The sequence below is a fragment of the Molothrus ater genome, chromosome 5 (genome assembly GCF_012460135.2).
Source record: "Molothrus ater isolate BHLD 08-10-18 breed brown headed cowbird chromosome 5, BPBGC_Mater_1.1, whole genome shotgun sequence".
NCBI lineage: Eukaryota > Metazoa > Chordata > Aves > Passeriformes > Icteridae > Molothrus > Molothrus ater.
In genome coordinates, this window is record NC_050482.2 from 43,449,296 (window position 1) to 43,996,484 (window position 547,189).

General features: G+C 39.7%; 3 protein-coding genes and 2 long non-coding RNA genes across 6 annotated transcripts; 1 reads left to right on the top strand and 4 right to left on the bottom strand.

Annotated features, from left to right (window-relative positions):
• Positions 1-93,796: 93,796 nt before the first annotated feature.
• On the bottom strand, positions 93,797-98,037 carry LOC118697789 (uncharacterized). The gene is made up of 4 exons (XR_004981805.1): positions 97,997-98,037; positions 97,528-97,621; positions 96,902-97,055; positions 93,797-94,533 (listed from the first exon to the last, which is right to left on the bottom strand). It is a non-coding gene; the product is annotated as an uncharacterized LOC118697789 (long non-coding RNA).
• Positions 98,038-153,454: 55,417 nt separating this feature from the next.
• Positions 153,455-156,292, bottom strand: BTG1 (BTG anti-proliferation factor 1). Its single transcript, XM_036400665.2, has 2 exons — positions 155,897-156,292; positions 153,455-154,735 (listed from the first exon to the last, which is right to left on the bottom strand). Exons 1-2 carry the CDS (start codon positions 156,042-156,044, stop codon positions 154,371-154,373), a joined length of 513 nt encoding a protein of 170 aa, XP_036256558.1. The 5' UTR covers positions 156,045-156,292; the 3' UTR covers positions 153,455-154,370.
• A 36,023-nt stretch (positions 156,293-192,315) lies between these two features.
• EEA1 (early endosome antigen 1) lies at positions 192,316-428,150 on the bottom strand. 2 transcript variants are annotated; one of them, XM_054514799.1, is made up of 30 exons: positions 428,038-428,150; positions 420,085-420,177; positions 406,574-406,701; positions 402,699-402,753; positions 402,497-402,562; positions 401,642-401,681; positions 400,728-400,835; positions 400,525-400,646; positions 398,983-399,138; positions 396,408-396,524; positions 394,080-394,418; positions 390,521-390,670; positions 389,414-389,533; positions 388,982-389,185; positions 388,116-388,316; positions 387,798-387,911; positions 386,611-386,766; positions 384,712-384,851; positions 383,837-384,167; positions 382,282-382,383; positions 381,004-381,198; positions 379,592-379,774; positions 373,691-373,876; positions 373,142-373,273; positions 371,680-371,865; positions 371,134-371,372; positions 369,561-369,681; positions 369,120-369,218; positions 367,837-367,968; positions 192,316-192,368 (listed from the first exon to the last, which is right to left on the bottom strand). In XM_054514799.1, exons 1-29 carry the CDS (start codon positions 428,059-428,061, stop codon positions 367,846-367,848), a joined length of 4,230 nt encoding a protein of 1,409 aa, XP_054370774.1. In that variant the 5' UTR covers positions 428,062-428,150; the 3' UTR covers positions 192,316-192,368; positions 367,837-367,845. The 2 variants fall into 2 exon arrangements, with proteins under 2 accessions (XP_054370774.1, XP_036256155.1); XM_036400262.2 differs by lacking the exon at positions 192,316-192,368 and having other exon boundaries at positions 361,149-367,968.
• On the top strand, positions 243,882-359,376 carry PLEKHG7 (pleckstrin homology and RhoGEF domain containing G7). Its single transcript, XM_036401170.1, has 17 exons — positions 243,882-244,011; positions 329,835-330,508; positions 331,667-331,689; positions 336,958-337,085; positions 338,352-338,392; positions 339,917-340,012; positions 341,028-341,177; positions 343,814-343,909; positions 346,123-346,218; positions 347,507-347,620; positions 349,264-349,438; positions 350,837-350,952; positions 351,717-351,807; positions 352,276-352,355; positions 353,632-353,791; positions 357,673-357,770; positions 359,269-359,376. The coding sequence occupies exons 1-17, from the start codon at positions 243,882-243,884 to the stop codon at positions 359,374-359,376; spliced, it is 2,376 nt and encodes a 791-aa protein (XP_036257063.1).
• Positions 428,151-440,184: 12,034 nt separating the features above from the next.
• LOC118697553 (uncharacterized) lies at positions 440,185-442,180 on the bottom strand. Its single transcript, XR_004981778.1, has 2 exons — positions 442,018-442,180; positions 440,185-441,865 (listed from the first exon to the last, which is right to left on the bottom strand). It is a non-coding gene; the product is annotated as an uncharacterized LOC118697553 (long non-coding RNA).
• Positions 442,181-547,189: the final 105,009 nt, after the last annotated feature.

A 547,189-nucleotide genomic window follows, 5' to 3' on the forward strand; every position in this document is an offset into this window, starting at 1 on the left:
ACTGGGATGGGTACTGCAGAGGTATGTTAGGAGTCTTCTGAACATGTAGAAGTTTTCTCCAGCAACTTCAGATGCTGCTTTGCACTTGTGCTTCAATAACAGATCAGTCACATCTCTTTTGGTTTTATCTCTCTCAACACAGTATTTTTCCCATATTTATAATGTGTTCTGAAAAGATTTGTTCTACCTCCTCTGAAAACCTAATCCACGCATTTGCTTTTCACTGGTTAATCCAAGACAGTGACACCAAGGATGCTTCATACAGACTAGGCTGGGGGTATGGGACTATCTGGCCCATGGCAGCACGTGGTCTCACCTGAGTCTGTACATTGCACTAAAACCATGGCCCAGCCTAGAATACATAAAACATTGTCCATCTAGGAAGCCTGAGTGAACAGAGCTATTCAGCTCTTCTAGCACAGCTTCCTAAAGGCACCTGAGTAACTCAGATAAATTCATATTAACACTGACTCAACCCAAAGTGAAATATGTTGATTTTTCTGAAGACAAGCTTTACAAATTTTTAATGAAAAATTGTAATATACTCACTCTTGTCTTCATTTATGGTGAAAGCAATTGTTCAAATAAGAAACTTGGCAAGGGTCCTGACTTCCATCTTCTGATGAACTCCATGTCACTAGTTCCAAGGGAACAGCCTGTTTTGGGAAGGAATTTTGTACAATGCAGGCAAGAAATTATTCTGTGTGTCCTGAGCCAAGAAAAGCAGACCTTCTCACTTCAACATAAGTTCCTCTCAACATAGGCATTTACGGGTGGAAGGTACCTTTGAGAACACAGCATTGGGGTTATCTACCTTAAGGGAGCCTTGTCCAAATCTGTCACTGAGAGTGAGCAAAGTCAGCTTTGTAAGAAAGAGGAAAGAGGACTTTGCTTCTCTTCTGAAATGTCTTTCTCAGTCTTCTGATGCTCTGGAGCATGACTGGCTTCTAGATGCTCTCTGTCTGTTCAGAATAAATTTCACTCCTCTTATTTAATTTAAAGTTTTAATTCCATCAGGTAAATTGTGCGTTTGATAAGCATAATAACTTATTTAAAAAACTAAATAATGCTCCTGTTTTAAGGCTCTTTAAGCTGCAGAGTAACAATTGCTTTTCATGTAGAATAGCCCATCCTTCTCCCAGGCAATTTGCTGATACTCTGCATACAATAATTTCATGTTGTTTTATCGATGCAATGAAGTACATGCTTCTTGCAAACTACAGCATCAACTTTCTCACTAATGTAGATTTCCTCTTTGAACCTGAGCAAACGTGAATCCAGAATGTCAAAGGGGACATTCAGCCACACTAGAAGAACAGGATCACAGAAATTAACTGTAAATTTTGGTCTTCACTGATGTTTAGCCCCAACCAAGAGGTTATTTCTCACCAGTCCACATGACATGAGTTGAGCCCACACCAAAATTTCCAATGTTGCTTCATGTGTTTTGAAAGTGCAACACCAAAGTGTACTCAAGGTTTCCCCATGCTCTGTCAAGCAAAGTATTCTGGAAAATGAGGGATGTGCTGTTTGTGTCTTGTATGCTGTGGAGAAATTGCAGAAAATGAGAATGCAGGGAAAATGAAGTGTTGGACTGCAGCTGGCAAATTTCTTGTGCTTTCATAAGCTTAAAGCTCTGATGTGTTTTTAGATGCTGAACAAGATGTAAGACAAGCAGAGAAGAAATTAGGCCATCACCTTCATCCCTGGAAGTTCATTGGGCTGAACTGTGCCTGGGGATTAAAGTACAGATGGCTGATGACTATGGGCTTGAGGACTATTCAAAAAGGTCTTAAAAGGTCACAATCAACTGTGAATCACACCACAGGGGTATGGCAAGGTTTAGCAACCTCATTTGTGAGCAGCTACACTGAAATGGCAAAAGCTGTTTGCTCAGTAGGGTTATCACCCTTTGTGGGTAAGGTGCAATGCAAATTCATTTCCCCTGAGATGGAAAATTCAAGCGCTGCTGAAGCTGCAGGTTTATGAGGCAATGGAAACCAGTCTCAACTAAATTGTAACACAATTTCTGGCCTGTACCAGTCCCACTGAGTTTCCTTATACCTGGATGATCTATTGTGCACACAGTTGCATGCTGTCCAAGGCTGGCTTTTGAAACCAGTAAGTTCAGAGAGGGAGTGCCAGGGATTCCTGACAGAAGCACTCCCTCAACTAATCCATCTAATATGACAGTCCTGGGACTATTAATCAAGCAATGCCCTTTCCTCAGTGTTCCTGAAACTGTTACATGCTAACAATTACACTCTTAACTATAAAGGTACAACCTAACTATATGATGGGCCAAATCCTGTCCTACGTTTTGCCTGGTTTAAATTTGAAGGAACCCTTGTTGTAAGTAAGCCTACCCTGCCACTGAGAAAGGGAACCACTAATGTGTTGGTTATACAAAAACCAAGAACTGATAAAACTAAATAGTAACTCAGTTTCAGTAATTCACCTTTTATATAACTCTTTTTTATAGCTCAGTGAAATGTAACTCCAAATGAAATAAGAAACCTGCAATAAAGACACAAGGGAACAAGCAAAGTAGATTAACTGGTACGACAATAATATTGACAGCATTTTCTTAAATTATTACTAGGAAGATAATGCCATCCAGCACATCTGAGCAGTGTTTTGAGGGAAAATACCTCTCTCCAAGGAGACATTTTAATTAAGATAAAATTGTTATATTTCAATGAAATTCTTGGATTGACAGGCTTTGCTATATTATTGTTTTTCTACTAACAGTGTATACAGGTTTTAAAAAGTCACCCAGTATTTACTTATGTGAAGAACCCACTACTTTGTCAGAAGTGCAGAGGTAGGAGTTAATGGTTTGGTTTGTATTTTGTATATCATGAACACCAGCAGGAATGGCAACACACCAAGAGGAGCACCTTTTCAAGCAGTGTGATTACTGAGCCCTGTTACTAATACACATCAACCATTTTCATTCTTCCAGTGCTCACATTTTACAGTAATGAAGCATCAATGCTTTAGGAAAAGATTAGACCTGATGTCGTATCTAGAAACTAATTTAATGGGAAATTGGATAGTGACAAAGTGATGATGATTTATTTTTAATAGAAGATGCCTCATTAGTTATTATTTATTTAGATGACCTTCCCAGTCCTTTGGTATTTTCTCCCCCAGTGTTTATCTCCTCTTGGCACCCCACCCCCTCCAAAATCTTGCACACTCCAAATAGAAGAGAAGTAAATCCTGCTGATCAACTGCTTGATCCTGTGGGCTGTACTTCTGTTGGTTAGATCCATTAATTTCCATGGTATTTCTCATGTATGGAACAAGCATGAAAGAAACCCCAGATCATTATTGCAAATCACTATGTATCCCTCATAGGATGTTATTATCAAGTAACCTGAAGCAAAAAAAAAAAAAAAAAAAAATTAGTTATTTTTTATTCTTTTTGATTTTTTTCACTTGACTTACTTGGATTTTCAGATCAGTTTTGAAATGACAGTTTTTTTAACCTTAAGTGCATTGAATAATCTCCCTGGCCCTCACAGAAACTAAGAATGCCATGTTTGAGCCATTATTTAAAATATATAGATTTTAATATCATTGGATTTCTTCTGAAGAAGAAATCGGTTAATGATTGGATGCTTAAACTGAGCATCTAAACAAGCAGCCCAGACTAATGCCTGGCCTCAATTAAGCAAGAGGAAGAAAAACAAGAACAACAACAAAAATCTCTCATCTTTTCTTCATGAGCAGGGCTAACAGGTGAGCAGAGGCAGAAAGGCTCAGCTGCACCCAGGTGCCAGCTCTCTCTACAGAAATGAATCCCAGCCCCTGAAAATAAGAGAAGTACCAGCTTCCACGGTCAAACCTCATGGGGTTCTTCTTCACAATCCACTTTTCAAAATAAGTCTAGCTTTCTTTGTGTCTTTCAATATTTTTCCCCATTCTCTACTCTACTAAGGGAATTAAAGTGAATTGAGGTCAGCAGTGCCCTGGCAGCCAGGAGGGCCAGCCTGGGCTGTGCTGGGGGAATCAGGCACAGCATCACCAGCTGGGCAAGGGAGGGGATTGTCCCCTCTGCACTACACTGGGGCAGCCTCACCTCGAGTGCTGGGGGCAGTTCTGGGTGCCACAGTATAAAACAGACATTAAATCATTAGAGAGTGTCCAAAGGAGGGCAACAAAGGTGGTGAAGGCCTTGAAGGGAAGCCGTATGAGAAGCAGCTGAGGTCACTTGGTCTGCTCAGCCTGGAGAAGAGGAGACTAAAGGGAGACCTCACTGCAGCCTGCAGCCTTCTCACACGGGGAAGAGGAGGGACAGACACTGCTCTGCTCTCTGTGGTGATGGGTGATAGGACCTGAGGGAATGACCTGAAGTTGTGTCAGGGGAGGTTTAGGTTGGATATTAGGAAAAGGTTTTTCACCCAGAGAGTGGCTGGGCACTGGAACAGGCTCCCCAGGGAAGTGGTCACAGCACCAGGCTAACAGAGCTCAAGAAGGGTTTGAACAATGCTCTTGGGCACAGGGTGTGACTCTTGGGGATGGTTCTCTGCAGGGCCAGGAGCTGGATTTTGATGATCCTTGCCAGTCCCTACCGACTTGGCATATTTTGTGATTCTGTGATTAGAAAATTTAATAGACATGATGCTTTCTCAAGTCAGTTCTTGCAGATTAAATTTATGCAGCTGGAGCAGGAAGGCAGGGCCTCTTTTGTCCACTCTTGCCCTTACACACAACCTTGCAGAGCTGTGTTCTCTGTCACTCTCATAATTTCAGTAAATATGATCTCTCTCTGCATATCCTAGTGCTCTAAGTAGGAGAAAATTTTAGGATAACAGAGAACCAAACTCAGGTTTTCTTCTGCCATGGTAAATGTTTGAGTCATTACAAGGATCAGTGCACTCCAGTGCTATTAGGCAAATGGCAAGTAATTTTACATGGGGCCTGATGGCCTTAGGAGGAGGTCTCAGAGCAATCTTAGATTCCAGAACAGGACTCTGTCTTTGGATTTTGACTTAGGTAGGGTATAAAGTGCGGGCTGCTCTCCAACGTTTTGACTGAGTGTCAAAACTTGCATGTCTTTCATTGAAATGTTTTCCTTTGAAAGTTTAGTTTTCAGTGTTTGGCTTTGCAGATAGTTTGTCAGATCTTGCCAAAGCACCCTTTCCAAGAATCTGAAAAAAAATACCCACCTGCATAAAAGTCATTACTTGATGATATTTATGTCCTCAAAGCCCGACAGAGAAGGAATTTTTTAATTTAAGGTATCTGAGAACACAGACTTGAACTCTTTTAAGAGTATTTGTGTCTATATTTGTTTGCCAAAACCTGAGCTTCAGATCCCTTTTTTTTTTTTTTTTACTGTGGAACCATTGATGATAACATCTCTTACTTTGCCTGGGGTACTGGTTCAACAGGTTTCACTGTTTATCAGCAGTCCTTTCTCTCTGATCGCCCCAGGTTGCCGACTTCATAGCTCGGGACTCTCCTTTGTCATCGGAGAAACACCCAGCAAGAGCAAAAGGGGAGTGCTGCGCCCAGGCAGGAGCAGCATTTAAGGCAGAGCTGCATGGACTTTCTGCAGGAGCAGCAGTCTTTCCATCCCTGACCCCCCAGACAGTCCACACCAAGGTCCCTTGCTGCAAAAAAAGTGCCACAGCACTCACAGAAGAGAAGGACTTTGCAGAAATAATTCCTGCATTTCATGAATTAAGGTAGCCGAGTTGTTCTGGGTGCTGCAAAAGAGGTCCACTGGTTTCTCCATATGGATCACTCTATCCTTTATTCCTCAGCTACTGCTTGTAAAATCTTGGTGCACAACAGTAGTTCCAGAGCTCCAATCCTTGCACTTTTTCTGTTGCAATAGAAACATAGAAATGTTTAATATAATTTTGCTGGTTTGAGATTCAAGGCATTGAAGGTATAATGCATATAGGAAAATGACTATTCCAATGTGCATTTTCTCCAAGGACTTTATGTTAAAACAAAATATGAACTATACTCTGGTAATTTAATAAGAAATAGATGTAAATTTTCAAAATATTGAAAATAATCAATCATGCAATTCTTTATCACTATAGAAAACAGGAAAGCATAATATATTTATGAAACACTAGGAAAGTAAATGTTTGATAGCACTGGTTCTAGCTTCAAAAAATCCATCAGTATAATACAAAACCAGCTGTGCCAGGTTTGAAAGGCAAATTGGTTTGCTGAGCATGCTGAACCTTAATTATTAACATATTTTTTTTTCCTGCCTAGAGCCACTTTTTTTGCAAATGGCAAAACCATTACTTAGCTGCCAAACTATATTTTCCACTTAATTTCAATGTTGAAGAATCTAGACATGGCAACATTTGGGTTATCATTCAATGTGAGGAAAACAAAAACTCAAGGCTCTCATGTAATTTTTTCTTTCTGTGAACTCCATAAACTTTTCTAATTTGAATAATTATAAGCTTCACAGGGCTGACAAGGTTCACACAGGTAAATCACTGTGTTATCTGCTGCATCTGTGATCAGTTGAAGCCTTAAAGGCACAGAGTTGAACAAAAACTTTCTAGCCATTCTCCCTTTCTGTAAATCATTGGTTTGTGTAGTTTTGTGCAATGATAATATTGAAGAAAAGAGTTGTGATCGAAAATAACCAGAGATACCACAATGAGTTAAAATTTCACACCCAGAAGATTCAGTAAGAGCTCTATTTGGCAATTTCCTCCTACTTGATCTTAATATTAAAAGCCAGGGAAATTTTTGAACATGTCTTTATTAATTCATCTTCCTCTCACAGCATGGCTGTGTGGATATAATTGTCTCTCTTACAAAGTTATCAAGCAGTCTTTTCAGCTGTATATATTAAAAAGCTCAATTTATTATATCAAAATATGATATCTGTCCATCCTCTAAAGATCCTTGAAGAGAACATAGGACTTGACAGCCAAAAGGCAGACTTCAGGATGAGTTTTTGATGTCAGGAGACAAAAACAGCCTCAGACTTCCTGGAGCTCAAACTGATTTTATGATTATTTTAATCTTTTACCTAAAAGTAGTAGCTAGAAAACATTATCTCATTTCAGGTCTTTCTGAGATGAATACTAGAAAAAATATATGGGTAGGAACCTGAGGAATTTGTGCCCTACACAAGAAATGTCACACTGAGTGGAAAAATGCATCTGCAAAGCCCAGAGCAGAAGTTATGATGTTTGAGTGCATGTTTTCTCAAAACAAGTTAACAAGCTATTGGAACAGCTCTAAAACTTCATGGAAACAGTGGGAGGATCCCAATGATTTCAGAAGGCTGTGGCTTTCGCTTCTATATGTGCATATGCATGTTTCATTCCAAAAAAGCAAATCCACAGAGATCAGCAGCTGCCTCAGAAGGCCCTGCTGAATTTGTGCTGTTTAGCAGAGTGGGCCCAGCAGCAATTTTGACACCCTCTGAATCCTCAGAAAGGAGGGATCTCAGCTCCAGCTCCAGCTGCACACTACACTGAGCAATGGATGATGGCATGGGACTGTCTCCTTGGCTCTTTCTAAAGAAATTTAAATGGTTGTGACAGGGCTTCCCAGACCCAAGATAGCCAAAAATATTGAATTAAGAATATTAACAGATCTGCTGAGGTTCTGTAATGTTTGTCCAAGTGTCTTTTGCCAATTCTTATGCATGTTGTTAATTCCTGCAGAAAAAACAATTGGGTCTAGGAGGCTCAGTAGGGAAAGGGAAAAATTTTACCTACAAATCCTTTTTCTGAAACTTTTCATGTCAAGTTATTTGTTGGAACAAAATTTTGACACTGAGCAAGCTGTGGGAAGAAATCCACTATTTCTGAGATTTCTATAGCATCTGGAGGAAGCCAGAAGTACCTACAGAGAGGATCTGTTCCCTTAGGGAGATTACATAGCACAAAGCAAGCAAAACAAATATATTTCAGGCTGGACAGTTCATTCTCCTCAGGTGCTACCATATATCAGCCAGCATTCTTCCAATTTGGAGAAATATTTGAAGATGGGGTAGTTGTTTAAATTTTAGACCTTATCTAAAGCCTTACAGGTGCTTTCCAGATCTGAATGGGTAATTGTAATGCAAGCCTTATACCCACTTTAATATATCTAGGTCTGAGCATAGGGCAGGATTTTATTTCTAGGTCCAGATGTTCATTTCTTTGTGTCTAAATCATGTGGATTCTTCTCAGGTAGCAATAATTTTGTCAGGAAATATGATACCGCGGATCAACCAGTCAGGAGGTGGATTTTCTGTATGGTTTAATTAAAATGAGTCTGTCAAGAACCCCAAATGTATTTTCATCATGCTAGGAAGGATTAACTGTTCTTTAGTAGAAAACACAAATGTTCTAGGCAGGAATGACAGAATGAAAAAGAAGGAACGATAATCAATTGTCTCTCTGCCCAACATCAGCTTTCTCTCAAGCCAACAATTTTTCAGTGGCTTCCTGTACGGCAATAGTCACTACTTTTCTCATTCAAATTCCAAAAGAGATCTTATTTTTACTTTTCTGTGAGGTTTGGCAAGGTGTGTCTTCTTTTGTCTGTCTCACACTGTACTACAAACAATTCCTCCAACCTTGGCACACTCAGGTGCAGATTGCCCTGCTTTTTGGCAGCTATTTGTGAACTGGGGCACAGGACAAAGTGGGAGGTTGTCTCTTGCCACTGCATACTGTCTACTTCAGCACATACTGAACAAACCAATATGAGGGATACCCTGAAGACAAATTTATTGAAATGCTTTTAACTTCTTTTTTTTCTTGAGTGTAAAACAATTAAAATTAACAGGACAATGTTCTATTTATTATTTCTACAATTTTTCTTTATCATTTATATTATCATACCTAAATACCAGGAATAGGAAGTATCATTGATCCATTATTATTCCTTTCTTTATCATGTGCTGGAAGTACACAATACTTGTTTTGGCAGTCATTTTGTCTCACTGGGTAGTGACACCCATATTCATGGCCAGGATTGTATCTTCCCCCTCTTCCTGTCAATGTATGAACATTCAAGCATCAAATGTCCCTTCTCAGTGCATGTTTCTTTGATAGTAAGATGCAGCAGTACAGAATTTGCTGATTAGAGTCATAAGAGCTACTGGAGGTCATCTGGTCCAGTCCTTCACCGGGAGAAGGGCCTTGCCATTAGACTATATCTCTCAGGGTCTTGTCCTTTTAACTTAAAACTATTGGATCACCGTAAGATTTTCCATTTTGCTTTATTCCCTCATCAGATTGAAGAGATTGTAGAAAAAGTCTCTGGAAACCTATTTAGAGGTGCATGTAAGAACATGAATGGGATGGTCTTGCACTTGTTAGAGGACATAAATGTGTTTCCATATTCCCTTCCTCGCACAGTTTAGTCAACAGCCTTCACTCACAATCTCCTTCACTGTCATCAACATCTGGGACAAGAGTAGGTATGGACATGGAACAAGGAAAATTAGTTTACCATTATTACAGTTTTGTCATCAAAATCCTCTTCTTGCAGTCTTTCTGAATTGCCACATGGGCAGGTTTAAGTGGAAATGTAGTCATTGAAGGTTTTCTTTCAGACAGGCTTACCAACAATTTATTCTGTCTTTCTACGGATTTCATTTTCATTTAAGGCTTCTTTCCAATGCTAACTTTCCTGCTGAAGTCCCCTGTGTTTACATCAGCTGTTCCCATTCAAGACTGGCAAGGATCTGATTCACTGTTTCTTATTATTTAAGACAACTGTTTCTTTTTTAACTTTCTGCTATGCTGAAGTTAGTAGGAATATGAGGGGTGTGTCTTGCAACAATCACCACAAACACACTCCATAAACATACTTCCCAGAGTGACCTTTGCATCCTTATTATTTTTTTTAACTCTCTATAGAATCAGAGATCTCCAAATATTAAGAACAGAATGGACATAAAACTGATGTAGTTTAGCACTTTCCAATTTCAAAGCACTGACAAATTCTAAAATCTCTGCTTTTGGCACATCAAACATCAGGAATGCTGGGAAAGAGTTGTACCACTTGAGTGGTAGCAGATGGTGATGTTAAGTTTGCAGATCATACTGAGCTAGCAGTGAGCCTGGTGCCAGAAGCATAGGGAAAGCAATACAGATCCAGCAGAGACAGTTCTGTTATCAGCTCGGCAGGTGAGTCATTGTATGACTGAGAGCAACTCAAAGGATGATTTCATTTATTCATGTCCCAGTTCTTCTGAAACAAGCAAAAAAAAGCCCTTAGGAATGAGTATAATTTATAGTAACCCATTGAAGACAATTGCATTATTTGTATGTTAAATTTTTAACTATCTGTATATACATTTTCTTGATCAAAACTATGTGTTTCCATTTTTGGAAGTGGCAGCTAACTGTGATATGTTGGATGCTTTTAGAGCATGAATCTCTAGTTAGACTGTGATCCAAACAGTTGAGTCCCAATTTCCATCTCTTCCTCATATGTGTGAGGGTATTTGTATTTAGCCTTTGATTACTTCAACTTTATACATCCAGTCACCAACCTAGACTTATCAACTTCCTTTAAAAATATCAAATAAAGCAGCCTCAGAGTTGTACCAGTTTTCAGGCAGATGCAAGACATTCCATTACAATCTGCAGGACTTCCATTGGAACATTTCAAGGGTAGGGGTTTATCCCAGGCAAAAAATATTCTTGCCAGAGACCTTAATATGGTTAACTTATTCTATTCAACAACTTCTATTGTTCTACAGTGGTTTTACCAGCAACTAAACAGATATATCAGAGGCTTGTCTTTTTGCTAGGATGAAATTCTGAACTGGGGTTCCAGAAATACTGTTCTCTGTGAGCTCTCTGTGTCAACTAGAGATTATAGAATTCTCAAAATCCAGTTTTAAGAACATATAGCTTTTAGAATGATTTTTGCAATTCACAGAAATGTAGCCTCTAGAAAATATATTGCAAGTCTGTAATTATGGAAACACCCATGGGACTCTTTACCTTGGTATTCTCAAGCATAAGCATGAGACAGATGTATACCACAAAAAGATACAAATTAAATAAAAGCCACACTGAAGGATACAGATTGGCCTATGGCATCTTCTAGAACTATCATTTACTCACATTTGTGGGCATTTCCAAAGACAGCACCAGGGATTAAGACAGGAGAGTTCCAAGGCAGAAAGACATTTTTGGTAGGATAATTTTTGGTAGCATAATTTACTCAGCGAGAAGGGTTAGGAAAAGGTATTAGTAACTTAAACATGTTAGCAGCTCAGAGTACCCAAAAGAACATGAAGATGCTTCAAAAAACCTGAGGTTCAAACCAGAAACTAAGGAAAAATCAATATATTTTTTCCTGTGTTACTCAGAACTCCTTTAGTTTTAAAGGTCACAGTCCACTTGCACTCATATGACCATTCTTCTCACTTAACTAGAAGTTGTATGCTAGTAAAGTAACTGGAGAGAAAGTGTTGGGAAAAGGTATGCAGGCATTTGAACCCTGCCTGCATGCTCAGAGCACAAGGGTTTGGTCATCCAGCCATGCATTTCAGTGCTCATATTTGTGTATGTCCGTATGGAAATCAGCCTCTGCATCAACATGAGTCAGGCACACACTCAGGCTCAGCAGACACTGCTGCAATTCTATCACAGGTGTTCCAGTTTCATGTGACTGTGATACAAAGCAGTCTCCCTTCATTGCAGGTATAGGAAGGAAAATATAAACTGTGTACAGATAACCTCCTTGAATTTACTGATGCATTAAGTTTTCCTGAAATGTAGCCTTTATTGATGGCATACATACAGAAAGGTGTTTCTAAATAACTTTTTTCTAGATAGTATCTGATTTTTTGCACAATGAAAAACAGGAATAATGCAGAAATCCCAATTAAATGCTCTGTACAACTGCTGAACAAGGTATTGAATCACAAAAATATCCCAGAAGGAAAAACTAAAAAATTTTGCCAATTGATGTTTAGATTTGCTCTTGCATTAAAACTATTTCTTGACTTGGGCCCTAGAAAATATTATAATAACTTCCATTTGAAACTGCTTCAGACTTTTAAAAGCATTTGCTGCAGAAAGGGATTACTGTGCAGAACATGGGTGAGAGGTTAAAGGGTATGATAATTTATTATAGAGATAATACCACCGTGGTTGGAAACTGAGAGATACTTTTGTAGCAATTTCCTTTTATGCTGAAACCTCAGAATTCAATCAATTGCTGCATGTAATTTCTGTGCCACTTCTTTCTGGGTGCAAATTACAGTGTCTATTTCCAGGACTATTTTAATATTTTCCCAGGTAGTAAGGTAATATCATTGTGGAAAGCAACCCATTTAACTAATGGAAGCATAGAGTCAGGATTCAATTCTCAAACCTTTAAAAACATAAGTACAGAAAAAACCAGAGCTCTGCTCTTACAGTCATGACGTAACCTGTAAAAAAATTGGCACATTTTATTGTAGCAAAGTTATCAGTGACCACAAACATAAGCAATTTTGCTCTAACTTCTGCAAATATTCTGTAAATATTAACCATTTTAAGCCACATGAAAGAAAAATATATTGCTTTAAAATATAATAAAAAAGCAAATGTCTTCATCTCATTAATGTAAGCTGAACCAACAGTGCAAACAGAATTGGAATTGACTGAACAGCTGGAATATCATTATATTGGTACTGCAAAGCATTTATTTAGCAGAACCACAGGCTTCAGTTTAAGGCAGTAAAATAAAAGGAAGATTGTTACCAATACCTCCATAAAAAGTCAGGCAATATGAATTTCATCTTTTTGGCAGGTGAATGGAAAGAAGAGAAGCATGCTGAACATATTAAAAGGTATCATCACCTGTAAGAGCAGAAACAGGAAAAATCTTGTGTCTACTTTCCTAAAAAAAAATATATTGGCTGATTTAAATAGCCTTATATGTCCTGCAAACCTATAAAAAAGAACCTTATTTTTTTTTCTGGGAGATTATATTTAAAATAGTTTTTTTTTTCTGCCAACCTGATGTATTATTAGGTATTTATACTCATTGTATTTACTTTTTTTTCTCCATTGCCTTTGAATTTCATTTATATGAACTCTTAAAAATAATATCTGATTGTTGAAATTCTGTTCTGGGAATCTTCTGAAGTTAATTTCATTAGGATATTGTCTTAAAAATATAAATGTCCTGAAAATTATTTCTTTCATAATTTGGCCTGAATGAGGGTTCTTTTTGAGATTTGGAATGAAATGGAACATTCCATAAAACATTTGCATTTAAACATGCATATGGTTCTCACTTTGACTCTCTGGCAACCACAAATTTCTCTTCCACAAGCTCCCCAATAGTTCTGGTTTACTTGTTTATATTAGAGTTATCATATATCATAGAGTTGTCATATATATATATATGCTTATATATATTATATATCATATATCATAGAGTTGTCATATGCTTCAGCATGGGATTCTGATTCAATTACCAAACCCTCTATTTTTCTTACTATATTGCTTACCTTGATCATCACAGGTAAGCCTTATTATAATGGTTCACTGAAATGCTTCATTATGAATACTGAAGGTGCCATTAAATACCTCACCCTTCCCTGGATCATGAATTGTTTGTACTCTTTCCTCTTCCAGTGGTGGGCCTACATTTTCTGTTATCATTTCTTTAAATCTGCAATTGAGATGAATAAGTGAAATTAAAATGAACACATTTTGCACATATATTTAAAAGAAGTACTTGCCTTAGACAAATATACATACAATATTAACTTCAGTATTTTCAAAAGTTTCCTGAAAATCCTGGGCTTAGAGTTTGAAAAACAAAAGTGTAAGTCAGATTCAATTAGCAATGAAAATGCTAGAAAAGTTAATAAAAGAATGACTGTGCTGTCAGAGAATCTTCTTGTTAAATGTTATCGCCAAGTCTAAAATTCACAACTTGGAATTAAATTTGATATTCAGTCTCAAGTACAAATTAATTCCCTGGTAAAATATTAATCCCTGGTGAGTAGGGTGCTACAAACAGAAGAGAAATCTGAGAAAATAAAGCAAATAACAACTGAGATAATAGCCATATGTAGGTCAGGAACTAGAAATGCAGAGATTTTATATTACATTTGGTCTGTTCTAATAACCTCTTCTCAGATATGAAATTCATCTAAATTCCTTTTACAAAATAATGAATTTTGCTTAAAATAGAAGGATGTATATGTGGGAGAAGGCTTCTAAAGATAGAACTAGTAATATTTCAGCACATTTATTTATCAGAAATGTTATTTGTGTCTTTTGGGGGTGTTAGTTGTTAAAAATATTCATTAATTAAAGAAGGTTCTTTTCCTGCAAACCATCTGGCTGCTCTTTTCCAGTCTGCCAATGAAGTCATGCTACAGAAATGGTGATATGACAGCTATTTCTTTGCCAACAGATGATACCCTCAAAATTAGATATTATGGCTTCACTGAAAGGTTCAGTCAGTAAGAAAGAGATTTATTCCAATATTTTGGGGTTTTTCCCCATATTTTTCTGCTTATTTCTTTAAAAGCAAGAGTATTATTTTTTTTTCCATATACATCCACAAATGTTTTGCATTTTATGTACATAGAAGTCCCCCTAAAACTGTGACCACTTAAATGAAACTTTGAAAGGAAAGTAATCTGATCTGCAAAGAACTGCTGTATCTGCACTGCATTCATGTGTAGTTACATGGGGTTTATAATATCTGTCATCCTGCTCTGCTATTAATGCAAACTGTTAAGCTTTACTGTCACAGGGATACTTTATAAACAAGAAAATTAGGAGGTGATGCCAAAACCTTATCTGATTTATCTGTCAAAACTTGGGGAAGAATCATTGGCTTTAACCCTATTTCAGCAGTAACAGATTTGGGGTCTGCTCTTCTGCCTGCACAAACCATGTCACAAAGCAAAGAAAAATGATAAAGCTGATAGCTTTAGAAGTCCAGGCAAGGCAGCCTGCATGGAAGAGCTGCCATTCAAGGATAGCTTTTAGGACTCAAAATGTGTTTGGTGAAGAGGAGCGTCCAGAAGCCAGCTTGCAAACCATGAGGAGAGATGTCTGCTGAGCAGCTGTCTTTGCTCCTTTCCATATACTTTGCAAAAATTAGGTCCCCTGAGATGTTTCAAGATAATATTTTGTTTATTTTAAAGAGTTTACTGTGGAGTGTGTTGCACACTCTGTTTCATCTGACAGCACAAAGTTGAATTTTAATGATGCATCTAAGACTTGTTTTGTTGAACTTCATGACCATGGCCTACATCAGATGAATGTGTGGGTCTGCCTCCTCTTCTTGTTCACAGGTCATTTCTACTGATGGTAGGAAACAGGCAGCAAAGATCAGTTGCAAGAAAGAGTTCAGGGTTTGAAATATTGATGATGCTTAGCTCCTTAAATTATAAAGCAAGCACACTTATATCTCACTGCTTGTTACTTTTATTATTTTTGTGTTTGTCTTTTAATTGTAGAATTTTTTTTCACCCAAGTGCTTTTTTGATTGACGTAAGAAGCATCATCTTTCTAACTGCTTTTTTACTGCTGAGTAACTCACATAAAATTTAATTAAGCCTTTGACCTGATGTCCCAGTTGCTTCTTGGCACAGGAGGAGTCTAGGCCACTTTGTTTCCTAGGAAACCAAAAAGAAAGTCCCTGTTACCATTCCAAAGAATTTAAATTTCCTTGATTTTTCACTGCAAAATGCCTTGCTATGGCAGCCATATTATTTTCTGTTGGTTATGTCTTGGGAGATTATAATTGGTGTTCAAAGACAGGGATTTGCTCTTCTAAGTCTTATTTAACATCCAAAGAAATGGTGCATGATTTTCCTGGTTATTTGGATACTTGGTATGTTTTTCTTTACAATTTGCCTTTTCCCATTGAAATCTTTCTGGTATTTTACTGAATGAGTCAAAGTTGAGTCAGTAGACATCATTAAGAATTCATATTGAAATCATCCAAATGGTTCCAAACCTGGGTAATTTATCTTCTGAGGTCGAATTACCCTGTGCTGTGTCTCTGTGAACCTCTGAGAAGGTTACTCTGATGTCACTCATGCCTTAGGTGAATGTTAAAGCAACTCAGCAGATAAATAACAAAAGTAGATTGCAGGGTTTTTTCTGTGAGCTTGCTGGATCAAAACCACAGCTGTAGCAGGCAGCACTGCCAAAGTCCTTATGTACCTTCAGCTGATATTAGCTTTCTAAAGTTGAATTTAGCTTTCTAGTGTCAAAATAACAGAGGGAATTTTTCCTGAGTATCATCAATGGGATAATTTATACTTTTCATATGATGAGAATAAAGTTTTAAAAATTAGAGCAGACTCTATTTTGGATTTCTTTTTGAACACAGTGAGCTGGTTAGAGACTAAATAAAAGAAACTAAAAGAAAAAACAGCTTAAATTTTTCCCCAGGTGTGTGTTCAACTGGTTGTGGCATGCAGCTTTAAATAAATATTATTCATCAAATGAATCTTCTTGTACAGCCATATGTCCCTTACTTAGCTTAATGTCCATTATAAATCTATATGCACATAGAGGAAAAATCTCAAATACATGGAGAAGTAAAGCAATTGCCAGTGGAATGAATTTTAAAACCATTGCCTTTTAATGAGTTTCAATTGTGACAACAATAAGAATACTTAACATCAGTAAATACTGTTCATATGGACTTTGATCTCTTCCAAAAATCACATTCCTTTGATTAAGGGAGGTAAAAGAAGTCTTTATGTCTGACTTTTTTGAAATAATTAGCCAAACCTTTATTGGCTCAAATGGGCCAGGATCTCATATTTTAATGTCAGGAAAAAAATAACAAGTCCTCTTGAAGAACTGATGCATTAACTTTACAGTTATAGGGCTATACCTTTCCTATTGCAGTTCTAACAGAATTGCATTCAGTTAAAAGCTGGTGTTGTGAGAAGGGACTATCATTATTTGCTCTGTTAAACTCCGTGTATAATAGACCAACTCTTTTATTTAACAGGTTAGGTGATGACATGTATGATGTCTTTTTACTTGTAGAAAGTCTTTAATCTCTTTTAGACAGATGTATAACAAGGAAGACCTCTGTCTTTCTACACACACTACAAAAAAGCAGCTTTTCAGTAACCTTCAAGCTGCGCATGGCCCATCCCTGAAAGTGCTCACGGCCAGGCTGGGTGGGGTTTTGAGCAACCTGGTCTGGTGGAGGTGCCCTGCCCACAACAGAGGGTTTGGAACAAGACAACCTCCAAGGATCCTTCTAACCAAACCATTCTCTGATTGATTAATTGATTGACTGATTGTTCTCTTCCATGGTTAATGACTTCAGGTGGTTCTACAATGAAATTGACTGTACATCTGAGAGTAGAGACTTTGCCTCAATGCATTGAATTTGCAGTGGTGCTTGAAAGAGGGTTGGTAGGAAGGGAATCCTTAGGTAGCTATTTTTCTTGAGAGCTGATTTATCTTTCATGTTACTGCACTCATGGTCTTAGGCAATTGGCAGATGTTTTTATACATCAGTGAAAAGACCATAATGAATGGGACAAGTGCTGGCATCTGAATTTATGGTTTGTGTTCTCAGACATTTTCTTTCCTCTGTGAAAGTGTCTCCCTGTTCCCTCCACTGCTGTAAACTGTGTTGGCTCCTAAAATAAACTTTAAAATAACCAGTATTATTGTAGTTTTCATCTCCTGCTATAAATACATCATTCTGGGAAATATGTTCATGTGATTTACCAATGCCATGAAATCTAGGATCTTATGAAATCTCAGTTTACTTTTCCTTGTATGGTTTAAAATACTCTCAGCATATTCTGTCTAAGGACAATGTAATTTGAAAGGAAAAAAGATTTCACAAGTGTATTCTTTAGCCAGTATCTATAATAGCTTTTCTTTGCTAATTACATGTAAAATCTGCAGATGCTGTGATTTTTAATCTTGCAATATTCTAAGTAACTATGTTTTTCTTCCCTTCACCCTGAGCACCCAACTGATGTTATATATTCTAAAGCTACCATAAATAGTCCCCTATTTCTATTTTGTGGTTTTGGAGATAAGTGGGGATGGGATGTTTTGTCTTGGTGCAGAGCCTTGCAGTCCCAAACAGTTACTCAAGGTTTGTCTGCTTCTGCTGCTGTCTAACCTCAAGTTGAAGCTGAAATGTGAAGTAAGATTTAAAAGCTTCATCATCTTCTTCTGTGCCCCAAACACACAAACATCTTCAGTGCAGTTATTAAAAAAAAACCCACAGTCCTTCATCTGCTGTTAAAGAATCATTTTCTGCCCATGTCAACAATAAGAGAAGTGTAGAAAGAAGAGTGAAAGGCCATTTCTCAAAATTGGCTTATAGATTTGTAAAACAGTTTCATGAAATTATTCTTAATATTTCCCATTATGTATGACGAGTATTTATGAAAACATTTCCAAGCTTCTCTTTCTTCAGAAATGCACATATTGAGTAAACATTGATTTCATTTTGAAAAAGTTATTATTATAGAAACATGTTGACAAAGAATCCTGCAGCTGTTACCTTTTATGAAAAATGTATAGCAATAGTTGGTAATATATTCTCTCACAAAATGCTTACATGTTTGGACCCTTGTAATTTTTTCATTAAAGTGAATAAACCAGATATTTAGAGGGTTGAGTGGGCTTTTTTTTTTATTTCATTCTGTTTGTTTTTCCCTTCCAATTGCACTAACAGCTTCCAAGTTTTGGGTTGCCAGGAAAATAGATTTTGAATTTTGGTAAGAAATGAAACAATAGTAAAGATAGATTGGAATCAGTAAGATGTTGTTCAATGTAAACAGTGACTAAAAATGCCTTCCAAATCACTGATGCTCTGTGGGTCTGTTTTCCTTAAATTAATTTCAGCTTTTCAAAGATCGTTAATTTAAATTGCATGTCATATTGCTGGTGACTCCTTCATCTAATTCACATCACCATTTCCAGAGCAACCTGATGATGCATGTTGTGGATGAATTCACATTTCAGGGACACATTTCATATCCTATTCGTTTAATTTTATTATTCATACCCTTTTTACAACAAAGGAATCATTAATGTTTCAATGCTACTAAATCTAAAAAAAGGAGACTTCGTTTAATTTCAGCCTCTTGGTTTTAAGCTACTTCAGAGCCAGTGAGTGAGCACATTTCATCTTCCATACAAACTGAAGCCAGTGAAATAAGATATCTAGCATTTGTAAAATCAGTTGAATGCAGTAAGTGTGGTATATAAAAGTATAATAAGTATTGCCCTCTCATTTCCCTAGTTCTATATTTGTATAAAGATTGTGGCAGATGGGAGGATGGAAAGCCAGAGCTCAGAAACAATAACTGTAAAGAAGAAAAGAAACAGCACAGACGCTGTCTGCTCTCAGAGAGATGAAGAAAGTTAAGAATTCATACTCTCTTAGGCAATGCAGTTCCAGAGGTGAAGGGTTGCAAAACTCTCAGATCTGTTTTGAATCCTCCTCCACTCTCAGGAGGCTTATACAGAAACACAACCCCAATGTTTCACATTTATTTAGTTAAGCATCTCTTCTTGTCATAGATGAACTTGAGATGAAATCCTGGCCTGAGTGAAGCCAGTGAAATATTTCCTGGCAGCTGCATGGAACAGAGTGACACTGTATATGCAGCACGCCCTCTCTGTTTCTTTCCTCCCTATATCTTCAGCACTATCACAATGTAAATATTTTCCTCTCTTAATGACTGTAACTTCCTGGTAGAAGTTGTATAACAGTGTTTGCGCAAAACCATTCCATAACAAAATGTAACTCACAGTTTGTGAGACCAAGGTCTCAGAAGTATCTATCAGCAGAAGTATCTATCTCAGAAGTATCTATTGTTACTTTAGAAAGGCCTCATTTGAATGACAAGAGAAAACCTTTTATGGTGGTCTGTCTTAACTATTGAGCTCCTGTGTTTAAATTTGCACAAAAGCAGTTTAAATGTGTGAAGGATTTGGATCAGATCTGTCCTGAAGGCTAAGGCCTCCATGTATGACTGGTATAAAAGAAGGGGAAGAGGACATGCTAATGATGGTTGGAAGGGCATACTGGACTATTGGAGGTGTGAGATACCACATTTCCCTAAATCCCACCTTCTGCTGGGACTGGGAAAAGAAGAATATAAATCTCTGGGGAATCTATATCTAACTGCCCTGTTTCTCAGGCAGAGCAACCTGTGTTCTGCAGCTGCCACACTAATAACTGCAGCCTGCTCAAACCAAAAACCTTCTCCCTCAGAGGAGAACCTACTTACACTGAATAAAACACTGCTTGTTAGAGGCTGAGGTTAAAAGCAGCAAGTGTGAATCACCTGACCTGTCTCCATCTTCGTGATATCTGGGTCAGGGTTTTCCTAGCTGCCAAATAATTTGAGAGCTTTGTTTTTTTTTTTTTTTTTTCTTTTCATGGTTATATTTCACTTTAAACATGGGAGTAATGTTCAGATGAAAGTTCTTGTCCACTCCAGTGGTTCATTATGCATATGCTGGTCCTCATGTAACATCTAAAGTCTAACACACACGTTCTAGTAGAAATTAGGCTATGATTCTTATATCAGTCAAAACATTAGTAAAGAATTGAAGTTTTCAGTTCCCAGGGAGGATCACAGAATAATGTTAGGCCACTCATAGCCTGTCAGTATCTGATATGCTGAGGATTAGGGAAAACTCAAAATTCAGGTTTTTTTCAGATAAGGCAGTCTACTTTGTGGAACAGTAGTTTCTTTATTTTTGAGAAAAAAAAGAATTTAATATATTGCTTTAATCATAGACAGGTGAAGGGCTAGTGTACAAAGCCCTCAAAAATTTATCAGAACGAGGGCAAAATGTGATATTTCCTATCCAGTCAGCTGAACAGCAGCCAGAGAAGTTTAAAATCAACAGATGGCAACTGCTTCACTCCTGTATCATCTTCCGCCTTATTTTATTTTGCCTTTCTGTTTTGGTTAGCTAGCCTAACCAAACAAAAGGAACAAAATCTCTTTAAATCTAGGAAAGGAACCCCTGCAATAATCTGCCATAACCCCATGAAGTTACCCCTTTATTTCCTTAATATAACACTGAAATATGTGACTGTTGTCATGCCAAAAGGCAAATCTAGAGACAGAAAGGGGCATAAAGCAGAAATTTTCAACAAAGAAAAAAATCAAATAGCAGGAAATCAGGAGACGTTGAAGTTCTCTATTCCACCTACCTGAGCTATGACAAGATCATCTATGTCTAAGGTAAATATGAAAAAATATTTGATTATTTTGCTCTCAAAGACTGACCTATAGTATTTAGGAAGACAGGCAGAATTCTCTCATATTGTAAATTTGGATTTTCAAAAATCTTAACTTTTCAAGATATTGTCCTTTTCTTGATTTTGTTGTGCTGAAATCAGCACTAAAGGTCATATTAACCACTGTGAGACAGAGCTAAGCAAAACCTTACTACTCCTAGAAATCCCTTTTACAACCCTTGGCATCCTGGAACAATAATGGATAGAAACCAATCAAAGGACAATGCATTAGAAAGGAGGACACTTTGAGGACTGGGAACCACAACAGAGGCTCCCTTCTCACAACATAAACTAAAACCAAAAAATAAACAACAACAAAAAAAAATCTTTGCATCTCTAGCAGTAACACCTTCCCTGTAAGGAAAATACCCAAGTGCACATTCTGGCAGAAGGCTCTCTGAGTTCAGCTGAGATCTGATTCATTACAAACTGATTATGAGCTTCAGGATTTTACCTGTTGATCCTGATTAGCCCGTTTAGGTAATACACAGAACTGCACTGCTGGGAAGTTGGATTGCCAAGAAGAAAGGCAAATATTCTTCTCTCTAATGCAGTCAATTTCAGTTGCATGTTTCCAGGGGTGCCTTTACTTTGAACAGTATTACACTTAAATCCTGGACAAAACTATGTTCTCCAAGAGAGCTAATATTTCATATGAAGTCTATTGTACCTGATATCTTTTTACTTCCTTACATTGGAATCTCTCTAACTTGGTTCCCTTGCCAAAGGGTTTTCAACTTGTTTGTTTTCTGCTGAAGCTTGTTAAGGGCAGCACTTGGCCTACTTACCTGCCAATATCTTTTGTCCCTGGTCTGGTATCCCTAACAAAAAAATCTATTTGTGTTTATGGCAAAAGAAGGAAAAAGACACACTTCTTTCCCAGTCCTTTTGTTTGAATGGTGTGTTACTCCTACATAGAATTTATGGCAGAAAGTGAAGACATCCTCTAATAGAGGATTGTCAGCTATTGGCAGTACATTTTTCTTCTTATAAAGAAGAAAAAAACCTGGTCACAAATAGGATTGAACTATTCATGCTTCTTTTTAACTTCCACTTAAGTTTTTCCATCACCCCAGGTTTCCCTGGTAGGCATTTCACTTCTTTCTCTTTAATTTTTTTTTCTTAGTTATTCTTCAAGCATAATTTTTTTCTTAGGGGGAATTAGTTCCTATGATCCCATTACAAATTCAAATCAGTTGTTTCATGCTAGTTTGCCTTAATTTATGCTAAATTGCATATCTTAATTGTGATTGTGCGGTCAGCCATTTTAAATTGAATTGGGTGCCTTGCTCACTCCCTGGTTTACTAGGCTTCACAAACCCTGAGATTTGTGGCAGAAAGCCTGAATCAGCTATCTGTACAGCTGTGTATGCTTAGGTTGAAGTGTTAGAAGGGTATATTTTCACACCAGAATTCACTGATTGCCAAAACACATTGGCTTTTAGCCTAGTCCTGTCCTGCTCAGCACATTGGCAACTCAGAAACTCAAGAAATGGGAAATGGAAAACAAACAGATTGTTATTTTAATAGAGTGCCAAGAAAGAACCCAAAACAGCAGTATGGTGTTCTACAAATGGTAGAAGGAGTCCAGAAAAGAAGGCATGTGGCTTCCAGTGAAAGCATTGGTTGGAGAAACCATGGGGAAACGGTGCAACCAACAGGACAATATGCTATGAAAGTTAGAAGGAGCTGTGCCAGGGGCAGCTTAATGCTATATGCTAAGAAGAGCTTAAAGTCAAATCAAATTACTGCCCAGGGTGCTTTAATGGAGCCTGTATGGGCACATCTGCGTGGAACACAAAATCTGCACGGATCAGAACCCAGGGCCTCAGCAGGGAGAACTCAGTGCTGGGTCTATATCATTGACAGCCCAATGGGGACAGCAGCACTGACTGCAGTGTGCACAGACAGATCAGCTCAAGGAGGCAGCAAGGGCAGAAAAGACAACGTTATTGGATTACTTCAATTACCCTCATCCAAACTGGGCAAATGTCACAGAGCAGCACGAAGCGGATTTGAAATGTTTAGGTTTTCTCTGTGGTTGCTCGAGAAAAAGTAGTATGAAGCTTGATGCCAAACTATACCCAGGGTCATGTTCAAAAGTCTGCTTTTAAAAGTGCTGCTCTGTAACCATGGGCATGAGGTTCACAGGTCACCATCTCAGTGGGCTTCTCTACAGATCCCAGACAGCCACACTTAGCTGCAAAGACGCAACCATGCCAAGATGAGGGAGTTTGTTTAAAAGGAAGAGCTAAAAGAGTATATCCTACTGGGCAGCACCAGAAGGACATGACCTTTTTCAAGGAAGAAACAAGTACTTGAAAGGGAGATCTAGAGCTGCTTCCACACAGGGAACAGCTAAGCACCTTTCACAGCTGGCTTAGAGGAGAAGTGATAGAGTCAAGCAAAGCATGTGTGGCACTGAGAGGAGGATGGAGGCAAGTTGACTGCATGATCACTCCCAATCAAGAAAAACTGATGGTCAGATGGATTTAAAAGAAAACAGGTTCAAAGCAAACAAATTGGTGTGGTTCTTCAGGCAACAGAGAGCCATTTAGTCAACTTCCTCACCAAAAAGTTTTGTGGATGCAAAAATTTCAACACAGTTCAACAGGAGACAAGTCTTGGAAGAGAGATTTTTGGGGGCTTACCAAGCAGATAAATCATAGTAGGCCCAGGAAACCTTAGCTGAAAGCATCTGGAGATGGGAAAACTCTTAAGAGGAAATATCATATAAGTTTGCTCTATTCTTAGTCTTCTCTAGAAGATTATCTGTTTCGGGTTATCTGTTTTATTCCCCCAAGGTACTTGTATTGTGCCAGGGGAAACATATGAGTTCAGGAAGGCTCAAGGAAGAACCATCAAATTGCAGGGAGAGCTTATCCTGTCCTGTTTCATCAGGAATGGTTATTATCAAAGATAGAATAGTGAGCTCAATGAAGAGTTCACAAGGTCTACATTACCTCAAACCAGCAAAGCAATTATTTTCCAAGTCCAAAGTGAACCTGGTGACAAACAAGTTTAATGCTGCAAGTATGAGAGAACAGCTATACTGAGCCACCTGTCCCTGTGGCTGCTGCCTGAGATGTGGTCACACCTGACAGAGGCACTTTGGGGTGCGTGGGGGCACTGGTCAGCTCTTCACTCCTCAAACCCATGTTCTTGAACCTGTGTGCTAAAAAGGCCAGAGAAATGGGAAAAGCAGTAAGAGTGGATGAAATTCATGTACTTTGATAGGAAAAAAAAAACCCACCTGTCTTTTTGATGAGTCCCCAGTTTCTATGGGATAGAAAAGCAGGAGGAAAATGCCAACCAGCTGAATGTAAGTCACTGGGCAGACTTTCAGAAAGCAGAATTTCTGCAGCTTTAGCAAAGTGCCAATCTCTGAATTCAGGGCAGTAACATCAAAGACATTGATAGTCCTTCAAGAATAGATTTTCAGCTAGAGTACAAAGAATATGAAGACTGCTTCATGCTGTGTTTCAAGCCAAATCAGATTTTTAAACCAAAATTATGTGTAGATTACCTTAGATCTGCCTTGAATCGACATACATATCAGCATACATTATCTGAGACACATTTCTGCCTTTGAATAGAATAGAACTTGATAATGTGAATAGTCACAGTCTTTCTCTTTTCTTGTATAATTTTTGACTAACCATATAAATATAGTCAGCATTAATTTGCATGCTACCTACTAATCTTAGCACATTTTTTGAAAGGATGAAATCAACAATGGTCTGTAGAAATTACCTTTTTGGCAACAGGCTGAGGGCATCAGTGTCCATGCTGCACTGTTTTATATTCATCTTCAGAATTCTAAAGTTTATCATTTTCTAGTAAGCTTAATAAGGGAGGCCAAAAGTACATAGGAAAGCCCTTTCTTCTTTTAAATTGAAACCTGTTGTGCTTTTCTGCATGGATTATTTTACTGTTTTTAAATAGCAGACCACACACTAATTTTCTTTCTCAAAAAAAAAAAAACCCATCTCACATTGCAGGGCCCAATGAAAAAAGCACTGAAAATGAATATCTGCTGCTTGTGTATGCTACTTAACTGTTTTGCAAGAAAGCAGCCTTCATAAACACTTGACCTGTTGAATTATTTCAAGTATTGAGTGAACAAGTTATATCTGATATTTATGTACTTCTAAGAGCTTGCTTCTTTACTAAGTGAGTCATCATTAAAAGTTATAGAAGAATTCAGCAATGAGGTGCAGCATGTTCTGTTGGTAATTATGTCATGAGTATAATTATCAAACTCAGTGAATGCACAGATGTACATTCCCCTTTATGAGAAGACAATCATCAGTGTTTGGCCATACTTCATAACATTATCTGTAGGGCTCATTAATTTTTTTAAATTTTAAGTCGATATTATTTTTAAGTAAAAAGACCAATTACTGCAAATAATGCATGTCAGTAATTGAACCTCTCAAGGAAAATACTTCATAATTAATGTACGCCTGAGCTGAAGAGAAGACAAAGAAACAAAGCTCTAAATCTGTTTCATAGTACTTTAATCAGATGAAAGGATAACACCATGACCAAAAACTCCTCTGTAGTCTTTATATTCCTAGCATTCTTGGAAGCACTGGTAAAACTCACTATAAACTCAGTTATGGTCCTGCCAAAATTGTGTGTCAGCAAACGAGATTCAGTTGGAAATGGTCAAAGTTATACCAATTTGACTTACTTTGTTATAAAGTGCAATGCATTCACAAAAGAAAAGATGCCATCTTTTCCATCCCTTTCAAAGAAAAAGCACATTTAGTTTTTGATATCTTTTCATATGAAATCTCACTAGGATGAAATGAAATCCTGTGGAAATAAATGGAAGAAATTTCACTGACTTCAAAGAATTTGGATTAAGTTTGTGGTTTGACATCATCAATGTAAATGTCCAAAAAAAAATATGGCCGTGAATAAAATGATGAAACAAAATGGATGTAGATTGAAAAGACAAATTTGTAAGGTCCAGATACTCTCCCAGTTACTCCACCTAATTAGAACCTTATTGTTGCAGAGACACATTCATTTCTTCAAGACTACTCAAGCTGTTTACAGTACTTCACAGCAACAAAGGCAACAAAATCTCCAAATTAAATTAGCCCAGAGAAAAGAACCTGCAATGTTACTTCTATCAAATTAAGTTTCCATAAACATTGATATGAGCAGTATATTGTTTTCAGGGATGCTGGCAGAAAAACAGAATGGGAGGAATAATCTTTTGGATGGACTGCCCTGTGACAATTTTACATAGGAAAATTTTGCACTACATGAATGAATGTGTAAACATAAACCCATCAATTTTTATTTAATAGCAGCTATTTCAATGATGGAAGAGTGCATTCAAAGCTCATTTACTAGACCTTTCTTTCATCAAATTTCATTCAACACAAAAATTAAAATACATATTTGTTAGTGAGAAAAATGCTGTCCTTTAGGGATATACATTTTAGTGAATTGAATTTCAAAACTAAGTCTTTTTTTTGACATGTAAATTTAACATTTTATTTCCATTTCAGCTAAGCACATTTACCAATAAAAAAAATTCCAAAAACTAAGGGAGTATTTTCTGGCTAAAGCAAGTTGTGAAACCCAATCCACCTAAATCTGACTAAAATAACAACAAAAAGAAAAATGCAGCCAAGGATTTTTACTGCTGCTTATTTCACACAACTGACTTGAAAGCACTTTATGCTAGAACCCCTGAGGACTAGATAGGATTTAAGAGACTTAGTACTGCTTTCAAAATTTGGCTCACCAACAGCAGCCCTGCACTGAGGCTTGCCTACAAATGAGTGCTTCTGCAGGGATGTGCACAGAGTCTGGAGGGGATTTTAGGGAGCCATGAGCTGGCTCAGTCAGAGCTTGTCCATTGGCTGGGGCCAGTGCTGTGCTGTGAAGAGGCACCACAGGACTGGGAGCACTGCCAAGGCACAGCCCTGCCCTCAGCAGTGTTGGTAGCACAGGCACAGGGAGCACAGCCACAGTCATGCTGCTCCTGGCCGTGCACGCCAGCCTGGAGAATCACACTGAGTGGGGCAGAGTGGACTAGGTGAGATTTCTGGGGTGGTCATGCAGGATCTATAGCAGAACACACAGAAACTCTTCCTTGTGACTAGAGAAAAATTGATGTCTTTGTGAGCAAGGCATAGCAAAAGAGCTCTCTGCATCCCACGTCAGTAGGTGCAAGTGCTGATGGATTTTATGTACAATAGCTGATCTGAAGCATGATGTGCCAGTCTATTACCAGCCCATCTACCTATAGATCTACCCTTTCCAAAAGACCTCAATGTTCTGTACGTTATAAGTTTTCCACTCTTGTTCCAGCCAGTATTCCATCCACTTAATCTCCTTCAAGCAGTTCCCACAAATAAATGCCAGTGACTGCTGAGGAGAAATCTAATAATATCTCTTAAATGGAGCTAGGTGTTTCTGCAGAGTGTGCTGCAGAAACCTGCATCACAGTGAAAAAAATGCATGTGTGCTTACTCTGCATCCTTTAAGGGGTGACCAACCTTGCCTGAGGCCATTTGCACTTGCTTCTTACAGATGCAGCAGCTCTGTCCAAGGAGTATATGCTGGGATATCTTCCACCCAAAGCACATTCTGCTTCTGGCCACCTCAGGTTCATTGTGCTTCTCAGATTTTCTCTTAATATCTTCTGCATATTCTTGCTACTGCATGTTTCTGTAAGTTTGCAGTTTAGGCAATAAAGACCATCATGGAATTTTCTTATCTCCAGAGCTTTCTTTCTCCCCTGGTTCTGTGGTGTAGCCTCCCAATTGCTGTTGTTTCTTCTAATTTAAAATGAGTCTCTAAAGAGTCTTTTTTTCCATGATTCAGATCTCAAGTTACAAACCAAGACCTGAAACTATAGGTTTCTATAATAGGTTACAGGCATTTCAGATTTTTTTTTTTCACAGACAGCCGATACTATGCAAAGCAACATTTTTAAAGGGGTGCTGAATTTTATGAACTCATCATCATAGGCAGAAAATTTTCCTGGCCAAACATCTTTTTCAGAAAAAAAAACCCCAAAACTCTTCAGTTTTTCATTCCTTTATTTTCTCCCACTGTCCTCATTTCTTTCCAGTTTTTGACTCCTCCTGCTTTTACTCCACCTGCTCATATTTACTGACCTTTCTTAACAACAGCCAGCTGATGGAATACCTTGCTCTCAGGCAGGATTTAGGAGATATTTAAGCTAGAACCAATACCCAACATGACTCTACTGTATCAAAAAGGAATTGAGGAGAAAAATAAGAAAAACTCTTGTCCCACTTATCAGCCCCAGAACCAATGATCTTCCCCAAGAACTGCTGGTCTGAATCACTTTTCTTATCTTGCAAGAGGCCTGTGCTGGCAAATTTCTTTTCTGAATATTTCTACATGAGTTTTCTGGAGATCTGGTGCTTTCCTAGCCATGGCAGTGCTGAGCAGCCCTAAGGACTGCTATGACCATGTGTACCTTCACCCAGAGGATGCAGCCCAGTCACCAGTTTCAGAGCACACCCAGTGGAACAAATCCTGTGCTAAGCCACAGTATTTCTTGGATTATGCTAAGAAAAAAAGATTAAAATAAAAGAAAAGCCATCCTAACTTTCTTGTATTTACCAAATTAGGATTCCTTTTCTGTGTCACATAACTTCTGTCTCTTTTTGTAGAACAGTGACAATTATATGGATTTTCTTTTGATTCATCCTGGCTAGACCATGGTGATTTGAAACAAAAGTGATGTTTATGGGTGTTTTTCACTCAGAGACTAGACTGATGCTATGTCTGAGAAAAGTTTAAACTACCTTTGGTTTGCTATTTTTGGTATTGTTTTACCATCTCACCACTTTAGTGGTTTATTATTCTTAAGACTTTCGTCCCCACAACAACATAGGATTTCATCTCTGATGGCCTGTTTTACCAGAATCTTTCTGTGTAAAAGGTACATAGAAAAAACCATATTTTACATGGTCATCTTAATATATCTTTCATAATTTAAAAAACTAGAAGTTTTGTTTTGATTTTTGTTTATATAGAGATGCCTCCTTTTTTTAAAGTGATGTAAATAAATCAAATGGAAAAATTAGCAATTTGTTTATTCTAGTGTTAAAAGTGCTTGTAACCAAAAGGTTAAAACACAACATAATTTTGTGACTTCCACAATAATTCAAAACGCTTAGTAGGAAAAAAAATGCCTAAGTGCTTGCTGAAACATTTAATATATATTTTATAAGATATTCATGTTTGCATGCTTTGTTGATGTATATGTATGTATATGATGAAACATCCTGTGTATTTGCATATGTAAATGTGTGTATGTAAACTTTCATGATGGGTAAGCATGTTTTGGGAAATTTTGAAGTTGTTTTAAAAACATGAACTGCAGTTCATATACGTAAACCCACCAGACGAGATTCATGTTTTATCTGATTTTAGCAGCTTCTAAGCTGCATGGCTTTTTTCATTGATGGAAGCTTCTAGTATTTTCTTGACTTCAAAACACAGGCTCCTATTCTTACACACACTTGAATTCAGCCCAACTCTGGGAAAAAAAAAAAAAAAGATTGACATAAAAGTATTTTCTGCTTAATTTTAAATAAGATTTTTGCATCCATTTTTAGACTACACATTCATGCCCACATAATTCAAGGGGGTTTTTAATTCATGGTTTGGGTTTTTTTAATAGTAGTATAAATGCCCAGAAAAACATATATAATCATAAATATATAGGAAAGAAATATGTTTCTCCATTGCAAGCAGTTGGATTTTCCTCATAAGGAATAGTTTGGAAATATTACTCAGCTGCATTTGAAATGTATTGATTAAATTATGTATTGTCAACACATTCTGAGGAATATATGCAAGTTACCAAATGCTTGTTCAGTTACTAGAAAACCTCATTAGCAGAGGAATAAAACAGCTCACAAGCGAATCTCATTATTTGTCTGTCTCCTTCTGCCATGCCAATAACATTTAGATTTCCAAATGACATATTCTGATGTGAGGCACACAGCAGGTGTGTGTGTGATGGGACTACTTCTGTTGGATGTTGATTACTCTCTCTGTCATGTGAAAAGCTTCCCATTCCCACAGCTTTATGCAATATATCAATGGTAATGGATTCATAATCATTATCAAGCTTGATAGAGGCTTGACTACCGTGACAGATGTCTTCTCAATTTTCCTGTTGCATATGTTCTTTTCCCTCTGGAACAACGCTTACATCAAATTTCAGTATTAATGTATCCCTTTCATGTTGTTTTGTATCAGTCATTGACTGCAGTGATCAATCTTTTAATTCAGATGAATAGGTAATTACAACCAAATGCCAAACACATCAGCAGAAATTCAGCAACTGTCGAGCAAACCATAGTGACCAGAATTATTTGTCTGTGCTAAAGATAGCACAGGGATGTTATTGCATGTTTATGCACCTGAATACTGTTTCCACTGGCAACAATAGTTCTTATGTGGTGTACTTTGTCTGAGCAAAAGACAATAAGTAAATCAATTATTTTTCCTGCTTATCATGAGACTAATGCAAACAAGTGTGCAGTAGCACTGATCAACTGTTGTCCTGCATTTACCATGGCAAATATAAAACAGCAACCATGGTATATATAGAACAATAGAAGAGCTCGATGGTCCTCTAAGTCTTTCAGGGAAAAAGAAAAGAAAGAATTTTCCCTGTTTTCTTTTGACAAAAAAAAAGGGCTTTTCTTCCCTGAAGCATTTAATTTCAGATATTTTCCGTGTTGGTCATTTGATGATGGATTTCCAGAAGACTTACTGTGATGAAAAAACAGATGTATTCTACTTAAGAAGCTTCTTTAAATTGCTGTGCTTGACATTTTCTCCCTTTCTTTACTTTGGATTCTGGCCTTTGTGGTGTAGATAGATTCTAGAGAGCTTCCTCAGGATTTCAGGTCACTCATCTCAGCTTACATTGGCCATTTACACAGACACTAACTTAGCAACCTGTGCTCTGCATATACCACATACACTTCCCCCAAATTATTCACCCCTTGTTTAGCTGTAATCTAAGACTCTATTTACTGTAGCAAACAGTCCACCTCTGCTGAGGACCTACTGTGACCCGTGTGGAGTCTTGGCTTTTCTGCTATTCCTGCTCTCTTGGAGCATCCTACAGAAAAACTCTCCAGCTTGGGACAGAAGGGGCCTTTTTGTTAACATCAGTGTATTTGAGACTAACAGAAAAGTAATGTCAGAGGGAGGCCAGTGGATTCGGCTTTTGTGATAAAGACTGTTGTGTTGTTTCAACAAGTCAGGAATTACTTGCAAACAGCTATCTTTTCAGTGTGAACTCATGTGTTTCTGCCATTTTCATACAGTAATGAGATCATGGGATAGTAGGTTCCCAAGTGGGATCTGCTGCACTCCTCTGTTAGAAGACAGAATCAGTTATAGATAGTGTGACATACAATGATCTAACAAGTTAAAAATTTCTACCAGTGGCATATCTAGGGCCTCCTTGGTCTTCACTTCCATTATTGTATAAACTTTCCATATAAGGTTTTCTAACATCTAACTAGCATTTCTTATTGAAAATTGAAGCCATCCTTTCCTAATTTTTTATCAATCCTGTACATAGATAAATTATTATTCTTGACTTCATGGTAAAAAATATTCACATGCTTAGTCTGGTCCTTCCCCCTGTTCCCTGACTTGCTCCAGTCTTCTCTAAGCTACAAAGAAGAAATTATTATCTGTGAAGTAATAAAAGCAATGAATGTAATTAAATCTGATTTCTAAGGTTTTCTATAGAACACTTATTTCCTCTTATGCCCTTGAATATTTCCCTACATAGCTGATCCCCAGATATGCACACATAGATAGGTTTGTAACTTCCTTACATTAGATTTTCAAGCCTGAGTTCCTGGCTTGCTCGGGAGCATGCATTTAAAACAACTGACTTCAAATATTTGTTTGACTGATTGTTCCAGGATCTTGCTTGGGAAAAGAAATCAAGCTGATTAGTCTTTAATTTCTTGACTCCTTTTAAAAGTTATATGGTATATTTGTCCTTACTAATATTTCAGCACCTCATCATGCACCAGCATTTTTCAAGGACAGTAGCTTTGTGGCTTCTTCAGACAGTGCTTCAAATGTCTTATATGAAATTGATCTGGTCCAACTAATTTGAAAACTCCTAAATCAGAAGTGGACTTGATCTTCTTTTACCTTATTCTTGCTTTCGTTTCCCAGTATCTATCTACATTAGGCATCACTTTACTGAATTTTTGCAAGGGAAATTTAGACAATAGTGTATAAAAGTCTCTGTTCCTGCTCTCTAGATCACAGGTACAAACCAGGACACATGCCAGGAGAAGTTCCAAACCAGTCAGGGAGTTGTCTAATGAATATAAACAGCTCCAGGGCTAGGCAGTCCTGGTAAAGAGGCACATGTGGTTCACAGGCTGAGGATTACTTGGATCCTAAGTGCCTGGACTCAAGTTCAGGCAAGATTTAAGCAGATTTAATCCCTATCCTGGCTTTCTTCAGAAAGACAAATTTCATTAAAAAAAAAAAAAAAGAGAAAAGAAGAAATTGAAAATTTTACTAATGATTTTACCAATGATAAACATAGGCATCTCCTTTTTGGAAATTGTAGTAATTTCAGGGTCTGATTAGATAAAGCTAAAGTGAAAAATTATGGCAACTCTGCATGTTGAATGAATTCAGTATTTTTACTGCTGATAAGAGTTAATAGCATTAATTAAAATATGCTGATAATTCCATGTAAGTTCAAAACTGGAGAGGCTTAAACACTCAGGGAGGCTGAGCTTAGAAGTGATCATGGCCCTGAGGATTTTCAGGTAAGCAGGTGAGGCTTGCTGTCAACAAATGCTAATGCATAGGCAATGCAGGGAATTAAACAATGTACAAAAGGAGAAGATATAAAAATTACAAGGAAGCAGTGAAATCATGTTTTTCTCTAGTTTGCAGTCTCCTAGGGTCGTTCTTTCAGACCATGTGGAGCTGTGACAAGAGAGGGCTCAGTACTTTTTATTTTCCATTGGTTTGGAGGTGATTAGACTGTCAAGGTATTGGGGAAAAGTAAATTTCCTCTTGGACCTGGACTTAGCTTCAAACAGGGAAAAGGAGATTTGGAGACATGGGTTTCAGTTTAGAGACCAAACCAATGCTCAGAGAAGCTGTTGGAGAACAGAAGAAGGAGCAGGGGCCAAGGTGCAGCACCCATGGGAGGCAGAGGTCTGCCAGAATGGGGTCTGGCCATGGAAGCTGGACCTTGTTCTGGTGCTCACTGAGTAGTCACAACTAACTCTTCTTGACTTACCTTCAGCAAAGTTTGAGCATGAAACTAGGAAATACATGTGGGAGCTTTTCAGATCTAACCTATGAAAAGGATTGATTTACCAAGTGTAATAAAAACAGTTTGTCTATAAGCTCAAGTCAAGATCAAAATCTCTCTGTAGCAGCTACTGTTAAAATCAGAATGGGTCAAATTCAATGTAGAAGCAGCCCTAAAAGCTGCACTGATGTGGAAACCTTTCAGTTAGTGAGCTGGGATTTGTAAAACGCAATTGGGCCAAAACTAGCAGATCAGGAAACAGCAAAAGAGACTCTTCAGTTGAACATCCTGAACACGCATGACAGAGATGATGGACAGCCCAGACTGGACTCCTGGACTACCAGAGATGGATCTGTCATTTAAGGGTGTGGCAAACTATTTTCAGGGTTAATCCAAATTTTTAACAAAGTGCACAGAGACTTTGTTCCCCGTAACAACAACCCATCCCAAAAGAGGATGCAGCTCAGTATATTCCTCCCATGCCTCCTCAAAATGACAAAGTGGTTCTTTACAAGAGGAGGGTTGGTGGCAAACCCTCCAGCAGTGTCAAACTGACATTCAAGCACAGATGACTCTGTTCTCTCTCTGTTCTCCACCCCTGGGAACAGCCAATTTCTGGAAAGAAGGTTTGCATATGCACCACCTATCTGAATCTGTGCATATGTATACAAACACAAGGTACAGGTTGTGACAACATTTTCACTTAATGAAATGGCAAGTCTTATGCTTAATTAAAAACATACTAAAAAAAATTAAGGTAATTTCAATGACTTATTCCTCTCATTCATAAAAGGATGTTGTCATTTATTAATACAATCAGACCTTAGTTCCTGCTTGACTGTAAGAGGGTGTGTGCTATTAATTTTAGATTTTATTTTATCTCTCCATGTTTCACAATCAGTAATTCATGCTTCATTAAGCAACCACTGGCATATTCAAAAGAAGTCTGGTAAGATAGACCAGCCTTTAATGTTTAAATTAAGAAACTATTTTGGTTTTTTTTATTTAATCTAAAATGAGACTGAAAAAAATTATTGAGCATAATTGCAAAGTCATCACAGACCTTCCAGTTTTGCCTGCTGTCAGCCATAAAAAATGATCCGTAAACTTTTCTACAATATATCTAAATTAAACTGTAATAGAATACTTGTTTAGAATGAGGGAAAAACTAGATACTGCCATTTTAAGATACTCCCATACCTGTTAAGATACTGCCATACCTGTGGGAAATATGCTAGTGCAGACTTCCCTGAAGTCCCATCTCTGTAAATTGAAAATGTACCTCTGGGCACAGGTTGCTTCTTTGTTTCTGATTAACAGGCTCAACAGTTGACTGTAGTTAACAAACCAATACCAAATGACCCTTTAAAAAGCAAAGAAAGAACTAAAATGCTATGCCATAATTCCATTAAACAGTTTCAACAAGCTCATGACTGATGTTTTTGTACCATTTTAAGATATAGTCAGTATAAGACACAGTAGATTTGTTAGCACAAGCCATTTAGGCATTATTAAATAAAAAAAGAAAGAAAGAAAAGGTTTTTGGTTTTTTATCATGCTCTGTTTTACAGTGCTCGAAAATCGAGGTTCTATCTTTAGATTGAAATTTGGTGTGCTGCATCTAGTGCATCTAGGGGTGTAGTTCCATAATGCAATAGCTCTGCTGGCAAAGCTGGTTTGAGAGGTCCCCACCCTGAGGGTTAGGTTCCCACCACCACCCTCCTGAGTTTTCCTCCCTCTCAGCCTTGTTGATTAAGTTATTTGTGAAGCCATGTCACAAAACAGTATGAGGGATCGAGCAGCTGCACAGCCCTGCAGAGAACTGTTCATGCCCAGCTGAAGGGATGAGTGAGTTAAGGAAGGTAAGGGAATAACAGAATGCATCTTAGGGAATGTGGGATCTTCTTTAACCAGTGACCCCAGTGAGGGTGGCAGGGGACACAGCACAAGTGAGAATCACATGTTGAAAAGGGTGAGTGGGAGGAAATTAATGTATGATTTCAAGGTAAGGAATGAAAGATTTTATTTTGTTTTTCTCTCAGAGCCTTATTTTGGAGAGTTGAGTTCCCTGATGTGATTCTCAGCAAAGCAAGGGTAGTAATGGCTTGGCTGAGCAAACAGTCCAGCGAGCTGTGCAGGGAGGAATCCCATAAGCAAATAGAACTGCTGATTGTTGGGATGTGCAGCCCGCAGGGAAGGCTCCCTGTGGGAAGCACTCGGTGAGGCCGAATGCCAGAGGCAAACCAGCAGGAACAGCAGCATCACTGCACAGCCCAGCTCCAGGACACAGGGCAGAGAAAGCCCAGGGCTGATCCTCCGCCGGGATCTCCTGTGCTCTGTGAGTCACCAAGGGCAGGTGTAGGGGATTGTCTGCTGCTCTCACTCATCCAAATCCTGCCTCTTTGTGTTTTAGTGCGGGGGAGAGGGCTGGGTCCAGCTAGTACCAACCTTTTAGAGATTGCCTCGCTGACACAAGCTGTAAACGTGGTTTTCTAACACAATAGGTGGGTGTTCGTATTCTAATGGTGCTTAATCACAGTTTACATGGCACTTTATTGCATGGAACTATTATGGCAGAGCCATAATTTAAAACTGCCATATGCTTAGAATTATTAAATTAACATTTCATTAAGGCAAGGGAATACGGTGTGAGAGGGTTTTTTTCTCATTTTTTGACATTTCAAAATTTAACTAGGTAAAAAAACCTGAAACACTAATAAAATAAAAAAAAAAACCACAAAACCACCCCCAAGCAACCCTAGAAACATCCATTACAAACTACCCTTAAATTTTACATTTTTATTCCTCAAACACCTCACCATGGCAAAAGTAAAAGGAATCAAGCCATTTGCCCTCATCTATCCATACATCCACCCCTTAGAAGAAAACAATCTACCAAAAATTCAATGTCAAATTCACCACGGTTTTACTGAAAACTTTCAGCAGAGAGGTGATATATTCTTACCTACAGGATGGGCTGTGCACATGATGGCACACTGACCATCAGGGTATGTCTCACACAACAGAGTCTCGCAGGCAGCTGGAAATATCAGCCTTGTACTGATTTTCAGAGTATGCTAATGATCTTGGGAAACCTTGAAACAAAATCATCCCTGTGTCCCACAACTCAACAAGCCAGTTCTGCTCAGGAAACCACTTAAGCACACGCTTACTTTTATACATATTTAATATATACATATATAAAATATACATATTTAACATATGCATATATATTATAAATCTACATAACACAGACAGATATACAGATATGTAGATATAAAGATATAAAAGGATTTTTGACTTTTCAAGTCATGGGGTTTTCATTCTAGTTTCATTGAATCAAGACCTCAGAGATGATGGAGAAGAAGCTAAACTAGAAAGACTTGAATGTTGAATTTCCCAGGGTCAAATCTTGCAACAAAAATTCTTTAAATAATTTTGGCATGAATTTATATGGATTATCCCCCTAATGCACCAAATTTCACTATGACTGCTCACAGATTGGAGTTCTTGGGCTTCTTTCAAAAACCCTCTGACTTGCATTACAGTTTAATGTTGTCGTATATGAATACATTCAACAACATCTTTAAGCTATTTAAATCCAGATTAATATTTTCCTGATCCTTAATTATATCCTTTCAAAACAAATTTCCATCTGTTCTTTAAAGTTTCCTTCATCTTATCTTGGGAAAGAGACATAACAAAATGCAGTCTATTTCCTTGATAACAAAATAAAATAAAATACAACTCCACTTTATAAATTCTACCCTTTTCCCAGGTTTAGAGGAGCCTCATTTCTTCCATTCTTGACAAATAGAAAGGCAAGGCATTTGTGATATTTATGAGACTCCCATTTTCACAAAAGATGAACAAGGTCTTTTCTCACACTCCTAGACTTAGCTCATAGCCCTTTTTTTTTTTTTTTACTGGAACTGAATTCAAAATAAAACAGTCTAAATATGGTCAGCATAACCTGACAACATTTTTCTTAGTTATCACCATGATGTTCCTATCTTACCTTTTGAAAATATATCTCTAAAAAATAGGTTTAACTTGTAAAAAAAATAGAAATCTGGAACATAACAATTTTTTCACACTATGGACACCAAACTACTTCTTTTCTTATATGACTCCTAAAATTCCCCTACAAAGTGATAAAGTTCTGACAGGCTACTTATTTATTTATGTAAGTCAAAACAGTGAGATTTAGATCTTCCAGTGACAAGAGTGAGATAATATTGCCTTCTACCTTCCATGAAAAGTACCTCAAAAGATACATTTGTTCTTCAGCATTTTCCATTTAATTTTTAAAAATGAAATTAAAATCACAGAACTACAAAATCACATAAAGAGTGTGGGTTGTAAGGGACTTTTAGAGGTCATGTAGGTCCACCTCCTCCTGCAATAAGCAGAGACATCTTCAACTAGGTCAGGTTGCTCAGAGTCCCATCCAAACTGACAATGAATATTTCCAGAGATGGGGCATCTACCACCTCTCTCTCCAGCGTTCACCTCCCTCACTGTAAAATATTTTATTCCTTTTATCTACTCTGAATTTACCCTCTTTCAGTTTAAAGCCATTCACTACATGTCCTTGTAAAACGTCTCTCTCCAGCTCCCTTATAGGTCCCTGGTATGCACTAGAAGGTGTTACATGCTTGCTCTGGTGCCTTTTTTCCAGGCTGAACAGCCCCCACTGTCTCAGCCTGTCTTCATAGAAGATTTGTCCCATCCTCTGATCATCTTTGTGGCCCTCCTGAGGACATGCTCCAATAGGCCTTGCTGGCACTCAGCACCCCAGAGTGTGATGCAGCACTCCAGGTGGGGGTGGCAGCACAGTGGAGCAGAGAGGCAGAATCACCTCCCTCGACCTGCTGCCCACTCTGTTTATATTACAAAATAATTTCCTATGTGATGTGGTTCTAAAAACCTGTCGGAGCTGAGGAGGGAGTAACCAATGAGGAAGAGCTTAAGGGTAAAGGGCAAATCTACATGCAGAAATGCTTAGGGGCAAACTTACATGCTGCATCATAATTCAGTCTCACATTAGATAATATGAGCTTTAAGTGAACCTTATACTGACTTCATTTCAGTATTGGAATGACCATAGTGGGGGAAATACGCAGGATCTCTGCACTTGTTGTCTGCTTTAGACTGACACGGTATGGATTAACAGAGGGCATAGCACTGTGGTACTGAGCAACATCAGTTCCTTCACTTATTTCAGTGAGGTCTTAATTCAGCTGCCCACTGATAATAATCAAGAATTAACATTTCCAGCTGTTGTAACCTAGAGGGCATGGCATCGATCTGCACAGTGGGTGAAGTCTTATTTTGCTGCCAAGTAGGAAATGTTTTGGAAAGGTGCCCATCTATTGTTCCCCTCACAGGAGACAAGCATGGAAAGTGTAGGGCCCAGGGACAGAGAAATTCAGGGTCTGCAGTGTACTGTCACTGATGTCTTATTTATTATGTCTGTAAGAATTCATATTTCCATACTCAGAGTGAAAAATAGTAGTTCTCATATTTCCCAAACTTTTAATACAAAATTTAAAGGCAAAGAAATTCCAGAAAAAGAACTATCGACTCTTAAATAACCTGTAAATTATGATAATTAGTATTTTCCAACTATCTACCGTGCTTGTCAGGCACATTATTCTATCTGAAGTACAGACTAAAGCATTTAAATAATAGCTTTTCCAATTCCAAAGATACATGTAGACTATGTTAAATATTTGGCAGAAATCCAGACAAATCTCATGTGGAAATAATATGACCAATCATGAAATTGCATTTCCTGCCAGAAAAGTCAATCCATGCTGCAGGTCATTTATTTACTGGTGAATAGATTTTTCTTTTGTTCCATCCTGAGATATAGGAAATTACTGTAAACAACACCTCCATACCTCTGTTTGGCCAGTGTTCAAATCAAGGTTAGATCTGAAAGCACAGCAGATGCAATTCCACTAAAGCTCACCCTGTTACAAGGCTCTAAATCAGCAGGTATAGTGGCTGGCTCACAAGTTAGGGAGGTAGAGGTCAATAAATTTACAGCTCAGGGTGGAATAGAAAGTATTTTGTAATAGTCTTTGAAAAATTACAGAATGTGATGCATAATTAAAAGCAGAAAATACACATGGATAGATCTTCACCAGACGTAAACAAGCATTTTCCAGAGGAGCTGTACTGCATTCCCAAGGTTTCTGGCTTTCATTTTATTTTTAGGTAGAGCTGTCAAGTGAATCCTTCCTCAAACATTCTCAAGAACTCAAAAAACTCAACTCACTGATTTTTGTGATGGCCATCTTCATGAAAATTGCTTTTACTTCAAAATTTAGAAAATCTTGGTGATGAGTACAGCACAGACTATGGCTGTGGTGCCATACAGTGCCAGGATGCCATTACTGTTTAATAAAGAAGGGTGTATGGATACTTAATGTAAATCATCTTGTGAATGCAAGGAATAGTGAGGTGATAAAGGTTGCTAATGGCAAAGTTATTCAGAATAATCAGATCTACAGTGAGCTGTGAAGAGCTGCAGAAAGCTTTCACATTACTGGAGAGACAGGGTGATAAAATTGCAAATGAAATTCAATGTTGATAAAAGCCAAGTGCTGAGGAAAAAATAACTCCAAGTCTACATTTTCTAGTGGTACTCTACCTCTACTTCACTGATACCAGCTGTCATTTTTTAGATGATTATCTAATTGATACATATTTAACTAAATTCTGAGCAATTGGTCTGTGCTTGTCTTTAGCTTTTAAAGCTGACATTTCTCTTTCAGATCTAAATATCCAAGGAGTCCAAGAGCTTGGGGATTTTTTCAAACTACACCAGTTGTCTAATGAAAGATATTAGTTCTGCTTACAGATCTCATCCCATTTAACTGCATATGCATAATGAACTCTTCTCATTGTACCCCTTGAAGACATCCTTGTTTTGTCTAGACCCAATCAAGAGACACTAATGAAATTCGTATATTAACGGTATGTACGTGTTTGCATAAAATATGGCTGTGAATATGCATATTTTTGTAAACTACTAACAGGTCTGATGTACTGGAAATATTCACACACAGATTTATGAAGTGGGTTCCCAGCTGAAAAGAACATTTTACTCTCCATGAGTTAAGAATGTAGGTGTTCTGCTGTGAGGAGGAGATATTCTAGAGAGGCAGGGCAGGTTAACAGTGCAACAAATGATAGAACAAACTGTCTCTTGAATAAAGCACAGCTAGTGGGTGCTTCCACAGGACACAAACTCACAAGGTATTGTTTCAGAATGTCCCAAGAATAAGAATACACTGTCCATGCCAGCTGCACAAGCCACTTGAAGGGGTGGTAATAAAGGAAGTATCTATGCAAAAAAGTCTACTGTGTGTCAAAAATGCTCTCCAGCCTCCAGAGATCATAGTGGGAAATATAATCAAACCAAAATAGTCTGGGAGAAGGTTATGACAGCTCTAAATTTTATTACATTTATGAATGTGATGTTAATGTCATTGTGAATAGTTCTCTGAAAGTGCCATTTCAGTGCTCAGCAGCACTCAGAAAGGCAAATAAAATATGATTAACTATTGAGAAAGGAGCAAAGGACAGGACAGAAAGCATTGTTAAGCCCCTGTATAAATATCTGAGGTTCCATAGCTTGAAAACTACCCACAGTTCTGCTTATGTCATCTTTGATGGCACTATTTAAGTGCATGGAAGGATGTCCAGCACAGTGAAGTCTATGGAAGGGCGACCATTTGAGGAGAAATGAGAACTTTCTGCAGAAATGCTTGAGGGAGGTAAGGGTGCACCATAGACAAACCCATGGAGGACAGGTTAAACATGGAAGTCTGGATGCAGTCCCCAACATGAGAGATCCCTAAACCACAAATTGCTGGAAGCAATCACCTTGGTTCACTTCTCTCCCAAGCAGATGCTGCAGATGAGCTCTGGCAATGAGCTCCAAGGCCCAGACTGTACTTTGACATGCAAGTGCACGTCATGCACAACGTGCTGCAGCTGAGTTTTTCCCATGCCAGTACACTCAGACACAGAGGACAGCAGCAGGTTTGTTGTCATTTACTTACATTTGAAAAATTTGAACTTAAAGTCCTGGAAAGTATTTCTGGCTCTATTCTCAGGGTGCTGCTTCAAGATGGAGGATGGATGGATCTTGTTGGTCCAAGATTGTGCACCTTTAGTGCAGCACTCTGGTTAGGCAAGTCGTTGCTGTGGGTGGGTTTAGGACAAGCTTTGTTCTTCCTGGTTTTTCCAACTGGAAAAAGATTTTCTCTTGTCCCTTGGACAAAGTTTTGGTGCCTTGGTGGGAGATCTTACCACATTAGTGAACATTAATTACTGTATGAATGAAGGAAAACAAGGAGATGAGCCCTAGAAACAAATCTTTCCAGCTGCAATAATCACTGCACTAGGAGTGGCCCAAAAATGCAGGCCACTTCTATTATTCCTAGGAAACTAGCCCTGTTAGCTAACCAGAAGAAATACCACTTAGAAGTCTATTTGAAGTATTCTATGTTCCTGAGTATAAACTATGTTTTTTCTTCACCTTACCTCCAACAAAGGGCTAATAGGCTGTACAATTGCTATTAAAGTATGCTCTTTGTTATTCCCAAAAGACTCTGGGGACTGGGAGAATGATTTATTGATCTGTACTTCCTCCTGCTGTATGGTCTAAAACAGTCCTATTATGCATCATTACAGATAGGTCCTGGTGAAGAGGAATAATAGATTATCACCTGACCAAAAAAAAAGAAAGAAGTTAAGTACACCTTGTCTCAGAAATATTGACACTGAATTTTATGGTTGGGTAATAAAGATGAGCCACATATAATAGTAATAATTTTCACAAACGTCCAAGCTCTCTGATTTACACTGCCCTGCTAGAGGAGTTTGAAATGAAACACACACCAAAAAAAAAAAAAAAAAACAAAAAAACCCACCAAACAACAACAACAAAATAAGAAGAAAAAAACAGAGAAAAAAAAAGCCTCTAAATGTTGGAGCTTTATTGGTTGAACACCATAAAGAGTCCATTCATAAAATTCCTGGCACTCAGAAAACAGTCAAACTGTAGTCTAAAACAGTCGAACTATAGTCTGTAAAAATACTTTACATTTTACACATTGCTTGTTACATCTTTCCCAGGGTATTTGTGTTTTTGTCTTTTCTCTCTTGAAGGGAAAGGAAGGTGAGCCACTCAAGTTTTATGATATAGGTATGCTAGAAGCATAGATACAGGACTAACTTGCTCCCACTCACGTTGCTGCTGCAGTCTGGCCTAAACAAGGTTCAGACTGTGAATCCAAGCAAAGACTTACTTTTGCTTTGTCTGCACCAGAACATTGAGACTATAACCTATTTTACTTTTAATAGTAAAATACTGCTCTTTTTTCTTTCTCTTCTAAGATAGTATGACAATGAACAAATGCCCAGTCCTTTAAATTAGAAAACAGAACCGTTTACAGAGTATAAAATGCTAAGTCTATGCTAAGGTATTTAGAAAGGTCACATTTGCCTGTGCTTAGTCTCTCACACCCACATTCACATATCTTCAAGGACTCAAGAGGAAAATAAAATATTTTTAATTGTATTACCAGACAGCAGGAGCAATCTCATGTCTTTCAGACAGAGGTAAGCTCCATGGCAGGACTGTGACTGAAAGGGAGAGAGCTGCCCTTTGTTATGTCTACACAGACTTGCCTTCAAGCAAGACTGAAGCCTGCCTTGGCATTCAACCAGCCACATCAGGGCTGCATCCAGTTTTGCTCTTTTCCTGTTAGGCAGGTCAGCTGGTGGGCAATTCCTGCCACTGGCAGGGGCAGCTCTGGGTGAGGGGGATGTCAGTCACCAGAGCAGCCTGGCACATGTCCTGCTGGTCTGCCACCAACAGCACAGCTCCAGAGGTGAACATCTGGAGCCAACTCTGCACCAGCCTGCCCTGGACCCCTGCCAGAGATCAAGGGGGGGTGGACACATTGCAGCTCTGGACTGGGAGCTGTGCACTGCCCATGTGGAGAAAATGGTCCATGTTTCACACCAGCTGCTCCAGACCAGTCCTCTGGGAATGCAACAGCTCAAGAGTGCATGGTTTTCCAATGTTTTCATTTTGACACGGGCTTTATGAAAAGTTCTTGCAGAGCTCCATGTGAATTAAGCCATCCTGTCTTCTGTCCATGACTCTTGCAAAGCCAGATTCCCTTCAGATTTTGTAATAGCTTCTTATTTTGCATCTCCACTTCCATAGCTGTAGCCATAACACAATAATATCCTTTTGAAGATTGAAAAAGAATTGCTGACTTTTATAATTGTGTACTGCAACTGCCCCTCCCCAAATATGCTTCAAGACACATTGTGAGTTTTGAAAACTTCTATTCAAACATTTGCAAAGGAGAAATGTTTAGAAAGGAAAACTCTCCAAAATAAATTGCTTTGGGGGAAGCTAAATAAAATACCCATGGAGGTTCATGGGAACAACTATTGTGAAGTTCAACAGGCTCTGAGTCATGGGCCACAGACCACTGGTACATGAATGAATAAATGAGGAGGTGATGAAATCCATCAACTACATCTTTCTAGAGCAGGCTGAGGTTTGCTTTCAGATGTGTCAGCCAGCTGGAATACCAGGGAAGAGCCCTTAGGTTCTGCTCACACCCTGCGTCTTTGGAGACACCACCCTCAGTTGTTATTAAATATACAGTCCCATGGAAAAAGGTTTTAACTGCAAGAACCTGATTAAGAGTCAGATTGTGACATTTAGCTGCAGGCTTAAAATTGTGACTATAGCCTTCTCTGCACTGCTCCAGACAGACCATGCCTGAGGTGGCAAAGTCCCTTCCCCATGGTTTCAAACCCTGTAGTGTCAATGAACTGGTAACTTCCTGCCATCTGGCTGTGCTTTTTCCTATCCAGAATTCCAAATAAAGCAAAATTAAATGCATTTTTTCCTTTTTCTTGGGTTGTTTGCTGGGTTTGTTTTTTTTTTTTTTGGTCATTTACACCTAAAGCAAAGATGTGAGAAATAAGCATGTTATTGATCAATTTTTCCTGACACAGAGGTGTTTCCCCAGGTGTGTGCTGTGATGATTCTACTGCTGTGTTAAATGGGACAGTAATCAGGAGGAAGGGGTTTGCCAATATCTACTTCCTTCATCTTGAGCTGAAACCACAGGAGCTGACAGGAGAAATCTTTAAAGCTGTCATTAGGAGAATAATGATAGTTATTAAATCTGATGATTGTCCAGTCACACAAACCACTCCTGGAGACTACCTGTAAATGACTGAGCCTTGGAGAGAAAGCAGGGGGGAAGATGAGCAATTTGGGAACAGACTATCATCTTTTAATTGGACTAATTAGAAAACTTCTAAAAAGAAGAGAGAAGTTGTCAGACTGCTCTTTTTACAGAACAGGTGGGAAGATCTGGAAAAAAATTACCAGATTGGATCAAGAAATGAAAAACAACACAGACTTCCAGAAAATAACATTTGTGCTAGAGAGAGAATGTTTATTTCCTTACAGACTTAATCACATGGAATAAAAGACTGTTGGAAAACTAGGGGTAGGAAAAGACTAAGGCTTTAGCATTTTTCTTCAAAGTCATGTAGGGGATATTTGATGAAGTCTGTAGTCTGCTTCAGCTGTAAGGTTGTAACCCTGGAAGTCGAATATTCATCATAAATGAGCTTTCACAAAGAGTGCTCTGAAGTTGAGAATTTTGTGAGGAGTGTTAGATCAGTTTCTGAGAGCCACAAGCAGTGTGTTAAAAGGCCTAAAAGAGCTCCAGAAACAAACAAAAGCAACTAAGGCAGCTCAGAACAAAAGAAAAGCCAGAGAAATGGAGAGAGCCGCAGCCTACTCAGATTGAATAATGGTTTGAAGGTGCGTGGGCCCCATGTGGTGGAGACCTCAACTCAGCATTTTCCAGCTGGAGATTTCTATCTTTTGGTTCCAAATGAAATATTTGTTATTCTGTTCTTGCGCCAGACTTGATGTAGATATACAGATACTGCTTGATCTCCTCAGTTAACATAGCAAAGAACATGAATATTCCCATTCAGAGCAATAAATCTATTGGCTTTATTTGACAGGGTTTGTGAGCCCAATCCAGCAGCACTTGCTGAGGACCTTGAAAGTCTTTCCCCTGTCATGAATGGACAGTGGTTTGGGTCTGCTAAAGGTAAGTATTTATGCTTACCTGGCTGTTGTGAGAAATAAGCAGCGTCCTTTTACGAGAAGGAAGTACAATTACAGCATCCAAAGAAACCCTGCCCCTCAGGCTTTCAGCATGCTTCCCAATGAACGAAGCCTTGTAATTACCACCTCTACTTGAGAGAGCTTGCTAATATTGCATGGGTAAGACTCAGAACTTAATATCTCTCTTTCAAAAAAGCAATAATAACAACAAACAAACCCCTGTAAGCAGCCTGTGGCTTAGAAATGATGCTGTGTTTCTGATGTTATTATCTTACCATGCAAATATTTTTATCTCCTTTTCCGTAATTTTTTTCTTGGTTTGCTCTGCTGGTAACACAAACATGTAGCTGATCTAACACAAATAGCTCAGCTATCCCTACAGACATGTGTCTCATCACAGCTTCTTAAGTAAAAGGATCAGAAGGGGATGAAAATCAAAAGATTTGCTCCTTCAGAGGAGGATTGCAGCACCTGGAAAGAATGAATGGAGGACTAGAAATTTTCCTAGTGCTCAACCATGACACCTTTCTGCTCAGTTGTTTTAGGCTCACAATATTTCCTTCACTGTCTGATACAGTAGCAATAATAAACTCCTTTCAAAAGAGCTGCTCTTGTGAATAAAGTGTCATTTCCTCTAACAGGCAAGGTATAGACTAAGTATTATTATTGTATCTTTATTAGAAGCATATGGATGTTATGATTCTGGTATTCCCTTTATGGGTTCAAGAGTATTATACAACTGTGACCTTTGCTCATTCTGTCCCTGGCTTGTCCCACATTCCTCCAAGAAAGGGGATGAACACAACCATGCAGCATTTGCCATTTAGCTCCTTCAGGACTAGTTCAGTAAACAACATGAATTTATCAGAGGAGAGAATCAACTGTTAAGTTTTTCTGTAGCAACTATAAAAATTGCTTTTGGCCTCTCTGGGTTATAATGAGAAATGACCGTACATTTAAAGTTTCATTTGAATAGTATAGAGGATGAGGTCTAGATTCAAATAATTACAAAAGCAAGCTGAAGAATACCTGCTGATAGAGGAGGACTTTCTGTACTCTAGGGAAGGAATTTTTTGAAAAATTAATGTGCAGCAATGATTGCCATGGGCAAAATTTAGTAATACATTAAACATTAAATTACTAGAAACCCTAGCTGTCACTTATTCACCCAACAGTTCTTGACTTTGTAACCTTTAGTTTTTCAGAATTTCTTTCTCTTTCTCTACTACTGATCTGGAAAGGCTACTTGTTCTGGGAAATGAAATTTAAAAAGCATTATAAATTATCAAGTTCATTTTCAGAAGAATATTTTTCATACTGTGGGACTTGAATCAAATGCAAATTGTTTTTCACTGATCTTCTCACACTGCTGTTTAAAATATAAAAATGTCAGAAAATGGATTGTTTCTTCCTCCTAGATAAGTGTCCTGTCATAGATTATTTTCCTCTCTTGGATAGGTTTTATTCTCTTTATAGGGTTTCTAATACAAACTCAATTTTCTACTTCAGTATTAGTCTTTCAAAATATTGGCTGAATAACAGAGTCAACAGCCAATCATATCCTGTCTTGTGAAATATCTTTATAGATAGTGTGAGTTCATAAAAAATCTGTGAAAATTATGAAAAGTAAGAAGCTTCCATACCTGAGGTTCTTTTCATTACTGGCAATGTATTTAGGAAATATAAATGTCATGAGCAATGACTTAACAGAGTTTGTTTGCTTTAGGAAAGAATGTAGGATTGTTTTTTCTCCTTCTCTAACAAATTCTTTTAGAAAGTTGGTAGCCTAAAAAGATTCTTTACAATTATGTTGTTAATTTTTATTTTTTATATTATTCATTATTTTAATTAAAATACTTAAATGTTCCTAAGTAGTCCTTTCTATAGCTGATATGCCTTTGGCTCATGTAGTTCTTGCTTTGGTAGTGATAATTCATGAAACTTACTTTTCATTTCCTGCTTGAGAATTAGCATGGAGTAAGCAAGGAATATTTTGCAGTGTCTCCTTGCTGTGCTCAGCTCAGGCAATCCCAGTGAAGTGTGCCTCCCCCACCACAGTCCTGAGGGAAGGTCAGCCACCTAAAGGTTCTGTCGATTTGCTCCATGCCAAATTCCTTTCTCAGCACGCATGTCTGAAACAGCAGCAAGCTTCCAGGGGTTTTCCCTTGCCCAGCACATGAGATGACGACCTGAGAGGTGAGGGATCCACTTCTTAACCTGTGTGAGAAAGGGCAATAGAAATACCAGAGTTCAGTGTCTCGCTCATTTACTTGCAAGTTTTGGTACTATTTTTGTCTAAATTGTATTTCTTTGCTTGATCTTGCTCTCCTTACAAGGAAGCCTATTATACAGAATCTATTGCTATTTGCTGATAAAAACATCCGAAAATCCCTTCCAAGTGTGCAAAAAGGGCATGCCAGAAAAAGTGGGAGAGGCAAAGGTGGAGACAGACAAAGTAGAGGATTAAGACTTGTTGCTGCAATTTATAATTCCACTGCCATCACTTTGTCAGCAGCGGGGCAGCACCGCTCCCCTTCCCATGGAGCCAGCCTGGATTTTACTGGCCTCCAGGTCCACCAGGACAAAAAATTTTGAAGACAACAAAGCAGAATAAAACACATCCTGTGACTTGTTGAGGTGAAATCTGCAGCACTGTGCTGGTGCTGGTGCTGGTGAGTGAAGCAAGCGAAGAGGCTGGCACCAGTGCCACAGCAATGGGCTGGGTGGATGAGCAGCAGTGCTGCCAAGGGCTCGCTGGGCTGCAGCACAGTGCCAAGGAGCATCCCTGTGCCCTGATTCCTCAGCCTCCCCAGCAGGAATTGGTACTGACACCCCCTTTGAATGGACAAAAACACAGCAAGCTTCCTCCTGTCACCTCCTTGCTCACTGCAGCACTCAGCATGCCTCACTCCTGACTGAGCCCAGGCACAACTTCAGGCTGATCAGATTAACTTTATAACAAGGCACAAGGAAGCAAATGAACCCTGCTTCTAGAGTTTTGCAAGGACATTTGCAAGGAAATTCAGTTTTAGGAGGAAATATGGGGTTTAAAGGAAGGAGAGGTTTTTTCCTTATTAACCACACCCAAAAAAGGAAGGTGTTACATCCTTTTAACAAAAACAGGTATTAGTAGCTATTGTCAAACCCACTTGAAAGGCTCTGGTGATTTTCCCCAGCACAAAGGCTGTACTGAATACTGCAATAAGAAAACTTGGCAGTTTAAGCATTTTCACACTTGGGACTTAAACTTCTATTTAGGTTTTTATTTGCTACAACCCCAAAGAGCCTACAATGTCATGCCTGAAGAAATGATTATAGTTTTATGTGGAACAGGAGCTGTTATGAATCGGAAGACAGATGCTAAAAACTGAGTCAGATAAAGTTACCTACTTTGCACTTGCAAGATAGCACAACGCCTTCTGCTGTGTTGCAATCTTTTAATCTCTGTCAGCACATCTTGTACTACAAAATAAGTGTGATCATGCATATGGATATATGGGAAATATTTATTTTAAGTAGACTACAAACTGCCATACATACGTGTAAAATATAATTTTAAAGTGCACTGTAAAAGAACTACTTAAGGATTACAGAAGGTTAGCAGTATTGAACCATCATATGCTAAAAATATCTTGCTATCTTGCTCTAGATAACTTTCTGAATTAATTGTGCAGACACCAAAACATAACCTAAATAAATAATGTCATTTTTTCTTTTCAGTTCCTGTGCATTTATTCAGATGTAGAATTTATCCATCTGTAGATCACAAACACATTCATCCTCAGCATCAGATTTCAAATTCATGACAGCACCTATCCAAAAGTAAGTTAAACAGGGAGAAAATCTGGATAGGGCATGTGCTCAGTGTAGGTAAGCTCAGGGGCAGAGTGGGGAATGAAAGGTGTAGGGAAGCCTCTTCCTTCGTGGTTTTGTTGCATGTGCCCTTCCTCCAAGGCCCGTCTCTGGGTCTGGGAGCACAGCCCATGGGCAGGATGCTGTGCTGGGGGTATTTCATGAGCACTGCTGGCTATGATCCCATAGTGCTACAGAAGCATGTTAGAGCCACAGTTTGCACTGGTCACTCCATGGCGCCAGGTCTCAGAAGAGAAAACCTGAGCTGTTACAAGTGGTGAGGCATGGGACAGAAGGAGCTTCATTTGTCTACAAGAACCCTGTGTAACTTTCTTAAGTGCAAAATTAGCTTATAAGTGATACTTTTTCTGCAGTTATTGCTAGCCCTGCCAGACCTTTGCTACAAATCGTTTGTGGAAGCCTAAAATAGCTCCAACTATAAAGCTGATGAGATGTTGGGACATGCACGTTTCACACATCAACAGTTTCCATTTATGGGTGACTGTGTATTTTGCACTGCTTCACTTCTTAGATGTCAGGGGCAAGAGGGCTGCAGAAGCACAGTGCTTCCTGGGGGTCAAAGAAACATGTCTATAAGATGTCACCTGTTCCCACTCACCCATAACAGAAGATAAATGGGGATTAGTTGGAGTCTAAATCTGGGAAATGCCAGAATAAATTTTTCTGGGAATCCTTTATTTAAAGTGGGATCCTTCTTGCCTAACTTGCAGTGTCTTTGTCACCATCCACACACCCCTTTTGCTCTCTGGCAAAGAACATGCATTTCCAAGGTATAGTGAATTTTCCCCTTACAGACTCATTTAAAACAGGTCAGATAAATTGCCTTTTAGAAGTGCCTGATTCTAATGACTATAATGACTATAAGAGGAGTCTAGACAATTAGGTCAGAGACAGAGGTCTGTGCTGTAAACTTTTAAATGAGGAGGAAGTAACCTCATCCTTGTATTCATGGGCCAGCGGCCACACTGGACAGACTTTCCCTTCTATCACCTTTTTCTTTCAGACAAATTCAGGAGTGACTGTGCTGGATTATAAACAAAGGTTTAAGTGAGATTCCCAGATCTCACTTTTGATTCCACAATATTAAATTCTTCTGAATTCTCACTTTAGTCGCCTGTAGCCTTTTCTGAATTTGGCCCTTGAAATCTCTGCACACTGTCACACCTTACAAATAAGACCAGTGGTGGTCTACACTGGTGCATCATGGCCTTTATCTCACTAAGATATCCATACACTAAGAACTCCATCCCTTTGGAATCAAACGTGGCAAAAAATGTTACTAATATGGATGGGCTTCTCTGAGCTGAGTTGTAGCACTTTATTATGGCTTTGATCAAAATAGTTGCAAGAAAGAGTTGTCCTGCAAGACCAAAACTTTCAATGCAATTACTGGAGAGGGTTGTATCATTTTCAGTCCAGACCACATTTGAGTTTCCCAGGATGTTTTTGTGTGTGACCTTTTAGCATGCCCAGGCACTGCTTTTGAACCTCTCATTATGCCCAAAATGCACAAATAAATGCACAGATGTTTGCAGGCTTGTAAGCATGGCCAGACCTGCTGCCTGCCTTATCTCTTTAGCTACGGAGAGCTGTGAGAAACAGCCAGACTGGGAGCATTTCCCTGGATAAAATAAATGGTAACATTTGCTTCTGTCCTACAACAATGCCGCTGTAGTTCTGGTGGCTGGGATTGAGGACTGTGACATTGCTCCTGGGCCAGAGGAGTACCCAGCTGAAAGTTAGGCTGTAGCCCTGGGTGTGCTGCTTGGTGGGAATGCTGTGGGGAGCATCCAGGCACTCACGAGCCTCTACAGCCACTTCTGTAGCGCCAGCACAGCTGTCCACACAGATGTGTCATGAACTTGGGATCAGGGTGAGAAAAAGGCTTCACCAGGGGCCAGGAGAACACTGCCCTGGCACAATGGAGATAAGGGGACATCTGGAGGGAGGAGGAACAGCTGGAAATAGGAGAGTGAGGATTTCTTAAGAAGCCATGTCTGGCCATAGTCTGACCTGACAGAAGAGATTTAGGGCTTACTACTGATTTCAATCAATGGAAAAGGCAGTCTTAAAACTGGTCCAGTGCTACATAAACTCGATTAAATTTAGCAAACTTAGTGCATTTTGGATCTCATTCTCCAAATGGGTGAACCTTTTTCTTTTCAGTAATATGAGATATTGTCTTTCTGACGTCAAATAGACAACAATGCAGTGTGTGAAAGAAAGGTATTCATGTCACAGCTGTTCTCTTCTCTATAGTTATTCCTTTTTCTCTTAGGTTGTCATCAGATACTTGTGGTGTGAAATTAAAGAGAGGCTTGTAGACAGCTGCTGATACATGCAATATGCTGTTGGATTTATTTCAGACTGTGCCCCAACTATATTTTTTCTTACCTCCTCCCTTTCTCCTCTCCACCAAAAAAAAAAAAAAAAAGAAAAAAACAAAAAAAAACAAAACAAGGCAAACCATGTTTTCATGTTTTGCAGGAAAAGGAAAAAATAAATCCTGAAAAGATCAAGTGTGTGCTCAGGATCTGATCCAACACAATACTAAAACCCTTTTAAAGTCAACTGCATCCCAAACAGCATGTTCCTCCTGGTAACCTAGACCTTGAAATGGAAATTCTAGCAGAGCTGTGACTATTACTAATGCACTTAATACATTAGGAGCTCGATTTTGAATGCCTTGAGCACTTAGTCCCCCCTGCTAAAGTGGATCAGAGCTGTGGTGGTATAGTGTAGCAGGAGCAGTCCCATAGTCTTTGTGACCTTTTGTGAGCATTTGAAACAGATTGCATTTAATGATTTTAAAATGTCAAGGCCCATTTCAGGCAAAAAGAAAGAAATCAAATAGAGTTTCTGGACAGTGTTATCTTTTGAAACAAGTCCACAGACATCCTCAGACATAAGACACTGGGTTGAAATATAATGGAGGCTGAATACATTATATTTCTGAATCAGGTCTCAAAAAGAGTAATTTCAAAATCCAGGCCTGCAGAATAATAATGTTACAGTACATGCCTGCCATAATTTGCTTTTTAGCTCATTCTGAATTACCTCAGCACAACCAAGTAATTCATCAGTGCATAAAGCGTGCAGAGACTGGATTTGTGAATTATGCATGAAGGATTATTTTGCTGTGATGTTCTGTGCAGTGTACACTAGAAAGCTGCACTCATGGCCCGTGGTGCCTGGCTGTTGGTTTGTGGAATTTATGGGGTCTTGTGCTATTTTTGAAAGCACAGGCAACTGTGATATGACGGTAGTAAGAAAACTGCATCAACACTATAAATAAATGATGGCTTTAAAATATGAATCATGCCATAAATAAATGATCTCTGTTTCCTCACATTCTGCCTCTCTGGAAAGTGAGTTAACTGAACGTGTTATTCGCTATCCATATACAATGTGACCAAACAAGGTTGTTTACTTCACAGGCAGATTCACCAAAGAGTACAAACTTGACATGTAACCAGTAATAAAATAAGGGTTGGTGACATTATTTGTCTGTCTGGTTCTGGCATGCCTCAGGTTTGAAGGAAGGTCTCTTATGATTTCAAATAAAGATGCAGAATTGCATCGTTTGAAGAAGGCATCCGAGTTAATCATCATGATTAAAACAATAATAAGAAGTAATTTCTGATGCATTATATAGTAATCACAATAATAATAGCATGTCGAGATGAAGCTAAAGCTGCAAGCATATATTGGGTGATGGGACTGTCTATTAACATTTCACAAACACTAGCAATGAAAGCAATAAAAAAATACAAGAAATGTAGTATTAATGCACTATTTTTAACAAGTTAGCTTGACCATTGCAATTGTAGAGCTGGTGGAAGAATATAACTCATATAAAATATCTTGAAAAGTTCACTAATAGTTTTATTTTAGGAATGCTTTAGGAAATTATATATTTCTAAAATTTTGAAACCATATGAAGGTGTCAGTTGATTTAGGAGATTTTTGGCTTTTGTTGCTTTGTCCTACATTTTTTCTTTTCTCAGTTCCACCTTGGAAAGCAAGATGATTCACACAGGGAAGGAAAACACTATAGATTTTTCTATATTTGATCGATAACTGCATTTAGAAATGCAAGAAGGTAATTTCAGATTAAGAACATCATTTTTCACTAAAGTGTCAGCACACTTTATAGAATTCTGACCTTTTGGTTATATCTTGTAAGAAAAAATTCTGTTTGCTTCTCTTGTCACATTTGATCTCACTCAGCCTAAGAGCTAGTAATGCCGATTTTGAGGGTAAAACATCTGCATGAATTTTAAGGACTGGAAAACATTTCAATTTTAGCAGTAAACAAATTGAGGCTTTAACCATTCACCTGCTATTTTCATTCACCTATTCTGTTTAAAAGCAAGTGATCTATTCTTTATTGGAAAAAACATATTGATATCTATTTCTTTAATCTGCTGTGTAGTTTACTCCCTACAGTTTAGTCCCAGATATTTACAAGGAAAATACTACAAACTCAAAATTGATATGGGATCACTGCCAAAGATAAATTTAATTTGTGAGGGAATACATGAGAGGTATCAGAAAAAAACATGAACAGAAACCAGCAGCAGTCCCTAGGATGCCACCCCCAACCTGCAAGGTGCAGGAAAAAATATCCATAGGATGACCATGATGACAACGGCCAGAAATAGCCCATTGCTCATGTGCTGCCCTCAGGAACACTAGCAACCCTATGCTTGAAACAGATCCATTTCCCAAGAGCTCTGCTAGGGCCACTCACTGCAGCAACCATTGCTGATGCTCATCCTGCCCAAGAAAGTCACCCCAGACCAGGACAAACATTTCAGCACTGTGGTGGTGAGGCAGATGGTCCCACACTGCCGTCACTTTCAACAGGCAGGAAGAGGATTGCAGTGAGAAAAGGGGACACAGAGCTCATCTCCTGCAAGCACCCACATCAACAATTGCTGGCTGTGGTGGTGACTTCCTGAAAGGAGAGCAGAGATAGTGTAGGTTGCACTGTTTTCACCATCACCCCCAAAATAACCGCCACACGGTTTAACAAATGCCAGACTCTTGCCTGGTTTTAGTTGTTTGGGGCAAATGAAGTCCAATCACTTATGATAGCCTTTTCTGGGTTACAGGCTCTGGGGTAGGATTTGGTTCAGCCCTGTTTAGCTATGTCGAGGCTGTGAGGGTGGTGTGAGCCAAGTCCTGGCTTCCGCCCTGTGTTCAGTGAGCAGACACAGGCAGAGGCAGACACTGAATCCTCACACGTATATTAAACATCTGTGATCAGCCAGAGGCACCTTCACAACCTAATGTCAAATTATTGATAGATAATTTGCATTCCTATGGATAAGCTGGCCAAATTCCCACCCTTAAAAATCAGGCTGGATTTTGAAAACAAACAATCAAACAAAATCCATTATTAGAGGAAAACTTCCCAGCTGATTGTGAGCCCTTGCAAATATTTCTATATATATTTGTGAATATCTGTGATGTGAAAGTTAATAAGTGCTTTTAAAAATAGGCATGACAGAAATATTTTTTGAGTCCCATGTTGCTCAGCTGGGCTCTGAAAGGGTGATGGTTGCTCTACAACAGGTCCTCTAGCAAGGGCTGACATTAGCCTGTGACTACCCCCATGCAGAGAAGTCAAACAGCCTCCTCTTTCCCCCTGCAGCCAAGGAGAGAGTTCTCTTTTGGCTTCATACACAGAGGAGGCTCTTACTGCCGATGCTGAAAAGGAGCTGTGACGTATGTTGGCAAGATGAAATTCTGCTCTAATTCCCCCATGCTCTAGTTAGGCCTATGAAAGCAGCCTGTGGTTGCTCTTCTTTAAAGATGGTGTGAGCAGTTGTACATTGTGTTCCTGTCTGATCTCCATCTTCATAATATTTCTATCAGTTGCCACTGGAGTGCAGAAGTCCCCAGCATTCACGACCCTCAGCCCCTCCATCATTTAAATTCAGAGGTGGTAATGGTCTTGGGAAAAATCAATATATTTTAATAGGTATTTCCTGAGGTTTATTAAGTATGAAACAGAACTGAGACAGTCACTTATTGTTTATATCTGCTGTCAATATTGCTTTCTTTTCTTTTCTTTTCTTTTTTTTTTTCATTAAACCAAAGCAGATGTGAGTTAGTCGTTGGCAGAGTTCTGAAAACAGTGCCTGGTGCCTCTTTTGTGGCTTGCATAGGAAGGCTGCAACAAACATTCACATTGTGTCACCCATCCGTTGCTGCCATTGTTGCCAGTGAAATAGCAATGCTCTGATAAAGGGGTTACCTCTTAGATTTCATTATTCACAAAATAAAACAGTGTTCTGAGAAACCAGTTCCACTGAGCCACAACAATTAATCCAGCTGAAGGTCTGGCCCCCCTATGCTTGAGGTGGACTCAGACTAGAAAAAAGGGCTGTCTGGCTAATACAAGCGTGCTCTGTAGCCTTTGTCAAAACAGTTTTTATTCTCATAGCATGCAAACCTCAGGCATTATTACAGGGTTTCATGGAACAGATGTTCTTAAATTTGCATAATGACAGACAGACTGCCTTTTCTTTATGAAAGGTCAGTAAAAACCAGTGCTACTGTTCAGCCAGTGCTGCCTTCGTTAAGCAATTTTAGGACAAAACTGCTTTGTCTTTACTTACTGTTTTCATGACCACTGCTTTACATATTTCAGTCAGACAAAATTAAGGCTAAATCATTGGCTTATGTGACACCACATGGCTGTCTAGCTTCCCCTAATTCCTAAACATCAGCCACTCTTGCACAATTGTTCAAATAACAGGATCAAATCCTTAGCTTCAGTAAGACAGAGGAACTTCAGGGACACTGGTGAAGCTCTCTTGGTTGTTGCTGTCTAAGTGAAACAGCTTTACAAAAGAACCTCACAAAACTGTGTGTTTTGCCTCATTTTCATTCCCTTCCTTATTTATTGTGTGGGTAATTTTTTCCCACCAATAAAATTAAATTGATGTGATGTTTCTAAGTAGAATACCTACTTCTCATAAAGATGATTGCTATTGAGCAACAAGTGCCCCCATGTATAAGCAAGATGTCCTTTTATTGTGATTTGTATGTGCACATCAAATAGGTGATGGGATGGTTTTAAATCTTCTACATCTAATGTCTCAGTGATAGATAAATTCCAGCACGGAGATTCCCCAAAGAGAAGTGCATGTTTGCCTTCAAGGCAAAAACCAACTTTTTATTCTAGTTAGCATGCAGCTGGAGTATCACTGAGAAAGCTCAGAGGTGCAAAAAGTCCTCATAGAAGGGCAATACAAAAATAATGCAATACTTTTAAGTCATTCTGGGAATGCTTGAGACAGGGGAGGGAAACCCTTCGCCTAAATAGAACATGGAAACAAGTACAATTTCAGGCTGTGAAATACCTTAATGACCAAATAATGAAGGTGAAGCACAAAGTTATATCTTTTTCTCTAGGTAGCATAGTGTCAATTTTCAAGGAGATACAGAACTTTCCACTGTATGTCATTTTTTCCCCAGACCTGCACACTGGCTTTTGCTGTTACACTCCCCCCAGCCAGATGGTGATGTCAGAAATTCCCTCTTGCCTATATTTCCAGTTGTTCTGATACAACTAACAGAACGGGTGCCTGCCTTCCACAGGTGCAACAGTGCATGAACACAGAACAAAGAGCTTGCTATCAGTGGGCAGACAATGCCCAGCCTCTGATGGCAGGAAAGAGGAGAAGGACAGTATAGATTTGGTCCTTGAGCCGCTGGACAGTAACTTAGAAAGAACTCTGTTTTAAGTGAAAGAATACAAAATTACTGACAAAAGGATGAATACAAACATGCTGTCCCACCTTCCTTCCCTTGACAATCCAGTTTGGCTGAGATGAGAGGTGCAGCAGCCCTGTAAGCTGGAGTGGACACTGTCCCTTAGGGTACACAAACACAAAACAGCATCTTTTCTTTCCTTGAAGACCTGATTCCACTAGGCCATTGGGAGCCTGGACATGTCTCTGCTTCTTTCACACCAGCCATCTTAGATCTGTTGATCCCAGATGGGAAAGCCAGGGACATTCTGAGGAAGCTAGTTAGGTCACCTTATAGGTAGAAGGAGAGAGGACACATAGCTCCCTTCCAAATGTAACTCTGGAGAGGAGAAAGTTTAAATAACTTGGCTGGTTTATTTCCTGGCTAGTGATAAAAGCTGTGGCATGGTTATGATTCAGTCAGAGGAATTGAAACCATGTTATTTGCTCAATAGCCATACTTCCTAATTTAACATTAATTTTGATAGATCTTCATTTCTCAGACATGAAAGTTCACAGCATCAAGGCTCAGCACAAAGCTCTTTTCTCTGAATTATGCTTTTCTGTCCCTTCCACAGCCATTCTTTTCTCCTTTTCACCTACCTCTGTCCTAACAAATCTCCAAGCACCCTTCAAAAGCAATTTCAGCTATAGTGGATAAATGGCACTGAAGCCTAAAGCTCTTACTGGTTTAAGTTTAAATTCCCTAAAATGTCCTCCTTTTCTTGGCTTGGTGAAGGATCAGGCTGCAGCAGCAGCTAGTCAACCCCTAGAGAATAATCATAATAATATAAATTACTTAGACCTGGGCTATGACAAAGATGGGTGAAGACATATCTATTTACAAAAAAAAAAATCCCAGAGTTCCTTGGTTCATGCAATATGTATCTTGCTTAAAAATACATAAATGCACATTAAGCCAACCAACTTTGTACTCACTTAGCAGAATTTTAATAAGACATGCTATATAAAACTGTTCTACAGTTTTTCTGTCATTTAAGGATAATTTACACGTTTCATAAATGTTTCACTGTTTACTCCTTAAGGCAAGTACAGGTTTCACTTTTTCTTCAAGTACAAGTTAAAGTTGTGTATGCTACTAATAAAATAGGTTCCAATAATAGATCATTGGTTTGCATGATAACATAGGAGGAGGAAAACCTCAGGATTTTCTGGTTTTTGATCTAAAGGGCTGATATAGTAGTTGGGAAACTAAAATTCACATCAAAGTTTAGATTAACACTGTCTATTATATGATGCATTAGTTTCCCTCCAGGATATGTTCCCTGTTTTTTCCAATAAAATGCTCTTGCAAAGTGCAAGATAGGAAGTCTGTGACTACCAAACATCATCACAGATAAAATATTTCATTATGCCATATTTGCATGTAGTATCTTCTAGTAGGTCAGCCAATACTGTTGGACAAAGACATGCTTCAAGATTTCACCTTTCTGTTTTTATTTCTTTAAAACAGTATCAGTTAACCTAAGAGTAAATATTAGTTGTGTTCATAAACTTTGTCTTGCACATATTCTGAAATCCTGTCATTACCATATTGTCCTCTGCCTTCTTTCAATGCCTGAAATTTGACTCTGCTAGCTTCCAGGCTGGAGATGCTCATTTATGAATGTCAGAAAAAAATCTGAAGAGTTTCAAAACTTCGTTTTTTTCCTTGGCACTGGCAGAAGAAAATGAAACTGAAAACAATTATTATCATTTACATATTCATTGTATAACAGGGGATCTCGCAAGTTCAATCCCTGTAGAGCAAACAGGAATTTAATTTTCTAGGCTAAAATTTTGAAGGTTACCGGCTGACTGTAGGCTTCTACTTCAGCTACTGAATCTGTGCCTGCTTTCAACAGGGCTGATATCCCTTTGAAATCTAGCCCCTATAAACCTTCTTAAGGACGAATTTCAGGAATTTCTTTTTATACACACGAGTGAATAGTCTTGGAATTTGATCATAATACACATTAAGATGACCAAGGGCGATGAAAATTTCTAAGTCCTTTCTACAGTTCCTATAAGTGAGGTTTAATGTTTTAAATCTAACAAAACAAATCTCTGTTCATCATCTCTCAGAAGCTGATTAGCTGCCCTGGGATAGGAATGGGATGTGAATGTAGTTCAAACAATGCCTTTTGCCAAGAGCTCTGGAGGCTGGGCAAGGTAGATAAAGATTTGGCATAACCTGAAATTTATCACTGAACTGTGCTGAGATTAGGGGGAAAGGAAGCTCTATGACAGGCTGGCCTTTTTAATCACACCTGAAGCAGGTTCAGTCAGCAAATAAAGTTGCCACGTCTTAATGCTACAGTCAGAGAGGTACAAAAATCATTTTGTATGACACAGGGAGAGGCCAAGTGGGAGAGATTCCACAGGAAGTGCCATACCAGCTCATTAAGAGATGTTTTCCTGAAATAGTCAAACAGAGCAATACTGGGGGGAAGGGGAGGTACCTGTGACTGAGATGAAATAATGACATGGCATCAGCATAGAGTAAGAGAATTCTAGTAATATTCAGGTCTAGCTGAAAGCACTTCATGAAGAAACTCATGAACACGATCCGAGGACTGGAATGTTTCCCTTCAGAGTGTTTAAATAAAAAATCAGAGGAATGTGCAGCTTCCATTTCCAAGCTGTGTTTTTTTCAGGCACTTGAAAAAAGATGCAAAAAATATTTATTGTTCTAGGCACATTCCCAAAGACTTATACCATTAAAAGTTAAAACATAGTTTTTAGTATGCATGCAAACTTATAGTGATTCATATAGCAAGAAGTATTTGTCATATAATTTGATATTTGTATAAAAGTAATTTTAAGGTTTGTTTGATAGTTGAAACATTATGAAAATTAAAATTGGTAACCTAAGCATTTCAGATTCAGAAATAATTGTGCCTTACAACTTTGTTTATTTGAGCAAAGAAAACAATGCTCTAAAAAAAATAAAAAATGTCAGACAAACTTCCCATGTGAAAATTAAGCTTAATGGAGCCTGAATATACACAGCAAAAACCAGACTATAGGAGCCTTGGTATGCCGTGTGGGAAGATTCATTCAATAAACCTAAAAACTTTCTGCTAATTTTATACCCAGCTTACAAGTTGGTCAAAACCTAAAACTGTCACCACAAAAAAGTTATAGGCATGTGTATCTTTAAGAAAGTCTTCCTGACATTTCTCTGTTCATTTAAACATAAAGATGTTTAACATAAAGATAAACATGGGTTTTTTTTCTTCTTTGGAGAAGCCTAGACGGTGAAAAATAGTCAAGAAGTCAAAAAAGTCCATATTTTTCACCTACCTCCTCACATTTCAGTGATACATGGTCATATTTCTAATACATGTCCACAAACCCTATTTTCAAAGATTCTATTTGTCCTGAAGGATACTTAAATACATTGGTCAGAGAGCTCTTCCAGCCTAAAGGCTTTTTTTTGTCCAGTCCATGCTCAGTGACAAAACAGCACCCAAAGAACACAGAATGAGACCTGGCAATGCTGAGAATGGCCATCATGTCATGTTTTGTCCATACTCTTCTTCCCTGTAACTTTTTCAACTGCTGTCCCTGGGCAGTGAGATTTTTGGTTTGCCAAGCACCAGAAGGTTAATATGTGTTGACTTGTTCTAAAGTTTGAATACATCCTTGTTAACTGAAATGGCTTTGAAGAAAAACATCTGTTGTCTCAGTTGCTTAAAATTTTAAAATAAAAGAAAAGAAAGCAAAACAAAACCAAAACAAATTAAAAAATAAAAAAAACCCACACATACACAAAAACCCCCCAAACCAGCAAAAAACGATTATCAAAATGAATAAGAGCTTACTTAAATCTTGCTGGCAAATAAAACAGAGAAGTGAAAAATGTTAGCATTAGAGCTGAGCAAGCTAAAGAGTGCAGATCTTCCACTGAACCCTGGGGAAGAATTGGGCATGTAGAAGCAGATACTGTGTCCCTTGCTAGCAGAGCTTTTAATTATTAATCACATTACCTATCTGGGTTCATCTTGAGCCTGCAGTTAGTATGGAAGGGAAGTATGCATCTTTCTCCCAGCCTTTTGCAAAACTGAAATCTGTAGAGAGGAAACTGTTTCCATTAATAGCAAGCACTCCCTGTGGCAGCACAACAAATGATTTCTGTGTGTGTAAGAAAGGAGAGGGTGTCTGATGCACAGGATTGGTTTTCACTGTTGTCAGGCATTGTCTCAGTGAGCTGTGCTCTCCTGACCCACAGTGCATAATGGATTTTCCAGTTCTTGATGTGTATGTATAGCTAAGTCTGGAACTTCTTGCTCTTATTGTTGAGTCAGCTCAATGGCAGAATGCAGGTAAAAGTCACATATTTTTAACAGCTTCTAGATGGGGCACTGTACAGATCTGAGCACACAGCCCCCATCCTGGCACTAATCTGGCCATGCACTAAGAGCCTGCAATCAGTAATCTGCAGAAGGAAGTCTAATGTTACGCTGACTGGAGAGTTATGGTGAAATCACTGAATTTCTGTGATAAGAATGTGCATCTTTAATGGATAACATGATAGCACATAATTCTCTTTCTTGCTATCTGAATATGAAGAAAGAATGAATATATGGTTACAGTGGCATGGATAATCCCTTTTGGGGGGTGCTGTGCTCCTTTGCACATGTGACTTGCTCCCTTGGGAGCAGAGTGTGCTGCTCTGGCAGCTTTAGCCCTAAGTATAGCTCTGGCAGTGACCCTCTGACTTTTCCTATATTTTCCATTAGGTTCCCCATTTCCAACCCTACCTGTGGAACAGACTTTTGGGCAAAAATTTGGTTTCATATTGAGTCATTATATTATCCTTTTAAGATGCATTGAAATATATCCTTTTGTCATACTTCATAAAATGTGAGATTATGTTCCATACATATAGTTGTTCCCATCTTTTAAAACAAGTAAATCAATAGTAAGATAACTATAGAAAAAGTTGTAAAAATGCATCAGCTAAACGTTTTTAAATGCAACGTTACTGATCAATTGGAGTTTGATTAAATAGCAAAACTGAAATGTCTTTTCATGCCTTAGTCTTAACCATTATCATTTATAAAAACAAAACCTAAAAGCCTTGTAAACAACAAATGGGATAAGTGATCATTTTATAGCTGCATCAAGATGCTTGCAACGTAATTTAAATGCCAGTAAGATAAGCATTTTCAATAATTTTTTTAATTCATAAAAACATGCAGAAAGCTTGCAGTCATTCTGTTAAGTGAAAAAGGTAAAACTTTCTGCTAGGTCCTGCTGAATTATTGCTACTCTGCAAAAACAATGCAAGCAGGCAACAATCTGTTTCTGTGCAATGTGTTCCACTCAATATATGCCAGAGGTGCATGTCTGTCTCTACAGACAGATGTGCAACTGAATTTGCAGATGATGGTGAACTGAGTACTTTTTCTGGAGTGACAAGAACAAAACAGATCATTATTCTTTTAATCACAGAACCAGAAGATCTGTTACTGTGGTCTTCAGGAAGACTAAGTTTTTGTTCTTTCCTAACAAATTCTTTGAAATAAAATGACTGGGGAAAAAACGGCCAAAAGTTAAAAGATCAGATTCTGAGGAGGAACAGGAGGGGAAATACATCCAAATAGAATTAACCAAAACCCAAAAAGCAGAAGTAAAAAGAGTGCAGTGGATAATGTATGCAAATATGCACAAGTGCAAGTAGTCCATACATTGCAGTATGGAATGAGCAGCCATAGGTAGGATTTTCATTACAGTAAATCCCCTGAGAGCCCTCTGGCTGTGTAGGGTGAGTGGCCAGCAGCACTTCCTCATTCAGACTCACAGCTGTACAGAAAGGAGCACCACATCTCCTTAAACACAAAAAAATATATTTCGAATGACTGGTCCTGTAAGTGCCACATAGAACCTCAGAGCTTAAGTCTAAGATCAAAATTAAAGTTTTCAAAGCCTTCATTAAGTTGCTGCCAGAGTTCATAACTTTTAAATACCTGTATCTGTGCCACTTATGCACTTTGAAAGTATCTATACTTCTGTTACTAAGGGTTCTGTTCACATTCATGCAAGGCCTGACAAGGCTCAGATATTTAATCATCGGAATTGGTAGACGTATTCTTTTTTCTTCTTAATCCTGAGATAATGGCTCAGCATATTCACATCCCTAAATCAGAATCCTGAGAGGATGTAGGCATCTTTCAAAAAATGCAAAGTAAATCTAAGATTTTTTCCTGTCCTCAGAATTTCTTGCTCACAGTCTGTCATGTGTGTATTGTGGATTCCTCTCTGAGACACTTGGATTTTTATGGGTAAACTGGATTCTGCTCAGGAGCTGAGTGGCTCAGGGTCTTGAGGGCAATTTTAGAGAACCATAGAGCAGAATAAATGCCTAATGCCCAACAGAAACAGGACTTGACATAAATACTGCAGAACTTGTGCCAAGGGAAGAAATAAAAGAATAGACATAAGACCTATGGAAAATTGAAAGTCAATATCAGGGTTCAGGTTTGAATCCAGAAGGCTTTGGGGTTCAGGTCTCATTCAGGTAGAGAGGCTTTATCTCTTCATGGCCAGTATTAAAACAAAACATTTGGCTGAGGAAATGGATTACCACAGGAAACAAAACGGCTGAGAAGAAGTCCCTGCTCCATGGAATTACAATATGACTTTGGCTCAACCGTCCAAAACTATTCTGTCCTAGCACCACTTCTGAAGTTCATAAAGATCCATGCTGTTCTTGGTACGTTTTATCTTCCCAGAAATCTGGCTATCAAACAATAATGAGCTCTTTTGATATTGGAAATGATCTTCATGCTCTGAGCTAGATCCTGCTGGCATTTTTTAGCATTATTCTACTGACTTACTGGAGCTTTATTAATTTTATCAAAATGGAAATTTTTTCTTTTAGTTTAGAAACACATATCTTCTGATAATACCTATATATGCATGATTTTGTAAAGGGTTGAGTCAATTTACCTGAAATTAGTTGAATATTTGTTGTGCACTCTGCACACTAGAATTTAAAAGTACGTGAAAATTTTTACATGAAAATATCACCCTATTATTTAATTAAAAAATAGATTTAATTTATTAAAGGAACATACACAAATATGAAGCCAAAGATTAGCAGAAGACAGAGGTAATTAGTGAGAAAAAAGAAATCTGTCCCTCTATATGTGAATTTGCAGAATATATTTGAAGATCATAGCTTTCACACCTTGTGAAGTTTCTTTGTCACTTCACAAAAATGTGGTGTGATATACAAAGACTAGATAGGTCATAACAGTGCTTAGAGACCAGTTTTGACAGTCAGTACAGTCTCAGAGAGACAAGTACACAAATACAACTTTTGTAAATAGAATCTTGTTTCTTCTGACCTGCCTAAGGGACACACTTGTGAGTTTTCTTCATTTGGAGTTACTGTGATACAGACAAATCATAATTGACTTTGAGGTAGCGAAGCTGAAAATGAAAAGTTGTGAATATTACCAAATGGAACATAAATATTTTAGGAAGTATTAGCTACCTCTTCTGAAGGATAACATGTTGGGGAAATACCCTCAATTTCAACTGGTTGCTGTTGTCTTGCAAGCCATCTTTCTCTAAGACTCAAAAGCCAGACTGAATTTAAATTAGATATTTTATTTCTTATTTGGATGCTGGCAAGTTAAAGAAGACATCATAATGCATTTATCTGAAATTATTTAAATTTGAATTAGAATGTGCTGAAGGCATTTTAGAAAATAATTAAATAATATTTAAATAATATTTAAAACATTTTGAGAAGGAAGACCTCTCAGCTAATGAGCCTTCATAGTATGCTATAAGTGATCAAATACAGATGCCCTTTAAAATGAGGTTAAATATTATGGGGCAGAACAGAGAAAAGGCAGTAACCCACCTGGCAGAATGATATAATGAGGAACAAAGTTAGAACTGCTAAATTGGGTTCTTTACCTTTATAACATCCCCTCTAAAGCTGAGCTTCTCCTTCCATTTGCTGTCATGTGCATTTCAGAAATCAACATTCACAGACCACAGAAAAATGTGAATTTTAGCATATGAATCATGAATATTTAATTCTCATTTTTCATGTGTTTTTCAAGAACTCTTGACAATTATTTCACAAGATGGATTTTTCCCTGAGTGAAAACAAACGTCTGCAACAGCTGAAGTTGGATATTTGATAAGACAACTGCTGACAGAAGTGTTTGGGGATTCTGCTGTGCAGAAACTTTATATGTGTCATTTTTCAGTGGTGATTCTGGATTCACTAAAAAGGCAATTTGCAACATATATGTACCAAGACCTATAGAGTCACATAACTTACCCATGTGTGTAGGTATCAAAGCTGAGTAAGACATAACACAAAAGTGAGATGTGGAAGGTGGGCCCAGACGTGGATTGGTTAAGGATGGGTGAAAAGACCTTGACACAATTCACTGTCTCACTGCTCCACTGGGTCCAGCACAGCTGAGTTAGCACAAAATCACATGTAGGGCAGAACACCTTGACAGAGAAGATGCTGCCCATACAGAAGGCCCTGCAGCAGGGCCTTCTGCTTTTAACTGAATGGTATTTTGTCACCCAGGACCTCACTTTGGCAATTTACCCACTCTCTAAAATATATTTCTAGTGGTAATTTTATTAAAGACTATATTCTGTCTCAACTTCTAGGGATGTGCAGCAAATGTGAACTGAAAATCCAACCTTTTAGGTTCAAAAACTCTGGTGAGATATTAAGAGTTAAAGAACATAGGAGTTGAATAAACAGCCTCAGTTTTGATGCAGTGTTATAAAATATACCTTGAATTACAGGCTAGATTTGTGGGTTAGGCTTTCTGCAGCTTAAGAATGGCACTAAAGGGCTATAAAACTATATTAAACCTGATTTAGATGAAGCACTTTTATGTCACACAGTTTTGAAACAGAGTAGAAATAAACTCATGTCTCAGTTGGTTCTTTCTGAAGCCCTGTGGCATAAGAAGGGACCAGGGAGTGACATGAGAACTGGCCTAAACACCAAGGTGGGCTCACAGCTGCAGAGGAGGCAGGTCAGCGGAGATCCTCTCCTGCTCCTACAAAGGCATGTTGTTTATCAAGCTCACAGGTTCATCAGATCTCATTCTGGGGCCCTTGAGGTGTTGTATCACAAGTGAGAGTAAACCAATATTGCCCCACTCCATACAATATATAAATAAGGGAAGTAACAACCATTGCAGACATATGGCTTGGTCTTCTGCCTAATGCAGGCTGAGAACTCCCTTGAAAATTTAATGTCTCTATCAGATTTTCACCAAAAAACTGTAAAACTATGTCAGCCTCTGTTTGGCCCAATACACTGTTATTTATTTCTACTAAAGTCATGTCTGGAAATTGCAACTGAGGTAAGGTGTCAGGCAATGCACAAAAGGGCTTGAGTCATCTCACCTAACTTTATCTATCCATAGCTTAACATCAGGTTTAGTGTTGTCATCAGGAAGAGGTAGTGAGAATAATGTTCAGAGAGCAATTAATGTTATTGCAGTCCTAGACAAGGAGGATGATTCATCCCCTGAAGTGTCTCTCTCTCTCTTCCTCTTTATTAAATGGACAGAGAGACTGGAAAACTAACTGAAATGAGACTCTGACTTTTCTAAGGTTACTGTATGATGAAATGAGTCTCATCTTATTGCCTATAAAAACTTACAGTCTAAATGGAGTAGACCACAGACACGAAGGACGGTAATTATACAGAGATAAGAATCACTGATTTCTGAATCACTGATTTCCCTAGAATAAGACAATTGCTTTGCCAGGTGATTCTGCCCAGGATGCTTTGGCCCCTTCATCAGTATTTTTCAGGGAATGTCATACAGCAATGTCTAACAAACACAGAAAAAGAATCCTTCAATTTGTCACCGGCACAGTTAGGTAGTAAGACAAAGAGTCAGTTTTCGCAAACATTTCTACACTGTTTTCAAATATAACTTGTTCTTTTCTAGGTAAAATAGGTGGAACAGAATGAACTGTAGTAACTTGATAAGTTTACTGCAGTGTTGTTAAACCTTTACTATTACTTGGTAGGATTCTCTAAGTAGTCTCCAAAATTATTTCCAAAAGGCTGTTCTGGTTACATTGGAAATTATGGAAAAAGACTTAATCCTCCTGGCTCTCTGCTTTCTCACAGAATATTTAAATTTAAAAATACATTTTTTTACTGTGTGTGACAACTTCAGTCTCAAGGCCTCACCTGGAGCTTACTGAAGTAAAATTTAAAAAAAAATTGAAAATATGCAAATTTATTTCTCTGAGTTCTTAAAGTGGGTCCACACGTTTTCAAAAATTCATTGTGTTTTTTTTATTTAAGCAATCACACAACTTAGAGGGGAAAAAATCCTAAACTGTTACCTGGCTCCATAAGGCAAATTTTTTCATTGAAATACAACCTAATAAACAATAAAAAAATGTATGGAACTGCTTCTCCCTGTGACATTGGATAACATCTTTGCCAGACAACACAAATTTCCTTGTAGAATGTTAGGGAAATCTAATAATGTTGCTGAATATGTCATCAAACTACTTTTTCAGGATTGATAAATACAAGATTGAAAAAGGAACACTGAGAAGTATTCATAGAAACACCAAAAGTCCAAAATAGCTTTATTCTCCCATGAAGGTGTCTTATCAGTCAGAATGAGTGCTCCAGTCAATATGTGTGTTGAAGACATTGCTTCATTTATAAAAACAAACAACTTGCAAACAAAGGTATAGAAATGTTATCAAATGAAATGAAAAATATTGTATAAATCAATTGTGTGTCCTTGTCTGGAATACCATGTCCAACAAAAGAAGTTGTAGCAGAAATAGCTGACTTGTGTGGTATATGAATGAACAATGATACTGAAAACATAAATTTTTGGTGCATGAGAAGAGAATGTGCAATAAAAAGATACACAAACAAACCCACAAACACACAACTTCTTACTGAAAATACAAATCACTTTCTGGCTTACATAAAACAGGAATTTCCTCCAGCTGTACTTGTATTACTGTAGCATTTGCTTTCTCTAAATTGTTTAGTCATGTAACTAATGTAATTCAAGAGTTATTGTAAGGAAAGGAATGTGAATAAAATACATAAACAACAAAAAAGTCAAGCCTACATGATTGGATATTAAGGTGGCTAGTTTTATCAGCAACATAGCTTCAACAAGTTGTTTAAGAACTGTCTGTACAGTTCACAGTTTACAGGAAGTGTTGTCCAACTCTTTTTGGTTTTAGATGTCTGGCCCTGAGTGAAAGCTTATTCAGTCATTTCTGGAACAAAGCTGAGCGCATGTGAGAGGTCTCTGGTATCAGGAAAACTCACTAAGGAGTATGAAATCAGATCATTTCAGTGCTGTTCTCATGGTGTGTCAGATTTGAGCATACAAAACAGCACAATGCGTTTGAGCTTATGCTGGTTTGCTAATATTGGCTAACTAAGTATCTGGGTATGGAGATATCAGCTTTCATTGCCTTCATCAAACTACAGCCCAGGGGTAGTTTGCAGGATGGCAGCAGCAGGGAGGGATCCATTACAGTCTTTTACACGTCTCTTCCCTCAGAACCTGTGACTCACAGCTCTTGTTTTTATTTTTTCCTTCACAGCAGCCAATTTAGAGATAGATGACCTCTGATCCAAATGAAAGCAACTATTTCTAGCTGTTGATAGCATTTAGCTACAGTCTGATGCCGTTTCCCTCAGGCAAGAGTCTCTCAACTCTGTAGTGAGCTGGTGCTTCTCCTCTGAACACTTTGGCTCTTGTGCACCTGCCCTGGGGCTACCAGCAAATCCCAGGCTCCCTCCAGCCGCTGATGGGGACAGGCTGTGACACAGCAGTGGGACAGCAGCCAGCCTGCAGAGCACAAGGCAGAACAGCTGGTGGGAGAATCCAGAAGCACCCCCAGACTGCAGGAGGCTGGTGCTGGACACGTCTCTCCCAGTGCAGGCCTTGCCTTCCCACCTCTGGGACACAGTCTGGCCCCAGGGCTGGCCACACCTGGCCAGGACAGGCTGTGCTGTGGAGCACAGTGATTAGAGCTGGCACAGCCCAGGGCTGGGAGCAGGGCTGCTGGATGTGGGTGTTTCTCATCCTCCTGTGTTGCGGGCTGAGGTCGTAGCTTGCCTCCGTATCCCGATCCTTCCCCAGGTGCCAATCACCACTCCTTTCCCCCTCCCTTGCCCCCTGCTGACTGCTGTCCGTCAGTCCTGGCATTCCAGAAGGGCTCGGGTGATTGGCAGAGTTCCAAAGGTGCCTCTCAGCCCTGGGGACACTGGGCCATCCCGGTGTCATTTGTCCCCTGAGGCTCCCCCCTTACCTGGTCGGGGGGATCCCTGCCCCTTCCCTCCCCCTCTCCCCGGGGTTCAGGGACACAGCAGCCACGCGGTTCATTGTTCTGTGGGAGCTGCTGCTGCGTTCAGAGGCCTGTGGGCCAGGAATAAAGCTCTGGATCGAAACCCTCCAGCAGAACCCGACTCCTTTCCTTCACCTCACCTAAAGCCTCTCCACCAGAGGCAAACCTGAGCTCCTGCGTGCCTGGACTTGTCCCAGGCGCCAGCTGCAGCATCCAGCCAGCCAAAGGTGTCTCTGAGGAGAAACCACCACAGCTGCTGCCCTTGGTCAAGCAGCAAGGCCAGACGAGCCCAGGCACGTTCCATCCGGCTATATTGGGATTTAATTCCAATATATTGCCCATGGGGAGTGCCGGCCTGCCAGGCACACAGACACAAAAAGAGCAGGCCAAGGGAATGAGGGAGGCGAAAAAGACCGAGCGCGCAGGTAACATCCCTGTTTCTGTAAGGGAAGCAGATGCTTCAAGGACCGTGTCCACTGGTCCGCTGCTGAAAGTGAAACCAAATAACCTTTACTATGACTTAGGTGAACCTATGTTAAACACAACTTCTGTCAATGAGCCTTACAGATTGCAGCTGACAGAACCACTCCACCTGAAAAACACTGACTGGCGTTTTGTCTCCTTCAACCCACAACAGCAGGGTACTTGGCACCGAATTCACTGTAAGTACCTCGTCACTGGGGACACCAAACACACACCACAAGAGATTGAAATTGCTCCAGGACTCCTGTACATGCAGACATGTCCCCATGTCTGTGTGTTATGGGCACAGAGCTGTGCACACACCTGTACATCCATGTGAGCAAAACTGAGATTTGCACAGGACAGTTCTGCTTTCAGCCTCCTCCCCAAATCACCAAAACTGGTGGGTTAGCAGTACTAAGAAATCCCAACAACACACAGGGTTTAGTGGAGGCTTTCTTTAAGGGGTGGGGATTCAGTATTTCACTTAGGAACTTATGGAGCAAAATAAAACCTTCTATTTCATTTTAAAAATAGGGATAAAACTCCAGTGCTTTTGATCAAACAAAATTTCACCCCAAAAAGGCAGGGCTGCTCCCCCTTATTACAGCACCTAGAACACTGTGATACAGTTTGTAAACTCAGAGGAAAATCTGGAAGGAAAACCACTCTCTCTGCACTACATTTCATTATATTATTCTTGCTTTTTTGTTTTGTATCTCTGTTCAACTTAAAGAAAACTCCTCAGCAGCCTTGGTGGTTTCCTAATTTGTTTAATTCTCCTGCCACACTGGAACATACGGATCCCTCCCTTTCCCTTCCCATCCAAACTAAATTAAATTTTTTAGTACTTTTACTTAATTAATTTCTGAGGACTGCTTGGCTTATCTTCAAAGCCTTAATAGATCTAGATCTAGATCTAAATCTTCCCACCATAATGGGGGGTATTGTTTAAATATGAACTTTTAAAACCAAAAACTCTCAATCTTTTTTCTAATATCTTAATGGATTTAAAAGAAAAAAAATTCTTTTGGCTGAAGTACATGTTTTCTTTAGATGTTATTTTTCTCAACTTTTCTCTTTTAAAAAGCAAAACAGGAAGGAAGAGAAGGGGGTCATAAGAGTAAACAGCAACTATAAAATTATATACATAGAAACATTTCAAAAAAGCCCACTTTGTAATATTGATGAAAAATAAAAGGAATGTCTGCCTTCCTTATTTGTGCAAATGAACTATTGAATTTTCTGAAAATCTTAACTGAATTTTAAATGGATACTGGGGACTCTTTCTTATTTCTTCTTGGTTTTAGTATGCTGTGGCAGGAAGAGGGCATCAATTGACCATTAGTTAACTGTTTCCACCACAGCCCAAAGCTAGGGGAAACTTGTTTAAAGTTTCTTTCAAAAGAAATTGGGAAAGTATCTTGATAGCCCTGGAGTATTCCAGCCAGCCTTTATCAATAACAGAACATCTGCATTTTCCACTCAAAATAAACTTGTTCCATTTTTTTCCCCCAGTGTTCTCTGGCAGCAACCTATGTTTTTCATCAGACCTGTCTTATCCACATGCCAAGCTGTCCAGCACTCCTTTAAAAACTGGCTTGTTGGACTGCAAGATGATAAACACCTATATTAATTCAATTTGCATCTGGTAATATCCTTTTACTTTTAGAAAGAACATGTTTCTCTTCATGTTGTTGTCTCATAATTCAGTAACTGCCTGTCTTTGGTCACAAGAGCTTTTGGCTGGTTGGGTTTTTTTTAGCAAGGTTTGGAAATGGATGTGAGTAAGAAAGGACTTCTGTCTCTTCATCTGCTGGTCCCACTCTTTTTGTAAAATAAAGGCCATCTGGATTTTATTTTGCACTGAAGAATGTACAGCATGTACAGAATTTTTTTCCATGTGAGAGACAGCATTCAGTTACAACTGCTTGGATTGTAAGCCTGAAAATGTTTGTGGCAAAATACCTGGCTTCAAGTTCTGCTTTCTAAAAACAAATGTGAGCTAAGCCTGATCTTGTGGGTGAAGGGGAGGAGGGTGGTGGATGGCATGTTGGAGAGCCTGAGAGTTTTGAATAACCCACTCTGAGCCATTAATGTACTGCCCTGAACTTCACGTGGCCCATCGGAATGACATGTCAAATCCCATGACCCTGTAGCAGCTCTGATGAGAACAGATCAAAACCTTGAATAAGACATATAACTTCAAGCTGGGGAAAGAAAAAAAAAAAAAAACCAAAAAAAAAAAAAAACCAAAAAAAAAAAACCAAAAAAAAAAAAACAAAAAAAAAGCATCTAAAAAGGAACTTGAGGAAAGCATAAATTTAGCCTGTGGTGTACTGTGTACTCAATGTGTGCTGGCAGAGAGGGTGGGGTTTGTTATTGTGAACTTCTCTGCTTTGCAATAACAACTCTCCCAGCAACTGCTGCCTGTGCAATCATCACTATCATCATCATAATCAGCATCCTCATTCAGAAAGAACACCTGGGCTCTGTGGGGGTATTGTGGATATAATATAGATATGAGACATTTTTACACCTGAATGGTTATATGCATATACTTAAGAAAACTTGGTTTTAAGGTTGATGCTGGTTTATAAGGAAGGCAGTGCCTCTTCTGGAGCATGGCAAGGCTGAAGTGAGTAAGAAGGGACTCATGGTCATGTTATGCCAATTCATGCCCTGCATGGTAGGCCTTCAGGTACAAAGAGCCCAGTCCCATCATGGCTTCACTGAGCCAGCCTTTGCATTTCCTAACTTTCTAGGGGGAAAGAGAACTTGTTTATCTGCCAATACAAAAGAGTCCCTAATTATTTCCCTTTGGGGATGAGGCAAAAAAGCAAACCACAAAATTGTCCTATATTCCGGGAAGTAAGGGACCAAGTTATGCTGGAAGACCCAAGCAGGAGGCCCAGGTTCAGTATGAAAGGTTGATGTACAGCAAAGTCTGGCCCAGGCATTTGCACCCAAACTTACCTCTAAAATAAAGCACTACTTGCAAGTGGGAGGAGGAAGGGATGGTTCGATACATTTCCATTCTCTCTTGAGCTGCTTCAGGTCTGTTAAGCTAATGAGAATGTAAAGAAAAAAAGAGAGATAAACAATAAGTGCAGTTCAAAATGAAGCATTTCAGAGGTGAAGTAAAAATTTCTAAGCCACATGTATGCTGTACATATTTGAATAGTCCTGAGGAGAAGCTCCCAAAGCAGCAGAGTAGGAGAACTAAACATGGCAGGCTGAACTCTCCTACACTCATTCCTACTCCTGCTCTGTCTGTAAGACAGCCACAATATTTTTTTCTGCTAGTTGCATCCATTTAAAATCCAATTGTTTGGGTTGCACTGAATGTTTCGGTTTCTCCCTATAATCAAGAGCAAAAAAAGGCACCTCTGTAGGGGGACTGTGAGACAGGTGTCTGAACAAGACAGGGTCTGTTGCTGTCTGGACATCACCCATAATGGAAATCTTGGCAACTGGCAAGGCAAGTTGTTGAAATGCTCAGGAGGCTTCTGTCACAAAGATACACACAGGATGCAGCACTCACAAAAGAGTTCAGGAAGTTCAGCTGTTGTTGATTATAAGATTTCTTTTGCTATTCTCAAGTGTATATAAGCCAACAGATTTAAAGCCTCTTTGTTTTCCTTTAGCCACCACCTAATGGTACATTGCTGACATTCATTCTTCACACGCTGTTCGCAAAACTTGTTTTTCAAACTGCATCACTTGTTAAAACTGGGTTCACCTTCCCTCAGTCCCAGACAGAATGGAAACAATTCTCCCTGTACAGCACATTTCCATTTCTTCCAGATGATTCTGTTTATTAATAATAGCATTATTTAATGTTATCAGTCATTGAATATCTGTTTTATCTCTCACACATATAATCACAATTATTACCAGACTACATATTTTAAAAGTATGTTTGATCTGTCCCTTGTGATGTGTTTCACAAATCACTGCCAAAAAATACTGAGGCAGTTTGGGGGAAGCTACAAAAAGTTCAGCCTGCACAGTCTGCTTCATTAGGTCTAAGATTATATTTTGATTCTAAACTCAAACAGTGCTCACTGAAATGCCATCAATCAAGATAACAAATGAATTTATACGCCATATGTTCTCCAAGTGGAATTTTAATGAGATATTAAAACGTGCTTTAAAGCTCAGGTTATACACAAATATCTTAATGTTAAATATGTCAGTGTCATACAAAATATTTGACAAAGTCAAACATCTACATGAGAGTTTATGGGTTGCATAAATGGGAAATGTCTTTTAAGGCTAAATAGACCCGTTCCCCTAAACAGACTTAATCTTTTGTAGAAGCCTACTCTTTTAACACTGAACTTGCCCTTTTTAATGGTAAACATTAACCTGCCAATGACTAAACTAGTACAGATTCCTGCTTTTTTTGTGAAGAGTTACATGCATTATGTTGTATTTTATAGGTTCACCAACCTGTCACTTCTGTCTTATCCAGTATTGGTAGCTTCTGCTTTAGGCAGTAAGATTTTAGAGGTGATTTTCTGTATTTCTTAGCTAAAATTGGCCTTTGATCTTATAGAAGCATCTTCATTTTCTTCTTTTCTTTGTGCCAGCCATAATACTAGCTATTCATTGCCTATGTCAAAATTGGGATTAATTTGGGGAATTCAAAATCTATAAAATGTTGAGCTGCCATCATCTCACAGGCCTCCCTTTCCTGTCTTTGTTAAGGCTGATGGCCAGGTCTTCTGGTTGTGTTGGAGCTCCCAGGTGGTGGTCATGCAGCAAGCAGAGCTTGCACAGTACCCCATGTCCTGCTTCCACACACAATGGGGTTCCCACAGTTCCTTCAATTACCCAGAAGAAGGTAATTGTCATCTTTCTCCCACTTGTAAGCTCAGTAGACAGCTGTGGGAACTGGGCAGCATCCTTTTGCGTCCTAGAACTTGTCTCAGCAGATTTGCTGATGACACCAAGCTGAGTGGTGTGATTGACACACCTGAAGGATGGGATGCTATCCAAAGGGACCTGGACAAGCTCAAGAGATGGGTCTATGGAATCTCATGAGGTTTAATAGGACTGAGTGCAAGGTGCTGCACCTGGAACAGCCCCCGGTATCAATCCAGGCTGAGGGATGGACAGATGGACAACAGCCCTGCTAAGAAGGACTTGTGGGTGCAGGTGGATGAGAGGCTGGACATGACCCAGCAATGGCACTCCCAGCCGAGAAAGCCAAAGGTGTCCTGGGCTGCATCCAAAGCAGCGTGGGCAGCAGAGGAGGGAGGGGATTCTGCCCCTCTGCTCCTGTGAGACCCCACCTGCAGGGCTGCATCCATGGAGCTGTTGGGGCTCTTCCATGAGGAAAGGCTGAGAGAACTGAGATTGTTCAACCTGGAGAAGAGAAGGCTTAGGGTGACCCAGCTGCAGCCTTCCAGTACCTGAAGGGAGCCTACAAGAAAGATGGAGAGGGACTTTTTGTTAAAGAGCATGTAGTGACAGGCCAAGGGGGAATGGCTTCAAACTGAAAGAGATGAGGTTTAAATTAGGAAGAAATTATTTGCTGTGAGAATGATGAGGCACTGGAACAGGTTGGCCAGAGAAGCTGTGGATGCCCCACTCCTGGGAGTGAGTGTTTGAGATCAGGTTGGATGGGATTTTGAGAATCCTGGCCTAATGGAAGGTATCACTGCCCATGGCAGGGGTGATGGATCTTCAAGGTTTTTTCCAACTCAAGTCATTCTGTGATCCTGTGATTCTATCATTCTGTGATTCTGTGATCTTACAAAGAGACCATAGAAGTCATATGAATCATTGTATTTCAAGCTGCACAGCTCTTGCACAAATTTTCTTACATGTTCTTAAAGGACCTCAAATAATGCTATAAGTAAATCTAGGTAGGAATTTGTTTCTTTATATAAAAATATAAAAAATTTTATACTTTTTAGAATCTGAAAATTCAGCAGTCAATTCAGTTTTTTATTGGGAAAACAAACTCTTAGATTCAAGCTGAAACTTCCAAGTGGGGAATGAAGGGCAGAGACAGACTGAAATAATGTTTATTGAAATAAAATATAACTTGGTGTCAGGGCATCCCAGTTTGCATCTGGGGCCTGAATCATGGAAAACGGGTCTTTCTTCTTGATTTGGGGATTATTTTTTTGGTTTGATTTATTTTAAGGTGGGTTAGGGGATTTTTTTGTTTTCTTCATTGAAAACCTGCATTTAGTCAAGATTTTTTGCTAAAGAGGGATTAAAAAAAAAAAGAAAAAAAAAAAAAAGAAAGTAAAGAACCCCCTTGTACTGGAAAGTTTCATGGGATGTGAAAATTATTTCCTGCTTAGCCTGAATAGTAAAACCTGGCAAAATCTCCCCAGCTGTTTTTTAGTGTCTCCCTGGTGCTGGGAGTTAAACACATCAGAGGGAAATGAACGCAGCATGAGTAACATGATGAATATTCATGTCCTGGATGTGGGTCTGGGAGTCAGCAGAAGTAAGTTTATGCCAGATGTGATGGTTCAGCCCAGACGAAGGAGACTTTCAAAGAATCCTGTGGAAAATCTGTTGTGCTCCTACTGACTGAAAGAGTTCATACCTCTTCCAGCTGATGACTCAATAAAATTATTTTTGCTTTAAATTTACAAAGAACAACTGGGTTTAGTGTGTGTGTGCAAGCTTGTAGATGGGAATGAAAACAAGCAGAGAACACAATTTTTTTTTTTCATTATTTGAGTGACTCTGAGGTACTTTAGACATTTATGATGCTTTCTTTTTCTGGTGCTAACACAGCTAGTGCTATTGGCAACCTCTAAATTCAAAACAAGCTTTTTACTTGCTTTCTTCACTACATCCTTGTTATTTACTGTTAACCTGTGAGTGTTTTCAAGCCAATAAACAGAATCTTAGCGAATGTGGAAACAGCCCAGTTGGCTGACCTCAAGCAGCTTCCTCATCTCAACATGTGCACAAAGACAGCCCTGAGCAGGGCTGGCAGCTCTTGAAGCTGCAGAGCCTCCTCAGCTTTGCCTGGTGGAGCTCTGCCTTTCCCCTCTGCTAATCATTTCCTGCTCCCTCCACCCCTTCCAAGTGTGTGGGCCCAGAAAGTACTGGCAGTCCCTCAGTTCATTGTATGTCTGGGCTACATACTATTTACATTACAGTAGTTGCAAATGGCTCCAGTTTGGACCAGGACTTGTTCTTTTCATTTTGTTTGTTTTTTCCTTAAACATTGGACAAATAAGAATGAAAAGTTTTCAGTGTAAAGAGATCACAACTGTGAGCCATGAGAGTGGCTATGACAAAAAGATCCTGCGAAAAGGCAGGGAAGATAAAAATGAGAGAGAGTAAGTGACAAAGTACAAGTTTGACTTTGATCTCACATCTGCTCCTAATAGGTTTTTTAAACACATTTCTTAATTTTTAGCATGCTAAGCCAGTATTTCTTATGAACTGATAACAAGAATAATGCTAGAACAATTTGATGTGTGACACCATGAACTGTGAACAGAATTGAGAACCATGCTTCACCTAAGAGTGCTGCCCATCACGTTATTCTTCTTACTCTTCCACAACTGAAAGAAAAACATTTGAGGAACTTATTCTGTGACCTGTCAAAGTGATCTCATGTGTTAACTCTCCCATGCACTTTATCCACACAAAGATAATGAAAGGAGCCAGAAGAGATCCTGTTAGATTTACCTTTATGATCCTGTTAGATTAATGTCATGGTTTGACACTGGCACAATGCCAGTGCCCCCATGAAGATACCCTCTCCCTGGTAGCTGCTGTGAGATGCGACCAGGAATAAGCAAAGCAGGCTCCTACTTAGGGAAGAAAGAAAACAAAACTTTATTAGCTACTCTAAAACTACAGATAAAATGGAACACACACACAGGGAAAATGAAAACCTTACAAATACATTTCCTCCTCCCCCCAACAAATTTCCAACACAATACATCTATTCCTCAAATCACCAACTCTTAGTCCAGCACCACTCTTCAAACAATCAATCCTCAGTTCATCAAGAGGAGAGGAGTCCTTCTTGTACCATGGGCTTCCCCTGGAAACACAGCTGAAGCCTCGTGTGTTTCTGTGTCACTCGTGGCACTGCCCGGAGTACATCTGCCGTCGTGACCTCTTCCTTTTCATGTCCAGTGCTCTCACCACTGAACACGGACCAGAGCTGCTTCTAGGGTTGTCTTTTTAAGGATGCTCTGTCCCGATCCAAAAGAGGCACAGTCTCTCCTTTGGGACCCTGTCCCCACAATCTCTCCTTTGGGACACCTGTCCTCCCCATATTTTTTCACCCCCTGGGGCCGAGGGGCACCAACACTGAACCCTCTTGGTTCTGTGGCCATTGCCTCCCCCTAGAATGCAGTCTCTGTGTCACAAGGAACATGGTTCTGTCCATGGCTATACAAAAAGAGTCCAGCAAAAGCCACTCCACCATCTCTTCCCACTAGGATTCTTCTCTATTCTTCCACTATCTCTCACTCGCCCAGACCTCTCTCACACTGGCACATTCCTTCCTCATCTTCCACTCTATCTTCTAGGAGAGGTCAATGTTCTGTAAAGTTCTCATTCTCCAAAAAGGGGTTAAAAGCTCCTACAAGTGGCCGGCTGAACCCCCCCCCTTCTTCTCCGTCCCAGCCGTGCTGCCGGCGCAGGCCCGTGTTTATCAAGTCTCAAGGTTACAGTCTCAGGCAGCGGCTCTCTTCTCTCTCTCTCTGTGTCTCTCAGGGGGGGCTGCCCGATGGCTCCCGGTGTCTCTCTCTCTGTCTCTCATCCACCCTTCCACCCCGGGCTCAGGCCTACCTCTCCCGGCCACATGGCTTTCCCCTCCCCCTGCCCAGCCAGCAGCTGGGCCTGGGGACAGACCCGAACTCTTTCCCACCAGAAACCCAAAGAGGCCCTCCCAGGGGAGAGCTCTGCTTTTAACCCCAGTGTTCTCAGAGGCGTGTCCAATGTCCCAATGGCCAGGTTAAATGCCAATATTAAAGCCTGAATATCATTGGCCCAAAACACAGCATCCCAAAAAACACATTTCCTGTCAAACCACCACAATTTACTTTTATGATCTGCCCTCATAATCCTTTCAGTCATGGATAAAGGACCAGAAAAATAAAAATGTGCCCCAAAATTTAGTGTATGGCAAAAAATTGGTATCTCAATAAAGACCTTGTTTTCCTCAATACGATATTTTACCTCATAGTGGTAACAGTGCAGTTCAGCTTGGAAAAGCATGGAATGTATCATTGTACAGAGGCTTTGCTAACCTTACTGGGATTGCTTTAGGATAAACTAAATAAGACTTCTAAGAACCCATTTGTCACATATGATAACAGCATCAGAAGAGGAAAAAAGAAAGTGTAGTGCTTCAGTTAGCTGAAAACTTTGTATGTGCATAGACACTGCAAGAAAAAAAAGAATTTATACTCTCACAACATGATAAAAATGCAATTTTTTCCTGGTATAATAAAGACTTACTGGGGTATATTAATATGCTAAAAAATTACAAGAAGGAATATCAATTGATCATTAAAGACAAGTGGAGGAAATGAGGAAGGGTGATTTTAAATCACCACATTAACCTGGTGAAAAAAGGTTAGCAATGGAAAGGGCAACAAATATGGGGACTACAGTGAAGGAGGAGGCAGATCACCATGAATACCTTCATCAAGAGGATGAAGCTTTATGTAAGCAGCCCATCAAAGAGATAGTATCTGCTTTGGGGATTTTAGTCATCCACTTTGTCATTGGGAAAATAAACCAACATGATACTGAAAGGTGGTAATTCTGGATGTGCTGGAAGCAACGAGAAGGAAGAATTCAAGAAAAGGAAGGATGAGAATAGATGAGAATAAAACCTTGTAGGAAAATTAGGTGAAAATCAATGTGAAATTTTTAAGTTCACGATCTTTCAAAAATAAGTGAAGGGAGTAGCAAAAATGCCAATGAAATTCAAAACACTGACTTCATACATTCAGAGACTGGAAAATAGACCCCAAAAGAGACAAGAAAGAAAAAAAAAAAAACAAACAAACAAAAAATCACCAAAAAAAACCCACACAAACAAACAATAACAACACCTCAGGAGAAACAGCACTTTACTGAGCAGGAAGGGCTTGGACATGAGCTGTCTCAGTGTGGAGAGAGAGTGACAAGCCTAGATGGAAACCTGCTGGCTAAAATCACCGTTTTTTCAATAATCTCAAACCTATGAGTGTTACAATAAGAATGTGGAAACTAACCAGAGTAACAAGGATGAGTAGGAAAGAAGAGCACAGGCATGTGGGGACAAGAGAAGAAAGGGCTGTAAGGGGTGAACAGAGAGATGTGAGTCATAGTCATTCAGTAACAAGATCAGGAGTAAGAAGAAGATGAAAAGGTGACAGATGAATTAAGAAAACTGAAATGTTTAATCCCTTCACTGATAAGAGGTCATTGACAATCTTGTAGATACCATCTTTAACCTCAGTAACACAGGAGTGAGATCTCAGGTTAGAACTGGAAAGGAGGAGTAGGGCAGAGTATTTACACAAGTTGAATTGCTTTAGATCAACAAACTTGGATGAAATTTGCCCTAGGGGACTGAGACAACTGGCTGAAACCATCCCCAGGGACATTATTTGTTATCTTATGTGATATGAGGAGAGCAGGTGTGGGTCCAGAAGACTGTAAAAGGCAAACTTTGAACCAGTTTTAGCTGGGAAATGAAAATAAATGTGACGCTAGTGGCCACAATGAAACATTGCAACTGTTTCCCTAATATATTGGCACATTTGCTATCATTTAAAATCTAATTTAACTTGGATTCCTTTTTCACAAGGTCTGCTTTAACTCAAACAGAAATTACAGGAAAATCTGTAAAATCAAGTATGTAGAATAGGGAATTCTTTATCTGGGAAACTATCAAATAGTTGGGGTGTTGCAAAAGTGGAGAGAACAAAATCAGGACAGTAAGTAAAAGCAATGAGCTAGTCATCCTGTCTCCATAGAAACTACAGTGTTGAAGTACAAGGTACATTTTAAGATATTTATTATTGTTTAATGCAAAGAAAAGGGTAGTGAAGGGTGATTCATCAGAGATGGCAATGGAGTGATTGGAATATGTGGGCTCAGAAATGATACCTAGCATTACCTCACCCTTTTAGAGCCCCTCTTGATCTTGCAGTTGGTGACTCCACTCTTCTCCAGATAAAACACAATAACATTTTCTGTATCAGAAAACCTGAAGAAGATGGTAGATAAATTATAAATAACAATTAGGTTTTTGAAGATTAGATTTCTTCAAGTCTTTGGTACTTCTGAAATGCCATGATAAAAATTTAAAAAGTCCTTAGAATAATCTCTGTTCCTGTTTCATTAAAAAATTCTTTTATTTTCTTTTTCAATTTTCTAAATTAGTTGTATTTTAAAATTGAGTTACTATAAGATTTCCTATTATAAACACTCATGTTTTGAAGTCCTATCTTTTCAGAATTGGCTGATTATTTACTTGTAGTCAACAGAAAATTAAAACCCAGATATCCTGTGAAATTACTTCTATACCACGCAAAAAATAGAAATGATTTGGGGTTTCAGATGTAAAAGTAAAGCTTAAGCTGCAGAAATATAACTTGTTTGCTAGCTTGAGCTTTTAGCTACAGGCTACAAGTCCAAACACTCAAGTTCCACTCTTCTAAGAATGAGTCTTTGAAAAAATTAGTATTTCTCTGAAGGAACACATATTGCCTCCTCAGGATTTCCAAAAAGGCTGCATTAATGCAGAGGAGTCATAGAAATGAGGAGGGCTTTATGGCAGCTACAACTGATCAGCAGAACATGTTTTCACTTTACAAACATTTCTACTCAAATCACCTTTTTCATATTGTCAAGAAATTCTGAAAGTGTTTTCAGAAAGTAGCTGGATTTTAATAGAAATGGTGTTTTGATTTCAAATTTTGAACATTCATTATAAAATAATATTCATTTTTAGGAGTCCATTTTCCTGGTACTTTTGCCCATTTTATTCAACATGTTTATTTTGTCAGAAAAATATTTTCTTCAAATAAAGACAAATTCTATTCAAGGAACAACCCATTCTTTTGTTGTTTATTCATTTGACATTACCACATTTCTTAAAAAGCAGTATCTGCGTCTTTCGGAATGTTTTAGCATTTCCCTGATCTAAAAGTCATGGAAGCTGATGATCTTCCAAAAAGTAGCTGGCTTCTGAAAGCCAGTGCTGGCAGCACACCAGAGCACCATACAACACATGCCACCAGTGAGTGCAACTGAGAATGGCCCAGAAGTGATCTGCAGCTGGTCTATACCTCTCTCCCACACTGACTTGAAAGTTCCTGTGTGTGTGTAGCCTTTTTCTGCTTGCAAGCAGCAGGACTAACTTGGTCCTCTGAAGCAGAGAAGCAAATGTGGAGGTCGGTCACAACAGCCCCCTGCCCCAGCTGTACATCTTCACCCAGCGTGTCCTCTGACAGCTCTTGGCTGCTCATCACTTGGGAGCTGGAAATGGTGTATAAGAAATTGGAAAGTTTCTTTTTTTTTCAGAAAGTGGCAAATTTTAGCCTTTTTCAAACAAACTTATCAAGTTTCAAATTTTATCCTTTTTCAAACAAACTTTCAACTTATCCTTTTCCAATCATATCTTCCCCCAAACCAGGGTGCTGTTTGTAGTCAAGGCATGGTTTAAATATGCCATCCAAATCCAACAAACCTCTTACTTTATATTTTACCTTTCAACTGCCACCTTTTGTTTCATAAGGTATTTCTCCACAGCAGAGTTCACATAAAATGTTTTATCTGGCTTAAGTAACTTTCCAACGTGTTTTTTTGTTTAGTATTAAAACCTTCTTGTCTGATAAAGGCAAATGAAAAAATCTACATGTTTGTGTGTCTTGCATTTCTTGTATGAATTTCCTTTGATTGATGTTTGTATGGCTTTATCTAATGTAAGCCAAAGGGGACATAACTCCATTATGAGAGAAAACCAACAACTGTGGAAAGAGATAGCAGAGTCCTTCCAGCAGTTTGCTTTGATTCATGAAAAAAAGCTTAAATGCATACATGCTGATCTTGGAGATATTAGCAATATCTTATTTAAGTTCAAGGTACTGCTCCATATTCATAGGAAATAAGTAAAAGAAAAATAACAGAGTTGCAAAACACAAAATCAAATTTGTAACCAGAAGATCAGCTGATCATCCTTTCCCCAACCATAGGCAATTTTCATTCACCTTAAAAAACGATATGCATAAATTCCATATTCTCACAAAATTCCTGATGTCCTTTGTCAGAATGAGATAATCTATTGACAATGGCATTGTTGAAGACTCTGAAATCAGAGTGTGAAATTGCAAGGATTTTCAAGAGATACAGGTATTTGTGACACCCCAGAGTGTTGCATCCTGGGGTGGCTTAGGCAGAAAGAAAAGCCCGAGGCTGTTCATAATACTGAGAGGGGGAAAGAGTGGTTTTAATTCTTCATCTTACCCGACAAGATAACCAGCATCTCAACAGAGCTGACCTGTGTTTTATTACTGAGAACCTGTTGCTAAGCCTCAGTTCCACAGCTCCACGTAGAATATTAGGAACCTTGCTGGTTTCCAGCATAATTTATTATTCATATTCTGAATGCCTTTATCTGTTCATTTGGAGGATTATCCAGTGCGTGGGGGTAGGGAAAGAACAAAGATGACACCTCTGAGTAGTGGGGAAATCATATTTGCCTACAGCAGCAGCACAAGTCCTGTGGGGATGCTCCGCTTAAGGGATGATGAGGGAGATAAAATATGTTTAAGATATATGACTAAGTAGGCTCTATTAGAAGAAGACCAACTCCAGAAACTGTCAGTCTTGTTATGAAGGTCTGCAAGGCCTCCACTCCACACACATGCCACTGTACCTTTTCCCTAAAGAAGGTCATTCGACACCTGTCCTTTACAATGTTCCTTTTCTTGAATAAACTGATGCAAAGGTTGTGGGCTTGTTGGTCACTCACCCATTTAGACACACCATTCCACATGGAGTTTCCAATGGGTTGACAGGCAGCTTGGTTTGCATGGGCACCAAGAGGAAGTTTCCCAGCACAGTAGGTATCACCTGAAGACACTGAATCAGCCCTTGAAGGTGCCTTTCTCCCTGCACAGATCTCTGATATCAGTATAAGAGAGCCAGAGGTCTAATTTAGGCTGCCACAATCAGCTTAATTGGGCCAGGCACTCATGTCTCAAGCATCACAGTAATGAAATGACACAGCTAAAGTGGCAAAGGAAAATCTGGCCTAAAACCTATTGAGCAGCAACTCAGTACTCACATACTCTTAATAACCTGTCACTTAATGAGTTGCCCAATTTTCTGGGAAGAGAGACATCCCAGTGCCTTCCCATGAGTTTACACGCTTTATATTCATAGAGTTACTCAGTCTCTTGAACCTCTCTATCCCAACAGCTAGCAAGTCCTCCTTGGAGGGAAAATATTCACCTTCAAATGCTGCCCTTCAGCCCCTCTCTAAAAGATATTCAGTGCTTAAAATGTAGTGTCAGTCCTCTACCTTTCCATAGATGTATCTGGGGGACATGTCACTGTTCAGAACAGGTGATGAAGCCCTGCCTTCCTGCAGGTGGCTGAACACCTGCCTGCCTCTGGGAGGTAGTGAATGAATTTCTTATTTTGTTTGGCTTGCACACGTGGATTTTTCTTTACCTATTAAACTGTCTTGATCTCAGCTCATGAGTTTTCTCACTTACTTTTCTGATTTTTTGTTCCATCCCACTGAGGGAAGAGTGAGTGAGAGGCTGCGTGGTGCTCATACTCACCACAATTATGTACAGCTGTTGATGGCTTAAAAATGTTATTTACAAAGAATCACACTCCGAATTATAAATAGAGGTAATTACCTACTTTGTAATAAAGTAAAAATGAAAAAAGAAAAATGGAAATCAGCCTTGCTTACATATAACTAAGCAAGGACTCAGACTAACCACTGTGCAATATAATTTTAGCTCATAACATTCACAAGAAGTCAACCACACTATCTTACGTGACCATTTCTTAATTTTAAATATAGAGACAGATAAAGAGTCCAACTTCTTCTTTTTTTGACCAATTAAATGAGTAAAATTCTTCAGCATAGTGTACATACAACCTTTCTGCTAAATGTCTTACACCTATTACAAACTTGGTTTTAAATTGTTGCTTTATTCATTTTCCTGAAATGTCTTTGCAGTTCATTTATGAGTCTGTTTAAATATATGACTATCCATAAAGTCAGCACAAGCATGGTGGGAAAGTGGAACCAAAGTTGTCACTGCATGAATTGACCTTTCACTGACCATTCATTACATGAATTTGTGTTTGGTTTGGAGTTTTTTGTTTTGTTTTCTAACAAATATGCTTTGGGTTTATTTTGTTTGTCTCATGGCTGCTGAGCCTTGAGGATACATGAGTCATATTTTGGTGATTTCTTTATTGCATCTGGGCAAAAATAATACTTTAAAAGAGAAAGGCAAGAAGAAAAAATGAACAAGGGTGGTTGGAAGAATGAAGTGAAAAGACAGATATTGATAGATGTTGCCAAATGATCAGTGGTCCCAGCTGTTCTCAAAGTCCCATTCAAGCAATGGTAACAAAAGGCAACCTCGGACCATAGTACAGACAGGAGCAGAAAGTGTAAAAATCATAATTGCTTTCTGTTCCTTAAGTAGAGGAGCAACAGTGAACAAGGCTGAATATCAGAAGAGATTTAGGGTGGGAAGGAAAGCTGTGGCAGATCTTTCTTGCTTAGCACTATTGCCAAGCCAGGAAATTGCACCTGACATTCACCTCTCTCACCAGGAGGCAGGAAGCTCCCACCTGCCAGGATGAGAGTCCATGAAAGGTCCTTGAGACAAGACAAAGTCAGTGACCTGTTTTGTGCTTTCCCACCAGTCACAGGCAGAGAACTCTTTACCCACTGAGTCCCTGAATGCTCTCTTGTGTGTCCCCTTCTTCTTATTTCAGCATCAGCTTCCAAGGCTGGAGTTCATCTACTCGCTCCTTTTCTTTCCTTTCATTGGCCTCCAGATCCCCTGATGATGGCCTCTTTGCACACCAGGGCAGTTTTAAAATTGCAAGAAATTAAATTTAAATTTCTCACACAATGGCAGGTGCACCCTTTTCTACTCTGCTGGTGGAAGAAGACTAGCAGCTGCCCCACCAGAACAATAAAACTACTTTCCAGCTCTCTGTGACTGGCTGTCAGTGAACAGCCATGCATAAATATAATATATGGAGATCCCAGAGGTGGCATTTGTCATCTCTTATCAGCTCTGCTGCACACACCAGAATTTGATAGGACACTTAGAAGGATGATAAAAGCTACTATCAATCTGTCTAAGTAGAACCATTATGAGCAATAGTAACAATATCAATAGAATTATGGAAAATCAGCAGCTATATTATTTTAATGCTCATTTAATTATTCATTTTTAAAATCTTTCCTTCTTCTCCTTAAGATAAGGACAGCTAAGATAGCATATCTGAATCTTTATATTAACCTGGCATATTAATGTCCTTTTTTATGTCTGAAAAAAGCCCAAAATATCTTCTAATTAATTTTTTAAAAAGGAAAATAAAAATGAAATTAAATATAGTCCTCCAAAGTAACCACTTGAGCCCTCTTAAACATCCACACCACAGTGCGCATTCACATCCATATCTGGCCCATCTCATTCCAAGTGTTTGCAAAGCAGTAGTATACATAATAATGCTAGAATTATTTTGGGACTTATTACCATTGTAATAGTCTGGTGATCTGCCTAGTTCCATATCCTTTCTCAGGCAGTGCTCTATGGCAGATGTTCCAGAGGAAAACATTAAATTCCCTACAGTGTACTTAACACTTGTGTAATATTACTGCTTCAGGGAAAATTTAAAATTTTTCCAGTTGATAATCAGCTCACATATATTGAAGTATGAGGACAGATAATTGTTATGCTACCCAGTGTGACTGCAAATGATATTTTAATTCCTGAGCCTCCTTTTCTGAATCCTACTGATTACTTCTTTTCAGTAATACCCCGTGATTGTTAGTTCCCAGGGCTAACGTGTTGCATTTGGTTTTGTTCCTGTGGATCTAAATGAGCATGTTTCAGTTTCATCCATTTTTCTTTTCCACTTATTTCTGGGTTTCGCACAAGTAGTCAAGATGAAGATTCTAGCTGTCCTCTATAATATAAATCATAATTATGTCTCCATAATATAAATCATTTAGTATGTCTCCACCGCATCCATTTTTACCTCTTTACTCCTCAAAATAAAATGGTTGTGTAATTAAATAATTCTACTCAGAAATCCTTCTGTTGGATCTTTCCTTTCAAAACCACCAATAACCCAGAAAGGTCTGATCTATCTTTTTGCGACTGAAATGAAAGAACTATATGAGGCATGGTGTTTCATTTCCAGCTGGGCTTAAAACCAGGACATAATCCCATTCAGAGAAGCAGTAGTAGCTGCATGAGCTGGTCATTCCAATATTTTCAGAATTGGCAGTACAGGTATAAGCATCACCGCAAAGTACACAGGGAAATATGGAGTCAGTGGAAGACATCCATGTCATTTGGAAACCACTGGCAGCTGGAGGATCAGCCTCTCTTCTTCACTGTGGTGCTCGTGGAACTATCAGCAGAGACTTTCCTTGCACATCTCTCTGAGACTGTGTGACCACAGTATCTTAAACACTGAAGAGATGTCAGGAGCACTTCCAGTGAGTCTTTCCATACCATAAATATGTAATTGCTGGTCTCAGATTTCCACATGTTGAAATCCATTCACTGGAAGAGATTTCACTTGAATAGACACTTCTGTGAAAAAACTGTGCTTTGTGGACAAGGTCTGGTGGTATTTGTCCAGTAAAAAGAAAGCTTTTTAAAGCTTTGTTATCCAAATTAGTTCCTTTTCTTTAGAAGGAAAAAAAAAAAAAAAAACAGAAAAAAAAATCCCACAATATAGTTCTGGTTCTTTTTATTACACAGGTTTGATGGGAAACCAAGCACTAATTCTACCTTTCAAAAGGAGAGGAAAAAAATAAGGTCAGCTCTGCAGATCTTCTTGATGTATTGGCCGAGGAAATGCGCATGAGGCTTTAATGGTAGGAGGCAGAGTGAAGCCCCATGGGGAATAGAAGTCAGTGGGGTGCACGGATGCTTCCTTTCAGAATGCTTCCAAGGGGGTTAATGTCTGGCCTGGTGATAAAAACCTGGCATCTGTTACAGAAAACACAATGAGCATTGTTGTCATTTAGGGAATGGCTCTGTTTTTCCTGGCATGAGTTACTGTTTGGAAGCTGGTCTAAAATAGAAAAGGAAAAAAAATAACCTCACTCTCCAAACTCAAAAATAAAGGGCTATGCCAGAATCATGTTCTCCACTGTATTTCTAGGAAGTGTTATTGCTTCATTGTTCTAACACTATTTACATACCTTAAGTGCACATGCTGCTGCAATGTACAGAAACTGTACAGGCTTTGACACAGGCACCAACTATTGTGCTGATTATGGGTGTGCTCAGAAATACAGGCTAAGTCTTCCCAAAGGCTGGCTTTAGGCACAGGGCACTAGTGCTGCTGGGCTTTCTCCTTTGCCAGTGGAGAGACTGACTTCCCTCGTGCAAAATTCAGAGCACCCAAATGAAGAGCCTCTTCAGACTGTCCCTAGATAAGGTTCTCTTTTTTCCATTGGAGATTAATCCATAAATAAAGTTCATCTTTGTAAATTTCCCTTTCAAAGCATTCCAAGTATTCACATGTGAAATGGGATCACACCCTACCCTCTTCAATGACTTTCCATTTTTATGTGCTTTTTTTTCTCCAATGAAGAGACTTTGTTTGCACCTTCTTGTCTATATACATTAAGAAGATATAATATATTCTGCTATGACACAGCAGCTCAGTTTACACCCAGCTAAACCCTGCACTCACTGTTTTTGGTACCAAATGCAGGGGAAGTAGACAGCAGGCTTTTACTTTTTCCTGCTAACTGCTCCTGTTCTGTTGCTCTATGCTATTTGTTGTCTATCAGCTAAATAAACACAAGCAGGGTGAAAAGGTAAAACCAAACAGTTCTTAACCCTTGGGTAAGAACCCATTGATTTCTATGCTATGAAATTTCAGGCTTAATGAAGAAAATAATCTCTGCAGGTGATGAGCAGAAAAGACAGCATATGTTATTCCCAGGCTGCATCACTTGCTTCAGAACAATGCAGAGGATCCTGCTGGCTATGACCACAGCTTGAAATTAAAACATTGTTTTCCTTTTCATTTCAGACAATGCTGCTAGTCTGACCCAACTACAGAAAGCCTAAACTGTTCAAAAGATGCATCAAACTGCACCCTGTAGATTTTGTCAATAGCCAAGAACATAGCAGTAGCCAGTGCAATCCATGCTCCTTTAACTTCCTGGGAGGTGACAAAGGCACAGAGGAGATAACTGAGGTTATGGTGAGATTCAGAGCACCAGAGAGTCTCTGCTCCCACTCCTGGGTGCCACAGCAAAGGAAGTGTTGATGCAGGAAAGAGCTACTACGGAGAATCATTGAAGAATGGAATTGTTAAGGTTGGAAAAGGCCTCTAAGGTCATCAGGTCCAACTGTTTGCTCATCACCATATCACTAAACCATGTCCCAGATGCCACACCAAAACGTTTTTTGAACACCTTATCACGCACAATCTCTCCAACTGTAGTCAATGTATGCCCATGCCTCTGGTAAATCTGTGTCTGATTCAGTCAGTTCCTCAGCTCAAACTGTTTACTTTTCAAAATGCTGAGACCCACTCCATGGTTTGTTGAAGCCCTCCTCAAAAGCTTTATCTAGCTCCTATATTGCCTCATATGAGAAGCAATGTAGTGATGGGTAAGTCAAGAAAAGTTCAGTGAATCTCTTTGCAACTGGAAAATGCACTTTTAATTTTCTGTAGAGTTAAAACTGAAATTTCAAATAAATTGTGGGAGAAAACAAACAAAAAAAATTACAATGACTAAACCAATATAAAAACAAAACAAGTGAAAAAAAAAAAAAAAGAAAAACAACCAAAACCACAGAGACACCCTAAATGTTATTTTAGATTTTCTACAATGATTTATATTATAGGTACCAAATTTCATTAAGCTGTAGTGCTCTAGACAGCACAAAGAAGTAACACAGTGGCAAAAAGCCTAGTTTAAATTCAGCCGGTTCTTCCAAAATAATTTTTAAATCCAGGAAGTTCAGACTTATGATTAAATATATGGAAAATTTCAAATGTCATCTGTTTCATCCATTTTTAAATGTGCAGAATGCGTAAAAAAAGCCTGGTAACCTCGAGCCACTATGGTTTCACCAGCACAGTGCCAGAGGAGGAACATTTCAATCCTTTATCTGAGCTGTACATAGATGCCTAAAGGTGCTTTGAACAGCTTGGATTCATCTGCAGATTCTCCTCTCTGGGCACCCTAACTTGCCTCTGGAAACCTGGAATCTGTTCCCTCCCACTCCATGCATCCCACAACCTCTGCTAGAAAAGCCCATCCTCATTTCAGTAGTAGTAGAGAACTGCCAGAAAATCTTAAACTGCAGGATTCATTGGTTTCACAGTAGTGCAGAAGGGATCACAAAGCCTTTGTTGGTAAGCTGTGGAGTATTGGAAGAAAGATGTTGGCATCAGAAGTGCAATGGACTGAGTTATGCTGTCAGCTAAGGGAAGGAGCTCTGCCAGCCACGAAGCAGCCTCAGCACAAAGGTCTGTCTACCCATTACCCACCATAAGTCATGAAAAGCTGGTATCCTTCACTCTGTACCACCTCAGACACGTCTTTTTTTCCACAGGGAGTACTTTGACTAGACCATTTTGGAAAAGGTATTCCCACATGAATTTGTTTGTGGATGTACTTCAAGCCATTCCCTGCCACCTGATCGTGTCTAGTAATGTGGAGCTGTGGTTTCCTGTTTGCAGCAGGTCTCCAAAGCTAGTACAACGTGGTGGAGTTCTCCAGGTAGGTAATCCAACTGATAATCCACAGTCCAAGAATTTACTGCATCCTCTGTGTAAATGACAAGAAAGTGCCAGTGAGCTTAGTGTGAGTAAGGATCTAAGCAATGTTGATTTGTTCAAGGTGTCAGAGGACTGTAACTTGCCCAAAGATATTTGCTAGTCAAACATCTTTTTTGGTTTTGGTTTTTTGATCCTTGCAAGACTCTGATTTTGTTTCTGTAAGCCCTCTGTCAGAATAAGAAAAGGTTATTCTACCCATTGGCCATTACACATGGGTTTCTCTTCACATGGGTGTTTATGGTTCATCAGAGAAAAGGCATTAAACTGCCTCCTTCTCTGGCAGCATCTGGGGCTGCGTTGGGTCTGCCAGCCCAAAAACATTCTTCTTGGCTGTGGGAATGTGCATTATCAAATAGCCATCAAATGCTCTCTTGGGCTGTATCTAACCTCTCATATGAAGCCAAAAACCAGCTTGAAGCCATATTGACATCCCTACAATGGCTCCTACACACTGGGAAGCTCCTTGTGTGAACACAGCCTCCCAGACGTGATGTCGTTAAATTGTGCCTCTAGTGAGATCACCTGGAGGGAATTGTTTAGAAGTGTTCCTATGTTTTTTCAATGCTGTTGTCCTTTATTTCTCTTTTTTTTACGTACTTTGTTTACTCTTGAGGAGGGATTTGTGTGACTCTGTAAATGATTGTAGCACTATTTTCTCAGTCTTACCCGATCATTTCTTTGTGCAGTGTTCCATCCTTTCTTCCTGTGACTCTTCCCTTTGTGACAAAACCACTGTTAATTGCACAGCTTAGCTTCAAATCCAGGATCAAAGGTTTGGTGTTCAGATTTTTTGCTCTTCAGGCATTTTCTTTTCTTTCTCTAATTATGAGAAATTTGCAAAACCATTAACTACCGGATTGAACTGATTTTTTTCTTCTGTAAGTTGAGGGAAAAAGGCTAATTGGGGATATTCTTAATTGACTTTATCTCGTGGTTTGGGAGGTTGATGTGTTTCATTATATCATTAAAAATACAGTGATGGTTTTCTAGAGTGTTTACAGACACCCATGGGTGGAAGCCACACTGCTGAGAAAGAAAAGGCTGCCATTGTGTCACTTTTACCATTCACAAGAGTGATAAAACTGAACCACTCTAGGCACATAGTCTGTTTATACGCATTTGCTAGGTTAAATGAAAAGACATGTTGTGTTCCTTGTCTATCAAAAATCTGTACATGCATTCAGAGTGGACAGCTGGCATTTTGAAAAGCTGTTCTGGGCTTTTAAGAAAAAATTGTACTTAACTGGCATGAGAGACCTCCATTTCAAACGTTGACAAAGACAGTGCTTGTGTGAATGCTTTGTTCCTCAGGGCAGCAAGGACAAGGAGGTCCATGTGCACTTCCCAACCAAGTTCAGCCCTGTTTTCTCATATTTTATTAGATTTAAAAAGAAAAAAAAAAAAAGAGGGGGGGGGTGGGGGAGAGGGAGCTGAGAGATATGTTTTCCTACTTTAAACCTGGAGTTTCTCATTTGGAAATAAATTTCATCCATGATTCAGTTTTGGCAGTAGAACTTCACAAACTGATTACAGCAACTGTTTAACATTATACCTCACTATGCTGGGCTAAAATAACCCCAGATTATTCCTGGAATAAATAGAGTTACACTGAGAGTCAACCTATGAAGTGAAAACTGTGTACATGAAAGTAGATATTACTAATGAGGTGCTTGAAACTTTCAGCCAAGGTAAAGAACTTAATGACATGGGGGTGGCAAAGATGAAGCTAGATAAAAGAATACCTTTTCACAGCTTTATATTCAAGTCATTTTTCTTGTGTACAACCACTACAGAGCTCTCCTAGCCCTTAGCAGTAGCCAATCAAAAAAGTGCAAAAATGGCAGATGACTAAAGCATCCTTAAATACAAGCAGCATACCGTGTGCTCAGCGTCTGCATCAGCTAATTAAAACAAAGGCTGAAAGGATCAGCAGCAGATACATTACATGGCTTGCTTTTATGTAAGTTGGATTTATTTGTGTTCATGCTTACAGATAAACAGCTCATGATACAAGAAACCGCCTGTATTTCATCTGTTCATGTGATGTTTTGTTTCTTGAAAGCTTCTCATGAGTAAAAAAAAAAAAAAAGAAAAAGAAAAAGCCCTTCCTATAGCTACATTTTATCATCAAAGACAATGGGAGTGAAGAATTATGGTTTACTCACCCACACACTGAAGAAAATTGTATTTATGTCATTCCTGCACCCTGATTGGCTGAAGATTGCAAGGAATAGATATATTTTCTTTCTCCTTTCTTTTGTTGCTTGTTTTTAGCAAAATTGAACACCCTCTTTCCTGGGGTTTCCCACTTGTCCATCCAAAACCTATATTGGGATTTTACCTAAGGAGCTTAGAAACACTCCCGGACCATGGGAATGATTTTTTTGTTCTATTTCTGTTACCAAGATGTTTTTTAAAACATAAAAGAAGCATCTTCTTCTGGTTTTGCTTTTAAGGCAGTGAGGAAGAAAGGCATTGAACAAACACATAGCAGAAAAGTGATGAAACATCCAGTGAATTTCCTCTATAAGTTTATTATTTTTTCTACTTCAGTCACACACAGCTAAGAAGCATTTAAAGTGATGCAAATTATTAAAAAGGGTTATTACACACACCACAGTTTCATCTGCCACTTTTCTACCAGACAATGATTTTTCCCCCCTCAACCACCACTTTCAAGTTCTACAGCTTAGTGTAACCATTTTAATTTTTTTCTTTCTGGAAGGCATGAAGATAAACCATGCATGAATCAATACACGAATGAATCAGCCTCTGGTCTAGCTTACTTATGTACTCATCATTCATATCCTTGCATAATTTACAGAAATTGAAACTGTATCTGGGCTTTGCATTCAGCTGAATGTGGCTTGTTTACACAGTCCAATAGGGTTCCATCTTCCAAAAAAGCTAATTTGTAGGAATTGTTAAAGCAGGATAAAAACACCTAAAGCTTTGTGCTAAAGAGTTGTAGTTAAGAACCAAGGTATCCCAGTACTTTAGGACAAAGCTTGGCAGGATTGCCAGTCTCTGGGCTTCACTATATGGTCTGACTTAATTCAAAGGGAATTTTGGCTGCAGGTTCCTGTAAGGCACTGAGAAATCTCCCACATCCAGCTGTTCCCAGCTCCTGGGGTTGTCCCTCGGATAGCCAGGATTCAGTTTCTGGGACCACCACTGCCTAAGTAGCTGACTTTGGATCTTAAACTCAATTGTCTTCTGGATCTTAAACTCAATTGTCTTCTGCCAACAACCTTAAAGAGAACAAGATTTTATGTCACAAAAGAAGTCACAGTTACTATTCTGAACATTTTTTGAAAACTCTATTTTTATCAGTATGTTCCCTTTTCCTTTCTGTATCCTCTCTTGACATGTATCAAAGGGACAAAGACTAATGGGAGCACAAAGCCTGGCAGATTCCCCCAGAGAGCCCCTTGGGGAATGATATTCTTCCTCCATTCACTCCCCTTCCTCACAAATACACCCTACAGTTCTGCCAGGCACCGGTGGAAACCAGGGGCCCTTGCAGGCTACCTGCCTCTACAGCCTGTCTTACTTTGGATTTCACTGGCCTTTGGTAGGACAACTCTGTTTCTATTGTCTCCTGGTTGCACTCTTCCAGATATATATATTTTATATTCTGAATTTTAAAAGTTTCCAGGGAAGGATTTGTGTCTCTCTCGAGTATTTGTTTGAAGTGCTCAGATTTAGCAGTTACAATTACAAAACAGTAGAAGCCTGTATGTGAGGAAAGACTTTTCTGGGTTGGAAGGATATTTCCACTTTGATTGTTACTGTCAAAGGGGATTTCACAGCTATCCACATTACATCTCACCTGTGCAGCTGACATCAGAGCAACCTTTGCTGCCTGAGTAAAAGGAAACTTGGGGAGATACATTATTCAGTTTTGTACAGAGAAGGAATGGAAAATGTGTTTTCAGAAGCAGTCTAGAGCTCCACATTTAATAACATCTGTATTTTAAAAGAAACACTGGAGCGTGGCCTTAATGAGTTATTGTTATTTCCTAAAGGCACAGCTTAAACCCTTGGTTCTGTGAAAGTCAGAAATCTCCAAACAGCCGTGTCCCATTAGCACAGCACATCAAACATCACAGGCTGATTTTAGTTCAGCTGAAGGCTGGGGATTTACATCACTGACAGCAGCCATGCATATGGTCACATACAGTCAGGAAATGAATAACTCTGCTTGAACCAAAGTGAGCAAGGGTACAATAAAAACATATCCTGCAAAGGGATCTGTGAAGGGAAATGGGAGGAAAGCTGAGCTCACACGAGAATAACAAAGCCTGTCTCATTCTAGACCCCACTCCTCTGCAAAACACAGCACAGGAAAGGGCCCAAAGCTCAAAATATTACCAGGGAAATATTTCCAGGCCAGTAACTCAGCCTGCATGACAGTCTGTACCCAGGGTGCCAAGAGGGCACCGAAAGGTCCTCCTTGTTCTGAGAAGCCTGACTTCTGAGCAGAGCCCACTCCTGGGGTGCAGGATACTGATGAATATATTTGGCTTGTCACTGAGGAATAAGTTTTGCTTGTCAGTCACCCAAATGGCAATGGTAACAAAGAGGTCAAGACTGCTTGCTCTATATCTGCTTATGAAGTAAGAAACTGCATATTTTATTTGGCTAAGTCAAGTACAGTTTTAATATTTGTTTCTGTAACCACAGATGGATTTTAGAGGCAGTTAAACAGCAACCATGCACAGACAGTCTGGGAGACAGTACAAGAGCATGTATTCTCTTGGTATTTCTGATGTTCCCAAAGAGAAACAAACACAAGGGAAAAAAGGTGTGAGTCCTTTATGACACACTATAATACAGTGAGAAGAAGAATAAATTCTGGTTTGGTTTGGTGTGCATTGTGTGGTATTTTGCCCTCAGTGACTTCAGTCTGTCACCTCAGGCAGAAAGGAACTCTATTGACCTTCCTGGAAAGTGTGTTGCCAGAAAGGAAGTAGTACCAGTCAGTCACTGAGGGGTCAAAAAGAAAATATACCTACTCTTGCTTAAAAATTAAGCAGCTTTGCATCATGACGCTTTGGTGACTTTTTCTGTTTCAGTGACATAGAACATGCCCCACTTGTTTGCAGGGAGATGTTTGTGTAGGACAGACATATGCCTTATTGATATCTTTGGCCACCTACTTTCTTGCATTGTCTGTTCTGGCATTAGTGTTTTATTGATTGTTTGCATAATCAGCATATCCATTCATACAGTAATTAAAACCAGAAGTATTTCATTGTGTGGATATCTGCACTGGGTTGTGACACCTGACCTAGGCAGCGCACATGAACATCTTTTATTCATAAATTCTGTGATCTGGAAGTAGAATTATTTTGAAGTAATTAGCCATCACAGATAAGAACTAAATCAGATAACAATTAAATGAAATGAAATATAAAATTAATTGTTTCTTCTCTCAGACTGCCATTAAATGGCAAAAACTTCAGTGTGTTTGGCAGAGTACTTCACTTCCTCTTCTGAATATTTGTGTGAAATGAAAGGTACATTTTGTATTGATGTAACTACATGACATCTAAAAATAAATACTTTGTGATCTCACCTTCAACCAGAAGTAAATGTGAGCAAAGCTAAACTTACTTCTTCAGAGGAATGTAGATGGATGCTGAAGGCATGCAGACAAAAGAGATGCTTGGGCCACATGGGCTAATGGTGCTATTTGCAGCACTAATTCAAAGTACTCTGAAGTCAGTAACCACATACTTGGCCTCGATGCACGTCAAACCTTTGGTTCCTGTGACAAAAATAAGAATTTGCTTGAACTGGTACGAGAATTTCAGTTTGCACTTGAATTTCAGTAAAGCAAATGATGTAATCTGTACTTTCTTTAGGTTATCGTAATTTCTTTGTTGACAGCTGAGGAGGGTTTGTTCCTCAGATGTAGATGAGATGTGCACTTGTACATTTTGTTAAAGAAAACAGATATCAAGGTAGAATTAAGTGCTTGAAGACTACTGATAGTAAAAGACAAATGGAGGCAACACAGACTGCACACTGCAGCAAAACCAGGTTGGACATTATTTAAAGCTTTTTATGGTACCTGTTCAACAAGAAATTCTCAAAATTACTTTCAAGAAACTAAACCTTGCAGCTAAATTAATGGCTCACTATTCCAGCTTTCTTTGGGGACCCTAGATAAACGAACATTTGCTTTTCATATTTGGAGTTACCCTTTTTTGTGTGTCACCACACTTGTGTGATCCTACCTGCTGATCCTGTCTTCCCAAGGGATGCATAGCTCTGGCTGCCAGCCACCATCAGGACACAGTGTTTCTCAGCTTGGAGCTTTGTTTGCAAAATCTGGAAAGAAGGGAACCAGTCTGAGCCATGAAACATCTTTATGCTGCCACTCAGGGTCACACTGCAACAGGGACCCTCTGCCAGCCATGGGTCTGATGACTCCACACAGCCCCTGTCTTCCCCAGGAGTGCCTGAGGCCACCCAGGTACCCTGAGCTTCACATAGGTGGGACTCCTGGGCCAGCCACAGCTGCAGCCTCCCACAGCCCAAATGGTGATGGCAGCTCCCCAAGGTGGCCATGACCAAAGTCACGGATGCAGGCAGGAGCAGCCTCCCTCCCAGAGCATCTCCCTGCTGTGGGCAGTGGTGCCTACAGCACTTCCCACACTCTGGAAAGTATGGCAGACACTGGTTTTCTGAGCTAGCCTCTCTGACCTTGCAATTATGAGAATATGGAGTCATCACATTGCCATGCCAGTGGCAAAGAGGCTTAAAATCTGCCCCCAACTGTTTCCCAGAGGGTGTTTACTTCCTCCCAGCTGACAGGCATGACTGACTGTACAAACACTCCTTGCACCTGTGAGGACAAAACAAAAAAAAAAAAGGAAACGTTCAGCAGCAATTTAAGTTTGTGTGACTTTACTCTCAGAAACACTAAGAGTGATTATATGGCAGGTAGCTGCCTCTTAGCTGGGAGATGGTAACAAACAGCTGCAAGTTCAAAGACCAGCTGGAGTCACCTCTACAGTTATGACAATAAATAGGGTACAAATGATAATGGAGTGTGAAACAGAATTGCCATTAGACTTAACAACAAATGGGCAATTGCTCCCAAATCCCTTCAATATTGAAAAGTGCAAATCAACTATTTTAGCCCCATGTTAAGTAAACAGACTTGGGCTCTTCCAGGCAGGGAGCATCAGGTATGAATTCAAAGAGAAGAGCAGCAAAACAGGGACCCACCCTGAGCAAAGGTCCTACAGGGTGGCAGCAGCATCTGTCTGGTGCTCATTCCCCTCAGCACGTCCTTTGCCTACATGAATGATGAACCCTGGCTGGAGAATCACAGCTAAAAAAATGAGATAGTGGGCTAGCCATGAAAAAGGGATCATTAAACCTGAAAGTGGGAAAAACCCAAAAGAACAGAAAAGGGAAGACCAGAGGGATGTGGAAAAGAAAATTGTCCAGAAGAAAAAAATCACCTCTGACTGGTGATTGTCAGAGGATGGCCATTTCACTCCTGCCAACCCATTCCCCACAGGAGGTGGGAGTGCTGCAGGAAGGAGCAGGGTGGCTCTGAGCACCCCATCCTGCCTCTGAGCCAGGACTGGAGAAAAGGCTGTGCTGGACCCTGATGGGTGACTGACTGCATGGCATGAAGTGTTGGTGCCTGGGTGAGACAGAAAGCTGAAGCCTTCTTTACTGTCTATGCATCAAAGCTCTTCTCATTTTCACTTCAGCAGAGCAGGATGTAACACCTGTTTTTCTGCCCAAATTTCAAGCAGGGCAGCATTTTCTTCCCCTTCAGTGTACACAGTGTTTTGCTTTATGGTGGCATTTCGTGCTGCTGAGTGTCCTTAATACACTGTTGTTCTCCCTGATAGAATTCTTGGTTGAGGAAAATAATTTTAGCAAAACCAACTATTTTTTCAATAATATTTTGGATGAAAATTCTTATCTACCCTTATATTTCTAATACCTATGTCTCAGCTTCAATTCTGCAGCAAGACTTCCAGTAATCTCTCCAGTGAAACTTCACTACATACAAATCAAATCAAGAGAAGCTTTCATTGATGTGAATACAACAGAGAGAGCATTTCCCAGGCCATATATCCTAATCAAATGGATTTTCCTTTCAAATTTCCAACATGATTTAGATTTTTCACGTGTTACTCTGCAGCAAAAATTGTTGTCATGCATGACCAAACTGCATTATGCTTCCAAAATGGTCGCTGTGTTGAAAGGAATATGTCAAAGGTAATTCAGCTGCAGATTATTCTCCCTTGTGGGAAGAATTGGGTTTTGGCCAGCAGGACCAATCATCCGTCTCTGCAATAAAATGCAAAGCAGCACATTAATGTATTTGGAGGATTTTGAACAACCAGTTCCACTTTATAGCTGCTCTTGGTGGCCTGATGTTCTTAGACCTGTTATTCCACATTTATTAACCATCAATTTATAGGCCAGATCTTTAGCTGGCTTACAGGTGAACTGCTCTGTTGAGGCTGCTCCCCTGTATTACACAAGTTGCAATCTGACCTTAATATACTGCTCATTTCCTAACGCTTCCATACTTATAAACAAGGTATTTGGAACAGACAAGAGCACTCTTTAATGCTTTGCTTAGAAAGAGGACACTGTCTTTATTTTGACATGAGTGCATGAGAGTGGCAGGGATTGAGGACAGATAGGCACCAGTGGGAAATACAGCATTTGGTTCTCTTGCATCTGTGCACAACTCATCCAAGGATTTTAGATTTTTAAACTTAAAGTACTACTTAGCACTGACAAAAGCTCCCTGACAAAAAGGGATTGATTCAGAGCCGCAGAAACAAGACAAATCAAATTCCTTTAGGTGTCCTCCCTTGAAATAAAACACCTATGATGGGATACCAAGATTGACAAATTAACAAAATATCTAATTGAAGAAGATGCTTTTGACCCAGAAGGCCTTAGCGCTTGTCTGAGGTCACAGACAGCTGTATCACCCAGCACTCTCAGTGCAGGAATGAGCCACAGACACCTCACATGAGTCAGCCCTGGATGACTCTCTTTGTGACTTCAGATGAGATTTTCACAGACACACCAGCTAGGACCTGTGGGGCCAATCATTGGTCCCCTAAGCTGAGCATGGATTGCAGAGCAGGACCTGATAGGCCTGATGGACCAGCCTTGGTGCTGATGAAACATCATTGATGATGCTGGTTGTGAGCAGAGGCAACGGAGCAGCTGCCTGCCAGAGGGCTCTGATCTGAGTCAGGAAGGCATTCAGCAGGAATCCTAAGCAACAAGCAAGGGCTGACTGTGCTCCAAGCTAAAGAAAAGGAAGAAAAATTAATGCAGCTGCAATTGTTTTGGTTTCAAAATGTGTGCCATTAAATGCAAATTTAGTTATGCCTCTTTTTTTCCCCCCAGAGAAATCAATTTTTAAATAAACCACAGTCCTCCCCCCCTCACAGTGCTGTTGGATTATTTGTCACAGACTGTGCTGGTCACCTGGTCCACTTCCAGCCCCTATGCATGCTACTTTTCCTCACATTTTTGGATGCCCTGATCAGATGTGAGAAAAGGAGCGTAACAATATTTCTGGGCTTTCCACCAGGTCAGTGGTTTGTTAGTGCTTCAGCCATGCCAGGGTGTGCTGAAATGTTCTGTACCCTCTTTGAAAGAAACCCCATCATAAATTCAATTAGCATGAAAAATGAACAAAGGCATAATATTTTATAATCATCTACAAAGACCCTTTGGTTCCAAACCAAACCCTGAGCTTCTTTGCAAGAGAATGTTAATGGTATGAGCAAACACAGATATCTCCACAGCTCCTGTTGCCACCTGCTCTCCAGCTTTGGAGAGGGCAAGAATGCAAATTCCTTCACGCTCCCATTGGCTGGGTGACAACAGCACCCACGAGGGCAGTGTTGGCAAGGCAGGGCCATTTGTCACTCTCCTGCCTGACCTCATTCAGAGCTCAGCTAGAGAGAACCTGATGGCACCAGGCACTGTCACCTGCCAGCTCAGAACCCCTGCAGACCCTCCAATGCTCTCCAGAGGGGCAGAGTTCTTTCCATTTGCCAGGCACATCAATTTGGGTTGAATTTGGGTCACCCAGGCATGGGTTGCATCCAGCATCATTTCATCCCACTTCAACCCCACCTAGTCCTCACTTTAGTGGGGTGGGAAGCCCACCCTCCTTGGTGAGCTGAAAGGAACTGAGGTCCCTGTGCTGCTGCTTACGTGGCCTTACCTCTGGCAGCACAAAGGGGTGCACATCAAATGTGGTCTTCAGGGAGCTGTGTAAAGTTAAACTAAAGGAGAAAATGCAGGTGGACCTACAAGTGCCATTGAGGTATGTGGCAGTACCTGATCCTTCTCATCATAAAACCCTTTTTTTCAGCTAGAAATTTGTCATGCTCTGGGAAAGGCAAGAGGAAGTTTCTGATGCTATTTGTCTCTCCACAACTGAACCTTTTATTTAATTATTTGATAGAGTTTCAGCAAAGTGGTTTAGCCATTTCCAAGAATGAAACTGGGGGCAGGGGAAAGAGAGAGAAATGTTGTCAAGGCAACAGTAATCCCATTATTTTTTAACTTCTGAGTGCCTGAGTAGACAACCTCTATCTTCTTTTTAAGCCATTTTTATGCATAATAGTAATAATGGTGGAGACAATTGTTCTCATCTCTTTTAAGAAAAGAGCATGCCAGGGTAGTAAAGGGACAATAGGACATGCATTTGCAAACAAAACAAGCTGGCACCTTCACATTGCTGGCTGCTGCATCTGCTGCTGCTATTTTGAAAGCAGGCTTTCAGGGCCTCAGTACTCTGTTAGCAACATCTCTTTAAATTGCCCTCCACCAGACAAGATCAAGACCCTCATTTCCCTGGCCTGAAGTGCAGCTGACAGCCTCCACGTGTTTGGGGCATATGTTAGTGCTCAGCAATCATTTCCCTCCAGATTTTATGGCTCATTGTCATTTCTCACACAACAAAATGCTTTAAATGTGGAGAAAGGCTCTGCTTTATGCTTTGAGGAATGTCCCTGGAGAGAGGATTTTAATTTCTGCATGATGGGGGAGACTTTTAAATCATATTGCATCAGTTACTATTTGTCAGATAAGATGTGTTCTTACTATGAACTGAGCCTACAGCACATTTGTAAAGTGCACTGAGAGAAGGGAAAACAACAACAAAAAAGAAAATAAAACCCCTAAAACAACTGGCCTTTCAGGAGTCCTGCTGTATTTTCATGTTTTCCTTCCACTCTCCTAGAGCAAGTGAAGTTAGTCAAAAATTTCAAGGGTTTGGTTTTAGGTTTGGGTTTTTTTTTAATTAGAAAAATAGGAGTCTCACTGGAAGTACACACAAGAATGTAGATCAGATATTGTTTTAGGAAAAACAAGTACAATGGAAAGTGACAGTAACAATTAAATACATCATTTGTGTGTCCACTTAGAAAATGTCTTATTTCCAATTTTTTTACATTTGTCTATTACTTTTCTTTGAGTTCTTCCTGGTATTTTAATACCCTACCTCTGTATTTTTACATTTTCATGCTGCAAAATATGGAGGCAACAATTCCTAGCAAACAGACTACAGAACTACAGCAAATGTTTTTTCTGTGAACCTCTGGCCTCTACATCAAGCCATTTTATTTCTGCTTCTCCATTCCCCAGGCCATGAAATGGGAATGATGTGTGATCTCACTGATTAAGGAAGTTGTTATCTATTACAAAGGCATTGTGGAAAAACTGGGGTATACTATTTGTATGGTATATATAAAATATATAGTATTTTATATATGTATTTATATATATATGTATTTTTAATATATTTTTATATGTATTATATAGATATATGTATTTTATATATAAGTGTTTACCAGTGCATAAGGTATTGGATAGGCATGAGGAGATACCAGACATGTTATAGGAGATGTCAATATTATTGGTTTTGTTCTTATTCATATTGAATGGTCTCCAAAAGCAGGACTCTTTCCACTGCAAAGACATCTTCCCTGGCTTCTGCCCGTGTTTTGCAGCACCCAGCAGGGCCTGTGTGTTTGATTTGCCCTGGGTATTATTTCCCTGCAGTGCTACCTCCCACATCAGCAGAGCTTGTCACCTTTCTGCTACAGGGAGCTGAGCTGAGCTCCCATTTCATTTTCAAGCATGTTCTGACAACCTGTGCAGCTTTGTACCTTGCTAATAGATGCGTGGGTACTGAATCTGATCCAGCAATGTACACCAATTAAGTAACTGCACTTTGAGAACAGATGTGACATTTTAAAAAAATCGCAGCAAAACCAATTCCAGCAAAACATCAGTCAAAACATTAACAGTGCTATGAGGAATTTCTGAGAATATCAGGGATAATTTTACTACTGCAACAGCAATGAAAATAAAGCCATGGCAGGAAGAGGAAAACAACCTTGTTAAATAACAACCAGCATGAAAATCTGTTGAGAAGTTTCTTGCTGCAAAGGAGTACGTGTGCATACACCACACCAGCACACAGATACAGGATGTTATCAGTACTTCACTCAGCTGTCATTAAACCACAGGCTGTGCTTGTCTGGGGTTGTTAAACTCATTTTGAGATGCATTTCATGGAATCAGCTGTTCTGCTGTATAACTTACACCACCTGCTCTCCACCTGACAGGATGAACTAAGCCACTTCTTGTCATGTGGCAGCACTGAAGAAACAAAGCCACACGTGCTTTCTCCTCCTCCCCAGCCTTCTCAAAACCAGGGTGTTTCACTTGTGCACCAAGAACTTCGACCCCATACCTGAAAATGCTTAAATGTGTATTGAATTTTACTATTGAATTTCATATTTTGACCTAGTGCAGGGTTTAACCCTGCCTGTAATTCTAAAAATGTCAGGATTGCCACCATGAGGAAACCATGTTCTTGTGCTTTTGAAGGAATAGGAGTAGGGTTTTATGCCAACAGATGTACACGTGACTTTCATTACTAACCATGCATTGATCAAACCCTCTGTTCCAAACAATAATAATAATTAAGTACACTGCATTTCCAAGTGGTGCAGGCAAGGGTCAACAGAGTTCACACACTTATAAAATGGTCAGTACTGAGTTTGCTCAATGCTAGAAAAACAAACATGGATGCTCTATATCTGTCATTTTAATTATTACCATAGCACTGGCATGGTGGAGAAATCCACAGCTGTGAAACAGCAGCTGGCAGCTGCACTATTCCTACTGTCAGAAGTGTACCACCTGATTGTTTTTTAGCTCTTCCAGAGAAAGGAAGAAATATAAAATTTCTTTGCAAAGAGTGATTTAAGTTTAGTGATAGACACGCACTGGTACAGTGGCATCTCATTAATTAAGCAGAAACTGAGAGTCAGACACAAGGAAATCAGAGGTCTTTCTAAATGAGACAGTAACCAAAACCAGAAATGGGTTACAGATGTCCTCTCTCACAGCCTTCCTTAGGACATTGGGACACAGTTTAAACAACAAAAACAGCAAGTGTGGCAGCATCAAGTAATCCTCAAATGGGTTTGATGAGTGGATCTCCCCAGGAATCCTGTGCAGTTTTTGGTCTGGTAAGCATTTGCAACATGCTGAAATGCCCCAGATTTGCTCTCTTCTCAGCTCTGCAATGTATCTGACCTTTCCATATCAATTCTTGAGCAACATGGATAACATGAGAGCTTTAACCAGGCAAGGTAAATGCCAATATACATGATTGCAGTCACGTCATCTGCCCTGGGTGCTTTTGCTCAGGGATTGCTCCAGCCTCATTTGCTGTATAGCCAGTGAATGACACTTTTGCAGATTTAACGTTTGCTTTATGTTACTTCTCATTTCTCTGAGTCACAAGGAGTTTATTTTCTGTTCTTGGGCTCACTTGCAGAGAGCACAATTTCCTTTATCTGCCACAAAGCATGCACACACAGAGTAGAGACACAAGAAACACTCTTATGATTTCTCCTTGGGTGATTTCAAGAGATCAAGCTGCTAAAAAGAGCAGAGTCTCTGTCTTGTTTACATTCCTGCTGAGCAGGTACAGGCAGGGCACAGATCCATATGTGTCTACCAGGGAACCACCATGCTCACACAAAAACTCCTCTAGAAATTGAAGCTCTGCCAAAGGGAAACCCAAGGGTCTTTTCAGTGTCTAAGGTACGGATTAGCACTTGCAATTGTATACAGCTTTTAATTTCCTTGGAGTAACATTTCTCATGCTATACAAGCATAATTCTTTGGTTTATTTTTCTTCTAGCTACTCATCATACCTCTCATAAAAAGTGATGTAGAATATTATCTTGATTTGCTCTTGCTTCTTTGGAGGTCACATTTTATCAGCAATGCCTTGTCCAGGACACTTTCGAAGCATTAGCCAAAAAGGACTGTTTTCCACACTTTTGTACATCTGACAAAAAACCAGATTTTTTTAGAGACTGAATATGAGGACTTTTGGAAAATCAGGAGTCTTAAGGCATTGCTCACACTAGACATTAGATTTAGACAGAACTGTGAAATCCCAAATAAGTAGGCATTTTTGAAAATATTAGCAATTTTTTTTATCTTTCTAGGGAGTTTTTTACAGTGCCAAATGCTTAAAAAGTGACCTTTTTCTCCATCAATGGATCAGTGGTGGCGCATGCAGTAAGTTTCAAAAGAACTCTGGTATTCTCCATCCTTGTTCATAGAGATCTCCCTACATATAAATTTTCACAAACTCATTTGTGGAGTGATTTGGAATCCATTATAGGAAAGTTTCCCTCAAAATTGAGATGTTAGAAATATTTCATTAGGTATAAATCCTCACTCATTCCCTCCACCAAAAGTATTCAAACCAAGATGTTGCTTTATATCTTGAAGACTGTGTGTTTTCCTCCAGATCAGCTATCTGTGGATCAGAAAAAGTCACCATGGTCCAAACCCTCCAAGTTCCATATGGAGACACAAAGGCTTGAGTAAGATGGGCCCTGTTTTCTTTCCAGAAAGGCCAGAGATTGGCTTGATGCTGGTGTTCATGAGCAGGATTTTGCACTGCATCCCACAAAGGGCACCAGGGCCCAAAGGTGTAGTTAATAAGTGGGGATTTTTGAGCCAGGAATTCCACTTGAAGCCCATGTCTGTATGCTCCTCATCCTTTCTCTGGCCATGCACACTTGGTTGCTCCACACTTGATTGCTCCCTTTGCTGCAGATCTAACAGGAGGATGCACTTTGGGTGGCATTGCTGAGGGCCAAAAATTTCCGTGTTGCCAGCTGCAGAGGGACAAACCATCTCTGTCTTGTGGGCAGCATGTGCCAAGAGAATGGGCTTCACTGCTGGGGAAGGGAAGAGACGGGGAAAGCCAGATCCATCCAGCAAGGAGGAAAAGTAAACGAAGTGAGAAGGAAACAGGGCATCTTGGCAAATTGCAAATATCTTATCTATCAGATTCAACACCACCAGTCTGGCACATTGCCACAGACATTTCTTCCAGTGGCTCACAGTGTCATATGGCCCAAAATACCTGCCTTCTCCTACTACATTGCCACATGCCTGCATTGCCATGGCACTTAAAAAAGCCCCAGCTGCATCTGTGCAATTCTTGTGAACCCCTGCTTAGTGCCAACATGTTAATTCTCTTGGAAATGCTTGTGATATTTGAATCTAATTGGTCTTGGCAAGGAGGGACAGACACATTATTGCTATTCTGTCAGCAGCTTGCGTTGCAGTGACTGGTTCAAACTTCTAGGGTTGAACTGGGAAAGAGGCTGAGGGACAAACACACTGGAGCTGTAACAGTTTCCAGTGATGCAATTAGTGCTTGCACAAAGCCTGCACCCAGGGCTGCACTCTGACCTTTGCTGTTCAACTGCTTGAAATTTTACACAGTCATTACCCAGAACATTGTTTTTCAAACAGTAATTTGAGTAACCAGGGGGTCATGATTTCTGCTGTTACATACTCACAGCTAAGTTGAGATGCTCTATCAATCTCCACTGAAGTGGAAAGATAAGTGGGGAAGTGATGCCTGGATGACCTGAAGTAACTTCCTAAACTTATGCATAAAATCTGTGGCTTCACCAGGAAATGAGCTCAGAAATTGCAAGTTGTGGTCCTGTCCTTGTACCCACACAGACAGTGGTCGTGAATCATTTTGCCAAATGACAAAACTAAAGAGAAAAGAACACTTCTGAGAAACAATGAAAACCAAGCTCAAAAAGGCAAACAAACCACAGTGCTGTAAAAACCTTCCATGGATGACGTGGAATGAGGACCTGTACATAGCCAGGATTAAACAGACCCTAGAAAGAATTTTTGTCTCTAAGCCAGAGCACCCCAGTGAATTCTGACTATGAACAAAGCCTCACAATACTGTGGGCAACAACAAAACATCCTTGGCATCTTCAGCTGTGCCAGAGACAGCTGTGCCTGCTCCCTTTGCAAAGCAAGAGAGGAAGACTGGGAGGATGTCAGTCAGAAGCAGGTACAGCCATCCTGAGTCCTCCTGGCAGCATTGAGACCAGCAGGCTGACCCTCCACAGTTCTCCCCACCTGTCTCCATTCCACCTTCATTCTGCCTCTAATTTTACTTTCTGTCAGGAAGAAAATGTTTTTGCATTATTATTATTATTATATTTCGGGCATCACTTCCAAGAGGCCTGGAGCTGGCTTTGCAAAGGCCCAGTGAAATTCCAAGGAAAAGCATAAGTCTGAGATTTCGGTTAGCTTTGGCTTAGGGATAAATCTCACCTGAAGCATCCAGGTGGCCAGTTTCTGCATTCATTAGATCTACTGCAGTTTAAGATAGCAAGTCCAAAGATATGTCTCAAGGTAGGTGTTGTCCAAGCAGAAAGCAAGTTCATGCACAAGCAGGGACCATATCACATTCTCAACTACCTCCATGTGACATGAAAAGCATTCTGTGCCTGGAAAGCAAAGGGCTGCAGCAGATGTCCCACTTCAACCTAGAGATCCTTCCTCTGAGGTCAGTGTCTTGCACTGCTCCAAGAATCAGAGATTTATCTCCTCAGTGTGCCAGCTCTTGGCAGACCTACCTAATAAATATGGAAAACAGAGTGTGACACTGTGACAGCTGCTCTGCATGGACATACCTTAGAGTCCTGCTCCTATTCTCCTTTTCAGCAGCAGCAGGGAAGCCTGAAGAACAGTGTCAGTAATGCTGGTGGGCATGAGCTCTGCTAAGAGCCTCCAGAAGACAGAGTAACTGTGTCTGTTAATCTGTCAACATTTAATATATTACAAAAAACCCAAACAATTTAATGGGCAATTAAAACAATGAACAAAACCAAACCAAACAAAAAAGCCAGCCAAACAACTCTCTAGTGGGTTGTAGACCACCTTATTTTCATTTGTATGTCACCTGCAGTCTTCCCTTAGAGGAGTGAATACTTTGAGAAATTTCATATATGAAAGTCCAGCCTTAATGAATATGACTTTTATTTTTTGTGACAGTTTTGGGTCACAAGTGTGAAATGTTTTATTTCAAACTTAATTTCTCAAATATTTCTTTATCACATAGTCATAGACCACAGACTACAACTTCTGCAGCAGTGAACTATAGACTGTGTAAGGCTATTTGCAACTGGGAGGAAGAGCATGCAGATTCATAGCTCTGAGTTTCTGCTGCAAGAGAAAGGTTGAATAGTAGTTGTCATCAGGCTGGAAATACAAATTTGCAAAATCTAGAGCCCTTGGCAAAAGTCTGAAACAACACAGCAAATGTTAAGAATCCAGGTCATCTGCACTAGTAGCTCATTGTCCTGCCTTCAGCTGGTTTCAATCTTCAAACCCACATGCATCCCACCTGAACTGAGCTTGGTGTTCCCCACATATATGTGAACAAACATACATAGTAGCCAACGAGACAACCATAAAATTTACCTGCCAAAATGCACAACAACTGGCAGGAGATATCTGGCTGCTGCTTGAAAGATAAATGGCAAACCACCAATATCCTTCATTCCTAGCTTCACACATCTTTGTTTATTATTTATTATTTATGGGGCAGCACAGAGAAAATTCTACAATGATCCTCCTCCATTTAATAAGTGGTACAATATGCATGAGAGGAAAAAATGGAAATTACTGTGGGCACCTCCTGCATGAAAAAGGGCCTGAGAGCAAACAATTCACACTCCAGAAGCTCTCGTGCTGCCTACAGGACTCACACTACAGGATAGTGTGAATTTCTTTGCCCATAAACGAAGAGTTATTGTCTCTTCGTATTTTCAATATTAAATTCAAGGATAAAGGTCTGGAAATTCTTCCAGGAGACATATTTGAGCAATGAGGATTTTAACAGGTGCTTGTGTGCTGGGCTTCTTCACTCTTCAAGCTCCACTCCTCATCTCGTATCAAGGGTAGGCAACAACCTTCCAGCAGGCTGCTTTGAGACTCAGGGAGACGAGACTGAATGGCTTTTACAAAAGATGGCAAATGAAAAACTAAGGACTTAGAGAGTACTGTTAACCTGCTAAAACTGGGACAGAGACATGAAATGTTAGAAGAGAACAGGAAGGAAAATACTCCACAAGGACTTGTCTACTCATACAGGTTACACTTGTATCTGCATTTTATGGACATGTACGGTATTGTGACACTTCTTTCCTTACATTTGCACGGTTTGTGTGTCACTCCTTATTGTTTCAAAACAATGGTGAGAAAATGGGGGAAAATATGTTGTTAGTAAAAATTTCTAAGCGTTTCCAGGAATGCTCGCCTTTCCTGGAGGGAAAAGTTCCAGCTCCTATTTCAGTAACCCATCCTGTCACACTGTCAGCTTGTTTGCTCTCGTTTTTAGAAAAGCATTGTACAACAAGCACTAAAATCCTCTCCAGCACAGGGAGCAGCTGTACAGCATAAAACTGCAACCAGTGCCTATTGAGTCAGACCACTGGCCCATGCTGCATGGTTCTTTTTCAATAGAGGGAAAACAGATGCAATTTGGGAAGTGCATGTGAGCGAGGACACATTCTTCACTCCTTTACCCTTGCTGGGGTGCTAGAGAGCATCTCCTTGCCTATTACCTCTAGTATTCACAGATGTGTCTTACCCCTTCCTGATCTGCTGGCAACATCTGCAGCAAGTTCCAGAAGTTTGATGCCCAATGGAAAAGAAATCTTTCCTTTTACTAATTTTAGGTTGATCTTCTACTAATTTGATCAAGTAGCATTGGCCCACAGTTCCTCACTCAATGTATCCAATATCTTCCTTTTATCATGAAACCTCCCATTTTCCAAACTAAACAATCCCAGATATTTAATCTCTTCTCTAAAGGCAGCTGCTTTAACCTCTTGAACATTGTAACTGCCCTTTTTCACCTTCACTAAATCCTCCTTGAGACGAGAGAGCAGGATTTCAGACAACACTCAAGATGAAGACACATCAGATTTCAAATAGCAGAAAATAAACCATCTCCTGTTCTCAACATCCTTCCTGATGATGCCCAAGGTGTTTTGGGCTTATTTTTCCATGCTGCACACTGAGTTTATTTTGGCAACAGCAACTCCAAGATCTTTTTCCTCACTTGTAATGACGATTTTCTAGGTCAGCATCATGTAAGCATGATTTAGATTATTAAATTACTTGTGCAAATACAGAACTCAAGCATATTTTGGTATCTTGCCTAAAATTAAAATGCAGCCCTTTTTCTAGTCCTTGGAATATGGATTTATTTAATTCTTTTACAGACTAAAATCTGGTAACAGTTTTCAGGAAAAAAGTTTAAAAAGGGTCTTAGAAAACTTGATTTTGTAGCATATTCTTGGTTGTCTGAAGCCCAGCACATTACTATAAAAAAGATCTGCTCACTTTTCAAGACTAAAATTTAGAGCAGATATCCTTCTACGTTGGTGAAAACTTAGTCTTATGTTTTTATGTCTATTTGTATAAAGATTATACATTAATTAGAAAATTAAACTTATTGATTTGTTGAGAATTTATTGCATTAGGCATTGCACTTCTTGTTACTAATGAGCTGTCACCCCACATAATATATAAATAAGTTATATACCATATAACTATTTCCAAATATATTCTATCCAAATATTGGATGTAATAGCTAAGTCTGGCAGATAATTTTAAAGGATAAGGACAAAACCAAAGCAGGTCATAGGATGAAGTTTCCTTATATGCTGAAGATTGCTGTCGTTGTAAAATAGGTCCCACTTTTAAACTCTGGCCTTGGAGAAAATTGTACCTATTCTAAACTGGAGTTATATATTTGTTTTGCAGATATTTTTAGCAGTTCCCTGGACTACTTCTTATGTGTATCATCACCTGCCTCAGAGGACTGCTTTTGCTCTACGTGGACTTGACTGTTTTGCTAAATCTGTTCCTTGTTTTCTGTCAGGATGTTTTGGAAGTGGACTAGACAGCAGTCCCAACGATTGCTACAAAAACAGCATTTGCCAGACAGAGGAACTGATGCTTATGGATTTGTGCCAAAAACAATTGACCTGGTTATCCTGACTGGGTAAATACCAGTATATCACTTGTAAGGGTCTGAGAGAAGTGTATTCATGCCTGGTTCTAAAAATTCTGTTCATTGATACTTTTGCTAAAGGGAATGAAAAATAAACACACAGAATACTTACTGAAAAAAACAAACCAGAAAATACCAAAACCAAAAACACTGGATGCTTGTTCTACAGTGTGTAAACTGCTGCAATATTCTTGGTCCTTGCCTCTTTATATGACTTCAGTCTACTAAAACCTGTATGAGCTAAAGTCGCCTGTTTGAAAGTGCTATTCAGGGTGGAGAGAAGATTACCCACTTTAAATCAGCACAGTTCTGTTTCATAGCCCCAAAAAGAAACACCTAATCATTTTAGGTTTGTTATTTCCTTTCCTACCTCCTTGTCACGTAACAGCTTGCCTGTTACCTTCCCTACTGAGACCCTGAACAAGCCCAGGATATATAAATGAAATCTTGCAGGGAAATCTTTTTCCCACTTCTGTGCTGGGACCTTGGACCTTTGTTGTTTCCACACTCAATGCTCTACATCTGGCAGAGAACTCTTGCCAGCTCTCATGCTAGAGGACTGTGTCATTCTTTTCACATGAAGACAGCAGTGAGAAAAAAAAAAAAAACAAATGTGGGGAGATGGCGTCTCCCAGTTTGGTTTACAAGTCTGCCTGGGCCAGCAGGTCTGTGCTTTTCCCCTTCTTGTGGCTCAGATAAGGCCACTGTCTACTGTGTAAACTGTACAAGCTTTGGCTTGTGCTGTGTGAAGATAAAGAGAAACTCTGCCAGAGTATCCTGAAAATCCACTTGAAAATCCCATATTTGGGAACATTGCAGACAATTCCATTGCCAAGATAATGCCTGTTGAAGGAATATCCTTGACCTTAAGTAAAAAGTTGTACAAGTCTCTCTGTTGGGTGAGTCTGCTTCTGAAAGAGTTGTATGTGAGGGTGACAAGGAGGTAGAATTATAAAATCAGAAAATAATAGAATTTCTTATGTTGGAAAAGACCTTAAAACTACCAAGGACAACTGTTAAACTCACACTGCCAAGTGCACCAATAAACCATGCCCTAAGCACCACATCTACCACGTCTTCTAAGTACCTCCAGAGATGGTGACTCAACCACTCCCCTGGGAGCCTGTTCCAGTGCTTGACAGCCCTTTTGGTGAAGAGGTTTTTCCTAATTTCCAATCCAAACCTCCTCTGGTGCAATCTGAGCCCATTTCCTCTTGCTCTGTTGCTTGTCCCTTGCAAGAAGAGACTGACACCCACCTGGCTATGACCTTGTTTCAGGTAATTGTAGAGAGTGATAAGGTCTCTCCTGATTCTCCCCTTCTCCAGGATAAACGCCCCCAGCTCCCTCACTCACTCCTCACAGGATTTGTGCTCTACATCTTCATGCAATCATTCTGATTCCCCATACCTCTCAACATGGATGGAGGATTTCAGCAGGGGTCTCCCATGGTTTTCTCCAACCCAGCAGAGTCTGTGGGGGCACCTTTGTGGTGAGAGGAAAGTGCAGCTCTTTTAAGCTAGGATGTGATGCTTCAGGGAATCCAGAAGGTCATGTTCTATAACTGGAAACAAATTTCAAAAGCAGACTGATTCTTGTTTGATGTTTTCAGACATGTCAGCTTAAAGCTAATCAAGCAAAGTAATTTTTTCTAGTCCTCTGAGTTTTGAGCTAATGTGTTTTGCTGGATAAAGGATTTGATATTAGCCCTACTATAAACAGCCATGAAATCTGAGATGCCTTTTGTCTCCTTGTGATTCATGCAGAGACCTATAGCATTTTAAGCCCAGCATTCAGTGCAGAAAGTTGAGTTGATTGAGATAAAAATAATGTTTTATTTATTGAAAATTAACTAGCTGTCAAAAAGCTGAGTAAAGTTGAAGAGTTAAAGAAAAGCTGTGCTAAAAGAAAGGCAAAGAACAAAATGTAATTGCCATTCTCTCTTGTGTAAGAAGAGAAAATGTGACTTCTTCCTGATTTCTGTATCATCTGATGAGAAGTAGCCAGCCTCACTGCTGCTTTCATAACAACATCAGTTCCATTGATTCTGCTGGGAGCAACTCTGAGCACGAATGGCCTGAAACAACAAACACTGTGTGCACTTTCTTCCCACTCAGAACCTGAAACAAAGAGTTGCCCCAGTGCTAGCAGTCAAACTTGTGTGAGTGAAGGGGAAAAGATTTTGCTGGATATTCAGATGCTTCAAATGAGCTTTTTCCCCCACATCTACATGCATAGAAAGTAAAGTTCCTCCCTCTTCCCCAGGAAATTAGCATCTGTGTTCATCGGTTTCCGCTTCTTGGTTTTCAGGAAGAACCATAATCCAGGTACAGTCATAGCCCATCAACTTCTAATTTCCAGAGCAGTGCAGACCTTCAGATCCTCACAGCATTCCTTCTAACATATCCTCACTGCCCATGAACACAGACCTGGCATGGCTCTCTGTAGCTGCACACTTGGCAGGAGGAGAGGAAGGAGGAGGGCTCAGCAGACTGTACCAATAAAAAACCCTGAAATATGCATCCCTCCTAGACTATGATGGGAAGGTTGTCTCTTTTGAGCTCAGGGGTGTCTTTGTCCTGAATTTAAAATTTAGAAAACATAATATCAGATCAGTTTAAGAAAACAGTTAAAATCTTAAATGTCATGTGTATTTTAAATATCATGAAGGTACATATGCTATTCCCCTCTCTGCCCAGCCCCAAGACAACATCTGAGAGTGATTTCTATGGATTGCATCATGCCAGGTTACCTGATTGTTACTGCTTCAGCTGATGTTTTACTGGAAGTCAGACTGCTGACTGTCAGCTTGTGTTTCTACCCTGCTCAACAATGAAAGCAGACAGTTTGTGGGAATAAACCAGTGGGAAGGGCACTATTAGAAAAATAGCTGTTTAAACATTAAGTATCCCAATAGTTCCTGACTGGAAGTTGATTTTTAAAAATCTTATGGATGTGGGGACATACAAGCAAAATGTGGGAGTTATCCATTTATTATTTTCCAGTCTGCAAGAAGAAATGTTGGCCAGAAAATATCTTTTGATAGGAAAAAGTCTTTGAGTCAAAGAACAGGTCTAAAAAGTGCTGACCCACTCCTGAGTAAGGGTCAAGTCTTGCTTCAGCCAAGGAAACGTTGGAAGGGGCTGCAAAAGTGACTGCTACATGTGCTGGTCCAGGGCAAAGAGAAATAAATATTTCTCCTCAGGGTCAGGTAAGGCGTACTTCCAAGAGGGAATGGTGAATGTTCATTCTGCAGCCAAAAAGAAAAACAGGCTTTAAGCAGCCTCTCCCCTTCTCAGCAACAGCCTTTTCAGGAAAACTGTGGACTTCTTACATGAAGGTGTGAGGCAGATGATTTTGTGTAGCTAAACATTAACTATCTCCTTTTTGGCAAAGCATCCCTCCTCTCCTTCTTTTCCCTTCTACCAGCAGCACCTGCCTTGTGGATTTGAGAGCAAAGAGCAGCCCCTCAGCAAGCCCAGCTGTTGCTAGGGAGAGGCAGAGCATCCATGCAAGGAGAGGCAGAGCACAGCTGCCACTCCCAGCCACACTGCACAGCCCCGCAGATGGGGACACTCACAGCACACAGGGCATGCCCCAGGGGCAGCACAGCCAAGCCACACACTGTGGAGATCCCTCTTTTGTTTTTTCTAAGTGATCTGAAATCATGGACTGGGGATTAATTCAGTTCCATCTTTAAAGCTGAGCTAAAATAACTAATTCAGAAAGATACATGCACTGCAGTATGGGTATTACACCAATCCAAAAGAGGAGGAAATTACTGGTCACAGAGAGAAGGAATTAAAGGGGACAGGAATGAGAACAGGGAAATCTTAGATCAGCCTTGCTCCCTCCCTCCTCAGCCTCCTGCTCTTCTGAGCATCCACAGTCCCAGCTACAGCTCAGATGTTGCCCTGCAACCTTCTTTCTGTACATGGTAGTTTCTTGCTGCAGGAAGTTACATTTCCCCTTTGACTCCACCAAAATAAATCACCTCTTGTCCTTCACCTGTGTTTTCAACAAAATAGATGAGTTACAGTCTTGTGGGTATTTTGCCTAACAAAATGGTAGACAGAGATGCTGCCCTTTCATTGGGCTGTTTTATCTCCCATGCCATGTAAGTAGCTAAAAGAAGAAAGCCCAGAAACTCACCAAAAGCAGAGCAGAGTTTTCCTCTTTACCATCTGTTGTGCTCTGCAGTGAGATGGCAGCTGCTGCCCCACTGCCACAGAGAACAAACCCTCTTGGTATGATGAAATGCCAAAAGGGACTGAAGCAGCTTAATCCACCCCAAGTGTACAATCCCATTTTTTTTTTTTTTTTTTTGTGTTTGGTTGGTTTTATTTTAATTTCATAGTCTCACAATACACAAGTTTAAGCTTAAGCTTTACATTCAGATAATCCCTCAGATCCTTTTAACAAAATTTGCTGTTAGATGATAAAATTTATACACTTTCATCCAGTTTTATTAGTCACTCCATGCCTCCAGTTTTAACAAAATGTCTTGCAAGATTTGAGAAAATCTAGATTTTATGTCTAGTGAACTGGCCTGGCTTTCAGTTTGATGAGGGGAGATGCACATACTGTAAGCTGAGATTTGCTCACTGCTGTGCCCAGGGCAAATTTGCACCCTGAGAATGGCACCTAGGGGCCGGTCCAAGATCATACTTGTTGACAGTGGGAGAAGGCAATTTTTAGAAGTTCAACAGAATAGCCCAATCTGAAGCATTAGATTTCCTCTACAGAACTGAAAGCAAGAGCAGTCATAAGAACTAGAAAAAGAACCAGTACCATATTTTGTACATTTTAGCCTTATTATATACAAAAATTAATATCTTAAGATCAATCAAGTGCCCCAAAAATGACTAAGTAAAATTATGTCAGATAGCAGAGGTCTTCTTAGCCTGATGTTGCCTCAAAATCATTCAGAGAGCCCAAAAGAGGAAATCCCTTTCAAAAGCACCAAGGTTTACTGGTCAGCCATGTCTTCTGTCAGAAAGAAACTGGCATGAGCAGATAGGTAATGCCTTTGGTGTCCCTCTGGATGCAGCAGTTTTGTCCTGGTGGAAAGTGGTTCTCAGCTGTTTCCCTTCAGTAGACCAATGTTAGTCTATGCCAGGAGTCTCCAACCACATTCCAACCACACTCCAACCACAGGTCAGTGTAAGGAAATGTGACATCTAAGGTGGGGAGAGGGGAAAGGGAAAGCATTGCACAGCAGCACAGAATTGTGGCTATTCGGTTGAAACACGTGACAGCTTTGGCAGTTTCATTTAGCTGTTAAAGGGAGGGGAAAAAGGAAGCAAAAGAAATAAAAATACAAACGCTATTGATAACCTGTATCATGGACATTGTGTAAGAAAACTATTAAATGTAAAATACTGTAAAACACTGTGCTCTGAAGAGTACAAAGCAATGGCAATCACAACAAACTGGAGTGCTCTAAGGGCAGCAAAGGTGCCAAGCAGACAAGAACAAGGGAACTCCTCCACAGCTATGCATCTAAAGAGCTGTTAGCAAAAGTGCAGGGATGTTTCCTTGAAAAAACAAATTTCAAATATCGCCCAAAATGAAAGCATCTTCCCATACCATGACTGCATTTTTCATTCTCACTAGCATGAAAACAAAGGGGCTGGGAATGGGACAGCCATAGGGAGATGCTTCACAGCCCTGTGATAGAGGAAGGGCTGCAGAGAGGTGAGGTGTGGACAAAAAAGAGCACAACACTGTTGGATTTCTGCTCTGCTCCCAGACTGCTCTCAGTGTGTTGTGAGGAGCCGATGTGTTTATACTGCATGCATTTGGCAGGATGCAAGCGTAAATGTTTGGCTTCCAAAAAGAGATACACACTAATTTTGATATAGACATCTAAGTTAAACAGTATGAGGTGGGTATTGGTTTTATGGGGGCACAAAGGACAGTACTAAAGCCACTGGTCCCATTTTTAGATTGTTAAATTTAAATTTGGTGAATCCATCTTTAGGAGATCCTATATCTGTCCTATTACATCAGTGTACATACTTGCAACATGTTAGCACACCTTCGGGGCATCTCACACAAGGTTTTCAGCTCAGACATGGGGTATCTCAGCTCATGCTGACGCCTTGTGAAGGCTGACTTGGAACAGAGACTAGATGGAGCTAAATAATAAAGTAGGTATTTATTAAAAGGCCTCAATGAATACACCTTGGGCAGCACAAGAGCCCAGCCAGGGCTACACCCAAGATGAACCCAATATGTTCACAAAAGGGATGACTGGTCATGGGGTCTCACACTTTTAAAAGTTCTGGTCCATTTGCATATTGGAGTTAATTGTCCAATTGTCCAATTATAGCTAGTCCCATCCTTCTTGTTTTCTCTCTTCAGTCCACCGTTGTTTATGCTCTTGCGCCTGAAATTTGGATCATTTGTCCTTGGTCCTCAGCTAGAGAAGGAATTGTTTTCTCTACCTACACTGTGAAAAGAGATTACTATCCCCTAATATGAAGCTCAGAATTACACACCAAAGCAGTACAGAATCTGAAAAATATAAAAACTAAAGCCTGAGGCATCAATGCATTTCTTCGAGTGTCCTCCTCTGCAGCTGCCCACATCCTTGAAATGCTCAAATTGAACATTATCTTGGGCCTGGCACAAGCAGGTGGTGGTTTCAGCAAGTAAACTTACGTGGATTCACAAGACTAGGAGGAGCCTACACCAAGCTCATCAGTGTTTCTGTGCACCCTAAATGCTGTGGGCTCCCTGGCTGTGCTGCCAGCCCTTCCTTCACTGCACCTCTCCCCAACTGCTCTTCCTGCAGCAGGAGCTGCCAAGCCCTGTGGTGGAGCACACGAGAAAGGCAGGAAAGAAGAGAGTCCACTGGACATGGGGATCTCAGCCAGGACAATATGGTGCATGAAATTACATTATTCCCCAAACATGTGACATAATGATATCAGCATTCATCCCATTGCAACAATCCCTTCTGGTCCTTACAGCTCTTCATGCTGCCAGCACTGAATGCCGGTTTATGGCTGCTGTGATAAACACCTGCGGAAGGACTTGTGATGGAACAGTGGTATTCACCCACCAGAAATGGGAAGGAGGCTTGCTCCCTTTTAAGCTGTAGTTATTTCTTCATCATCCTCTACCCTATTCTTCCTTGTCAGTTGAATAGGAATTTAAAAGCAGAACTAAATTTTTTTATACATAAACATTTGTGGTAAGCAATGAGCCACAATAGTGTCGCAACCAAAACACAGTTGCTCAACGGCACCTGCTAGTGCAATTACTTTGACACAAAATGTGTTCTTTGCTGTTGTCTGCAGGGAAAACCAGCAGCAGTCTGTTACCCTGCAGCTCCAGCTGGAAATAAAATTTGTTACCTTGATCTTACATCTTATTGCAGCTGAAAATAACAGAATTCCAGTGATTGAACTTGTTTTTCACTTATTATGAAGTGCATGCTATACCCTGCAACCAGATAACCTTGAGAGACAACACTAAACCAAGCTGCTAATTTACAGATAAATATTTTCATGGGATGTGAGTGTATGCATAAGGGAAAGCATGCCTGAGGGCATATTTTTCCTTTATTTTTCTCTATGGCTGAATTAGTTCTAGAGAGAAGGCACAGTCTTAACAACAGTCAACTTTTTCTTTGAATTTCTTTCTTTTCTTCACAAACTCTTCCACAGTCCTAAGTGGGAGGAAACTTCAAAGTGGCTAAAGACAAAAGAACAACCACAAAATTAGAATGTAATCAGAAGTTCTGACAAGTTTCACCTAAAATAGCTGTCATTGTAGAATGCACAGTGCAGATGCTACCTACATATTCAGGGTTAAGGGTTATTTTAAAGAGGTTTGTGAAAAATAACAGAAGCAAGAAAGAGCATTCCAGGGAGGTTCTAATGCAATGCAACAGGACATGTTGTTTTGGTGGAAAAGGTGTACAGGACTATAAATTTACAAAATAGACAGTTTTGAGTTGGTCACTGTGGAAGATCAAAATCACCCATCTTCTTAGCACATCTACAGGGAGCTTGATCCATAGGGACCGTGTGAAATTGGGACATTTCTTCACAGTGGGCTATTGGAGCAGATTTTCATATATCTATGTACAAGAAGCAACTTAAGGAAATAGTCTGGTAGGCATGGACTGTCCATCTGCTGTGTAGAAATGTAGCATAAGTATATAATTTGGCTCTGAAGGTGTCTCCACAGTTTTTACACCATTGCAGCAATGTATAGTGCCTTACAGTCTATGCAGTCATGCTAAAGCCAACTTTGTTGGAATAAAAACACAGAAAAAAGTTAGGAAACAATCAAATGGAAAGATAAAAAATTTCTTCTATGTGGGAAAGGAAAAAGAATGAAAGAGCTAAAGCTAAAGCTATAATGGAGAGTTTTCATTATAAAGTTATGACCTCAGAGTGATGGACCAAATACTGAAAGTCAATATTCAAAATAAGCATGGTTTAAATGTTCTTCTCATAGGACATGCTCAGTGGCCCACAAGATAAGGTCGTATTGTATGAATTATGATGGAGTGAGGTCTGCAGAGAAAGGGCTCATCCTACCGTTTAACAGAAATGCTGGGGCTGGTACCATTTAGGTTGCATGCCACAAAACCAAGGAAAATAGCATGAAAGCAGTAACACTGCTGTAACAGATCTAAAGGAGACTCAAAAGAAATGGCATCTAAGAAGACTGAAAGTGGGCACACAAATCTATGTTTAACATCTATTCACAGCAGTGAGTAGCAGACTGGGAAAGGCCTCTAAGCTTGTTAATTTTTCTATTTTTGTCTATTCTTTTTACCTTTAAAATTGGAAAATAATCTAAAAAAAAAAAAAAAAAGAGCAAAATGCAGTAAAAATGACACCTGAGGGGAAAGGATTGCTCTTTGCAACTTGCAAAGCTAACATTGTCTAACAACAGGAGGGATAAATGTCAAAAAACCTAAAAACATTGTGTACAATGCTAGCAAAAGGGCATTACTCACAGCCTGACATAAACAAGTAACAACTCCCATCTGGCAGCAGAAGTCTTTGCAAAGGGAAATACACTGAAACTCCTGCCGTTGATAACTGAGGCCTGTTATGGGAAGTGCCTGCAGGATCCAATTGTGATTGCAGCAGAAGGAAGGGAAATGACATGCTCACGTCCAAAATAGTTCGGAGTCTGAGAGTATTTGAGGCACTTGAAAATAGCACACACTCAGAAATGAAAAGTGAGTAAAAGTGGACAGTGGGTACTGAGCAGTTCAGCCAGCTGAGCTCTGAGACTGCTCCTTACCCCTGACATTTTCAGGATGAAGCATCCACGTTAGCATCAAACCTAACACCCCTTTCAGAGCAGGGAAGAGCAGAACCAGGCAGTGGTGGCTCAAACTGAAAAAACATAGGTGAAACACTTTGGCAAAATGAAGTCAGAAACTAAAAATCACAAGGTTTTTTTGATAATTCCGGGAAAGAAACTGTCATTCATACAGAGCTTAAGCCCCAGCCTACCAAGGCCAAAAACAGCCTTGCTGTGAGATTCAGTGGGCTTGGCTCATGTCCATCAGCTAAACGCTTTCTCTGGCAAGTCTACAGAGTGATTCAGCCCCAAACTGCTCAGCACAGCCAATTTCAAAAGTCCTATTCATATTCTAAAAAAGGCAACTGGACGTCATTCCATGGTCCCAGTTGCACAATTGTCTCCAAACAGGTGGCAGAAACAACATCCCTCACTGGCCAGAAAAGCAGAGAAAGTCTGGAGTCTGTGCTAGACCAAGAGTTTACATCTAACACTCATACTATAGAACCAGTTTAATGTTTTCCACTGAGATTACTCTCTTTAAAGCACTGGTCAGGCTTTTCTCTTTCTTTTTTTCCCTGATTTCACTGCAGAACAAACATACTCATCTCCTCTTACAGGAAATCACATTAGCACATGGAACTGATACAGCAAACAGTAGCAGGGATGGTAATATACTTGAGGGGCTTTCCATTAGAGCAGGAAGAAAGATGCACAGAAATTAAATTAGCATTTTTAGATAAAGCAGTAGTATTTTGGATAAAGGAGATTGGAATACTTCTCACGGAATAGGAATTTCTGGGAAAAAAAAAAGCAGATATTTTTACAGCTTACCCAGGAAGGATGAAAATCATTAGGCTTAAAAATATATTATTTGGCCCATCTTTTGCAAACAGAACTTTTTAAAAAGATTCTCTCCCCACAAGTTCCAGGCAATTTAAGAGAAGGAAAGAAATTCATATTTTACCGATCTGACAGGGGAAGAGATCAAAAATCAACAGGAAAACATTTAAATAGTGACTATCGACATTAGTATTAAGATCCTTTTAAAATTGAAAGACTTGTGTTTGAAAAGGTGTTTATTTCAATATTTTCCTGAATGAAATTTTTACTGTTTCTTTACAAATAACATTTTTATGCTTTAAAACAATCCAGCTGACCAGGAAAAGATGTTGAACATCCCACAAATTTAACTCTAGGTTTTGAATTTAGCTTAAAATTTGAGTGGCTTCCCTTCTACTGGACTCACCTCTCACCTCCCCTCTAGCTTTTCAGATTTGGGCCAATGAACAAAATTATCTGTTGCTCAGGCATGTTGTTTGAACAATGGCATAGGGTGAGTCTGCAATGTGGTGGCACTGCAAGAGAACAGGAAATATCTTGGCAAAGGAAGAGCTCTACTGATGAGAACACTGCTGAGTTCCCTGTTGCCTTGTGCTTGCTGTAAACAGTCCATGCAGGGTCAATGCCTGCAGCACACCTTCTCTCTCTCCCAGGGCAATGTTCCTTAGGCATTTGCAGCTGCTGAAAATACTACAGGACAAAACATCATCAGGCCACATGGGTCCACAGCACAGGAAAATGTTCCATAACATTGCGGCACACAGATGTTCTAGAAGCCCCTTGATGAGATAAAGCAAAGACTAAAACTGACTTTCCAAAGAAATAGAAGGCCAAGTTTCCCTTGTCAGTGAAGAAAGTGTGGCCATGCTTTATAGCATCAAAAATTTCAGAGAGACTTCAGTAGGAACAGGATTTTAAGAGTGTATGCACCAGTCTCCCTACAGACAACTTATTTCCTTTTTTCATGAACCTAATGTGGGAAGTTTTTTTGCTTGCCTTTTTTTGGTCTTTTTTTAATGTCTTGGGCAAAGACATGAGAAGGAACTCTCTGTTCAGTAGTAAGAGATACATGTAGGATCTTGTTGAGGAAGAAGAAATAAAGTGCATTCCTACTGGAATATTGCAGCTTCAATTTCACTGTTCACATCCTTCAAGCATGAAAACATAAAGGATCATATAAGCGTTCCCATTGGCACTCTTTGTCATTTCTTACCAAGAAAAGCATCTTGAAGAACTTGTCTCATGTTTGATGAAAAAAATGCAAAATTCATTATGTGATAAACATTCATATTTAATAGTTTACTACAACCCTTTCAAAAGGAAGAGAAAAAAAAACTAATAAAAAACCCAAACCAAAACAAACCAAAAACTAAACCAAAACTAACCAAAACCAAACAAATCCCCTCACAAAAAAAAACAAAGCAAAACAAACAGGCAGGGAATATGTCACTCAGCAATGCTCCAGATACTCCCAACTTGAGCTCTGCTACAATTAAAACGATTGGTTAGAGTTGAGAATTGCTTCCTTTTTCCATTCCTCTTCCCTCCCCCTTTTTTGGGAGGAGAACAGGCAAACAGAAAAATTTCCCCTGGTGAACTGTAACCTGTGTTTGATATTGAGGCCAAATTATACAAATGAATCAACACACTTTGATCTCTAACTACCACTTTTCTATCTTTTCATCACACATAAGCCATTCAGCTTTCCTCTCTGATTTCTCCCCCTCCCCTTGGAACACACCCATTTGCAAGCTGCTGTGCAGTGCTGACCTTGTCTTCAAGATCCCCCTACATGACAAAAGCTACATTAACCTTGCCAAGGAAGAAGGACAAGGGCAGGTTGTGCAGGTTTGCTTTCCCAGGAGAATCTAGACGTACAAGACATTTATAACTGAGAAGTTTAAACATGTTGTAAGAATATAAATATGCTGTACATATATAATGTAGTATATATGCTCAGGTAATATGTCCTAACAGGAATGCTTGCAAAATGTCTGGCAAACAACCAAATGGTATTAAAAGGCTGTCTTTCCTCACTCCACATTGTAATGTTTCAGTTCCTTGTTGTTAAATTAAATGAACACAGCAATAACAAACGTTGAAAGGGAAAGGTGTACTGCAGAGCCTCCCTAAGCAGGAGCTATATCTGTAGAAAATTAATATCTGAGCAATAGAATGCTGTGGTTTTTTAATCAAAGCAGATTATTCATTTTCGCTCCAAAATGAGTGGGTTTTCTGTGTTTTTCTCACAAGTGAGAACTTCTTTTTCCTCTTGAAAATTTAGTTACTGGAAAAGAATAATTCACTAGAAAGCACTTTAGTTAACTCAGATAGAATCATGTGTATCCATCACAATCCTGATACTCAGGAGCAGCAGAGAAATCTGAGGAAGATGCACTTCAGGAACCCCTCTATGCAAGTCTGAACACAATGGTTTGGAAATCTTCCCTGATTCCTCCTGCAGTTTACTTTTGCTGATCTTAAAAAAAAAAAAACAAAACAAAACAAAACAAAACAAAACAAAACAAAACAAACAAACAAACAAACAAACAAACAAACAAACAAAACAAAAAAGCCCACATCTTTTTCATGCAGAGATTGACCTAAATGCCTAATTTCACCATTTGTAAAGTCAGAAGATTAAATATGTGCACAAGTCTTTGAAGAGGTGGGGCCTAGCAACCTCTTGTTGGAATAACAGAGCAATATACGTGGTGGTGGATTACATCTTTTTCTCTCTAGACACTATAAAAGCTAAGTGGAGACTGCAGCACCTTACAGATTAATTATCAAGTACACACTCAGCTTTTCATTCCTTTTCTCAGTTATTCCTTCTAGCTGACAGCTGGTAGTTTTACTTTGTTCTTGCTTTGAGTGCCTACATTCTACTGGTAATAAGTCCTTTGAAAGGAGTTCCTTGCAGAACAGAGTGTCTTCCAATCAATCCCATTTCATCTGTCAGAGAGTCCAGAGATTTTAAGCAGCTCATTTTGAGTGAATTAGAGTAACAGAAATACCCTTGAAGATTTCTTTTGGAAAGGGCAAGTCTGCTCTGGAGCACTTATAGCTCAAAGGCAATTACCACATAAATTTGCAGAAGAAATTCTGACTTGGTGGCACAAAGGTACACTACCACACTAGTGTGAAAAGGCATTCAGCATAATTTAAAAAGTAAAATGAAAAAAAAAATCCAAAAAATCATTCTGTGCTGTTGGTTTGGGTTTAGATTGGATTTTTTTTACTGGACACTAGAAGTTATGCTTTTCAGATTTTATTTCCCTTTAAAAATGAACCACCTAAATGTGTTGTTTGTGAAGAAGACTATCACATTCTTTATGGACTCCAGCAGCTAATACTGTAATATAGTGACTCATAGATCTCCTGGTGTAAGTAGGCTAAATTTCCATAGAGGCTGCACTTTGAAGTCAGCCCTACAGTGGATGTTGAGTCTCACTCCTAGAGAAAGAAATTACATATCAAATGCCATGCATCTCTGACAGACTCAGGCTAGGAGACAAAACTCAAAATGCATGTGGAGAATTGAAGCAAGTCTGTGCACATCTTAGGAAACTTTATTTAAGGTAGTCACATCAAAACAACACAAAATCCTAAAGTAGAATTAGCATCAAAAGCACATGAAGGACCAAAAACCAGCTATGCTTACAATCCAGTTATTAATATAAGAGCTGCAGTGGTTGAAAGAAACCTGCGGCAGAATGAAGTGGAGCTTGGAATGAGCTCAGGCTGCAGTTCAGACCTCAAGAGACCATCACTACATCACCCTAAAAAGATAGTTGGACCCACCCTGTGCATCACTTCAGCAACCCCAAGTGTCAAAAGAATCACTTAAAACATTATAAAAGGTAAAGGTGAGAGGACTAATAAAAGTGCAAATGGAAGTGGCAAAAAATTCACAAAACACGAGCAATGGAAATGAATCCAGAAAGCCATTCAGTCAGAAGGTTAGAAAGCATGACTCAGAAGAATTATGAATGCTAACATGCCATTGAAAAATGTGAGGCAAATGCTTTTATACATAACTGGACAGAAATGAAGCTAAAAGAGCCCAATTAGAACTGGGGGAACCGCCTAAGCGCTCACTGCAAGGAAAAAAAGGAGCAAGGTTAATCCACTGCAGGTAGCTGAAATGTGAAGAAGCAACAGAAATTCTAACTTGGATTAGTTTATCAGGGATCACTCAGGAGATGAACACAATCACCACACACATTTGCTGTCTGTTATGAAACATGTCATAATTAGAAAAACAAAATTCAAGAACCAGGGTCCTACCAGGGGGTACTCAACCATTCAAAATGTTATACAAAGAAAGAGCAATGGTTAACAGGAAAAACAGTTTATTTGTCTTCTTTATCAGCCTCAGCACACATTATGTGGACACAGACTTGGGTAAATTCAATATTGGCTAGCATATTCTACCATTACCGTTCTTTGCCAAGAAATACATTTTAAAATAACCCACTAACTATGCATCAGTTAATTTGGGATCTCATATTTTAGGCACTTAAGCTTTTAAGTCAGCAGTGTTCCGCACTTAAACCCATCACCACTGAAGCTTCTGTTTTGAACATCTTGTCCTATTCCCAAAAAAATAAAATGCTTGCAGAGACCATTGGCTTTAGCTGTCTCTGTGGCCATTCAGCTTCTTGTGTGGCCAAGGTCTTGAAGCCTCAGGTATGAGAAAAATTGAAATGCAGTACCCTAAACTTTGTAAAATAACTGAAATTTGCTATGAATAATTGGTCTTTGGGGAACCTAGCTTAATCTGTGGCATATTACATCCTTCTCCCTTCTTCTCACTGACCCTGAGCCCTAAAGAGAAGTAAAACATATCTTTGAAATGTATTAATAGGAAGAAAGGCCCACATCAAAGATTATTATGTATAAACTGTAGGAAAGCTAGCTCTCCATTAAGGTTAAGGCACTGACAAAGCTAGTAAATGTAAAAAGGCAAAATGCTCAATCACTAAGAAAGAGTAAAACTTTGTAAATCACCCAAATCAAGACAGAAACCGCTTTATTAACAGATATAAAAAGGATCAAACTACATTTTGTGGTAGATAAAATGTAAAGAATCAGAGAGCTAAGAACCAAAATGCCTTGGAAGGCAGAATGCTCAGGAAGAACTGGGTGTATTGTATTCATGCCACTGAGCTCCCAGCATTGCAGGGATGAGGCCTAAATATGAACTTAAATTTCATGCTCTAACTCTTGCAAAAAGAATGTTAGACAAATTTTCAGAAAGGCCGAGCTAATTTCATGTATTCTGATACTTTAACTTATTTTGTCCTTATAGCAGATATATCTACACATACACACACACACACACAAAAGGCCTGTGTGAGGTGACAGTCAAAGAATAAAAATATTTTTTTCTGAACTGTGGAGGCAAAAGTTCTATTGTAATTCACTTGAGGTTTTGGGAGAGCAGTTCATGGGTGGTTAATATTTTGCCTGACTCACTGAGAAGAACTAATAAAAGTAAAAGCTATGCAGCTGCTCCTTCTAATCTGAACATAAATCACAAAGGCAGGCACAAACAAAAGGCAGGTGAGTTCTCAACTGAACGATTAGAAGGAGGAAAAATGAGAGGGGAAAATAGGTAAAGAAATCCACCAACTTCTTCAACAAAATTTAATCAGAAAAGTGGTTTAGAAAGGGGGCACAAATCTACTGAAAACAAAGTTTCAAATAACAAACATCAATAAAAGCACAAAATAAATAATAGCCTCAAGGCCAAAGTCTAGAGATTAGCAGAGCAATCAAAATGAGCCAGAAACAAACAATCATAAGTCTGTGAAGCAGTCTGTCAAGCAAACAGCTCTCAAAACCAGATTTAGAAAGCAAGCTCAGTGGAGGGAACGGTCAAAGGCTGACTGATAGAGCCAATATTTCCACCCCAGCTGGGATTTCTTGAAATGAAACAAAAAGACTTTTCCTAAAAAGCAAGTACACTTTGTGAGAATAAGGGATCATAAGGAACAAATCAAAAGTTTGCTGCCATAATCTTAGCATTAAACAGAGCTATTCCCTCTTGGCACTGAAAAATGTTGCTAACATTGACTTAGGTTTACTGTTAGGAAATGCATTGAAGTTGTACTGCAGGATGCAGTATACAGTAGCCCAAGTGACAATAATTAATACACCTGTGATATACAGTCAATCAAAATACACACTGAGCAGCCTTGCCCTGACTGTGGATCTGGGCACTTATCTGAGACAAAGTATGCAAAATATCCCCTTCTTAATCTTCTGCATCCTCCTAAACCAATGAGATTTGCAGGCTACTGCAGCTCTCAGACAATTGTGGGCTTATATATTGAGGATTAGAGTGCCACAATGTGATCATTTGGTCATGCAAGACCCTTGCCTGCAAGATCATAACACCAACACTAGTAATATTTCAGAATATTTCAGCCCTTGAATCTAGACTGTTGGCAAGTTGAATTTTAGTGTGTGAATGTGTGTAAATTCCAAAATTTAACTATAAAAAAATAACAATTTCCTGCCACATATTAAAAAAAAAAAAGCCCTGATCTCTTTTTTTGCCTAAATATTTATTCTGGTAAATGTGACTTTCACCACTGACTCTTTTTACAATGAGACCCTGTTGCAAATCTCCTGTTGCACCCCTCCTGCTGAGACAGGCTGTTGCCACATTTGGCAGGGGCAAGCCCAAACTTGCAAAGTCTGTGCATATTCTGAACTTTCTGGTGACAAACCTTGGCACTGAGGTTAGCAGAACTAATGACATGCATGAAGATGAGTGCACATCTAATCAAGTATTTGCAGGGTCAGACCCCATTATAATATTATTAACACAGGATCATTTAATGGAGAGACCAGAAACTTTCCTTTGTGTCAGAGGAATAAATCCCCTACTGTTTTAAAGCTCCTGAACAAATAGGGTTTTCATATTTGTCTGTGTCTGCTGTCTATTTTGGATCTTTGTCATTTACCCTGGCCCACATTTTGGCCTGGAGCAGCTGAGAGAAAAGTCTGGACATGTTTATTTTTTTATTGCCCATGGAACCGAGCCACGAGATAGTCCTGCTTGAAAGGAAACTAACCCTGATTGCATGACTGATGGGATTGTAGTGTAAAAAAAAAAAAAAAGTCCATTTTAAAGTTTACCCAAGAGCGGTATCTCTTCAAGTAGTGTGACCCTTTGGCTTCATTTAACATTTCTAGGACAGAGTTTGCAAGGTTAATGTGTTAAGAAAGTAAAAACTTTCCCTTTGCCTTGGGCACATCACTTCTATTCAGCAAGGCAAATAACACCCCACCAACAGCAGCCTGCCCAGAAGCCCAAATGCTGCACAGCAACAAGCTCTGTTTCTTCCCGTCTCCTTGTCTCCTTGAGACTGACATTGCCTGGGCGCTGAATAGCCTGGTGGGAAGAGTTCAATGCAGGGTTTGCACTTTCCCAGCCATTAGCCAGCTGCCACCGCATTTCATTATCTTAGGGGGTGCTTTTATACATCAAAGGCACTTCCAAACAGTGAGATGAAGTGGAAGTAACTGAGCTTGGTCCACGTTGTAAGTTGCAGTATTATTTATTGTCGTTATTTTTTGCGCCCGTCTCATGCCATCTGGCCCGCTAACTGTAAAGGCTGCTGATGGAAAAAAGACTCAACACACCCCTCTCAATTTCTTGGAGTGAATCCTGCTGAACAACTAGGCCTCGGAGCAACTGCCTGTTGTTATCAGGACTCCTCATTGTTTTGCACAAGGAGCCCTCTAAAAAGCAGGGGGAAAATACAAAGGTAGCAGACAGGATCTCATGTGAAAACAAAGTAAGCAGAGCATGAAAAGCGTCACTGAGATGGCTTTTACTTTGCTTTCTTTCTGAGGTAGCCAAGAAATAAAGAGTTGAAAAAGATTTTCTTTCAGTCTTCTAAAGAAGTTTCCTGTGAATAAACCGAGGTAGTGAGTTTTGCATAAGAGCGCCTAAAATCACTGTTCAGCTGTTTTAACTTACTTCAGCTTTTGTCTTATTATGACTTTCTTTTAATGACAAAAGCCCATATGGCTGGTGATTTATTGTGCTTCTCCAGCATTTGAAACCTGCTTTCCATTGCTGGAAATCTCTAATTGATATATTCACAAAATCTTTAGAATTACATTAAAAGGTGAGAAAAAGTGAAATCTCTCTATGTGTCACAGACTGCTTCTGAGGGGCTTAAACAAGAGCTGTCAGTGGATGTATAAGTTGCACTCTTACATAGTGGCTTGGGTTTACAGGCCACAGAATAAACTACAGCAGATTTCTACTTTGTGCCTGTCTGCCACCCAAATGTCCTGCTGCCAGAAAAATAAGCTCCATAAGAAATGCTCAGATTTTCATACTGACATTTTATGACATAGATATTTTGTCTGATGATTTCTTTTACTTTCCTTTAACCATTAACTTGAGACTTTAGAAATACAGTAGTTTGACTGTGAATGAGTAAGGGCAATTGTGCAATGTCAAGGTACTATGGCTTGAAAAATGTCCACTTGCAGAACATTAGTTCTTTTCTTTATAAAATCACAACATTGTTTTCTATTTTTATTTGCTTACCATGAAAATAAGTATTTGCTATAGTGAATTCTCATGTGAAAGGCTCTGATTCTGTAAACCAAGTCACACAGATAAAGTTTTTGCTCACACTGTTTCTAAAGGTGAGTGTGCATAAAGAAGAGTTTGCAGCATCAGGGTCAGAAATTTGCATGTCCTTTAGTAGGCTAAATTATCTTAATTTGATATTGGCATGAATAGGAGCTGAGTACAAGACATTTAATTTGATCCTCAAATCTCTTTCTAGTTTGCACTCACGGCAGATGACCTGTAACTGTGAAATATCTCCCTGTAAGCTAGCAACTAGATTGCTATCCAAACTGACTTGGAAACAGTAGTCAGAGAAAGCAAGCTACTGGCAGCCAACATCAAAAACAAAAATCCCTGACCTTGACTGTTCTTAACACAAAAGCCCTTTTCCTGCTGTTTTTCAATGAATGAACAAACGAGAGCCAGCAAATTATATAGCAGACACTTTCTTCTGAAAAGATAAAGTAAATCTGTTTTATTTCTATATACAATCTGCTTCACAAGCACAAAGACAGGAAGCAATATTGGGAAATCCTTAAAAATATGATTTGTGCTGGATAGAGTCTCTTCCTTCTCCTTTAGATCACTTAGAACAAATAGTGAGCCAAGAATTTCCTGAACTTTCGCAATTTGCTTGGAAAATATATTCTCCCTTCCCTGCAACTGCTTTATGAAGAAAGAGTTTATTCCTAGTGGTACGTTTTGAATTTCACTTAAAATAAAACTGCATCTTATATAGTCTGCTCCAGCTCTACTCCTGCCATCCTGGCTTTCATTGTAATGGGATTGAACAGGTGCTGTGACACAGCTTTATTTTCAAGCTGCACACAGATAATCGTCCCCATTTTAGAGCGTGGCAGGAATGCCTTCTTGGGTAACCAACCCTGCACCACACAAATGGAGAGAACAGTCACAAATAAATAAGTCCTTTGCTCAGTCTTAGAAATATGAGCAAGCCAGATCTATTCAGTAAGTCTTCACCGGACAGATTTGTGTGGTAGCCCAAATGAGTTGCCCACAGGAGGTCTAAGGCTCACGGGACAGACATTTTTATGTGGATGAACTAGGAACCGCTCAAAAGCAATATGGCCAATGCAAGTAGGTTTCCCATCTGTTTCAGGCAATAGGATGGCACTTCTTTTGTCATTTCAATGAACATTTATTCCCCATTCAGGACCAAATGGGTAAAATAAGGCCCCTTGATAGGCTGGATGGGCAGCATTTTACCCTAGTGGCCTCACAAGCTGTCGTTCGGGCTATGGCACCTGGACGAGACACCGCTCAGGGAGGCAGCATGCGGTGTCTTCTGCAGGGAGGTGGGCAGCCAGCACAACCCCACTCTACCAAGGTTTGGGGCAGGGAAACAGTGGAGCAGCATGAAGCTGCAGGGCACAGGGCACTGAGCAGTTCGGGGAGTAGAGGGAAAGGCTCCAGGAGGGGCTTGATCTCTGGAGAGGTGAGTAGTTGGTCTTGGCATTACGTTCGTCTGGGGGGAGAGGCTAATTTCACCCTCTGATAAATTGGATCAGGGATAAAATCCTTAATTAGCCTTCAGGCTCAGTTGCTCACCTGATGAAAGCAGGACCATGTTGCACTGTCCCAGTGGAGCAGAGCAGCAGCTGAGGATGTGGCCCCCAGCGCTTTCTGCCCTCCTGCAGGGAGGGTCTCCCCAGCAGCGAAGCCTTCAGACCCTCACTGCGGGCAGGTGCACTGAGGGCAGCCTGCAGCTTGCCCAGAAACTGCTCCCCTGGAGAGGGGTTGGCTCCAGCCTCCACCTCCCCTTTGCCACTTTGCCTGGCTGTCACATGGATGCTTTTCTCTGCCAGCTGGTTTGGAGCAACCCAAACTGCCAGTACAGAAAGGCTCTGGGGCAGCAGGAAGGAGAAAGGCAGCTGGACCCGGTACTTCCTTGCTGCTATCGGGAAAATGGGAAAAATTAGAAAGAGAAAATGCAAGTGGCACTGCATTCACAGGTTACCCATAGACTTTCCCTTCCAGGAGAAAAAGGAATGTGCAAGCATGCTGCAGCTCTTAGAATTCCCTGTAAAACATGCAGGAGCAATGGATGAGAACTGGTCAACCAGCTCCTAAATCTGATGGCCAGCGGAAAATGGGAGTTTAAGTGATGTATCCCATTCACCAAAACAATGATAGTAGTAGGGTCCCATGAGAAAATGTATTTCCTCTACTTCAGAGTCTCTTTAAATACTATGACAGCAAAGTCCAAAGATAATAATAGTTCTCACTTTTTTAGATATGGTAAAGTAAAAGCAGCTTTCTTCAGATTTACATTTCATTAAAGGTCACCATGAATTATGACTCTATTCTGAACTGCTCAGCTGTTACCATGCAGGGTCACTGTCTGGACAGCCCTCCCAACACAACAACAGCTAATGAGCAATGACAATAAGTTATGAGGCACAATTCAAGGAAACAAAAAACAAAAATGGAAGGATATGAATTCTACAGAGCATACAAAGAAAAAATGGGTGGGATGCTCGTTTCCTCAAATTGTGTACCAACTTCATAGGTTAGCTACAAATTTTCCCCTACTAAAGGATGAGGGCATCATCTTACATCCCACCTTTGTGTTCTTCGTCCAGCATTCCACTGTGAATCCATATCTCTGCTTCTTCTGTTTGAAGAACTGTAACATTTTTACATGTTTTTGAAACATGGAGTATAGTTGCTGGCATGATTCACATGCTGATCTTGCAGCACAGAAAATCAACAGATGATTTCAAAATATCTGCAAAAAGAAAAGAATCACAGTGCAGACGTACACTAACTTATGCTCAAATGATAGTGCTTGAACTATATTTAGCAAGGCAACAAATAAAGGATGGATTACAACATCATGAAAACAAAACAGATTTTTCATACAAAATCTTGCAGCAGCTTTCAGACAGGATTCATATGCATTTCTAAAGGAGATATTTTTAACATATATTTTTAAAAGCTCTGGGTTTAGTTTCTTGTTATTTCATTGTCTCTTGTTTCCCCTCAAAAAGCAACACTTCTTTTTTTCTTTCTATTTTCTTTCTATTTTTTTTTTGTAACTTAATAAATATATTTTAATCCAGTTGTTTAGTTTCTGTGTTATCATTGCTGTCTTCTGCTTTCAATATGATACACACAGTAGCTAAAAATGCTGTTGTACTGTTACACTGTATGCAGTACACAGTGTACCAAGTGTGTGTTTATTCTTAATCCTTAGCAGTTCTCAGTCATGAAATAACAAAACAGAGCTCTTTTTTTGTTTTGGTTTTTTGTTGTTGTTGTTTTTTGTTTTGGGGTTTTTTTGCTTGTTTGCTTCTTTGGTTTTTTTAAGGGAAAAATATGGAAAATCCTGTATCCATTTGAAGTATTTTCTCCTCTGGTATCTAGAGGTTGGAAACATTGGTGAGATGCAGGATTTCCATAAAACGATGAGAAGTGATTCCATATAAAAATACTGATTTTTACATATCCAATTCATACATCTTTTGCTTCACAAATATGGAACTGCAAGGAAAGTAAATGTGCTATATTTGTAAGGTGGCTTTTTCTAAGGAAATATTTATGTGTTTAGGAGACAGTAAATTTATATTACTGTAAAGCAGATTACTTAAACATCTAATGACCATTCCAGCAAAGAACATATTTGTTTTTTGGGGGTTTTTTTGCACTCTTTATATGAGGAAGAGTTGCACGGACAGGCATGGGTTTATATTAAAAGACAAATAGCAGAACATGTAGCTTAGTATTTTTCAAGACAAAGCAAAACAAATGAATATTTTTACCATTGTTAGAATGTCACAGATTAGATGCAAATCCAGAGTTAATCAAATCTAAAAAGAAACTAAACTGAAAAAGGATGCTCTTCAGCAAAGAAAACTTGGTTTGACAGTGTTAAACAGATAGCTGGGATCTGCTGGGAATACATACCTTGCTTTCATCTCATTGACCTCATATCATTCCTATGGTGCATAACCACACCTGACAGGTCATTGATTGTCAGAATGTAAAGCAGATCCTTGGGGAAATAACTTGGCAGAGAGCAGCTTCCAGTGTTTTTCACATTCCCACAGCAAAAATTCAAGTCCCTACTCCAGTATTCACCACATATAGAGAAGAAAGAAAAACAGCGCCCTTACAAAAGGCTTTATAAATGACAAAGATGGTTAGCAACTGCCTCACATGTCAATTAACAGATTTCAAGCTCAGATCACAAATATGACAAAATAATGTTGATTTCAAATTTCAGAATGAAAAAAGCAATTCTTTTTTTCTCTCTTCAGCCCAGCTTTCACTTCACAACTCCAATAACTTTAACACTTTTCATGTTCAGTCCTGCTTGATAATTTTGCCAAAAGTATGCAGCGCACACACACGTGCACAAGAAAAAACCCCCACAGATTAGAATGCTGTTTATTCTGCTGCCACAAAAGCAATTTTACTCTACTTTGTGTGACCAAATGTACCATAATGTTTTCATCACCAAGTTAAAGAGAGTATGCCTAATGGCTTATACAGTCCTACTACACAAGAACCCTATTCAAACATTTGCTTAAGTCATGCATGGCTTTAGTCACATGCATAATAGCCTACAGACAAAAGACACAAGGACAAGGAGGGCTTTATGTATCAAACTGAAAGTAGTATTTCCCTGTGCTGATACTATGTAAACATCAGAGAGCTGCAGGATGTCATATTAATATGACTTTTTATCAGAGAAAAAGAAAGATAAATCAATGAGTATAACTACAGCACCTGTGTCTGGAAAGAATGGACACATAGTCAAAAATGATAATGAGAAATTTAGATATTGACCAAAAAAAAGAAAAGAAATCCCCCAAAAACAAAACAACAAACCGAACCAGTGATCTTTACATGTGTACATGTCTACAATAAACTAAATGATATTACTTAATATAGATGAATCAAAAAGCCTTTTTGTCAGGATATAAAGAGCTGTTCTTTGGGGGTTTTATTAGCTGGATGGACATGCTCACAAATTCAGGTAGAGACACAAATAGGTAAAAAATCTTTATGTATTGAGAGTGTACAGTAATAGCATCCTTCAATGCCCAGTGTCTGCATAAAGCCCTGCACAGGAGCATGGGGCTACTGCTCTGCAGTCAGCACCACTCAGAGGGTGTCACCCCAAGAGACAAGGGTAGGCACAGGGAAACTGTTGGGAAAAATCATCAATTAATGGAAACTGATAGGACAACCCCGCACCTCCACAGCAGCCACAGCTGCACTTCACAGCAGCAAACAAATACAACCACAAAGCTATGAGTGAAATCAGAGCAATCCCTCACAGGTCAGACATACAGACACACAGACAGACAACTCTTCTATGAACCTGGTCAGTCAGCAGAGTTGCCTCAAATCAGATGCCCACTCTGTAACACAGAACTGGCTTCAGGATAAACTATGCCACTGTCCAAGCAAAACCCAAAGGACCTGTAAAGGATGCAGTACTATGGATCAAGTTCTTGTTTCCAGCTAGACAGCTAAATGTACCTCTTCTACATGGATCAATTATTTAAGAATGCAAGTAAAATGAAATATTTAGAAAAGTTCAATCTTTGAATCTCTTTAATAGACAATCTTGCCTTGCAATATACATTTCATATAAATAGAATACATCTGTAGCATTTCCATCTGTACATTCTGAAGTATGTTATGAATGAGAGCAGTATCAATATTCCCATTTTCAAATGGAAGTCAGGATATAAGAAAAAGCTAACTAGCCCCAGTCAGTTACCTGAAAATGAACCAAATGCTTTCTAGACCAAAAATTTCTGAGTCCATATATCAAATCTACAGGATTGTGCTGTCTTCCTTAATACCATACTGGGGAACCAGCTGACAAAGACCTCACTATGGCCAAGAGTTGCATAATTCTGTAAATAAATGTGAAATGGAAGTTCATTCCACAATGGGAAAAAAAAAGTTAATTTATAGTAATTGAAACTTTGATGGAAATGGTTTTACTTTTGCTAAAACATTGAGGAAAAAATAGGGTCAGAGTAAAATTTTTAGTCAAAAGTAAATAAAAATAAAATTTTTAGTCAAAAGGAATAAGCGAGCTGCCTGAAATAGTGTTGTAGCTCCAATCCCCAGGTACATTGTATTTCCCAATTAATATTCCATACTCAGACAGCCCAAAAAGACAGACTGGTTATGTGAGGTTAATGGAAGAACTGTTTTGGCATATTTATATCTGGTGTGCTTGTGGCCCACAGTGTCAGGAGGACTGAATTTCTGAGGTGATATTTGTCAAGTATTCTTCCAAGTGTTAATTCCAGGTGATCTTATTCACTGCATGGTAATAAGAGGTGAACAAAATCCTTCCTCCAAAAATAAAAACTCAAATAAGCACCAAAAGAAGGCACAAGGTATTATTGGGCAGACTGCAGGAGGATGCAGCCTTGGGAGGAAGCAGAGCTGCTGATCTGGCAGTCAGATACTCTGCCCTGTGTTTTGCAGGATGGCAATCAGGCTGCTGCACACAGATACAGATCCACCCACAGCTGTGGGAACATAGCTGTTCCTACACAATACACATTTTGCTTCTCATATCTTGTACATATGGCCACAAAAACTGAGCCTTGTTAAGAGACTATCTCCATGTAGCACTACATGTAGCGTCCTGTATTGTCAACATATTTTTTCAGACTTTGTACACTGACATTTCTAAAATTCCATGTGAAATGGCAGTACCTACAGATTAACTATACCCTCAGGAATTTAAAATATTAGAAAAGATTGAGCAATATTTACCTGTGATGTCAAATAATTACTGCTCCCCTCCTGAGACCTACCTCTTGTCAATATTATCTGCAAGACACTCCCAACAGCCAGCCCTGGGTCACAGCTCAGGCGCTGTGGTTGGGCTGAGACACGTTTAAGCTCACACCACAGCCACAAAGAAAACCTGGCATTCCCCAGTGCCTGTCCTGCCCACAGTCTTTTTTTTTTTTCCAATTTCTAATTGAGAACAGTTGATCAGTGGTGCCCTGGCCAGGTATCAGGAGTAAATATGAAGCGAAGGAAAGAAACTTTGACAGAATTGCAGATTTCTGCTCTTTTGCCCTGAGTCAGTTTGAGGAAGGGTTATGCCATGTGTAGACATGAATCCTAACTAACTCACCAGCACTGACCCTTGGACGAGCCTCACACCACCATCTGCAGGATATAAGCCTATAGACAGTGTTTGAACAAGGCAAATGGAAGTGTGTTAAGGCTTGAAATTAAGGTTTTGACCTTGGCTTAAGATTTGTGACAACATATGCAGATACAGCAGGCAGCTCCTTTATTTACCACATACAAGCTGTGCAGGTATATTAACCTTAAGTTTGCCCTTTTAGTACTGACAGAAACAAATCACTTATGAATAAGTGAAATTTCCCATTAGTTTTTAACATTAAGCTCTATGGTGTGAAAATAAAGTCTCTTAAGGCGAGCAAATAAACTCTTATAAGCTTTACTGAACTGATCTTCAGGTTATCAGAATTATGAAGTACTAGAAATAGCTTTTTATTTTCTTAAGGGACTTTGAAAAATAATGAGAAGACAGGTAAAATACAACTGAGGTTTAGTTGTTGGGATTCCTTTTCCCTGCTTTTTTTTGCAAAAGAAAATATAAACCATTTAAAAACATCTTCCAGAGCCAAAAAAAAACCCAAAAAAACAGTCTTTTGCAAATTTGGATTAAATTGAGTGAATGAATTTGACAGGTGGAAATGAGGGGAATAAATGAGAAACATTGAAAACTTTGCTTTCTATATTTGTTCATCAAACCATGTAGGTTTCTGATTGTAGGATGCTTTCATTCAAAATGCTGCTGAAGCTTTGTACAAGCAGCAAGAATTTTAATGGATTTTGCTTTTGAGCAATTTGAACGATTTTCTTTCATTGTGTGGTTTGCTCTCTAAATATGTAATTCCCATAACTTTGATTTTTTTAGATTATTTATTAGGCCATAACATGTATGTAACCCTGGATAGCCAGCAAATTCATCTTTACTGTGAGGCTGATGCAGGGGCAGGATGTACAAGCTGGTTGCTCTCTCTGGCACTCACACCTCTTTCAGAGGTTCCTCACCACTGTGCAAAACACTAAACTGTGCACAGAAGGAGTATTCTCATGAGCCTGGGCTCTCTGGTGATGCAAATCTGGTGCAAGACTTGTGCTGCTGCTCCCCAGGGCTGCTCCCAAGGCACATTTCTGTGGAAAGAGCCAGAAAAAGGCACAGGATCATGGCTGCTAAGAGGACAAAGCTGCTTCTTTCACCACCAATATCACAGTGCACAGGGTTTCAGGTCTCCAAAGTGCCTCCAGTCAAGCATGTCAAATTCTTTCAGGATTACAGTTATAATGCAATTTTTATTTGTAAATGGCTGCTTTCAGTGTTACAGCAGCAGGACAGACATGAACATAGGCAAAGATATTTTGTATCAAGGAGCACAGACAGGACAGGATGTCCAGGACCTTTAGCTCCAGCCCCTTTTCCCTCACTGTCTTGCAGGAACTATTTCATATCGTTTCTTTCACAAAAAGTGGTGGAAATCTCTATGGGTCTTTTATTTAAGAAAAAATAATTAAAAGCAATATTCCTGGCAAAGCAAAACAAGGTAATTCTTAGCCACCCAAAGTCCTAAACATAATGTCAATGTTAAGCCAAAATGCAGCTGTAAGCTTCCAAAATTAACTGCTTTCCAATTACAACAATAAAATACAGGGAAAACCATCCTGTGTTTATTAGTGCAGTACCTGCATGTCTGACCACAGGGATTACTTCCATGGATCCGACTGACTCACAAAAATGCAAAGGTTACAAGAAATTAGGTTTGTTTAATAATGATTGACAGAGTATACAGCAAAAGACAAAAGTTCCTTGTTCATTTAGGCTTCTTGTCTGAACTTGTGTTTGTTTAAGCAAAAAGAAATTAAAGATGAGTTCTGTAACTGCTTAAATAAGAAACACACCCCACAGTCAGACAGCTGGATAACCTGTGTTCTCTTGTCCCCTACAGCACATCACATGATGTACACAATCATGTTCTACCATGTTCTGGTCAATGTGCCCAGAATGCTGCTGCTTTTCAATCACATTTATTGAGCTTTTATGCTCCTTACTTGGGGGACTCTCTCCTCCTAGAAAACAGAGTACAATCTGTGTTTTAGTTTCTAGTCACTAGTGTACTTATGAAAATAAAACACAAGATCAATCAAACTTCTGTCTTTCAACATGTGGTCCATCCTGAAATATCTTACTTAACACAGAGTCAGCTCAAAGCCATGAGGAATCTGATGCAGGTAACTGATTTGCCATATGAAATGGCAGCTGATGCACTGCACTGCTGAGATGTAGTTGGGGCTCTAATATGTGTTTAAACATGCATTGAAACATCTGTTTCTTTTAGTCATTCAGCCACTTTCTGATAGAAACTCTGGGTATGTTTTTGTTTCCCTTTTCTGTTTATCTTATCTGCTACCCACTAAACTGTGAGCTCAAAATGAGGACATAACCTGAGTTAAAAACAAGCATCAAAACAATGAAAATATTACTTTTGAAAGGTCACAATTTCAACAGTATAAAAAGAGCAGTAAAAACACCTTTGCCTTTCAAGATTCTTTGTCAACCTCTCCCCTTACTCCAGGTTTCACCAGTTCAGGTGAACATATAAGGCTTCATTTTCAGGGCTGCTGCATACTCCTTTTTGTCTCCCAGAGCAAAATTTTTCTTACCTTTCTTCACTTTCATAGTGACAGAGGAGTTGAGTACATTCAGAAAAGTAGACTAAGACCAAGTATTTGAAAAGGCATTGTTTATTGGTACATACAGATTGTTTAATCATGCAAGTCTTTTAAAGAATCAGAGCTTAAACCAATTTAGTGAGCCTTGAAAACAAAAGAAGTGTCTCTAAAAGTGTATGTATAATTGATAGTATTGGAAGAAGGGTCCTTCCTCTCTAAGAAAAAGCTGATCCCTAAATACTTATATGAAATATTTATGAGGAGTTTTTCTTTTTTTGTTGTCAGGACAGCTGCATAAGGCAGAGCTTGGGAATAAAGTACAAAAAAACCTGCATACCTTTAATGAACCTTATATCCACATGCAAAGAATTACTAACTACACAGCATGGTATGCCCACTTACTGTTCAAGGAATGCAGGGAAAATGAGAAAATGGCCAAAATATAAAAGCTTAGATATTTGTAAACTCAGTCTAAGGGCAAAAAAGAAAAGGATAATTTAATATGTTCCTAATTTTTCTATTTTTCTACATCTCAGGATATCCAGGTCTCCACATATCATACATTTTCAAATAACAAAATACTAACTTATGTTTAACTTGGATATATTTTCCAGAAATTCACATGGCCTTGATATGCAGCCATCAGGAAATGGGGGTCTTGATTCCTTTGGTGGGCTGCTCAAAGGATTAAACTCATTGTGAAAAATGTCTTTTCTTCTTCCCCAAAATGCCTCGATTCAGGCATTTCCCAGACTTTTCTTTATCTCCTCTCCATAAGGCTGTAGGATTCTTCCTCACCCAGTCCTTGATGCCAGGAAGGTTCTTTCAGGTTGTTAAGTGGCTCCTCAGAGCTGTCCTTTTGATATGCTAACCAGGATAGAGAGCTCTTTCAACCCCGTGTCACTCTGGTGGCACTGCTCAGCCCTCTCCCCAGTTCCTCAAGTCCTTACACCAACATTGACACCAAGGTGAGAAGCAGTTTCCCAGCATCTGTCATGTCACATTTCAAAGTAAAATCACACCTTTCCTTTGCCCAGTTGTTACACACCCAAGGGTCTCTCACTTTCTGCCCTAACATTGCGTTGTTAGCCACTACTCTTGCTCATCTGCCAAGCTGCAAATTCATCTCAGCCACTGCACAGTTTCCCATTGCATGGACAGAGGACCTGTATTTCTTACACCTAAGTGACTTTGAATAAGTTTCAATAAAGTCAAATATAACATAAACAGGCTGCTTATAAGCAATATAGAGCACTCAGTACCAGCACTTTATTGCCCTTGTTTGTGTTCCTCCAAATGGCGGCACACAGGCATTTTAAGAGCAGAGATTTTATATGAACTTTCAAAACACTATTGAAAATCCTTAACAGCACTTTTCCAGTGCTGGTCCCTGTAGAGCCTGACTGGAAGCATTTCCATTCAGTGATGAGTCTCCACTGACAGTCTTTCTGAGAACTGGCAGTTCAGCTCCATTTATGGTGTCCTATGATACATTACACAGCTCTTAACAAAGCTATTAAGACTGGAAAAAATATCCAAAGAAATGAAAACTCTGTATGTTAGAGCACCATGGGACAAATCCTCTTCTCTCTGAAATCAAGTAGAGCCTGGGAATGTTTTTTTGCTGAGAGTAAGACCAGACACAATCTAAAAAAATTAAACCACAACACACTCCTATATTGCCACGTTCACAGAGGAAATTAAATTGCAGCAATCAACATCTTTCCCTCTAATCCAAGGTAACAATAATCAGTGTAATCTATGTAAAATATTTGCAATCTGAATATTTATCAAATATATGAAAATAAATCAAAATATTGGCTGAATCTATATAATTTGAACAAAAATCTACATAAGATGGATGATATTAGTCAGATGAGAAAGTTTTTAGTGGATTTAACTAAATCAACCATTAGTATTCACAAGTATAGACAAAAAGCCAATAATCAATAGCAACTTACTTTGAAAAATCAAACTAAGCAAAAGAAGGTGAGCTGCACTTATTTATTTCTAAGCCTATTACTTTACAGGTGGGATAAATTCATTCCATGACCCTATCAACACATCATCATGCAAAACCTGTGATATTAAGCTGATAGGGGATGTATAAATATCCTTGTGCAATAAAACACATAGCACAAGATAAAAACAAGAGACTGCCTCATACCTTTTAAAGGAAACACAAGTGAAAATATAATGAGAAACAATGAAAGTGAAAGGGCTCCTGTGCTGCTGGGAGGATGAGCCCACTGCCTGGCCCTTGTCACCCTCACTCAGCTTGGAGCTTTAGCTGAACAGGCAAACAGGACTAGGAGGCAGCTTTATTTACACCGCATTCAATGAGAGATAAGGTGGAGCTCAGTGCACCACCTAAAACAAGGAAGGTCTAAGAGGCTGTCTGCTGCTCTCTGCTCCTCTAGTGACCCTTCCCTGTGATGTCCAAGCATCCTCCAAGCCATGAGAAAGCCCTGTTTCACGTGCCAATTTGACATGAACCTCACCCTAGTTTCATGGAGCAAAAAAACCCCAAACACTGTGCTAGCAGTCTGCTAAAGTAGGAGAAGAGGGCAGCCACTGTTGTTTCCAAAATTTATTTCATATTTCATAAGGATGATGTTAGAGTTGCCTTGGCTCCCTAGCTGCCCTTCTGGACTTTAGAGCTTCAAAGCTTGGCAGCAGCACACCCCTCTTGTGCAAAATGGGTGTGTGAGAAGACAGCAATAATCTGGTCCTATGTAAGAAAAATCAGTTTTAATCTTATTCTGACTGTTTATGGTTAACTGCTGATACCTCCATCAGTAGGTTAGAACAAAAAAGGTGAACAAGTATGTGATCTCTAGGTATTACAGAAAAGTAGTACTATTTAAGTGCCTTAAGCTCCCCCAAGAAACCAGCAGCAGTACTGGGGAGGGCAGACACAATTTTTGTGAGACTGCAGAGTACTACAGACAGCATCTATCCCCCAGTGGGTTTGACTCTAGCAAACAATTATGTTAAACTGTCAGGAGAGTCCCTTCACCAGGCACTTTCCAGGATGCACTGAGCATACCTCCCCTGCACTTTGGTAGCCACTATCACATACTGCTTTTCTACTCCTCTGGGCTTGCAACACCCATGTCCTACCCTGTCTATCTCCAAACTGTTTATATACAGGAGCCTGTACTCCTGTCACAACCCCACACAACTGAACTGAGGGTTCAGTTTATCTGACAGGGAGGGTTACAGCTCCAACAGCCACCATCCATGAGCAGGAGACCAGCTAAATTCCCTGTACATAACACAGGACTGCTGCCTGGCAGCTGGAAAAAAAAAAAAAAAAAAGCTGGTCCAGTGTATTTTACATGTAAAGTCAGTGTAGCTTATATTAAAAATTAAAAAAAAAAACAACAAACAAAAACAAAACAAAACAAAAAAAAAAACACAAAAACCCCCCAACAAACAAAAAAACCAAACAAACAAAAAAAAACCCAACAAACCAACCAGGAGTGTGTTTAAGTCCTATTAGAATTCTCTTCTTTCAAGGAAGCTGTATCTAAAATGTCCAGTGAACTTAACTTGATTGGCAATTAACTTTAACATCAATCCAAAGTGAATCCAATAATTTCCAGTTTACTTTGAAGAACAACAGCAGAATTGTGCCTCTTGTGCTTGGTAACTGACTTTTTAAAACCAAAAGAAGCATGAGATGAGGACTAACATAAATACTTATTTCTTCCTTACATCAAGAAAATAATACATATATGTTAGAGCATAGTACATTATTCCCTGGCAAAAAGTGTGCATGCCCACAGGCACAGAGCACAGGAAGATGCCATGGGCTGAGCCAAACCCTGCAATTTCTCAGAAATAAATTTCCACCATTCCAACTACTTGGGAACATGTTCCCGAAATTCAGGAAACACACTGCTAATTATTTCCTCTAAGCTACTGCAGTTCCAGTGCATTTCAAAATGAACATGTGAGCAGAGTTAGCTGTTCTTCACTTGGGGCACTGGGAGTTAGTAAAATAGGTACAGGTACCTTAATCAATACACTGCAAGTTAGGGTACATTAAATGTGGGACCATGCAGAAGGAGAGGGTGAGATAGAGTCAGTGATATCTGAGCAAGCTCCCACTCACTTCATCTGAGCAGAAACCAGTACTCACTCTAGAGTGCATCCCTTCTAGCCTGTGACCCTGAAATCCATTGGAGGGTTTTCCTATGAAGGGTCTGTGTCTTCTCTTCATAGACCATCAGGAGAGTCGAGGGAACAGGTCTCAGACTCAGGCATGGAAATTACCAGAGAGATTAATATTGTGAGAGAGGAGACAACAGGCCAGGGAGGGAGAGGCATTCTCAGCTGGATGCTGAGGACTAATCAGAGAGGTGAAAAACCTCACTGAAATTATTTTCTTCCCCTGTGGATCACTCTCTCCAACTCCTGATAAAAACCAATGAAATTACGTCAATTCAAACGACACCTATGTCACAGACAGTTCATAAATGGGCATTGATTCATGGCTCAACCATTTTGCAATGACATTTAATATGACCTAACTTTAGACTTTCATTTGACTTTCCACCCTCCAGTTTCTCCTATTCCCTGCTCTCACTGCCATTTCTCCAAAAGGAAGAACATCAGATGAAAAAAGAATTTTGGCCACATTTCCAGGGAGAAAGACACAGGACGATTCTTGCTCTTGGTTGTGCCCACCAAATATTTTGCAACAATAATTGCTTAACCATATCATAGTATTTACAGAAACTTCTCACACATTTTATGCCATTCCAGCACCTTCTCTCACAGCAATAATTTAGGTTCTTGTATACTTGCATGGGTGTACCTCTACATACACGCAGCTTGTAAGTGACAGAACTGTTAAATATTTTGAGCAATGTGACCATTCTTGAAAACAGAGGGTGGTGTGCAGACCCACCACAGGAACAGCCACTCAACCACAAATACCTCCCTCCAAATAACTTCCACTTTAAAGGGTTCTTTCTTTAGGAATCATTAGCCAAAAAGATCTTTTTGCAGTTTATATCATACCCCACCACCAGCAGCAGCAGAATAACTGCCTTGTACCCCACTGCAGCTGCCCTGGCTGCTGGCTGTATCTGCAACACAAGCAGAATGCACTCTGCCCACAGCTCTGTCTGGAAAGCAGCTGCAGAGAAAACAATCACTTGAGAATCTAGCTACAGCAAATCAGCACTGCCATTTATCTTGGACTACAGTAACAGTGGAGGCAGTCAAACACACACCAAACTCAGGGACCATGAGGATGAAGGATGGGTTTATCCACTGAGTAGTGAATGTGCACAGCCAGCTCCCCAGAGCAGGGCTGCTGTGCTTCCTAGTGAGCAGGTAACACAAACACTTGTGCAGCACCCCATGTTCCCATAGGTGTCCCAAACTCTGTTCTACAATGCTTGTGAGATTTCTAGCGAGCACACTTATTAGTTCACAGGCAAAATTTGCCAGGCTTATTAGTGCAGGAGCCTGGGGTGATGAGAGTTAGAACAAATGGAAATTTTCAAATGCACACAAGAAAGAGGTTAGCTAAAATTGAAAGCTTGTTGGGTTTTTCTCCCTTGTAAATTCCCTCATTTGTCCTCAAGGACAGCATATAAACATGTACATTGCAGCCCATGTGATCAGACACTCTCTCAAGAACTATAAACAGCGTAGCTAGGAATCATTACTAGGCTGGAATTGCATTCAGTTCTTTCCCACTGACTCACCATATGGATCATTTGTCTGGTCTTTCACCTTCCCCACTTCTCTCCCTCCCCCAGAGATCACACATGACCCCTTCCCGAAATTCCAGCACGGGGGGAGGCTTGCTGGGCCCATGCTGTCTCTGGCAGGCAGGTGAGAGGAGCAGCTCTCAGTGCAGGTGCGGAGCTCAGCCCCGGCTGTCTGCGAGGCTCCCAGCACTGCGCCACCGCCGCAGCTCAGGCGCTCCAGTCCAACGGGACACAAGTCTAGCGACCCCCACAACTTCAGCTCATTTTGAGCAAGAGTCAGAAAAGCCATTTCTGCCACCCCACCTACCAGAATGGTGATTTCTCACAAAGTGAAGGAAGAAATGGGTTTGGGTAGTTACACATCTTAACCCACTGCAGCTAGGTCAGACTGAGCAATACATCAATCAAAGCTTTCATCTTTCACTTAAAAGAGAAAGGTAAAGCCTGTTCCTAGCCTTCATGGTCGTAGAAAAAAAAAGTGTTGAAGTTATGACTTCCAAATCTTCAAAGGCAGGTCGTAAATAAAAGTGCTGACATTTATTGCTTTTAAGCAAATCACATACTGGAGTGTGACTCATGAACGTTGGAACTGGCAAGCACCAAGGCAATCATGTTGAGGATGAGATCATGATGCAGTAGGTGTGCAGCATTCTCTTTTCAGCCTATTCACTATCTCTATTCTACAGTAATAAAGAAGAAAGTTTCTTTTCAGTCAATAATAAAGACCTTAATGTGCCTTCCAGGGCCCGTGGAAATAATAAAAAGTACATTTCTGCTTCACTAAGAAAGCTTTTGATACATACTTGATCTCATAAAATACTGAAGGGCATATGACGTATTCACATGGATAAGTCAAAAGGCTCCACGGTACTCACACCAGTAAAATTAGGAATGTGCAGAGGCTGAGGTCTTATATTTTAAAACATTGGCGCACCAATCTTCATTTTATTATTTGTAAACCGCTTGCAAAGGGATGTTCCTGTAGAGAGGAGGGTGTACAAAAGGGGCAAGAAAAAGAAATTACATATCTGTACTGCAGAATTAGTCATGGGGTTACATCAGTTTAATAATTCAGGAGACATTCTGTACACATATCAGGTTGGCTAGGAATTAACTTAAACTTCAGTAAATTCTATGAAAAGTGATTTCAAATTTGAATGACATGCACGTATTTTTCTAGTGAATAATTGCAGAAACTATCGCTTTCAGTATTCAGAGCCAGGGTTCTGCTGCTCACGATGCAGGGCTTGTCAATTCTGCAAGCAACAAGCTTTGAAGATAGTCACAGGAACATTTGGATAAACAATCAGGAAGATATATTTGTTCAGCTGTCCCTTCTAAAAAGTACTTACATATCTGCAACATGTTTTTCCTCAATTATATTACAAAAGTCTCACCTATGTTAAATGTATCTAGACAACAAAGAAAGTATGATAAATACCATCAAAATTTACAATCTAGTACCTTCATCACACAGACACAGGTCCTTTACAAACATGGAACTAAATTTATCATTTTCCTTAATGTCATCATGATTCAGGCTGATACTGCCACTTGTACTGCCTTCTTTTTTTCCCTACTGATCCACAAACAGAATGACCTCATGCTGCCTGCAAGCAAAGGAGTTAAGACAATAGGCTGCAAATGACAAAGGATGCAGGAAGATAGGAGTTAAAAACTAAATTATTATAACAAAGGCTACATCTAGAGGTGGAACTGCAAAGTTGGTTAATATCACTAGAATAACTTCATAGCATTAGATGTGCCACACGAGCACCTCGATTTTATTTTGTAGTATTCTGAGGATATAGAGCTTTTCACACCTGTAAACAAATACCTTACACACTATAGAATGTGAATGTTACCATATAGAAGCAACTGCTCTGTTGCAGCCATCTAGGGAAGTGTGCTAGGCTCAACCAAAACAGACCTTTGGTTGATTCTTCACCCGTCTGCTTACCGGAAACCAGAGAAATCTGCCTCCTATGTTACAAACTATTGGCATGAATATACAAAGTAAAAAATAACTTTGCTTTATTTCCTGTCAGCCCAGTATCACACTGATTAAAATGTTGCAAACATTCCCTTAGACAGATACAATTTGCTCCAGAACACAAAAAATCCTGAAAATCTACTCAGCTAAATAGCAAATTGAGTCAAGCTGCAAATTCACATACCGAAAAATTAAAGAGAAAAATAGGAATACATGTTCCTGTTAATACCAAGGTCTTAAGGCATAAAAAGTGAATAAGGTGGATAATTGCCCCCCACCTATGCAAAATTACAATCTTCAGAACACCTGCAGTGACTTGAATTAAATCACAGCCAGCAGGGACTTCAGGATGACCCACTGAAAAATAGTCTAATAATTAAATGTGTGCATATATATACATTTATACAATAAATTTATATATGTACCCATATATACATAAAAAACCCCTCTGTTTAAATTTCAGTGCAGAGAAGAAATATTGTCTTTAGATATTCTTTTTAACATACAAGAAACTCAGTAATTTGTGCCCAGCAAAACTATAAACCCACCAATTAGTACATGTTCTTACATTACAAAAAGCAAAAAATGAACATAGGAAAGCAAGGGCACACTGTTGGAAACTCTTAATTGCAGCCAATGTCATCAGATGACTCACTGGTACTAGAAATCTGTCTTTAAGCTGATCTGTGAGTTAGATGTAGCCAAGCCTTAGCTCCATGTTAGAGCTCCTTAGGTAAGTGTTGCTGCCTGGAACCCAACTGTGAATGCTGGACAGCATCTCCAGCCCTGACACTGTCCTTGGGCATTCCAGACACTGCTGCTCTTTGCCTACATTCAAGGCTGCTCCAAAAAGACTGAAGTTCTCCTCCCTTGCATCCTTACCATGCCTACAGGCCCACGTTTATCATTTTATTCAGTTACATAATCAGCACATAGAACAATCACGCTGGATTTTACAGTGCCACAGAGAATGTGAAAGCTTGAGGTTTCCTGATATCTAAAAGGTAAAAGCTACACCTCTCAAGAAAGCATTAGAAGACTGTTGCAAGCCATGATGAGACACTGAGCAGCTGACCACAGGAATCACTTCGCTCTGCAAAAACATAATCAACATTCCCTCAGCCTGGGATATTTCTCATCCTGTATGATCCTGTTTCCCCTCCTCATATGTTGTCACCAGTCACTTTCAGTAAAGGAAACCTGGAAACCTGAATATGCAGCATTTCACTTGTTTTCCTTGGTTGCGAGTCAATTTTCCTTGCCAGCTTTGCAGTCATGGAATTGCAATACTACAAGGGCAAACATCTGCATTGTCAGGCATGCAGCACTACTGCTTGTGTGGATTTCTTCCCAGCAGCTGGGAGGAAACGCTCCTTCTTGTTTAGACAAAAATATCAAATGGTTAGGAAATAAGGAGTTAGGAAAAGATGTATACAAGGTTCACGCTTGAGAAACACAAGAGCACAGCCTTAGCCACTAAGAGAATTCCACTAGACATGAAGTTAACAATAATTTAGATCTGTTCATTTCTGGTAAGTCAGCCATTTTACTGTTGACCTACTTTGTATCAGCAATAATTTGTCACAGTGCATTCTCCAACTGCTACTGAAAGAAAGGTTGAAACCATACATTAAGAGCAGAGTGTCAAAGCAACTGATGTTAATTATACCCCGCAATTCCTATGTTGATGAAATTGTCACTGCTAACTATTAATACAGCATTTATTGTCTAAGCCCAGCTTGCTCTACAACCCCTGAAAGCCACTGAATTAACATCCTGCTTCTCAGTGTTCACATTGGAATGTAAATCTGAAACATGTAAAAATAACCTCTGCTATTACACCAAGAATGTGTAAATACACATTCCTTTTTTGGGAGAACTATTTATCTCCAGTCTATACATGTTTCACTCTTTAAACTAAAAACAGCTTTAATGTTCTTCAGTCAAGTGGCAGCTTTTGCCAATATAAACTATTTTCTCTTAAAATTATGGCATTAAGTAGAGGAATCTTTGTAAAATGTAGAGCACTACTTGATTTATGGAAATTCAGAAATCAGCTTTACCTAGACACACAAAAAAGAAAACAGCAATGTTCTTTGCTCTATTCATTGCTAACCTGCACAAAAACAAGAGATCATATTCTCCCAGCATAAACGAGGTTAATTAGAAGGACACCTTATGTGTATTGAGTGTTCATGTTCCATGACATCTGCTTAATTTGGTGACAGAAATGTTTACAAGCATCAGCACAAACCAAGCACTCCAGAAGCACTAACTGGATTCTTTATGGTTTGCACATCAGTAAACTGTTTTGTAAGGTTCTACTGCTGCAGTATAGTTCCCCCTGCTTCTAAATAATCTCTCAAACTTTTCCTTTACCCATTTAAATTGAAGGCAATAAAAAACATACAGGCTTAACAATATTTAGCCTTCAAAATTGTCATCTCTAAACCATGGCATGAGACATACAACTTGGTATGATCCAAGAAGACTCATTTTGTGATAAATATAGAAGACTTTCTTATCCTATGAATACGGAATGAAGACTTTCATAGCCTATGATCCAATACGAGATACAACAAAAATATAAGCCTGTGCTGGCATTTTCACATCAGAAAAGCGCCTCATGTTATTTCCAATATCTTGTGTAGATTGATAGAACAAACCAATAATATCCTGTGGCATAGTGGCCTGTCATATACAGATCTACTTGAAAATCTTTGCAGAGTCAGCAGAAAAAAGTGGAAAACTAAAATCAGCATTATTAGCAATCGAATGAGAATCCTCACATCTCTATTCAAACCAAAAAATGACACTAAGGTCTACAGGAAGAAGAAAATTATGGTCCAAATGGCTGCTTAAGCCAGATGCACATCTCCAGAATAAGCAGGAGAAAAACACAACTGCAAAGAGAACAAAAGAGAAAAAACAGAGCTTCTTACAGGAAACATGTATACAACTCTCTATAGGAGGAGCATCATTACCAAACATAAATACAAAAGTAGCATTGAGTGGTAGGATCTGATACCACACAGTAGCACAGTGGGGGAACACTGTCAGAAAAAAAAAAAATTTGCTCACCTGGCATAAACTAGAAAGCAACTGTACACTTTTTATAAAGACATTCACTGAATGGTCAACAAGTCTGAGCAGACTGATCCATCACTCTGAGAAGAGCTGCAGCATCAGAGCCTCCTACAGCTGAGACTGCCCTCAGAACAACTACAGGACTATTCAGGGCTCCTCAAGGAAAGTCAGCTAATTTAACTAACGTGCACTGATCAAGCAGGTCTTGAATGTGTTCTCATCGCTAACATTTGCATTAAAATAACAGCCTTGCCTGTTTCGTAATGGCACCTCAAATGAAATTCAAAAGTGACAAGCATTTAGCTTAGTGTGCTGTTTGTTCTACCTGCAACAAAACACAGGATTGGCAACAGCCTACTCCTACAGACATACTCCGCTTCTCTCAGGAGTCCTTATGCCCTGCTGCCACAGTATGCTAAGTACTTTCAAAATCAGACAAGGGCACATTGTGTGCACATTGGGGTATATATGAATTCCAGCTGGAATAAATCCCAGCAACTCTGAGGACATGGGTTGTACCAATTACTACTTACAGCTGCAGTTAAAAATTATGCCATGAATGAAAGCACCTTACCGTAAAAGGACCAAAATGTTAACGATCTAAAGGAGCAGGCTCACTCTGGGTTCAGTGTCACATGCCAGTCTCACAGATGGAACACTTGCTGCCTCACAAAGCTATGCTTAATTTACCAAAAAGAAAGTACTGACAGCTGATGCTTTCATAATGTGCACAGCTCACGTCAAAGACCAACTATACAGCTACCCCTTCTGATGCTGCTCTCGCTGCGCAGCAGAAAAGGCTGCAGGCAGCACCACAATAGACCAAGCATGGTTCAGCCAGCAGTGAGCTTCATGAAAGTTTAATACAGCTTTAAAGCCAAGCTCAGTGTTTTCTTTCTACTCAGATACGCTTCTGCTGTCTGCAGAGAAATAACAAAACAGAAATTGTGGTTTGAGTAGTCCTACAACTAGAATAAATTTCTTGCTTACAGATTTAACAATTTAAAGTGTCATCTTAAAAGTAAGAGAATTTTAAAGGTATCAAAACATGAGCCTAAACCTTAACTCTATGCATGAGTTACACCTTTACTTTACTATAACACAGGCTCACTCTGAAGCTTTGGTCATACATCTTTTGTCAGATGCCTACAGAGCAAGGTCTTTAAAGTTCACTGCTTCAGGAGCACTTATGTTTCCACCACTCCGTGCTAGAAAGCCATAGGGTCAGAGAAGCCCTAGCAGTACTTTGAAGTGCTGAATATTGCCATACATATGCAGATCATTGTAAAAATCGTATTTGTAAATTTGAACTTTCAAAAAAACAAAGGAAAAGAAATTGCTAAAAAAAGGCGGATAGTTCAGTCTTATGCTTTGCTTATATATAACCAGCTATATTACAGATCATTACAAAGACATGAACTGGAGATACAACACATTACTACTGCCTAATTGCAAAGGCTCATTCATAGTTGAGCAGGAGCTGCAACAACTGCTGGCAAGTCCGATGCTCAGTTCTCCCATAGCTTGCAAGCTTGGCTGGCAAGTAATGATGGCTGTCCTTTCATTCAGAGCATCGACAGCAGTTCTTGTGACTGAAGTGACCAAGGTGGGTAGGCCTTTTATTAAGCACTCACAGAACAAAGTACACAGGAGATAAGGAACAGAAGTCTTGAGTTTTACTCCAGCACTCTGACAAGTGTAGAGTGATAAGGAATTTCTCTCAAGTGTATCTGCTGTGCTGTACCAAATGACACTAGTGTGGTGCTTAAGTGAATCACATCTCTACATCATCCATTAACTATGAATACACATATAAGTATGGGCTTCTCACTTCGCCTCAGCCAATCTTTAAAGTTCGGGAAAAAAGATCAACATACCTTTTGTTGAATCCAATCTTAATGATTTCTAAAGTGAAAGTCTTGCATCTGAAGAAAGCAAAAGGCAGCAATCTGCTCTTAAGGCTAAGGGACACTTGTCCCAACTCTTATTGTGCAGGGAATCCATCAGGTAAGAACTGTGAACTCGTGAGCAAGTAGGTCACAATGGACATTTAGGTTTGCTATTATCCTTCATCAGGAAGCCAAGTAAACTTTAATCCTCTGGATTTATTCAAGTCATCTTTGGTGGTTGTTATTTCTGTACCTTTTCCTCATATCCTGGAATTACTGGCCCTGGAGTTATTTCCACATTGACTGTTTTTACAAGGTTTAAAGTGACATACACATCGTGTTCCCCTAAACTTCCCAAGCATTTATATGTGAGGTCTTCATCAATCCAGGTCTGTACCAAGTGTTCCCTAGCATCAGGGTGCCACTGATGTTCTTAGGCCTTTATAGTACCTATTTTATTTCTACTGTGAGACAAAAATAATTTAACTGATCCTATGTAATCACGACAAGAGATTAATTAAAATGCCAAGATAGGAAACAATTTATTATAGAGAGAAGAAAAATTTCTCATCCAAAATATAGAAATCTGTACAACTTTGCCACAATCAATATACATGAACTGTACAAATTTACACCAGTTCATAATTTACCAAATAAAAGATGACTAACAAAGTTCACAAAATAGATGGTGGTTTGTGGAAAAGACTTTTACCCAATTAAGAACAAGGAAATTACAAACCAGACCTCCACTTTCTAAAAATAAGAAGTTTACTCAGTCTTAGAAAACTACAAGCTAGCAAATGTACAGATAGCTGGCTGGTGCTAACACCACAGTTCAGACAGTGTCTTTATATGGTCTTTTTAAAGCCTGTTGCCATGGCAGATTCTGATCACTTGCTACTTTTGAGGCCAATGTAAAGATCTGACCATTTCCCCAGGTTATTCTTACTATTTTTATCTTATGTACATTTATACATATTTGTAAGTGCTAGGTAAAAGTCTGAAAATTAAAATTTCCAGTACTATGGTGTTCATAAGTCTTGTTACTGAGCTGCCAAAAATGCTAACAATTAATAAATGTAATAGTGCAAATTTACTCTGCAAGACCTACTGCAGAGAATCACTTTATAAATACAGATTGGGGTTGAAAATTGGTGTAGAAATTAAGTCAGGTGTCTTGGAGAAACTGACACTTCCTAGATCTTCTTACTCCCTAGCAAGCTGCAATCATTTTGACTCACAGGCTATTAAATCACTGAAAGGTACTGTCCAAACTATGGCACTGTCACTTTAAGAATACCACTCTAACGTGTGCCAGATCTTCACAGCTGTGACATGGTTTAAATTCCATAATCCATCCCCAGAGGTGCCCACCCAAAGTAAAAACCAAATTTATCCATCCATTTTAAGGTGATCCATCCACAGACTATATCTTAACCTGATACAGTCATCATATTGTAGCTTTTGGAAGGGCTAGTTCTGCCCAAGAGAAGTTCCTCCTTACAGCTTATTCTGCTGTCTACCATTTGCATGTTGGTGTTACTTTGGCTACCTCCTGCTGGTGCAGCTTCGTACAGCACACAGATGGAGCCATCCTCTCCAATGCGATAGGACACTTCGTACGGGTCAACCCAGAGAGTGAGTTCGCTCGGAAGAAGCTGAAACAGTTCCTGACTGCTCAATCCAATCCGCTGTGCTGCCTGTCCAATGAGAGGATCCATTTTATGGTTGATCCGGATACATCGGTAACCTGATCCCTTGCATGGCTTTTCTGGGAACCAGTGGTGTTTGTAATGTTCTATAAAACAAAAAACAAACGTTATCCTCCTTAATTCCACGCTGAAAGATACACGCAGCAATTGTTGGTCTCTTGCAAATTTCGTACCTCAAGATCTTAATAATCTTATTATTTTAGCATAAAATGACTTGAAAAATCATTATAGGTTTTATTTCTGATGATGATTTACGGAAGTGCAATGTCCCTTGGGAAGCACTCGTACAAAGTTACTATTTCGTGCTACTGTATAGAGAACAACATCCACCGCCAGAAAGGAGTGAAAAGCAACTTCCTGGCATTCAGAAAAACAAACACAAAAATACAGAAATTATTACATACATAACAGAAAAACTCAAGACCTTAAAACACCATAAACCAGATAGGAAAAAAAGACCCTTTCCAAGATCTGTTGCGATCACACCCATGCTTAGCTCGTCACAGTCTAAGAACACCCAAAAATAACTAGGGAGGAAGCTGGGCAGCATTTACCGACTGACTCAAGCTGTATTTCACCACTGCTCTTCCCAGCCTATTTTCCATGGCGAGAAACCAAGGACTTCACTTACCTCAGGAGTTATATCCCACCCAAAACCCTATCGATCCGAGGGTACTCGTAGCCACTACCGAGCCCACTGGGGCTTGGGATTACGAAACCCACTGGGAAGCGAAAGAACCCTCGGTATTCGCTCCTAACCGGGGCTGTGGGCAGCTAAGAGACGCTTCCAGAAGAAAGGGGAACAGACACCCATCGTTACCGATGAATTTTACTTGACAAAAAAACCCAGTTTCGGAGCGTTTTTCTTTCTGGAAGCAGGGCGGTTTGAGCCCTCGGCGCGGAGCTCAAGTCCGGGCTGTTCGAAAGCTTTGTCTACGGAGGCACGGACGGGAGGGGGGAGCTGCCTGCGCGACGCCCGAGCCCCTTTTGTTTATACCCCGCTCCTGCCTCCCGCACCGCCGGGGCCGGCTCGGCACGAAGGGTGCCCGCAAGGGGCGAGCCACGGCCGCGGAGCCTCAGTCGCCCCGCCGGGGGCTCCAGTCCCTCGGAGGGACCGACCTTCCCTTTCCCCCTCTCCGGGTGCCCGCGGAGCGCAGTGCCGCCTGCACCGCCGGCAGTCCTGCCCGGGCGGGCGGCCCGCGGCGGACGGGGGAGAGCGGCTCCCGCCGCGCCCTCGCCGCCCTCACCTGCCAGCAGCTCCTGCAGGCACTGGCTGAAGGTCTGCAGCTGCCGCTCGTTCATCAGCCCCTTGGTCCGCAGGAACTTGGAGATGAAGCCCACGGCCGCGGCGATCTCACGTATCATGCTGGCCCGGGTGTACAGGGCGGGATGCATGGAGGCGGCGGCGGGCGGCAGCCAGGTCTCCGGGGCGGCCGGCGCTGGGGCGAGACGGGGCGCGGGGCGAGCGGTGCGGGACGGGACGGGGGCGGCGCGGCTCTAACTGGGCGCGGAGCAAGCAGCAGAGCCCAGATCACATCCCGGGGGCGGCAGCCTCCGCCTCCTCTTCCTACGGCAGGGGGGCGGCGGCAGCAGCGGTGGCCGCAGCAGCTCTCCCCGCATTTCCTGCGGCGAGGGGTGAAGGGAGGCTGTCGGCCGTCCGCCGCTTCTTATAGCCCCTACCGACCGGAAGTGGCGTCACGGCGCCGGGGGCGCGCCGCTGCCAATCCGGCGATCGCACCATCGTGACGGCAGTGGCCGGGCGGGGCTTGCCGGGGTGGGTGACGTAATCGGCTGTAAACAAATAGAGCCGGGGGCGCGCGCGGGGGTCGGCGCGAGGGCCTCTGCGTGCTGGGGCGCGCGCCCTCGCTGCGGGGGGGCCGCCGCGCGCGCGCGCGCGCCGGGTGCGGGCCGCGCGCGCCGGGTGCGGGCCGCGCGCGCCGGGTGCGGGCCGCGCGCGCCGGGTGCGGGCCGCGCGCCAGTGCGGGGCGTCCTCCCGCGCGTCAGCACGGGCAGGGCGCGGCGCGCGGCGGGAACCCGCGCGAGCGCGGCCGCGCGCTGTCTCCGGGGGGCGCGGAGCCACGTCAGCGGCGGGGGCGGCGGGCCGGCCTGAGCCGGCGCCTCCCCGCGCAAGGGCGGCCGCAGCACGGCAGCGGCGGGGGCGCTCCCACAGCGGCAGGTGATCGCTTGTGCGTGCAGGCGGCGGAGGAGGCGACGTGTCTGTGCGTCCTCGTCTTTTCCCGGAGCGCAGGGCTGCGCCGGTGGCGCCAGGCAGTACCCGGCGGCCCGAGAGCCGAGAGCGGCGCTCCCTCACGTCTGTGAGCCGTGCCCTTCCGACCGCGTTCCCACCGCGGTCTCCGGCCGGGGGCCTCCGCGCAGGCCGGCCCGTGTGCCGGAGCACAGCGAAGCCTCGCACAGGCCGGCAGCCAGGCCTCGGCTCTGGCTCTCTGCGGACATCCCCGAACAGCGTCTGGCCGTGCACGCTCCCCGTGCTCTCCGCGCCTTCCCCATCGCACTGACCTAGGTATACTGTCACAAAACCTTTGCGGTGAGTGATGTATCAGCCGGTGACTGCCAAGAAGTGCGTCTGTCTCAGGCCTTCCAGTGTTCTGTCTCCCTTTTTGCTAAAAAAAAGGGGAGAGAAAAAAAAACGGCAGAAGATTTCTGTTTGGTTAGTTTGTTTTGGTTTTGTTAAAAAACACAAAAGTCCAGCTTCTTTGATAGGAAACCTTATTCTTTCCCAAGGGTTTGTGCCCTGCTCCCTTGCAAAGCTTCAAGTGAGATACAGCCTGATGCCTGATATTTGCATGTACAGTTCTTACAGTCAGCGATCAGAAATTAGCCCAACAAAGGCATGCACAGCATACGATTTCTTTTTCAGTGAAAATAATTCACTAATGAAATCTATAGAAAATACGTGTGTGAAATAACTTGAATAAAAGATGAAAGTAAACGGTGTTTTTTTGCTTATCTGATGTGAGAAGTGTAACTTTATAGTGCTTTTTGGTCTTTTCTCTGCACACGGGATCTATCCTAGGTTAGTGCCCAGCCTTAGGGGACTCTCATTGACTCTATACACAAGGGATATGTGTGAAACACCTTAAAAGGATAATCGGGAAAGCTCAAACTCACAGCTTTACTGCATACTAAAAATGTTGGTGTGGGTTTTAGAGCATAGTCCCATCCATTTTCCCCCTACTAGCTTCTGAGTATTTACATTAATAATCATGAGCTGACCCTCCATTCTGTGAGAAGGGAAGAGCTGCCATCCTGGCCTGTGCTCCTCAGGTGCCAGCCATCCTTTCTTCTCAGTGCTTCTGTGGTTCATGTGAGGTATATCCAGAGCTGCCATTTCTGCTCAGTTCATAGGTTGGAAAGCGCTGTGCTCTTTCAAACCTTCAACTGCAGATGCTTCTCTCCCCCTTCACAGCAAGGCCCACCATCCTACTGGAAACTGCCACTTACCTTGGGCAAAAGCGATGTTTGAGCATCACAATTACGCTAAAATAATTACTTCAAAATACCACAAAATACTTCAAAAACAGCAAAAAAATAATACAATATTTGCCACCTTTGCCTGGACCTGAGCTTTTTGTATTTGGGCCACTTTCTCATCTCTTCTACTTAATTCCATCCAGAATCAAATGCTCAGAAGGAGTTTTAGAAACTCTCAAGTAGGTAAGTGGTCATATATAGTAGCACCCCACAACATGAGGTTTAAAAAGCTGTTCCCACCATAACTGCCACGGACAGCAAGGCTGTTGGCGATTTCAATCATCCCCCTTGAGTTATGCTTCTAAGAACATAAGGTGGCAACATGTACTTCATGTCACACTACTGAGAGGGGGAGAAATTTAAAATATCCTTTTTAATTTTTTTTCTATCTTAAAAAAAAAGAAAAGAAAAAAAAAAGCTTTATGTACCATCAAGGAGTTCCTCTCCAATCTCTTGCAAAGTCAATACATTCAGGACTCTTCAGCAATCAGTTTTCATAGTTCCTATTGATTCCAAATAGTAGCAGCGTGTATAAAAGTTTTCTCTGTGGAAAGGGTAAAATGCTGTGCATACAGATCCAGTCCACTGGTAAGGAATGAACTGCCTTGGTGTTCAGTGCTTGCAGCCAGCAAGCTGCTCAAGTGTAACTTCAAGGCCAAGGCTTGAGATTCCTGCCAGGAGGATCTCATCCCTGTCCATGGGTGTGAACAAGGTGACTGGAGCTGCTGATGCTGTTTTCCCAGTCCAGGCAAGTCCATTTCCATCTCAGTGCTAGGCAGGACAGGAAAGGAGCTGCTGCCATTTCTGGCCTGTGAAATTCTCCCAAAGATCCTCATCTTTACAGCCTGCAGGCTCTTAATTGATGGGGAAGACTTTGGCATGTAGCTTGTGGCATCAAGCAAAGTCATCTTTTCTTGGCTGGACTGTAATGGAGTGCATCAAGCAAGCTAGTGCACCATAGCCTGTTGCTGCTTTGTAGCTTAGCTTCCTGCCAGCTGCCAGCACATTTCACTGATCTGTCATGCCACTCTGAACTTTTTCAGTGCTTCCACATTTTGGGATATACTAAGCGGTTCTTTTTTCTCTGGCCAGCTCCCAGCTGTCTACTCCTGTCTCCAGCTCCAGCCCCAGAGGAGGCAGTTTCCCTGCTCAATAGTGCAAGATGCTCACTGATACATTAATGGCAGGGTGCTGAATAAGATAAATGTAAACATTTAAGAACTGCTTTATTCAGCCCATCTGATGCTTGAAATGAGGCAGAGGCCCTAGGGAGGAAAAATAAAGGAAAAGGGTATGTGATCATGTAATTAAAGACTGGGTCATAATGGATATGCACAGAAGGGTTGAATCAAGGTTCTACTGGTATCCCAGCTTCTGATATTTCCTAACTTTTAAGGAATACAATGCAACCTTTACAACATTTCTTTCATGTTGTTTTGGCAGAATCTGTTTCTTGACACTGGTTTGGAGAGAGCCTGGAACTTGGTTGAGTTCTGTCATAATGGAAATAAGCAATAGAAATACACTTTTATCTGTGCCACACACACACATACACACCCTGCAACTATTGCAACATGCTCTTTTCACAGCTTTTCTGAAGCTACTGAGTGTTCTTTATGGTAGGTGGAAAGATTCAAGAGTTCAAAGGAGAAGAATTAGAGTTGCTTGATTTTTAAAAAAATTGTTCTAGTCTTAGGTTCTGAATTAGTATACATTTGCTTATGAAAATAAATACAATACATATTCAGCATGGATATTTTTTCCTGTTTGAGAGAGCTACAGGCTTTTTATGTGGTATCTTATTAAAGCCTTTCAGTGTAGAAAAGTGTTAGGTCTCTTCCTGTTTTACTGTCAAGTCTAGATAATTTTTTGCATTGTTTGGCATTGATCTAATAGAGAAATAACAGTTGAGAAATAATTGGTATTTGTTTCCAAAAAGGATTATGTATGCCTTAGATTGGCATAAGCTTTTTCTCACCTGTAAGCTGAAGAGTGCTGGTTGCAATACATAAAATACAACAACAATCCATTCTGTGTAGAGTTTAGTTTTAGTGTAGGTTGATGTAACTAAAATGCCTCAGTATTTTTGTCATTTACCAAGTATTTGAAAATGTATAGGAAGAGGTTTCCTCTTTTATTTTAACTTTATGCAGAAGAAAGCTTTCCATGGGATGCTTAAAACATTTTTCAATGTTTTAGCCTGTTTCATTCTTTCACTCTTTCACAGTGGCAGCTCTAGTGACATTAAGTTGCTGCTCCAGGAGGCAGATGTAACCCAGAGTCCATAGCCAGCCCTGCATGCCATGCTGCTCCTCAGGAGACCCCATGGCCTGGCTGTGAATTCCCACCTTGTTTTGTAAAGTTTTCAAGCAGACACTCCTCAAGCTACAGTGGTGATATGGGACACCTCCCTGGAAAATTTTGGCTCCATGGCTTGGTTGTAGACAGAGAAAGCAGTAGCCAGCCCCTCTCACTGCAGGTGAGTGCACTTACCTGCCTTCCAAGGGGAATGTTGACACTAAGGCTTTTTTCCCCTGGAGCCTTGGGAGCAGGCTGTCATTCCTATTCTGTTGCCACTAGAAATGTTTGGACTTGAGCTCAGGCACAGACCTGGCCTCAGAATCATGGTATGGATCCAGCCCACTGCCAAAGCAGCACTCTGCAATGAGGAGGGGGTAGGGGCTTTTCAGCTCCAAATGTAAGCCTGCCTCTCAACCCAGCATTGCAATCCTGCACCTAACTGCAGTGTTGGAGCAGTGTGTGTTTCATCCTGAAAGTGTGGGGGTGAAGAAGTCAGTCACATATTCTTCCAAAATGGAGAAGTCTCGCCTCTGAAAAGATAGACTGGTAGGAGTCAGAGAAAGGGCAAAAGTCTGATTTGTGACCTCACTGGGAACTTCCCTTTCTCTTCGACATGCTCATGCTTACATGCAAACCCACACGCCTGCAGTCTGCATTTCTGAATCAGCCTATCAGTCAATGGATTCCTCAAACGACTTCTCACAGAAGCAGAGTCCTGCTTAAGCAAGTGGGACTAGTCCCATAAGCCAGAGTCCCATTCTGCAGTCTGGCAGTTGTTTAACAAACATTTCTGCCACTGTAGGAAGACCAGGAGGGGATTGAAAGACTCAGAGGGGCAAGGGCAGGCTGTCAGCATTGGTCATAACTATGGCATGTTCATTTCAGGAAATCCATCTCATGACATCCTAAAATGACCAAACTTTGCTGCACTTCCTCCATACAGAAAAAGGTTTGCTCTATGGGGCAAGGTTTCAAAGGGGCCACTTTGCTTGATTTTAGCTTGATTTCAAAGGGGCCACTCACTGAGAAGATATTCCTTGTGGCATGAGCCTCAGGTCTGGTCAGGACAGATTCAACAGAAGGCTTTTCCTATGCGATTTCTTTGATTTCAGCAAACAACATGCACATGTAGCAAACAAAAAGCAAATCCAGAACATAGTATTCTGTTTTGCTTATAAAGTTGATTTTTTCCCTATATGGGATAGTAGCAGTATGGCAGCACTTGCAACCCTTGTTTTTAATAAAGAAATCATAGTTTGGATCCAGTAAAAACAAAAATTTAAGAAAACAATAGAAACACATAATTTGAAAGCTTGTCAATTGAAAGAACTCACAATATAGCCATCCATACATAACTATTATTACACAGTCAGGTTTTCATTTTTATGAATTTAGGAATTAAACAGGGTAGAAGAATCTAGATGAGATAAACATTCATAGCAATTGTGAATGGAAGTTGCTAACAGTGATATTAAAGTGAAAGTAGCTTGTAAGTGAAAAGAATGATTCAACTGTTTGTTGCTGTGCTCTGCAATCAGATGATGTCATCTCAAATTCCAAATTTTTACCTTTCCTACAGTTTTTCATAGTAAAGCTGGGATGGAAGGGATCATAAAGATTACAGTTCTCTGCTTTTCAGGGTTTTCTTTTTTCTGGCCTGCTGTATAATTTTAGGAAGACCTGAAATAATTTCAAATACCCTTGTCTGTAGTGGCTGCATTATGGGCTCTTGCACTGCCTGGTGACTGTCAGAGCAGCCTCTGTTGGTCAGCACAGGGCTCTCAGTCACCCTGTGATCAGGCAAAGGAAAAACCAGGAATTTTTTATGATACTTTTATAACAGTATTCCCTGACTTTTAGAATTAAAACTGTGACTGCAGATTTTAAGTGCAAATTCCATTAAAATACTTAAAGATTTTAAGAAACCAATATGTTGGTCCTGCAAGTATTTTTTTCTTAGTATTTGCACCTTACATACTTTGATTTATGATGCAGTTTAAAATCAAGACATATGTTTAAAATCTTTTAGTAAACATCTGAGAAAAATCCCTTGCATTTATTTTCCAATTATGTAATAAAAAATTCTTAAGCAGCTTTATTAAGATTCGTGATTTGGAAATCAAATACACTTTTAAATAGATGGCTCCTTTGGAGCTTATATTAAGTAGTAGCCACCAAACCTTGACCAAATCTTCCTGTCTCAAAAATGCATCAAAACAGAAAACATGGAGACATTGTAGTGGTAACTCTAGATATTTTAGGCCAGGTCTGCAAAGACTACAAAGGATATTACCTACTATGCCCTTACTACAACAGAAAAAAACAGGTAAACAGTGATTGCAATGTTTAGCTAGACATAAGCACCTGCCTCACTATACTCCCAACTCCACCAAAGCTGAACCTGTGGGTTTTTTGGCCTGTAAATTATGTGTCTGCATGTGTTTCATTTTGTGCAGGGTCTGGCTTTGGAGGTCAAATTATTTCATTTTAGCTGTTTTTTTGTCCTTTTTTGTGGTCTGTCTATCTAAATCCAGCATATCAATGCAGTGAATACTTTGCTGCAAGAAGAGGCACTTACCTTTTTCCCCTTATTTTTTTCTAGCCAATACTTGCCACAACTTATTCTCTTTACCACTGTCATTTGTAGTCATGGCACTGCTCCTGTTACAGCTTTTTTTCTCCTTGCAATGGTATTAACTCAGGCATTTTAATCAGTCTCAGACAGAATTCTCAAGACAAAATTAATATAATTAGTTCTCTAGGACAGATTTGGCAGGGTGAAGGAACATCACATAGACAGTCTGTGTTATTACCTTCCTTTGAGTACTGAGAGATTTTCTGGATATTATCAGGTGGGGAAAAAAATTAAAATCACAGCTACGTGGTTCTTTCTTGATTGTGTAGCTTTATATACAGTGCTGCTCAACTGCATTTAGGGGTGAACACTTCAATCTTGCTGGTGTGAAAGTGTAGTCACTCACCCCTTCAACGGGATTGTAGCGCATGTCGCATGCCCAAAATTAAGCTATTCGGCTGCTCCTCATGGGACTGGAATTCTTTCCCCAGATGTGATGAAGAAACCTCAATAACTTACTTTTCTGAATTCAGTCGTGTGAGTAATGTCCCTGACAACGATGAGATTATCCTTATAATTGCAAATGAACAGGGTTGTGATTTTAGGGCCCACAGCACAAGAGACAGAATATCAGAGCTCCCACTGGTTTTGCTTCTTTCTTAGACATGTGCCATAAACTGAGGAACTTACTTGGTCCTACACTGTCTATAAATTACCTATTCCTAACAAGAAAAAACACAAAAAAAAAAAGAACCACCCCCCTAAAAAACCCCAACCAACCAAAACCAACCAACCAACCAAAAAAAAAAAAAAACCAAAAAGTTCTTGTTTTTTAATGGTACTACTTTACAGGAAACAAGAGCTATCTGATAATTTATATCAGATATAATAAAGTATCTTTGTATCTTTTATGAGCATGCTTGATAACACTAGGAAAGCAGGGAGAGGGGCCTGAATATAAGCAGAGGCAGTAATCTACAGTTATTTTACCAAAAAAAGAAAGGTTTTTTTTTCCTCTATTTTTAAAGGAAATCAGAAAAGATTAACTAAAATAGAAACTGAAATCTTGACAGCAGAAACATACACCTCTATAAAATTAGCCCATCAGTTCTGACTTAGATTAACCAGATGTCTTAAACAGGCATGTGATGAAAAATAAGAAAATCACAGATTTTTAATTTAAAAAAAAAGGACAAAATAGAGATCCATAGCATCTGTGAATCAAAAAAATCCAGCCTTTTGATCTATGTCTTTTCATTTTCTGCTTTCTGCAGCACCTTCAGTGACCATTTTTCCCCCCATGTTTGTCTCTGATGCATTTTCAGAGACAGAGGAACAAAAGCTGCTGGATACCCCTCTTACAATAGCAAGGAGATGTGCCTGGCTGTGTGGGAGGAGCCGCTCAATTCTTCTGTGTATGGCTGGGTACACATGCTTCGAGTAGCATTAAGTGTTCCTGGGAGCACGGAACAGAGTGTTCCAGCAGGATCTAACATACAGGCAAAGATAGAAAGCCATTTTCTTCACAGCTATGCACTGCATTAATACATGATCCCAAGCTTGCAAAGGATGAACCTACTGCTTCAGAACTTTTTCTTTTCTTTTTCACATCCTAATTCACTTCTAAATTATTTAAGAGGACTCTCTGGGTTGTTATTTTTTTTTTTTTGAAACATGATTTTTTTAAAAATTTGCTGCTTTATGAAAGCTTGCTTATAAAAAATTGCATAAGAGACATAGCAGTTGCATAACACATCCCTTGAGGAAGTTCGTAAAATGTCTTTACAGCCACATTTTCCTCCCTTTGGGTTTTTGTGCCCCACAACTCAGCTAGCAGCCAGTGGAGAGAGAACAAGTAGAAATTCGTTTGAGATACCAGGGGAGAAGGGAGACCTAGAGTCATGTGCATCTACACTATGGAACAAGAACACAGGTCTGAGCTGCACCAGAAGCAGGTGGAGTCCCTGCAGCTGTCCCAGTCCTATCTGGTGCCAAGTCACTGCAGCCAGCTTGGGCCCCAAAATGGTGCTACTTCATACCAAGAAACCAACATGTGCAAGGCAAAGGTGGGGAATTTGTGCCACACATTCCTTTCCTCCATGTCGACATGTCTTTATTGATTCCACTCAGTTTTATTACCCTGGAGCTATAGACTGTTTCCTGCAAAGTCATCTCCTCCCACCGACTCACAGTTTCAGTCTCATCTACCAGGCAGCATGGTTTCAGTAGAACTGTGCCAGAGCTGGTGATGCCACCACCCAAACACTTCTGTTTCACATAAGATTCAAAAAACCAAACCAAACCAAAACAACAAAATTTCCCAATTGTCCCACTTGTGCTGAAATTTTCAGATCTGTTCAAAGCTACCTCCAAATGTGGGTGCATACCCCTGGATTTTTTATGACAGTATAAAGAGAATTATTAGGGATGTCCTGGAGTGATCGTAAGAAAACTCCTTCAATTGATACAGTCCTAGAGAAAATTACCTGCCCATGAGTTATGCAATTTTCTACTTTGCATCAAAAGTAGATTCAATAGTTTCTATAAGGAAAGCTTAGTAATAGCTGACATTTCCTGAAGACTGGTCATATTTTTTGTTCTTAAGGTAGTGGAATGTACAGTAAGAAATAGAGATTGAAACCTGAATTTTTCATGTGCCTGTTTTCAATTGCTGGACTAATGCAGTGATTTCTACACGAAATAGCCTTAGAAGGATGAACTGAGCCATACTTCACTGCTTTGTTGATCTAAACTAAACATTTCACCCAATGGGCAAAAGTACAACAAGGATGAATTTCAGTTGCTCAAGATTTGAAGGGAACAGTAGTTACAACCCTCAGCCTAACACAACACCAATGAGGGTTTGATGCGTTGAGAAGTTTCAATGATATGAAGAATCCCACTTTCTTTGGGTACTGGTGGAAATTTCGCCTTTTTCCAAGATGGGTTGCATTAGATAACTGTGAATCTCATTTCATTATTGATTTAATAATCTCAAGTATTTTTGACCCTGTGTTTGTAAATACCCAAAACTTGCTTTAGATTCCCCATTCCAGCCATAAAGCAGTTACAATGACCACAGAAATGCCAATTTCATCAGTGGAGGGTTTAGAACAAAGGCAACAGCAGTTTTACTACTCCTGATGAAGGTTAACACCCTTCTTTGTGAAGACAGATAAATAAAAGATTACCTATAGTAAATAAAGTTATAGATGGTCACATAAAAATGTAGTAATATTGCTCATTAACTCCAAAGATTGGAGACCAAACAGTTGTTTAATGGAGGGTGGAGGAGAATTTTATGTGCACTCATTTCTGAAGCAAATGAAGCAAAAGTAGTGGCCTATTTTTGTTTTATAACTGCTGTGAGTTCTCTCCAAGTATTTTTATAGTTATGGTTACTGGCTTCTTCATTGATTATGTATCAGTCACACTAAGTCCTTGAAAAGAAGCTGACCAGCCTATTTATCCACACCTTCCTCTTCTGGAAGCATAAGGTCACCATATTGGTGTGCACAAATATCAGCTGTTCACTGGTACATACACATCCCAAATCCAACATGTGTTCTTCTGGTGTCAGAGGAGCTTTGCCATGAAATTCTGTAGAAAGATTTTTCACTGTGTTCAATGATGTAGGAACCTTGCCTTTAAAATTTACTAAGTCTATTTTCCTTTCTTTCACTTTGTTGCTTTTAACCTGTTGACTGACTTTCATGCTTGTTTTTGTTTTGTTTGGCTTTTTCCCCCATGTTTTTAACTGACAGAACATTCAAATTCTGGGCGACAGATGAGTTCCTTCTTGCCAATAGCAGAGTATGAGATCAGAAGATGTGGAGAGACACAGTCCAGAGGAAGCTTGTTAGGAACTGTATCTTCTCAGTGTTCCTTTAACCAGTAGCTCTAAGACCTGTGAATTGAGAACAGTTATTACCCTTTGCACATGATGAATGGGTTTAAAGGCTATCAGATTTATTGGAATACTGAAGGGTCACTTCAAAGGTACTTAGACACATACATTATTGAAAATGAAATTATTTTTGTTTCTAGGATGGCTGAATGGCCTGTTTTTACCTTGGAGATCAAGTAACACAAACAGCGATGAATATCATCCCTGTGCTGATTGGAATTATTTGAACCTCTCTACTAATACTAAAAGAACTAAGATCCACTGTTAAAAATTGATCACAGAATAGTTAAAGTTTTTAATGGTCCATTTTGTCACAAAATCCAATAAATTTTAATTTTTAAAAACCTGCAGATTACCATATGGATTACAGCACTCATAAAACACACTTCAATAAACACTTTCTTCAACAGTTCATCTGCAATTTAGATGCAAACAGAGTATTATGTGCTAAAGAAGTTTGGAAATGTTTTTAGTTAGCAGAATGTGAAGTTTTTCTGTTAAATTGGGACAATTCTATTAACACAAATAGTCCCTCTCCTTAAGAGGACTAAATACATTCCTACTTTTTATTTTATACACACAAGTACTACTTTCAAGAGAATCAAATATGTTCCCTGATATGAAAAAAATTATTAATCTGCCAGGACAGAAAGCAAGGACAATGTATAGCTGCAGATAGTGAGCCATTTCAAATTTATTTAGGTATGTCATTTGTACATCCCAGAGCTCAGAAAAGATGGGTAATTGTTTTCACATGCACTAATCAAAGCCCTTTCCAAGAAGAAAAGAAAACAGAAGTCAGCCTCCTTTCAGATTCGTGCATGCTCTCCCCTGCACCTTCTGCTTGGCCCCAGTTCTGTCTCCCCTCCAGACATGAGGGGACATTGGGCTGATAACCAAATCCCCTGACCCCCTCTGGGAGAGCTGCAGAGGGTTTAGATAATGCAAACATCATCCAAGACATGTACGGAGAAAAAACCGGGTCAGAAGAGTGTTTTTGTTCCTGTATGATGCCTGTTTAACTGCTGGGTAACTAACACTCCTTTAGCCTGTTGTGCATCTCCTCACCCTAAATGACAACCTATGGCTCTGTCCACAGGGTTACTGTGTCTGTGTGCTGTGACGCCAGAGAATAAAATCTGCAGAGCAAAATTTCTGCTGCTGAGGGCCCAAAACCCACAAGATACAGTTTCTGGTGCCTGGTGCTGTGGGCTGTGTGTGACCCCTGTATTGTGACCCTTGGGCTGTCTGTGCAGCAGTGGAGGAGCACACTGTGTGCGTGGTGCTTCCCTTGGATGGGTGCATGGGGCTGCCCTGTGCCTGTGTGACCCCTGTATTGTGCCCCTTGGGCTGTCTGTGCAGCAGTGGAGGAGCACACTGTGTGCGTGGTGCTTCCCTTGGAAGGGTGCATGGGTCTGCTCTGTGCCTGTGTGAGCACAGACAAAGGCATCCCTGCAGTGCTCCAGTGAGGCCAAGCATGGGGAGCACTCTGCAGAGCCCCATGGCTGACCCCACACAGGGAAGTCGGCCCCCTCAGAATGTTTTTGCTGCTTCTTGTGGCAGCTACACCTGCCAGGGCACTGCTGCAACAGAGGATCTGGGCCCCCAGCAGCAATCAGGTCCCCCTTGCAGCTGATAATGTGGCTGTCTAAATATATCCATGATTAGGGCTACCCTGCACAGATTAAAGTCACAGCTCTGTATCTCCCAGCTGAGGCACAACAGTTGGCCTGATGACAGCACAAACATGAACTTTATGACCTGTTTTTCTCAAACTGTTTTTTAGAGCATGCTTTAAATATACTGGGTCACTGTCTGTAAGAGTGGATCGCAACAAATGTAATCCCTTCTCCAAGGATGGCTTCCTTTAATTCTGTAAATTGAATTGGGGTGGAGCAGGCAACATGATTAGGAGGTCATCTCTTTAATGTTTCATATGCTTTTAAGTGTGCCACCTTGTATTTTTAACAGAAAAAAAAAACAAAACAAAACAAAACAAAACAAAAATACAATAAAAACCACCAAAAAAACCAACATACATTTTTGCATAAAGTATCATCAAAAGCTTTAAGCAAAAGCTCACATTCAAGCATTTCATTTTATCACCACTACAGTAATGATGCATAAGATACCCTGTTTATAATTCCTCCTCCTCTTAGAGAAGGCCCTCTTTTATCTGTCTTATTATACATTTCAGGGGACAGAAATTGATCTGTGATCCTGAACAAGCCATTCTAATTGCTTGTCTGTCCAGAGCTGAATTTAAGGCACTGCTGCCTTGATAAACAGGAATCCCTTTGCTCTCCCTCAGAAATCCCCAATATAATTATGGAAGATTCAATTCTTCATTCATTTTTCCCTAGGCAATGACCTGCTTTGCTAGTATGTCAAAATCAACTGCAATTTTTTCATCCAGAGGATAGCAAAGCTGCCTTATCTTTTCCAAATAAATGCAACTGGGAATTGGGAAACAAGAAAAAAAAAGACCTTATTCCTTTAATTGTTCACTATTTTAGCATGAAGTTGCACACAGGGGAGCCTTGAAACTTCTTCCATCTTCATACTTTTTAATTCAATTAAGGCCCTAAGCTAAAGCAAAGAGCTAGCAAGAATCAGATACTATTGCTACTGATAATATAACTGCCAAAAATTAATGGCATATAAACAATTCAAGTAGCCTTTTTGTTATGAGATTCCCCTTCTGAAGCAGGTTAGTTTGCCTAGGAAATGACAAAATTATTTATGAATTCCTGACTGACTTTCTTCAGTCCTTGATTTAAAATAGGCTGCTGGATTTAGGCACTTGAGGTGCAGAGGAGTACTTGTATTTTCTAAATGGTTTTCTGTAGTCTGAAGAGATCAATGGCATACATTTTACTTGCATTGCCTGCATTTGGAGCCTAGGGGGAAAACAAAAGCACAAATAATGGATTGATTTAGATGGAATTTGGGATTATAGTCTGAGGATTTCAGACATGTTTGGAGGATGTGTGAGAGGTCATGTAAAGATCCAGCTATATGCAGGGTTTCTTGTATGGTTGAAGTATTGGCTGCCAAATGTGGGACTTCAGATAAAATGGAATTTTGGCTTTAAAATCATTAGTTGTTCAAAACGAAAAAATCATCATCCTGATCCCAAGACTTAAGGAGTAAATAAAAAATAGACAATAGGAAACTAAAGCAATATTTTATTGACAAATAAAAGACATGCATGTTATTTTTATACTGATACACATTCATGTACTACTGAATAAAGAACTCTGCAATACCTGTTCTAACCCAGAGGTGGAAAAAACCCACTAAAGATGAAAAAATACTCAGAAAAAATGTCTAACAAATCCTATTCCCTGAAACCCATGAAAATACTTAAATCTGCTGAAAATATGTGAAGAGGTAGATTTCATGATCAAGAAAGATGTTGAAATATTTGACACAGTGTATTTAAAGACCCCTATTTTTCTCAGGCATGTTGTTTAATTAAATAATAACCATTAAAAAAAAGAAACATTGATAATATTGTCTGTACACATTTTATATGATTGGACTAAAAAAAGGTGCAAATTCTCACCTTCTATCAGGGGAAGTCAGGTAGCAGCTGTCACTGGTGTATCTACCTACAGATCCTCTCTCTCAACAGGGATTTTAAAAAGCAGATAGCTTTATCTTCTCTCACTTTTCACTCTCCAGCATTGATTAGGATCAAACACAGAACACTCCCAGGGAAGAACTCTGAATGGACTTGAAAGCAATGATACATTGGCAAGCTGGTTTGTTCATCATCTTCTTCCAGAAACCGTTGAGTCACAGAATCTCTCAAAGTGTGAAGTGGGAGGAACCTTCTCATGCAAATGTCTAACCTCCTTCTTAGGACAGCAGTGAGGGTCCTATAGCTCATACAAGTTTCCTCTGCAGGAGCATTGTATAAAAAGTAATTCACTTCTAGTGAAAAAGCTGGCTCCTGGATTTTACTGCACCTCCTTAGTATGTCTATGCTGCCTGACCTCATTAATCTTGTTTTTCATGGTCACTGTACTGTGCAGTTATTCCATTAACATATTGTAGTGCTGCCCGAGGCTTCTTTAATGTATGTTCTATTTTATATTTCCCTAATTTATTTAGGCATTTGTAGTGCATTGACCACTGTAGGGTTTTCCTTTCCATGGGCAAATGAGGAAAGCATATGGCATGGAACAGCAAGGTATTGACTGTGCTCGTGGGAAGCCTAGAAAAAAGGGCATGGATACTTCAGCACAGAAATTCAGCACATCAGCTCATTTAAAAAAAGAAAGAATCAACGATTTTCCAAATGGGGAGCCCTTTATATGCATTTAGGCCTATGCACATTCTGTGCTGAAGGAAGGGAAGAGAGAAGGTGCCCACAGCCTATAATAGCTATTTAAACTCCCAACGAATTTGGGATCCAACTCAAGGAGTAGATGTTGCAGAACTCAGAAGCAGATCATGTTATGTGGTAATGCATGGAGCCATGCACAATTCAATCACTATACATTCTGGTTTCTGTTATTTTTAGGGGGAACAATAGAACTGGACAGATTCAGCAAACAAGATAAAAAGATATGACAAGGTGCTAACAGACTATTTCCATGAGATCATCTCTTCTGTATTCTTCTGTATTTTACATATATACATACATTTCCTTGCTTGGAAGTAAAGGTCCCAATTTTTTTTATCCTTTTTTGCTTAATAAATGTACATGGTCTCTTTCTTTAGGAACACAAAAAAGCTCAAGATATCAACTGACAGCTTAAAAAACCTAAGACAGCTTTTTCTAAACTACACTTAGGTTTAATACATGTTGGAGAAAGTTGAGAATCACATGTAAATGATTTTGATTTGCAAGGGTACATAATCATAATCTATTATTAAAAATATTTTTACTATTGAATTATTTCATATCCAGTCCTTAACAGCATCTTAGTTTTATTATTAACTGTACTTAACAGTTGAACAAAAGGGGAGAGAAAATCTAATGTGTTACTGTTTCATTCTTTCATCATCAGTGTTTAAATTATATTCCATATTTAATAGATAATCATCAAACAGTACCTGTAGTACATTCTGAGTTGTTTTCCCAGTTTGAAGAAAAATATCATGGACTTCTGATGACAATTTTCAAAAAAGGCTGGTGTCTCTGGGTGCCAAATTCGAGACCCTTTCTTTAACAGCTGTTCCCATTGTTGCTGTGAGTAGAGTTTGTGCACTAAAGAATCAGCAGGACAGTAACAGTAAGATCACTCGCTCTGACCCTAGGAAAAGTAAAGATCAGGCAGTGCCTTTTGCTTAAGCATTAAAACACCCACTCATCTCCAAAGTAAGCCAGGACAGCACTGCTGAAAACAATGAAAATCCAGGCCAGGCTTGCTCTAAGCTGGACCTGTCACCCCTGTGTTGCTGTCATTACATGTTCAGTTGCTGCAGGCACAGAGAAGACACGATTTCAAACAAGGCAGCAGCTACCCCCTCACAGCCCTGCCTTGACCATTTGTCCCTCATTAATGGCATAAGACAGGGCAATTGTGAAAACAGAGCTTCGTACTGCTCGAGGGGTAAGAATACCCTGAAAGGCTCAAAAGCTTGTTCAAATTGTTTTATGGTAACAAAGTAGCCTTTGGAACCATTTGCATTACAAAGAGTGAAGGTTTATTGTAAAACCAGTTATTGTTTCAGAGCCATGGGGGATTTCTGAACAGGGAGAGAAGGCTGGAGCCAGATGGAGGAGGGAGTTGCTTACTAGCATGTTGCCTTCATGGCATCTTAGGCAACACAAAGATCAGATATTTGCTGGGGACAGGAGAGGAGAGCCCTCAATCTTCAAGACTTATTTAGTTACAAGTGCTGCTCAGCCTGGTGCTGAGCACAGGCTGCAAGGGAAAGGGAACGCTATGGAAATATGAGAGGGGGATGTAGAAGTATTTACTTTCCTCCCCAGATGCATTTTCATCTATAGTATCACACATAACTTCATCCTCCCATGTGATTCTGACTTCAGTTCTAGGTGGAACTTCTGGAGATGAGGAAATACTGAGAAAGTGTTGCAAGACAGAAAGTAGTGTTTACACCACGTATGTCCTGAGGGAACTGAGTTCATCTTCTCATGGCTGTAAAACCCGGGTGCACATCACTGTGCTGTGAGGCACCTACGTCACAGGATCAAATGGACATAATTTTGCTGGACAACTCATCTTTTCCACTGATTCAGGTCGAGAGAGAGCACATCTTGGGAAGAAGCTCCAGAAAGAATGTAACAACTAATCTTGTGTAATGCGCAGAGAAAGGACATTTAAAAACTGCTGTAGCTCCCCTAACATGAATGACCTGATCTCCAGAGCAAATCAGCCAGTCCATCATGCCTTCTGTGCTTCCAGTCTGAGAAAGATTCTGGATCATCAGAGAACCCAAATACAGCCACTTGTCCCACTGATAAAAACAAATCAGCCTTAAGTCCCTGACTATAAGTGTACAAGTGCATTCTTGTAACAGGAGAATGTTATTTATTCAGAAACTGATGTCCAGAAATTACATGAGCACTGACTGATCAAGTAAAAACTGCTGTTTGCAAGTTTGAATAATTGCAATATACTTCTGCTGAGAGGATACATCATGAATAAAAATAGTTCTTATTCCAGCAAAATTATGTCTTATTCCTGCTTCTAAACACGCTGAAAGCACCTTATTAGGGCAACAAGTAACAACTGCAGCTCCAGACAGGATGTAGAGAAACCAACTCTGTGATGAAACACAGGAAAACCTGTATAATTGCAAACACTGCACAAAGTAAATTAAGAATTTATACCTCATTCACATAATGCAGTTGCTCATAGTAGGAAGAAGACAACAATACTGTATTCACTGAAGCTTTAGGAAGACATTATTTTCACTCTGCTTACAACAGACAGTTGCTATCAATGGCCTAAAGGAAATTGTAGGTGTTAGTAAGCCTCACCATTGTGGATTGAACTGCCAGTTTTGTATCATAGTAAGGTTGGACATGCTTGCCTGCACATCTAAATGTCAAACTCCTTACATGCATTGCTACTCAACTGGGTCATGTTAATGAGATCTTCAGAAGTGTGTCTTTAGGTATTCTCCCAGACAAACCAGCTTTAATCTAAGCCTTTCCTCAGCTGCATTCTCAGTAACAATACATCTGTACTTTCCTCTTACCCTCAGTGTTGTCAGAGCTCTGGCTTGATGGTCTGAGATAAAATGTGTACACGTACATTCACATGCAAAACAATACCAGCTCTTGCTTCATGAATGTCAGAGCATTTCTTTGGAAATTAGAGTTGCTTATTTCCTGTCTGAGCTTTGTGGAGGTGTTTCACAGTGTGGCTTGGGGTGAGTGAGTGATACTGCATGCAACAAATATAAGCCCAGGTCATTGGTATATTTGCAGACACCAACATGCCTGTGCCCAAAATGAAAGAACTTAGAACAAGTTCTATCTCTATTCACATGGACTTTTTTTTAATTCTCTTTCACCTGAAGTCAAGCAGTACCAAAGTAAGAGCTGTATCCAGAGTGAAACTTAATTCAGAATTAAAGCATGTGACTACTTTCATGGCATGCTATTATTTTGATCTTTTGATCTTCAAGCTACTGAATGATTGTGCAAGAATTTAGGCATTCATACAGTATTTGCCAAAATGATTTTCATATTGTTTTCTCCCTCTTACACCCAGTACATAAATAATTTCTGACCTATATAAATGGCATACAAAAATATTCTTTCCTGCCTTTTAAAAAGTTTAATCCAACAATCAAAGATGACAACAGCATAGATAAGCACAAATGTCAGCCAGCTGCACACTAGCACAGACATGTCTCATGGAGAAGGTGTAACACTTTTTTAGGAAGAAAAGCTGATATTGAGTAATATTTGCTTTCGAGCATATGTGTTCATAACAGTTTTGTATTGCTCAGCTTAAAACAAAATAAAACAACTGCTGATAACATGAAGACAAGCTTCAAGTGACCCTTTGTTTTTTTCTAGGTCACAGTTTGCTATCTTGACATAACACATGCACGCATATCTGCTCCCACACACAGAGGTAAACTTTCTAAATACTAGCAGATTTACTTAGTGCTCAAATGCTGTTGCTACAAAGACTGTTTTCTAAGACAGAAGGAATATTTCAAGACAAATGTAATGATTTTTTTTAAACTACACTGAAATCTTTCCCTTAGAGGCCAGGCACAGGGAAAGCATGGAAAGAGAAAAAATAAGGACTGCTCTTTGGAGGGTGGCTGGCTTCCAAGGGCATAAAGGAATACATGTCAGAGCAGCTGCAAATGCTTGAACTGGGATTCAAACACATCAACCACAACCCTCATGGTGATTAAGGAATAAGTTAACTCTCTGTAGAAAGATCTATTATTTATAATGTGCAGTGCTCAGCACTGTACAACCAAGGAGAGAAGCACCAACTCAGCTCCTTTTCCCTCCTCTGACATTTATCAGTAGCTCTTAGATCGTTCCAAGCTCACACTGCACTTGAGGCTTAGACACCTGGTTATACCAGCTTTCTTAATCATGCATTTTAAATGTATTCCTCCTCTGATTTTATACTTTCAAACCAGTTCAGCTATCACCTGATTGTGGTTTACACACAACCCTAATCAACATATTACAGCCTGGGAACTGCTGTGCCATGTCATTCCATTTAAAGGAAATGAGCTATTCCCGTAATGCATCCAATTGCCTGATCACACAAAAAAGTTAAACTCTTAAAAAAAAAAAAAAAGAAAATATTAAACACTTTTGAGGTATGCAGCCATTTGAGGTTAAGCCTTTCCCATCCCTTGCATAATGCTGCTCACATTGTGCCTCCCACTACCTGGAATCCCTAGGCTGGTGAGACAGGATCTTGAAGCCACTGACATTGGCTTTCAGTACACTCCTTGTTTCCAAGTAAATATTCTGCAAGCGTGTGATTTTTTGGCACTGCCTTAACTATTGTGGCATTGCCCTGAAGAACAGACTAACCCAGTTTATAATAAGTGTATTTAATAGTGCAGAGCTCTATAGCTTGTCTAATAGGACTTTACCCATAGCTTTGTAAATTATTTCAAAATCAAGTTGCAAACCAAAGGGAGTTTATTTGTTGGCTATTTTTTTAGTAATAATTTGCATGTTGCTTTGCAGGTTGTTTTTTCTTTTTGTGAAGTACACACTTTTATTTAAATGTAAGCATATTTGTGAAGGCATCAGATTTAATTTTTGGTTTTGAATCAGAACGTAAGTTCCTGTTTAAATAAAGATTTTTATATTGAGCTTGTTAAAAATATGTATAGCCTCACAGAAACCCCATATACTATGGCAAAATCATAAATGTTGCTTAAGAGGGAGGTAATTTCAACTTCTGTAGTCTATGTCCAGTGCATTTGTTGTATTTTATGTCAATGGCAACACACAACAGAAGGGAGATTCCAATGCTTAATGTCAAATACTTAGTTGTGGTTTTAGTAAAGGACTTCAGTTTCAGTTTGTGTACTAATAATGGAACATGCTTTAAATACATCTGGTACTGTGTCAGTGTTTTAACACAGTAAGAAAAATTACTACCTTCAGGAAGAAACTAGCCCTGGAAATATTCAACACGGACAAAAATTACCCAAACAGTTCAAAGGGTTTCATAACAAAACCAAAACCATGCCCATTTTTCTTCTATAATATTTTTTTTGGACTGGGCATGCTGTAAGGTCTATATGCTACTTTCAAAGATTCCACCCTGGATTTTTGCTGTGCTTCTTGTCAGCCATTGCATAACCAAATTATGGGAAAACTGTGCTTTACAGTTTATGCAAAATCTAAGGGCTTTGAAAAAGTATGAGACCAAGACTCCAAAAATTGGCCCAGGGTCAGTCTCCAAGTACAGAGTATTAAAGACCAGCGTACTGCTTTTTGCTGAATACAAATTTCCCTCCCTTCCTATTGCTGCTGTATGACAGATAGTGATTTTGGAATCCAAGTTAAAGCCATTAAATATTATGTTTGTCACAGTAACCTTTTTTGCAACCATTTTGTTCTGGTGGTAATGCTGTTCTAATTCCCACAATAATCCTCTATTTTTGTGTCACTTCTGGAGCATGGACAATGAGCTAACCCCAAAGAACATGAACAAGTTTGGATATGCACATCACTCTCTATTTTTGGTCATTGATATTCTTCAAAACAGTAAAGAATAATTTTTTAGCATATTCATCTACAAAAAAATGAAACTTTTATTTAGATTACATAAAGTCCAAAAGATATATTAAATTGTCCTAATGTATGCAATTCTGTGTTGTGTATGCAAGACTTTGAATGGGCTTTCTAAGGACTATTGGAAAACTGCTGAAAGACACTACAAATCCAGAATGGATGAGGCCAGTAAATCCAGGGAAAATAGATGTTTTCCTTGCAGATTCACCTTTGATGAACTAACATATAACTTTGATGTAATTATATTGGCCCAAGTATGGTCCTAAAAATTGGAAGTGTTCCTCTTGCTAAGTAAGCATGGAGACTTTGCCTCTTTCTGCAAACACAACCATGTGGCAATTGCAATATCAGAGCTCTGAGGCTCAAAAACTTGTTAATGGTTATGGAGACAGTAAATTAGATGAGAATTTGTTTACCCAGTATAATTGGATTTTTAAGGAAGAACTGGTGCTCAGGAAACAGGTGTCTGGACCAGGGCAACAGTGCTAAGTGACCCACCATCTGACAAAGCTGATAACACCAGCATAGCCCTGCTAAGGTCAGCCAGACAAAGCTTCACAAAATCCTAATTTTGCCTCATCAGCAAGATATTATTTATGTCAGGACACAGAGAGCACAAAGGTGGCACACAGGTGGAAAGTGGGTGAATCAAAGTTGAAGAGATACAAGAGGAAGTGTTTAGTCACCCCTGCTTGTTTGTTGAGGTTAAGATTATCTGGAGTAATGAATTTTCAGTTGTTTATAGATGCATATTACTATTTGGTTCAAATATTTACTAGACCCCATCAAATAATCAAGCAAGTAAAAATTGTTGCTGTTGTTTTCAAAGCTGATTACAGAGGACAGATATTGCTTGTTAATCTTTCCCATTCCTTGATTATACATTTAGAATATATACTCCTGTACCTCTTTTCAGAGCAGATGCTGAAACCACAGGATGTCGTTTTAATCCTCCTTTACTGTCACAGCTATGGATCCAACTGGTTTTATTCCAGGCAAAGCACAGCCAACTGCGGCATGTCTAACTGGGGTAGCTGTCATCTAAGCAAATAATGTTTTACCTGATCCATGCACAAAATAAACCTCTCTCCTCTAGATATTAAGCTGGTAGTCTCTTATCACATTGCATGGTGGGAGAGGTAAGGGGCAGATTAGGAAAAAAGTGTTTTAGTCAAGTTTTTGTAATGACTTAGATGGAGCCAGACTTTGACCTGGCCAGCAGGGAAACACAGCTATTGCAGGAGTTGCAGATGACTAGCACTTTAACTGTGAACCTAGTATTGGAAAAAAAAAAAGAACAAAAGAAAAAAAAAAAAAAGAAAAATAGAAAGCTCCTGAATTTGACAGAAAGTTTCAGCCCCCAAACTGCAGTAAGATTCAAGTGTGCTGAAACAGCATTTTATGTAGTTGATAGAGAGCAACTTGTATGATGGCAAGGAAGAATGCAAGCACATTTAAAGCATTTGCTTCAGTTTGTAAAGGAAACCTAAAGAATGTACTTCTTGGGTTCAAGCCTTTAAATAAAATATTTTTGGCATATGGCTACAAATGGATAGCATATTTAAAAGTATTTCTTAAAATAACAAGGAGGAAGCAGCAGTTCAATTTATTGTTCATTAATTAACAGGGCCCTGGAAATAAAAAAGTGTTTGCCAACAAGTAATTAAAAACATATAAGCTAAATGCTTTTTTGAGCTTCAAGTGTTTCTTCAGTTTAAAACTATCTGATTAAAGAGATGACAAGCTGTGTTAGAGCATCCCAGCCAAAACTGCGAGATTCACAGAAAGAAGAAATCTTTACTCTGTTGAGCACTGGAGGATGTCTATCAGCCAGCAGCACGTGTGAGATCTTTCTGTTCCTACAGGTGTTCACAGAGTATGTTTCCCACAACAGCTGGCCAAAAGGGCTGAAAGCACCCCAAACCTCCTGTGAGCCCATATTTCTGCATAAACACAAGCTGCATTTGGGCAGGTGCACACCTGCCCGCACGCACCGCGGTGTTTGGCACTTGTTTGGTTTATCATCACAAACCAGCTCAGGGTGGGGGGAGTGAGCTGTGGAAGCACCAGCTGAGGTCCCCAAACAAGGGGCTCCTTTCTGTGTAGTCTGCCAGGCAACAGAGCTGGCAGCTGCCACTTCAAGGGCAGTAGCCCAGTGCAAACACGCTTACGAACACCACATTCCCTGGGCATTCGTCGCAGCGTGCCCTGGGCTAGCATGTGTTCACACAAGCAGCATAAACGTCAACAAATGCATAAAAACCCTGCCCCTTGGTCTCCAGTGAATGTATCCCAACAGGAAGATCCATTTACCACGGGAGAGGAGGGACTGCAGGACAGCTGCCAAGCTCCCTTTGGCCTTCCAGGGTGGCACTAGCTGCCATTGCCAAGCCCTCCCTGCTGAGCAGACCTGCGGAAGGGCTGGTCCTGAAGCCACCCATGCCCTCCAGCTCCCTGACTCCGTTGGGGTAGAGTTGTGGGCCACAGACAGAGCGCTCAAGAAATTCCCAAGGGCCAAATCAAAGAAGAAAGGGATATTTCTGTTCTATTTTCCCCATACTGTTCATTGTTTAGAGGCAGCATGGTACACATGCTCCATGAAATCACCACCTACACCCTGAGCCTTTTTCCTTGTCTCATCTCAGTCCCATCAGCATTGCTTTTTTACCCTTTCTATTGTGGACCTCTTAACATTTCATGGATCAATCCACAGCAAAAAAAGAAACTTGAATTTCTTATAAGGTCGATGCAGTCCCCCAGATTTATTTCTTCTATTGTAAATCAATGATCACTGAAGACCCTTGAGCAAAAAATGTCCAAGAGATACTTTGCAATCTTCCATTGGTGCAGGGTATTTCCTAAATAAGATTTTTCCTGAGAAAAAAAGATACAAACCAGGAACATAAATTAATTTACAACAGACAATTTATTAAAACAACAATAAGCCATTGGAATCCTTTCATGGGCCTCCATGACTCATGTCTAAACAGGCTGATAAAGTGATTCATCCTACAGGAGAGTTGTGCTCAAATATGCTGCTGCTATCACACCTCCAGAACAGCCACTCCAATGGCTTTTCTCATCCTGAGAGACACCAGTCATCCAGACAAGGGGCAATACCAGTTCCTTTGCACTTGCAAGCTTGACAGTAAGCAGACTGACACTACAAGGCTGATGGATAAAACCAAATCAAAAGGTTTTGGTTTTTTTTTTCTTTACAGCTGCTCTAGGTGGTGGCAGGGGGGAGGAGGGAGAGGGCAGAGGTAACTGGGCTCACTCCTGTGCTTGTTTTCAGATGAGCCTTTTGTCTTTACACTTCATGGATCCCTGTGAAATCATTCCACACAAACCTAGGAGAACATAATCCAGTAGATTTTGTTTAGTCATGGAGACATTTAATAATTAGTAACAATACCATAGTTGAAAAAATCTATAGCCAAAACATGAATTTTTTAGATGTATGTATCATTTTCAAGAGCTGGAGAGTTGATACCTATTTTATCTCTCTTGATAAGAAAAAAAGAAAAAGAAAGAAAAAGAAAATGAAAAAGAAAAAGAAAAAGAAAAAGAAAAAGAAAAAGAAAAAGAAAAAGAAAAAGAAAAAGAAAAAGAAAAAGAAAAAGAAGCTAAAAATACTTAAAGTAGTACCAGCACTGATTTAATATAGTTTTAAAATATTCCTATGTTTTATTCAGAATCAGTAGAGAGACACATTTCCTGTAACTTTTCTGAGTATATTACTGTAGAGCAGGGAAGAATAACTGCATGTTCAACAGTACCAAAACTATGTTGTTTCAGCATAACATTCATTAATTTTTTGACCCCTCAGTCTCTCTGACCCAGTTCTGAGAAGTTTATTGCTGTTGTCAGGTCAGAACTTGTTTCAAAAAGCCAAGTGTTAACTTCCACTTATAGATTATGCTGGCAGGAATCTGTCTGCTTACGTAGCACATGTCTTTGTCCTTGGTCTGCAGTGCTTCTATAGTTCCCTAGCACAGAAAATTACAAGAAATTACCTTACCACACAATTTATAGATTACATGGTCAGTGGAATAAAAATTCATAGCTGATTAGTTCTGCCTTGTTTAGGAGTTAAGGAGAAATAAAAACTTTCCCTTCAATGGATGGATAACAGGACAAAAAATGTTTTCTGAGAAATAGATAGAGTGACCTATTGCAAAAACAGTATACAAAAGTACAGAACCCACAGAAATTATAAGGTTTGGTAAATAGGATGGATAATCAGAGGCCCCTGGAATTCTAATATGTACTGGGTAAGCTTAACCTACACACAAGTTTATTTGTAAAGAAACTAAAACAGCACTGGAGATGGTAAAAGAAACCCTGTTCTCTCTTGTGGTGTGTTGTGGAAATTGAACCTTTAGCCTGTATGCAATATTATGGGGGAAAAACATGTTGGTAGATTTTGCCTTATAAGTGGGACCATCAACTGTAAATACTTGAAGCTTATCTCAAAAGGCAAGAGAGTGAGTGATGCAGGCACAGGTAAAGGCATAAGCCAAGTAGCTGTATTTTAGAGATAACAAATACAGTTTTGTATTATATAGAGTAACAACACCCATACCACCACCCCCAAAAACCCACCTCTAAGAAGCATGGTGCCAGTTAAGCCATTCCTTTCCAGAGGGAGATCTCTGCATTCTCAGATACACAAAGCTCTCTTTAGAAGTGCCTCAATTTGGATCCCAGAAACTGAGGCACTTATCAAGTTACAAATGTTATTGAAACACAGACTGTGTTTAGCTCCATGTTTTGCATATGCTTTTTTTCCACTTGCAGGCCCAAGAGATTTCTGTAGATGTGTTGTCATTAAAATAGTTACAGTGTGATTTGGAAAACTAGATTGCTTCATACAAAACAATTGCCTATTAGAGATGTATCTATCAAAGTTATGAATGCTACTGATAAGTAAAATACAACACTGGTCTGTTTAGCTTGTAATTCCATATTCAGCTTTACTTATATCTATTTTCTTTATCAATTCAAGTAAAACAGTGTTGCCTTTAGGAATTTGTACTTTCTTCAAGCCTCAAAGTAAAGGAACTGTTTTTTTGCAATTACTTCTGAGGGAAATCTAAAAATTAAGCTGCTGTACAGGGAGTTGCATAGCAAAATAGAATTTTAGAGAGCACAGACCAGAAAAAAAGGCCACTGAAATTACCTGAGATTCAACAGTACATCCCTCTGTACCATAGTAGTCTTACTGAAGGATTTAATTAGCTCCTTGGACCCAGGAGTGAGATCATGCCAGATACATAGTAAAAGCTGTTATTCTCTTCCAGAATTGCAATCTGTTCTGCCACTACTTTGCTTTCTGCTCCCCTGTGTCCCTTTTTCCTTCTATGTACAGTTTTTCATTGTTAGGCTAAAGTGCGGGTTCTGCTTAGCATGATCTCACTGAGAAGGTTGTGCCAAGTCAGCCCTTTCAGCTTTCATGTCTTTGGCCAAGCTCATGAGCAGATCTGTTTGCCTGTATTTTCCCCCCACAGGGATTTTGCTTACAATGGAGATCTAAAGATCTCATTTCTGAGGGGCATCCTTGCAAAGACAGTTGCTGCCTGACACAGCTGTTACAGGACACCAAGGAAATCACACCATGAAAATAATACTGCCACCTCTGGGTATGTAACATATATATCATCCACGCAGTATTACAGGCATGATGGAATGGCACAGAGGGGTCATTTTAAAGTCCACCTAGACTGTAAAAACATGCCCTCTCCAGAAAACAGGGCAGATCTGCATCTGTGTGCCTTGTGGCAGGGTAGGATGGGAAAGCAGAAAACAATAAAATGGAAAAAATAATAGCCCTCTTTTAAAAAAATGAAATTTATACCCCATATGGAAGTGGATCATTGCACTGCCCTCACTGGGGCCCTCTCTCTGCTCTGTTTGTTCTGAAGTCATCTACAGACAGCAGGGAAAGGACTGGGTTAGCTGTGTGGCATGCTCCACGCTGTCTTGGGAGCATTGCTAATCTCATAATAATACCAACTGCAAGGCATCCCTCAGTGTAAGAGGGCAGGGAGCTAAAACAGATAAAGGGAAGAAGGATTACTAGCAACAAAACAAGAAATGAAAGAGGATCAAGAGGCAGAAAAACCACAAAAAGAGAGAAATAGTAGAAGATGAGACAGGGTGCAAAAATAGACACGAGCAAACAAACACAATTTTTCACCAGATTAAAAAGCTTAGTGATATGCCAAAGGGCCCCCTGATCTTTTGGCACCTTTTTGGTGACAGTAGGACTAGTCCCCAGTTCTTTTGGCACCTTTTGGATGACAGTAGGACTAACTACTGTGTCACATCAGTGCTGAGCTGCAAACAGTCATCTCACACCGACTTTTAATCACTGACACCTCAGATTCAGAATGGCACAGCAAGAGAGCACCAAGAGGTCTGCATATCATACAGTGGCCATACAAGGACTTAATCACCTTGCTCTGGTGAATTTACAGAGCAGCTGCTCTATAAGGCCCCAGTGCTTCAGTGTGAATAATATGGTTTTAGCAATAGTGCTCAGTGTTGAGGAAGATTGCCATGTGTGTCCTTAGCTGTGAACTCTGAGAGGTGAAAGAGCTGTTCTGCTTGACCTTTAATGCAGAGAAGAGAGAATTTTGGAAAGTAAAGTGTGATTATTTGTACATCCCATTTTATAGCCTACACAATGCTTTTCCAGCTCATGCAGCTGTGTTTGACTGTCAGAGAGAGAAGTTCTCAGACTTTGCTCTAGCACTTTTTATACCTAAGGGAATGCAGTGTTGGCCACCATGTTGCAAATAAATGTCTGAAAAAGAAATTACCAAAGATTGCTTCCTCTTCCTTTGTTTCCTCTAAAGTGATACATTTAAAAAAAATATTAGGCCATATATATACTTTCTCCCTGTTCTGGTTATCACCGCTTAGGATCCTGCAGAAATTTTGGCAATTTAGGAAAGAAGAAAAAGTCTAACATGTAAGAACCAGCCTTTAAAGAAATAAACTTTTTCCCACTTATGTGCTGGGTTTTGCACTTACCCAGAAAGATATTGGCACCTCCCTTGGGCTGAAAGAAGTGGGTCTGGGAAATCATTCCTTTATAGTCCTGGAGATCATTCCTTTAGGTGGCAAGAAATAAACTTTATCTAAATGTTTATGAGCATTGAATTTTGTTGGAAAAACTGCAGGAAAGAAACACACTGAGAATTCTTCTCTTGGTTTGTTTTACTGCGCTTCATAGCACGAGTTTCATAAATACCACGTGGGAAAACAAACCAGCAACTTTTTAATTTTGTGCTTAGTGAAAATCCTGCTATGGCCTGCAGAAAACCAGATGAACAGATGAATGGAAGTCTAAAACATAGCATACATCAAAATTAAATCCTTTCATGATTTGAGATTTGGAATGCTCAATACCACCCAAACGCAAACCCCAGAGACAGAGTTCCCAAAATGCTCTAGAAGCTTTAGTAGCAGTGTTACTAATTGATAAAACAGGGCACTGAGAAACAAGGTCAATTTACCATTTAGAACAGCAGACTAGAAAGGAGGTAAGCCATTGGTAATGCCGTATCTTAAATTTCTGTAAACCAATGATTTTGAAACTTATTTTTGTGACAAATTAATTGAGCCTGCTTTTTAGAAAATGTTGGTCAATAAAAATAAGTCCTTTTGAATGTTCATAATGGAACAATAATTTGAAGAGTTAAAGCTGTCCTTTTTGTGTCTAAACTCTGTAATGTTATAAAGACCTTCATAATTTAGTTTCCAAATTAACACTGAATCAAGCCTTGCAGTGTCTTAGTCACAAGTTGTCTCCAATTTCCAAAAGAAATTAAGGTAATGAAACTATTTGCAAGGGGATGAGTAGCAGGAGAAGGTTTTAAATTAGAAGAGTCAGAAACATCTTAACAATTTTTATGCTACATTAAGCCAGAAAATTATTTCCATGCCTGTCACACTTAACTTATAGGGAAAGCTTCAATGCATATCTAACATAACCATAGATTTTAAAACAGCCTTAAAAACAGAAGTAAAATGAAAGAGCTCGTGATCAGTCATTATTAATCATTTTACTAAATAATAAATATATAATTTTATTTCAAGGCTTGTATTTTCCATACTGATCCCAGCACAAATGGGAAATAGGGCATATAATATTTTGAAATAGCAAAAAAATGAATATATCTAGATTTTCTACCTATGGACATTGCTCGGGAGAGCCAAGATTTGATCTTCATTTTTGTGTGAAGAAAATGAGGAATTATATCTGCAAACAGGTATGCCTCTATATATGCATATATATGAATATTGTCAATTTAATAAATTCATTCTCAAGACTAAGAATTTCTGGTTTCAGCATCGTGAGATATACCTACAGTAAACAGCTTATAACAAGAACTGTTTGACCTAGATAGGAGAGAAAAAGATGATGAGATACCAGACACTGATAATGTGTTTTAAACCTCAAGAGACCTTAGCACATTAGACATGACTTAGCCAGAATGCCACAGCTAACAGTCCTACTCTAAATGAAGATGCCCTGGTCTTTCTAATATCTCCCCTTCTGGGTCATCCAAATGATTTTGTCTATAGTGCCACATTGTTGGGTGAAAAGGAAGAGTATTATTTTATTAACTTAGTCATCTACATGATGTGTCAGTTCCGTGTAGAAACTTCCCTGCATAATTTCCCTGACCAATTATTAGTCAGAGCTGAACAAAACATCTTGTAAACAGCTATGGTTCAAGTGAAAACTTGCTTCTGTTTTCAGCTGTCTGGATGAAGTGAAGGTCATAATATTTGCTGTCCTTGCTTGCTTGCTTGCAGAAGAAAGAGGACAGCACTACATGTGAGCTGGCTTCTGTTAGTGCAGCTGTGTGCAAGAGGGTCATGGCAAACATCACCTCCAGCCTGTTGAAAACACTGTAACTTTGTATTATGGATTAAATATATGACTGGGGCTATCTTGCCATAATTTCACTGATTTCAACAGAGCTATGATGATCTATGCCATGAAAAATCAAACTTTTTTGGACTGTCATAGCCAAAATGGTGTGTATGTACACAAAGGAAATTTTAAAAAAAATTTTAAAAAATTAAGAAAGAAACACATGAAACTTCACATTTGGATTAAATTCAGAAATACTTTTCTCCACTTTGAGGTGCATATGGAGGATATTTTCTTGGTCTCCATATGTTTTCTGATGAGGAGCTGCCTCATCTCACATTTAACCTTGCATGGGTGACAGTCTTACCATGATTGATTACCCGGGGGTCAGCTTGAAACACAAGATACAGAGGCATTTGTTCATGCAATGACGCAGATCCACGGGTTTTTTGTTACTATTTTTCAGCCCCTTAAGTGGTCTCAGTTCCTTCATTGGGAACCTTTATCTTTCACTTATTTCATAGTGACATTTTTCCCTCTGTTATGTTAGTTATCCTTTGTCGTCTACTATTACTCAGAAAGTATAAAAATAAAAATCACAGTCCACAAATAATACACAACAAAGAAAAATAACAGACTTCTCACTTAATCACTGAATTATTTGCCTTCCTCAAACTGTCAACAACTTCTTGATGGAAATATTCTGTGATTCATTTCTTCCTTGGTGTCATCTTAGGAAATAATTTATCGGCTCTCATCTTAGGATACAAAGCTGTCTCATTTGATAAGGGGCTAGTTGTCTGGTTTGGTAATGGACACCATTCCACTGAAATATATTTATAAGCAGATGATGTGATCAGTGCTGTAAGAGAAGAAACATGAAGTTCAATGACTTAAAGTATTCCACTTGAGCTCACCCAGGGCTTGCAGAGTGTCACGGTGGATTTCAGTGAGCCCCCCTGAGCTGGACCTTGGTGCCAATGCATCCCTGAAGTTTCAGTAGTTATGCCAAGCTTTCAAGCTTAAAAATCCCTCTTTTTGCATATATGGGTGAACAACTCCAGCCATTTCAGTGGAGCTTTATTCACCTTTAATAATGTTTTGACAATGTGAATTTTAAAATGCTTTATATGCTTCATTTCAAGAACCAGCAAGCACTTGAATTAACTAATTGGCACTGAGCTCTTTGGTGATGACTGGATCATCACATATTTTTACATTCTGCCATTTGTCGGTGGTTGGTTAGTGTCAATAACACTCAGGATAAATTATTTACCTGTAAATATTCTTATGTCTACTTATATGTAACTCCTGTAGATTGGTTATTATGAACACATTGCAAGTCTTTGCTATGGAATGGAGAAGTCTATGTCTGCCCTTAATAACTCTTATGAGTAGCAATCCCAAAACTTCCCTTAGATATAACCAGATAACTATTTCTCCATGAAAAAGACTCATTAGAGGTTTTTTTGATGAAAGAAGATGTACACAAACCCCTTTAATAACAAATAGACTTTTCTGTTATTTTCTACTGAACAAAAAGCCCATTTCCTATTATCAGGTGAAAGTGCAATCTAATTTTCCTAAGTGTGACTTAGTGTCTCGTGGATTTTTTCAGTAGAAATGAGGAGAGCAGCAGCGCACAGCAGCACCACACCTAACAAAGACTGCTGAAGTGCCACGATGCCTCTCCAGCTGCTGCTTTATTGAATCCTCTCTTTACAAGGTCCATTATCCATGCATCATACTACTCGTTTCCTCTTCTTCACCAGCATCTTCCTTACCGCAGGTGGCCACTGCTGGCCCTGAATTGAAATTTTTTTGTGCAATAGACCCTGTAACCTCTCCTTTAAACTGCACAACCTCCATTCAGTTTGCAATATACTGAGAAATACTGCTCTTCCTTTCAATTATTGTGCCTTCAGCATTATATCTGGTCATTATTTCTCTCCTTCTTTCTCTTTGTTACCTCTTTAAAATCAGAAAATAGTTTCTCTTATCATTGCGGACATATAATCAGGACACACAGAGGCAGTTCCTATAGGCTGTAAAGATAAATTTTAGAAAATTAGACCACCTAAACATAAAAGTCTAATATAAATAGGCTAATATAAATTAGATAGTTTTACACATGTTAAGATAGATGGTTCAAAGCATGTATCCTTAAATGGTGTAAGTACAGATTTCAATAGAGCCTTCAGACTGTGTGTTTTTAACACAAATTCTAAACCTGGTGGGACAGAAAACATAATATATGCTTATAACATCAAGCATGGCAGTAGTCAACCACTTTGGGCTGAAAATCAGAAAATGTAATACACATTCAAGAACAACTTTTGCGACATTTTAATTTCACAAGAACTTACTATGTTACAAAACTACAACTATCCTACAGCTAGAGAAATAATGTGATCTGGCAGGTGAATTGGGATTTGGATGAAAATTATGTTTCTTTACAGTTTTCTGGACCAGACCCCATTGCCTAAATAATCGGTATTTAAAAAAAAGAACATTTTGCCTTTTGCAGTTTGCTTCATTTAAATATCTGTTGCATTTTGAAAGGATATAGGTTACAGTCACTAATTTTCTTACTTAAGGAACAACATGCAGAACATATGTAATGAAACTGTGTTGAATTTTTAGTTTAGTTTGAAACATATCAAACCTTATTTGTGAACTATCCATACTAGAGATGGCTTCTCAACCATTTTTCTTATGAGCCCTATCAAATTAAGTCCAGAATTAAAATATTTTGATTAATACAGACACAAATGAGACAAAACCCTTAAATTTAGGACTTCTCTTTGCAAAGCTTAGAACACAGCTCTTGAGTGATTTTTCCAGCTATGGTCCAACAGTACAATGCTAAACTTGCAGCTTTGTAGGAATCAGACTGTAACCCTTGTGGAACATTCCTCCAATTGTCTTGACCAGCCACAGAGATATTTGGATACATCTCTCTGACAGCTTCTTTTTTCGACCTTAACGATCACAAAAGAAAGAAAGAAAGAAAGAAAGAAAGAAAGAAAGAAAGAAAGAAAGAAAGAAAGAAAGAAAGAAAGAAAGAAAGAAAGAAAGAAAGAAAGAAAGAAAGAAAGAAAGAAAGAAAGAAAGAAAGAAAGAAAGAAAGAAAGAAAGAAAGAAAGAAAGAAAGAAAGAAAGAAAGAAAGAAAGAAAGAAAGAAAGAAAGAAAGAAAGAAAGAAAGAAAGAAAGAAAGAAAGAAAGAAAGAAAGAAAGAAAGAAAGAAAGAAAGAAAGAAAGAAAGAAAGAAAGAAAGAAAGAGGTATGATGGAGTTGCCATTTTGCTCCAGCAGATTCTGATGGTGGGCACATATCTTTGGCTCAGCACACTGCCTATTGTTTAGCTCTGGTTTTGAGAGAAGCAGATTGACTGTATATCCTCCTTCAGCAGTTGTCCTCAGAAGGCCCACAGTAGCTCTGAGGCTGAATGGACACAAGTGTGAATAGGCACAAACTTGGCTGGAGACAGCAGTTCACAAATCCTTTTTTGCCATACTGTGCACAAATTCCATGCTGCAAGAGTCAGAGCTAAGAAGAATCTATTTCTCTGTCCTTGTTCTTGCCCATCATCCTCCAGTTCAAGATTAGCTAATGCATTTTCCTCAGAAATGTAAAATAAAATTGCATCATCTAAACTAAGACCAATAATTTCCAATCAGAAAGGAACAACATGAAGAGTCCAAGTGCAAACCCAAGAATATATTCACACGCATTCCCTCAGTGTCATGTCTGCTATGTCAACAACGCTGTTTATTTAATAAAGATATTTTGACAGAATCTAGAATTCCCAGTTATGGCTCAGATCTCATTTTGCTGTGTTTTGTGTGCAGAAAAAATAATTCTTTTATTCAGATGTTGCAAATCTCATACTTACACATAAATCCATGTATGAAATATAATACAAGAAGTGCTATATATGAAGACAGTTTTTGCCAAACTACTGTTTTCCAAGATGTATGTGAGATTAATGTGTTAGACTGACACTTGAGTATGCTGAAGATCATAAGACATGTTTTATGGTGCATTAAAATCTCATAATAACAATTTCAGAGAGTTAGCATGATGTATTATTCAGAGTTAAGTACTGTCTTGAATGATAAGGGCTAACATGCCATCAGGCTATAATAAACTACAGCTTTGAAATATCAATTTTCATTTATCAGTAGGGTCATTTACATAGCTAAACCGAGAACATAATGATGTATTTTTTCACTATCTAGGAGTAAAAAATTGGACTTCTTTTCCAACATCCACAAAATGAAAAAATATTCTGAGAAAGCTGTTATTAAGTCATTTAACCTTTCATACAAAATAAATTGTCATGGATTTGGTTATAAAACTACAAGTACATGCATTCTGGTTTCTGATATTGAATGTAAGTAAACTAATTTAAACTCTAGGGGAAATACTGTATTCAGGAATAAATGTATTATTCTGACTAGGGGGTTGACAAATTGCATCTATTTATCTGTTGTTTTTGTAAGCAACACAGAAAAGCCATGCAACCTTGCAGCATTCCTCTACAACTTGACCCCAAAGAGGAATTCATCAGCGTGGGTTACTTAATGCTGCATATTGTCCTTAATCCACATACAAAATAACTGTATTTTAAGGCCTTTAAGCTGATAAAAGGGTACGCTCATACAGTTAATGGGGTGGAAAAGAGGGCAGCTGATATAAGAGACGGTGAAAGGGGGCCCAGATGAAAAAGCACAATTATCCTCAATCTCATTCTAACCTCCTCCTTCCTCATGTGCTTGAAGAGACTCAGGAAGCACTGCTGTTCTGCTCACTGCTCTGGAGAGATTCAGGCTACCTTCAGCTGTTCCGATGGCCAAAATTTCCATGTTCAGTAGCCATTCCTTCAAAAAACTCATGGCCAGGCAAGACTACAAATCACCAGGAATATGTCCAGACTGCAACATGCATGTGTGTCTTGGGTAAACCACAGCTTTTTGCACCCCATTTCCCATGCTGCCAACATCTTTTTATTTGGCAATTAACTTTTGGCATGTAGCAGCTTATGCACATGCAATTGCTCCTCTGCCTTCAGCACAGAATCATAGCGAGGACACAGAAACCTCTGGACACGAGCCACAGCCCAGAAATGGCACATGGACTTGCACACAGGTGCTGAAGCCATTGCTATGGGAACGCAGCAGGGCAAAGATCTGTCTGGCACAAGGTGTACCAGACCTTCACATCCCACACCATGCTGAGAGGGACACGGACCACTAGTCCAGGAACATTATTATATTGCTCAGAAAAGATCAGAAATTCCTCTCCACCTGGCTGATGTGGTCATATATCCTCTCCCTATGTGGTCACAGGGGACAGCCAGTGCAGAAAATTCTGCTACAGAAGCTATGGAGAAACAAACACCTCCTGGGCACAACAGGTCTGCACCCTTAGAGAGAGAGAGTGATGAGGCTTCCCATCCACAGAACCACTTGACCCACATCAAACCAGTCAGCCTGAGTCACTCGTGCCTGGATGTGAACAAGTACAAACACTCCTTTATCCACTGTCTGCAGGGACATCTTTTGTATTAGGACTAAACTGTTATTTACACAATAAACTTTAATTATAACAGCAGGCAGACCAGATCTAAAGCAGTGACCTGGCATCAAGCTATCAGAGTTCAAGAACGCCTGTATGACACTCATACCTATATGATTTAGTTTTAGGTAGTCCTGCAAGGAATAAGGGTTGGACTTGATCCTTATGGATTTCTTCCAACTCAAGATATCTGTGATTCTGTGATTTAACTTGCTTCCAGGGCTTACTGCTTTTGACTTAAATGTAGATGTTTGCCCACTTAGTCAATCTCTCTGAAGTGTGCACCTGAAAGACAATATTGTGCTATTCTGTTTGTTCCACCATACAAGAAATTCAAGGTCTGTCACAGTCATTGTTGATTTTGTAATGTAATTTTACAAAGCTCTCAACTCCCAGGAAGCAGTCTATTGTGTGTGCACAAAGTCCAGTCATTTAAATAAGTAGGCCACTCCAGAAGCAGTGGGAGCCCAGAATGCAGCAGCTCCTGCATCCTGATTTTTGATAGGATATAAGCTTTATGTTCAATGACAAAGATCAGCATATTTTGCACCAAGGAGAATTCAGTTCTAGAGCCAGGATAATTTCTTGCCAGCTACTGTGCTTTATCCAAAACATCCATTGTTTACCACCAAAGTTTCTTCTCTGCTGCGGTTTCCTTGGGATGCCTCCTCTTTCATTCATGAATAAGATCAGTTCTCTGCTCTTTCCTCTTCCTTTTTCTTGTTTTCCTTTCTTTTCCTTTCAGCAACTGTGATATAAAAGAGAGAAGAAAGGTAGATTTAATATTTCAGATAAAAGATATTGCTAGGCTTTTTTAATGTATTTTATCTCAAAATGTAATTGCAGGTGCCAGTCACTTTTTACATGCTTCTGTGGATGTGACAAACAGGCCTTCAATAATAGAGCAAGTTTCAATAGTATTTGAAAGGTACTTTCTTTCTGTACCTGTAAACCTTTAACCTCTTCTATTTCCCCTTTCCTTCATTCTCCTTATATACACTGACATTGCTGGGGGGGTTATTTTTATTTTTTGTTACTGGCCCTATTAACAATGTAGCAGAATGAGATAGTGATGCAGCTCTATAGAATAGAAGAATGTTGTTAGGCTGGTGTCAGGTCAGACTGGACTTTGAGGAAGAATCAAATAGTATCCTTTCGAAATGATTGATGCCTTCTTCAGCTTTAGCTTAATAACTTTGTGTATTCTTATCAACAGCTTTGGGTCTGCTGCAGAGAAATTTCCAGCATAGCTCTTGTCATCCCTGCTGAAGTGGATTGTCAAGATTTTCATTTGGCTTAGGCTAGTGCAGGGCACAGAGATTAAAACTCCTGTCAGCTCCTGCAAGTTCCCTTCAGTGTTTCCAGCCTACAAGTGGAATATGCTGCAAGCAGGCAGAGGTAGTAACATCACTACTCTAAATCTAGTTAAAAATAAATATCCCTGCTTTTAAAATACAAAGATATGACGCAAATCTACATTTAGTTGAGTGAATGTCCCAATTTCATAGGTCTTATAGGGTAGGAAGTACACTGATGCAGAAAAGAAAGTAAAAAAAGCAGTTGCAGAAATGCAGAATTAGGAGTCAAATTCTTGCCAGCACTGTCAGGTCAGAACTCCACCCCAGCTCCAGGACAACCCTTGGTGTGGGTAGCAGAAAGTGACATCATGCTGTAGGGTTTGATTTCATCTCATTTGTTTTCGGACTCATTTGTCAACAACAAAAGACCAAAGTTCAAGCAAAATGCTAGGGTGTCATTTCTTTGGTAAGACTAGTGAGCAAGACTAAAGACACCTCCTGCAGATTAATGACTGGTTGGAACCAGCTAATCACCTCAAACCATTAACCCCAGCTGTTATTAAGCTCTAGGAGCTAAACCAGGTCCTCAATCACTGTGGCTACTATTCTCCCCTCCTACTTACAGACCCATCCCCCAAATTCTTCCCTGAATCCCACTCCAAAAAATCAGCTCAAAATTTCATGTGGGAATTTGTGTTACATGTTTTCAGGAAGATAAAATCCAGCTGCACAGTTAACAAAGTGGTCCATTTTTCACCTATTTCAGAGTAATTTTGATTTCACATCACGTACGTGTCAGTACAAGGTATACTTGTGGCCATTTAAAACCTGACACATTAGTTAACCAGGGCTCACTGGTCTTTCCACAGGTAATTTACTTTATAACATAGCAGGAAACATGAGGAAAAGGACAGAGAAAGGAGCTGAGGGGAAGGGAAGCAGAAAACTGGGAAAAAAATCCTGCAGGAGATAAATCTGACCATTTGGCAGTCAGAAGAGGAACCTATTAAAAAAGTTCATTCTTGATGTATTCTGATAGACTTTTGTTTTGGTTTATTCTATAACCCTATTGTACAGTAGGCAGCCTGTTGTTTGCTCTAATCATCTGTTTCCATGACCTTCACCTTTATTGATTTAGTTTCCTTCTAAGTTTAATGCAGTCTCTGAGATCAAAGCCATTTTTCTCCAGGATGAGTTAGTTAATAGTAGATTTGTTTTAAACAGCAGAAATCATTTGGATTATTAAAAAAAAAAAATTTTGCACAAAAGGTATGTTTCAAGTAAATAAAACCTCTTTACAAGGCTAAGCAATAGAAGGGGGGGGATTCTAGCACATAAACATAGTATTATTTTTAAGGTTTGAAAAAGAGTGAAATAAATCGAAGCAGCATTCTTTATAGTATATTAATTAGTGCTATCAAATACTGCAGGTTTAAAGAATAAGGTACATGGGATTTTATTCTCCATACTCAGATGTTATTTTAATCAGGCCTATAGTTACAACAGGTAAAGAATTTTACGAGGTGAAGTAATTTTCCCCAACAGATATAGTAATTTAACTCAGTATTTTGCAAGTAAAGCTGTAGAAATTATAAATCTAAACCAGAATTTATTGCAAAACTATAATAAACTCATAATTAATAGTAAATAAATACTTTACAATTTATGCTTCTGATGTGATTATAGAGCTGATTTTCTCTTCTTTATTACTGAACTATTATCCTCCTTGGTGATATTTCATTCTCCAATGTCCAACCTTCCATCACACATTTTGATAAGAAAAGCACCCAGCTGCCTCTTGCACACAGCATATTAAACACTGCCAGCTGCCATCCCATAGTCACATATACAGGGATCTGATTCTGCAGCTCCTTTACTTCACTTGAAATCATAATGAATTATCAGAGAAAAACAGAATGAACCAAACCCACTGCAGTAAATGGGAAATCATCTGCTGACCTCGCAGGGCTTTGAACCATTCTCCCCCTGACAGAAGACATTCATTTCCTGCTCTCAGCCTATGCCAGGGCAATACTAAATGTATTGCCCAACTCACCTCTACCACTTGGTAGCAGAAAAAATCAGAGAGCACATGCAGTACAAATTAATATACCTATATTTATTGTAACATACATAAAATACAGAAGGAAAAAAATTATTTAGAGTTATCCTAATTGAAAAAGAAATTTCAGATAAATCTTCTCTAACAATTTTTTGCAAATACTTTTTTGCCATTATTTTTCCATTACCATAGTAAAATTTCTGTTCAAAAAAGAAAAGACTCTCATGAATTAATTATACATTTACCTTATAAATATTTGAACTACATATTGCTTTCTGTTAAAATGGTACAGATTTACTGGAAGAGAAACCAAATGGCAGCTACAGAAAAACACTTCCTGTTGATAACAAAACCTGAGCTCTGCATGCTTACAAATTATCATCTGTTGTTTAGAGCTTCCCCTGTATAGCTTCAGCTGTGTTTTCCCCAACTATTGTTTTGTTTTCATCCATGGGAGTTTTCTAGATTCCTCTGAAATGGAACAATTGGGAAGGAAAAATTATTGAATGTTACTATGGTAACAAACAAAAGAAAAATAAAAAGTAATTTAAGCAGACTAGTGAATCAGGGCCCAGACCAATGCACTGGTGCTTTGTCCACAAGTAAAAGCAATCCAGGGGCCTATTTAAAAGTGTTGAACTCAGAGAACATATTAATAATGTACTCTTTTATTTAGAATTGAGAATTTTTCTCTACTCAGAAGATGTAATGTATTATGTGTGGCAGTAATTAGCACATATATCTTTGTGTAATATATATCCTCCTTGGAGACTATTTTAAGACGACATCAAGGTCACATCGTTGCATGCTCAAAAATCAAAGTTAGATCTAAAAGAAATGAACAGAAAAACAATAACAATTGCATATGAGCTTTTCCCCTCCTCACACACAAAAATAAAAGACTAATTAGTCATTCAAATGCCATTTCTTGCATTTGACAGCAGAAGAGGCCTTCTGGGTTAATGAGACTGATCTTCAGCTATTGCAAGCAACCACACTTGTATAAACAAAGATGTGAAAACACTGGACTCCTTAAAACACCTATGAGTTTTGTAATTATGATCCTGTCAAGAAGCTGTCCCAGAGCTTTAATCTTGTGATGTCTCTAAAACATCTTCCCATCTACATTCAGTTTTATTTGTTGCCAGGTCTTATCTACCTTTTTTCCCAGATCACATACTGTCTTTAGTTTAAAAGACTCCTCTCCCTCTTTGGTGCCTGAAGCACCATCACAAAGTCATACAGAACCTTATTTTCCCTCTTCAATCTTTGTCCTATGAATCCAAATGGGCTTCTTTATTTCCAACATCTACTCTCCTTTCACTTATAGTCCTGTAGACTACAATCCTGTAGTCGTCTTCAGTTGTTCCCATGTAATTCTATTCTCACTGAGCAGCAACAAATTCCAGGTGTGGCTTACTTAAACTCTGTTTAATAGGATTAATGAGTCTTTGACATCATTAGGAATAATCCTCTGATACATTGTGGAAAACATCATCATACTATCCTTCTCTTAGGCTCTGTACCAATTCGTGTGTGTTTGAAAACACCATGCTAAACCATGTTAAAAAAGAGTATGACAGCATTATATCTATTCATGTAAATTAGAACTGAGACTTTTAATTTAAGTGGCTTTCACCTCTTCCCTTTACAGGACAGTATATTTTATCAAAATATCTCTACCACGTCAAATGACCTTTGTGAAACCCAATGTTTACTAGCCATCAAAAGTCCTTTTTTATCCTACAATCAGAAACACAAAAGAGAAGGCGTTTCTTAATTTAACATGATGGTCACAATATTGAACCCTTACAAAGATCAAAACAAATCAAATGAAAATATTTGATTCTAATTTTCAGATGCTTTGTTCAGTATATATTCCATATGTGATACTCGTGTCCATATGTGAATGATGATTTAGTCATTCTCAAACCCTCCTGTCTGTAGGAAACTCCCTGAGAAACAAGAGGACAGAAGAAACAGAAGAGAAAAAGAGGTTCTTTTGATGGTAAGAGCTCGTTAGAAGAGATAGTGGCAGACTTTTGAATAGCTCAGCTATTTCCATCATCTTACTTGCAAAGAAAGCAAGCAAATAAAGCCTTGGGAATAGTGGTCTATAAACACCTTGCTCTAAAAGTAATTGAAAACCTCGATTGCTATGATACTTCAGTCTCAGGGGAAAGAAACTGAAATGCTTTCAGCACAGTTTTGGAAGCCCTTTTTCCTTATTCATTGCAGGAAAGAGTCATAAGTACTTTATCTTTGTGTTGCACATAATTATAAAGCAGGTGAAACACAAGCTACAACAGTGGGGTTTAGAAATGAAGAGTAAATTTGATAGATTTTTCACCACAAAAGCAAAATCTTTGAATCAAGCGTACATTTACATCCCTGCAATCATAGGCACTTTGATAGGGATTTATTCTATGAATGTGCTCAGCACTTTGGCTGATACATTTCTCTTTCAGAGCTGCAATTTTAGAGTTGTGCTAAAGCTACAGAGTAAAGTATGGCCATTGACCAGGCTTTGGTTTAAACCACAGAGCAGTAGCTCAATGTCACCTTGAAATAACACAGGGCTATGTGGGATAATGGATCTGTATATTTGCAGTTTAGAGTTCATGTGGGTGTGAAGCTAATGGCATTAGCACAACTGGGCAAGGCATCAGCAAGTGAGTTGTAAGCTTTCCTTGCCTCAGTCAGGGTCTGTTTCACCCCTATTACTGCAGGCCAGGGCAGAGACTTCCAGATGAGTCACTGCTGTGACAAGAGTTTCTAATGATCAACAGAGAGAAAAAGACAAAGCCAAACTCATTGTCTCATGTTTTCCCAACTAGAATTTGGTTGCAGGTGTCTAGAGAGGAGTCTAAATGAATAATAGCAAAGCATTTCTTGGCTATAGGAAATAAAAGCTCAAAACCACAAACTATTACATCTCCGTATCTCCACTATGACATGATTAAACAGATATAATAACTTTTTTTTAATCAGTGTCCTAACTAAAAAAGAACATTACAAATCAATGAAAGTCACAAATATCAGCTCAAAGATGGGTCCAGTACCAGATCAAATAACACACTGGCACAGAGCTCTCAGCAGAGGTGAACGTGTTTATCCCAGCAGAAGAGTTAACATATGAATACCAGAGCTGGCACAGCTCACAAATGATGAGAATAAAAAGCCAAGGAGCTGCTCTGCCAGCCCAACCTGAGAAAGCCACAGAGACAGCGGAGGAAGAACTGATGGGGCATTATGAAGGAGGTGCACAGCAGCTCACAGCAGTTCCCTGTGCCAGAGTGTGCTCCTGGCAGCAGCTAGCTCTGAGCACGGAGGAGCAGGGCTGTTGGTACTCTGTGCAAACACCCACCCTACTGACTAATCAATAACGCCCTAAGGATGTAGGTAGTGCATCTTCAAAGACACCCTTGTGACTTTTCCACCTGTTTCTGAATTTAAGAGCTCGTAGGACACGTGCTGACTCTCCTGTGCTGCTACTCCAGCCTACAAATAATAAGAAAAACCCTATTGCAATGTTTCATGATGACTTCAATGCTCTATTATTAGGAAGAGATGACTTTTCAAGGCTGAACTCAAAACCTTTTTCAAAAAAGGCAGTTCTTTAATTTGCCATCTAAATCCCTCCTAAAGCTAGGAAAAAATCTGGCTATTGGATGATTAGTGTTTTGAATATGCAAAATTATAAAATTCTTCCACATCTACCAAGGGAGACAATTAAAGGAAGGCTAATTTAATTTTTTTGTTTTATTTTGTTTTCTTTTGTCATCTGCTAATGAGCCTTGAACAGATTAATACAGAATCATACAGAATAGTCCTGGGGTTACATTGATATATTACTTTGAATCTGAATGCAGTCTTAGTCACATTTACCCTATACTTGTTTGCACTGCAGTATTTACCACAGAAATAGGATTGTAATTCAACTCAGACCTGCTTAATCTGTGTTGCTTATCCATATGTCTGGCAAGTTGAGAGTCTTAAGTGGTAACTAATCTAAACAACATATGTATCACTGATTTGCTCATCTAATTTTATATTAATGCAAGTGGAAAATGACCTTAGCACGTGTGTCCGATGAAGCAGGATCGATAAGTACTGTGTAAAAATCTAGAGCTAAGTTGTCTTAATTGATCTAATTTGTTGGGTCTTCTCATTGTTTAATACTTGGACTCCATCAATGAAAAAGCCTGGGTTTGTGTATATCAATAGATAGATAGATAGATAGATAGATAGATAGATAGATAGATAGATAGATAGATAATAGATAGAGGGAGGAGAGAGAGAGAGAGAGAGAGAAAGAGAGAGAGAGAGTGTTCTATAGGGAGATGTAAAAAGCATTAATTAAATTATGTAAGGGATACAACAAAATTCTACAGCTTCATAATTTAGTTATAATATTGAAGACGGCTTTTCAAACATGAAAAAAGAAACCCTTAGTCAATCATAGATGTGCACTCAGCAAGAAAATGCTCTTGATCTGAGGAATGGCACACACTGAGTCTTTCCTCCTGTAGCATGGGCAGCTAAATACTAATCTATTCCCATAGAGATGAAAACTGAGGATGAAGGGCAAAGCTAATCCTGCCTAGATTTTGACCTATGGCTGTAGGAAGAATAGTCACGTTAGACAGGAAAAGCAAATACTACTATTCAGTATAGGTTTTTTTCTGTGTTCATGTGCAAAATCTTTTTTCACCCTGAATAAAATGCTTATTCAGCTCTTTGCCCCTGAAATTTTCCCCCTTTCCCCACACCTATTCTTTGTACATACTTCAGATTAGTGGTTCTCAGTTTTATCTAGCCTAGGCATAAATCTGTTTTCTGAGGGTAGCATGTCTGGTATTCACAAGGAAACATTCTGGTCTTTCAAAATTCAAAGAGCATCTTTCTCCGTAAGTGCAGTATTTGGAGTATGTACTTATTTTTTTAAATTTCTTTACACCCAAAGCATGAAACAGTTACATTCTATTCCTATTACCCAGTTTTCTTATACCTACTCTATGCTACATCAATACTATTGTTTTAAGACCAAGGTGTGAACAGAGAGGAGGATTCAAGAACTTGTTCCATATTTCAGGTTATAAATATAATCATTGAATCATTTAGGTTGCAAAAGAGCTCTAAGATCATCAAGTCCAGCTCTAACCCCAGCAGCACCATGTTCACCACTAAGCCATGTCCCTAAGTGTCACATCAACACTTTCTTGAAGACCTCCAGAGGTGATGACCATTTCCCTGGGCAGCCTGTTCTAGGGCTTGGGAACTCTTTTGGTGAAGAATATCTCAATATCCAACCTGAAAATCTCCCCAGGCCATTTGAGGCCATTTCCTCTTGTCCTCTCACTTGTTACTGGGGAGAAGAGGTGGACCTCCACCTGTCTACAATCTCCTTTCAGGTAATTGTAGAAGTGTCCCCTCAACTTCCTTTCCTCCAGGCTAAACCCCAGCTCCCTCAGCTAATACAGATCTACAGCTGATTTTTGTGATGCACAGACAGGCACTTTTCTCTACCACTTTCCATACAGTCCTCCCCTCCCTATCCAGTCTTTCTTGATAAAAAGACTGACTCCAGAACTAATTTAGAGAGGAATATGGACCTGCTGCTTTCGTAACGCAGTGGACCTACTTACATTTAATGTGATGAATCTCAGGATGCAGAAACATACACTGGAGTGCTAACCTTCACTGCCCAAAATCCATCACTTCCGAGTTCATTTATCAGTAGAGGTAGAACCAATTAAGCACTTTCACTGCTTCTTCTGCCTTGTTACAAGAATCTGGAAACATGGGTCAGATCTAGAAACATGGGTCAGATGCCCAAACCTTAGTGTTGCTATTTGTTTTTCTGAAGGCTCAGAGGGATGTTTTAGGGAGCTGGTAGCTACCTGCTGGAAAGTGCCCAAGTGACAACACAGTACAATCTTACTTCAGTGAGAACCTCAGCTGCCCACAGCTCTACCTCCCAAATCCTTGTAGTCAGCCAAAGATGCAAGATGCTGTTAAGGCAGAGAATAAATACAAAGCTGTTCCAGGCAAAGCCACAACAGATTAGAGTGAGTTATAGAGTGTTTTCTAATGTAAATCCTTCATATTTTTAACCCTACATTCTTGCAAAGCCTTCTTCATTTCGTCTCAAGCTTTATGGAAAAAAATAGAATCAGATCTGTGAAATTCAGACAGTTTTTCTTGGTTAGCTACAAATGAAGGATGAGCCAAAATCAGGCATGAAATTAAAAACTGTTCTCTCAGTGATAAGGAACACTGTCAGAGGCCTTGGATGAAATACTTGACCTAACAGCCTTTCCATCTCTAATGTCATTGATTAAAGTGATCATTAGCAATTTTCTTAATTATGCATAATATTTCTGGTTATCTGGATATCTTGCTTTGTCTACATCAAGTTCTTGCAGATCAATTTCATCTTTTCTTGGTTTATTGCTAGGTTTTAATATAAAAGATTAAAGATATAATTACCTCCATTGCATGTCTGTAGACATCAGGCTCCAAATTTGCCTTCAATCCACATGAAAAGAACTTTAATATTTTATAGTATTCCCAGCTTCAATTTCCCCAATAATTTAACTCAAAAACATCAACATAGCATTTGAAAAGAAACATTAATATAAGTAATAAATTATTGGCAAGTGCAGAGGATGAGAGAAATGATCACATTAGGTTTTTCTAACCACAATAATCTGAAAGGATGTACATGTACAGCCCATAAATGTCCCTTATACACTTATTGGTCAGGGAAGACAAGGCTGAACCACTGTGGCTACCAAGATAAGGGAAACAGTGTGGTGCAGAGATCCCCAAGCCAACAGCAACCTGAGCCCCTTGGCTCACACACAATGGCCACGGATATTCCAGGTTATTGCTCTTCCTACAGACTGCAAGCCTCAAGCCAAAGCTGCACTGCCTCAGTGGCAAGAGTTTCTCCAGCCCCTTGTTTGTGCTGTGTGCTCTCTCCCAAAGTTGCAAGGACAGGTTGGACAGAGGATGTGAAGGAAGGAAGGAAGGAAGGAAGGAAGGAAGGAAGGAAGGAAGGAAGGAAGGACAACTAACTAGGGCCAAGCATTAAGGAGCAGTCTGTCCTAAAGAACAGATAAAATTAACAGCACTCTTTTAATAAACTAATAAATGAATAAAATTCATAAATTAACGTGTAGTGTGGGAAAGTTTGCTGTACCAAATTGATAAATATCTGTGGGCTTAACAAACTTTTGCAGTAATGCCACCCTTTGTCAGCCTTGGTATTTGCCTAGAAAAAGTATGGGATTTTGTCTGACCTACCTACTCAGATAAACTCAATTTTAGATATGTTTCAGTATTCAATTCTCTATAGTCCTCAAAATCCCCACATGGCATGGATGCCCTGTGCTATGCTTGTTTTACCTAGAACAGCTGGTCCCTGCTGGGTGGGGATATTCTCTCTAAGCTGGAGCTGACACTGAGCCACATTGCTCTTAAAATTAAGCAGCAGATACATGCCATCAGCCTGCTGCCTAACACTCTTTGCTGAGCTTTGGTGATTCCTTTAGGGACAGTTATATTCAGTGGTGGACACAGTGATGCCTTAAATGGGTGTTTCTTGGACATTTCTTTGCTCTTATCTCACTGTTAAGGAACAACACTAGCTGTTAGTCCCAATTTCATCAGCAGATAAACAAGTCATCTTCCCAAGATTTTGTCAAATGTTGACAAGTATGTATGTTGGTACTTGCCTTCAGTGGGGAGGCTGAGATGATGTACAACCAACTTTTTACTTCACTTCACTGGCCAGAACCACTTCAGTTTTGTCCAGATATTTTTCACCAAAATCTTGCATAACCATTTTCACCCTGTCATTTTACAGTTGTGAAGACATTGTTTTTAGCAAAATGCCTTCTCCATTCTCCTGGCAGCTACAATATGACATTGTTTTGTCCTGGATCATAAAAAATGACCATATTTTGTCCTATGAACTTGTCATTTTGAGCTGAAATTTAGTTGATGCTTTGAGCAATATTATGAAAATATTAAACAGAACAGTGAAGGGTGTGATTTCTGTTTCATGGTATTGCTCCCCTCTGAATATACTGCTACTGTACCTGCAGTGGAAAAGGACTTGTCACATTGTTAGTAAGGAAATAAGTGACGTGAAGTTTAATAAAAAGATTTAAAAGTGTTTCTGGGTAAATATTTTGGATTTTTTCTGATTTCACCACATGTCAGGAATTTCAAAATAATTTTCTAAGGAAGGATCTCCTAGCTCCTCTCTTCACACAGTAAAACTTGACATCGTACTGTTCCACCAATACATTAAATTTGCAGAAGAAAAGGATAAATCTTCCCAGAAAAATTTCGAAAGTCTATTTGCAGAATGGTATTACCTTATACAGCAGATGTGAAAGTGAGAAAGATTTTGTCTGAGGATTCCTCTCCCTCCTCTTTTTGCAAGTGTAAGGCCTGTGCTAAGCAAAATACACTAAGAACCTTGAGTTAAAGAAATGTGTGACACTTCTTATGATTGAAGGTCCTAAGTGCTTCAAGACTGGGATCTTAGAAGAAGAACTTTGGGGAATACCTTATTAACTTAACGTATCAGTATTTTCTGCTTGATCTGCAGGGGTTTGTACTTTCTTGGTTTGGGTTGGGTTTTTTATTTTGTTTTCCCATTTTCTGTTGCTAATATTGATGATAAATGTAGTTGATAATAAGGGAAATGGATGATAATATAATTAAAACTAGAAATGCTGCAAAAATGACAGCTATAGCAAGCACTGTTTAAATGTACTTGTCATGCTGAAATTGTCTATATTCCTTTCTTTTAAACTGGTATTAAAAAGTACTAAATCATTCCATTCACTCCATCATGAAGCAGGAATTGGATATGACAAAGCAGATGAAAGTGAAAAACTATCTTGCCACTCCTGAGTTAACCTCTCATAGAAATAAATGGGTGCATTCTCATGTTCAACAAAAAGGAAGGTAATGGACAAGCAAAAAACATTTCTTTTTCATTGGGCTTCTTGCCATCAAAGCCTAAGTTTCTTGTAAAAGAATAACAAAAGTAGAGATACCTGAGGGAGAAAATGGCAATCTCCCAGCATACTCAATATGTTTCTACACTAACAACCTCCCTACAAGCTGCTCTGCACTGGCACCACTCTGCTCACAAACAGCCTGGAAGGTGCTGCTCATGCAGAAGTCTAACATGGTGGAGACAAAGTTTATGTTTCCCTTATCCTGGCCCACACAATCCTGGATGAGGTAAATCAATGGATAAGGATATTTTTCTCCTCTCTTCAGAGAAAAAAAACATAATAACATTTTTATCACTAGCCTACTTTGTAAGACACCCCTGAAATCCATGACCTGTTTTTTTCAATAGTTTATTTGGACCTGAGCCCCATCAGTTACCTGTATTCAAACATTTTTTGGGTTATTTGCCACTGAATCAAACATGTTAGTCAACATAGCTGATCAACTCAGATTTCAGAAGGTAATGTCTTTCAGAAAGTGTCAGCTGTTGAGTCATAGATATGGTGCAAGAGGCCAGATTAGCATTGCTCACCTCAACAAATGTGCCAGTCAAAATGTGTGTTTTAGTCACATCACAATCATTTAGCCACTGAGTGGCTTTGATAACCAATTATCTGCCTTTTTATGGTGTCTGAACTTGAAGGAAATAGCAAACAATCAAACTTCTAAGTAAAAAGCGCAGTTCTATGAAACAAAAAAAGAAAATAAGCCAATTATTAAATGCTACTGTGTTCTACTGAAGTGTTGCTAAGTCTCCTTCTCAATCTGTTCTGAAACACACTAATCACATTTATCTCCACAATCTACCAGGTATTTCCTTAGTGATATTGCATTTTTATTACTATTTATAACTGTAACCTCTGGAAATGTTCCTAAGAACAAACCTAATTCCTCATTAATAACAACAAAAAAGGCAGATTACTTTTCAAGGCTTTATTCATGCTATTTTTGGATTTACTGGTACTTTAAATGCATATCTGCATTTAACAATCCAGTTTCTACACACATACAGCTATGCAGTAGAAGAGGGAAGCTGTGACATTGCATCAGCTTGTTTGCTAAGAAGCAAAAATATCCAGGGACTTAAATGGGAAAGAAACCTATGACAGCCAGAGCAACAGCTCCCTGCCTCCCTCACTTCAGCAGCACTGCAACACCTGAGATTGAGCTGCCTTTGGGTGAGCCTGTGCTTTAAGACTATCAGGAAAAAACCTCAGAAACTAAATGCACTCAGCTCTAAAAGAAATTTAGAGATCTACTTGGCTATTTCAGAGTGGCACACGCCACTCTCTGCTCAATTTAGTGGAGCCCCCCTACAAAAAGACAGGCTGGGAGATCTGCCAAGTGAGGCTTCAAGACAGAGCTATTATTATGAAAGAAACCAGAAAAGCATCGTCATAAAAGGGATTCAAATTTTTCTTATCCATAGTTCACTACTCACATATCACAAGTAGATTTCACAAATTATCTTTTACAGAAAACAAAGTCAGTAAGATATTTTCTGAGCTTTTCAGACTAAAGGTTTTATACATTAGAAATGCATACTTTCAGATAATTCAGCACTTCTATTTCCTTCCTCAGCTGTTTTTCTCTTGATGCTCTGTTCTTTAGCCACATGTAGCCTAATGTGGGCTTTGTCTGCAAGGATACATCACATTAGAACTGATCAAATCTGTTCTGGAAGACACAATTCTCCACAAAAAGGCAGGAGCACCAAGACAAGGAAACCTCTCAAAATTTAACAGTTTCTTTCCATGAACCCATGAAATCATAACTTAAACAGATGATGGATCAAAATTTAAATTAGTAAAAACACCATATATGGAGCCTCATTGATAGTGGGTATTGGAGAAATGTAGATGTTTATAATAAGATAAGTGTTTAAAAGTGTTTCTGAATCAAGGGGATGCCTGGGAGTGGGCTTAAAAATAAGTGAAATTGCTGTTTTATCAAAAACAGGAAAAAAAAACAAGATTAGGCAGCTACCAAACCTAAACTGTATTAGAAGAAATGCTGTCTGGTTAACATACACTTCAGAGTTCACTGAAGGAACTGGCTGCAGCCTATTGCTCTTCATCAATTGTTTTACATTTACATATGGATTTGATTGAAGAAATTCCTAATTTCCTGTAATTTTGGAAAAACCTTGTATTGCAAAGGGTTGTCATCTTGATGGGAGGATATGATGCATTATATGTTTTCCTTCTTACCCCATCACTATGATCTCAGGTCAAGTACACAAGCATCTAAGATGATCTCTAGGCTTCCCTGTATCCAAGTCTTCCAACCATTGGGCTCTCAGCTGTCCTATTTCCCAAAAAACAGGACAATTGCTATCCCTTTTACATTCATGTCATCTCAAAAATGCCTCCATACTTTTGTCACACTGTGCTCCATGTTTTCATAACCCTTGTCCTATTCAGTAGCAATTTCATACTTCCTGACCTGCCTTCCTTGTTAGTGCAGCCAAGATGCCGCCTTGACTCTGCCTGGCTTCTGTTTCCAGTCTACCCAGGTGACTCACCCTAATCCACAATCTTTTCCTTGGAAATCAGCGCAATGGCTTAATTCCTGTGGCATCACATACAGAATTATTGCTTTCAAGCCACCATAGCATTTATGTTACCTACTGACATTTCCATCCTGAAACCCCTAACTTGCCCATTCCTTTCATACACCTTTCAGACCATTCTTCCACAAATCCTGTGCTGGCAAAGGTGTGCTTGAAATGAGACCTCAGTTCTGTGGCCAAGTCTGCTCCTTCTGTTCAGGTCTCATCATAGAACCCATTCCTTTCAACTGTGTCATTATTCCTTCACCTCCATTTCTGCACTGTTTCATATTTATCTCATTAGATATTCAGTAGGTTTCTTTTTAAAAATAAAGAATGCAAAATAAAAATTAGATTGCTTTGCAGAATCAGACTAATACATCAGTAAAATTTCTCAAAAAGTCCTGTAGAAGTTCTACCATTCCTTGGTCAACAGAGGTAATAATCTCTTCAGCACAAGAGCTTGTTCTTTTATTATATTATACTATACTAGTAGAATATATATAATATATATATCAATCTACAGTGTATATTTATCTATTTATGTATTATATATAATATATATTATATATTATTTCTATATTATTATATATATTTATCATTCTATAGCAAAGAGCCTTAGTGTCACTATAAATGTCAATTAACAGCATTATAATACAGATATGATAGATATCAGAAGAAGCAAAAGATGAAGCCCAAGTAGTGGCCTGAGATTCAGGGGCTTTCAAATTAATTAAGGTTCTACCTGTGTGTAAAACCATGGATGTGCCCAGATAAATGATTTATGTTTCTGTGTCTCTCTGTGGTAGAACAATACTGAGTTTCCCCAGCATCCCTGTTCTGCCATCTCTACCATTAGCACTGTAAACTACTCAGGGCAGAGTGCCCCTCACTGCACATAAGATGCCAGCAGCAAAGAAACTCCAAATTATTCTGGGCTCCTGGGCTTTAACATATTATAAATGTTTCATTAAGAGTTTACTAGTAATATAGCAGTTACTGGTAATGCTGAAAAATGCTTTTCTTTCTTTTTTTCCTTTCTCACAGACATAGGCACACACACCCCATTCACACAGGCTTTCTTTGGCTGCTATCACCACCACACACTGACCTTTGAAATATGGAAATAAAAGTGCTCAGAAATAAAGCTGGCAGCAGCAGCAGCCCGACTGTCGTCATTTAAAATCCGAAACAAGTGGGGCCATAGTTTGCAAGCTGTCTTCATAATTACTTGAAGCAGTTGTCACTCTGGCTCTAGTTTGTTCATTACACCCCAAACAAACAGCTGATATTTGTTAAAGCACATAAGCCACTCTGTTGAGGCAGGGTTCTTTATTGTGAGGAACCCTGCAGCTGCGAGTCACATGCAGTTCATAGTATTTCCTGATTTCCTTTGCTTTATTTGCTTCCCTGCCTTCCCTTTACAGCAATGTCTTTTTTACCAGAGAGAGGGAGAGTTAAAAAAGAAACACAATAAGGTAAACATTAACTGACATAAAGCTTGATAGGCTTAAGGTTTATGACCGAAATCTGGTTCCCATTAAACAAATACTTTTGCTGTCGTAAAGAATGTTTAGCAATAAGAAAGTCATGGGTGGAATTTGAGACTTCTGCACTCCAATGAAACAACTGCCACTTGGAGTTCAGCACCTTCCCTCTGCAGTTGCCTGAAAGGGAAGCAAATGGATGGCATCAATCTGAGCAGAATTGGGTGATTTTGGTGAACTTCCTTTCATTGCTGCTTTGCATCCTGAAAATGGAGGCTGTGGCTATTGCTCTGTGAGAGTTTTACACTCAACTGGCTGATGGTTGTGATCTTCTCTGCTGAGCTACTGGGTGAAAGATTCCCTTTCAGTCTGCACTTGGCAGGTCTCCATGGCTGCTGGTGGAGATGAAGGAATGGAGAAGGTGTGTAGAAAGCAGAACTGGTTTCCCCTGTGCTGTATGAAGGAAAAAATCCTGTCTGATAAGACTGTTTTTGGACTTACTCTGGCAACATGAGCTTGAAAGAATAAAAACAATAAATGTGCTCCAGTTGGCCAAGGAAGCTGACAGTGTTGTACAAGACTAAAGTTAAAATAAGCTCTAGATGTGTGAACAGACATCTCAACCTGGTCATCTTCAAAGCAACAGTCACTGAAAGAAATAATAAAATTTCTTTTAAAGTAGAGAAGAAAAACCAAAAAAATTAAAGATTTTAAAGGTCACATTTTGATATCACCTCTTAATCCTTTCTCATTACTTTCAGAGATTTTTTTATATGCAAAAGCCCTTTTTGGTAGTCTTTAAGATTATATGAAAGATGTTATTGGTTGTCCTTGTTGGAGGGGCAGAATAACTGAGATGTTGTTACTGCAACACTTTAAAATGTGCATAAAACAGTCAAGGTAAGAAAATACCTGTAAAGGGAGAAAATGTGATTTATTCCTTTCCTGTTGAGTTGTAGGTCCAAGCTCATTGGTGTGGAAGCACAAGTCCAGCACATAGTCTGGTCTGACATCTGTGCATCCAGCAAATATGTAGCAATGCTGAGCTATTTGGGATAATGCTTTATCTACACAGACAAAAGATACATTCCTAGACTGCTAATCAATCTTTCCATTAAACATGAGACAAGGAGAAAGAAAGAAGGAAAGTGAGAGGCAGTGCAGGTGGTCTTGTAGGTAGGGTTGGTAAAGTCTTGTATTATCTAAGAACTTTGAGCAGGCCAGGGAAGGAGGTAAAGGTTCATGAGCTCTTCTCACAGGAAAGGGGTGAAAAAAGTAAAGCTCAGTGGAGTAAAACTGGGCAGGAGGTGGTGCACATTGCATGAAATTTTCCATTTAGTCACTTCCAGTCTTCTAAAAATCTATAAATATGCAGTATGTGGAACAAGTTAGCTTTTCATTATTCACAATTTAGGCCTTTAATTTCTCATTATCTTTCCTACATAGTGGCATATATAGCTTGCTCTGGACAGAGCTTACTTTGTCTTTCTGCTCTTGTTTGAGTCTGACTTTTATACTTTGCATGTTAGGGGTCAAGTTAGATCTCTTTGTTTTGACAAGCACTGGAAAAACCAAGGGTTGGGAAAAAGGGAATGAACAATCCATAATCCCAGCCTAGAGTATTTGCCACACATGCAATATAGTATTTGCTAAGTGTAGATATGTCTGCAATACATCCTTAAGAAGGAGCTAGGAGAGCTTCCCAGGTGACAGCTCTCAGCTCTGGTAGGCATCCTGGCCACTCCCTTACTCCACACTGAGATAAATGCCAAGGTGTGAAATCCCATCCTTCCCTGCTTGCATTTTTGGGCAAAAGAAAGGGGAATCATGAGGCAAGAAAGGAAATTTCAAAGTATACAATCAATCCCCAGTCTACAGTGTTAGGAACAGGACTGCAGGGAGTATCTGTGCCTTCCTGCTCTGCAGACTTGTCTCTGATGGCACCAAGCCAGCGCTGCAGTGGGTTATCTGCCAGTACAGTCAAATTCCTTATGTCCTGATGTCAATTTTCTGTAATTCTGCTCAACTAAAAGACTTTTTCCCCATTTCTACATAAGTTAAACAGTGCCCAACACTAACCACACTGCAAGGATGCAGAAATAGCAAGCACATCATGGGTTAAACTTGAAAAGCTATTTTATTTGTTTAACAATTCCATCCCAAGTAACAGTTAATTGTTTGTGGGAAGGGTGAGGTAGAAACATGATGCTCCAGTAGATAACCCAAGCTGAGTAATTTATTTCAAGGCATGAGCTTCCACTTGCATCCATCCTGTGCTTCCTGGTTTTCTTATGTGCATAAATAAAGCAAGTTTCATTGGAGCTTTGGCAAGCCTGCCAAATATTTCCAGCAGAAGATTTTCAAATTATTTTCCTTAGCAGCTCTGCCAGTAAGTGCAGTCACTGAAAAGACAGCAGAATGTTTGTAAGAAAAGGGTGACAGCAGAGTAGCAATTTCCTAATATCCTTCTCCAGACATGCCCTCCAATGACCAGAAAATTTTTTATGCTGGGAAATTTTAAAAGCAGGGGTACAGCTGATCAAGATCAAGGGGGACATGGCTGTGTAAAGGGCTGCCAGAAGAGAGAGGCACTGGGCATAGAACTGATGACCAAGCTGAATCTTCTATAGAAAGTTTAAGATTTATTGATTGAAAGACTGAAGCAGTACTATAATGATATAGAAATACATGTTAAAATATAGTGTTAAGCATTTTGAAAGCTCTATGTCTCAACTGGGAAGCAATGTTTCTAGAAAAAAGCCATCAAATTTATTTCCTTTCAGTAGGTGTTTCTTTTGTCTCACTAATTAAACTGTCTGCTCATACTGAGACAAACTCCATAAAGCTGTTTCTACCTCTAGGTGGACTAAGGGCAGTCAAAAGCCAAAGGAAAAAGCATCTTAATAAAGCAATACTGCAACCAGTGTGTATTGAACCCTTAATATCAATTTTATACCTGTATTAAATATGTTTTAGAAGGTGAAGTTTGAAAAGCAAGTATCTAACAGGGAATTCTTTTTGTTTCCCCCTTTTCTCATTTTCTCTCTGTTTCCTGAATATATTGTATTATTTAAACACCTTACAAGACAGACAGTGTTGTCCCTCAATTTAAATTCTGGCAAAAGAGCATTAGAAAAAGTGACAAGACTATCATTTAAATGAAAGGGTCACACTAGTGGTCTGTTACTTCATTTTCATGACAAAGATTGCATATGACATTTAATACCCAACATCTTTCAAGAAATATAGTGAAGTGCTCCACCATTTTGACCTTTTCTTGGGTATTTATTTCTGATTGGCTCATCCATCCCCCTCTTTCCCAGGCATTATGGCCCTATCAATCAAGGAAATAGAGATTACAGTCCACTCTGAAACAATGCATGTTTAAAGGAGGAACCATTGGGCCCCGCATCTTCTTCAGCTTAAGGTTGTTATAAATAGGTCACTGGAAATTGTTTCCTTTTAATTATTCTTCTCCAGCCTATTGCAACAAATGGTACAATTATATAAATAATAAAGTCTTCAGGATTGGCAGAGATACTGTGTCCACAGCACCTAACAGCATCCCTAGGCAACGGCTTTGCATGAGGAATGGATTTGGCACCACTAAACCAAGAATGCTCACTGAGGGGCAGCAGCTTTTGTTCATTTCAGATCAACCTTTGTGCTACAGCAGATTGCTTTCTCTTTTGTTCTCACTCCCTTTTCTGCCCCCTCTGTGGGTACTTTTGGGGGAGGGCAGGCAAAATTGAAATAACATTTTGAAAATATCCACCTGTAAAAAGTATTAATTAGTAACACCTAGTTCTTTGGTGGCAGTTTTCAACTGGAGATCCAAAGAACTTCGCAAAAGTGGGAAGGGGTGTTTTTAGGAATTCCTTGTGTTTGATCCAGAGCCCACTGTGGAGCCAAGAGTGGAACACAATGTTCCCCATTTCCCATGCTGAGAGCTACTCCCTAGGAACCAAAATCATGACTGAAATTGCACTGATAAAAACATGCATTTGGGTTTCTAGGAAGGTAACAGGAAACAATGAGGAACACCAGAGAGGACCACCTGCTTCTCCTTTATTCACTGTTGCTGTATTTCCTCACAAAAGAAACAGTGTGTTGTAAACTGCAATTCACAGCAATGACAAATAGATCAAGGGGTTTGTGATCACTAGTGACTGGCATCAGCTCTGAACTGTGCTCTTTGGTGACCAAATTCTCAGCCATGACACTGAAGATATAGTGAAGTACCATTGAGGCTACCAGCAGACAGTGCTCTGTTCAAGCAGCTCAGCAAACAAATAGGATTACATTCATACAGAGGAGGAAAGGAGCATAAAATAGGAAATGGACAAATAAGAATTTCGGGGAAAGGATTTTCAGAAATTCACATACAGCTATAAAGAGAGCCTGACTGAAAAATGTCAATCTTAAATAGGGGAAAAAAAGGAAACGCCAGGTTTTTCATCATTGCCTATGCAGAGTGAGCAGCATGTACACTTCATGGATACAGCCCTGCAGTGAGGGCTGCATTTGGTCTTAGGTGTAGTCATGCAGGACATGCTGGACTCAGCACACAGTGGGTTGTGAGGAAGCACAGTAAGGTGCTTGAGCAGAGTCTGGTGCTGCATGGGAAGCAGCCACAGCTGCAACGAGGCAGTACCAGGTGAGGGAAGGGAGAGCTCTCTTCTGCTCTCCTCAGTTGCTCAGTCTTTGCCAGCATGAGAGTCATTGGCTCTTCCAAAAAATGCCAACACTGTTTATTGTGACTTCGCTAGCACAAGAGTCATTGGCTCTTCCAGAAAATGCCAACACTGTTTATTGTGACTTCTTTCCAGCTGAGCTAGGGTGAAAGTTCTCTAAGAATTACTCTTAAAACTTGAACTTTACTAGAAATCTTGTTCTTCAAAACCAATCTCTTTCTGGGAACCTGTTAGCTTGGATTTCATTTTCAGCAGGAAAAATGTTTAGAGTTAAAATTGTTGAGGGTTCAAGAGTTTCAAGAGTTCAACAGTTAAAATACTCTGCATAGGGCACTCAGGTGAGACTTTGGAGGTTTTAGCTCAAGCATGTTAGCCTTACTCCAAAAATAGAATCTTTAACTTAAATTATGGAGTACAGGCTAATCCTTGCTGATGTGTTGTCCTCCCCTATCCTTCTCCACCAAAAAAAATAAACAGCCATAGCCCAAAAAGTCCAACCCAAAAATATTGATTCAAGATAATTATATGCCTTATTCTCCATTTGTTTCAGTGCTACCATGTGGCTGATTTTGCTGCTGGATTTCCATGGCAATTAAGGGAACCTTTTTGGGCACATTTCATGTTCTGGTTGCTTGCTCACTTCTCAAGTTGATGGCAAATATCATCTGAAGTTCCAAAAATAATCACAGCCTTCAACACTCAATATTTTTTGTCCTTTCTCTTTCTGATTTACATCCAAGAGCTATCTTTTTATTAATATAATGCTTACTGTTCCCCAGGTAATAATATCTTAGCCCCTTCAAAAATAAAAAATTATTCAGAAGAGATGTTAAAACTTTTCTTGACCTTAGAAACGGCCTGTCCTTTTCTTTTTCCATTAAAATACTGTTCAAGAGATGATTTAACTTTGTTTCCTGAGGAGTATTCATTTTTTTCATTGTTGCTTTTATATTTTGTGTGTTTCTGTTTGGTTGAGTTGTTTGCTGTAGGTGGCTTTCAGACCATTTTTTTTCAGAGTGGGTAAACAAAGTAATCAATGTTGTGAGTGACAATCTTGTCATGAAAAGTTTTTCTTTGACGAAGGTTTATGTGTCCTTCACTAAATAGGGGACTTAGTCTAACAGCGAGATGCAAGCTTAACCAAACTTTAGTTAGAAATTCAGATGACTATTGTGGGACATTATGCAGTAACTGGACCCCCTCAGCCAAATGTCCTGGCTACCAGCTCTACTGTTTTTCACTATGTGCTTTTTGAACCCCAGCTGTAGTAATCTCATGTATCCCAGCGTTCTCCCATCAGCAAAGTTCAAGTTCATGATTCAACTTTTTTGAGGCCTCATTCTCCCTGCATCTTGAGTACCAGAGATCCTGAGAAGTGTCCTGGGCAGGGCAAAGGCTTGGCAGAGCAGCAGCGTGCCTACCCACCCCTGGAGCAGGGACAGGGGCAGCCTTCCCCAAAACACCACGCAGGAATAGATGCTGAACGTCTTCCCTGCAACTCCAACAGCCAAGGTTGTCTGGGCTCTGGGGTGATGGCCTGTGTAAAGCACAGAACCTTGCAGTGTATTTTCTTTCTCTGAGTTTGGGGTTTGTTTTGGTTTTTTAGTGGTTTTTTTTGGTTGGGTTTTTTTTTAACTACAAAATAATTTATGTGGAACACTTTGATAGCACTCAGCCTGCAGGCTCATGCCTGAGAATGCACCTAAGCATAACTTATTGCACAATAAGTCAAGCCCTGTCTGGTCTTATTGCTTAAAAAAAATAACTTTGTGATATGAACCAAAATGTCTTGAAATGAAATTGTGCTTTTCCAAGAGTTCAACTAAAAGAAAAATAACCCCAACCACTCAACAAAACAAAATAAAAAAAAGGTTTTATGACTGAGGTAAATATAACTCTCTTTCATCTCAAGACTTTCTCTTTCCTTTTTTTAGAAGCCAGCAACTTAGTTGCTTTTGTTCTGCAACTAGTGTGAGAAGCCTTTTAACACTCGTTTCATCATTCAGAAGCAAAGCAAAACCAGAAAGTTGCATGTGTCCCTGGATCTTACCTTTAATGAAAAATACCTTTTCTACAGTATTTTGTAACACCAGCAGTAAAAGGAATAGTACAGTGTTCTGAAGAAAATACCTAGGAGACACCAACTTCTCTGCCATCCTCTTTTTTAAAAGTTCACAGAGTTAAAGTGGTGCAGGAGTTCCTCAATGCTGTCTGGGTGACAAACCAGGGGGTCTCTGCTGCTCTTAAATTAAAATGTGTAAAATACACATAATACACAAATACACACCAGCACATAAGGAAACCCTAAGATTGTGCTGACAAGGAGTGTGAGGAAGACTGAAGAAGCAGATCCATGCAATATCAGTTAGACTGACAGGAAGGCTTGAGAATTAAAGGTAGTAAAGCACTTGTGACAGGCAGTTTATTTGCTCTTTTATGTCTGCAGGAATGTGTAAAATCTGGCCTTTAACAGGAGAAGTCAGCCTCTCACAGGGTCCAAGTATACAGCCTTCTTCAGCTCAAGAAATTGTATTGGCTGCATGAAGACATAGATCAAGCAAACAGTTTCTCATATGTATAACTTGAAACTAAAGTTACAGAAATTAATTTCTATATCACTTCAACAGAAAAGATGCATTTAATTCCTAGGCTAAAGCTCCAAACCTATGTTCATAATTTTGGGTGTTTTTATTTCTTGACTGGAATGATCCTCTCTCTCACCAGATAAACAGTGATTACAGTGTTCATACCAATTCATGTCAAGACAGGAAGATTGTTTAAAACAATCTATGACATGTTTAATACACTAAGCCTATGAGTGGTGCCATGGAGTTTATTTTGCAAATGCACAAAATCTGCTTACAGTAAAAAGTCTGAGTCTGAAAGCAGACATTTATTAAGGAAGCCCTAAGGAACCACAATATAGTAACTACTGAGAAACACAACACGAAAAATAAATGGATGTCTAGAAATGCTACTGAGTGAAACAAAAAAAAAAGCAAGGGTGTCCTTTTGTCAACCTCCTCTATGTGCTGGAATGAAAAAAGTGCATTTGAGTCAGAATCAAAGACAGAGAAACTGCTGGGTCTGCTCCCAACATGCCTTTGAACCAGCCTAAGCATGCCTCAGTCTAGCTGGGAGACGTGCACATACTAGCTTGAGGATTTCACAACTGGGAAAACGAAGGAGCCTTCAGTTTGTGTATTTTGTTTAGTTAAATATAGCACCACACATAACTTGTGAAAAAGGTTTTGAACAAACCTTCATGTAGCTTTCAAAAGCAAGATAGAGAAACACTGCCTGGTTCATTTTTTCAGTCAAGAGACTAGGGAAGCAAACAACTTTCTTTTAGGTGCTACTTTTTAAATGGGATCTTTTCAATGTAAATGCTACAAGATCTTCCCATGGGGTTGCAATAATTCCCTAGTGGACAAGAACTATATCCACTAGGATGTCCTGGTCACCATTTTTGGGAGGTGCCATGATACAATTATTAGTATCCACCCTCAGGTCAGGAGACAGAGGAGCAACGGGGCAGTCAGTGCAACTATGCAATACAAAATAGAAATAATATGCTAACACATAACAGAAATAAAGGCACAGTTTCCACAGAGGAGAAGAGTCCAATGTGAGTAGCTTGGAAAAAACCTTGAACAGAATGAAGAAAAGAATTAGGTCACTGAGTCTGAGCCAGGAAAAAATACACACAAGAGGAAATTAGAACAGCAGAAGTATTTCATATTAGCTCATCCAAAGATTTAACGTGCATGGGCAGCATTATGTTCTGTCTTCTGGAAAGCTATTATGGGCAGGAAAGATTGTTAGGAATTTTTATGCCATCTCCACAATGTAACCAGTCCTACCCAACAAATTACATATGTGGCAGTATACATATGATATGAGATAGCCTTTAAGCCTGAAAGCTGAATGCTGAATTTGCCCTAATGAGAAACAGCACAAAGCCTGCTGTTAACCCTTTTAATACTGTACATTACACACAACCATCAAGATTGAAAATAAATACCCAATATTTTTATTCTCCTCATTGCACATGTGGAAATTTAATTAGATTAACCTTTTAATACTATAAAATCACTGTCTCTGATGCTGGAAACAAGTTGCTGTTATTTCCAAGGAAGTTTGGGTTTTGGTTTTTTTTTGCAGAAGGTGGATGCATGATAAGTAACAGCTTGTAGAAGCCTTTCCCTGGTCCATGAAGGGTAATAAATGATTGGAAACAATCTGCACAGAATTACCAAAGGAAAATTGTGTTTGTTCAGCCTGATTGCCACCTGTGATGAAAGACTTGATAAGGGGAGAACAGTAAATTTACCTTTCTTTTCCATAAGGCTTTGGACATATTCTTTCACAGTGTCCTCAGAGCTGAGGAGATGTGAGGAGATGGATGGACACAGGGTTGGTGGGAAGAACTGCCATGCGCTGTTGTGCTTGAAGGGTTGTACTCAATGGTACAACAAGTACAGCTGGGGGCCAGCGATGAGTGTGTTCTGTGATTCAGCTCTGGGGCAGTGTATCTAACAGCCACCTGAGTGGTGGCAGAAAGGCATCCTTAGCTTCCATCACACCAAACTGGAGGAAGCTGCTGACACGCTGGAAGGCAGAGTCATCATTCAAAAGGAACCAAAGTCTGGAGAAATGAACTGGGCAGAAGGTCATGATGCTGAGTAAAGGCAAGCACAAAGTCCACCTGAGATGGAACAACCCTGTTTGTTTCCTTTTACTTATCACTCATGAGCTCGTATCTGGAATATTCTGTATGGTTTGGGACCCTTTCATACAAGGCAAACCAGAGAGATTTCTCTGGAGAGCCAAAGAGAGAATAGTGGCTAAATGGCTCCAAAGTGCAGAGGGGAGAAGCTAAAGGAATTGGAATTATTTAGCTGGAGAAAAAAAGGCATAAAGAGAACTGTCCTCCACTGCCTAAAAGGGATCGTAGAGGGCAATTCTCAGTGGTGTACAATACAAGGACAAAATGCAGTGAATGATCACACACTTCAGAAAGGGGCATTTCAATAAGGGTAGTGGAGCACTGGATGAGGGGTCCTGAGAATTAGGTTCTCCTTTCTTTGAGATCCAAAGTACTCACCTGTCCAAGGCCCTGAGCAAGCTGACCTACCTTAGGAAGTTGGTACTGCCCTAGTGGGGAGATGGACTAGGGGATTACTTTCTGACCTAATTTTTTCTGGGGTTCTATGACATAAAATACTATGTGCCTAAAAAGCCTAAAGCCTGTATCACACACAAACTCAGCTTTGCTACCCTGGTGTATGTTTTATGGCCCAGCAGAAAAACTCTTCTCACAACTAGTATCTGGCGATTATGGGAATGCCTGTGCTTTTGGAAAAAGCAACACCTATGAAATAGTTGTAGCACTTCAAAGGCACTTTGAATTCACAAATCTTATCTTGCAGGAAATATTCTAAGCCCTGAGCAACTCACCTCAGTTCAAAAGAGAGCTGCTCTGCAATTCATTTTCTGAAGCCTCTGTTGAAATAAGCCAACATACAAGAAAAAAATGTAAGAATTGTACAGGCAAGAGAACAAGCAAGTAAGCACTGACTCTATAGTCAATTGATTAAGGCACTGAAGTAAGTGAAAAAAGAACTGGTGACAAAAAAGGGTAAGATGAGAAGGTCTCTGCTCCCCTGCACTTTCACATGTTTTATTTGTGAGAATCATCAGTTAAATTATCCAGGGAGAACAGAAAAACACCTATGTCTTCTCTTCCAGCTGAGATAATTTTTGCATCTGCTCGCCAGTCAAAAATAAGGGAAAGAAATAGAAAGAAAGTGAGAATTTACAGTGAAGAGGCAGAAGAGTTGAATTCTGTCCCTTTTTCAGCCATAGATTATCGATGTGATACAAGGTCTGTCCCTCAAATCAACATTTCATAGGCAGTGAGCCTTAACAGGACTCGCTAACAGCGAGTCCACCCTAACAGTGCTTTCCACCCTGAGATCTAATAGAGAGAGCACTGGTCCATTTCCAAGTGTAACTGGAGCCAGTTACAGCGAGCTGTGCTGTGCATACAGGCTACAGCTCTTTAGTGCTCCGAGGACCCCTCACTGACCAACTGCACGGAGTGCATCTGTCCATTCGCAGCTTCCAAAAGAACATGGACTTCTCCACGGCTTCTGCTGGGACTAGTTCCCAGCCTAGCTTGACTCCTGTGCTCAGAAATTGCCAGAGGAATTGGTATGAGCCAAAACCATGTCAAGAACTGTTTTAAGAATTCAGAACAGGGTTTGAGTGATCACCAGAGCATAAGGCTTACGGCTACACATGGAACAATAAGAAAAAAGTAAAATATTGAATAAAGGTTGTGATGCAAATGCTGTCCTCTTCAGTCAGTAAATATGCTTTTCCTCTGCTACCCTTCCAAGTTAGGCCTTCAAATCATCCCTTTTCCCTTTCTTTTCTGAGCTGTTTAGTCGGTGTGTGAGATAAGATCTCTGTACGTTACTGATCAAAATCAGTGAGACACCCCATTAATCCTCCTGCCTGTCTTTATCTGGTGCAGCATTTTAAACTTCTATTCCAAAGTCTTTGTCTAAGGTCTCATTTATCTCATATTTTATAGCATGAAATCCAGTCAGGACACAACCCAGTCTAGAACTGCTTTATAATGAAGATTGTCAAAAGTGATAACATTTTTGAACAACTGTGTGTGTTTTTAAGACAGATGTCTTGCTTTAAGTTATCCCATTCCTTAATTTACACTTGGCTTTGTTTCTCAGTTCATGGAGTCTGTCCTATACATTTTTAATGCTGATTTAGATCATCAAATGTAAAAAGAATCTTGCAGTTCTCTAATTCAGGGGATCTAGGACTAGATAGCTATTGAAGTATCTCTGAGATGTCTTTAATTTGTACCATTTTAGTAACAATTCTTATGAAGCAAAAGGAGATGTCCAGAAACACCAGCTGTTCAGCCTCAGACTAACAGACCTCAAGCCTTTGTGATGCTCCCTGGTTTTCCCAGACTGTGTTTGTCTTGGGGCTGGCACAGGCCCTGGTACAATGGACTACTTCATGCTTGTGTCACGGCTCCTTTGTGCTAACCTGCAGTGAGAAAACTGATAGGGCACATATATGTTGAATAAAGGGCTACCATTTATTTCTCTGTAAAAACCATATTTGACTGTAACTGTAGACCTGTTAAAATTTAGACACCGAGCATCCTTGCTTCAGCTCCACACTTACACATACCAGCTAGGAGGCCTGAGAGACCCAACACATGCTCCCAATGCCCTCTGCACCACAATGGAAACCCATTCTTCCCTTAGCCAAAAATGCCCCATTCTGAAAGAAGAACCTTGCATGTGGATGGCATAATGGAAAACCCTTTTGTCATAAAAAAAAATGCCAAATTTTTGACAAAAGGAATTTTCAAAAAATGGTTTGGGAAAAAAATCTCAATCATCCAGAATGCTAGCTGCTGTGAAATCAACAGAGATGTGAGCCAAGTAGCTGGGAAGCCATCAATTCAGAGATCAGGAATGTGTCAGCCCCAGAAGTTGGGCATATCAGGGAGCTTTGAGAAGTCAAAGCCAGGCAGCTCAGGAGACCTAGCTGGCAGAAAGCATAGGCTTTATTGTCAACATTTCTCTCAGTAAAAAATACCTTACAGCATCTTTTTGACACAATCTAATCCTCATAAACCCACTAGAGACATGACTAAGTCACCCTAACTGTGCCAGATGTGAACATCAGTTGGAAGATGGTGGGAGAGAGGAAAGCTGTGTCTCAAGGAAAGCAAAATATTGCCAATTGGTCTTGAGTGCTTTTTGCTATTTACAGTATTGCAGAGAAATCACTGCTCAGTAGCAGATTTTTTTTTCCCTCCAGGGACTAAAAGGACCACAGTAGAACAAAGTACAATGACCTACCTGGTTCTGTTTGGCAGCCCAGGCTAGATACAACTGCCCTGATATGGGAGGTGGCAGTTTAGGGCATTCACAGCTCAGGGCAGAGGTGAGTGAAGGGATGTATAACAGCTGAGCATTTGTCATTCTACTCCAGTAAATAAGCCTGCGAGTTTTTGTGTCCATCTTTCTTTCACAGACGTTCCCTTGCTCTGCATATTGACCCAGAGCTGCTACAAGGCCAAAGCACTCTTTAACCTTATGAAAAGTGTGTGCCTGAAAAGTCTGACTGCAGGAGGATATTTTTTTTCTCAGACTGGACAGAAGCCAAACCACTTTTGTTGGAATCTAAGACTCCAAACTTTGCTGTTACTTTAAACTGCCAAGAAGGCAGATTGCTGATGGCACTGCTTCGGTGGGATAGGACACAGGTTTGCCATGTAAGACCACAGCTTGAGCAAGTCCTTTAAGGCTTGAACTCACATTCCTTCCTTCCTTCCTTCCTTCCTGCTTTCTCCTTTCTCCCTGGCCCCCGATTCTCTCTCGACATCATCATCTCGACATACCCCAAGAATAGGTCTTCATCTCAGGGTGTCTCAGTTTTCTATGGTTGCAGACTCTATGAATTCACATTATCCCCCATTTTAAGCCAAGGGAAGGCCTGAAGCTCAAAAATCAATAGGTAAGTGCAAGAAAAGTAGCACAATCCAGACCTAGCCACAGGCAGCTCCTTTTATCTTGCTGAGATGAAATGTTATTTCTGTAGAGAGTACCTTTTCATTTAGAATCCATCTTTTCAGTGATGAAATAACACTTCTAAAAGCACTGCATCAGAGAGGATGGGTCTTTGGGGATACAGTGATAATAAGCAGCAAGTGACAGAGGATAATCTCAGCAAGCATTTAGTAAGGTAGGAAGCACAATACCTATTCAGCCTTTGATTGGGAAGAAAACTTCTAACTGGGATTAAGCCAAATCTAGCATCCATGACATCTCTAAAAAAGGCAACCAGCTGCTGGGCCATAAAAGAGCTACCATTGCAAATTCAGAGACTCCAAAAGGCTCAGCACAATTTCTTTCAGAAATACTAATCTTAGACAAAATATTAGTATGCAGTTAATTGTAGTTATTTTCCTCAGTTAGCAGTTTTCCATTTCCACGTCCAAAGCAAGAAGATATCTATTCTCTGAATCAATGAGCTCTCTCTCTTGGCCTCTCATATTTCTGAGAGATCCCACAAGAATAGTGAGATGCACAGATTTAAATTCTTTGAATTCAAGTGCCTTTGCCCCAAAGTGTGTATAATCCCCCAGTTGTCATTAACATGATGAGTCATAACTAGAACCTAAAATTTTGGAAAACGAAAATTCCACCTTTTCCCCTTTCCTAAATAAATAAGAGGAGCACAGCTAAAAATAAAAGGAATTTTAAAATGTTTTACCATAAATGAGCAGTTCTGCCATCAGCTGCCTTCAAAGATTATGGTTCATTTTCAGAGTTGCAGCACACCTGGGTGACTTATGTTTCCTTCTAATTTCCTTACAGTTCCTGGAAAATAACTGTCTCATTATGTTCTGCAAAACAGAAGCATTTCTGTAAGATGACCCAAAGTCTCTAATCATCATAATACTTTCCTTTTTTCTTCTTCACTAAAAGGAACAGACAGGCACAGAATATATTTAGCTTTTAAAAGAACAGTTAGCATTCAAAATTTAAAGTGCTTCTATTATTTCAGCTAAGATGATTAATAGAAAACAACAGTTGTCTGGCATATTACATTTAAAACTGCACTATGGAACACATCCTCAATTACTGTGAAACAAACTGTAGGCAAGGAATATACCATTAAATACCTTTCAGTCAGGCAAAAAGGTGGTAAAATTTAAGACAGCCAGTCATGTAAAATTCAGATAATACTGGCATCGTGGGGGCATGTTGTGGGGCTGTGCTGTACATTATTATGTAAGAGAGGCCTTCAGCTTCAAATGCACAGCAAATGGGGTACATTTAAATGAGAAACTAAAAAGAATTAGTTGCAGAAAATCAATGCCAGTTGAGCCCATTCTAAACACAATATGCCCAAACGCCTTTTCTGAAAAACAATAAAGCTGGAAGTAGATATTCATTCATAATGTTAAATTACATGGTTGCATGTGTGATGTCTGCTCTCAGTCATCACACACAGCCCTACATGCACTCACACACACACAGGAAGCCATGTAATTCAAATGCATATGTACAAACATGCCACTCACTTCTCCCTCACCAGTCATGTTAAATAGGTCAAAATAAGGAAAGCACAAACACAAGAAAGCCCATGAACAGCTGTGCATGCCAGACACTGAACAAGCACAAGAGCGTGGAGATAAAGCACTAGTCTGCACTACCACAAAACCAAATGAAAAGGCAAAGAAATTACACTTAGGTTTTCACAACTTATCATTTGATATTCCAGTCTCATAAAGTCATTTGTGTGTATGTGTGTGTGTGTATGGTTAGAGACATTTCTAGATACCTCAGATCATGTTATCCCCATAGATACAATATCTCTTACTCATCTATATTTCAATTTATAGCAATACTCCTTCAACAAGAAAAGCAATGTACATCACTGCTAGCATTAGTAAAGTAACTGTGAAAACTCTAGTAGCCTGTGTGTGAAAAAAAATTTCTAGCTGAAAAAGTTTATGTTATTGTATTGCAAGTAAGATGAAAAATAATGCAGTATCAGAGATATAAGAGCTGTAACCAGAATCACTGGGTGTGGAGACTGATTGATGAGATAAGATTAAGAAAAGCTGTGTAAATATAGATTTATAAGGAATTTAAGGACTGGAATTTCAGTTTAGAAAATGGAAATTCTTAATTTCAGCAATTTGTGACAATTTTATGACCTCAGATGTAGTATTATAACATTAGAACTGATGGATAAATAATCACCATATTCAGAAATTAATTTTCTTAGTTTTTCATGCTTGCATATCAGTTGTGAATAGATCTTCCTAGCTACTCAGCATCCAAATATATTGGAAGTATACTACAGGAACACAAAGGGCAGATGCTGTTACTTAATACAGCATTGAACATGGGGAAATAGGCTCCAAGTCTGAAGATGATCTCAAGGATTTTTGTGGGTAGAATACATGTACATGTACACCTCTTGATGTCAAAGTTCACTATCTGCCATTAATGAGACAGATTGTGTGTTAAATACACACTTTGATCGAAGTGTGAAGACAATTTCAGGGCTTTTAACACACTTTATTAAAAGACATGTGAAAGTACAAATAAACTAATGCTCTAGAATTTAAAAATAGCAGTTTAATTTCAGGGGGTTTGCCATTTTGGCATAGGACAGAAGGAGAGGGTGAGATAGCATTTAATGACAGAATTATTAGACAGATCTACAGTTAAGATATATAAATAATTCATCCCCAAACCAGAAATATCTTTCTGAAAATCTCCTACATGTCTTCCCTCTGTGAGGAACATGTCACATGCCATTATTTCAATGTTAATTGCAGTGGAGCCCAGACAGAGGAGCTCAGAGTGCCACTGTGCAAGGGAAAACTGCTTGCCCTATTCAAAATCGTTAGTGCTTGACATGGTAAAGGCTTAATACCATGAAGAACAGTGAATGGCTTTCAGTCTTTAGTGCTGATAAACAAGTCCATTGTTTACTTTTGTAATTAAAGCTAACCCATTCCTGTTAATCCCAGATTTGCGTCAATCCATTGCTATATATAAAGGAAGATGCTATGTCACTTAGGCCAACAGGAGAAAAAGACCAGAGAGCATTTAATCCATTTGGCCCTCAAAAGAAATTCTTCACTGGATAGGAAAATTAGTGAGGCTGCATGTGGAGCATTTCTGAGTTTTGTTCTTTTTTTTTTCTCTGAGACAAAGAACAGATTTGAAATTATTTATTACATTAGAAGTGTGTTTGGGATTGCTGAAAGCAAAGTGGTAAGTAAGTGCTGGAGGGACAGGCCTCTTTTCATCTAGATACAGATGAGACCTGGAGAGCAGCACTTCATGCTTCAGGTCAGCTGTGTAAGACAACAAACCAGATCTGCAGGCTGGCTGAAATGAAGAACTGCAGTCTTTGGTTTGCCACAACCCAGGGCTGGAGATTTACACATAACAGCATCCACAGTGAATGAGAGTGGTCATCAGATGATGCACCTGCCTCTCTGAAGGAAACACATTACTCTAATGCCTAAGAACTGAGCAAGAAAAAAAAAATTATCATCTAGGTCTATCTGCTGTAGTCCAGTTAAAAAATTGATTGGACATGAAATTTGTATAGCCTTGTTGGAAAGACACAAGAGAGATTTGAGATGTATAAAGCTAAATGAGTTTACCACTTGAAGATCAGAACTGCTGTTTAGCAAAACAATTCATTTTTAATCAACCCTTGGATTTTCCTGTGCCAGTGTCTCTGCCCCAACTTCACCATTTCTCAAAGGAGTCCTAGAGCATTTCCCTATCCTTGTCCCTCTGCTCCTGATTTATGCTCTAGAACACTCAGGTCAATACGCATGCACAGACATTCTCCTTTTCCAGATACTACTGAATAAAATCTAGTTCTTTCTGGTCACCCTAACAGACTACTAAATACCATTCCCCACTCCACAAAAACTTTCCTTGTTTTTCTGTGTGACACCCTAATCAGCTCCATCACATGATCCAAGTCTTTTGTTTATGAGCTCCTGTTGCTGGGGAGGCTGGTTAGGATGCTGCTCTGTATCCAGGTTGCCATCTCTGTACACACGGGCTGCCACGTGAGCTGGTGATCACCCCCCCTTTTGAATCTCTGTCCCCTCTTACCATATAATGCAGAGAAGGCAAATGATACTCAGGGCTGAAAGGGGGGACTGCAGCTTGCAGCAGCTGCACACAATAGAGATCCTAATAGAAAATAGAAATGATAGAAAAACACCATCATCTCTTCATTGCTACAGTACAACAGTAGAGAGAAATTCAGTTTGGGGTGCATTAACAGAATGTGAATAGCACTGCCACAGCACTGTGATACACATGGTTCCTGCCTCAGCTACATTAGGGAAAAGTTGTCATGCTTATGGAGCCCCTGCAAGGTGTTAGCTAATTTTATCAGTGTAAAGGAAGAACTAATTGATATCAGGAGATATATTTCAGGGTTATTGTCTCCAGAAAAATATATTAGAGGAAGAAGATTATTTTTCAGTGTATTCATCAGGCATTATGAATCTGAAGACAAAACTAACCAACCTAACTGGATCCAGAACACAAAATCTGGATTTCAGAGGAACTGAAACTTTACGTTCTAAAAATCTGGGAAATTCTGAATTCTGGGCAAGTTTCTTTTCAGTTCTTAGATGTGAAGTTTTTACAGTAGCAGTAAAAAATTACCAGTTCTGTTATTTATGTCTACAGTTCACTCTCAGCTGGGATAGGTGCTTTCAGACTAGGCTTGCTTCCTTCAGTTTCATATTCTGGGGATTTTCCTGAATTACCACCAGCATGTGTATTCATAGGTGACTCCCACAAAGTCACTGCTTACTTTTAAATTACTTGCTGTGCTTAAGACTGCAATTGGAACATCATACTTCCTCCATTCCTCTCTTACAAGTCATTAAGAAGATCTTTCACTCAGCCCCATACACTAGCTCCTCTGTTATAAATCTCATGTTCTGTTACCTCTTACATACTTGATTTCAAATTCAAAAAGCCCCTTTAATACACAGTTTGTATTCCATTACAGGAAATGTTACTTTTATTTTCCATCTGGAGAGTATTTTCTATAGGATTTTTTGCAATTTTGTTTTCAGTTTGCAAATAACGAGACATCATGACACATCTGCCCTTCATAGTTCTCAGCAAGTGTTTTCATGGAAATAAACATGATATCCTACAAGAAAAAGTCCTAGGAAAATGAGACTACAAAGGACAGCTGTGGCCTGGATGAAAAACTTCTTGTGAGGGAATTCCTCTTGCAGCCTTAGGTCTCCCTTAACAGTCTTTGGACTTCTGCCCACGACTGGACTCCTATGCTTTGTCTCTCTGCTGCCTCAACTCTAATCCTAGGGGTGGATTGGGTATTACTGAAGGATCTCCAGCTCTGGCCAAGTGAACAAGGGGTCAGTGGAAAATTCTTTTCATTGCCCAAATCTTGTCTCTACAGGCCCTTTACAGCCCCACCACAACTGGATGCTGTGGCTTTGCATCCCTGTTAACCCTGTTGATAAATCACTCCCAAGGAGTGATCAGACTTCTCAGGGAAATATACCTTTGGTGCACAGACTCTCTCTTGGAAGCCCCTTTTCAGTACTCTTAACTGGATTAATAGGCTTTGTTATTTCCTTAACTCCAAAATTTTGAGTATGGCTGCAAAAGGGACGCCTAGGGAAATTGGGGTTTTTTGCTTGCTTTGGCTGCAGCTAGGTTTGTCTGCTGTTAGTTTTGTGATATAGTTGATGTGGAGTTGCAAGAAGCTGCTACAGGTAAGTCTGGGCATCACAAATAATTTTCAGCTTTTCAATTTGTTGATGGGATGAGAGATCTTGAGTAATGGATTCAGTTACTTTCAGGGTTACAGCTAATGCAAGTTGTGAGACAAAGCCTAAGGGTCCAGTTTGGGCAGGGATCTACAAAAGACATGCCTATGGAAATTTTGGGCAGAGAAAGGGCCAAGGCTGGAGGTTCTTATGTAAATCTCAGGTATTGGCTGCAGTTGGCATTAGGGTTAAGTTTAAGGTAAGGGGAAAGACAAAGAATCAGGTCCCATTGTGGTACCAAAGAGGTTGCCAATGTGAGAGCTGAGCAACAAGAAGAATTTCTGGGCCAGTCCTGAAGATCTTGTGCTAGATCTCATCCAACAGCGAGTTTTAGCTTTTATATTATATGTTTAAAAATGAGAAGGTATAAAATATTAAAAAGTGATAAAAAGATTCAGTGGATCTTAACAAAAATACATTAAACAAAGCATCAATCTTTAGGAGAAATATAAACCATGAAACAACTTGCCTATGGTTATAAAACAAAAGTTAGGTGTAGAACATTCTGCTAGATTGAACTGGCTTGCATGGAGTGAAACTGAGGGGCAGAAGATTTGGTGTTGTAGCTGTGATAGCAGGGATGAAAGAGAGAGAAGGACACAGAGAAGGGCAGCATGGAAGAGCAGAGCTGCTGCTTTAGGATGCACCAAATAATTTCAGCCACATTGCCTCTGATGGCATGTTAGGGGTGCCAGTCCAAGAACATCTCTCTGCTCCTCTTGACTCTGGTCCCCCTTGCCATGCCTCTCTCATTTCTGGGCCATTGCAGCCTCCTAACCCAACAAGAAGGGAGAGCTGTTCTCTACAGGTTACAGAGTGAGACAGTGCAAGGGCAGAGTAAAACCAGCATGTCCCATGGAGGAGGGGGCACAGTGAGGCCCAGGATGCAGGAGGATGACTGCAGGCCAAGCTGCTCAGCACAGCAGCATGTGGGACCAGGGGTCTCAATCCAGCAAACTGCCTGCTACTTTCACCATTTCTCTCTCTCCAGTCTGTCAGCTGGAGAGATCACTGAATACTGGGTCTTTTTGGAGCTCTCTGGCAGAGCTGAGCTCTTCTTGGGCTGCACAGTGACTTCATAAACCTCCATCTGATAGAACACCCCAGAGCCTCAACCAGAAGTAGTTGGAGCTATGGATGGAAAGAAAATGGCTGGAAAATGTGATTTCAATCACCTGGCAAGGTCATGTTTGAGGAACATGACCTGTCTGTCATCTCTATTTTCCTGGAGGAAAATAAGGTTTGCTTTTTCCCTTGAGGAAACTGCCCCTTTCACTTTTGCAGGGAGGGCAGTTCCTGTGGATGAATGCTGCTGCAGGGGCCGTGCTGTCTCTGCCCTCAGTGGGGCCACCGTGGTGCGCAGCTGTCCCTGGCCATGCCCCTGCTGCTCTGCACCTGCTGCCCAGCCCTGGCTCCCTCACTGCAGGGAGGAGATTGTGTAGGAGGAAATGGGAGAAGAGGGGAATGAGGAGAAGTATGAAAGCATGCCTGCCTCAGTTTTAACCTGGTACAGAAGGTTAAACGCAGGGGTAGAAATTTGTTTTGGATCCAGCTATACAGACCTAGGCCAAAAGTGATGGTGAGACTCCCACATTGATAGACAGGGTGCCTCTTGAACTGTTCTCTGCCTCTCTTCACAGCTTCAGCACCTGATGATGTCAGGCCTTGACCCCTTTCATTTGAAATTGTTTACAGGGAGAAATCATATTTGGACAGTATTTATATTTCTGTAAACTACCTCAGCAACTGGCAATAGTGGCCATGGGATGTGACCAATGAACCCACAAATAAATACTCCCTTGGGCAAATGTTACAAAACTCTGGGTTATGGCACTGTAGAGGCAACCTTATTGAATACAAAAAATGTTAAAGGTGACTTAGAAAGCTTGCAGTTCTGGAACATCTGAGCTTGTAGTTATTTGTCACATAAACTATGAATAGGGACAGATGAACTGAAAGTCCTTTTGTTTCCTTTTCTTTTATATATAGCTTTTTCCACTGGAAGAATACACTTTGGGCTCCTAATCACTTCTCCAATATCAAAGAGTGTCAGTTTTATTTAGCAAAGTGATACATATTTCAGCAACAAGACTTTTTGGACATATTTACATTTTATTTTTCTGTTTAGCAGGGTGGGTTTTTTAATCCCAAGGGTTTCTTGATGGATGAAGATATTTTTATTTGGAGACTAGTACTGATTGTCTGGATAAAAACCAACTAGCTCTGCTGGAATGCATTTTTAGACTTATCTCTTTTTTTGTTTGTTAACAGCTCTTATGTGTTGTACTGATTCTGCTGTGCACTGAATCCTGTAGACAAAGACCACACTGCTATGCCACTGAAGAGCTGTATCATAACATGAACATGCAAGGAAGGGATTGATTACAGCTTCAGAGGAAGTGATTGTTTTGACATTTCCTAGGTTCTCATTTCCTCTGTTTGCAATCTTTAATAAGTTCCCTGTTAACAGAGCTGGCTTAATACAATTTCATAAATTTTTCTTTTCTGATCAATTAAAAGAAGGAATAAACTGTACTGTATACAATAATCTCCTCTTCTCAATGCATACTGCCTTCAGAGATACACTCATATTTTTCAACCCTAAAAACAGAGTCCTCCATCACTTCATCTAGAGGACTAAGGGTGTCCCTGGGTATCCTGGCCTCAGGGTGAACTCTGCCTTTCCCTTCCTTCTGTGCACATCCTTGACAGATGACAGGCAGAGCTTCCTTCACATCTTTAACTGTGGCAACCAGTGCTTTAGACTGGATCTCTGGGTGAATATATTACAACCTCTGATGAAATCTTCCCCTTTTTTTCTGCCTGACTGATGTGGCAGGGCCAGCTGTGCTTGCCACAAATCAGAAATTTTCCTTTCGCCATCCCAGCCAGCAGCAGACTAGCACATGGAGAAAATATGAGAATTGGAGCCACTCCTCCGCCGCAGCAAAAACTCCCCAGACTCACAGACCCTCCTCCCTGGCCTCCACATGCAGCACTGACTTGCTGGGACCTACCCTGCTCACAAGCCAGATGGGATAGGCACACTCTCTCAACAGAAATCCCACCAACTAATCAAACCCCTGCTTCCACCAGTGACCTGGGAATCTGCTGCATCTCCCCACATCACAGACCCTTTGTCCCTTTCAGAAAACACTGCCCGTAGATGTGACCACAGGCTGCAGATTTAAACTCAGTTTCTTACAGGGAAACTCATTAATAATTCTGACTCAGGCCACAGTGAGCAGGAACAAAAAAATGTGCAAGCTCAGTACTCCTCTTCATTTTGTAATTTCTCACTCCCCTTGGGGCAGCACAGTTGTGGACACACTGTTGTGTTTTGATCACCTGTACTGTATGAAGCTGCTGCCTCCCAAGCTCTACCTTTATCTCACTTACTTCAGACTTTCTAAACTACAGTGATAAATGTTTCAGTTTGATCCTTAGCCTTAGCAAATAGCCTATGAAGCTCTGCTTGGCACCTAGAATTAACATTCTCCCAGTCAATTGCTTGACCATTGTTTAACTTTTTGACGTTAAACCCAAAGATGCCTTATCTCTGTGCCATTGTCTCACTTCCTCCTTGACAGTACTTGCAGTTCTCTTTGGTTCAAGATAATCTTGGCAGGCACAATTACATCCCAAAAGTGAAATGAGGCATACCATCCAAGCCACCTTCAGGAAACTGGATCAAGTTCCATGTTCAGTCAGCAAACAGGCCAAGATGCTTTTGGAGGCCTGCTGAAGGGTAATTGGTCCATCTTATTGAGGCATGTCTGAAGAACAGCATTCACCAAATCATATGTGCCCTGGTAGGAAAGTGGCAAATACCTTATTTAGCTGCCTACTTCACTTCTGCAGAGGGACACTGAAAGTGCAGAGAAGGATGTGCTACTTACCCCTTACACCCTTGCCAGTGTTTAGTTTCATGAACACCATGAAAAAGCAATTTTTTCCACACCTCTGCATAAAGAGATTTTCATTTCTTCTTTTCATCTGAGCCACCATGAAGCCAGACAGGCAGGAGTCCTGCAGCCAGCTGAAAAATACACAAAAGTGATTTTAGTTTTATGCTAGTAACTATTCATCATACAAAGACATGGCCTGCCACCGCTTCCTAAGGTGAGGTTTGTTATGCTGCTGAGCACACCTTGTCTCATTCAGGCTTCCTCTGGGGTCTTAGGAAGGCTTTGCGTGCCCATCCATATTTACAGAATCGCAGAATCACAGAATAATGAGGTTGGAAGAGATCTCTAAGATCATCAAGTCCAACCTATGCCCTAACACCTCAACTACTCTATCGCACCAAGTGCATATCCAGTCTTTTTTTAAACACATCCAGAGATGGTGATTCTACCACCTCCCTGAGAAGAGCATTCCAGTACTTTATTATTCTTTCAGTGAAAAACTTTTTGCTAATATCCAACCTATACCTTCCCTGACATAGCTTGAGACTGTGTCCTCTGGTTCTGTCACTTGCTGCCCAAGCAAGTGGAAGAGACCCCACCTGTCTACAACCTCCCTTCAGGGAGTTGTAGAGAGCAATAAGGTCACTTCTAAGCCTCCTCTTCTCCAGGCTAAACAACCCCAGCTCCTTCAAATGTTTCTCATAGGGCTTGTGTTCCAAGCCCCTCACCAGCCTTGTTGCCCTCCTCTGGACACCAGGATCACAGCAGAGCACATGCAGGAAGATGACTTCCATTTCACAGCACATGGGGAGAGGCACAATGAAGTACCAAAGGAAAGAGGCAGACACCTGGCAGTGGGCTGCCTACAGGGATAGGCAGTCCAGTGGAGCAGGCAGGCTGGATTACTGTCTAGACCCTGGCTGGGCTGCAGGTCACCATGAATACAAAATTCAGACAGACAGCATCACACCAGTGTAACCCATAAAACATTGCAGATATCTTCACTGTCCTATGCATTTGGCAGAAAAAGGGAAGTTATTGTCTCAAACTATAGGAACAGACTGCTACAGACAATGCTGAATCTTTTCAGCTGGGTTTCTGAGGGGCAGAAAAATTATTTTCATAAGATGGTCTGTTTCTAGTTGTCTTCCTTAGGCTGTCAGCCTTTGGCTTCCAGGCAGCTGTTGCTTCTGTTGCTTTTCCTTTGGTGGTAGTTTTTAACCCAGTTATTTAAAATGTTTATGTGCACTTTTTTTGCACAGGATACTAACATTTCTCTGAAGAACATAAGTATGAGACAAGAAACAGTGATTTCTAGCAGCTCATAGCTCTGCTAAACTTCTCTGGAGTTGCACAGGAGCAAGAAAAGACACATCTCTAGCCCAAGGCCCTCTCCCTTCTGAATTCAAAGCCTGTCATAAACATTAAAAGCATTAAAACTTTTTCTAATGAAAAGGTGAGTCTTCATAACTTAGAGTATAAGGCAATATGTGTGTATATATATATATATATATATATATATATATATATATTACCACATATGCTCAGAGGTTATCAACGTTCCCTGTGAAGCTTCAGATTTATAAAATTTATTACCTAAGTGAATTCAACAAAAGTTTAGCAGGAAAGCAAGGAGTTACTAATTGATCAGTAGTATTTTAGGAGCTAAATGGACTCCAAAAAAAGTCAGAGATCACTACAGTAGCGCAAGCAGACCTAAAAATAAACCATTAGGTCACAAATACAAAATTGTTGAGAGTCAATAGCCTGAGGTAGGCAGCAGGATGCAGAACACCAACCACTGCACATGAAACACACTAATAGCTGCAGAGAAGCTGTCCAATAAAATAGACCAGTGACTCAGGGTCCAGCAGATTTAATCTGACACCATTCCAGGGATATCAGCATATGACTTCAAACACTGCATTAAGAGATAGAAAGCTTAATGGCTGCTTTCTACTTTAGCACAATGCCTGGTGATAATATTCCTGAATTTAGAACTCATAAAATATCTGTCGCCTCCAGCAGCAATATCTCAGTGCTTTACTGAGATCAAATCCTTTACTGAAGTGTGTCAAATAGGTCAGAGGCAGATGACAGTACATGAGAAGGGGCACTGCCTCCATTAAAGTATTCATAAGAAACAGAATATATAAGGCCAGAAGAGATATATGGAAGCACAGATATTCATGACTCTAAAAGACATTTTCAAGCCTCCTAAACCTCTGGTCATATATTCTGTCCAATACTTTCAGAAACTAAAGTGAAAACCAGACTAGCAAACATAGGTAGATGAGGAAAGCTGAATAAATCTACCAAGCATATATGAGAAAATGGAATGCCACTGATTTGGACCTACTACCTTTGTTCAGTGAAATGTTCAGGCAGTGAAGAGGCCCCCACTGGCCAGCTCCTGGAAACTTGCTCTTTTGAACAGGACCTTGTCCTAGTAGAGTAAGCAATCTCATTTCACATCCAGATCTCTTTTACTTTCAGGTGATGGTGCTATGCAGCAGCAAACAAGCAATTCAAGTAACACTACTCCTTAATCTTGGACACCAAACCTTTCTGTAAAAAATGTTAACCTTTGGAGCCTGAGCTCCAGCTAGAAATTAATTCTGCTTTACTGCCCATCTTTGTATGAAAACTACTAATGATTTGAATACTTACAACAGTAATGTCCTTTGAAGTTCCGTACTTAAAGGCATTAAGTTATGAAAAATGATTACCCTGAAAACATGAGAACAATGGACCTTACTTATTCATTATGTATGTTTTGTCTAATAACTATGGGAGATAAACCTCACCCAGCTGTGTTTGACTGAGATCAAATGTAATAAAAAACTGATTATAAATACTGAATTGCTATAGAAGAATCTGAGCCGAAGTTCTCCTTGCATGAATAAACTGAAATCAAGACTACACTTTGCACTACACTTGTAGAATTTGGAAGTAGAAAGTTGAGAGACCCATGAAGATTAATCTGTTATAATTCAACAATCTTTTATACTTTTAAACAAGGCTCTACAAAACAAGGTCACAAAGGACATTCCTCATTGTTCATTAAAGCTGCTATTTCCTTGTATATGGCACTGCAGGGTGGAGTACAACTATTTTCTGCAAACCAACTGAGCAAGCTATCAGAATACAATAAAATTCAAATGTGTATTCTTATCAGATCCTTCCCTAAGAGCAAAATATTTTCATTTTTACTTCATTATGTTAGATAATTTAATTCCAAGGGAAAAGTTTTACTACTCAGTATTCACTATGGATTTTGTCTCTGGGTAGTCAGCTATTCTGCCATTTTTATACTGTATTCCATATCGAAGTGCTGGCATATGCAGCCAGTTTTTTGTTCCACCCTGAACTACATGTGAAATGATGCCAGCTGACCACTAGGTGAGCAGGCCATTCTAGATTTAGGGCTATGTTATAGGCTACAGCAACAATAGGTTTAGGCCAAAGGAAAACAGGAGATTTCTTAGGGTAGCAACCTTCCTTCTTTTTCCTCTCCAGCCAGAAGGCTGACTGCTCTGGAAATTCTCACTGGCACTCTCCAGCCTGCTGCTCCTGAGGGACAGATGGAAGTAGAGTCCACTTACACCAGATCATTGGTTTCCTTTTCCTCCCTGGACACATCCCAAGCCCAGACCACTGGAAATATGTAGACACATTCCAGCTATTTTCAGGTCTCTGCTGTAGCTTCCCTAGACCAGCTCCCTTCACCTCTGCTGGTTCTCCCAGTTCTTGTTCCACTAACTGCCCTCTCAGCCTGAGCTGGTCACCCCAGACACAGGAAGAAGGAAAGAGCAAAATTCATTCCAATCTGCTGAGAAAATTTAGGATATCCTTAGCTAGACTGACCCCAGGTGATATGGTCTGTAAATGCAATCTGGACATTTTCTACCCCAACAGTCACATGAATTCTGTAAACACAGAAAATTCTGAATGCAGTTATTTGGACCTACACCTATTACACAATATAAACTGAATTAATTTAATTATCATGCTCTTAAGTACAGAGATGCTTCAGCATATATTTCCCACTTCAACATGCCATGAGTGCTGGCAGCACAGAAGCAGCAGTTAGTGGGTTATGACCTTACTCATTAAGGTCTGTGGGCCAGGGCAGGTGACTCCAGGGAGGCATCGAGTGAGATATGTCTTATTTGAAAGAAGGTATGGAAAATAATTACATAGATTCATGAAACGTCCAAGAAACCAGTTTATTCCTCTTCTGTATTACTTTTATGAAAAAAAATAGTGATAGAAAGATTTAAGACATTCTTCAGTCCCTTTGTCTAAATTTTTCCTACGGTTTAATATTTAGTAACTTGTCCTACTTCATTCTACATCTTCTTGCATCTTAAGCAATGAAGTTGCTACCACTTCCCTTAGAGAAATATTCCATAACTTGCAATTTCACACTTGTCAGGAAATTTTCTCACACCAGCTTGCATGCTTCCTGTATTAATTTTTTCCAGTTCTGCTATCAATATCCTCATCTACTACTTTTAGCAAGAGCAGCAATGAAAATTGTTGTTACTAACCTTGTACAATTCCAATAGCTGTGGGATGCCCCCAGTACTGGTGCAAACTAACAAAGATCCCTGCCCTAAAGAAGTAAAGCACATGAATAAAACATATTATGGCAATCTCATGAGAATTCATTACACATTAAACATTTCCTCTCTTTTCAGCGACACATAGATGCAGCCAATGTTTGCATTTTGAAGTGCAGAAGAAGTGGGCCTTTTGGGTTTGACTAGAACTGGTGGGCCTACAACACTGTGTAAAGTGTGAAAACTTAACTGAGAAAATCACTTTGCCAAAACACAACATGGCTGTTAATTGTAAGACAACAGTTGCAGCTGGACTTTGGTGAATACAGCACCGTCCACAACACCCATAAAAGGTAAGGCATTTCAAATGGTCAAAACTGAGCAAGATATTTCCATGAGGTTTACTGTGTTTCAGTTCTGAATTTTAAAAAAAGAGAATTTTGAATTTTCTTTAAAGATAATGTTATAGAAAACTTGTCACATGTAATTGGAACATTTGCTAAAGCCATAACCTTTTGTTCTCTCATAATATCTGTTTGTTTCCTTGCTGTAATGTTATGATTCATAATGTTATGCACTGGTTTTAAAGTATTATTTTAATTTTTAAAAAATCTAAATTACTCCATTTTTTATTCTGTTTTGTACAAGTATGGACATGTCTTAATCCAAGATTTTGCTGTCATTGTAACAGCATTTCCCTACAGGAGAATATTCTATTGGAAAATTTTCAAGTATGATTTTTTAATGCATAAGCCATTCTTCTTTATGCAATTAACATATTAAGATTAACAAGAGTAGAGAATTTTGTTGTTTTCCTGAAGTAGAAATTTTACTTAAATTGCCCATTGCTCAGGTGTATGATTCAGCACCTAGAACTGAATCAGGTAATTTTTTACATAATTTGCACAGTTTGCCAATAACTTGGGTGTGAACAACTAAAGAAATCCATTAACTCCCTTTAAGTGCTGGAGTCATTAATTCTTATGGGTGTGTACTCACCAAATATATGAGATGAAAAATCATGATTCCTTAAGTAATATTTTTTATATAGCTTGCTTTTGACCATACTTTCCATTGTGTGATTTAATCTTAAAAATTTGTACAATGTGATGTGGTTCAGAACTCAAAAAATAAATTCTTAAACAAAATACTGAATGGTGCTGCCTTATCTGCTGTTCTTAATTGTTCAAAGCAAAACAATTGAACAGTTTGGGACAGAATCCAGAACCTGATCACAGAAATTTAGTGGCCAGTTGTTCTATATGGAGATCCTCAAAGAATCTTTACTATATTTTTGCATTAAACATTTACAAGGTTAGGTTTGGGGAATTTGCTAATCAAGCTTATACTGATAGTCTCTTTTTTTTTTTGGTCCACATATATATGGTGTTTTGAAAGAGGGCTGTGGAACTACACCAAAGGGTAGCTACTTATCTAACCTGCATCTAGAGGAGTGGCAGAGGCAAATGTTGAAGTGGAACCATTAGGGCTCGACAAAGGGACATGGTTGTCACAAGGATGTGATACTATCCTCACATTAAACATTCCCAGCCATGGGAAAAAATCCTGTCAGTTCAGTCCAGCTTTGATCACTGCCTTTCTACCGAGGGCCTGCCCCAGCACTGCATGCCGAGTACAAGCCTGACTGGGCTGCATCAAAGAGATCCTAATGTGGGATGTGCCTGCCTGTGCTGGGTTAAAATCACCTTCTGAATTACCTTACCCTAAGAACATTCATTGGAAATGGTATGATTACAGGAAAAGTTGCTTCAGGAGTACTGGCTTGCCTGGGGTTTCCTAAGGGCAGATTTTTAAGATGAAACTGTAAAACCATATAAGGTTATTGAGCAGTAAAAGATTATGGAAATCTACACCCTCAAAAATAAACCAGTTTCAAAATACCTTACTAGTTCTTTTATTCAAGACATAATAGATAGGAGTCCTTTTATAGATCTTTTTCTCTGGGCAGCACATGCTTTGTAAACTTTCAGCTGGACTAGATTAGTGGGAATAGAAATGAAGAACAAATCCTTGTCTCTGAGTAAGCAGAATCATCACATATATTTAATTCCAAACACCTGATTCCCTCTAAGTCAGACCTTAAAGCATGAAGGATCAATAGTCCATTCATTACTGATTTTTGCTAGTAATACTGCAAAACAGACAGCTTTCTTGTTGTTTAATATATCATATCAATATATATCTCTGAGATATACCAGAGACTTTAAGTGAAGATTTTGGATTTTTTTATGCCCTTCTACCTCATGACACTAAAATGTGAGAGCATGGTATCCACAGAGTATCCACAAAAAAAAGAACTGCAGTATCAAATAGACACCAGCAGGTTTGCAGCCAAAAATTACAATGAAAAGACAGAATGTTAAATTTCAAAATATTGTGGAAAACAAAAATCAATAACCGTAACATCAGAAAAAGGAGGGTAAATACACTGAAATCAGGGTAAAACCAGAGCCACAAGTAAGAATGTAAGAGGAAATAATTAAATTGTATAAGTGTATTTTTGCTAGAATTGTGTGTGTTTTAAATTATGTAAGTGTGTTTTTGCTAGAATGTGCTAGAAAGTAAACTGTGGGTACTGGAGAAAATGTTGAGCCAGGTATTAATTGAACAATTCAGAAAGAAGTTTGGAACATTCATGGGAAATGAAATGTATCAAAGAGGTAAAAAGAAAACTGTAAACACATCCAAGAAATCAATAAGAGAGATCAAAATCTCACAAAGAAATATGGGAGTGATAACACTTCAGGCCAGGAGAAAGTGATGTGGTATAAAGATGACCTGAGAAGAGGACACTAAACACAGAGTCACATTATCCCAAACCCATGAAGGCTCCAATGCACTGAGTCCAAGACCTCTCTAGACATATGACACAAAGCAAAACTGAATTGCTGGCACACAACACTCACAAAGCTGAGGAAAACATCATCCCAGTGCAGAAATCTGTCTTTGAGGTTAAATTTCTCCTTAGCTCTGTATGCAGAAAATGACAAGATTGCTCCAGTTCCAGTCTTTAATTTCTTTGTGGATATCCAGAACAATATCAGAAATGGTGGCTGACTCAGACAAACTCTCAGTTGAGTGTGATATTCTAATTTTAAATATTCTGTTATTCATTCTGTAATCACATCATGAGATCACACATGAAATCTTGTTTATCACAATTTTATTACACTGGGAATTCTGGATCTGTGGCTTCATAGTGTGAAATTCATTCATCTGTATTAGATTGCCTGAAATGCTCTATATATGAAATGCTCTATAGACTCCTCCTCGACCAGGGAGAAAAATAAGCAGTCCTAAAGAATCATTCATGTTATCTACTTCAGACATCTCTAGAAGAGACAAAACACATCCCACATGTGTCAGCAATGCTCCATTAACTGCAAACAGGGCTACAGGTGAGTACCTCAGAGGGAGATTCCTGTGATGCAGGTGTCTCTCTCTTTGAATGGAAGTGCCAGCACTATGTGAATTAAGTGAATTTTCTAACAAGCAATTCATTACAAGAAAAGTAAATGTGAATTGCCTGTAGGTAACCTGGGGGTCAATCAGATTTGATTTCAATTGGAAGGGGAGCACAATTTAATTGAATTTATTGACTAACAGAGAGCCAAAAAGGCTGTTTCTAAGTCCAGGATTGTTTATCAAGTTGAAACCAAGTATGAAAATATTTTTCTTCAGATATGATCACTTTTTTTCACAGAGATAAGAAACAATTAGAATTGGAAAAAGGAGGTAAAACTGCTGGGACAGAAATCCTGGCCCAAGCAGTACCACACAGACAATAAGGGTATATGCAGCCAAAGCCAGGCAGGTGGTGAGGGGTCTCCTTAGCCAGAAACTAACCAGAATCCATCATAAATATCATGGCCATTTCCAACTTAATATTCAGTTTGCATTAATCTGTGTGTCATCCTGGAGATGTTATTTCACTCTCTTGAATGCCCTCCCCCTGCTTGCCGGGCATCAAAATCCAGAATAGGAGGTTTGCAGGACTGAACCAGATCCTTTCCAGAGTAGAGTAACTATTAGAGAGTCTGCATAGTTACTGTTTCTGCCAAAATTAATAAAACTACTAGTCTGGGTGTCTAACAAAAGGTACATCACAGTTTGATGCAATGGTACATCATACTGGAAGTTTCAGATCCCTGCAGGAGGTAGTGGTACCTAACAACAAGACAATTTCTAACCCACATGCAATGACCTGTGTGATGAGCTTCATCTAAAAAAAAATAAAAAGGTTTAGAAGCATGCTTCAAAGAAATTTGGAAAGCAGCAGTGAAATATTTTGTATGATCATATCTGTGATGAGCAAAGTCCATGTTTTAATCCTCTCCTCCCTCTTTCCACTCTCCTGCTAAAAGGGAAAAAAAAAAGGAAGCAAAGAAGAGAGAAGGGGAAAAAAGACCTAATGCCAGAAAATCTTTTTGAAGTATTTCTTCTCTTGATTAAGAGTTCTCAGTTTGGCAAGACCTAAATCAAGATACATCAAAGAGGGTTCAAAATAAAGAGCAGCTGAATGAAAATGTATGAGATGACAGAAAGAATAAACAATAATAAGTGTGCATATGTTTAAGTCATCTGAAAGTGATTGCAACAATGTGTTAAATGTCCAGAAATACATATTAAAATAGCATCATGGTTCCCTAAGGGGAAAAGATCTGCTTAAATCTTAAATAAATATTGTTTAGACTAAACCTGCATCCATTCTTCCCTTTGTGTTATGACTTCAGGAGCTTTCCCATCCTCTCTGTTTGGTTATGTATAATGGGAAAACCACTACTGTTCTTGCTCAAATTTTCTGTGGTGTCAGTGGGTTTCTGGAGGTAAATATACTGGCAACATAGCCAAAACAGGAACCTCTCCACCAGTTATAACTCATATGGAGGAGATGAAGAAGCAAGGGATTATACATGTCTCCTGTTTTCTGGCATTTGTTTTCCTCCAGTTGAAAAGCAGGCTTTTTTTGATAAAAGTTTGGAGAATGTGATTAAATGTTTGAGGGAAATTATTCACAATTCGCTGTGTGATGCTTGGGGGTTGAAGGGAAGACCAATGGAAACAGATGTAAAAGGGAGGACAAAACTCAGGAAGTTAATAGGCAGCAGAAAGCACTATGAGAATAATAACATGATGGCATCAGTTTTGGTTTCCATTTTCAAATTCTCCACATTCTGGTACCTATGGAAATAATCTAACAACAAGACATTGCTAACAAAGTTACCACGTATTTTAACTAGGAATATCTCACCTTCAAAATAACCATGTGTCCTATGTTCCACTTAATTTCTTTCAGATGAAAAACCTTGAAAATTAATTTTAAAAGAATGCAACTCTGGTAAAACTATTCTTGATGGATGTTATTAAGATAGATGGCTCTCTTTAGTACTGTGACTTTGCACTACTTGTGCTTCCATTGTGGCACTGTAAACACTTTTGAACAGCACCACCATAGCTGAATTTTAGCAAGGCGACAGAATAATGGCTTTCTCTCTGTTGAATTTTTTCAAGCATTCAAACTCTAGGAACTGTTGCAGTAAATGGTTAGCAGGTAGCTAAGTTGAGATTAGTTTTTAGCTCTGGTATTATCTAACAGGCTATCATTATCAGTCACTAATGCCTTTAATGAAATGGATAAAAGGTCCAGGATATCACTCATGTGGCTCTTCTAAAATGCCCTGAGGTTTTCTGGTTTGGTTTGGTTTTGTTTTATCTCTGAGTGTGACAAAATGTGGTAGACAGGAGGGCACCACAGAATACTTCTTAATCATTTCACATATGTTGAACACAGGGTGTTTAAAAGATAAGGCTGTGGAAATCAATGCATGTATAGATGCTTTTGTCTTACCCTGTGCCAGAAAGTGTAGCACACTTACTAATGCTGCAACTCTACACAGACAGCCAAGTGCAAGTTATTTGAATTCACACTGCTACAGTTTATAAGGAAGTATACTGGATATATTTGAAAACATGAAGTGTGAATTTTGAAATGAGTGCCAATTTTGCTTTCTGAACCCAAGTAAGCAACAGGGAGCTCTAAGTGTGGAATACAGCACTGTCTGTACTGGTGCATGATGCTTCACAATGTACCCAGCTAAAATATACTCTCCTTGTTTACTCACAAGCAATGAGAAGTCCACAAAGCAATGGGGGGGATTCTGTAGGCTGGATGAAACAAGGTCATATCTTATGTTCTCTCTCCTCTTACTTTCTGATACTTCTTACCTAGCAATATTTATAAAATAGAGGTGGCATCAGGCATCTGTTGTCTCCAGTTATAAGCCATCTCTTCTGCTTACCTTATACTGCTAGATGACCTTTAGTCATCTCCAGTCTGAGGCAAAAACATCAGTGGCCTGAGATCAGTTGAAGTAAGGAGTCCTGATCCCTACCCAACCACCTAATCCCTTCTCTCATCTTTCTGCACATCCACTGGAGACAAACCTAATGATGTTGGGATCTGCTTTTAATTGTCTATTGTTAGTACAGATTAGGCTGCCTACTACAATGTGAAGGTGCTCCTGTTGAGTAGCCCTGTAGATAGCCAAGCACATATCTCAGCAAACCAGGAATGCAGCCAAAGGAAGAAGCATCTTCCCAGAGCAGGCAAATAACCTAATAGCCAAATAACTGCAACTCAGAGCAGCAAAAGCTCCTAAAAGAGTCTATCCAACCCTAACTGGAACACATTGGCACTTGTTCTTTTCTTAGTCTACTACTCATCTGCCGATTCCGCAAAGTCCTAATTCTACTTGTCATGTTTACAGGTGTGCTCTTGGCCCTCTCAGCTTTACAAAGCTCCTTTTGCAGCTTCTCCTCCATACTGCCTTTCCTTTCTCCCTGCCTTGCAATGAAGCCAGAAACTACTAGGAGTGTCCCAACACCTCTTGGATCAGTGTTCCGATAATTTTTGCCCTTCCTGATACTGCCAACACAATGGGGATGTATCTTTCTCTACCTGGTCAGTTCGAAGCTTATCTGAGAGAAAATACTTAGAAAATGTAGTTTCTTGTTTAAAAAACTCATCACAATATTTAGGAAAAGAGAATCCTGCTGCCTCTTTTCTGCCAGAGCCTGATGTTTACCGATTTTCTGTTTGCCCTAAGCACATCTGACTTATGGATGCATTCTCTTCAGTTACATCCTCCATTGCCCTTCTCCTTGCCTTCTCCCCACCCAGTGCCATCTCTTGTCGTCAGTGTCTTCAGGAGTTGCTTCTCACTAATTTATCAACCTTCTCAACCAAACCTCAGCTTCTCTGATACTGATGAAGCCAAACCTAAAAGTCTGTCCAACCCCATTGCAGCACAGAGATCCCATCCTCCTTTTGTGGTCATTCTGGTGTTACACCCCTGTCTTGCTCCACCAGCCAACACTCTCCCCATGAGGGACATGGCTGCAGAGGAGCATGACTGCAGAGGAGCATGACTGCAGAGGAACATGGCTGCAGAGGAACATGGCTGCAGAGGAGCATGGCTGCAGAGGAGCATGGCTGCAGAGGAACACGGCTGCAGAGGAGCATGGCTGCAGAGGAGCATGGCTGCAGAGGAACATGGCTCAGAGGAACATGACTGCAGAGGAACATGGCTGCAGAGGAACATGGCTGCAGAGGAGCATGACTGCAGAGGAACATGGCTGCAGAGGAACATGGCTGCAGAGGAGCATGGCTGCAGAGGAGCATGGCTGCAGAGGAACATGGCTCAGAGGAACATGGCTCAGAGGAACATGGCGCAGAGGAGCATGGCTGTAGAGGAACATGGCTGCAGAGGAACACGGCTGCAGAGGAGCACGGCACAGAGGAACATGGCGCAGAGGAACATGGCTGTAGAGGAACATGGCGCAGAGGAACATGGCTGTAGAGGAACATGGCTGCAGAGGAGCATGGCTGTAGAGGAACACGGCTGCAGAGGAGCATGGCTGCAGAGGAGCATGGCTGCAGAGGAACATGGCTCAGAGGAACATGGCTCAGAGGAACATGGCGCAGAGGAGCATGGCTGTAGAGGAACATGGCTGCAGAGGAACACGGCTGCAGAGGAGCACGGCACAGAGGAACATGGCGCAGAGGAACATGGCTGTAGAGGAACATGGCGCAGAGGAACGTGGCTCAGAGGAACATGGCTGTAGAGGAACATGGCTGCAGAGGAACACGGCTGCAGAGGAGCACGGCACAGAGGAACATGGCGCAGAGGAACATGGCTGTAGAGGAACATGGCGCAGAGGAACATGGCTCAGAGGAACATGGCGCAGAGGAGCATGGCTGTAGAGGAACATGGCTCAGAGGAACGTGGCTCAGAGGAACATGGCTCAGACGAACACTCCTCTGAGACAGGACAGTCATGTACCCAGTTGAGTCACTCCAAGGACAGCAGCACAACCAACCTATTGTAGCTGTGCTGGGAATTTCACCAGCTCCAGCAAACACTTATCTGGTAAGACCTTCAGGGCACAGACTGCCTGCTCTGTTTGTCCTCTGCACAGAGGAGGCCTCAGGCCTTGTAGCATCAAAAGTAATTGGTATGGGTCATTCCTTTAGATACACCAGTGCAGGGCATTAAAAACACCTTTCTAGGTCTCTGAAAGTCTAAAGGGAGACAATTATTTAACAAAAGCCCTTCTTCTCTGGCTCAGCCTGTAAACACAATAACTTCCATATTATTCTGTTAAAGAAAAAGACTTCTACTCTTACATTTGTGAGCAGTTTTCTGCCTTCTGTGGGACTAATCACATTCATAAGGCTAAAATAGGTCTCTGAATGTCTCTTCAGCATCAATATCCATGACTTCTGATACATTAACATTTAAAGACTATATTAATATTCTCAGCACTGCAGGAAAATGCTAGGTCCTTCATATTTATATTAAATAGTTGTTTTCATTGGCTGAGTTTTAATGAATGAGTTAAAATACGAGGAGATAAATGGATGAATATTTTTTTTCTTTAAATCTGGAAAAGTATTTTAGAAACGTTCTCATATCATTATATTAATCCAAAAATGTATCTAGCAGGTTGTCAAAGGTGAACAATATTAATAAATATAAAGAAATCATGAAGAAGGTTAGATGTGTACAGCTGAGAATAGTTTTGGAAGAAAAAACAACTATTCAGGTTTGCATTCTGTCAGAAATAATTTTTTTTCAAAATAAGTTGTGCTTCTCACTGCCAAGAGACCAACATTATGTGTGAAGAGGACTCCATCAAGTACAGTGCTCACAGCTGTGAATACTGATGCTGGATGAATGCCGTACACATAGCTGTAGGTCTCACTGGACCCATCACGTTGTTCCCTATTTGTAATAGTAAATCAAATTCTCTGTCCAAAAAGAGTCACCACTTACTGCTAAATGGAGTCATATGATTGTTTCTTAGCCACGTGGTATTGACTTCTGTTCACTAAATGGCTGACCTACATTCAAGAGACATGCCTGAGAAAACCACTGCGCTTCCAATTCCACAATGAAAATCAACAAGAAAGCTTTTTAAGAACAGAATGTGAGAGAGCAAGCTTATTCATGAAAGATATGCAAGACACTTGAGATATTTTTGTCAAAGTGCTACACCAACACTGCCACATATTTCATTAAATTGTTGTAGGTATCAATTTTTTAGCTGTTGCCATCTTCTCCCTGTCTACAGAAATAGAGGGAGGGAATTGTCAGTTCTTCAATATTTTACATTCAGTTTTCTCTTATTGTGTAAGCAACTCACCAGCCTTCTTTCCCTGGGACTTCATGGCTTCTTTTTCTTCCCTTTCTAATAATTGACCCACAGGACAAATACTTCTATTTCCTAGGCTTCTCCCCTTGGCATCCTATTTATGTACCACAAGACTGTCTACACATCACCAGCTCTGTACAGATTAGTTACAAGAGAGTGCTGGTCTTGGACTTGAAATGTTTTTAAAACAATTCCAGATAAAAAGCAATTTCTTAACTGAAATATACTTTCCTTTGTGCAATATATAGTTGACCACAAGCCGACCAGAATACTATTCAGCAATATATTATTGCAAGCATGCTTCACCTGGCACAGATTTTCAGCTTTAATACTGTCCATAATCTACAAATTAATATTTTCATACTCCTTTTTTAGTTCCCTGAATCTGTCAGCTCCACAGAAACACAGGCCTTACAAGCACCTATTCAGCCTCCCTTTTCAGCAGTGGCTTTAGTGGCTCAGTCGGAATCTCTTCCTGCTAACTTTGCAGGTAATATTTTCTGAGATCTTTCTTTATCATTCCTGGAATAGAAAAATGGTAAGTAGGATGCACAGCTTAAAACAGACCAAAAATCATCTTTTTTTTCTGCAAAATTAACCGCTAAGAAAATAATCTATAACCTCTCACTTCTTGAGAGCTCCTAGCTGTAACAAATTGGATAAGCTCATTAGGTTAATATCAGAAATATTATTTTGCTTTAAAACATCTGTGAATATATGAGGATGATAGAAGTGATCATTTAATGTTTTCTGACCAAGGAGGTTTTAAGAAGTTGTAATATCAATGTAAAACTGAAGTCTGTACCCTGGAACACCAGTTACAATGGAGCTCAAAGCATGTATTTGTTATATAGAGAAAACCAGGAGCCAGGAAATGTCAGGATGGAAGCTTGTTAAACATACATCTAGGTAAATATGCCTTTGGATAGTGTAATAAATTGAAAGTGGAATGTATTTTTTTAGTAAACATAGCATTCAGCTAGAATTTGAAATTTTCATTCTCAAAATATTGGTTTAAAATGCATCAAAAAATAACAATCAGAGTGCTAACCCGTGTGTGGGAAACAATTTGGGTACTTTGGCATCAATAGTTTTCTCCTGAACTACAAAAGATCTCTGAAATTGTGAAAAAAACCAACCCAAACAAAACCAAACAAACAAAAACATGCTTGTAGGGTAGCCTACAGAAGGAGGAAAACAGGGACTCCTGGAGAACTCTCAAATAATGGTGCTAAAATTCTTTAGGTGTTTGCTAATGGCTGATGGACAGAGAGACGGACAGAAAAGACCTGACTGAGGCACCAGACCCATTTTGCTACCCTTCTGCAGAATACTGTAAATCAGTTTTTCTGGTGCCCCCAGATTTAAATCTCAGACTGCTGTGATATATGTTTACTGAAATAACTGAAATAATTATTAAAATACAAACCAGAGCAGCTTAGAAATTCAGTAGGGCTATAGCAGCTGTGAACATGCAACACTCTTTTGTAAACCCATCATTTGGAATTTGCCATTGTATGCAACAGTTTCCCTCTGCCTTCTATTATTGTAGTGTTCTCTGTATTATTAACTCCCACTTTTTCTGATTCATATATTATTTCCTGAAAGAATTTTTTTTTTTTCTTTCCAAACATCTTTTTCAGTCAAAGTACTTTCTGCATCTGCTCCCCATCTCTAGCATTATAAAGGTGTCCCCTTGAAAGGCTCTTCTATCCCTCTTGAAATATCCTCCAAAGTGATGTGCTGTGAAATAAAACATTCCCAATGAAATTTCAAAACCATTGTCAATCTATCCAAATATAATGCTTTTTTCTGGTCTTTTGAGTTTGGGGTTTTTTTTTTTAGCATTGATGTCTGCATTCAAACTTGGACGTGTAAGCAGAAAAAAAAATGTTTAAAAACCACCTCCACCTCTTAGTTGTTTGTAAGAATAGTTTGTTTCCAAGAAGCAGATAAATGTGAATCTGCTCACTGTTTCACCTCTATTCACTAACCCAAGGCTCTGTCCCAGTTGTGTCCACAATTTAAGAAAGGCAAACTATATTGAACTGATATTTAAATTCACTTTCATATATATTTGTATATTTATTTCTATGTATTACAGGTAGAATGAGAAGGAAATTTAACAAGTAAATTAATCTGTATCTTGTTTCTGATAGTCTTAGAGAGTACTATGGGTGGGGTGCAATTTTAAATGCCTTGAATACTGAACTTTCAAGCCTCTTTCCTAAATTTCCATTCACAGTTCCACATTTTGAAGAACTCTGTCCCTTTCAAAAGCTTTCTTCTCCTAGGGAATTTCCTAGGAGAATTTGCATAATAAATTACACAGAAGTCCTGCAAAAAAGAAAAAATCCCTGGGTATTTCAGAAGGGTAAATGAATTTCAGAGAACTAAGAGGAGGGAGTTTCAGCTTGACATCTTGCAGATCACTTGTACTGAAAGGTGTAAATTTATAAGAAATTACAAGTGATTAATCTTCTTGTATATACTAATTTGCATTAACTTTAGGAGAAATATTAAAATCATTTATTTATACATACACAATAGGTACTTGCTGTGTATTTTACATTTGGATATAGTAGGAGGTAAAGCTGTAGCAGTATGTGAACTGTTGGATGGGGATTTCAGCAACGTGGTCTAGTGGAAGGTGTCCCTGACCACAGCAGGGGATTAGAACTAGATGATTGTTTAGGTCCCTTGCAACCGAAACCATCCTGTGATTCTATAATGTGTATTATATGTATACATAGAAACACTGAAAAATGTATTGTGCACTCTATTCAAAACATCTTCATACAGATTAGAGCTGCTGTTGCTATAATCTCAAAACCAAAATTTTTCATGATGTTTCATTTCCTTGAAATTTTATAAGCAGAAAAGCTTATAAGCAGAAAAGCTTATAAGCAAAAATTTGATAGATAATAGAAAATGAAAGTTATTTTGGTTTTCACTGTAAGATAGTTCCTGTCATAAAAAACTTTGTTAACCACCTTAAGTGCTACTAAAAATTTTAAATAGCCTTTATTGTAGACCATATGCTGGAAAAAGAATATAGACACATAAGAAATTCACTTCTTAATTGTACATCATCCTAATTCACCCATTTTCTGATAATTAGCAGCTGTTATCTGACAGACACCATTTCCTACACATGCTTTTGCTCAGGGTTAGTCTGAGAAAAGTTTGCTGAAGGCAGGACTATTTTTGGCCCAGCAACACTTGTGTTGCTATGTGCTCTCAGATTACTGGGCAGATAGGCACACAATGAAGTCAAACAGCTGATCTGTAAAACTGAGAACACTGTGTGGTTTCCTCCACTGGTGCTTGTTTGTGTATAAATATGCACAAACTATGGGTAAGGAAAGGTTATTTTTCTCTAGATAGGCTTGTCAGAGAAAAGACCCACATCCTGCATCCTGTTAAAACCCTCTGTTAAAATGCAGTCAGAACCCCTTAGCAAGTTCTGTGAAATCACTCCGTAGAGTTGTGCCTGTAACAGTTTGTACCTTCTGTCACACTGAGTAATTTAAAGTTGATCTTGGTTAAGATAGAAGGAGCATGTGGCAGTGCTTTGATTGTTGCTGTCACAGTAAAGCTGTGGCTGCAAATACAGTATCACTTTCAGTTCAGGTCAGATGGGGGATTCTTCTAAAGTCTTTGCTAAAAACTAGACACTACCTTCTGTGTAAGACTGGACTCAGTACTTTTCACCTGCCCTTTCCTTCCCTTGACCCATTGGACTGGCCACCTACTGAAATACAAGCCAAGCTGTCTCTGCAGGTTAGTTAGAATAAGCACCTAAATTTGAGCCCACACATTTTATTAACTAATGCAGTTAATAAAATTGGAAGATTGGTGTAGTTCAGCCCTAAGGCAGTGAAACACACCAATGAGCCTGATGGGCTCTTGCAGGGAAGCTGTGATGCTTAGGTGAGTTGGCCTACTCCATCAATATGGAGAACTGCAGCTTAGCACAGTAGGCAATATAAGAACCTTGATAAACAGCATACACAGAAAAGACAAAAGGAGGCCCTGTATTAAATATTGAGATAGGTTCATTTTCTCAACCCTATGCTTGCCTTATGATGCATTTGCTGGCTTAGTTATGCACCACTAATGCAGATAAAAGTTCTACATCCTGTCTCAGTTACAGCTACACTTACAGAAATAAATATTTGTGTCATTACCTAACACAGGGATCCTATAGAAGCAGGTGCCTCTGTTCTCCATGCTGCACTCCCCAAGGACACTTCTGCAGAGAAGGCAGGAAAGCCATGCATGTGGGGGACACAGCCTACAGTGCTCTTGCTCTAGAAGCAGAGCTGGAGGAGGCAATCAATTCTGGATTTCCTTGTTTGCCTTTTCCTGTTCTGCTGGGATTTTTGTGATAGCATAGGGCACAAATAAGATGATTTTGCACTCCACTAGGTAGCTTTTTGTAGTGTGCAAGGGAAGTTGTATGAAGACATGTCAGAAGGGCATCCAAGGTACACAAGACTCCAAGCCCAGCAAGGTCTCTCCTACTGCACGTGAGGGGGTGACCCATTAGTGTCCACCTTTCTCCCTTAGAAACCCTCCCAGCAGGAGCCTGCAGGGCACTAACATTGTCACTGAACAGCAGCTTTGTTGCTCAGTGCTTCGCTCCCCATCCACCATGCCATAGCCTCATGTGACAATAGAGATGTCCTCTCCAGTCACAGGGATGGGGAAGCATGGAAATCTGCTCCACTCTTCTGGTAATGGCAGATTGTTCATGAAAATGACATATTGTGTCATTTACAAAACTCCATTAGAGGAATGAAAAGAGCTGTGACCCCACTTTCTCCATAACTCCTTTAGGATATGTAGTTTGACCATGTATGCATTCCTCCTCTGGATTAAACCACCCTATTTTGTAAATGCTGTAATTTGCTTTGAGTTTGGTGATGGAATTTAAGACCTGTTTTTAAACAATGTGACTAAAATATGGATATATGATGATAAACTTTGGTCCTGCTGCAATACAGTGTTTCACTGTTTCTTCCCGCAGATAAATGAGGTCAAATAAAATCAGAGAAAGACGATAAGTTTCAGGTTCTTTCTTCAAATGAATCTAATCCAAGCCATGATATATGACTTAATTCAGTGAAGCTCTTCATGTTATAAACTGGATTGACCCTAGCAGGAGAGTCCCCCACAGATATCTTTTGCTGAAGATAAATAGGTGTTGCTGAGGGAAGAAGGTACTGGTCTTCATTTCAGAGGCATATTCCTTGGGTTTGGGTGGTGTTGAGATGTATTAGTTCTCTGAATTGGACATAACTTGCATACCAGTTAAAACAAGATTGGCAATGTTATAATTTTATTGAGGGTGTGAAAGGGAAAATCCCAGCTTTTAAATTCTTCATTATTCAAACATGTCTCTTGGGCCTATTATAAAATAATCTTAGTTCAGACTTGGAACAGGAGGGGAAATCCCTGAGAAGACAGAAAAGGAGAACCTGACATTTACTTAGGACTCTGCAACTGGGCTATTTCTCAGGAAAATGCTATTCAAGCTGGAGAACCTCAGGGTTCAGCACCAGTTGCAGAAGACTACCAAGGACAGTTGTGTGGTCTATACCTGTCTGCAAGTCCCTAACTTCAGGAATCTTTTGGAAACTTGCTGATTAACCCTTGAAGCTTCCTCTTTTCTTTTCCTCTCCCCATCCTTTCCAGACCTTTAAATCCTTTCTAGTGCTGTTTGTAGAAGCTAACAACTGAAGACAGCAAGTCCACTCTAGAAAGCCACTTTTCCTTTCTACAATGTTAAACAAGACCAGTGGGAGAAAGCAATTATAGGGGACCTGCTCCTGCAGTACAAAAATATCAGTCAGTAGAGAAAATGAAAATATTATACAATAAAAAGCAGATCACCAAAAGCAGATGAGCCTAAGGGAGAAAAATAACACTTTGATCTAAAATACTTTTTAATGTCAGTCATATCCAATGTGATGGAAGAGTTTAGTTTCTCACCATCGTTTTATTATGTTCCAGTTAAAAGTATGCAAGTACAAGTCTATTCCAGTCCATGCTAAACAAAGATCACACCTACATTTAAAAAAGAAAAATCCTAAAGAAAAAGAGAGCTGTATATTTCATTTTAATGATTACACTTTGTATACACTTTTTGATTGGTTGGTGTCAGGGAAACAAGTGATGGGCTAGAAAAATTTCCATAATAATGTGAACCTCAGAAGTGCTGGAAATATAGAAAGAATTTTGATATTATGTACGAAATTCTGGATGACTTAGGGGACTTACCTAGTAAAAAAAGTGAGATTCTTAGCAGTAGAATCTGTGGGTTTGGTGTACAGCACAGTCACCAGCTACCCATAAACCAGCACTATCTGTTGACCATCATGAGGCAAATGAAGCTGCAAAGAGCAGTATGGAAAATGATGTTAGCTAGAACAGCATGGGGGAAATCAACCCACCTGGCTTTGAGAAGAGTTAGATTGTATGAAATGGATTACATGACATGATTGCCTGGAAGAGCAGGGGCTTGTGTTCCAAGAAACCTGGATCTGCTTCTGGGTATCAAAGTAAAAACAAGATTGAGAAGACAAGGGCTATTTAACTTATTGAAAATATACCTTGGAGCAAGATGTGAATTATAATGTTTGCAGTAGCCTGAAAGCTATTATTTCTTCAGCTTTTTTGTGGAATTGAGAAACAAGTACTCAGACAATCCTTTGTCTGTACACAGCAGCTTTGCTTCATTTTCAGTAATCACTGAGAATCTTTACTGACACTGAATTAAAAGGTTAAGGAACAGGGAGGAAAAAAAAATATTTGTGAGACAGGGTGGTAAAATGATGACCTCTAGGCCTGAAACTGTTCAGAATCAATGGGCATGGGCAAGGCAAATGCCACTCATTTATTGCAAAGCTGTGCACTTCCAAGCAAGATCTGGTGCTAAGCCCGTGCTGTCACAGCAGGTCTGTGTTATCTGCTGCAGGAGGGTGCTCCACTCTCCAGCCTAAGTGCTGCCTGGCAATACACAATCAAGTCTTGTGACAAATACTAGAAAAGGATATACCAATTACCTTAATGGAAAGAAAACTGTTTCCATACATGATTGAGTTTTCATGCTATTTGTATACAGGGCCTGGGCAGTGTGAAATGAGTCATGGGTAGCTTCTTTTTTAGAAAACTGTTGAATAAGTTATCAGACAGGCAGCTACTCTCAGGCCAATGTATTGGCCTGAACAAATAGGTAAACACAAAAAGAAAGAATGAAGGGATGAAGAGAGAGAGAGAAAGCAGTTGCTCACACAATACTGTCCTGCTTCCAGGCAAATAGACTTTCTAATGTCTTAAATTTCTTCCTCTAGTAACAGGCTGAGGGCTGTACTGAACTTTAAAGGCCCTCATTAGTTGCTAAGTTATGCTGAGACCAACCACAGTGCAGCTATTCAATAGAGATATTTCATTATTTTGTTGCTAGACTGCTTAACATCTCAGTACCAGAAACAAAAAGCCCCAAAGACCAAGCACAAATTAGAGCTGTTAATCTTTAGGACAGCTGATCTTTCTAAATATTCTGGGGCAGACATCTTTCTTCCTGCTACTAGTAGAGATTGGTTCTTAAAGAGTCCTTCTTGTATCAATGAGAACTGTACGATTGTTTCCTTTCAATAAGCTTTTTTTTCATAACTGTATCAACCTCAGCCACATGGAATTAGCTGGCACTTGTTCATTCTTGAGGATTTGCCTCTCCTAGCAAAGATATTCTTGCCCAGGATTACTGACTAGCCAGCTATGCAGCCATTCAGAAGCATGTAAGAGTCTGTGCAGGGAAAGGGGAGATTTGGGTACATTGAAGCGCCTGTGGGCACTTGGGAGGTTACATCCATTTAAAAGGATGACATCTGCAGCAAGAGGAGATCTTTTCTTCAGTAGTTTTGTTCAAGCTACCAAACAAAAATATTTTAAATTAAATATTATGACTCATGCTTGCACCATATCAAAAATGGTTTGGTTTTAATGCAGTCTGTCTCCCAATCCATGTATGCCTGTTCCAGAAAAAGAAGCAGCAAACATAAGGGAGATGATTATTTCCCTGTTCCACCATTTCCTGTCAGTCTTAATCAACATGAAAATTAAATTGTAACACAGCATAAATAAGGGAATATCAAAATATGGTCACTGAAAGTGGTAATTTTTTGTTTTCAAGCTTATTTGTGGCAAGAGAGGGGACAGAGTATGAAATTGACTTCTGATTGAATTTCACCATGAGGAAGTATGCAAGGCTATTAAAATAATGAAAAATGCCACATGCAATTCCCTCTGCACAATGAGTCTCAGCACTCCAACATGGAACGTGGCCACACAACTATTTCCCTGGGTAGATACTAGCTAAATGTATCTATCCACCAGCCTCATAATCAGTCTTTTCTGGTCCACAGCTGAGGGATCTGGTCTCATCTCACTTTGGCAAGAAACGAGAATCAGGGAAGTGAGAGAGACAGGAAAGCAATAAGTGATGAAATAGAGTTTATCTCATTGAAAAAATCAATTTGTAATAATTATATCCAGTAGTAAGCTTCTATTTTCCCTCTATGGTCTGTATTGGGACCAATCCTATTTAATATCTTTATCAACAACATAGACAATGGGATTGAACCTTCAGCAAGTTTGAAGATGACACCAAAGCTGAGTGGTGCAGTTGATTGACTGGAGGAAAAGCATGCCATCCAGAAGGACCTTGGCAGACTTGGGAAAAGGACCCATGCAAAACTCCTGAAGTTCAACAAAGCCAAGTACAAGGTCCTGCATGTGGGCTGGGGCAATCCCTGGTAGCAGTGGAGACTGGGAGCTGATGGATTGAGAGCATCCCTGCAGAGAAGGACTTGGGGCACCAGCAGATTAAATATTCAACATGAGATGCTGGGCTGCATCCAAAGTAATGTGGCTACAGTCTGTGTGAGGGGATTCTGCCCCTCGACTCTGGTCCCATAAAATCCTTTCTGTTGTACTGTATCCAGCTCTGGGGTTCCCAGGGTCAGAAAGATGTAGACCTGTTAGAAAGGGTCCAGAGAAGGGTCCTGCAAGTTTTCAGAGGGAAACATCTCTTCTATAAAGTAAAGCAGAGAGAACTGGGCTTGTTGATCCTAGAGAAGGGAAGGCTCTGAGGAGGCCTTATAGCAGCCTTCAACACACAAACCCTTATAGGAAAGATGGAGACATTTACCAAGGCCTGTAATGATAGTAAAAGGGGGACAAGTTTTAAACAAAACCAGGGTAGATTTAGTTTGGACATAAGAAAGAAATTCTTTTACAATAACAGTGGTGAGACATTGCAAAAGGCTGCCCACAGAAGGTGTGGCTGCCCTTGCCTTGTTCAAGGCCAGCTTAAATGGGGCTTTGAGCAAACTGCTCTGGTGAAAGATAACCATGGGAGCCTATGGGATCAGACTAGATGAACTCTAAAGTTCTCTTCCAACCCAAACCATTTCTGATTCTACAATTCTGTGATTCTATGGTTCTGTGATTAAATTCGTACAAATTGTTCCAGGATCTCAGTCCCTGGTGTGACACCTGACAGGCTGCTGTAGCTGATCAATTGTTCCACAAGAAGGAATTCTTAACCAAATAACACACTAGAAATTTGTCAAATATTACTAGTAAAATTCAGTTCATCTCTGCACCCAGTCATGCCTGACAAGACTTCTAGGGATTTTATTTCATCTATTATATTTATTCATTTTCCTATATCTATGTTTGAAATTCAAGTAATGTCAGCCTGAGATGAAGTTTTTAAAAAAAGGACCAGCTAGAAGAGCTTTATTCACTATCTTACTCTACTCCATATTTCTACTGAAACATTTCTTTCTTCAAACGTCAAAATTTATTTCTTTCTTATTCTTTCAGCACCTCCAATTTTTATCAATAATATCACTGGAAAAATTATTGCTGCAGAACTTCCTGTTGAGATCATATTAGGAAACAAAGGGAGTGTCACAGAGGAATACGCTCTCATATTTTTGGTATCACCTTTCTCCTTTTAATTTCCTCTCTGTTTGTATGGGAGGAAGGGGAGAGTCCAGATTCCAGTGTCTGAAACACTTACTAGATTATCTTCCTGTCATTCTCTGCTAATACAAGATTCTTCCCTTTGTGCCATCAGCTAGTGTTTTGACAAGCCATCAAAGACCCAAAGAGGCAAACATTCTTCTCAGGAAGACTCATATCTCACTATTGCAAAGGCTTGTTTCATGCTTAGCCAAAACAGTCTTTTTCAAGGCCTTCCATGTAGTTCTATCAAATACTAACACCCAAACTACTTTCCTTCCTTGAAATTTAGCAGCCTTCAGCCACACACAGATGTTTGTGAGAGAGAAGTTTGTTCTGTGAGCATCATGCACAATGGTTGCATTGTTTGTCCAGATTGCAATAGTTTGTCCAGACACAGACTAAAGTTTTAGCACCAAGACGTCACAATCTTTGTAGCCAGCTAAAAAATCCTTTAATAAAAATGTCCAGACAGCCTTAGCTGCTGGCTTTGTTATAAACTCCAGCTCCACAGGAGTAAATGGTTGTGAGAGCTTGTGTTTGTGCAGACCTTTGAAGATAAAAGTGTTGAAAGTTATTTTCTGTACAGATATGTGATCGCTAGGTAGATGAACACTGGGCAGGAGCCTCTAGAGGTGAACTGTCTGAATTTACAGTACAACAACTGTTTGCTGCACAAGGCAGGATTCCAGAACATCTACTGGGCATTCTTGTTTGTGTTCCAATGCAAGTCTGTGTATGACATGCTTAAAAACACACAAACAAACATGTGTATGCATGAATGGGCATTTCCTACTGTTATTTTCCAAATCTATCATCTTTCCAAACAAAAGTAGTAAGAATAATATTGGGAGTCTATGGCATTTAGTAACTTAGACTGAACAGTTTTCAAACAAGTTTTTAATTACTTTAAAACATTTCTTTTTAAAATAATAGGTTCAAACTCAAATTCTACTTATAACATGGCAAGTAATGGAAATGCACAATTACATTATAAACAGTGCATACTTCTAAGCCTTTCTCACATAACTAGAGGGAAGGTGAAAGGTTTTTAAAATCAATATAGTTACATTTACTGTTACTATTGCTATAGTTCTTCATCATTATTGTAATAAATATAATAATAATAATAATAATAATAATAATAATAATAATAATAATAATAATAATAATAGCAACCATCTAGTCTTTAAAGTGTAGCTTTCCAACTTGTTTTCTAGCAACTTTATAGTAACCATGCTAAATATTTTGTGCAAAAAAACCCCCATGTAGTGATCTTTCTTTTAGAGTTATGCTGTTTTAATTCCTGTTCATATCATCTTTAGAAGATAAGAGCCAGTTCCTCATTGGAAGGTCTAGTGTTTCAGAAGTTAACTTCTAGCAAGGCTACTTCCCTTCTTCTCAGCTACTACATGGCCAAAAAAAATTCCTTAATACATTTCTCATTTTATTTTCAAATCAACAAGTAGGTCTAATGTGGTTATTCCTGTAAAAGGAATGGTTTTCTAATATTGTGAAATTTAATGTATGAGAGAAGAGTAAAAGTTCCTGGTTTGCATCCCTCCTACACATCTGATAGAAAATTCCCATCCATGAGTCACATGTGGTACAACACAGGCAATCAGCCCACATGATTATTGTGAATCTTAACTTGCAGCACCAAAGGAAGTATGGGGCTTTCCACATCCCTACTGCAATGAAAGCAATATTTTAGCGTGATGAACCATGATTTCTGTCAATTCAGACAGCACAGAGATTGCAAACAGAAACCTCCTAAGGAACAAAAGCTGCTGGTGACTGACAGAAAGCAATGCAACATGCAGACAGGGTGAGCAAATAGAAAAGGTGTAAATATGTTAGGCCAAGGATAGGATAGATTGCAGAGAGTGAGTTTACAACTCCTTCAGTCCCCTGTTCACAAATCATTGATATATTTGAAACCATCACATCTAAGTTTGCGTCCTCTTACACTTTCCCTGTTGTAACATCCGCCCCCTTAGAATTGTCCTCATCGCTGTTTGGGTGAATTTTCACCCACATTTATTTGTGCAAGTTAGAACAGATATTCAGTGAAATACCACCAGAGGTATCACAAAGCTGGACGAAAATTTTACGATGAATTAATTTCATGAGAAAATGCCAATCTCCCAAAAGCAGAAGATGTAATGCAAGGCTGTTAGCCTCCCAGCCTCCTGGCAAGCACTGTGTCATGATGACACCAGACTGGACTTTGAGCATCTGGGAGCCCAACGCTAGAACTGCCTCAGGGACCTGAGGACTTTCAGAGGTTGTCATGTGCAGCTTTCCAGACCTCTCTACCCTTTCCAATGGCAAGAAATCCTTGCATCTCAAACCCTCCTGAACCTTTTGCTTCTCCTGCTTGTGCAGGGAGGCTGGCAACCTTGAAAACCCTGGCTAATTCCAATGCTCAAAGGCCTGTCTCTCATGCTCATTGATCTTGGCTCTTACATGATGCAAGGACTCATAATCTCCTGGTTGTCTTATTGACTTTGTTTTTATAGCCAAGCCAAGAGATGCAGTGCTTGGCTTTCCACTCTCAGTTTCTCTATAGACTTGCTAAGCCAGATTCCAGTTTTCCACATATAGGCATCTTCATTTTGTGTTTCAAAATGGATCACTCTTGGGGTGGCGACAGCTTATCTCCAGATGTAAATGTTCAAGCTTCTAAGGGCAAAAATCAGCTACTCTGCTCACCTAATCAAACCATCTCCTTCTGTGTTAAAGGATCTGCTAGAAAAATATGCTTCTGACAGAAAATACTACATCTATTTTTTTTTTGCCAAGAAAACTTACATCAATTTATCCTTGATTTCTCTGTCAACCTTGTTTTCTATGATTCAATACGGTTTTCTCTCTGTACTGATATTTTAGCCTTGGAGGGCTTTTAGGTCTTAATGCTGCTCTGCCAGCTCATCTTGGAATACCAGCTAACCTCAGTAGACACATGCTCTCTACACAGTGGTAAGACTTGAGTTACCCCTATCTTCTATTTCAATTTTGTGGGAAGAAAACCTCAATCTATGATGATTAACCAACCAAATAAAATGCCAGCTTTAGGCTTCACCACCAAGAAGTTCATGTGACATGAATGATCCCACACCTCATTCTCCTGGGCCCAAAGTTAACTTGCATCTGCAGCAAAGACTGGATCAGGGCACCAAAGGAGCAGCTGTATCCCAGTTATGTGACTGGGAGCACATGCTGCAGCAAGTAGTCATAACAGCAACGTGGTATTTCATAATTCCCGTAAATTCACCTGTGAATAGATTACTACTGGTATATTTCCTTATCCCTGCTGGAACAGGAGAGACTGTGAGAGAAAAACATTTAATTAGTAATCCTTTAAGATTAAACCAGACAAAGTTTTCTGTTTCTCAATTGAAACTCAAACCAAAAGAGCTCTGAAAACTCCAGGAACCTGCACATTCCCAGCAACCTCATGTAGAACAAACCTCACAGATCTCTTGCAAGGTAGCTGGGAGAATTTACCATGACAACCCTACTGCAGATCACTAAACAAAACCAGTTAGCTCCAAATTTCTCCCTTTTTTTTTGAGTGATTCTCTTTCAATGCTTAAAATGGCCCAGTCAGACATCAAAAAAGTAGTAACAGAATCCAAAATAACTCTAAGAGAAGTCAAATTGATTGAGGTTGGTTGCAGGTGCTAGTTCTGCACCAGCTCCTCTAGTTATTGTGTTCATTAACTTTAAAATCATATTTTCTATTTTTTTATTTTGCGTCTTCCCTTTGACTTAGTGAAGATCAAGTCAAAGAAAGGAAGAAGTGTATAAACTGTGGGCATGCAAATCACACTTCCTTAAAACAGTTACAAAATTTCTTGCCAACAGAGATAAGACTTTATGCAAATTATATATTAAACTAAACTGATTGTATTTGCATGCAGATGATAAGTTGAAACACACCATTGAAATCTGTGCCTGCTTGCACACTCACAGCAAGGTCATTTTGATAGCTGAGTACCTGCTGTCTCTTATGTGACACACTGCATTTATTTGGATGAGCACAACATTTTCCTCTGACAGAGGAATGTTCTCTAGGTAGCATTCCCTGACTTCTGACAGTTTCTTTCTAATACTTGGTGTTATCATTGCAGAGAAAGCTCATGCACACTCTAATATTATATCCAACACAATTTCAGCTCTTTCTAGAATTGCAGATTGCCTGGTCAGGACTGGACACTTGTCTTCATTGAACTCAATTACAGCTTTGCCCAGACCTTGACTGGAACAATAACATCAGGGAAAAGACCACCCATGGGCTGTTACACAGGTTACATGATGTTATAAGAATAATTGCAGACAAATAAGAAGGTCCAGACACTCCAATATGAACAGTAGCACTCTTAGCATTGGTAGTGTCAAGCAGCAGACAGGCCATGTAGAGTGCAAGAGAACCAGGTCAACACAGAGGTGCACGTCCCAAATATCACCCTCATTTCCAGCAGTCAGAGGCTGAGTAGCTCTTACAGCATGAGATGTATTACTCACTATTTTTGTCTGATAGTTATAATAATTCTGGAAGATTGTATGGTCCAGCTAGCCACTAAGAGCCTGGACTGCAGTCCCTAGGGCACTCCCATCCAACCTGCTTCTTCATCCCAGGGGGCAAGGGACAGGTTGCTCATGCAGCAAACTTGCCTCCTGCTGTGCCTGTGACATCCCAGCACAGACCACCAAATTCTACTACCAGCCTGCTAGAAAAGGGAAAAGGTGAAGGGCAGTGGTTCCTGCTGACTGGGAAAGGAGTGGACAAGGCAAAGGAAATACTGATCTGACCTACAGGCAGGATTTAATCCATGCTAGAAAGTGTGGAACATGGAAAATAAGTATGGAACACATCACCAAGACAGAACACACAGTAATTAGTTCATCCAAACTAAAGCAAAATTCCCCATCTTCTCAGAGGGATTTTGCTTGAGACAGTCCTGACCTAACAAAAAGGGCACTTGTGAGACACACCCCTTATGCAGGTAAAAATTTCAAGGCTCCTCATGCTGTCCAAGTATTATCAAAAGAGATCAATATTGCAAATGTTGTCTCCCAAATTGCCATCATTGCTTACATATAATTCTAGTATACTCTTGGGAATATAACAAGTTGTAAGAACATCTTTTTGATGCTGATGATTTCCCAGTTTGATATGAGATGTTATGCTGACACAAGTATCTGTCTTCCTGTTATGTACTAGTCAGAGTATCTTGGAAGAAAGGACACTGCAGCAGTGACTGTAGGCAATAATTCTTTTGGCTTATCAAAATCTATTAATTTCAAATTTCCAACAACCAATACTTGGCACTTATGTCAGCTTTTGGTTAGCCATTTCAACTAACAGAGAGAATCCCTTAGATTTTAAAGATGCTATGAAAATCCTGCTGAATACACACATGCATTTTATAACTATAAGGCAAAATTGTTAGAGATGGTTAACCACAAAATACTGGCTCTTTTGAAAGCAATTATATGATAACTGCTCTGCTACTAAATTCCTTGACTTCTCCCAGTAGAATAGTTCAGATTGCAGTTGTTTTTGATGGGCTTTGGCACTATTTTTCCTCATTTCCTATTTGTGGAAATATAAATATATTGTTTTCAATTTTCTTACATGTGAACAATCTGATATAATTAAATGCTCTTGCATACAATCCACTACAAGATTGTTATCAAACAAACATTGAGGTCTTCCTTGAGTTTTAACTATTACTAGATTATGCTTCCTACTGAGATGCATGTGATCTACTACTACTATACTTAGTCTTAAGCACATAGCTGCATACTTGACAGAATGAGGATTTTGTTGCTAGTATGTTTTACCACTAGGGCAGGATAAGAATGGCTGATGCTCTTTGCTGAACCTCAGAGTCTAAGGGAGGATATGGCTGAAGGAGTTACAAGATTACCTGCAGGATGACCACCCATATTCAGAGATATGGACTGGATCCTGGCAGCAAAGGACAGAGTGTTTCTGCAGAAGCTTTGTAAGACAAAGATAATCTTTCTGTAGCAAGAGATCTAAAACTTTTTTGTTGTGAAGTAGGTCTGTGTACACTGAAGGCAAAAAAAGACAAAAATGTTGTTTAGTGGTACGAGTCAAGGGCAAATTGTTTCCACAGCAAATGGGCAGAGGTAGAAAACATTGCTTGGCATTTTCCAGCTCCATTTCTCCTGACCTAAGAGCCTTAAATGAAGTAAGTTCAGGCAAGGAATGGGTTACTGCACTCCCAGCTGTTCACACAAAAGGACACTTTGCACCTGTTGCCAGTGAATGAAAGTTTGCTTTGTGTAAAAGCAGTTCATCACCCCAGCCTTGGAGTCCGGGGGACTGGTGGAGCAGCAAAACCCAGGCATGTTCTGGCTGGAATCAGCCGTGCTACCGAGGAAGAGGAGGGCTGAGGGGCAGCTCTGCTGCAATCAAGATCAATTAGCTTTAACGTGTAAACATTCTGCCACCTGAGTTTGATGTCATAACAAATGCAAACAGCAGGGATAGTCTGCTATACGTAAGCAAAAGAACGTGTATTTTTCACTTTAATCCCAGCTCTATTTACTTTATTGTATTTGCTTAAGGCTGGAGTAATTTTCCTATCTTCCACTGAGGTATTATTCAGAAAAACCTGCACTACACTGACTGACCCTATATAATTATAAAGCAGTGTACTCCATGCTTCCTTTGATGTTCTCTTAGATCTAGATCTTCTAAACTGTGATTTGTTTCAGACATTGCCATTAGGTTTGTGCCAGGGTAAATGAGGGTAGGTCTGTGAGATCTCAGGTGAGCCCCAGAAGTTCAGGCCAGTGGAGAGTATCTGGGCTGCCTTGGAAAAGTCAATTCTCAGGTGACGCAGGTGTGACAAAGGCATGGACTGTGGCTAGAGCTGAGAAAACATTAGGCTAGGATAGTGTTGCTATATTAAAAATAAAGAAAAAATAGAATTAAAATGAAAGTCATGTAACTAAAATAGCAGCTTCTCCTCTCCTCCTGTCAGATGGTGACCCAGCAGTTTAAACACCTCTCCTCCATACAGGGGTCACAAACAGGGCACATGGACCATGCGTCTGGGCCAGCACACAGCAGCAGGATAGGTCTGAATTTCCTCTACATCCTCACCCCTCTGACCTTCAGAATATCACCTCCCACCCCCACTTTAATCCTTGAGTCTTTACTTTAGAGCTTATAATAAATCAATAGACAGTAGAAGAAAATCCCTGTGGGAGCAGCAATTGTGGTCCTGTTCTAAAAGCTTAAATTCCCCACCTGCCACTTGACCAGCAAAAAGCTTGGATTCCCCACTCCAGTCCAGATTATGTAAAACTATTCAAATCCTGAGTGACAGTAGTTATGAAGACAGCTGTTGGATTCTCCAAATGAGGGAGGCCAGAACAAATGCTGTGGAGTCCAGTAAGAGCTGTCTTTCTATTCACCCTTCCACCCAGAGATCCTGACAATGCCTTTGTTTTGTTTTTCTTTTTTTTTTTATTTTCCTTTTTTTTTTTTTTTTGTTCCAGTGGAGGGAAACAAATAATCAGTCAAAGCAATAAAAATACCCAGCCCCAAAGCCCTCAGAAATGCCATTTAAAAACAGACACTGAATCAGAGACAGTTCTCCTCACACTTACACACACTCTCCTCCCCCACCCTACCAATCCTCTTCCTCTCCCCACCATTTCTGAGTGGTGTTATTTGTCACAGAAAGTGGCAGAGGTTGGTGGGGTGAGATGCCATGTGAACCAGTCATTTGTCAAAACCACTCAGTTTGACACGTTGCTGGGAGGAAGATTACACTAGAATGATGCTACCACATTTTCAGTCAATCAGATGTAGAGGCAGCCCTCTTCAGCTCACTAAAACTCTGCCACTGCCAGTATTACCATTCCTGGTGGTGTTTCAAACTACTCTTTGCCAGAGGGGTGAAATTCAGGAATGCAAGGCGGTTTCCCATGACAGTGGTTACCGTGCATTGGGGAAAGCTAGAGCAAGAATCCAGCCACTCAAAATCACAGTGAATTGTGAAAGCCATGTTAACTTCCCTGTGTTCATTGGGTTCTGAATGCCCATACAATACTCCTGCCCATGCAGGAGTAATTGGAGATGCCTCTCTGTTTACACCTCTTTCTTACAAAGACTGGGCTTCTACAGAAGTCAATAAAGAATGTTTTATTACTGGGAGGCGGATCAGCCCGATGAAGCTTTGCTGAATGTGCAATGTTCATGTGACCTAGATTGCATCTGAGATCAGCTCTAACAATATGATGGATCAGTATTTGATAAAGCCTCCAAGAAGTATAACAAAAGCATACACCAAACACGCCTGTTGCACTATGACCACAACCTTTTAACCTTCTCTTTAGCTCTTATCAAGAGCTTATTTCTTATCTTTGTTGCATTGGTACAGTTACATTTTTCATGTGCAAATCCTGGCCTTTCATTCTTTTTGTTTGGCAGCACAGAACGCCATGAAATTGTATTGACAGGAAAACTGGAGATCCCCTTGCTGTCCTGTTGCAGTCAGATCAAACTCAGACTCTTTCTTCCTTGCACCTTTCAGGCTGATGGGTAGCGCAGGCCTTTGCCATGGCCTTCATACCCCCACTCCTCCTAAACCAGGGTGAGGTTTGATTGTTGTAACACTTTTGTTATCATAAAGGAAGTGCCTAACCTGTCTTCTGACAGAGCTGGGATGAACTGCTCACTCCACTGCCCCATGCACAGGCTGCTAGCTGAGCCCAGCTGGCTTTTACATGGCTAAGAGTAAATAAAGCCACTACAGCCTAGAGGGGTCATAAACCTCCAAAGCTCATGCCAGGATTTCAATCTGCCACAGAACTGGAAAAAAAAGGAGAATTGATTTCCTTTAGTGTCTTTAATTTAGTCTTTTTTAGTCTTTAATTTAGTCTTTAGTCTCCTTTAGTGTCTTTAATTCTGCTAGCATCCACTACATTAGCCAATGTGTTCACAGTTGCAAATGTCTCTATCAAAAAGTTATATTTTTGATTGAAACTTTCACAGAAGAGCAGCGGAAAAAAATAAAAAGCAGTGGCAAACACTAGTTCTGATGTAAAGAAGATTGCTCTGCAAAGTCTTTCATTTAATGAAATAAAGTTATATCATTAATTTTAAACCCCAGAATTTGTGCCACTGTATTATAATTTACATCACAATAAATACTTCTTTCTGACTGGTTATTGTCTATGAATTTGTCTATGAATTTTGAGGTCATGGTTGGACAAGCAGAACCCATATAACCCCTAAAATGAACACTCCTAATTTAGAGAGACAGTCAAGTTCCTTTGCAGGAGTGAGGAGCATCCAGCGCAAGTTAAGTCAAAATGAGAATAGAAGACACATAATCCTTCACAGAAAGAGTTTTGCTATACTGCATTTGGGGCTAATTATTTGGCCATGCAAACAGCTCTAGATGCAGGTTTCAATTGGAAATATTTATGCATATCGCAAGAAAAAGTGCATTTAGAAAACTTTTATCCTTCCCTGATTTGCCTTGTAGAAACATACACTTCCATTTTTTCTGGGTTTTTTTTTTTCCTGAGAAACATTACAGTAATATATTTAAAACCTTCATAGCAGAAAGGGCATGGGAGTCACTATCAGGTTCCTGCTCTGCACCCCTATTTTCCACCAAAGAATGTATTCTAAAAAGTCTGGGACAATGAGAGAGAAAAGGTAAAGTTAAATTTGAGAAAGGGATCTTTGAATGGGTAATTCCCTTATGAGTTCAAAGTACCCAGGTTTTTCTCTGCCTCACAGAGACTCGGTAGCAGTTTCTGAGTGGAGCTGCCAATGGGTGTGTTCTGGATAAACATTACAGTTTTCTTCCCACACACATTTGGGACAGGGTGCCCCCCTGCCACTGGCATCAGGAGACTGTCCCAGGCAACTGGCATGTCCTGGGATAATACTCAAACCACATGTTTAACACAGCAGGTATGTTAAATGGAGTGAATTTGGCAAGTTAAGGTCAGTCTCCAGAGATAACATTATCATAATAGCCATTTGTCACCAGTGGGAGCAAACACAGGCATGTATGAACTCCTTCTTTCCACAGCTTTTGCCAGAACCTGATAGGAGATAAAAATACCAGAACTTAAGGAATCAGGGTTCTTGCTACCCTTATTTATTGACAGTGTTATGTTTGATTCCTCAGTATGTTCTGCTGTCTGGCCTGTAGCACTAGCAAGGTAGCAACAGCTTTAACAAGAGGACCCTCAGGAAAAAAACAAATTCCTTTATGTAAATTTTCCCATTCATGCTGCAATAGCATTCAGACCTGGCCGTGTGCATTACCCAGAACATGAAGCTATACAGTTTTAGTCTTTATCAAGTCTTTCGTTCTTTCCTCTTGAACTATTCCAGACTTCAACACACTGAGTTCAGAGAAAGTTCAAACTCACTACTTACATCAGGAGGGATGAAATGTTTGGTTTCCATTTCACAGGGATCATTGCAGGTTCACAGAGTGGGCAAAAGGCAACAACTAATATTTGTGTCAGCCTGGCACTCAACCCATGCTGTTCAGCCTCCTTGCTGCACTCCTTGCACAGCTGGGATGGAAATCATTTGCAGCTAGAAATGTTTGGCACATCAAAGCTATGCTGCCAAGCTGGTACGCCTAAAATGTTATCTGTCCACTCTTGTCTACATTTATTTGCAAAATCCACATTATCTTTTCAATATAGAAGTGTTTTCTTTCCAGGCACAGCTTGGAGTGAATACTTTACTAGGTCAGTATCAATGTCAAATTGTTAACAGTCTTAGTCCCGTGAGTATGCAAGGGGAAAACAAAACAAAATGCCAACAAACAAAAAAGGGGGAACCGGTGAAGGCATCTTAGGTAAGGAATAATTCTGTTTGGACTTGCAGAACATTATCAGAAATTACCATGAGAAAAACAGATTTTTGAAAGTTAGGGAAATTATATAACATGTACATTCTCACATCTAAGCTTCATTTTAAAAAGGCTTAATATATTGACTAACTTTATTGACTTGTTTGTGGCCTGTGATAAACAATGCATCGTATAAAAGCCATCATGCATTACACTGTGGAGTATACTGGGGGGGGGGGGGTAATAAAGAAGCAAATTCTGCATTTCTTCAGATGGAAATGTTTGTAATAAGTGCAAGATGAGAGAATTTTCATTGAGTAATGTGTTCCCAATATTAAAAAGTGCAACTTCTTTTTTTTAGTCTTCAAGTCCTGCTGAGACATTTTTTTCAAAAAGAAACTGGCAGCAGCAACAATATCAAAGTACTGCTACTGAATTAACACGATATTTAATGTGATGATTTAAAATATGTTGTACAATTGAAGGTTATGCCTTTGGCTTTAGCAGATTAGATGGTGAATTTTTATCACACCAGTGTGAGTAGGAGCACGTCCCCTTCTGTTTGCTCAGGGAGCAGTTTCCAGCAGGGGCATGCAGAAGTGAGGGCTGTTTGTGAGAGGGCTGGAGTGGCTTTCACCCCTCGGATGGTACAGCCCTTGTGCCTGGACCTGCAGGTGCTCCCAGCCTGACAGAGTGAAATTTGGCCTTTGCTGGGTACAGACAGTGCTACAGGAGAGCAGCCAGCTGTACCTTCTGCTCACTCTCATGGCCTCTAACCAGTGCAACATGGTTGCTTGCTCCATGCCATGGTACAAAGAGCAATCAAAATCTGCCCTGACATTCCTTCATCTCATCCCTTCCCTTCAAATCACATAGGTCTTGTAAATACATTTGGGTAGCAGGTTTGCAAAATATAGGCTCCCTAAGGCACAGCCAGTGGGATCTGATTTGCCTGTACAGGACCCAGCAGAATGAGGCCCTAAACCTAATTTGCAGCCTCTAGGCACTACAGTAATATCACTAATTTAATACAAATAACAATGAGAGGAAGGGACATGCTATTCACAAGAGTGACTTCCCATCCACAGATGCTTGGCAGGACTTCAGGTTTACATTTAGGGAGTGCATAGGCTGTGCTGAAATGGTCATTCTTTGTACAAATATGCCCCCAGGCAGCAATAAAAAGAAACAGATGCAGATTAACACTAACAACTCACATACCCATTGCACTGTACATGTAACCTAATGCATGAGAATAGTCCTACTGGGTTTACATCTGTTACAGGCTCACAGCCTTGTTGAAGGCACATCGAATCTCTGTCACAGCACCAACTCTCCCCAAAAGCAAGGAGTTTGGCAGCAAAGGGAACTGTCCCCCCACAGAAACTGGGGGACACCAAAGAAAGACAAAGTAGAGTAGAGCCATCTTCACTTTACCTAACAAGCTCTCAGGATTGAGGCATCTTGTGAAAAGTTGCTATCTCAGCTCCCTCTGCCTCTCATGGAGAGATTGAGGGGATAGGATGATCCATTCATCCCAATACCTAAGGGGCCTGCTATAAATCAAGGGTGGCTGGAGCAGAGTTGGAGCCTGGATGACCTGCTTACACTGATCTACAAATTTTTAGATGACTGCAGTTGGGTAAAATAAATCTCACTTTGGTGGCTGACTGATTTATACCACACAGCAGTGGTCAAAAGTGAAGGTGGAGACGAGTAAGTACATCCCCCTGCTCCCTAGGGCAGCCAGAGCTCAGTCACAGTGGGAGTTGTGACCTGTAGGTGAGCAGATCACTACAGCAGGCATCTGCTTTTGGTGTCCTGTCTCTTCCCTCCACTGATGAAACAGACACTGGCAACTTCAGCTACATAAGGCTGCAAGCACTTATTGCTGTCATGATCTTAGACACTATCAGAGGTGTGACAATATAATCATTCACCCAGATGGGATGACCCAGAATCTCCAACAGTCCTCATAAGAGTTATGGACTAAGATGGCCCTATGCATTTTGGAGAAGGGATTCAAAATTGGAGAGAAAGCCAGCCAAAGGGTCTGCAAAACATAGCCCATAAATTTATTTTAGCTCCAAATTGATCAAATTTTACTTTAAAAATGCTGTAAATAAATCTTTCCTTAAAAAAAAAAAAAAAAAAAAAAAGAGAGAGAAAGATCAAAAATTAAAAGAAAACTGTTGCAGGTAGAGGGTGTTTGTTTGTCTGTATACCTATGGCTTTCTGTAGGAAGTGTCAGAATCTTGCTGCTTCCTCCTGTTTTTAAGCTGCCCTCTTGTGTCTTGTTATCAGGTGTCTTTGACTTGCATGAATTCACACCACCATTTGCCTGCATCCTCTTGGCATGTACAGAAACTGAGTCAATGACCTTCCACACCACCTCCCCTGCTTCTCTCAAAGGATCTATTATGTGGCTCACTGGAAGAGAACAAGCACGGTTCTGTTTCAGTCAGCATGACTCTTACAGTATAAACACTGAAAAAAAGCCCCACTCCACATAGCTAGCCTCATTTTGCATTAGTCAGGAAAGGTCAAGGCAAAATTGGAGTCAGGAAAAAATTGGTCAGTGTTTGGAATCAGTCTCACTTGAGCTTGACTTCCTGTTTCTGAAAAAAAACCCAACCACAGTGCCTCACATTATCTGAATACGAAGTTTAGTGAATGTTGCTATGCATGCCACACAAACACACATTTTACACACAGGAATTCTTTGAGTGCCTTAAGAAACTCCAAGCATAAGTGTGGAGACTCAGCAGTTACCAAGAACCAGAAGAAATGCAAAGTCTGGGGTTTCTATTCTTTCCATCTCTATTTATATTATAGACTTGATTTATTAAGAAATTTACCTCTAAAATCAGTGGCAATTCCTTCTAGATATACATCCAGGAACAACAGAAGAAACAAAACTTGCAGCTTCTCACTTAGGCCCACTGTTGTGCATTCAAGAGCAATTCAGACAGCCTGAATTTCAAACTGGGAAAAGGCAAACAAAGATGGTTTGATCTTTTGTTGTTTTGCTAATCAGGCTAGAAAAATGAAAACACAATGTACCTACTTTATTTAAACTAAAATAATTAAAATATCAGTCTTTCAAGAGAATAATTAGATGCATTATTGATTAAACAGCAGAAGAAGATGACAGTTTGTTAGCTGTCTGTTTTTAACGGAATATCTGTCAAAGTTAGGAATTTGATCTCCCCATTCCTTTCAGCCCCCTTCTTCCATCTGGCTGCAAATCCTCATGGACAAACCAAATAACAACAGGAGACAATGAAATAACAGCTAAGCTTTATGGATTTGAGGGTCCAGGGGGCATGAGAAAGCACTTCATGTTAATGCTCCAGCACTGTAGGTGTTTAGTGGGCACCCAGTAGTATCCCAGGGAGAGACCTTAGGTAGCATTAACTGGCAATGATTTTCTTGCTCTGTGTTATTCTGGTCTTGGTACTTTCTGTAAGCTCTCTGCATTCCCATCCCGACAACCCAAAACATAGTGTTCTCTGATAGAAAAGAGAGAGGACAATTTAGGGTTTGGGATTTAGGTGGCTTTTTTTCCTTTCCACAGCAACTCTACTCTCTTTTCTCTGAGATAATTTCTGAAGTGGAAAAAAAATAATCTCTGCTCACCTACATAGATATGACCTTCTCAAATTTCTTCTGAATGCAAATTCTTCAGTACACATTAAAAGGCAGTTTTCTGCCAAAGCAACCTGCTTTTCTCTGTCTGAAATGAAGGGTCATCATGACTCACATCTCTTCAGTGATGGTGAAGGTGTGAAATGTGTCAAAAATAGAAAGCATTACAAGCTCTATGCATCAGCCATTGACCTCTTCATCAGTGCTCTGTAAGAAGTGTTGTCTTCCTCTTCATAAGAGAACAGATGATGCAGGCAGCAAGAAGATTCAAAAAAATGAGCCATTTTATTCCAGCAAATACCTTTGATACTCCCTGATTCACAGCCATATAACTTTTTGTCTTCAACTTCCTCAATTCCCTACCATCATTCTTGAATTCCTATTTCCAGATACCCAAATTATGATTCTAGATCTATTTCCCCCAACAACTCTGCACATATGTCAGTACAACTGATGTCTCTCCCACTCTCTACCATATGCTTTCTACTCCTTGTTGTCAGCCTCCTAAAGCTGTTCATCTTGTTTTCTCACCAGCACTTTCTCTGGCACAGCTCGGTCACTGCTCAGAGTTTTGCGATCCCCAGCAGGGCAGACACAGCTTGTGTAGTAACACATTGCTATATACAAATGTGTCATTGCCTGTCAATGAGCTCTTACTCTAGAGCACCTGGGAAGTTCTGGGGACAGAGCTAACAAGTCCAGAAGCCAATGTCTGTCTCAGGAGAGAAAAAACAATGCCTTTCCAGTAAGATCCATTTCCAGGTCTTTCCTCCCAGCCTGAGCTATTCTTCCCCTCCATGACTGTGCATGGTTCTCTCACAGCCTGGCTCAGCCCCAAGAATCATACAGCCATAGAATAGTTTCAGCTGGAAGGGGCCTCTAAAGTCATCTAATGCAACCCGCCTGCAATGAGCAAGGACATCTTTGAGTAGACCAGATTGCACAAAGCCCAATCCAGCTTGGCCTTGAACACTTCCAGGGATGAGGCAGCCACAACTTCTCTGAGCAATTCCAATGTTTCACCTGGGTAATAAATTTTTCTGTGTCTACTCTTATACCTGCTTTTAGCTTAAAACCATTAGTCCATTGCCCTATCTCTAGAAGCTCTGCTAAAAATTCTGTCCCCATCAACAAGGAGGGAATGACAATCAGCATGACAGTGGGCTTGAAGGGCAAACATGTCTAAAAAGTCACCCTTCCGCCTTGCTCAACCTTAACGTCTGGTGTTCTGAGTCATAGATTAATGAAAGAGCAAACTCTGGGACTTCCTAGTAGAACTGCTGCCTCAGTTCCTGTATCTCACCCACTTACAACACCTAGCACAGATTGTTTGCACTTCACAAATGATGAAGAGATCATCCCGAGGGAGGGCAGCTCACAGAGTGAAGCCAACAAAAGTCTTACAACTGGTTCATTTGCTCTGGGCACTGTATATAGTGACAAAGCTTATGGTGTTCCTATGCTGAAATATCAGTGATGAGGATGACAGCAGCTAGACAACCAACAGTGGTGCTCTGCTCCTCCACAGTACTGGCAATACTTCCCCGCTCTGTCGAGATCTCAGGGAAGCCAGTGCTGGTCTCTGCCATAGGGTGTGAGAGTAAGAAGCAAAGAATGTTCATTGTCGTCTTTCACTTTTGACCTAGAATCAGCTCGCCAACCATTAATTATTAGACAATTATAAACCAAGGATGACCATGAAGACAACTGAGGGGGGGAGTAGCTCTCCTATGAAAACAGGCTGAGAGAATTGGGATGGTTCAACCTGTAGAAGAGAAGGCACCAGGAAGGCTTTATAGCCACCTTTCAGTACCTAAAAGGGGCCTACAAATGTGCAGGAAAGAGACTTTTCCCAAGGGTATATAGGGATAGGACAAGGGGAAATGGCTTCTGACTGAAAAAGGGCAGGTTTAGATCAGATACAAAAAAGAAATTCTTTACTGTGAGGGTGGTGAGACACTGGGACAAGCTTCCCACGGAAGCTGTGTGTCTCTGGAAGTGTTCAAGGCCAGCTTGGATGGGGCTTTGAACAGCAAGGTCTAGTGGAAGGTGTCCCTGTCCATGGCAGGGGAGTTGGAATGGCATGATCTTTAAGGTCCCTTCCAACTCAAACTACTCTGTGATTCTCTGATTCCATGACTGATCTGGAAAGGTGGTGAGTTGTTAAGAAGCAGCAGCTATGAGGAAGATAGAGTAAGTATCAAAGGACAGCTTGGCACAGTTTATAGCATGGAACATAGCTCATTTCCCTGTTTTCTTGGTCTGCTTTCTCACAAATAAATTCTAGAAACTTACACTAAGGCAAATACCTCCAGCTCCAGGATAACTTTCTGACCTCTGCTCAAGAGTTCATCACTCAATAGGTGAGAAAAAAGGGAGAAAAACCACAACCACAAAATCTGTTGTAGGTAGCATGTGTCTCAGCAATTAAATGCTACTTCTAAGAAGAGCTACACAATTTTTAGAAATTAAAAATAAGTAGGACAAACCAGATATTTCTGCCCATTTTATTCAGGACTTTTAAAATATATCTTAGAGCACTCTAACACAGACTACTAAATATATGCCAAAACTACGGCTTTTAGCAGAGAAAAGCTAATTCATTAAATTTCTTGTAGTGCAAAACAGAAAACTTTCTAGCAGTTTATTACCAGGAGCTTTGTTTTTATTGCTTCTTTTAATATAAGTTGCGGAGCTGTTTTAACAATCTATCTTACCATTTTAAGGAGTTTAGTTCACAATCTCATGTAAAATTGTCCCACTAATGTAACATTTGACTTTAGAACACAACCTAAACTCACTAACTCTTCACTTCCTCTTTTTATTCTGTCTTTTTCTAAAGCAATGCATACATACAAGCAGTACTGTGTTCTTCCTAACAAGTTCTACTTAGCAAACATATTTAAAATCTTTCTTCATCATGTCCATATTAGCCTATTATAATTACTTTGGACTATCTTGTTTGACAACAGAAGATACTGTATTGTACTCCTAATACACACATATATAAAAGCAATTTCATTGGCCAGAACAATGTTTTTAAAATGTAAATTCTTTCTCAGTACAGAGAAGAAACATGATGAAAAGGACATGGCAGAGAGAAGCTGGGTCAGGGAATCCAGATTTACCTCTAAACCATAAGTACATATACATACTTGTGTGTGTATATATATATATATATATATATATATATATATATATATACAAGTCAGTAGAGTCTAGTGGACAAATAAGACAGTCAAGTAGTATTTCCTTGTAAAGGCTACTTTAACTCATAAAGCTGTGTGCTTTAAAACACACAAAATCTTGTAGCATATTTAAAAGAAGATTTAAGACATTGTTGGTCTTGTTCTTTAAAGTTTGGATGCAAAAATACATATACGCAATTCTGTTTTCAAATACTGCTGAGAAATGCCATACAAGGACATTTTAAAAGTTTAAGTAGAATTAACTAAATCCAAGGTACTGTACCTAAGTTTTTTTCTAAGGAGAGTAGATACACTGTGTCTTTGGCCTTTAGTTGAGTTCAAGGATGGCAAACCTGTTGTTTATGATGCAAAGAATTAGGCTGATTTGTCCAGCACAAATAAAAACTGCAAGTTCAGCGAAGCTCTTCTGCAGCAAAGAGGAAGGAACATGAGAAATGAAGAAAGCACCCCAGTCATACATAAAGGAGTCTGCACTGAAATCCCTGTCATTCTCTTGTGCACAGGCAGTATTTGAAATTTCAGCCATATTTAGTTGTAAACTCCTATTAGTCTGGATGTCAATGACACAAGGCAGCAGATAATGTGATAAATTAATGAGTCTGGTATCCACTGAAATGGATTACTTCAAATATAATGAGATGGGATCCAAAAGCACAGTCAGGCATTTAGACCCCAGTATTTAAGTCTGCTGGCATTTGCTGATCCTCTAGGAGAATCATATTAGCCAAGGCAGGTGACTAATTCCATGGCTCAACATGTCCTAGGACAGCCATTTCCATGGCTCAACCTGTCCTAGGACAGCCAAGGCATCCACACGAGGTATGGCAGATGTGCAGATGTGGCACAGATCCTGCAGGAGGTGCTCCTCTGTCTGAGGCCTCATGGGTTATCCCAGGGCACCTCCAATGGTTCAGACGCTTGTGTGTGCAGGTAACTTCATCAAGTTTGAGGCAGCAGAGCCATCAAAGCTAAAGGGCTACTCAGGACACAGCCAAGGGGGGCTCACTTCTGCTGTGTGAGACCATAACACAGGTCTGCAGCTGAAGGCTGTATGGGTTCCCTGCTACATTTCCAAAAACTCCAAAATTATGGTCAGGCATCCCAAATGAGCCTTATATCTATATCAGGCTGTGAACAATCACTTTATAGACTTTTCTACCTACATTAAGGCAATTTCCACTGACTGTAGAGGAAGCCTATACACCTACTATGCATGCAGACCTTTCCTCCCAGACAGCAAATTTTTGATTCTGAGCTGAATCCCATTTCTTAAAACTGGCAAGGAAGAGATACAGCAATCAAACTCTTTCATTGTCAACAACTCATTATTGTAAATACCTGAGAAAACACAGACTATTAAAATATCATTGAGAGGGAGAAAACAAATGTAAGGTATGAAGCTGGAAGCAATATATCCAGGATTTTGGATTAGATATAAGTGTGAGACAGTTACAAGGCTGAGGAGTAGAACATTTCCTGACACCCAGACAAAACACTTATATTCCATCCTCTCATCTGTTGCAGAGGATGTGAACCTATATATTTTACTACTGGAATACAGGCCTAAGAATCAAGCTATCACATGTGCTGCTCTTCTTCCTTCCTCCCATGGTCACTGCTGTTTGTAGGGATGTGTTAAATGTTTACTCATCCTAAAAGTAAGAGAAGGATTACATTTAACAGTGCCTGGGGCACTCAGCAAATGGAAGAACTCTGCTCCAGTTCCTGAGCTGTATCAAGTGGAAAACAACTTTGAACTAAACTCAGAAGACAGAGAGCAGACACTTTTGTTTTGATTTTTTTTTAAAGTATAACAAATTTCTCGATAACACAAATCAGTATGACTGAAACTGCAGACAAGGGATTATATGGCCTATTTATCCTTACTTTGACTTGTTGTTTTTTTCAACTGCATTTGGTCTAACTCAGTTACCATGAAAAATTAAATACTCAAATAAAATTCTCTGCTGCCTGCTGAAAGCCAGGAGTTCTATATCCTAGAGAGAATTCCCATACCAAGGCTCAATTCACATAAGTATAAAATACATTTTTAAAAGTTCCTTTTAAGCCAGCAGGAAAATAGCTTCACCAATCTGGGGTTTTCTGAGAAAACAGTGGAAGCATCTATTTTCCAGGAAAACCATCAGATTTATTTATGATTAATCTGGCAACTGTGCTTCTTTTAAGGATAAGATCCTATTCGAGTTAGTGGGAATGTTTATCTGCAGGACTTATCAATGCAATACCTAAAGGTAGTGACTTCTTTTTATATATATATATGTAGAACAGCAAAGCCATAGTAAATAATTTGTAAACCAAGTGAAAGATATGGCTTTAGTGTGGAAGACCAGTATCTAATTTAAGACTTCACACACTAAATTATATGTTGTCTACAAACATGAGCTATTCTCAGGCAGGCAAGAGCCTTCCACCAGGAAACCATCCTCACCACTTCTATATTCAGCACATGCCAAGAGGAGTACACCTGTCCTTCAGAAGGAACTATTGAAACATACTGCACAGCTGCTGAAAAACTTTAGAAGGAGCTATTGGAAAGCACTGCAAAAGAGATGTTTTCAGCATCACCAAAAACTTAGTTCTCATCTTTTTGTTCTACTGGCTGAACTATGAGTATTCAGCACAGACGTGTAATTTGTAGGGGAAAAGAGTAAAGGTGCAGATCAGGTGCTGGGTAGAAATCCAAGGAACAAATCTAAAATAAATATCTCCTGATGTTACAGCAATATTGACAAAGATACCCTCTCCAATATTTGTAATAAACATTTCCAGCACTTGTTTTGTCAGATACTGAAAAGAAATGAAAAAGCAAATACTTGCAGACTACTTGACAGCAGATAGGAATTTCATGGTTTTTTGGTTGGATGACGGGTGGATCTTTAGGAAAAAGTATGACTGGTCATGTTTCCCAAAATGAACAAGGAACATTTGCTAAAATCCAGGGTTCTGTGCTAAAAAAACCCTGAGATCTCTCACTGAGTCCCATTAAGATTTAGGTGTAATTTTCCTGGACACCATTGGATTGCTCTTGGACTTCATCAGTTCCTGATGAACATTTACATATTGGTGTATGAGAAGATGTCAAGAGTAATTTTTTTTGCACAGCATTCTTGTAGAAGGAATTGCTCATCACCTTGACTTCTTGATGAAGGCTTGCAGCACTGTTTGTAAGGGCTTTGTTCCCAGTTTTACCCGACTACAATACAAGTAATTTCTCTAATTAGAATCCTGTCTCTTTAATTGAACTAAAGTGTGATGAAGGTTGCTGCCATGATCCACAGAGTTGTGCAAAGTTTTGAATACTGACTACAGTTTTGGCTTTTCACCACAGAGTCCAGATGAAGTGGGGTGGTTTTACTGCAGAAAAGGAAGAAAAATGAAGAAATTCAGCCTTTGAAATAAGAAAGAAGCATTCAACATTTCAAAGTCAAGGGCATAAGATGTAAGCCAGTGAAGGTTCTGCTTTTCATGCCTGCGGGCCCCTGTTAGGAAATTACTGCTTTGCATTTGCCTTCTCCTTTTGCTGTCTTCCCCTCGATGGTTTGGTTGAAAGCAGGAAGTAGAGCAGTGGGTGGAAGCTCACATATACACAGAATAAAAAAGTTAAAACATTTTCCATGGTCAGAAGGGGCTGGGGTTTTCACAGAGGACAGAAAAATGTTTGATTTAAAATGCGGTGAATCCAAAACTGGTTGTGCCCACCTTTAAGCACAACCAAAACACAGCAGGCACATTAAGTTCAGTTCCTATGAAAACACAGAACAAGCATAAAATGGAAAAGGTCAACACAGGATGGTGAGGGCCTCAAGTGATGCAGAGAGAAAGTTCCCCAGGAAAGTATTAGTGTGAACATAAGTCAGCTGTGTTATTTAATGATGGGAGGCAGACTCTCTGTGGCTCAATTTTTTATGTTTTCTTGTAATATCTGAGCATTCCACTTTGGCAATATTCACAGTTTGCAGAATCACTCATAAGCCTGCAGGTTTTTAGTGAAAAGCCATTAAAACAACATGGTTCTCACTTTGCAATAAGCATGCCTGTTCTTTGTTTCTTGTTTGCTTGCACTGTACGTCTCTGTTGCAGTTTCATGTTCTTTTAATTGTGATAGATTCTGATTAATTACAAAACTTAAGAAATACAGCTGGAACTGAGATTTAACTCTTTTTGATACCTTTTGAGGTATCCCCTTGATGCTCAACAGGCATTCAGAAACTTCTAAAAGTCATCTTCTGAGTAAAAATACTGCCCAGCAGCCCACAGATACTGTCCAGACTGCTTCCTGCTCTCTCTTCCATTTACAACATTTAGCATGTACAAAGACCAGAAACTGGGCAAATTCCCCAGCTAGGATTGCCCTCTCCACAGAGAAATTGCTGGTTCTGATGACACTGCCTTCAGCTGACCTTCCACTTTCCTTTCCCTGCCTCATGATGAAAAAGTTCAGCTGTAGTCTGATAAACATGTGAGAACATGGAGAAATCCTGTAAATTGGGAATGTTGGGCCTTCAACTGCAGTGAATTAGTGCACATGCTTGCTTCAGTCATGATCTGTCTGCTCACCAGCCAAGAGCCTGTGGTCCTACAGCTCACTTTGTGGTGTTCAGGCAGGCAGAAAGAGGATGATGTGTCCTAGTTTAAGCTCAGCTGTGAACAGGACACTGTATGTTTCCACACCAGGTGGATATCATGGTAATCATACCTTGTGTAGAAAAAAAACCAAACTCTGTGAGGCTGCAAACCTGCTTTCTTTTACAGTCTCTTGTTTTCAAGTGCTTGTATCTATAACAAACAGCTGCACATGAGGTTGAGTTTTTCTAGACAAAGTCACTGTTCTAAAGGTAAGCAATTATTTTCAAAAGTGGGCACAAAAGCATCGCAGAACTATTATCTGAGAAGTGATAGGAGTTGCAAACACCTCTTTCTCACAATAAAAAATTATCTGCTCTCCCATTGACCTATTGTATATCTGAGCTGACTGATTTTTGGCACTCAGCATGTTTAGCTTATACATACTTAAGCTCCTAAAATGTACCACAGGAAGGCCAAGGTACACTTTGAAAAGAAGTATTTCTGGGCTGTGTTCAGGCACCAGCAAGATCATAGATACCAAGGGAAGAGCTCTGATAAAGCAGCAGGCAGGGTACTCTGATAAAAGTTGAGCTTGAGCTGTGGTGTATTGAACTGGCTGGGATGGATTTAACTTTCCCCACAGCAGCCCTCAGAGTGCTGTGCTGTGTGTCCATGCTACAAACAGGCTGATAACTCAGTGGCACAGCACCAAGGCTGTCCCTCCAACATTCCCCTCTCACCAGTAGGCCAGGAGTGGTCAAGATTTTGGGAGTAAACACAGCCAGGACAGGTGACCCAAGTTGAGCGAAGGGATATTTCATATGGCAGCTGCTCAGCACTAAAAGCTAAGGGAAAGGCAGGAGGTGAGGGGGAGGGCATTCATTATCACCATGTGTACTGAAACCCTGCTTCCCAAAAAATGGCAAGTAGAGAATAAATCATTTTCTTTCCTTCCATTTGTGACCTTTGCCTTTGGTTTATTAAATTTCCTTTTAGTGGGGAAAACACCTCAAGTATTCCCATCTTATTTTCTTATCCCAGCTATACTGCTCAGGAGGAAAGAGATACAGTGGCTTTGTGAGCACCTAATTATCTACAGTACCACTCCAGTTCCTCCCTGCTCCTATTTTATTTCTTTCCCAAGGAGACATCACCTAGGGGAAAAGTACTCTGATTAGTAAGTTGTCCCAACTTCAGAGATACAGAGATTGTGTTTCCAGCTGAAAGCCTGAGTTACTAGGGAGGCTGGAATTAAAACGTGTTTCAGCCTGTAAATCACAGGACTCTGTGCCATGGGCCAAGCTCTGTTTTGACTTGGTACAGCTTAAAGAGATTCCTATCAGAGTGCCCCACATAAACATCCAAAAAAAGATCACATTTCTAATCCCACAGCAAGGAGCAGATGTTATTTTCCACGATTCACTTGCGGGTTAAAAAAAGTCAACAGAAGTGTTACAAAATGTTCAGTTCTGTTCAAAAATACCTACTAGCTATACATTAAGCAATCCTCCAAATACATGATAACTTCTGGGAATCTCAACCAAAGGGTGTACAGACTGGTTGGTAAATTGCCTTTGAGTCAAAAATAGCGAGTGTGTTTGTTGAGCAAGGCCATCACAGTAGCGCAGAACTTGTGGTCGGCACCCGGTGCATGTTGCTGAGTCTGCAAGTTCACAGCAATACAAATATCAACAGGCTGGCCAGGCAGCACAGAGCCCATTTTTTGTAACTAAGCACTGCAGGATATATTCAAGACTGATTTATTAGAAACTCCAGCAGCAGCGGAGTTAGGATTTCCCCACTACAGCCTTTTGAAGTGCAAATGTGAACAAAATTACACCATATTGCAAAACCAATATGATTTATCCAAAGCTTTGCATATGATTTTGATTTTTAAATGCACAAGTCTGAACACATTCTTTGGAATGTTTGTTTGTTGGGGTTTTTTTCCAGCTGGAGATACACTCAGATCTAAGTACATCAAAAGATAAACTAAAGTTTCTCCAGAGAAAAGACATAGCAATCCCAACTATTGAAAGAAAATGGCAATTTAGATGAGATAAGGTGTATTTGGCAGCAGCAAAGTACATTTCTGACCCTCTGTCATATCTCTATATCTCACAGTCATTGCTGAACTAGATCCTATGAAGAATGGCTTTATTTTTCTAGCACAGTGTGTATTTTATGTACATAGGAACTGATAAAAAGATCTCAAAATTAGTTTTGAGGGTGATGAAGGAAATCAGCATCTTCCTTTGATTAATTCCATGAACAGAAAAGAAAAGAAACTGCTCAATTACTTATTGGGAACTATTCCCAGCTGTAGCTAGATAGCTGTAAAAATACCAAAAATCTTACATCTAGGCAGGAATCACCCGAAGATCATCTTTTTACCATCCCCACCCTTTGCTTTCTTGATCCTCTGGAAATATCCTGAAGATTTTTTAACAAGATATAGAGTCAAAATGTTTTTTTTTTTCAGTAGTCTAGCTACAGCTATCTATAAAATTATTTTAAATGAAACAATATACAGTAGGTATATGTCGTTTCTATTGTAATCTTATGTCATTTCTATTGTAATCTTTAGAAGTTTCTGTAGGATCCTATTATGATTCCGTTCTATTTTTATATTACCACAGAAGCCCAAATACCAAACACTGTCATTTCCATAAAATGTACATTCCTGACACTCCTTACCACAAAATCATTGTCTCATCCCAACAGCAGTCAAGTGACTAATATCTTTCCTTTCAGTTCCTCACTCCACTCCTGCCTGTTCCAGATTTCTTTACCACCTAGGCTTATTTTATTAGGTTCTCAAATTAACAGGTACCCTGAGGAGTGTTTTCTGCAAGTGAAAAATCCAAGTGCAGTATGCCTTCCCATGTGCTCTTAAACATGAGCTTCTGAAGGCTTGAGGGGTGGCAGGGAAGGGATGAAAGATGAGAGGGAGGCTCTGGGTGCTGGTGCTAGAGCTGGTGGGGCTCTCAGTCCTGCTGGTGGGACCTCCAAGCACAGCAGCAATGTACCATTGCCTATTCAGCTCCTGTGATTCAGCCTACCAAGTAAAACTGCCAGACAAGATTTGCTGGGGGGGGAAGGTTCTGCCAGCATTTAGAGGATAGCTCTGTCCTCACTGAACCACAAATTGTACCATCCAAGGACGATGCTGAGGAAATATGATATATAGGAAATAAAAAACAGAATGCTTCAAGGATTTTAATTTGAGGCTGAGACAAGTTTCAGGAGTACGAATTGACATTTAGTTAAGAAGACAGCAGGAAGCAAAAAGAAAGCAGTGGTTAAAACAAAAATGCCAATCTAAAATTTCTGTAAGTTGATGTTTTTAAGGTGTTGGGGTTGTTGGTTTTTTTCCATTTTTAAAAGCTAAACATGAAAGCTCTTCTTCAAACAGCCAGCCATCTGGCTCTTCCTGGATTTTAATGCAGCTCCTGAAATCTGATCTGAATTAATCTAGGCAATAGTGTTCTTTGAAGTTAGCAAGCACATAAACACAAAAGCTTTATCAGTAGGGCCATTCATACAGCAGTAAGTGATTGCAGAGTAAATTTATCCAGCCACAGCCTGTCCCAGCACAAAAACCATTCCCAACAAAGCATCTAATTTTGAGGATGGGATCCCACTCTCTGAGCACACACAGTCTCCAGTTACACATGTGATGTGGGGGGCACTAAATAGGAACAAGAGTGGAATTGACCCTGTGACCTCTGGGACAAGCTGCAGGGTTGTTCCGCAGGCATCTGCGGCCTCGGCAGCGCGGTGATTGTATGGCAACAACAGCAGCGTGCTGAAGCTTTAGAAAGAGCTGAAAACAAAGTTCTTCTTGTGTTCCTCAATAGCTACGCAGTGTCAAAGAGCCTGTCAGGGTCTCCTTCACAGGATGGCACAGGACAAACTGAGCTGGGGTCTTTAATTTTATCCCTCTGCCCAGCACAACATAGCAACAGACTCTCCTCGCTCTCGCTTGCGAGAGACGTCCTACCCACAACTTCCTTCCTGCAGTCCAGATTAGCAACAATTTCTGTCAACATCAAAATAGCTCAGAAGGTGTGTTTAATAATATAGAGTAATGCTGAGGAACACAGAGAAGTATAGAATTTCATGAAGTGTCTGATTAATCTCTGGGGTACACTATAGCATCAGAAAACCCTGCAGGTTTCCCCAAAATCAGCAGGACATTGTTAGGCAGTAAGACCCCCACTTTCCTCCTCTTCCAGTTCCCATTTAGCCTGTCAGGATTGCCACCTGCCAGAGACATTCACAGATGAAGTCATGAGCTCAACATCCTTATTTCCATCCTTATTTCCATCCCATTTCTCCTTTCTTCCACCTATACCTCCACCTCTGGAGATGTCACAGTGTAAAGAACAGTCACAACTTCACTAAACCACAAAGCTGATTAGAGACCCCCCCATCTGAGAGCAATATTTTCTATCATGGCCAGACAGGGCCCAATTTACATGAAACTGTGGCAGCTCCAGGATCACATGTTGGATTTTCATACATTTCTGTATAATTGCATTTTCTCAGCAATTTCAATATAAGTTTCTAATATGGCAGGCATTCTTCCCTTTAACTTTGTCCTAAAAAATTGTCAGCAGGAAATAGTTCATGATTTATTTCTGTTGTTCTCCAGTGTTGCTGTTCCCATCTCATATCACAGTTGAATTCAGGAATCTTTTTCTATGAGGCACTTTATTATTTTGATAATATGTTTCAACTGCTTGATGGCTGGAATAGGTACTAGTAGTTACAGATCTAAATCTGTATTTGCTTCCAAATTACCTAAACTGAATCTCACATAATAAATGAACTTTTCCTGAAAATTCTGTCTAGCTACATAAATTTGAATATGCATGGCAATGACTCCTCTAACTGGGAAACCCATAACAGTTTAGAACAACTCCAAAACTCATTTTACCTCTAGCTAACAAATAAATTGGTAAGATTTTTATTTCAATAGATCAATGTTCCTCTGCCAAAAAAAAAAAAAAAAACGTTCCTTGAATTGTTTGAACTATATTTCTGTCATAGAAAGCATATAAATAGTTTCCAGGCTCTCGCTGTAATTTTAAAACTGATATAAAATTTTCCCAACCCTGCACACGGCTTTTTCCTATTATTATATTATTTTCATATGACATGTCAGCATATTTTTCTGTCTCATATTTTCTTCTGTGCAAGATTGTCCCACTTCCAGCCTGGGCAGGGTTGGATTTTGCTGTAGACAGGAAGGGACATGGATAGCCCCTGGATGTTATCCTATACCACTTCACATCTTTTCTGGGGGTGGGCAAAGGGGTCTCTTCCAGGTCTAGCATGGTGTAGTGGGGTGGAAGCAGCAGTTGGGTTTTGTCTTCCATTGAGGGAGTTCCACGTGAATGGTTTGCCTCTTTCTTGTACCCTCTGTCATTAGAATTCTTGTTCTCACTGCTCATTTTCTTATCTCATTGCTGTTTCTAGCAAGTTGTGCTTATCTCAACCCATGATCTTCACTTTTTCTGCTTGCAATTCTCCTCTCCATCCCACTCCAAGGAAAAGGGGAGAGGAAAGGGGGAGCTGGCAAGTGGCACGTGGTTTGGAGAGTCTCTGTGGGAGCACTAAACTGGGGAGTACCATTCCTAAACCACAACAAAGATGAGCAAAATGAAAGTCACAACTAAGAGCAGTGTGTCTGGCCCTAGCAACATGACTCCACAGAGCTCCTATGCCAGCCTCGAGCTGCACTGAGTGAGGCAGGAGGCAGAGCTGTCTGCCAGCCCTACAGCTCATAGCCCAGTGGCAGCAGCTCTCACCCACCTTTTTCACAAAAACTCCTGTGACATAATACACTTCTACCCAGGACCTGGGTCCTGGCTCCTTTTTTGCATTCATTAACACTGCAGGGAGCCAGACCCCAAGCCGTGGATTTGCACTGAGATAGAATCATCTATCTGAAGATGCAAGATTGTTTACAATATTTCTGAGTCTGACAGCTCAAATGTTGTACAAACGCAGCCAATATTTCTCAGATGTTGGCCCTCTGGGTCCTGGAATGTATCCTGAGCCTGTTTATGGGGCATTCAGCATGAGAAGGGTCTCTACACAAGATGAGAATTCAGGAAAGTACCATAACAAATACAGAAACAGATAGTGAACATGGTGAATTAAGGTATTTTCCTCACCACTACAAGAAATAGTGATGGTAAAAATCAATTTTATAAGATTAGAAACAGTAGAGTTGCCCATGGAGCTGGCTGAGATGTCAAGATGCAAAGGTGGGCAGGAAGGAGCAACCGTCACTTCTTTTCCCAGTTAGGCAGAGGACTTTACATTCAGCCTGCCCCCAGTCATTTATAAATTATTACATTAATGTTTTGTATAAACAGAAGGACCAACAGATTTGTGGTTAACATCCACAAAATATTTTTTCCTTTTCCTCATTTGTTGTAAAGATGTATGTGTTCCCCTCAGCAATTCATGTAATTAAGAAATAAAAGCTATTTATTTGATATGTAAAACTTTCCAAAGAAGAAATACCCATCAAGCCCAGGCACAGCCACTAGTATTTGATAAATTCATCTCTTCTTCCATGAAAGCCTTTCACAGGTGTGTGAATTTCCAAAGGCATGGCCAATGCTCACTCACTCCAGTAGCTCCGCAGAGAATGCCATACAAAAAGCACTTGCAGGACACAGCCCATAATGTTGGCAAACAATCAAAAATGAAACCAGACAGATATCACTATTACATCTGCTTTGTCTTTTCTTCCAGTGAGTGCCTGTGGGGAGTGTGCATACATGCACATTTGCATGTGTGGGCATTTAGGGGCCCCTGTGAGCAGGGGGACACAGGCAGCTGCTTTTGTGTGGGCTGATGGGATGTCCATGCCAGGAGCATCTCTCAGAGCAGGGGGGAGGAGAAGTTAGAGAGTCCCAGCTTGGGCACTCCTATCCTGGGACCAGAGTGTGCCTCTAATGGGGCCAGGCTTGTGGGGAGGTTTCCTGTTTTGTAAACTCTGGCTTTTGTTTCCTGTGGTTCACAGGCCAGCAGTGCCCAGGACTGCCTTGGAGAAGGTAAACCCATGTGTAATCCACCAGCAATTAGTTTAGAGGGGGATTGACATCAGATACAAACACCACCATATCTTACCAGGTATTATTATGGACTTAACAGCCTCAGTTCTTATGCATGTGAGCAAAGCAGGGCTCAGCAGTCTAGCCTGGAACTGTTTTCCAAGGAGATTGCCTCAGTACTGCATTTGGAGAGGTGTATTTGAGGATTTGCAGTGGCCCTTGCTCTGGCACCAGACCACTGGCACAGACCACCCAGGCCATGCAGGAGGGTTTGGGGGCAGCAGTGCAGCAAAGCAGAACCCAACACATCTTTCTTACCCAAAAGAATCAATATTAGACCCACACCAAAACAGCTGGGGGTCTGCTTCGGTCCTTGCAGTGCTGCTCCTCTTGCAAACACTGTTTTCTCCAGAAGGGGAATACCAGTAAATACCACTAAATCAATCATGCAACAACAACTAATGGCAGAGACCTGTCATCATCTCTTCCTGAATAACTGATGGGAAGGTCCTAGTCACAATCCCTTTCACTGGGATTCAGAGGTGAGGGCTAAGGAAGGACAGAGACAATCATGCCACAAACCAGTGCAAATCTATCAGGTGGTAGAGAAGACCATGAGGAAAATTTGGCCAGTCCTTCCAACCTGAAGTCACAGCACAAATATATACACTAATCTCAAAATGGAAATGCCTCAGATACTTATGTAAAGGCTCTTATAGCTGCTACAGACATAAGGTCATAAGATTTTGATTGACATATTTAGGGATTCATTATTATATGCCTTGTAAACAACCTAAAATAGTGTCTTGAAATTCAGTCATCTGCAGGCCCATGAAGCTGTTTATAGTTTTTAAATGGCCCTCTGAAAAATCAGTGCTAATGAATGCTGTGATTCTTGTGACTGAAACAAAAGCAAAGCATTTCAAAGATTTTAGGAATGCCCTAATGTTGCCAGTATGCCATGTAGCTTCATTTTCTGAGACAATATTGATCTTTCAGTCTGCACTTATGGCACTAGAAATGGAATTTATATACAATGGAAAGGCTTTGCTGTTGATTTCACCTCTTGCTAAAAATCTAGTCAGCAGTATTTCTGGAAAATCCTGAACAAATGACAGAAAGAGTCTGCTTGGTACTTATTGCCACTATTAATCAGGACTGAATTCTAGCTAAGTAGTACAAATGGTATGAGAGCAGACATGGCAGCGTAGAGGCATCTGTAAAAACTGTGTCTGATTGCAAAAGCAGGATAACTCCAAGCAATCTCTGTTCCCATCATACCTCCCAGAGTTAATCCAGCTTTGGATTCCAGTATCCAGGAATAACACACTCATTTTGATCCTCTGATTGCACTTTTTCCCCCAGTGGCTGTGCTAGCCTATAATAGCTTCCTTTTCCTGTTTAAAAGGATATGTTTGCAGACTCCATTGTGAATTTATCAGTAGGAGTTCCTCATTTTCAATACTGCTTGAGGTGAACAGCTTTCCCTTCTCATGTCCTTTTAGCACAATTGTGCTTTTTTTCCAAATGAAGCACACCTATAATCCCATTTATATCCTGAGGCAGTTTTTGTGGCATTAGCAGCACTCTTCCAAGAGCACGTAGGTTCCTAAGTTTATAAGATCCATGTTTCCTAACATTAGCATGAAACTGTGTTGCTATAAAAACATCATTTCTGCTCTTATTTTTTGTGCCTCCGTGTTTACATTGGAGATAGTTCAAATTTCTCTGGCAAGGAGGTGTTCTCATCCTTCCTCCCCAGTCGTTCACTGACTATACAGAACTGTGAATGGAGCATGTCCAGTTGTGTAGGCTAATGTTGGATTTTTCAAAGTAGGTGCACTGTGACAAGAAAGCTTCAGTCTGTGATTTCAATCTAACAATATCTGTGGTGTATGTGTGGATGGCCTGGGTTTGAGTCTGTTTAATGAGAGTGTTTAGCAGGTCATCGTGTATTTTAAAGTCTGGTAAGCTGGACATGTGCAATAAGCAAACACAAGTACTTACATTTTCTATTCTAAGGCACTTAGAATGGGTCAACATCTTTGATTCAGCCCGGTGCCCATTTCCTTGCATGGGCTGGTGTTTGTATCCCAAGGAAACTGTCTTACAGCAGTCATAACTACTCCACTTTACATAAAGCTATTTAGTGAACATGAAGTTCTAGAATGAGATGTGTTTTGGGCTCATTGTGGGCATTTTACAATTCTTTTGTGATCCACCTTTTATTTAATATTGATGGAAGCCAGAGAACAGTGATGACCTCTAAACAACCAAAATGCTGGTTGAAGATATTGAAGCCCACAGGACCAGCAACTTAAAATATATTCCCTCAAATGCCTGCCTATGTAAACCTTCATTAAACTGTGTCTTTTCCCATTCCTCTACCAAAGGAAAAAAAAAATCAAGTATTGTGACACTGCTCTAATTCTGTTAGCTGAAAGGAGCTGCTGTATGTTGGGTGCCTTCACAGGCCTGCTCTGAAAGATGCCTAACAGGTGAATTGATGATGCCTGTTGCACATGTTGAAAGCTTAACTCTTGCTTTGCTTTGCCATGTGCTTATACCAATTAATCACAAAGTTGCAATTTACTTCTTTTGTTATTATCTTTTGCTATGGTCTATTTGCTAGATTAGAGTATGATTTTGTCAGACAATCTAAATCTGATCCTTTCTAACCCAAGGACTTATATTAAGATGAAAATATGCAGAATAGGGATAATTAGAGCTTCTCTTCACATCTTCAGCTCATCACAAGTTGCCAAAAAGATGAGTCTTGTTTGGATTTCAGAAACCCAGCAAACTAACTGCCAGATATTTATGATCTATACGGATACAAATCTTTATGAATTATAGTCTGAGTTTGGAAGTTGCTCCTTTCATGGTTGATTTACAGTGCATAGTTAATGCCTAATTATTTCATTGTGCCTTTTGCCAGGGTATGAATAATTCATGATCCGTCTTTAACAAAACAAAGAACAGGTTGATTCATGATCTTGATCCACAGCCAGAATTTTAAAAAACATATGAATATTGGAACAGTTCAGGACTTGGAAAGATGAGAAGAAGATCAGTTTTCACATTCTATCTAGATTATCCACATTAGCATCCAGAGGTTATATGGTAAGGACTGTGCTGTGTAAGAGATAGAAAGAATATACAATTTATTACTTGCAAAACACTGCTGAAACTTGGCCATTTAGTTATTCCATCAGCCTCACGAGCTGGCCATGTGCTATCTTCATGGTGCCATTGCTCAGCTGTTGACTGTGGACTCATTTTTGTCGGTGAGCCAGAAAGCTGGCTGTGAGGGAAGAAAAGACATTGCCTAGAAGATAAATTTATTGCTCACATTGCACCCTCTACTGTCTAATTCCTGTAACAGCTGTTGGCAAAGTCAGACTCCTTGTTGGTCTGTGTTACAGGGGACAAAGTAATTCAAGGGAAAAATCCCAAAGTAAAGGAAAAGGCCACATAGGTAACAAGTAAATCTGCATGAGATCAGAAATGAATGATTATATTTTTTGTCAAATGGCTGACTAATGAATTGTTAAGGCCAAACCCTTAATCCTGACTGCATTACTAGTCTGAGTTCAATGGGAGATCCTCTTTAATGAGGTCAGCAGGACATTGCCAGTAGAATGTGAGCCACAGGATTAGAAAGCACATCTGCTTTCCAGGACCATCAGACATATTTGAGGTTCAGATGCTAAAAGTCCATCAAGGTGTCTAAGCAGGCCTGTGGAGTACAAGGGCCTTTATTAGACATCACATCTCATTGACAATCACAGGCAAAACTCATCAAGCTGCCAGGTTAGGAGGATGGGTAAAAGCACTGGAATAAGTTGGAGAATGGGCAGTTTTTTATCTTAGGTTACACCCCAACCAGAAGCACCTTTTATTAGAGTATATCATTGCCCCACACTGTTCCATTAATCACCCTGATCCACCACTGCATGCCAACAGAACACAGCATTCAACATTAAAAGCTCAACCTGTTACTAAATTCCTACCCAAAATGAGTTACTGATGACTCAAGAATCAGGAGACCTCCCACTTGCTCAGAGCCAGCTTACCTGGTAGAGCACAAATAGGGATCTAGAGAGTGATACTAGAATTTGGAGCCTGGTCTCAAACATATGAAAATGTGCTATGCAATGCAGAGAGAAACCCATCTCTAGAGAGGTGAGTCTGCCCACCCTCACTGAGATGTGTAAAACAGCTGGGATGGCACATCTGTGCTGTTATCTGTCATTTCTCACCGTCTACAGATGGAATCTAGATAAAGAATGGAAGAACATATTTGTATACTTACAGATGTAGCTGATTTAAAGGGGAAAAAACAGATAAAATATGGATATTTGGTTCATGGTAATTATTCATTATCACAAGAGAAAGAGGCACTTTCATTACTTCTATTAAAAGAATTAAAACTTTACCAAAGGTTCTTCTGATCTCACTTTAGTTAGTATGAATATGGCACTGTTCTATACATGCCAGAAGAGACAAAGAGGTATTACTGGAGTGGGAGAACATGGCTTCAAGTTCAGTCTCAGGACAGCATCACAGAGGACTCAGCACTCCCAGCACTTCCAGGGCAGTGTTGAGGAGATTATCAGAAGACAGTGGATGGCAGCATGCATAATCATGTTTGTGGCTGTGCCCTCAGATTCAGCTTTTCACAGGGTAAGGTTTAAAAGAGGAGCTGATGCAGACCTTCTTTTATTGCAGCCAGACATAGTAAAAAAAACCCCAAAGTTTGTTCCTCTCAGAAACTGAGCAAATGAGCAGTTCTGCTGCAATTATTTCAGAAGTGTATCTCAGGAGACCTGTTAGTTTTGCATCATGCTCTGCTGCTGCTCAGGGATACTGTGGTCATAGGAATCAGCAAAGCAAAAATTTCCTTGGGTTGCACTGTGAGGGAGGAGACATAAAATTCCATTAAATACCAGGTCTTCAATAAAAGTTGCAACACTGGTGCCTGTTACTCTGTCAGGAGCAGTTTATCCCACTTTATTCTTAAACCTTCAATGTGATGAGCTTTCCCTCCAAGCATTTACAGCGGAAGAGAGGGGAAGTATTGTAACAGCTGAGCAAGGAGTCATACTTCAGGATGGTTGTCAGCTGAGGTCTTTAAAGCAAAGATTTGTCTCTCAAGAGACTTAGCAAGAGCCAAAGGCTTTAAAGAGCAGACTGCACAAAGCACCAGGCAGCATGGAGGGGGAGAGAACTCTGCAGTGTTTGGACTTGACAAGCAACCTTTTCCCTCTTTGACTTCTGTTATTTTAGGACAGTAATCTGCTGCTCTCAGACTGCTGTCCTTGGCAAAGACTGAGGCTCGGCCAGCACATGGATATCCTCGTTTATAGCTAAAACACAGGGCTGGAAACTCAGAGCCTAGATTAGGAGGAGCTCACCACAAAAAATATCCTTTCCTCTCATTATCACCTCTGCTTCATAGCATTTGACATCAGCCCCAGCCTTTCTGGATTCTTTGTTAGAACTGAACATGTTAAAGATAAGGGAGAGCTCTTAGCTAGCTAATGCTTGGAAAAAGGTTAAACTTTGAATTAGAAAGAGCTATGCAGAGTTCTTATCTTGTAAGAATGTCTAAAGGTGGATACAAATGGACCTTCTTAAGCATGTTTCACACCAGTGGAAAGGTAGTGCAAATAAACCCTTGACAGAAAAAACATGGACTGCAAATGTTGGGGAAATTAAACCCAAGTGTGGTAATTAATTAATTAATTACAAGTAATCTGTTCACTTGGTTACCATGTCTAATGCAAACTAACATTGAATAAGAAGGAAAGCATTCACCCCACATGAATGGTAACTTTTTAGAAGTTGCTTCGTGATAGGCACAAAATCAAATTTGCCAGCTGTTCCACTAGGAATGGACTTGATTCAAGGCATGGGGTTTCTGCAAATTTGTAATGACATGTCCTGTCTGAGCTTGTGCAGATTATATTTTCCAGGAGTCCAATATCCACTACCCAAATTCCACAGGATCAAAAATTATTTGTATATAGCTTGAATCCATAAGGAAACAAAGATATTTGGGGCTGGTTTCAGGAACACATTTGCCATACAAGGCACAGCAGACCCAGGTGCCAAGGGAAAATACAGGAAAAGCAATATCAAAAATCAGATCTTAAACCCTGGCCACATCACTGCATGCAAAGGACACGCTGGTTTGACCAAGGCTGGCAATATAACTGTGTTAGGAAGGGTTCTGTATCAGGACATCAGGTTGTTTTTTTGAATAGGGAAAATTCAACAAGTAAGTAAACAAAGCATAAAAATGAAAAAGCATTAAAATAAGCTATTCTCCTCAAACTGCATCTAGTAAATCAGGACAGCAGAGCCCAGAAACAAAATGAGTGTTGTTTCAGTAGAGCAAAGTGACAGGGCCAACAGCAGATGCACTTCTTGGCACTGAGTTCTGCAAATTTTGTAAGCAGCAGGGATGAACCTGTTCCACCAAAGATTAAGTCTACACAAAAGCATCACATTCAGCATTGGGAAAGAGGCTCATCTATTGTACTGGCAAGCAGCACCAAAGATAGAGTACCCTGGAGACAAAATGTGAGGCTACTTAGAAACACACTTGCCAGTCTGAAAAGAGAGGCAGCAAAATGGCAACTGGTGAAGAAACAGCTGGGCATGGTGGCACCAGGCTGTGTCTTTCAACCCACACTACAACACTTGTTCCTACAGCCAGCGTGTTGTGAAGAAGTGCTTGTCCCTTTCCATTTGGTCCCAGAGACATGAATAGGGTCCAGTGTCAGAGGAGGCAGGTTAGGGGCTTGGGCTTGCTCAACAATATTGGCAAGGCTATAGTTACATGATAAGACTGGCCATGTACAAATTTATATGACAGGTGTGACTTGTTGTTGACTTTAGAGAAACACCAGGAAGACTCGAGGAGATTTTGGAAAAATACAGGCCACTATAAACACAGCTGGTAAGAAACACACTTCTAGCACTTTGCAATCATGCCAAATTCAACAGCAGAAAAGTGTGACTGTTGGCCAGTTCTAATGTAAGCATCCATAACATGGGTAGGGGACAATCCCATCCAGTCCAGTATTTTAACCTCTGGAAAAGCATCTATTCTGTCACCCACTTAAACGTCCTTCTCAGTTTTTATGTAAGAAGCTCACTTCTGCAGCTTTATTGAGAAAAACAAATCAGCTGTAAAAATTCCATTGTATGAACTCTGTGCAGGTTTCAAGCTAAAAGAAAATGGAATACTTTTGTGTAAAATGTGTGTGCCTCTGCTTCAAGTTATTTGATTAAAAAATGCTCCTTCCTATTTGAATTCCCCTCAAAAAAGAATCTAAGTCCTTTTAACAGCACTGGATGAAAAGCCATTACAACAGCCAGTGGCTTTTAAAAACTTGTATTATTTGGTGTATAAAGTGTTCCAAAGCTACATACTACTTAATGACTGCAGCAAATTTTAAGCTTTTTTAAATGCTTCCTTGGACCTTTTCCTAGAAAGAAATCAGGCACTGCTGCAAACGATCTGGGATGATAATTCATTTGAGCAGAAGCTGGTTGCTGGTATGAGTAGATGCATATCAATATTTTTGTTTCCCAAAGCTGAAATAAAGCCATGTCCCTGGAGCACATCAGCACTCTGGGATCAGTATCCTCAAACAGCAAATGCAGTGGAGTTTCTGACCAGCAGTGATTTTGGTTCATCATTTCAGATGAGGTGTATTCAAGAGTCACCAAAGATTTAACCCTCAAGAAAAGCCCTTTCTACAACCTTCACTCAGGGAAACTGCTGCACTCTGTCACTGCACACTTCTTGAGCCACATCCACAGAAAACATCATGAGAGCAAACCACAGTAATTCTGTGCCTGTAGCTTGTGAGCATGCAAGGAGCTGGGCCATTCACACAAAGATCTGACACAGCAACGCTTGAGTACAAGAGCCTCTTCTCCAGCCCAGAGGAGGCTATGAAAGCAGAGAAAGCTTGCTCACACATGAAAGACAGTTAACTTTTTGTTAGGCCTAAGTAGTTTTATCCTTACTATTCTGAATCAAAACAGTTGATTTCAGGGTATGCTGCAAGATTCAGTCCTTTTCCTACAGTGTCAGAAGTTTGGAAATGAACAAATATTATTAGAGAAATTATGTAATTAGAATTCAGTTTAGCTGTTTTGAAGCCACTGGAGAATAATGCTGCACATTCTCTGTTGTCTTATTTTTGAGTCAATATTTTATCATGACCCACAAAAACTACTGCAAGGCCATATCTCCTTTCTTACCCCTTTGCTGTGGAAATGCACATTACTGAAATCTTCCAAGGTCAGAAGTAAATTACTCTAGCCCACAAGACTGAAGTACCTCTGTCCAAACTTACATCTTTTGAAAAATAAAGCAAGCCCACTTAAAAATTTCTGTTCGTCCCGAAGATAGATCTATACATAAACTTCTGATAATTTTCTTCTCTGGTCTAAGTTGGAATTTTTTTCAGTGCCTATTCAGGGTAATATCAGCAACTAGTTCTATTAAAATGAAAGTCAGCAAATGTTTTCAATATGGTCATTTTTCAGTGGTTTCAAGTCAACCTTCACATATAGAGATAAATGCCTTTAAAACTATTTCTTTTTACAGTAAGCCCATGAGATCATTGGTAGAAAGAGAGAAAAAAGTTTTTTCTTAAAATAAGAATAGAAAATAAAAGAAAATTGAGAGAAGCCCTTAATGATGAGTTTTTAAATGAAAACTTTAGGTAAAAGAAAAGTTTCTTATGACATTTCTTCTGAATATAATGAAACTTGGCCCATAGTTTCAGAAAGAAGATCCCACATATATATTTCTTTCTCTTTAAACATCAAAAATACCTATGACAAGTAGATAGGGTACCCTATAACCTGCGTATTGTAACCCCAGAAATTGTGTAGGTTTCCTAACTATCTGACCTGACTACAAAATATTTGAGGGGTGTGAGAACCACAGCCCCTTCCACCTCACTTTCTCCTGAATCAGGATCCAGCCTAGCCCTGATTTCTGGGTGCCAAGCCCTGAGCTATGCCTCCAGCCAGAGGCCATCCCCAGTGATGCTGTGAGCAGTGCTGGGAGCTGTGCCTTTCGCCAGGCATGTGCAGAGCCTCTGTCAGCTGCTGGCTTGTACAACAGCAAGGGGCTCATGGACCTGGTCCAGCCTGAGGGAGCACACCCTGGCTCTCACACCTGCTCACTTTATTTCCTTTACACTCTGCAGACAGACCTGAGCAGGGCTACACATGACCAACAAGCCTGCTGGAATCTCTGTGGCTGGGAGCCAAAGTGCGTGTCTGGTAAATGAAGTGAATCTACCAAGAGGAGACTTGCCTGCAGTCTGTGAGATGTCAGCACCCTGCAGCCCAGTGGCTGCAACAGCCCACCACAGGAGCAGCTTTTCCTGCCCACTCCTTGTTCCAAGTGCTTCCAGAAAGTTTAACAGCTGATCAATAGATGGCCACTTCACACTTCTGCCAAAATCAGCGTTGCACCTATAGCTTCATGTTACCTATGTGCTATCAATATGTATTTGCCACAGGTAGACTAAAAATTGTCCCATCTCCCAGCCCAGTGCTTGACAGGAACCCAGCTCATGGGCAGAGCAATCCCAATGCTCCTTCATCTAAGATGTGTTCACTGTACTAAATACAGCAAGACACTTCTTGATGTCTCAGTGTCTGTGTCACACACCAGAGAGCAGAAAAGTGAAGGAGCCACTTCATTCCCCAATACATTGACATTAAATCCTCATCACAGAGAAACTTCTAGAGTCCTGTGGGTGAGTTATCTACAGGCTTAAGTGTATGAAAACACTTTGAAATTTATTCTGCTGGCCTTTTATGGCAAAATGCAAGAATTACTGTTTTGCTAGTTCATAATATACTTTAGGTTAGAGTTAATTTCTAAGCACACATGATGCTGGTGTAGGACTAAGAGTTAGGGCATTAGACACACAAGAATAGCTACTCCCACCCTCAGATATTTTTACTTAGCCTCAGGAAGTCCTCCAATACAATGCCTGCATCCTCCCCCACCCAGGGTGTCATAGGTTGCACCTTTACCTTTCACTTGACTGACAGATACAAATCAGACTTAGGAACACACATTAAAGAGAGTGGATTTTTAGTTTGCAATAAAGGTTTCAACTTGGATACTGTTATTGTACTGAGATAGAAAATTTTCAGCCTAACTCACCAGCCAAAATCTTCCTGTATGAAAGGCTCTCTACGCTAATCTTGCTATAGGTGAAATACACCCATGTATCAGAGACACACAGAGACCCAAGAAGGAATAGGAAGAGATTGTAGTTTAGTGTTTCTTTACAAAAATTGGTTTCATTCATTTCTCTCTAATATTTTTATTTTGAAGAATACTCTTTTCAATGTCATATTCATTTGAAGTGACTGATAAGCAAATCTAATTGGAAAATTTTCTCACAGTCATTATTGGAAGGTTTTCATTTCCTCTTGAAGTATTGCCTATTCTTTCATTTACTAAAATTGTTTCACACTGATAAATAGCAGGAAACTTCATCAGGAAAAAAAAGGAAAGATCTTACTATCTTAAGGCAAAGATGGAGATATTCTACTTCTTAATATCTTACAATAAATCAGACAAATTGCAAAAATTTTACTCAGTGTTACAAGTATTTCAGCAACACTTAAAGAAACAGTATATAAAGTTTTATCATGGAAAAATATTATCATTCATCTTCTCAATATTTTGTTTTTCTTCTTGAGGGTAGCAACTATGAATTAATACCAGCACTTGCTACTAATCAGTCTGTTATTCCTCAGTGATCCATATCCAATATTAAAAGTTATATATTTTCAGGCAAAGTGCTGAAAGCATTTCATAAAAGCAATAAAAATCTTTATACTTGTTTTGCAGACCGTGCCACAGAGGTGATCTGATGGTACAAAATAATTCCATAACTCTTACAGAGTTAAGAGCAGAACCCACATCTCTCTGATCTCATTTCCCTCTCCCAGTCAGTTTTTGCATCATGTAACAGGAGGAACAGAGGTGATGTGCAAAGATTCACTAAATAAACCCAAGATCATTTCACCCACATTCTATGCATAACAGACCTTGTCTTACCAAGAATGACAAAATCAAATGAGTTCACTATGTTAAAGACTAGAAAAGATGCCTCTGAGCATCACAGTGCTGAGGTTTTTGTACAGTTGCATATGCAAGGGATGATCTTGGAGCTTATTGCCCAAGGCTGATCAGAACTGGAGGCCTTTATAATTATAGCATTCCCTAATTATAGAAAGGATAACACTTCCATTTATGAACAAATGTATGCTTAATTGTTCAGTGACAATGGGAAGAAAAATAAAGTACTGGGACTATTTAAAGAGGTTTTTTAAAGGCATAATTCATAATTAAAAGCATATTTAAGTGCAAATAAGTCTTCCTAAATTGCCACTCTTCCCTGCACTTTTCACACTAGTGAAGCCTGTGGCCTTGGGCTGAGGCTGGCTGTGCTGGTGGTGGGCTTATCTCTTTGCCCAGAGGGAGGGAAGGGATGGAAAGTGGTAAATTGATGTCTTTAGAAAAGGCTGAATGCTTATGGAGGTATCATAATATCTAATCCAGGCAGGACTGAACAGGACGTGTGCCTGCAGTTGTAGTACCAAATACCAGCAGAATTTTGTTTCTCCTACGTAACGTTTCTGTAATGCAAAGGCTCTCCCTTGAGGAGGTGACCAGCAAGAGATGCCCAATGCCTTAGGGATGTGAGACAGCCATTCCTGAGAGAGCTGCTGTGCCTTGCAGCAAATGCAGGAGAGCTGTGGTTCAGGAGGTTTGGTCATGTCAGCAGGGAAACTGCTCATCAGAAATACACAACCACAGCCTTGGCCTTGGTGCTCTCCCACCAGCCAGCATGGCAGTGGGTTTGCTGCTTTTGCACAGCCTGATGTTAACTGAGGGCTCAGCTGTCTACCTGCACACACAGGCTGCCATCAAAGCTGTAAGCCTGCTGTCATTCAGAGCAGCTCAGCATTAGTTCCCCAAGTCTTTTCTTCTAGAAAAAATAATTGCTTTTGCTTGCGCCCACTGCCAAAAGCACACTTTGAAACCACCAGCAGCCCTTGCAGGGACGGAGACTGGATCAAGATCTGAGACTGACAGGGAGGTGGAAAGGAGCCAGCTGCCAGGAGCTTAAGCAGCACAGCTCCCAAGGGGCAATCACATCAGAAAGGCACAGAGCTCTGCTGAACCACTTCTAGCTGTGGAGCTGGGGCCCAGCTGCTCTCTTAACAGCTCCCTCTGCTAAACCAGACCTCAGCAACCCCAGCACAGCCCTCCCCATCTCTCCCTTGTGCTTCAGAAATGCACAATTGCTGAAAGCTTGTTTCCCTAAGCCTTTTCCTCTGGCAGGATATCAGTGAACAGGCATCTCATCTAGACATTTACACCCTGAGTGGGCAGTGATGAGGAAGAGAGAGCCACGATGTTGCTGCTAAGGAACAATTTTTCCATGTAACACATATAGACCAGGAAGGTTCTGTGACAGTGAGTATTATCAGAACTGATCCCTAATCATCCTTCTCTAGAACATTCTTTCCAGCTATATCTTAATGCTCTTGTGTTTGCAGAGATATGAGACTTGGGGCCCAATCTTCCCTTATTAAAACAATTTGTTAAAAAATGTACATGCAAGCAGAGGAACATCTACCAACACCTTAGGATGGAAAATACAGAAATATAAAAAACTGGTTTACATTTTTTCAGATTGAGTTAATGGAAAAAGTTATCACTTGCCTGTTTACAGTCATCAGGATAAACGCTGACAGGTTTTATATAGGCTATAATATCCATCTGGAAAATGTTTGGACATTTCCACAATTCAGGAACAGTCATTTTATTTGCAAGACAAAGGAAAAGGCTAAGGTTTGAACTGACTGCCCCATCCCACAAGAAAAACTTTTTTTTTTTTTAAGTGCCACAAACTTGTTAAGCTCCTGTGTAGAAAAGTTTCATATGTAGGCATTAGACTTAGTTTTTTTTTGAGGGTTTTTTTAAAGTAGCCTTGAACATATGGTTTGATATGCTTTATTTAAAAGAATTTTCTTTAAAAGATCCATCCAGATACCAAATTCCTTCAGGCATCTGAAATGCTGATCATGAGGACTGCCTGACTGCTTGAGACAAGGCACTTGTTTGGAGGCAGATCTGATGTCTGACTCTTGTGAAATGAGGGCATTAAGATATCTTGCACAGGATAAGCTACAAGGCATTTCTAAAAGAAACAGCTGGTTCCTTCCAACCTGGGCAGGAGGCAGACAGAATTTCCTTTGTTTTTAGTAGATTTTAAACTAACTCTATTGTTTAGGGAAGGACTGTAAGCTACCAAATGCCTTAGAAATATTGTGTCTAGTCTGTGCTACACCATCTGTCTTTGCAAAGCTACTGCAATATTAGAAGTTTTCCTGTTTGGCATTTCATGTTTTATGTATGCTGTGATATCTTTTCATAGTATTAACTTAAATATTGCAAGACTGTTTGCAGGTTTAGAGAAAAAAATTTCTTCTCCCTCCCCTTCCTATCAACAGATATTTATATTCACTGGAATTCAGTAATTCTAGTAGGGGGTAGGGGCTTCCTGTAGTCCATCTGTAAGGCTTTCTCCTCCCAGTGCATATAGGATATAGCTTTACATTTCAGACAGACCAATGGACATAACTTAATTTTGACAGTGCCTTGCTGGCTGACAGGTGGTAGGACAGACTTTCTCCCTCATGAGGCATCTCCCATGGGACTCATGGGGTGCTGGAAAAATGGGCAGGAATAAAATACTTTTCATGAAGAAATATATCCTTGTAAATCAACAGAAAGGACACAGATTTGAAGGCACATAAAACTCTACAAGGGTGACAAAGCTAGATTATCTGGGCAAACTCCCCAAAATGTTCCAGTTCACTGGATTTTACTGACTTAAGAATATAGGGAATGGAATTTTAAATGTATCCATAAGGAACTCAACATCAGAAGTCATCATGAGACATGGTCCTAGGTACAGCTTGCCTCTACCAAAGCCCAGACTACACATCTAGGTCAACTGAAATATGGTCTGAGTGAGAGAGGGGAAATCACTTTCCTTCTTCCCTTTTACAAAATAAAAGAGAAACTTGGCAATTTTAAGCTGTAATGGAATGAATGGAGATTTAAATGATGCTTAGCAATGGCTCAAGAAAAATGGTGATTTCACTTGTGCCAGTGTTTGACAGCACATAAAGGAAGACTGAAGTTGATCTCCATACACCTCAAACACCTAAGAGCCAGGTTTCAGGAAAAGCCAGTGCCTTCATTTCCAAATTAAACTGGCCTTCCTGATGAGCTCCTCTACTTGCTCATCAAGAGAGTCCTGAAAACTTCTTTCAAAGAGGAACCTTGACCAGAAGGGGACTGCGCCCCATCAATATGCATCATCCAAATAACTTGGAAACAGACAAGTGCTTCTCCCTGAGAGGGTTCCTCTGGATATACAGAAGCCTTGGAAGCATCAGGATTAGTTCTGAATTCTCCCTTATTCTTGCTACCAAGGACTGCATCAAGCTTCTGAAACACCTCTCTCAGGAAAACAAAAAAGAGACTGAATTCTTTCTCTTTGGATCTTCATCCTTATGTATTACAGGTGGCAGACAGGCTTGGCAACGCTTTTAGGGCCTGATGGACACAGAATGACAGACCTAAGAAACCATAAAAAAGATAAATCAATGTAATCTCAATATGCCATCAAATTCAATGTTGAAAATGCAGTAAAAATTAAACTCTTCAGAAGTTTGTGGGACTACTTAGTGTGATGCATTAAGTAACTTCCTGAAAAATCACATATTTCATTATTTATTACTTGGCATGACCATTTAAAATGAATAAAATTGCCTGGTTTGGTGAAGGTAAAATATAAGTCATTGACTTCAGTAATTGTTATAGCATTTACCCCAATACTGAGACCAACAGAAAAAAATACTTTAAGTAAATAAAACAAAAATATATCTTTTTATCGCTTGCAATTGAACATTTTAATACCATTGTATTACTCTTGATATTAACCTGGCATTCCAGAGGCAAATATGACGGTTGTTTTTTTCCATTGCTTAAGGCAGTAGTGCAATTCCACATAAGGTGTAATTACCTACAGCAAAGGAATGTAGATTATTGCACATGAGCAATCAGTGTGAAAGTATGGCTAGTCCAGCAGGATTCTTTTTTTATTTGAGAAGTTGTAGAGGTCATGGCACTGCAATCAGATGCAGACCTGCTTCCTTTTGTAGGTTTGCCTTCACATTTGCCTTTTGAACATGAAAAAGGCTATTTTTTTTTCCATGGAGAGGAAAGGTAGGTGTTCTGCACACTTTTCCATTATTAGGAAGCTGCTCTGTGTGAACAATTAAACCAAAAATAAATAAAGCTTATTCCTATCTGGGAGCACAATCGAGTCAAACACCAAACAAATAGTCAAAACAATGGTCTTTGAAGCTGGCATAGCTCCTGAAAAAAATTACAAAGCAAAGGATATTCAGTTTTGAAATGTGTTGAACAAAGTAGAAAATAAAAACCTCTTGAATTCACATAACAAATATATATTTTTTTATCTAAACCTTTTCAATCTCAGCTCACAATTCAAGCTTTGTTGAAAATGGAGTGATGGCACAAGGGAGTTACAAAAAGCAACAGAGAGGTATAATTCATATTGTTCAGGAAAAAAAATATTCCAGTTATCAGGAATAATCAGAGTGGAAAAAATAAACATAATCATCTGAAATTACTCAAGCTTCCATGTTTATCATTCATGATAAATATTAGAAAAAAAATTATTTTTCTATTACTGCACAATAACCAATATAAAACCTAGAAACTTAGAAAAGAAGAGGAAAATAGGAAAAACTTTTTTTTCTAGCAAAAATAATCATTTGTTCCTTTAAATCCAAGAATCACAAAATTGGGAAGAATAGGTTCCTCTATGTCCGAAAAGCAACTTCAGAATTTGCCATACTCTGTTTATTGAATTCCTCTCCCAGTAAATCTTCCAAGACTTATGTGAATGCCAGCTGCAAAACAGCTGCTCACAAGCAGCTGAGTGATCAGCCACGGCTGGTTTTAGATGCTCTGTTTGGTTCTTTCTTCATTAAGGTGGAAAAAGGAAGGAAGTTCTAGGACACAGCCAAGGGTATGGGTACCGTACAGCTCAACAGATTCCACACTAGGGTTTAACAGCGTTACCCCAATACACAGGCTGAGCTTTTCTTCTTTTCTTTCCTCTTTTTTTGTCTTTTTAATTTGAGTTATCTTTAAGGATAATTACAGGTCTTTGTAAGAAGAAGAGTTTCACTTCTGAGACGACCAAGGTAATTCCTAGCCTGAAGAATTTACCAGGGACAACCTCTCTCAGGTCAGCAGCACTTCAATGCTAATGTTATAAAGGTCTCTGTTGAGATACCACACACAACAGGGTGTTACAGTTAATGTCCAAACATTGACTGACATATAAATGATCTGCAAAGTCATAACAGTTTTCAGCCATATTAGTAGCATCACCTAATTTTACTTGAATTCTGACAAAGTTTGAGAAACACTGTCACTCTGGAATGTTACTACTATCTGCTAAAGGAGGATGTATACTGCAATTTATTGCAATAAAATAAATAAGTTCCTGGTTGTCAATTTTAATAGTTGCTCTAACAGACACTCAAATGGTGATGACTGAAATTTATTACAAATAAATAATTACGTATGCAAATTCGTGGGATATTTGAAAATACTTTATAACTATTTTTGAGATTATGTGTGCCTGGAAACCTAAAAACTGATATTTGTATCGGGGTATATGTATAAAAGCCCAAACAGAAACTAGGGTGAGAAGCTGTAATAATTTTGGAAATAGAATTGTATATTAGATTTCAATTTCTGAACATCCAGCTGTTCATTACCTTATTAAGCTTCCCCTAATCAATTTCTCTTTTCTCCAGTTACCAATATCTCCATATTTTTACAGTGCTGACTTCCTTGCAACCTTCTTCAGCAGTATTGCATGAATACATAAATAGGACTCAAGAGGACTCTGAATAATTAGCAGGTACAAATTAGATTGAGAGAGCCTCCTTGTAGTGGGGGCACTGTGCTTGGCCACTGCCCACCTCTCCCTGCATTATAAGTCACATTTTCTCCCACAAGCTCAGTTGTTTCTTCTGGAAGTTTTATGAGTGTGCTGAGGATTTGAAGAAAAAGCTTTATCAGCCAAAAATTAACCACCAGTCCAAGTGTCCAAGACTTACAAGTTGACCAGGTGTCATTTTAACTGTTACAGCTTCTGCATAATCTTCTATTCTCTGCTCATTTAGACTGTAAACTGCTCTGAGCAAGGAATCTCTCTTAGCCAAGATATAATGGGGTATAATTTGAGGGCTTTGGTTTCAATCAGAAGGTGTTAGGATTAAAGCCATAAGGGCTGTGTAAGTTACAGAGTCACCATCTACACGAGCACACACGTGCTCATGAAGCTTGCATAACTGTGCATAAAGATATCTGTCCATTCTCAGACAGATTTGTAAATAAGCATACAATGCATATTTTTGACATGCTATATGTACAGAATAAAAACAATTTACTTAGATTTAGACATCTAAATCTATATGTATTGTATCTGACTCCCTTCATGAGCAAAGAGGAGAAATAAGAAATACTCCAAAACAAAACCCCATCCAGCAGCATGACACTGTGGAGTGATTCTGATAAAACCATTTTTCAAAAACTGAGGTAGTCTAGAGAGAGAAGAGTCAGACTGCAATGAATCATATACAATTTGTAACAAAAACTGAAATAGTCCCAAGTCCTTCAGGATGGTGTTACAGCTTTACTGAATCTCCTCAATTTCAAAATTCATCACAGGAGACTATCACTAACAATGTATAAGGCTGTCAGTGCAGTATTCCCTTAAGAGGCAATAATTTTCCACATGCTGGAGATATTAATGTAAAAAATACCTTATACTTAAGAATGTCCTGTGTGCATTTGGCTTCAGAGAGTGAAAGGAGCCAGAAGATCAGTTCTTGTCTTAGGTTCTTTATCAGTGTGTATGCCTCATTAATGGAGCCTTCCTTAGCTGCAACAAAGGATGTTTCTAAGAAGCCTTGAACTAGAGGTTTTCACTACAAGGAGTTCAGAGCTTGGTAAAGTGCCCTCAGATGTAAAGAAGCTCTGAGGAAATTAGATTTGCAAGTGAGGATGGAAAGAGGATGGAAGGGAGATAAGAGACAGAAATAACTTTGGGAATAAGGGAAAAGGTTCTTTTAGCTAATATGACTGCCAAAAAGGACTCTTTCTGTTCCACTTGCTAACATTCCCTTTAATGAAAAGGACCCTGGCACTTCTCCTTGAAATCTAAAGCAAGCAAGGGTCACACCAGAAAGATGTATATGTACAGAAAATGTAAATTTTCATTCCCTGAAACAAGTAAGAATCTGGACATTCCCTTTGTGGTTTACAGTGCTTTCTTTGGTTATTAATTTCTTTCAAGCTAATATAAACTACCCTGAAGAACAGAAATTGTTCTTGTTCTGAAGGAGCTAAGTGCAGTGGATTTCCACATCAGCAGTCTCCAGCTCTCTGCTCTGTCTCTCCATCTGAGATAAATGCACAGCAGGTAAGACAAAAAGCAAGACCTGGTTTGCACCAGTTCTCAGCACAGTGGGTTTGTGGCAATTATTAAGACACCAGCTCATGAAAAAGAGGGAGCCAAGGCTGGAAAAGGAATGGCACCACCCTAAAGCACTGCACTGTCCATGTGGTGAGCACAGGCTCTTGGCTCAGCAGCAGGTATACATTGGATCATCCCAGCATGGGGTGTCCTGTGTGGTTCTGCTTCAGAGCTTGTCTCATGTCCTGGATGCACTGCTGGGCTGGATGCTCTCAGACATCCCTCTGCTCCCAGACATCCCTCTGCTCCTTGGAACTGAGTCACTTCACCCAGGGAAGTGCCTCCTATGGCCACCTAGGAAAGAGATCTGAAAGTACCTCAAAGAGGAGGAATAGCCTTGAATCAGGGGAAACTTCCATGTCCTGGTGGGTTAGCTTCATGGTGTAGCTTTCCTAACTTTTTTTCTGAAAGTAGAGATTACGGAACACAACAGCAAGGAGTGGTAATTGGTAGGATCAGAAGAAATGGTGTGGACTGAGATGTTCTGCATGAAAATGCAGCCATGTTGCAAACATGGAGAGCTTTTTGAGTCCTCAGGGCTAACAGTGAAGTGTTCATCAGCTTACTTTAGGAAATGATCCAAAGTAGATCAGACTTGCCAGACACAGCAGTTTGAAACCCACTACAAGATGACTTCCAGACTGTTAATTCTGCTTGAAAATCCTTACCATCTAAAATTAAGGATTAGGGTGAAAAGGGGTTCTTTAGGAGCTTCCATCATTCTGGGCAGAATGAAGAGGCAATGACCCCTGGAGCCAAGCCCTGAAGGGCAGGTTGCAGTGTCACTGGGAGCCAGGGCTGAGGTGGGGAAAAATCCACAGCCTGCTCACTGCTGAGAACAGTGACAATGTCACAGACCAGCTGGGGTTTCTGGTCACTCCAGAGTCTTAAGTTACCGTGAAAGCATAAATGAAATAAATACTTATAATATTTATAAATAATACCAAAGGTGAAGGGAGCCAAGTGAATAGCAGAGAGGAACACCAATATCCAGGAATCTAAGTTTGAGACAGAAGACTGTTCAGCCCTGGAGATCATATGTTTCATCATCAACCAAAATGTCAAGTACTTTAGTCAGAACAACATACTATTTCCCTTGGGAAAGCAATTCTAAATGAGCTTTGAATTATCTCATAACAACCAGAAACTACAGAGAAATTTAGGACTCTAATCCTTTCTAGATTCTTCTACCATGCATCCCTACTTGAAATGAATTTTAGCATTAATACAGCTGATTACTGCTTTACAAGTATATCATTCACAGCTTTGGCAGCTGGAACTACAACACCTTATACAGAGATCAGTTCATTTCTTAACTTTGTCCATCCTATTCTCTCCATGTGCCCCCAAATCAATGAATAGGATTTTCCAAGTTAGTTTATAAAATATACCCAGCAAACATTGAAATGATTTCTAATCCAGCTGTTCCACATTTGTGGCAATTTTTTTCTAAGCATTGGGCAATGGTATTATAAAATAATACTGAATCCAATTATTAATGTTGAAGAAACTACTGTTGAGAATGTGGGTGTTTCCTGACTTAAGAAGCCCTTCCACAGAGCCCAGTAAATCTCAGTTAACAGTTTTCTAATACAAGTAAGAAAACAAAGTCATTTCCCATTTGCTTTTACTGTGAGTGAAGCTCAAGGTAGCACTGGGTGGGTGGGCTTGCTTTCTGCTTCACACACTGGGAAGGTAAAGAAAGAAGCAAGTAAAATTTAAGTCCTCTTTCTTTCACTCTCCTTCTTCCCCTCAAATTGGTTTCTTCAGCGCAGGTAAGCATGGGGGCAGAGTAAAACAGGCTTAGGACTGTCTGTTGTGGCTGAGGCTGTGAAAGGACTTGGCTGTAAAAGCACTTTGCTAGGCTGTTACAGGCCTCTTGTCAGTGAGTCAAGGCTGAGCCCGAGAGCAGCAGGGTATGGAATATTCCCAGCCCAGCCCTGAGCTAGCCCCTGCAAAGGACTGCTGTATCTAGAGACACTTCCACAGCTGCCTTCCCACTCACAGAGGAACCTGCCTGAGCTGGCACCACAGTGTTTGACTCTATACTGCTGTCACACAGATGCAGTTTCATCCTGGGTCTCTTATTCTAAGCTACATCTCTAAAAGAAGCAATAGGGAACCTCATCTTAAAAGGACAGAGAAGAAAGGAAAATGGAACTGACATCTAAGTTCAATACACTTGTGACATCTACCAGACAGTTTTGCTGGTCTCAGTTAGAATATATAAGGGCATAGATTCCACACTTGTCAAAAGAGAGAAAGAAAAGCAGCCTATTCTTCTAGGTAGAATTAGCCTTCAGCTTAAATCACACAATAGAAGAATTTGAAACGCAGGCTATGGATGTGAAGAAAAAATAGATATGCTGGAGAAGTTTGCAAAACCTCACATCACCAGATTCACCCATCTCTAATTTAAACCTTCTCCCTTGCTTCCAGGGGAAAAAACTGTGTGTCCTAGAAGTGCCTTCCCTCTCACTGCTTGGTAAGTGGATTGCCTTCCTGCCTCAGGCAGTTCTTGGCTTAGATCACAGTCAAACAAAGACACAGTCTGGCACTCGAGCTTGACCATTTGTATTCTTCAAGTGCTCTAAAGATTTTCTCATCTGGAGTTTTTCCATTCTGCTCTGTATCATCTGAAGATGGCTTTTCTTTCCCTCCCTACCATATGTCACACTGGAATCAAGATGCCAATGTAACAAAGATATTTTGACCAATGTTACATAAATGCCAACATGGGGAATTTCTAGTTTAGCTGCACCAGACAGATCATGATGGGCAGATTGATTTCACTGGAATTTAATGGATGAAGTCAGGAACAAAATCCTCTCCCTTTACAGTAAGGACAAGAGCTTCCTTTAAAAAAAATTTTAAATTCCTTACACAATTCTAGGCTTAGACAAAAACTCTTTGAATTAACCAAAGTCATTCTGGAAACATAAAACATGAGCTCTGAAAAATAAACTAACTGAAAGGTTCACTCAGGGAAAGAAAACATCCTAATTTTTCTGGTTACAAGACTGGCTATATTTATTTAAAATTTTAATTAAATACACTTACTGAATACATTCAATATGGTTGAGTTCTCCTGTTCCATTTAAGGCTTGGCACAACTTACACACTCCTCTCATAACTATTTCTGTAAGCATTACCACAAGAGAATTAATGCCACAAATAAAACTACAATTTGTAGTTTAGTCCATAGTTTTCCATTCAGATGAAAGATACTTTGTGAAAATGAACAAAGATAGGAAGTAAGCAGGAAATAATGAGAGAAGGCAAATGAAAGAGATTCAGCATGTTCCTCACAATAGGATCCTGCAGCTGGGGCAATAAGGAGGGACAGAGGAACTGAAGTTTGAAGGCAGGAAGACTTGTAAAAACCTCAAAGCAGTGGGTTTGGATACTCATGTGCAACATTTCACAACTTTGGGAGCATGTCTGTAAACAGTTGCCTAAGAGAAACCAGCTTATAGTTAGTTATGACAAAATCCTTCCTTCTTACTGCCTGTCAGTCCATAAAGCAGCAGTTGGGTAATTTCATTTTATGTTATTTTTTGGTTTCTAAAGATTCATCCATTTCTGCTTTCAGCTTTATTGAGCCTTCTTCTGTCACCTTCACCTTGACATGCATGCTTTCACTGCCATCAGCTTCAAATGGATACAAGCCACAATGTGCAATGCACAGCCACAAATCCAGCCCCCACCACACGGGCTGGGAGGAAACGCAGGTCCTGCAGCCCTCTGCCAGTCAGAGATCCTGCAAGGGCTGAGCCTGCTCCTGCTAGAGCTGCTCCTAGCCACTATGGAGTGGTGATTTACAGCTGCTCAAACTCTGATCTGCAATGCAGACATCAGCCTCCATCCCTGCAGTGCCTGTCCAAGAGGGTCCAGGTGCACACGTGGCATCTCCAGGCATGCACAGAGCTGGGAGTGCATCCTGCCTCCTTTCCCTGGCCACAACCCAAAAAGGAGGAATCTGTCTCCAGGGTGGAGCTGAGTTCCTGGGAGAGTGCTGGAAGCAGACTTCCCAGAGGAGGAAGGTGCTCCAGACATTATTCCTTCAGCCAGGCAGGCAGAGCAGCAAGAATGATCTTGCCTCACCCACGAGGCATGAGCCAAGAAGGCTGCACCAGCAAGGAGTCCCCATGGGCAGAGAGACAGACACCAATGTGCAGGGCCACAATCAATACCCGGGTTCTATTCACAAGGCAGTGGAAAAACACTACAAAGGCTTGGCAGTGAAAAGATGTGAAAGCTGGAAGTCAGTGAGGTAAATGCACTTTTGCTGCTAATGGATCAGCAGGGGATCTGCAGTGAGGTGTTTTTACCTCTGCTTTGCCTCTGATGAAATCACAGCTGGGGAAGCAATATTCTCACTGAATCATAAGCTGCAGATGCTGTGGAAATACAGATTTACTCCTATCACTCAAATATTTATTAAATTAATAAGTTTTTGAAGAAGGCAATATAATAACAATGAGTTTGTCTTTCTGAAGTAGCTCTCTTCCTTTTAATTTTCAACAAAGGAGTGCCTTTTCTGTTTATCTTCATTCCAGCTCCAAGCACTCTCTTTAGTGAAACAGAGAAATTTCCTTACTAAGCCTGCAGGAACCCAGGAATGTCTGCACACGTATTTGTAATGAACTCTACTATTTTGGCTATTGGTAAGTTGGCTACTGACAGTATAAGCTCAATCAGCCCAAACTCAAATGATGCCAGAGCAGTCTGGAGTACTGAAAAGTACACAAGGAAGGAACAAAGTAATCCTTTCTGCTCACTTCTGGAAAATGTGATCTTCAAATTTTCTTTTGTTTATCATAGACAGGAGTCTATGCACAGTTAAAACACAAATTGAATTATTTCACTTGGATACATTAGATTTACTATGCATATTGAGCTAAGGTTATAAAATTTCCTTGATTTTTTGACAAGTTTACTTTATTTCATTTGGTCCTTAATTTGGACAATAAGAATTTATTTCACTGCTGAACTGAAGATCTTAGGAGGTGTGAGCTCCCAGTAGTTGAATGGAGATCAGCATTTCCTCCAGATGTCTGAAATCAGGGCTTTAGGTTCAGAGTAATCATCTATTCCTTGAATATTACCCAATTTCAATTCACAGTCCATATAATTTTTCTCTCCTTTAAGTGTTTCCTGCTACTGTGCTGCACAACCTGTAATCCAGTTTTAAGTCCTTTTTTCCCATGAATATGGTGGGTTTCAAACTCCTGTTTCAATACATCCCTCTATCACTAGAATGCATTGCTGGTTTTGCCCTATTTTCATTTTCTCATTCTACCAGTAAAATAACTGCTAATTTATAATGAACACATGTTCAAATTACATGATTAATAGTAATTATTTCTTAATACCAGTGTTAGCTGGCTGGCATTTGTCACAGCTCAAAGAATAAATATAGGTTATCCAGATACACTACTAAAAAAGGGAAAAGGAGGAAAAAGTGCCATCAAAATCAAAAAAGATGATGCAAACTTCATTTGTAGATGCCGTTGCCTGTGCCAATATTTACGTCCATTATTGTTTATAATGGAATTAATAGGTTCAAGTGAATTAAAAGTATTTCAAGATAAATCAATGAAATAGTACAGTTAAGGGGAAGATGAAAAGTATTTCAGGATTTATCTTGAAATCTGATGCTTAAAAGTGCTGCATAAAGCTCTGGAAATCCTGCTGTAGGCAGCAACAGGAGCAGAGGACTGGATAGTGTTCTACATTTCCTCCTATGACAGTATTGTATGGATTCATGCAAGGAGTGAGAGACAATCATTGCCCCATCACCATATTTATAAACCTCCCCAAATAGTACAGGATTTGTGAGTGACTTCAGGTGAACACAGCAAGTCAAATCATGAGGTCATATACATATGGTTCAGGATCACAGTCATGACTTCTACTTTGTTAATCCATTTTGTGGATTTGCTTAATAGTGTTAATTGTTAGATTTATGAGGACTATTTGATTACAGCCTCTGGACCCTGCCATGCTGAGCATGATTTTATCAAGAAGAAGAAAAATCAGGTACATTAGGGAAATGAGTTGACAGATAGAAAATTATTTCTGATTAATACAGTTGTTTCTCATTAGTGAGAGTTTTCCTAGTTTGGAAAAATAGATAAGCAGTGAGGGAATTTTCAGTAGTCTGGGATACATAAAAGCATTATAAACTTCATGCCACCTTTCCCAAAATTTCTGAAAGAGTGTCCACGCTCTCCCAGATTTTTGGTTCTTCTTTTTCTGACTCAGATGCCTTCCTGTGAACCTCCTTTTGTCCCTGTGCTCCCCCTGAGCTGGCAGAAGCTCAGTTCCCTCAGGTGAGGAAAGGAAGAACAGTCTGTCATTACTGGATGTGAGCATAAGCATTCATTTCCTCACCCAGCAAAGCACCACACTGCTGCCAACTACCTCTATGCCTTCCAGTATATTGTGATCTCCTCTCAATCTTTCAGGGGCCTCCTTCAAACCTTTTCAAGACTCCTTACCCATGGTAACCAGATTTGGGAAAAGGTGTCTGTGAGGGGAGTGTGAGAAGAAAGGTGCACAGATATCATGGAGAAGGATGTTTGTGACTTGGCAGAAGAGACCAAGTCCAAGGGCACAGGTGGCAGCACAAGTGACAAGGTTCTCAGGTGCCAGCAGCTCCCCATGAGGAGCATCCGGGCACATGCGGCACCGCCAGGCATTGCCACAGCCTGTGCTCAGGACTACAAGAAATAGAGTGACTGATTTCAGAGAAAGGCTGTGCTTCAGAGAAAGGCTTAGCAATCAGGAGGTCTAGAGCAAGTTTATAAAAAGATCAGATTTTTTAAGACTAGCACCTGGGAAAATGTGTTAAAACCACTCCTCAATACGCTGGAAAACCGGACATCTTACTCATCAACCTTATTCCCTTTCATTCCTTGGTCTTCTGCCTCTGAGACAGTACTTACCATGGGATCTCATTACCAACAACTAAAATAAAATATTAAACATACATTGCCTTTCTCATGTGGTAAGGCTTCTACAAGGTCATAATAACATATTATTGCCAGGCAGTTTTCACAAGAACCTATTAAACAGGTCAGTCTATGAGTTGAAAACAAGCTATTTATTTAAGGTTTTCTGTTTGCACTGAGTGCCTTTTCACCCCATTATATGGCTGTGTTTCTGACCCTGGTTTGGAGTTTTATAGAGAACAGCATGGGCTCAAAGGCAAATAAAACAATGATTGCTTTGGTACACTCCCATGTAAAGAGTTCTTTTGTTAGGAGGCAGCTACTAAAACTTGACAATCTTTATCATATGAAAGTAAGCATATGGAAGCACAGAAAAATGTATAAATTAAGGAAAAGTGACTCTTGTGCCCAATGTTTTTCCTACTCACACATTTTTACAAGAGAAAAAGAAGGAAAGGGCAGTCTCAGACAACTTGAACCAGGCTTTTGAACAGATGTGTTTCATAAACTGAAAGAAATGGTGCAACATTTTCCTAGTGTTGGACCAAGGGCTCTGATCCAACAGACACAGGGGTTTTTCCATTCAGCAGGTAGCGAGGGAGGGAGTGCTTACTACACAGGTCATCTTTTTACCATAAAAAAAATATGTATTCTGAATTAGTAGGTAAGAGAGAACTTTCAGAGTATCTTTGAAGAGACATACCTGAAGTTTGAGCATATTTGCCAAGACACTTTCTAACGTATGGAGCTGAAACTTTAGACATAGTAAAGATACTCTTAAATTGGCATATTTTCTGCTCGTTTCCTCTGCTTTGCAACTGAAGTACTTTTCTCTTGCAGTGGTGCTGTGACATCACTTCTGCTTTTGACGTGTTCTTGAATTGTGAAATTAGTCAGAGTATCTGGTAGCTGAATCCATGTTTTTGTTTTGGTTGTTGTTGCTCTTTTTAATGCTGGGAGGACTGTTACAGGAAAAATTAACTCTCTAGGGGGTTTTACATCTGAGAAAGCAAATTTCCAAAACTACATATTAAAAGAAGAGAGAATTTCCCCAAGAGTCAGTGACTGCAGTAATAGGTCACATATACAAGTGTTGTACTCTAGGGTTTTAAATTGAGCCATTAGAAATTGCAGCTTTTAGTGATGACTGTGCTGTAATGTGAAGAATGTTTTGTAATCCTTGAGAGGAAAAGCAATATAATGCCATTTCATATATTTTTCATCCATTAATCATCACCCTATTTTCACTGGATCTAAGGGTTATTGTCTCTGTTTATGATGTGATGAGGTGAGATGAAGAGAGGCTGGGTGCCTCACTGAAGGGCAGAGAGCAGTGAGAAAGTCACAGCTACTGACCACTGGGTACTTATGATGTACCTCCTATGGCACATATTTGCTGCCACTGACCAGCTTTTGTTCTTCACCAGAGATTCTGCATTTCAGGAGGCATCCTATACAGAAGAATATCTGGCAGCTTGAAACACTGCTCACTTTTCTGTGCAGGATGAATAAAAACATGTGTGTGTGATATGAACAGGAAGAGATATGCCAATACATAGACTAAACTTAAAAGGGTAATTGCAAATTTAGTTCTGTTGGCTCATCCTCTTTTGTGAAATCGATGTAAACTGCCAGAGCTGAAATCATTACTTCTTATTTATTTTGAATTCTTACAAATAGCCTAGGAGAGAGCTTTGGCCCTGAAGCTTCAGCCCCAGTGAGCCGATTGCCAGATCACTGCAGCCTTTGTGTCAAAACAGCTGACCCAGAGGAAGTCAAAGTGGTGACACTTTTAATAGCAAAGCATTCCTCTGGGGAGGAGACAGGGCACACCTGCAATTATTCTGTGGCCATGACACAGGACACTGCACAAGCACACGGAATTTGAATGCTGAGTTTCAAGTAACCACAACTACTGAAACCCACATCTCTCAGGAGCAAGAGGTCTTTGGCAATCAGGAGATCTAAAGTGATGCAGCACAGCAATGGTCAGGAAAGGTTATTCAGGCCACTGTAGATCACAGCAGAGAAATATCTTTGAGTTACTGGAAGAATGGTAATGTTCTTGCCAAATCCACCTGCTATTTTTCATGATTTCTTCTGAAGCTGAAGCTAGTCTAGCCTCAGCTGAAGGTACCATGTTTTTGGATTGGCATGTATGGGCCACAGGAACTGGCAGAGAGGAAGAGATGGTAAGGAAACATGACTGGAGACAGATGAGGAGGCAAAAGGCAAATTGAGATGAGACAGAGTGTGCTACAACAGGGAAGGAAGCAACCTGGTAGGTGACAAAGCAGAGAGTCAAAAATGAAAGATAGCTACCAGTCTAACAGCCTGCTGCTGTCAAGGGTGTGGCTCTGCCTCCCAGATCTCCACTTTGGGTAGCACTTCTTCTTTTCAGTGTGCTCTGGCACTCAGCACTGTCCCAGCAAGGCAGTTCAGCTCACTAAACCATGATAAAACCAGCCTTCCTTCTTTCACAGTTGTTTCCCTTATTCTCCTTCCTCCCCCAGAGAAGTTCTCAGCTGTACCACCAGGCTCAGACAGGGCAAGAAGATTTCACAGGAGCTGTGGCTCAGAGTAGTGGATGCAGAGCTGTTGTCTTCCTTGAGCACATGGATGCATTCAGTCCCCTCCTGAAGCTTCACATGGAGCACAGCAATCCCATCTTCAGGCAGCTGCAGATGTGTTTGCCTGCACCTTGAATCTGAATTGAATTTCCATCCAAACTGAAGGAAGAAAGGTAGATGCTTCCTGACCTGAAGTCTCAAGGAAACTCTTAAGAAGGCAGTATTGCATTTAATAGATATTTCTTTATTAATCTCACTATTCCAAGAGTCTGAATCAGTCTGTTTGATCTGCCATTGCTGCAACTTAGAGATGCCTAAAGAAAATTCAGTCACAGACTGAGATTATACTTAATCCTTTCAATTGATCATGCTGGAGAGCAATGTTATTTAACAGAAAAAAGCTGTTTAGTAGAAAGTGCTATTGTTAAATTATATGTGGATACATTCCTCAGAGCTGTTAGTACAAGGTTGTCTGACCTCACAAGCATTTTAAACTCATCCTCCAAACATTAACCAGCTTTTGCAACTACAGACCTGTGGCAGACACATACAAGTATCTTCCAGCTGCTATTAGATCACAACAATTTCTGGTGTTGTGAGGATTCACACACCCAAATCAAAACCAAAACATCAGAATTAAATGTATTCTTATCTGCTTTGTCTTTTAGATATTTTTAAGATGTTGAATCCAAAAGAGGGTTACAAAAAGAGCCTGGTCCTAAGAAAAAATCTTCTTGCAGAGAGACTGGTAAGCAAATCACATCGAAATTCTTCAAAGGAGAAATTAGAGGTGATCTTTCCATAATGCACGAGTAACCATATAGGGAAGAGATTCCCAATAGTCAGTCCTTTGTGCCTGCAGTTGCAGAGCAAGATTTAGTGCCTGAATCTTTGAATCTTTAGCCTGGAAGCTGAAGCTAGAGAATGGCTGTTACTCCCTTCTCCTGCCACAGCACCCCATGAGGACTGTGTTTGCAAGAGTCCCCACTGTGCCATGCCCAGAGCACCAAAGGGTGGGGAAACACAGGGAAGCTCGGGAGCAGAAACCCCTTTTCCTATTCTGTCAACCCAGATGGACAAGCTAGAAACTACAATAGCTACATTTTCTAAAACCTGGTGGGTCTCCTCTGTGGCTCTGGAACCCACAGTTTACTGTTCACATCACCAGTGTAAGGTAAGGGGAGATTTGCTGGTTACAGGTCCAGAAGACCCCACTTCTGCATAGTGACACATGTAGGCAACTGGGAATCATATACCCCCTGAAATCACATTCCTTACTACTTTGAAACTTTCACTTTAAATCTGGCACAGATACACTTTCTGTTTGTTTTTAATGTATCAAATAAGATAAATAAGTGTTTTAACTGAGTAGCATCACTTCCCTAGGGAAGGCTTTTGATACTCCTTCCAGCCAAGAAAGACGTGAACTTTTGAACCAGGACATCAAATTATTCAGAGGATTGTCAACAAAACTACTCATTCATGTTGCCTGATGAAGCCTACTATAGGCAAGTTTTGTTGCAGTGACCCATTATGAGTAATCCCAAGGACTCACTGGGTGTTTCTGTGGTCTCTCTAGCGCCAGTAATAACTGCAAAATTCTGTGTGCTACCACTACTGAAGCCTCAATAATATAAAAAGATCTTTGAAGCTTTAGAAAGCTTAAAATTTCTGCTTTGGCCAGCTTTTTAATGTCTGTTTTAATCACTGTAAAAGAGCCAGAATTAAAGGGAGAGTTTTGGAGCAGCAGTAGCAGGGGAGACAAGGACCCACACTACTTTGCTCCCTAGTATGGATGTACAATCCACGTGTACCTGGAAAATTACCAGCTTGAGTGGGTGTGGTTTTTGAGGATGCCTTAGTCCTTTCCCTCTGTTTTCTTGGTTTATTTAAAACCACAACTTTCAAATTATGGGTATGACCTTTATGCAAAGCCAACAAAAACTCTTTAACAACATTGCATTACAAAAGAGCAAACTTCATGACTTCTGCCTAGCAAAAAAAGGGGAACCAAAAATTGTATGGGGCTGCTAGCACATGGACAGAAAACAAATCTATGGCAGTCAATAATTTTGGTGAAGGATCCAAATATGGAGAAATGCTTACCTGAACAAGCAATGAGCTGCTTAATGAAGTAGATCATAGATTGATTTGTTTGGTAGAACAGAAATTTTAGCCCCAGATTTGGACATCTCACATAAAATATGGGTCCCCATATAAAATATCAGTTGTGATCACAGTCCAGTCTACTATTTATTATTCTCCCTGCCATAAACAAACTCTTCTGCTCATATACCTGATTTTCTACCAAAGAATCAAAGGCAGAAAAAGCTGAGGAAATATAATCTCTTTAGCCCAGCCCCAAACCAAATTTCTTCTGCCCTCTGTGTCATGCCAACTTTTCATGCAACTCTTGATTGTTACATGAAATCAAATGCAAAGTCTCACTTTGTCTCAAACAAACAACATATCAAACAGTTGGGCACAGCTGAATCTCCACTTTTGTGTAGAGCAATTACTGATTTCTAAGCTAGAGCTGCTGGTGCCAGTCCAGGGGCCAAACAAGGGATAGAGAAGGTGGAAGTGTCACCATTTCACATTCCACACTTGTGACTCTCTGAGAGCCTGTTCTGTGGTTCTGAACTGGGTATCTGCTAGACAGCACTACCAACACACTTAGAATAATTCTCCATTTAGGAACAAAAACAAAGATTTCATAGGATAAGACACAATCTAACCTTAAAACTTTATTTTAAAATCAAAGAAACAGGAGTCTAATTCTCATACTTTATGCCCAGAGTCAAGCTGGCTCTCAATGCCAAGGTACAAATGGCATTCAGTGCTGATCTCAGATTTTTCTACTATGAAATCATTTACTTTGCTGCTCACAAAATACTTAGGAGAAAGACCACAGGGTAAATTAGTCCAGCCTTCAGGGATGGGTAATGAGCTTATGAACAACTGATGATATAAGAGGAGCATGCAGCTCATAGTATGCTAAATTTTTACAATTCACTTTACAAAGTCTTTTTTGTAATCCTGGATTGATTAAATACCAGGATCTGCACTGCTCCAAAATCTGTCTTTCTCCACTTGCTTAGGCTATATTTGGCTTCTTGACCTACTGTTAGAAGAAAAACTCATCACAATCTCTTCAATTTTCATTTAGGACACACTCGAAAATTTTGTTCTTTTCTCTGCATGAAGGCATGGATAACCTCTGACTAAAGTTTGAATCTGCAACACCTGGATCCTTTTTGTAATACAGAATTATAAATCAGAGTAGTAACTATTTCCCAAAAAGCACCATCATCCCACTATTCAGCTGCTTGTTGTCCACAATTCTGCCTTCTGAAAGAGAAGTCTTGCCTCTGTGTACAAGAAGAGAATGTCACAGTAAATATAACAGGCATACTCTAGTCCAGACTTTGTACCACATAAGCTATTTAATTGGATACTCAGAAAAGAAAGAGGTATAATTTTTATATGGTCCCCAAAATTACTAGTATTTAAGACATAAAGCTTTTCAGACTGGTTTGCCTTAAAACTGCACAACAAGTCTTAACTACAGATGCTCAAGTCCTGACCCAGCTAAAACCACTGGTTGTTGTACCAGTTTTAATAGGATTGGGAAAAGAGCTGGAAATCACTTGTTTGTATGAAAAAATATGGGGCTGTGTGTATCAACTAGAAGCAGAAAGTAAAAAACACTTCACTGACAAGATGTCCTTGTTTATCAGACAACCTTACTTGCTTTCAAATTCATCAAAGTACCTTCAACCCTGAATTTATACTGCTTCTCAGCAGAGAATGAGAATGCATGTTGTTTGTGATGTGCCTACAAAGCATGGCTCATGCCAGAGAACTGCCCAGTGTGTGGAGAAGCCCCAAGGCAGAGAACCTGGCCGTTGTCTGTGTGAACGTGGCCAGCAAGGCTACGAACAGCACAGCAAGTCCCTTCAGACAGCCTGTCCCAGCCTCTCACCCCTGCTCTTGTACAAAAAGCCTTCAAGGAAAGGGTCACTTCTGAGTGCTGTCCACACCCACAAACAGATGTAGAAAAGGAAAGCTAATACAGCAGTTGGCCATGATAAACTCTCAGGAGATATTTTGTAACCCACAATTAGCCAGGATAATCCCAGCCACATCGTTTGCCTCCCATGAAAACTCTTTGACCTCAGATTGCTTTCTTGGAGCATGCTACTAATTTTTTTTTTCCGTGTCTCTCCCTTGGGCATTCAGTGTAATAGCTCTGTTTACTAGAGCTTCAGCCATTCCAATGTAATATGAGGGTGTCAAAAATGCAGTTATTTCAGGCCTACAAACTTAAATCAATGGCATGGTTGGTGGCATATGATTAAAATAAAGGTAATATAAAAACTTCAAAGGAACACTACCAAATACTAAAACTCTCTTAGAAGGACCTCACGAGTAGCCAGAGATTTTCAGAGAAGATTCCTTTACAGTGGAGTCCCTGTTTTATGTTTAGAAGAGTCACATTTTGAGCAGTATCAGATTTGTTGGACTTCCATCCAAGCAAACCACAGATATATATTGAAGTAGAAGCCCCTATTCTCTGCAAATAATTATAACTTAGCAGCAAAGTATTACAGCATTTTAATCTTTAGTCCTATAAAAGGATACCCAATTACCAGCACAGCACATAATAACAACATTTCAACGCTTCTTTGATGCAGATTCATGAAACTCACACAAAACATTTAGCTAACAGTCCTTGGACAATAGCTGAATCCTAAGAAGATTCCCAAAAGAGTCCCTGTGACCCACTATTTTATTATCTCCAGTAGTCATACATAGCCAAATAATATGATAAGTTTTACAGCATATCATTTTATTACACCAAACCCTGTGGTCATGCATAAATCACACATTGAGAATAGTGCAAGCACCACTTTAAAGGTGCTCTGTAGGGGTTATTCTTCATTATGAGAGCCATTAGCATAAAATCAAGATTATACAGTAGGGAATTTTCTTCCTGAAAACTGCATTATTTTGTGTAGTCTCAAAGTCCATAATTCATCTCCAGATGGCAAGTATTCAAGGGCAAAACTGGAAGGGGTAAGCAGGAGAAGAAGTAGGCCTATATTGCTATTTAACAGTATTTATATTAGTATTTATAATAGTATTTATTATTTCATAACATCAGAAAGCTAATAGATTTTGGATAGATACTAAAGGATGCATATTCCAAGTTGTGTGTGAGCGATTCACGTGCACAGGAGTTCACACTATCAACATGGGACTGGCTTTTAGAAGCTATAAGTGAATCATTCTGATGGAAAACAAAATAACATGATCTCTGCCAGCCAGTTCTTGGAAAATAAACCACACGTGCATAACTTGTGAAACGAGGAGGCAGAGTTTCCATTCCATCAGCTTGTCTGAAACATCTATGATTTCTGTTTTGTTCTCAGCAATGTGCTGCTGTGTACAGAGGATCTATGATTTCTGTTTTGTTCCCAACAATGTGCTCTGTGTACAGAGGCCACAGACAAACCCAGTGGCCCCGGGACGTGGGGGTCATGCTGCCCGAACTCCATCTCAGGCAAACATCTAGTCAGAAACAAGATGCACAAATGCTTCATAATATTCTGGGAAGCTGGGATTAATATGGACCTAAAATACCAGACCTTGTCCCACAAGGATGAATCTTAATCATATTAGCAAATCCAGTATCCCAGCCATGCTTTGAATCTGCTTTGAGCCTGCTGGAAAATGACTACCAGTAATAAAACAAACAGCAGCCACATTTGCCACTTGCTGGTCTGCACTCAGGATTGTCAGCATATGACCTATACCCAACCCAAGCAAGGAAAAAGCCTCTCTTAATATTGCCAGTGGAATACTCTGGCACATTGCTCTTTTTTTCTCCCTCTCATTGCATTTTGAAAAGGAGTTCATCACTGCAGCTACAACTCAATGCAACAACACTGGAGTGTTTTCCAGACAACCAAGAACTGAGGTAGAAAGCTTCGTCCCTTCCAACATGCAGAATCTCAACCAATATTGGGTTACTTTGAAGTTACAACTTGAAAAACACATGAATTTCTACCTTTGCAGTAGCAGCCTTTATTTAATGTGTAAATTTTAAGAAAACAATAACAGCAGAGGGGAAAAAAGAGAGAAGTGTAGCATTTTGTGAAACTGTCCACAGTATGATAAAATACAGCTTACTATAATGCAACAAATCAGTTGGGATCTTATCTGGAGCATTTGCTTTATCTGTGCACCTTTTAAATCGTTCTTACACCCTCTTTTGCTTTCAATGCTCATTCATCAGGAGGGCTTTTGTTGTCTGAAGGCTAAGTAAACAGGAGGGAAAACAAGCGACCCAAGACATTGTATGACAACGGACAATGTCTTACTGCCACCTTGTGTTGAGCAAAAAGCGTGAATAGCTCATATCTCACAGATATTTAAACAACAACAACAACAACAAAAAAAACATTGTACAGAAAATAAGCAAGGGCAAAAACTTCTAGGAAGGTGTGTGTGAATATGTGAATAAATATGTAATATTTTACAAATGGTTTAAGAGTTCACAAGGAGAAGAAAATGAGTATTTTCATTTGAAATTTGTCCTCACCAGATAGCAGAAAATTTCACCATTACACCATGAAGGATGGGATTTCTTGAGAAGCCAGAGAGATTCTTATCCTACTCTTGGGCTACTAATCAAATATTGTAATTGCCTTTTACACACATCCAAACAATGAAAAATTCCTACAGTGCTGTATCTTGTCAGAGTTTGGAATAAATCCACCTGCTGCAGATAACTTTCCCACCCACTGAATAAATCATATGCAATGTCAGGATTGGTCTTGCTCTTGAACAATGTACAAAATCAATGCTGGAGAAAATCTGTCCTCTGGAAGCTCCACAGACATTACCTTTCCCTGGGAAGAAATCACTGCACAGCAGCACACACACAAGCCAAGAAGAGATGGCAAACTCTTCTGCAGTAAATAATTGACCTTGCAGAATGATGTTAAAAGAAAATAGTTAATTAGGATATATTAGAGTTGCTACCATTATGAAAAGTTTGCTCTCTATTCCTCATTAGCAGATAATGTTGTCCCTTCTGTTGTGGCTCACTGAACAACATTCTATATGTTTTAAACCTGTAGCTTTGAATTTTCAGTTTCTGGTTTGCAGATCTCTCAAAATCCTGTGAATTATTTCAAAGGTGCCCACAAAACCAGATTTTTTAAAGAGCACATTTTTAAGAAAGCATATCTCTTTTATAATTAACTGTATATTTAAGGTTTTCAAAAGGTTTTATTTCTCCATGGGCCAAAATTTAAAGGTCCATAAACTGAAGGAGGTAGGAAAGCACTGAATTAAGGCTCAGACTTGATCTCAAAACTTTGGGCACCACTCAAATCACATTTTTTTAGGACAACACATACTTTTAGCTTCAGACCTGTTGAAATCAGGAAAATGCTACTAGGACCTTAACTACTTTGTATGGTGCCAAGCCAGTTATAAACTTTTTGAGGATTTTCAAGGTTGTCATGCCATGCCATGGCCATGGATTTCTTTAATATAGAGATAACATGATCATCAGACAGTCTTCCATAAATGAGAGATTATCCTGGGGCGGTAATATGGATTGGTGAGAAGAGGTTCCATTAATTCCATCACCACCAAACAGTTCCTATGAGCTTTATGAAGTGGTGGTGGATTAAAGGTGTGCCAGTTCCACCTCCCAGCCAGTCAGTGTCTGCTGTCCCTGTATTCCCAGCACAAAGGAATGGAAGCTGTAGAGCTTTATCTAGTATGATAAATGGATGAACTAGTTACTTCACTCCCTGAGCATGATAAAGACTCTTTTCAGATATTTATGATGGTTGCTACCCAAAGTCATAGAAATGAGCCAGATTAATGTACTTGACAGAGGACGATGCTTCTCTCAAGGCTCCACTGACTTCAGGCACTGCAGCCTGTCCTCAAGGCATAATGTGCAAGGTTTGTCACAGTGCTGCTTCAGCAACTAAAAAAAAATTAAATCAAACAATAAAAATTAAATATGTTTAATATTAATTACCACTTCAGTTTTGAGCTCTGTAACAACTTCCTACTAACATATTAACTTTTTGCTCATTACAAGAAACTTTTATGTTCTACTATCATATCTAACAAGGAAAATCTGTGCTTTAGGCAGTCATGGGAACGTTAAGATTTCTGCTGGATGGCAGCTCTCCTCTTACTCCTGCTATATTTGTTACCAGCCTTTCCTTCCTTCATTTTGTTTAATTTCCTTTCTTTATTGCTCCTCTCTGCTCTTTATCCTCCCCTTTTGTTACAAAAACAAAAAGCAAGACATGTGCCTTTTTAAACCCAAAAAGGGCTAGGATCACCTAAAAGTCTGATACCCCTCTTGTATATAAGCAAGAAAGATAACAGTCATAGAGATATTATCAGACTTTGTTTCCCAGGACATCTTTGATTCTGTCACTCTTTAGGTCTCAGTTGATTTTGGGACTCCTAATTTTGTAATAAGGAAACATGTTTGTTTGAATCTCTCCTAGTCTGAAAAACCCCCTCCATGTGTACATTCACAGAAATGCCCAATGGCCTCATTCTAGAACCTGAAAAAACTACTATGAGATCAAATACCAGGATGACGTTAGAGATGCATTCATTTAAGCATCCTTAAGGGTAAAGGAGAAGTAATTGAGGTGGTCTCCTCAGTGGCAGCACTATCAAGCTAGCAGGGTTCATCCAGATGCCATGCAGGACATGGGCATAATAAAACCTACTACAACAGTTGTTAAAGCTGAAGATGTCCCTTTCACACTGCAGGGAGAAAACTCACCCACACTCACGGGTGAAATACCCATCAATATCAAGGTGGTGCAATGTGGATTTGGACTATAAATCCATGAGAAATCTGCTGTCGTCTGATCCCAGCAAGCCTTTGACTGTGCCACAGCCTTGAAGGTGTTCAGTTGGAAAAGCCTGTCTGGAAGGTCTGGCATAGGAGCTGTCCCTTAGGAGGACTTTGGATCAGACTTTTTTGATGGTAGCCATCAGTAAAACTTCTAGTATTTTATCCTACTTCTGTCTGTAAATTCAGAAAGTTAGAAGTCTGTAGGACAAGGGGGAACGGCTTAAAACTGAAAGAAGTAGGGTTAGATTGTAAACTAAAAAGAAATTCTTTAGTGTGAGGAACAGGTTGCCCAGAGAAGCTGTGAATGCCCCATTTCTGGGAGGGTTCAAGGCCAAGCTGGATGGGACCCTGAGCAGCCTGGTCTAGTGGAAGGTGTCCCTGCCCATAGCAGGGGGTTGTATGATCTTTAAAGTCCCTGCCAGTTCAGGCCATAGCATTATTCTATGACCAGTCATTCACTTAATTACAGGAATGACGTTCAGCTGCTTTTCCTTACAAGAATTAGAAGTATCTCTTTGTTAAATCCTTAATCCTTTGTTTAGGGTTTGGGACTGATATAACTTCATATTGTTTAAACTTGCCAGTGAAAAAGAAAACATAAGAGAAAATATATGGTCACAGGGCAGCCCATTGTGCCTGTTCAGATTCACCCACACCATCATGGACAATGGCTGCTCAGCTGCCAGTATTTGACAATAAACAAACAGCAACAAACAAAAGTGTTTGACAATATATTTAACTACTATTGGGTCAGCAGTTGGTTTCTTGTCTTACATAACACTGAAAAGGAACTTGTTCAGGAAGGACAGTCAGTATTTCAAGCAGAGGGGCTATGCAAGTACATCATTCATGAAAAGAGTCCTGCATCTGGGACAGAAGATGAAAGGGAGCTAAACAGCCAGCAGGATGCAAAATGACAGCTGTTTAAACCACATTTCTAACTGCTGTGGTCAAGGTTTGATATCTCTGGGGAACAAGCAGGCAGTCACAGAAGGGTGGGACACAGAATAACAGAAAAGATCAGCATATTATTATTTCTATTGTGATCAGACTGTCTGTTCCTGTCCTATAACAGCTAATTACTGACTGCCAGAGTTTACCCTGTATACCCAGTCCAAACATCTGGTTATCCAGGCCCTGTTTTTCTCACTAAAGCTTTAGTGAATTTTAACATGTTTGAAAGAGCATTTCCCCCAGGCTTACCAAGATAAACCAAGGTATAAACAGTTCCCTTGGGCCTGGTACATCCTCTGCTGAGTAGTGTGCCAAATTCCCCTATCCTCCCAGGCAACTTAGTTGCCCCCAGACCCCCTAACTAAAGATTTGCTGGAAAAAGCATCTGGTGAAGTAAATGTCCTATGTCTTTTGAGAAGAAGCATTCCCTATTCTGTCCAGGAACAAGAATAAAGCTGCTGGAGAGCATCTGATCACCAAATAGTGTGGGGAGGATTTGCAGCAATGAAGGATGGTACTTCTGCCTCTGATACTCCTCTGCATGCTGCCTCTATCCATGACAAAGCAAATCTCTCATCTGCACCATCCCATCTGTGAATGCTCCCAGCCCTTGACTGCATTTTTATACTGCTTGCATCAACCAGACCTCCACAATTCTCTCTAGCGAGAGTAACTACAACCCACTCTCTCTAAATCTGTCTTTGTGACAGGAGGAAACTGGAAATACAGCTGGCAAACCAAGTAACTGAGGCCAAAACCAGTCTTCTAGGAAAATGTAGAGTCCTATGTGGCAGTGGGAGAGGATGACAAGAAGGGATGTAGGTCACACTGACCCAACTCCAAATTCTTGGAATTACTCCAAATAATCTTTACAAGCTCCCCATTGAACCAAACACCTGCCTTCACATGAAGCATTGATTTTTTTCTCATCCAACCTTTTATCCTGAGCATACAGAATATCTCACAGACAGGCAAACTCTTCAATCTAGCACTTTGTACTGTCAGGAGCTGGAAGGCAGAAAGAACTGTGCCAAAGAAAGTTTTCATCCAAATCTCAGTAAGGTACTTCTACACTGCCTCAAAAAGTTTCATCCAGCTGTTTATTCCTGTTACTTTACACTGAAACCAGTTACAAAAATGTAAAACCTGGCTGCAGTACCACATGCAGAAATTTATGCTAAGCAATATATGAAGTTTGACATGTGTTTGTTGAGAAGTCATAGGGTACTGGATGAAGCTATCCAGTTTTTTGCAGCTTACACAGAACTATCATACCAGGGGAAAAGTGAATGTTTCTTTCCACAGCCCTGTAAGCCTGCTGCTATGCCCCCCCACCAGCCCTTGCTCCATCAAAGACACTCTGACAATAAGAAAATTCAGAAAAAAAGAGAGAATGAGTACATGGCTGAAGGATAGATTTTCCTGCAGGCAGTTTTTTCAGAACATGGATGATTACCACAGCTACTGCTGCTAGGAGTTCCTGTTTCCCAGTCTGTCTGTAAGTGTTCTCTCCCCTGCCTTCTCACTACAGCTGCCCTACAAAACAGCTCAGCTACCTCCCCCTCCCCTCTCCCAGGTGCTGTTGCATACACGAGTCCTCTCTGCTCCTCAAGCATGCTTCATGCAGACCCAGCTACGAGGAACAAGGCTAAGCAGAGCAGAAAGCTTGTGACTGCCACCACTATATCTTAGAAAGCCCCTTCCCCGTGCCAGGCCTTACAACACACCATGAATCTCACACAAATCCCTGAAAATCCCACCCACTCTGATCTGCCTAGAACGAGAAGAGAGAGAAACAGCTCAATGGGATGGTGCTATGGAGAGTTTCTAGGCTCCAAAAAGAATTTAGATTGTATAGATAGAAAGCAGAGCTAGAAATCACATCACATCATGGAACACTACAACTGCTGATTAAAACAAAGCAGCTGTTCTGCTTCATTCTTAGGCAGGAAACAGTATAAGGCTGCAAGTAAAGCAGAACTTTGTGTCTGACCCAAAACTCATTTTAGAAATAAGGCGTACCTGTCCCTTCACCTGCAAATCCATAGGAAGACAACAGTTATCCCTTCTGTCTCTGGAAGTTAACTGACTTAATTTTCATTTTCCCCTTTTGTATCTCTGAGAGGATCCTTTGGTTGCCCAGAGGGCTGTCCTTTTCTGGAATTTTCTCTTCTCTTTTTTTTCCCTTCCATACATAGGCACATATACACTCAGAACGTTTCTGCTATAGTTACCTGAGTCTTGGAGCTCAGGTTATGGGAGGGCTTATCAGAGAAACAGGAAGGATGAGATATTCAGCTAGGGGGACCTTGTGCAGCCTGCCAAAAAAGAATGTAACAGCAACAGACCAGCATAGCAGGAGGTGTCAGCAATGGCTTCAAGACTTGAGAGACTGTGTCACAGGTGAACATTACCTGTAAAGCTCAAGTGGTCCCAACTGGAGGACAGCTCTGAAATCTCAACTACTGCTCTCCATTTCAGACAGGACTTCATGATTCCGTATCATATTCTACTTGGATTTCATATTTCTAGGAAAAGCAATGTGTAAATTGCAATGTCCAGACATATTTTATATACTCCTCCACGTGAGCATTCAGTCTCTAGTCCAGATCTGAGATCCCCTTGCAGAGTCTTTGTGGCTCTTGAGATGATGGAGATATGACTTTTATTCTATCAGTCCTCTTAGTCATCATTTGAATGCATTCTTATATCCACCTGATAAGCACAAATTTGTCACTGGCTACAGACATATTGGTGAGAAATAGTGAACACATACATAGGTTTATATCTGTGTGAGGTCATTACATCTGATAGATTCTGCTTGAGGGACTTCAGGCATCTCACTTCAGCCTGTGAGATAATGCACAGGAAAAAGCAGCAGCACAATGACACAGCCAGGCTGAACTGTGGCATTTCCTGGTGTTTAGTAGTTAATGTCAGCCTTTGTGTTTGATTTCCCTTGGATTTATTGTTTGTTTGTGATTTTCTGTTGAGGATAACCTTTCAAAAGCGTAATCCCTTCTGCTTTGAAACTCTGTTGCTTAGACAATAATTACACAGACACCATGAAATGTTGTTGGTGTTTGACTCTACATTAGCCCAAATCTATCACTTTATTCTACTCCCCTGTAACGAAACTGCCTTTAAAGTAATATATAAGTGGACTGTGAATAACATCTTTCATTACTCCCTGGACTAGTTTTTTTTTTTTTTTTTTAATTATATGCTATCTAGCTTGCAGTTGGTTTGGGTTCAGGGAGCTTGGTTTATACTGTGCAAGCATGGACTATTTCTTTCAAATTAGCAGCTTTTTTCCCCCCTTAATTACATGCTTTTCAAATGCTCACAGTTTTATCAACTAAAATCAATTTGCAAAACAATACAGTGCCCTGCAGTCCAGGAAGGGCTATTTTTATATCAGTTCCAATCTTTAATTTTTAGCTTTTCTTTTTCTTGAAAATGAGGTACCCTTTCTACTGTAAATTTGTGGGCTTTGCTCCACCCAGTATCACTAGCTGAGCAAATGTTCCTAAATCCTTTCAAAGGCAATTATCTTTCCAGGGAAAACTTCACAGCATTTTAGAAATATTTTCTTCTAATAGCAATTATTAGGGAGTATTTTTGGCTTCAATTTGTTTTTCTTGTATAGATCACATTTTCATTTGCTTACTCTCCCCAGCTAAGAGCTACATTTTGCTCTCCTTGGGGAAGGGTATGGGTTTGCTTGCTGACTGTCTGACCCCTTTCCTCTGAGAATGTACCTCTTGGAGATCCTCACCACCTCAGGGTGCCCAGGTTTGTCCTGAGCGGTAGGAAAGGACAGCTTTGAACACTGTAAAATCTGCAGACATTTGCATATTTCATCAGGCAACAAGGTCTGTTCCATTGCATCTGGTCCTGAAACTATCACCTTGAGAGCATCATAAGGAGTCAAAACAAAACCAAAACCAAAGAACAATAACAAATAAAATACCACAAACGCATGCACACTCCCCATCCCCTCCCCCCCCCCAAAAAAAATAATAAAAAAGAGAGAGAAAAAATTCTTACATTCCTAAAAGTGCTTCTTAAAGCAAATACATTTGCACTATCAACTATCAGACAGGGTGAGCACATCTCTTTTTACTAGAAATCAAACTGGATAAATGCTAATAAAAATGATGTAACACTGCCATGGTTTTGTAAATAAAGTCTTTGTTTTCTCACCTCTCTCTCTCAGAATAATCCTCCCTCAATCCACAGTCACATCCAGTGCTATGCAAAAATCAAAGGCACTTACACCAGTTTAGGGATATATTGATTTGGTTTGTGGATGAGTCTTGGCAAAAAAAACTTTAGAGAAAATTAAAGCATTGTACTGCAAAGGTTTCTACATTTTCAAGCAAACATTTTCACTTTCACTAAGCCCTCTAAAAAATGTGCCTTAATTACACAAGAGAGTTGAACATTTGTTGACGTTAGTGCTTCCTCACATGTTATCTATCAGATAAATCATCTTTTCCCAGGTTTCACTTTCAATTCACATAACCAAAAAATGCCTTAATCAATTCTTTTATTTTTCAATCAGTTCTAAAATACAACAAAACAATGAATTATCAATGTTTGGATGAATTCTCAAATATTCTGGTACTAAAATCCATGTTCAAAATTACTTAACTATTTCACACACTTGTTAAAATTAAAAACTAATCATAAATAATATAAACAAAGGATAGACAACTATTATACTGCCATGAAAGATTAATAATGCATAGTTAGATCCAGCTGAATGAATGAATGAAGACAAGGAGGGGGAAAAAAAAATGATTGTTGGAGGAGTGGGTGCATTTTATCTGCTCTTGCAAATTATTATATGCTTGCATGAGATCTGTCTTCCCAAATTTTCTCAATGTGAAAAGTCCAGAAATATAAAAGGCAGGACATTTAATCCAATGGATCATGTTACTTCTGTTTAGGGGCATTGGTCCTGAAGCCACTTCCTCATAAACAAATCCCCTGGAAATAAATCTACAAGAAAAAGCTTGTTCCCTACACCAGCATTCAGTAAGGAGGCTTTAAGAGACAAAATGCTACTGTTAAGAGTAGCCATCAATTAATCAAGGACTTGAGGGAAATTTGATTCAAAAGGATGTGACATATTCAATTGGCTATCTTGGTAAGTTTGATCATATAATTTTTCTGCATGTGCATGGTATATTTTTGCACTATTTTTAACAGTGTATTTATTGTCTTTACAATATTTTTCTGCTGAGAAATTCTATTCACAAAAGGAACATAGAAATACCAAAAAAGAAATATGTAAATTTTTACTTCTTGAAAAAAAAGCTTGCTAAACTGAAAAGCAAAAAATGGTCCTATTTTTAATGTAAGACTTCCACAAAAGATGTCTTTAAACTTTTCTACTTGTGTAGCAGATCATAATTCACATGAATATCTGGAAACTGCATGCCAACTTGCAAAATTCTGTCTGGAGAAGAGAGGATTACCAAGAAAAAATAATTTAAAAAAAAATTTTAAAACCAGTGAGAATGATTGGCCAAACAACAATCAGTGAGACAGGATTATACATCACAAAATAAATGTCTTGAAATATTAAAAAGTAATAACAGCAAATCTCAGAGCAATGGTATGCAATATCTTCATTCAAAAGGGGAAAATGGTAATAATTTCTCTTTATCATTCTGCAGTATATTAAATGAGATTTTTAATAAGGATATGTGTTAATTAGTTCTTATTCATTAGAGAGAAATTAATGGATGCTAATATATTTGTGGCTATTCTCTACAGTTGTGAAAGAAGCCATTTCTATCATGAAGATACACTTTTCTCTCTGTTAGAATCTGAATGATCATCTTCTGAAGGTTTTGGAAAAAGCAATACTTTGAACTGTCAGACTTGATAAATTAATTTCTTTCTAATCACTTTGTAAATCAATCTGATGGAACTATATAATTAGACTTTTAAAAAGATATTCAATGTGCAATATTCAATAATTCAAGAAAGTCAACATAGGTTTGAATAAACTAATTCTAATAAATGACAGCTCCCCAAATAAGCTAGCAATCATGAACAGATTTAAGATTCCACTTAGCAAAGCTAAATCAAATAGGTTGAATTCATAATCTTACTACTTGAAATGTCAGTCCAGTTTTAGTAAGACTAAACATCAAAATATGTTAAAACAAAGCTCTGTGAATCAAAGAACATAAGAGTATTTACTGATGAATCAACAGATAAGTTACTAATATAAATAATCTTTTTCATTATTTGATTACAACATATACATAATGTTTACTACAAAGTCCTTTTAGGCTGAAAAGAAAGCAAGAGTGATGAGACATACCTTACCGAAGTGTTAAATTTGTATTTGCTTAAGAATTCAGCAAGAAATTAGTACTTGTACACAAAGAATTTTGCAGCAAGTCTGAGAACAAGTGACTTCATCTTTATCCAACCTACAGCAGCACTACAATCCCATCTATCGATGGGGGAGTGGCAGCCGGAAATCAGGCGGCTGCAGTGCCAGAGGAGCAGAGTTGCTAAACTCAGTTACTCTTTACCATCTAATTAGTTCTACTGACTCATGCTGACACTGCTGGCACACTCCAAGTTAGCAGCTGTTTAAACAGCTTGCCAAAATTGGGTCCTGAACCTCTCAAAACCTGCATTCAAGCAGGATTCAATGCAAAGGTAATAATTTCTGGGCTAGCGCACATATGCCTTGTTTTGTTTGGATATTTTTCCATTTGCATATTTTCCCACTAAAAAATTTATTTGGCAAGTTTGTAAGGAGTGTTTCTGATCATGTTTCCTAGGTACACATAGATATAAGTCTTCATGCTGCAAATTAAGAATGCAACAACCAAGCTCTGATTATTCTCCAGACCTGGTCAAAGAAACCTGCACCAGCGTGGAACCTCTAGACAAGGAAGCTGGTCTCCATAAGGAAAATGCTGCTTGGTCTGAAAGCAGCAGCCCAGAAGATGTCTTCAGTTCCTCTGAAATGCAGACAGTACCAGTTTGTATGGACATCCCCTTGCCTCCTAGGAACTACATTCTCCAACAAGGTTACACAGAGTCTTCACTTCCGAGGCTTCCTGCAGAGGAGTGCAGTGGGATCTACCATGCGCCTTTCCAGTTCGACCGCCATGCTCGGGCCAGAATTTCCACTTCTCCAACTTTAAGGCGGCTCAGGATGGCCTCTGCCTCACAAGCACTGTCATTTCAGGACTGTTCTAACACAGCACAGCTGGGAAATCAAAAGGAATATACTGGCTCTCTCCACCACATTTGTAAGAGTCCACCCCGGTGCGTTACAATTTCTTCATTGTCGCTGCCTTCTTGTGTTCATGCAAAATTATTGTCATCCAAAGCCAAGTCTGAGAGAACTACAGCAGTTCCAGAGTCTGACCTACCCAGATCAAAACTTCCCAGCAAAGAGGATCCTCTCAGCAATGACAGTCCCAATGAGCCACCCAGAAACTCTTGGAGAGCCAACTCTGCTACACTTTCTACGAGACTCCCCCGCCCAAGCCCTACACTTTGGGCAGGTGTCCAGGTAAGAGGAATAGGAGGATGCAACCTCTTTTTTAGTCTTTCATATTCAGTGTTGGTCCATCATGAGCCAGTGCACAAATAAAACCCCAGTTCTTAACCTGAACTGCATGTTGGGTCGTGATCCTTTAATACAGCAGAGCAGCTTCTATACTTAACAGGAAGGGAGATTTTTCTTTCCAGATCAGCAAGAGACAGCAGCTCCAGCCTTTCCTCTTGGTGACCAGGCTAGCTTAGTCCACTCCTGTACAGGGCCTCTTTCCCATCTCTGTCCATTCACCGTGGTGGGCCAGGGTGGTAGATATGGAAGAATAAGATTAAGTAATTGATCCTGTTTAGGATTGGGTTTTAGAAGACTATTTTCTTTCAACTCTTTAGCTCTTTAACCCTTCAGCAGGATTATTCCTAAGACAGGGAAGTTCCCTGTCTGTTTACTGAATGGCATTACTAACCCTAAAAAAACCAAGAATTAAGTTGGTTGAGTTAAATTTAAAGTCTGCTGCTACCAAAGGAAGAAGTACAATTCCTTTTATTTATTTCAGCTTACCTAGCTCTGCCACTCACTGGCACCCCTCCCTTTTTATGTCCAGCTCCATAAACAAAGAAACAATTGTGCAATCTCTTCTGAAAAAAAGAAACCCGGGTCCAGTGAGTGTCGGAATCAGTAAAGAGAAATAAACAAGGGAGGAGCCAACCCTGCATCTTTCAAGGGCAGGAAACTGCAATTCAATTCTCCACAAGGACAAAACAAGAGGCTTTCTGTACAAGCTAGGTGTGCTATAGATCTGCTCTCAAAGACCTTCCCCTGTGTGCAGAGACACACACATGCTCAGCTCTGTCCTTATGCAAAGCACCTACACACACATTTTGCTGAGGGTGGATGGTGTCAAATAGGTGTAGAGTTCTTCACTAGCCAGTTAGCTTTGCACTACAAACCAAAAACTATTTTCCTCCTCCCCCACCCTCTTCAAATATAGAAAACATTCTGGATATCAAATCTGTTCTCCTTGCTCCACAACAGTGAAATTACTTAGCCTATGCCCAAGCCTATTACACTATTATTAGTACATTTCCCTTTACAAACAAGCTCTTTTTTTCACAAAAAGTCAGATTGCTTGCTTGCTTTCTGATCAACTAACTAAGAATATTCACTTTCTTTCAGGAGAGTGGACTGCCCATGCAAAGGTATGCACATATTTATTTTATCTGATTCTAAGCTTGACTCTCCTACATTTTTAATGGTTTTGCTTCACTCTAGGACAAAACTGAACATTGAGTCATGTATACATAACTCAACCTTAATTTGTAGATTTGCTATGTGAAATGCTTGTCACCAGCTCACTAAACTTTCTAATGAGATTTTCTTTTAAAGGTGGCCCTCTCCCTAGCACATTTAGCTACATTTCACACAATATTTCATCCGGATCATGGGGGAGCTTTGCACCTGGAACCAGCTGCCAAAAGGTCTGGTTGTTTGGCTTAGCAGGGTCAAACTTCAGCTTGAGGAATGTGAAATATCTCCTAATCTTGAGTGACATTCTTCAAAAGTTTGTGGAAGGGAAAACGGAGCAAAGGAGCTAGGAGAACAGCTCAATATTGTTCTTATACATAAGCAAAGAAGATCTAGGACTGCTGCTGGAGAGGGGGATTATTAATCTTACAAACTAAGAAGAGTACATAGAATACGTGGATTTTATAAGTTAGGGCAGAAAAGACAGAGCATTGTATACCATATACCTGTGCAGTGAATTGTGTCAAGGTCTTCAAAACAATTATCAGAAAGGAAAAGTGCTATTAGAAATTATTTTTATTAAGATATGTTTCTTTAAAATGTTCAAATGTTTACAGAAGGGAAGGAAAGTTTTACTTTCTCCCCACACAACAAGGAAGCAGGAGATAGTTCCTCTATTAATACTGACCGCTCTCTCATTGATGGAATAGTGCTCACTTTACTGCATGGTCCCCTCAAGGATGTTTGGGACTGGGTGGTTTGGAGCAGACTGATATACTCTAGGATTCCTTACACAATGCAGTTCCCTAAAGGAGATTCAAGAAATGTGTGCATGCATTTGAAATTACATGTCACTGAAGAAGAGGCTCCTGGATATTCTGAACTGGTGCAATTTCCAACCGATCCTTTAGCATTTTGAACTTACAATGGAGATGGGGAGAGAAGGGGAGGGAAACATCTTTTCATCTGGATGTGAAAACAAGTGATCTATACCTTTTTTTGGGAAGAGTCTGGTCTGATCCAACTCAAAACAGGAATACATAAACATATCTCACTGTCAGCATGAAGATTTTCATGACGTGTAGCAAACTTCAGGAGAGAAATTGAAGATACTGAAGGCAGATGGTTTAACAGGAGAACACTGAACATATAGTGTACCTACCTTGTCTTGGTGCTGTTTGCCTATAATGGCTTCAGGAGGGAAGTAACTACATGCCAGCTAGGGTATTGGCTTTGGACTTCTATCCAGACACCTTTTAAAATCAAGAAACCACAACCCAAGGAAACAATCCAAGATTTTTTCCATAGGCACCAGCTGGAAAAATTGTCAAAAGGTAGTTGGGATGATGTATTATGAATTCTATCTAGATAAATATTAGAATGTGCAAAAATATATTTTAAATTGCACCAGTTTCTGCTTTAAACATTTTTTGTCAAATCTAATTTGGTCCAAGGTCTGGGTTAAGCCTGTATTCAGCTCCTCCTGTATTAAGATCATTAGTCTAACTTCTTAACAGCTAATCCCTTCTTATCACAGCCAGCAAAAACTGTTCACATGTCAGATTATTTTCTCCATCTAGAAGCACATTAGGACAGTTGGCAACTCTTCTCCAAGATTGACTTACATATTGTCCTGGGTAAAATCATACCTCTGTCCTTCAGTTTTAATGAACATCTCTTCTCTACACTGCCAAGCTATACTTTCAAAAAACATCTTTAATGCACTCATACTCATTTTGAACAGCCTTCTCCCACACAGTCCTCAGTCAAGAATGCCAGCACATCCCTGTCAGCATGGCAACTTGCTGAACTGATGTGGTTTATAAAGAATCATCCAAAATAAATAAACTAAAAGGGCAAGAGGGGCAGCACAAATAAGGGGTATATGTGGTGGAGAGAAGGTGAGATGCCAAACCAACAGTGCTGTGAAAGAAAACATTGATAAAACAAAACCTCAAGTTTACTCTGATCTCCTTTTCTCCTTGCACCATTCAGCATTATCAGAGGCTGGGTGGAAAACCGCACTGCACTATTTCCTACAGCAAATCAGCTAATGAAGAGCCTTCACAGTAACTGCCAAGACAGCTCATATTCAATGCCTTGAAGGAGCTGGGCTCATCTATCTTGAAATACTCCCATTCCTCTTTCAATGACTCACACAGCTGTAAAGTGTCACAACATCACAGAATCACAGAATGGGTGAGGTTGGGAAGGACCACGGTGGTTTCTCTGTTACATCTCTGCTCAAGCAGGGTCATCCTGGAGCACATTGCACAGGATGCCATCAATTACACTAAACCTAACTCCTTATGCAATCACAGAAATAGTTTACTTTTGGCAATGGGTCATTTTCCATGCTAACTTTTTGAATCGGGGAGTCCAAACACCCTCCCTGAGCAGCCTGGGAAAGAGTGTCACTGCCTGGCACTTATCTCAGTACTGTGAGCACCCTATAATATTTACCTCAGTAACATCCTCTGGTGCTTTTATTCACATCTAGTGGATAGTCCTTTAAGTAATATATTGCTGTTTAAGTAAGGTGATCTGTATAAATGTCTGTTCCCTGATATAGCTAGTTAGGCTAAGATTAGGGACATATGAAGACACTTTCTGTGCCTTAGAAATAAATACATACTCAGGATATTTATTTTGCCAGACCATGATCTGCTTCAACGTTTTTAATAATTTTCCATAACTTTCCCATCTAAATCTATGACATAATCGTGTTTCAAAAAAAAAAGTGGATTTTAAGAATGGGGAGATGTCATCTGTAATAAATCAAATGCCTGAGTTTGTCCCTAAAGCATAAGCATTTCTTTCATTCCGTCACTGCAGTCCTCTGCCCCCAGTAAGTGAAACAAGCAAAAAATAAAGAAAAAGGCAAAGCTACAGAGTCTGAAGGCATGAGAAGGTGCTAAGATATTGCAGACTAAAAACCTAGTAAATTTTACTACATAGAACTTCAGTAATTTAATTTCTCCAGAAAGAAAACAACAGAAGCATCTGATGTATCTAATATTTCTACAGGCATCAGGCCAGGAAACCACAGACACCTGTGCTTCCATCTCTGAAGCATGACTGTAGTTTAGACATGTAAGCCATTAAGCAGCCCTGGCTCATCAGATTGCAAAGGTAAATTGTAGACAGACACTCGAGTGGTCCTGCCATGCCCCCACATTTCACAGGCTCATGCACTTATGTGAAGAACTTGTTTAGCCATGTGTGTGCCTTAAGTTCAAGGCCTTTTTGATCTGGATAAATAATGCCATTTAATTCAGTTATAGTGACTCTGTGCTTCCATTATTAGTCTTCATAAGCCATTAGCCTGCAGCTTCAAATATATTGTGAAAATAGAAGTAGCCTAGATGCTTTAAAAATCAATAATACACTGGCAAAATTTTACTGTGAAGCCAACCTGAAGTAAGCCTCCTGAATTTCCTGGTACAGTAATAACACCTTTGAGGATTATCCTTGTACTATATTGCAGCCCCTGACTTGTATAATAGCCCACCTGCCCAAAAGATTGCACCATGGAATCTCTAGAGGGTTCAGTGGCATCTTAATACAATCATTACCAACATTGAAAAGTTGCACTGGGTAGCACTCAGTGCACATCTCAGGAAGGCACTCCTGAGAGGAGCACTCCACTCCCTTGCAGTGGTATGGGCTTGCAGACAGCCAGGGAACAGACCCCCCACCCATTAAAGCTCTCAAACCACATACTGAGGGTCCAATTTCATGAGAAACCACAGAATTTCATTGTAAACTCTAAAGCCAAATAAATAAATCCCATGTTCTCCATTCAGTAGGACTAGCAGAGAAACTTGCAAAGAACTCCTGCATTTCACACTGTAACCTCCTCAAGTTGTAGTTTTTACTCCCTGATGTGTCCATGGCTCAAATGGTAAAGTCCCATGCCTGGCCCATCTGATAGCCTGCAGACCTCTCTCTTGTTAGGAGCAGCTTTCATCTAGACCATTCAATTGTTTAGCTAAGGCAATTTCAAGCAGCGTTACTGCCAGGTGATAAAAAAGGCACAATCTCCTTGTCTTACCATACATATCAAATCCCAGTTCTCCACCTCAGAGCTCATCTGTCAGCTGATAAGCTGTCAAATAACTATTCATGCACTTAAAGGAAGTGCCAGGTTTCACACCAAGTGTGGCCAGTGGCTAGAAATTCACAGTAAGTGAACTGCCTAGACAAAAAAAGATCTCAGTAAGAATCATGCTCAACTGAACAAAAATACCATGCACAATAAGTGGTGACTGAAAAACAGAAATTTTATAAATGCGCATGTACTTTGTGCCTCCTCCCGCACAAAGTACATGCACATTTATAAAATGGAGTTACTGACCCTTTGAGCCCTAATGCAGTATTCATGTACTGAAGGCAACACAGGGGCAGCTGCAGACAACAGTCCCTCTGCAGCATATACTAACACAATTCATTAGGTATCAGTGTGATATTAGCAAAATACAAAAGGTTTTTAACGTACACCAACAGTTTCTGTATGTGAATGCAAGCAGCCTGTAGCACAAACATGCTGCTGGATACAGAATGCTTGTGTCACTTTTCTTCATGGATCTAGATTCTGGAAAATGTTCTCCATTAGGAACAACAATAGTTGGAAAGAGACATTTTTTGATCAGTAGAGCCACTGAGTCATATTGCATTCAAAATATTTGAAATAGCAGAAAAAAATGCCAAAAATACTTAGAAAAAAATAGTACAAACTAGCCAAAAGGTCAAATAATTATTTTAAACCCAACATTTTAACTGTTTCACTAGTGGGCTGTCTTTTCTTGAAATCACCTGAGCTACAGGAAGGCTAAAAGTAACAAGACAGATGTCAGCTAAAAACAGTATTTAATTGCTCCATTAAACTCCACTGCCAAAATATAGATTCTAAAATCTCCACTCACTTTTTGTCTAATCTCAGGAGAAACCAGGAAGTTCCAATATTTAAATGCTCTAATTATTTATTATCTGAGGCAAGCCTCAGATGACCATAAGAACTTTGATCTCAGCAACAACGTGGAGTTTGAAACTCAACTAGGTATTTGCTGTCAGTCACTGAAATTCTCTGCTCAAAGTACTTTTAGCACATGATGTCATAGCTGCTGTGATTTGGTTTTTTAGCAGATTCCCCCCTGGCTCAGCAGGAGCTCCCTGCAGCCTCCATGGACAGAGATGACCTGTGTTGCTGTTGTGTCCCACAGATCGGCCGAGCGCAGGCGCAGCTCCCTGGTGGTGAGCCTGCCGGGCCTCGAGGTGTTCCCTGGAGACCTGCTGGTGTCAGACAGTGCCATGGACTACCTGCCCTGCTCATCCTTCCTGCTCAGTGCAGGTCAGACACAGCGGGGATTGCTCCTCTGAGCCCAGCAAAGGGGGACTGGAACACGTGTGCATGTGGCATGGGAGGGATATATGCAATGAGAACCTGAGGTGGTGCAGGATTCCCCCTCTGTGGGGAATCCTGTTACCCCACACCAAACTGACTTCATTGCCAGTTTTAAAATTCCTCTCTTCTTTTTTTTTTTCCCCTGCATTTTACTGTTGAATGCAAAATGCAAGTAGATGAGAAGGTAGGACAGAGATCACACTGCTCCTCCACAGGCTAGAAGCAGCCAGAGCCCAGGCCAGGATCTCCATCTGGAAGCAGCTGAGTCACAATTTCCTACCTCCACAGCTTCAAGCAGAGAGAAGAGCAGCCCATGCTGCCCTTTGCAGTGGTGTTCTGATCACGAGGGCAGCAAACCCAACTCATGGCTAGAGGTTGCTCACAATACATTCCAAAACTGAAATGCAGACCTGCAAGCAATTTCCACAAATATCTACTGTAGAGTATAGCATGGTGTGATTGATGGAGATCCTGGTGGCCAGAGATCAAAAGTTTCTCAAAAAGCAAGTCAGCCAAGGTCACAACCAACATTTCCATGACAGCAAATAAACCAGCCATTCCCAGAATGGCTAAGACCTTCAAAATACAGAAATGCAAAGTTTGGACTGATTCCCTGACACACCTAAAGATGGGTGCCACGTAAAGAAAACCTTTTCAGATTTCTAGCTGGACACAGTAGTTCCTCACAAGTCACCAGTGCATTCCTAAATCTAGATCCCCAGCTTTCCCTGTGCCTCACCAAGGACCACAAATTAAACTCTGCCTCACTGTGCCAGCCCCATGACAGATCTGAGAATTAGGGCTCATAGGGATCAGTTTATTTAATGGAGATTTAAATACCTGCATAACTCCAGCTTATCATGATGAGAAGACATAGACTAATTCTTGCTTTAAAACAGCATCTTGAAATTTGGCTTGAGTTATGATGGTTTTCCCAGGTAAAGAATCACATAGTAATCACAGCAATCACAGAGTGATCACCTGCAACAAGTAGGAGCATTCAGCACCATCCAAGATCCCACCACAGACAGTCATAGTTCTTGCTGGGAGGAACCCAACAAGCCTAATGGGTTTTAAGTCTAGTGCACAAACTGCCTAAACTCAAGTATTAAATATGAGCCAAGTAGAGTATAGTCTATCAAGCTGCATATATAAAAAATAGGGTTCTTATCTACTTGTTTCCTTACTGATAACATTTGTTTTACCCATCAGAGTCCAAAAAGTTAAGGTGGCCATTTGCCAAAAGAGGAGTTGTGAGTATTTTTTACCATTTCGTTTTTCCTTGCACTGACCTTGCCCTTTCCCTCAACTAACCTGGGTACAAATAGCTTCTTTACTTTCTGGCCCTTGGAGAAAGGCAGCCAGCAGCTGAGCTGAACTCAGAGGTGTCTCAGCCCTCCCTGGGACTGCCTGCACATTAACCTGCAATGAAGGCTGGGTGGCTCCAGTGCAGCCATTGCGTGCGAGGCACATAAAAACACAGTCAGTGCCACTGCTTCCCTTCTCTGTGGGTGGTGGCAGGAGAGGTGTCCTTGGCACAAGCACAGCTCAGTGAATTTTTCCTTGTCTAACACAATTCCTTGTCTTTTCCATTTATGAAAACTTTCACTTACTAAGATATGTGAATTTCCTTTCTGTGTACTGTTCAGCATTCCAAAAATTATTTACAAGTGTCTTGACAACTTTTTCTCCCTAACCATGTAATTAAAAACAGCCCTTCCCAGTATTTTTTCCATTTTATCAAAGAATAGTTTGTGCATACAGAACCAATGCAAGTACTCAGGTTTATATGTACAAGAACTCCCTCTCCATTTGATAGTAGTTTCATAGCATTTGAAGGAGCATGACCTAAACCTGAGCATTCTTAAATTCAACAAAATATTTTAAATCTGCAATAAAAAGCATCTAATATTTAGACAGAGGTGATTTCTAAGACTATTAAATGCCATAAAATTTAATTCATGAAGATTCATTTGCTGGTACACTGGTTCAGTGTGCATATATGTTAACTGCATTATTTTTTCTGCCCCATTTCAATCTATCTTTCAAAATTAGGAGCTGAACTTAAATCCTAAGTTTCAAATATTATAATGAAACACATATTTCAAAATTGGCCTGAGTTCAGTGCCTAAAGTTCAGACAATGGAAATCCCTGTAGTGGGAATATACTGTTCAGAGAACAGATAAAACTTAGGCAAACACTTATAAGTCTGTACCCACAGCACTAAATTAGAGTTGATAAAGAATGCTTAAATTTTTTACAAGGCCTGAATAAACAAAGCAGAAACAAAAGAATTTTTTTTTTTATTTCATGGTTCTTCACACAAACTCCTGCTGTTCTTTAAACTTTCTGAAAGCTCATTTTACAGACACTACTCTGCAGATGACCAAGGGACCTTTTTCCATATGTAGCTCAAAAAATTAAAAATAAATAAATATACATATGAATTTGTATACCTATGACAGGATTGCAACTTTGAATCTGTTGTCCCCTATCTCTAGCAGTGCTAAGGGAAGCAAAACATTTCATTTGTTCTGTCTTCCAAGGGTAGCCCATTGCCTGTTACCAATGTCTTACACATCCAAACCTGAGGCATTTACACACCCCACCCACAGCTACAAAGAAACCTGCCATCACTGCCTTGTGTCTGTGTAGAAGAGCCCGGAGAAATTACTCATTTAAGGGCAAACTCCCTAAGGATTAGGGCAAGAGGGGTAAACTTCTTAACAGTCTTTAAAACACTGTATGAATCAGAGGGTTTCTTGTCATTCCACAGGGTAAAGACAAACAGAAGCAAGCATCTGATCTGGAAAGTTGTCTTTCTACTGTTAAGATCATAGACTGCTGCACAGATGAATTTTTCTGCTTTAAGGTATCAAAATGCTCAGTATACTGTATCAAGGATACTCAAGGATGGAAGGAGGAATTCTGTGTTCTCTATAAGCTAACATTTTTCAGTTCATTAATCTGGATATGAGACCTTTCTGTCAAATTAATGCATAAGTATATGGTATATTTTGTCAAAATGACAAATGGAGGGGCAAGTGGGAAACTGAGGGTCAGTGTAGGTTAGCAAGGGACCTCAAAATCATCTGGATTTTGCCATGGATCCAGACTGCCCTAGATCAGGGAGGTACCACCTTCAGAAAAAGGTCTCAAGGCAACCCTCACAGCAATACCTACAGGTGCTAGAAAAGCAGAGGAAAGAATCTACAGCATCAGAGAGATGTCAAATGGGACACAGCCACCCCATTGCTGTGTTCAGAGGCAGCCACATGCAGGTCAGTGCCAGTACCAAGGTTTGGCTCCAGAAAAGGCACCAAAGCCTGTCTGCCAGACAAACAAGGCTTCTGGCCCCTAGCCGCCTAACACCATCCCCTCTCTGAAGCAAACCTTTTGCTTCTCTCAGCAGGCTGTTTCCTGCAGCTCCCCACACAACATTGCTGAGGGCTTCTGCCAGTGCCTAATTTATATATGGACATCTGACTTTGGAGCAGGTCCGTAATGTGATCATGGCCACCACAATTGCCAAGTGACTATAAAGACCTAGTTCTTTGGTACCTTGATTTTATAGTCCAGAAAATAAGATATCATCCACCCAAGAGCAGCACAACAGAACACATTCCTTAGCATTTGCAAGCTGCCCACTAATTGATACAACATACCTAAACATAAAGAATCACATTGTGTTGTTTTCAAATTCAGCGAGTTTATATTGTAAGTATTTTAGAGGAGAATAGTGGGGTTTAAAATATTTCAATGGAACTTTTAAGCCTTCAGAGGAAAAATAGCTAATACTGGTAGATGAAATTTACACAGTCAATAGGACATAGACTCTTTTCATAATGCCTGAAGCAACAATTTTTTCTTTCTTCTTCAATCCATAGGGTAAATCTTGGCATGAATTTATAAATGAGCAACAGACTGAGCAGAAAGATGTCAACAGCCAGTTAGAAGTGAAAAAAGAAGCAGCAGTGTGGGAACTTTTCACAAGTGAATGCACTTACTTTCTGGATCATTTGCTGGTTCTCAAGATGGTAATGTCAGATTTCACTTTGCAAAAATAATGAAACATTATTTATTCTGCTGTGATGGACACAAAGCCTCCTCAAACTTCTCATTAGAGGTCTGCAGGGGAATGACTTAAGCACCTGCTTTTCCTCCCACCTTGCCTGCTCGTCCCGTTTCCATAGCTCCCTTTTCTGTCATTATGATGGTATCTCTTCTAAACATGACTTTTGAGTGATGCAATCTAGTGCTTTTCAATTACCATCTGACTGAAGAGCCTTCCAGGATATTCAACTGATACTCCATTCTCTAGCAAACACTGCACTGAAGCCATGCTGCAAACACTTATTTCTGTACTGGACTATTCCAATTGCTAATGTTTTTTATTGCTAATGTTATTGCAACATTATATTTGTCATTTAACTTCATATAGATCTGGGGTTAGATTATCCTGACTGGAGCATGAAAACCTCAGAATTCAGCAGACCTGTAATTTTAATATTACATGAAAACAAGTATACTGAAAACAACTCCACTCTCAAAAACTCTGTATTACCTCCAATCCAGTGAATTTTAAGAGCTTGAAATATGGACAACAATATTACAGACTGTTACAAGAATAGCTGCACTATTTATATTCACCACACACCAAAAGTTAATGTATCCATTCAAAAGGAGGGAAGCTTCCACAAACATTTTCTTATAATGTTTCTCGTACTTGGCACAGACAATTCCTGATTTCTTATTAAGTCGAAGAAAAAAGATTTGTAAAACATTTTCCATGTTACTGGAAAGTTATCCTGAACAATACAAGAACTACTGCATAGTAAAGGAAATAAATAGAGGAATGGGCTGAATTCCTCCTTGGTGGGGCAGAACAGGAAGAGACAGAAAACGGGATAGCAGGACCAGCTATTGGTTCAAGGCAGGAAAAGAGCATCCTTCTTTCTGTACACTTTGTTTAGCAACCTGAAAAGTTTAAAAAGTGGGGAATACTGGGAAGAATGATGATAACAGCAGGCATGCAGGCCCCTTGTGAGTCTGATGCAGGAGCCCACAGAGAAACCTCAGCCAGCCCTGCATGGCCCATGAATGATGAACTATTCAGTCCATGCCAGCTTCCCAAACTCTCCCTCTAAAGAAAGAACCCATTGCATTTGGGTAACCAATTTAAAGATACCTGGATACCCCCAAGTATAGAAATATTCCATTGATTTTAATGAATCTCCACAGGGAGCTTTTAGACCACCATAAATCCACTTAAGGCTCTCAGGACAACCAGGTCATGGTAACTAAAGAATTACACAAGGCTAAACAAACACTCTCACTAGTTATTAGGTCTTGGCACCTGGCTAACAGGTTTTTTCATTACGCTTTATACACATAACCAAAAAAAAGTCTACTCAGTAACCTATAAATTTTAAGACTTTTTCAGATTTAGGTCAGATTCAATACAGCTCAATCAGCTTAAAAAATATAAAATCTTAAACAGCCAATAAATACACATGCAGTTTTCACTGAATACAGGCTAATAAAACAATCCAAAGAGCATTAAAAACCTCCACAGGACTGCTACTTACCTTAATCCAAGAATATCTTTTTTCCTCATAGTAACTCTAAACAATTTAGATAGCAGCAGTTGCATGGGGTAGGAAGGAAAGCATTTAGAAAGGTCAGAGAACTCTGTAACTGTGGCTCTGATGTTACTGAGTCCTTCACACAGGGATCTGCAGGGGGCTCATTTGCCCCTCTGCTGCCCAAGGGCACAGCAGGGACACAGCTGCCTCCATGGTAACCACAGAGAAACCCCAGAGAGATCATTCATACCCTCTTCTGCACAAAACCCAATTGTGGTGGTGTGTGATGTAACGTTGTTTGATTTGGTCTGGTTCATCCTGAATAGTTTCCCCCTCTTTCCCTGGAAATCCCCAATTTCTTATCGTTATTTGTCTATCATGTTTCCCCTCCCCTATCCATCAGATGTGTCTTGTTGTCCCCACCCCTGGCCTTTGTCCATCACTCGGCAGCCCTGCCTTTCCTTCTAGAACCTTCTCCCCAGGGTGTCGAGTGATTGGGCAGGGGCAGGGACCCCTCCCCAGTTTTTTGCTGATTTGTCGGTTTCATGCGTTCATCAACCTATGTATCAGTTTTTTCATACCCTCATTTGCTGTCGTGTTGCCCCTCCCTGGCCCTCCCCCTTCCCTTATAAGCTGTTACTTACCCTCAGTTCGGTGCTCAGTCCTTCTCCCTCCACCCTGCTTTTTCTCCCCCTTCGACCTTCCTCCAATAAACCTGCCAACCCTTCCTGAAGGCTGAGTCCCTCTTTCCTTGCCTGCGCCTCCCTGCGTTTGCCGCCCTTCTTCGCTCTCGTATCGTAGATCTCTTCGGGACCCATAGGCGCGATAGGAGCTCCGGGCTCCTCAAGCGCCCCTTCGCCGCTGATCGGGGCTGAACGTGAGCCGGGCAAACTCATCACCTCAGCACCGCAGCACCCAATCTTAAACCTTCAGGCAGATCAGGAAACTTTTCTCACAATGCCATCTTCTGCCCTCCCTAAATCAAATAATCCTTTCATGAATTTCAGTAAAAATGTTGTTTTGGAGGGGAAAAAAATTATTGAATTGGCACAAACAGTAATTAACATGAATTTGCTTTGGTTTTAAAGATATTTATGAACACTCTAAAATACCTCCAGAGCAATGAATTTCTCTTGGATGTGGATTTGTGGAGACTTTTTGCAAACTTAGAGGAGTTAAACAAGGTGAGTAGAAAAAGAGAGCTGTTACTTAGATCAGAAATCAATCAACCCAGTAAAAGAATACAACAAACCAAAAGCTTCTATTTAGTTTCAGTGCTCACATTTGGAACTTTGTTCAAACAATCCACCTTTTCCTCTTCTCTATGTGGTATACCAGTGAGAGTCAAAGACCACCAGTGCAAATCATCCTCTCCAGCCAAAGATACGTGGCATTTTAAACATGGGGGAGAGCTCATTTGGCAGTTGTTCCTGAAGCAAACACAAGTTTGAGACTAATTCTCATAAGCAGTGACCTTTTAAAAGAGATGAAGAGAAACTACTACCCAATCCCTACACCAAAACAGAAAGCATGGCAAAATAACTACATAACAAGGCCTCTTTTGCAAGCAGATGGGCACAAAGACTTTGCTGTCTATTATGCCACTCCAAAAGAGCAAGTTAAAACAAAATGCTGATCCCCTCTCTCCAGCTGAGGTTTCCCTTGGCACGTGTGTAAGGATCTCTCCCAGGTTCATGTGCTACTTACTCTGCACTGTCCAGGAGGAGGGAGGCCACTGGGCTTGGCTGTGATGTGCTCCAGCTCTTTCCTGCTTTTGGCCAGTTGCTGGGAGATCATTTTCAGCTCCTGAAAGTTTAAAACCCCTAAGTCAAAAATAGCTTTTACATTATTTTGGAAACAAAACAATTTTTCTTAGCTAGAGGGCCCTTTTACAGGACACCTCACCCTTCACTGGAAAGAGAACTTTGGAAAGAACTCTGCAGCTGCCTTAATTGAAAAACTACTCACAATCAAATCACATGCCCTAAATCAGCTGCTGCGTTCCATTTATTTCCCATACTGTAATTTCCTTGCCTTAGTACTGCATCTCTCCCTTTTTTAGCCAAAACAAGAAAACTGGGAAAGGTCTTCAAAGCAGGGACAATAGCAGAGCTCAAACAGATGAGCAAGGTACTGCTGCTCAGTCACAGACCTCACACCTGGTGAGCTGTTGAATGACCAACCAGTATGTTTGGAGATACAAGGAAAAAGATTTTTAGCTGACAGGTTTCACCTCTGGCTCACTGTGGATTAAGACTGTACCTGCAGATAACTGCTAGAGTTCAGCAGATGTGTGGCTGTTGATTGCCTTGTTCTTGTTCAGGGAAGAGAGTGGGATATATTGCTGTGTTTCACTTAGCTTTGAGCTTGACTGGAGCTTGGTCATGTTTTGAGAGAACTATCTTAAAGAAATATCCTGCTTTAATTTCTAATTTTGTTGTCCTTATTGATGAGGATAATAAATGACCATCTGTTATGCATACTTCAAATATTGATTAAACATAGGAGAATGAAGCTGCTCTCAATGCCTTTGGTGCCTTTTTTCATACATTTTACAGTATGCATTTCCTCTTGACAGCAGGCTGAATCCATGAAAAAATGCAAGCTGTAAAATTGTAAAGGTCAAAATTAAAGAATGAGCATCATCCTATAAGCATCCTTGCCCCATAAATACACCAAACAAAGCAGTCTGCAGCTACTACAGTCTGTAGCAGTATCCCAGCAGATTGAGGTGCCCTTCTGGCCTAACATTTGGCCAACAGCTTAGCCCAGTCATGAATTTGTATGAAAATAGTGTGAATAGTGAAACTTGTGTGTTCAGGATGAAAGTGTGGGCTTAGGAGCAGGCTTGCAGCCCCATCTGACTGATGAGGTAGGCATTTTGAATTCAGTATAAATATGTAAAGTTTACTTATGGGGAATACATGAGGTTTTGTAGTATTTTATAGATACTTCCTTCACCTTCAATTGTATGAAACAAACTCAAACCATGAAAGATGGTGCCTTCCTCATGGACTGTGAAGGCTTCCTTAACTGTCACAGCTCTGTCACACACCATCATTGTTTTCCAGCAGATACCATTCACCCTTTGTCATTTTTAATGTTAATCCACATTAAATACAGCTGCTACCCTAAGTTTAACAGGACTAATCTTGTTTCAAAACTTTTGTCATCAGGCATTATCACAACATAAGTGGGTATTTGTATAGATTTGTCTTAGCTTCTGACTAATTAAAGCATTCTGGGCATAATTCTGAAGAAAATTCTGGCAATGGTAGAGATAGGTATGGGCACCCATGACACTTGGAGCCTTTAGAGAGGCCAGGGATGGACAATAAAGCTGCTTTAATCTTAAATTCAGATCACTGATGCTAATTTATTTCCTCCCCTTACTTAGATAAGTCTCAGTTTTCTGAAGACATTTTTTGAAACTGTGAAGAAGCACATCAGCAAGTCAGACTCTCCTATGGATTTCAGCTCTGTACTCAGAATGGTAACATAATTAGAAGTATTCTTGCTTTTAACACAAGCAACAGACCATTTATCACAGCATACATATCACATACATGTCACAGCTCCAGAGCAATCAGGTCTGTCCAGCCCATGACATTTGTCACCAGCAGTTTGGTCTCAGCCTCAGGTTGTTCCTATTAGAAGGATGTTTATATTTCTATTCATTGGCATGTTTGAAGCAGTCATGGGAAGGTGCTCTGTATGTGGAATCAAGTGTGGAAAGATTTTCTCTTCCTGGGGAACAGCAGCCCAGACTCTGAGGAGACTTTTCCACTGGCAGAGGCAAACTTCCCATCCCATGGAAGATATTTCCCTGAAACCAGACCCCAGCCCCATCAGTGCCTGCTTCCACTCCTTCACACTGACCCTCCTTTACTCCACAGACCAGACCCAAAAGTGTTTATAATTGCTTAATTAAGAGCTCATTGACACTAAAATTACACTTTGGCCTGTGTCTGTTAAGCAAGAGAGAGACGCAGCCACATCTGTCCTGCCACTGCCAAGCCCTGCCTACCCTGCAACCCTCTTGGTCAGTCTGTGTGGGAAACAAGGCATTTGTCTGAACAGCAGTCTGCAGGAGCTCCAATTCCTGCTCAACTTCCCAATGCCTGTAAAGTTGGAAGTATTAGTGAAGATAGAAAATCAATTGATTGATAGAACCTTCCCTAGCAGTAGAGGCCATTAGAAAACTTCTGGGAAATACCAGAAGATCCTACCTCAGTGTTAAGATTTTTAACAGAGACATTCATGCTAGCGCTTGGTTTCTTGCCCCTGTGAGCTCTGACCTCAGGCATTCTTATTGATTATGTTTGTGTAGACAGACAAAATCTCAGACAAAGCTGCATTTTATCATGCATGACATTCAACATCTCCAATGTAAATGAGGCTATCCTGTTATTTCTAGGAGCATACTCAGATATAAGATACCATGCTACATGAAGTAATCAAAGCTGTTTCAGAAATACTGGGTTTCATCTTCAACTTCTATATGAATTTCACATCATTTATTTCTAATGAGAACAATGTGTCACACCTCTGCAGATCTGTTAAAACACTACTCCCATACATTACTGAAGCATTGTTGTGGTATTTTTACTACTTTACAGTTTTATTGCTGTTTAAACTGTCCTTTCCTTTTTTAATTTCTTCTTTTCCCATCTTCCTAGATTCAAGGAAATCTCATATAAAATGCACATTACAACCCCAAAACTCCTGTTTCTCCCCTTGTCATTTTTCTTTCTTGATAAATCTCCAAACCTTTTCTGCAGTTTTTCCAGGGAGACCTCTGCCAGACACACCAGATTTATTGCCTTAATTATACCTCTGCTGTCTTCTACTTGGAAAAGCTGAGAAAGAGAGAAGATTTTGGCATCTACCTGAAGGTAAAGCAATGGTTTTGTTGTTATTGCTGTTCTTGTTGTTGTTGTTGTTGTTGTCTTCAGCCTTCTACCTTATGGCAGGATTTTAACAGCAAACTAGGAATGTTCATTAGAAGCAAAACTGTGTAGACAGCATTTCACGTGGATTTTTTGCAGAGCCGATCACCGATTGGAAGTCACCCTTCTGAGTGTATGTTTACCTGCATGTGTGAAAGTCCCTACCTGAAATTTAGAACAGATAAGGGGGTAAGAGCTGGGCTGCCTTTTTTGCAGGCAGGAAATACAAACTACTAGTCTCTTTATTTTGTTCTGCACATAATCTCTTGACTCAGTGACCTCCACCTTAACAAAGTTAAATTGTTACAGTAAAAAAAATCAATTTCAAATGTCTTACTTTGGCATCAAAACACTATCAGTAAAGGAGGATTTACCTCCCTCTAAGGCTGGAAAGAGCAATCACTGGACTCTTTATCAAGTTGCAGCACTACAGCAGGTTTTGTCTTTGCTGATACCAGCCAGTGCAGTGGTGGGGATCTCAGGCTCTGCTCTTTCTGACATCGCTAGCAGACCAGTGTATCCTTTAAATACTTAAGATTAATCTTCAATATTACAGGTTTAGAAAGAGAAACCTCAAGTAGTGGGCTTTTCTCACAGGCAGCCCAAAACTGGAAGGACATCTTTTTGTGGCAGGCAAGCTCTGCAGCTTGGGCCTTGGGGCTTCACTTTGTATACATTCACATATAGGAAAAATGTTCCCCACTGGCAAGTAGCAGTGACCCCAAAATATAAGGTGGCTTTCAAACCTAACTCAGGTTAATTTTCTCAGGAAGACCTGAGAAAATTAAAACAACAGATAAATAAGAGCCTTACTGGATATGACAGCATGGCCACAGCATCTGGAATTGTAAGCAGCAATGCAGAAACTGAATCTGGAGGGGCAATGCAACTTCCTCTGTGGAGAGTTGTCCTTGGCTTAGCTGGGATACTGTTAATTTTGTTCCTAGTAGCTGGTATAATGTTGTGGTTTGCATTTAAGATGAGAGTAATCTTGATAACACACTGATGTTTACTTGTTGCTAGGCAGTTTGCATTAAATCAAGGACTTTTCTGTCTCTCACCACCACCAGCGAGGAGTCTGGTGGGCACAAGAGGTTGGGAGGGGACACAGCCACAACAGGTGACCCCAAGTGACCCAAGGGGTATTCCATACCATATGGTGTCATGCTCAGTACATAAACTACAGGGAAAGCTGGCTGGAAGGGCTTCTGCTCTGGGACTGGCTGGGCATGGACCAGTGGGTGGTGAGCATTGTGCACCACTTGATTTGTATATTCTGGTTTTTTTTTCCTTTCTGTTTCTATTCTATTAAACGGCCTTTATCTCAAACTACAAACTTTAGTTTTTATTTCCCATTTCTATTCCCCATCCCACAGGAGGGAGTGAAAAGTGAATGAGTGGCTGTGTGGTTTAGATACTTGCTGGGTTAAACTATGAAGAGACTTTATAATGCCCTTGTTCTTACTGAGAAACTCATCTTTCATTAGTCCCTGTCTCGTTACAATCAGCTAATGATGCAGAAAGCTCTTTGCTACCTCCTAGCCAGAAGGAAGCTGAAGCCTAAGGCACATTTTCCTTGTCTTCAGCAGTGGTGTGAACAAAATGAACAGTGCAAGAGGTTGCATCTGCCAGAGCTGCTGGTTGCTCCTCTGCATCGACTGACACGGTATCCCCTCCTCCTCAACAACATCTGGAAGAGGAGCACTGATGAAACAGAGAAAAGTTTTATCCAGTCACTTAAAGAGAAGGTGGAAAAGTCTATAAGTAAGTAACAATGCTTAGAAGTTAAGTATGCAGTTAGAAATTAGAAAGTTACATGGCTTCTTTGTGCCTGTCCTTTGAAGCGTGAATTGGTCAAGTGTCTCTGCAGAAAAGCAGCAAGGATGTGTGTGCCTTTCTACAATCCTGACCCTCATTCTGTAGGGAATGATTTGGGCCACCTTGTGCTGTCAAAGCCTCTCTGAGCAATGTCACAGGACTCCCAAATCAGTGAGTACCCTGTATTTTCTTAGAATCATCTGCAGTGACAGGCAAAAAATTAAAAGCAGATCTCAAATTGGACCATATCAAGAAAGATCCCAAACAAAGAAGTCTTTCAGTTGGATTTATGTCTAAGGAGGATTTTTTTAGGGCTGATCCTTAATAGGATAAATTTTCTCTCACAAGGGGAATATTATGTCCATGACCTTTCACTAATGACAGGGTCCTACTATGTAAAGTTGTCTCAGCTGCAGATTTTCTCTAGCTATTGCATAAAACAAGAGGCTGGTCCAGATATTAATTTTTTCCCTGAATTTTTTAAAATATATAATATTTATATATTTAACATATATAAGGACAGCAGTTTTAGGTGTGGCCCCAAAAGACCATGGGATGTCTGGAGAGTATTACTGGCAGAATAAATAGGTCCTTCCAGAAATTAGATAGCTCTGGATGAAGGAAACCAAAGATAGAAGGGTGACCCTCTTTACTCACAGACACCTGACAAAGATCTGCCTTCATTTTTTGATCAGTGAACCAGTAACATAATAAACAGTTGTAGTCCAAGCACTCCCCTTCTGGTGGGGAGGTATGTGAAAACCATTATCTGAAGCCATTATCTGCAATATCACTCCACCCAAAGACTTGAAATTTCAGTTGCAGGTCCATTAAAGCTTTGCCCATAATGGCTTTGAATCAGCAAAGACACAGTCTCCATTTTTCACATTTTGAGGGACCCCCACCTCAATCACTTCTGGCAACACTTCCTCTGAAATTAATTCTCATTAATTTCAACAGTCTTTTTATCAGGCTCTATATAATGAAAATTATTTTTCTCTCACTATACCAGACAGTTGAGGATGACAGGACTTTTTTTGAAGACATTTTTAAGATTACAGTTTAATTGAGTTTTATATGATTTCCTGTTCCCCAGACAGATTAATAAACACAATCTTTTCATTTAGCAGTGAATTTAACCATCTTTGAATGCATGAATTGAAATTCTCTCTCTGCTGATTTAAGTAGAGTTTAGGCATTTTTTACAATGAGATCAAGATTTCATCTGGGGCCTCACATGTGAGGTACTTCAGCTTTCACAGGAGAAAATTGGTACTCAGCATCTTCTAGAAACAGGACTGCTTTTGCCAGCCCTGGCAGTAACTGGTGTTTCACACATTTCAGGGGATCTGGAAGGAAAAGTCAAGTGGTTGGATAACTTTCAAAAGTTCAGGCAGCTGCAAGAGGTCATAATTTGGCCTCAGGTCTGGGATCGTGACAAAAGGTTCTTTGTTCCAGAGGTAAGCAGATTTTAAAGGAGGTTTGGTTTTTTTTCTAGAGGAGGGTTTAGTTTCCTATCTGTCTTCCTAGTGTGGTCTAAAGTTGGCTGGTTGTCTGTATTCTAGCTAGTGAGGATGGCTCTGTTCTAACAGGGGCAGCTGCAGCCTGGGCACAGCAAGTGCTGTAGCTGAACACACATTGCCTTGCATGGCAGCATGGGTTGCTCTCAGCATCCAGGAGAGGGCAATGATACAGTCCAGGGGGACTCTACCATATTTGCTTTTGGGGACAGAAGGATATGGGATAGATGTAAGTATTACCAGCATCATCCAATAAAGTAGAAATTATTTGCCTCTTTCACTTCTCAAGCTGAGCCAAAGAACTTCCCATTTACACTTAAAATGCATTACAAAAAATCACACAGCATACCTGGGTGTGCACATTTTTGCCCTACCTACCCAGAGAGACTTTAGGCAGCACTATGGTAACATCATCAAGTGGGCCCCACCTCAAGGATTATGTCTGTTCACATACAAGGCTGCAAACACCATTAAACTCAATTTGGAAAAGTAAAACCCAGCTTAACATTTCAAAAGCATAAAGACATTTAAGCAATAGCACTGCTGAAGAAACACTGGCATGCTCAGTTATCAGCTGTGTGATGTACTTAGCCTGAGGTAAGAACACACAAATGCTCATCTTGTTTAGCTGCTGGTTGCTTCCCTGTTCATCATCCATTATGCATGATTCCCCCATTCTCTTTCTCTCTTTTTTTTGGGTCAAGTGTTTGAAGCAAAACTTAAGAGAAAACAGCAGTGAAAACATTTTGTCTTCAGCGAACAGACTTCTTCATGAAGGGAAGCTGATGCTAGCAGGTAAAGTCCCTGATCTCCTGGTGTCCAGAGATAGCATAACAAAATTATACATTGTTATGGCAGGTCTAGAATGAACCTCTGCAACAGCATTTGGGCACGTGCAGGAAAGTAAAAGCAACCATATAGTTTATCAGAGAGAGACTGAGATACAGCTAAGCTGCCAATAGGATGATAGTCTGTATGATTGTTTATTGTCCTTTTCCCTGGCAAGCAAGGAATTGTTATACCAGAATGAGGTAGCTGCTACAAGGTACAAATTTAGTAGCCAAAATGACTGAGATGTATGATTTAGTGCATTTGAGAATGCACACTGGAGGACAAGTAGAGTTGTGAACTATACTGGAGACAAGGCTTCTTTGTTAAAAGCATTCTGTAAGGTGCAGTGATTCATAGATGTGCCTCATCTTAGAAGTAGCAATTCCTTAAAATAATCACACCATAAAACTGATTTTTTGTTTTTCTTCTCAGAAAGCACAAGGCTCCTTGATGTCTACCTCTTTTTATTTGATGATTTCCTACTAATTACCAAAATTAAACGTAACAAAAAGGTAATAATGTCTAGAGATATACATGGTTGCAGTTGTTACATTTTTTAACTTTTGGATGGCTGTTGAAGGTACTTTGGAAGATTGATCTAGTTATAAAAATACAAGATGACTAATCAGCGTGAACAGCTGATACTTCCTTATGTGACTAGCAAACCATAACACTGATTCAAAAGCCTGCTTCTAGGCTCAGCATGGTACAGGAACACTATTACTGGCAGAATTTACATTACAAGACCTTAATATCTTCCTGATGTTGTTCTGATGAGTTGGATTCCTAAAGCTCAGAAAAGTTTCAGGAATGTAAGACTTTTTATAACGGTCCTTGCAACCTGTAAATTTTTTATCCCAGAGATATCAGAACTGTTGGAAAGAAGAAAAAAAACTTAAAGGAAAAAAACAGGGAAAGGCAAAAATTATGTAATATTGGCTATACTGCTTGTTTCCTCTCTTTGCCTTGACTTCCCCAAGTTTAAAATTGAGATATAATTACTCATTTTAAGAAAATGTTTCTGGATGAATGATTATTCCATAGAATTCTATAGATGATAAAGATCTCTATTTAGACACCAACAGAAGAAGAACTGGATGACCTGAAATTACTAAAGCTTCAGTGTAGGAGTGTATTTAGCTAATTAAGTTTATGAAACTGATGTAAACTGAGTCTAAATGAACCTGTGATAATCTCCCAGTTTTTTGGGGTTTTTTTTTTAAGAAGCAGGTGTTCTGCTTTAGAGAGAAAGGAGATAAAGAAAGCATGCAGTGAGACGTTTTAGACTCACAGCACCATCCCTTAGCAACGAGGTTGGTGAGGGAGGCAGAAATTCAAGGGACCTGGTACCCTTAGGCAAATCTCTTTGAGGGTTGTCCCATGGACACGTGTTGGTAAACCATCTGTGAAGGGCTGCAACTCATCTGGAGCTCCAGGGATTCTGTCTTGTGCATATGCATGAGGAGAGATAAGGAAACTTACCCCCAAGGAAAGGAGAAAAAAAACTGCTATTAAAATAAGGAGGGAAAGGGGGAAAATACTTTTGGAATGCCTGTGACTGTCTTCTGCTTGTGGACTTGTATTGTGTTTCTTTTTTAGCTTTTTAATGCAAAGTGTGACCTTGCAGGAGAGCTCCAGGTACCAGTCAGTTTTTCTAAGATTCCTCAGCCAAATAAGCTCTCTGTGTATCCTTGATAAGAGAAAGCACATAATTTAGAGTTGTTTAGTGCCTATACCTCATGAGCAGATGGCAGACAACCAGCTAACCAACCTCATTTCTATTCCCAGAAATATGGAGCCTCAGACACCAGCTTAATCCCTGTCTGTCCTTCCCTCACTCCTGAGCTGCAGTCCTTCATAAGAGAGGGGGGATTTTGCACAGTCCTAGACCAGCCCATCCCACTAGACAGACTCATACTGAAAAATGTTGAACCCATCCAAGTTACAGGTATGTGCCTGCATGCACACCATGCCTGTTACGAATGCTTTCATAAACACCATGTCAATGCACTGTGTGTGTGGCAGCATAAGGACAAGCTGCTGTTTGCCCACAAACCACCCCCAGACGCCTGGAGTGCAAACACTGGTGCCTCAGCCCTGCCTTCCTTCACAGCTCTGCTCCTGCTGGGAGGCATGAGCTGCTGCCTCAGCCTTCACAGCCCACAGCCCCTGCTGCCAGCAGTGACTCACACATGCCAGTGACTGTCACATACTATCCATTCACCCCAAAGGAGGCATCAAGACTCCAATGACTTCTTTCTCACAAGCCAAGTGTTCCCTTGTCCTAACTGTCCTAACATGGTCATTGAAACCCCGGGTATCTTTCAGTTCACCCCAAGAACATTTTCAGTCCCATACTAGCTTTGCAGCATTTTTCAGCTGCACCACTACATCGTTCTCCCGGATATCCTCCCACATAACACAGCAGCCGTTCGCAAGGAGGCTGGAGAGGAGATTTACCTCCTGCTACTGCTCCTCCTCACATCTCCACCAGCTCTTGAGAGGATGGAAATCACCCAGCACACATCAATGCTTCCTCGCTCTCAGACATCCAAATGCATCACTGGGGAATACTCCTCCTATCCCTGCTGCTGTGCAGTTGGGTGTGGAGTGAAGGAGGGCTGACTGCCACAGAGAGTGACCAGCCTTACCCTGCCAAAACAAGGTTCCTGAAGTCACCAAAATCAGATTTTGGGTCAGGGAGCAGGCATGCACCATCAGGCCTCCCCTTGGTCTGAGCCTGTGATGCAGCTGGCTCCCACACACCTCACCCTGGTGGTGAATGGTGCCACATCCACTTGGTGGCCAGTCACTAGTGATGCTCCCCAGGGCTCAGTATTGGTGCTGGTCCTGTTTAACACCTTCATAACAGACCTGGATGAGGGGAGAGAGGGAAGCCTTAAGCCATACATGGCATTAATTTGGGTGGGAGTGTTGATCCAGTGGGAGGTAGGAAGGCTCTGCAGAGGGATCTAGACAGGCTGCATTGATGGGCTGAGGCCAAGTGCAGGAGATTCAGTAAGGTGAAGTGCTGTGTGCTGCACTTCAGTCACACCACCAACATGCAGCTTTATGAGCCTGGGCTGGAAAGCAGCCCAGAGAAAAAGGACCTGGGGTGCTGGTTGACAGCCAGATGAACATGAGCCAGTGTGTGCCCAGAGGGCCAAGCAGCCCAGTGGCATCCTGGCCAGTATGAACAATAATGTGGCCAGCAGGACTAGGGAAGAGATCTGTACTTGGCACTGGTGAGACCACAGCTCAAATTCTGTGTCCAAAAAGTACATTGAAAATCCAGAGTGTGCCCAGAGAGGAGCAGTGAAGCTTGGGAAGGGTCTCAAGAGTAAGTCTTAAAAGGAGTGGCTGAGGAATCTGGGGATGTTTAGCCTGGAGAAAAGGGGTGACATCATCACTCCCTACAACCATCTAAAAGGAGGCTGTAGCCAGGTGGGAGATGGCTTCTACTCCCAGGCAAGCAGCGATGGCACAAAAGGAAATGGCCTTAAGCTGCACCAGGAGAGGTTCAGGATGGACACCAGAATATTTTCACAGAATGGGTGGTTAAGGATTGGAACAGGCTGCCCAGGGAGGTGGTGGAGTCAGCACCCCTGGAAGTGTCCAAGAAATGACTGGAAGTGGCACTTAGGGCTGTGGTCTAGCTGACATGGTGGTTCAGTCAAAGGTTGGACTCAATGATTTTGGAGGTCTTTTCCAGCCTTAAGGATTCATTGATTCAGTCTAACACTGCCAAGATCACAGGAACCTCCTCTATCAAAGCGAATGAAAAGAAATACAAATCTCTGGGCTCCAGGGTCGTCCTAATCCTAAAGATTGAAAGGAAAAGCTTAGGGAGCTACAGTGCTCTGTGAGAAAGCAATAGATAAGGAAAATAAACATAGAGTCTGTAAAATTTATGATAACTTTGAAATACATTCACCCAGACTATTTAGCATTCAGCATCAATGCTGAGAGGATATAAAGGTAGGCAATAAAAGGGAAATTACTAAAGACAAGATAAGGGGATGAACACAAAGAATAATAACCTTTTTTAAAAACATGTTCCAGGCACTGTCTGCCTGCCTAATTAGCTCCCTTACCAAACCAGTAGAAATGGAGCAAAAGTATCAGCCACCTCTTGGCTGCAGGTTGGAGGGGAGGGCAGCCCCACATCCCATGTAAGCCCAGGCTGAATGCAAATGCAAGGCCAACAGCTCCTTGGGTGCTGGAGAAGGCAGTGCAGCCACCCTCCAGTTTGCACCTAATAGATTGGCCATAAAAACCATAATGGCTATGGAAATAATATTTCTGGATTTTTTTTTCCAAGCCAGCATTTCCCATAGAGATTCCTAACCAGGGTCTTTCTATCTCTGTGATCCAGCTGCAATCATCAGAATAGAAAAAGCTGCCTATGACATTCCAGCCTAGGCTCTGTCCACTGGTTATGACCCTTCCCTGCACCCTTGGCCTTATTGCTTGACTTCTCTCCCATACATTCTTACCAGCTTTACTACAGCTGTAGCCATGGCAGTCTCTGTTACTCACTTGTAGTCTCATAAGACCTTGGAAGCCCCTTCCTAAGACAGGACCCCTTGGGGTGAGGTACAATAAAAACAGTGAGAAAAATTACTGTAGGGAGATTGCAGTTCAGATTCCCACCATTCTTTGTAAAACAACAAGCAAACATTCCAATGTCAACAGAAAATATCCCATTGCAGGAGAAAGAAAAATATTTAATATTGTCTGGAATGTGTGACCTTGGGGAACATTGCCAGTTTATCTGCACTCTCAAAGAGACTTTTATTACTGGTGGCACTAAAAGATTAGTTAGCATGTTCTCAGAAAGGTCATATGATCCATCACATTAATCAAAAATGATATCCTGATTTTTTGATCTAGCAAGTACTTTTGCTTCTGTTAGTTTGCTGAGGGTTGACATCACTTTGAAAATAAACAAAGCTCAATGCAAGTACTAGAAAAAAATATATGTTGTAATATCCTACAAATATCCTTTTGGCAGCAGGCTGATAATTCTTTTCCAAAGCCTTCAATGCATTAGTGAAGGGATAGAAGATGAAATGGTGAGTTCGTAACACCAGGAAGGTACCCTAAAAGGATAACTACCTGCAAACACCATGACAAGAGATATACCTTTACATGTAAATACAGTACTAGGAACCCAGCTCTGAAGGTTGTTAGCAGCAACATTCTTTCTGATTAGAAAATCACTAGCTGACTTAAGCTCCCCCTTTATTCCAGATGTGTGACATTGGTGTCACTTTGTCCCCTTGCAGAGAAATGCACTACATGATGCTCACAGTCACCTTCAGGAATAAAAGTGTGGCAGGAAACAGAGGCAATATGCCTGGGCATCCCCAGGAGCACCAGCTCAGGCACATGCCCAGGGAGAACCCAAAGACAGCACTAGCTTGAGTGCAGCCACTTCCCCATGTGCCAGCCATCTTACAGACTTACTTAAATAAAATAGGATTTCTCTTTTTGATTTTTGATATTTGTTTTTCTTTAACTTCAGTTATGATTTAGGCCACTTTGAAGGGACATATTTCTTAATGATCCTCAGGTAGACTCAAAAGCACCTTAGCTGCACAATGATGAAGCAATTAAAATTAAAAAAATGCAAGTAGAATTAACATTTTGAAATAAGAGAGCTTCCTACACAACAAAATTAACTCACCCTATGAGGGTGCAATTGCTCTTTTAGAAATAAAAAAAGATGCTTATATATATAATTTCTTTGATCATAATCAATGTGATATAAAATTGGACTGACAGTTGTATGAGGTGCATTTATATCCCTTTTCTACATTTTTCCAGTCTTCAGCCTGCGAAATGCTTTTCTAATTCAGCATGAGAACAGGTATCGGCAGTGCATAGCACTCTTCTTGCTACAAGCTCAGACAGAGACTGCCAAGGTAGGCAACACATCCTTTTTTCCTTCTCTAATTACACAACTATGCTTTCCCTAAAGGAGGATGGCAGCCTAAAAGTGGTCATGCTGTGATAAGAATCTCTTACAGTTGTGACACTTGACCAAAAGTAAAACAAAACAAAATAACACCCCAGTGCTCTGGCTCACATATTTGTTAGAGAATTTTTGCTGCTGAACATGTTCCAGTTTTCTATCAGGGTGGTTAGCAGGTCATATTCTTGTTGAAAAAACATTATCAATTCCGATTGCAAAAAAAAAAATATCCATTTCTTGTGTCACAGAAGATGGTCAGCCCCTCCAGAGCAGTCAACACCAAAACAACCCCCCCCACACCCAACTCACATGCAGTAGTACTCAGATCAGAAAACTGTCCCATGCTCATCTATTCAAAACACGCATTTTGCCATTCCAGACTGAACAGATGGTACGATTAATTCCACTATTACATAAATTTACCCCTCATTTTCACACCATGTCACATTTCTAGTAACAGCAGAGTGTATAACATCTGAAAGTGCGTCAGGCACTTCACAGTATTTTGCTTTCTCATGTAAGTTGAATTTCCTTCTCTAATACCTAATGCACAGACATTTGATCACTGCAAATACTAATTCTTACAAGTAAATGGTGGTAGACTGGTTCTAAAAGAAACACTGAGTGAATTCTTTCCATTTTCTAGTCACTGGCTAGTACTTGGAATAGCTATCCACTGAAGAAGTCATTACTTTCTCCTGTTACTGAAATATGACCTTCCTTTTCCAAAACTGCCTTCATACCAGGGCTACCATCTTCTCAATGTCATAGAATCACAGAATAGTTTGGGTTGAAAGGGCCCTTTAAAGGTTTTAGTCCAAAGGATAAACCCTCTTAGGGTTAGTCCAATGTCTAATCATAGCAATTCAGAGACAATTTCTGTCACCAGACTATCTGGAGAGGAGGAAGTTACATATTTTAAATTATCTTTCCATCACTCCTTGTCCTCATACCTGGATGACAGCAAACATAGACCTGAATGCTGTCAGCATGATAACAGAAACTGAAATTCAGTTGGCAGTACATGGCAGATCTTGGAGGGGACAGAACTCATGATGCTGATAGAACTGGAGCTGTCGTAATCAAAAAAATGAGGAGCCCAACTGCAGGGACAGCATTAAGCTAATGAATAAACATCACAAGAAAGGGGTGAAATAGCCTGTAACAAACTTCACCATTACAAACAGAGCAATAAAATCCTACCTTCCAACCAAAAATGGAAACATTTGCTGGAAATCCCTGGCCCCAGACACAGATTCCAGCAGCATGTAGTGGCCTGAACAACTGGGAGAGTCTCAGTTGTAGGATAATTCATGTTTCCTTCAGCAATTATGAGCACAAGCCTGAAGAGAGGCTAAATAAAACTAAAGGCTCTGGATGTTTATGCATCTAACTTACTGGAAAATTTTTAGGTTGTCTTGGTTTACAAATATTTTTTCTTGTTACAGATAGCATGGATGTCACAGATAGAAACAGCAATTTCCAACTACACCACACAACATGAAACCAAGAAAAGCACTGCTTTCTGCTTCCCTGTTGAATCCTCTGAAATTTAATAATGTCAGCATTGCACTGATACAGCCAGTGGAAGATTACTGTGGTGATAATATAGTTATTTTATAATATAAATATAATGCCTTAGGTCTCTGAAGCTAACAAATTTCTGACTTGACAAAAGTATGGCGCATAGACCACACCGTGTAGGAATAAATTGGAGGAGGGGAATGAGCCATGCAACAAATGTATCACTCCTAGATTCTCCTTGCTTCACCTAGGGATGGTTCTTGCTACCCAAGGAAGTTTTAATAGAGCTTGTCATTTCCTAGAAAGCATAACAGGGAAAAAAACCCTATGTTGGTAAGGACAATACATTCACCAGAGAAGTTTAGAAGGGTTATTGCATCATTCAAAGTGTTTTAATAAATTTCATTAAATTAGAATTGTGTAGCCATAGCTTCTGATATTTATGTGTCTCTTCCCAGTAACCTATAATATCCCAGGATGGTTTTTACATTAATACTGAGTGTGTGGATATATGTATACATATGTATTCACTTACCTGGTCCAGTGCTCTCCAGATACAGCCTGGCCACTGTGATACACAAATTCCTGCTCTTCCCCTGTGTCTATCATCGGCAAGTTTTTCCTTCCTGGGAAAGGAACAGCTATCAGGTTCCCTGCCAAGGGGGGGATGTGTGAAGCTGGAGGGCAGAGCAGAGTGCAGACAGATCTGCACCAGGGCACCACACAAGCTGCCAATGCCTTGCCACAACTTTGCTGACACAGCTGTGCTCCATCTCCTGATCCCATCCATGCTCAGCTGCACACTGCATCACACCAAAGGCTTACCAGAACCTCAGAGCATCCTGAAACCAGTGCTGACAGGACAAAGGCATTTCAAGCCCAGAGGAGCCACACCTGACAGTCTAAGGTGTGTGCTTTGTGTGCTGGCAGAAGGGAGAGGGTATTTCACTTTGGGTACTTTTTAACAAAACAACCTTTAGCCAGGTCTACTCAGTGTACCAGACAAGAAGTCATTCCTGGCCAGCATGTCTCCAAGGAGGACAGCCCAGGGGAAGGCAGTATTTACACACAGGCTTGCCTTCATGGAGATGCAAGCTCAACAGGCTCTTCTTTGGTGTCAAGAGAAACATACCTCAGGAAGGAGGTGAGGGAGAAATTGACTTCCCAATTCAAACCCAATTTCAGAGGAGACCTCTCTTCTCCATCTTTCTCCATATCCACACAGAGCCCCTGCTTCAATAGCTAAACATGGGTTGTTTGGTTGTGCCTCCATAATTCAATAGTGGCTTTGTCACAGGACTGATCTCCCACATCAACCATCTGGCTTCTCTCTGCAACACAGTTCCACCCTGAAAGAGCTTTCCATTTCACAAGTGAGACCTTTATTGGTCTAAAAAATAAAACAAGTGCTACTTTTTGAGTTTTCCAGTTATGCCAATTGTCCAGCTGCATCGACTGTGATGTCAGAACACAGCCAGTGACAGAAGGACTTTCACCAAATGTGGGATACTCAGCAGCCTTGCACAGCTATTGGGAATGAAAAGACTACTCTGAATTTAAGCTGTGAAAAGAACAGATTTGAAAAACAGTCATTATTACTGTGTTCTCAGGAATGTCAAAGCCTTTGCTGCAGCTCCCTGAAACTCTAAGAAACTGGAACATTTAGCTTGCTCTTACATGTGTGTAAGAACAGTTCATCTACAAGAACAGTACATCTGTAGTTGTAAAACTATATATCCACCATTTCAATGTAGCTTTGCTGTCTGAAACAGTGCAAGGTAGTTTTGAATGATATAATCTGGTCTATTAGAAATGTCTAATTTTTTTATTATTATTAATAGTCATTCCTTTAACATATTAGAAAACAAAAATGACATTTCAGCAACAATTCATCATAGTTTATACAGAACCTGTTGATGCATGGTGTCACCTTCCCATTCAAATCCACAGCCACCTTCCAGATCACAGAGTTTAAGAATTACAGTGCACACTGGACTAAATTCTTTCACAATGTAAGGCACAACTACATGATCACAAGTAGTAAACACAAACACTGAAAGCAGAAAGATAATAAAACTTCAATTAAAAAGAAATAAAACCAAAACAGACTCATGCAAAAAATCTATCTACACCTACCTACCAAGATGGTATGATCCAGTTTAGAAGTACAGTACTCTGTAAGTAAAACTGCAACCTAAGTCTTTTATAATACATTACTTCTAAATATCAAGTAAAAACTTATATTTTTTTCCATTTATATTTTATACAATTATACAGAAATTAAGCTGTATGAACAATATTCACATCTGCAATAATAAACTGATCATTAAAAGTCAGAAAAGAGGCAAATGAGACCATGTAATTTGTGGCACGCATCCATTACAGAACACCATTCATCAAGTTCACATCTCGAGTACTGAAGGAAAAAACCACAACTGAGTGAATGGTACATTTGGTGACTGAGGCTATCTGTAACCAAACAACAAAGCTCCATACAAAATTGGTTTTACCCAGCAGACCTTAATTATGAAAGCTTGTGGATGTAATTTATTTCCTGTCCAGCAGCTAGTTTGCAAGGTTGAAGCTACAGAAGTTAAAAGAATTTAAGAGAATTCACAATAACTTGAAACTGTTGGATTATTTCAAATACACATTTAAAAAAACCAACTTAACTATTTTCCTTTTTGGTGATGAAATTTTGTGATTTTGGCATTCACCATAACTTTTACATAACATGACCGTGAGAAAACCTTATTAAACTTACCTAATGTTTGAATTTCACATTGAGAGGTAGCTTAAATTAAATCTTATGTGATGGCATCAAATGGGGGGGGGGGGGGTGACTTTTTTTGTGACTTTTTTCTTTTCTTACAAAAGTGACTATTTCTATACAAGCAGCATTTTGGACATATTACTATAAAAAGTTCTGGTATTTGCTAACCCAGCGAGATGCTCTTTCAAACATCCCTTTTGTGCCAGGAATCAAGCTCCAGCGTGGTATAATGGAGGACTTTGCCATGAAGCCAACACCAGTGGCCTGGACCTGCCAGCACTGACCTGTTGACATATAACAATGAACATCCTTTCCCAGCCCTCTTTACCCAAAAAAAAAAGCACAAAATACACCGACAAATTTGGTTTTAGTGTTAAGTTTCCATCACAGGGAAGGGAAAATTGGAAAATGTGCCTTCCAAGTTCCTGCTTTTATACAACATTGATCCAAAGGGCTAGCAGGGCTTCATCAGTCTTTAAATGCACAGACACTTCTCTATCCACTGCATAGTGAGTGTGTAGTATGTGGAGAGCTACAGACAATATGCAGAGTTTATTACATAACCTAGTACCTACACTCTTCATTATTGGGAACTTAAGTGGTATCTAATATTCTCTCTAAACATGCAAACTTTTTTATTCAGTGTCCATTTAAAAAGAAACAGAAAAAATACCACAAAACCAAATTTCAATGTCAGGACTTACATGCAATTATAGCTGGTTTTGAAAAGTACATCAATTAGTCCTTTTGGAGAGGCTACGTTTGGACAATAGTTTTAAACTCATTCTAAAATGGATGCTGAGGTCAAGGCTTCAAAACCAAAGAAACAGACAACTGGCAAGATCCTTGCAAATATGTAAAATTCTTTTTTTTCTCACTTTATAATCTTAAAATTAATTTCTACAAAGACACGTGTATGACTAACAAGGTTTTTGTTACATGTGCTCTCAGATGATGTGTTTTTGGTAAAAGGAACTGTGAGTGCAGTTCTCCTTAGGGCCAAATGTATACAGTGAAAAATCCAGCTGATTATAAACCTGCTGTCCAATGACTACAGCTAACACATGCAATGCACATGATGCCATTCCACTTACTATAGATTCTCTTAGACAGCAAAAAGTGCACAGTGCAAATGACAGTGTTGTTTCCTACTTCTCTGAGAATATGAGAGCAGGAGAGGTGGTACCTGGAAGAGTAATTTATCAGTTTCTACATACTCAAACCATGATATCATTCTTCTTGGCATAGTTTAGAATCTATTTGAACTTCAGGTCCAGCACTTTTCTGTCCATCACTGAGTACTGGCCATAAAATTTTTAAGTTTTGCAACAAGCATTTGTTTCCACTCCATGGTGAACTGACACTTAACAATCCAGAAAAGCAGTTGAGTTTTCCAGGTTCCTTTATGAATGTCACTTCTCTTACATCTAGCATGAGAAGCTCAATTGTTCTGGCTCATGTAATAAAAACACAGAGAGGTTACTTCATGCTTCTGCTCCCAAATCCCTTCTTGCTTCACTAATAAGAAAGCTTTTCCAGTGAGGATTCACAAACAACCCTAATGGTCCCAAAGCCAACAAAAGTAGTTACTCATTGTTCTTGTGTACCTTGTGCTCCACACTCCATGGCAACTTGGTTACTTGACACCTTCCAAAAACAGAGGCAAAACCCCACATTTTACCCTACAGTCGTGGACTTTTGTGCCAGAGAGTGAAGCCAGCTGAAAACTGAGATCCCTCTAAACCTCTTGCCTCTGTTGGAAGCTGCAGCAGAAAATTCCTTTTGTCTCTTCATTTCCAGACAGCAACTTTTCCTACTGTGACTCATTACTTTTATCCTCTTCATTCAACCTTTGCAGAAGGGGGAAGATTACATTAGGGAGTACGTGGGGAGAAGAAAGAAATAACAGTGAAGGAGAGACAGCTAAGATCAAAAGCCTGCCACTGACCTCTGCAATGCTACCTGTCTCCAGTATGATGTACTGCTGACATGAGGCCAGAGTAGAACAGCAGGATTTGGCATTTATGGGGCAAAAATGCAAGGGACTGCAAGTCTTTGACTGGGAAGAGAGGTGTTGTCTCCAGGAAGTTAAAAGAACCTCTCCCCACCCTTAGTAAGACCATCCTTTACACATTTACAAAAGCTTCTGTAGCTTATCTCTGCCCATGAAGCAGCTGGTCTCTCACATTCTGCTCTTGCAGCAATTCTGAATGTGGATGGAGTATCCTGCAGATGGCACAGTTTCAAGAACAAAGCCCATACTTCACTGTCCCACTCCTGATGCCACAGTAATGAGTAGTAATCAAAAGCTGCTTGAGGATCCCACAAACCTACTGGTTTGAGTGCTGGTTTTGCCATCCTTTTCACCTCTTCCTCTAAAATGGCCACTCCTCAGGGAATCAGAGCAATCTGCCTATTGCTAGAAGTTGTAAAAACACATAACTATGCATTCTCCAGTTCCAAGAGTCAGTCTCTTCTGACATTTTATTAGTTTTCCCCTCTGTTCCTGTGTCTGCAGTCTGAAAAATCAGTGAATTAAACTGTTTTGCCTGGAATCCTTTTTTTACTGTGGTAATAGTCACCAGGCTTTTTACTTTTTACTTGGTTTTCCAGTTACTTAGAAGGCAGTGGAACAAAAAGCCTACATTCCTACTGAAACATGCCCATCAAAACAGCCAGACTCTGCAAGCATATTTGTAAGTACACAGCTTTTCACCTTCCAGTTTCCCTTATTATGGGATATTTTCTTGAGTTTGAGCACAGCTTCCAACCTGGCAGTGAAGCCAAGTATTATAGAGTCAGTCTACCATCAACTTGTCAACAAATACAGACCAGCACTAAGAGTTACAAGTACAAAACAAGGAGCATAAGACTCAGCCATGGAGTCATAAATTCACTTTTCACAGTGAAAAGCTGTAGAAATCATGATCTATTGCTGCAGAATAAAAGCTCACACATGAAAGTTTCTACCCCACTGATCCTCCAGATTTTAACAATCCTTCTTTCTACAATGTGCATTCAAAAAGCATTTCCATCCCCTCTAAAAGCTGCTTATATAAGCTAGGCAGCAAAAAGCAACTTTCAAAAATCAAGCTGGTTTTGCCCCTGAAGCTGAAGAGCTCCACCTCAAGGTGTGATCTGCAGTCAACCAACTGCACCGCTTCAGCAGCCTGCTGAGAAAGGTGACTCTGCTTGTCTTTACACACTGACATCCCAAAAGGCTGAATTAAGAGAGCTTCTAGAGCTTCCTTCCAGAGCTTCTACCACTGCAGAAGTCACTCCTGAGCTTTCATATGTTCCAAATCAAAAGCAAAATGCCTAAACACAACTGAATCTTCTAACCACTTTCCTAGTTCCACTGAAAGATCTCCATCTTCCTCTGCCTCATGTGTTCTAATCTTAGGTAGCTGTGGGAAGTTTCTCCCTTCCTGCTCAAAATCCCTCCTGTTCTGTGTGGTTGTCCTTCACCCAAAAGAACAGCACAAGGCTCTTGTGTGTTACACAAAAGGCAGAATGCATTTAGGCTGGAGCACAACTGTCACATCTCTACTTTTCCCACATTTCTGAAGCCAGACAAAGAAAGACTCTAAAGCAAATTTTTTGGTTTCTCTCAGTAAACAAATAAATAGAAAAAAAATTCCCAGAGGCAGAGATTCTGTTCATATTTTCTATTCAAAAGATTCTTATACCAAACAGTTATACTGATGAGGAGAAATAGGGAGTCCAGAGGCTCTGTTCATATGGAATTGTTGCAGCAGTTTGTTTTTCTTTTTTGAGCAAGCAACTCAAGTCCAAACCAGAAAAGCAGGTCAGTGTTTTGTATGAACCACAGTTGTAATCCAAACCCTTTTACAATGACAAGAACAAGTCATATCATTCAGCTGGCTTTTGGGAAATAAGAACTGAATTTTAAGAAAACTCCTTGACAGTGCAAATGTAGAACTTGCTGGGTAAGTTGAAAGGGGATATGAAACATATAGATCACTACTTCTGGAGTAGAAGGATGAGTTTCTTCACTTGACAGTTAATCAAGACTTTTTTTATAAAGAAGACACTTCATCATTCACATATAGAGCTGTAACTGGATAAAAGCAAACAAATCTTCCTAATGATGACTAAGCTACCATCATTGTGACAGAATTTGATTCCTTGCCTCAGAAAAGAAGTAGAGGAATTCAGGACACAACTTTTTTCTCTGAACAGCTGGCAAAACTTGGTAAGATACTGAAGCATTTGAGGGGAAGAGAATTTATCAGGGTATTTAAGAAAAAAAAAAATTCCTAAATATTGGAAGGCATAACCCCTGCTTAGAAAAAATAATCTTAAGGGTTTTGAAATACCAGCCACAAAGGGAAGAAAAATTAGAGACAGGCAAGCAAAAATGAAGAGGTGCAAACAAAATCACAACAAAAAAGAAGTATGGAGCCTACATGAACTGTACAAGAAACTTCTGTTCCCAGTACAGAAAGTATGAATAAATATTTATTGTCATATATATTGGCCTCTTTGTTAGAACTGTTTGGCTTACAACAAAGACAGTTTTCCATTCTAAGCAGACTAAATCACATAACAAACATAACAGTTCAGAGCCCCTGGTAATGGGTGTCAGATAGAGTAATGGAAAAGTGAGGTTTGTTAGGTGTTACAGGAGTTCAGCTTCTTCCACCAAAAGCTGAGGAAGGGACAGAAGAAAAGGCCAGAAAAACTACAGCTGGATCAAAAAAAACTCTTTCTAAGTTGGATGCCTGGCTTGGAAGGTCTGGATGTCCCTTAGAACAGCAGTGATCTCTCAATGCTTCCAGGGTATGGGCAGGGGCAGAGATGTGCTACAGGCTTCTACCAGCACTGTTTGTTTGCTTTTAAATGCAAAAAAACATGATGTAAGAGTTCCTTGAATATTAAAATGTGTCAACCAAATTTGTAAAAGTGAAATCAATCACTATGGGATGAAATATTGTAATGCATAATATAATATTGCTACAATGCCACATAAACTTTGTCTCATCATTTGTTCACACATACTCTCTCAGAAAGACAGATGCACTCACACACCAATTATGCAATATAGCACGCGTAAAGGTGTTCCAGCACCCAAGTGCTGCATATAATAGGGACTTGGGTGCTGATACTACGAGTGGGCAAATAAACTGAGTTGAAGTTGAGTCCAGCCACTACCCTCATTGTGGAGTTCAAACTTCAGAGAGAAAAACAAGAACCAGAGAGATAGAAAGAAAAAGACCAAATCACAGGGGGTTATAAAGACCATCAGATACACAATCAAATGCAACAATTAGTTATGTTTTTACAGCAACATTTGATACATAAAATCCTCACAAGTTTTTGCATCTTCCTTTTTCTTTGAAGGAAACAAGAATAAACTCCAATATCACATAAATGCTGTTTCTCTTGAACAAAAAAATAAAAGATAAAAAAATACATTGTTACTCCTCTGTTTAAACTTTATTTACAAATAACTGGATATTTCTAATCTAGACATAAAAGCTCTTTCCATGATGAATGTCAGTAAGCTATGAATGATCTGAGCCCATGTGTCACAAAAAAATACAATAGTTTTGCTTGGTATCAATAAACATTTTAAAATATACTAGATTTTGCCAAGTGTTACAATCATTGTCCAAACTGAATAGTAGTCTGAGTGCTGAATGAAGTGCATCAACAGAAATAGTAAATTTTAGTGTAACATTTCTTTGTCACTCACGATAGCCAGTTATCCTTGCAAGTCATTAAAGCAAGTATCACAGACTCGGACAGGCTTCTTGGAAGAAGGAGTTAAGGCATTCTTTGCTGAGCACTCAGCACAAAAGATATTTCCACACTGTCTACAGTGATGCTGCAAAAGAGAAGAAATATACATGCTGAATATCAGTGGCAGTGATCACTAATAGAGATCACTATCATGTCAAGTCAACTCTCATGTTTCAAAAATTACTCTTAATTTTTAATTGGCAGTTACATAGCAGAGAGAAGGTAATTTCAGTAAATCCTTTCTAGAGGGTATATGAGTAAAACATTCAGAAGTGCTTCACTGAGTCAAGAGAATATATCAGTTTCAGAAAATAGAAAATAGTTCATCCTCCTCTTGAATTTGTTCTCTTGAGCTTGTTCTGGTCACATGAAATACATTCTTCTTATGCGTAATTACCTGCTGTCACATAGAGAAGTATCCTTGAATCAAAGGATCCAGCAGTCTCTGTTTAAAGACTACCCAAAGATCATCACCAAAATCGTGCAGGCCAGGGGGAGTCACCTAAGACTATATCAGGAAGCTCTGCAAAAATGAACCTCACAAATATCCCTCATCTACTTCACTGCCAAGCCACTTGTTTGGAGGGGTGCTCATCTCTGGATGAATGGCAGACCCTGCCAATTGATGCTAACATCTTAGCTGACCACAGCAGTTTTTCAAGCAAGGTCTGACTCCAGACCTAAAACACATCCAGTTGTTTCTTCTGTTCCATGTTTACAAATGTATAGTCACAAAGCACCAGATCATGGTGATGCCTCATATTTTCACACATATCTAATTTCAACCAATTTACATTTTTTTTATACCCATAAATCTATATATCCATATATATCCATATGGATACATGGATATATATACATATATATATATCTCCATATATCCATAAATCTAGTTCAGATCAGTTATAAATATATTTTGTAAAATATATTTTGTTTATAAATATATGTTGTAAATATGCTTACAACAGTAATTTTGCCTGCTTGCCTTGGGAATTGAAGCATTTTAACACTGTTTATAAATTGATGCTGCTAAAATGGAAAAAGAATCATGAATAAAGCAAGCTCGACAGCCTTTATTTTTAATATGTTAAGGCACTTTAAACAATAACTGTATTCTGAGATGTCTTGAGAATCCCAGTACTATTCAGGCCATTTTCTGAAGTCTGTATCCAATCCAAGAGTTTGGAAACAATAAAAATAGAAAAACACCATAGCCACAGAGTAGAACACACCTACCCTTCTTACTGTCACTGAAAAGCCTTTTCCACAGGCCATACAATTCTGTACCTCATTGTCTTCTGCCCACTTCCTGTTGAGAGCTTGTGTGTGTTTGATCTATACAGAAGATGTAAAAAAAACATCAGGCTTTTTTAAAAATTGCAAGTCTATTCCCTCTAATATCCTCTATTTCCACAGCATGCACTACCTATTGCAAAATAAAAGCACCAATTATGTCACGATACTCAGGGCTCATGGCTATTCAGAGAGGAAACCTTCTAAGCTTCAAAACTATAAGCAGATTTAATAACATACAGACAGACCCTCACACACCACAAACATAACACCTTAATTGACTCTAGAAAAGCAACCCATCATCAAACTGACACAAATTTGAAATTCTCCTAAGGTCCCAAACAGAGAATCAACAGGTTTTTATAGCTTCAAATCAAATTATACCTGCAATGACTGGTTTTCTCGGCCAAGTTCCTGCATTGCAGCCGTTGTATTGTCCAACTTTTTCTTCATTTCTACAAGTTTGGCCTGAAGCTTTTCAATTTCTCCCTCACTTTTTATACACCTGAGGCAAAATAATAAACAGTCAGCTCAAAGCATTTAAGACAATGTACACTGTGTGTCCTTTGAGCCAGTTGTCAGTCTGAGAACTTACCTGCATAAAATCCAGCCAAAAAAATCCTTACTCTGAAAAGTTCTTGGATGCCTTAACTAGGAAAACATTCTGTTGTAACAATCAGTTAAAGATTATACTGGCATTGCCCCTAAGTATCTGCAGCTTATCAATACCTGGAGTTACACCCCAAGCCAGGGACAGTGCTGAAGGCAGTCCCTCAACAGCAAGCCCTGATAAATACCCCTGTGCAATGGGACATTCTCCCAAACCAGCTGCTGCAGATCAGGTCAGGCAACAGGGCAGAAAAGAAACCTTTTTCTTCTATCAAGGCCACCTCCCATCAGCTGAAACTCAGTTAGCTGCTCAAAGCCAAATTTCAAAGGGTATTTTTCTACCAAGCTGTAAACAGCTACTGGATGAGTTCAACACAGTACAGCAAGGGATTGCCAAAGAAAGAGGATCTCATTTGAATTGATCCCATCCTTTTCCAAGGTCTACTGCTCAAAAGTCAAACCACTAAGCTTGACAGCACTGACAAAAGTTTTCCCCTCTGCCTTCACCAAATATGTCAGGAAATAAGGACAAAGAAAGCTTCCTGTCTCACAGGTGTTTCTTCTACCCTGGAAACCACTGCATTCAAATAGCTCCAGCTGCCTTGCAAGGCCTCCTGCTGTCTGAAGGAAAAGCACTCTGCTTACCTTAGACTTAAATATACTGTAGAGACAACAGCAGGATGGGAGAAAATAAGACTGCAGCTTTTCAGGAGGAAGAAAATGCCTCCTTTGTGAACTTTAGTCTATCTAATCCAATTACACGCTCAGTCTCCTAACACAGAGTAGTGGGCACACCTGGGACTTCCTATGCAAATTCTGTGTTACTTAAGGGGTCTCTTCTGGCTTCTGGATGACTTGGGCATGTATTCAAACTGAATCAAGGCATGGGAACCTCACAGTGATGGAGAAGGACAGTTAGCTCAGGTAAGAGAAGTTCTCTCTGCCAGGCCCCACAAGGTTGACACAACAGATGAGAAGCCATAGCCTATACACCAGAAATCTCAGAGAAGCCCAGTGGATTTAGAAGGGTCTTACGGATGGACGTAAATCTTTGAGAGCAAGCACAGAGCTGTGGCTTTGGTGATTAGTAAAGATCCTGATAAGCCTGCCCTGTTTTCTACAGAATCATCACAAGGAGCACAGTTGGTTCCCAAAACCTCTTGCTGTGCTTTGGCAGGGATGACAGAGAGTTGCACTCTGGAAACTGCACCCACAGCGCAGTCACTAAGAGCAAATACAGATTTAAATACAGCATGAATACAGAATCCCAAATCAACTCAAACAAGTTTTCACCCTCAGTTCATTTAATTTCTCAAACTAAACTTCCTCAGTCATGACCACAGCTTACCTCTCCAGCAATGCTCTTCTCTCATCCTGATTATTCTGGACTGTTGCTTCCAGGACAGCGTTGTCCCCACGTAAATCATCTGTCTGTTTCTCCAGCTCACTCACTCGTCTTTGACTGCTTTGCCACTCTTTCTTCATGGTAGCCAGGTTTTCATTCAGGGCTGTCACCTGCATGGTGAGCTTGGTCTCTTTTTCCTCATGTTTCCGTTTTTCTTCTTCTTTGTCTTTTTTCTCTGTGTGCTATAAAAACAATGGGAAAATGAAAAGCAAGCTTCCAAGCATTCTTTCCTTATTCCCTACATTTAATTGAGCCAAAGAATCTTACTGTAATAGAATCACTACTTTTAATCAACATACTCTACTAGACAAGGCTGCCACCTCACTGAATTTTCCTACACCATTAAATGCCTCACAGATTTTTTTATCTTGTCATTTAAAAGCTCCTGTAAAGTGAAATTGAAGTCAACCCATTGCATCCTTTCTGTCTCTGGAAAAATCCAAAGGGATGTTCATAAAACAGCAGTCTTATTCTCTCTAACATACTAACCAGTTTAGCTTCAATTTCAGCACATTCTTTCTTCAGCTCCTCTTCTCTCTTTTTCAGCTGATCTTTGACAGCTTGATGTTTTTGTTTCTCCTGTTCCAGAGTTGAATTTACATTATCTATTTTGCCCTGCAGTTCTAATTTCTGTTGAATCAATAGCTGGTTTCCATCCTTGAGATTTGTCACCTCCTGTTAGGATACAGAATTCAAATTTTCCTTAAATTTACACAGCCAAGGATACAGGTATAACAGACTAATAGGGGTGGACCATTTTCCATAAATCAAATTCACAATATGAGTTAAAACCAAACCAAGGACAGTGAAAAGAACATATCCTCAGAACAAGAGCATGCCCTACAGATACATATACATCTATTCCTTGCTAGGAGATGGGAAATAGCATTTAAGTCTTTAGGAAACTTTCAGTCTGATTGCTTGTAGGGAAATGAAGACATTACTATTAAGCTGATACTGGTGTGCACACCTTTTACATCTTCATAAATTTTTTTCTTTAGAATAGAGATTTTAGGAACAAGAAGAATTGGAATACCTTTCCCCAAGCACAGAGTGCTCAAGAGAAACAAAGTACAGGCTTATACCTAAAAATTACAGATCATTTTCTAAACAATGGCAAATAAAAGAACATCTGAAGGCTGTAAGTAATCATGTTATTTTCTTCTCTTTTCTTTTTATTAGTGTATGGAGAATTGTACCTGTATTTATACTTGTGCAACAATTTAAACTAAGTGTGCTTAACAGATGCAAATATAACTGCTTATGGAAAACACAAACTGCAGCCTTTTAGGAATGTTAGTTTTTATAGGGACTAAAAAACCAGAATATGTAGAGTGTGACAAGAAACAGTTCATTTCACTGAAGACAAAAAATTATTTCATTAAATCCTCTCAACCTTTAGACTTTAGAGAGCTCAACTGATTGTTATGATTTTGGAAGAGAGTTTGTCTTTTATGAGGCTCCTGACATTTGCCTTTTTTGAGGCTTCCCCAACTGTAACTTTTTAAGACATTTTAAGAAATAACAGTAAGGGAGTTTCATCTCTACCATGCATCCTTGAGAAGTCCCAGATGTGCCTAGAATATGTGGAAAACTTCACCATTGTGATTCTTTTGGACTGCTTTTCATTACAGAATAGTCAAGCAGGGGTATGCAGAGTGAATTTACAGTGGAATGAAGAAAAGCCAGGACATACAACCCATCCTGAAGCTAAGACAAGTTATGCAGCCCACCTGGCTCACTAGACCCTGGGGCTCAAGAATCATCCCCAACCAAGACATCATTGCTGAGGGAGCTCAATAAAATCTGGGCTTTGGTTCCCTTACCTGTACTACCAATATTTACAGTAACCATCTTGGCAAAGCCATTCCAGAAAACATCTACTGAGTAGACACATATTTCTCATCACATAACCAAACATATGAAGAAGACTTAGTTTGTCTCAATGTACCTTCTCAAATTCTTGCTTGCAGGCTTTAAGCTCTTCACCCAGCTTGGCACTTTCTTTTTCAAGTCTGTTCCTTATTTCCTGGAGCTCTGCTGTTTTACATTTTTCATTAGCCAAATCTTTTTCTTTCAAAATCTTGAAGAGAAATAGAAGTGCTAGAAAAGTTACCTCTTCCAAATTCACAAAATAAAAACCCCAACCAAGCAAAAAACGTCCAGGGCCCAAAAACTATTTGGTGACTTTGTAACCATGGAGAAACAGCTGCCATATATCTATCCATAGTTTGTAATGCAATTAGCAGCATGATTCCAGTTTTAGATTTATAACTAATAATGTTTTCCCACCTGTCTAGACACAAACCTGTCTAGAAAAATGAAAGCATATTCTGAACCAAATTCAGTACAACTGTCTCTTTTCACCAGAGGTTCAGTAAAACTGTTATTGTTATGCACTACAACGTTATGCTCTCAAATTAGAAAATAATAAAGGGTGCCTGCATGGGGTGGATGTGAAATCTCCTGTGTGGAGATTTCAAAAGGCAGAGGCATTTACCCTGTCATTCTGAAGATCTTGTAGCATTTTGGTCTTCTCACCCAGCTGCTGTTCTTTCTTTGATGCATCCTGCTCCAGAGTAGACTTAGCTTTCTTCAGCTCCTGAATCTGTTGATTACTGCTAGCAATTCGATTCCTGCTGGAAACTAATTCTTCTTGAGCTAGAGCAAGTTTTTCTTCTGTGGACTAATTACAAAGAGAGTTCTGCAAGTTATCCATTAGTATAAAAGTTACAGATACTAAACAGCCACTTAAACATTTTCAAGTAGAAAAACTGCTACCTGCTGTGCAACATTTAGCTTCAAATGTCGACAGAGCATAATTACAGAAACTTCCAGTTTACAAGGTTACCCAAAGTAAAAAGAAACTATGCCAGCTTAATTTCCAGGAACAAAAACTTACTGCACGTATTCCAGCCTGCATCCTTGCACAGACAAAAGGTGATAACATGCAGAAGGGCAAAGAACAAAAGGTGACTGCCAAAAAGAGAATACACTTGAATTTGCTCACATAAATTAATTTTACTATCTAGGCAAATCAACTGTTCTATAACTCTAGACAGCTGTTACTTAAGAAGCAGTGAAGCTATACTTTGAAGATTTCAAAAATTATTCAATGCTATTTTCCACCAATGACTCAATAAAGTTAGTACTAGGTCAACTGTAAAATTTTTTAAAATTCTGAAGTAAAGTGTATAAGATAAAAATGCTAATATCAGGATAAAATGTTTCACAGTTTCTGCTGCATAAGCATTGTAAACAATAAGTTTAAACTTTCATTCAAAATCCAGAGATTATACCTTATTTGCTTCTAATTCTCACCATTAACTAGAAAAAGAACTTTGATCTCTCTGATATATACAAAATACCAAGAAACTTGCACCCAAAGCCAAGCTCATTCTGTTTGCCCACAACAAAGTCTAACTTTGGGAGGTCTTTTTCAGTTATTATTCTAAAGGTTTTTTAAACTTTCTAGCTTAGCTTGTTCCACTTGAAACCAACAAGCAAAAAAACAACTAAACAAACTCATCCTCCACTTCTCCAAAATATTGGTATTTTATGTAAACTTTTGATGCTATGATACAGAAAATGAGCCGAGATTTATTATTACTAATAACTTTATTGCCTTCAGTGCAACAGTAAGGATTTAAATTCTTTCAAGACAAACTCAATTCTTTTTGAAGTTCTTGCTTAAATATTAATCAAACCTCTTGTTGAACGTTAGTGGTTTTAAGAGGAACTATAAGCAGAATTTTCACTTAATTCAATTATGCATATGCTTTAGTCAGTCCCATATTGATTTAAAAGCTAATTCATTTCTGATGCCTCATGACCCTCCTTTGTAATATCTTAAGTATTTTGCTTGTAGAGTCAGATTTAATTTGAAACAGCAGTGATGGAACACTGCTGATTCAACAGCATTTTCAAGAATCCCCATGACTCTTAAAAAGCTCACACCAGCTTTAAAATCAATTTTCAGGCAAATTACTTCACTTGCTTTCTGAGATATTAGAGTTTACTACTTAATACTTTGAAAGGTGTTGACTCAGAATTTTTTGTAAAAAAAGTACGAGATGCTTCTGCAGTTTCAAGGTTTCAGGGTTGGTATTTCAGAAAGCAAAATTATCTCACTCTGTGTGCAGTGGAATACCATTATTTTCCTAACACTGAGGGAGGATAGGACTTCTAGCATCATCATATAACATCTTCAACAGTCTCTGAAATTTTAGAAAGAAACATAGTAAGGCCACAACTTTCATTCAATTCTGTTTCTAGTAGAAAAAATGTGGCTACATCAAATTTGCTAACACCAGATGATTAAATTTGATGAAGTGTACAGTGACTTCTCTCTCAACCCACGCCTCAAAGTGTCTGCACTGCACAGATCATCTCATGTCTACACTGAGGCTGAGACAAGGAACAGGTACTGAACAAAAGGGGTCAATCAGTACTTATTTGTGTAAATAAAGAGAAGTGCTAGACTGACTGCTACACACTTTAAATAAATACAAATATTTTAAAATTACAGTTTGATTTACTACAGCTTGGGCTGTGCCAGTGCAAATCATAGTGCCAGCCCCACAAATGGTCCTAGCAGAGAGGTAGATTCGATTCATTCTATCTACATGAAGTGCACAAACAAGCATTTGAGTCTGTGTGCTCCCTGATCACAGTCCACAAGGATCAACATTAAATTATTCATTAAATTAGATGCTAACCTGATCTCTCTTCATTCCTTAAGAAAAAGAGTTAGACTGACTGTATGCAACTTAGGCTCCTGACTTACACAACCAAGGTCTGGCAAGTATGAATTTTGTTCCAGAACATTCACTGAATATATGCTGACAGCAATGCCAACATTGGAGACAAAGAAACATTCTTTTGAAAACACAGAAGAAACCAGGACTGACTACAAAAAACACAAATGCCAAAACTCAAGAATATTTGGCAGAGCTCAGGAGATCAGATTCACAGAAAATATTCTCGCACTAAGTCAAAATCAAGGCAAAAATAACAGTTTGTACATTTTTATTAACTCTTCTATATAAAAAATGCCTTTTTCACACACACACAAAAAAAGTGTGAATACACACACCCTGATACTTATATAAATATGGGTGTGTGTGTGTACAAAAATTATTTAGTGGCATTCTTTTTCAATTATATATATCCTTTTTTATCAAAAACTATGGCTTTAACAAACACTCAAATCTTATTTATTTTTCCAGTCCCAAAGACGAAAGCATGTGTCAAAGTTACTGTTAGAGACATTTTTAATCCAAAGTAAATTTGCAGCAAATAGTATCATAAAATTATAACTATATTCCCACTCCTGGTTTTTTTTTTTTTTTTGTCTTTGTTTTTGTTGGGGTGTTTGGTGGTTTTGTTTTGTTTTGTTTTTTGTTGATTTTTTTTTTTTTTATGCTAACACTTGTCCCTGTCCTCTGCAGGACTCCGAGCTGCACCTGGCCACAGCTCCATGGCTCGGTGCTGTGCTGCAGGACCCGGTGTGCAGCTGCGAACCTGCCCGGAGCGCTCATCCCTTTGCCGGGCTCACTCCGCCCCGCAGCCGGAGCCGAGCCGTCGGTGCCAGCAGCGCCTTTCCCAACAGATGCCGGCAGATGGTGCTCCGTGCCCAGCCCAGCACCCAGAGCCTCTCACCACCCATGGCCACGCCGGGAAGCTCGGCCCCGCCAGCAGCATGGTGCCACACCACGTGAGCGTGGCTCGGCTTTCCATTTAAATCCAGCATCGCTAGGAGGTCACGACACGGTCTGGCCATGCCTCTTCTGGACAATGCTGGGCTCCTGACAGTGCTGACTCAACACAGCTCTGCGGGGAGGTCAGAACTCTGCTAAAAATCCTGCACTGAAAGACATCCAAGTTTTAGAAACTTCTACCACTGCCGACTAAAAAGATTAAGGGCAATCTAAAGCTCAGTCTGCCCATCAGCTTTGCTTCCAACCTTCACACAAAACACACAGCTCTGGGTCAAATGAGCTACTTTTAATAAGTAACTTGCCCAAGGTAAAACATCATGCAGACAACTGATTTTGAATAGGCTGTGAAATTCTACTATAAAGTTCTTCAGTGGCATTTTGATATTCATCTCTCAGGATTAACATTTTCACTCTGAGGCTGTCTGAAGGTGCTTTTTTCTTTTGTGGTCTTCTAAGACAAGTTATTGTCGGGATCTCTAGCTTGTCAGAGTGACCCCGAGAAGAGTTCCAAAGTCTCTTTTCCCAGCCCGGCACTTGAAGAAGGAGTCAGAGCTCTTCATTTCTCAGTCTCAACGTTGTTTATTGTATCTTATCTATAAAATTCTTTCTCCTGTCCTGCCGAGGTCCACTCATCAAGACAGTCAGAGGCACTCTTCCTGCCCCCAGGGCAGTGTTATGTCTTTATACTAAAAACTACGTATACAATGTCTACAATTACTTTCCAATACCTATCACCTATGTTAGACAGCGAGCTTCTACTCTAAACCAATCTAGAAGTGCCACCATCACAGCAGAAGATGGAGGCCAAGAAGAAGAAGAAGAAGGAGAAAGGCTGGACAAGCCCAGATTCCTCCATCTTGCCCCCCTGAATTCCCATTCTAGAAACCCCAAAATCTACTTTTTCACCTTGTGATAAATTCACTATCATTCTACTTAATTTGTCATGGCTTACAGATCTTCATCTAAGGTTGGTAATTTGCTCCATGGGTCATAATCAAAACCACAGGCATTTTGGGCTCTGTGCCAGGGTCTCTGAGATCCCTGGCAGGGGTCTTGGCTGCTCAGGACAGCCAGAGGGATGTCCTGGGTCCTGACAAGTTATCACTGCTTCTTTAGTTTAATGTTGTACTGAGGTAGCACAGCCATGATTAAAGTTCAGTTCCCCACCTCTTACCCCTTCTAGGAAAAAAAAAAAAAAAAGAAGAAAAAAAGAAAAAGAAAAAAGAAAAGGTGGCATAATCACTAATCCTAAATAATATGTTTTTTTACAAAATTTTAAAATCAAGCAAACAGCCTCCAAATTGGTACACCACTTCAGTACTTCAGAACCCAAATCTTCTTCAGGCTCTCTAGGCTCCATAGAAACTTACATTATAAATCAAGTTACCTGATTGCTCACCTTAAAAATCCTCTTTCCCCATTGCCATCACCTTATTTTACCTTTTAGCATAGAGCTCTCCCTCTCTTTGCTACCATCCCCATTGGGCCTAAATACATGTGAGACACTAACTGTCTTATTTTATACTTGCCAGAACTAGAGGTCATCAAACTGCTTTAATAACAATACTTCTTCACAGCTATTTTGCAACAAGTGATACTTCAATGAAAACTACACCAAACCCCCCACTGTGTTACTGAACACATCCAATGCTTCTACAGGTCATTCCATTACCAAAAGGTGATTTAAATGCATTGCTGGAAATAAACTCACAGATGTATATGTGCAATAGTAACAAACTGAAAGAAAGAATATGCTTAAACCACCACTGCTTGTTAATCATGCAGAAGAGCTCCACAATTTAACGTAGCAATTCAACCATGGTGCACTGAATGTGAAGCTTCAATAAGCTGCAGGGAAATATGGCAGGTAATTTATCACTACAGAGGAGTAAGTCTAATAAAACTGCAGTGGCCTATATGTAAAGGAGGTATTTCTCTGTTTCTTAAAATAACCTGAACCTGGCATTCAGTCTCTGGGGCACAGGATGTCCTTGTGACTAACTGAAGCATTGGTGTAGTACTGACATAAAGCAAAAGACCAGAAAAAAGGGCGAAAAAACACCTTTGCTGACTGGCTCAACTCTCAGCAATACCTCTTTCAAGGCACTGCACACTAATACAAAACCAGGTAACTTCAGTTTAGGAATAGCAAAAACTTCAAGGACTAAATTCTGGCACTTGTATTCCAGGTAGGTCCATAAGCCTACTGTTTCTATAAGTTTGACATCTCCTAACATCTACCATCAGCCAGGAATATTCTAGTTAAATCATCTGGAAGACAGCAGTTACTCACATGCTGGCAGACCTTGCCCTAATTAGCTATGCCATTTAAATTAGTTGAAAGCTACATAACAAGTAGTTATATACTTTCAATTAGTTGAAAGTATATAACAAGAAAAAGCAACATAAAAAAAATCACTCTAATGAATATGAACCAAATCACCTTTCACTTTGCTGCTGCAGAAATGCAAGGGTATTTCAGGTAAACTGGCAAATCTGTTTGCCTTAAAATTAGTTTCAGAATTTCTTTTGTCTCAGGGGAAGGGATTAAACAGCACTAAATTCTATATAGAGCAGAAGATTTTTTTTTCACTTACACAGTTCTTGCACTGTTTCTTGGTCTTCAAAATGGATATTAACACCTGCTAAGTCACATATGACATTAAAATGACTGCAAGTACCTTAAGGTCTTGCCTGGTTGCCAGCAACTCAGACTCTTTGCCATAAAGATCCAGCTGCAGCTTCTCCATGGTTTCTTTATGTTTATCATGGGCCTTCTGTAAATCTGCTAGCTTGCCTTTCTCTGCTTTAAGCTCCTGTGCTGACAAAATGGACTGCTGTTGTAGTTTATTCTCCAGTTCTGCCTGAAACATAAGCATAGAAAGTTTTAGGTAAAGTTACAGACAGTAACATTAGCTTAAGCATTTCAATAAAATGTATTTCTACTGCAAGAAGAAAATTTTGTTCTTCTTATGGAATAACAGTTCAGTAACTTGATATTTGTGATTTTACAGTAACATTTTATACCTAATTTAACAACAAAGTTTAATTCACCATAAAAGACATAGTGAAACACAGTAAGGCTAAACAATAAAAATTGGAATAATGTTTCCAAGTGTGCTGGTTTTGGCTGAGGTAGAATTTTCTTCATAGTAGTTAGTATGGAGGCTATGTTTCGGATTTGTGGTGGGAACAGGTGTTGTTGTCACAGGGATGTTTCAGCTACTGCTTAGCAGCACCCACACAGGAGCCAAGGCCTTTGCTGCTTCTCACACCACCCTATGAGCAAGAAATCTGGAGGTGCACAAGAGTTTGCAGAGGGCACAGCCAGGACAGCTAATCCCGCTGACCAAAGGGAAATTCCATACCATAGGACATCATGCCCAGCTTATGAAGCTGGTAGAAGAAGGGAGGAGGGAGTTTGGAGTGATGGTGTTTGTCTTCCCAAGCACCAGCAGCTCTGTGGTGCTGAGTTGATGGCTGGGTTAAACCACAACACCAAGACAGCATTTCCACAGGCTGTCTAAAGCACAAATATGAACATGGAGCATTGGGCAGCCAAAGCTGGAGCCACATTTAACAGTGCATGGCACACAGCACAACATTCTCTAATGTTGTAAGACATTTGAACTCTTCCCATTATGGTTTATGAGTTTTATACTGTCACTCAGATAATTTTGGTATAATATGAGAAGACTCGGTTTAAAACTGCCATGGACATTTTAAAACACTGCAGAGTTTGTCTAAAAATACTCTTCATGAAATTCTACTGCTTTATAAGAAAATGGCAGCTCTTGCCTTGCTCCTGATGCAAAAACCCACATTCAATCTAGGTTATTTTATCCCTTGACTAAAATTCAATTCCTATGGAATTGATATTTCAGCACTGGTTCTTTTCATTATTGCTGTTGATGCTGTTGTTTTTATCTCCAACAGCATCTGAAGACCTCACTTCCACATCCTGACCTTACCATTTCCAACAAGACTACGGCAAACAGAGTTTGTATCACTAACTTATTGACATAAAAGCTTCAATATTTATCAGAGGAATTTACATTCATTTTCTTGTAAGAGTAATAAAGGACAGTCTTACCTTTTCTAAAAGGGCAGTTTTTAATTCAGCTTGCAGTGTTTCACTATGTTTTTTCTTCTGCTCAAAAGATTCCTTTAACTCTCTCAGCTTTCCCTGGAGATGTTGCTCACTTTTTTCTTTTTCCTTCAGAAGACCCTGGATTTCTAGTACTTGTGCTCTTGCTGAATCAAGGTCTATTGACAACTGCTTAGAAATCTATAGTCAAAAATATTAAGTAACTGTATATAATTTAAATTTAAATCACTTTTTGTACATGCTGTTCACAGAACCAGACCATCCCACAGTGCCACTGCTGTTTCATAGCTATGTGGTTGAACACTGGCAAGCAGATTTTAAGAACTGCCATAACACATTAAAATAATCTGTTATTCCAAATTTACAACCCAGAGATCAACAGCAGTCTTTTTTATCCATTCTAAATTAAGATCAGGCAAGTCTTCTCACACCAGCAGTGGTTTGGGCTCTCCTGCTGCCAACTGCAGCATACACCAAGCTCATCCTTCTGCACTTTCCACTGAGCACCACAGCACTTCAGCTGAACGAGCGGGGAGCCAGGGAAGTAGCAGCAATAGTCACAGAGCAATTACCATCACACCTGCACACCCCCAAACCTCTTTCAGACAGTAAGTGTCCATCACAGTCTATCAAACTATGTCCACTGATCCAATCTTTTCTGATTCCTTTAGGGAACAGAAGATGCCTTAGGTAAAGACATCCATGAAAGCAGATGTGTCCTTCAGGCTGCCAGCTGCACTGCATGGTCTGAATGCTCATCTTTGAAAAAGAAGTACATTTGGTCCTTATGTAGTCACAAGCGACTTACACAAGTTTGAAAAAGCAATTCAGTCCTTGAAGGATATCTGAAAATGTCCTGCCAACTACACTGAGAACATACTGAATAACTCTGAGAATAAAATAGATCTAAGGACACAAAATAACAATTTTTATTGTAAGGAATAAAAAAAAAAAAAATGAGGACGCAGTAACACAGTAATACCACATAACCATTTCACTAATGAAAAAACCTGAAGGGCTAAAATCTCCTGCCACAGAATGTGGAGCACTGAAAACTACAACTAAAACCTATATTTTAAAGCTTCACATTACCCTCTAGGAAAGTTTTAGTATCACCTTATTTCAGTGCCAAAGATAGTTTACAATTTGAGAATTGAAACATCTTTATCTCTTATCAGTCCCAGCAGGTGAGACTGAAAATCAATCTTTTAAACATTTATTATTACTGGTTTTTAGATTTTTGAAACTAAGTGGACAACTTACCCCCTCTTTTTTCTCCAGTGAGTTTTTCAATTCATTCCTCTCTTTAGCTACAGACTCTGTTTGTATCTGAAGTTGGTGTTTTAATTCTTGGCAGGTTTTTTCCTAAAAAACATAAGACAAGGAAATATTCCTGTTAGCTTCTACAACTGTGTATGGAGCATTTTTGCAGGAGTTCCACATCCTGAAAAATACCGCTTTCATTTTCAATGAAATATCTTACCTTCTCAACTGCAGGCACTTTCAGCTCAAAACCTCTCAAAACTTTAAGTGGCAAATCTAAGCCAATCATTAGACCCCCTGTACTAATAAACGCAGCCAGGTGCCAGAGTTTCTCTGATTAGGGGTAGCCTCCCTGTTTGAAGCTGTGGTTGGCACCCCTTCTCTTTCTTGATGAAATAGTGGGCTCATTGGTCTCACTCAGGATCTAAAATTCCCTCATGTTCTAAAACTCACAAGCAAGTAAATTTGCAGACCTCCATGCATATGCAACCATATATTAAGTCCAAATACTACATATTTAAGTCAGTGGAGAGCCTCCAAAAGACTCCAGAACTAGAAGCAGAATCTGGACTACTGCCTTGAAGTCTAAACTGGGGAGAAAATCCTTCAAGTTTTTAGAAGAAACAAATCTTTAAACAGCAATAACTAAGAAAAGAAAACAGAAGAGCTTTCCTTCAAAAGGTGAATGAATAAGAGAAAAATGTTCTTTTTAACTAGGAGCAGAATTTTTTTTTGATCAGAATAAAAGCAGCTCTGAATGGGTTCTGGAAAATGATGACATGTAAGATGAGAAGAATATCAGAAAGACATTCCTTGCCATGTCTGAGACAAGGCTGTCAGAACAACTGTATTCATATAGTGCCCATTCATACCACCAAGGCAGAAGAGGTAAGAAAAAGGTGTATCTTAACCCTAGTAACAGTTTACTTTCTTTATCATAATAGGTTGCTCTGGTGGTCAGGTACTTGTTACACTGTCACTTTTAAAACCTTTCTGAAATCCAAATAGTCCTAGTACTGCAATAATACCTTAAGCTAGGCATTCGCCAAATGACAGATGATGTTACTCTCTCTGCCTGCAGTATGCAGCTTTCCAGCATGTCCAGACAAACACACAGGAAGTTCTATATACAAAGACTTCAGAAAGGGAATTAAAATGGCCTCAGAAAAATAACTTCTTCAATACAACAGCATTTTAGCAAAGGTTCTAAAACTTGGTGCTGCTATAATACAGTTGATGCATTTTTTAAAAGGGGGACATTTGCCATCAAACTGTTTCACCACTTGTCATCTCCATTTAGTTTCTTCATTATGTTAAAGGCGTGCAGCAAGAAGAAAGGATTCTGTTATGTGATATGACTGATGCTTACTACTGTAAATATCTAGGTAAAAATGTAAAATGTATGAACTACTAAAAATCACAATTTGGTTTTCCTTACAGTACTAAGTATTCATGCATTTTCATCATATGTACACTGCTTTCAAACAGAAAGCAAAGTCATTTTATCAGAATGTATATACACCAAACTTAATGCCTAACTAAAGAATCTACTAACCATTTCTGCCATAGCTGCTTTTCCTTTCTTAATTTCTTTTTCTAATTCCTCCTTTCTTTTTTTGAAGGATTCAGAGCTTTTTGAGAGCTTATCTTTGGCATCTGTAAGGTCCTTTAATAGAGTGTCCTTCTCTAACTTCACTTGCTGCAGCTCTGATGTGGCTGCTTGCATTTTACAATCAAGTTCCTGGAGCTGTTTACTTGTATCTTGATTTGATTTCTCAAGGTTTTGTTTGAGACTGGCCTTTTCTGCCTCCTGCTTTTTAATTTCTTGGTTTGCTTGGTCAAGGGCCTCAGATTTCTTCTGCAAATCCAGTTGAGCATTAGACATCCTGCAAATACAAAAGGATAAAACATACTTTTTTAAAGTTCTTTTTCATGGGTTCTTTTGTATCCTTAAATGTCTCTACTTTCATCCATGGCCATTACATCTCTCCAGTTAAGACAAAATAGCAATTTCAGAAACTAGTTTTGAGATGGTTCCTTATTCCTCAACTATAATGAACAGAAACTACCCCTTTGCTGCTTATGCATAAATCACAAATTTGTATTTGAAAAAGGTTACAGAGCTATAGATATTTAAAGATGGACCTCACTACATCAAACTGTTCAGCCATTTAGCTGACAACAAGCACAGTGAATAAAATGATGAAGTGTAGTGAATCACAGCAGTCAGTGACTCCTGTGAGACAACATGGCAGATGGAGTGAAAGACAACAGGTGGGATACAACACAGTTCTTGTAGCAGAGGGGACACAGCACTTATTTATGACTTTATGAAATCACAGGAGAGAAGCAGAAAACTTCAACTCTAGTCCAAACTGCCCCAGTTTTATGTCTGACTTTGAAAAGTACTATAACACAGGAAATGCATACGCTTCTCTTGCTGCTTCGAGTTGTTTACTCAGTTCTGCTGTCCGGAGATCTAATTCTTTGTTCTGTTGTTGCTGTTGCTGTAACTCCTGAAGAGCTTGGTCTTTGCTTGCTCTAGTATCAAGAATGTCACCTTCAAGTTTCTGAGAGAGAAAAATAAAAAGATAGAGCCATCAGAACACAACCAACAAAATAAAAATAGCAATAGAAAGCAAAGTCATCTAGTCTGTGAGTGCATTAACTGTAGAAAGCAGTGACAACTCTCACATATCATCTGTTTCATTACTTTGCAATTTATCTTTCATTATTTAGTTCCTGCTAATCACCTGCTCCTCCAGAACTGAACTATTGTGGTAAAACATTCTAAAAGCATCTCTAAATAAAAGGCCAACCAGGCATTTTATTGTAAAGTAATAGACAAAAACCTTTACAGCAGAAGCAAAGACACACACTAAAGTGGTGAAGAAATTCTGTGCTTGCCTGGAAGAGGTTTTTCTTCTGTTTTTTTCCAAAGCTACTTTTTCACTCACATGGAATATAAAGAACACAGGAGCCTTCAGCAAATGGGCACTGTTTAGACTCTCCAACATACTGACTGTTTTACAGGCACTTCTGCTTTCACACAGAGGCCACAAAACAAAGGGGCCAAGTTTCTCCATAAAATTTCCTGAGGGCTTTTTGTTTTCTATTTTTTTTTAATGCCACATATTCAACTGGAATAATCTCAAAGAATGGTGATGATGCCAAGATTTTACACAGAATTGCATTCCTGTTGACAGCATCAACAACCCTGCTCAGTTTCACATTTCAGCTACCAGGAACCCAATAAAATCATACACAAGCAGGCTCTGTATTTCTCCCAAGCATTTGTGTCCATTGGCTACTTGCGAAACTTCACCAAAAGAATGAAAACTAAAAAGACAAACCAAAGTAGGCAAGAAAAAAAACCCAGTGTCCAAAAGAAGAGATGCAAGAACAAAATAATTATGCTGACAATTAAATGCATGACAGCTTTAATTTTTAATAGCATTGGATTTTAAATTTCATACAGGGAAAACAATCTTCATTCTCTTCTATAGATCACAAAAGCTAGGAAAAACACCCAACTCAGTCTTGAGCAAAAAGACTACCAACCTCCCTCAGAAGAGACAGACAACACTGCAAAACCAGTTCTGCATGGCTCCCATGATCCCTGAATCGTATGCTTTTGTGTGTTATGAATTTTGACTACCAAGATTTTTTTAAAATAGTGAACAAAGGTCAAAGCTCTGTCCTAAATTTTAAAGCTCTCAAGCATCAGGACTAATCCATATCCTTAACTGAAAATACTAGTATATCAAAACACCAAGAAGTTCTGCAAACCTTCTGCCAGAATTATGTGGACTTTAAAATAAAAACTGATTTCAGAAGTGGATGCAAAACTCCAGATCAAGTTAAGAGATGAAACAGTGATAAATAAATCTTGCTAAAAAGCCTACTGAAAGGCTGCAGAAATAAATTAAACCAGACAGGCAGTGGTAAGCAAGACTAGCCAATGTAATGCATATTCCCTGCTACTACTTGTAAAGTGTGTAAGCTCAACTTGAAAACTCTCATTTTGGGATATATTCACGTTCCTTAACATAAAAATTTCCAGGTAGCAGAAAGGTTGGTAGAAGCACACACACAGGAAAATGACACAATAGTGGCAGTGTCATAGGCCTATCTTCTTAATGTGACATACTAGCATGGAAGAAGAGAACAGGATTAAATGGTGAATCAGGAAACATTAGTGAGAAAGAAAACCCACAATAGTGATATTGATATAATCCTTCCCCCCTAATTTGAGCACAGTTTTTACCACATGCTGCCTAACAGCAGAGATCAGTTTCTGTAGGTCCAAATACTGTGTTCACTACAAACCTTGAGCTGTGCCTCTAGTTCTTCAGTTTTCTGTTCTAAAGAAAGGCATTTTTCTTTGTACTCTTTAAGATTGGCTTCCAGCTGAGTACAGTATTCCTGCTTGTCATTCAGCTTAGCTGTAACCTGATCCAACTGAGCACTGACCTTATTTAACTCCTGGGTAAAACAAAATACAAAGGTTCTTACTTTTAAAGTAACTTCAAAAATTATTAATGTCATATATGCTTTAAATGATCTAATGTGTTCAAATTAAAAAGGAAAATAATGTTTATTTTTTATTCTGAGGAACAGGATACTGAAAGGAGAAACACATACACATGCACAAATTCCCTCTGTTTCACTGAAAAAATTATTTTAAAGCCTCAATATTCTCTCAAACCTTACAGGCTCTGGGCTAAATGTTAACAAAGGTGTTTGAAGTTGTAAATGAAAAGGAACTGTAGATAATAAAGGTGCTAGATCCTCAAGTTAGTACACCAGTAACTAGAGAATGACATTACAAAACTGGGATAAAATGTTTGATATCTTTCTTTGTCATGAAATCAACCATCAAGGAGGAAAGCCAATAATATGGAAATGCTCAGTTCCCCACATACCAGGGATGATTTCAAAACATTTTGTCCAACACAAAAAAATAAATTCTGCAAGAGACATGAAGACCACAGCAGCACTGATTTTAACTATGCAAATATTTGATTAAACAGATGGTAAAATGCTTCCCTAGGATTAAAACACATTTAAAAACATGTAATTTTATCACCAGCCTGATGATTTTTTATGTCAGCTGGCCCACAGAGAATTATTTCTGAATACCAGCAGCTGATAGGAAATTTATCTGAGTCAGTAGTAAGAGTTAGGAGTTTTTGCTTCCAGTAAGTGCGTTCTACAATCTTTTCTTCATAGCATACGCACAGGAATTGAATAATACCTCCAGAATGCCTAAGGAAAGCTTAGATTCTGAAGAATAACCCCAGAGCAAGGAGTGGACTCCCAAGTAAATTCCTTGCACCGTGAAATATATCTGCTCTGGAGCAGCAAAAGGAATTGAATGCATACCACACAGCTAAAATATCCTAAATTATCATTTCCCTATGCTTATTCATATGTTCATTGAGTTTGTAAATAGACTATTTTAGGTTTTTAAGTAGTATTTAGGTAACATAGAAAATTTATGTGTCGCTTAATACCTGTTGTTTATCTTGCAGGGCATTCTGGGCAGTGTCCAGATGGTTCTGTAGATCCGCTCTCTGAGCAGCTTTTGATGCTTCTGCTGAAAGTAGCAATTCTGTCTTTGCTTTTACCTGAAAGATAAATTGTACTTCACTAAAACGTCTGTTTTACCACAGCTCATTCTAATTTTTTGATAGCCATCACTAAGTTTAATAGTAAAATCAGCAGTATTCATGTGTTAGTGCATGTATTTCCTTGTAGAAAAATTCACCTTTTCCCAAATGGGAAATCACAACCAGAATTTTTCATCACCATAAAATACAGAGATCCATTACCTGCACATCAAGTTGTGACACTTTCTCTTTACTTTCATTTAACTGACTGGTTAGTTCAGTGATGTTTGTTTCTAGGGAAAGCACACGATCTTGAGCAGCTCTTAGGTGTGCCTTTTGTTCCTGCACTTGTTCATGCAAATTCTCTTGGGCTTGTTTATGACTTTCTGATTGATTTTTCAGCTTTTCTGTCAGCTGAGTTACCTGCAGTGGAAAAGAAAACAACATGAGAAGGCCGGAACAGCATGTTCAGGGAAGTAAAAACTTAATTTTAGTGTGTCTTATTGTGGCTCTGGAGACTCAATGTTATCACATTTCTTTTCCTGAACCACTACAGTAAAGCTATATTGTTCACAACACCAGAGTTTAAATAGGCTACCAGCTGAAAATTGAAGCAAAAGAGAATTGTCAATTTGGCCTTACTGTAACAGAAACAAAATACTAAGGAGACAACAGATGCAGGCTAAAATGAATTTTGGTGTTCAAAGCCAGAATCAAACCTCTTCTTAAAATGAGTAAAAAAAATGTACATATTATTTTGATTTACATATAGTTATAAGTATATTTATAGTTTTTTAAAAGCATACACATATGAAAATAAATATATAAAGTTATGTGTATGACTATTTGTAAGTACATATTACTAGCATATGTACAAATGAAATATCTAGGAATTCCTTTCCTATGCTGATAGCATGCAAGTCACTAAAACACAAGTCATGTGAAATTTACAGTAAGATCTTTAAAGCAAGTTTAAAGTAATGGACTAGTATAGAAAAGATTATTGTCATATCGAGGAGGTAGGAAAAAAAGGAAACAAGATTCCAAAATGAGGATGAATTAAAAGAATCGGATCTTGACATTCTTACCTGTATTTGTAATGCATGGTTTTTCTCTTGTAGCTGGTTAAGAACTGCAGTTTCTCCTTCACCAGCTTGAATTTTTGCATATAAGTCCTCTCTTTCCTTTTCTAGCAGAGAGATGTTGTCCTTACTTTTTTGAAGCAAAGCCTCAAGATTTTGAATTTTTTGGTCCTTATCTCCAATTTGTCGTAGTACTTGCTCCAGATCATTCTAAACAAGAAGATAATAGCGTTTAATTATAAGGACCTTAAAAATAGGGCCTAATGCATAAAATATTGGATACATTTATCAAACACTTTCCATACATTCTATTCCAGATTTAGAAGTTAATTTCTTGAAACTAACATAATTCCTGCAAGTCACTATTAGAAAGAAGAAGTATTTAGCATAATGAAACCCTGGAACCCACTTTCACATGAGGATACATAACTACATTACCTGGGCTTCTCGTAGTTTTGCTGTTGTATTTTGCTGAAGGGTCTGCTGCTCCTGGTGCTGCTGCTTTGCCTTTTCTAACTGATGTTGCAATTCTGTGGAATTTGCTGCTTTTTCCTTTAGCTGAAAAAAACCCCCAAAACCAAATACCAAACAAACCAGACTAATAAGTGGAAAAAAAGCTCAGTATGCCAACTGTACTCAATGTTCACTCTAACTATAAACTATTTTAGTGTAAACATGGATTTTTAAAAACTTGTATAAAAACAAAAATCTGTAACACTAGATCAATATCTAATCAAAGCATTCATTACAATTAATTGGTGAGATTCTATATCACAAGCAAGAACTATAAAAGAATTATCAGATGCATGTAATTTAGCTCTCAAATAATCTAAAACATAAGAAATTTTTAGTATGTTTTTTGCAATAGTTGTTAAGATGTAACATGACTGATAATAAAGATACCTGTAAAACAACATTATTATTACTTTTTTGGCAATTTCAGTAGCAACTGTCAGTCATTATTTTAGTAGCAACTTCAGTTTAGCAGTCTCTCCACTTCTATACTAGTCAAGGCTTTGCAAATTAGCTACAGAAAAGTTTAAAGCTTTGACAACATACCACTCAGATATTTGGCCAATCCCCCTACAGCCAGCAGAAAATCAGCAACATATACAAGATATTCATTAAAACAAAAAAAATTTAATAAAACAAGTGTTTTCTGCCCATCCAGCCCACACTGATTATTAACTATCAATGACTTGCTTACTTTTTCTTCAAGTAGGACTTTATCTTCAAAAAATATCTACATACCAAACTAGCTATATGGGCCTTTGTTCACCTAAGTTATTTTTTGACAAGACCCTTAGACAAAGCTCCTAAGTGCAAAGTGCACTTTTGTTCATTTGTTAAGCACCACAAACACACATACATCTGTAAAGACAAGCAGAGTCTAAGCAGATTTTGATCATTTTACTGTAAGTCCTTGACAGTATTAGTCAAAAGAAATTCCCATGAACACAAACTTTATAAACTGCAGTATCACCACAAGTGTGTGTACAGACATATCACCAGAACAAACTATAGAATCTGCATAAAAACCCCTACCTGCTCTTCAGCACGAGAAAGTTTTAGCTGTAGGTCAGCCACCTGCTGCTCTCTGTCCATCAGTTTCTCACTGGACAGCTGCCTCTGTTCCTTGAGCCGCCCGTGCGCTTCCCCTAACTGCCGCTCTGTTTCTAGGAGCTTACTGTGCAACTGCAAAAAAGAGTCACCCACTTTTTCAGTCATTCCTTAGCCAGCAGTGATACAGGCTCATTTCGTGCAATGTTTATGTGAAGTTTTCATAACCCAGACCAAAACAAGTCCATGACCTCCTGAAGTCATGTATGTACCTCATACACCTCAGAAACACAAATCATGTTAAAAATCATGTTAAAAACCAGCATCAATGGCACAGGCAAGAAGAAATATTTTAAAAAGTGGGTTGGAAGGACCCAGCAACATCCTCATTTATCTACAGGAGCCCTTCAAAACAAGTCACAGAGATTTAACAGAAAGAGGGTGGTCCTTCAAAAGCATAAGGACTGTTGTGTAAAATAATGATGCTTTGAGCCATCTCGGCTTATCCAGTTCACCAGCTGACTCCTGCAGATCCAGTGGCTGAAGCACCCTGCCTTTACCTGCTCCACTGCCTCCCACAATACACTGTTCTGCTAGAATATTAAGAGTGTAATTTTTAGCTTGAGCTGGCTACATCAATGGCATTCCTTCTCTGCAGAGAAGAGATACATGAATAGTCAGTGTAGGGTACACAGCAACTTTGGTGACTTACAGTCCAGCACTTTCCAGCAGCAAAGAGTAAGTAGGTGGATGTGCTCTTCCAGCTGGACACAAACCTGCTTCATGACTTTATCAGTCATCAAAAGCAGTACTGCACCATCTTCAAAGTGCAAGGATGACCTTTTACAATTCACTGTTCTAAAAAGCTCTTTTCTTTCATAAAATCAGCTTACTCTACATGAAACTGCTGCTATAGATCCTGGGTTGCCTCCTGCCTACTTCTACATGAACATGTTCAAGGACACAATGACCTGTTAACTCAGTGCAAAACCAGAGAAAGGATCAGACCTTGCAGCACAGCAAGAACTTTCCATAGGTTGTGGGAAAGCTATGAATGAAGCTTGCTCCTCCTATGCATCTATGTCCAAGGCCCTTGAACCATTCACCTTTTAACTCCAGGTCCTCCCTTCAACACCCCTAAACCTTCATGCTTCCCTTAAATCCCTACTAATATCTATGCAAAAGGCAGCCCAATTTTACTGTTCACTGCAAGCAATCACTGTTTGACCAACTGGCTGCCCAGCAGAGCAGATAAAGGAACAGTAATTGTGATACCATTACACTTTCCACCCAGGTGTTAAGCCTCTCTCCTGCTGCCTGTTTCCCAAAGAATTTAACACTGAAGTCCTTTGGGCCATGTGTCAAAATTTAGCTCAAGTTATCAAAAATTGCAAAAGTTTAAAGGGTTTGGAGACAGAGAAATAAATGTATCTATGACTTACCTTCTTAAAAAATCAAACTAAATTACCTCCACACAACCACAAAAATCATGAGTGAAAAGCTGTTTGGCATGTGGCCAAGATGCTGACTGCTAACAGTGACTGTACAGTTAAAAAAGAGATAGGAGAAGAGGGAGGATAGGATGAGGAAAGAGACCATATCTCTCTTACAGTAACTAAGAACATTTGTCTTTTCTTGCAGGATCACCAAATTATAAATATTTCTCCCTCACTAAAAATACAAACAAGAACTTAGGAAAAAAAATCTATTGAAGAAAGGGTGCCACAAGATAACAGTTAACTATTCATTGCTATGCTGATATTGGGAGAAAATGTTTGGAAAGAGGGAAATCAGTAACAATATTTGACACTAATTACTTTTATTACAGACATGGTTAAGTATTTTTGAAGAACTTTAAGATGACATTTAAGTAAAAGGGACCATAAAATCAAGGATTAACCTATGCTACAGAATACAAAAAAAACATGAGAAAATATCTAGACTTTTAAAGATACAATCAAGTAGATTCAAATTTTCTCAACAAAATTTAGTAGCAATTAACACTTCTTCAAAACTGAAGGAGTCCATACTCTCTCATCCACACCCTCCTCCTACTGCTGGGCTGGAACCAACATTATAACTGAAGTTTCTTCCATTAAGATCACTTCTTCCACATCACCCAAATTCTAACATGTACAAACTTAGGCAGATATGCACTCATTCAAATGAATTTTGAGAAGATGACAAGGATTCTTAAAAAATGTGATTTGACTAAACAACTCTACATATACCTCCATAAACAGAATTCATAATGCTAAATGTAAGCTAATAGACTACATGCATAAAAAGGTAACTCCAGTGAAGTACCAAGTGAATAAATATGAGGAATTTATTCTTTTCATTACAATAGTAAATCAACTCTACTTTGCAGGAAGAAAAAAGAGAACATGTTTATGCTTAGCTTTTCTTTTATTTTATACCAGGTACAAAGGGGTTTTTTTCCTGCACTATTCTTTTACCATACAATTCTAAAACACATCCTGAAGTTCAGTGGTTTGTTAGGTTGTCTTCCCTCCCAATGGTATCACCAGAGAATGTGTCATGCCTCCATTTCCTATCATAGGAATTCATTCAGCAATGCTTTACTCACCATCCTCCTCCTTAATTTTCCCACCCCAAAAATCCATCTTGAAAATGTCCTCTGAGGCTGAAGACAGATTTCAGCTCAACCTCTTGGCTATGATTCTGTTGCGCAGGCAGTTTCCCCAAATGTAGAAAACTAATATAATTATCTCCTCTCATCCTAACAGAAGACTGATGAGAGAAGGAAGGACATTCTGGGGATGTAATACGCACATAAATGTGGTTCAGCCAAGTCACAGTTCTACTGAGATAAACTATACATAGGGAGCTTGCAACTTGACATGTTTCAGATTTTACAAAGGGTTGAGAACTAAGAAACACTCACTGTAACATAAATAAGCTTTAGCGAGATTAAAGTGAAGTATGTCATACTAACAAATAAAGATATAATTTTTTACATCTCAAGTCTCGACATGATTACTGATACACACATATTTCTCCAGTCTAGCACATGACTCTCCAAAAAAAGATAAACTGAATTCAACCAACCTCAAGTTTCAAAATGCTCAATGTTATATGAACGTCCTACTTCTCTAAGTCATTTGACTCAGCAGAATAATAGGTTCTGGTGGGGGGGGATGTATGCTCTGGATACTTTCCCAGCTATCAGCAACATAAAGAGAAATTGTTTGGGGAGAAACACTAAGGAAGCAATATCAAGATTTCACATTACCCTGGCTTTTCACACTAGGTATTCCCTACTACATTCACTACTCAGACTTAAATCAAGCACTGTTCAGTTCTAATGTAAAACCGAGACTTGCTTTTCTCAGACTTCCTACAGAGTAGCAAAATACAAGTGCTGGTTAATTACTCTCCTTCAAATAAGGAAATGTAAGTGCATGTTCGTAAGAAATATGCATTTACATTTAAATATGCAGTTTTTTTAACTTATCAGATGGTTTTAAGGAACCATTCCTAGACCATCATGGGATGGTCTAGGAGGCGTAAGGAAACTTACCTGACTGAGCTCACTTTGGAGTTGCAGGCCATGCTGCTCTTTTTCCTCCCTCTGCTGCTGGAGCTGTTTACATTCTGCCTTGAGATGCTGGTACTTTGTTTCTACTTCAGATAACTCCTCTTTAAGCTTCTGGCTTGCTTCTGCCTTCTCACCTAGCTCTGTCTGTAATCTCTGTATCGAGGCTTCAGAAGCAGACAGCTTTCCCTGAAGCTGTTGGCAGTCCAGGTCCTTCTGGTGAAAACTTGCCTGCACGTTCTTCTTACTCACAGATAATTCATTGTGTTTTTCTTCCAGCTGGGTGTAGTCCTGTTCTTTCTTCAGCAGCTTCTCAGTTAGACTCTGTGAAGAGAGTTACACAGCAATTCAAGTACAATTCTGTTTGCAGCTGTTCAACATATTATTCAAATTTCTTTCTAAGTGTTGATGCTGAACAGTGAAGAGCTTGTTCAAAAACAGTATTAAAGAAAATATTAACCTGTATTACACACATTGGTTCTAAAGCCCATACAGCACACAGTTTCAACTGGAAATACTGTTTTTCATATTCTCACATAAATTCACTTCCTCTTACTGAGAACACAACACAAACTCTATTTCTTTTTCCTGAAAACTAATTTGTTTTCCCTGAATGTTCAAACCAACTTAATTACAACTGCAATTGCTTGGGGAAAAGTTGAAAAATTTTCCAAGCTAGCTGTCTTCTGGGCTACAGGCCCTTACTGGCCTCTGCAAGGCAAGCCAAGCCCAATAATTATTGTGCTTTAAAAATGACAGAGAGCTGTCTCAGAAAACTGATCCTATATACTGATATATATACTTATATATACCTCTGTTTTTCTCAGTATAGCTCCTGAAAATGTAAGAAACAGCTTTCTTGCTTGAGGTTGTACATGAGCTTGAAAAACTTCATATCAATGCACAGAAATATCTTCTCACACTGCAACTGGATTATAAAACAATGTTCATATGTATTATATTCTATATATTCTCCATATCATGTGCTCTATCATGAATTAATGACTCCTCCCTGATAGATTTTTCAAGGATGACACATTGTTCAAAGTGGAAGCAATTTCTCCTACTGTAAGCTAGTCTTACCTTTTCCAATTCTAGGTCCAACTCCTCCAGGGCCAAAATTCCATAGCTAGCACATAATTCTTATGGATACCACCTTACAAAAAGCTGCATTAAGAGATGGCTGCAAACTGCTTTAAGTCACTAAAACTGCAAGAGGAAAAGCAGCTCACTGCCACTTCTCCTCTTCTAATTCCTCAAGTGGTGTTTGGCATTAACCTGACATAGCAGAGGACTCTCTCTTAGTGTGTGGTTATCTTATGCATCAATCTGTTTCACTCCTCATTGTTAATGAAATACCAACAGATTCAGGAAAGGGCTCTATATTGTATAGCAACACTTCTGCCAAAAGCTTGATTCATTTGGTTGGTCTATGGAAAATTACAGCATGACAACTCTTACTTTTTCAGTTCCACACTTGATTTAGTGAGCCAAACAGAGTCATCCTTCTAAAGGTAGTTTCATTTACCAAATTTTAATTTCACCTTCTTATATTTTTTGCAAATGTTTTAATATTAGATTACATTAAATACACTCTGTTTTGTCCCTGCCCTTTCCTTTTTCCAAGGCTGACAAGGTTCCTAGTAAATGCATGTATGTTATATCCAGTTCATATCCAGTGTTACATGCAATATAAGCAGTACACATCTTTGTCCTTGCTTCCTGTCCCCCTTGAGTTCCATTTATACCCCCACAATACATGACTTCTAAACACAAATACAAAATGCAGCAAACTCAAAGAGCTCTGGTAACAAAATGCAGCAAACTCAAAGAGCTCTCAAAGAATGTAAGTTGAGAAATTTCTGGAATTAATTTCCATTTTCTACCATTCATTATGCCAGTAAATGGCCTGAAAAAGATGATGAAAGTATAATCTAAAAGCTAAGAAACTGGAAAATCAACAAAGAGAACTGAGAATATCTTTCAAATTATTATTTTTAGGCAAATGTATTATTTCCAGGGATACTACTTTTAATGTGTGAGATGGCAATTCTGCTTAATGATAGGTAAGCATGAACTACAGCTATTAAAAATTTGCAATCATAGCAACCTAAAGAATTTCAGTTGTAGGGTATGATGATCATTAAAATATGGTGTTTGCTTGCACATTATAGTAATCCAATTGTTAAACAAAATGGCAAATGAATTCTCAACTTCTGCAAGAAGATAGTCTTCAGTGTTTCCAAAGGCATTGTGTCAAGTGGTTCCATTTTAATGTGAGCTGATAAGCATAGGAAATAATAACATTCTCACCTGATTCTTCTGTTCTAGCTCTTTGACTGAACTTTGAAGCTTTTGCAGCTCCTGAACATACACAGCTACTTCCTGCGGTCCTTTGGCAAGTTCAGCTCTTAATTGGTTAATGGTAGCCTGAAAAGACAAACAGAAAAATCCACATTTAAAACAAAGCTTTCCATGCATAATTCAAAAAAAAGGAAGATGTCTGGTAGTAAAATAAAAATACATTTTCTATACAAATAAAATGCCTAGAGAAAAAAATCACCAGTAAACTAAACTCAGAGCACCATCCTAAGTATCACTGAGTGCAATTTCCCAGCTGAGACTCATTTATATCCTATTCTGGAAGTCAAAAATCTGACTCAATCCAAAATGCCAGCAAATGCCAGCTTGAACCCAAAAATGATGAAAATCATAACAGATTATCCATTGATAATTATCACAGTTCTAGCCAAAGGTGAAACCTTTCCAAGTCATTGCAGTTACACGGCCAAAATCTTGGCCACTCTAGGAAAGGAAATGGGCTGGAAAAGGCTTTAGAAGCAAGAGCATCTGGCATTTGATGCAAACTTGGTGTGGACACATCAACCCTGCAGGTCAGCACAATCAGAGGAACAATAGTACCCCATTAAACAGGATCAGTACAGAACAGAATATATCAATGACTGCACAGTATTTGAATACAGTAATGGAAAAAAACAAGAAAAGCACTTTAGGGCATAGCTACCCTAAAACATGTTGTGTATTAATGCACTCATTTCAAATATACTATATAGTAGTGACCTTTTATAAAGAAGTTTTCTTTCCTATTGTTCTCATAAGCAGAGATTTCAGCACAAATGCATAAATACTGAATCCAAAAGTGAACTAAAGCAGAACAGAAGTAATAGACAATGACCATCCAATTTACAACCTTCCTACAGAAAAAGGAACACCAAAGAGAACATTAGAACACTTTGCTTATAGTGCATATAGTTTACTGACTTTCTGTAACTCTGTGCCTCACCATGCTGTCTCACAGCAAAGCTGTTAGCTAAAACACATCCTAGGATTGGTCTTTTTTGGCCAAACATTCCAGGGTGTTATCAGAAAACAATATGGTTACTTCATACTGAGAGAATATAATGCAGAAAATGTGCAGGTAGCTTACAAAGGACACCACTGCAGCCTTTCCAACTAGAATCATAATTTAAATGCATAAAGATCCATTTCTTGTTCACAATTCAGTAAGACAATCTCACATTTCTTCTTAACAGGGAAATATATCCGGGGTAAATATTCAGCCCTGGTATTTTCTTGCTGATGTGTCTGTATGAATACTGAACCATTAAAAAACCAGGAATGCATCGGTTTAATAACATCTTGAAATTGTCTTGATATGACAGATATTTGCTATGAAAATTAAATGCTTCGAGAAAAAATTACCTCAAATTTAAGTGTCTCTATTAGAAAGCAGAAGGATAAAATGGATGGATGAAAGACAGAAAGAAGCAGTTGCAAAAGCTGCACACTTCCTCAAATTTGTTTTATAAATATTCCAGTGTTTCTAATGCCTTCTAATGCTTAGTGGGAGGGGAAAAAAAATCTCAAACAAAAAAACCACTAGTCCTGGCTTCATTAAATTTACCCTCAATTTAGGCTACTAATTTTGTTTACTTCTTTGGGCACTCAAGTTAACAATCAAGCCTAGCTGCTTCATTTATTGAAGATTTATAAGATACTGAAACAAATCCCAATAAGCAGAGATTCATAGCAATGCTTAGCTCCAAAGCAGTGCAGCTGTTTTCATGACACATTCACTATGCAGGAGCAACTATAGTGAAAAACTAAAGATGAAAGGAATCGCTCAGTATGAATATTCATGTGAAAGATGCAGATGCTAGTTTCAGGAACAGCTCTGAAAAAAGATACAAACAGATTTAGGTGACAATTGTAGACTACACTGTTCTTCACATCCCTCTCCTGCAGTATTTGAAGATGCTGATATAGGGCTAATATGATTTTTGTTATTTTCACCCATACTGAGCATTTACCTTATCTTAAAGATATTCACTTTGAAAACCAGTATTAGTATGTGTATCCTCAGGCAGCCTGTAAAACCAGCCAAGAATGGTGTAAAAATCACTTTAAACTATCAGTCCTTGATGTGTTTGAGATGAAACATGGACAAACATTTATGTCAAGCACTGCAGCCAATGTGCCCATGAAGGAATTCCAGTTCTTATTTTCTTATAAGTAACACTTAGCAAAACTGTGTTTTAGCCAGGAGGTGTTTGAGACAGTTTGAGGAGTGAAGATATCCTTAAAGATCCAAATCTGAGATGTTGCCTCCCTTTTCTTCTGCTTGTATGGAAGTGGAAGTTGTAACTGATGGAAGAGCAGAATAACCAAAATATTTGAAGAAGTGATAAGATTCAATTAAATGCTTTTTCATTATGATTAATAATCATAATGAAATAATTAATCATAATGAAATATGCTTTTTCATTATGATTAGTTATTATTTTCCATTTTCATATGATAATCACAGCAAAGCTAGAACACACATCTTATGTATGATTATTACTATTATAATGCATTATTATTATACCTCAGAGTTAGCCTGCTCAGCCTGCAAGTGCTTGCACTCATCTTTCAGCTTTTCAGATTCTCTTTCACGTTCCAGGGTCATTTTATCCATCAGTGTTTGAACTTGGACCAGCTCCTTTTTCAGGACAGCCACATCTTCCACACCAGGCCTTTGTAGCTGAAAAGTTGGGAACAGTGAGCAACAAGCATCACAATGGCAGACATGCTTCCAGAGTCAATGTCATTTCTAATAATCTATCAAATAATCCACTTATAGACAAGGTGATGGATACAGTATTACAGCTAGACTTAATAAATAAAAAAAGAGATAAATGGCCTCCCCCAAAAAACCACATAGAAGTGCTTATAATTCCCAAAGAAAACAGGATTTAAGGGGTAGTTTTTAGGTTTTGTCTGCTAAATTTTGAACTTGCTGATTGATTTCAACCAAATCTGACAAAACAAAAATTGTCTCAAAGATTTAATTTTTGTAACTTTTATGTAGGTAGATGGCTAGTTACAGGATACTGCCCCTGTCCTCCAGAATTATTTCAAAAAATCACCACAGACGAAACAAAAGGGCAGCTGAAGGCAGCGTCTTGAAGGTGCTGTCAGATATGGCTCATACCAAACCCACACGCAAAATCTGTTGGTAATTGCATCTCAAGCACTATAAAATCCCTCAGTATGAAACAGGAGCACTAAAGAAAGCAGAGAAAAGGAGTGTTGGCATCTTTAGAAGACAAAAGGAACAGAATAAATGATAAGGAAAAGGCAACACAAGAAGCAACTGAACAGGGAGGAATGGATAGGTCCAGCATTTGGGCAAGGCCAATAGGCCTTGAGGGCAGTCAGCTACAGGGAAGAAGGGAGATAAACAAGTCCTACTTTCCTCCAGAGTCTAAGCAGTAGCTGAGTGTGAGAAACTAGGAAATTCCTTGCATTACTGCTTTAGAAGTGGCCCAACTTGCTGAGTCACTGGGATTGCTCCCTGGAGCCATGGCTGAATATAAAAATCATCAGGAGCCCAAATCCTGGAATACACACACATTGGTATTATCAGCCAAGCACAAGAGGGACAAGATTAACATAGGCATGATGATGACAGCTGCCAGATTTTCAGCCACCATGTCACAAAACACCTCTCTGAGCACTTCTTAAAAATCTAGCTGCCCAAGGACAGTCAGAGCATAACTCCTCATGGAAAAAGTGACCTAAAGATAGATTTTGAAGTCAGCAATGGCATGCTCCAAGTTCAAGTCTGTGCAGCACATCTATATGTGTAATATACTGCAGAAATGCTGAATGGTAGAGCATCAAATGAGAAGACTACAACATAATGCAGGGTGGATTTTAATACATGTCAGAAACAACATATAATTTCTCACTGGAAAAACACTGAAAATGCAGATCAAAAACAATGGTACTCTGAATTTTTTCAGCCCACAAGCATACACCTTCAAGCTCAACAGAGTTTGACTACTTTAAAACTGTGTTTGCAAGCATTTAAATAAACACCTCCCTTGATTTGAAAACAACAAAAACATTAATGTGATGTGAATACCAGCTCTGTCTTTAAGTCTTCTACTGTACTTCTCTCTTTCTGCAGTTCTTGTCTCAGGTTTGTCACCTTCTGTTCTGCACCTTCCCGAAGGCTGATTTCTTCATCATACTTTGATTTAAGATCTAGTAAGAAAGAAGTTGAATAAATTATCCCTTTCACAAATTGCACAAAAAGAGAATCAGATCTCATGCTAATACACTTACCCACAATTTCAGTGGCCAGTTGTGCTGCTTTTTGCTCAAATAAGTCTTTCATTTGCTTAATGTTAAAATTTTCTACTTGGATCTCTTCTAGTTGCCGTTCTAATGATTCTATTTCCATAAAAAGAACAGTATTATTTTCTAGAAGAATTAGGACAATACAGTTCCTCATGCCCATAACTAACCATGAGAGGTGAATATGTAATCCAAAATCCCTTAACATCCAATCATCTCAGCAAAGTGAACAACTTTACTGAAGTTAAATATCTGCAAGCATGATGTCACTGTCACTAGCTGAGTACTCTGCAGGATTGAGTACATATTGGTTTTCATTGGTCACAAATAGCCCTGCAGATCATTGTGACATGATGTTAAACTCCAAGCCCTGAACTGTAATGAAAACCTTTAATCAATATCAGTCAGATAGTTTACGTACAAATAGGGAAAATTTTATTCTGTGAGAGCCTCATGGAGAAAAATGGACCAAAAATTATGGGTCATCAAAACAAACAAAAATTCACTGTTTTCTTTGCTAGCAATGAGCACAGAAAAATACTTCATAAAACCATCAATGAAAAATGCTAGAGTTTATATAGTATGGTGCTGTAGTAGTCCTCACTGCTTGAATATATGAAATTATTAAAGAAGTGTTCAAGATGCCTCATGAGAACTGCTTTCAGATTCAGAACTCCTGTTTTGCTTCTAAAAATTTCAAACCCTGAGCCCCTGGAACATTTCCCCAGACCATTGCTTAACATAAATAGCTCTTAATAGATCTTACAATTAACTTTTTGCAGTAATTGTAACATTCCAGCTTTCCAGCTCTTTAATTTACCAAAAGTGCTAATTTACCTAAAAGCTAAACCAAACTAAATTCCAAAGCAGTGCAGAAATTATTATAATAAAATGTTAGCCACCTGTAGACGTAGCTGTTGTCAATCCATCAGATTTAGACTCCTTAAGAAAACAGAATAAATGCACCATTAGACAGTAGGAATAAAAACTACTACTTCCAAAGTTCATCCATTTTTTGGAAAAGACAGGGAAACAAGGACTTCTGTGCTCAAATACTGCACAGCAGTATAAAAATACCTGAATTCAAACACTTAGATTTGGAAGACTGGAAAAGGCCAAGATGACTTTTCATTTCATATATCACTACACTATTAAGGTTTCCACTCATAAGGTTCCAGAAAGAATACCCTCCCCCTCCCTTTCCTCTATATAGAAATCAGACATCAAGAACATCCTGAGAGGGAGCTTTGACAGAAAGCAATTTCTGAGGTTTGTAACTATCCCACATCTAAGCAGCTCATAGTAATAAAAAAAGCAAGCTTCCTTTAGGGCACAACACACCACAATTTGCCTTGCATTATTTTTGAGCTCAGCTGGATACCTATGAAATACCACTGCTGTTTTCCAAAAGTTCTTTACAAGAAGGACTCCATAGCCTTTTTTCATAAAAGATGAAACACCACATTCAATTTACTTTCTTTAATAAACAGAGTTCTGAATAAGCTCAACAGAAGTAAAAGTCTGAACTGAACTTGCAGTGAGTAGTATGGAAGAATCGTTATCTATTCTGACTTTGTTCTTTACATTTCCATATATACAGTTACATTGTGTAGAGATAACTAGCTTTGCTTGCAAGAACACGTCAATATTTAAATTACAGAACTAACTAAATCAGGCCACGTGCCTTACAAAACAGGTTTTAATCTTCAATGTCAATGCTGACGATAAACCTGCTTCAAGTATTTTAAAGCAATTACTTGCTGCCGCTGCCCCTGCAATTTCTCTAGTTCTTTCTTCAGCTCTTCTGAATACCATCTCTCCTCCTAAGGGGGAAAATGATAAAAAAAAAAAAAAAAGAAAAAGAAGATGGGGAGAGAGACTATAAATTTGGTTGCTCAAGACAGTGGAACACTTCAATTTGAAACAAAGAACCAAGTGCAAGTAAAATACATTTCCAACCTTCAGCGAAGCTTGCAAGTCTTGGACTTCTTGTCGGAGCAGTGATACTTCATCTCTGAATAAATATATCCACAGAGTGGAGAAAATGAATACACGGTGGTTACATTTTGTCAATTACATACAACTTGTAATGCATGTTAAGTAATCAGACTGATAGCCATGTACTACATAAATGTAACTTACATAATTATAAATATTTATTTTTAGGTGTTTTTTTTAAACTTAGATTAATATCACTTTGCACATCTCCTGAAAAATGCTAAACATATTAAATGGATAAGTAAAGAAATAGATAAGAATAAAAAGTCTCATGAGAATAGAATGTAAATCTAAATCAGTGCATCAGCTCAACCACATGAGCTCAGAATGACAAAGCTATGCATTGGAACATTTAATGGGTTTGCATGCCTTTGTTAAAAAAAGGACAGGTTTCTTCTCCTTCACTTTCCATATCATGGACTACTGGTAAGCAACAGCATATTATCTTACTCCTGAAATATGCAGTTACATAATTTTTCATCCACACAGCAATTTGGTATGCCCCACAGACATATTCACTTCATGGTCTGAATATTTAAAGCCTTAGAATTTTAAATTCTCAAATTTCATGCTCAAGCCTCCAGCCATACAAGAACACAATCCAAGGCTATAACTGTTAGTAATTGATTCACACAGAACCCTTCAAAATCACAGGTCTCCTTACAGAGTTGCACAACTATACACACAAGAATAATGTTGCATTACTGAGATACAGCCACTCCAAATCAAGAACACAAGGGTCATTAAAATAATGTAAAAATATTCTTTCTTACTGTTTGTACAGTGGTTACACAGAATATATATGTCAGGGTACCGGTGCCAACAAATCCTCTCAGTTTTATACCATATAATTTTATTGCTGCTGGTGTGCATTATCCCCTCCTCCACAGATGTTCTTTCAAATTATCTCATACTTGGTAGAAAATAAACCACCAAAACAAGTTATTCCTTAGCTAAACTGGTGAGGAATAAATTCAATCTACATTAGGATATTAACTGATGTTAATATGCTAATGTAGATTGAATTTATTCCTCACCAGTCAGGGTCAGGGTCATCAAGTAGCAAGTGAAATATGCATTTGAACCAGTGCAGCAAGAACTCCAAGGTGGACCAATTTTAATGACAAAACAAACATGGAGATTTACTTTTTTCAGAAGAAAATTTTGTTATGTACACATTATTCTGCCTCTGTGACAGATTTACTGGAGGTTTGCAAATACAACTTTACTGAGGCAGGTGTAGCTGCATTCCAAAACCTGATTGTGGGTGGAGAAGAGGGAGCCACTTTCTCATCAGTACAAGTCAATGAACTAAGACTCAGATCTAAGATTATAAGTAAAAAAGCAGGTGGAACAGCCAGCTGTATTGAAGTTGGACTGAACATATACCAGACCTGCAATACCAAAGCATTTAATATGCTCTGGTCTTCACAATACATCAAAAGGTTTGAGCTGTATAAAGCTAGTTTGTAGTAGAGATAAGGGAGGAGAAAGGAATGAGCTTGCAATGTAAAGATCCTTCTACAGTAGTTGCCTTGATATCCCAAATAAAATTTTACTCAATCATTCTAAAATGAAACCTGAATTTAGTTTAACCAGTGGAAAATGCATGGTTGGGGGGGGGGTGGTTTGAGGGGATTTAGTGTAAGGGATTGCTACAGGCATTGTAACTTTGCTTTTCTTCCCATCATCCAAATCCTCACCAAATCTCCTTTTCTGCTAGCACTGTGACAATCCCTTCCTCCTCTCAGCACATCTGAGCCTACCAACTGGAAAATCCTTAGTGCCTTTTCATTATGGTCCACTCAGTTTCCCACTTGTAAAGCCAGTGCCTCCACCCTAGTACTGAGTACTAATGGCCTTGCTGAATCACACTGGGGGAGTTACATGATTTACTCTTGAAACTTATTCATCACCATTTACTGGGGAGTGGGATGAAGAGAAAACTGTGCAATTCCCAGTACTTAACTTTTTCTATTGACTACATATGGAATTTCACCTCCCATTCTTGGTTCTAAGAGTTGCACATAAGCTTCACACATGGAGAGCAAGTGGGGTGGCTCCCTGCTGCAGGCTACAATATTTCTTTAATATGGAATTCCAAGGCATGGAAAAACATATTTATGTTGAATGAGAGTTTTCTCAAGCAAACAAGCAAATGAGTAGCATTAAAGAATGCCACACTAATAGGAAAATGTAGCTCATGTGTTACACAATGGCTCTCACCAGACTCCCTTTATTCCATCTTAACTCCCTGACCTCATCCACTTTTTCAATTATGTGACAGAAAACAAAACTTACTTGTCCTTAAACTGTCATGACCAAGGGAAAAATAACTAAATTTCACCAGCCAACATCTGGCTGACTTTGGAAATTTGCAGGCATAAAAATAAGAATTTAATAAACTATATAAACAATATAGTTATGACCAAGAATTCTCCCACATGAATGCTATTATCCTACAAAAGTATCACTTCAGGTCTAAGTTGAATTACTCCAAAAAGACTTAAATCAGGCATAAAAAGAATATTCATTATTGAATAAATGTGCACATCAGAAGCCCAGTATGAGTTCATTAGTACCCTATCACTTTATCCTGTATAAAGCCTCAATTTTGATTTCTTTTGATGCAGCAGCTGAGAGAAAAGGCAGCTATCCACAAGGAAAGAGTCATCCAAGACTTCTGCTAATGCTGGCTCCTACTGGCTTGCCAGCTTTGCTCAGTACTGGCTTGCCAGCTTATGTCACATCAAATACAGATATGCATTTGGGTAACAACTGAAACATGTTATCTTCCACACTCTTTTTTCACCAAAGAGTCACCCTCTCTTGAGTTAGTTACACAAATATATGTATTTCTTTCAATGTAATTATTTGTCATTTTGGCCTATATTTCCGCTTGTGAGAAAACATTTGAACTGTTTACTTCCCAGGATCAGCAGAAGCCACAGGGTCATGTGCTGTGTACCTCCATGCTGCTCTCTCTGAATCTCCTGTGTACAAACCAGGGGAATGTGACAAAACAGCAGCATGGACTGCTCTTTACAGCAGCACAAAACAAGCACTGAACAGAAAAGGAATTAGCAGGAAGCAAGAGGAAACCTATATAAATGTTACCCCCAAGAAAAACCTTCCCAAAGCAACTTAGACTACTCAGTTAATATTTCTAGAGAAAGTTTCACATTATCAATTCCTGCTACATGCCACTGCTCTCAAAAAAGAAACAACCTGATCTTCTTCCTAGGGATGCATTTAATAATACAGTTTTGACCAAAAAAAATAAATAAACTAATTAAGATTTCTGAAGATCAGCATGGATTTTCTGAAACACAGGAGGAGACTTACTGGCACACATAGAAACTTCAAAGACTTGCAAATAACTAGGTAATAAGGGAAGCTATTTAGGCAAATACTGATATTGTAATTCCCCAGTAAGTACCCTAATTAACTAGGGACAAAATTGTGTTTCTTCCCTATCTTTAGAGTTGTCCTCTCCGCTCTCCCATGATGATATTTCAGCTCTATGTTAGAAATTAGGAGAAACCCATATTTTTTTCTGCCACACTTGTAAAAATCATTCTGGTCTGTATCGCTGAATTGTCTGCAGAATCAGAAACAGGTGGCTTAATACCATAAACATATGTATCTGATTTTCACCTACTGTCAGATCAGTATCAGACAACATAAGCTACAAATGCCTTTTAATTCTAGTTGGAAATGGGACATGAACATTTAAATCCTTGACTGCATAAGTTCAAGTTAATAAAACCTTCAGTGTAACTAGAAGCGGCTCAACACCAGCACAAAAGCACATGCACAAATGAGTACTGTTTCACCTTTCTGGTGACAGATGACCTTCCCCTCCGTGAGTTGAATCAATGCCAGAATTATGAACTGCTTCATAGTGCTTGAACAGCTCCTCTGCTGATCCATGAGACTTCATACAGAGAGGACAAATAAAGCCCTATTACAAAAAGGAAAAACAAACCAACAAAAATATGAAATACATTTATTTTCCATCTTATTTTTATACAGAACTGTAAATTTTGTTTGTGAATTTAAGAAGTAGTAAATGCAATTTCGAAGATTCATACTAATTCTTTCATGCTCTAATAAGAGTTTTTGCAATTGAAATGTTAGAAAATGCCTGCAAAAGGCACATTCCATTATTCAGTAAGTTTTTTCCCCAACAGTATTACATACCAGCAACAAAATTTTATTTAGCAAAACAAAAAGGACTGTTCTGCAATTCCTTTCCACCCCCCAACAAAACAATTTTCCATACAGCTTTTCATAAAATCACATTCTTACTCCAAATAGAAGGTAGCATCTGGAGTATGGTCTTTAAAAAGGAGATATAATGAACCACTCTAAAGCACAGTTATTCATAAACTGATTATCTCCATACTGAAAGTACTGATTTTAATATGGGCCAGACAACTAAGAATCACTTTTTACCTTTCATATAATTAATTGGTAAATGCCATTCAGATAAACACCACATCAAGAAAATCACATCTCTACAGATCTGAAATATTCCATTTTCTTTCCAGCATACATACTACAAGCTTACCAGAGTGGAAATTTAGCAGATCAATGCCCTCATTCTACCCATTAGCCCACAAATGAAAACAGTGTTATGTTCCTCTTTATGTATCTCTAAACATTCATGGAGTGTTCAAGCTGCCACTTACCAGAAGTACCATCCACCTAATTTTTCACCATTTATTACATCTGGTGTTGAGTGCTGGACTACACACTGGCTCCTCACTCATGTGGCTATCATGCCAACTCTGAGCCCAATTCCCATCCACACTTCAGCCCATAACAGCAGCAACACTGAGACATTGCCAGAGTAAGAGCTAAAAACCTCATCTCACATTCAAGACTCCCTGTAATTCCAAGCAGTGCAGAAGGGACCTCATGTAAGTGGGGTGCCTGTCTTTAACTTTTTTAAGGCCCCCTGTCCCTTTAATTCATTTCAAATATGTATTTTTACATTTATATGTTATCCTTTAGTTTCTTACGCCACTACAAACTGTAGTGTACTCCAACATTAAACCAAGGCTCTCCAGTATCCAAGATGAGAGCACTCCTCTAAATGGGATTATCACACTTCACCTAGCACACACTCACATACGAGTTATGGAGGACACATGAAGACTTTTGGCACTTTTCTGCTCTTAACTTTGCATCTGGATGCTAACAGATTTAAATATTAGGACAAAGTGAACATAATGAATGCGTATGTTGATACCACAAGTAGCATTCCTTTATTAATTTGGCATTCATAATATTTTGTTTCACGAGTCACTAAGAATTCAACAACATTTACCTGGTTTTAACCCAGAAAAACTACTATGTTCAGCTACTCAAATGTAACCTCAGCTCTAAACAGAGCCTTCATAACCCCAGCTCTAAACAGAGCCTTCATAACTTCTATTATTTATTTAGCGTTTCAGAAATTAATTACCAAGTACAGTTGCTTGTCAAGTCCACCACATACCATATGGAAAACTAGTTTTGTCACAACTAGACCAAACAAAACAGAGTACTCTTTCCTAAGCAGGAAACAGGCATCAAACCTTAACAACCATTTATTTATTTATTTGCAGAGTTGATCAGCACAGTTTCACTCCAGATTAAACCAAGTTAACTAATATATAAGTATAGGTAAAGAATTTGTTCAGCTACTATGTTCCCAGTAATGTTTATCTGATACAATTAGCATAGGATGCCAGTGAGAGTCACTCTGAGTGCAAGAACCAGAGAGAGTTGCCTGGCACACAGCAAATGGCAATGAACCATAGGGAGTCACAAAATATAGGATTGGGTTTTCTCCTAGTAAGTTTTATACAGAAGGAAGTCAACTTCACACAATGACAGTGCAACAGCATCCTTTCAGGACGAAACTCTACTAAGCAGTTTTCAATATTGTGTTTAGTTTCTCAGTTTTGTGTTTAGTTTCCCAGTGATGGGAAGGTCTGCTGTTCATAGAGAAAAGCTGTTCATAGAGAAAAGCATGTGTTCCTCACAGTTCCAGTAAGTGCATCTAGAAAGAATGACTGCAGAAAATTGCTCTGGCCTCTCCTTCCTTTTGCCCTTTATCTCTTTTCATTTAAACAGCAAAATCTGTTTTTTTGCTTGGGTTTCTTTTTTGTGGTTTTATTGTGCTTGGGGTTTATTCTATGCAAATAGGAGCCCTAGAGAGGAGGAAAGAATAGATTACATGTGCAATTAGCCCAGGGGGACAGCAATCGTTCATCTCAATTATTGGGCAAAGCCAGCCAAGATTTCCAGGCAGGCAGGGAGGCAGATTTGCAGGCAAGGTCCACAAGGACAAGCAGCCACAGGCAGAGCATAGCTGCTGAGCAAAGGGAATGTGCTGCAGTTGTGAGCCTGCAGGGTGGAGGGAGGCAGGCATATTGTCACTGGTAGATGGGAAACATGGACAAAACCTCCTCCTCTTCTTTTTAGAAACTGCCTTCCTCCCATACAAGCAGAGATAAAGCAAGCATCACCCACCAGCCACAGCCTCTCCACCAGCACTGTCATGATCGTGGCTGGCCTCAGTTTTGGGGGATCTGGCACTGTTGGAGTCAGCTCTCACATGCACCCTTATTCTAACGCAGCTTTTGCTGGGGGTCTGACACACAGGCTCTAACAGAGTGAGCCATCACCCTTCAGCAACAAGGTACCCATGGGAAATGTCATCTTGCCATGGGAAATGTCATCTTTCCTGTACAGAGGTGGACAGGAACACCAGCTCCTACAAACACAGGCAACTAGCACTCATACATAAGAGCCTCAAACAGCACAAACCCAGGAACCAGCTGCACCTCACAGACTGATAATATCCAATGTCAACTCTGATGTCAGCAGCACCAATTCAGTTGCCTTCACAGTAGGAAAATCAGAATCATCAGGATCCTTCTGGCAGCAGTCAATGACAGGTAGAAGTGTGTAAGTTTCCTAGATCTGTAACTATCAGCCCCAGTGACAATCTTGTTTGGGAAACTGGACTGGTGGATCACTAAGTTTATCTCTTCAAAAAATTTAAAATTAAATACAGCCAAATAAAAAATATCTCTCAGTACCGTCTTGAGATGAACCCAGTAAATATGTTCAAAAGTGTACTTTATTATTCTAAAGACAAACATGTAAGAAACCTGATAGTCTGAGATGCTTAAATTTAGTGAACATTTCTGTCAGTTTGCAGGAATTCATATCAGGTCCAACATATTCCTACATCAGGACCACACCTGTCTTGGATAAAGAGGAGATGGTGCAGCTACAACCAAGAGGTGTCATCAGAGCCTGGGGGAGGAGCTGAGGCATCCTGGCCAGTAAGCCTGCACCTGGATGGATACCTTAACTAACAGACTCCTTTACAGAAGAAGCAAGTATGAGAATATCTTGAATTTTGGTTTCCTTTTAACATGTACTTAGGGATTACCTTGCATAAAGCACAGCCACAGAGAAGCAAAAGATATTTCACATTTTTCATTTAATAAAAGCAAAGACTTTTTGGGACTTACAGCCCCTTCAGTGCTGCACTGTAACTCATGATTCCCTAGCTGATGTTTCTGGTTGGGTTTATCTTTCACTTTACACAGAAAGAAAAGAGCCTAAAAGAAGTTAAATGATGATTACTTGGGTTTGGTTTTATATCTTCTCACCAAGAAATGACAATTTATTGAATTCAAGGACTTTTGCAGACGCCTGACAGTTTCACAGAAAACAAAAAATAATCCACAACTACATGCACTAGTTTTTATCAGGAAGAAGTTATTGAGATCACCACAGAATTTCTGAAGCCATGCACAGAAAGAACAATTTTTTAAAATGGCATTCAAACCAAACTCCAATATACATGCACAAACAAACAACTAGGAGACAGCACACAATTTACAGCTCAAAACAGCCCCTAACCCAACAGTCCAGGCATTCCAATGAGAATGAGTGAGATGCTAAACTTCAAATCCCAATTTTCTGATCCCATGGGAAACATTCTTCTTTCAGGAGGCCCATGGGCCATGCCAAGCATCGAGCACCACCAGAGTACCATGCTGTTTGCAGTGGGACAGGCCTTCCTCAGTGCAAAGACTCCAAAACACATGGGTTTCACTCACAGCAGAACTGAAACTGCTACACAGAAGTTTTGTAGGAAAGCATCTTGCCTCAGCTTGAGTTATAATGCCAAATTTCACTGAAGATCTCAGACTCCATGAAAGCACCAGAAGATTTTTTTTACCTACCTTCCTCAAGATTGACTCACAAATAAGCCCAAAGAACAAAAAACTACTTACCTCCTCTAATAGTTGAGATTTATTTTCAAGCTTGATAATGTTAAGCTTCTCAGTGCTCTATCTCCTTAAAGCCATTCAAGGTAAATTATTTCTTTCTGGTAACATTAATATTTGTATGAATCATTAAGACAGCATTCTTTGGGAAGTATGCCAGGATACTAAAAGCAACACTAGAAGGAAAATCTCACTACAAAAACTAGCGTGGAATTTGGGGGTTTTTTTGTGCTAAAATAATTTACAGAGCTATTAACTATTGGAAGAACTTTGGCCTACAACGTTGAAACACAGTGCCCGGCAAAAGCAGGGCACAGACCCACAGGCAGACAAGTGCACAACCAGACAAACTGCAGGCTACTATAGAGTCCTCCTAATCCTCACATAACTATTCCCAGTTTAAAATCATGTAACAGGAAAATGAATGTGTAGGACTGAAGGGTTTCTGGGTTTCTGTCTTCCTATATTGCTCTGTAGGACTAGGGGTGATGGGGTTGGCTGTGTAAATAAGTATTTCAAAAATGTCGGCCTTTTCAGAATATTGTCTTACTTTTAATGATTTTTTTCATCAGCTGAAGGCTCCCAACTGAGGTTTGAAAAACCCCCAACATTTACATGTAGTTGTCCACTCCCCAATCACTACCAATGCAGAGCTATTCAACACAGTTAATGGAGCAAGAAACCAGTCACCTGACTGAACAGATGTGCATACCTTAGGTAGGGTCAGCATAACACCTCCCAGGGCTCCATCATCAATAACTGGAACCTCAGACACCTCCATATAGATGCTTTCAATCTCTCTTCTTCTGCCAACTGCTCTCCTTTTGCCCTGAGCTTTAATAAAATGGTCTTTTAGAGCCAATATGAAATCTTGCCTTAATTAGTTAATGAGTGAGAGCACAGCTTACTTTACTCAAAGTTCCTTTTTCACAAATTAAAACTGGAGGACGGTTGAAGGACAGTCCCATGGGCAAAACAGTTTTTACAGGATGGAATTCAGCTGTGCTCAGGTCCTTAGAATCCAATAAATAAGGCACCTTATTTAAGTTTTAAAGTCACAGCCATAGCAACTCAGCTTCCTTAGCTAGAAGATAATCTAGATGATAGTGAAGTCAATCCCATTTTAAAACAGCATAGAATTGAATAAACAGTCCTATTTAGGATGCTATGATTGCTGCTGATCTACAGCTGTGTGTGGTAGAGAGCCATATAGCACAAATAGCTTCATATAGCACAGAGCTGCATTTACTAATACAAACAAAGCTCCTGCAACATCTTGTATTTTTATTCCAGCACTTACAACACGGGTCAAGCTTAGAGAACCATGGAACTTCACTGCTTCACTGTTTTCCATTCTTGGAAAACACTTAAGAACTGCGGTAAATGAAACAAAACAGAAGAAAACAAAACAAAACAAAAATCCACACCTCAACCTCACAACCCCTGAGAGCCATTTCAGGATAACTGACACTTTATCATATGGAAAACATTCATGACTATTCTACTATATACATGCTATAGGACAGCTTAGCCCAAACCAAAATCCAGGATGCACTTTAACATGCTTGGAATTCACATGACTAGGCTTTAAGTTTAAATAGATTTGAGTATCTAAGTTTCACTATTGGCCTTCCAGAAATACCAGGCCAGCATTCCTAGCTACAGCCTGTTGCCAGTGAGCTGCATGACCAAAAAGCCAACAGCAGTGATTGAAGCCCAGGGCTGCAACACCTTCTGACCACGACCTATGTCTGTCCATCTCTCAGAATACAGACTTACTCTCACACAGCTGCACTGGTACAATAAGCTGTATGCTGTGAATAAAGTCCAGCATGTTTAGAAAACTGAAAGTAAGCTCACCATTCATGTTTCTTCCTCTGCAGGTGAACCTCCACAATTTTCCTCAATATAAGACACACATCTTCACCAGCACTCAAACAGTAAGTCCAAGCTAAAACCCAGATATTCCCCAGTTACACAGTGATTTAAAGGCTGAAACATTTTACATGATGGAAGATCAGAAACTATATATTTCGGGCCAGCGGAGAGAAACATAAGTGATATTTCAGAGCTGAAAGATGTATCAAGTAGCTTCTAGATTGTTATCAGATAGATATCAAACAGATATTTTCCAAATATATATCAAATAGATATCAAACAGATATTTTCCAAATATATATCAAAGCAATTAATTGAATCCTCAGGAAGTTCTCAGAAGCAGCTTAAACAGTCTGCCTAGACAGTGAGGGCAAGACTACATTTCATAATTTATTTCAGAAGGCCTACATATTGATTTAAAAAATCATGACATATTTTAAGTTAAAGAATAAAAAAATTAGGTCACTCCTTTTATATATTGCTAAAAAGAAAATACAGTTGACATTTTTCATGTCTCTCACCAGATAAAACCCTTCCCTCTGTGTTTATGTAAATAGTAAGATGACAGTGGCTTTCTCAGATAACATCTCTATTTAATCATTAGAAAAGTAGGTAAAAAGGTCATGTTGAGTATAATTAAGACCTGCAGGTCCATTTCAATTTTACAAGTATTTAAACTTCTGGACAAAGAGACCAAAGATGTATTTATGTAGTATTTTATACCAGAATGTAGAATTGATTTCTTCCTAGAAAAGAAGCTGGATTCTTCCTGAGAAGAATAGAACCAACATAATTTTTTAGTTCAGTTGTCTTATGTTTTTACTGCTACTGATGAGTAAGACTAAAATTGTGTCACAACCTGCAAGACTACAACTTTGTCATCAGTTAGAAATTCTAATCCAGTGGGATCTCTATTTCTTAAAGAAAAGTCATATTCCATGGCCAAGTCAAATCAAATCAGTATCTCTAATTCTTCATTCTCTTAATACTGTTCAGATGTTGAAGGAAGTTAATATACTAATATAACTCAATAATTTTTGTTTGTGTGCAAAGCAGGCGAGTACTGTTGAGGTGAAAACAGGCACAACAACCTAATTTGACAAGCAACTGAAAGAGAATAAAATATCAGCTTTAAAGCATTGACATGATGCTCTGTGCAATAACAGTCTGCAACACTCCAAGGGCATGCATAGAAACAGAAGATTCAATCAATTGCATCCACAATAAGAGACAATCGGGGGGAAAAAACATAAAGAATGCGATCTTTTAAAAGACTGACTTAAAAACCATACATTTTTGCACAACTACTATGCCAATTTACCTTCTCTGTAATTCTGCTATGAAAAGCCTATTCAGAAAACATCAAGGTCATATCTTGCTTGTATTAGCCAAGAAATACATTCCTACCAAAAGTCTGGAAATTTATGAAGACTACCCAAAAGAACTGTCTGAAAATTGCCTTAGATTTAGCCCAATGGTGGATAAGACAACAGACATTAACAGCCACTATATTCTAATGCTGCAGGGATACCATTCAGTGGTTGCTTTGGATGCCTCAGATAAAAACAGCACAGGAGGTCTCAAACTATGCCTCTGTACTGACTCACTGTTTAGATCTTCCGAACGTCCAACAGAGACTGTCAGGAAATGCAGGACACAGTTTAGAAATGTATCACTCCTTTCAAAGAAAAGAAAACAAAACAGAAGCCACCACACAGCTTTTGTTATTGACACCATTGTATACATGGAAGTTGGGATCTAATGTTTGGGAACTTGGCAATGTGTGGGACTTTCATGCATCGTTTGTTTGGTTAAGTTGGCTATACATGGACAGACATTTGCCAACATTTTGATGGTTATTCCTGCAGCTGAATAGGCCATTGTATTTTAAAGCAAGGCTTCATCACACCTTGGGGGTCAGGAGAAGTATTACACTGACATTTTCACCAGTTATCATAGGTTTCAACCCCTACTTTGCAAAAGAGGGCTGCAGAGAGCTGCTCAAGAAGATGGCCGTAAACCAGGCTACAGGTGAGTGGCAAGAAACCTTTCCCACAATAGGACACTGCAGGTGAGAATGCTTGTTACTGAAAAACAAAGACGATTCTCACTGCATGGAGGACAGAGAGGAAGGAAAAGCAAGGAGAACACAGGGGCACTTACTAAAATTTTCATCAGCTGATAGGTGTATCAGTGGAAGGAGAGTTAGCAAAGAAACTACATGTAAAATCTAAAGCAAGGTACAAAGGCTTTTGTTAACTGTGTAACAGTTTTTCAGGTCTCACAAAGTGTATCTAAACACTGACCTTGCAACACACCCTATCTCCTTGTTTAAGGAGAGTTCACTAGCAAAAATCCTGAACTCACAAGCTTCTTCAGCACTCATTCCAACAAAAGGTATTTGAACTCAGTACTATGTACTATCCACAGTACTAATCACAAGCAATACCACTAAATATTAACAGTTTAAATAAGGCAAACTGAGCAATGTTTCATATGTCTGCTACATAAGATGACACTGATAACATTTTATCATTGTTATAATGCTGTCCCAGAAAGGGCAGAGATTGAATGAGGTGTGACAGCCTGGCTGTGTTGCTTTTTCAATGTGTTTGCTACAAATGCAAACTACTCTTTTCCATCAGCAAACAATCAGCTTGCTTGTTGACTTCTCAGTAGTCAAACATGTTAAACTTTTCATACTAGTATTGACTATAGTTATTAACAGAATTCCCCACTTTTTCAATGCTTCTAGGCATTCTCACATAATAAAAGATCAAACTGAAAAAACCCCACACATACATTTCCTTTCTTTGTTTCTCACCTCTTACAGATATTTACAGAACGACAGTACAAAGAAACACAGCTTTAGCAACAGGAAAGAGCAACAGCTAGAAACAAGAGAATTTGTATTTCAAGTGCTACACTCAATACATAGGTTTATCAAGTTAAAAGCTGTAATCAGCTCTTCAAGGGAAAAGCACTGACCAAGGAACTGACAAAAAGTCAGTGGAAAAACAAAAACTCAAAGTGGGCAAAAACCCAGCAGTCAACTCCATAAAATATGCTAAGCAAAACCAGCTTAAATAAAACAGTAACTCCTTCAGGTAATCAAACCACCTCTGATGGCTCACATGCCACAACCTACTGACACCATCACATCAGGAATGCCACAGCTTATTCAAGTACAGCACTTGCATCGTGACCAGTTAATAAAGAAAATAAGAAGTTGACTTGACCACAACAGAGCACTACTGACAGCCTCTGCTTCAACAAGAGGCAGTAAGGAGTTCATCAAAAGCCATACTCAAGTTGCCTTGGCTCTGAGAGGTCCCACACCACTCCGAGAGAGCAGCACAGGTCAGTCTTACCACAGATCTTCCTCACTTTATCAGCTGACACTTCACACTTGAAATGACATCTCAAGCTATCTCTAGAATAATCAATGTATGGACTCCTTCCATCATTTTTGGGAATAATATCTAACAATTTTAAGTTTTCCCTTCAAAAAGACAGTGTAAATACACATCAAGTATAAGGAAGGAAAAAGGCACTACCTAGCAAATATAACACCAAACCCAATAAAATCACATCACACACGCATCCTAGAATAAACACTGAGATTTCAAAACTCAGCAAAAGTAACATTGGCAGAAACAATGTAAAACTTCCCCTCTATACAAACCCATTCAGTGCACAGCAAGCTGCCTACCCCCAGAAGTCCAATCTACTCTCTCAAGGTTTGCAGCAAAAAGAATCAGATAGCCTTGTGCAGCTGGAGGCTGTTAACTTCCAGACTCTAACTTCTTCTAGTTCTGGAGCATAAAACCATGCATTTTGTTTTAGGTGTGAGTTTTACACTGCACAACTGGAAGAATTCAGAAATGCACTACAATTTACATCTATTAACTGAAACAGCCGTCACATTTTCTTGGGGCCATAAAAAAATCCAGTAAGATTATCTATTAATTTTTTTCCCAATTATTTTTATAATTTTGCTGCAATACATAAGCTCTTAAACATGCTCAAAAAGAGAAGTTTCTGAGTTTTTTATATTACCGCCCTCTGTTCCCTTTACCCAATGTACCTATCTTGCACTAAAAATCCACTTTTAAAAAAAGTTAGCTAATAAGAACTCAAAACATTTCTTTTCACAAAGGATGTGCCTGATCCAACACCATTTTTATCATGATACTGAGTTTGATGTGAAGACAATCAAATAAGGAAATAGTCTTTTTAACAAGAAAATCAAGCAAAAGTAATTTAAAAAGAGAAGCGTATATATCAGTGACTGCAAGTCTTCCAATACTGCAAATATTTCATGTGACAGACAACTGCAAACCACAAAACATGAATTAATTCTTCTGGTGAATGTATACTTTGGAATCATGCACATGAGGTCAAATTTTGTTTAAGCAAGGAATCAAAAGAAACAATTTAAAAGGCTGACACCAGGAAAATATGTCATTCATTTAAAGCAGCCCATCACCAAAGCTATTTAAACAAAATAAACAAGACCCACACTAGTAGCTGGGAGGTCACGAAGCTCCTGTCTTCCTTCTGCCCCAGTGTGCTCACTCTGGTAATGTTCAGACAGATCAGTGGGAGTTACACACACTTTCATACACAATGGACAGATGAAGCCCTGTGAAACGCATATTTGTTTATAAGAAACTAATAAAGACAAAAAATTGCAGATCTGGAATCAAAAGTTTGAATTCTTATGTTGAAAGCTCTCTACAATCACCAAAAGCAAAGTCTGTTTTCCTTTTGGAGAGAGAATTTTTAAAAACCATAGCAATACCATAGAGAAAGCAAGAAGGAAGAGTTATTAAGGACATGAAAATAAATAAATCTAAAACATGCCCCAGAAACTAGGACCATGCTGCATACCACTATGTGTTTTCCTCACACTCTTGGTGCCCCTTCATGTGACAGAGGAACAAGCCTGCATAAAATATCATGAATGAAGCATTACAAGGCATTAAGTCACCTCATCACAAGGTTTCCCATAAGGGTGCTCAGATGTTTCAGACAAAGAGGGAGGAGTGGTGCAGTGAGACTGCAGAAATGCCTCTATAAATTAATAAGCAAGTATGCAACAGCAGCAGGAGAGGCTGAGGCAAACCTGTCTAGTTAACACAGTTACATTATACTAAGGAAAGCACCATCTCACTGGCAGACTCACTGCAAGCATGGAATATTTAGCAACCCTGTACTGTTGACAGTTGCATTGGCACCTAAGCTGCAAAGGTAAGAGAAACTTAAATGTTTCCTCCCTGGGCAGATTGCACAGTGAATAAAAGACTTCATTATAGGTCTGCCTGGGACCTGAAGTGCCGATATGGTCACAGACAGGACATGAGCAATGTTTACCTCTTCTTGAGCAGTTTGAGCAGTCTGAATTCAGACTTTCCCACTCCTTCTGGTTCATACTACAATTCTCAAAAATCAGGATTTATTTCAACCAGGCTTGAGGAGAAAGGAAACACAAATCTGCACAGATTTCATAATTATTCTCCATTTGAATCTTGCAGCAATACAAATTAGAAAATCTAGCCAAGAAACTGGAGTGAAAACAAGTTAATGGACTTCTGACTGCAGAATAATGTGGAATATTATGATAAAACAAACAGCAAACATTCTGCAGAGACTAACTATAGTGCTCCTGAAGAGAAGCTCCAGGAGAGACAAGACCTCAGGGAAGCTGTGAGGGAAAAGGAAGGCTAACAGATTCGAGTAGTGTTATATGTGAATTTAAAAACCCATCACCAGGTTCGGAGCTCAGTTTCAAACAGACTTCAGAATTCAATGCTAAGGATAATACCCAATGCAAGTAATGATGGAATTATGGACAACTAAAAGATACTTTTTTTATGTAAAAAATGCGTGTCAAAAGTGACAAGGCAGTCTTTGGTCTGACCCAGTTTCAACTCAGTAGAAAGAACAGCCAATGAGGCAATAGTGCAGGCACATCACCACACTGAAAGCTCCTCCCATGCCAAGAAAATACTGCTCCATTAATACTGAGGTACCCTATAGCACCCACAAGCTGTACAGTCAGCGATGCTGCACTCATATTAACAGAACTGTATCATTTTAACCAAACTTTAGAAAGGAGAAATCATCTCATTGCATGTTTTTATGCCTTAATCAACTACAAAAGTAGTAACATTTTTAGTCTTCAATTTAAGAATATTTATTTGCTTCAGGGATTGTTAAATATGCACACAAAACAGACTAGAACTCAAAACTGTGTGACGTGTAGAACATGCAGCAAAATATTATGGCATGTCTGATTACATTGATGCAATAAGGCATTAAGAAAGTAGAAATAAGCAGATGCACAGATAGGATTTTAAACAGCACAGTGAAAGTTCCTCTTATCTTGTACCACACACTGGAGTATTTGAATCATCACACACTTTACTCAGGGTAATAAAGGGCACTTTGCTCCATTTAATGTTGCAATAGGGGTAATTAACTCTGCACTGTGTATGTATGTTAAGCTCAAAACATTTTCAGGATAGGTAATCAGGCTACATTAGCACAAATGAGCTTCAACAGCCAGTGAAGTCAGTTTGCATTTTTCAGAGTTAATGTCAGACAACACTGTAAATACAAAGACATTAAAATATGGGATTGCAGCAAGAATAACAACTTATTCTGCTGATTAAGTATGGCATGCAGCACATGAAACACTGATAGGATTTATACTCCAAATACATTTATCTACCAAATAAAATTCAATATATTTGATACTTCACATGAAGGAAGAGGTTTCCAGTATACATTATAGCTTAGCAGAAGCAAGGTGAAACTGAAGTACAAGCATGATAAAATGTCAATCCTTGTTTTTTGCAGCTCTCATGAAAGATTTATTAACAAGGAGTCTTAAGCTTACATCTCATTGCTTTTAATTTTAATAATTCATCTCTAGAATTACAGGAAGAATTGCTTGTGATTACTTGGATAGATAAGCCTAATTAATAGTTACATATAAACATGGCCTCGTCTTTTTTTTTTTTTAATTTAAATAACAAACAATTTTTAGAATATGACATTTGCAACCTGATATTTAAGAAGGGCATCAAAAGTTACTCCAACAGCTCCATGGAAGCAGCATCCAAGATTTAAGACACCAGCCCCGTGAAAGTGCACAGTACCTCTGAGGAGCCGTCGTTGTTCACGTCCACGGCATTTCCAGGTGTGGCAGATGAATCCGAATCCGAGCTCTGAGACCCACCTCTACCTGGAGTCTGAAATAGATGGGCAAGACAAAAGTGAGAGTCTACATTTTAATACTTAATTAATATTTAATAAAGCACAGTACATATCCTATGCAAAGGCCTCTCTTCTACTTGTTGGAATACAGAGGTATTTTCCCTCCACAAGAAGTGAACAGGTTGACAAGCAATTATATAACTTTCAGCACAACACTTCAAAAAAAGATTCTATCCAACACTCTCCATTCATAAAAACCAAGCAGATACCAGAAGCAAAGGCCAGGATTTTAAACCACTTCCTCTCATGAATGTTCACAACAAAACAAAAACTTTGGCTAAACTCTGCCCTTGTATTACTCTCAGTGATGTTAAATTAGGTCACTGTATCCTACAGAAAAACAGTAGAAATTACCATCTAAAAACTTTAATTAGTAGTAAATTAGTGTTATCCTACTTTCTTGATAACTTGTCTACATTATGGACAAGCCCTTAAATATATGAAAGACAGAAAGCTGAAGTTTGAGAACCCTGTTGATTCAACAAGCACACAAGCAGGTACATTGTCTTGATTGGAAAAAATAGAAGTAATAATCAAGCCTGTGGTAAAGTGAAAACACACCAATCCGTAAGATAACCTATAAAGATTTTTAACATATTCATAGAATATTCATAGAAATGTTAAAAATCAAAACTACAGTATTGATTTGAAATTACAGACTTAGATAAAATAAGCGAATAAACTTTAAATACTACATGATAATAAACTTTAAATACTACATGATTCAAAATCTGAGTAGATGGATTGTATCTTATAATCCATATTTAACTATAGCTTTGATTTAAATTTGTTTTAACTTCTCTTACTCATCTCCAGAATGTCACTGCTTAACTGATGCAGAAGAGTAAGCATTCTCAAAGGAAACATCATTAAAAAATTATCTCAATATGTATATGCAATCCTAGTTTCAACAAAGAACAAAAAGTTCATTATCTAGCTCCAGTATGACAATCTCAAATGGGATAAAGTAATGCTACAGCTGTATTTTGGCCCATCTGGAAATACTTGTAATGCTATAAAGGATTTTATATTTTAATATAAGAGGATAAAGAATTTAAATATATAGATAGAAATCTACAGAGAGAGGGACAGAATTTTAGTTTCTTGATCTTGGTGCCTCCAAAATCTTATCTGGAAAAGAATTCTCTTCCTCAAATAGCTCCTTTTTTTTGAAGACAAATCAGTTATATAACCTCTTATAAGAAATCTGCAGCACACATTATTCACATTCTTTGAATATTAAGTATATTTTCCTGCTTTGTTTTAAAAAGATGTTCTATTTTCAACTTTCATAGATAACAAAGATAACAAAGATAATAAAGCCTTTTACTTTTTATCAAATCTAAAAAATATGTCATAAACAGGTCAAGTTTACTGATTAAGGACTTAATTTCCAGTGATATACACTTCAGTTTTGGAAAGGCTCTGAAGACTGGCCAAAGGGAAGCGAGGAGTGAAGCACTAAGCTATGGGGCCTGGTGACAGTAAGAGAAGACAATCACCTCTCCTTATTCCAGCCTTCTCGGAAGTTATCAGTTATGTGATCAACATACTCTGGTTTTCCTACTCCATGGCTTTTTCACTCTAGCTGTATTGTATTTCTAAAGAAAGTATGAACACCACTTCCTTCTAGCACAGCATACAAAAGGAATAGGCAAGGCAATGCAAGCTCTGCAAGGTAATAATAGGAGAGGCAAAAAAGGGGGTAAGCAGAGATACCATCCACATACAAAATATGTCAGAGTGAAGGCATTGGTACTTCCTCCCAGGGTTACTGGTACCGACACTAAACAAGGTGCATCCCAGCACGGACCACAGGTGCACACTCCTCAGGGTTCCACGTGACATCAAAATGAGAGGACCAGCTGATACACTCAAGGGCAGGGCTGCCACTCAGAGGGACCTAGAAACGCCAGAAGAAACAGGCCAAGAGGAACCCTATGCAATTCAACAGGGACAAGTGCAGAGTCCTGTGCCAGGGAAGGAGAACTCCTGGCAGTAACAGAGGTCTCTCTGCTGAAAAGGACTGAGGCCTTGTGTCAGCCAGCACGCCAAACAGGAGCCTGCAGTGTGCCCTGTCTGCAGAGACGGCTGCCAGGAGCCTGGACTGTGCCAACAAGGAGCACAGCCAACTGATCAAAGGAAGTGATCACACCCCACTGGCCAGCAGCCAGTGGAGCACATCAAGATCCTGCTCTCCCAGTCCAGGGAGAACACTGATAAACCAGCACGAGTTTAGCAAAAGGCCACCAACACATCTGGGGATGAAGCATCTGACCCATGTGAGAAGCTGAGGGAACAGGGCTGGCTCAGCCTGGAAGAAGAGACAGCTTTGGGAGTGCCAAATAGCAGTCACATCACCACTCATGAAGAGGCCATCAAACAGAGGAAGCCAAGCTGGTCTAAGCTTGGGAAGACCACAGTGGGAAGACCAGACACAAAAACTGTAATGAGAGATTCCTACTGGATGTAAAGAACAGCTTTTCCAGTATGAGATAGGCCTGAGCAACTTGCTCTTGACCTCCAAGCTAATCCTGCTAACTGCTCAGACCAGGGAGCTCCTGAGCTCCCTTCCTGCACCAACTTTCAGTAGCATTAAGAAGTGCTGCCCACAGAAACACACACCCTGCAGGAAAGCTTTGAAATACAAGGTAAGTAACTCCATTAATGAACATGTGGTTTGTTTTCCATTGACAGTCAGAAGAAAAATATCTAAAACAAACGCTAAGTTGAAGCCAGGTCTCCCAGGAAGACAGGTAAGTTAGAATACTGCATCTAATGTTTCAGTGGCACTAAGAGATGGTCCAACTGCGCCTTTAGACAGGCAGCATCTACCTCCACTTTTGCAGTATCTGAACATACACTTTCAGCATACCTAATGAATCATTTTGTCCCAAAAACAAGAATCTTCTGCAACAATTGACATAAAATTTTCTTCACCTCATATCGTAACTCCTTATACAACACTCTGCACATTTTTAATTGCCCATCCCATTTCACACCAGAGTTGACTCCATTTTGCAATGAGATTTGCATATTAAGTTTTGCTAGCTCTAGCACTACAAATTTGAGATTATTACAACCTCCAGGTTGCAAGCTCTTCTGTTATTACTCCACTGTACACTGTTATTACTCCATGGTTGTTTAAAGTACTTGCTTTATGAAACACTTCAGACATGCTATAATCACACTAATAAGCATTGAATGGCATGTCTTATTGCATGCATTGTATGACAGAAATTATTACACAGTACCTGGTAAAATCCTTTAACCTTTCAAAAATCAATGTGTGCTCTTGAAAAGAGAAAGCATAATTCCAAGCTAGATTTAGAAAGCTTAGTACAAATGGTGACATTTACTAGTGAGTGCAATGCATGGGAAAGAAGAGTGAGAAGGAAAGAGGTCATTAAGTAACTTTCAAGTTATAGTTCATAGTATCCATTTGCAAAATGGATACGAAAAAATAAATAAAAAATTGGAAGAATGTTAAGGAAGCCAAGATCAAAAACCAAATTAATTTATCTTTCAAGGTTGTAATGTAATTTAAATATCCTTCACCTACCAAATAAAGAATGGGACATTGCAAATGTGTTTTTAATTGATCATTGCATCATCAAATGGTCTCACACACACAGTCATGCTATGCTTACATACCACTCTGGTATCACGTTCCATTAAACAAAAAAGAATCACAACACATTGAACAATTTGGACTTTGTGATCTATGAAAGGACTCAGAATGATGTTCTTTGTTTTTAGATGGCCTATACAGGGGAGCAAATAAATTACTTACTGATCCCAGAGAAAAAGAAAATTCCCACACAGGCTTCTGTGTATGTATAGTTACAAAAGTAACATTTGACATCTGAAGGCATACCCAGAGTTGAAAGACTAATGCAAAGTTAGTCTTTGATCCAACATACTTCTCTCCTAACTGTCAATTACATTTGTTTACTCTACAGAGAAGCCTATGTTTCTACTGCTAGCCCTAGAGTTGTAGAAGTAATATGCTAAACTTCATCATGCTGTTCTCTATGTTTTCTCAAAACTGCAAGCTAATATAAAGAAACATCATTAACAACAAAAATTATGACAATGATTACAGCTTGTTTTCTGAAAAGTAATAGAAAATTATATAATGAGTGAGTTGAGTTAATGCTTTAATATGAGGGAGTATAAATATGGACCACTACTGCGTCATTTTTGCATAGTCTTTTATCTGTCTGTAGCTACATTCCTTTCAGTCAGAAGACTCTTTTCAGCAATTTTAAATTCAGAATCAATTAAAACCTCTGAAAAAATATGTAAAGCCTTGAGAAAATGTGAAAAAATTCAGATTTAACAGTTTTTCCAGCACAGATTTAAATATGACTACTAAGGGTACTACTACAACCATAAAAAGGTCCTGAAGCAACAAACAAGACACAAAAATGAGAAGGTAAGACGGCCAAAGCCCTTGTTGCCAAAGAACTCTCGGTGCTCAGAACAGTGTATTTTGCCATACAGAACAGTATCACCATTTACTTCTAAAGCAGTGTGACACTACTTTATGACTCTGTAAAATGAAATTGCTCCTGACTTCAGAGGGCATAAAACTTTTCTTTCTCATCATGCCATCAGTTTCACACAAGCACACTTTGTGCCCAGGAAGAGGCCCACATGCTCCCTTTGAGGAGAGGGCAGAGGCACAGCTGCAGTTCAGCATCTATCCAAGTAAATAAATCAAGTGAGCCCTGCACTTACGAATGTGAAAAGAAAATTATAAGTCAGGCATGAGATGCAATGATTTCAGACAAGTAAATACCTCTGTGCCTGAGGTTGGAGTAAGAGAAAATGTGACTGTACTACCTGAGCTACAGAAATGCCTGAAAAGCACTGTTCTCCCCCAGACACCAAGATCTCAAGACCAAGAACTCAAGCATTAGTTAGAAACAGAAACCAATAGAAGAGCACAGAGAGCACCCAACAGAGTAGAGTAGCCAACAGTTGTAGACTGTTAAAGACAAATAACGGAGACAAAAACTAATGCAAAAGTAGTCACACTGGTCCAATAGATGAGTCGCCCACTAAAAAACCATGAGCAATGGGTAGAAGACTCAGAAGGAGGCCAAAGTAATCAGTTTTCTACCAGCTGAAAATAAATGCCTCCTTGCCAATACAAGAAATGAGCTCTGCTTTAACAGGCCAGAGGCAACTACCACTGTCCCATAGTAGATTAACAACAGAGAGATGACACAATGCCCACAGAGGGCATCAAAGTTGACCACAATAAAGAAAAGACTACTCTCCAAGGAATCCACCAACAAAAATCAAATTATTTGAGCAGGAAAGGTGCATCTCAGACATTCCATGCAGATGCCTTTGGGAAAAACTACCTTTTTCTAGATCAGTATGATGAACAATGCATGAAACCAGGAAGTGACAACAACACACCAAAGGGGGTGTTATGGTGCAAACATACAACACAGGTGGATCTCTGAGATGTCATGTTGAAAACACACATAAAATTTAGAAACTTGTAAAAAAATTTAGAAGCTTGGAGGGAAAGGATGTAAAATGAGAAGCTAGTTGAAGACAGCATGGAGATACTAACCTCAAAAGTCAAATAAGTAATGTTTAGTATATAATACTTTCTACTTTGAAAATATGTCATTCAAAGTCACAGTGAAAATGCTTTTAAAAACAGAAATTACACCTGGGGATGAAACAGAAAGGTGATCAAGGTAGAGAAGCAGTATAAAAAATAAACATTTGATCTCTAGAAACTTCAGGAATCAGAAACTATAAACCATATCTTTGTAGCTGTTGTCTTCCTCCTTTGCAGCTTGTCAGCCAGCTGAGTTACAACAAAAAGGAATGTAATAAAGAATTCCTTTTTCAAAAAACATGCTTTTATAACTCAAAATGACCAGCTCTCTGGCTAGAAAGAGTGACATCACCTCTAAGCATATAATAGTGATAGAAAGGTAGGGTTTTTTTGCCAGCTATACAAATGATGGACAATCAAATGGTCAAGTGGAGGTGCCTTATCCTTCAAATTACTGCACAAGACACATGAAAGATATTAATAATTATGTCCTTTATTAAAATATCTGACATATACCTAATGTTCATTTTTAATATCAAAGTACAGCAGAAGTATTTTTCACAGTTTGCCAACCAGAGCGCAAGCCAAAACAGTACATATGTACGAGGTTGTGCATGCAATCACAATTTTTACAAAGTGCCTAAAGCCCCTTTTAGTATGAGGTGAATTTTTAAAAACCTAGTTATTTTTGGCAATTAAAGGTTAACACCTTCAAAAATCTTGGCATTTCTCTATTTAATTTTTAGGCAGAAAGAAGTCTGTTTCACCTTTCTTGACAATAATCTCGTAATTTTCAGGAGCAACTGGAGAACTATTTGTTCAATCTTTTAAAAAAAGATGTCTGTTTCTCACACACAAACTTTTGCATTGACTTTAGATGTTTATAAGATGTGTTTAGCAGAATTCCTACTTAGGGGCAAATATCCTTTGGCACTGTATGAAGCTTTTTCCTCTTTTACAGAAGCCTTCCTTGATGGCCTGGTGTTTCTCAGAATCAATAAACACCCAGTTAACTGCTGCCAATATTTAATTAGGTCCGTACTAAGTTTCTCTGCTTGTTAGCAGGGCTTCCCATTAAGCTTCAGGAAGGAAGTTCTTCCTTGTAAACACGAAGCTCCAAATAGACCAAGATCTTCACCTGCTCAGGGTCTACGACTGAAAAATAAAAATAACCTGAGAAATGTTTTACACTGAAAAAGTTGGTGGTATGCTTACTTTACCCCTAACTCTTATTCTTGTAACAAAGCTTCTTTGTAAGGCAGATAAGGAGAGCAAGCCAGCGTTTCCAATGAAACACTCTCTCGCAGAGGTGTTATGCAGCACGCTTTGGAAGCAACAGCTGATAAAACGGGGAGAGCAGCTGGTTTTCCCTCTAGCCGTGAGCGCCTCCTGCTTGACACCGACCCGGCTCTCTGGCGGTGCGGGATCTGGAGCGCTGCCTGCCCACCGCCGGCGTGACTCAACCCTTTTGGGTGCATCCCGCGCCGAGCCCGCGGCCGCACGGAGCCGGGACCGCGCCGGCACCTGCCCCGCAACAGCGCCTCCCGGCAGCTCCCCCCGAGCCGCAGGCCGACTGCAAGGGGACCAGCACCGGCGCGGGGATCTGGGCAAGCGAGAAGGGTTTCATAAACGAGTGGCACAACTTGGCTTCGCAAGTCCGGCAGAGCTGCCGGAAAAGCCGGCTCCTAAAAAGCACGGGAGGCAGCCGGACGGCGTTAAGAGCCTGCTGCCTGCCAGCCCCTGAGGAAATCACCGCAGGTCTCGGCGGCGGCTCTCCCCAGGCCGGGCTTCCCTTTATCCTGCCCTATGAGCGGGCGGCCGCAGCCGCGGCGACGGGCGCAGGCGGCGGGCGGAGACGCCGCCGCGCTACGGAAAGCAGCCACGCCGGCCAGGGCCGCCCCTCGCCCCTCCGACAGGCTGGGCCGCGGGAACCGCCCGCTGCCAGCACCTCCGCCCAGCCCGGGCACGACGCCGCCCCCAGCCGGGACGGCGGGCCCGGCCCGTCCTGTCCCGTCGGGGCTCGGGCCGTCCCACAGCGAGAGGATGGGGGCGGACAAACTCACGGCCTCCGGGGCCGCGACGGCCCCAACCCGCACCCTGCGCCGCAGGACGGGCCGGACAGGGCCGGTGGCTCTGGCTCTGCCGCGGTGAGCGCAGCTCCGAGCCCGGCCGGCACCAGGAAGCGACACCGGCGCGGCACCGGCACGGCACACCGCCCTCGCCGCTGGGGCGGGCCTCGCTGCCTTACCCGCTGCAGAATCCGCCTGAGCATGGTGGTAGAGCGCGGATGCCGCCGGGCAGCCGCGGCCAGGCCGAAGGAAAGCCGCGGGGCCCCGCAGGAGCCCGGTGCGGCCCGCTCGCCCCGTGACAGCCGCCGCGGCCGGGGAGGCGGGGCAGCCGCCGCGCTCCGCCCCGGGGAGGGGCGGGTCCCGCGGGGAAGGGGCTGCAGCCGCCGCCCGGCCGCGAGGAGCGGGGGAGGCAAAGCGGGATAGAGGTGCGGGATGTCCTGGGGGCTGCTCCCGGGACGGGATGGGGTCTGCGCCCTGATCACTCCGCGGGGCCCGGGCCCCGGGCCCAGCGCCGCAGCTCTCGGTCTGTCCCTGCGCTGTGCCCGGGGTCTCCGGTGCCCTGCCCTGGCTGCTGAGGGCAGGGCGGGGGCGGCGGTGTCTCTGCCCCCGGCCCTCGGCCATTCTCCCCTCAGGGGCTGCCCCAGACTCCCGACAGCTGTGGGCCCCTTGCTACTGGCATCCATCTGGCATCGGCCGAGAGAAGGACAAGGACTGTAGTTTGAGCTTGCGGCTGAGGGCTCACTGGAGGAGGCAGAGCGCAAATGCAGCCCTGTGTTACTTTATTATTCGTGCGGCACGGAAAGTACTGACAAATGAGCGTTCAGGGAGGATTGTTGAAGTGAACTTGTTTGGATAATTAACCTCAAATTTAATTCTGATGAAGCAGCTCCTTGCTTCAAGCCCTCAGCTGAAAAGACGACCTTGTGGTATGACCCATTAGGTGTTTTTTAAATATTAGAAAAGCACATTTTACTCACACAAACACACACCTATCTTAAAAAAAAAAAGAAAGAAAAAGAAAAAAGGCTACAAAAAAGCATCAGGTTGAAAGGAGTTAGAAGGAAGTATCTTTACAAACAAACTGTGAGCATGATGGTAGATAAGGCCAGGTTTGGAGACGTGAAAGAAGCAATAGGGGGGAACCATAAATTCCGTACACATTCCATTAATTGACACAGACTGTTATTCACTTAAGACTGCTAAATCTCTAGATTTGGAGAAAAAAAAACAGAGACACAAGGAAAAAGAAAAAAAGAAAAACAGGAGGTGGGTATACATTAGAAGGGGGCCTTAGGTATTCGGCATCTTAGGTATTCAGCATCTTAGGGAGTCTGTACCTCTCACATACCTCAGCCAATGGGGAAAGACAGAGGGAAAATGCAGCTAGGAAATTAGGATAAAAAAGAGGAGCTGTGTCCCCTAAAAATTTTGAGAGACACCATGGGTAAAGCCCCATGACCTCTCCCTTTATTTGAATAAAGTTACAGGACTCCTCTGTCTCCTTTTTGGACATAAACCTCTGGTGTTTATGGATTAATTTTCCTGACAAGTTTAACTGAGAAAGAATCAGTATCCATAGGTGCTGAGACAAAACGCCACATCAGGCGTGGCAGGAGAGTTACTGGAATACCTGTACTCTAGAATATGTAATTCAACAAGTTACAATTCCCCTTTCTGTCCAAAAGCTGCAATTTTCACATGTTGGATGCCGGGCAAAGGGTCACAAGTAAATAATAAGCTTGGTCAATGACTAATTTGCCAGCTAGAACAAATATCGCAGCAGAGCACCAGTTGTGCTGTAAAGATCAAAAACATTTTTCCACCCAGAGGCTGACGTTTCTAAGTACTCTAAAATCCTCACACATGACATGAGTTGTGAGCACATGACCAGAAGAATGTGGCTGCCACAGCTGGAGGCTTCAAGCATGACAGTGTTACATGACTGCACTCAGTTTGCTCCAGCTACAGGTTCCAGTGTGTTTCATGTTCATGTCATTGGATCCACAACTGATCCAAGCATTAAGAGCACACACACACTTGGTAATGGCTTCAGCTGAGTGGTGAGTTTGGTCACACCCATGACATCATTTTTATGTGTCCATAGTACAAAATGGCTTTGAAATTTGGCAGGTAGTGTCTTTGGAGCTTTGTACTTGGGATTAATAATGGGAATAAGATTGGTTTTGTACAGCTGTAGAGATCTTTAAATATTTAGGTAGATCATAGATACTCTGAATCTAAACAGAAATGACTGCAAGTTTTATAGATATTTCAACAAGAGTGACAGCCTACACAACAAACTGCCAGACTGCTTGATTTTCCAGGCCTGAGTAACTTGACCAACGCATCTTTGTAGAATGTATTTTAGTCTCCTAGGTTAGCAATTCCTGAGTGCTCAGAGGAAGATGATAGCGATTTGAGGACACTAGTTAACAGTCTTATATCAGAGGAGGCTTTTCTTAGCAAGACTTCAAAGGAAATACATGATCCTTTCCTTGTTGGATGCTAGAACACATGCACCTGTCTCCCTGTCCTAATATCACTCCCTCAGTAACTTGTTAATCTGTGGGCCAATTTCAAATACAACAGAGTCAGATAAGTCTCAAAGATACTAAGTTTCTATAAATTTAAATAGGTAGCCAGGGAGAAGAGAGACCCTATTAAATCCTGGCCGCAAGGAAAGACTGCAATGTGGCTGCTTTTACATACCAGAGAATGCACATAAAAACTCATCCTTGGGACAGGGATCTAGGGGAAAAAATTAAATCTGTCCCACTTATAGTGCAAGTCCTTGGTTTTAACTATTGTGTGTATGGTAATATCTATGAATTCATATCATGCACTCTCCTAAAATTTAATAGAATTTTCAGCTGTTGGTAAATAGACTGTGTCCTCAGGCATGGGAGCTGTAAACTTTATTTCATCCAAGCTCTGTTAAGGGTTTGGTGACAAGTGGGTTAGAAGGCGCCTTTCTAAAAAGTCAATTGTTGGTAGTCTCAGAACACAATCACAGCAACGATTTTCCAAAACCAGCTGGAAACAGATACCTTTTCCTTTAAACACAAGCTGAAGGCTGAGTCTGAACTACAACAAACTCTTGTGTATCTGTCAAAGCCAGCTTTTTTTTTTTTTTTCAGTACAGAACTGAATTCAGTCTTTTGACTGTACAAGCAGCTTTCAGGATGGCCCAGTGTGCACCAGCACTTCTCAGATCTTCCAATAGTTAACTGCAGGGTTTTGTTGGGACTTCAGGGAATTGTTGTTTGTTTTTAATGCCTATGCATATCATCAAATAAAAAGCAATGATGTCTGGACCATGGTTCACAAAAATTGGTGTTCACACAATCTTCTACCCCAACTGAGGGCTACAAGGAACCACTGTCATTTGGTAGAAAATGGCAAGGAACACGTGTGGTATATGCACAGTACATATGCTTCCTTATACTTACAGCCTACAAGTTTCTGGGCTATTTATTGTACTACATGTTTTCAGTGTTCATACAGATGGCTATTTTCAGTCATATAAAATTCCTGACCTCAAAATGGCATGGTCACAAGCTCCTTTGGTTCAAGATGTGCTGCACTGGAAAAGTATCCCATTTTTTTCAAGATGTTATTTCCAAGTATCCTGATATCAGCCTCTGGTTTGTTTTCTTTTTCCAAGCTCTTCAACTGTACACTTTTGACTGTCACTGTGTGCTGTTCTATTTACTTTCAGTAAGGAGCTTTCAAATTTACCCATATCTTTTTCTGAAGCTCTCTCCTTTCAAGTCGAACAGTTTGTTTAAAGAATATGATTTAGTTTACATGGCGATATTTGGTCAAAGGTTGGACTTAATGATCTTGCAGGTCCTTACAAACCTCAATGACTCTATGAAAGGTGTATGACAAAATTTGGAAAATTTATCAAGTGCAGATTTGAACAAAAATGTATTTTCAGCTGAAGGCAGGGCTATTTAGCAGCACATAGGGTAGTTTCAGTCTATGCTTGAACTAATCACCAATAGTTCCTGACCCATTCCCTTCTCACTGCAGTTTAAAATAACAGCTCTCCAATTCTTCACTCATGGTACTGAGGAGGTTGGCCAGAGCACCAGTACTTCCCTCTGCATGTACTATAGAGAGTGTGTTTGCTCAGCTGCTTCAGAACCTGGCTGACTCTGTGGTGATGTCTCTAACAAAGAGCTGGTGACTCGAGGCTGGTTCCTGTGCTACAGAGAGCCTCTTTCAAGTCAGTGCAATTGCTTGCATGAGTAATGAGTGTGTGTACTAATAAAGGTTGCATGGCTAGCATCAATAACAAATCCAAGAGCTCCAAGTCATGACTTCATTCTAGTATTACAGAATGTTGGAAAATTTGCACAGCTCTCCCTTAAGAAACCCTAATTAAGGACAGAATAACAAAATTATCTCTTTTATCAATGAAAAAATTGCTTCAGTCACCGATTCCTTTTCCATCCACCTCAATACTGAACCCCTGCGTAGCATATGTCATGTGGTTTTGCTGGAGTAGCTGGAGAGGCAGGCACTGGAACTACAGAAAGCCCAGCAGCATGCAAGGGAGCTTAAGTCATAAATATGTATAAGTTCATGTAAAAAATAAACCTCATATTAATATAACCAAAATCTGAGATGGAGAAGATCTGCTGCTGAGTCATGCAGAGCACTCTTTGCCAAATGCCTCAGCTAAGAAATTATTCTGCATAAAGTTGAAAGCCTGCCACAAAAGAAACATTTTCTAATTCCACCATAAAAAGCTGTGGTGATACCATGGCCATTCTGATCCCATTACTCCAGAGACATTAGGAATTGTTGGCAATTTGCCTGGGTACTTTCCAGTAAATGGCACAGAAAATGGGTCAAAGGGAACAAGAAAGGGCCTTTGTGGAATTTCACTGCAGAGTAAAATTAAAATATTTTGAATAACAGATTCTTTGAAGTTATCTGTTCACCTTGGGATGTGCTAATATACGTATGTAGCTTCTCTTTCCCTCCTCTTAGAAACAAACTTATTCATTTCAATCAGTCTAGGCATATTTGAGACTATTTCAAAGATTTTTCAGCAAAATGGTTTAAATGCCAAATGAAAGAAGTAGGGGAAATAGTGATCGTTTGCATGCCAGTATTAATGGTTATTAAAATTAACTTTAGTAGTGCTTTCCCAGTTACAGCAGAAACTAGGAAATCAGAAATTAGATAACTTTTCAGTTTATGAAGATTTAATGATAATAGTTAAGGACATCATTTTGGTCACCTTTCTGCATACCTGCAAAAACTGCTGAAGGTCTGACATGGGTTGGTTTTTTTCAAACACAAATCTAACCAAGTGCAACAACAAGCTTTTGCTTGGGTTATTTTGTTTGGTTGGTTGTTGTTTTTTTTTTTTAAATAGAAAGGTCCATGAAGCACTGCTTCAAACACTGTCCTCCCTCTCTCTGAACATTAATGCACTATTTGTTCATGGCCTTCTATGTAAGTAAATGCAATAAATGTTGGCTTTATTGAGAGTCACTGTGCACATGTGTTGCATCAGAAATTCAGTTAAACATTTTTAAATTGTCAGAATACAGGCTGCTAAATAAAGAGGCTGAATTTTAACTATACAAGGATGTTAACAGGCTTTCTTAAAACAGTAAACAAATAGGCCCACAGCATTACACTAATCCCATAATGCTTAATGATATCTGTTATTATAAAGATAACCTCTTGAAGCCATCCAGATTTGTATTTTAATGTGTACTGCATCTAGGAACTAGAATGCTATTTTTAAGGTGTACAACTAAATGCACACTGCAAAATGCTGGCTGGCCAGCCCTTGATTTTCTTGCAGTACTAGCCAAACCTGTCCATGTAGCAATTGTAGTAATGACTTAGATACAAGGAAGGATCTTGGGTATAAACAAAGGAGGATTAAAAATCTTTCTCAGTTAAACTTTTTTTTTCTTTTTTTTTTTTTTGGTTAGCTAAAATGTTTATACTAAAAAAGTAAAGAGCAGGACCTTTCACTCATCTTCTGGTATAGAGCAGGCACAATTTGCAATTTTACAAAATATTGAAGCAAAAAAGAAAACCCAAATCATCTAATTTATTAACGGAAAATAAAATGCATGTACCAAAGCCTAGGGCAAAGAGGCAATGGGTATCAGTGAAGGAAAAAGTAACAAATGTATTTCCTGTGACATGATGAAATGCCACATGGTTACACAGTTATCAAGGATCAACCATTCAACAGCTGATGCTCCTTTCCATTAATGCCAGCTAGATGCATTACTGGGTCAACTAACAATACAGATTTGATCTGGAACAAATACACATGCACCACTGAATTTCTGTATCATCTAAGCTAAGAAGAGTGTGGGTTATAGTGTTAAAGCAGTTTTATACTTTCTGTTGACTGCAAGGTGATTGCAGGCAAAAAATCTTCCACATCAAATTCATTATAAAGCTGGCCAGAAGACATTAACTGCTTTAAAACAATGTTAATACATTTTGTTAGGTAGAATAAATTTGCAAAACTCCTGAATTGTGCTGTTTGTGCTGGTAGCTTTTCTGATCTACAGTTAAGTACTCTGAAGCCCTATTTGCCGAGCTATGTAACCCCAGCCTGGCCTCCATACCTCTCTTCTCTTAGATGAGTAAGAGTAATGCCACTGATGTATCTGCTCCAAAAATAAATATTCACTCCTAACTTCCAGCTTGGCACTGAAATGGTTCACCCAAAACTGGATATATATTGTAGAAGGTTTTAGCATGGACCATGTCTGCCTCAAAAAGTTTTAAAACCAAAGAAGCAAGAAAAGCATCATATAAAGATTTTTTTTTAAGATTTAATATTACAAAACCAAATAAAATCATCCAACCTAAAAAATGTCTCAGTGGTGGTTTAACTACCTGACTAGAAAATATGTTTAGCGCACCAAAACCTCTTGATGAGTTTGCCAGGTGATTTGAATGATTCAAGAAATGGAAAATCAAGGGTACTCTTTGAAGTTAGGGCATTTTATTCATATTAGACATTTCTGATCAAGTATAGAGATTTCTCATAGGGAATAATAAAGCCCTTTTTTTTGGTAGGCAATCGGACAATACTGATTTGTGTGAAAATCTTAAATTTTTAAGCTTGTGTAATGTATTCCCAGATTCTGGCAGTATAGTTGCAAAAATACAAAGGTTAAAATGTCATTTGTCTCTAGGAAGGAGGTGAGGATCATCTACTTCTACATCATTTCCCAGCTGCCCAGAAATATTATGGTCAAAATAATTTGTACAGAACATCCATTTTGTAGCATGGTCCAAGGCAGAAAAAGAAATGAGAAGGCATTCAGTGTTTCAAGACATTCAAAGAAATCTCCCAATATTGAACGTTGGAGTCTTGGCTCACTTGCACACAGTGGGATCTGATCCGAGTATGCTTTTGAAATCAATATTCCAGTCTACACTAAGGAAGAGAAAACCCACTACACATGGTTGATGACTGAGCAGGGCTTTTTTGGTCATCCTGACTTTTGATTCCCATTAAAGACAGGTGCTCCTGTTAGGGAGAAACACAGCTTGAGGCTCTGTTGACATGGAAAGGTGGTTAGCATGTGGGTGTTCCTGTCAGAGAGGTGTATGAGACCATAACCATAGACATGGTTGAGTATGGGAACCAGTAGGAATCCTCCAGATGCACAATGCAATGGCCTGGCTCTGAAGTTTCACAAGGAGACCTGAGACTTAGAAATACATGGGAAAAGGAAGGGAAAAAAATGAATTGAGGGTCACAATCTTATACTTTAAATATTGAGATACCAGATATGGAGTTATCTCAGGCTCAACGGAGCTTTGCAAGGAAGAGCCATGAAACAGAAAGGGATTTTATGAAGTGGTGGGCAATTAGTAGCAATAAGCATTTACTGAAGTGATCCAAACAGCTTAACTTTTTTATAGTTCCTTTGATGTTTAAGTACTATTCTTATAAATGTAAGAAACAGCAGATAATAAAAGGTGCTCTCCGATCCAAGCAAAAATTGATGCTGAATGAGGTTATTAAACTGAAATATATTTTAAGAGTATTAAAGAGACTTCAACCTGAAGTCACTGTCAGAAATTCAAATTGCTGTTTCTTATTAAAGATATTGGTTTCCTGATGTCTGCTACTCACAAAGAACAAGTGCTGACTACTATAACTACCTTTGCAAAAATTGTTACAGATTATTATATCAGGTCTGTCCACTTTCACCTGTCAAGGCCCAGGCTATTTCCTCCCAAGACAAAACTATGTAAAAGCTAGAATTTTGTACAGTTATTATTTGCTTCTCCCTGAATTTTTAGGATCTTTTAGATCCTATTCAGAGGATGGTTGGGATTTGAGCTCTACAAGTTACACTCCTCTGCATCTGTAGGGTCATCACACAAAACGTGAACCCCCACCAACAGCCTGTGATGGCTGGGGAGGCCTCTGGAGCTTCTCAGCTTTTCTCCAGGGCTGTACCCCAGCAAGGCTTACTCTAAATCTCTGCTCTCACTGAATCCTCCCTTGAAGATGCCAAATGAAGTTTTGCTATGGTCTTTAGTATGCCCTCCTTCTCAAATGTCTTCTTGTCTGTTCTTTCTGTGTGATACTACTAGGAACATCTGCTTCCTCCACAAGGATTTCTGAAATTCTCTGAGCTGAGCTGACACAGGGACAGATCCCAAGAGCTGTTCCCCCACGGCAGCATGCTTCCATCAAGTGACCACATTCATCAAGCAATGCACCAGGGGGGCAAGATTCTGTCTCAAAATAAATCCCATTTTCTTTCCATATATCAAAGGATATTTTTAAGACCTAGAGCTGATGGCAATACTTTTTCCAACAATGGCAGCCCAAGAAACAAAAAGCTACTTATCCAGTGCTAGGCAAAGATGCTGAAAGAAAACTATTATCATACATTATTTTACATCACCTTTGCTCCCAGCTAGAGTCAAACATGAAGTCTTGTAATGCATGGGTTTTAGTATCATTACACAATCAATTACTAGTTGGTGCCTTTTTACCCCTCTTACCCCTGCCTCCCAAGTGTTTGCTCACAGCAGAGGTTGGTTCCACTTTCCAGAAGCTAAGGAAGGCAGTGGTGGGAGAGCAGAGGACATGCTGTCCAGCAATATGTCATGTAGTGTCATGGAGGGGCATGTAGGAAAGCTCTCTGTTCAGAATGAATGAGAAAGATTATTTAGGAGAAATAACAGAAAAAAATGATAACAACAAACATGCTTCAATCACTCACTACTAGAAAGGTCCCCACATGTCTTACTCCTCATCCTCCATGGAGGCCCTGTAGCTTCTTTTGCTTTTGTGGAGGAATGAACAAGTGCCTAGTTCAATTAAATAAGTTGGATGCAAAAATAGAATACAGCCGTATTATCCTCATATAACAGACATACAAACATAGAAAGACTGATTTAAGAGGGTATAGACTGTCTTAACTATGGCATCCTGCATCAGTTGAAAACTTTATCATTTGGTATTGATAATAATCTTTCACCCTAGTATTTTTTATGCAGTTAATACACAAGTGTGCCAATCAGTATATCTGTCTACATTTAAAATAGCTACAGATACATTTTTTCCCACATCACATTGAAAACATTTTACTTATTCACTTTTCTCTGCCTTTGGCAATTCCAAGTAAACAAGACAATTTATTTCTTACCTCAGACCCATTCATTCGCTTTCCAGGAAGCTGTCAAGAACCTTCCAATCTACTCTTACTACTTTTTTTTTCCTTATTTCACTGTTCTGTTGACATAGTCCTATGCTCATAAACCAGGGTGAAGTGCTGTATACACAGCATGTCCAACACCACTACAGAGCTAAGACAAATTGGGGGGATGGGCTTCCTCCTGCCCAGAAGCTGTTTTGCTCTATCCCCTGCCACAAGTCAGTTGCCCACCACAAATCCTTCTCTTAGTTGAATTTTGAGTAAAGTTCAGGCCAAATCCATCTGCAAAACAGTGATTTTTAGAATAATATAAAACTAAGAAATCTACTATTTTTCCAAATTATAGCTATACTAGGAAGATGTGAGGAATAAGATGCAGAAGGCTCCTACAATTATCTAAAAATCTACTAAAGTCTTTCTGGGCTTGCCACAGCACACAGGCTGTGAGTCACAACTCCCAAGGCTTCCACTTAACAACAAAAAGGGAGAAATGATCAATGACATTTTTCTCAGTGAGTGATTAAGACTGCTTTTAACAATGCAGTCATGCATGCTATGTACTAAAAGGGATGATTCATTAGTTACTTGGAAGAGAAGCATCTTCTTTTCTCAGTTCAGAGGCCAGAGATGAGCTAGTGCCCTATGAACAGGCTGACTAGCATGTACAAAGAGAGGAAATACTGGCTGCTTTTGTCCCTGTCTCCACATCTGCAGAGCTCTTCTCACTAGGGCAAGAAAGAAATTGGGGAATTTTGTATTCAGAAGTGGCATTGTTTTAGACATGCTTTGCATGAGTCTGACACCAGAACTGCTGGCAGCTACTGGCAGCTCCCTCCTCTGCCCTTCAGTCACAGGTGTCTGCCCCCAGCCCAAAGCATGATCTTCATGGCCCCACTGAGCAGCCCAAACAGACATACCAACTGCTCTTCACACCACATTCTGATGTTGCCTTGGCACATACATGAAAAATTAGTTTGTCCTGATTTTTGTGGCAATTGTCTCTGCTGAAATAAAATGAACGCTTACATGCAGAACTGGCAAAGAGGACAATGACAATAATGACTTTTTATTCAACCCCATTGTTGCTGAAATGAATTTTAAACCAACTCCTCCCTTTCCATCATACTAAGTTAGCTAATGCTAATCTTCCTTTGAAGATGAGCTCATGCATACAGTAACAAATGCATCACTCCCAAGCCTTGTTAGGTTTGGGTAGCTCCGCATTGTAAGGCATTCTTTGCAACACCCTGGTGGTGCAATACTGTAGTGTGATAGTGTGGTGGCATCTAAAAAGTAATGCTAGGTTGTCTTATTGTCTTCTTCCTGTGAGGAGAAATGATGTTGCCAGAGACTGTATGCAAAACATTTCTAACAAGCAGAAACTGACGTTGTTGTATTTTAATCACAACAGTTGTTTATTTTATGGGCAAGTACAAAGCTATTTTTTTCCCCCTGATAAGACTGATCAAAATTGTCACATAAAAGATCTACATTTCTTTGCCCCTTTCTTGGGGTCTGAATATCAGATACAAGCATAATTTGTGTGCTTCTTACTGCAGACTTTTAATAATCATCTGGACACACTGTACTCAGAAAACTGGCAGGGATTCCAGACTGGTGTATGTGACAGACCTCTGGCACCAGCCTAGAGATGGTCAGTATCTGCAATGCTAATATACATACAGTGCCCTTGCATCCAAACAACAATCACACTATTCCTAAGTACACTTGTATCCTGGATTTTATCAATCCCATTGAAACTCTGCTTCACTCATCCCTAGGCTAAATCTTTACCTAAATGTTTCTCTCTCTGGTTTGGCTTAGCCTTTCTTTTGACCTAATCCTGATTACCCTTTTTTGCCTTTCACTGCTCTTCTCCTCTGTCACAGGTTGCCTCCTTGGCAGCCAGCACCAGCTATTTAACCAAAACCATTCATCTCCCTTACTCATGCCTCTGTTTTCTTCAAGAGGTCAGGGTGGGATGAAAGGAGATGCAGCCTCCACATGCCAGGGCAACCCTGACCCACATGAAAAAGTTAGCAGATCTGAGGGGTGGAAAAGAAATCCCTGTCAGGACTTCCCTCCCCAAACACACTTGAGCAATATCCTGCCCTGAACATGGCCTACCCTCAACTCTCCTGTGTGCATTAGTATTTAATACCATCCTTTTGTTATCTGAATTCCTTTTTATTTCACCTTGTCAAGTGCAGAGTATACTTCCCATAGTATTGGGAATAGAAAAAGAGTCTCTCTAAGTGCCTGTCTAGCTGAGTTCCTGATAAAAAGACTTCAGGGATTTTGGTTAAATTATTCATTATGTGAGTGTGCTTAAAGCCTTGGCTACATAAATTCCATGCAATTCAATTCCAAACATACAACTTTAAAGAAATATTTTACTCCTGAAATAAGTGTTTTGGGAAAAAAAAAGGGGGGGGGGGTTTGGTTGGTTTGGTTTTGTTTTTTTTTTTTTAGTTCAAAAAGATGGTATTTTGATCTAAAGCAAGGATCATTTTTGTGGTTTTCAAAGCCAAAAAATGTCTCTTGAAAACGAAACAATTGACTTGAAACACGGACGGGGTTCTTTTCATTAAATAGTGGAATACATTGACCAAAAGAAGGATCTTCTATAAAAAAATTCTCATCTTCAGTCAAAAAGTATAAATCTCCTGAATAAATGCACAGCACATATTAGAACACCAAATGGAATCATCTTCATTAGACAGATGTATATATGTATATAACCACTGAAGAGCAATGTGTTTCACATAAAACCAGAGCATTATTAATTCCATATGTGAGGTGTTATGTAACTTAAATTATTTTCTCTTTCACCATTATGCTTCAGCTTTCACCAGAAACTTCAAAGACAAATAAAACATTAGTCGTTTAACTGGTGATATATAATACTCCCATTTGTCATCTCTGGCAAGGTTCTGCTTTTAAACTTAAGTTAAAGCAATTAATTTGTGTCCTATGAGACATAAGAACCTAAACTTCATTGCAGCAGATCTCTGATAATGCTGAACATAGAGCAAGGTCAGACCTTGGGAAGGAAACCTGAGCACAGTGTTGAATGACTGCTACAATTATTTTTTTTTCTGTAACTCCTGAAATCTTGTATGCTACTCTGCTGACACTTCCTTGGAAATAGCTGCATCATTTTAGCTAAAACATTTCCTGCCTTCTCCCCTCAGCAACCCACAAGAAACAGCCAGAGGCATTTATTTAGCATTGAAAACATCTGAACAATATATTCACATTTCAGAAAGTATGGAAGAATTGAAAACAGTATAATTTAGTGGAAAGAGCTGGGTCGTTTTTTCCTAGGAGCTATTACCATGCTCTGCATAATGGAAATGTTGCTATTTTTTTTTATCAGTAACTCACTGCCTTGTCACGCTGCCACTCTGTAGAATGGTTAATATATAACTCACCAATGTGTCAGTTTTTCCCTAAAGTGTTACTTCAGGCAGTGCAGGGGAATTCCCTTTGATATCTGTGCCAGAGCAAAGGTACAGTGGCAGCTGTAGTTATACAAAAGGGGGACTCAGCTGCAAGGACAGCTTGGGAACGTCTGTCTCCCATCCCTGCCTTGCCTCCAGCTGCTTCTTCACACTCCTGCTTCTCTGCAACTCTTTTTGGGTTTGTGCTGTAAATCAGGTCACTGAGCTGATCCAAATTACAAGTAGGCTTTTTGTTTACAGAGTTGTTCTTAATACAGGTTGCTTTTCTTACCAGAACAATGCCAGAAATTGCAGTGCTGCTGCAGCTGAGGAGGCAAAGTCCTGGGACAGAGAGGAGGGAAGGGCAGTTGGGATAGAGGACTCTGGGGAGGGAGCGTGCCTGAGTTCATGGAACTGCAGGCTCAGATGGTGTCTCTCCTATTAGTAAGGGTAAGATGCAGTCAGGAGGTTGTTGTCATAAACCATTAACAAAGAGCAAGTTCACACAAAAGGATCATGCACCTGCTCTAAAAAAAGACTAAAATTAAACAGTAAACCAGCTCCATAAGTGACTTTTGCAGCAAAAGTAGCTATATACATGGGTGTTAGAGAATGTGTGTGGGGGCATATGTACATATACATGCATGTGCATACACACACAGATGCATATTCACACCCATTTACACACACAAAAACCATCTCTAAATTTAAAATAAATGCAAAATACATCTCACTTCAGCGTTTTTGACAGTCTTCAAAAGCGTGCAGCTCTGTTCCCCTGGATGGCTGGTTCATGAAAGCAACAACCAGAGAAGCCTATAGAGGGAGCAGGCCGCCTTCTTTTCCTCAGCAAGAGGAGTTTACAGCCTTAAGTGATGATCCTGGGAGAAAGGAAATAGAAAGGTAGAGGAGGAAAATGTCTTAAGAAGCAGAGCCCTACGCAAGGGCCAGAGCAATTGCCCTGCAAACAGGGGGAGCAGCACCAGAGCTGCCTCTCAGGGCTTGGGCAGGAGAGCTGCAGGTTCACACCTACCATCTTCCTCCTCCCTCTTCATTGTGTGCACACTTTGTGCCCTACAGGGAGTCAGGAATTTCTTAGTTTTTCCCCCGGTCTCTCTCCCAGCATTTCAGCAGCTTCTCTGCACATTGAAGGATGGAGATTTGTTTGCCTGGAAGTTGAGTAGAATTTCATCTTCCAACACCTACAGACAAAGTAATAGAGTAGTGCCCAGAAGAAAAGGAAAGATGCAATCAGAAAAGCCTGGCATTTCCTGTTGAACAAAAAGAAAAACTGAAAAAAGGCTAACCACGTCACAGACAACATAAGAGAAGCAGTATTAAGCAGAGCCAATTCAGAAGATAGAATATACAGAAATGTCATAGTTAGTTATTGTCAGTAGAGGCTATGTGACTGAACTGAACATTATGTGTATATTTGAATTCACATGTGCATAGACAAAAATGTTTAAGTCTTTAAGCCATGTTTACCTGTACTGAAGGTCCAGAAAGCTGGTAGTTATTTGTATGGCTGTACAGCCCAGAAGGCCCATACTAGACAGGTTTGTGTTTGCTGAGCATGACACAAATCTGTACCAAAAACCTCTACCTTACTGTGTTTATTATAGTCCAAAAAAACAGAGGATAGATATTTTTCTTTTTCTAACAGATAGAGAGCTGTGGTGAAAAAGAAAGTTTAACAGAAACTGGGTGTTAATTAAACCAACCTAGTTTCAGTCTTAGAGACCAAAGGACTAGCAGGTAAAAACACCTGTTCAGAGCTTGATCGACCAGTACATGCATTCCTAAATTAAAAATAACAATCAGAAATAAAAAACAGAGCACAATACGTGCCAAAACACACATGCATTATTCACCATGTTGCACCTGTGAGTTCTTGTAGAAAGACTAGCCACCAGAGTGTATCAGATAACTTATCTTTTGGTAAAAGTCTAAGGATGGCTATAAAGTATGCAATATTTATACATAAAAAATTGTACTAAAAGCTTTCCCTCCCATGCACTTAGGTCTAATAATACTTTAGTGTGTTTCTCCCAGGGAGCAAGAGCAGGTCTTAGCACTGCAACATAAATAGTTAAGCACAAGCCATGCAGCAGTAAAAGAGAAAAGGAGTACACCATGCCCTTCAATTCCAAGGCAATGCAGCATGAGAAATATAATGAAATAAAATAAAAGGATACTATTACTTTTTCTCATAATATGGTTCATCATTTGATTTTTATTACAGGTTTGCTGCAGCTTTCTTTTTTGGTTTTTTTTTTTTCTTTCCATCATTAGAGAAAGGCCATTTGAGGAATATACTCTGCACAGTGATGTGATTCAGCAAGTTTCTGGAAAACAACAACACAGCTCTCTTTTTGGTGTACTAATGAAACACAACTGGCACTAATTTTCATTGAATTGAGCCTAACTGAAAGCAGGCAATGTACCATGTTAGCTAAAGCTCAGTGGTCTTAGATCACAATATTATTTTTCATGGGTTTTTATTCATTATGTACTGAACATAACCTGCTGCTAAATCAGGCCAATGATAACAAATAGATTACCGTGCAAGCTGTTATGTTACCAAGAACAGCTCAGTAAATACATTTGCCTTTTTATCCAAATTCTAGATAGCTTCTGTCCATACCAGCATGTGAGACCATTGTTTCTGAACATCTCCTAAGGGCATGTCCACAGAAAGGCCGTCCAGCAGCTCCACAAAGGCAGAGTGCCCTGTCACGAGCTTGCCATGTCAACATTTTTTCCATGAGGACACTAAATGCTACTCAGACACACAATATAATTTTACATATTTGGTATTCTTTACCAGTAGTGCTCCAAGTCTGGGAAATTAAATCAAGATCAAAAAGAGCTATAAAATCCCCCACAGTCACACACAGAGGAAGAATTTAGGAAGCCTTATGCTTCATGGGTGTGTTTCCATTAAAAATATCTGAATAAAGATATTGTCACCTATCTAGTCCGATAGAGAAGTCCTGTCTCCAGGCAGGCATGATGTGGTAGCAGCCATGGCAAGCAGTGAGTGCCTGAGCTGGGCTGTGCTGCATGTCCTGCCTTAGGGCACATGCTGCTTTTTCTCCAAGCAACATGTGGAGTGACAGGCAGCATGTGTCCCATGTACCACCAGGATCATTCCTGCCTAGAGCCACAGAGAAGCTGCCACTGGAGCTCTGCAGCCCACAGTGAGTGCAGCTGGGTCCCACACCCTCTGTGAACCTACCTGAAGATGAAAAGTGCTGCCTGAGCGCCCACCCTTATTGTTCCTGGCAGAGCTGCATGGGGACATTGGCACCCAGGAGTTGTGGGCTTGGCTAACCACCAACCAGCACAGAGTCCCTACTCTTAGAAGCACCAAGCAGTGTTCCCCAAACATATTGTCATTTGCAAAAGAAAGAGTCATTTTGACAACAAAGTCCCCCAGTGACTAAGTGGCCATGGTGCTGCTGGCACTAAAGAGCTGGCAGAATTTCTACCATGAGTATTTCTATCAGGCTATTGTATATCAGCTCTAAAAACTTGCTCTGGGATGATATTTGGAAAACAAGACCCAGCAAGATAATCCTTTTTTAAACACATTATCCTATTTGAGTAATCTACAGGTATGTAAATCAAGAAATCTGCAAGTGTAGACCACACTGACACCTTTGCTGATTCTTCTTTGCTGATGCTATGGCCATCATAATAGCCAACACAGGACAAGAAGGAAAGGGGGTTGTTGTGGTCTGCAATATCTTCTCACATTAGTAACCTTCCCTTCCAGTCCCAAACATGTGGCTGTCATTAACTCTTTAAGGCAACATTGTCAAATACCTTCGCCAAATATTCTGTTAAAAAAAGAATCATTCAAATAGAAAAAATATGGTGATGAAAATACTCTGTTTAGAGCATTGCTTCATATTGGTGAATAGTTCATTTGCTATTCCTGGGTATTAGAGCTCAGTGCTTTTGTAGTAGATATTTTTAAATAAAGGTTAAAGAACATGTTTGTCCAATGTTACGTACTTGAAATGTCTGTGGAAATAAACAAGCACCTGCTTCTTAGGGCACTACCTATGGCAGGACTTCTAGGTCTTGAAACAAGCAGACAGGCCAAATACACATGGGTTTCACAGATCATTCTCCAGCAAAAATCTGCACTTATGAGCTGACTCCTTATCTCCACTTCAATCAAATGAGCTTATTGTTAAAGTTTTACAAAGCAACCCAGCAGCAAGGTGAAAGATGAAGAGATTACTGAATAATAGATAAGAATATTTTTAGTCAGCTCAGATGTATTCATGTATCTGACAAAGCACCAGGAAGAAAGCCCTCAGAAAGGTGCTGGCTGAATTTCAGCAAAGGCAACCTGTCTGTCAGGGCCCTGCAAAGTCTGGGGTCTTCCCATGAGAGATGGCAAAACAGAGCTGCTGGGGAGGCACCAGCAAAGTCAAGAGAGTCCCACCTCAGGCACTGGGTAACTCTGTGGGGACATAGGCCTATGGTGGTCCTAGCCTGGGGCACTCACAGCTGAGCAGGGCTGTGGGCAGCTGGAGAGTGCCTCTGCTGAAGCATCTGGGGCAGAGACCAACAGCCCCAGGGGCCTGACATGGGACCCTGGGCTGTAGGCAGTGTGGGGGGAGCCCCAGAGGGCTGAGCAAGGCTAGTCAGAAATGGGGGTGGCCCTCAGGGCCCTGATATAACTACGCAGAGATGCAACATTAGTACTAAAAAAGTTGTTCATATTTCTGGTCCTGCAATTGATTAACTTTTGCTTCTTTTTCACTCATAGCTTTATAAGCCAACAACCCTGCCCTTAAATTTGCAGCAGCTGGAACTGTAAACCTATTCCAAGGTCATTCTTCCCATCAGATTTCCTACAATGTAGTTAAATGTGGGGGCAACAAAGCATTTGTAATGATCTGGAATGCACCTTCCCCATGCACTCTAAGAAGAAAACTACCAAATTGTCTAATTTCAGCCCTGTTCAGCTTCTTACCCTGCATCCATTACCCAGGGAGAGTCACTGTTCCATTATTATGGTCTGAAGAGACAAAGAGTTTAAAAGATCTTTTTTCACTGTATGAGCCAGCCCTGTCCCTGTTGTCTTTCCCTTCTAATGAAGATCACAGTGTAGCTGACATCTTTGATCCTGAGAGCCTCTGAAGAAGTGAAGGTATAATGACATTATTCACTTAGAAGCTAGGGAGATACTGACTGAAACAGCATCTACTGAAATAAAGTAGCTGTGAATAATGAAGTCACTTGGATATTCAGAACTTCATTCATTAAAAAACATTTCTGAAAGGAACTGGTTCATGTGTCCCTGGAAACACTAACACAAGGCATTCCAGCCTAAACCAACACAAACTTGGCATTTAGTCTGGAATCAAAGTACTTGAACGTAGTCCATCCTGCCACAACACTGACTACAGAGCACAAAGCCCTTCTCTTACCTTGTGTACAACTATGAGACTATGCAGCAGTGGGCTAGAAAATCTCTTAAAAGGCAGGTGTAAACAGGGAATACTTATCTCAGCAGTATTCAAGAAGCATAGTTCCTCACAATGTAAAGGTATGACAGCCCCCAAAATACTGTACCATGTGAAAAGAACCAAACTTTTGTCTTTTGGACCAGGGACAGTCATAAACTTGCAGCACCATGGAGCTCATTGCTGCTTAATCTACCTTGATTTTTTGACAGGACATTTTTTATGAACTCCTTGCTCCTTAGACTGCTGTAGGCAACTGACTTAACATGTCCAAAATTAGCTTGGATGTGTCTAAGTTATACCTTGGGTCCTGTAGAGAAAGAAAAGATACAAACTGGGAGTTGAAACTGCAGCATTGACATAGTCCAGTATTTTGGACCTCTGTCCAGAAAGGCATTTCAGCACACATGTAGCTGTAAGGCTCTGAATAGACTTGGCAACTGCTTTAGCTTAATAATGGTAAAGCATGTTGTGAGCTCCTCTGGGTTAGAAAATGTCTCTGAAGGGTTTTATAAAATGCAGTAGAGTCTCAGGAAGCAGGAAACAACATTTATTCAATTTCTCTCCTCTCAACCTGAATGCACTGGAACTGGGATATTTTGGCATAAAACTCAGACATATTTAAGCAAATGTCAGAGGCCATCAAAGGCTCAGCAAAGTCAGTTTTGGTGGGTATGGGCAGGCACAGAGAGGATCTTTCCCAAAGCCACACAAGCCCAAGTGGTAAGTGACAGAAGTCAGGATGAACACCAGCAACATGGAACAAGGAGCCACATCATCTTTCTGTGAGGACTTGACAGGCTATTGTGCCACTGCAGAGTGCAGGGCCCAGAAGAGCACTGCAAGTAGCACAACTTCCTAAGAAAATAGCAGTAAATAAATCTGTGTGCCATGCTCTCCTGGACAAACCAGTTCAAAAGAAACCTACAATAAAGGAGAGAAGAACAGAAGAGCAGGAGAAGAACACCATGCAAGAACCCATCTGTGCACACTCACAAACACACAGAGATACCAGCATATTTATCCAAAACAATTTCACATAGCATCTCACTTCAGATCTTGTGGATTACATGGAGGCACAGGGTCATCTACATGCAGATCATTACTTTTGCAGCCCTTTGGATCTTCTGTTTCCCAGCTCCCTCAAAGTGAAGTTTCAAACAGACCAAAACACTAAAAAGTCTCCCTGCCTGCAGACTGCAACTTTTGGAAATGGCTGTGTCAGCTGATATTCACCCCCTGTAATGACACCATTTGATATTTGAAGCTGTGTTTTCATTTCTGAAGAATAATGCACATGCCTCAACTCCCTTCTCAGATGTGTCATCCCACTTCTATTCCTTTCTTCTTTAAGCTACAGTTTGGTATTCTTTTAAGTGAACATGATTACCAATAAAGCATTCCCTACTTTCTCCCACTCCCACAATTTCTCCCAGATCATCTCTTGTACTGTGCCATCATAAATATTTGTGTGGCTGCATGGTTAACCAGATCAAGGAACTGATCCAGATGAAAAACAGCCCCTGGGAAAAAATGTGCAATTTTTGCAATATAGTTCCCCACAAAGTCATACAAATGCTTATGCTCCAGTTGTAAGAAGGTTTCCATAAGAATAGGGATGACTGACTGAGAAAAGGGAAGAGGAACAATCTGTTTTTTTAAGCAGTTCTTCTGCCCTTAATGTGGTCCCATGGTTTGGCATCTGCTTTCACCAGCATTTGTCCACAGAAAGCCCATAGAAATTCCTGCTTTGGGGAGTAAACATGCAGAGCTATTGAAAATTCCTTCTGAATGCCCAGGGAAAAGTTCTTTGCACAGCAATATCTAACTCTTGCCAGCATTGGTGCCCAAGTCCATAAAGTCCAAAACAGTTGCTTCCATAAGAAGAAGAACATTCTCCTATTAATGACAAGCTAAGGATCCTTTGGAGGCAGCTGTTAGCACTTCAGATGCAAACAGCCTATTTCTCTTTCCCTTAGGATTCAAGGACTGGTGAGACAGAATGCTGCCTGATTACCTATTCCACAGCCCTGTGGTGTAAATGGGAGAGAAGAACATGGAAGCATTACCATTGGATTGCATTTTATCAAAAAGCCTTTTGAAAACAGCTCACCTCCCCATTTAACAGTTTTTATCAAACTAAGCCTTAAACTAGAGACAGAAAGTCCTGACACCAATTCCCTCAGTTTTACTTCTTTTTTGTCTTGTTTTCTTTCTCACAATAAAGTGACAGTTCCCTTGCTGATATTTTTCAGGACCTGTGTGATAATCTTTTGTGCGACACTTGAAAATTGCAGTTAAATCCAAGCTTGCGGGAAAATGAATTTGCACAGAAGGCAGAAATGTTGCCTCCTCCACCTAAAAAAAAAAAAAAAAGAGTCCCAAAAATTGTTTTCTCCCCACTAGCCCACTAGTTTGTGGTGTGAGATAGTGGGGATACAAAACCAGCTGATGCCATGAGTGGGAGGACTGACTACAAAGAGAATTTTTATTGTTTCCAGTAACTGTACAATTAACTTAAATTGTGGCTATCTTTTCACCAGGGACTTAACATATTCAGACTAAGGATAGTGTCTAAGTGAACATTACAATTTCCTGGAGAGATTGCAAACCAGTGATCCTCCCTGAAATTGTATATCATTGCTTACCCTTCACTAACCCAAAGCACGAGGGCTGTGTGTTACCATAGGCTAGAGGACTTCCTCCACACAGTGTCTGTGCCATGGCAAGCCTGGGGACAGAACTCTGACACAAATGCTGGCCATATTTAGCATCAGGCACTAAAGATCAGGGGAAAATGTGCAGAAAGGTAACAGAAAAGGACTGATCTTCATCGCATCTACTATTTGGGTAGCTCTGCTAATTTTGATGAAAGCTAAGAGGGACTCAGCTATAGAACTGCGAGGTGAGCATTTTTAGACATTAAAAGTGTTTGAACTCTAGGGAGCCCAGAGAATGTAAAATCTACTGCAGGGCAGAGACTGCTTAAGGAAGTTAGAGGTCTGGTTTTAACACATCCTCAGGAAAGCTGGCAAGAAGAATTGTCTCTGAATTTTTCCACCAACTGCCATCATTCTGTCTCTACTTCTGGTTGTATTCACATGGCTTTTGGAGCTGTGATGGCCTGAGAATGTGACCAAGGCAATATTTGTGAGTTGCAGGCCTTATTTTTATCAAATTAAAGGGACAGGAACCAGACAGATTTTCAGGCACATAAACTCATCTCCATGCTTGGAAGTGTGCCAGAGCTTTTTCTATCTATACCTGTCTAGGAAAATATGACATTCCCCTTCAACACCCCTCTGCTTGCTCTGATGCTCAGCTTTCTCCCTCCCCAGTAAAGCCTCCTCTAACCTTATCTCCATTCTGACAGCACTCCCAGCCTTGTCTGGATGCACTGAGTTTTCATACCCTCATTTCCACCTATCTTCCCATTTTCTCACCCTGCCCCACCACCTCTTCAAGGCCTCATTGAGCCAATCCTCTTGAGATCCCCTACTCTTATTACACTGAGGCCCCTCTGACAGGCCCCTGTCAGGCAGGAGCAGTTCCACAAAACTCAGCCTTCTGCAAGGCAAAGCCACCAGAGAGGTTCCCATCCAACCAGAGCCACTTTTTCTGCCAGGCACTGCCTGATAACTGGATGATGGTGCTGTCCTGCTGCAGCCATCAGGAGTATAAATAACTCTCAGAAATGGAGTTCCCTTCAGCTTTGGTCATTTCAGCAAGAGGGTTCAATCAGCTTCCTGGCACATTGTTGCAGGGACAAAGCCAGCAGGATGAAGCAGGGGTGGGAATGAAAGGCTGAGTATAGGGTGAAGGAGGAAAGTGGTGAGGTGAGCTAGACAAATGCTTAGGGCACCTCTGCCCTGTGGAGAACATCAGGGGCTCAGAAAGGAGCATTCACAGTAGCAAGGAAGCAGCCTGTGTACAACTGGTATTATTTTTCCCTGCATCTCATAATAACATATTATTTTGTGAGTTTTGTCCACAGCTGCTGTGCAGAAAATACAGGAGCATTTTGCAACACTTTTAATGTGGTTGTGTCATAATGTTCTTCAATTCTGCATGAAGTTAAAAGGCACAAGAACAGATTAGGACCCAGTTGAGTTTGGGGAGAAAAAAAAAGGCAAAGGAAAGAAAATTGCCAAATACTTGCCTCAATAGGCCATCAAGAACTGAAGGGGCAGCCCCCTGCAGACATCCACAGATTAGCAGCACAGCAGGACCCAGCTGATATTGTGCTCCTGCAACTGAAGACAGTCTCTTGAAATGAGGGGGAGGTGAGAGTAGGGCAGGAAAAGGAAGAACTTTTTGCAGTTTACTGCAGAACACTGAATCTCCCCATAGTCAAGCTTGGCTAAGGGCAAAGAGTGGTGAAGAGTAGGAATACCTCAGATAGGAAGAAAGGAGAAAAATAATGTCCCAGCTTTCTGTCTAGCATGGACTGTATAGAGATTTGAGCTGCTGATGAATCAACATGAATCAGACCTATTACACTCCAGACCACAACCATGATGTAAATTGAGGTGATGCAGCAGCTGACTCAGAGGCACCTTGCACATCCTGGGTGAGGCACAGAGCTGGGGACAGCAAGCTATCAGCAATACCCAAATAAACTCATAAAGCCTGAGCAACAGGCCTAAGGTATTTTGCCCTCTCTAGTTCAAATAACCAGTATGTATCATGCCAACATTAAATGTGCAATGGCTCCCTGCCTTCCTTTAAAAGAGCAAGCTGTCCTTCGGGATTGCTTTGTCTCACCAGTGACATCAGTGACAAGTGGAGGTGCTGTGACTCCAGCCTGGCTCACCCCACTCAGGGGAAGCAGGAAGGAACTGGATCATCTCCCACCATGAACATCTGGAAGCAGAGCCACATGAGGCAGCAAACCACACAGCAAAATAATACACATTATATTTACATTTTAGCATTAGATGTCATGTTTTTACTTTCATGCATACTAAAAACAATTTTATGGGTTTTTTTTAGTTGATATTGTGCAGGCTGCTGAAAAAGCATGGTACATCTCTTTGAGCCCAGGACAAAGTGCTCCTTTTTTGGCCTTGGATCTCTTTGCGCAGTATGTTGTGGTCTTTTTGGACATCATCTCATTGGAAAATAGTAGGGGCTGACAGAGTTGGAATACCAGGGGACACACCAGATGGAAGGGAACCATGGACTTCAGCACTTTCTTTGATATCTGCATTACTGCAGCTAGAGTGGGGCTGCCTTCTCTTTTGCTCCCTCTGCATTTTGCACATGAGGCCACACACCTGGAAAGGAAAAGGGGTCTCAGCAACAGCTTCATGGCAAGGAAGAAGGCAACAAGTATATGTTCAACTTCACTATACAGCCTACTACCACTACACTGTGGCCCAGATCCTGAGAGATAATACCAGAGCTTTCAAGGATAGTCCCATACCACAGAAGGCACTGGCTGCTTTGTCATTGGCTATGGTAAGAATAGATGGGTATCACAGAAAATTTGACAGTGGTGCAGGTACAGGGTTACCTGCTGTTTGTACCTAGATATCACCCTTTCAGCTTTCACAACATTTACCAACAAACAAATTGTGACAAATCAAAATTCAACAGCCTACATAGTGCTGTGGTTGCAATAAGGCAGAAAAGAATAAAGAAAAGTTTTTCTTAATAAATAAAAATTATGTGGATGTGATCTGTTTTTCACTATGTTAAGCATATCAAAAGTTCAGAGGGCCTCTATCTCTGTTGAACAGTTTTGATCTTAGCTTTGTATTTGCGCTGAACGAAGTGCGTGCAAATGCCTGATGGAGTGAAAGGATGCCTGAAACAGGATTTAAGTTTGAATCACAGAACCAGAAAATAATTAAGGTTGGAAAGGACCTCTGGAGCTCACCTAGTCCAACATCCTGCTCCAAGCAGATCCACTGCCAACACCATATCTAGCCACTTGATCAGCTTTGCCTTTGCTTTCACAGCACTTTCCTGGGACTGAGGCTTTGGCAGCAGTGGTGCTTTTGCCAGCTGAAGCCATTCCTACTCCACCTCCAGTCCTGGTTCTCACAGTGTCCTCCCAGCACAAACATTTGTGTAGTCTCCTAAGGAAGTGAATCAGCTGAAATATAATCTGTACCACCAATATCATAATAATTTTTTCTCTCCAGAACAGTTCCCCAGTCCAACATATTCTGTAGTCATACTCACAGCCATGGTGGAGGAAGAGCCAGACAAGGACAAGCAGCCAAGAGGATGAAAAGGAGGAAAGGAGGAGCAAAGAGCAATGAAAATGCCTGCCTGAGCCAGAGCTGCAGATTAATGAATTCTGTGTTAATACCAACCCTCAGATAAGCAAGATTCAATTCCTGTTCAAGCCCCTTCACCTCTACAATTTCCTTTTCAGATGTGGGGCAGGGTGATTAAGTATTGCTATTGAATATTTTCACACACCTGAACTTATTGGGAAAATTCTATCAAATTTATAGGAACCAGGTGAGTCTGTACATGTGTCAGAAAAAAGAAACAAGCAGAAAGTTGACCTGAACAGAAGAATAAAAGAAATAAAATTTTCCAACAGGAATAGCCAGACTGGCTGAGCTACAGAATCTGGGATGTCTCCACCCAACATTTTGTGGAAAGGCGTTTGCTTCAGAATTAGATCAAGCCTGAACAAAGCTGGAATGAACTAACCTACCTTCACTCCAGGTTTCCTATCTTCACAGTATTTCCATATTTGCAAAAAGGACTCAAAACATGATTTAAAATAACTGACAAGAGGATCAATCACTGACCAAAACAATCTGAGTAAATTCCAGACAAGGACTAGGTTGCTGAAAATTAAGGCAATTGATCCTCATTAGTGCTACTGCCAACATGAAAAAAAATAAAAAGACCTGATTAATTCCATCTAGCAGCATCCACTGAATGCAGAGACCTGAGTCAGAAACCAGATCATACCAGTCCCTCTGTGTAATCCATGAAGAATAGCAAGCACCTCCTGAAGATAATTCACTGCAACATCTAAGTTACCATTTCTGTATAAGCCCATTGGAGGTCGAAACTGCCTCCAAGCAATACTCAAACATTCACTCTCATCACTGACCAGTGAGAGGCTCCGTGCACTGTCACTTTTTACTTCAACCCCAGTCTCTCATTTCTACTGGTCAGAGTTCAAAATGCAATTTGAAAGCCAAATACAGACTGAACTAAAATTTTAGACATCAAAGAATAACTTCCTACAATCAATCCAAAACTGAAGCTTGAAATAATACTTTAAACAACCTAATGACATTGATTTGTCCAGAGTTAAAGATAACACTCCTACCCAGAGTATAATATTCTGATATTGATTCAGCAGAAGATGAAGTCTCCAACCAGTCCTGACTCTCATCATTACCCTGACTTTAACATTAAATGTATCCTTATAAACACTTCCAGTCCAACCAAAAGTGGAAGTAGCAATAAGTTCCCGTTTCCTAACTGTCAAAAATCCTAGAGTCACTTCCCCGTGTGTACCACAGAAGAGATGGTACCAAAAAGCCACCTTAAGAGCAAGGAGTAGCTTTAACTAGAATCCTGTGCCAAACCTTTCGCCTCTATCTACAGTTCTCTCAGTGATTACAGGTTCAAACTGACGGGTGACTTGAAGAGCCACAGCCCAGAGATCAAAGCTATCCAAGTACGCGATAGACACAATGCACAAGTTGTACACACCCTGACATAAACCAAACTGTACTGACAATATTTCTCACAGTAAATGTCAAGTGCAGAGCTGTATCCTTTAAAAATAGAGTACAGTATTTAAAATCAAGATATTCCCTTCCTAAAGTGTTAAGAATAACTTAACTTTCCAGGATTGATTCTAAGGACAAGACCTGTATAAGCAAGGAAAGGGAAAATGTCCTCATTCCAATTCCTGCTAAATCCCATCCCACAAATTACTGCCTTATTCAGAAAGCCAAACTCACCCTGCTAATTATAAATTATACTCCTCCAATTAGGTAATGGAAACAATAACAAATGTCTTAAGTAACTAATCACAGCTAAATAATACAGCTTGTATTATGGATACCAAGTATTCCATACCGCAAAAGCACTCCCAGAACATGAACAAAGAAAGTGCAGTCAGTCTGCATAAACTCCTCAAAACAAAGAGGCTACTGACCAAAATGTAGATAATTAAAAATTATTTGGGATAATCTGAAATGCAGTTAATATATCATCATTCAGAAGCATTCTACTCCAGCATGTTACTTCATTTTAAAGATGTTATATGGGCTGTTTTCTGCCTTTGTACCATGCCACTACAAGATTTTACAAGTGGGTAGCTAAAGTGAGCTCTGCAAGACCAGTGAGTAGAATATTTCTGTCTGACTAGTCTAAATGCATGCAAAGGGAAAGACCAGACTGAAAGCTGATTACAGTGCTTTTAAACATGTCCCTTAGTGCCATGCACAGTCTGCACAGTGACTTTTAAGTGCCACATGATTATTATGTAGAAGCAAGCTAATCTTTGGTGTGTATTAGCTTCAAGCTTTCAAACAGCATAATATCTTTTCATGTTACTAGTCCTGAATACAAAGAAAAATTTAATACAAACTCCAATTAGGAGCACTCCTGGATATGAATATGCTCAACAGGGTTTTGCAATTTGATATCCAAGTACTAGCACATTTATTTTAGAAATTAGAAAATTCTGGCAGCTAACTGGTGAGATTACAACAGGGCAGCAACACATGAAGGCAACCTGCATTCTGCTCCCTGGCTAGCAGATTAGTTGTAATAGTTCATGGATGAAAGGACAGAAGAAAGATACCAAAACTCTGCCTTTGCAGTGCAGTATTAAAATACTCTTATGTGCTCATAAGCAGAACTACAGTTAGCATCTAAGAGCAGGAATTAAGAGGAAGGATGAAAGATTTGTTCCCCCCCTCTGATAAGGAGGAATGGCCAGGGATTCAGACACTCACCTCTAGTCACCCAACTGACTTAATTTTCTTGCCAGGTCAAGAGACCCACTGATTGTGCCTTCTGCTGTAAAATGGCAATAGCAGAACATCATGGGCAGGGCAGAAGGAAGCCTGAAGACAGAGAGGTGTTGGGATGATATGAGTACAGCCAGAGGCATAACAGAGAGGATTTGTTCACTTAAAGCAACAGCTGAGTGCTTCAAGATGCAATGGTACTGCTCCAGCACTTTCTCCCCCTTCCTTGTCTGCTTCCCTTCCCACACACACAGCTTCAGCTCCTCTCTGTGCAACTTATGATGCTCTATCTGTACAATAAAGCCAATTCAACTTACTAAGCAGTAAAAACCCTATGCTTTGCTTTTGTTTTGGAATTATTTTTTTATTTAGTGCTGCCAAGTTCAATCAGGTTAGATCTAGAGACAGTGAAGAGGACAGCTGGAACTATGCAGCCTGAAGAGGGATAAACAGAGCAGAGCATGGGAGAGCAGCAGGATCTTCCCTCTTCAATAATTCACTAGACTGGGAGCTATAGCATGTAACTGCCCCTGACTGATGGACACCTCAGGTGCACAGGCACAGAGAAAAGGAGCAGCTTCTCTTTGCCAGGAGTGGAGATCAAAGCCTCATCCAGAGCTCCAAGTGACCCCAAGAGGTTGACAAGGAGCTCGCAAACATATACTAGAGCTGGAGCTTGATATCATTCTTTTATAAAGACTGAAACAGTAGCAGACCAAAAATATAGGCAGGGAAGTTTACTGCCAGCTAAGAAGAATACCCTCTTTCCCTTACCAGAGAAGTTACTAAGTCTTGGTTTCAACTGACTGCACAGTGCTACCCCACCAGATTTGATATTGTTATTCAGTTTTTTTGCAAATAATATCATCTTCCTAATCTACTTTGCTTTCATAACATGCTTCAAGGACAGCCTGTGCATTTAAATAAGGGTGTAGCAAGTGGCCATCTTCAGCAAGAGAAAGCTTTGGATCTGTGCAGTAGAACTTAATAAAGACATTATTGGTTGACTAGATGCCTTTGCATCCAGTGGGGCCCAACAGAACATCCAGTACCACATTAAGAATTGTTGTTAGTTTTGGAATAATGTTCCAGAAAATTATAACCACTGTGTTAGCAGAGTAACAGCACATACTGCATGCCCTAGGGTGACATTATGATGCTTGTACCCCCAGTGGGGTGCTCTGTTTATGCTGGACATAATATTCTGTGCCTTCAAGACTGGTTCTGAGAGTGAAGCTGAGGAGAAGAAGAAGCACAGAGTTTGTTATCAGAGACTGCTCTCACTCCTCCACAGTGGTGTCTGGGCATGGATGGGGCAGAACATGGCTCTCTGTTGGTGTTTAGTTAGTTCAGCTAGCTGAGGCAGAGAAGTTCCCTGGACTGGTTTTCTTTCCCTTGTTTTGGGACTGTTCGAACCTGCTCCGGGCTGGGACCCAGGGAGCACCAAGAGCTCACACTCTGTTGCTGCCTCTGGGCAGTGGCCTTTCCCAGTGACAGAGGGACTGAAAACAGAGCAACCACCCACAGGAGAAACTTTGTGAATTTGTCATCTCTTTGCAGTGGTGAATGAGTTTTATCATTCAGTATTGTTCATTTTGTGTGCTGGGGAGTGCTTGGTCTGTTAAATAAACAGGTTTTTTCCACTCCTCTCTGAGGAAATTCTTCCCAAACTGGTTGGGGGGGAGAGGGGGGGGGTATGCATGGGTTGGCTTTCTCGGGGGGGACCCCTTTGGAAGTTTTCTCCCAAATTTGCCCTAAACCAGGACACTGCTCTTACATCTTACCCCTGGGAAAGCTAAGGCTGTCTCTCCTTGATGCATAGAGACTTTCTCAATCTGAAGCATACCATGCACCTTGCTGGAGGCCTCAGGAATGTTTTCCTGATTACCACTGAGTCCATATTGCTTGCTAAATTTAAACATCAAGGTGAATTGTTACTTACATGCAAGACATTTACATGTAGGTCTATACCTACATGTATATTTACATGTAGGTATATACCACTGCCCTGTAACAGGGCAGTGGTATATACCTACAACATATCCATCCTTCTCCTGAGTCCTGGGTAAGACCTGGGTGAATACAATTAAAAATATGCCCAGAAACATGCAGAAGCAGCAAGGACCACCATGAGGCTGTTGGCACCACCCCTGCCCACCTTTCACTTGCCAGCCTGCATGACTAAGCCTTCATTTAAAGCAGGATCCCTTGGGAATCACTGTTAGCATACATTTGGAGCACAGCTCTGTACTCATGACTCTGTGGCCAGGTGTCCTAATTCCTCTGCTGCCAGGCCTCTATGGACTGACACAAATTACGTTATTAATGCCTGGTTATAGCTCTTGGAAGCAGTGAACCAGGTTTATTGAGCAGATAAACGCACCACCTTGAAGAAGAACGTATACTTTACCTTTCACAGTACCTTCCCTGCAGTATTTATCCCTGTGGTAGTGAATTACACTGCATGAAGAAGGCAATCAGATCATAAAACCTGTATATATTCCCACACAGTGTGATTAACAGAGAAAGGAAACTGCAATTGCTCACACCTGCTATATACATTTTTCCAGATGCTCAGAAAGAATGGTGATTATTGTTTTTCTCACTTTTGAAAGATAAAGAAGAATATCACCTGTCAAGCTTCAAGAGTAGATTAACCAGCTCAGGTGAATTTCAAAATAGCAGTATTCAAAGGGCAGAGAGCACACCTAGCAGTATGTGCTGCAAAGCTCCCAGTACACTAGAAGTGCAATAAATAAATGATCATAACAATAAAGCTGTCTTGCATGTAAATAACAATTCACCTTGATGTTTAAATTTAGCAAGCAATATTTCCCACTGTACATCAGTTTTGATGCACCTATGATAAGCCAAATCATGAAGTGTTGTTCTGATGATCTTAACATCATGATGCAAGGAATGGCACATAAAAACTAGCTAAGGAGAATTTAGGAAACTGAAAGAATATACTCCTGGGAAACTGAAATAACACCAAGTGTCTTCATGGCAGTTCAGAGAAGACTCAAGGTAATCTATTTGCTGTTTAAAAAGTGATATAAAAAGGATAACTGGCATCACCCAGTTTTAGGCATTTCACAGGCATGCAATTCTCACCATATCCAGCAGAGATTAAGTTCCTTCACTGGCTGATCAAGACTCTTAACTCAGGTGGTTTTGGTTGCCTTGTTCATGGTCTCACTCTCTGCTACCTACAGAAAAAATTTAGGCGGCCTGGTTGGCTGATGTTGTGGCTGAAGCCACAGGATTCATCAGCTGGGCTGCCTCAGACATGTATGCTTGCACTAAGCATTTAATGCAAGTGAAAAAAAAAAGTCTCTTCTTCCTTATCTAATACTGCATTAATCTGTCAGTCTTTATTCATATATTATTTCTCAAATAAAAGGTTTTGAAATTAATTAACCGGTTTTGTTTGGGTTTTTTGTTTGTGTGTTTTCTGAAATCAATGTCATTTAAACATGACCAGTGCCAAAAACAATCTAGTAATATGAAAAGCAGAATGAAATAATTCCATAAAAGATAGTTACTTTTTCCCCTGACACAGTAGCCTACAGGATCCTAGGTGGTCACTGCTTCCCATCAGGCAGCTTAAGAAACTTCAGACACTTTCTAGAAAAAAGAAGACAAAATCTGAGGTCTATTTTTTTTAATAGCTAGGTAATTTCCAGACATGTGTTTAACTCATTATTTTTCAGAAACTTTTCATTTAGTTATAGCTCTTCTTACAGAAATTCCATTTTCTGCCTTCTTCCAAAGGTTTGGTTTGGTTTTTTATCCAGCACATTGAAAACCCGATGGAGGTAGGACAAGGTAGTCTCACAGTGCTGAAGCTGCCTGATCTGGAGTGTCCTAGACTGCCTGCTCCACTGGGGCTGAGCATAAAGCTCTAACCCATGTCTCCCAGACCATCACAAACATCATTATCTAAAACCCAAACCCTTATTCCTCTAATCTTTGGAAATATATGGAAACAAATGCATAGAATGATCTTCAGGTTTGTAGCTTAAACTATACACACAGTGAAACAAAATGTGCTGCCACCAAATAAATGCAGCCAAAGGGGAAAGAGAAGGAAACTGGAGAGGTCAAGAGGACCAGAGTGGACAGCACACTGCACAGAAGCAGTAAGAATGCAATGTCCTTCCTTCCCCTCCTGCTTTACAGCTGGGTTAGGTTACTTTTTCTTATATAGACTCACTTTCTAGAGTTCTGTACTCCCGCTCATTGGTGGGAATACCAAAATCCAGCAAAACAAAACAGACACTCAGGTAATGGCCTAAGCAGGTACACATGAAGGTTAAGGGTTTCTATACTCGTTAGCGCAAGGACAGATGGCAACACAGGGCCTGACCAGGAATATAAGCCCTGATATTCCCTTCTGAGCACTACTCAGTTTGGCTCATTCATAGTTCAATCCTGCCCAAACCAGCTATATTTTCTGGATGTCACCTTCTGCTAGATGTCACCTAAACCTGTACAGCATTATCCCTTTTACTCTTCATGTCCATTCCCTCATCAGTCATACTCTTCACTTATTCATAACAATGTGGTTTGAAAAAAAGCATTTTTTCTTATTTGGTATTTTTCTAACTCTGTGCCATTCCTAGTCCACTAATATTTGCTTCAAGAAAAAATATTCAGCAGAACATACAGTGTGTATTCAGCAGAAGCTGCTGTGTAGTGTTCTCTGTTGAAGAGAGAACAGCAGCTAAAGACAGAACTGCAGCTGAGACTGTTATTCCTGAACTCAGGTTACTAAAACAAGAGTTTTCATCACCAGCTTATCATCATTATTGCAAGGAACACTAATTTCTTTTTTAGTTTTTCAATCAATATCAATTTGATTGTCTGGTTTTGTATATAAATGCACCCAATATAGATGTTCATGGTTTTAATCCATTCTCTAGGACATTTTTCTTTCTCTTCTAAGGCATCCTGGTTTTTTGTCTTTTCACACTGTTCCAATTAGGAATGCTTTTTCTTAATTCCATATTTTCTATGGCACAGCTAGATGTAAAAAAAAAAAAAAAAAAAAAAAAAGCCCTGTAAGCCTGAAAGCCTAAAGTGGCACCAAATTGAAGGCTTTTAAAATGCAATGCTTCTAAATTTTCTTTCAAGACAGAAGTAAGATTACAATGTTTTTCTTGGCATGCCATGTTCCCTTTGAAATACTGAGACTATTCTTGATATGTTCTCGTTTTCCTTGTATTTTATTTTAACAAGATATGTCCTTTGGGAATGCATCATGAGTCCCTTTTCATAGGTTGGCTCTGTCATCTAACTATGGCATCTCTCCAGTGCCAAGTATGCAATGTATATTTTTGTTAAATGTTATTTAAGTGAGGTTGAGAAATTCTCACAGACCCACGCAAGTCTCACAGATTTTGACACCAGATGTGATATCTAGTGGTAACCCCAGAAAAAAAGAAAAAAGTGGTTTTTGCAGGAAAGCCAGGTAAACAAGTGTTGGAGCTGTTGAAATAACATGAAAACCTTCTTGAAACAGACTCACTGAATTCAATACAGTTCTCAGTTACGAGTTGCTCAGAAATGTCACAAGTCCCGACACCCTGTTCTAACAGAATGCTGCTAAAAGCAGTTTCAAAAACTTGAGTGACAGGAGATAAAGGAATGTGGACACATGGACGGAAGGAGAAAAATGTGTTGATAAAGATGAGTGCATTTGATCGGAAAACAGTGACAATGTGACTTTAAAAATGCAACTTAAAAAATCTGTCCCCTAAATTCCACAGTATCATGATTTTTAAGCCAGAATCAGAATCCTTTGAAGGGCCACAGTGTCAACCTTACAGTGACTGGGCTGCCTGTACTGAACACACATGCATGGTGAGCAGTCCATGCAATCCATTAGTCAAATACAACTGTAATGACTGCTTCAAGGCTTTCTAAAGCTTAAATGTGTTCATGGATACTGGACAAGAGAAACAAAGAGATATGTAGGCTGTTTGGAACAAATTGTTACATTAGTCCTCAGAGATCCTTTCAGTTGTGGATACAGTTTAGAGGCTAAAATTTTTCTAATGTCTAAAAAAAATTCAAAATAAAATTAGTCTGCACTAGCAGGAAATTAAAATCTTGACAGGGATACTTCAGGACATTCAGTGAATGTGACAGGCAAATCATTCATCCAGCTTGCTGGCAGCTTATGTTCAAATCCATTATTGACACTCTTCTATTTTTCCACAGTACAGCACTTGAGGATCTCCTGAACAAAAAGACCCAAAAAAACAACAAACAAACAAAAAAATACTTCTGGAATGGTTATGATCTCCACTTGTAGTTTCAAACAATTCAGTTTCTCTTTTCTTCTCTCATTGCTTGATGCAAATATAGCACAGAGTACTGTAATGCAAAACTATATTCTCAGTTTCCCTTTGATACAGCTTTCTGGACATCCACAGCATATGGAAATCATGTGAGAATTCTTGCTTGTCAGTTCCAAGTTCAGACTGTCTTGGAATTTTGAAATATTTATTAGAGAATTGTATCATCCTATTGCATCCCTCCCAAGCTTAGTCTTCATTTCCATTTTTCCCCCTTTCTTCTCCAAATACACAAAAATTAATAATTATTGTTGCTATTGATGAAGAGGATGAATTCCAGGGTTATGTGATATGGCAGATAAAGAGAAAAACTATCCTTCTTGTGCAAACCACATATACATTATGCTAAACTTGGTGCAGAGAAAGCAGACCTCACAAGTTCTTGGTAACCTAGTTTCTACCACTGCTTGCAGATGGAATGAGATGACTGGTGGTGGTAGGAAGGCTGAGAAGAAGAGGGGGTTTTAAATGACATACCCTTGGTAATTCATTGCAGAAATTAAGCCTAATAAGTACAGCTGCTTCATGGCTGTGAAGATGTTTCACACGGCCAGCACTGCCCTTGACAGCAGGTGGGGTTTTGGATAAACAGCACCAGGAAGCAGTTAGCAAAAGACAAAAGAAACACTCTTGGAAAAACTATGTTGGAATTTGATCAACATGTTTTCCAGACAGCTCAGCTCCTAAGAGAAACACAGATTATTTCAGTTCAAAAGCAATATCCAACTGGGGAAAAATCCCAAAGATAAAAAACTATACAGCAGTAATTCTTGGTCAGAAGAGTTTGAGCTAATCTTTGTGTGATACATATCAGCCACTGCTTCAGCTTTATCATCCAAATTTGAAGACCCAGTGTTAGACTTCAGCCTGAAAAGGAATGGAAGAAAGGAAAGGAGGGATATCCCACAGAAATGCTGCTTCCAATGTGGGCTCCTCCTGGGACCACTCTAACCTGGGTTCTGCCATCCCTCTCACCACTGTATGTTGCAGAGAGACAGCAGTGCAAGTGTGCAAAGGCAACATTCAGCTGCTGTGAGAACCACTCCTGGATGGGCACAGGTCTAAGACCTATTTTAATCTGCAGGGTTGCTTTCAGTGCATCCCTGTTCCTGAGGAACTCAGACATTTGGGACCTCAGACACTCATTTAAAAGGCTGCCTGCAGGATGAGGAAAAAGAGATAGTAGCTTCATTGTGGAGGTGCAGCATGATTATCCATCTCCAAAGAAAAGCTCTGCAGAAAATAGGGCTTTCCCAGACTAGTTTCAGATTTCTGGATGAGCTTATCTCCAGCACAAAGTTCACTATCTTCTACTCTGAATATGAGTCACATACACACATACAGAACCACATACAGATAATATAACTATTTTAAAAGAGGCCAAAAATAAAGAGAGCACAAAAGTCCTCTTTAGAATAAATGGGAGTGGGAAAACCATATCTAGCAGATGACAATTGCACCAGTTAATGCACTTCTGGAAGACATTCAACCCTGTGATGTGCAGCATATAAGAATCAAAACAAAACTTACATAACATTGCATTACATTGACATAGTTTTCTAGGTAGAGGCACTGGCTGGAATTCATATAAACATATCCATGGAAAAATAATATTTCATCCACATGTACAAGATTTACCAAATAAGAAGAAGTATCACAGCACTTGGCAATTATCATAACATGCACTTCATAAAGTGTAGCTATGAAAAACAATATCCAGTGTTTCCTAATAGGAAATAGCTAATATGGGAGAAAGTGGGTTTTATTCAATTGTCTCCTGCCTTGCAAGGAAACAATTTTATCCCATGGATACTATACAACACACCCCACACAAGTCTAGGCTTGGTAGCACTCCATATTTTGATTTTGATGCAACACCAGGACGTATTTCACGTTGTCCTAATTCTTACTTTGCTCCATGTAAAGCTATTTCGGAAGCATTTAAATCTCAACATCCGAAATAGAAACTTTAATTAACATTTCAGCTATGAAGACTATTTTTAAAAGAGATATGGCGCAGCTCTTATCCTGCTAAGCAAAAATTCAAAACATTCAAACTGCATGTTAAACATTACAAAACAGAAAGTGAGGGTCACCAGCAGCCTCATTTGTAAGCACATGTAAGTACTTTTGTTCTTGATAATTAAGAACTAAGCAAAACCTTACCATGAGATTTGTCAGCAAACTTGTATAGTTGCACAACACCTTGGAAAAAGACCTAAATAAACCCAGGCTTTGCTGAGAATGTAGAAGCACTGCTTCCATTATATTTCAGGGTCTGTATACTTTTTTTAAAGAGTTCTGAATCAGATCCCAATGACTTCAACATAAACCCTTGACAAAGAGTTGAGCAAAGCATTCTTCTCTTCATATTTTTCCTCATGTGGTGAAACAAAAGGCACGAAATTATTCCAGAAACCTTGATCCAAATAGTTAAAAGGAAAGAACTGAAGGAGTGCCTGATATTACAATAGACTCAATGTAAAATTAATTTACTTCCCCAGCCTTTCATTGCTCCTGTTCAATCCAGACACCTATGCTTCTTCTGGCCCTTTTGCTACCACGGCAATCTGCTCAAAGAATTCTCTCAAGCTGTGTCTATAGTGTGGGAACCAGCAGTGTTTTGAAAATCTCAGGTGTAGGCATATCTGGCATGTCTTATCTTGACCCGGGGTGTATCAAGAGCCTGAGCCACTTGTTGGCATCCAGCTTACAAGGAAGGAAAGGTGTACAAATTGCTTTCTCTTCATTTTTCATCCTGTTATAAGAGAATGTAGGCAGGCAGAGTGGGAAGACATCACAATGTGGTCCAGTAGGTGCTCTCATTTAGACCTTGTAAAAAACTGTACAAGGAAGTAAAAAAATAAAATTTACTTCCTTCATATCCTTAATATGGTGCTTATCCAATGATTTTGCACATCTTTAAAGCACAAATCAAAGTTACAGGCAAAAACATAACTAAATTTCAGTCCACACAACCTTTTTATGAGGGCACATAGTGATAGGACAAGGGGAATGGCTTTAAACTGAAAGAGGGTATGTTTAGACGGGATAGTAAGAAGAAATTCTTTACTGCGAGGGTGGTGAGGCAGTGGAACAGGTTGCACAGAGAAGTTGTGGATGCTCATCCCTGGAAATGCTCAAGGCCAGGTTAGATGGGCCTCTGAGAAACCCAGTCTAATGGAAGGTATCCCTGCCCACAACAGTGGGGTTGGGACCAGATCTGTCCCTTCCATCACAAAGTATTCTATGATTATGACATCTTTACTAGCAATGGATAATTCCTAAGTTGTGAAATTACTTTAAAAAAAAAAAGAAATCAAAAGAGACTCACAAATCCAGCTACCTGAAAGGAGATAACAGAAATCACAGCTTCTACACCTGCAACATCAGGCTGAGCAACTATCACAAACAATGGCATGATGGTGGCTCTGAGAGTAGCACAAGACTGCACAAGAGGAATCATGAGGAACACAGACACATTGATTTTGGAAATCACTGAGACTTATCACAGCAAAACATTATTCAGAACTGCATGATCATAAATGAAGTCTTCATAAGCATTTAGGAAATTACATTCTAGCTAATTCTAAAAATTGGTTAGATCACAACCAAAGATACTTCCCTTATTTCAAGACACGAAAGATGAAGTGGTAAGTGTGCCACCAAGCACCTTTGTTCTTTGTCAAATCAGGAGCACAGTCCACAGAATAAGAGTGTGTGTGTTTCACTTACAGAGAAATATCTTGATGCATCTTGAGCTGTAAAGGAAGAAATGTAAGTTCTTTATGTATGTCTGAAGTAGGAAAAAAATATCAGAACTCCCTAAACATACTAGACAATCTGTCCAAAGCTCTGCAAAAATCAAATATTTTAGGAATAGAAGGCCCTTCACTTCAAAATGGCACTTAATTTATTTCAGTGAAGCCACTACAACTTACTGTGGGAGGAAAAGCATACAAAACATTTACAGTTGGAGATGCCTGAGATGAAAAGTTCCCAAGAAAGTCCAAAAAGGGCTGACAAAGCCAGCTCCTCAAAATTGCTAATGTAATGCTAGCAGCACTTCTATTATTACATAATGGATTTTACAGGTATTCAGCCATTATTTTTTCAGGAAGAATCAGAACTATTTACTGTCGTATGAAAGTTCCAGATGTGGAAGAATGTTAATTAAACAACAGTTCTCAGCTCTATAATTCTGATTTCAGTCATGACTGACTAATTACCCAGCTTTATCAGTTGAAAACAAACTGTTATCTTACAGAAAGTTATTGAAACCATTTTTAAAATATCTCCATTTGCTCAGCCAATCTAAATATCAGATTTTTTTTCCAGAATCATAGAAGATGATTTAACTTCTTTTCCTGGAACTGAAAATCAATGCTATGTGCAAGCAGAGTATTAAACATGGTTTAACATCAGAGCAAGAATTACACCACAAGCAGCAAAAGGCTCTTGTAAGACTGCAGTCAAGCCAATTGTGGATTGTGCCTTTCCAAGATCTCCACTGCTCAGAATTCTTTCAGGTTTGTAAGACATTCCTGTTTGGCATATTCCAAAAATAGTGTTATAATGCATAGCTCTTCACCATGATTAAATTTATCCTTTTTTAATGAAGAGAAACATAGAAACGTCTACTCTAAATTGTGTGTTTTCTCCAGTTATATGCATAACTCCATCATTTTTGAGGGAGCTAAAGACTCCCAAAGGCCACCGTTGCCCCTTAACCTGGTGGATTCCCTTCCATAGTCCTCCCCAATTTCTTTTTTTTGTTCTGCTCTGAATATGAACATTTTTTAAATCACTTTTAGAGTTCATATTCAAGAGAAACTTGGTGATTTTCTGCTATGAAAAAATATTAACTACAAAATTCAATGTAGCTTCTGAAAGGAATGTAACTGTCATTACAATATATCACTGTTTCCCTTTTCCCTTCCCCTCCCTTTCCCTTTCCTCTCTCCTCTGCTCTCCTCTCCCCAAACCACTCCTAATGACACTTTGCTTTACCTTACTCTGTGATGAACTGTGAAACTCTTTAAGAGTGACTGTCACACAGCACATCCACACAAATTTTTGTCATGCTATCTACTCCATCCAGATGCAATGCAATCTATTTTTACTACATCTGGAAGATGGTTGAGATTAGGTCAGATGGTTAGAGCATAGTGCTAATAATGCCAGGGGTGTGGGTTCACTTCAGAGTCAGACTTGAGGATCCCTGTGTGTGCCTTCCAACTCAGAATATTCTGTGACATTAAAGTGAATGAACAACTGTTAATGACAATTGATACAAAACTATGCCTGTCTTTATTGTTCATGCTGTCAGTCTGATAATACTGCTCTGATTACAGGACTATACTAAAACCAATGAAGTTATATTAAATTACTACCTGTTGCCACATCCTAAAACTTGCATAACTAAGGTTTATGAGCTGCTACATGCAGCATCTTCGAGTTCTGAAGTCTCTTCTCACCAAAAACCTGCAGAACCTTCTTGTGGATTTCATACACAGAAAGTAGAGGCAGATGGGATGAGCTGAGCAAAAATACTTGGCAGAATTCATGCACTAATAGATCCAAAGATAGAAAAATGTAAATTAGTTTTTTCTTTTTATGTTGGAGTCATAGATTTCAGTTCAATACTTCGTGGATAGACTCAGTCCAGTTCTTCATGGATAGACTTCCTCCACCTGTCCTCTATTTAGGGAAAATACTTATTATCATTCAAAAATAACAACTGATCTTCCTTGTCATAATTTCAGGGATAGATAGCAGCTTCTCTGAACAGGACAGAACCACCAAGCATGTTTGTTGGTGGGTTTTATTAATCTCAAATCATAGTCATTACTTTTCCTGATACTGGTTTGTATTCACACACTGACTCTGCTTCTTGCTTACTGTAAATCTTCGGTCCTACTTTTGTCTTGCACTTACTGATTCTGCTGGCTCTGAAACTTTGGCACTCTGTCCTGCTCCACCTTCTCCCCTGAGTTTCCTTCCTCTCCTCCCTCTAATGATTGGTTTCCCTAAATTCCATTCATTAGAGAGGTCAGGAACAGACAGCATCCCAGCCACATGGAAAAGTGTTTCCTCTACTTCCCATTTTAGGATAATCTCTGTTGCAGATGTTTACAAGCATTACCTGGTTGTGAATTGCTAGTGTGCATTTGCTCTAAAATGGCAACAGAGTGTAAGAGTATTAAATTGCAAAACACTGAGAGAAACAGCAGAAATTGCCATGTTGGTTGTTACAGCTGCTTGCCACACCTATAATTAGCATTGTCTCACAATTCCCATTCAATGATGGGTTTTTTTTAGTCCTGAATACTTCACCAGATCTCCATCTCTGTAGCTTAAATTTTCCATCTGGACATCTGCTTTGAGGCAGTACCAGTTATAATGGAGCAACAATGTATAAAAATGAATCCAAATAAAAGTCTGCCTTGCCCACATTTTGCTCATGTCAAAGAAGGAAGGTTAACTTTTTCTCTGGGAGCTTTTATATCCCCATATTTGGAGAAAGAAGTTTGAAGCTTAGCAGGGAATAGTCTGGTATAAGAGAACTTTTTCTCACATAAATGGGAGGAGACATGAAGGAGGGTAGCCTGGGACAGAAATCTTAAGGATTAAATTTTGGAGGAGTAAAAATGTCAGAGTGAAGAGAAAAAAGCTGTCTACACAAGGCAGAGGGATCAAAGCCCTCCAAGATGTGGTCCCCTTCAGAGGAGGATCTCACAATTCTGCTGTAGCAAACATGACACAGGCAAACAAACTCCCTACACCCTGGGGAGGGCACACAGGAAGGGTGGGTCCATGTCCAGTTAACCTAAAGGCTTCAGATGGCTCACACAGGGTATCCATATAATTGCCATCTTGGTGCAGATGCTTCTTAGTGTTTAAAAATCTCATTAAGTAGGGCTTATACTGTGAAACATTTTCTATTCCTCTGAAGCCCTGTGAAATGGCACACAAGAAACCTGTCACAGAAAAAAAATCTGAGACTGCAGAAAGGAACAAGGAAATCATGCAGTTGTTTCCATCACCCTATCTTCATTTCCCCTGCAATACAATACCTTTTCTTTACAATACAGTTTTTCAGGAACTTTCAGTATGTGTTCTGCAGGAATATCTACCATTGGTTTGCAAAGACCCTGAACCTCATTCGATGCGCACCAGATCTTACACAGAGATGCCTTCCAGAGAGCACTATTGGCTCTTCAGGCTTGCTTCTTCTTCTTCTGCAGAAGTTGTAAAGCATGTGGTAAAGTAGATTTATATCTTCCAGAACAGAAAGGATCATTCCACAGCTGAATACTTCCAAGAATAAATGGATTCTATATTTGTCTCTGCCACAGACTTCCACAAAAGGTACTTCATGGACCTGTGTTCTTTCAGAGATATGTACAGCTCCTTAGTACATGTAAAGAGTGAAGTGCCTGTGCTTAATAAATCCCTTGACTATGCTTGTTTTTCAGCCTGTCTTCTGTCTTGTCCCCAGATACCTCAACTGGAAGCCTGAATCTCTGCTACTCAGAACACAGGCCAGCCAGAAGACTCAGAACTGGAGATGGCTGAACTGACATGTCCTGACTCCCAATAATGTGGGAAGGAAGTCAGAGTCTGCAAATCCTTCAGCCCTGCAGCTAGAAAGAGCAGCCACACTGAGATCCAGATACTTTTCCTGAAGAAAGCATTTAATGACTTGTTCCTTCTGTTAAACCTGGACAGCCACTGCATGTGAAGCCTCTGATCAGATTTTCAAGGTGACCCTAAAGTCTGGGAAGAATGATAAGCAGGAGTCCATGATATCAGAAGGCTAATTAATTACTTTATTATACTATATTTTTCTACACTATCTTACACTAAATCTAAACTGAAACTGAACAAGAACTCAACTGCACAAAATCTCATGAGTGACTCCTGACCAAGCATCAGGACACAGCTTGCAGAGGTTGGTCAAGAAAACAAAACATTCACACCAGAATCCAATTACCAAATCCCTTCAGGTAAACAATCTTCCATAATGCATTTCACTTGTGCCCAGACACAGGAGAAGCAAATGAGATAGAATTGTTTTGATCATTCTCTCCTCTGCTTCTCTGAGGTTCAGAGAATGTGAATCCCACTGCCTCCTGTAGCTAAACCACACTTTTTCTTCTTTGTCAGTGTCCTAGGTGCACCAAGATTCCTTACCGGTGTTGATGAAACTCACCTGGGGCCTCTCCCACCACCCTGCCCAGGGTCTAGGACTCCATTTCAACTCAGTCTAGAGTCATCAGTCTCTGAGCTAGAGATGCCACAGGAGTGCCAGCCTCTAGCTCTGCCTCTTGCCTGGACTTCAGATCCACACTGCAGTCTTGTCTCCAGCCCTGTCTCTGGCCTCATCTCCTTGTGTTCCCAGGTGGATGGATACCCTGGATGAATCCTGGATCTGGGTCATCACTCCTTCAGTCTGGAGCTGTTGATGGAGCCTGTTACCAGCACCTAGCTATGCCCATCATGTTTGGGTCTCATTGGAAAGCACCCCATTGGTTAGAGCACAGCCTGAAGTGGGGTGACTGTCAGCCCTGAGGTCCATGGCCCACAAAGGAGAATGCTGCTAAGGAGTAATAGACAGCCTACACTTGGGTTCACTTATAACACACTCTGTCTCCAGCTAAGAAATCGGTCAAGCTGTGACAAGAAATCATTCTCCAGAACAGCAGGTAAGACAAGCACTGCCCAAATCTTGCCTCTCCTGGACACAGGGTATATGCCCAATTAAAATCCTGTTTTCTTGTTCTTCCATTTTATAACTACTGTTCCCTTACAGGAGTCACTGCTGACTCTAAATCTGAGAGCTGATGTTCCTCATTCATCTCCCACATACCTCCCCTTTTTGAAGAGTACAAAGTACCTTTTACAAAATGCTTTGGCAGTGCATCAGATTCCTCCAACCCCAAGCACCTTTTCCTTTCAGAAATTACATCTGAGTTGGACACTGACACCTATAAAAAGCACTCTCTTGAGTGCCATCTGTCAATGAGCCTTCAGCCAGGCTATAAAATAAGGGCACTGACAAACACGTGCCAAAACACAATGTACGTCAGTTTGAGCATCTACAAAAAACATTCCCCGTGATACAAGCAGGGCAGAAATCCTATATGATTCCTCAGCCTCTTCTGCGTCAGCCTCCTATCAGAGTTGGCATTCAGTGCTGCCTTTCCACCTTTTTCCATCTGTCAGCTTTGACAAAGAGAATTTTATCTGCCTCTGCCAGTTTTAACACCAGAGTCAAGATGCTGAGTGGCCACAATGAGTGCAAAACCTGTGATGCAGTTTGAAGCAAGTAGAGACAATGTTTTCCTGGAAAAATATATCCAAAGCAGATGTAAGCCCGTTGAACCTAATGTATGAGTCTACAATAGGACTGGTGATAGGAAAAAGGCCTGATAATTAGGATGGAGGATGCTCACCCCAGCTCTGCTACTAACATGCTGTGTGACCTTGAGCTATTTCTCTCTCTGCTCACCTCTGTCCTTTTGATCACCTTGGCCATTCCAGTTAGAAAGTTAACACTTTCTCCAGGTACCTCATTTGATCAATTCTATTACCATTCCCAGGACATTTTAGGTGGTGCAAACACCTCCAGTGAGATGGCACATTCCTGCATGGTGAGTCCACACCAGGCAAATATGCATAGCTTGGTGGTGATGGTGATGGCTGTCTCTTGGAAAGAGAGGTGTGCATTCTTGGCAGTAGCGGTTTCTGACTCTGTGCTGGCCGATGGGCAAGTGCAGGAGGAAATGTAGGGGTGTCTGACAACTGCCAGAATATCTGCTTCCCATCCTCTCACAGATAAAGACAGCAGGCTGGATTTTGTTGTGTGTACCACTTCGACACATCTGCAGCACTGCCAGAAGGTTCCAGCTGGAGACACCTGCTGTGGCCAGCTGAGCCAGCACAAGCCTGAAAACCCAGCCACTGCTGTGGAGGAAGACCAGTCCATCCCTGCAACACCTCACTGGACTTGTGAGACAAGGGCAAACTCACCTGGCACTAGACCAGGAATGAAGGCATGCCCTGACCCTGCAGGGTAGTGTCCCATGTTCAACTGTGAAATCCTGAAAAAGACAATTCTCAGGGAGATGCAGCAAGTGTGGGGAGGAGCAGGGGAAGGCCCAAGGATAGTCTCCAGTAACCTCAGCAACAGAGCAGTGGGAGGAGAGGTGGTACTGAAATGGCTGCTAGGGACAGCAGGCAGTAAAGCCACAGAACTAATCAGCTCATTTGACTAATGATCTTGATTACCAAATATATTTCCAAAAATCCCATGGGAAGCTCTTAGAAATAACATTCATACTGAAGATGGTGCCTATTTCTATGACTATTCTGACTGCAAAGAATGTTTCATTTTATTGTACTCTTAATACTGAATGAGCAAATAAGGAGCGATGAAGCAGAACAAGTGAAAACTGCCTCTGCAAAGACATTTATTACCCATACCATTTTCTGCACTAGTTTCATGAGGAGCTATGACTGGGAAATGAGACAAATTACGAGGTTGGCTCTTGCAGGTCCCAAGACCTTTCCTCTGTGAAACTAATAATGTTAAGTGATATACAGTGACATGTCTCTGGCCACCATTACATCAGGAGTTCAGGGACCAGAGAAGGGATGAAGATAAGTAAAGAAAACAGTTCTAATCTGAGATTTTAGGCTATGTGGTATAAAATTAACTACTAAAAACAAAATGGGAAAGTAATTATAGTACACTCTTCCAGTGTATTATTTTGCTTTATCTCAAAATTTCTCTTTCCTAAAGTAGATACTTTGGATATTTGAAGATTTGTAGCTTCTCTTATCTCCTGTTTTGATTAGAGCCTTTAAGAATAGCATTAAAATAAAGAGTCAAAAAGAGAAGACAAATTGGGAATTCAACCACTAATCCCAAAATAGAAAAGGAAAAGATGTTAGTCTTGTTTCCTGACATGAAAGGTCCCAGGAGGAAAGATAGCAGGCTGAAAAAAAGAGAAAAGCCTCTTTCCATGACATTTTTCAGATTTTTTCCTTTTTTTTTTTGGACCACAATATTGTCAAAATCAAATCCTTCTCCCCAACACTTTTGCATTAAAATAGCATTTTCTAGTGGAACACTTCTGTCAAAATGTCATGACCAACTCTATTCAGCAACTTCTGTTGCCGTGGAGATCTTATCAGGGTTACAAATGCAGCATTAGAAATAATATTTTCTCAGCCAAGCTGCTCCTTGCTTTTCCAGCAAAGGAGTTTCTCAAATCCTTGCTTCCAAGAGCATTCACCTGCAAGGAGAGCAGGGTAGGACAGCCTGGAGATTGCAACACTTCTCAGGAAAGTTGAGTCATTTTGAGATATACTTAGCCTACTTAAAACAGTTATTAAAACCTTATTTTTTTAATTTATCTTCCTTCCTAGCTAAACATATCTGGGAATCTCTAGGCTCTGAGTAAATGTTTGACAATGCTTTCCTCTAAAGGTAACAAGCCAAACTCTCCATGCCTACATCTGCCTTTTAAGCTACGCCTCCTTTTTCCCTTGGAAAGAAAAAAAAATCGATCCAGTCTTTTTATGGTTTCAGTTTATATTGCCTCTATCTCTGTCTATTTTTAGGGATCAGAGAATGGTAGGCAGCAGATAGCAGTTGATACCAGGCAGTGCTGAGTGAGAACCAGGCTCCAAGGACAGTAATTAAACTGTATTTCTTAGTAGTGCTTCTAGTTTGAACCCTCGAAGCATAGATCACACCCATCTGGACACAGATAATTCAAGCTTCTCAGACAGTGACATGGTTTTGTCTGTGTTTGTACACACGGATGTACACACCTCTTTACTCAAGTAACAGTCACTGGCTACATCACCCCTGACCTGATAAAACCAATGAAGTGGGGTGTTTACAGCAGTACCCTTTTTATCCCTTAGGGGAGTTACTCTGGGACAAGTCTGCAATATGAGACAAACCCACATTCTGCTTTCATTCATAAAGAAGAAGGCTGCCTTTTTTAATCCAGACATCCCTTCCTCCCTATCTTTACTGACAGCGTAGTATTCATGAAGCTCCATGATTACCAGCTCCAAAACCAGATCCTCTGCACCTACCAGAGAAATGTCCTCACTATTCCTTGCCCTAAATGCTCCCAGACCCAGTTTTTCTGGTCTACAAACCTTCAATAACATGGTAAACTCTTCTCTAAGGCTACAGGAAACAGACCCAGAAGTGCCACAGCCACGGAACATTAGGCACTCATCCAGTATAAATTCACTCTGCTGGTTCAAATGCAATAAGAGAATTTTTGTTGGATTTATTTTGACCTGGCAGGTTTTATGTTAGATCAAGTACTGCCCATCTTTGCACAGCTCCTCTAAAGTGTGACTAAACACACAAAGCCAATATCCACACCAGAATGCATTCAACAGGAATAGGATAGTGTGCCCACCCATCACTTGGCTCAGGTTTGTTACCCCATGTGATCCAGGAAGGGATATATTGGGCAGGAACAGTCATGGTATCAAGGCTGGGAGGAATTCACAATCCATACAGAGGTGAAAGATTCTCCCCTGGATTGTAGGATTATGATTGGGTCTGTGGAAACTCCAGTTTAAACCAGGACCACCTTCAGTTTGCTCTCTTATAAGGGTGCAGGAAAGGGCCCACACCCCAGCAGTGCAGGCTAGCTGGTTGTACCTTGAGAGTTTGGCATCAGTCCTCTGAAGTAGGGCTGAAGTAGTTTCCTCATCCTAACTGGACCACTCCTTAGTGACAGTATCTGGACTCCTCAAAACAGAATACTTACAATGATTAACAGAGTCTGTCATTCCACATGCAAAGCTATTGATGATAGGTTTATCACTCCTCAAACGTGTCTTTAGGTTGGAGAATTTTTAGCCACTTGTGGTTTTACAACTTTCCCAACCTTTGACCATGCTATGCTTAAGCAATTCAATAAAAATGACTGTTTCAGCAACATCTGAAGATAGGAAGTAGGGAATAACCAGTGTGCTTTCAATACCTTAGTGGCATAATAGTGAATAAAAAAACTTTAATCTCTGCACAGTGTGAACCTAGAATGCTCTCAAAGTGGCCTTATTGAAAAAAGATGGTTAAAGAGTAATTGTGCAGGGTGCCTTTTATGTAAGCCCAAGGAGGCAGCAAGGAAGCAAGAAAAGGGCTCTGCTCTTGCTAGGGAAGGTGGAAAATTTGAGAGCATAGTTTCACAGTAACCAATTTTCAGCAAAAACGTCCCATCCTAGAGTTCCATCTATGTCTCCCATTGAAGGCCAAGCAGGATCTTCACAACTTCATTGTGAAACACCACACCTGCACCACCACTCCTGAAACCCTACTGTGAACTCCACAAAAGAGCCAGAGTTATAAACAAAGCAAAGGTTAATTTTCACAATGGTTTAGTTCCTTGATCTGGCTCATGCCTTCTGCACTGGCTGACTGAGGAGCTAGCTCCTTGCAGTGCAGGGAAAGGAAAGAGTACATGGAGGGAAGGAGAAGGAAGTAGAAAACCTGTTATCTGTCACTGCCACAAAATGCCTCATATTGTGGAACCACAGCCTAAGGTCCCACTCTCTAGGAAGTCTAACCTCTTGAAAAGTAATCCAACCAACATCCAAGAAAATAAATCAGGCCTTCTTGTGCCGATAGGTTTGAATGTGGCACCCTGATACACCACTGCACGCTGCTGTGTATGACTGTCTGGTAAAGAATCCTTCAATTTATAATGATTTAGGCAATTGTATTTTGACTAAGACTCTTCCTTTGTAAAACAAACAAAAAACCAAAACCTCTCTCTCTTCTATGTTACAAATACTTACAATGACATGGGAAATGCCAAGGAAAATGCTATGAGAAATTAACAGATACTTCAAAAGAGTTTGGACACAAGGGAAATGTAGACTATAAAAATCCCTACGTTTGTTTCAAGAAGCAACAATAACAAACTCATAAAACATCTAGTTGTTTTCGGAGTCAGCAAAGTGATTGACATGCTCTTCAATCTCATCTAGGAAATTAATCTTCTATCACCTAAATCTAAGAAAAACAAATAGCTAAAATGCATGTACAACTCTTCCTTAAGTCACCAAACTACTGAGCAGTAGTTTATCATTATTCAATGTAGTTGCCTAAAGCTTTCCATTCAGCTGTATGACCACTATAGAGAAGCATTGTGAACTGTAACTGCAGTATTCAACAGATTATAAGCTCTGATGAAGGACTTTATATCCCCAATGTAGGTCATGTTACTAAGGTCAAGGAAAAGAGAAGATTTTTATGAGCAGATCTCTGCCACATCTTTATTGAAGAAATAAATACAACTTTCAGTTTTATGCACCTGTACTCAAAAAGGGAGCCAATAAAACTCAGGAAATCAATCTTCAGTGTTTCCCAATAAAAGCTATCTGCTTGTTCAGATCTGCTTGTCAGGTTTTGTAGGCTAGCTAAAAATAATCAGTGAGATGAAAGTGTAAAAGAGAGAGCTTGGCCTTTTACATGTTCTGTGCATTAAACTCTTTGAGCATTCCTTCTTAACCTCCATTCTGGAGAGCCTCATTAGTATAATTTACGAGGAGTCTTTAATTCACCTTGTCAATATTATCAGAAGTTCTTTTCTATACTTTGTCACCTACTACCTGTTCAGAGAAAGGACAAACCTGGCACAGTTACAATAAACCAGTTCAGGGATGTGAGTTGCATTCATACCTATGCTGACAATTGCTCTGCTGTCCTGGAAGCTCTCCTATCACTTACTCTGCTTCTGAGATTTGGAAATTCTTGTGTCCACACAAGAATTCAGACCCTTCAGATGGAGGGCTGTGTCAAGTGGGCAGCCTAGTGTAAAAGGTATGAACAGTCATTGAATTGAGGACGAGGAAGAGCCTCCCCAGAAGGGAGTTTCCCCCATCATCCCCAGCCTACCCATGCCTTAACTTTTAGGCAACACTGGTCATCCATCCCATTACTAAAGGGCACACTTAAGCACCTAAAAAGAGGATAGATTCTCATTTAGCCTAGGCATACTCACACAGCCTAGGATAAACCAAGAAAAAGAAGTAGGGTTCAGACCTGTGTAATTCAGCATTTCATGTATGATGTTTTAGGTAGTTGCAGACTGCTTTTTATTTTACTGAGACACCTGCTTTTCAATGGGGTGCCATGGAGCTACAGGATATAACAGAAGGTTGTGAGTTCCACCTGGGGAGCCAGGATCCTGCAAGGTAAAAGCCACTTTGACAATGCTCAAGTTCCTGGCAGATTTAACCATTGGTACCAGTGACAGAAATAAATAACTTTTACTTTCATCTAGAAGAGCTGCAGTAATTAAATCCACAACTTATTTTTCTGTTAATTGTGTCAGGTAGTTTTCTGCTAACAACTACTTGCTGTGCTCCCTCTGGGCCAGATTTGTCATTTGTCCCCCCTTGATACCAATGCATTTGCAAGTCATATTCTTCACGGTCATAAACCTCCTTAATGATTAAGTTAACAGCATGAAATTCCAACTTGTAGGACTCACAAAACTGGACTTTGGAAAACTACTGCCTTTTTTTTTCCATGAGGAAAAAAGGTGCTGTAGACATCATGCCATGTGGAGCTGCTTTCTGTTTGAGTTTGTTGATATTTTTATCCAGTGTTCTGATTTTTGGACGAAATAAATAATTATAAAGACAAAAAACCATCCTTCAAAGCAAGCTATGAAGTATTTTGGTTAAGAATATGAATCTTTCCTATGTCTTACCTTCCACAACACTGCTAGATAAAAATAAAATCAGGCTATGCAGAAAATAAATAATCTTGCAGAAGTAAACTATTATGCTGTTGTACGTTTGAAAAATAGAGAAAATATTTTAAGATAACTCTAGAGATGCATGAGAAAAATATTTGTGTTTTATGAATGCTCAAAAATATATGAAAAAATTCATTTAATTCCAGAAGAAGACCCAGCAATAAGGAGACCAAGCATGCTTACAATACAAGCCTGTGTCAAGCTCTACACCTGCATATGATAAAGAGAGCCATATGAAAGGATAAGGTCATCAACTAGCTGATGATAGAGACTTAAGCCTTCTAAATCACATGGCAAAGATAAATTAGAACTATCTGCCACCTACATCAGATGGTGAAGGAGGCAGGAACACAATGCTCTGGACACCAATTAGTGGCATAATGGAGCCAGTATCTCATGTTCTAGTGTGTCAAATTCCAGCAGTGCCAGTGAGATCAGAGCAGAAGTCACAGCAAGGTCACTGCGATCTGTCAGCAGGACAGCTTCAGCCAAGTACTGCATCCTAATCCCCATCTGCTGAGAATCTAGTGGAGGAGAGATGCCTGCAGTTAAAATATGCCTACAGCAATATCCTCCAAGGGCATCGGGCTGGGAGCAGAGTAGCGCTATACAAGATCATAAAATGCAGCTGACTTTAACTTAAACAAGCAGTTTTTGTTTTGATACATGAATGTGTTGAAGTCTGTCTGCTCACAGAAACACCAAGGACCTTAGCAGTGTGTCAGGGACACATTACAGTACAAACGCCTTCAAATCACACCCCTCTTCCCCCACTTCCAGCTTGGAAGAATGACCTCTGTATGGAAGGTTGACTTTGCCTGTACTCATCCCTTTGGTAGCTCACCACAAGAGTCACTAAGTTCACAGCGTAGTAATTACACAAATGCTTTATTCTTCCAGCACCAATTGTCAGGCAGAAAAATAATGTACCAGGACAGCACACAAGTGCACTTCAGTGCACAAGACACAGTAAAAGCCCTTTTTTCAATGCCAGAGGTAATTAATCAGAGCTATCCACACATTGCAGCCTACCTTTCCACAGTATGGTCACACTCCCAAATGTTAACCCACATCTGTCATGCTTCACACCTGCCCATGCTGTACAGAGCTCCAGCAAGCCACACAGCTGCCAGAGCAAAGATGGTAAGGAATACAATTTTTCTAATTGTATAGAAAATACAATTAGAATAATTGTACACTCAGAGTGGCTGCAAAGTAGGATAAAGTCATATGCTTGGGCTGTGCATGGGGCACTGGGCTTGCTGCTTTGTATACAGATACAATACTTACATGCATGATACAAAAATAAATAGTCTCCTTTTTTCCCATATGCACTGGAAACCCTTGAAGTTAAAAAAGTAGCTGCCTAACTTGGTCAAAGTATGTGCAAATATAATAGAGAGAAGGACCCAGTCCTAGGGATTAGGAGACACATTAGTCCCATCTTTGTTCTTTTTGAGGTTCACCGGCTCCTGTTGTTTATTCATTCTGCCATTAATCTTCTGTCTGCTGGGAATTATTCTTAGAGGGACTTATCCTCAGGGAAGCAATTTGGAGTTAAAATTAACTTCTGATTATTCAAAACAGTTGTTGGAGTAAAGGAGGTGGGGAGGTCAATTAATAGAAGACATAGCAGCAGTGGCTATGCAGTGCCCTTCTCAGACTTCTGCAAGCTTCCATTCAGGTAAGGTTTCACTTTGCAGCTGGCCAAGGAGTGGGCTGCCTCCTCCACCATTCCTTTCTATGCATTCCTGTTCCATCACTTGTGTGGCTTCACAGCTTGAGCTGCTCTGGCTCACTAAAGCCTCAGAAGAATATGTACTTGCTCCTGTTGAATGAGGGGGTTTGTGTGTTCAGTGAGATGAACTGGCCTACCAAGGGCAAGAGGACTGCCAAGAAAGAAAAGGGGAGAATTCTGCAGTTGATGACAGGAGGAAGAGTAGGAAGAGGGGAAGAGAGGGAGAAATTAAAGAAACTGGCTTTTACATGTGATGGTGACCTTAAGATCTGCTGTACTGTACAATGATATCTGACCCTTACATACCAAAATCAAAGAAAGATGAAAGCAATTTAAAATGTGTGAGGTTCCATTTGTACCACCAAAATCTCTCTCTGTCTTGAACTGAAGGAGCTAAGTGCCAGACAGACTGCAGACTACAGAGGGACACAAGACATGCTCTTCTTACAGCAGAATCACTGACTGGATGTCTAAGCAAGCGGAAAATTCTATCTTGTTCCTCTCCAGAAAGAAATTAAGTCAGCTAGGCAACAGCCTGATATGTGAGGACCTACAGGCTGTGCAAATAGGCAAATGATTTGAACAGGTAGGGAAGCATGCAGGCATCTGGAAATGTAGATTTGATCAAGAGGTGGACACAGTGTTTTAAGTTTGGCATATAAAGGCTTCCAATTTTGAATAGGCCAACTAATTCACCGGCTGTGAAGTGCTAGATTTCCTCATTTTTTCCTATTTGCAAGCTATTTTGAAGTGCATGAAGCAAATAGGGACCCCAGAAATTAGTTCAGAGAAGTAGCATATACAATTCCAGCAGAGTCACTCTACCAACTGAGAGCTGTGGTCATGTGGAAAATCTATCCAACAATAAAATGCTACTTGCCTTCTTTGCCACCTCATAACTAAGCCAAACAGTCTGAGCAATGTGATCAGGATGAAGGGAGAAGAAAATGGAAGAACCATTGGCAAATGAGCAATAGTTAGGTTTCCAAACAGAACACTGAAGGCGAACCTTCAAGATCACAGAATCATCAAGTATCCTGAGCTGGAAGGGACCTACAAGGATCACTGAAGGCCAGCTTCTGGCCCTGCCCAGGATATCCCCAAGAGTCACACCAGGTGCCTGAGAGTGTTGTCCAAGCACTTTGTGAACTGAAGATGGTGCTTTGACCATTTCCCTGAGGAGCCTTTTCCAGTGTCCAGTCCAGCCACCCTCTGGGTGAAGAACCTTTTTCTAATATCCAAACTAAACCTCCCCTGGCTCAGCCTTCTGCTGTTTCCTCGAGTGCTGTCACCGGTCATGAGAGTGAAGAGATCAGTGTCTGCCCCTCCACTTCCCCTTGTCAGGAAGTTGTGGGCTGTGATGAGGTCTCCTCCTCTCTAGGCTGAACAGAACAAGTGACCTCAGGTTCTCCTCACACAGCTTCCCCTAAAGGCCCTTCACCATCCATGGAGAGCCATAGTTCTCCTTTGAACACTCTCCAATATTTATATATTCCAATATTATTTATATTGTGGCACCCAAAGCAGCCCCCAGCACTCGAGTGAGGCCACCCCAGTGCAGTGCAGGGGGGACAATCCCCTCCCTTGCCCAGCTGGTGATGCTGTGCCTGATTCCCCCAGGACACCCCAGGTTGTCTGGTTCCTCCTGGCTGCCAGGGCACTGCTGGCTCATCTTCAGCCTGCCATCCACCAGGAGCCCAGGTCCCTTTCTGCAGCTCTGCTCACCAGCCTCTCATTCCCAGTCTGTCCATACATCCAGGGATGCCCCATCCCAGGTGCAGAATCTGGCAAACACCTTAGGTTTGAAACTGTCCTTTGAAACAGGAATAAACACAACTGCCTCCATCTTTTTGCCTGAGAGATCAAATCCTAATCTGTGCTGCTCATAGTCTTTGTATGATATACATCTTGTATATAAAAGCTGAGTTTTTTCCAAGGCAGGGGAAGGCCACTTACCCCCCACAGTCTTTCTCTGTGTTCCTTTGGAGTGGACTGGTCTTTGAAGATGTCATGCTCAAAATGGATACCTTTACCTTTGCCCCATGCACCCTTCTAGAGAAGACCAGAGAATTCCATTTCATCACTGGATTTTTTACCATTGTATTTCCAGCCACTACCTGCTCAGGTCTCTTTATCTTAAAGAGGCTTCTATGCTGATCTTCAGAATCCCCAATCCTCTGATCAAACAGCATCAGCTTGATGTTCTGTGTTCCTCTTCATTACTAAAGAGCAGGTTTTGCGCTCTTCTGCTCAGACTGACACCAGGCATTTGATGTGCTCCTGCAGTCAAGCAATTTGTATGAAGATTTTTGGATTTTTGAAGCCCTACTGCTCTGCTACTTAAAATGTAGAGATAAATTAAAATTAGAAGACTGTAGGCAGGTTGGGATACTAGACACCAAGCTTTTATGTCTCCTCTTTCAGGCCAATGATGCAAAGAGTGAGCCAGCACAGGTAAGTAGTGTATTGGAATGAGTGCCCAGAGGCTTAAGGGCAGGTATTAAAAGATTCATTACTGCTTTGTGTGAGTGCATGCCTTCAGTGAGGACACCTGGCACTAACAGCCGATAAAAAGCCACCAAGGCAGCTCATGACCGCACTTTCATGTACGCCTCTGACAGCTGCTTTAGATTCAACACTACATCCTATGTGGAAGTGGAAAACCCAGGTTAAATACAGAATTAGCAGGTAATGAAGATAGGATCTGATGGAAGAATCACTCCCAGTAGCTGAGTCTTCCCTCATCAGCAAAGCTGAGCAGGAATATTCCTGTCACAGTGTGGACTAATTGAAAAGTGAGGTGATCAGTTGTTAATTTCATAGCCTCTCTAGTGGCCATAAAAGTGCATCTTTGTCATAATCCATTCATAAAACATTTCTCATTGTGCCAGCACAGACAACTTCCTATGCTATTGTACCTCCTTGTGGAATTAGAATCAGCAGCACAGGAAGTCTGAGTAACTGAGCATGAAAAAAAAAACATCAATAGCAGGGATAATGCCATATTGTCACAAAACCCATTAATAGCTCCCACCAGAGGAAAAATCTAATTTATAACTCTGCTTCAGTCTCAATTATAAGGCTGACAAATGAAGGACTTCATTTTTTGTTGGAATCTTGCTCTTGATGAAATTTTGAGTTCAATTACTGATCACTTGCCAGGCTTTTCTGTAGATCTACTCAGCATTCATTTACTACTTAAAGACTATCTGATACTGACAGAAACAAAGATTTTGGTAAATAATTTAAAACTAAGACTATCCTCTCTAAAATAAGCGCACTGTCTATTGCTCATCATGGTGGGCATTTATTTGATGAACAAAAATGCCAATATATGAATTTATTTCAAGATAAAATGCCTACTCTAATATTGTTAATGTAAGGCTATTTTTGAGAAGTCAGGCAGATGGAACTAGCAAAGCCTTCTGAAAATAATGATGACTTCAGAGTGTGACACCAACTCTGTGCAGCTCAAAGCAGTATATGTTTACACCAGACATCTATTTTGCAGGGATAGGTCTCATGATAGGCAAGAGTGTGTTACATGATGAATCCACACTGAATGGTGTCAGTAGAATGGAAGCTGATTTTGGCTTCTTCACTGTTACAGGAAACTGTTCAGCTGACCAGAATTATGCAGTATCTAAAAACCAATCCCCCACAGAGGATGTTCAAAGAAAAATCACTTTCTGGTTAACAAGTGTAAGTACGTTGATAAAGGCAGTAACTTGTATCCCATTGGACAGTAAGCATTCCCCATTACTCCCAGCATTCACATTCTGGCATTCTAACCAGCTGCCCCAATAGGTAAACAAGATAACTCCAAGACAGGGACTAGAAATATGCTCAAAGATGGAGAAGTTTAAATCAAGGTCTGGGGTCCAGAAAGTCTCAGCCCTAATTCCTCTTCTACCACTGCAAGGCAAATGGTCATATGGCAAGTCATTACAGTGCCAACATCAATACCACCATGGCTCATGGAAAGCAAAGGTGGCTCATCTTCCTAGAAAAAAACAATACCAGTTGCTTTACCTGCTATAGAGAAGCACTTACTGAGAGCAGTAATTAGGGCATTATTCTTTTATCTGATCTTTATTCCAATGTATTTCTTCCACTATGTAACAGTATATCCACTACTAGCAATGAGAATTTCACACATGTAAAGAGCCAAATATTATAGCATAGACCTCACTTCCCAAATCATAGCTTTTTTGGTTTTTTCCCAGGGTTTTTTTTCCACCCTCTAAGAGAATCTAATCATTCTAGTGCAAGGATGAAAAAGAATAGATCATATGCTCCAGTGAATGAAATGAAGTAGAAAAAAAAATAGAAAAAACAGACCCATACATGACAAAGTAGAGTCAAGAGAAACACAGCAGCTACAGAAGAAAATTAAAAATAGTAAAAAGACATACCCAGTGACTGAAAATGTGAGTTATGAAACAGACTCAGAACATATGAATGAATGCTTGGCTTTCCCACTGGAAAAAGAGAAATCTTTTCATTTCAAGAGACAGAATTTTTGGTCAATTGTTAAAAAAAAAAAGTGTTTATAACAATAACTGCCTTTCTCTTATGAACAACTGCATGTTTCCTTCAGTTTGCGGATCCCTTTCTCTAGTGCCAATGCCAACCTAAACAACTCCCACCTTCTTCCCACCACCACCAGTCTGGTCCTGCTCCCTTCTTCATAAGGGCAGAGATTTAGGAACTCCCAGGGCAAACTGTTTTGAAACTGGTTTCAAACCTCAATCCCCATCTAAACCCTGTTTTTTTCAGCTGCACAAGCAGCAGCTGAAAGACTTAGGAATTACAATAACTTGCCTGAAAGATGGGGCTGGTGTCCAGAGTTGCTTAGGACATCTTAAACACATTTGCCATCACTTGCCTTATTTCATAATTCAACAAATGCTTGTTTAGGATCAGCTGGCTCTGCCTCTGAGAGAGGTAGTCCCTCATCTCATGGGTCCACTCTCTCTCCTACCCCATGTCTCCATTTCCTTTTGGCAGACACAGATGTGTTTTGCAGCTTTGCAATAAACAGGACTGAGGAACTTACACAGAGGAAAAACCAATTTTGCCTTTGTTTTGCTCAAGTCACTTCTCAAGGGATGCATGTTCCACCCATTTCACCCCACGTGTAGACACTTGAGAGTGTGAGCTGCTGCCTGGGGACAGGGACACAAGATTCACTCTGTCCAAGACTGGCTTAGCTCATGTGTGTGTGTTCATGGAGTTACAGTGCAGCAGACCCTAAAGCTGTCCTCTTTAGCGGTGCACAGGCAGTCACTTGTTTGCTGTAGCTGTATACACAATAAGAAAATTATTGAAGTAGCAACTCACAAATAAATAAACTGCCTCTCATGTCCTCTAGTTACTTCTGTTTTGGGTGATTTCTTAATTGCCCAGTGTAACAATCGATACCTGTGGAACCTTATTGCTCAGAGTCACTCATAATTAACATGATTCCTGTCAGCAGGGACAATCAGAAAATCCAGCTCAAGACAGTTTCTAAAACATCCACGAGTAGACACAGTTTGCATGAAGCTAGAGATGATCCATCACTCTTGCCTATTACTTAATGCTCTATTCTTTCTCTATAACAACTGCTAAATGCAAAAGCAAGAAAAAGTTTCCTAATATGATGATAGAGAAGACAATTTGAGACGTCTTCAATCAATATGGAATGCCACAGTACATGAGAATTAGAAAGGGCAAAGAGAATACATTGCTGGAAAACAACATAATTCTTCAAGTCTGACAGAGAAGTCAATCCAAAAGCAAGGCAAAAGAGAAGAAAGACAGTAAAGGCATTCACTTATCTAGCCTAGGTAATGGCAATTTGAAAAATATGAGGGAGAGAAGTTCCCATGATCTTATGAAAGAAACAATTCACAACGTGTTAGGTAAATGGGACAAACAGCACAGCCAGTGCAAGGCAGAAACTGGTGAAAACACATAACACTGGCAAAGATCCTGCTGTCTGACCTAAGCCTGATCCTGAGCCTGAAGGTTCACACTCAGCCACCTTGACAAGCCATGGATTCTGTCCTCCAAAGATAATACCAGCTCCTCCCTCCATGCCTACTCCTGCCTTTCTGTCACCTGTAGCACTTATCCAGCCAGGGACTAACTCAGAACAACCGGATGACCCACATGAAAACTCATCAATATATTGCAGGTAGGACCATTATTCTGAGCTGCAGCATGGTCTTAAGCTTGCTGGGAAACCATACCTGAATCTATGGCAGATGTCTGAACACCAAAAATTGCCTACTATATATATATATATATACAGAATTGCAACTTTTCCTCTGCATGGAAATTATTTGGGATTTTAAGAAAGGCTCACTGCTTCTTTTTGTAAATATATCTAATAAGGGAAGGCTTCCCCTAAACCCTGTAGATCTCTAACTCTGGCATAATACTGGACATCTACCAAATGACTAATCAGTCAGAAGCCCTACTGGGTTAAGTACATGGGCAACATGATGGTGATTGCAGATTTCAGAGTGTAGATACGTTGGAAATGGATGCTGGGTTGAAAAACAAAAATTGCTGAAGCTCTATCAGAACATTCAGAATATGAGTTTAAAAATATATGACTTTCAAAAAAAAAAAAGCTCCAAAAAAAAACTCCCAAACCCAACAACAATAAAAAAGGGGCAAAAACCAAATTAAAAAACCTCAACCCTGCTAACTTTGACATGTTATTGTAGTTATTTGGCTGCTGACTCTGGGACCCTCAGGGTTCATAAGGAGAAATAGCAGTAAACAGAGAGCCAGGGTGTAAGTCCTACAGGGTTCTGTAATTTAACTACTGTCTTAGAATTTTTAACCAGAATAAAAACTGTTAGATCACTGAATGAGGGCCAGCAGGCTAAAGGAGAGACATATGTCTCTACCTCCTAGAACCTGAGGAAAAGAAAGTATCAGAGGGTAGCTCCCAACAGGAAGATTTTCCTCACCCTGCTCTTGGCAAGGGTTATCAGTCCCCCTCTGCTGCCTCATTCTTTATTTTAGGAATAAAGATGATTACTACTAATCAGCTGTGCAAAATTTCAGCAGTTTTGCCATGTCTCCAACAGAAAGCCATCAAATGTGTTCTAGAACAAGCTGGACAAGCTGGGAACTTCCATCTGTATTGTATTCACGGGGTTCCCCAGACAGAGGAAGGAATGATGAATCTGACTCCATGTTCTCAGAAGGCTATTATTTTAATATACTATATTATATAAAGAATACTATACTAAACTATACTAAAGAATACAGAAAGGATACTTACAGAAGGCTAAAAAGATAATAATGACAACTCGTGACTCTTTCCAGAGCCCCGACACAGCTTGACCCTGATTGGCCAATAAGTCAAAACAATTCACATGAAACCAGCCAACCAACCACCTGTTGGTTGGGTAAACAATCCCCAAACACATTACAAAGGAGTAAAACACAGGCAAAGCAATCAGATAATTATTGTTTTACTTTTTCTCTGAGGCTTCTCAGCTTCCCAGGAGAGAAATCCTGGGAAAAGGGATTTTTCCAGAAAATATGACTGCGATACACCTGAACATACACCTTATGAATACAGCTACAATACTTTCCTACATCAATGCACCTTCCAATCATTCTACTAGCTCAGGGACCAACACACAACAAATAACTTCATAGCACCCCTAGAAACAATATAAATCTATGGTTACCTAGCTAGACTGCGTTCAAAAGCCAGGAAGAATGATGCAAACAAAGGCTCATCCCTCTCTCTCTTAGAAGTGACTTTCAATATATTTGAAGACTATCACATTTCCCCTCAGTCTTTTCTTCTCCAAGCTAAATAAACCTTGTCTCATTGTATTTAATCACAGGTTGTGTTTTTAAGACTTCTGATAGTTTTTATCGCATTCAAGTTAACTGTAGCTATAAAAATTAGTCTTACTCCGAGGAAATGTTGCCACTGTGCTGCACCAAGATAGCAACAGCCTTAAGCAACCTCCAATTTTACTGTCAAACAAGCTTTGCAGAAATCAAAACTATTCTGTGAAACAGATCTTGCTGGGTTTTGTAAGAGCAAGCCCACGATCCTGCACTGCTGTAGTATCAAATCAAGGCCTTCTGGCGAAGGATTTTCAGTGGAAGAGAAAGAAACACAAGGATCTAATGCTCTAGAAGTACAGCAAATGAAAATGTTCAAAATGTTTTTCACCTATGAAAAGTAAAGTCACAAAGAGCTAACTGTGAACGTATCAGCATTACACTGTAGAGGTGTTTAAAAAGAAAATAAAAGGAATTACAGAATCAGAGTATTTGTTCTGAGGTAGGAGCTGAAACAGCTTCTCATCACGAAGCGACTTTGTTTACAAAGGACAGTTTTCCACAACGACATTTACTGCTGCCACTAAGCTAAAAGAGATCAACATATTCACTCAAGGAGAGAAATGTCTTGACACTGACATTTCATGGCTTAATCAGTACTGCAGGTTATATTAAGTTCAATTAACAGGTTTTGCATTGAAGTTAGTTATTCCTCACATAGCTACCTGACATCAGGCATACTGACTATCTACTACTTCTACAAACTGAAATTAAAAAAAAACCAAAACCACAAAGCAGGAAAAATAAAATTCTGGAGCTGTCACAAACGACATCTTTACTCAAAATCTTCCAAGATGCCTCTGAAGCAGGGAATTTATGGTTACTTAGTCTTTTCTTGTTACATCCTGTAATCCAGACACACTCATTAAAACTCTAACTTCCTTCCAGTTTCTTAGGGAACAACCAGTATTCTCATCTTAGAAACCTCGAAGTTCAAAGTATCTAATTGCAGGAGAGATCTGGATTTTAAAGCATCACCAGCCTTGAAGGCGGGCTAGGTCTTGCAAAAGAATTTTATTTACCCAATTATTTGACTGGTTCCTAATTTTTTTCAAAAATCAAAAATATATCTTTTTTTGAAGAAATCCTCATATTTTGTTCATTCTAGCAAAACCTGCTTCTGTCAACACTTCTATTTTCGATAGATAGCCTGCTGAACTGAAAAAAAAAGCCTATAGGAAATATTTCTTTCTTAAGATGGTTAGAAAGTAAAATTGCCTGTGGCTGTAGGAGATACCTTGGAGGATGACACAGTCATTGCTTTAATCAAGCTTTTTGATACTGTCTCACACAACATGTTCATAATCAAACACCTGACCATTGTCCAGGTACAGATATTGTATGCTGACCAAAAAACAAGTTGGAAAACTATTGAAAGAGTAATTTTCACTAGGTTCCTCTAAGTAATTTCATACATTAAGAGTACTTACATAGAGCTCCTCTTAGACAGGTGTATGGATCTTATTCTGTTTCCATTACTTTCTTGGCTGTTAATGTAGCAAAAACACCTTTCAAATGAAAACAAGCTGAGCAGTGTTGCAAGCACCAGACTGGCAATAAACAGGCTTCAAAATGGCCTTGAAAAAACACAAGATGCAATTCAGAAATGGTAAGCTCAAAGTACTACACTCAGGGAGAGCTAATTGCACAAATACATAGTGGGCAAAAATTCTGAAAAATAAAAGCCGTGAGTATAGGAACCACAAATTGAACATGAAGTAATTCATTGCCATGAGATAGAGAAAGCCAGAACTGCTTCAAATTCATTCTCAACAGTGTGGATAACCTTAGGCAGCCACTATTTTTCTTAAAACTGCATGTTTACTCATCCTTCTAGATAGATACATAGTAGTTCTGGTAATTCAGTAGGGAACAAAAACTGAAAATCACTCATTCCCTAAAAAAATTAAATCACAAACATAAGGTGTCATTTCACAGTTACTACAAGCAAAGTTACATCTGCCAGCTTGTGCACGAAACACTTTTCTCCCTTTTTAGTTTGTCTGAGAAGCCAATGCATTGTATTGAGAAATTCAGAGCATGGAATCCTCACAGCGCAAATGCCAAACCCTTCCAAGATTATGAGACCCACATTTGTGCCACAACAGTACAAACAGATGTAGTGGATGCAACTGCAAAGGTATCTAGTGTTAAGTGCATGTCTTTGTGAAGTCACCAAAGATTTAAAAATGACATATGAATGCCTCATTTAATGGACTACAAATGGGCATAAAGCCAGGTTACCTGCACAGATATTTTTTCTTAGTCAGTCAAACACCAAGGTGTCTAAAAATGTTCAAGTAAAATAAATCCTGGAGGTTTTGTATGTCAAGTACAATACATCAAAAATAATGCTCCTCTGGTACCATATAATCATTAAGGTTGAAATAGACATCTAAGATAACCAAGTCCAACTATGACTCATATCTTTCACCTGGAAGAAATTGTACTTCAAGGATGATAGTTTTATTTGTCGCATCTTAAGTCTACATTTTCCACAGAGATCAGGCTGACATGGGAAAAGAAATTTGCACATAAAATTTGTGCAGTTGGATACATTAGTTTCAGAAATGTTCACTTAAAAAAAAAGAAAAATGTTATTTAAATCAACTCAAATACTCCTACCTTATCTGATGAGCAATGAATGGAATCAAATTTGAGACAATCTTCCATCTTCTTATTCCATCTATTGTAAGCAACTATAATGCATCTTCTATTCTTTTCCCTTTCTGTAATTTCAAACTCTAATCACACCTTTAAACTCTTATTCACAGACCAGAATGATTAAATGTAATTCTCATGTTGGACGATTCCCTTTATCTACTTCCTTCTTCAGTTCCAATTATGATTATGGAACTGAGAGAAAGCAAGCCTACAGATTTAAATATCTTTCAGTGTCACAAGGCTATTAAGCCTTCAGCTCTGCCTAATATAAAAAAAAAAAAAAAAAGAAAAAAAAAAAACCAGGACAAGAGAAACCAACGGAGAATACAGCCATTTAGCATGATGTCACTTGCCACAAAATTCAGAAACTGCATCCAAGGAGATTCATCAATATCATCCCCGGCTCCTCTTCTGCTTCATCACCTGTAGCTGGATTCCACTGCTAAAAGCAAATGCAGGAAGCTTTAATTTCTTGGATATTACTTCATCTTTCATTTAAGGGGACTGTGAAAAAGTGCCCAGGGTTCTTCAGGGAAGCAAGTGAAACAGAATCTTAAAAACATAAACCAGGATTCTGTCACAGCATACATCACAGTTGAGACACCCAGGATACACAAAGAATCACCATACAATTTCACAAGGCTTGACCCCATAGAGAGCAACACCACACCACTTCAGAAGGCTTCAAACATCTGCTCTTTTTTGTTGTTCAACAGAACCTTTTATACCCTCAATATTCATGCACTGCACCTGTATGGCCTCTGTTCCCTTTGCTGATTGGTCAGTACACCTGGGCACTCCATGTCCCATTGCTTTCAATGCTGCTCACCTGCTTTTCACAGCTGTAGCCCATTGGGGATGAGGCGCAGCCACAGCCCCACTCCCAATTACCACAAACTGTGTGCCTACAGGATTCTCTTCCCTTTAGTCAACATTGAGTAAGACTGAATGCTCTGGGTGAAGGATAGCAAGATATGTCTTTGGTCCATCAGATTCAGAGCGTGTAAAACAAGCAGTTCAGGGCAGAGCAGGAACATGGGTTTCCTCCCTGGCAACAGCACTGTTTCACACAGTTTGAACAACTTCTCCATCTTAGATCCCTCTCTGTTCTGCCAGCCTGGATGTTTGAGCAACCAAGCAATAAACTTGGCTGATCTCTCGGTAAAGCAACTCAGCAAAATAAATGGTAATTTTCAGGTGGATCCATTCTTAGTCTTGTTAAGTGTGCAAGTGCCCAAACAGATCTGACAGCACAATGGAAGAAGCCCTGAATGCACATGAATAGGAAGCCAGGAGCACTGGATTAAGTTGATAAGAGACAGTTGAGAAATACAGAGAATGACACTTAAAATACCACAAGGATAAGAAAGCCTGACATAACCACACAAGTACACGTACTCCAACACTGATCCCAATCATACAACATCTCAGATCCAATCATCTCAGATCCAATCCAACTGGAGCCAACCCAGGAAGTCCCTGTTCCTTCAGCAGCTGTTTGTCAAGTGTGCTGATAAACCCTTTCTATGTTATACTGAATATTGGTTCAACAAAAGCAACTGGAGTGAAAACAATGCCTGAAAGAAAAGGAAGAAAAAAAGGTATGTAAGACCTCAAGGAAATCTCAGTGTAAGATTGATTCCTATAAACCTTATATCAAAACAACTAAGCTAGTTGTAATTCTTCTTTTTCAACTGTGTAGTGCAATCTGTGCACTGGGACATGTTCTAAACAAAAAGTTCCCAGATATGATGTGGCTCAAGTTCTTTTTTATTATTTTGCATCTACATAAGAGAAACTAAGGAGCACAGCCAAGAAAAATAAGGTGGCTACAATGTACTGTTTCATCATGCCCAGGGAAAGAAAAACAAGCACTGGTACATACATCTCCAACACCCAGACATCAAAACAAGTATTTTTCTTTTCAATTCTGTTTATTTGGACAGGCTTAGGAGGCCGCCCATTTCATAAAACAGGAAAGCAACTTTAGAGGAGTTATCCCCAGTTACCCCAGAATACTGTATATGGTTTAGAGCAGATGACATGCACCAATCCATTAACAACTCACCACCCTTCAGGACCAGCCCATGTGAGAACAATTGTTCTAACACCAGGAAAAGATCATATGAGCAAGAGGGAAAGAAAGCAAAAGTACATGAACTCCACACCCAGGTTTGTAAAAAAGCACAAAGAGAAGTTATGTTCACAACTTTTTTCTGAAAGTCAATGAGATTTCAACATCTGAATTTTCCATTCTGTAAAATCATTCTTTTGTAGAATCTAAATTACAACATGAGTCGACACCCAAGCTAGCTTTCTGAAGGGCGCTATGATGGCCTCATAGCTCAGACATCACACTACCATTGTATACCTGGAGAACTGAAAATTTATTAAGTGCTTGTGAGACAGTGCTGAGAATTGTACATGAGAATTATGTAGTTACAACAATGAGAAAACTGAATTTTCAGAAGAAATTAGTCCACTAGAAGCTTCTGCCAAATACATGGCAGTACCAACCACCTGAATTCTGTCCTAACTTACTAGAATATTTTATTGTACAAGCCTCTTTTGTTAGAAAAAACTATTTTTTCTTACATCTAATTTCTGTGAGCTAGAAGAGAGCTTCTTTAATATCTACCAGATAATATTCTCAGTGCATTAAGGAAGTTTTTCTTAGATGCTGTTTCTTACTATTCACACAGGGTGTATACACAGCACAAATGCCCCATAAAGAAACCAAGATACATTCCAAAAAACTGCGTATAACACCCTATTGACTGTGATGTCCAACCAGTATATTAGAGTGTTTAAATATGTGCTTAAACACTGTCCTGAAGCTTTAGCAAAATCAAGTACAGGATATTTAGATACAGACTTACTAACTCCCAGATAATGTAAGCTGAAATGGGTAGATATTATCAAGATTGACATTACAATTGCAGGACTTGATTGCAAACAGTAGCAGAGACACTATATGAAAGTTCCATTCCAGACATGAAAATTTAGATGAAACTTTTTGAAATTAATGACAAATAGTGCACAAGAAACTTCATCACATTGATTATATTTGTTAACATTTCAGCTGACCGAAATACATTTTCTATCTAGGATTACAGCCTGTACATGCATTTCCAGTCAGTTTGATTTACATGATAAATTATTTTAAATATTATTCTCTAAGTTTTATTTCTCCTATATTCTAATATAATTGTTTTGAATAGTGTCTCTTTTCTGCTAAGAACACGGATTTCTTGTAATACACTTAGCTGCAGAAGACCTTTTTATTCAAGAGGCTCACCATATTTTGAAAAAAAGCTGTAGCCTGCAAGTGACTAAAAAGCAGCCTGTAAAATCCTGTGCACAAGGACATAATTCCTGTAAGATTTGCAACCACACTAATCTTACATCAACCTTTGTAGGTTTTGTGAGTAGTCCAAGTAACTCAGTTTTGGTAAATATGACAGGTTGACGCAATGACAGAAAACACATACACCTTAGATTTAAACAGCCAAAACCACCTCACTGGAGTTACCAGCCCTGGAAAACAGCTGTATGAGCTAAAAGGCAAGCAGAAAATCTGAAATGAAAAATTCATGTTTAATTTTAGTTCTGGTACACAATTCACTGCTTAACCTTTAGCACTGAGCCTCTCTGTGCCTCAGCTTTCCTACACAGAAAAACAGGGATTTGCACAATTTTTCATGGTGTATCAAATTTGATCTGCTCCCAAGCTTCTGCTAATAATAGCTCTGTGTGAAATGGAAAGTAGCCAGTTTTAAGAGCTGAGTGCAAGTAAAGAGCATCTGTCAGCTACATAAAAAGAAATTCAAAACATTTTAGGCAAGGAAAGTATGACCTAGTACTCTGCTCAACAGTAATTGTCTTCCTGTCTGTATGTGAAGCTGCAACATCACTTCTGATCCATCCTCAGATTTCAGAGGAACATTTCATTCCTACTGGCTGAAAACTTGAAAAGAAAACAAGAAACCAGAGGCTACATCCACTGACCTAAGTTTGTTTTTTTCAACCCCCTCCATGTTAGCATGAACTTCCAGGGTTCTTCAAGGAAGTAATTAATATCCCCTATCCCTCTCATCCTGTCTGGCTATCTCAGCTTTGCAAGTCTTGCCCATCCTTGAAGAGACAACTTACAATGCAGGTTGGGAGAAGAGAAAGGAGAGAATACTTAGGGAGGTGACAGTGGGAGAGATGCACAGCATCACTGCTGGAGAAGCCAAAGGGGCTGGAGGAGCTCCCAGAGCCACTGGCTCTAGGAGAGGGACTGCAGGACACTGACAGCAGTGGGGGGAAAAGGTGGCCTCTGGCACAGGAGACTGGCAGATGGGATGGGGTGCATGGAAACTAAGGAACACACAGAAGCCCTAACATGGAGATGCATATCCAAGGACTTTTCCCCCTGCAACTCCAACAGAGCTAATACAGCCCACAGGCAAATAATGCTCCAACTAGCAACCTGCACTGACTCATGGAGCAGGAGAAACCTGGCAGCGCGGGGTGAAATGGAGATACCAGATGCAACAGCAAAGGGGTGTGAGCAGGGAGGGTTCTGAAGGAGTTCCTGTCAGCAAGTGAGCTTGTTGGGCTCTATACAGCCTGTCCTGTCCTGCCCAACTTGCTCGGGGCCCGTATTCTGGTTTCTTACATATTAACATTACTCTCCATTTAGCAAAACTTCTCTAGTGTTGATTTGCCCTCGTCAGTCTCCTTCTCTACCCCTTCAGCTTCTGCCAGCACTTATTAAAGATCTGGTATTCTGTATCCAACCCCATGCCCACCTGAGAGGCATCTCCAAGCACCCACCATCACTGGTGGGTTGCACAACTGCTGTACAACCAGCACAGCAACAACATTCACCTTATGCATATCAGTGGTACAAATGTACTGCAGTTTTGGGCATGCAAATTTGTTTTGGTCAGACTTTAAGATGCTCCAGTATCACTACCCTTTGTATGTTTTTGACATGGTTTGCAGCAAGTCTGCTCTTGATTTTCTTACTGATAGTCACAGCTGAAAGGTCTTATTTGGAGTGATAAAGCTGAGGGTTTTTCCTGTTAATTTTTAAACTTCCCTCTATTCCTCCTTGCACTCCCCTCATATCAATAAACATCTGCCTTCCTTCCTGAAGGCCACCCATGCTAGTGTATTCCAGCAAGATCCTGTTCCAGGTCACAGCACACAGCCCAAGCTATGCACTTGCTTCACCTCTACCCAAAGGGATTTAAAGAATTAAACCTCCAGACAATCTGGAAAATCTAAGTTGAACATTTACTGCTCTTAACCCCACAAAAGATTACACTGGGTTGATATGCATAAGTAGTTACAGCATTTGGAAGCACAGACTTCATCAAATGCATATGCCACCCAAGCAAGATATCTCCTACAATTCAAAGTCAGCACCCACCACCTAAACTATTGTCCTTCCCCCTCATTATCACCCTTCCCTCACATGTATATTACTTGGCTTTGTCTTTCTCCCAAGAGAAATTAATGGGTTTGATTCTCAACACTATCAGTGAGCCTTAGCTCACTGCATTCAGAGTGCCCAGACAGTGCAAGGACAAACCTGCAGGAACTTTCTAAAACTGTTTTGAAAACCAATCAAATAATAATTAAAAAAAAAAAGGCTAGAAACAGGAATCAAGCCAAATCAAATAATTACTGCAGAAGACCCAGTTCAGTAGCATCAGTGAGCAACATGCTGAGGAAGACTGCCACATCATAAAAAGATCATCACCTTTATATCAGTAAAAATCTAGTGAAGATGAAGGAAGATCTTGGCTGTTAAGCATTCTTCTTCATCATGCACACAAACCATATTAATACAGAGAGGATATGAGATTACCAGAAGCTGGAAAGAACTCACAATATTAATACTTCATTCCCTGCTGGCAGTCAGCCAGGACAAAAATGACCCAGAAAAAGATTTGGATATCAGGACTCACTTTGACAGCCACTGCCATGCAAGAGCACTCACAATTTTTCTGTCCTTTATCTTTCTCCTCCATGGTGGGTGGATTTTTCCACCATTAGCTTAATTGACACTTGCTGCTCCATTCTTTTTGAGATTATTTTGATGTGGTAGTCACTGCTGTTTCAGTTCATGCCCCCCCTTAACCTCTCCCTGAGCCCACATTCTCAGCAGCAGTGTCCTACACTGTTATTTGCATTCACGAACTATGCAAAGTCAGAGGAGGAACAAGGGCCCAGTTGGTACACAGAATGGAAAAAAAGTTTTGGCCCCCCAAAAGCAACTGAATTGCCTATTTGAATGTGACTCGGGGCATTGTGGATAACGGCACAGCTCCTCCACTGCTCTCCTGGACAACTCCAATAAAGGAAGTCTGTCACAGACATATTTTATGAAAAATCCTTTCCTTAAGATTTTTTCTCCTGAGAAGCTGAGAGGCCTCAGAAACAAAATGTAAACAATGATTATCTGCTGCTGTGGAATGCAACAGGTGCATCATTGATTGGTCTCATGTGGTTGGTTTTAATTAATGGCCAATCACAGTCTAGCTGTCTCGGACTCTCTGGTCAGTCACAAGATTTTATTATCATTCCATTTCTTTCCTTTCCATTCCTTGCAAGCCTTCTGATGAAATCCTTTCTTCTATTCTTTTAGTATAGTTTTAATTTTCTTTTAATATAATATATATCATAAAATAATAAATCAGCCTTCTGAAACATGGGGTCAAGATTCTCATCTCTTCTCTCGTCCTGGCACCCCTGCGAACACCACCACAGAAGTCATGCAGACTTCTGTATATGTAACAGTCAGGCCAAAAGAGGTAAGTGAGGTGCAGACAGTGGCCAAACCTTCCTTGCCTGTTTACCTATTCCCTGACACCTTTTTCTCCCTGACACTACCTAAGCATAGAAGCTGTTTCCACTGCTGGCAATTCCACAGCAATTAGCAGTGCCTCCTATGTCAGATTGCTGTGCTCCTCTTTCCCTTTGAGCTCTCACAGTTACAGCTCTTGTTCCACTTCCTGGGGGACATCTTTTCTAAGACTCATTTGCCTGTCCCATTCTGCTGTTATGCGCCTGCTTCTCCACTTTTCTGATTTTATTGACAAGTAATGCTTGAGCTACAATGCTCTTTAGTCATTGCAAGATCATAGTATTTCAGAGCAGAATTAGAGGTGGAAAGGAGACTATAACGGAGCCATTTTTACTATTTGTAAAGAAGGGAAGATAGGATGAATGAAGATAAAAGCCAGGGAGAGGAAAAGTTCAGGAACAGCCTAGTCTGATCAGCCAGTTCCAACCAGTTCCATCTGGTAACTGGAACGAGTTACGTAGTGCACCGTGTTGCTTTACTCTCCTGTCAACACAATCAAGCAAACTCAGCCACCTGGCGAGGTGAAGCCAGTGTGTTTTCAAAGTGTCTGCTTCTCCAAATGCTTGACATTCTTGATAAAGTTGTATCCTCTTTCAGTAACTGGAGAGATGTTGTTAATGTCTATAGCATTTGGGAAAGGCTTATGTGCATCAACTGTACATAGCAGTGCAACACTGAACATGCAAAGAACTTGAAAAATGTTTTGATTCCTCTTCCTAAAACGCTAAAAAATGAAGGATTTCCAACTCCTAATATAACAGTAGATCCATCTGTTTCTAATCTCATTGTTCTGGGTATTTCTTCTTGGCCCAAAGACACAGAGGGAAAGTCAGTGATATTTTCTAGAGGGTGGAAATTAATTTGTCAGTGTTACAGCCTGTTCCACTGCTTTCCTCTAAATGAGTCCACAGCTCAGGGCTGTCAACTCAGCCCTCATTGTAGTCATTAGCTTTCGGGTATCCCATTTCTACAGACAAAGTTGAAGAACTATCTGTGCTAGAGAAGAGGCTATTATTGATAAAGTTCAACTTGCTAGCTCTTTGCCATACTTGTACGCTACTTTAAATGAGCAAAAATACAAATAAATCACCTATTATCCCATCTTCTGTGAAAGTTCAGACAAATTATCATATTTCTTTGCCACTTAATGTCAGTGTTACCACTGATAGCCATCACACTGTAGAGTTAGGGAGAAGCATCCTTACAGGACACAGCCTGCCTCTCAGGGCACACTGCAACAGACTGCTCTGTTTCTACAGCATTTCTGGTATTTGTTTCTCAGCAAGGGAGATTTGAGCACCTGCCCTGTACGGTCAGCCCTCCACCCCCAGATTCAGCTGATACAAGGATTCCTTGCCTTTTACAACAGCAGTTTCCTGAAGCCATACCTATCAAGCTCTTAAAATGGACCTTTTAGCAAAGAAGAACATGATGTTTAATCTTTAATGCTAGTGCTTCCACTGAACAGATATCCAGAAGCAACCTTCTCCATCAATTCTGTGGCATTATGGAACACAACTGATTTTCTGGTGTGACAAAAATAAGCTTTATATTTATGGCTTTTAAATAAAAGTCATTATAAAAATCAAAATCCTCTCACTAATGTTTTCAAAAGGTATTTCACCTGAAGTCCTTTTCTCTGTGAGTTAAACTCAAAGGAGTGCTTAAGGTGAAGTAATTTCCAACTCCTGGGAATTTTACATCACCTTTGCCTGTCTACAATAGTTTGGGCTCTGAACAAAGTTAATGCTCCTGTTAAAGCAGGTTCCTACCCTCAAGTCTCTATTTCCCATCTGAGGATCCCATTCCTTCCTGCCTGCTTAGATGTACAAGCTCTGTGTTCATGTTTGTCTAAATAATCCTGTTTAACTCATAGCCCCTTTTGCATCCATACAGTACTCTAAGGATTTGTGCTAACCTGGACAGTCCTCACAGAAAGAGAGGTCTAAAGGAAAAGTCACATGTGCAGTTAGTCATGTGGCTGTTTTCAGAAGAATCAATGAAAAACACCTTCTCCACATCAGCATACAGATCATACTTACAGGGCAATTCCCAAGTCAGGAAAAGCTGAATATATCTAACGTCTTACAGCAGCCAGAGTAGGAGCATCCATACTGTCTCATACAATTTTCAGTCATCTGGTCTTTTTTCTTGCCTTGTTCTGCTTTTCAATTAACTAATTTGTCTTACTGAAGAAAACTAATCTAAAGAATATAATGGAAAATCAGATTTTTCTCTGCTGCTTCAGTGAGCTGAATCAGCATACAGGCAGCAAAGTCACATAAGGGAAGAAGCAGAGTCATGCAGCCAAGAGCAGGAGACTGAAAATCAGCATGCCAGCAGATCCCCACCCCAAGGCTTTTCATTCCAGTAACTAATAATGGACAGCCTAAGAAAACACTTGGCCTTTTGGCCTTTCCACCCAAGCAGAATATGAAGTCCAGAGAGGTATGCATTGCAATAAAATAAAAAGGGAATTTTGTATACAAAGTTTCTTGATATTTTTATTCCATGTTAACCCATCCAATCATTCCTAGGGCTAATCACATTTAAGCAGGCAGTTCCATTATTTCAAGCACTTTATCCTTATTATAGTTACTGTTATTTATCTTTATTATAGTACAGTTGACAGAGTCCCAGAGCTCAGCCATCCTCAGCCTCTGAATGGACCCACAGTCTGGGGGAAGGGATACCAGTCTGAAGCTTTGCCAGAACTCCCAATCAATCAGGCACTCTGCTAGTTCCTAGCCAATGGCTGACTCTGGATGTTACTCAGTTTTCCAGGTGAATCTGTCTAATCATAGGGTTTCATGCTGAAGGGTACTAAATAAGTATGTCTTTCCCAGTTTCTGATATATTATTTTCCAACATGATTCAGATCAAATCAGAAGAGTCCAGCACCTACACATCAGTACAAACTCTGTATGCTTTTTAGGTTTTAACACACTTGTAACATTTTTGCATAAGAACAAAGTCATATTTGGGATTTAGATCAGTAAAAAGCATGTATGTATCCAAGTGGAATCCAGGGTAAAAGAAGGAGATAAGGGGACCAGGGAAGTACTAGATATAGTTTGTTTTTCCCGTTCATGGTTGGTCCACCTTTCAGGAAAATCTGAACATATCTCTTTGCTGGCCTGCCTTCCTTCCTCAGAAGACACAAGGCAAAAACAGACAGGCATTCCCTTTCCAGTTTCTTGTTTACAAAGCAAATAGAATGTGTTACTCCTTCAAAACATCTGTTTGCACTCCTAACATGAGAAAAAATGTTGAGACTACATGTTTGATAACAAGTCATGACCTTTGCTTTGGCATTTGGAGTTCGGTTAAACTCAGCTTGTTAAGTTTTCAAAACACAGTCATTTTTGAAACTTCAATTAAATAAAGTCCACTTATTCTAAATTGAGATTATTTCTATATTTCTGGTTTAAACATATCCACAGAGATTATTAAAGTCTCATTATTGAGACTTGCTTTATTTCTTTTTACTTCTTAATTACACTAATGGATGAAATTCTAGCTAGTGAGTCAGAGTGGTTTTAGTGCAGGGGTGGTGAGCTCATGAGCTGAATACAGCACACCAGGCTACAGCTGAGTCTTAGCACCATCTCACACAGTGTCCCTGAAGCACAGAGGCAGCAAGCCACAAATCAGGTGATCACTTGGGCAGCCAGGACAACCCATTTCTTCTGAAGGTGTCACAGACTTTCCACTGTGTGCCTTCACCTCTGTAGCCTAAAGAACCACACCACAAGAAAAGTGCATGGTGGGATGAGGAGGCACATCCTCCAAGACAGCTGTGCAACCTCTGGCCGTAGGACACGCTGTGCAGTGGTCACAGGACAGAGCAAACCTGCATGGCCACATGACAGGACACACACACAGCCTTCAGCCATGACTCATTCCACATGTACCTGCACACGTGGCAGCTAGGTGACAGGGCAAGTAGATTTGGAGAATGTGACATATATACATGGCCACTTTCCAACAGGGGAAGGGACACACCTTTCCTTATCCCACAGTTTTCAGAAGCCATGTGACTGCTCAGGGGGAAAGCACAGGCATAGCTGCCTCAGAGCAATTCTGGTTATGGCAAATACACTGCTGCTCCTACAAAAAATTTTTTTTTCTTTTCCTTCTTTGCAGATATTGTTTACTACATGGAGGAGTGGTCTGTAACTCCAAGATAACAAGACAGTCCATCTTATTACATGTTAATGAGGATCAGTACCAGGTTTTCCTTTATTTTCAACCATTTGACTGATAGTGAACATTCTTCACATAGGCAGAATGCTCGTGGGACATCCTAAGTCTCTGTTCATTTCTACAAGCTGCTTATAAAATCACAATAGAATAAAACTACCAGTGGAGAAGAAAATACTAAAATAATAGCTAAAGAAATATGCATAATTGTCCTTCACTGAGTACTTGTTCATTTGCTTACCTGATTTTCTGAAGTGTAATCATTGTTCATGGTCTCTTTTAAGGGAAAGGTCTTTCTTAAACCATAGAAAGACTCACTTCCAGCAGTGGCAGGAAGGGCAGGGAAGCAGCAACCAGACTGGTTAAGGATTCAGGTGTTTGTCTTTTACAAATGTAAAGTGACATCTGGCATAAAAATACATAAATAGGGTGAATTCCCACCCAAAAGTTCAATAATTGTGAAACAATTACAGAGTAAGCACCTTCTTGGCAAAAGATCAAATTTCTCCCAGTGCATAGACTTCACCAACAGAGGTAATTCTACATTTGGAATTGCTTTATTGAAGCACTTCTGACTACAAATTTTCACATTGCTATGATGAAAAGCTATGCCTTGGGAATATGCTTTAATCTATATGCTTCATGCATGCTGTATCCAAACACTGTTCTGAAATGCAGTACCTGCAACCAGGTGAGGTAAAAGTGAAGGTCAGTGTCTTTCCTTTAGGGATCAAATGTTGTTTTGATACCTGGATTAGGTTTCTCCACACAAAAGCAATGTGCTGCTGTTAACATTAAACACTTATCCTCTTGATGAGAACCAGTAATTTTCAACATGAGGGTTACAAATTCCAAGAGGTTCATCAACCATTGCTGGAGAGTCTGAGGAAGGTGGCTCAGAAACACCAACCAGAAAAACCTCTTGGAAAAAAAGACAGTGTGTCCATAAATCCATACTCCCCTTGTTATCCCTGCTGAGGTTTCTATACTCCACCCTCACTCCTACTCCTCTCCTGGTACCTCTTGGTCCTGTGGTTCAGTTCCTCATTTCTGATCTGCCTCTTTAAAATAATTCCCTTTTACCTTTGAATCCCTCCACTCTCCTTTAAAAATACAAAACTTTTACCAATTAACTACTGAAAAGAAATTTTCTGTACCCTCCTACCCTGAGCAGACAGAGTTGGCCATTCCAATATAACAATTCAGCACCTCTTTGCTTTAAATGTGTTGCACATTTAAAAACAAAGCCTGACATTCATCTACATGACTGTTATTCTTTAATGACTTTCCCTCAGGTGTTCCCCTCCCAAAGTACAATGATAGGTACTGAAGTGACTCTATGCATGCAGTGACTCTGGCATGCATACCTGATTACTCTACTTGTCTGCTTCCAGAGTGTGCAGGGGTTATTTCATAGCTTGATTGACATTCATAAAATGTAGCATTCAGTGGAATGGCAGAGATTAATTAGCTGGAGGGGAAAAAATTTATTTCTAGTCTTCTGTCTACACTAACAGCCAACTGCCAGAACTCTGAGCACAGGACTCACAGTTCCTGACAGTGGCCAGGCTGCACCTGACCTCCACAAGAACAGGCTAGGAGAGATGGGCAAATCCTCCCACTGCATTAAGTCACAAAGCCAACAACAGCTGTCTTGCCACAGGCAGGAGCATGCCGCCCACTGAGTGAGACTTTGGAATGGGCTAAGGAAAAGTAGGCTTTCTTCAGGTGCTGAGAGAACTGCCATCCCTATTTATGCATCAACCCAGCCACATGGGCCACATCAGGTCAAAAGAATCACAGATAACAACAGCATGTGGACAGTCCAGATTCCCAGAGGAATGTGGGAGCAAATACATAAACATGCCTGCTGTAGCAGCACTTGTCCACCCTTATGAACCCAGTTTGGAATAGTCCTCTAATATTATTGTTCTATTTTGTATTGTGCAGGTTGAATTTGCTGGATATGAAGCAGAGGCAGTAGTCATTAGGATAGGTAAATGGAACACATTTAACATAAAAATAACAGTTAGAAATATAGAAAATTCTAGTCTCAGGTAAAGACATTTCTCTGAGTAGATTCACATTTAAAAATGCACTTGCAAAATAAAAGCAGAGACTCATGTAATTATTATTATTCCAATCCTTCTGTAGCAGTAGCAGCAAAGGACACATTATAGGACATGGCCTGGCGTTCACAAAGATCTGAAGCCAAACTTAAAGCCTGTTTTTCTAAGTATCTGCCAATCTGCAAAAGCACCTGAGTTTATGACATGATGTTGAGTTTAGGATTATCTGTACACTGAGTTAAGTTCTTAAAATACATTATTACATAACCGTTTTTTGGGGCCCTTGCCTTACTCAGTTTACTACATTACTTTCCTCTGGGACAAAATCCAGACAAAGTAGTGATAAAGACTATGCTTTCTGGACACTCCTTTTTCCCCTATATCATTTGTTGCAAAAATTGGCAAGTGAGAAAAGGCAAACTTGAAGAAAATAGAAGGCCTCACAATGAAAGCAAATGAATGTGGCTTTTTGCCATGGAGTTCTTCTGCAGTGCCAGAGAGGCCATTTAAATCACACTTTTCACTATTCTTTAGCAACTGCATGTTCCTCATGTTCCCATATGTGGCTTGAGATTGTGAGTTGTTATTTGAAGCAGAGTTAAAGAGTCAGCTTGTAGTTGATTTATGTGGATGCTTTACTTTGAGTATCAGCAGTATTAAACACTGAGTACTCTGAAATATCAGCACTCAGTACTGAAATATCAGTACTCAGTTCTCCTGGGCACATCCATCATAAAGTAGTGCAGATAACAAAGAGAGAATACAAAAGCCTCATCATGTCATGGGAGTTTTATGGGATAAATTCAGTATGGAGGCACAAGAAAAGAAAGTGCATTAGGAAATAATTCTCTCTAATTTCAGAGCAGACTTTTGTCTATGTAACTTTGAGACATTTTATTTTACAGTCTTTGTGTATAATTTCCTAGGCTTTTCTCAAATCAAAGCCTAAACAGAACAGAACTAAATCACTACAACTCCTGTGTGCCTGTCACAAGTATCTACCACCATCCACGAGCCAAGGCTCCTGGACCCAAAAGCACAGGCCTCTGAACCAGACAAGCTGCCTTCCTGCCAGTAAACCTGCAGAAGAGGTTGCAAGACATTTGCTTCTTCAGGTGACATTTACTGCCATGAGTGGCTGATAGAAAAGGTAATTCAGAGATAGCAGAAAGAAGAAGGTGTTCTGACAGGTAAAACTCCCACCCACTCTTTTTGGATTTTGTTGACAATGCCCAGCACTTCCTATCTGTCCTATGCATGCATAAGGCTTTCTGTAATAGCAGCTCATCTTTCTTCAGCAAGCCTCTTATATCAGTCCCACTGCCCTTGCTAAGCCACTCTCAGCTCTCTGCCTTCCCTCCAAAGTCACTGCTCTCCCAACAGCTCCCAGGTGGAATATCCTCCCAATTTCCTGCTCATATATGTATAAGTTACTTCATTCCTGGTTTGTCTTCAATGACCCTGCCCAATCTCCCTTTCTCTCAGGATTTTTCTCAAGCAGCTTCCATCCTTGACTTTGACATGTGAGCTCTCTTCTACATCCCTGTGGTCACCTGTCCTCCTTTTTGCTTACTGGAGTCCCAGCTTATAATCAGCTCAGTCATTTTTATCTCCAGACTCAGCTTCCCTCTTATTCTCTCCCTCTTCTTGCACCATCTCCATGACTCCTCTCTGTCATCGAGCTGCCTCCCATTCCTTCTCTCATTTTCCCCAGTTTCTAGGCCACACTACAACACAACAGAGACAACTTTTGAGAATATTTTTAAGGAATAAAGCAACATATTCTTCCCTTAGCTTTCCTTTTAGAAATGACTCAATCACTTGGCTGCTATTTGTCAAAGTTTTTCACCTCAAGTTTTCCATCAGCAATGGAAAAGTGCAGCCAAAATTGCTAAAGCTTCTCAAAGTTATGAGCAACTGATACACAAAGCCATACTAGGATATTCTGTGGAGACTTAACAACACACAGTGCTATCTGCCTCTCCTGGAATCGTACTTACTTACAGGTTTTATGCTTTCATTTAGATTATTGGCTTGAATAAATTAGCTCCATTAGCTTTAACTTTGCTTCAGTAAAAAACACTGACCCTGGTTAAAGAGGAAGGGTGGTCAGCTCCAATTTTAACAGACTTTGCTAAAAATGCTTGCTAAAAATGCCATGCATGGTGGCAATGAGCCACCTCCAAACAAGGAACAGAGCTTACTTGCCAATGTCAGACTGCTGCTCTGCTACCAAATCCTTGTTAAAAAGTACACATTAAGTCATTTGACCCTAGCATGTCTAAAAGTTCCATGATCTGACATTTCCAAAATGTGTCTTGCATTTTTTCTATTTGTAATTTCTTTTTATCTTACCAATGAACCTTAGAATAATTGTTAGTAGCCTTAGGCACCCTGAGCTATATGTCTCAGGTGTGTCTACAGACATGAAATTCCCAAGCTTTCAAAGTCCATACACAAAGTGCAAAAATCTTTGTAGAATACATAATGATAATGTTCTAAGTACTTCCTTCCAAAATCTTTGCTGAAAACTAAACAGACTCATACACTCCCACACAGTGTTCTTAAAAACATGAACATTCTGCTTGTATCTTATGTTCTTTCTTGAAAAAATATACATTACAGACAATTTAAACATTTTCTTATATTTCTCAGTAGTTTCAGTAGGCAAAAACTTTAAGAGGAAAAAAAAGCAACATAGACAAAACCAAACAGTTGTGACTGTTTTAGTTTACTCCTAAAGACTAAAAGACTAAAATAAACTTTGTGTTTAGCTCACTACATCAGCTAAGAGGAAAAAAACTCTCATCTTTCACTTAGTTTTTACTTGCTTGTCTTTGTGAAAGCTTAGAAGTTACTGGTGCTGCTTTCTTTCATTTCAGATTTCCACAGACCAGACAGAAACAGTGCAAGTGAAATGCCAGGGACAGTGAACTCATTTTATAAATAAAAGTGTGAGCATGTACAATATATAAAATACATGAGTTCAGATTTGGTCAGATAATATTCTTACACCTGTTCATTCAGGCTTTGGACCAAAGCACTTGCAGAGCCAGTGAATTATATTTGAACAGAGCTGGGTAAAAATAGATTTGTTCTTGTAACATTATCAAAAGGATCTGACTAAGAGATGACAACATCTGATGGGGTAAATCATCTGAATTGGATGTTTCCTCATGTTTTAGGATTGGTTAGTATTATTCAGTATGCATAAAATAGCTGACCCCTACTACAGGTCATACTGTATTCATGGTCCATTGCTTCCTTTTTCAGTCCTATATCAAGTTCATTCCATAGTCCTATTTGTATTATACACCAAAACATTCATGGCAATAGTTTCATTTACAAAGTAATCCATAAGTACAAAATAAGTTACTTTACAAGATTAGTGCAGAACTTTGAGAGACAGCAGCCTCTAAGCTGTTTCCTCTTTTCTGAATGTCTTATATATCTTATGCATGCAGCTATAAATGTAGTTAGGAATAGTACTCTTTCCATTATAGCAGCTTTTGCTTCCATGGATAAAAAAGAATTGATACAGTATTCACTGCATTTTAGCTCTTTATGCTGCTTTGGAACCAAGGCTGCTGTCTGAGCCCACTTAGCTTGGCCTGCATGGCTGAGGACTGTGCCCTCTCTGCAGAACCATCCACCAGTGAGTGACTCTGCCCAGCACCTTGCTGCTGTGGTCACTCAGTCCAACAGTGTGGATCAAGCCCACTCTCTGCAGAGTCACCAAGGAAGGTTAGCATTGGAAACAATTTAAACCTGTGCCATGGAAGATAAAAGCTGTGCATGTCTGTATCAGGCAGGGAGGCAGGTGAGGAGGCTGTGTGCACTTCTGCCCAAATGACAGTGCAAACACAGGTTGCCCTGCTCAGCCACTTTTAATTCATGCTTGAGCAACTTTTGTAGGCACTGGTGACTACAAATACTATCGTATACAAATACTATAAAATACTATTATCTAATACTATCTATACAAATACTACTACAATACCATTGTATTGACACACAATAATAAGGCAATTGTGGCAATGCCTCCTTTGCTCAAAACCCATAATGTTTTTTGTTGACTCAGAGTTTACATTTTGTTTCAGTTCACTGCATGTGAGACTTGGAAACCTTGGCTGAAACCTCCAGTTTTGTCTATACACAGAGCACAGTATCAGTTTAAATTGAACAGTTTGTCAAGCCAGTAAAAGATCTGGTGGGCATGGATGACTCAAGAATGACATCTTAGTATTTGAATCACTCTAGATTTCAATCAGTACAGTCTTTGCCAAGCCCAGGGCTTCAGTTCTGAGGCAGTGAGATAGGGCATATTGCAGAAGAAAGCATTTGTAATTACAAATCAGTGTTCGGGGGGGTTTTTCTCCAGTTTCATGACACATTTTCCAATGTTATCATTTTTGTAGTCTGTACTGTCAGTGTTTTCCATTTGTTTCTGCAGGAAAGATGGGTTTCTGCTAAATTTTAAAATTTTGGCTATTTATAAATTGGGAAGTGAAATAAGGTATTGTTACAATGCTAAATGTTAACAGCTCTTCTAACTCATTTCCCTGCAGCTGGGACTAAAATTAAGCAGTTAATGACTGTACCCATAGCTTAGAAATACCTCTACAGAAATACATGCTCCCTCCTGTACCCCTACCACAACACCCTAATTAACCAGCTAGCACAGTAGCCAACATTCCAGCAGCCTAGGAGATTGCAGCGCAATATGGAGTCCCTAGTAGTCAAAAGAAGTAGAAAAGTATTAATCTCTCTTCAGGGCAAGCATTAGAAATTTCCTGGAAAAACCTAAGGAGGCAAAAGTTATCTAAGAAGCAAAAAAAATACTGGGTTTGCCAGAGCCATGTAGCTAAAATATGGTATCTCTTCCAACATGGGGAGGATCACTCTTGTCACCTTCTTACTAAAAATATTGATGTTAAATGAAATTTCACCTTTTCGTGTGTACTGTCAGACAAAAGTGCTGCAAATATATACCCAGGAGAATACATCTGACAGAAGTAATTCAGTTCTGTATCCAGCACAGATACACCTTGAGGCCTTTTCCAAATCCTTGTCCATTTTCACACCAGCAAAATGAAGATAGATCTCAGTCTTCTTTGTCTTACTTAGCTACAGAGATTAAGCAGACATCAGAATACTTCACCTTCTGCCAGTGTAACACAGCAAACAGGCTCTTTCCTGGGGGTAGAAAAACTCTTAGAAGGGCCTGGGGCAAAACAAAGAGGAGCATCTACAAAACCTTTCACCTTGCACATATCACTGGAGGCTCCCCCAGCAAGAGAAGGAAGGTAATTACATATTCTCAGGTGCCTCCACTGTGGAGTTAAAGTGTCATGTGCTGTCCTACACCTACAATAAAAAGTAGAGGTAAAATAAATTTTCCTTCTATAAGATTAATAACCCCTGCCAGAGAGGAGAGAGAACCCCAAGGTTTGCTTGACACAGATTAAGCATATATGCATATATATATATATATATATGAAAAATACTTTATTCAAAATATTCAAAAATATATTAGGATAATGAAAACTCCTATCCTATGCAGTCAAGAAACAGGAGAGGAAAAATCTCTTGTATTGCTTTTATATTAACCAGGCTGGTGATGACAGTCATGTCAGCTGTTCAGCTGTTCAGCTCATAGCAAGAGAGCACTCTGTACAGAAGCAGATTCTCCTTGCAGATGCCTCACAACAGTTTGCAAAAGCAGGTAAATGCTAAATATAACAGCAACTTTGCAAATACAGCAACAGAGGAATGGAGTAGTTAAGGAACTCAATTACTTTTTTTTCCATGAGTTATTGGCTGACAAGCACAAAACAAAGTTTCTCCGAATTCACTTCCAGCCTAAGGTTAATCGAGCCAGCTGCAGGCATTTGCCATGGTATGCATGAGTATGCATGTAAGTTCCTTGAAGTTAGATGATTTGCATATAGCCACTGAGCCACCTAGTAGCAGGACTTTAAAAAGGACATATTTGCAATTCCATGCCCTAATAGACCAGGACTGGTCAACAGATCAAGTGTCTACCATGTTGGTGTCTACTTCTCTTTAGACAGAAATGTTAGGGAAATGTTTAGAAGAAACAGTCAGGTATTTGTCCTTTGGCAAGTAAAAAATAAAGAAATGTCTTTCTTTTCCTTCATATAAACTGTGGCTCGAAGCTTTTTTTATTTGTATTGCAGTCACATTAGGTTACATACACAAATCAAACAGCTGAGACTCTTGGGATTTTCGATTCCAGTCAATACAAACTAATTGAAACAATGTGTGCTAGGAGTGGTGCAATTCTACATGGCAATGGGACCTTTGCTTATCTTGCAGCTCTGTGTGCACAGCAGCATTATCCTTTCCACATTAAAAGGTGCAACCTTTCACATAAAGAGCATCTCCTAAGTTCAGTTTGAACTTTCACTACTCTTTTTAATGATAGAGCATTTAGGAGATGAGTGACTTGCTCTTTAGGAACTCAAGCGATCTTCTGGTTTCCGTGTATAACTTTAAAAGAAATGCCACTCTGTCAGAGGCAATCCGAACGTGTGTGTGACACTTACTATACACCAAAGTGTTTCTTGTACAACTGCATGGGCACCACGCCAGCCAAACTCATCCATCAGGCTGTCAACACCTTACTCTTTTTCTGCAGTGACCTATGTGGAAAATTCTCTTACAAACAGCTGTTCAGATAATAGGCAGACAACAGGTTGTCTTAAACGCCCTTTTCAATTGTGCATAAATGTTTGTGAATTTCTAGTTCCATCTGCAAGATAAACATGAACATAACGTTCTTTTGAACTACATTTATTATTTGTTTATATTTTCTATTTGCAGAAACTCTTCTGGACCTCCTATCTCCACTGCCAAAAAGAGACTTTTAGTTCACTGACCTTTTCTATCTGATGTTTTTGTTAGGATGTGAATCCTGCAGATGGAATTCAATTATTTTCTACTTGTGCATTATTTTTTTTCTAAAGGGTTCATCAGCAGATGTGAAAATATAGTTCAGAATTATGTGACAAAAGCTCAGCAATGGGTACTGTGAATGTAATGAAGACTTGTATTTCACAAAACAGAATTACTATTTTGTTACGTAAAGCAGTGTCTTTTCCAAAAGCACTGAAAATAAATATACTGGAAGTGCCAGAGTGACTTAGGACCCTATTCTTTTGGACCTTCAAGACTTGGACCTTAGACTACAGGCCAAACTAGTTATACATGCCCTAATTCCTTGGCAGAAAAATTACTTTTGAACAAATCTGGGCCTTGGAAGGTGCCAAAAGAAATATAACTGATTGATGGCTGTAGGTAGAATTTCCTGAATAAATCCCTAGATGGCCATGTGTAATCATATTGGATTAGATGTGTGAAGAAAAGTCCTGAGCTGGTCAGCAAAGATACTGTTGACCTATTTTTGATGTCACCTTCAGGATGAAGTGCACATCTAGGTCATTGTGCATACTCTAAAATGTTACTCCTCGTCCCTGAATTCAGAGGTAGCTCATTTCCAGATACCAACCAACACTTGATGAGATAAATCGCCCTTTCAACTCAGTTTTGGAAGTAGGATTTAAGCCTAAAACATTTTCTCAATCTTTTTGAGAATGAATCTGATCACTTTTTTGCAGTCTAGCATAGACCCTTAACCCCATATATAGCTAACCTGGCATATAAGCAATTTTAATAACAGCAACACCAATTTTAATAACAGCAACACCTGTCATTCAGAAGTGTGTTCTTAGTTCTCCAAAAGCTTCACCAGAAGCACCATTTCTTCTTTTTAAAGGTGAAAGAAGAGATACAGACATATTCTTCATACTACCTGGCAGAAATGTTCAGCTATCTGGTTGCTAAATAATAACTCCTCTGGGAGCAATTTACAGCAGCTCCTTAAGTTAGCCATATTTAACCCCATTTCAGAAGAAGATATTGTTTGTGAAATTAACTCTGCTTGCAGTGAGCCTTGAGAGACTACATTCAAGTTTGCAGAGCTCTAGCAGTCCTCAGAATGGATTAGATTGTATCACATCCTAATGTTCGATTTATGATCTGTAGTAACTTTTTCCTCCTAATGCGACATTTGCTTTTCTGCCAAGAGACATCCTCTTCATTCTTTTATTAATGCACAAAGATTATACAACATTCAGTAATTCGTACTGCTTACTCTTCCTTACCATTTCAAGTGAGTCCCATGACTGTAGTTCAGTGCACAGAACATTCCTCTCCAAAATGTGGGGGCTGGTTTTATTTGTTTATCCTTTCCTTTACACATTTCCAGAATTTCAACCCTGACATTCTGTATTTTTTAGTTCTTTGTGGTCTCAAAATTATGGATTGCAAGCTTAGTCAGAGCTAGTATTGAGGGTGAAGTTAATCAAATACAAATGTTTATAAACCAGTATTTTTGTAAACCAGCATTTTTAAATGCTACAAGAAAAAAACATTTTTCCACTTTTCTTCAGACCGCATTCTATTCCATATAAGCACATTTCTATGGCTGATTCTTGTGCCAAACTTTTCTGAGTCTTTTTGGTGCAAAGGTGTAGCAAATGCTAATGGGAAGAAGGTTCAGTTCTGGGTGACTTCAAGAAAGTCAAAATCTGCCTAGGTTTCAATTTTCTCAGTGACATGAGGGGTATAAAAGCAATCTCCAGGGAGTCCCTTTCATTGTTGTCTATACTGATTGCACAGAAAACCCCTATCAAAGGGACTCATCTCAATAGACACAATTCTGTGAATTCAGTTAGAAAAGGTATTGTTACAGCATGAACTGATGTTCATATCATTGGAAAAAAAGCACAATCCCAAGAAGGGGATGAAGGCAATGGAACCAGAAAGGTCAAACCAGCTACTCATCTTACATGGGAGCCATAGAGATGAAACTAGGGGAATATTGAAGAAATGCAATAGATATACCAGAATAACTGACACTGCTTGAATCAATTAATCAATTAATAACTACCCTCAGTTTTGTCACTGTCCTGTTCAAAAAGTCCTACAGGGTATAAATTCCCCAAAGTCCTAGTCTAAGGAACACAAAGAACACATATACCTCTACCATATGACACATATTGTTTAGATCACAAGTTAATTTTTCAATTCCTGTTCAAACAAAAGAAGACCAATTTCTGGCTGCTTCTGCAACTGTTTTACTGCTCAAAATGGCTGTGAGTGCAATACATGGCTTGGTGTATGTATATAATACAGATACACACACACACACACACACACACACACGCACAACCTGTTTAAATGCCTAGAAAACCTCAGTTTACAATATCACACTAAAATGAACTTAAAATTTTAGGCACCCATGAGCAGCTTCATATTTGTATACTTTGTGTTCATAGAATTGGCCAATATGTGGATATTCCTTTCTAGTTCACCCAGAACATTTTACTCATGCTAAAAAAACAGTATTTTGTTCCATGTCTAGAAAATACACTTTCGATTAAAATCATAAATAGAGGAAAATTTCCAAATCACAATGCCTTTTCAAAACCCAATTTTTAACATTTCTAAGTTACAAAATTAAATATGCTAAATTGCCATTATTTTCCTTTTTAAATGGGAAAATCTTTGAGCATAGGACCTAAAAATTATTACCTTTATGCCTCCTAAAACTGCATTTTTGGGCAGTTTTGGTATTCACAAAAATGACCACAGCCTATAAGTTAACATCCCATACACAGGATTGCCACAGTCTACTTTAGCACCCAGAAATAAGAGAACAGTCACAAAACTTTTAAATCAGATATAGTAATATCTGATATAATAGGCGGGAAAATAGCATGTTTGTATTATTTCTTCACACCTATCCCAAAAGAAGCGCTCATAAAGAATGAATATACTACTAGGAAATGTTATGCATCATGCTTTATTAAAAACCAATAATGAGTTAAGAGATTGTGCAGTGAAATCTTTGGCAAAGTTTTTCTAAACAGGATTTACATCATTTTAGTACAATAAAAACATAATACAAGCATAGCAATCAAATTATAGCAAGGGATAGTGTAGGAGAACCCATAAACTTGAAATTATTTTTGTTCTTTGTGAGAAAGACATTTATGGGAATATCCTCCAGCTTTGTTGTCAAGGAGTTTGGATTGCTTTGCAACACAATGTGTACAATACTGGGGGTTTTGGTGCACTGCTGATATCTTTTACAAAAATGCAGCCCCAATGCTCAAGCTCTGGGAAAGTGGTACCAGTATTACTTAAGTCTCACTCTTGTTCCTTGCTAAAGTTAACCCAATATATTATCATTTAGGAGAAAAGCCTCTTCAGTGCCTAATAAACAAAGGTGAGTTTTAAAAAAAATACCATAGCTTTCAATTTGAGAAGGAGCTTTTACCTGCTTTGTGAGAAAGTATTTATCTAGACTAAATAGCCTTCAGCCTTCTTCAGCTGCACCACAGATTTGTATTTATATCATTATATGAAAATACAAGATTGGAGTAATTATTTAACAAAAAATATGGAGGCCACATCCACCCGTACTTACCAGACAGAGGTTTTAAATCCTCTCAAAAAAATGGTGTGCTTTGTTCCTCTCACACTACAGGAAGTTCAGTAATTGGCATGTTGTTGGTACCAACTGTCATGTTAATGAGAAGTTTTTAAATTAGACTAGATCAGAAAATTAAACTGACATAAAGAAGATAGCTTGAAATTGCAAGGAGATATGGACTCTGTGATCTACCCAATGTTAATGATTGAAGGGACATAATTTTTAAAATAAGAGCACTGCAAAGGATTTGAATGTTCTAGTGCTGCAAGACATGTCACACACACTGAGTACAACCATGACTATTTTAATTCTTCTGACCTCAGTGACCCATCCAAGTATCACTGAGGAGAACATCTCTGAGGGTGTCCTCACCTTCATCGTGTGCCCAGTCTCTCACAGAACGCACTGGCATGATTTCCTTCCTACAGCAATGTCCAGTTTGTTTTTCCAAGCTGCCTCTTCTCAGATTGCAGTAACTGACAAACCTTGCCCTGGGTAATTTTGTTTGCTGGATATGCTCTCTCCAGGACAGTTTTCACTAGGAACCTTTCCAAGGATGTGTCACCCTGAGTTTGCCTTGGATGTAGATGTTAGGTAACTATTTAAATCACACTACCACAGCTGCTTATTCCTGTATCAGGTTAATGAACACTGCGCACCCTATCAGACAACTATATCAATTCAAAATAAAAGAGAACTTGATCAACACGATGATCATAAAGCAGAATTTTTTTCAGTGTTATAAAAGGGCAATTAGGAGAAAAATGAGCAATGCTTTTAACTAAGCAAGGAGAAAAGAATTTGAACAATCTGTATGATTAGAGCACCAGTTTCAAACCCTCTTAGCCAGACTGGTACAAATCTCTCCATAAATATCTGTGAGCAATTGAAACCTGCCTCACAGACAAAGATGGAAAATGCAAGATTACCCTTACTACAAGACCATACCCTTTTAATAAACTAAGTTAATTTTAAACTGCGCCTTACACTTAAAGGGTAGTTCTATTCACATTTTTACCCACAAGCAAACCAACAGTAAAGTTCTCTAGAGTCCTTATCCTTGGCCAACTGTTTTTTGTTCTTATTTGTGCTGTACAACTACCTGTATAGAACTGTTGTTTAATACCATATCATCTGAACAGTCAGACCTTCAAATATGGAATGGGAATGGTTTTCAACCTGAATAACTTCACTGAACAATTTATGGTCAGCCTCACATGGATTACCACAGTACAGCTGAAAGAAAAGAGTGAACAGCAGCACAAGTACAGAAACAACTGGTTCACCTCTTAGACGAGAGCTGAAGATGGATAAAGATATTTCTAGTGCTCTGGCTGTAGGCTAATGACAAAAGATGTTCACTCAAACAACACAGTTGCTCCCCTCTGCCCCTTCTTCTATCATGTCAATGAAATTATTTGTGGGGTTGCACTGAGCAGCAGATCAAAGAGCTGATCTGCATCAGGAGTAGCACAGAGTTTTTAGCACCACCACAAAGGCAGAGCACTCCCATAAAGCTGTGTTTTGATCAACGTCCCTGTCTCATCAAATCATGCTCTCGTTTCTGTATATCAATGGACTTTAATGCAGAGGTCACATTTCACCATTTGTCTTTAATGTGCATCATAAATAAATTGGAATCAATATTATGGTAAAAATAGCTAACTGAAGAATGACATCCTCTATCCACAGAACAAGTTTAATGTCTCCTGTAGACATGTCCAGTCTTTATTTCCCTTGTGAAATCACCAATACAAATACTGTTCATAAAAGGGTTGTGGTAATTTCATAAGTGGTAGTGAGCTTATTTAGCCTCTGTACCTAAGAACCAGTTTAAAGCTACACGTTCACTTTGTGCAGCATTTAGCAGACAAAGGCTTGGCACTGCATTTTAGTTATTAATTTAAACTGGTGTTAGTTAATCTCAAGTTTAATGATTCCATTTTACTGACAATTGGCTGAGTCTCCAGGAGTGAAAAGATCCTAGTTAAATCCACACACTCCTAATTCAGTTCAGCATACCATGCTTAGTTGGCTTGAAATGGGAAAAAAATTACATTTGCTATGTGTACTATGAATTTAGTACAACTGGTCCATTGATGATGGTCCCTAGGGGGCAAAGAGAGATCATCAGAGCTAGGATAAGATCAACATGCAGAATGTGTGTAATCCACACTGCTGTCTGTCCACCAGTCTGTGTTATTAACTGGACATTGGAATTGAAATAAGAAATTAATTATTTCCTATGCAATGACAAGATAGAGAATCATGCTATAAGCAAGTCTAAATTTAGCCTTTCCACTAATTATGTTTGTATTTAAAGGGGAAAATCCCCCATTTAAGTAACAATCTCCATTTGTTATTTTACACTCAACTCTACATTTCTTTCAAAGCCCTACAGCTAGTTATAAATACAGCACTTTAGGTTCTCAGTACCAAGACTTCTCCAGACTTCTAAATCTCCTGATTTTTACATGCTGATACAGAAAGACAAGGGCTGTCCTTCTGTCTCATGCTGACACCTCAGTTTCATTAATCATGGGATTTTGGCTGTGTAATTCTTCTCTGCCCCCTCTGTCAGTCATTTGTTTTGCTTAGCACCAGTGCTCTTTCCTACCCCACATGCAATGACACAATTATTTGCACAGGGTTTCCAGAGCTAAACTAATAGGTCCCTAAAACTATGAGCAGGAGGTCATGCTTCTGCTCTTTATCTCCTACTAGCTCTGGTACTCACCAGATCCTCCTTAGAGATAATTCAGTGTGCTAAAATGGCAGAGTAAAAAACAAGGTTGGATAGTTTTCTGCTGCTCTACCTAGTGAGCTACATCTGCTCAGGAAGGGTTTGACAAATATTGAAACTGTTGTCCAGGTGGGGGAGAGAGCCAGTGCAAAGCACAGCTCAGCTTAGGGAAAAAGTCCAAAACCTTTCCCCTTCCATAGAAGATGGTACCTTCTCCTGATCCCTTTTCATTTGCATTATTTTTAACCTTATCTGGTTGCCTGATCCAGTTCACAGTCCCCCAAACAGTTGTGTCAACAACTGAGTGAGTGACAGCCTGAGTGTAGAATTTCTTCCATCAGTTTCTCTCCAAAGGGCACATGATGTCTGAGCAGTGTTTTGCTTCAGACATATTTATTAGGTTTGTTTAAATCAGACCGTGCGTGGAGGTGTTACCAGGCATGAAAGATGACAATCTGGTGCATTCAGCATTTATAAAGGTTCTTCTAGTCCACTCTGCTCTACCACAACAGGAAAAATAATATCAAGTATGGTGGGCAGCTGTGGTATATTCCACAAACACCTTTGTTCTCACATTCATCTTACTTACCAGGGTTAGTCTCCACAGAAACTAGAGATAAACTTGCACCCCTCATTATCCCTAATAAAGCTTATTATACTCATAACTACTCACTAAGATATAAAGAATTTGCACTGAAGCTGCTAAGAAAATTCAGAGTTTATCTCATGAATTTTTTAGAATGAGGTAAATCTGATCAATAAGAGATAAATTACCAATAAGCTGGCTCCTTTACTTGTTTAAGGGCTACTTAGCCCCAGTAATGCATTTCAGAAAAGCACTTCCAGCTATCAGAAAATCATATATAGTGATAGGCTGCATTTCACAACCAACTGTACTTTGGTTGATCATCAAAGCTGCAGAATAACAAGGGTAAATTTACCTGACTTCAGAATAGGATGCTTCAGACAAAGTGCAGCTGAGTTTGGGTGGCAACTCAACTGACATTTAGGAAAATGCCTTCAAGACCAGCCATCAGGACTCCAGTTGTACATTCTGCAAAATTTTCTCTCCATTAGATTTATCAGCTTTGTGTGGTGGCTAGGCAAAGAGGTTCATAACTTCACACTGACATGTAGTTAACTGGTAGAGTGTTGTCTGTGACATTTGTTAATCTGTTTCCAAATACACCAAAGGGTTTCTTTGGTGCTTATTACCTCAAGGATGTCCCTTGCTCAGTGTTGGGAGAAATTTCAGGTTATTCTGGAAAACACTAGGCATTTGCATTCCCACGAGGTGAAACCCTGGACCATGGATCATGGACCCAGTGTATTCAGCAGAATCAAATCTTTACTCAGCCCTTCTAAACTACCCATCTCCCATCAAGTTGCAACATGCTGCCAGCTGGCAAGTAGAATTTCCTCCTTTCAAAGGCAGCAGGAGAGCAAGAAAATGAAAATAAAGGTAGACTTCCCTACAGATACAGAGTTTTGTTTCATCTCCAACCTGTTGAAAGCAGAGCAAAACTATAAATATACAGAAGAAGCCATCTGCTCTCAAATACTCCAATGCACAGAAAGATCAGTAGATCTTCTTAATGTAAAAGCCTGTAATTTCATTTCTTCAAAGTATCCTCACTTAAACATTTATCGCCATGAGTGTAAAGATCTCTGTGAGATTAACGTGAATATTGTTTTTGAAAAGAAGAACTAATGGCCTGCACCTGAGATTGTCAAGCAGAGAGTCACAGTTTAATCTAAGCTCTATAGCTACATTTTTCCCATTTCACTTTCTCTGACCTGTAAAACCTAAGCATACCTGGATCTACAGTCAGTCAATATCAGCTGAAAATGCAGGCTGAGTACCCAAATGCACTGTGCAAAGTGATTCTTTCTACAGCAAGGTAGGGATTGGTAATATTGAGTCACTTGGCTACATACAAATTCTCAAGCAAGTCTGATTGGTACAAAAGTTTTAGAAAAAGGTTAGTGAAACATTTGAAGAGTAAACTGAACAAAAAAAAAAAAAAGAAGAAGCAGAGTCTTATACTGAGACTGAGTCCTCTGGATCCCTGACCGCCCAGCTCAGAGGGCACAGCAACAGCTGAGGTGCAGCTGTCACTCAACAAAGTGATCAAAATGCAGATTGATAGCAGACCCTATGTGACCCTTACACTTTATCCTTTCAGGGTTTCACAGATTTTAATACTCATGGATGCAGGATTTCTGAGAAGCTGAGAATATTATCAGATATTCATTCCAACTGGGAGATCTATATCTATATATCTATGTCTAATGTATATCTACATCATCTAAATCTATACATATCTAAATTTAGATATAAATATAGCTATTGATATGGCTATTTCACTTCCAGGTCTGCTTTATCTTTCAGGTGGAAGTGCTGATCCTCCCCTCTCCTGTCCTTAACCCACCTCTGCTTTAGCTCCTTTTAAGCAATAAAGCCAGTCCAATAAGCCTCCTTACTGCTTAGTGCCTGTGTGAACATTTTAGTTAGACTTGCAAATGTTGCTAAACGTGATCCTCGACTCTCACAGGACTTCTCCTCACTAAATTACTGACATTCAACCAGCTGACATGTTCTTCAGCAGAATTCCAACACAGCCATAGTAGCCAATGATCATGAGGAAAAAGTAGCAAACCACTCCTCTAGGCAGTGTAAAATTCACAGTCACAGCCACCCAAACAAAAAAAAAAACAGCATGACCACAAGGATATAGCTAACAAGCAGCCCAACATCCACCTAATAACTGCAATGAATGGTATCAAGAAAAAGCGTGACTTGGGTCAGATATCTATATGCCTAAGAGATCGTGGAGCAAGAAAGCATTTTATACTATTCAGCCCAGACTAGAAAGGACATTCCTAAGAGTACACTTGCTATTTTCCACTCTTTGATTCTACTAACAGTATCCAGTGGGATGATGAAGTTAAAAAAGTGTGGCTGTTGTTCTCCTCTACTATCTCAGCTCGCAATACTCTGGCACTGGTGAGCACTATGTGCAAAAGGAGGAGCAGAGGCTGGATACCAAAAAAAATTCAGAGTTTACAGTTTTTCCCTTCCTGTGATTTAAAAAGAAACTCAGGAAAGTGCACTTTTATTTGTTGCTGCCTATTAACAAACCCTATTTTTTCATCATACAGTACAATATCTCTGTGGTAACTCCAGAGAAAATTCATAGTTGTTCTTAGTAAAAATACATATGGGTGTTTTTGGTCTATGTAGTCACTGAAATTAACCAGGTATATTCTGGACCTTTTCATCTATTTGCCACTGAATAAGTAGTAATCACACATGGAGAGACTGTTACAATTTTTTTGCATAGGATTCAGTTTTGTTTTGTCAGAGATTTGCAAAACTCTTGTCAAAATCATGTTACTCCTGGTTTGACTGGATATAATGATGTTTTCACAAGGGCAAAGTTTAAATAGACAAAGAGATAAAAATATAAGGTCACTTAAGTGAGGCAATCTGAGCTGGAATATACATTCTGAATGTAGAAATCTGTAGACTTTTTACAAGGCTTTCCCCTCAGCCCTGCACAGCTCTTCAAACAGAGAGTATCAGCTGGTGACTGAAGCACAGACCAGAGTCAGCTTTTATTTTTGGCTTGGATACAGATTTGTTGTGTGACCTTGATCAAGCAGTTTAACCTCTGTATTTCCTTATTAGTAAACAGGAATAATCACCATCCCTGACCTCATAGGCTTAATTCATGAATACTTGTAAAGAGCCTTGAGATCCTTGCCTGTATGTTGCTATAGGAACAAGAAGCAAACCTACAATATGATCGTGTATGATGCTTTCATGATCCCAGTCACAGCAGTACTCAAGGACTTCAGCCTTTCATTTTAATTTGCAGTAATACCATTATTGGGAGTGAAATAGCAGCAATGTTCTATTTCATCCAGTTTTGGAGCTGGGGAAATGAAGTACAGACAATAAATTGACCTCAAAATTGTGTTTTGGTTTAACTTTCAAATTCAGTCATACACATGGATATAGAGAAGACTGAGGAAAGGAGACTCAGACCTACATTTCCCTTAACATAGGTGCAAGTGTACACATGCACAGATCATATAGGCAGGATGACCATGCTGCACTTAGCTGGACATCAACATTTATCTGCCCTTGTTGCAAGATGGCTGCTAAGCACTTCTTAATAGACTTAAGACATATATTGCAAAAGCAATGATAGCCGTTTTAGACAGCCTAGGAAACCCACACACACTTATCAAAAGGTAACATGGCTTCATGGAAACTGAGTGATCAGTCAGTAGGGCAGTTCACTCGGGCATAGCATAAGCACAAAAAGGGGAGACTTCCTGCTCTGTGTCAGTCGGCGGCACAATTCACACTGACAGCAGGCAGTGAAGGCTCAGTGACTACATGACCAACTCAGAATCAAAGAAGGAAAACTGCAGCAGGTCTGTTATATATCACATTAATCCTCTGCCCAACCAGTCTATTCCACGAGTGTCACTTGGAGCTGGAATTAACAAATGCATTTTTATGTCACATTTTCTTTTATATGTTGACATTTGCAATAAGATTTCTGCAATAAAGTTTGTTTACTGACAGGCTTCCTTTGTTGCTTTTTCTCCAGTCACCAACACTGCAGGCAGACAGTTTAATCACAACATTGCAGATTGGGAAGTGCTGAAATATCTCTGCTCTAAGCCTGCTTTACAATCTACTAACAGAACACGTGGCTAAATCATCATATGACTTAATCTATTGACGTAAAAGCCAGCATGGAATTTATATGGTGAAAGCATGTTTAAGTATAAAAGAATTTATACAGCAAATAATTTCAACAGATTCAGCCACTCACTCACTCACTCACTGTCAAGATGCACAAGACTGCATCTGCTGCTACAGGAGTCAACTTTGAAGAGATAGTCTATGTCATTAGGATGTACCACAGTCAGGAGGAGTTCCCTATGTCTGAAAAACAGCTTCTGAATCAAGATCATCATAAAGTACAAGATTCTAAAGTTAAACCACTGTAGGACATGGGATAAAAGAGAGGAAGAAGTAATTTATCTTAAAAATATATGTTATTATATGTTTATAATGGTTTTTTTAAGAATGTTTATAGAAAAGTTTTGAACTATCTTCCATTTCATTTTTTTTTAAAAGAAGCTGTGGATTAAACCTCCTTCATAAAGCCTTCATAAATATTTTTTCTACAGTGCTGTAACACAAGCATTTGACCTAATGCTCCTTTTTTTCTTAGATTAGACAAACAAAACCTTGGCAGCAGTTTCTGGACACCAGTATAAACAGCTGGGTTCCCTGTGAACCCAAAGATACACTTTAGAAAAAAGAGTCTATTGAAGACCATTTTCTTTAAGGCCCTTATCAAAATGCTCATCCTGAATATCCCACTGGTGACATACAGCCCATGCACATTAGATGCACCTTATAAAAAGGTATTTTTGGAAGCCCAACTAAATTTGACAAACCAGCTCTTAGTATTATTTTGACTGTCTGCCAACACTGAGGTTTGCACAAAATTATGATCTTCACTACCTTTGCTAAGGAACAGTGCAAACAACACATTTGCAGCCAAACCCTGTTTATTAGCATGGGAATTCAGTAGGTTGAGCTGGCAAACTGCTGCAAACTTGGCTAACACAGCTGGGGTACTGTATGAAATCTCTGTGCTGTTGAGTAGCATTGTATGAATCAGCAAACACAGAGAAATAATCACATTGGTATGACATGTATAGGAGTCACTGTTGGTCATTTTATATCAGGCACTATATCTTTGCTCTCTTTTGTGGATTGAGTTAGAGTAATCCACAAGCCCAGATTAAAACAGATAACAAAACACTGTTCCTCTGGTTAGGTGGTTTTGACTACTTTCCTCTCATCACGGGAAAAGCAGGGCAGAATCAGAGATCAGATCTTCTTCATTTGATCCTACACAGGAAAGGAGACAAAAGGAGAAGTGAAAAGAGGCTATAAGCTCTCCTGTTGGGATTTTGCCAGGGATTTCTCCCACATGAACAATTATTGGAAAGACCAATACCCTGAAATTTCATAGCCTGGCTTCTGCTTTTTCCACTCCTGCTTATAAAACCTTTCTATTACCAGCACGGGTTGTCTGTGACTGACCCTATGCTTTTAGAATGGGAGGGGACTTCCTTTTCTCATCTTTCTTTTCCAGGCTGTTTCTGACAAACTCTGAGTAGTTGGTCTCTTTGACACTGGAATTATCCCACCAATCCCGGTTACAATATGTCAGCTGGAGGCTAGAATAAAAGCAATAACTAACTGTAGAAAAGCCCTATAAAAATGTTATATGCTACTGCTCTCAGATTATCTCAGCTTTTACATGTTCTAGAAGGTGGAAGTCTTCATCTCTGCTATGCCCTATAGCCCTTTTTTCACTCTTTAGGCTTTCTAAAGCCTAGACTCATGTTCACATTTTTAAAGATTTCATGCGAGTTGCTTGTGAAAGCTGCCATATTATCACCTACTTCCCTGGCAAAGCTGCAAAAGCCAGCAAAGCTGTTATTATTATCACTCCTCACATAGTTAAGATGCAATAGCAGTGCAAATAGCAAAGCAAGAGAATGTTTTAAAGAAAAATATTGCCCATTAAAATTTGATTACAGTAAGCCAGGCTTTATATTATTACAGAAAGAACTGCTGAGAACTGGAGTGCCTCCATGCTCACCAGCAAAGTTACGTGTCCATTGAGTGGGTGAGGAAGGAACAGGAAAGGATGATGAAGATAGAGGAGTGCAGGAAGATAGAGAAGCTGAATAGCACTCTAGTCCCCTCTTTTTCCTTTGGAAATCCAGACAGAACATGAGCTACTCCTACTTCCTGCTCTAGAACTTGTGCTCCTAAGCTGAATGGCACAGCTCTTGCTTTTCACACTGGCAAGAGGTCAGTCATCACAAAAGCACTGCCAAGTGTTATAATTACTGTGTCCACGTGGTCACTGTGTCTTATTGCCCAGTTATTTCATAACTGAGTGCTAAGTACTGCACCAGCTCCAAGCACACACCTCTCACTGACTTCTAGGGCTCCCTTTACACATAGGTCTGCTGGAATCAACGTTTTTCATGACTTTATTTACTTGACCTGTCAATATTTTGGAGAACATAATGGTGCTTTGGAACGATTGCGTATTTGCCTTGTCTACGCATTGAAGCTGTACTTACACATGTATCTCTTGCAGAATTCATTCATGAGGAAAACCATACAAGTTTACAAGTTAATAATCTCCCTGAATGTCAAAATCCAGGGCAGATCAGGATGTGCATTGTGTTGGCAGTGCTGCAAACTGGGCTGTTTTAGTATTAACAGTAAATTTCCTAGCCTCAGTAAAACTTTTAATAGGTTTTGCAGCAGGTTAACAACTAGCCATGGACATTTGCCATAAGTAATGCAAAGCATAAGAAAAAAAGGTGCAACTACTAAGAAAACAGTAGCTTGAGTTTTCAATTCAACAGAAAGACTCCAGTGCTTTCTTTTAGATTTACACTTCTGAGTAAAACAGATATCCCACCTTTGTTAGGAAGAACAGCGATTTCCAGAACCTACTGATCAGCACATTTTAGATCCCAAATATTCCAAACCAACACCAAGTAAGATTTTGTTATGGCTCCTAGCTGTAGAACGTGACCGAGTAGTTCACACTACATGGGTTCCAGCTTCAGCTACATAATCAATGAGACAATATTTAGGTGCATAGAGCAATGTGGCAAAGTATCTTCAGCTGCTCCACCTCACCATCTGGTACATAAATAAAACCAGCCTTGAACCAGACTGTCTGCTGGGATGACTGACATCAGACACACATTCTGCCATCCTGGTTTTGGTGATAGCAACTTCTGGAAAGGAGAACATGAACACCTGAGAAAGAGTTTTTTCTCAGAACATGGACTATTTTCTTCATCCATTCTAGGAAGATAAAAAGCAGTGAGATCCTTACGGTGACTCTTGAGATAGCCACCCCACAGCAGTCACTGGTGATAGCCAAGAGGAAGGAACCACTCTTCTGGGCTTATGATTCATCAGCCACTAGTATTCTGTGATGAGTCCCCTTCCCTCATTTTCTTCTGGTTATAAATTATGAGATATAAAGCATCTGTAAGCTATGTAACATTCTGCCTCTCCTGTCTGTCCCTGTAACTGCCCCTTCTGCCATCCCCAAATTTTCTTCTTGTGGCTGTTTACAGAGTGCAAGTAGAAAGTAGGTCAGACAAATGGAGACTGTCAGATGACTAGTTTCAATTTATGGACATGTTGTTGTCTCTGTAGAACCATAGCGTTGTTGTTACAAATCCCTAAAAGTTTGTTTTAGCCTGAAAGGCTATTAGACTTACTTCACCAGCAAAGGAGAAGGCTTTCTGCAGGAATTTCATCTGATTAAGTCAACAGAACTCTGCCTGCAGAGCACAGCTTCCAAACCTTTGTCTTCATTTTTGTGTAATTTATTCTTTACCTTTTCCTGCTCATAATGGAAACACTATGAAAAGCCTAAACAATTTAACAACTGGGGTTTATTTTCCTTTTTTCCCCCCACTTTGCCCACATGCACCAACACCAAAATTTCAATTAGTCATGATAGCTTAGAATCATAACCAGCCTTGGGAACATATGTTTCATGATGATATGCTTCACACAGCCACGTGACAGTGTCCCACTGTGCCATGAGGAGTGCACACCACAATGGCTGCTGCTAATGGCAGGGAAGGGGAGTACAATCTACAGCTCTTTTAACTTCTCCAGCAAAGACATCACCAATCACTTACTGTGGAAAATAAAATATTCTGACAGAAGTATGACTGAAGTTGACAATAGTCCCACAAATGTCAGCAGAGTTTCCAATAGTGTTGACAGTTTTAGTGAATTCATGGCAAAGCAAGCAGTAACTGCTCCATTAGTCCTATGGTCTGGTAAGGCCAGAATGACCGTTTTAATGTTTTATTGTCAAGTCACCTGTCAGAACAACTGACTGTTGCCTCTAGACTCCTGTTACCTGTGTGAAACACGGTACAGTAAATGACCATAGGCTGGTACTTTCTTGGACTGTTTTAATACATATTACAGCAGCAACCTCAAGAAGTGCTTCAATTCTAGTCTCAACAAAACCCCAACCAGATTTATTGGCTTAAATAATAGAGTAACCACTTCCTCTTGCTCTCAAAAAAACCTGACAGCACAGCAGAGTAGAAGTGCGGAGAAAAGAAAGTTCAGAGAGGCCATACCAGTGGTAAAATCTTAATACTACTAAAATCCATGGTAGTTTTGCTATGAATTCAGAAAGACCAAAACTTAACTTTATATGTTTGCTTTTGTGTTGCTCAGAGAAACAAAAAGAGGATATGGTGGTCATTGTTTCTCCCATTCATATGGAAGCCCTTCAGTGGTGGGGCTATATGGGAGTATACCATTAGATTGGGACAGAAGTGGGTAGAAGTCAAGGTATAAATTTTTCTAATAAAATTCCCTTTGGAAAGGTCCCTCAGGAAATGTTTTAACTGACAGAATACAGAGCAGCCTTTAAACTGGATGAAACTCAGAGGGAATGGAAAACTAGACCCTCCCCATCTATATTGCCCACATTATGCCTACTGTAAAGGCTTACATTTCCCACTATTTGTTTTCTGTAGATATATTCCTATATTTGAATGCATTGAAAAATCTTGCCCTAAGAAATAAGGTCTCTCCCTTTTTCAAGAGGATGCTGAAATGCTGACAGTGGCTACTACTTAGAATTTCTTTCTGTAAAAATGTACATCTTTAACTACCATGGGTAGGATCTCTCTGTCCTTATGAATCTGTCTCACCAGGTGGAAGCTGGGTGTCCATTCTCACCAGCTGCATAGGGACTCAGTAAGAGGAGGAGAAGTTCTCTGATTTAAATAGGGTAATTCCTCCTATCATAAAATACACTTCTAAAAGAAATGAGATCTCTTGAGGGAAACTCAGCCTTTCTTTTAAAAAAATATTTTTAAAGTAAATGTTGCTGTGATTGATCTCATTAACTTTTGGATTCAAGTAATTCATGGATCCAAATAAGAACATGAAAATGAGTGCATCATTACCACATCTGAAAAAAAGGTTCTAAAACTCTTAAGCTGCAACTACTTTCCTTTGCAACAGAAACTTATAAGGGTTTCAGCTCATAAACTCGTGGTACCTGATAGCTTTTGCATCTTATGCTTTACCATGACACCTGGATTTCTAGTTTATTGTATCTATGTGTTCAGCATGAAAGAGCTGAAGGTCTCAAGAGACCTTCCAAATTCGTAAGGCCCTCCTAGCCAGCTAGTTAGATTATTAGTCATGTGCCTTCTGAAGCTAATAAACTTTCAGTTGTTAGATTTTCAATACTGTTCATTTAGTGCTTCCTTCCTGAACACAAGTATTTTTACTATTCCAAGGCAACAAATCCAGATCTCTTTAGATAGTACATTGCTAATTGCAAGAAATTCAATGAGTGCCACAGACTTAGAGTTAATAGCTTACTTATTTTGCAACAGCCACCAGTTCCATATACATAATCTCAAAACTTCATTCCAACCTGTTGTTTCTAATCACTATTTTTTTTCCAACAGGTTGTTTCTCGTCACTAATGTTAGTGATATGACTTGCTGATACATTATTGCAATTTTCTTCTAGTTTTATCCCACTAGAACTTGGACATCCCTCCATAAAATTTCAGCCAGAAAAATAGTGAAACATGCCAGCTCTATTAGGTATCTCAAGGTTATAGTAAAAGACTGTGACCACAAGAGAAGCCCATTCCACTTGGTGCTATCCAGACTAACAGGGCATGCTTACATCTCCAGCAAGGCATGACTGTATTGTATCAAGGTATACTCTACATAGACGGACTGCAGGCAGTTCAGCAGTGAAGCTACAGAACCTGGCACAGACTGCAAAGCCTGCCTGAAAAGCAAATTCACAAAGTTAATCTGCACTGAATTCTTTGCTGCTGAGTCTATACTGATAAGAGTATTTGACTGATGTTAATTAATTTAAAGCTAATTTAAGTATTTCTATGTAAGATGGAGTCATGTGATTGCTATATAATTATCTCTGTAGTAAGATATGGCACTTTCTTGTGGTTGCCAGAATTAAAGAAGGGTAATGTCATGAGAAAACAGGTGGCTTCTTTAATTTCCTGCTGAAAATGGTATCCATCTACAGGCTCAAACCGCCTGGCATGAACTACAGGGAATGGCTACAGAAACACATAATTTCCAAATTTAGTCTCTACATATTTCAGAAGAAACATCTGTGGTTTAAGACAGCCCAGCATACCTTGCTTTCCTTTATCAGCACAGTGTCAGCTTCCTGTCAACTTCTTGTCAACTTCACTTCCCAAATTCACCCTCCTATTTCCTCTGTCTGAAAAACAAAAATAACAGCAACTCAAAAGTTAGCAAAAGCAAGGGTGACAATAGCGCTAATGATGGATATTTATTGTCTTTTCAACTCACTTTAACGGCTATGAAAGCCACTTAGAAGAGTTATTTCTCTAAAAGATCAACTTACTAATATTTTCTGTCCACTGCCAATTGCAGCTCTCCTAACATACCTGCACTGCTGACTGCATGAGTCAGTGGAACATGACATCAGACCTTCAGCATCAGGCAGTGATGGCATTAAGCAGCCACTGACCAATAAGTTGAAATACCCTCAGGAGGTCTGCTACACTGACGCTGTTATACAGTCCTCTGAATTTCCTGTTTCCAAACAATCTTCTGATACATTTAACATCAGTATACAATGGTCAGTTTTTTAGCTGAAGCTGGGAACTGAAAAAGAAAACAAAGATGACAAAATCATAAATACACAATAAATTTAAAAAGTAACTTCTGAAGCTCCTTTGCTTCTTGCTTTTTTGTCAAGTCTTTTAGCTGACTTAAAAAATGATAACCAACTCTACAACTGGAATAGTTTATTTCTCAAACTTGAAAAACAAACCATTGGAAAGTAAAACTGAAATCAATTTTAAAGGACAGACTGAAAGGAACTTTTTCAACAGCAAGGTCACAAGCACCTCGGAAGGAAAAACAAATAAAAGAGGACAGAAACATGTCCAAAATTCATGTAATACAATTTCTGATTTAACTGTAGGTTGGCTACTTGTGCTGGTGACTTGGTTCTCAAAGGTAGGACAAACTCTTGGACAAGTCCTATACAGTGAAAACATGGTAGTTAATGTCTAAACATACAGTTCTAATGTTTAAGTCTAGAAACTGGATGCTAACTGTCCATACACAGGAACTCAAATCTAGGAGCTTATACCCAGATGCACACAGCAAAGCTCTTCGTGGTCTATTATGCAATCTGCTGTAGACTCCTCTGTACCACCACAGTAACTCAGTAAGGGGCCAGGGAAGAAAAGGCCTTATGTGGCCATTAAGTTTTCAAACTGGCTCCTACTGCCACAGCCCTAAATCCCACTGACTTTGCTTGGAACTGGATTCAAAGACCCTAAAAATCAGCTGTATTAAGGCTCAGTCACAAATTAAGCAGAAGTGTTTAATTCCCTCTCTGAACTGCTGAAGTTTTCGAACACCAGATGATCAAGTCACATAATCTCAAAATAAATATAGGGTGCTTTCAATTTATTTTATCATTTGAAGATCTCATTGGTAGTAGAAAGGAATAGAAGCAGGACAGAAGGTAATGATACTCTAAGAATAACATTCCAAAACAATTAATTTACTCCAAAATCCCAAAACTGTTCTTATCTATGCTCCACCCAGCCTATAATTGTGCTTAAGATTATCATGACCCAGGTGTAGGACCTTGTCCTTGCTGAAGTCTATAAGGTTCACATGGACCCACTTCTCAGGCCTGTCCAGATCCCTCTGGATGGTATCCCTTCCCTCAAGCATTTCAGCTGCACCACAAAACTTAGTGTCACCAGCAAGCTTGCACTTGATCCCACTGTCCATGTCTCTGAGAAAGGTGTTAAACAGCACCAGTCCCAGTAATGATCCCTGAGGAACATCGCTGGTGTCAACTTGGACATTGAGCAGTTGACCGCAACTCTGAATGCGATCACTGAAAGGAAATAGAAAAACCCCAAAAGATGTGTTCAAGAATTGAAATTCAGTGCTTCAGAAACTAACCAGGGCACAGTGTGACTGTTCAAATCCTGGAAACAGAGATGATCAGCCAGTTGAATCTTCTCCAGAAATATCCACTGTGTATCTAACTGTGTGAAGACTACTTTCCTAATAAGCTCAAAAAACTTAATGCAGGAAGGAAGGTTGAAACACTGAAAACTTTAGGCATGGATGAGTTTGACACTTTATTCCGGAACAATCATTGGACAACAAGGAACTCTTAACTAGGAAAAATAACAGCCAGCAGAAGTCTGTGTGCATTCCTGCTCTGCTTCCGATTCCCCTGAGAACATGGGAAAAAAACTGGAGAAGTTAAAACTGTTCCCCTAAGCAACCTAAGTTCTCTTTTGGCCTGCTGTTATTACAATAAAAGCAAACCTATTACAACCAACTTTAGTCAGCTATGGCACAGATTTTTAGAGCTGAAAGAGTCATCTCTAGCTCCTTTTAAAATCAATTAAGAAAACAGGTATTTAACAAGTCATTTATCTGTTTTATTTTAGGCAGTGGCATTGGGATGAGAAAAATTGTGCTGCAAAATGAAAACAACAAGCCCTATAAATTTCCCTATTTCTCTCTACACACAATAAATGAAGTCCAGATGAGGAATTGTCTGTGTTTAGTAAAATGAATCCCACCCAGTAAGCCTGTGGCATACAGAAACTTCTCCCAGAGGCCTTTTGTAATAGCTGTTACAGTTTCTATCATTTCCAGACTATCAGGCAACAACTGTGCCTTCATGATGATCTCTAGATGTGCACTGGAATCACAGATATTCAAAGCTCTTCCAGGATTTCTAACCCATCAGATTCTACTACATGGACTGTATGGATCTGAGGGGTACAACTTACCATGTAAATACTCTACATGGTAAACAGGAAAGAAATAGATCAGAGAAACTCTTTTTTTTCTACATTGGCTACATAAACTCCCTCCCTCCCATTGCAGAGACTTAGGACAAAATCTGAAAGATTGAAATCTGCAAGACATGCTAAAAAATTTTTTAAAAAATTACTAAATTGCATTCTTGATGAGAAAAGAATAATACTAGCAACCCAGAATCTACAACACAGCATGAGAAATAATCTTTGATTGAAGACCTACGTCTTCCTGACTCAATTTTTATAGCAATATTGAACATTGATGGAAGAGATTTGCTATTAATCCTCCTACTCAGAAGCTGCTATAATGCCAAGGTGAGTATTGCTCATATTGTAAGCTAAGCTTGATAACAGTCTAATATCTGGAAATCCAGCTTTTTTATTTTATTTTTAAAAATCTGCACATGTGATAAAAAAAATCAGTCACTCTTTAGATAGGGCGTGCCATCACAATGCTCTTTTATGCTCCCTGAAACAACTGGTACCCAGAGCAGGTGGAACTGGCATACCTCTGACTCCAACAATTACTACAACCACCTTATTTTTCCACCTGAATAGGTCCCCAAAGGACATAATAGTTCCAGAAATTAGGTAGTATACAAGTGGCGTTCACCATCAGAACCATTTCACCAGCAGAAAACCAGACCTCTTATTAGATTTTGTTATAGAACAAAGTCTTGTCCATCCTACAACAGACAAAACCGCTGTTATCAAGTATCAGTACAGCTTCACTATTTTATAGAAGGGTTTTGAGTATCATGTTCACTTTGCAGCTCCTTATCACAAGAAAGACATTGATGTGTTGGAGTGAATTCAGGGGAAGGCTACCAAGCTGACTGGGAGAAGAAGCACATGATGTACATAGATGGAAGAATTGTGCTTGTCCAGTCTTTACAAGAGAGGAGTTAGGGGAGGCCTAATTGGATAGAGACCTGAGCAACCTGATCCTTTTGAACCTGCTCTGTGCAAGCAGTTGCACTAGGTGACCTTTCAGAGGCCCTTTCCAAGCTATGTAATTATATGTTTCTGTGAAATGAATGAGAAAGTGAGGAGAAGAGTAAATACAGCCATGAGGAAGCAGTTTCTATGGCTTTAATGCACACTTCCATCAGTTCTTGAAGGGTGCTCAATCAATATTCAATACTCAGAAGCAGTCTCACCTTGTTGCCTGCCAAATAATGACATGTTAATATAGCTGGGTCTACACACAGACAGACTGCCCACAAATCTCATCTCCTTTACAGCAAGCGACGATACAGCTGTCCTAAGGACAAGGAACTGTCTTATCTGCAGACAACTGAATTAGCTGGGCACACAGCCTATCCACAAAGCAGTGAGGCTGCTCTTGAATGGCCTTTAACATTTCAGCACTAACTAATGTTCTTCCTGCAAGAGAATCAGCTGTTTTCATGTGCCCCCAGATTCAGGAATAACAAGGCCCTAACAAGTGCAGAATGAACAGTTAACACATTTGGCTTCAAGATGAATGCTGCACAGCACTACAGACACAGTTACTGAGATCCTCTTACATGCTATGTATATTTTGCCAATACAATCTGAAGCCATGAAGAAATATATTGCCAACAGAAGCAACCAAATGTAAATGCATTCTGCCAGAAGAAGTTGCTAGCTGCACTATGCCAACAGACTGTTTGCCAGCTAGACCTCCTCATGCAGAAAAGGCCATGGATTGCCACTGTCTTTCAGACTCTCTGTCAGATTCCAGTATTAAATGGATGGATTAACATTTTGCAACCAACAAGGTGACACTAGTTATCTTCATGACTGTTTTTAGTCACTAGTAAATACTAGTCAACATGTCAATTTGCACCATCATCTGTACTGAACCTTGCAAACACAAGGCTGCAAATATCTGCAACTGCCTAAGTAGATACACCATAGATGTGGAATCACTTAAGAACTCTGTGAGGTTTCATATACTGCCACAGGCTTACTACTCCACCTTGTACATTCAGACACAGCAGACAAGATCCTGAAGTATCTTTGCATGCTGTGCACTAGTACAAATCAAAAGGACAGATGTCTCATACTAACAAAAATGGTAAGTTGTTGTTTATGGTTCACATTAGGATTTGAACTATGCTGTCCCAATAATAAAACTACTTTGCCAGATAACAAGGTGGTGATGCAGGGTATTTGAAAGTTCTCTGAAAAAAAAAGTTTTTATTCCTGTTTACTAATCCAATGAATAAGGAACTCTGTGGGGATATACTTAACCCTGATTCAACTTCTTCTTCAAGGGTTTGAAAGTCTATCCAAAGAAAAAGAAATAGAATAATCTAAGCATAATCTGGTGATGAACCATGAAAAAGATTCAGGCATGTGATTTGCCATTTTCCCAAAACATTTAATGTTCAACATTTAACCTATGAGAAATATCTTGAGCTTCTTTTATCTTCAAGAGAAAACAAAAACAATTGAAAGTAGTTTAGATTTTTTTAAGTTGATTAAAGAGGACTTCATTAATAAGAAGATCTGGGAGAGAAGACATAAATGCTGTCAAACTAACGAGTTAGCAAAAGGAAGCTACAGTTCGCCTTGGAATCCTTCCTGTAGAAATTATAGTACATTGAAGAACAACATGTAATAATTTTGGCCACATCTTCTATACATTTTCATAGTGAGACATTTACTGAAAAACAAACTAACAAAGCAAACATTCAGTCAAAGGCAACATTCTAACAGATCATCCCCACTCCCTCAGCAGAGCATGAGAGAGGTCCAGTATAGATGAAGGACTGATGAGTAAACAGATTACCCAAAACCATCAATAACAACACTCAAATACTGTGATGGTATATATAGACTAAAATATGGGATCTGTTGAAATAACAGAACAGCCAATGCCTAATGTAGCAATGGAACTAGTACACAGGAAAAAAGAAGAAGCTGCATAATTATAAAGCCCATTTCTTATGCCTATACAAGAAGGCAAGCAAAAACCTAAAAAAAATTATGTCCACTAGAGATATTGCAAAAATGTCATAGAAAAGCTGACCTTGCAAATCCCATGAGCAAAATTAATCAGATGGTCTCTGTCATGAACACTATACAGCATTTACAATTAGCACTAATACAGATTAATAAAAGCTACTGATGTCCTGTATAATTGATACCAGGCAGACATATTCAGTAGAAAAATTATTCCGTCCAAATGAGTTACAGTTAATGACTCCCACTGCAATGAACTTCACTAAAATTTCTCTGGTCAGGATTCTAAACCCAGGAAGGCTCTCACCTTCCCAAATTTGCTCTGATTTAGATCCCAACAGTAACTAAATCAAGCTGATCAAAAACCATTAAGGGGAAAAAAGATATGTGAAAACAACTGCTGACTTAAAAACTGCAGTCTGACACCTCTAAGGCAGCAAGATGCCTCAGGAATTGAATCATGCTTATTATCTAAAGCCTTTCAGAAACTCTCTTTAACCACCTCATTTTACAAGTTAGAGAGAATTTTGCTTTTGACTCCCATAGTTATAGGATTGGCCAGTCCTGACATGAGTTGAGACATCCATCTATTAAAGATCTGTTAGAGAAGCACACACAGTAACACTTGCATCATCATTGAAATAATTTTCCTTTAAAAAGCAGTTACCACATAGTCATGTGGAGCAGATAAAAATACTACCAATGTAATTACAATGTAGACCAGCTCTGACTCTTCCAATCTTTGTACTTTGGTGTAGTTCTTGTTGAAAAAATGTCACTATTCAAGTACTGTGTTGTTCAGATCACTAGAGATGGATATTCATCCCACCTACTTATTCTTCCCACTTTAACACTGTTGTGAGGAAGTATTTCTGACATCCACCTACACCAGAAAGAATCTGGTCTGCAGCTTTTTTAAATCCCACTACTCTGAAAGACATATTCACATAGCTGTTATAGACAGGTCATTTTGTAATACCTGCTCTTTATAGTTCTACCTATGCCCCCCAACAGGTCAGTTCTGAAAATCTCCACTCTAGCCACTACTTCTAGGGCAGGTGCTCAGCTTTCAGAATAAGTGCTAAGATCACGCATCAGTCAGGTCTAGCTAGAGGCTAGCTGGGTAACACATGGATTCAGCTCAAAATTCAGCTATTTTCATTTATAGAACTTATTTTTGTTTACTGAGCTTATTACTTTTAAACAGGTGGTATAGTAACCTATAACTTTTATTTTGGTTACAGGAAGCAGTTTTCCCATTACAGCCTTAATAAAGTCCAAATAGGAAATAAAGGCTGGGTGGGGGAAGCATATTTTGGAGAATTCTTGGGGTTAATGTTACTTTAAAGCTCCACTTCTTGTGAAATACTAGAGCCCAAATCAAGTAGGTGCAGGTTAAGATGAGATTAAATGGTATTCCTTCAGCAACGAATGTAATATTCCTTCATCACGTTTTCTGGCCTGAGGGTGAGAGCATTGCCATGGCTTGGGAAAATCTTGGTGGATGTTTCCTTGTTGAATAGTACATTCAGAATCTCTAAGTCCCTGAGCATTGTCTTGAGTAGACAGCTCTTGTTCTATGGATGTTGATAATCACAACTAAGCTTATCTTTTGGGTAATTACCTCTTTAATGCTTTTATTCTTTATTAGAGGCATTTCCAGGATAGCATTAGCATTATCACTTCTCACTTAGTCTTCTGGTGACTGAGCCAGGCTAAGGGTTAACACTGGCTTAATTAATGTTTGATGTGCTATTGTGTGAGTGCAGACTTCAAGCTTGCTTAGTCTCCACAGACTTACCCTCCTATTTTAAGTTTTTCAGGGAACAGAATGCCATAATAAGTATCTGAACTGCTGTCAACTAAAGGCCTGTTTAGGCGCCAAGACATCAAACTCAGGATGATATAATTTGACCATCTGAACAGCCTGAACTGGATTTGTGAGAATTACTTTTTTTTCAGAAGGAGTGTCTGAAAAAAAACTGCCTTTTCTTCCAGCATGAAGTATTTCAGCTGGAAGAACCTGTTTCTACTAAAGCATAGTTTCTATGTCTCAGAACTACTGTAAACTTTTTCTAGTGTTAAAATAAGCATCTATGTAAAATTTGCTGAAATTGCATATGTTAAATAAAAAAATCTATAAAGGCATTTGAGAAGCTGATCTTCTCAAAATACAAGTGAGCTTGAAATATTATTCAAACCATACAGAAAGCCTTTTTAAAATTACATTGTAAATACAGCTGTGCTTCTTCAGTTTGCTATGGAAAGGTGAACAGTATTGTTAGCAGCTGTTCACGCCTCATAGCATGGCATTTGAAACTGGCAGCACTCAGCTCTCTAAAAAGCCAAGGTTTATTTTGCTTTTTGAATAAAACACTTTGGTAAAACTTTAAAAGTTTGGATCACCTACTAATTGTGATCCATATAAATTTCACAATAAAGGATGAAATATTCTTATTGTAGTATAATTACATTCTCTTTAATCAAGGTGTGATTTGCTTGGTGTTGTCTTAGATTACTATCATTATTGCTTTTTCATATAGGCATAAATATATGCTTAAACACTAAAACTTTGAAATCTGATTTGACTGCTATTGGTAGATCACAGTTAATGTACAGGAGGACAGGACACTCAGAACCTAAGGCTCTTTTAGAACTGCCTGCAGTATAACTCTGCAGTATCGGTTCAGTTCCTTTGACCTCACTATGACTGTTCCATGGTTCATCTCCCTGTAATTTAAATATCTAGGAATCCTGTTTCCAAAAGTCAGCTTTATCCACTGGGCACACAGAGCATTCTTTTGTTGTGGCTGCATTGACAGCATACAAAAAAATATCTGGGAAAAGTGCACCGATTTTTATTTTTCACTACTCACAACTGTTGGAAACAGCCTAATACCAACCAGTAACAGTGATGTGCACTAAAAGTAATTTCTTGTAACTACAAAACATAATTTTATTCATTAATTCTATTGGGTACCTTTCTATCTCAAAAACTTAAAAGGCAACAGCTGTTGGTATACAAGCTGTTGTACAAAGTATACTAGATCATTTGTAGAATCAGTTCTTGCTCTGAGAAACATAAGCATCTTTACTTCCATCCTTAACAGAGTTTTATTCTGGTTGCCACATCTCTCCTACCCTCAATAATTTCAATATGTTATTCTACTTTTTCTCAGTTCTATTAACAGCCATTTTCTGACAACTTCTTGACACTCCTTGCAATTCCAACTTTAAAGGCCCTTGACACTGCCTCTGTTTAATATCCTCACAGAGAAGCTGACAATGTATGGGTTATATCAGTGGACAGTGAGGTGGATTGAAAACAAGAATGGCCACACTGGAAGGGTGGCATGATGTCCAGCTGGAGGCAAGACACTGGTGGTGCAACCCAGGGATCAGTACTGGGGCCAGTACTTTCAAATACTCTCATTAATGACATGTGAAGGGACAAGAGCACATCCACTGCAAGTTCACAATAACACAAAACTGGATAGAGTGGCTAATACACCACATGGGCACACTGCTTTCCAGAGAAACCTTGACAGGAAGGAGAAATGAGAAAAACCTCATCAGGTTCAACACAGGGAAGTGCAAATTCCTGCACCTGGCCTTTAATAATCCCAGGCTCCTGTACAGGCTAGAGGCTGACTGGAAAGCAGTTCTGCTGAGGAGGATCTGCTGGCAGTTCAGCCCAGAGAAGAAGAGGCTCAGGTGTCCTGTCCATGTGCATAAATACTGAATAGGAATAAACAAAAAAGAGGGAACCAGATTGGTAGTGCCCAGTATCCGGGTAAGAGGCAATGGCTGCACATTAAAACACATAAAATTCATGTGGACACATGAAAAACAAATGTGGACAAAAAAACATTCTTTTTACTCTGTGTGAGTGATCAGACCATGGACCTTGTTGCCAAGAGGTGGTCTGAAGACTGAATCCTTTGACATATTCAAAAACAGCTGGATGCAGCACTAAGTAACCTGCCCTAGCTGACCCTGCTTGAGCAAGGATTGAACTAGATAATCCCCAGAGCTTCCTTCCAACCTCAACTATTCTGTGAATTCTAAACCAGAGATATTGCTAACATTTTTGCTACCATATTTTCATATATCCCACATGGAAACAGGACTGAAAAGGACCAATTAAACCTCCAGGTTGTTATCATCTCAATGTCAAAATGTTGTTTTCTTAAACCCACCAGTCCTAAGGGAAGACTTCCACTCTCACGCCCCATAATTGAAGGTTGGGTGACTATAAAAACCTTACTGTAAATTACTTTAGTCACATGTTCTTATCCCCACACTGTTTTTCAGTCTAACTATATTTTCTCCTCCCACAGGTTTACAGAAGTGCAGGCTTATTTAGCTTTTATGGACTCTTACAAGATGCTGTCCATTCAACCTCAGGGCCTTTCCTGGCATGTGCTCGAGTGTTAATTCATCCTTTATGAGCACAGAACAGTAGAATAGCACACATTATTCCTCAAAAATTATACTAATGCCTTCCTCTCTGTTCTGTCATAAACAATTTCCTCACTCTTTGTGCATAACTGCACATAACATATCCTTCATTTAATCTCACCAAACTAACTTGGAGAAATTAATACAATAGAAGACTCAGGTGCTTACAGTCCAGTCTAGTGGGACTACAGATGGAAGGCTCCTTTCTGCCTCCTCATCACAATCACAATGCTAGGTTCATGCTCACTGCAGCCATTTCATTAAATCTTCCTTCCAGGTATTAATAAATTTCAGTCTGTTTATTACAGTTGTATTTCCACCCATGCACATTGTCTGAGGCAGCAGACTGCTTTTCTCAGAAAATCTTCAGCAGCCCCTGTAAGATGACCTGAGAAGCAAAATTATCTCAGCCCTGAGAGGATCTAATTCAAGTTAGGCCAGCACATACCAAACCACCAGAGAGTAGGTAAGCTTGGCTTCTTTTAAACAGAGGAAACCTGCATTCTAAATCATGCCTATGAAAAAATGTTTTAAACTTGTTCTCGGTGTCTCATCCTCTCTCTAAAAATAAAAAAATAATTTTAAAAAAAGTGAGGTGTGGGTTAAACTTTTCAAGAGTAGCAGAATTACAGGGTCATCTGTCACTTATGAAAATGGGACTTCAGGGCTTTGAAATTTACGTTCAAGTAAGTTTCTAAATTAGAGAAGACACTGAAGCAGAGCTTCAGCAGTAGAGCTGGCCAGTTGATAGCCCAAAAATAGCCATTAGCAAAGCAAATATAACTCCAAAGAGATGTAATCTATTTAGAAGTACTTTGGAAGGTAGAAGGTGATGGAAAGAGAGGAAAATCTAATGTAGAGACCACTTATAACTTATGATGCAAATGAAATATGATCCCATGGCATCTCGAAGCTTGGGTTATATTTGTCCATGAGATACCAGCTCCTGATGTTCTATATAGAGTTAGGACAGCATTGTAATACTACTTTATTTTGCCCACACTCCCTAAAATTTTGAAGGGAAGTGAGGTAAGAGTTATAACACAAAGTGTGAGAAATTACCCTTTTATACTGAGCAATCTGCTGTTTGGTGCTCTTTAGTCCTCTTTGCAGTTATGTTGTTTTCAAGAAGACTTTGTTTCTGTCCTGACATTTATCATGTCACTACAGTCATTACCATGTGAAAGGCTTTTTTCAAATCCCATTTCAACTACCATTCCTCCTATCTTCCATTTCTTTGAGCAAATATATGATGTGAAGAGTGGTGGAAGGTGATATTTTTTTCTTTGAATATAATAAAGTCTACAGAACTAAAATAGGCTGAAAAAATAATTCCCATTTTCTGTCTCTTGTAACTACAATTCTACCTTCTACTTCGAGTAATTGTGCATGTTCGTAGAAAGGAAGCAAATGGCAATCCAATATTAGGTAAACTTACTGTACTTAAAATTAGAGAATAAATATCAGTTCACTGAGAACTTATCCTCAATTCATTAGCAAACATTATCCTCAGTATCCTCATATATATACACTGCTACATGTTTTTCTAACTCTCAGCAAAATGGACTTGCCTCCTTTCTCATTATGATTCTATGATTGTACTCCATCTGAATACAGTTACACTAAAGAAAGAGATGCTTACCCTTTGGTTGAGGTTATATTTTTAGAGTGTCAGTTATAAAGATATACTAAAGCTGTAGCTCCCTTTTACTGGATAATAAACACAGCCCAACAGCTGAAAAGATATATTTACAATCTTCCCCCAGAATCCTCCCAACCCCTTACTGCTAAGAAAAACAAGTGGGCCACTGCAGCATGTCCCAGAACTATTTTGGTATTGGGGAAAGTGCAAGTTCCAAAGCAGTGTGGAAAAATGCCCTGCCAGCTGCTCCCCTCTCATTCCAATGCAGGCTTAACAGTCTTCCCTGGTCAACTGCTAGATAAAAGCACTTTCAGATAACTTGCTTTGACATCATTAGTGCCACATCCACAGAGATTTTTAGGTGTCTAAAGGCTTAAAGGTTCAAATGAATTGCTGGACCCTAATCAAATATCATACCTCAGCTGACCTAGAGTAATTGGCTGTGGAAGTCAACAAAAAACCTGCAAAGCAATTCCCATCAGCCCAGCTCCCCACCAGGGAACATGCTCCCTCGGTTACTGCGTCTGCCACAGGCTGAGGAGAGCACAGGGGCCTGCTGAGGCCCAGGAACGCGTCACCTCGGCTGGCTCTGCCCCGAGTAACACTGCATTTATATTTATAAATCTGCTTTCAAAGCTCTGGCACCTGAAAGTCATTGATGCTTTAGCTCTCACCAGTGCTGTTAGCCACGTGCCAGGCGTTCCAGCTCACTGCACGCCGAGGGCTTGGCTTAGCTGAGCCCTTCCTATCTCAGGCCTGCTGATCCCAGGCCATGGCCTCGGCCTGTGCTGCCAGAGCATGGCACACTGAGGGAGGAAGCAAGCGGCTACTCAGCCAAGGGGATTCAAACACAGATTCTTACCTTGCTCCTGGTCTTTTAAAGGAGATTTATAATGTAGGTCATGCTTCTAAAGAAAAGTTTAAAAATGTGAACCTCCAGTGAGTCAAAACCTTTGAGAAGGAAACCAATGTCACGTGCATGTGAATTTTTTCTAGATCGCCTGAGCTCCTGGATTCATATATATGGCATTAATGACAGTACTAAGTGCCAGAATGACAATAATACGATGTGGCAAAGCATGCTGAAACTGATTCAGTCAGGAGAAGAAAAAGGCAAAGTAGTTGAATGGTCTATATGAACTGCACATAAATACAGTTTCTGAGTCGAGCTGGGCCCAAAAGCCAGACAGACACAGTCTGTCTGCTAATGCTGCAACAGTAGTGCTTCCCTGTCAAGAAGGCAGCTGTGAGTTCAAACAAGCAGTCATAATATGTAGCATCACCTCTTTAGTTTTGGCTGTTCTGTTTCTTCAAATTAAAGCTTTTCATTAGTATTAGAACCTCTTCTTTCTTCAGATTGAGTTTCAGGCTGCTGGTAAGCTGCAGTCAAGGGTAGAACTGAAACTGACTTACACCAAAATTCAATAGCTATAACCAAAGAAGCACTGCAAAGGCTTCAGCTACCACACAGTACCAGCATACAGCCCAGATTTGTACAGCTGGAGGCAAATGCAACACTTCTGTATTTTCAGTGCTGTTGTCCAGGTTAGCTAGATCAATACGCGAGCATTGCCATCCCACCTGTACACCTGTAACTGCAACGTAGATACAGGGAGTTATCATTAGAGCTCTGAACTCATATAGACAACAGAATTGGCAATTTGACTTCAGAAATACTTGAGACACTAAATTTCTCTTAGTAGGCTAGGTTTTATTAGAAGCTATGGATCACAACTGGAAAGGCATTGCAATGCAGTAAGGTGCCATGAAAAAGCTGAGAAGCACCCAAGGAATTACATCCATCTCAGTGCAAACTGTGCCAAACTTCCAAAACATCCTGTAGTCTGCTATTTCAAAATGAAGCTGGACATTCACTATTCCACATTTCAATTGCCTAACTTAATGCTCTTATGAACTCAGATTATACTAAAATTTAGGGGAGGAAGTTAAGCCATGAGAAACTCCTACTAGTCTACTAAGACTAATCATTTTCCCTTTATACTTTTTTCAAAAGCAATATAATACAGTATAGCAACATGAAACTCTACTTTGCAGTATAGGTATATATTAAAGGTCAACTTTATTTCCCAGGCTTGCAGTCCTACTGAGAAACTGTTTTGAAAAAAAAAAACCTCTGGTGATCCAAGCATCCAGAAAGAATCAAGATTAACAAAATGCTAAAATTTAAAAATGCCTCCGAATTTCTGGTATTTTTATCCTCTACCAATGCTTTTATAAGCAATAATCAAGAGGCCATGTTGCAGATAGAGAGGGATGAAGTTATGAAACAGCACAGCCACCTGCCTATCAATTAACCCTGAGCACCACTGGGAATGTTACTGCCTCCATATCACCTTTCATATGTTCACATCTGGTATAATACGAATTTGTTTTAAATATATTCCAATTCTTCTTGAGGGCTTTGCTTTTGTCAGGCAACAAGTAAATTCTATCTTCAGTTTCCAGCTCAGGATTGAATGCTGGGAGCTTCTGCTACAACTTCCATCTGCAGAACTTCTTGTGTGGGCAGCTCCACAAGAAAGTCTTCAAGGCAGACTGCAGCTCAGAAGACATTGATGGCTGTGTTTGCATAATGTAGTGACAGTAGATACAAACACTGAGCATGTTTTGCATTTCATTTCAGAGCAGATGAACTATAGGCATCCAGAAGACAGGACAGAAATTCCACAGAGGAAAATCCAGAGTCACTGCTGTTACCTCACCTTTACAACTATGGTAGCTATGAAACATGCCACCACAAAATTCTGGATTAATTTTTTTTTTAATAGGGTAGAGGGGGACATTTAGATTTAATTGCACACAAACATAAAATAAACCAGGAAACAAGCAACTTTCTAAAATACGATTACAAAATGCATATTGCTGGTTGCAGAAAGGACTATCTTCTTAAGTTTAAAAGTGAGAAACAATATATATCATACACTAACACATCTGTGGCTGATACAGAATTTAAAAAAAAGATAGATGGCACACAGAAACTAAGGAGTCTTTGCTGTGGCTTACTGTCAATGGAAAGCTCAACTTGACTGTCACAAAGAAGAAGCTGTCAGCAAACTCATCACTGCTCATGGCCAGAGGGCTGACTAGCACTGCTCAAACAATGGGTGGGACCAACATGAGAAAGGAAATGGAACCCAAAACGTGCTGTTTGATTCCATCCCATCCATGGTTCCTCCCAGTAACATTGTTCTGCAGCCTAGCCAGAAGCCAAACCCACATATGCATTGCCTTTAATCACCCAGTTCCTATTGATTTCAATGGGAATCAGGCTCCTAAATGCCTTTGTTAGTCTCAGCTTTACTGGTGTTGCCCTCCAACAGCAGTGAGAAGCTTTTATACTACCCTGTTGCTGCTTCAATGCCTTTCCAGGGAAAAGGAAGAAAAATACATGCATGTCTAAGGCATGATTCATGTCAGTTTTGCAGGGAGATAACCACCCAGCCAGCACAAAAAGAGACATCAAGAAGCATATCATTATGTAAGGCTTTTAACAGTAAGTGACAGCAGTGGCTGGCTACCACTATATCAGTATACATTTTTCAGAAACTCTGACAGCATAGTCAAATCTTAAGGAAATTCCTAATCGCCTCTTACTTTCACACATCTTTGAAAATTAGATTTAAGACTGGGCAATTGTGTTATATTTAACAGCTATTTTACATGTAAAATGTTGGGCATAGTTTTCCTGGCTGTCAAGCAGTTTCATTACACCAGTTTGTAATACCACAAGGAAATGTGTATTTAAGGGGTGACTCTCTTTAGAGTTATGTTCTGTTAGTGTTCTATCCCCCTTATGAGAGATGACTGAAGAAAAAAAGAAAAATAACATACGGCAGCTATTGCCAAAGTAAACACATCTTGTTCTGAAAACCTGCATGCTCCTCAGTTACTTTAAGAGTAAAAAGAGCTTTTAAAAAATCAATTCCATTTATTGCCTCCTGGGTTTTGATTTTTTGTTTTTATTTTTTTTTTTCTGGCAATGAGACATTGTTGTTGGCATTACAAAGATCTGACATTCATTAAAAAAAAAAAAAAAAGCAGCTGTGCTGGAAATCATGAATGTCAAAGAAAATTGAGAATGCTAGCACATGCTGAGTCTTATTCTCCAGCGTATTAACAGAAATGCATTCCAAAACCAGGTTTTATCCTAAGAAACCCTGACCAGGGGTAGAAATCCTTCTTGCTATGGAAAAAGAGATAAATGCACAAAATGATAGTCATTATTTATATTACTTTTAATGCTTAAAGTCTTAAACGGTTCATGGACACACCACCACAGACATCACTTATTTGTGCATGCCATGTGTCATCACAGGCTGTCAGCAGTGACAGCTGACTGACAGTTTATCTCCTTTTGCATAAATGAGACATTGCTACTGGTCAGACTGTCCTGCTTCCAATGGGGAAAAAAAATCAGGAAAAAAATATTTCTTTCTAGAACAAGGACTTGAAAAAGTAGGACTTAAAATGTCATCTGGTCCACTGCTCTACTCCAAAGCAGGACTGCTAGGGTTTAAACAGTATTCTGACATTTTTTGACTCCATATCTAGAATAGCCTATATCTGATTACGAGAAGATACAAGTGAAATCAAACCTCCCCATCCCAGAAGAGGCTTTTACAAAGTTATGGGAAAAAATATGGAGACTGATACTCTAGGAGTTGCAGTTTAATTACATGTTCTGATTTCTGGCAGGCTGTTGTAAGCTGAGAGTTGTGCCTTGAAAGTGATGCTTTAAGTTTGAAAATTCCTGAACACAGGAATGCCTAGGTCAGCAGTCCTTGCCATTGGCTTACAACAATTTGCTACACTGTTAGCACATAAGAACAGTAACCAACAATTGTCTAAAAAAACAATACAGAGAATTACCACATTCATTTTCTTCATTTGCAAGAAATTTTGTGCCAACATACTGATATGACTGGCTTGCAGGTGAGCAAGTAGTCCTTTCTCACCAGTGAATAATAAGAATTAATGTATAAACTATCAGCTGATAGAAGTGTCATCTAAGTACCTGAATGTTTTGTGCTCCTCCTGAAGACAAGGTGATTTTAAGCCTGTTTTCATAAGATGCCTTGAATAAACTTATTTCCCTTCTGGAGATATTTATATTTCCTAACTGCAATCTTACCAATTACTTCTATGTAATAAAAGTCTCAGACTGTAAAAAAAATTAAAGCTAAGCACATTTTCAGAGTTGTTCTCCTGTTTAGTCATCACATTTTGGGAACAAAATGTTGGCTCTTGGTTAAAGAGGAAATATCAGAAATACCGTATGCAATGAGGTTCCCAAAATGGTAGCTGGTAGCTGCAGCAAAGTGCTTTCACTGATGCAAAACCAAAAATCTTAATCCACATGGGCAAATTAACTACCATTTTTATTAATTGCAGCTAGTATGCACCATAAAATCATATTTGTTATCTTTTTTCATTTTTGCCATTTATATCTGCCTTACCCTTTTTTCATACCTGCCTTTCACTTTCATTTCCATTTTTTTTTTTGATGCTCATTCTTGTTTTAGTTTTCAGAAATTCTTTCTATCATTCCACTTCAGTTTCAGTTCAGTCCAGAACTCACTGCTTACATGTTCTCAAACAACAACCATTGTGTTCTTGAAAAGAGCTGAGGAGCAAAAGCAAGAAACAAACAACAAACAAAACCCCATAAGCTAATTTGCAACTTTCAGTTTCACAAAGAGGGCAATTTGAAATGTTTACACTGCAGGAAGAGGGAGATTTTTTTAAAGGAAAGATTAAAATTTTTGTATACTATTTCAAAACAAAATAAGAATTACTAGCTTTACTTCACCCTTGCAAAATAGTTCTCTAGTATTTACAGAGGCCAGTCTGGCCTGGATTACTGTTTGAAAATATTCCTTGTTCATAAAATCAGTATCGCAGCTAATCTGAGTCTACTTACATGACTCTTGATGAGTCAGATAAGTTACTACTTAAATTATCTACTTAAGTCATTTTGATGCTCATTTCTGCACAAGATTACCATTAAAGTCATAGAAATAATGCTGCTAGATAAGCCAGTGATCCAGTTGTTTCCAGAAGCACTTGTAAAAAAGAAAATCCTTCAAAGGATGTTATAAGAAACCCTAATGTGACAAATTCTAGAACTGTCTGCCCATATGGGAATTTTTTTTTAATTACAAGAAATTCATTATTTTTACATCAAATGCTCATACTTTATTTCAGTTGTCCCAAGTTTCTACTTCCATATTCATATAGCAAAACATAGTATCAGAGACAGATGTGAGAATGTTGAGAATGTAAAATTTAATTTTGCTTGAACTTTTATAAGACATCCACATTTACCTTACTAAGTAAAAATTGTTCAGAAATACAGATCTAGAGATCATTTGAGTAGTATAAAAGAGTGCAACATGTGGGAAAACTGCCATGGGCCAAATCCTGTAGGTTTGCAATTATGAAAATGAAAAATACAGAAAAATACAGGACTGATTTATTTTTTAGTAGGAGATGAGGAGGGGAAAAGAATTACCAAATATTGAAGGCTTTTATGTGTGACAAGACACAAAACCCACAGTATTTACTACCTACATCCACTTAATCTCTCTTAGGAGTCTTCTACTCTCTTAAAAATGCATACTGAAAATACTACTCCACATACTACCACAAATATAATTAGCACATACTATCAAATAATATTTTATCCAACACCAGTAAAGAGTAAGTACAGCATTGTCACCAAATTATAGAAAGTCACCAAGAGATACAATAGAGATGAGGGCAGAGAGTAGAGCCTACTTCCCATCTCTGTACTGTGCACACAATCAAAAATCAGCTTGGCTAAAATTCTTAGTGGGAAGAATTAACACAACAGATTTGTACTAAGGCATACAGCTCACCAAAATGAGGCACAGGAGAAAAAAAACAACCATTTGATCACTTCTGCCTTTTTCTGTCAGAATTCAGCCTCCCATGCTCTGCAATGCAACTTTACAGCACCCACTAAATATCTTGGAAGATCTCCTAAAGGGCAATGGAGACCATTAACTCTGATCATCCATCCCAGGAAAGGCATTTCCATAGATTATCCTATCTCATCCTGTATGTTTTTCTACAGTGGAATAACTCAGACATAATATTATATTTCAAGAGAGTCACTGAATATGTTTCAAGACTTAGAACCTGTGTGAAGGAAAAACACTTGTCCATCTTTTACAAGTTCATTCAGGCTATTCAGTAAAGCTCTTTGAAATTGAAGAGCAATGGAAGCCTCAAAATAGGTGAAATGTAAACAAAATGCAAATGAAATACTAGATATCTAAATCAATTAGCATCTTCCTGGCTTTTGGTTTGGGTTTTTTGTTTTTGTGGTTTTGTTGTTATTGTTATTATTGCTGTCTGTTGGATTACAGTCAACTACAAGAAAAGGTGAAGCAATCTTTGAGCAGACCAGCCCTTCCACATAGCAGAAGAGTCATAACTGCCCTTCTATTAGGAATGGTAATGGCTCACATAACTTCCTTGCTGCCAAGATAACCTTATCACTGTAGAAATAGGCATAAAGGGAAGAAAGGAAGAGCAGAAAGGGAACTGGGAAACAGAGAATTCTTTAAAAGCAAGCATTCAGCTGTGTATCTCTCTGCCCTTAATAAAAATTCATTGCCCCTTCAGGACACCCAGGAAGAGTCACCCATTCCCTGGACAATCCTGTATACCTACTGTCAGGTTGGCTCCACACATTGCCTTACATGTTTCTGAGCACATTCTTTTCCCCATGCTCACTCAAACACACCCTCTTCCTCCTCTAGTACTCTTCAGCTTTTACAGCACAAATAT

Excerpts from the sequence above, each read along its gene's own strand:
- PLEKHG7 (XM_036401170.1), top strand. The coding sequence starts at position 243,882 with ATGGCGCAGAGGAACATGGCTCAGAGGAACATGGCGCAGAGGAGCATG. Across the intron at positions 338,393-339,916 it reads CATTTGCCAAAAGAGGAGTT|GGTAAAGACAAACAGAAGCA; the intron begins GTGAGTATTTTT and ends GTCATTCCACAG. Across the intron at positions 343,910-346,122 it reads ACTTAGAGGAGTTAAACAAG|ATAAGTCTCAGTTTTCTGAA; the intron begins GTGAGTAGAAAA and ends CCCCTTACTTAG.
- BTG1 (XM_036400665.2), bottom strand. The coding sequence starts at position 156,044 with ATGCATCCCGCCCTGTACACCCGGGCCAGCATGATACGTGAGATCGCC. Across the intron at positions 154,736-155,896 it reads CCTGCAGGAGCTGCTGGCAG|AACATTACAAACACCACTGG; the intron begins GTGAGGGCGGCG and ends TTTGTTTTATAG.
- EEA1 (XM_054514799.1), bottom strand. The coding sequence starts at position 428,061 with ATGCTCAGGCGGATTCTGCAGCGG. Across the intron at positions 402,754-406,573 it reads GGTCATCTGTCACCAGAAAG|AGATGAAGTATCACTGCTCC; the intron begins GTGAAACAGTAC and ends ATATTTATTCAG. Across the intron at positions 394,419-396,407 it reads AGCTAGAACAGAAGAATCAG|AGTCTAACTGAGAAGCTGCT; the intron begins GTGAGAATGTTA and ends CTCTCTTCACAG.